The 559,100-nt window shown below is 38.2% G+C and overlaps 3 protein-coding genes across 3 annotated transcripts; all 3 read left to right on the plus strand.

Moving 5' to 3' along the window:
• Nucleotides 1-69,403: 69,403 nt before the first annotated feature.
• On the plus strand, nt 69,404-361,868 carry LOC150085626 (P-selectin-like). Its single transcript, XM_090374622.1, has 24 exons — nt 69,404-69,513; nt 83,570-83,672; nt 85,153-85,288; nt 115,615-115,768; nt 148,942-149,000; nt 159,027-159,236; nt 168,214-168,306; nt 191,026-191,148; nt 197,838-198,113; nt 205,534-205,683; nt 217,937-218,113; nt 232,806-232,985; nt 249,374-249,547; nt 262,957-263,136; nt 276,748-276,921; nt 285,724-285,903; nt 293,083-293,280; nt 298,609-298,788; nt 305,325-305,501; nt 309,093-309,272; nt 332,727-332,765; nt 339,149-339,196; nt 349,740-349,812; nt 361,560-361,868. The coding sequence occupies exons 1-24, from the start codon at nt 69,404-69,406 to the stop codon at nt 361,837-361,839; spliced, it is 3,654 nt and encodes a 1,217-aa protein (XP_090230748.1). The 3' UTR covers nt 361,840-361,868.
• Nucleotides 361,869-404,713: 42,845 nt separating this feature from the next.
• LOC150085627 (regucalcin-like) lies at nt 404,714-459,291 on the plus strand. Its single transcript, XM_090374623.1, has 5 exons — nt 404,714-404,867; nt 427,123-427,308; nt 439,058-439,270; nt 445,781-445,927; nt 459,086-459,291. Exons 1-5 carry the CDS (start codon nt 404,714-404,716, stop codon nt 459,289-459,291), a joined length of 906 nt encoding a protein of 301 aa, XP_090230749.1.
• Nucleotides 459,292-486,358: 27,067 nt separating this feature from the next.
• On the plus strand, nt 486,359-511,043 carry LOC150085628 (regucalcin-like). The gene is given in 6 exon segments (XM_090373399.1): nt 486,359-486,509; nt 486,511-486,571; nt 498,281-498,466; nt 499,970-500,167; nt 502,406-502,552; nt 510,747-511,043. Coding segments are annotated over 6 exon segments (891 nt in total). The 5' UTR covers nt 486,359-486,416; the 3' UTR covers nt 510,953-511,043.
• Nucleotides 511,044-559,100: the final 48,057 nt, after the last annotated feature.

Consider the following 559,100-nt stretch of genomic DNA (forward strand, 5'->3'; position numbering starts at 1 on the left):
TGGTGATTCAGGGCATATCAGGTCAATGCTGGGAGTGAACCTTTTGTGTGCTGTTTCCAGTTTTCCTGCCACTTTTGGTGTAATTTCGTGGCTGTTTTAGTTTCCTTTCTTACTAGGTTGTCAAGGTGGAGTGTAATATCCATTAAGTTGGTATATGTCCTTTCAGGAAAACAGTTTTCATACAGCCATAGACACCTATGCAATCCCAGTGTTAATGGACAGTGACAATGGCAACAAAGAGCCACCTAAAGTCAGCTGTGGAGACACTGGCCACAGCCCAAAGAAGGAAGGGGATAGACAGGCCTCATTGAGCATCAGAAAGCAATAGAGAACCTAAAGGATTACTTCCAGAAAAACAGTGCCACTGAGCCAGGCCATCAGGAAGATAGACAAGTGGCATACCTCACTCAACCTAAGTAAAGAGATCCCTCCACCTAGACAAGAACGATGAGAGAAAGAAGGCACTCCAATGTAGACACTACCACAACCTCCATCAAGACCACAAAATGGCTTTTGATGCATGTCTCGTGAGTGGAATGCTCTTTCCCTAAATTGGAGTCCTGCTCGGCATTCAAGAACAGTCAACACCAGGGACTATAGAAAATACATCGCAAAGGAACCCGGAGTGACAGATGATAACAGTTGACGATGCCACATGCCCTTAGAAAAAATTCAGCACATCACTGCAGAATGCAGGGTGACCCAGACATGCACTCATAGACACAACCAGGATAATTCAGAAGCTACTGAGCAAATGCCAGTTGATCAAAGAAAGTACCGTATTGCAAGTACGAATCCAAGGCTGTACTGGAACCAGATCATAACAATAGATAAGAACCTCACAAAACAGACTGCATGACCCTTGTTGACAAGAAGGAAGCTACCTATCTGGTCATAGCAGGGCCTAGCATTGGTGACCTACAAGGAAACGATCAGGAAGTACACAGACTTAAAACAGGGGGAGGGGGGGAAGGGATGTGCCATGCAGAACAAGTAACAACCATTCCAATCACTGTCAACCATCGGTATGGTGCCAAACACCTTACAGGAAGCTAGCAGCAATAGGCCTCCCAGACCACAAGGAACCCCAGGAAGTCACAGTCCTGAACACCTGTAGGACGGCAAAGAATTGCTGGACATAACCACCTTGTGCTCTTGCTACCAGTACCTATCACAGGGTTGAACCTCTCCATTTGGGAAAAAAAATTATAATAATGTAGGCAACCTGTTAGTAGATTTTAGCCATAATATCGGTGCACCCTGTATGGACCTAGAACAAGAAAGCCAAGGGCACAAAAGAGATGACAGAATCTCAGGAATACAATAACCCACAACTATTGGCACAAATTCGGCTACATACACTGGCACGTAGTGGAAAAGTTCACCCAGATGATAAGGCACCAATCTCAGATTTTCGGACTCAATCATTTATCTGAGGACTTATCAAAGGTACCACAAATCCAGATTATAGACAGACCGCTTGGAAAGCAGAATATCATGGCTGAACAGCAAAAGGGATATAAACAGAGGATGCAAGGAGCAATTGACCATTAATGCTGCTGTTATGCAGCAAGCCTACAAGAAACACTGCAACTTGTACATAGCCTACATGACTACCACAAGGTTCACTACTCCACTATGTGCCTGATATGACAGGGAGAGACCTGCAAATATCTGGATGATGCAAGCTCGCCAGTTAGAATGCAATGAGATCAAAGCTGAATTGCGGATCATATATTGGACCAAAACCGAGCTAGTGATGATAAGCTGTTAACACCGCCCAAAGTTGGTTATCGAGAGACCATGATCCAGAAAGGAAAGAGACTGACTGACCTCATTGAACAAGAGTAGAAGATTATGAACCTGTGGCATTCCGAGGAAAGCACAGCACCAGTCTAAAAGCCATAAGAAAGATAGACAAATGGCACAACACAACCTCTACAAGGAGCTTCCACACAGACCGAAAATGGAGAAAGATGGGTGCTCTGTGGCAGACATTACAAACGACCTCTAAAGACTACGTAGATAAGATGGCTTCCAATGCATGGCTGAAATGGGAATATCTTCCCCGAAACATGGATTCATGCTCACCATCCAAGACCTCACAGAGAACACTTACGTGGAACTCCAGGAAGCCGTGATCTTGAACACCTGTAGGACAGTAAGTGTTTCTCAACCTACAGCCCCGTACTCGTTATCAATACCTGGTAAAAAGTAGAATCCGATAAAAACAAAAAAACATTTTTTAATAATATTTTATAATACTATTATCACTTATTCAACAGAATGAAAAGATAAGTTATACATTTTAACATCATTAGCCATGCATTATGGGCCAGATTCTTAAACATCACTCAAGAAGTTCTAGAGTACCACTTGTACATAGTGTTTGGTCCAAGATGGGTGCCCAAATTCACATAATGCTGAATGAACATAGGCGGTAGGCTTGAGAGCAAGTTATTCCTTAGGCTTTCTCCACACACATACTTTCACAGTTGGTTGAAGGAGTTGATCATGTATGCGAACAGCTGGACGGACTTCAGCCAGGTGCCACCTAGGAAGAATGACATTACTGTGCTATAAAGTGTGGAGTGGATGACCGAGAGAGAATTTCCACCAGAGGGTACCTCTATCCTACAATCTTCAGTAGAATGAGGATATTAGTCCTTATAAGTAGAATCCCCCAAGGGATCGATCCTATTGAAGTACAGAAGGATATTTTTGAAATGGAAAATAATTTTCCTGGGATCCAATTTACCCAATGAGGATCCAATATTCAATCCCTATAGTCATTTGATTTGATTCGTGGAGACAAAAGCCCATGCCACATGACCATTATTGTTGTGTTTTAGGTGCATCAGCAACTTGGTCATAACGTACCACATGTAATATGTCTAAATTGTGTGTGTGATCTGTGGTCAATGTCTTGGACCAGAAACCAGAGTTTCCTGGGGGGGGGGGAACCATGCTACTCTCCTTGGACCAGCTAATTCATTCACTTTGTCAAAAAGACCTATAAAAATTTCTCGCCTTGGTAATGGAATTCGAATTCAGGTCTTTTCCACCTAGTGTAGGAAGAACAGCAATTCCACCAACTATACTACCCATGAGGGTCACATAACCATACAGGGCTACTGGGATTAAACCTCAATGTACTGACTGATGAATGAAGGGCAGAAGTAGCTCCTGTTTGGTTCTATGGAGTAAACATCCAGAAAAGCTCAGTATGCAGGCCAAAGGTCAACTGGTCATCCCAAACCATCTTCTAGTTGAGGTGCTGTTGCACTCTGACAGTTTTGTTCACCTAGAGAGAGAGACTGGTGTATTCTTTGAACTTTTCTTTGTTAATGTGACTTTTCTGCCATTTCTAGGTGTGGGATCATTTTGAGGAATTTGCCCAGGGCCAAATGCATTTGTAGACTCCTTGGAGTAGAAAAACATTTTGAGGCTTTCTGCATAGGAAATGAAATCGCTATTTAGGAACATAAAGTGGTCGACTGCAGCAGCAAAGAGAAAGGAGATAGTATCCCACCCTGCAGGACACCCTTATTTATAATAATGCCCGTGTGGGGGTGCACAGTTGATATAATCCCACACTGGGTGGGAAAGGCTTCAATGAAGTGAAGAATTTTTAAGGACTTTTTTCCCGCAACGTGGCTGAGTTAGACTGTTTCGGGCAAAGACAGCATAGTTTTTTCCCCCGGAAATTTGGGTGTTTCGCTAGAAAACAGGCAAACTGATCACAGCATAAATTTACAAATGGTGGGAACACAATAATTTATTGCACATTAAGTAAGAGAGATACCATTTACTTATTAATACCATGTGAAAGAGAAAACATGAAAGTTTCCCAGTTGTTACTCCGTTTCCAATTTTGTTGTGAACTGCAAGGACCGACAGAAGAACATGGCGACTTCTTTAATTGCGTAGTGTTTGGCGATGAGGCCACATTTCACACCAACGGGAAGGTCAACCGACACAATTGTCGAAGCTGGGGCACCCAGCAACCTGAAATGATAATTGAATATGAGCGTGATTCGCCGAAGGTGAATATTTTCTGCACCTTGTCACGCCGAAAACTGTACGGACCTTTCTTCTTTGGCAAGGGCACTGTAACTGGGCTATACTAATAAATTTTCTGTTTATACTCCGGGGCGACCAAACGGTCAGAGGAGTTCACAGGATAGATAGAATACAAGAAACAGCACCGTATTCAGTAGTCACGGGCTTGAACCCCGGTCACTCAAGGCACGTGTACTTATGCACCCGCGCGCCTAACCACTAGGCTACGGCGGCCCTAATACCTGGATATGCTTCAGCGATGGTTGATGCCTGAAGTTCAGGAATATAGTGATGACTTTATTTACCAGAAAGACAGGCCCCCCTTTCCACTATAGCCTTAGTTGCTAATGTGCCAATAAAATCAAATCCAAACCAAACCTCCCCACTTCCATAATGATGTACAGGCCTACCTTAACACACCGAGCTACACAAGCGCTAGATCAGACGTGCTGGAGAAAGGGACGACTGTTTCTTGAAATGGCCGCCGAGATCACCGGACTTAATTTTTTTTTTTTTTTTTCTGTTTATATTCCGGGACGGCCAAACGGTCAGAGGAGTTCACAAGATAGACAGAATACAAGAAACAGCACCGTATTCAGCAGTCACGGGCTTGAACCCCGGTCACTCAAGGCATGTATACTTATGCACCCGCACGCCTGACCACTAGGCTACGGCGGCACTGTGTGATTTCTTCTTGTGGGGCTACATAAAGCATCATGTTTATGTACCACCTTTGCCACATGATGTCAAGGAACTAAAGCGGAGAATTGAAAAAGCTGCCACTACGGTCACACGGGATATGCTGGACACGGTATATCAAGAGTTCGATTAGCGTGTGGACATTTTCCGTGTCACATGTGATTCTCACATCGAATCGCTGTGATATAAAAAAACCTGACATTTTTTCTTTCACAAGGTGTGTATATGACACTGATATCTGTCCGAGTCATTGTGCAATAAATCACGAAAGTGTTCCCACCATTTATAAACACCCTGTATATGATGTATTATGATTTAAGTCGCTACTACATGATTTGTTTATGATAATACTATAGGAGGTCTTGTCATCTGTAACACTAATTTGATTGTTGGTCAGTGATGTTCTGAGGACACTGGAAAGCGGGGAAGTTATGTGGAAATGATTCTGGGAGGTTTTGAGAAGATCATTAACTGAGAGCCTTATGCAGCTTGGCTATATAAAGTTAGTTTTAAATATAAAATCATATTATAATAGCCTATACTACGTCATTTCTTACAAACTTGCCCACTCGTATATCCTCATTCTTAAATTTTAAAAGCAAGCAACTAACTTGGTGCACAATATGTAGACCATATTATTATTATTATTATTATTATTATTATTAGCCATATGGTACAAGGAAGCCTGAGGCTTATGCTGCACCAGCCAAAAAAAAAAAATTCCCGAGTTACCCCCTGAGAAAGAAAAAAGAGAGAGGAGGAGAGAGGGAGAGAGAAGTACAAAGGAATCACCAAGAAAGAGAAGAATGATGATATCCAGCTCAGGACCCTGGGTTTGCCAAGCCCATACTCACCAGATGTGAGCCCCCGGGGTTTGCAGAAGCTGTTAGATGATATCCATGAAACCTCTGTGGACGTGAACGATTTAGTCGTTTCTCTGTTTATAATAATAAGTTGTTCTGAGTTACATGCAGTTCGGAAAGATTCTTTAAATCTTTATTTATTTGTCCTACCATACTAAAAGTGTTACAATGATGAGTGACAAATTCCCTTCACCGCAGTACAGTAAATATTTTTGTGGTTGCCGAAGATCACGTGGAGGCACTCTGGCATGGGGCCCCAGAATTTAGTTTTGCCACTGTGAAAATGAATCCGCGAACTGTTGGTTTTAATTACATCATGCAGGTTGTCCAGGGTAAAACTATTATTTTTAGGCCACCCGAATAATTAAATTCATCTGCCATGCTGTGTGTCTTATGTCTGTTAATTGCCTGTGTTCTATGATCGATTTGTCTGTTTTTGCTGGACGAAAAACTTCAGTTTCTGGGGAAAAAGCCTTGCTATCTACTCCTGAGATAAACTAACTCAGCCACAGAGTGAAAAAAGCCCGGTTGTCCAGGGTATGAGGTATGAGGTATATTGAGGGTCTAGCGGCTCCTGGGATTTCTCCCATCTCCGCGAATGTTCTATGTATCGGTGACAGTACCCTGTCAATTATGGAAAAAACCCAAATTTATGGAACATCATAGTTGGTGGAAGCATTGGAGGGTATGCTGTGATGGGGCATGTTTGGTTGCAATGGCCGATACTCAGACACTACACAAATAATTGAAAGACATTATTTGGCCATCATGATTAAGATGGAGGTTCACACTGGTTGTGTGTGTGGGATACGTGTAGCCCACAGGTCTTCTTTTTGTGCGATCTATAGAGTATTTAACCCACAAGCTAAACTGCTGTCCATTTTTGAATTTTGACAGAACTTAAAATACAAAAACATAAGAGAAACAAGAAAGAAGGATCTGTTCAATCAAGCGTTGCACCTACACCGATGAGCCAAAACATTATGACCAGCGAGTCGTTATCCAAATCGAAGTTAAGGGGAAGTCTTGTCTGACTAATTTGATTGGATACTATGCTGTAGTCACAAAGGAACTGGATGCAAAGAATAACTTTGATATCATATATTTGGATCTTAGAAAAGCCTTTGATACTGTTGCACATGGAAGACTGCTGCACAAATTGGAGCAGTGTGGCATTGGAGGCAAATTGCTGCTATGGATAAAGGGATGGTTGAGTGGGAGAAGACAGAAGGGACACTGCTCTTTGTGGACTAATGCTATTAGTGGAGTCCCTCAGGATTCAGTGTTGGGTCCATTGTTGTTTTCTGTATTTATAACATATTGATGATGGTATATCAGGCTTAATGTCCAAGTTTTCAGACGATACGAAGGTTGGCAGGGTTGTTATTGACACTAATGACAGTACACTGCTGCAACATGGTCTAGAAAATTTGAGCAGGTGGGCTGAGAGATGGCAAATGAAGTTTAACATTGACAAATGTAAAGTAGTACATATGGGAGGCAGTAATCCCACAGTAACGTATCAACTCTGTGGTACCACACTGACAGTGGTCGAGAATGAAAATACCTGGGGGTAATTGTACAGGCAGATATGAAGTTTTCTGAGCAGTGCAGACGGTCTGCAAGAGTAGCTCATGGTGTCTTGTCAATGAAATGCAGGAATTTTTCTAGCAGAGATAAGGAGGTGATTATTCCCTTGTATAAGGCAATGGTCAGGCCACACCTTGAGTACTGTATACAGGTCTGGACGCCTCATTTTAAGAAGGATGTAGAGCTGTTGGAACGAGTACAGAGAAGGGTAACAAGATTAGTGAATGGAACAAAGGGTTGCTCTTACGAAGAAAGGCTTAAGTTTTGCAAATTACACTGTCTGGAGACTAGGCACCGGCGAGGTGATCTGATTGTGGTGTATAAAGTCTTGAATGGTTTGAGCATGCTCAATGCTGATGGGATTCTTCCTCTTGCACAGAATAATCACCTGAGAGGGCATAAATTCAAATTGAGGAAAGACGGTTGTAGGATATTTGTGCGGAAGTTTGCCTTTAGCCAGTGGGTGGTTGATTGGTGGAACAAACTTCCATCTGTTGTTGTAGAAGTTGATGGCTTAAATAGATTCAAGGCAGAACTTGACAAACATTTGGAGCGAGGGGATGGGTGAAATAAGCGTGTTTTTTTTTTTTTTTTGGCTGACGCTATATAAGCTTGCTTTCTTGCATCATGTGCGCTTGCTAATGCTAACTGCAGGTGAACTACGCCGCGTGCGTAGATCGGGGTCGGTTTATAAAAAACACCTGATACTGAGCTCCGTTAATCAGTGTTACTCTTGTTCTTCAGATGCGAAAGGCAGCGGACTTAAGCGAGTTTGACAAAGGCCAAATTGTAATGGCCAGACGACTGGGTCAGAGCATATCCGAAACGGCATGGCTGGTGGGATGCTCACGGTCAGCCGTGGTTAGCACCTATCAAAAGTGGTCCGAGAAGGGGGAACCTACGAACCGCCGGCGAGGTACCAGACGACCATGGCTCATCAATGCTTGAGGTGAGCGAAGGATCTTCCAGATGGTACGAGGCAACGGAAGGGCGACTGTAGGGTAACTCGCCGGTAATTGGAATGCTGGTGACGGGAGTGATGTGTCACAACACACAATACATCGAACCCTGCTGAATATGGGGCTGCATAGCTGCAGGCCGCTCTGAGTGCCCATGCAAACTATGGTTCACCGGCGACAGTGGCTACAATGGGCACGCGAGCATCAAAACTGGACCTTGAGTGATTGGAGGAAGGTCGTCTGGTCCGAGGAATCACATTTCCTGTTGCACCATATGGACGGCCGGGTACGTGTACGTCTTTTACCTGGGGAAGTGATGGTGTCTGGATGCACCATGGGATGAAAACAAGCCGGTGGTGGCAGCGGTGTCATGCTTTGGGCAATGTTCTGCTAGGATTCCCTGAGTCCAGTCATCCATGTGCCGTGAACTCTGATGTCTACCACCTAGCTAAACATCATTAATGACCAGGTACACCCTTTCATGGCAACGGCCTTCCCTTCTGGTCGTGCCATCATTCAGCAGGATAATGCGCCATGCCACATCGCCCGGATTGTTCGAGACTGGTTCGCGGAACATGAGGAAGTCTTCTAGGTATTGCTCTGACCTCCAAATTCCTCAGATATCAATCCCATTGAGCATCTGTGGTTTGTGTAGGAATATCAACTCCGATCTGCGGTGTCTCACCCACTGACCTTACAGGAGTTAAAGGATCTGCTGGTTACGTGTTGGTACCAGATACCACAAGGCACATTTAGAAATCTTGTAGCGTCCATGCCTCTCCGGGTACGAGTTGTTTGGGCTGCACATGGAGGACCAACATCATATTAGGTAGGTGGTCATAATGTTTTGGCTCATCGGTGTATATCACAAGTGATACTTTTATTTTTTTTTCTTGAATGAATAAGCTGAAAATGAAAATATATTTTATTATGCTTACATGTTTCCTAATAGTAGTATTCTGTAGCAGATAATAGTTTATTTGTTTTCTATTTAGTCTCTTTAATATTATTATTATTATTATTAGCCATATGGTGCAAGGAAGCCTGAGGCCTATGTTGCACCAACCAAAACAAATTTCCAAGTTACCCTGAGAGAGAGAGAGAGAGAGAGAGAGAGAGAGAGAGAGAGGAATCACCAGGAAAGAGAAAAATTATGATATCCAGTGCAGGACCCTGGATGTGCCAAGCCCATACTCACCGGATGTGAGCCCCTGGGTTCTTAGAGATTAAAAGCAAGTTCAATTGCAGGTGCTAATTAGAAAGAGGAATGCTAATCAGAATATCTACAGAAAAATGTGGCAGAAAATATACATCTTGTGACATGGAGAGGAGTGACTTAGTAAAAAAAAAAAAGGAGAATTATTGTTTAATCAAATTTCTCTATTGAATAAGTCCAGATTTTAGGGAAACCACCTCATATGAATTCCAAAGCAGGATGATTCTGAGATCTGTACAAGGTTTGCTATAATTATATGAAGAAAATAACAGGAGCTATAGCAGAAACCTTTTTGAATGCTGAGGGAATATAATGCTAAGATCATTCCAATTTAAGAAATCTTGATCTTTTCTATAGATCTACTCAAGATTTTTTATTTGTGGGTGTGAGGGAGAGAGAAAGAGAGATCTAAAATAGGTTTTATTAGAATTTAAGGTCTCTTCCTTCATTGAGGTAGCTGGAGATCAGCCTTTATGAAACTAAAGGTGAATAAATTAAAAACATTGTCAGAAATATAAAAATATGCTACTCCTTGCTTCTTTGTAAGATTATTACTGACGTATGACTAAAATTTGGTAAATAAACAGAACCACAATGTTATATGTAATATGATCATATCTGTCTTCATTATAAATTTATGATGTACATGCAATATTTTATAAATGTATATAAACACATACACTAAATCTAGTATAGACCAAATAAACCAGAGAAGGACGTGCCGTTTATCACAAGCTACACTTATATCCCGGTGCCGAATTGGCTCAACAGAAAATTTATAAATTTTCTTACCAGCCACCCACCCTCCCTCCGCTCTCTAACACAATAAAAGATAAGTTATATAAATATATAATATGTAACTTCTCGGGCTGGAATTTAATGGTAAGGATCGTCCGCTCAAAAGTGGCCGTACTTTGTCATTCAATACCGGCCTAGGCTCTTACCAGCCATGTCCATCCTGATGTTATTATATTAATTTAATCACACCACTTTTTTTTTCCTATCTTACTTTGAGTGAATCCAGTGTTGACTGTCCGTTTCGATTCATTAAAAAACAAACACTTATATAAATATATATTATCCAAAACATTACTTATTTAAAATTACGTCGTTTGAATAGGTTAAGGTTTACTTTTTTTCTTTTTTCATTCCTCCTCTCCCTCTCTCTTCGCTTTCCTATGTTACTGAGAGGAAACCGTTATCATTCCATTGTTAAGGTTAAAATACAACACAAATCATTATTTCACAAAGCCTCAATGAAACAAATCCAAGAAATTTTACTAGATACCAACATTATCATCGTACTTATATGTTAAGGTAAACAAAATAACTGTACAGCTGACATAAAATCAGGTAAAATGTAACAATGTTACGTATAGTAAATGTAACAGTGCACTTTTTCTTCTATTTATTATTATTTTTTTTAAGTGCACGGTAGGAGTGCTCTTCAGGCGATTGGAGGTACTACACAATACTAGAATGGTGCTCCAGTAAATCTACATATAGGGCGTGATGGAAATCAAGCATAGGACATCCTATTTAAACACAGTGTCTGACCAAGGTATTTTTGCGCCCCGGGTAAAATATTTTTCGGCGCCCGCTTTACTAATGATTTATATATCTTATTCATGATTTGTAAAATTTGGCGCCCCCGGGCAAGGGTTCTTGCTTGCCCGTGCCTTAATCCGGCACTGTTTGAACATTGCAAGTCATTCCAGAAATTTCCAGTTGTAAGGAGAGGGAGAATCGTTTATCAAACTAAGCTGTACATTTCTGCATTCTGTGGTATATTTTAATTCAAGCAAAATTTCTTTGTATGGTGTTGTTTCCTCTGCCGTCTTGAAGAATGGTAGCACTGTATATCAGTTAATAACAGGATTTTTTTCCACACTTAGTGTACACAGAATTTTCTCGCAGTTAGTTTCCCTTATTGGCTCAGATTGTTTCGTATTTGGGGATGCGAGAAGGTCACTTCTCTTTATAGCACCATTAAACTTCTTGCTGCAGTTTACGTTGTGGGAAAGGTATGTGCGGGTGTGTTCGATCCTTCGCGTACGCTGGCATTGTTGCCATTTCATAACAAGGAAACTGTAATAAGGCTGTACAACCAAAAAAAAAAAAAAAACAATTCTTGGTTGTGCAGTCCTTATGTGGAAACACTTAGGAAATCCTTTATGTCATCATTAGATATCTAACGGTGGCGACGGTACATCTGAGGATGGAGGGGGGGGAATATATCATTATTATAATTATTAGCCATATGGTGCAAGGAAGCCTGAGATTTATGCTGCACCAGCCAAAAAAAATAATAATAATAAATTCTGAATTATTCTGTGAGAGAAAAAAAAACAAGAGTCAGAAGTAGAAAGGAATCACTAAGAAAGAGAAGAATGATGATATCCAGCTCAGGACCCTGGGTGTGCCAAGCCCATGCTCACCAAATGTGTATGTTTTGAGCATCGCAGAAATATAAGAAATTTTTTTGCGATTTTCATACAAAGGCCTTAAGCCTTTTTGTGAATCAAATGATAACAAAATGAGGAAAATAAAATCCAGATTTCATTTTTTACCTCCCCAGACATCTTCAGTTTCTTTAGAATCTTGTTTCTGTGAGCCTCTGATGACTGAATGTTTAACGTACTACTTTATTCCTGGAAAAATGAGATCCCATTTTAGTCATGCGCAAGGACAATTTTCTGTACATCATCCAAAACAGGATTTAGGCAATGATCTTGACATTTTCTTCCAAGTACTGCTATGTTTCTCCTTGGAAAATGAATAACTTCATTATAAAGCAGTGGTGAACATATACATCATGTATCAGCGGAGGGATCTGCTAATACATGATGTACAGGCAACACCCGTATAACACGGTACTTCTACAACACGGTTTCGCTCTAACATGGTTAGAGAATTTCGGTAAACCTCGCATAACAGGGTGTTTTTGAGCTTTTGTGCAAGGAAAACCCTGCTATTATACGTTGGATGTAATTTTTCAACGTTTCCACTCTTTTTGAATCCCCGCTTTTGACTCGCTAATCAAAAAAAAAAATTATCGAGAAATCCCTGTATTTTATTTTGTTGGAAAATTCCCATGTTACGTTCTGTGCTATTGAACTTGCAGTTGTTGAACTTGTGGAAAACTCTAGATTTCAAAGTTTTATTACTATTGGATAGCACGCCAGGCCGTCCAAAAGATTTTAGTCATTCAAACGTTTAAGTTATGTTTCTACCGGCACAGTTGTACTAGGTTAATACAACTTTTTTCATTCAGCCGTTAGACCAAGGCATTATATCCACATTTAAAACTCATTCCATCAGAAAATCGTTACAATGGATTTTGGAAAAAATTGATTCCTAATCTATTGAAGTAATGGAGGCATGGAAACATTTCTCAATTGTGGACTGTATCAGAATCATAGCATTATCGCTCAAGTAAAACCGTCAACGTTAAATGCGTGTGGGAAAATGTATGGCCAGAGTCAGTTCATTCAGGAAATATGGTCAAACGGGCAGAAAACGGAATCGGTGCGATAGTAGAACTTGCTACGTCGATGTTTTGATAATATGACTACTGAAGCCGTCGTGGGTAGCACAGTTGATAGAATCGCCCTCCTCCCCACACCGGGTGAAAAAGACCCGAGTTCGAATCCCGTCGATGAAGGGAGGAATTTTTATTGGTCTTTTTCACAACGTGACTGAGTTAGTCGGGCGAGGGTACCATGGTTTTTTCTCCCGGAAACTCGGGTTTTTCGTCTAGCAAAACAGAAAATCGACCTCAGGACACACGCAATTTATAGACAATGTACACAGAGTAACATGGCCTTAGTCGCCGATGCTCCTAAAAAAAATAAAAAAGATGTTTACTGAAGACGTTCAAGAATTACTGATAAAAAAAGAAGCCGGCATAGCGAATTTGGTGCAAATGGCATCGGAGGTAAAATCAAATCAATTCAGATGATGATATCGCAGATGAAAATTCTAAACTTCCAAATTTTACACTAAAAAGCATAGGGGAAGGCATAAAGTTAGCCGAACAATTAGAATATTATTTTTTGAATGAAAATTCTGGAATGCAAGGAGCCCAAACTTCAAAAGGAAGCTTCAAAAATGCTTAGTTCCATACGATGAAATTCACAAAGATTTATCAAGCAAAAGCAAACAAACCCAGATTACTGATTTTTTTAAAGAGAGCACAAGATACACGAAATCTAGAATGGTGTATTTTTGTTAGTTTTGTTAACATTTTATTAACGAAACAGTGTATTTTTGTTAACTTTTGGAATGTAAGCCCCCTTTTTTGTACTTTTTCTTAGTTCCGTATAACATGGTGTCGCACAACACGACATTTTACGGGAATCTAATAACCGTGTTATACGAGGGTTAACTGTATATGTTTTCGAAGAGGGGTCACTTCGCGAAGAGGCAGAGAATTTGAAATAATGCGTATTCTGGAAAGTAAGCACTATTAAATATTCTCTCTCTCTCTTCTTACGTATATGGTGGTGAACTTTGGAAAAGTTATTGCCGTGGTTTATATATATGGTGGTGAACTTTGGAAAAGTTCACCACCATATATATAAACCACGGCACATGATTTTGAAAGTAAGATTAAGCAATTATTTTTGGTACTAATCGTAAATTTCACGATTAAAAATGGATTGCTCATTTACAAGCAATAATTACTCAAATAATCATTACTCAATTACAAGGTTCATTGCTGCTGTTTAAGAAACTGGTGCGCATTGTTTTTGCCATTCACAAATTTTAAATATTTTATCGATTTTTACTTTTAAAACTAACACTTAGAGAAATAACACTTAGTAATAACTAAGGCTTTTAATTCTCTCTCGCTCTGCCCCCTATTCTCTTCCCTGCAACAGATAGCAAATAACATTCGCGTGACCATTATCATCCACCTGTTATGCATCGCAACATTTATATGACCTCTCCTTACGTACGTAATTTGTGAATAGGTTAGCTTTCAACTTGCTTTTCCTGCTGTGCACAATAAAAGTTGCTAGGAATTTAGGTGCGACGTAATCTCTATATTATTCGGCTTCATACTCAGATCGTTCTACGGCTTCGTTGAAAGCGCAATGCGGACGCAGTAACACATTTAATGTACGTACTAGGAATCCCGGTAGCAAAATTCTGGAAGTCAGAACTGATAAAATGCCCTGTCAATTCAAAATATTCGATGTTATTGTGGAAAATATATTTTATTTCAAAACGGATTTGTAAAAATTACTTAATATTTCAAATAGAAAATGCAAATACAAAATATTAATATAGCTAACAACCCATTACTGCTAACGATTGCAAATAAATCATAAGAAGGCGCGATGGTACACCGGAGTTAGAGTCCGTGACTGCTAAATACGTTGCTATTTCTTGTATGCGCTCTGACTGTGTGGTTTTCCCGGAGTATAAACAAAAAATTTATAAGACACAAAACTGGTTAATGCGTGTCAGGGACTGCGCATGGATTTGGTAGTAAATCCTCAAAAACCTGAAGCGTTTGAAGAGGAATATTTTCCAGTTTTAAGTGATATTTATAGTTCCCTTTTTCATTCAACGTACTAAATTTAGTAACGTGAAAAAATTCCACGCGAGTAACGGTGTAGTCAGACACCATGCATTTTAGGAAACTTGGGACGCTGCGCTGGCTAATTTTGATTAACATCTATAAAAGTTAAGGAAATATAAAAGCCCACACTCTTTTATAACATCTAGATCGACAATGACACCCTCTTTCAGAACTAATTAGAGATTACAAATTTCATTGCTCATAATTTAATGTTCTTAATTATTCTTCTTTTCTTTTTTGTATGAGGTTTATTAACTTTAGGATCAATGTGAGTGGTGTTTAATTTAAAATAAATATAAAACAGCGATATAATCGGTGATATATCAGTACAGAATTGACTTTCAAAACGGCGAACGTAAACAAATACAGTAATCACATGACTTACATGCCGTTTTCTTTTTTAGGCACTGCAATCTGCAATCTGCACTGTATGCAAACATCCGATCTCAATGTGCCATTAGCTCGAATGTTCCGTTATTTGGGGTGCCGTTATTACGACAGTCTACTGTATATACACTGACCTACCATTAATATTCTGCCGACCGGGCTAGCCGAGTGGGTAAAGTACCTACCCGGCAACCCAAAGGTCGCGGGTTCGATTCCCGCCTCGGGCTTGGATCAAAGTACTGCAAAAACCTTGGGAGGTGCAATATGGCCACAGAAGCCGATGCGCCAACAACTACCAAATCAAAAAAAAAAAAAAAAAAACCATTAATATTCGGACACCCCTCCGTTGATAGGTCACGTCCTGCCTAAGCGCCATGTGTCAGACACAACGATAGACATGCTTGTACGCCTTCGAGGAGACAGTAGTACTATGGTGAATGCAAGATACAGGGATCGACAGAGTTAACAGACTTCTAGAGAGGAATGGAAATAGGGTGCCACATAAAAAATCAGTCTGTACGTGACATTTCAATGGAACTGAAGATCTTTAGGTTGACAATTTGTGATGTGATCTGCAAATAGAAACGGACTGGTAAAAGTGAAGTTAAAGTATATTTGCTGTCTAACGGCACCAGGGTTCCCCCCATCTCCGCGTTGTATACATTGTTTGTGTGTCACAGTACACTGACAAGGCCAGAGATTTTAAAAAGGTGTAGTGTACCGTTGTTCTGGCCTTTTAGCCATTGGAACCCACCGCTACCACACTTTGCCACGGGAGGCAGGTCAGGTGGAACCATCACAAAACAACCCGGAAAATCTCGGGTCGTTTTGTGAAGCTGACGATCGTGACAAGAGAGCTCTGCAAAAATCGCCCATTTGGAATGCAAGTCGATGTTGTCGCAGCACACACACACACACACCTAATGAGATGTGGGACACATGTCAGCACCGGTACAGTGCGAAGGACGCCGCATGATGTGAATTATCATAATCATGCAGCCATCCACAAACCACTAACCATACTGACTAGTGCCAGATGCTGTCTAGTTTGATGTAAGCCACTTGTTCTTGGACTATAGAGCAATGGGAAGCTGTGCTTTAACGTGACGAGTCACGGTAAACGGTCTAGTAGGTACGGTGTGGAGAATGCCATGAGAAAGCTATATGCCAGACTGTATCCTTCCAGCAGTGAAGTTTGGTGGAGGTAGCATGATGGTCTGAGCTGATTTTCATGGTTTAGCCTGGGCTTTTGATTGTTTTGGACAAAACCATGAATGCAGAGGCCAGAGAATTTAAAAAGGTGTTGTGTACCGTTGTTCTTCTGACCTTTTAGCCATTAGAACCCAACGTTACCACGCTTTGCCACGGGGAGGCAGGTCAGGTTTGTCTATCTAGACATCCTGGGTAGCACAGTTGGTAGAATCGCAGTTCTCCCCGCACCAGGTGGAAAAGACCTGAGTTCGAGTCCCGTCGATGACGAGAGGAATCTTTATGCGCCTTTTTCACAGCGTGGCTGAGTTAGTCGGTCTCGGGTAAGGGTTGCATAGAATGCAAGTTGTTTTTTTCTCCCTGAAATCAGGATTTTTCGTCCAGAACACAAAATTGACCTCGAAACGCACGCAATTTCCAGACGAATACGTGGAGCAATATGGCCTTAGTCGCCGATGCTCATAAAACTATGCTGCTACGTCCTGAACAGTAATTAATTAAATAACAACATTAACTACATTATGGTAGCACATTGGGGAAGACCTATATCAGTAGGACAAACCATGTCATACTGCTCGCATTGTGATGGACTGGTTTGAGAATACGACGTCGAAAAGTTGGACTGGCCAGCCAAGGGTCCTAAGCTCAATCATATAGAGGACTTTTGGTATGAATTGGATCTTAGGGTGTGTGTGTGTGAGGAGAGACTGCTCAAAAAACGGGACTGAACTGGTCGCCAATCTGAAGGCCGAATGGCAGAAGATATCAGTGGATATTTACAAAAAAAATGATGGAGAGTGTTCCATGAAGACCAGAGGATGTGATAAAGGCTAAAGGTTTGACACAGTCTAATTAGCTTCCTGTAAATAAAGGTTATTTGTAGATATGTACACTGAGGGAACAGAAATAATTGAATACCTATCTAGTAACGGGTAAACCCACCTTTCGCCCGGATAAGGGCAGTCACACGGCGAGGCATTGTCCGCTAGTTCACAAAAGCATTTCACAGGTGTTTCCATCCATGCTTGCTGCACGTTGCTATCCATAATTCCGTCGCATTCCTCGGCGGAGTATCCAAAGCTCGAAAGGCCTTTTCTACAGCATACCAAAGATGCTCCACAGGGTTCATGTCCGGTGAACGGGGAGGCCATTCCATTGTAAAATCAGCGGAATGCTTGTCGAACCATATTCTAGTCACCACGGCTCTGTGGGGAGGTGCATTATCCTGCTGGAAGAGTCCATTGCCCTGTGGGTGCACGATGACCATGAAGGGATGCAGATGGTCTGCAAGGATGGACATGTAACCTGGACCGTTCAGAGATGCATCTAGACGTACCAGAGGTCCTAGCGTGTGCCAGTTGAAGACGCCCCAGACCATTACCGACCATCCACTTGCCTGAACAGTTCCTTGTTGACATGACGGGTGCATAGCTCGTGCGGTTTCCGCCAGATACGCACCCTCCCGTCCGCTCAAAAAAAAACTGGAAACGGAACTCATCGGACCAGGAAACCCGTCTCCAATCATCCGAGGTCCAGTGCCAGTATTCTTTTGCCCAGTTGAAGCGTAGAGTCCTGTGTCGTGATGTTAGCAATGGGACTCTGGTGGGTCGGCCCTCACATAACCGATTGCGGTTAATGATTGCCTGGTGGTCTTAGTAGAGACGTTTCTGGCACCTCCCTCGTTGAAGTCGGCAGTGATTTGTGCTACTGTCGCTCTCAGATTGACCGAAACAATACGAGACAGACGTCGATGGTCACGTTCATCCACCACCTTTCTCCGCCCACAGCGCTGTCAACGATGAAATGTTATTCCGGAAATCGCGTATTCCCGATACACTCTTGATACTGTCGAACGGGGACAGTGCAATTTCTGTACCACCTCCACGATAGAGAGACCCATGCGTCGGGCACCCACTATCGTCCCTCTTTCAAAGTCTGTTAACTCACGACATTTATCCATACTGGCATCCATACAATGAATGCGGTGTACAGTACCTATATACCTGCCAAGCGGTGGGTTCGTTCACTAGGGAGACGGGTGACAGCGTCATGTTGCCCAGAAACCAGGTATCCCATGAATTCTGTCCTTTCAGTGTATTTCTGACATTTCTGTATTTCTACGTGATTGCCTGATGGTCTACATGTGGTGAATTGCGAAATTGTAGTGTAGCTTCGTGTAGACTGTACAGAATACTCTTGCAAATCGTGTATGGCTTCCCAGAGGTTTTTATTAATCAAACAGCAAATCAAATTCCGTTTCTACCTACGTATGTGTCCTCTCTGCTGCTCACAACAGGGGGACACATATATAGATGTCAAAGTCCATGCTAATTAGAAGATGCCAACAAGTTGCCCATGCACATTAGAAACGATCCAAAAATCTGACCTACCCACAGGCAGATGAAAATATATTGCCAGAAAAAGAAAGGGTTATATCAAGAGATAAAGAAATTGAATCGCAGGAGTAGCTGTGTTCTCATTCATGAGAGAACATATGACTCTTAGAGTTAAATTTATATATAAATTACCGTATTGCAACTGGAACTGCTCTTGATTCTGAAAATAGCTGCCTAATTAATTTGGCAAATCAGCTAATGCGACCGGATACTTGACAGTGCCGATTAAATACGAGTAGGTTGCTATTTGCAGGAGAGGGAGCAACTCCCACTGTTTATGCGGGGAATAAACTAAAATGAAATGGACTTCACCTCAGAACAAAAATGTCATAAAAGTTTAATGTTTCCATAAACGGTACGTTATTTCTATCAATATAGTTGCTAACAGATTAAAACATATTACACGAAGATATGAACACGAAAATAAAACAATCGTCTGCGCATTACCAGAACCGTTAGAAAACAAACCAAAATCTAAATTACTCAAGATATTCTTTCCTTTTGGTTATGTGTATTGGCTTTATTACTCAGATGTGAGCTCATGGATATTCAATATGTGCACTATTCGTAGCACGGATTTCCACAATGGTATTCACTTTCCATTTACACACTGTCTAATATATACATAGGATAGAGAGGCCACTGCTGATGTGATGTAATGCACTTTTTAAACTGAGCAATGGCCTATAGCTTTGTGGAGTACACTTTACCTTTTGCATATAACCAAAGAAAAACCGAGTGGGGCACGGTCAGGCGATTTTGGCCAAGAAATGGGCCCCTCTCTATGCATCCAGCCGTCTGGCAACCAGGAATCAAGAAGCAGACATCACAAGACTAGCGAGGAGGACCCTATCCTGTTGGAATGAGTAGGTTGGCAGTCCTTTAATTGTAGTACCACAAACAGCTAAATTTCTGTGACGTTGAATCACAGGCATTCAATTGGCAACATCTCTCACAAAATTTGGCTGCAAGAAATTGCCTTCAAACTTCGATAATACAGAACCACTAAGTGTAAATCTGAATAATTCAGATATACACTTACTGAATAAGCTGCATCTGAAATCGCTATCATAGAGTAATTAACAATCGATTTTCCCTAACTAACAAGTAGACCATACTCAGGCTGCTCTTTGAGTTCCTCCATTTTTTTTTTTTTTTTTTTTTTTTTATTCTCTTCTTCACCGACCGTCCAGGCTATATTTTAAAATAGCAAAACTCAGATGCTAATCGCTGTAATCAAAATTAAATTATTTTCCCCATTTACACAACTCAGGATACAGAGTTACTCCAGCAAGCTCGCGCAGTTTGAGTAATAATACAACAATCAAAGGTCTGAATTTAAACCTTTAGAAGTGTTGTTCCTTCTCGTTCACAGTACTCAGGAAAGCACATACTGTAATATTAAAAGCTTTATACTATCAACCTGCTATTCAATATCCAGAATTTCGGAAGTGAGGGTTCAATGGTATCGCATTTTCTGCCAGGTATAAATTTAATTATCACATTCGTAATATTATTGTTCATGCCAAGGAACAGGCGCCTCCGTAGCCAGGTGGGAAGGAGCAACAGTGCGTAGCACACACTTCTTGATTAGACGGGGGTTCGAGCTCGTCACCACCAAATACGGAGAATTCGGAAAGGTCAGGGAATGACCACCGCATATCCCGGAGCAATATAGCCTTAGTTGCTAATGCTCCTAAATAACAAACTAACAATACCAAGGAACAAATTAACTTTGCAAAAAGTCAGACATATTGCTGTAGAGTCCCCAATGTTTTCCATTATTTTCACGTCTACAATTCTGTGTGGTCTGTAATTTGTCTCACCTCGAAACTCGCAATTCAAATCTGAAAAACTAAATCGAGTCTGTGCTGAAGAAATTCACAAATCATCTTATAATTCCTCCACAGTATCTTTTCTAGAACAACGTACTTGCCATTTTCTCTCTCTCTTTCCATCTCTGATAAACATTATTTAGATGTGTCAGTTGACCGAGCAAACACAACTCTTAAGAGGCATTTATGTTTTACTTGACGATTAACTTCACTTCAGGCTTCAAAGCTAAAAAGTCACTATACACGTTTATCATTTTATCATCTAATTTAGAGTTTTTTTATTTTTTTATTTTATTTCCAATAGCTTGTAAAGCTTGTGATCGCCAATAATTGATCCTGATTGCCATTGTGCCATAATGTCCACTTATTTATTTTTTATTATATATTTTTTTTTAAATTAAAGACTTTAATGATGTTAATGATTTTGCTAATAGAAGAAGCCAAAGAAAGAGTTTATCACAGAAATTTGCATTTAAAATATTAGCTTGTAGAATTTTATTGTTGGAATAAAATCTTTGAATTCTATTTGAATTATGTTTTTTTTTTTGAGCCCCTATTTTTTCCAAGCCTTCTTCTGGTCTACACTAAATTGGCCAACGTTTTGTTGTACATCTGCTGTTTATGAATAAACAGCAGATGCACATTTTAAAATTACACGCCTTCAAGGAAGACGTACATCGAAACCCCTGAATTATTATACTTTATTTATTATTTTAGTCATTATTTTACGTATGAACAACCGTAAAAAAACCATAAAGCATGAAGTGCAAACCAGAAGAAGTACACAAAACAAAATTCTGTACAAATGCGTAAAATCAAGCCCGCGAAACGGGAGGCTGATTATCTGACTGTAACCAACTTGTTACAAGCACTGCTGACCATAATAATAGTAACTCGGACTCGGTATACCGTCGAATACCGTGATGCGCGTTAAATGGATCCATTCCAAAGCAAATAGATAGTCTCATGTGTGCTGAAGCAGGACACAAGATTCAGTAAACCGAACATTGGTGTGCATTAGGCCGCCTAAGCGTTTATCGAGCTTCGGCGCCGTTCCGCATCACGAGCTCTCTCTCTCTCTCTCTCTCTCTCTCTCTCTCTCTCTCTCTCTCTCTCTCTCTGTTTGTCGTGCTCCTAACACCTAAAATCAACCGTTAATCTTCTCGTGTGGTATCTATCTTGTTACTTCCGGTCTCTGTGAGAACTAGCGTGACGTCACAGAGTTGAAAGAAAACCTGCTACCTGCCCAGGTGTTCTCAGTCTTCACTTGCAGAAGAGGCCGTGAGCCGACCGGTCAGTCTACATTAACGGTGGTGCGAAAGATGTTAGCAAAACTCACCTGTATGTGTTTTCTGTGTATGTTAGCTGTGTTGGTGTAATTCTTATGCCGTTTTTGTTCGAAAGACAATGAAGCTGCCACATTATCGAACGATACTTTGTACATTTTTGTGGTTATTCAGAATTCCAGCAACAGGTAAGTTCACTTTCTTTTGAACTGTCGCACTTTTCTGTTTCTGTACAGTAACAAAAGCGCGAAAGTACAATTTCGTTTTCTTCTGCGTCGTCATCAAATACTTAACCGACCAGTCTTACTTGCTGTGTGAAAGTGAATATAGTTGTAATTGATCTTTCTTGTATTTTTGCTCGTATTTCGTGAGTTCCTCCAACTGTTCACCAACTCATTTCCAATCGTCGAACCATTACTTTCCGTTTCGTTTCTGGAATTTCCTAAAAGTGTTGCTTCGAAGAAAACGAAATGAATAACATTAGCAATATTGAATCGTATTATTCATAAACTAAACTAAATGTAATGAACAAAAATTACTTCTCTAATATAATTTTGAAAATGCAAGTATGCGTAGAGATATCGCACATTACTCTATACAAATAAATTTTCCGTTTATGCCCCAGGACGGTTACAGAGGATCACAGGAGTTTACAAGACAGGGAACTTCAACACTGTTAAAGTATATTTTATGGTATCAAGTAAATTCGTATTAAATTTTGACTTCTTCATATCGCCGTTGTAGTGGGGGGTGACCTTATTTTTCTGCTTCCTACTCTAATCCTTAAAATAATCAAATAATGCTTAAAAGTATCACCAGTATTACAGTTTTCATTGTACAATTTCATCAGAGTTGTGAACATTGTGCAATGGGTGAATATGAACTATTTCGAAAACTTAATTCAGTGAAAAAAGCGAGTCTGGTTTTGCATTTTTCTTGTATTTCGTGTACTTCATGTATTTCATGGGACCATCACTTTCTTCGTTTCGGTTTCATAAAGTATAGCCATTCTGACTAATATGCATATCACAGGAAGTCGCAATAAATAATACAACGGCTTTTAAATGTGCATTGTTTCAATAGGATATCCGTTTACGTTATAATTCAAAGCCGATCTCATCACCTCTCCGGATGGATCGTGGAGCAACGGACGTTTCAGGCGACTGGCGTTGAATCTGACATTGACAAACGTGCGCACATGCGTTGTAATCTCTATATGATTATGTTTTTCTGTCCCTGAAGAGAAACGGCTTCCTTTAAAGAAACCAGCTTTCACCTTGATAAACGGAGTAGTACAGATAACAGCTTTCAGCTGCTAAGAACTGAGTGCGTAACGTTGTTGAATGCCTGACTTCTAAACACAAAAGAGATGTTAAATGAATTTTAGAAAAATTCGATTTGCAAATGTTTTTCCTAAAATATATTTCCTTAAAATTGCAGGATGGTGCAAGAAACAAAAATATGAAGCTTGTTGAAGAACGGTTGAACGATTGATATCGAATATCATTTGAAACTTTCACTGATTTGCTGATATATGTGATTTTTTAAAATGTGTGTATTGGGTGTCTAAAATGTGGGATCATTCACTGGCTAAATAGGCTACACTTTCCTCCCACTCCCCCATGATAAAAAATGTGGATTTTTGTATTGTTATATATAATGCTTAAAGCTGAATGATTGCCTCGTAACACCGCTTTTGTACCCCCCCTTCCCCTTCAAAAAATCCTGGGCCGCCACTGGTGGCAATAATAATAATAATAATTATTATTATTATTATTGCTCTTATATTATTTCTCCCTGATTGGGGGCTCCACCTCGTGACGGGTATTGCTACCAAGTACACAGGGTGGTTGTTGTTATGTCTAGTGTTACTATTTGTCGAGGAACTCTCTGACTATCCTATAGGTGTTCAGGATTGCGACTTTCTGGAGTTCCTTGTAGGTGTTCATTGGGAGACCTATTGAACACCTACAAGGAACACCTAGGTGTTCATTGGGAGACCTATTGCTGCTACGCTGTTATGTAGGGTCTTTGGCACCATACATATGGTTGACACGATGATCGGGATGGTCGTTACTTGTTGCATAGGTTCGTGTACTTCCTGATATTTTCCCTATGGGTTTTGTGCAGGTTGCCAGTGTTGGGTACCGCTATGTCAATCAGATAGGTAGCCTTTTCCTTCTTATCCACAAGAGTTATGTCCGGTATGTTGTGCGGGATTGTCCTATCCGTTATTCTGGCGCGGTCCCAGTACAGCTTGTGGGTTGGGGTCTGTAATACTGCCTGGGGTTCGTACTTGTAGTACGGTACACTTTCTTCAACCAACTGGTATTTCCTTGCTAGTTTCTGATGTATTATCCTTACTACCTGGTCGTGTCTATGAGTGTACTCAGTCTGGGTGATTACCTTGCATCCCGCGGTGATGTGTTGGATCGTTTCTGAGGCCAGGTGGCATCGTCGACATGTGTCATCGAACACTCCGGGCTCCTTGGCGATGTATTTTCTATAGTTCCTGGTGTTGATTACCTGGTCTTGGATGGCGAGCATGAATCCTTCAGTTTCGGGGAAGAGCGTCCCGCTCGTGAGCCATGCATTGGAAGCAATTTTATCTATGTTATCTTGATGGAGATCGTTGTAGTGTCTGCTTTGCCCATCTTTATAGCTTTGTTTGTACCTCCTGGTTGGGGAGGACTCCTCGCTTAGGTTGAGTCGGGTATACCGCTTGTCTATCTTCCTTATGGCCTACTGGAGAGCTGCTGTATGTTTCTGGAAGTAATCCTTCAGGTTAACCATCGCTGTCTTCTGTTCTTCAATGAGGTCTATCAGGCCCCTTCCTCCTTCTTTCCCGGCAACTGTCAGTCTCTCCACGGCAGATTTCGGGTGGTGTTGGCAGCTCTTGGTCATCATTGTCCTTGCCTTTCTCATGATATCCTCCAGCTCGGTGTTAGTTCAATCTCTGACCCCGAAGGAGTATGTTAACACTGGAACTGCATAGATGTTTATGGCTTTAACTATGTTCCCTCCGTTCAGCTTTGCTTTCAGCAGGCTTCTGAGTCTCTGATGGTATTTTTCGGTCAGGCAGGCCTTGATTTCCTTGTGCTGTAACTGCTGAGCCTGCATCATCCCCAGGTATTTGTAGGCCTCTTCTTCTGCAATGGCTTAGATCTCTTTACCAGTCTGCAGCTGGTAGTTTCGGTTGACTAATTTTCCCTGGTGCAATCCGTGGGTCTTGCATTTGTCTAGACCAAATTCCATCCTAATATCATTGCTGCATTATTAGGTGATCTGGAGTAGTTGCTGGAGGTGCTTCTTGGTCCCCGCGTAGAGCTTGATGTACATCAGGCGGGTGAGGGTTTTGAGGTTATATCCGTACTTTCTACTGTTGAGCATGTTGGATAGCGGGTTAAGTGCTAGACAGAACCACACTGGTTTCAAACTATTATATTTAGGCCACCCGAATAATTAAATTCATCTGCCGTGCTGTGTCTTAGGTCTGTTAATTGCGTGTGTTCTTTGGTCGATTTGTCTGTTTGCTGGACGAAAAATCCCATTTTCTGGGGAAAAACCTTGTTATCTACGCCTGAGTCCGACTAACTCACGATGGAGTGAAAAAAGTCCATTAAAGTTCCTCGCGTCATCGAAGGGATTCGAACACGGGCCTTTTCTACCTGGTGTAGGGAGAACGGTGACGATACCACTGTGCTAACCACTCAGACAACCACAATGGGCTCAGGGCATCTTCCTGAAAAATTCCCCTCGTGATGGGGATTAGCCTGGTTGTGATGTTTTCGACCTTAATGGTGGTACTCCATTTCGCCATCGTTTAGTAGTATTATTATTATTGCTCTTATATTATTTCTCCCTGATTGGAGAGATTTAACATAAAAAATGCGAGAAATATAGCACAGGGTAGTCGTTGTTATACCTGGTTATTATTATTGTTGTTGCTCTTATATTATTTCTCCCTGATTGGGGGTTAGTTACACCTCGTGACGGGTATTGCTACCAAGTACACTGAGTCCTTGTTGTTATGTCTGGTGCTACTTTTGGTCGAGGAACTCTCTCACTATCCTACAGGTGTTCAGGATTGCTACTTTCTGGAGTTACTTGTAGGTATTGCTGCTAGGCTGTTATGTAGGGTCTTTGGCACCATACCTGTGGATGTCACGATGATCGGGATGGTCGTTACTTGTTGCACATGCCACATCTCTTTGATCTCCTGTCTTAGGTTCGTGTACTTCCTGATTTTTTCCCCATGGGTTTTCTGCAGGTTGACCCTATGTCAATCAGATAGGTAGCCTTTTCCTTCTCGTCCACAAGGGTTATGTCCGGTCTGTTGTGCGGGACTGTCCTATCCGTTATTATGGCGCGGTCCCAGTAGAGCTTGTGGGTTGGGGTCTGTAGTACTGCCTGGGGTTCGTACTTGTAGTACGGTACACTTTCTTCGACCAACTGGTATTTCCTCGCTAGCTTCTGATATATTACCCTGGCTAACTGGTCGTGTCTATGAGTGTACTCAGTCTGAGTGATGACCTTGCATCCCGCAGTGATGTGTTGGATCGTTTCTGAGGCCAGGTGGCATCGTCGACATGTGTCATTGGACACTCCGGGTTCCTTATTATTATTATAAGACCAAGATACAAGAAACTCAGCGAAATACAGGCTAATTACCAGTGTCCCAAAGATGTACAAGATCCTGACCAGCTGCATAACCAAGAAGATATCAGGCCACTTGGAGAGCCAGAACATAATGGCTGAACTGCAGAAAGGATGTGTAAGAACCCCATCTTACAACTCCAGAAAAATAATAAATTTCTGTCTTTTGAAATTAATTATTTTTAAACAGAGAGGGTAAGCTAAGTGCTTTTGCATCTAAATCCGCACAGATAGTCATCTGAAGCAGATTGCTAATTAGTTATGCCAATATGAGCAAGTACAGAACAATTGGAAAGTGACAATGGATGGCAAGTTTGATTTCTAAAAATAATGGTTCGGAATGCAGGCAATGGCAGGAAAGATATGTTGGGGAAGCAATAAAATCACCGTCCCAAATTATCGGTTAATCGTGATATTTTCTTGAGTAGGGTAATGGACTGTGAACCTAGTAATGGAAGATAACCTAAGTTTCAGGTACATTCAATGAAACTGACTCTAGAATGCATTTGGGAAACAGAAGGAACAGAAAGTTCCAGAAGGAAGTAGCTCCGCAACCTCGGTGGAAAGGATGCCCAGCCATACACCACGGTTGAAACAAAGATTTGAGATGAAAGACGAATTAGCGTAGAGATGCTGGAAGAGAAGGTGATTGTATAGGTTAAGAAGAAGGCGGGAGAATGGAAACAAAAAACAGGAGCACGAGGAGAAAGGGGTGTCTTAGTAGAAAATTTTTGGTTTTGTGAATGTTTGAAAAATAGTGTTGTAACGTCGTGTCGGAAAGAATGGTCAAGCAGAAGTGCTTGTGTTTGATGTAAAGGTTGGAGAGTGAAGATAGTCGCTAAAATGAGAAGTGTGTCTGATGAATGACCTGCTGAATTCTCATGGAGCCCGAGCCTCATCATAATAAGAAAGTAAATGGATGCAGACCGTCGCCATCGATTCCTCTAAAGGAGAATCTAGGAAAGGAATGCCCGTAGAACCTGTAAGCCAAGCACAAGGAAGATGGCCACAGAGAAAAAACAGAAGTGGAGGATCAATCTACTGGTGGCTGCGAAAGAAAGAAAGGGCAAGGAAAAGTAAGTCCCCAATAATTGTAAAGGTTAATTGTTAGAATCCGCTGAGGACTGATAATTGTTAATTTTGTCGACGGATAGTTTGAGATGGGCCTAGAACACTAATTAATAGCAAGAATCTGGGTTAGGTGTGAAGAGAGAGAGAGAGAGAGAGATAGAGAGAGAGAGAGAGAGAGAGAGAGAGAGAAAATACTATATATCTCTGAAATAATGGCACTGTGTAGAATATATGTATCCCTAAATTGTATATGTTTGTGAAAAAGAAAAAAAAGGGGTATATATTTGATTGATAATTGGCTAGAGGAGCAGTATTTTGTAAGGGTAAAAGGATTGTTTTCAGAGTTGTATAGTCTGAGATTGTTAGAGGAAAGGTGTTGTGTGTACAAAAAGATTTGAAAGAAAATTTTAGATTAATTGGAAAAAATGTATGATGAATATGTATAAAGGAGATAGAAGGAAAGTTTTATTGTTCCTGTAGTTAACTTTAATTAAAAACAGTGTTGTACATTTTGCTGAAGGAAAGGGGTGATTATAACTTTTAACTAAATGGTATAATTAAAGATATATATGAAGAAAATGAAAAAAAAAGAGGTACAAGGAAGTTTTATTGATCCTGAAGTTAATCTTAATTAAGAGTAGATTGTACGATTTCAGAAGGAAAGTGGAGATATTTCTTAACATTAAATGAGATAATACTGTATGAATTTTGATATGGAAATAAACTTTTTTATGTTTAGAAATTTAAATAAGTGCTTCATTATTCTAAGAGAAATATACACAGTCCTCAAAAAAATTTTGCACTAAGTCCAAACCTATACAAGGGAAATAGATATATCCTCAGTTCCCAGAATCTTCTGTGACAGAAAGAATAAATATAGCAGTCAGGTAGCTTGTGAGCTTTGGAAGGGTGAGGAACCAGTTGTGCTTAAATCAAAAATAATGCGCAACTACCTAAATTGGGTTCCAAAGCACGGGGTATAACGACACTTAACCAGATAAATCAATAAAATAAATAGTAAGAAACCGCGGTTCTCACAGATACAATTAATCATAGATGCCGCAGTTATGGAGAAAGCCTATAAGAAGCACGGCAACCTGTACATGGCCTACATTGATTACCGCAGGGCCTTGGACACCCTGCCTCATAGCTAAAGATCTACAAAGTTAATCCGACAGTGACAACTTCCTAGAAGCAACCATGGAAAAATGGAGTACCAGCATCAAGGTCAAGAACATCAAAACCAGACCGATCACCATCAGCAGAGGAATCTTTCAAGGAGATGCCTTGAGTCCACTGTGATTCTGTCTAGCACTCAATCCGCTATCCACCATGGTGAACAACAGTAAGTATGGATATAACCTCAAAGAAGGAAGGAAAACCCTGTACACCCTCTCCCACTTAATGTACATGGATGACATCAAGCTCTACGCGGCAACCAAGAAGCAGCTCCAGCAACTACTCCGGATAACCGAAGAATTCAACAATGTTATCAGGATGGAATTTGGTCTAAAAAAATGCAAGACCCACGGATTGCATCAGGGGAAATTAGTGGGCCGAAACCACCAACTGAGGACTGACAAAGAGATCGAAGCCATGCCAGAGGGAGAGATCTACAAATACTGTACATGGGGATGATGCAGGCTCAGCAGTTAGAGTACAAAGAAATCGGGGCCTGCCTGACCGAAAAATACCATCAGAGAGACTCAAAAGCCTGCTCAAAGCAAAGCTGAACAGAGGGAATACAGTTAAAGCCATAAACACCACGCAGTCCTAGTGCTAACATACTCCTTAAGGATCATAAATTGGACTAACACCGAGCTGGAGGATATCACGAGAAAGACATGGATGACATCAAGGTTAAGCTCACTCTTGCAATTTTTGCCAACTAACAGGTTCCGTAACGCCATGTTACCAAAACATAGCTCAATAAAAATAATCTATTTCTTAATCTACATATTTGAGTCCATTTGCACAAAGGATGTCAGGACAGTGCCGTCCAGAAATACTAGTAAAGTTAGTGTCCGCTTAAATTTTATGGTGTGAATTTGAAAACCAATGAGGAATCGCCCATTTCTTAAAAGAGCTAAAGGCATTTTTTTATTAAAAATATCTGGCCTAAAACAATAAAAACAAATCAATGGCACAAAATTCGAAAATCAGTTTGGTGAAATTATTTACAAGGAATAAATTTATTGTCCCTATGATATAAAAACTCTACAATAAGTCCAAGTATCGAAAAAAATAAAAAATCAGGATGATTTAAAAATTACGAAAATGCTTTATGAAAGCAAGTTTGGGACCACCCAGGAATGATGGGAGCTTGGATTTGGAGCTTTACCTACCTTATAGTTGAACTGGCACTGTGCACCAATTTATTTCATGTAAACAATAACGCTAATGATCACAAGTTCAAAGAGAAATGACGCGCTTTCAATTAGTTTACTTCAGGTGGTTAATTTGTAAGGCGTTCCGCTCCACACAATTGATGTCCCAAAGGTGGTTAATTATGTGGATTACAAGACCGTAACTTCTCTTAACAGTAGCACAAAATGTCATTGTGATTTTTTATTTCCAAAAAAAGATAATGGCAACTGGACCGAAAAAGTGTTACACAGTGATACACTGATTTTGTATGCAACACGATGAGACCATTGTCACTACCGGTATACTCTTTACGAATGGTATCTCCATTCACAGTTGCTTCACGGAAACTGTGAGTAATCATCACAGTTGTTTCACTCTTTTAAAGCAATTCGAATTATTCTGTCACGTTTAAACGTTGTGTCACATAATTGATGTCGCATTAGTTGCAGTCTGCTTAACGGAAATATTAAAGCAAAAAAATCTCATCGGGTTTATTCATCTGGTCTACGCGTAAAAAGGAATAGAACATGTTTTCTGATGAGACAACAACTGGCAGGAACTTTCATATAAGTGCTAGACGATAATGTTTTCGCTCCGAAAACTCATGCATTTCCCCGATAACTTGTCCTCCCAAAACATTCAGGAATGAATTTATACAATAATTAAAATTATTAAAAATACGTTGAAAGCTATGTAAGTGGGGTCTTGACAGTACTATAAATTTACAGTTACCTTAATTGGCCTCCATAAACTAATTTAGGTTGGTAGGCTATTATCTGATAAGAGAACTTTAAGGTAAATTTTTGATATAGTTTATAACCAAATTTCAGTAAAATTTTACCTCATATAATACAGTGAAATTCAGTTGCAAGTGATTTCTCCAAGACGTGTGAACCATTTCGTTGTATCGAAATTTCGTCCTTAAAAATAATGCCCAGAATTATTTAAAATAACCATTTAAAAAAAAAGAGTTTGCTAAATGTGTGCTTGCACACCTAGATAACTGAAATCCAGGAGTTACTTATAATCCACGAGAGAGAGGTGTTTAAAATGTTTCAGGACGAAAATATTTAGGGGTTCTGAAACACTTTACTGTACTCAGGTAGGAATATTACCATGCACTGTAAACAGGTAGCAAGGCTTCCTCTCTATGATTTATAGGACTTATGAAAGTGGGAAGAAGGATGTCATTGCCTCTTTGTATAAGACGTTGAGACTACATTTAGAATATTATGTTCAGGTATGGAGACCGCATCCGAATAAAGATATATGACGTCTAGAATGGGTTCAAAGAAAGCCAACCGGATTGGTGAACGGCACTAGTCGATACTTAGGAAGTGTGGACCGCAAAGTATGGCAACGGGACATTTGTGGGAAGCTGATTAAGGTATAAAAGGCTAAAGGAGAATTAGTAAAACGTACGAAGATAGTAAATTTTCATTAGTAGCAAAGATAAGAACTTGGGGCTGCAGATATAGAATCTTAGGAGTAATAACAAGACGGGATCTCTTGAATTTTACCTTCGGACAGCGTGTTATATAACAGATTGGAATAAATTACCTGCCGGAGAGAGAGCCTTGTTCAATGGTATTTTCACACGCCAAGAGCACAGACATGCGGTATCATCAGAGACAGTTCTGTTGGGTTACAAGAACGTTTGCAACTCAGTAGTTCACTGAATGTTTTGTTACAGTTGTTGCGTTTCTTTTTGTGCCTTCGTAAAGATGAGACAAGTGTAGCATTATGTAATTAGTATTATGTTAGTATTATTATTAGTAGCGTAATTAATGACAATGTTAATTATCATTAGTGTAATTAGCAGTATTACATAATTAGTGTTAGAATTATGTAATATTAGAATAGCATAATGATGCAAGGAAGCGAGATTATCTGCGAAAAAAAGGGGAAAAAAAAAAAAACTTTCATTATTCCCATCGTCGAAAAAGTTAGATTAAGATTTTATAGCTGTGCACTTTGATTTTTGACTCATTCACCAGTGAAAATATTCTGTTGTTACGTCATTGTTTGATGTAGAGATTTCTTAGATGCATCCTCGTCCTGGCGGATAATACAGTGACTTCGATAATTGTTCTTCACACTGTTTGGAAAGAGCTATGATTCGAAGCTGTGAATTGAACTGGAGAAAATTTTACCGACTCTTTAATTAATTTTTTTACACCGTGATCGAATTGGGATCTCGGGCGATTGCACAATTTTTAATCCGGAAGCAGTCACCATAGAATACATTAGCTGCTGTAGCGGAGTGGTGAAACGCGAAGGTACACTATTATACGCGTTTGAAATGAACGTGATTCAAATCGTGACTGCTAAATAATGGTGCTGTTCTTGTATTCATTCTATCTCGCAAAATCAACTGACCCCAGGTGGCCATTCCGATGCATAAAAAATTATTTATTTATATATACCGACCCCTAATTGCTTTATTTTCTTTGCGCTTAATCTAGAAAACAAGGGATGCATTCTGATGCTTTACTTTAATATTTTTCATGTACGCGTACACGTGGTACGAATATTGATGCATATCTGCGTAATGAACCAGGGTTTTCTTTTTCTAAGGAACGTGATTTGATTAATGATACCAAGGTCTGCACTACAGCAGGTATTCTTTTAACCGAGTGAAAACTGCAAAACGGTAGTAAATAATACACCATAACAGCTCCACTTCAACTAAAATTTGTCATCTACCTAAATACAGCATTATGTTCAAAAAATTTTTCTTTCCTTGAAGTATCTACAAAAGGATGGTCGGTAGTGTAGAAGCAGTGGCCTGTGGAATGACAGGAATATTAATGCTAAGTAGGTTGCAAAGGAAAACTCATTTCTTAGAACCGAGTTCTGTCAAGGTCGGTTAGCAGGACTAACCGAATATCGTTCAGTTTCAGTTCTCCTTCCCATTGTCATCTGTCTTCGATATTATCACTGAATCAGTTCATTTATTATTATATATTTTATTTTATTTTTTCAGGTATGTGATTTACTTGAACACATGTTTGGGACATTTTGGGCGCTAATTTGCTATTTGAAGTTGTCAAAGAATATTTCTTGCCAACCTGCATGTCTAATCTGATTAAAGATTGGTTTTAAGTAAAATGGGAATCTTAGAGAAGAGCTTTATTCCTCTAGTGCTCAATAACACTGACGGAAGCAGAAATGGATATTACAGAGAAAGTCCCATTGGGAAGGGATCAGACAAAAGGCTGAATAATCAAATGTTATGAAAACTGCTTGCATGAAATTCAAATGTGAGACTATTTAAAGTTGAATGAATTGTGCTAAACTCTTAAACTTGGATTGCCCGAACTGATCTAATGCGTTCTGTATTGGATCGCGACTCACAAAAGGAAGATTCGAGAATTTCCCCACCGAGTCCCACAACAAGCGAATTACTACATAGCGAACTTGCTTGTTCTGGTGACCACTGAAGGACGTTGCTCACAGAACTCGGTACTGCAGTTATTTGCGTAAAGGAGGTCAGCGGCGAAGGACGATGTCTTTCTGTCGTAATCAGTGGTGTCCGCGATCGGAGAAAATGGAGCAGAGTGATAGGCAGTAGTAGTAGAGTAAAAATAATGACGCTTTCAGTTGTGGAACTCGTTACTGTGCGCCGAATCAAACAACGTGGACTGCTTTTACGAGTCATTGTAAGGCATGAATAGCAGGCAGTGAAAGATTATTAGTGTATCTGTGCTCGAATAAAAAAAAAAACGTGGGAATTAGGTTATCACTGCACATCGCCAGAACCTTCTTTAAGCGTGTTTGGAAGGATAGGTTCGAACTTGGCGATTTTTTGAACTGTTCTTTCTGGGATGACTCATCAATGCACAGTTGGTTGGTCTTATATGAAATTTATAAGTTCACCCATCGATAACTTTGGTTTTATACCTAGCAAAAGAGATAAAACGACCTTTACAGTATGTTGAATTTATGAAAACAATACACAACACATCATGGCATGATGTGTTGTGTACATTGTTTTTCAGTAATCCAAACCTTATCTTTTAGTTTAGCGGGCGAGAACACAGTTTTAAAATTGAATACCGAGGATCAGTTGAATTGACTGAAATAAATAGAAGCAAAAACTTTTCGCTGACTTTCAGAAATGAAAATGGAAAATCGTGATTTAGATGAAAGCATAAAAATATTCTACATAAAAAAGCATTAAAAATATTCTATATTCTTTATTATGTAAAAAATCTGCTTGTTTTTGGAACAGTTCCTAGAGTGAGATAGTTGTTGCTTTGGTTTTACTTTTTTTTTCTGTTGGTCCGATCGTTCAAAATCACTTTGTCATTACGTCTCTAACCAAGACATGACACAATGCTACTGAAAAGGAGATTTCTCTCTCTTTCTCAAAAGCTTCTTAGCAACGATGTAAAATCTGTTCACATACTTCGCCAGTCTTATCCTTATTAACATATCCGTGGTGCTTGTAAACTTTCATCCATTTGCTTTCGCTTTCCTAAAAACTTCTGTTTGAATTTAACGATTCGGGCAAAGGTAAAAGAAAGTAATCAAGAAAGAAAAACATTGATGTCTGAATATCATGTTAACTGGATCTATTTTCAGAATATTTCACAATTACCTACCATATTGGTATTTTATGACTCAAAAGATACGCCAAAGTACATTTTATTTAAAAGAAAATTATTTAATACTGATTCAATTTATAAGGGCGATTTCAAGTTTTCAGGGATTTGAAAGAGCAAAATTTTATATCTGAGTCACATTTCAATGTCAATAAACAGAATATGCATGAACCTTGAAAAATCCTTGCGAAATTGAAGAAATTTCTGTTTATGACCAAAAACACACATTATGGTGTTCTTATCCCCAGAGAAGTAACCCCAGAGAAACATACGAACTGTGTGATACTACACTTAAGGTGGTAGAAAATGAAAAAGACCTGGGAGTAATTGTGCAGTCAGATATGAAGTTTTCTGAGCAATGCAGACAGGCTGCCAGGGCAGGTCATGGGGTTTTGTCAATGATATATAGGAATTTTGATAGCAGGGAAAAGGAGGTGATTGTCCCTCTGCATAAGGCAATGGTCAGGCCACACCTTGGGAACTGCGTACAGGTCTGGAGGCCTCATTTTAGGAAGGATGTAGATTTACTTGAGCGTGTACAGAGAAGGGCAACAAGATTGGTGAGGGGAATGAAGGGATCCTCTTACCAAGAGAGGCTTAAGTTCTGCAAATTGCAGTGGCTGGAGACTAGGCACCTGCGCGGTGATCTGATTGAGGTGTATAAGGCCTTGAATGGGTTGAGCACGCTGAATTCTGATGGGAACCTTCCACTTGTTCAGATTACGAACCTAACGGGACATAAATTAAAATTAAGAAATTACAGATGTAGAATAGATGTGCGGAAAGTTGCCTTTAGACAGCGGGTGGTTAATTGCTGGAACAAACTTCCATCTGTCGTTGTGGAAGTTGATAGGTTGAATAAATTTAAGGAGGAACTGGACAGGCATTTGGAGAGAATGGTGTGATTTTTTTTTTTTTTTTGGCTGATGCTGCATAAGCTCATACACTTGCTTTCTTGCATCACATGCCACTACTACTACTATCCTCACAAAGAGAACAGCATACCGTTTTTATAAGTTCAATATTTCTAAATGTCATGCGAAATGCTCAGAAGAAACTGCAACGCGTATTTGCAGCCTGGAACTGCACTCTTGGCTTCATAAAAAAAAAAAACGTTTCCTAACCTAATGTAGGTGTACATTTAACATTATTACTTTAGAAAATAAAGGGCTTGGTTTCTCCCCCCTTCCCCAATACTCGAGTGAAAGAAACAATGTAAGCTTGCTGTTACGTGTTTGTTATGATAATAGTGCAGTATCTGAAAAAAATTGAAAGATATGTTTAGCTATATTTATATTATAATATTGGAAAGTTTCCCGTTTCTATAAATAATCTGTGATAATATTATTATTCTTTAATTTAAGGTTTCTTTTCCTTAAATTTACGAAATTTGCATTACGACTCCGAAGTATAATATATTCAGAGCTCATGATAATGATATGTAGTATCATTATCATAAGCTCTGAAAAAATAAGGTTGCTTATTTCTTTCCACTCTATATATATTCTTGGGAACGAACAGACCGTATACGTATTTCGTTTCGGCACACTCCAACGGCTTGCATCATGGTAGGAACTACGATTCGACTATGGTTTGACCTTGTTAGATCCGCGAGAGTTAATTCCGAGACCAAATAATGAAATTAACCGTAACTTCTCAGAACTATAAATAAAATTATGATTTGCATTATATAACAAACTTTCCTTTACTTTTCTGCTTTCCTGTACTATTCCGCTGATCTGGAAAATAAAATAGGAGTATCAACATGCGATGCAGGGTGTTAACTTTGTGGATTAAGTTCGCATCGCAGGTTTACTGAATTTATAACGGTATTATTGTTAAGAACGTTAATAAAGTTCGTCACATCACACATAGCATATCAGGGGTGGCCACTGATACTCAGTACTCTAACTAATGCTCGCTTTTCGGGGCTAAGCATTTGCTTTCAATTTTTAATTAGCACCAAGGCAGCTCACTTACTAAAAATGGATTTTTTTTTTTTTTTTTAAATTGGGCTTCTTTTGAAATTTTTATTTAATTAATTGTTTCTCTTTGTTGGAGCTTAGTGTACTTCGATTATCGAGTAGTTTGTCCTCTGCTTGCGTTTCTGGTGGTTTTCTTTCTTGGCCATAGGTGGCATTTTAGTAGTTTTTTTTTCTTGTTTGTTGCCGAGTTGCTTTTTTTTTTTGAATTGTCGTAGTAAGACGTTTGCTGTGAACTGTGTGAAAAGAAATTTGTGCGCAGATCTGTGAATATACTTTTGCATAATAGATTTGGAGTACGATGTAATTGGTTTTCTTCGTTATTTAAGAATCCTTTTCAGCGTATCTATTTGGAAAAAGGTTAGATTAGTTTAAATTTATACAAAGAAATATATTAATGTATAGCATTTGGTGCTGTTTTAATCGATAATCAGCGAGATGATATAAAATTAAACTGTAACATTTATTTAATTAAAAATTAATTAATATTATATAATTAATTTTGATTTGGTTTATTTATTTCATTTTCTTTCCCTTGAAACCGCTGTACTTTCTGTGCTGTTGATTGATTGATTAGGAGTTACGTTCTAATAGAAAGGCCTATAAAACTTCTATATTACAAGAAATTCAGTTACAACCGCACTAACTGCAACCCAGTTAGTGGGTTGCAGTTATCATACCTTGGAAAATATGCGGAGCCAGTCAGAGAGAACCACTGTATGTGGGAAAAAACTCCCATCTACCACAAATGTGATTTTTATAAGCTTTCATTTACTAGTTAATTCAGTTTAAAAACTAATTCCTGGATCTATGTTAATCTGTCGGCCTTGCTTCGTCACATTCTTCTTACTTGCAATATACAGTATTACTGTAATAAAAATTGTGTAAGCAAATCGTATGATGCTCCACCATTCACCCTATAGTGATTGCTGTAATTTATAAATAGCGTCATGATGCTTACAGTATTCAATTTTGATTAAATAAATAAAAAATCCGGCAGGAGTTGGTCGGTCTTAGGCCTCGAGGGTTCCTTTTGGAATAAATCCGAAGGAATTTGACACCTGTGCCGCTCTATGCTTCGGTACTCTGGTCAGGAGCCTCCTCTATTCAACTAAAGAGATTTCTTGGGGTTGAATATTGGCTCCTGAGATGGCTAAACAGGGAGATGGGCTACCCTTTCACCATCTCTAGGAGTGCTCTATGCAAACCTTAGCATGAAACCCTGGGAAACCATCATCAAAGAGAGGAATCTACACACCTTGGCACAACTTCTATGTGGCCAGAGGGATTCGCCTGACATCTTGGATGTTTCTACAAACCCTCGGATCTCAGAACGAACCCGGTGCAGTTAACACCATGTCTATAATCTTCTCTGCAAAACGCGCAATTCCTTAGGTCAGTGTTTCTGGCGAATACGTTAGGAATATATAACTCCGTGGCAATTGATGCCTCATCTTTCTGCAGCTTGAAGCGCTATAGACAGGACATAGTGAAATAACTCTATAAACATGAACAATAATGTGAAAAAGTGCATTATGTGAAAAGAATTCCCTGCCAAGGCTTCCCTGGATTCACCGTTGTGTTTTTGGTTATTTATTTATTTTTATTCTGTTGTGTATTTTCAATCTGTTTTGATTTCTTTGCAATCCAATCGACATAATCAACTGGAATTTGCATAATGTACACCCTTCTAGCCAAACCAGGCTGTTCCAGGGGTGCTCACTGATATGGAAATAAAATGATGTCAATAATAATAAAAAAATATATAGGGCAGTGAAATACCAGGGTATGTTCCAAACTCTCCAAGACTAACAAATAAAGTGCAACCAAACAGAGAGAGAGATCTTGTTATTCGTGACTTGTTGAACCCACAGTTTTGAGGGATTATCGATGGCGGAAATGCGTTGCTTCCAAAGAGAAAATTTGGGTAAAGAGTTCAATAATAAAACCACTTTAATTTAAAAAAAAAAAGAAAAAAAAAACTGTTTTTAAACTGAAGTGTGGAAAGTAGCCTACCATTTTTCTTTCTTTCTGTATTATAAGGAAGGTAAATACGATGCCTTCGGGGAGCTCCCTCTCCCTCGAAATAAAAAAGCGACCGCGTCAACCTGATAATTAGGAATGCGGTAGATGTGTTAAGAAAACTGGAATGGACGTTACAAGGTTGTGGGTTAACCGTTCCGACGAATTATTTACGAATATGGTATTCAGTAGTGCAAGAAAGAATGAGGGGGAACGGAGAGGGGGTCGGTGCTTTAAACCAACTCTTGTTAGAAGCTGAACAGTCAGGCCATCTACATTGTCTCGTGGGACTAATTGCCGTCAAAATGTGTACACCACCCGCATCATGAAAACAATGATACAATTCCGTGTTCAGATACTTATGAAGCAAACTCCCTCCGCATGTCAATTGAGTGTCGCTGATCATTCACCGTGCAACCCGAAAACAGACACACCTTGTAATTCGCGACCTATTGAACCCACAGTTCTGAGGGATTATCGATGGCGGAAATGCGTTGCATGAACAAATAGAAATGTGGAGCAAATCAGAGTCTGCGCGGCAGTATTTTGGGAACAGGAAACGAATTAGATTGTCAGTAGAAATGTATGGCGGGTGTGATTATTGGGTTGCTATTTAGTACTTCTTTATAAAATTGCCCAGCGATCAAAGACAATGACACCCACATCGTATGCGAACTTATTTTTCGAGAATATTGCTGTTGCCTTGCTAGACACACCTGACACTTAATTGTGCTGGATGGCAATTTGTGGTTTATTACACTAATTCTAATAGCACGACTTTTGCATTGCTGAACTACGATAACATCATGGCCAATGGAGTGGGAGGCAATTGTACTGAAGGTCTACACCGACCCTTTGTTTAATCTAAGTATTTCGGAAGATCTGTGGATTTCTATATGGGTGGAAGGCTGCACATGCTTGTTTAATTGATGCAATTGCATACAGACGATCTTAAACTAGTCTAAATTAATTCTTCCGGTTTGCTTTTCCGGCTTAGAACAAATTCAAATGTCTACTACGGCAAAAAATATTGAAATACATTTCTTGCCGATGTCGTATTGTCAAGCGTGTGCCTGCAGAATTCTTGGTTCGGGAGACATTGCTTTACATCTTGTACGGTACTTATGAACTGTAGGCTGCTTTGAAAAAGCTTGTTATCTTAAGAACCTGTTGACCCAGCTATGCTGACTGTTCTTCCTAGATAACACGCCAACTCTTGATGTCGTGTCTCTTTCCAGTAAAATAGTAGCATAAATTAAAAGGAATCTAGAACGACAGCTTTTTCCATTCTTCATTGGTCTCTGTGATGCGTTATTCATTTAATCGATAAAAGGTTTCTTGATAATCTATTTATACAATTGTTCTCAGGTTTCCTAATTAGCTGGTTTTTTTTTTTGTTTTTTTTTTAACACGGTATATTAGTTTACAGCAAGTGTTCTTTGGATCTCTTCCCTGTTAAGGTCATGTGATGCCTGTCTTAGTGTTATTATGCAAAAGCGTTTTAACTTTCCTGCTCTTGTTTATTATTTTAAGAATAATAAGATATAAAAAACAAGTATAATCTATAGCAAGCTATAATCTAATCATTATAAATTTTTGTTAGAGTGAAATTTAGGAAAATTGTCGAATAAGCCATAAAACTGAAAGGTTCTAAAGTGGAACAATATCTGGTCTTGCCTTTCATATTTTGTTTTCAACGGTATATCACTGAAATCATCCTTGTTAACAAGGATTTCATATATCGCTACCTAACCCTTAGCATTCTAAGGATTAGGTGGACAACCGTTGCATCATACATTTAAAAAAAAAAAAAAAACACGTGTTCTAACCTTGCTGCCGTTATACTACTCGAATCCTAGCCGTATGATGTAGTAATTATCAATATTGGTCTCTCAACCCTTTTCCCCCTCCCGTTTTTTCCTAAGCTGCGCACGTGGCATAGACCAGACCCCAGCTTGTCTGGCACGTTTCAAGTTTTCGAAATCTAGTTAGGCAGCATTCTGGCGAGTTTTCTGCATTTATTACTGTAAGGTGCATAGCAGCATGAGAGAAATGATTCCCTTTTACTGTTGATGTAAGATTTCAGACAGCCTCGTTGGTTCCGCGTCTTCTTTTTCATCCGCATGTTAATGATTTTTGTCATGTGCACTGCTCGGCGCAGCAAGCAACAGACAACCAACCCACTTCTCAGCACGCCTTGTTCAAACGGTTCTTACAGCAGGAAGTTAACGGCACGTGCTTCATAAAGCAGGTGACTGGATAATCGCCTCCAGCTAAGTGTTATCACCTACGCCCCTAAAAAAGAGGGAAAAGTTTTTGAGAACAGTTCAGAGATTTCCTTATGCATGCACATTGGTGTCGGATAAGAGAGCACATATGTCCACGAAATTTATACACTCCAATTTACGCTGCTTATCTTTGATTGTTGGACATATTAATCTTTGATTAATACGTCCAACAGAGGGGCACTGGCTTTTATAGAATATTCTTTACCCCATCTCGACCAGACTTCATGGTTTTTTTGAACAATGGCGCAAAGTTGTTGAAAGATGTGAGAAAATAAGCTGTGTTTTGGCGATTTATTTGTACATTCGAAATTACTTGTGTAGTCGCACCATTAGGAACAACTGACTGAATTATCTCCCTAGTTTATGAATAATAATTTATATAACTATATTAATCTCTCATATATCGCTAGCATTTATATGCTAGTGATATATGCTCCAGGACGACCGTATAAGGTCAGAGGAGTTCACAAGATAGAGAATGCAAAACAGTCGCCCTATTTAGCAGTCGCCTGAGCTGTTAAGCTCACGTGACTACTAAATAGGGTGACTTTTTTGTATTGAGATGTTTGTGTTGACAGGGGTTAACCCTGTCAACATAAACTCGTTTATTACTGGACCCTCTCTCTTGACAACAGCTACTACGGACATCTCAGAAACGGAAAAAAAAAAAAATCAAGCAATCAAGCTTGCTGTAAAGCACTTAATACCCTGCCAGTTGTCTGCTTAACATCGACAGTAAAATATTTAGCTGCATTTTAATTTTCTGAATTAGTGAATATTGTATGAGGCCATACGTACGCTGAAAGTACCAATGAGTTATTTTTTTCATACAGTGGCCTTGTTAAATGTGCATGAATCGCCACCGGCCTGTTTTCGTCCAACCGTGCAGTCTGCTGTTCACCTGCTTGCCGTCACATACGCACCTGTTCATCAGCATGGAGTCGGAACCTTTTGATTCATTAGGTTAGGCGACTTTTCCAAACCGCCCCTTGTCCAGGAACGATGCTCCCGTATCCACTACAGGCAGAGGTGTCAACGATGGTTGACACAATCCAGCAGACTCTTGTGGAGCGTCTGCTGGATTGTGTACTGGGAAACGTTTCTCTGTGCACCCTGGCTGTAGTCTGCCATTAATTAAAGGAGCGTGAACTGTCAATGTTGTCTCGGACAGCACGTGCTAATCGCCGTTAACCGTCAATCACCCGCATGTTGGGTGGTTGTGTATCCTTCTTCGAACCATTCCCACTACACCTTCACTACGGCGTCCCTCGAACAGCCGACAATGCCTATTTTTGCCGAGATGTTGTTCCCCGCCTTCCTCACTCCCCGTTCAAACTCCGTCAGGTTCTTCCCTTCATTTCACCTGGCTTCCTACTTATAAACTGAAAAGGCACTACCCCATGCCGAAATTGTATATGCTGTGCCGGTCAATGAAGTCACTCATTGGTGCTGTGGGATGCGTCCACTCGTAAAGACAGGAGTGTCAAAGTTTTGGCTCATGAGTGTAAAATCTTTTGAGAGATTGGAGAATACCAGATGTGTTTTATGAATTAAAAATCATTTTTGTTTAACTAAACGAAAGTCTAAATGTAAAATGCGTAGCTTTTTAACCAAATAAAAATCATTGTGATTCTGCTGTTTTGAACATTATCATGTTTAATCTTTAAAATTTGCGAATTTGCGAATGTCTTTTTTTTTTTTTTTTTTTTATCTTAAGGAAAATTATAGTTCAGTTTAGTACTGTACTGAAATAAGTAATGTGCTTTTGTGAATGCGCCGTCAACGGCATTACTTTGTTTCGACGTTTGTATAGCAAAATCATTAACGTTACAACTTTTTCAGGCCCGATGTTATCAAGCGCGAGAGTGCAATTAAGCATTTATGTCCTCTTCAACATCAGTTAAGGCAACATATGCAAAAATAACTGCTGCCACATCTAATGAGGTCTGCAAACCTGTCTGTAGATCTGCCGCCACAGTGAGCAAACCTGTTTCTGATTGCCAGTCTCAAATATCACACCAAAGATCAAAACAGAACAAACCGTCAGAAAATATTAAAGCATCTATATCTCAAGGTACTTTCTCCAAGCTTCCAGCCATACCTCATCAAACACAGAATGTAACTACTGCAGAAAAATCTCAGTTACTCAAACACAAGTATAATATCACAATTATTCCCACAAAAGACCGAATTTTTCTTTCTAGACTTGGACCCTCCACTAAATCTGAAGATCTTATCAACCTAATTAAAGAAGAATATGGTTTCGGAGTAGATATCCGTTCTCTGAAGACACGATGTCCCGCCTACTCATCTTTTATAATAACATGCCTTCCATCACAAACAGAAAAAGTGCTGAATCTAAGATCCCTTTTATCAGGGGCTCTAGTAAAACGCTTCACGGACAGACCATCAAGGGAGTCCAAAATATCCTCTCCACCGGCATAGCAATCAGATACCCTGCTATCTACACATACTACGTTCTCCTCTCGTCATAGAATCCCCAGATCCCAACTGTTCAGTGTTTACCTTCAGAATTGCAGGAGTATAATTAGCAACCTAAACCACTTCAGAGCAATCCAAGGCTCACATATTTACGACATTTACCTGCTCACTGAAACCTGGCTCTCCATTGATATTGATGATCAAGAGATTATAGATGGACAATATACAATCCATAGAAAGGACAGAGGATCTCGTGGAGGCGGAGTAGCTATTATACATTCTAACCATATACTCTGTGAAACTACATCAAATTTCACAAATATTGAATCAGTATACTGCCTTCTTCATCTTGGCAAGCTAAAGGTTTTAATAGTATTGCTTTATTTTCCACCTCCTATAACTAATATAGACCTCCAGTACTTAGAAAGCTCGCTGGAATCAATCTTCCCACTAATTCAATCTGCCGACATAGCAATGGTTTTGGGTGACTTTAACTGTCAAATGGCCAATTTAGGATCTTCTTCTCCATCACTGCAGACTAGGGCTCTCTTTAATATGCTTCACAGCTATGGTCTGGAACAAATTTGCAACTTTCCAACCAGAGAAAATGCCTACCTCGACCTAATATTTTCCTCTACTCATATAGATGTTCACACCGACAACCCCATATTTCACTCGGATCATTCACCAATTACTTTTGACATCACAGTGACTTCTCATAACTTCAAATGCAGCTCCCGTACTCCTCGATTCAATTTCAGAAAGGCTGACTGGCCTCTGCTCAACCTAGCTCTAAGAAACGTAGACAAGCAGCTCGCTGACGCTATGGATGACATCGATGTGCTCACCAACAACCTGATTAACTGTGTCCATTCAGTTATATCTGACATTGTTCCTCAATCCCATCTTACCGCACGCTCTACCTACCCGCACTGGTATAACAGTGAACTAATACGTAAAATTAAATCCAAAGAATTCTACAGAAACAAGTATAAGCAAACATGTGACAGTCAATACTATGAAATATTCAGCCAACTCCGCAAAGAAGTGAAAACTCTCATATTAAACTCCTACAACATGTATACAGAGTCAGTTCAGGATAGTCTGCTTACTCACAGAGATATCAAACCATTCTGGAATTTCATGAAGCATAAGAACATAACCAGTAGAAAGTTACAACTCCGAAACGCAGATGGAATTCTCTTATCTGACGAATTCAGTATTGCTCAAGAGTTTGCCAAACACTTTTCTAGAATTCAAACAAATGATACATTGAGATCTGCCTCATTTCCTGACTTCACACCTGTTAAAGATGATATCCTCATTAATCTCTTTATCACTGATGAAGATTTAAATTCGGCATTAAAAAGCACGAGAAATGACTATACTAGAGGCCCAGATGACATTCCAGGCTTATTTTGGAAAAGGACTGTCACTACATTGAAACCCCTCATACTGCGGATCTTCAACCTCTCTCTCAGGCTGGGGAAGTATCCTAAGCACTTTAAGCAGGTCAATATAGTTCCTATTTTCAAAAAAGGTGATAAAAATGACGTATGCGATTACAGACCCATAACCTTGCAAAACAGCCTGGCTAAACTCTTCGACACAGCAGTGCACAAACATCTCTTCGAATTCTTCAAGCCTTTTATCGATCAGAATCAACATGGTTTCTGCAGTGGCAAGTCAGTAGTCACAAATTTACTTCCTTTCTGGCAATACACCTCTGAAGCTCTTGATAACCACCTACAAGTTGATGCGGTCTACACAGATATATCCAAGGCATTTGATAAAGTCCCGCACGAACAACTTCTGGAAAAACTTAAGCTATATGGTATCCGTGACCCTTTGCTCTCATGGCTACGCAGCTATATTACGCATCGTTCCTTGAGCGTTATCATCGATCAAGTGAACTCAGACTGTTTTATACCACTAAGCGGAGTACCACAAGGCTCTCCCTTAGGTCCTCTTCTCTTCATTGTTTTCGTAAATGATCTTCCTTCTTTCATGTACACCTCCAATGTTCAAGTTGCTCTCTATGCAGATGATCTTAAGATCTACTCAGCAGTGAAGGAGACTACCGATTCTCAACAACTTCAATGTGCTCTCAATAAATTCTCTCTGTGGCTATCTCTGAATGGCTTGTCTGCTAACCCCTCGAAGTGCAAAGTTATCTCTTTCTCATCTTGCAGATCTCCACAACTAATGAATACGGAGTATAGTATTAACTCTGTGATCATCGAAAGGTGTGACCAAGTTAACGACTTAGGGATTCTCTTTTCCAGCAGTGCTAAATTCGATGCCCATGTCCTTAAAATCACCAGCAAAGCATTCAAAACACTGGGATTCATCAAACGGAACACATACAAGTTCAAAAACTACAGATATGCGGTTATCCTTTATAAAACTATTGTTCTGCCAATCCTTGAATTCAGTTCACCCATCTGGAATCCTCACACAAAGACTTTAACTAACAAAATTGAAGCAGTCCAAAAAAACTTTGTCCGTTACCTCACGTACCGCAATCCTCTATTCTATCACTCAGTGTATTATGAATCGCTGTGTGATTACTTTCATCTGAGGCCTCTGTGCACTAGAAGAGTTACTGCTGACATCGCCCTTCTAGCCAAAGTAATCACTGGAATTTACGAAGCATCTGATATCCTGAGTAAAATAAACTTCAATGCTCCTTGTAGACAAGTCAGGAACCATACACCGTTTCGCCTTGACTCTGCCAACACGGACTTTATGAAGTTCAGTCCACTGAACAGAATCAGCAAATCAGCAAACGACTCTCGCATTGACTTCTTTGACAACTCCCAATCACTGATGAACTCCATCCACAAGTTTGCCTCTTCACTTAAACTGCAAAGTGACTAGCTCACATCTAATTATTGTAGTTTATTATTATTTGTTATATTATTTTTCTGTTCTCTAACGGATTAATTATTACTTGTTTTACCGGTAACTTAACTTAATACAATCCTCTTTTGTACATATGCTTTTAATGTTTGAATCTATATCAATGTTTATCGTCCTATAGGATTTCACATTATTGTTATTATGTTTATTGATCTGATCTCAGATACACTGTTAATGGTTACCTGTTGTGTATCTTGTTATTAATAAAATAAAATAAAAAAATAAAATAAAATAAAATGTTTGAGTGGACCGGGGTTCAATACTGTGTGACTGCTAAATACAATTAACGATTGTATTAATTTTCAAACCCGTAACCTCTTCTGACCTAGTGGTCGTGGCGGAGCATGTTCTGGAATATATATGGATGATTAGGTCATGCCTTTTCAAAGCATTTGAGAAACACTCATGATTTTGACACTTCTGTATTCCGGGGTGACATAGGGCCTTACTTTGGGATATGCGGGCCCTAGGCAAAAGTGTTTTTAGAACCCCTGTAAAAAATTTTTATTATAAAATGATATTTAATGTTTTTGGATTAATAACAATAATAATGATAAGTGGATAGGTTTTGGTGACGTTTTGTGAAGTCATGGTATGGTGCCAAAGCGCATTCAAAAATTCAAAGTAATTCTTGCTTGAAACTGCTTTTTAAATTACTGCTATTATACTATTCTGCTCTAAGACGAGGTGGCTATTTGTTCAGTACTATACACTTGACGCGCGGGTGCATAAGTACACGTGCCTTGAGTGACCGGGGTTCAAGCCCGTGACTGCTGAATACGGTGCTATTTCTTGTATTCTGTCATCTTGCGAACTCCCCTGACCGTTTGGTCGTCCCGGAGTATAAACAGAAAATTTAATTTAATTTTAATTTATCTGATACAGATGAAAGTTTCTGGAAGGCGTTTTGTGCGGCTATAATCGCCGAGGAAGAACAGCTGGCGTCTCCTTATCCGTAGTTTTAAGGTTCTCGCAGCGGCAGAAGGCACTGTGGTAGAATTTTGTGTTTTTTGAATTGTAAATAAAAAAAATTTATTTTATGATTCGAGGGGACAGGGCCCCCATGATTTACGGGCCCTGGGCAATTGTCTTGTTTGCCCAGGGGTAAGTTAGGCCATGTGTGACAACTGCCCTGTTCTTAGGACTATACTGTTTAAAACTGGCACTTGGAACATAAGAGAATGGTAGAGCATTTTAAATTGGCCAGCCAGGTAAACAGATTTAAATCCTTTAGAAAAAGTATGGAACTACATTGGATGGAAAGTGAGAGCACAACAAGGGCATCAACGAAACCTGAATAAATTACGGGCTCAATTGTTTTCAGGATGACCTAATGCTGATATAATTATTTGAGAGGAGGTCTAGCTGAATCCTACCAACGAGAATTCGGTAGCTTTAATGAACAAGGATATTTTTTATTTCGTTATTCAGACTTTAAGGAACTGCAAATAATTGTGGATGCATAAAGAAATTAAGCGTGTATTTTTCCGACTTCGAATATTTAAAGCTTGGTAAACAACGATCTTGTTCTGGTTTAAAGTTTCAGTACTTTCATATAAACAAATTCGTGCATGGAATCACTGGCCTGTATACAAGAACAAAATGCCAGATATAATACCACGTGTAGTTGTGTTGTTATTTAATAGTGCTCCAGTTGTCACGAATAAGGTCCCTGTTAGGACCAATTATGACATGACCTTTTTTTACAAATTATACTCCTACAACAATGACCCACTTTATGGTTACATGGCTGAGCGAATTCAACATGCTTATCACGCAGATGAAAAAAAGTAATAAAAGGCACGAAGGTGCAGAATGCATCACTGACGTCTTAAATAAATACAAATCTGCTTGAGGAAAATTATTGGCAAGCATGAAATTTTCGTGATCCTCTTGGAAAAGAGGAAACGATGGAAGTTAAAAATGAGTAGTCATACATGGGGATGATGACAAGACACTAAAGTAACCATACAACTTATGCAAAGTTTTGCTATAATATAGCAATGTTCTCGGTTTTACAAGCGAATAATACTTGCATTTCCGGCCAAATTAATGACCACAACAGTATTATCAGTAGGACATCATAACAATCTAACGGATCATCCCAGTGTTTTTATTATTTTTATTAAAATCGGGTTATTTACATAACAGTGAGATGCATATTTCATGTTTTTTTTTTTTGAATAACTGTTCATAAATAATGGAACTGTAACAACATTATAAGAAGTGGGTCTGCCCTTTGAATTTTTGAACATGCAAATAACTTGCACAGCGAGTTATCACGATTTCGATTGTTTTCATTGTACTAAGTGCGGATTCAGATTTCATATTTGGAGAAGGATAACAGCACAGGAAATCGTTTTCTTCACTAAGCTTATTCCAAAACCATATTTTTGGAATAAGCTTGGGAAGGGAGATAATTATCCCAATCCACTCGGATCTTCTCTTATTTTGAACATTACTCTTAGAATACAAACTAACTTTGACATCTTGCTAGTCTGAATTTCCAAGAAAGTTTTAATTTAGAGAGGATAATTCTAAATTTCGACACAGTTATTATTAAAAATAACTAATACATGATATAAATGTATTTAAAAATAAGTCTTAGTGTTAGGGGATATTATAAGAAAACGAATTAAACTAGAGGTACACACCGTTATAGATTATGGGGGGGGGATAAAAACATTTGATATCATCAACATGAAAAATTAATTAATTTTATTGAACTAATTGCTGCTAAATTTCTGCTGACACTCAAAATTATATACACAGGAAACAGTTTTATTATTAACCACCACCCCTCCAAAAAAAAAAGATTATCCTTGTTTAGTGGAATAAACTCAGAAAATAAGGGTGCAACCTTTCACCAATTTTATTCAGTCTATTTATAGATAGCATCATCAAAAACACAATCCTAAAAAGTAACCATAGCATTCTACAAGAACACTTATTTGACGATGACCAAGCCATTGGAAAGTGACCGGGGTTCAAGCCCGTGACTGCTGAATACGGTGCTGTTTGTTGTATTCAATCTATCTTGCGAAATCCTCTGACCGTTTGGTCGTCCCGGAGTATAAACAGAAAATTTATTTATTTATTATAAGTACTGTAACTTAGAGGATATATTAAAACGAGAAGTTTTCAAAGTGGACAGTAACAAAGAAATATATTAATAGATAAAATGAAAACTGTGCATATTAAGAAAAAAAGTATCGGTAGAAAAATAGTATAAACAATAAAACTGCTGAATGACTGACAAATTTTAAATAATTAGGATGCTTCAAAGGTTATCTGGCGGAAAATATACGTAATTTGGTTAAAGCGATAGACATTCTGGAACAGTTAAGATCTTGTCACATTTTCTCGGTGCTTATTTTGAGCACTCGAATCGAATCCCGGGTCAGGTGGTTCGGGATAGTTTGTTAATAAATCTGGGTATTATGATGTGAGACAGATTCTGGATTTTTTTGTCTCAGTCGTAATTAATCATATCGGTCTTCCTGGAGGAAGACTGCTATGATTAATTATTATTATTAACTTCTGGAACAAGTCAAAATATTTGTCTTCATTTCAGCATGACCTAAACTTATATATATATATATATTTTTTTTTTTTTTTTTTCTGCTATAAGTTAACTCTTTGCCTTTCAGTTTAATATCCTTACTTGCGAGAAAACCCTCTTTTAAACGGTGTTGATATTAAGCAGGTTTTTCTTCATTTCAATTTATCCGAGTCAGACAGGTTCTTCTCATACAAAGCATAATAATATGGCATCTTTGTTGGATACGTGGAAAGAAAAGTGATAACTTTCCTAAATTGATCTGATCGATATGAAATTTTGTAAAATTGATATACAATAGTTATATTCTGTATGTATATTTGTTTCAAATAATAATAACATATTTTAAAATAAAAATCCTAAACTATAAGAAATGAAACAGTACGCGCAGAGTCCATCAAGCTAGACGGACCTATCAGCTGACCATCACCTGAGATTGAAACACTTAAGTGCTAATAAAAAAAAAATATATATGTAAAGTGAAAATGTATACAATATGTATACATGAAATCCAATCTTGGCAAAACCTCTACAGAAACAATGAATCGTTGGGCTGATACGAAATAAAATTAATTCTCCAATTCTTTATACAGTTCTCTTCCTTCAAATAGCTCCGAAACACTGACCTGGCAAGATACAATTAACTCCATTCTGGATTCTTTTTATCCTGCCGACTAACCAAACTGAATATATTCTGTGGTCAGTTTTTTTATTTTCCGTCTGATATAACGTGTTCCGACTCAGGAGATGGATTTATTTGGCCACACTGCAAATTAAAAGAAAAAAAAAAGTTGTCCCTTGAAAAAATCTGAACGCAAGTCTTTATTTTATTGCCAAGCCAAGCCGAACTGGAATTCGATAAACTGCATCCCTCGCACACCGTCCTCCCCACGTGGGGTGGGAAAAAACCCGTGTCAAATCCCATGATGCGAGGAAGTTTTATGGACTTTTTCATGACTGTATGAGTTTCAGGTGATGGTTGCATGGTTTTTCGACGAGCAAACATGTGACACAATAAATTGGAATCGTAATGTCATTTGCACTTATTGTAACTGTAATGTCGTTTGCACATTCAGCACTTACGCCTGCGCATTTACGTATGCGTGCACAATTAATGGCATGCACATGTCCATTTGCGTATGCGCATACGTAAATGGACATGCGCACGCGCATACGTAAATCACATGACGCACTCCAAATATTGCGAACTAAATGCACACGTAAATGCCGACCGGGCCAGCCTGGCAAACCAAAGGTCGCGGGTTCGAATCCCGCCTCGGGCTTGGATCAAAGTACTGCAAAAAAAAAAAAAAAAAAAACCTTGGGAGGTGCACTATGGCCACAGAAGCCGATGCGCCAACAACTACCAAAATAAAAAAAAAAAAAAAGCAATGGACATGGACATATGCAGGCACATACGAAACTGGATATGTGCACGCGCATACCAAAATGAACACGCGCACGCGCATACGTAAATGGACATGCGCACACGCATACCAAAATGAACATGCGCACGCGCATACGAAAATGGACACGCGCATACCAAAATGGACACGCGCACACCAAAATGGACACGCGCACGCGCATACGAAAATTGACATGCGCACGCGCATACGAAATTTGACATGCGTAAATGGACATGCGCAGGCGCATACGAAATTGGGCATGCGCACGCGCATACCAAAATGAACATGCGCAGCGCATACGCAATTGGACATGCGCATCTGCATGGATATGCACGTGTATAATCCATGGGGATATGCGCGCGCATATCTACTATTCATAAATGAAATTGGACATGCGTAGAACTACTATTCATATCACTATTCAAATGACTATTCATATCACTATTCAAATGACTATTCATATCACTATTCAGCGCATATCTTCTACTATTCATTTATGTGAAGGCAGGGCCGATCATAGAGTTCAGGAGACCCGGATGCAAGAAGTTTGATCCATCCGTCATTGTTGCCGCGGTTCAAGGCAAGGAGGATCAGAATCTAATAAATTCCAACCAAGGGTTGGAATTTGGGGCCTTTTCAATCGGGCACCCGTCGCAATGATAATTGGAAGACTTGCACCTTTTTTGTAATGAAAACAAAACAAGACGAATCGAACTGTTGGGCCTGACAACAGTAGATAACAACTTAGGACCCAAAAACATCAAAGGGTCTTCGCCCGATCCCAGTAGACTGCACCATCCTTAAACTCTTTGAGAAGACCATCCTCACTCAACATATTGACCACTGTTTCCATCAATAACACTTGCCATTTTCATTATCTCTGTTACCACCTACCTGCTTCACACTTCAATCGTGGAAAATGTTTTCAGAATCTGTGATATAATCTCTTCAGTGTGCTCAAAAATATTCTACAGGAATGACGGCTCGTAGTAGGGCACAATGGATTCTCACGATCATTTATAGTTTCAAGAGGGTTCCACAGGGTGTTATTCTGTCTGCAGCGCTTTTTGCAGCGGCTCTGTAACCTCTTGCGAAATTCTAGAACATTATTTTGACGATTTAAAGCTTTGTTTCGAGATGTATCAGTTCGAATCCCATCAGACTGAAGTAAATTTTAAAGTCCTCTTCAATCGGCTATATTTAGCCGATTTCATGCGTAGCGAATAGGTTTTTCCCATTATTCCGTATTTTTCTTCCCGTACAACATACAGATCGGTTCTTGAACACACTTATAGAAACGTAATGTACAGTAGGGTCTGAAATTACGTAAGGGTTAACTTTCTGGTACCCTGCTTAAGTGGTCTTCCCCATAGAAAACTATTATAAGGTACGACACTACGAAAACTCCTATAAACCATGTAAGTTTGCATATAAACTTTTTTTTAAATTGAATGTACTGTACACATCTTAAGTGAAGTACAGTCAGAACGAGTCAGTCCTCATAAGGGGGGAGGGGGCTGCATTTTCAGGACAGGCAACGTTTAGGCTTTGCGACAGACACATTATCGTTCCTATTAATCCATAAGGTGTCATGTAGTTCAATTACGGAATTCTTACGCTTCCGAACGTAAAGCCGATACTGTGAATGTGCTATGTCGATCTTTCTTTCTCATGCCTCGCCGACTGCCAACATAAAACGACAAGCGATAACTACGAGTCACGAACATAAGTATGAATCGAGGATTGAAACCCTACTGTACAAGGCACAATATGGTGTAGGCCGCTGACGAACCTAAAACGCAGCAATCTCTTAGTGTATATTACGAAGAGTACAGTGGCAAAACTACCATACCGTCCCCCTGATTCCTCGAGTTCGCCACCGTGAGAGGCGGGTCGAGGAAGCCGACAGCTGATTTGGTATCGTTGATCACTGGCGATCGTTCGGCAGTCTGGCAGGGTGTGGGGAGGCAGAATTTATAGTTTCGCCACTGATATAGCCATTACAAAGCGCCCGTAAATCAAGTGAAATACAGGAACAGAAAAATATTCCAGACAGCATGACCTGACTTTATTGAAACAGGACATTTACGTATCTCCTGGTATTAGAAAAGAAAATTATTAATTTATATTCTTGCGGTCATTGAATTATAGCGTGTTTTCTGCACGCAAGGTTTCAATAAAGAGACACGTGGCCTGATTGGATAGCACATGGATAGCCTCGCCTGATTACAAAACACGAGTCCTCTGAAATGTTTATTTATTAACTAGAGAACAGACTAATCCACGTGCTAATTTGGTTCTTGTTGGTACAGTATATCACTTACCATGGATGAGACACCGTGTCCCAAAAATGCTAGTCACGCATTAAAAGTTTTTTAATATTTTAGGAGCTTAATCTCACAGGCTTTCAATTTTCATATATTTTGTGGGTTATTACTCTCAAAATATAAAAATTATTAAATTTTAATTTTAACTGAAATTTTAATGTACTATTCGCATAGAATAGCGGACTATTCCGTTCTGTTCAGCAAGTCATTCGCATGTGATGGTTTTATCTGTCATAAGAAACCAATTTTGGTTAATCAAGGAATTGGCAATTTTTGAAATACTGTACTTCCAAACAAACTGCATTCCCTAAAACAAGGAGATGACAATACCACCGAAACTGAACTGACAGCTGTTTCGGTGGCCATCTCATCGGAAAGTGTGAAAACTTTCTATCATAGAAAAACGAGTTATGAGAAAACTAAACTGTTATAATAATAAAAATTATTATTAATAATAATAAATTATCGTCTTTCTCTCAGGCCAGAATAGTAACAAGGATGGAAAATTTACAGTGTTCTCACATGAATTTTTTTTTTTTCTGTTTGTACTCCGGGACGACCAAACGGTCAGAGGAGTTCACAAGATAAACAGAATACAAGAAACAGCACCGTATTCAGCAGTCACGGGCTTGAACCCCGGTCGCTCAAGGCACGTGTACTTATGCACCCGCGCGCCTGACCACTAGGCTACGGCGGCCTTTCTTTTTTTTGTCTTTTATTTGCCTGAAGCTCACTTTAGATTTTCGTAAAGGGAAAAATCTGGATGTAGTTTGAATCTGTAATTTCATTGATACTAATTCCCTACTTTCCTTTTCCTTTATGAAATAAAATTATACAAAGTAAATATCTTATTATATCATATTTTCGAAAGAATATGAACATGAAATTAAGTAAATGCATGGAGCAATCATATCATCATGCAGTTTAGGAATATACAGTGAGCATTACCATTGGTAATAAACGATAATCAAATCAATTTTTAATAACTTATCAATTTTTGAACTGAGTATTTTAAGTGAAAAGACCTTTAATCCCCATTTTGATTAAGTGTCTCTGTTTTTTAGGGTCCACTATGGAACCCAACCGTAGCCTATATATTTTTAGCAAATTGCGAGCAATGGGTCAAGGGCTTTTGTACCTTCTAGTATGTTCAATAAAACTAAAATTTATTACCAATACGTTGGCTGAGTGCATTTACACTTCATTTAAAGTACTGTACTTCAAAAACTTCCACTTAATGTACTTGAGTTATTCTTTAGTACATACATCCGAACCGTTATCGAGGAATAACTGTGAACCGTGGTTTTATCATCGAAGCAGAAGTCTTCTGAAATAAGGATTTTTCACACAGCCAATGGATGTTTTATTGAGTACGCAAAGAGTGTTGTGTATTGTCTTTAGCGTGTTTCATGTCGATTAACTGTGGCATCTTATTTGTGTGCCGCTTCCTTCCTATTGTTACATGGTCAGGTCAGGCAACTCTGTGGGTAGAGGGTGAATAAACCAAATTGTTTCCCTTCCTCCCCTGTACACACAGGGAGGGTCCCTCTTGGGTGGAACACAAACACTTCTCACGAATACGCGCACACACACACACGCACGCTGATACAAAATGTGTCATATTCTCCTGCAGAGTGGCCACAGTGACCTCTCACACTACGAATGACACCGTTCTAAGATAACGATTGTCTGCCGTGTCTGTATCTGAACTGCCGTGATTACTAACATTACTCTATGCGTGTGTGCACTGGGAGGGGGGGGGGGGAACTTAATATGTATTTTCAACGCACCTAACGATTGCAGAAGAAATCAAGGTCAATAATGGCCAGCTAAAAATTAGGACATTATTTTGCTATTGTTAGACTGATTTGGAAGCCCTTTTATTAAAAAAATGAAATTCCTACAATTGTTTTTTGACTACATAAAAACTTGTAATAATTTATACGCTTCACTGCATATGTGTGGATGTAAACAGGACCATCGCTTCCATTAGGCACGTTAGGCACTGAATAGAGGGACCACACAAAAAACAGACTCGAAAAAATATAATTAAAATAGAATTCAGCGATTTTATTCCAACAATAAAAGTCTGCAAACCAATTTTTAAACGAGTATTTCTCAGAAACGTTTTCTGCTAGAAAAATCATTAACGACGTCAACAAAGTTTTTATTACGAGTAAGTTTGTGTTGAAATAAGTGAGGAAATAACTTCGACGTCAAATGTATAGAAACGCCTTTGAATTTCTTTAAAAACAAAAAAAAAAAAAAAAAATAATAATAATAAATAAATAATAATATAAAGAGTACCAGGGCCTGTGAACATCAAAAGACGGCTCTGGATGAAAATGCTAATTTCAGATTAATAGTTCTCAACTGAATAGTATTGATTTTTGTAAACAGGCGCACATTTCGCATCGCCCTGATTTAATAAAGGATAATTTTGTCGATCAATTCTGCCCTGGAGAGATTGTGCAAGGCTCAAGGGGTAGAATTTTTTCAGCCTGGTCTGTGCTTGTTGACAGGAGAGGCTACTCCTACAGGGATGGGGTATACTTAAATAGAAAGGGTGCAAGAATATTTGCTGATGCTATCGAGGCAGTGTTAGGTGGGTCGGAAAACTGCTAGCTTGGGAGGATACACAGACTAAAAGGTTAACAGAGGCCGCAGGCAGAGGCAAAAGTAATTATTGCACCGCTTCTATTAGAATGAGCATCAGCATGGAAAGCAAGGCAATGGATATTTTCAGGAGTGTTGGCAGCCATAGTGGAACAAATAAATACATGGCTGTGTTAGGGTAACTAAGAGTAGAAACAGGTGCATGTATACTTGCATGTACACCAATGCTAGGAGTATAGTTAATAAATTTGATGAGCTTGAAGTGCTAGTCAAGATCAAGGCAGATATTGTTCGGATATCAGAGACGTGGTGTCACACAGATATAAGCAGTGCAGAATTGGAATTTGGGGAGTACAATGTGTACAGGAAGGATAGACAGGACAGGAAGGGAGGAGGGGTTATGTTGTTAGTTAAGAAACAGATAAAATCTAAGGAAGTGCATCCAATTGATGTCGGTGGACAGTGCAATGTTGAGTCTGTTTGGTGTGACATGAGCACTGGGAAAGGAAAAATGAGAGCAGGTGTGTGTTATAGCCCTAATGAATCTGATGAGTATAATGAGCAGAGAAATATAGTGGGCTAGTAAATCAGAATGTCTTATAATGGGGGATTTTAACTTTCCAGATATTGACTGGAACTTGTGGGTTTGTCACTCGCAGACTACCAAGACTTTTTTGGATTTATTGGATGACTGTTTTCTACAGAAGCATGTTCAAGAGGCAGCCAGAGGGAGTAATACTCTTGATATGATTATCAGCAGTGATTATTCATGCATTAAGAATTTGCAGGTAAAGGAACCACTGGGTGACAGTGATCACAATGTACTGATATGGGAATTACGAGACTTAAAGATGTAACTACCATCAAGGCTAAAGCGAACGGCTTTTGCTTTCGTAAAGGTCTCAGACAGTTTTTAAATTCTATACAGTGGAATCAACTGATGATGTTATCAACGTTGAATTCTAGATGGGAAGCCTTCAGGGACTTAATCTTGGAGGCTACTAGGCTTTTCATTCCAACTAAGAAATATTGTTCAAGGTTCAGGCCTAAATGGAAGTCAGATGAATTAGGAGGCTCGTGGCAGAGAAGAAAAATGTATGGGGTGCATATAAATTATCAGGTGACACAGAAGCTTAAGGCAGATATAAGCTTGTCTGTAATCAAGTCTGTCTTAATTTATGTAAACTCTAGAAGGAAAGGGATGAATCAGATTGGACCTTAACATAGATGGGTTGACTATAGATGATCGGGCTCAGGTAGCTGATAAACTGAATGAGTATTTTGCATCTACATTCACACAAATTATTATTATTATTTTAGGGCCACCCGCAATCTGTTACATATACATATATGTATTATGACTGTAAATTGCGTGTGTCTGTGGTCGATTTGCCTGTTTTGCTGGACGAGAAAACCTCAGTTTTAATAACATTTGCCCCCTCAGTTTCTGGGGGGGAAACCTTGCTGTCTACACCTGATACCGACTAACTCAGCCACGGAGTGAAAAAAGCCCATTCAAGTTCCTCGCATCATCGACGGGATTTGAACCCGGGGTTTTTCCACCCGGTGTGGGGAGGACGGTGACGATACCACTGTGCTACCCACGCAGTTTACATTCACACATGAGGAGTTATTCAATGAGGGAAATGTCAGAAGTTTATCAAATAACAGAGAGCTAAATTATTTTGTAATAACCGAGAGCAAAGCGGAGGAGAAATTGTTGAAATTAAACGTAAAAAAGGCATCTGGAGTGGACGGGATCTATCCAATTATATTAAAGGAGGCTACAAAAGAAGTAAGCAAACCCTTAGCCATAATAACGAGAGCTTCCTTGGACTCAGGGGAGCTCCCCATGGATTGGAGGAGGGCAAATGTATTACCAATTCACAAAGGGGTTAAAAAGGTGACACAAGTAACTATAGACCTGTTAGGTATAACTTGTGTTCAGGGAAAAATAATGGAGTCACTAGTTAAAGAAGAATTGCAGGATCATCTAGAGAAGATTGCAGTAATAGTTAAGACACAGCATGGGTTTGTTAAAGGGAGGTCTTGTCTGACCAATTTGATTGGATACTATGATGTGGCCACAAAGGAACTAATGTCAAAGAGAAATTTTGATATCATATACTTGGATTTCAGGAAAGCTTTTGATATTGTTGCACATGGAAGACTGCTGTACAAATTGGAGACGTATGGCATTAAGGGTAAATTGCTACAATGGATAAAGGAATGGTTGAGTGGGAGACGACAGAGAGTGGTAATTAATGGACACTGCTCTTCGTGGACTAATGTTATTATTGGAATTGCCCAGGGTTCCGTGCTGGGCCCATTGTTGTGTTGTGTTGTGTATTCATCAATGATATTGATGAAGGTATATCAAGATTAATGTCCAAGTTGCAGATGATACAAAGGTTGGCAGGGCTGTTAACGACAGTAAAGACAGTATGCTACTCCAACTGGATGTAGATAAGTTAGACAAATGGGCTGAGAAGTGGCAAGTGAAGTTTAACATTGACAAATGCAAAGTAGTGCATATGGGTAGCAATAACCCAAGAGAAACGTACCAACTGTGTGGTACTACACTCAGGGAAGTGGAAAGTGAAAGAAATCTGGGGGTAATTGTGCAGTTAAAAATGAAGTTCGCTGAACAGTGCAGGCGAGCTGCCGGAGCAGGTCATGGAGTCTTGTCAGTGATATATAAGAATTTTGCTAGCATGAACAGGGAGGTAATTATCCCGTTGTACAAGGCAGTGGTCAGGCCACACCTAGAGTACTGTGTACAGGTCTGAGGCCTCATTTTAGGAAGGATGTAGAGTTGCTAGAATGAGTACAAAGAAGGGCAACAAGGTTGGTGAGGGGGGAAACAAAGAGGTGCTCTTACCAAGAAAGGCTTAAGTTCTGCAAATGGCAACGCCTGGAGAGTAGGCACCTGCGAGGTGATCTGATTGAGGTGTATAAGGCGTTGAATGGGTTGAGCAAGCTGAATGCTGATGGAATTCTTCCTCTTGCTCAGATTAGGAATCTGAGGGGCATAGATTGAAATTGAGGAAAGACAGTTGTAGAATAGATGTGCGGAAATTTGCCTTTAGCCAGCGGGTGGTTGATTGGTGAAACAGACTTTCATCTTTTGTTGTGAAAGTTGATAGCTTAAATAAATTTAATGCTGAGCTTGACACATTTGGAACGAATGGAGGGGTGAAATGGGTTTTTTTTGTTTTTTTTTTGCTAATGCTGCATAAGCTTGCTTCCTTGCATCGTATGCCTCTACTAATGTAATGCTAACTTCCTAATCCTTTAATAAATCAGGGCGGAAAAACAAACTTTTTTTTTTCCCTTGGTATAATTATTTCTTGTAAATAGAATACAAATTAATTTCTTCAGCAAGTGGTTCATTCATTTTTGGGTGAGATATATAGGTTTATGTTCTTCAAGGTTCCTTAAATAAAATCTCAGTGTATAAAGATCAGTGTTGATTCTGGGAAGAGAATATTGGGAAAGCCGCCCTATTATTGTTGGTTTCACATCGGAAACTTAGGTTATATTGCTCCAGTCTCTGTCTGTGGGAGGCATGTTCACTGATCGATTTGTATGTTATGCTGACAAAAAAACGGGGAAATATTCAGGGTTAAAACACCGCAACCTCCCCTGACATTGACTACCTACAGCTCTGGTTGGAGAGGCCTCTAGGAATTCCTCAGGCCTCCAGAACTCGAGTAATAAGTGGCGAAAGCACTGTATTCTCAGGACAGATAAAATTCCCTTCCTTGCAGTAATAGTCTCTCTATGATATTAATTTCACATAAAAATCTACATATTACGATGTAATAGTTCCTGACTTGTACCGACAAATTTATTTATTATGTTGAATAAGAGAGGGCGTGTCGAGGTGACATCCTATCAACTACTATTCTACACAATCTACCAATTTATTAATGCAGTTCATTAGTATAAAATCAAATTTATCATATCACTGTGGTAGAAAGTTACATCCTACAGCGAAGCCCACATCTAGTCAATGCCCTCATTGAGTCGAAATCAGTGCTCTCTAAGATGTTTTTGGAACCTGCAGAATAGGCGGAAGTCGAATGGAGCAAGGTCCGGACTGTTCAATAAGTTTTCAAGATCCCCCCCCTCCACAATTCCAGATGATCCATCGTATGAGGCTATTAATTATTGGTTATTTTCTTTCCCGTCCATTTTGAAGGCCTAGAAGGTAGAACAGTTGTCAGAATCGCCATCCTCCCCACACTGGGGGAAAAAGACTCAAGACTGAATCCAGTCAATGACGTGAGGAATTTTTATGGATGTTTTTTAACAACGTGGCCGAGTTAGTCGGTCTCAGACGAGGGTACATGGTTTTCCCCCCGCAAACTTGGGTTTTTCTTCCAGAAAACAGCAAATAGAAACAAATTAGACATTAATATGTTCGGCGCAATATGGTCTAAGTCGCTGATGCCTACAACAAAGCAAACCAAACCAAAATCCAATTTGAAAGAGCTAGTGGCATTTTTGCACATGTTGGACCTCATCACATTCTTCACAACTTTATTTCACATGAAACAAATAACTGCGTACGGGTATATTCCTTAGTGCAGTTGTCATTTTGAAAGATTACTGCGAATGAGACAATGATTGTACAAATGTCATCTTCAAGCTGTTTCTAAAGGTCAGTGATTAATGTTGCGTAAATTCTAATAGACAGCTCTGTCAGCTTTATGCCTCTCTATCTTTCTCTCTCATTGGTAAGGCGCAAAGCGACTAGTACAAGTGAATTGCTGTTATGCCAGAATGAATGGCTGTTAGTTCATATCGAAGGTGGATGAGGAACGTTTCTCTCGTACTCTCAACATTACCTGAGAATTTTTGATTCGTAAACTTTTTCAATGTTCTTATTTTTGTTCATATTCCAGCAAAGGAGAAAAATAAAATACAATAATTGCAATTCCTTCATCTATGACCTGTCACATGCACCTCCCCTTTTCCTCTTGATATTCATTACTGCAGGTTGTACAAGCCTTTGGTATTCTTCGGTATACAATGATTTCTATCCATACATCAAACGCGGTTTTCCCCCTTCTTGCATGCGTGTACACGGGTATTAAGCTTTTCCTATTATTCCTGTGGGTGTCCGTTTACTTATGACAAGGTTAACTGTATATAAGAAATAAATGCCTTCCCGATCCGTAGACGAGATACACATTAGGATTTTCACGCATGCTTATCACGTGCACTCGCTTTCTTCCCTTCCTGGAGAAGTCACTTCTCGAAACAACAAGGCTAACTACTCAAATCGTCCTCAAGTTGTCTGTGTTCTACATACATTCCACATGTAAGTAGTGCGTGCTTCAACCCTGCTCCTTTTTTGCGCGTACGATTACAACAGGTTTTGTAGTGGCAGGCTGAAGATGCACTTAATTCTAAAAGAGTCTTTCGTCACTAAAAAAAAAAAGGTGCTGGAATTAATGAACTTTTGAGTTGCACCGCATTTTCTTGTTTATTGAAAGGCACATTTTCTCTGGTCGAATCGACTAGAGACAGCAATGCAAACAATATTTTGCTTCCAGGCGTCAACTGTACAGTATATGGTATGTCACTTTAGCAAGTTTTTGGCCATGGAATGTAAACTGAAACTTGCATTACCTGATTATTAATGATGAATGTCATTAATAATTAAGAATTTGTGTTAATATTCTCAATTCAAGACATAGATCAGGTGTGGAGTTGAAAGACACGGAATAAAAATAAATATCGCTTATCTCAGTGCATATGTCGTTCCATATGAAATATCTCTTTTCTCTACGTCAAAGCAGTTCTTAAGAAATCACATCGTTGATTGCAAATGCAATGCCCCGTTTTTATCCACAAGGGCATATTAATTTACATAGAATTTGAATTCTGTTTTCATTAAATAGTCTTGAAATGATTTCAGTTTAAAAACATAAAAGAAAATAACTAAAATAAAACTATTTATTTTAACAAATTGGGCCCGAGGTCACATATTGCTTATAATTAGTAGCTGACCTATTTTAAAATATTGTAATTGGCAATCTTGAGGACTATTAAAACATAATAAAGGAAATCAAGAATTTTACGATATTTAAACTGAAACATTCGTTTCAGTTTTGCCAAAGATATTGTGAAATTAAATTTTTGCTACCTATTTGCATCGTAAGTGAAACACGAGTGATCAAGTGTTTTCTGTAGTATAATTCTTACATTTTAGAACGACTTGTCAGTTGGCTATAGCCAAAAAAAAAAAAAAAAAAAAAGTTGCAGGTTTACTAAGAGTTATAGTAAAGACAATAAATACGGAAGTGATATTTTTGCGTTCGTTCAGAGAGTACGATCGATAAACATGTCGAGATGAAGAAAGAAGCAGTTTAACCCGATAACCTATTAAAGTTTGATTTCCTAGTATTAACTCCTCTCAACACATTCCCAAGCCTATATTTGACATAGTTTCTTTCACTGCTGAGGAAGGTAACGGATTTTTTAAAGCTACTTTTGTGGGAACAGGGATTTAAAATAACGCTTTATAAAAACCACATTGTCTAAATTTTAATCTCTTTTTAGCGGATCAAAACGTAATCCTCAGAAAATCAAGATCATGAAGTAATTAAAATAATTTACTCGACTTAAAACAATGGCATATGAGGATAGCAGTAATCTCCGGGCATATTTAATGCCTTACTGATTATGTTTGTGTCCATTTCCTATATAATGTACATATTTAATTCGTGCTTGCAGTGTACTCCATAATGATGATAATATCATTAAGGAAAGACTTCCTTAAATCTGGTTGCGTATTTTAAGATTGTCAGCCTTGTTTTTCGTGAGAACGGCATCTCATGAAATTGGCCGAAAGGTTGGACGGTTATATGTTGTCTTGTTCTAGAAATGATGCAATAAACATTGCTTCTCAAAGATAATTAACAGACAGGAGCTGTGTCCAGTTTTGTGTTTGGTTTGCAGCTTGTTTTGAAATTTTTGCACCAGTACTATGAACCAGTTAGACAATTTTGTTTATTCAAAAATTAGTCTTGTTGCAAGTATACAAATGAAAATGGGTTTTTATAAACTATTTGTATTTTGTATTCATTTCATTCATAAATAATAATAATAATAACAGCGGGACATATACGCTGATAGACTTACGAGAAATAATTTTGAAAGAGAGAGAGAGAGAGAGATAATCTTTAATGCCCTTCACGGCCAAAAAGCCAGGGGTTTACATTTGTACAACTTCCCGAAACTTCCGGGAAAATAGAACAATTAATTTACAAAAACAGGTAATTTTACAAAAGAAAACATATTTTATACAAAGGAGAGAACTCCTTACGAGAGTTAGGTCTGATTGAGCTGACTTAACATCGAGATAAGAGCACCAGCTCAATCAGACAGGAACAGATGCAAGGTACACATGTCAATGCAGATTAGTCCTACTAGACATAATTTTTTTCCTGTAAGTCCGGTCAATAGCGAATTTGTTCAGGTCGGCGTCAAGTGCCTGGGTTTGCTTGAACATCTGCTGAGGGAGGAACCTGTCCGAGAGATGGAGTCGCGCTGAATGCGAGTAGAGCTCGGGATTGGCCCTAAGGGCAGCAGGGGGGATCCTCCAGCCACAGGTATCCCAGAATGAAGGTGTTGCGATTATGCCTGTTATCATCTTGACTGTTGCTAGGAGGCGTTGGTCTTCGACTAAGGTGGGAAGCCGTGGAATCCCGAGAGAGTTGGCAAGCTGCGTGGTGTGAATCAGAGCTGGAAGGTTGTGCTTCCTGTTGGCCCACTTTAGGAAAGGTTGGAAACAAAAGTCTCTAATGGTATTAAGACCATTGTAGCAGCTTGGATACATTATAATACATAATATAGTAGTAGATATCTGTCAGGATAGTATTACAATATAAATTAACGCTTACTCCGTGCCAGTATAGCCTTAGTCACTTGGAAGTGATCACTAACCAGTTTGTTAGACCTTTTTAAACTGGTACCCCTTTCCAAACTCAAGTTACTAAGCCACTACAATAGAACGGAGTAATTACTACTCTGTATAATATACATTATACTACTTTGTATTATAATATATTCAGACCGCCACAATGGTGGTCTGATTACCATTACAAAGAGATTTGATTGAGCAGACCTAGAAAAATATACAAAGCTCAAAGATAAAGGCCTCCGGTAGCCGAGTGGGCAGGAGCGGGAGTGCAGTAGCACACGCTCTTTGAGTAGACCGGGGTTCAAGCCCCTGACTGCTGAATACGGTAGATCTGCCAACCCGCACTGGACCAGCGTGGCAGATTATGGTCCATTTCCCTCAACATGAATTGTTGAGGAGGCTTCCATCCTGCAGTGGGTTAATAATGGCTGCACTTTACTTTAGGCCTGACGTAGCTCAGTGGTCAGGAGCGAGAGTGCATAGCACGCGTTCCTTGAGTGGACCGGGGTTCAAGCCCGTGACCACTAAATACGATAAATATTTGTATTGACGATTTATTGTAAACTCTACTGACTTGGTTGTCGTGCCGGAGTATAAACAGAAAATTTATTTTAATTTATTTATAATCATGTAAAAGACAACTTCCTTAGCAAGATACTCATTTTCAGATACAAAAACCATACTGTAATCCAGAAATGGCACTCCTTTTCAGCTATTTAACCTTTGTCATCTGTAAATGAACTTTTTTGACACTAGTGTATATATTTATAAAGTTGTTATTATTATAGCAGCACATATATTCCCTTAGTCAACCGAAGGAAATCGTAGAGACAATAATTAGGGCAACTGAGCAGTTATTGAGATGAAATAATTGAGATTGTGTCAGAAAAACTAAGTGGGGCTGGGAAGATTGCAGCTGGAAATGGACATCATAAAGATTGGAACTGAGACCGCATATTTGTGAAATGAATGAGGAAGTTTTTTACATATTGATTATTTATAGATGAGTCATACGTTGATTATTAGTGTTTTGTGTGTGTTGATGAATTAGATTTAATTACAGTTTACTCTTTTTAATTATTAGCAAGCCATTCGAATCAGTGTTCCGTTTGGGCAGAGTGGGATTTCGTAATGAGATTTCGTACACATTTTTACCTGTACTGTTTAATGGCACCAACGTAAGGAAAAGTCGAAATTGAAAATAAAAATATTTAAAATCGAAAACATTATTCCTTTTTAGAGTAGGGGATATATACCCCTGTTTTCAGAATAGTGAATGAACCATTAATATGGATCAGTTTCGAAATTATCATTTTATCAACGGTTTTTATGCAAATTCGCCCACCTTGTTTTTATATTCGATCACTAAACTGTATGTTGTACAGTTTAGTGATTGAATATGTTCTACACTTTTCTACTTGTACATCCACTCAATCCACAGCTTGATCTCAGGATTAAAAAAAAAAAAAAAAGCAGCTGTCAGCGAAATGTAAAGTACAGTTTGTTATTATGGTTTCAGGAGCTCTTTGGCTTGCCCCGAAGAGCTCCAGAAAAATTTTCCCCTGCAAAGAGGAGAATGAATTCTAGTATTATCTTCGACGTTTAAACAAAATGAGGCTGAAACAACAGTTCATATTTTTAGCTAAATTGCGGGTTCCGGAAGTGAAGAGATCCAAGAAAAAAAAAAAAAATTTAAATGCCAGCATTCGACCAGTTCAAAATGAAGCAACTTTGTCAAATTGAATATTTCTTTCTGATTCACCCTTAACAGATCTAACTATCTGTATGCGCAATAAGATAATCACGCCTTTATCTCTACCAGCAAAATTTCTGTATATGAAAGATAGAGCACCGTGTTCTGACCTGACGGCCTGTATGCACTATTAAGGTTGTAGTCACATCCAGGGGCGGCTCGTTGGTAGGCACTGCGGAACTGCAGTACCCCCAGCTTTTTAAATCTAAATATACAGTCAACGGAGTTATATGAAATTTTGTGAAGAACAGTGCAACGCAATGAATATAACAGGTCCTGCATACAGTATACTTATCCTCTATTTCCAATAATCATTTCAATAATAAACGAATAAAAACACGAAATTGTTTTCAACGTGAAGTTTAAACGTAGGTGGAACTGTACGCTACATAGTTCCACATTTTGGCCGCGGTGGTTGAGTCAATGCCCAGTTAGCAGGTTGCCAATACGCATATTTTAGAGGTGATAAAACGAGTCCAAGGAACTGCAGAGCGAGTAGTGCCGATTTGAACAGTGCACGAAACTTGAATGAAAATGTTATTAATCTATTTTCAACAAATAAAAACCGAAGAATGGATTTTATTTTTAAATAAAATTTCGAGATTACCCAAATCTGTTAATGGTAAGTGTCCAGTTAATATTTTGTAGTATTTTTAACTTGCTTATTATTATTATTATTACCATCTATATCTACATGTCTTATAACCAAGGCAATTTAATGTAACTTTAAGAAGTAGCACGACCATACATCAGAGTCACGAGTCGCCACTGGTCACATCAGATTGTATTAAGCTGTTGTAAAGTCACGTTAGAGTGTACGTGTATAATTCCTAAATCTCTTCATCTTTAACTTTGTCACTTCTAAGCAATAGGTTAATCTGGGATTCTTCTTATCCAAACAAAGAACCCTGCTTTTACCAGCAGCGTACATTGTTTTTTCGACTGCCGTTTTTATCAAAATATGAACATTTTATCTAGGTGGTTTTGAAAGACTATACCCTGTTTAAAGTTGTCAACCACCCTTCCATTATTTGAACGGTATGTGCTATTCGCAGTTATAGCCATTTGCAATATAAGCACTCTTTATGTCCCAACTTCTTATATCTTAGAGCGATTTCCCACTAAAGGTACATTACTCCAATTTGTACAGAAAAAGACATTCATATGGGACTGTCTCGCAAGCATCACTAACGCTTAAAAATATTATGTAGAAATTATTATTTTCGTCCAGTTCTTTTGCAACAACTTTATATTAATTTATGAAATTAGTTACACATGATTTTCCTTTTGCAAATCCATGCTGCTTGTTTCTCATATAATTTCATTCTTGTGAAGACCCCTCTGAAAAACATCCCTAATCATTGACTCCATTATTTTTATTGCCACTAAATTTATAAGTCCGTAATTGCCCATTTTTACCTTATGACACCTATGAAAATCTGTGACACATTTTCGCATATCTCCAATCTTTAAAGAATACACCAGTGTCCTGTGATGTTCTCATTGTAATAATTAAATATTTCATTTGTTATTCTCTTTATTTTGTCTCTGGATAAATTGCATTAAATTCTCGTGTCTTGTTCACGATGCAGCTTGATAATTTCTCTACCAGTCTATTCGTATTAATCACGAAATGATTTATTTTTCGATTGATGCCAGAACCAATAGTCATACGAACAAGCATACAAAAATTTGGATATTAAATTTAAATGTGTTCAGCTCCTCAGTTACCTGTTTAGTGTCGTCAATGATTCAATAATATGGACAAAAAAAAAAGTTATATTATAATGGATGAACACTTCTCAGTCCTTTCCCTCTACATTTTTTTTTTTTTTACATTTTTATTAAACATAAAGGCGGTACCCAGAACGTTAGTTCAAATCCGCCTAACTCCCAACTGAGTACCTTACAAGCTTCCTAAAAATAAAATAAAATAATAATAAAAAATGAATAAATAAAATAAAACGCACAAAATTTTGAACACTAACAACTAGTCCAGGTCTTATACAATCGTGGGTACCAAAAGCTGTAACAACCCCGGGGGCTCACATCTGGTGAGCCCCCGGGCTTGGCACACCCAGGGTCCCGAGCTGGATATCATCATTCTTCTCTTTCTTGGTGATTCCCTTCTACTTTTGACTCTCTCTCTCTCTCTCTCTCTCTCTCTCTCTCTCTCTCTCTCTCTCTCTCTCTCTCTCTCTCTCTCTCTCTCTCTCAGGGTAACTCGGGAATTTTTTTTCCTTGTGCAGCATAAGCCTCAGGCTTCCTTGCACCATATGGCTAATAATAATAATAATAATCATACTTCTGCAACTAAATATCGTTGAGGTCTTCTTAAACATCACATTTTCGTAATTGACGAAGATGATCGTCATATTGTTCAAGAAACGGCTTCATACGATAAACATCTAAGATTAGACATCATTATAATAAGCATCTTTATAAGGTCAAGGTGCTTTTAAAGGTCATCTTGATCTTATAAAGGTCAACTTGACCTTTATAAGGCCAACCGTAATAAAATTATGTACAAGGAAGGTAACCTCATCGTAGCATGGTTATTAGAACTTTGATGTATGATACCCAATAACGTAAACAGAACGCATCATGCAACAAATTAAAAATAAAATACTAACAGAAACCTGCAGAACAACAAAATACTCACATTAACAAAATAGATAAATTATATTATGTACAGCAAATGAAAACAATCTCGATACATAGAGTCATGCATCCATGAAATAGATAAATAAAATAAAAACCTGTATAAGGTGAAAAACTCACACAGCATAGAAGTAATAACGAAAATTCATAACATCGAAGTCATAAATTAAACATTATATAAAACGTATAATATTATATTAAACTTCCAATCAGCTACAAAAATTTCACGTTTAAATAACTAAAAACATCATATTAATTTAATGAGTAAAACAATACAAAAGACCCAAAAACAGAGCTATCAATAAAACTAAATAGTAATAAACCCACCAACGTATTTGGGTTAGTCACAGACCGTCTGTTACCATTAACTACTAGAAATAGTGAATTGCCTATTCGAAGCTCTTCGCGTAAAAACAGCGTTTGCAAAAACTTGTAATGCATTCAAAGTTTGTTCATCTCGAACAAACATCCATTCCTGCCATACAGTCATACTCCCAACATTGACCATTAATCTTTCGCTAAGGTGCCTCGGTAGCCAGGTGAGTAGGAGCAGCAGTGCGTAGTTCGTGACCATCAAATACGGAGGATGCGGAAATGTCAGGGAGTGACCACCGCATATCCCCGGAGCAATATGGCCTTAGTTGCTAATGCCCCTAAAAACCAAATAACAACAACTTTCTCTAAAATCACTATATAATGTATAATCGTAAAGCATATGTTTCCAATCTTCTAAACAACCACATCGACAGAGGTCTGTGTCAGACAACCGAAATTGGAAAAGTTTCGCGTTTAAAGAACCATGTCCAGTAAGTAAATAGGACAAATACATTCCCATAGAGAATCATCTCTGGTTCTTCTTATTCAAGAAGAAAGTAACGACAGGAAAACATGCTCTGGTAACCAGACCTTTGGCAGTCGTGTCCCATCTAGTTTGCCAAATATTATTCAGTTCATTAAAATATCTAGTTTTTTCTTTATTAATGTCAGTGTTGATATTTATCCCAAAAATTTCAGCTGATCGCCGTTTACCAATGCAGTAACATAAACCTGTAAAAATCACCAAGTCCAAAGGCAATGTTCCAGCAAGAACCTTTAAAGCTGGGGCAGAAACGGTCCTGCAAACCCTCAGCATGACCAGAAGCATAGTTCGCTGAATGGAAATCAATTTTGAACTAAACCAGACAGTGCCAACCCTATGGAATCATACTCCATAAGTGACCATAGAGAGAAATACCGCCTTATAATATATCGACAGTTTTACGAGACAACCCCCCCCTTAGTACGTGATATTCTAACCAATGCACTAGTAAATCCTTTAATTTTCGTGGCAATATTAAATAAATGAGAATGAAAATTTAGTTTATTATCCATGGTAATCCCTAAACATTTTAATTCTTCAACTATTGAAAGTTGTTTGTTACTAATTTTTATTTGAGGTGGACGATTAATGTCGAGTTTAGAACCAAAGACCATCATTTTCGTTTTATTAGGAATAATCTCTAATTTATTATCAACAGACCATGCTAATAGATCAGCAAGAACATAATTTGCGGTATTTTCCAAAGCCCGACGAGAGTTTCCGTTAATCAGTGTGGTAACGTCATCTGCGTATGCAATTATTTTAGTAAACTCAAAATCTCTCGAAATCCAATCCTGCAGAACCATATTCCATATAAATGAGCCTAATATTGATCCCTGAGGACAACCTCTCGATATCTCCCGAGAAACCTACATATGCCTTTTTTTGACCACAACAGATCTATCAGAGGAATAGCTCCTGAAAAGGTAGTATATTTTCTGCGGGCAATGAGCTGCCCGAAGACGTTCCAGGGCGCTTTCCCACCATAGGGAGTCGAAAGCGCCCTCGAAGTCAACAAAAATTGCCAACGTATACTTAAATGATGAATTTTTAATATGAGAAACTAGTTCCCCCAAAGCGTCCTCACACGACTTGCCAACACGAAATCCAAATTGGTTAGAAGCTATTAGATTCTGAGACTAATAGTTCTAAAAGTCGATGAGCCATTAGTCTCTCCAATAGTTTCCCGAGATTTGCCAATAAGGCGATCGGACGGTACGATCTAGGTTCTGTTAATAGGTTGTTAGGTTTACGAATCGATTTCAACACGACTGTTTTCCAGACAACTGGGAAAATATCCTCCAATAAACATTTATTGTATAATAACATAAGAACGTGCATTCGTAATTTAATAAATCTCAATATAAAAATGTTCTTCACCAAGTCCAAGCCCGGACACTTCGTAACATCAAGTTTCCTAGCAACGTTACCTAATTCATCAGGAAGGAATGGTCTCTCCGGAGAATCAGAAATGTATTGCAAATTGTCATTTTGGATTCTAGAACGTTTCTCAGAATCAGCAACAGGATCATCTATGGGAAATAATCTGTCCAAAATGTGGTTCATTGTATCGTTCCAATCGATTGTCTCCTCTGTATTACAAATTACTGTTCCAAAAACATTAGTATTAACAGTTTTATTTCTAGTAATTTTGTATAGAAGTACCCATGGATTCTTATTCCCAGAGGTTTGAATAAAATTAGCCCAAGTTGAACGTTTCCGAGATGCAATAGCTTTAGAATAATTGTTTTTTAAATTAATATAATGCCGGTAGAAAGGTTCAACCTCATAAGATGGGAAATGGCGGTGACGTTGATATTTCCGCCTTGCCTGGTGCACCTTTTTGCTCAAGAAAGACAATTCATTTGACCACCAGGGGCATTTACGCTTGGTTATAATCTTCTTACGAGAAAACTTTTATATGCAGCTTTTGTCAAAGATTTTTGAACCATCTCAGCAATTTGAAGAGCAGAGAAGTTATTAATATCTTGCAAAGAACCTTCAGGATAATCCAGAACTATAGAAGTAGCAAAGGCTGTCCAATCTATATTTTTAATAGAAAATCTTATCAATTGTGGAGTAATTAAAGTTCTGGAATCAGTAGACAATACTTGTACTATATTAAAAAGCAAAACCCGGTGATCACTGACTGTCCAATGAGAAACAACATCCCAATTTTCAATATTAGCACCAAATGCCGTATTAACAATAGTAACGTCAATGTTAGTTTCCCCTGAATAATTAGAATTTGTGGTGAGCACATGAGGTTTGTTAATTACTAACAAATTATGACTAATAATGAAATCTTCCAATAATTGACCACGTGTATTAGCCCCATTACTTAAACCATAAATTAGACTTAGCATTCACATCGGATTTTATTATAATATTCCTTGAACCAGTCATAGTAAGAGCAAAGTCTAAAAAGTTCAAAGTATTATTAATATCCTCAGAAGGAGGGCAGTATATGGACAAAAGGTAAAATGAAAAAGAAAAGTATGTAATAAACACACTCCTAACACAGCTGTTACATAGGCCATTAATAACCGTTACATCCAAAATATCATGCGTAATAACTATACAAGCTTTTGGATTTAAAGATTCAGGTTGTATAACTCTTCAGGTAATAGGAAAACCTACAATTTTAGATAACTGATTTGAAGGAAATTTTAGTTGATATTATTTCTGTATTGTTTGTTTGTTTCGCTGAGATTCTAATCTCACTGGCCACAGTTTTAGATTTATGCCCATTTATCTCCATAATTTTTAACTTTTTGCACATCACACCATTTCCGTTGTGATCTTTACTGCTCAAATTAAAAGAACTAGTCATAATTTACCAAATCCTTCAATAATTTCTTCCTTAGACAGTTCTTTTGGAACGTCATAAATAAGTTGTTTATGAAGAATTTTCCTTCCTGGGAGCTCCAGAAATAACGCCACCAGAAACAAGAGAGCTAGAAGCAGAAATATGCTCCATATCAGTTTTTCAAGCAGTCTCAAGAACAATATCACAATTCCTAGCTAATCTTAAAGATTTCACATTTTTAAATTCGGATTTCAAAGTCTTGGTTACTAGGTTCTTAACATTCACACTCGTATTCAAATTACTGTTATCATTAGCTCGGAAAAATAAGAACATTATCACTTATGTCTGCCGACTTCTCCCTAGTTTGTGCTCCATCTCGAGCAACCTCAGCAAAAGTACGTGCAGAAGCAATTTGCAACTCAGAGTCATTAACTTTATCAGGCATAGTTTTATCATTCGAATCAGGAATCGGAATCCTTTCCTTCTAGTGTTTACATATGTAACTCTGTTATTTTCATTCTCCTTTTCCAAAATATTTTCGGTCCTCGTGAATAGCATTGCTATTCTCATCCACCAAGTGTGTATAGTCTGTATTCCATTTCGGTTGAAGTTGAGAAATATTTTCACTCCCCGGTCAAATTAGTCGGTATCAGGCAAGTATCGTATTGTCCCTCATCCGATACTCTTGTTTTGCATCCAACAACCATAGAATACACACTACATACGGTCTTAATACACTCAGTGATTATTGGAGATTATGATCACCCCATCCGTAATGGCTATGCCCAATATCTCGCAGTATAAAAAGCCGAACAGCTTCGTACGCTAGAGCAGTGGTAGTTCGCATCTCGTCGTACAAGTCAAAGTGCTAAAGTAGTAGTTATGGGACCTATTAAAGATACCATGGAGTTTCAAAGGGCATGATCGTGCGTCCAGTGCTTCCATATGAAACTAATTTATCAAATTATTATGTTAGGGTCACCCGTAACTGATTACATATACCATATATATATTTTGTTTGTAAATTGCGTGTGTGCTCTGGTCGACTTGCCTGTTTTGCTGGACGAAAAAACCCCACTTTCTGGGGGGGGGGGGGAACCTTGCTATCTACGTCCGAGACCGACTAATTCAGCCACGGAGCGAAAAAAGCCCATTAAAATTCCTTGCGTCATCGACGAGATTGGAACCAGGGTCTTTTCCACCCGGTGTGGGGAGGACGGTGACGATACCACTGTGCTACCGCGCAGACGGTGCTTGCATATCAGAAATGGCATGTCTTCTTGCTTGCTACGGCCCGCTCTGGTTAAGGTGTACAAAGAATGGTGTAGAACGAGTCAAACTACCTCCCGCCTACAGAACTGTAAAGGATTACGCAAAGTGGATGTTCATGTTAAGCGAAGGGTGCAGCGCGTTGTACGGCAGACAGTTGACATCACAATACAATATGGGGATTGAAAGAACAATATCTCAAATGACAATGCGCCGCACACTCAGATGTATGGGAATTCCACAGCAGACGACCCAAGAGACACCCTTTCCTCACCGCTGATCATCATCGATGGTGAATGCTGTGATGTCAACAACACACTGGTTGGACACTGGAAGACTGGAAACGTGTGTGCTGGTTGAATGAGCCCAAATCCTGGTGCAACGTGGCGACGGGTGCTTTTGTTTGTAGAGCAAGCAACACGAGTTCATGAATCCATCTGCTTAGTGCCCGCTGTCAAGGCAGGTGGCAGTAATTGCTTAATATGGGACTCCTGGCAGGGGCGTATTCATGGGTGGGCAGAGGGGAAATATTCTCCCTTAACCAAAAATTTTAAATTAAAGAAACAGAACGCAAGAAAGGTTCTTAAAAAAAACTCAAGATCCTGATCACCATGCCCCCCTTACGATGTTACCTGGACCTGGTTGGCATGCCCCCCTTACGATGATAACTGGATACGCCACTGAACTCTTGTGCGTATGAACTAACGTTTCACTGATGAGGTCTACGAGTAGCTCTTAGGAGACCATGTGCACCTTGCCATGTTACATTTTTTTCCCGGACAGAAACGGGATCTTCGAAGATGATAATGTCATCGAGTCCGCACGGCGCACGAGTGGTTCGAGGAACAGAATGGAGATATCATCCATCTCGTTTGGCCTCCAAATTCGCTGACCTCAATCAAATTGAACACCTGTTTCCGGAATGTTTTGGAAAGGGAAGTGAGATTTGTGGACACAAAACCGTTATCTATTCCAATACCGTTTAAAGACCTTGCAGGCAGCATGGCTGCAGATCCCTACGTACGTCTTCAGACATCTAATGGATTCAATGCCTACACGAATAGTTGCTGTTATTCGTGCAAACGGTGGCCACAATTCAATTAACACTGACGGTATATTTCTAGCCGTTGCACAATGGGTTCAGTTGTCGCCTGAATATAAGGATTCATTTTTATCACTCAGTTCCATCTATCATTTCACAGTAACTTCATTACATATCGTTTTCCGCTGCAGAATATACTTCTACGGAGACCCGCTCGTTCGGAGAGGTCTGCATTCATATCTCAAAGGTCTCTTCAATGAGAATTGCAGTTAGCGGATTTCAGGCGGTCTGTTTTCCTCGTGACATCAATTTTCAGCTTATACAATATTCAAATTTACTACCGAGTACAAAACACGTAATTTACGCACGTATAGTAGACTGCGCACGGGCACTTGACCAGGGAACCGAATGCCGATTCCCGATAAGAATTTGTGTGTTAAAGATATTCAGTCAGTATTCAGCAAGCAAAGAATTGCGGATTAATTTGTGCTTGTCATGGTGTTCAATGTTTCCCTATAATTTATAATCATCAGAGAATTTTCTTTTCATCACAAAGTTCGTCAGTTCTTTAGGCATCCATTTTGCATGAGAAGTACGTAAAAGGTATAGAAGGTGGGTGGGTAGCTTCTAGAATTATTCCTTAAACATTCTTGTCTATTATTTGTACTTTTTTTTTTTTTTTTTTTTTTAGATTGTCAATTGTTTCCACTGAATAGAAATGCTTAATGCACTGGTGCATATGCTGATGAGTGGGAATAGCCCTTGGCTCTGCTCTCGAGCAGTTTCTCCCGTTGTCTTATTAAGAAAGCCGAACCCTTTGAAACCAAAAAGCTCTGGACCTTGCAAGTAATATATCGAATTGACGGACTTGGCTTTTGACCTCTGATACCTCTTGATTATCAGAATGAAACCAACAAACAAATAAACGCTAAAGTTAAAACTCGAGCAGGATTTTTAAGCACAGTAGAAAAGCACTTAATAATAAAAGCCAAAACTGTGATCGCGAGCAAATGTATGGTTAAGATTGGAGATCTCCAGGTCGACTATGCTGCATAAGTTATGAATTTTTAGACCTCAATTCTTGATTGCCTCAGAATTATCCTTGCTTGTTAATAATAACATAATAAAACCTAAACACCTCTGGATCCCATAATTTCCATCCATTTCCATTCTCTAGCGTGTTTCTTCCTGATCATTGTCCTTTTATCATTGCAGTATTTCTTCATTTGTTTTTGCTTTTGTGTGTTAAAGAACAAATTTCTTTGTTTTTTTTTATGTAGAGCTTTTCTGTCTGAAATCTCTAAAGAACTCCTTTGTGTACTTGGATAGCTCAGCAAGAATGATTGATTAAGAGCACTCTATCTCGGAAAATATCAGCAAATTTCAGTCAAAGATCTATTCTTTTTATTGTTACTGGAATCTTTATTTTGCGTGGGGTAAAGGAACTCGCTCCGATTGTCCGTATAATGAATACAAAACAGGTTGTGAAAGCGGTATTGGGGTCACCGAAAGTAATCACGTATCTCAGTATTACTCTCACAGTTTTCCAGACTGCCAACAGCGAATACATCGACCACATGATATGACAAGGGAAGATCAACTGTTTTATCTGTATCTATCTGTTTCAGGATAAATATCTCGTGATTAGTGAAGCGTACAGTATAACAAACAGGCGATGTGTGATATGGAGATAGAAATAAAATGGACAAGGAATTAAATGACACTTAATGGAAGCTTAAATTATCACAGTATAGTGACATCGACACACACACACACACACACAAAAAAAAAAAAAAAAACTTTTCAGAGCATAAATGGAATTTTGCAGAGTCGCACCGTCTGAGAGTTCGGAATGAGAGTTCAATTTAGCCATGTGCAAGCATAACCGCTCGGTACATATTAAAAGTAACCGGACATTCCTGTTTGGAGTATCGTTTTATTGTGATGTTGATGATTGTCTTATATTTTAGCTTCATTTATTATGATTATATGTTGTCATCGACGAAATAAATCCTCAAATGCTTGAACAATGCCATATTTTTCCCAAGAACTCTGAATTACCAAGAGCACTGGTCCTGAACCAGTGAGTTGTGAACTCCTCAACTACTACCTGGAATGTCTTGAAGAATATATTGGGGGAAGGGTCGCGACGTACCACAATAAATTAAAAACACAGTCTCAAACGAAGAAGAAACAATCTGATATGACTAATAAGGCAGTCATGTAAGGTCGTCATCAGAAGTCGAAGGCTGAGAAACAATTTGTTAACAAGAATCTTTCGGGTTAATGTATATCTTTTGTTTCTACAAGGGAAAAGTTCATTGTGAGTATTTTGCATGAAGGGGAAATCTTAACTTCTTGGGAATTATATACAGGCTAATGCGATGGTTTTCGGTGCATTTTGCGTCTGAGAAAAAACTCGGAATAACTCATGGTGATAAAAGGAGTTCCTTGGATTTCAGACCAGCTAATCCAAACGCGAGTAAAATGACTTTCAGAATTCCTCCGGTTTATAATAACGGAACTCAAATCCAAATTCCCAATTGGCTTTGGAAAACATCTATATTCATTTAATTTAATTACATCCCTGAACTCCTCATCTACCCTACAATTCAAACGCTTGCCATTTGAATTTGTAGGGCGTTTCAGTTGTTGCTATATGGTGAATAAAAGTGCCGCCTCCCTTGCGTCACGAGACAGCTCTTTTCGATGGTCTTGCGCAAACTGGTGGGAATAAATTTGGATTAAGAGTGTTAACACACACAGTCCATATATGCTGTCTTTCTACTTTGGGCGTTTACAGAACAGACGAAGAATCTTTTCTGTAACCAAATGCCGTTGTAGCTTTTAAAATCTTTCTACGAACGCAAAATGTACAGAGTAACGAGTTAGTTGGAAATTGTAATCATATCTTTGGATTGTTTTGAATAAATGTAACAGTTTCTCAACACATCGGAATATCATTACAGTATTTATTCAGGGAAACCAGCATACATCAGTACAAAGTATGATTTTCTCTTCCCCCCCATTCAACCTGGGAGCAATGCAAGTCGTTATGCATCTTGATATTGACTTTAAAAAGTTGTCCGATACGCTCTTTAGGAATGTTTCTCTATGACTGAGTTAACTTTTCCATTAAAACCGGTATCGTTTCAGTTTGCTGTGGCATGGCGTCCCATCACATCCCAAATATGCTTAATAGAAGAGAAGTCAGGGGACCTAACACTACAGGAAAGCATAGTGGCATTGCAAAGTTTAATGCTGTCAGACAGTGCATATTTGGCATCATGTAACAAAATTTAGCGGTGTAGGACCGAGCTTCCCCTATTGGAACAAATGGAAAAAGGACAGGTCCAACTACAATGAAAATTCGACCACTGCGATTACCCTAGAGAAAAAAAACCGATTCTTCACATCATGATTCCCAGTGTTTTGATTTTCATGTGACTACAGGAACACCCCCTTTCATCGTGTGTCAAATGGGTACTTCTTCCTTGTCTTGTCAGACAGAGCACTGACCAATCAATTAAAAACACTGAAATTTAAAACAAATATCGCGAAATATTAAACTTCGGAGAGAAAAACATGCATTGCTCACATGAAACGAAGCATGCATTGCTCACATGCAAGAAAGCAAGCGTATGAACTTATGTAGCATCAGACAAAAAAAAAAAAAAAAAAAAAAAAGACATAATCATTCCCTCTAAAAGTTTGCCCAGTTCCTTGAATTTATTCAACCTATCAACTTCCACAACGACAGATGGAAGTTTGTTCCAGCAATTAACCACCCGCCAGCTAAACGCAAATTTCGGCACATCTATTCTACAGCTGTCTTTCCTCAATTTGAATATATGCCCCCTCAGGTTCGTAATCTGAGCAAGTGGAAGAATCCCATCAGAATTCAGCGTGCTCAACCCATTCAAAGCCTTATACACCTCAATCGGATCACCTCACATGTGCCTAGTCTCAAGCTGCGGCAATTTGCAGTACTTAAGCCTCTCTTGGTAAGAGGATCCCTTCATTCTCCTCACCAATCTTGTTGCTCTTCTCTGTACACGCAATAATGACAATAATGACTTCCCCTGAGTCCAAGGATGCTCACATAATTATGGCTAAGGGTTTTCTTAGTTCCTTTGCCGCCTCCTTTAATATAACTGGATAGATCCCATCAATCCCAGATGCCTTTCTTATGTTTAACTTCAACAATTTCTCCTCCACTTTGCTCTCAGATATTATAAAATCATTTAACTCCCTGTTAGAGTTTGATAAACATCTGGCTCTCTCCTCCTTGAATAACTCCTCATGTGTGAATGTAGATGCAAAATACTCATTTAGTTCGGCAGCTATCTGAGAATGATCATCTACAGTCAAACCATTGATATCAAGTGGATCAATTTGATCCATCCCCTGCCTTTTAGAGTTTATATAAGTAGAGAAATCCTTGCTGTTTTTCTTATCATCCTTTGCCAAAGATTTCTTGTAATCTGCCTTCGCTTGCCTAATCTCCTTTGTGACTTGATTACAGACTAGCTTATACCTACCATAGGTTTCTGTGCCACCTGATAATTTAAATGCATCCCATGCAATTTTCTTCTCTGCCACCAGTCTCATTAGTTCATCTGACATCCATTTAAGCCTAACCTCGTACAATATCTCTTAATAGGTATGAAAAGTTTAATTGCTTCCACGATTAGTTACTTGAATGCTTCCCACTTAGAATTTGCTGTTGGCGATATCATCAGTTTGTCCCACTGTACAGAATTTAAAAACTGTCTGGGACCACTGTAGTCACCTTTACGGAAGCAAAAACCTTTCCCTTTACTCCTGATAGTAATTATACAGGGTGTCTCAAAAATATTGGTACAAACGTTTATGGGAGGTAGGTAACATCTAAAGAATGTGAATCGCATAGGAACCCATAACCGGAAACGTCATGGGAAAGTAGTAGCAGAGGCACAAGAAGCAGAAATGATACAAGACGCATTAGTGGCAAACATTTATTTGACATAATATTAACAATGGAGTACGAGATGGATGCATTTCATGATGTTACAACAGATGCTCGAAGGTTCCACCATGAGACGCGATGCATGCGTGACACCGACGCAGCATGGATTGGCAGACACGGTCGAACACACCTTGAGTTTCTTTGACAGTAGCAGCAGCGCAGACGAGTCTCGCCACGAGATCCATTTCCGTCTCCACAGGCGATTCATACACGATAGAGTTGAGGGCCCCCACAAAAAGAAATCAAGGCTCGATAAATCAGGTGAGCGTGGGGGCCAGGCAACGGGTCCACCACGATCAATCCATCGACGCCCAAAACGCCTGTTCAAATGGTCACGAACACACCTTCCATAATGGGCAGGTGCCCCGTCATGTTGAAACCAAATGTTGTGTCTCACATTTGCTGGAACATCGTCAAGTAACCCTGGGCCGACCGGGCTAGCCGAGTGGGTAAAGTGCCTGCCTGGCAACCCAAAGGTCGCGGGTTCGAATCCCGCCTCGGCCTTGGATCACAGTACTGCAAAAACCTTGGGAGGTGCATTATGGCCACAGAAGCCGATGCGCCAACAAATAAAAAAAAAAAAATAAAATAAATAAAGTAACCCTGGTTGAACTTGTTCAAGAAAGATCCGATATTTTGCGGAGTTCATGCGGAATGGTAACAGGTATGGGCCGACTAAGCAGTCATTGACCATACCTGCCCACACATTTATTGTGAATCGATGTTGTGGCGCATGGGGGCGCACCCTGTGTGGGTTGTCGTGAGCCCACACATGAGCATTGTGCTGATTGAATAAACCTTCCCGAGTGAAATAAGCTTCATCCGTGAACAAAACATAGGCTGGAAAATTCATGCTTGAACACTTTCTTGGAGAAACCACTGCGCAAAAGCCACACGTGCAGGATGATCTTGGGGGAGCAGTAACTGAACCCTTTGGAGATTAAAGGGGTGTAAGGAATCGTTGTGCCAGACACGCTGTACACTGCAACAAGACACTCCTAAGGCAGAGGCACGTGCCGTTGCCTCTGCCTTATTATTCTGTAGGATTATTCTGGACAGAATTCAACACACTTTCTTGCATGGCGGGAGTTCGCGTCGAACGTGGTCTGCCCGCACTACTCCTGTTACCTCTAAATGACCCATAATCGTACAAATTTTGATGCACACGCGCAAACAAACGGTGGTCCGGTACATGTCTGTCTGGGAAGCGTTCTCCATCAATTCGTTGAGCGGCTCGTCCATTGTCCTCTGGTAATCCATACACTAGGTGCATGTCTGCCAGCTGACAGTTCGTATATCGATGCATGCTCTTCGTGCGGTGACTACTGCTTGAATGAGTAAACCAGAAATTTTCCCTCTGGCGAACTGATGAACAGCGCCGTGTACCGACTTACGGTGACGTTTCCTATGCGATTCACATTAATTTAGATGTTACCTACCTCCCCTAAACGTTTGTACCAATATTTTTGAGACACCCTGTATCTTTTAAGTAAATCCCACATCAATACATTGTGATCACTGCCACTTAGTGGGTCCTTTATCTGCAGATTCTTAATACACGAATAATCACGGCTGACAACCAGATCAAGAGTATTACCCTCTCTGGTTGCCTCTGGTACATGCTGCTTCTGCGGGAAACAATCATCCAACTATAGATAGCAACGCTACAGTTATTATTTCTTTGTCCGTCCGTCTGCATGTAATAACTCTTCACAGCGGATGGATTTTAAGGAAATTCATATTTCGCTCTGTAAAAAAGATTTGTCGACCCTTCCTATGTTTCATTAAAATCACACCAATAGAATTCCAGCAATTATTATTATTTCTCTTTTTGGAATATATTGTAGCCGAGGCACTGGATATTATGTTTGCTGACATGCGCAGAAACGAATAAATTTTCTCTGCTCGCGCTTAAATAGTGCTTTTTATTGTAAATCATTAACATTTGCTCAAATGAAATGCTCTGTACACATTAACTACATTTTTTTTTGTAATGAACTTATATTTTTGAGCAGGTGCAAGCAATTGATTTTTGCTAAACATCATGATTATTCGCATTTTAATGGATGATTTTTAACTGCAGTTGAAGTCCACTGCCTCAGTGCATTCTTTTAAGGAGCAGTACATGTCTGTTAAATAGACTGCCCGCAACCCACCTTACGATGGTGGCGCGGCTGCCCCACTAACCCCCTTCCCTCAAGAGGAAAGTCCGCAGCGAAAACGCTGCGGAGTTTAGTCTACTCGCGTCCCTAGCCCTATCAAATTTTCGTGTACCCCTTGTCGCGAAGGGCGGTTTGTCTGTTGTGAGGGGAAAACCGGAGTCAATCCCGGTGAAAAACCTCACGACCACGGTTTGAGACCGCCAAACTCAATGCTGAATGCCCCTGGGAAAATTCCCATAAGGGTAGCGGCTGGAATCGAACCTCGATCAGCTATTCAGCAAGCTGGCAACGTTACCACAAGGCTACCGTGGCCCCGTATGCTATCGCTTTAATTCCAGTATTTGACATCACATTTCTCACCAGTCACGTGGGTAGTGTGACGTGTTGCTAAACTTCCGTTACATTCCATTGTTAGGTGCCTCAACAGATGTCTTCACATAAAAAATAATGTATATTTCCCCCCATTCCGGCTATGGTCTGGAATAGAAAACTTCTTTTTACGAGCCTCGGAAGATGTGCAGAAGCTTATACAAAAATCTCTCTATTGATTGCCTAGTTTCTTTTCTCACGAGCAACCATTTTTTTGCAAACTATGGGTTGGCCGGGCCTCTCTTATGTACATGTTTATGCAGCTTTTCATCTGATTAAACGATAACGTGCATCTCACTAAAGACACTCAGTTATTGCCTCATGAATGTTATTTAATTACCACTTTAAAGATGAAGGCAGAAATTCCGTACTGTTTATAGTTGCAATAAACGAAGTATTGGTTTTATTCGCCGCTTAATTAGATACACATGATGTGCTACGAAAAAGCAAATTTGTTCATTCGTGACACAGTCTGTGACCGAGGAGTTACAGATGAAGTGCTCATTGTTAGCTTCAGAGGGAGGAACAAAGAATAATAGTTTTCTAAAGTTTTTGTGTGTTATCGCTGAAAGTAATCTGGTAATTACATAATTAACCCGAGGAATCAATTTTGGAATCACTTTCTTGTAAAACAGAAATAAAATTTCATTGTGAATGGTAGTGTAAATGAGATTACTTTCCCTATCAAAATGTTAAATGCTTAAAAGTAGTCATATGCGTATCAGCTGGATTGAATTTTAAATTCGAAAGTACTTATTTACGCAGAAAGCAAGAATTTAAGAGGAGCCATATTTGGTCCTAGTTTACAAAAAATGTATTACTTATTGTATTATATAAAGTATGTTATCAGAGGTAATTATTGGGCTTCTGCATAATGTGAAATTTAATTACTTTCCTGGAAAATTGAAGGACAAAGATTTCGGCGTAGCAAAAATTTTGAGAACAATTGTGATTTTCTGTATATATCCCAATTGGCGAATCTTTGCTTCTTATCATTCTGAAAGAATAAGCCAAGCAGAGAGAGAGAGAGATCTGTTGATAATCAGAGGGAAAAGACTACCTTAAATTGTTTTTGGTTTCTTCATGTGCTTGTCTGTGAAAGTCATTTTAAAGTAGTTAAGTTTTTTTTTTTTATTACTAAAGAAATGTCTAAACATCTTCCTCATTGTTAAAACACTTCTCGAAGAGAATAAGATTTGGTTTGAACACGTTATGCGACTGTGACAGTGTTTGTGAAAATTATATTTATGTGTGGTTTAGGCTCTTGATTATCCGGTTGCGGATTAATTTTTCTCTAGCCATTTACATTTTCATTTACATTTTACAATGTTATTGTTCTTGCAGGAACATTACATTTTGTAATGTTTCTGCAGCGAAGACCCTTGAATTTCTCAGAAATCTCATCCACACCTTTGTGCTTTCTGTCTACTTCAGAGATGCCCAAAGTGTAAAATGCGCTCCCTTGGGAACACAACTGTTTTTTTTTGGGGGGGGGGGGGGAGGACCTTGTTTTAACGAGAAATATAGACAAATCATCCCACTAATCCAGGTACGAAGCGTTTTTTATTTCTTTGTGATTAACTGTAATTGAAGTACTGTATATACTATTTTGTAAAAGTATGTATTCATTGTCAAATTTCAGGTAAGTTTGTTTCTCTGGAACGTACGGGGGTGCGCATGAAATTTAGGAAAAAAATGTAAGGGTTTCAAGGTATATATCACAAACTTTCATACCATGATAAAAGTTTGTGACCTCTAACCTACAAGCTCATTCTAGTCAATTCATAATTCAGTAATCCTTTAGTTTTAGTACGGTACGATTCTTCTTTGTGTTTTTTTTTTTTATTTTTAATTTGCTTCATGTTAAACGAAAAAGGGTTCTGTCTATTGAACAACCACTTTGGCACTTTTCTCGAGAAATGTGCTGAAGGGGTCAATATAATGGGTCCTTTTCTTGACCACATGGAATAATAAGGACACGCAGCCTTGTTGACAAGATTATATTCGAAATTACGTACAGTATTAACATTCCCAGGAAAGCAAACTTCACTGTTTTACATTTTTCAAAAAATAATATGCACAGTACGTATTAAATTGTCAAATTTGATACGTACATTTTATTATAAACGAAGGTGATTATTTTGCATAAAGCGTGAGACTACGTGTAAGATTCACTAGTGAACTGTGCCATTGCACTGTTTCGTTCGTAGTGAACTGCCGAAGTAGATAATTGCCATCGTTTTAATTGTATCTCATATTGTGAATGCCTTCACAACGAGTTGCCATGGTATTGCACTTCTTCGAATAAGTAACACTTCACCAATGGAGAAGACTAATACGCCGAGAATAAGTAACATTAGTCTTCTCCATTGGTGAAGCGTTACTTATTCGAGGTAGTGCAGTACCATGGGAACTCGTTGTGAAGGTATTCACAATATGAGATACAATAGTATTGCACTATCTCGAACACTTTACCACGAACGAAACATGGTGCATTGGCACTAACCCATTCACTAGTACATATTATTATGTACGTATTTCGAATTGGTCAGTCAGCTATTTCCGGACGATTTCCAGAAATTTGAAAGATCTGCAAGAAAACCCGTTGTTTACGTACCATTCAGGAAAATAAGAGAACCCGTATGTTTTAATGAGTCTGAATAATTTTTCAAGAGTTCCAGCAATTCGTTAATTTTTCATTATGGTTCAGAGACTGATTTAACAATTCGGTATAAATGAAATTACGAAATTGCACAAGCGTTAAATGGTACGCTTTCCTGCTTTCAGAGGTAATTACGATATGCTTGTCAAAATGCAGCGATAATTACTAAGCCATTTAGGGTTGGTTCACTCCTACCCTTTACAGCCAGCAAAATTCTCTCTTGCAATAAGAGATCCATAAAAATATATGTATTTGTTTCTAATAGTTTCCTAACAAGAAGCATAAACATAAAATTTATTACAATATTAGCCAGTCACTAACGCTGTGGATGTTCATATGTATACCAGGAAGCAATAGCAGCGCCAGGTGGATGAGGGGTACGGTCGACTGGTTTCTTTGTGGTGAGTTCTTCGTTTAATTGTAGGTAGCCGACCTCGTAATATAAGCCTATTTCGTTACCTTTGCATCTGTCTACGTTTTTTCACAAAAAAAAAAAAAAAAAAAAAAAATGAAATGATTAAGAAACAGTCGGTTAGCTGGATACTTCATAGTCTACATTTTATAATAATTATTTTTCCTTCAAATTTAGAGAGAGATTGTGTGTGTTTATAAAGGAATAATATTCTTATAATTGACTCTTCATTCAATTGATTTTCGCTCGCTGAACTTATTGCCCATTGTGAGTATTTAATAGCTAGTGCCGGTAGAGAAAAAGATGATTAAACTTACAGAACCAATGCATCATTATTATTATTTATTTTTTGTGTGTGCGATTTCAGAATATGCACAAATTTAGCACTGTGCAGGCCACGCAGAATTCAACCAATGCCAGTTTTCTTTTGAAGTGCGCATTAACGATCTGTCCAACACAGATACTCTCGTAGTGTAGGGAAAGTGTCTAAATCCTCTCGAAAAATATTCTGTTCAAAAAATTAAAAAATAGATTAACTGGTAACCTTTCTCTTACGAGAAACATTTATCTGTTCATTCCATTTCCTCTCACACAGTCAAATAGATGATATTCTACCGGACGCCTTTTCTAGTGATTTCCTCAGCCATGTGTCGTTGTAATTCTATTGCTTTTTTCCAAGTACACTCATTACAGTAGTTCTCTACCTGTGGTACGCATACTCTTTAGTGTTAGAAGAGAAACCGGATTACTTTCTGATATGAATTCAAATGGGTGATGTATTTCGTTGTGAAAAGAAATAAATAAAAATAAACATGCTGTGCCATGAATATTCCAAATCCATGTCACAACATGTTTAATGTCTTCCACGCTTATCAATAGTTACAATAGTGTCACAATAGGAGTGTAAAGTTGCGAAGAACATGCTTCAACATTTCCACACAGAAAAAATTTCACCCTGTCGCTTTGTTCAGCGCAGAAATAGTTCGTAGGTTCGTTGAGATAACTCCACAGATAAAAATCGCATGGGTTTAAATCAGGTGACATCGGAGGCCAAGTCCATCCTTTGCTATATGTCTCAGGATAAGCAATTAGAATCCACTCTGTTTTCAAAAAAATTCATCCAGGACAACTCTGGAGAGTATTCAGCCTTGCCAATCAAATCTCCAAATCTTTCTATAGAGTAATGATGTTGTTTGGTATGAAAAATTTGAAGCTTGCGTAACTGAAAAGAAATACATACTGGACAAAAAAGGAAAAAAAAAAATACCGACCTTTATTCAATATCGAATCGGGCCGCCTTTGTTTCGAATAACATCAAGTTTGCGGTGCAGCATGGATTCTACATGGTGGTTCAGGGCGTTTTGGTCTGTTGTAATCATCCTTCCAGCAAAATATCGCGCAGCTGCGACAAAGTTGAAGAAAGAAAATTTCATTTCCAAACAGCTCTCTCCGGCATATTCTACACATTCTCAGTAGGATTGAAATGAGGTGAATGTGGGGACTAAGAAAGATAGTGGAAATCCATGTCATGTTCTCCGAACTATTCTTGCACGATGCGCTGTTGCATTATCATCTAAAGTGGCCATTAACTTCGGGATGAAAGTGTAACATTGCAAGGAGCTATAGATTTCATACAAAATTCAGGTATTCCCTGGATGACATTCAACTTTTCACTGCCATCAACGGAACCAGTCCGTGCTGACAAAACATTCCCCATAGCATGATATCACCCTGGCAATGCATTTGGATGTTTGTTACTCCAACCATTTGGATGTTTGCACAATGAAGCTTCATTTCTTTGGAAACTGTTTTACAGCGGTTTCCGTATCCCACGGTGATTCTATCACCTCCAGAACCTTGGGTTGTCTTAACAAGGCAAGTAGGATCCATCGCTTCGAAGTTCTGTCTCCGCACTCTCCGCTTACCATCAGTGCAAAACAAAGTGTATCGTGATTCGTCTAACCACATGACTTTCTTCCATTGTTTCACTGTCCAATCACAACGTTCTCTGCATCACTTCCAGCGGATTCCCTGTTCGCGATAAGGGGTTTAAATAGGGAATTTCTGGGTTTGGTTGAATTCAGATGTTATTTTCTGCACACTAGATGTCCTATTATTTATTTATTTTTTTTTTTTTTTTTAGTACAGTCCTCCTTAGTGTACGACGGCTTCGCTCTTGAAATATTGTTTTTATGCCACATTTATTTCCATCAAACGGTTCTATCAGCCTTTCAAATGGATGCTTTTGAGAAACCAGTTATGTCTTTCGTTTCTTGAATCGTGGCTCCTGCTAAACGTACGCTCACGATAAGAACTTTTTCAAAGTCTGCTAGATCATCCGTTTTCCCCATTTCTGGCTTCAGATAACTGCAGTCGAACAGCCTGTGCAGTCTTTATACTCAACGAGGCAACACGTCCTTACCCCACGTCCCAATTTTCTTTGCATCTGTTTGCATTTCTTCTGTCTGTGATTGTCTTAATGCAAAGGTTCGTATTTTTTTGGCCAGTGTGCGTAGTATGATGAAAAAAAAAATCACTACATTAACTGAACATAGTACAATATAATATATCTATAGGATGATTAGAAGATCGCTTCCAATTTTAAGAACTCTGTTGTCTTCTTCTTCCAGCCACACAGCTCCCTGAGGAGCTGTTGTGGCCACCAACAAATTCCTCCAACTACATCGATCGTGTGCTACACGAGCAGCATCGCAAAGTGTCATGCCTAGAAGTTCACCGATCCCATCCTTCCACCTAGTTGCAGGTATTCCTCTGCACCTCTTCCCCTCGGTTTTTCGTTCCATTATATTCTTCAACAGAAAGTTTTCCTTTCTTACTATATGACCAGGAAACTTGAGTTTTCTTTTGTTGATGCTATGAAGAAGAATTTAAGGCCTGCCAATTTTATTCAATACCCACTCATTTGTTCTTCGATCCAAGTAAGAAATACGCAGTATTCTACTGTAACACCACATTTCAAACGCCTCAATTTTCTTCCTGTCAACTCTTTTCAGATTACATCCTTCACATCCATAAGTAGCAACTGGAAAAATTAACGAATCAATGATTCTCAGTTTCTCCATAATTTTATCAGATCAGCGACCAACGTTTTAGCAATTGTCTGTCGTCTCTTCATATCATTTGAGCAGTTACTGTTTTTGTTTATTCTTGACCCTAAGTAATCAAATTCATCAACTTCTTCAATATCTTGCCCATTTACCTTCACTCTGTTGTAGGAGCACAAAATCACATAGATTATTCACATACTGTGAATAATCTGTGTTTTCCAGAGAATTCAATACTATTTAATGTTGTGTGCTGCAGTTTCGATACGTTTTAGGAAAATAATGGTTGGACAATTGACTTTCAGCGACACATGAAAAATTGCAACCAAATATAAAGAAGGTGAGGGAGAAATAGTAAAACCATTCAGAGGTAGTTAAACGAGGAAACAGTGAATCCTAAAACTGATGAGATGGGATCTGTAGCCAAGTAGAATTCTGGCCGTTCACTTTGTAGTTCCACCCGATATCAAATATGTCTGATGAAAAGTAGTACAAAATGTTTTTTTACAAAGTTCTAAGAAATCCATTCGAGGGGTGTACGTGAAACTGGGATGACTTAACATTCTGTGCAGAAAATTTTTAAAAATAAAATAAAGAATTTGCGTGGTTTCCATGCTTTCCACTTTTGTTCTGTTACAGAGTTATCTAAAGATTTTGATTGATGAATTCAGTTTTTCTGAAATCGTGCTTATATGGTTACAGGATTGGCGAGACCACTTAGAATACTGTTTGGTCTGGTGAAGCCTTTTCCACGTTGCCGGCTTCGTTAACACACCAAACCCTTTTACTAGTGGGGAACAGCGAAAGTCGTCCTGAAGTATCAGCATGATACTAGGATCACATTTAATATAATTTTCGCTCCATTCATTTTATAAAAAGGATGAATTCAAAACGATACCTCGCTGTGCTTCAATATTTTGTTTTCTTGAAGTCTTGCCCATATGCACAGGAAATTATCTTATGCAAAGATTGGGAATCGCTGTACTTCAGAATTCATGTGCGAAACTGATGGCAGCACGTGCCAACAGAGTGACTTTCAAGGAGCTCTAGTTTGACTTAAATTCTTCAACAATACCTTTTAAAAATAAATAGTTTTTCAAATTACTCTGTAGTAAATACAAAAGCAATATAATGCGTAATAATAACTTGAGATAAAAATATTCTTATAATAATAATTTCTGATAAAAGGTTTGCAATTTTAGCTGAAACTTCTCTAATAAGACACGAAAAGGGGAACAGTGAAAGCATCAGAATGAATGCGATTGACTGACTAAAAAAATGCATTGACTAGTTTCTGTTCAGATACAATGGGATTATAGCAAGAGAATTATATTGTCTGTTGAGAAGGAAAGTAGGTTTACGTTTTTGGTGCTAAGAATCGAAATTACACGAATCGCTTTTAGAATTCGATTTGTCATGAGATTATAAATCCATCGTGTTGTAGCTTATGCAAAGAAAGCTTTGGGACTACATCCACTGAAATGTATAAGGGAGATGCGGATATAGCAAATGAGTTTGTTGGACCATGTTTGAAGTTGACTTTGAATCTAAAGGAATTGTTAAAAACCGACACGTTAGTTCTTTTAAGCCTGAAGCCTACTGTTTATTTTATCATTCTATTTGTTCCCAGCTTTAAATATTCAGGATGTGATCGACTGCAAACAAAGAAATATGAACTGAATATTCTATATCGAGTCTAGCCAAGTCAGAATTAAGATCATTGAACATCGTTAGAATGTTTAGAACTGTTTATATTCTCAAAATGACAGTGCAATGTAATTATCAAATTGGCAATTTACATACAGTACTTATACAAATTAGCAATTTGGATAAGTATGTAAATTTGATTTTTTTTTTTTTTTTCCATTTCATTAAAAACTTTGAATTTACTCCCATCTTTTTGCAGAAATCATATTTTGACCCGTGATCACAAAAGATTGCCGACATATTATAATTATATTTCATTATTTTAAAACAATTATTGAAATGCCCGTGTTTTCTTTATAGTTTCGAAAGTATTCACTGCAGGTTGAGATTCACAACCTTAAAGCACTTACACCCTTTCGTGTTTGGGATAGCCACTGAAAACATTGTGATGTTACTGCTGTCCTCCATGATACTATAGTGGTTTCGTCACTTAACTCGCTTGGAGATGTCTGAGTTCGAGTCTTGTTGGGGACTGGAAGAATCATTAAAGGCCTCTTCAATGGGAGCTGTAGTTAGCCGTCATCAGGTGAAGGGAGTAGGGTAAACTCGCACAGCATACAAATCAGTTCATGAACGCATAATGCACACAGCGTAAGACCTAATTTAACAGCACATTAGCCTTAGATGCTAATACGCTGTTCAATAGTCGCGCTTAATTGTCTGGAACTCGTTTCTTAATGATTGTTGGACTAGCATCGTTGCTATGGTTAAAGGACACTTCATTAGTTGCATTCGCTGGTCAAGGTCACCTGTCCAGTGAGGATATTGGATACTTCCTGTTCTTATTGAAACTAAAATCTTATGGTGACACGTTGTTCTTGTCCCTAATGGCTATTTCTTCAATATCGCTTCTTTTCATTTTTAAATCAGCTTGTTTACTAGATATACAAATGATTAAAATTTCAAAGCCGGTAGATCTAGTCCTGTTGGCTTTCATCTGACATTTCTCTTTTCCAAAATAAAATAAACTACAAGAATTATCGTAAATTTTCATTTATATTATATAGGGTCACCGCTGCCTGAGGTGTTAAGAACTTTATCGTAACTCGAGCATGTTTTATCGCAGCAAATAAACCAGTGCAACAGTAACGACGGTTGTACATTTCTTGTGGAGCATACGGGTTCGTTCAATGAACGTGCTAGAATTCGTGTACGTTACCAGAGCCGGTCCTAAGATCTGTTTATAGATTTTAGCGTGTACTGGATATGGAGAAATCACTGTCTCAAATTAGCAAGTTGTTTTAAATTATCTCAGAAAAATGTTCTGAACTTTGTTTACAAAGAATACATCAGGGTAGTTATTTGGGGGGGGGGGGGGTGCTCACCCTAAAAACGAACATTAGCATTTATAAGAACTACCTATCACATTCATCCTAGTGAATGCCACGTTTTCACTTGAGGGGTAGTCAAATTAGTTGACAAAAGAGATGACGCAAGGCTTTTCAGGAAATTCTTTGTTGGATTGTTTAACAGAATATCTAGTATATAATAGTTTTTAGAGTTTACAGAACCATTTGTCACGGGTGAGTGCAGCTAGGGCCACAACAACCCCTCAACCTGAATGACGCTCAAGGAAAGAAGTGTATGTGCTGAGTAGCACCCGTGCCGAGCTTCATCCCTAAATGACACCCTGACATGTTGATGTCTCTGGAAATCAGTTCTGGCCGATCATTCAGGCGTATAAATGTTCTTTGTATTAAATAACTAAAGGATAATTCTCATGAAAACCAGATGCATCACTTCTCAGGTGAGAACAGGATGGCCTTGCCGCCAAGGCGAAACCATCGTCTCGTCGATTTCCCCTCTCTCCCCCCTCCCAAAATAGATTGAATCCTATTAATATATTTCAGTTTTCTAAACACCATCGTCCCTTTCCATATCCTGTTAATTTTCCATGTTAATTCTCCTCCTAAGGAAAAAAAAAAATCATGGTGACGCCATTGAAAGTCCTATTACTTTGCAAAAATTAATTTGCTATAAATGTAGTTAATTATGTGGTTTTTATCCAGATGTGTTGCATGGGAAACCTCCTGATAAATCATAGCTAGCGTGATTTCCTTGCGAGATTCTTAGAGACAACATCGCATTGGTATTAGTCAGTTTTTGCAACCGATTCCATTAAAAGGAAAGACCACGATCAGAAACACTAAACGCGAGGAGCATAGTGTGCATATATAAATGAATTGATGGATCATTCGCTGACGAAATAACTTCGGAAGCGATCACAGGAACGTGGTCTCTTTCTCCATATTGAGTTATGGATCCCCACGTTCATATCAAAGATCACAACATGAAACCACATTGCCTTCCATCTGTTTAATGAATTTGGCGATGCAGAAATGAGATGAGATGTGAATGTTTCCTGGATGTAGCATCCACCTTGTGACCCGAAATTCCTGTTGTAAAATGTGCAATTTATAACAAAAAAAAAAAAAAAAAAAAAATGCTATTTCTGGATCATGGAGAACTCGTACTTCTTTGAGAAATTGGAACACATGAACCATACATTATAGTATTAGTTGCAATGTCCACACAACTTGCCTCAGTATATTACGAGAGTGGTTTGTTTCCGATATGAAGAGTTGGGACTACTTGGTCAAGTGTGGTTTCGACATGATGGGCACTACTCATTTTGCCATCCGTGTGTGGGAATTTCTCTGCGAAGCGTTCCCAAACAAGTCAAGTTAACACGGCTCATGTAACAAATGGTTATTAGAGTTCATTAAACAAGAAGTGGCCATATGACAATGGGCGTTACCCACAACTAAAGAATTAAGACAAAGTTGTCCGAAATATTGTCATCACATGCATTTGGTTTTTTCACTCTGGAAAGCTGTGTTGGTTCTCACACCTCACATGGAGGCGCATAATTTTGTTTTGCGAAAATGGCAGCCCTCAGAAACACAGACAGCAGACATAAAATGAGTTCATTTTAATTTAATCACTTTTCATTTTTATGGTGAGGGAACGGATTTTCTGGTATACTAGTGTTTGGATTTTCCAAACTCCCTGCAGTATATTAGAAAGTTTTCGAAATACTTTTCCAAGTTATCGTAATGCTACCACCCTATAGATGGTAACAGCAGGAAAATGAATTTCTCATTACTTCTGAGATAAAATCTTTTAAATTATTTTGCTCTTTTTATTTTCGCCGCTATCGAAATAGTTTTATTTGTAAAACTTGTTTTAATACGCATTCCTGACGGCGACAATTAGACAGTGTTAGTAATCCGTTTTAATTAAATTGCAACATTTCACCAGTGCTTTCGGAGACAGGTAGCTTGCTCTCTTTACTTAGGAACGAGGACACCGAGAAAATGGATCTATCTACGATTGGGGAAAAGGTCTGCGTAGCAACAGGCGTTCTTTACTGGAGGCAAATAATATCAGCGTATCAACAATAATTCAGTTTCATTCTGACCTTTCAAGTTATTCTTCGGAACTTTATACAAAATGCAAAATGATTCTCTCAGGCTTTGTCAAGAAAAAAAGCTTTGTCAAGCTTTTTTTTTTTTCTCTTGTAAAAAAGTACGTGGTATGAGTTAATAAATCCGCCTAGCTGATTTATTAGCAAGTACCGAGAGAGAGAGAATTTTTTGGCACAGGCAGTATCCATCAATCTTAGGCCAGAGAGACTACTTATGAATTATTTAGTTCATATTTCTCTCCACGCCGGTTGAAAGAAGAGGGCACCACAGTAGTAGTTGGATTACACTTGAATAGAGGAGAAAGAGAGATTTTTTTATTATTATTTTTTAATATTCTGTTCAGTCAGCTTTAAAGATTCCGGGGAAACAGCTGGGTGAAAAGTTCAGCAACTGCATGAATAGGGGAATAAAGATGTTTCAGATTGCTTGGATAACACTTACAGTGGGGCTTACACTCGAGTCAAATGAAATAAAATTGTCGATGTTGAGAGACAGAATTTGACTAATTTTACCAGAGATTAAGTTAATATTTCTCTCGTTATGAAAAGTTTGGCTTCAGTAATATAAATGCACTACTGTACAGAGCCATACAATTGTACATTCACACATAAGTACTGTGTCTGAATAACTTAGACGAATATACATTCCACATACAATTATAGACAAGTGTCTCTCAGTTGCGTTTTATAGTAGAAAATTTGCATTTTTGATATATCTGGATCCCGGCACAGAAGGGGGACCTCAGAAAAGTTTAATTTAAATGGTTATAATATAGTAACAAAAGAAAGGGGGGACCCAAACCAATCATGCACTCGATCTTCTCCAGATACCGTTGAATGAAGGGGGGGGGACACAACCAACGACAGTGGACCGCCAGTTTGACACTTGGCATAAACTGACGAGCCTGTACAGTTCGACAGCAGACACCCTAATGCAACTAGTTCAACTGGCAACCGCTGGGTAAGGCTGTTGCACTAATATCAGAAAACCTGTCCCATAGCATTTTGCCCACACGTTGTGTACACATTGAGCCAGCGTGCTTTTCAGCTGATAACACGAAGATGAAACGTTGAAATTGTTGCCTCATGAATAAAAACCATAAGCGAAACGAGAGTGATTAGGGTGTGTACGTGTCAGGAGAGAAATAATTTGTAGCCATTTATTTATTTATTTCAATGTATGCACAAAATTAAAAAAAAAAAAAAAAAAAAAAAAAATGGGAAATGGCTAAAATAAATTAAAAAATATATGAAATATATACAGAATTTTTTTTTTTTTCCCGATTTCGGTAACGAGTACAGGTGGTGCAGAGAACTCCATAAAATATACGTACAGCTATCAGCGGTGGTTACCGGCAACCTTGGTCAAGTGTGATCTATGGTCTACGTATTTATACCTTAACATAATAAAATATTACACATGGCGCGTAAGAAAACATAAAAATAAATAAAAAATTATTCATTGATTGAAATAATTTTTTTCGTGTCTGATACATTACGGTGTGCACCGTAATGTATCAGATTTCTTGTAGGGTGCGCCTATGATAAAAGCGTTCTTTTAATATAATTTGACTAACGGGAGTTTACTTTCGGCCTCCATTATTTAATAAAAAGCATTGCACCCAGTCTCCGACACGAGTTTGATCAATACGAATCTGGTGTAATACGGTGTTTAAAAGCAGGGATGGCTTTCGGCTGATACGACTGGTCTTTCGGTTTACCACGATTTCTCCACGACTTCTTCATGATCCTAGAAAGCGCAAGAAGCGTCACGCTTCTTTCGCTGTGCACACGTGTACGAGTTGCTTCCCTCTCACTCCACAAGTCAGTTCGCTTCTAAGTCTATGTTTGTCCTCCGGTATCTTTTTTTTTTTTTTTGTTAGTTGTTGGCGCATCGGCTTCTGTGGCCATAATGCACCTCCAAAAGTTTTTGCATTTTACTCAGATCCAAGCCCGAGGCGGGATTCGAACCCGCGACCTTTGGGTTGCCAGGCAGGCACTTTACTCACCTGGCTAGCCCGTTCGGCTCCTCCGGTATCATGCTGCTCACATGGTCGTCTCGGAATCCCAGTGATCTCTCAAATTAATTTAATTAATTGGCATAACTTTGAGGTGTACTCACTTTCCAAGTAAAATCATGAGTGGTAAGGATCAGAAGTGTGGTAATGGGAATATGAACTCCAGAAAAGTTAACGCTAGAGCAAAAATTGGATGTAATCAGCATTATGAGAAAAATGACTGAACATTGGACATCGTTTTGTGATATAGGTCATCGTGAAGCAACCTGACCAACTACTCGCGCTGACGCCGAAGACTTGCACAGCTTTCAGGACTAGAAATGACTTGCTGTTTGCATCGCTTTTCTAGGTGCAAGCTACTCATAACAGGCGAGGCTCATGAACATGGAAAGAAAGCTTGTGATCTGGATGGAAAAGCTAGTGAGGAGTAGGAATTCATTGGTAACCTCGTGGCTATAAGAACAAAGGCTTTAAAGTTTTATTTTTAAGACTTGGAAAAAAAAAAAAAAATACCACAAGGATACACGGAATTAAAATTTTCACAACATGCGGTTTACAGGAGGACAGATGTCTCGAGCGACAAACAAAAGGAGCCAGAACTGACAGTAGCAAAGGATTGTGTGACATTAATGTTGGAGAGAGAAAATGGTGACAAAAAATTTAGCCATGCTCTGACCTGTTAGGCTAAAAATCCAAGGAAACTAAAGAGATCGCTGAAATCGTAACTGCCTGTATATTGGATTTCCACGAAGGGTCGAATTTCAGGACAAATGCGTAGTAAATGGCTTACTGAACAACCTTACAATAGAATAAATCTGAAGGATTGTTGCAAGGCTGAAAATAAGGATTTCAAAATTATATTAGTGTTGGATAATGCTCCAGGACATCCTCGTTTCTCGCGCAACCGTTATACAAACATATCAAATATATATATTTTTTCTTTTTTTGACCCACAATAGTATTAGTAATAGCCATATGGTGCAAGGGAAGCGCGGGCCCGAAAAAAAAAAAAAAAACCTGAGTAAATAAGAAAATAAAAATTATATGCTTCTCTCCTCACACAGGTAACTATCCAGTTGACCTTTGAATATATTCAAACTGTAAATTGAAGGCAACCTGTTCCAGCAATCAGCGGCTCGTTGACTACAAGAAAACTTCCTACAATCTACTGTAAATTTCTTCTCCTGTAATTTGAATTTATGCCACCGAGTTCTGGAATTCTTTATAACAGTCAAAATTCCGCCTTCGTTCATGTTAATAACCCCTCTGAGAGCCTTATAACCCTCAATCAAGTTACATTTGAGATGCCTGGTTGCCAAGCTCTTTGGCCTACATAACCCGAGTCTTTCCTCATATGATCACCATGCGAGTTGCCCGTATTTGGATCCTTTTAAGAAGCTCAATGTCTTTTTGATGTGAAAACATAATAATAATAAGAAGAAGACTCTTTATTAATGAATCGTATACATTAGTGATTCCTTATACAAAGAATCTTATAATACATTGTCGGCGTCTTGTGACACCGATGTTTGGGGGTGCAGCGTCTTAAAGTTACATTAAATTGCCTTGGTTATAAGACATGTAGACATACACAGTAATAATAATAAGCAAGTTAAAAATACTACAAAACATTATCTAGACATTTACCATTAACAGACTTGAACTTTTATTTAAAAACAAAATCCATTCTTCGGTTTTTATTTGTCGAAAATAGATTAATAACTTTTTCATTCGAGTTTGGTGAACTGTTGACCAAGCTTTTCTCTATTGAAAGCATTGCTTGAGCATTTAGCCTTTCCTGATTCATAGTGCTCCCAAAAATGTTTTTATTCTTTTTAATGTCGAATGGCACTCTGAAGTAGTCATCGGAATGGTCAAAAGAACTTTTATGAATTTTGAAGTTCACCAAGAATTTCAGCTAGATTATTTTCTGAGATAAATTTCAGCAAGTCAGTTAATTTGCAATAATTGTGTAGATCATGTCTGCTATAGAAAACATGTAATTCCGTAAGAAGTTTTTCTCTTTCAATAGAAGAAGACTACTGAGGCATGGAATATGCCTCAGTAGTCTTCCATACCTCTTCCATGAGCATTTTCGTACGAAAAATAACAAAGTTCTCCTTGTTAAACAATTTAGCAGCAATTAATTGCTTTGTAAAAGAATATCTCTCACCTATGTCAACACTTATATAGTCGCATACTTCCTTCGCTTCAATCATGAGTGTTTTTGAAGGATTTTCACAGTACATTGAATTCCTGATTTTTAGAATGGCATTCTTAAATTTTCCTATATATTCATGTGTTTTAACTGCCTCAATTTCTCGAGATTGCATTTGATTATAAATAACTTCCACGTGAGGCGTTATCTGATGGAAAAGTTCTAACCAGAACTCGAATTTTTCATTACTCAAGATGTGCAAAATTCCAGTTGCTTCTGAAATCGTCTTATCTGCGTTTGCTGTCGCTTGTAGTTCCTCCATGCGCTTTTTTAAGGATTCAAAATTTTCATAAACGCTGTTCACGGTGCGTGTATTGAAGTTCCATCTTGTAGGGGAAGGTCGGACAACACGGCTGTCCATATGCTTTCTGAGAACAGAGAGACGCTGTGGTGATCTCGAGAAAAATGTTGGTATCGACATGAGGTTCGAAAAGAATATTCTTGAATCTCGGGTACTACTTGCTGCATTTCTCATCATCAGATTTAGTTGGTGTGCATAGCAATGAATTGGTTAACTCCACTTTTCTTGCCATTAAATGTCTGAGCAACCCGTTTTTAAGTATTTCCTTCGAGGATTATGCCTGACTGATCTAGAATGTACTTCGATATTCCGTCTGCCGTTTGGTTTTCCGGAGTGAAAAAACGCCCACTGTCTCCATTCAGTTCATATCTCAGAACAATTACCATTTGTATAGGTTCTGAAACATCTGTTGTGTCATCATGACAGCTACGAACGAAGCTTCTTTAATTTCTCTTTTTATTTCATCCCGGCATATTTGCAGCAAACAGTCAAGAATATCATTCTGAATAGTTTTTGAAATGCCTTTAAATGCTGCATTACTTTCTAAATGGTTCTTTAAATTGGAATCTAATGTACAGGCGAAATTTATTAATCCTCTGAATACTCCTGGATTTTTAGAATCGTCTTTTTCGTCATGTCCACATAAAGGAATTTCAAACTGTCCACAAAATTTTTAGATAATACCTCACGATTCTTGGCAACTTTTCTGTTATGTTTTTTTAAGATCGAAAGTCTGTAGGCCTCACTAAGCTGTTCTTTAATATTTACGCTTCCTAAAAGCGATACTGAAATTACATTATCAATATGTTTATTCGAACTCTCATGTTTTAGAGTTTTTTCCTTCATTCTGTTTATGTTCGTAAAGCCATTTTTGTCCAGGTTAAGTCACCTCCGAACAGTACACATGGAAAACAAAACAATACATTTTTAACTTCACAACCACAAAGCAAAATTTTCCTTTGGTACCATTCAGTTTTAAAACTGCAAATATATTTCTTATTATTACTTATTCCCTGCTGAGAAATTTGAATCTTTGGTGTGGGGTGGCCTTCTGTTTTTTTAATCGCATTTTTTTTTTCCTTTGAGAGATAATTGTGAAAAACTAAGTTGCTGAAGTTATTGTCACGCGATTTACTTCATGGAGGCCATGATCGAATCAAATTTCACAAAATCGTGTATCGTAGAAATAATGTTTAACTTACACATCACCTCATAATATAACTAAAACTTACCAAGTTCAAGCTCAATTCGCAATTAAGCTGTAATCACATAATTACTGTTGAATGTTGAGTATTGACTTAACACTGATATTATTTAGTTACTTAATGAGAATTCGGACGGATAACAAAAAGACACCGACATTGTGGCTACACACCCATCATGGACAACGATGAAATCTGCACTGCATGCTTTACAATGACTTTGATTCGTTTCACCTATAAAAAAATGTATACTGTATTGGCAAGTTGCCAATGGCAACCAACTACCAGCTATTCACTGGAATGCAAAATATTAGCATTAGTAGAGGCATTTGATGCAAGAAAGCAAGCTTATGCAGCATCAGCCAAAAAAAAAACCCACTTCCACTTCACCCCTCTGTTCGTTCAAAATACCTGTCCAGCTGAGCCTAAAACCTATTTAGGCTATCAACCTCCACGACAAGGGATGGAATTATGTTCCACCAACCAACCACCCGCTGGCTAAAGGCAAATTTCCGCACGTCTATCCTACATCTGTCTTTCCTCAATTTGAATTTATGCCCTCTCAGGTGATTATTGTGAGCTAGAGGAAGAATCCCATCAGCATTGAGCATGCTCAAACCATTCAAGGCTTTATACACCTCTATCAGATCACCTCGCTGGTGCCTAGTCTCCAGACACTGTAATTTGCAAAACTTAAGCCTTTCTTCGTAAGAGCACCCCTTTGTTCCATTCACTAATCTTGTTGCCCTTCTCTGTACTCGTTCCAGCAGCTCTACATCCTTCTTGATATGTGGCCTCCAGACCTGTATACAGTACTCTAGGTGTGGCCTGACCATTGCCTTATACAAGGGAATAATCACCTCCTTATCCCTGCTGGAAAAATTCCTATATATCATTGACAATACTCCATGAGCTACTCTTGCAGCCCGTCTGCACTGTCAGAGAACTTCATATCTGCCTGCACAACCACCCCCAAGTCCCTTTCATTCTCTACCACTGTCAGTGTAGTACCACAGAGTTGATACGTTGCTCTGGGGTTGCTGTTTTCCATGTGTAGTACTTTACATTTGTCAATGTTAAACTTCATTTGCCACCTCTCAGCCCATCTGCTCAACCTTTCCAGATCCTGTTGCAGCAGCATAGTGTCAGTAGTGTCCTTGACAACCCTGCCAACCTTTGTATCGTCTGCAAACTTGGACATTAAGCTTGATATACCATCATCAATATCATTTATAAATACAGAAAACAATAATGGACCCAACACTGAGCCCTGAGGGACTCCACTAATAACATTAATCCACGATGAGCAGTGTCCATTGATTACCACTCTCTGTCTTCTCCCCCTCAACCACCCCTTTATCCATAGCAGCAATTTGCCTCCAATGTCACACTGCTCCAATTTGTGTAGCAGTCTTCCATGTGCAACAGTATCAAAAGCCTTTCTAAGATCCAAGTATATAATATCAAAGTTATTCCCTGCATCCAGTTCTTTTGTGACTGCATCATAGTATCCAATCAAATTGGTCAGGCAAGACTTCCCCTTAACAAAACCATGCTGTGTCCGAGCTATAACTGAAGTCTTGTCAAGATGATCCTGCAGTGCTTCTTTAACCAGTGCCTCCATTAATTTTCCTGGAACAGAAGTTAAGCTCACAGGTCCATAATTACTTGTGTCAGCCTTTGATCCTCCTTTGTGAATTGGGGTCACATTTGCACATTTCCAGTCTATGGGTACCTCCCCTGAGTCCAAGGAAGCTCTCATAATTATGGCTAAGGGTTTGCTTACTTCCTTTGCTGCCTCCTTTAATATAACTGGATATATCCCATCCACTCCGGGTGCCTTTCTTGTGTCTATCTTCAACAACCTCTCCTCCACCTTACTCTCAGTTATTTCAAGATTCTGTAGCTTACTGCTAGAGTTGAATACACCTCTGGCATTCCCCTCGCTGAATAACTCCTCATGTGTGAATGTCGATGCAAAATATTCATTTAGTTTGTTAGCTACCTGAGCAGGATCATCAACAGTTGACCCATCAATATCAAGTGGACCAATCTGATTCATCCCCTTCCTTCTAGAGTTTACATAAGTAAAGAACTCTTTGCTGTTTTTCTTTGCATCCCTTGCCAAGGATTTCTCGTAATCTGCCTTCGCCTGCCTAGCCTCCTTTGTAACTTGGTTGCATATCAACTTGTATCTATCATAGGCTTCTGTGTCATGTGTTAATTTGTAAGTATCCCATGCATTTTTGGCCTAAACCTTGAACAATATTTCTTAGTTGGTATGTAAAGCCTAGTAGCTTCCAACATAAGTTCTTTGAATGCTTCCCATTTTGAATTTGCTGTTGGTAACATCATCAGTTGGTCCCACTGTATAGAATTTAAATACTGTACTGTCTCAGTCCTATTTAAATGTCATATTTAAATACTGTCTCATTTAAATATGTCACTACCTGGCGCAAAGTGAAGCCTGCGGTTAATTAAACTTCAAATTTGGAAACGATTTCTTGTTTTTATTCGTTTATTATTAAAATGATTATTGGAAATAGAGGATGCGCATAATATACGCGGGTTCTGTTAATAAAAATATTCATTGCGTTGCAGTATTCTTCACAAAATTTCATGTAACTCAGTTCACTCTATATCTAGATTTAAATAGCTGCAGTGCAGCAGTGCCTATTTACGAGCTGCCCCTGTCTATACCTATAGCCGCACTTAACAATGGAACGCAACAGAAGTGTTGGAAACATGTCACACTACCCACGTGGCTGGTGAGAAATGCGATGTGAAATACTGGAATTAAAGCGATAGCATACGGGGCCACGGTAGCCTTGTGATAACGTTGCCGGCTTGCTGAATAGCTGATCGAGGTTCGATTCCACCCTTATGGGAATTTTCCCAGGCATTCAGCATTGAGTTTGGCGGTCTCAAACCGTGGTCGTGAGGTTTTTCACTGGGATTGACTCCGATTTTCCCCTCACAACAGACAAACCGCCCTTCGCGACGAGGGGAACACGAAAATTTGATAGGGCTAGGGACGCGAGTAGACTAAACTCCGCAGCGTTTTCGCTGCGGACTTTACTCTTGAGGGAAGGGGGTTAGAAGGCTGCCGCGCTACCATCATAAGGTAGTCTATTTAACAGACATGTTCTGCTCCTTTAAAGAATGCACTGAGGCAGTGGACTTCATCTGCAGCTGAAAACCATCGATTAAAATGCGAATAATCATGCTGCTTAGCAAAAATAAATTGTTTGGGTTTATACCTGCTCAAAAAAAAATGTAGTTAATGTGCACAGAGCATTTCATTTGAGCAAACGTTAATAATTCACGATTTACAGCAAAACAGCAAAAAGCACTATTAAAGCGCGAACAGAGAAACGTTTCTGCGCATGTCAGCAAACATAATATCCAGTGCTTCAGCTACAGTAAGAGAAGATAATAATAATTGCTGGAATTCTATTGGTGTGATTTTAATGAAACATAGGAAGAGTCGAGAAATCTTTCTTACAGAGATAAATATAAAATTTCTTTAAAATTCATCCACTGTGAAGTTTTATTACCTGCAGACGGATGGAAAATAAATAATAATTGTAGCGTTTCAATTATTACGATTTTAATGATATTCGGAATGCTCAGCAAATCTTTCTAAAAGGTCCGAATATGAATTCATGAAAATCCATCTTGAGAGTTGAGTTGTTACATGCTGGTGGGCGACAAGCGTGGTGAAGGCAATAGGCACATTATGTATATATGCAAACGTTCTTAAAAACGGGACCATATTTTACAAATCGGGCAGTTAATTGCATTGTTAAGGTATGCTTACTTTTATTTATTTTTGATATGAAAACATCTACAGCGGCATCTAACAATTGAATGTAACGGAAATTCAAATGTTGTGGTCAAATAATTGTTTGTTGCAATCATACTAAGGAAGCGTGATTTTGACGTCACAATCACACTTCCTTATGATTGTGCAGATGTAGTCTCGATGTACTATTCCACAAATGGATTTCGCTAACCTCTTCCAAGCCAAGAATGTTTTCACATAAAACATCTTTCGTGCGTACAGGGTACAAACTCTTTAATTTTTATTCAGAGGGTTCCATACGTGGACACAGTAGTAGTTAAGTGTTAAAATTGTTATCGGTGTAGATAAGGAATAATGCTTATTAACTTTTTTTAGTTCCTAATTTTATCATTGTTTCCTTTTCTCTAATAATGAATTGCATATAAGAAATAATATAACTTCTGAATCTGGAACAGCTTTGTCACGCTTAAGCTGCTTTTGATACAAGTCCACCACCTCTTCTATCTTCCGTATCTTTCCTAAATACATTGTAGAAACCGCAAATGAATCTCTTCATCTCCCATTTCCGAATGATACCATGTTTCCGTTAAGCCTATTATGTCAGCTTTAGTTTTCCTAACCAGGAGTATGGATTCACGTCTAGTGGCATAACTAGGGTGAGCCAGGTGGGGCACGTGCCCTGGGCGAAAAATTTGGGGTCGCCTTTTTATGGTTAAAAAATGCAAAAATTCCAATAGAACAGTTTTCAAGGGGTGCCAATTTTTTTTATTTGCCCTGGGCGCCATCAACCCTAGTTATGACACTCCTGACATTACTGCAAACAGCTAACTTTTGTTTTTGTTCTTCTGTAGTTCGCTCTACCCTGACACAGGATCGGCGCTTGCGTTTTTTGGGCCTGAGGCAAAACTTTGTAGCCGCGCTTAATTCATATCGTATCTTAACACAATGTTATTAATTAACGGCGTGGCGCCTGTGGCAAATGACTCGCTTGCGCGCCATTAGCGCAGGGCTTGCCGTTACACGTCCTTGAAGCTATTCAAGCATGTTTTCATAGAATTAGCTTCCCGCTCATTTAAAAACGTCAATACCTTCGAAACATCTTGCCGATATCGGTTGCCAACAACTTGCCAACATACACACTTCTTGTTTGTTGCCGCAGCAGCAAACAAGAATTCTTAAGTTGTGTATAAGAATTATTTTGACACGCTTATGCACACATATCATCAGATAAACGTATATCGATATTACTATTCTTCCCTCTATCAAGCAGTTTTCTTTAATCCTTCGGGTATCCCCAATGACACTGGCACAACCTTTGTACAAATGAATCCCGTCCTTACAAAATAGTCCTACCTACAAGTGTGGATACGTTGATAAAAAAAAAATTTCCCTAGAAGCCTTGTAGAAGTCTTCAAACCTTGAGTTAACGCACAAAGCTTTCAGCATATGATTCCTCCAGTCGTGCCTGGGTAGAATTTCAGACACATACACATTCTGACCTAACCGGAGGCATTTTTTTTAGTACGGTCCTATATTTACCCAGCAACTCGTCATTTCGTGTGTGCTTAATATCATTAGTTCACACGTGAGCATCAATGCACTCGTCAACAGTGTTGCCAACTCTTAATAATATTTCCCGCTAGCCACATACTCAAAATCCGCTATTTTTAACACTTAACCCGCCAAATTTTTAAAATTTTCATTTGTTTGTACTTTGTAGTGAATAAAAACAAACAAACAAATAGTATATATAAATAGTTATTTATTTTCTGTTTTTAATATAAAATCAATATCTAAAAATCTAAATTAATTTCGAAATTCAATATCTCCTCATCATATGCTTCTTGTGTACCTATTTTGCGAAGCACTTCTTCAGGTAAAACAATTTTTACAACACTTTTCAACTCTTTTGAGCCCATATCGTACTGATAAGATTGCATTAACCATGCCAACACTCATTCTGTTGCGTGTTTTGTTTTTTACTAGATTTAAGTTGCTGAATATTCTTTCCACATCTGCATTGGATAATGGCAAAATTAAAATACCCAATGCAAATTGGCTAATTTCTTTAAATGGATTTTCACCGCTTGCATCTGGATATTTCTAAACTTCTCACCAAAACTTCATTGTATTGTTGATGTTTTCCCATTTAACAAGAGTAATGTTTATATACTGTTGCTCATTTTTTTTCAATTTGATTCAAAAGATTTGTCTACTCTTTGTACTTCAGATAAGATAGGTTTTAAAAATAAAATATACGCTAAATTACTTTCATCTTTGAACATTGAATAAAGAAGTTGTGCAGTATAACGTTTGTCAGTCAAACGAGTTATTTCAAAATGGGCTTTTATTTCAATATACTGTTCTAAAATTCTTGTTATAGCAACTTCAATGGATAATCACCTTGTTTGACACGAATGAACTATCTTTTTCGGATCTGTACCATCGTTTATGGCACTGTATAAATATTTGAATTGATTTTGTCAGCTAGTGGATTTACTAAACCAATTATAAGTTTCAGCGATCATGAATTCTAGACTTCTAGGGAATGTTTCGCGGGTTGCATGAGATACTGCTAATTGCAAAGAATGACATACGCATTTAATTAATATCAATTTCGGTACATCGGACTTCAAATGTGTATAAACGCTGTTATTAACTCCAATCATAACGCTAGCATTATCTGTCCCAATGCCCACAAATTATTTAAATTCTGGTTTAAATCGTTTCAGCTAATTCTTCATATTATTTTTGGTATATTGTAATTATGGAAGGTAGATTAAATGATACTGAAAATAGACTGGCTCTGATGCCGTAGCCTAGTGGTCAGGCGCGCGGGTGCATAAGTACACGTACCTTGAGTGACCGGGGTTCAAGCCCGTGACTGCTGAATACGGTACTGTTTCTTGTATTCTGTGTATCTTGTAAACTCCTCTGACCGTTTGGTCGTCCCGGAGTATAAACAGAAAATTTATTTAAAGGAAGTTTAAAATTTTCCGCGTTTAAAAATTTAAAAATTTTTAAAAAGTTTAAAAATTCAGCGTTATTTTAATTGAATTTGAAATATTTTCAGCGTTACATTGATCTAATTCTACAAGAGCCAAGAATGTAGAAACTCTTTTATCGAATTGCTCATCATAATACACAATTGCAATACCTAATAGTTTTGTTACACTAATATCGTTTGATTCATCTAGTAACGAACTATAATTTGAAAAGCCATTGAGCACTGACTATAATAAATCTTTCTGAAAGTGGGGGTGTAGGATATATTTTATAACGCCGTTGCATTTTGTTCGATGAATTTTTAAAGTTTTGGCTGTTTGATCTTGGAATGCATTCTTACATAATTCACCAAGGTGGTCTATTGCCAGTATTGACGAGTGAGCACAACAAACAAACTTAACTTTGCTTCAGCTTCCACTGTTTGTAAATTCTTGGTGGGAAAATTTAATTTAGATTGGTTGCCTGATCTATTAGGTGAAAATGGTTCTTCTACTGACTTAATATGTTTGAAAGTTTTTAAATGACTTTTAATGTTATGTCGGTAATTGGGATCGCATTTCTTGGAAGCCAATCAAATACGACGAATAAAAATTATTCAATGCCATTTCTTCGCGGTTTCAAAAAAGGCGTCATTAGAATTTTTCCCACATTTTTAGATTTGATTCAACAATTAAAGCTATGACCCAACGGTCAGGTCGTTTGACCGCGGGCGTAACTACGTAAAATTGTTGGGGTTCTCCTCAGGGAAATTCCAGAATAATATAAAACCGATTCTTCGCTTTATAAAAAAAAACTATGAAATATGATATCCTTACTATGTTTACGATGTATATCGATAAAACATTTCAATTATGAAATATTTTTATTGTTAATTAAATAATTACTTGAACAATTAATTTAATATTTGTTAAATAAATATTTCTTAATTTAAATGTTACATTGCCAAAATATATAAAATGCTAAACATTTATACTCTTCCCGCTAAAAAATCCGCTATCCGCTATTTCATATTTTAATCCGCTAAACCTGAAGCAATTCCGCTAAATCTAGCGGGAAAACCGCTAAAATGGCAACACTGCTCGTCAACCCCCTTAAAATGTTATAACCTGTTGGTGACATCATTAACTGTTGCTCCTGGCAGATCCAACCTGGTTGTAGTCCAATAACGATAGGTGTTCACCTATCCTTATTGGACTAGATCCTCATTGGAAAAAATGTTGTCATTTCCCTGACGATGGAATCCTCAAAATTCACTAAGTTCTTTGGAACCAGAGCAGTTGCACTTGATTATTCTATTTTGCGGCCCGAATTGGGAGTGCATCACTTGTCAGATTAATAAAATTACGAGTCCCTGACGAGTTCCTAGTTACATTTGTACTGAATATTATCAGAATAATATTCAGTACCAACCGCACTTAATTAAGAACGGTGCTTGAATCGGAAAATATTAATAACAATAATTTTAGCAGCCAAAAAAACGTTTTTTGAAATGTAACAACCGGAATGGTGTTAACTTTAATTTAGAATAGTAAACTTTATCACTCGCAACGGCGTTCCTACCCTATTTTTTTAAGAAAAAAAAAAAAAACCTCATCAGGATATTTCGTATCGTTGTCATTATTAAATAAGGAACTAATTTTCTAGGATCCATCTGAACTTATACTCCTTTTTTGTTGTTGTTGCTGCTCAATAGCATGTGTAGAATATTTAAACTTACACTCATTGCGAAATGTAATTTTGGATAATTTTATTCATAGAGGAAAGCACATTTCCCCCTTTCGTTCAGAGCGAATATAAAGGGTTTCATTTCTTTTATCTTTATCAATATTGTGAAAATTATTAACCTTTCGTCATTAACTTTTTTATGTGTTTTATCATGCAGAGGAAGGATCACCTCGTTCTTTTTTATAAGTAGCCCTCGCTCTTTTAAGGACCATTTTAATTAGTAAGAAATAGTTATTAGTGGGGGTGGTTCTGACATTAAACTTCCGGTTTATTGAGCTCGTTCCTGTGATGTCTTAAGACGGATGACAAGTCCTACAGAAAAGATAAAAAGAATGCCAACTACCATAGTATCTGTGGTAGAGCTATTTCTTTATTTCTCTTTGTCAACACCTTTCATTACCAAAACGAAAGCTATTGAAACTCAGCGCCTTTATTCCTTCTGTTTGATACAAAAGTTGACCCTCAAATGTGGTTCCTGTGCGCTACAAGAGATGACCTTTGTTATTGTGTCACGCTGCTAAAGGGAGTAAAGAAGATAAGCGTTACGACATGAATTGGTGACGATTCTTGTGCCCCCTTCTTTTTTCTTTGTTTGAACAACGATTTTATGTTTACTTGTGACCATGACGCCATCACGTAATGCTTAAATAAATGAATGTAGGAGCAAAGCCACATGATTCTATTCAGTTTTTCTTTAATCTTATATAACCTGTATGCGAAATAATGTTACGCTTCAAACATTTTAGACAAGGTCATCATCCAGTTCTAGAAAGTTTTAACTCACAAGAAGTTAGGGTTAGTCGACCTCTGAACATAATGACTAACTGTGGCGAATCAAAAAGCAGCAGAAAAAATAATCTAGTCTTACTAGATTGATTTAGTTATTCATAATTTTGTTCCATTCCAGAAATATTGAGTTAGTCGGCATAGTTTTTCACTCCCAAAAATTTTGCATTTCGCAAAACTGGGAAACCGACGATCACATTCACACCATTTAAAGAGAAACGATGTTACGGACGCAAATTCTAAAACACAAGTAACTCCAGAAATAAACATTTGTGAAAATGAGCTTAAATAAATTGCTAATACGACTTGATTAAGTTTTGGAATACTGACTGATGTGTAAGTGCATTGAGAGAAAGATGTGGCAATTTTTCGGCCAGTAACGTTGCTAAAATGAGTTCCGCACAGCCTTTATTTTTCGGCCTTTATTTATGATGATATCCAGCTCAGGACCCTGGGTGTGCCAAGCCCATACTCACCAGATGTGAGCCCCTGGGGTTGTTGTTTCGGTTGTTCGGAATTCAAAGAACCTCTTGCAGAATGATTTTTCAGATGACCTTTAATGGATACAGATCTCTAAACAGTGGTCGTCTAATTTAACCGCAGGGGCTCACATAATAAATAAATAAATAAATAAATTTTCTGTTTATACTCCGGAACGACCAAACGGTCAGAGGAGTTCTGGTGAGTATGGGCTTGGCATACCCAGGGTCCTGAGCTGGATATCATCATTCTTCTCTTTCTTGGTGATTCCCTTCTACTTTTGTCTCTGCCTCTTAGGGTAACTCGGGAATTATTATTATTTTATTTTTATTTTATTTTTTTGGCTGGTGCAGCATAAACCTCAGGCTTCCTTGTGCCATATAGCTGATAGTAATAATAATCATTGGAAACTGACTAAAAAAAAACTATTTTTGAATTTCCAGCATTGTGTTAGTAGTGTGAGGATTTTGGTGCAACTATCCATTGACGCTCTATCAATATAAACTGACAATAACAGCAAAAAAGGTTACCAAGAATCAGCTTTATGGTTTAATCCAAAGTATTTTAATCAGAAGGGCTGTTAAAAAAGTTTGAATCGTATGTGTAAGCTGAGTAGCCAGGTGTTAATCGACAGTTTGTAAATTATTGCAGCACTTACCATTTATCTAATAAAGGTATAATACTATGATACTTTCTTCTTGACTCATTTATAGCTTGTCACATTGTGACATCTGTGTTCTATGAGTTTAGTTGTGTGACAATAATGTAAACCTAATGCTAGCTCCTTGAGTTACAATGGTGACTGTATCCAAGAAGCTTGAGGAGCTACTTGTGTTTTATTGAACTCTGTGATATGAGTAATATGGATCAGAAACTATCTTTCTAATTAACTGCCCATTACGTGAACGATTTTGTGTACACGTGGCGGGGTTGCCACAGGTTGACAGGGACTTGTTAAAATTAAAATATCCCTAAGTAGATGGCTCTGGAGCGAGTTCTAAGGCTCGTACTGAAGAGAAATTTGGACAACAGGTACAATAAAAAATGCGCTCGCCATTTGTTGGGGAAAAAAAAAAAATAGTTACAAAATTTGTCACTGTATGGCGCGTAACTATCGTGGTTACGATTATGCAAATAACTTACGTTATTTGCAAAATCTTATGCATAATCGTTTTTTTTTTTTTTTTTTTGAAGAACCAGGTGTATCGGGAAGGAAAATCCAGAAAAACCACCACAGCTTCCTGCAACTTATAGACCAATAGCACTACTCTCTGTCCTAGCAAAACTCCAGGAACGGCTCCTACTCTATCGGAATATCGGTTGGCTGGACTTGCCAACCGATATTCCGAGCAGCAACTCTCGTATCCCCACACCAATTTTGTTTCAAGATAGGATGTAGCACTGAAGACGCCATCTACAAACTAATTACTCATGCCACACAAACGGAAGCAAAATATTCCTTGGCTATTATGGTTGACTTCCTGGGGCCTTCGATCGACTGTGGTGGCCCAGTGTCCTTCGAAGACTTCGGCAGGCTGGAATCTCCAGCAACCTCTACAACAGTTTAAAATCACACCTTGAAGACAAAACAGTGCAGATTATCACTAAATTTCAAACAGTCACTAGAAGTGAAGTGTCTCCCGGGGTCGTCCCAGGGCTCTGTCCTGGGACCATTTCTATGGTCCATTGTTTTGGATGAGTTCCTGGGGATGGACCTTGATGGGATTCTTCCCTTAGCCTACGCTGACGATCTTGTTCTCATCATTCAGTCGGACACTAGAGCTGCCTTGGCCTTAACCTCCAATGTGGCTTTGGGACGCCTCCAGAGTTGGGCCAGAACACATCAACTTTCTTTCTCTCTCCAGTGAAAAGATGATGTCGATCTTATTGAATAGGAAACTCCAGATACGCAGACCACCAGTTATGAAGATTAATAATATTCCAATTCGCCTCTGAGGAAGTTAAATACCTAGGCCTCTACATTGACACCAAGCTAATCTTCTATCCTCATTCGAAATACCGAGCAATCAAGATACAGAAATATGCAGCTATGATTAGAAGCATCAGTAGAGCAGATTGGGGCGTTAAACACAAAGCCCTCTCCCTAACTTACAAAGCAGTTTTTGTTCTGATTGTCAGTTACGGTGCTTCAGTCTGGTGCACCAAAGTTGCACTGGAGCGAAACAAACGCAAGCTGGACTCCATACAGCGATTTATATTTCTATCAGTAACCAGGGCGTGCCGCACTGTCAGCACCCCTGCACTACAAGTCATCGCAGGGTATATGCCCCTATACCTTGAAGTTGCCAAAAGGGGCCTTTTCCATCGTCTGAAAAAAGGTATACACAGCTACTTAATCTCCAACTGGACCTGACAAGCGACCACAAACAGGAAAAAAGACGAATCTCAGATCACTTGCAGCGCCTCTGGCAGGAATCCTGGAATTCAACCCACAAAGGAGAAATAACAAGTTTTTCCCCTCAGCCAGCTTCAACTTTTCCAAGCCTCCTCCCTAGTACTCACCTGGATTGCAAGCAACATTTTTATTAATAGTACACGGATCATTCCAGCAAAAACTCAACTCTATGAGTATCGAACCACATCCCTTTTGCCATTGTGGAGATGAGGAGTCCTGGGCCCACTTTATGTATGAGTGCCCCTCCTATGAAAACCACCGATTACACAACTGTTTACTGTAATCCGAGGAATTCCCCTCAATCAGGAGCAAGATCTACTAAATGACGGAGATAAATATATAGCGTTCACTCGATTTGCCCAGGCTGTCTTCACCACAAGGCGTTCAAGCTCACCGCTGCTAAGACATTCCAGAATACTCCCCACTCCCTGCTAACCCTTTCGGGGGTAGGATAAATGCAAATCTGTGCTACAGAAACAATACTGCAAGCCCTTTAAGGATTCATGCTGGCACCCAATTTAGGATATGGGATCACTGCTGGCACTCAACTGGGTGCTAGATCAACACACAGGGGAACCTGCTCCTGCGACTTTTAATCCCCTTCCCTACCCCTATTTCTCCTAAATCCTTGGTGGACTGTCTTCACTCTTAGTCCAACTTTCTTTCACCACACAGTCTCACCTCCTCCTCCTCTCTTATTCCCTGTGAACTCTCTTCAACAAAAAAAAAAATTTTTTTTTTTTTTTTTTTTGGGTCTCTATCAGGAAGCTCAAGCGACTCTGGCAGAGGACAGCCAGAGTATGATGGGCAGCCTGGCTCACCTCCCAGTGGTGGTGGCGGGAAACATGGGGCCCTGCGGCCAAGAAGCCAGAGAAACAACAGAACCCAACACAATAATTTACAGAGTCCTGTATACTTCACAAGAGTACAGATGGTGCAGTTGTGGGAGACCACAGGTGGCGCCTTACACTAAACACTATGCCACTATGTATCGAGAAGGATGTCAAACTCTGGTAGATCTAAAGGACAGCATTAGACGTCATGTGCTGGCTATTCCAGTTGACATGTTACATTCTGTTGTAGAAAATGCTGTTCTTCGAATGGAAACTGTTGTTGACCAAAATGGAGGACACATTGAACAATTCTAGCGCTGTTCAAGTGATTTTGTTTTACCACAGTGCCATATAGTGACAAATTTTGTAACTATATTTTTTTTTACAATAAATGGCGAGCGCATTCTTTATTGTAGCTGTTGTCCAAATTTCTCCTCAGTACAAGCCTTAGAACTCACTCCAGAGCCCTCTACATATGGATACTTCAATTTTAACAACCCTCTACTCTTAAATACTGCTTCAATGAGGACATAGTTAGCCAAGTGGAGGGAACAGAACTAATTCCTGGTATCAGTCGCAAAAAATCTGCTCTGCACACATTTGTATAGACATAATTGCTGATTGCAATCAAGATATTATATAGTGAAATACGTTAAGGGTTTTAGCCTCAGGCTGCGAGAGATTTAGACAACGTACAAGTTAGTGCACACGTATCATATTAGTAGGCAGCTAAACTCTGAATTAGCAAAAATATGCAAAGGCGGCATCGTTTAAGTTATATCTCATATTGTGAATACCTTCACAACGAGTTGTTGGCGCCTCCGTAGCCAGGTGGGAAGGAGCAGCAGTGCGTAGCACATGCTTCTTGATTAGACCGGGGTTCGATCCCGTCACCACCAAATACAAATTTGTACGGAGGATGCGGAAAGGTCAAGGAATGACCACCGCATATCACGGAGCAATATGGCCTTAGTTGCTAATGCTCCTAAAAACCAAATAACAACAACAACGAGTTGCCATGATAGTGCACTACTTCGAATAAATAACGCTTCATAATATTTTCATGGTATGGTATGGGTCCTCTCTTTACTCTGTAAGGCCCTATTACTTGGAGAGTGCATTTGAATATTCATCTCATAACGTTGACGTTGTACCCAAACGGTGATGAACTGTTCTAATGGCGCATTTCATACAGGAATTGTATGCAGACCATTCCAGCGATATTCAGCATATGTCAGGGCTGCAGAGTCAGACACGAATGCCATCGAGAATCTTTGAGGTTGTGTAAAACGGTGCATCTATTATCGGCTTCAGTAACCAACAAATTCGGTGCGGTGCGATAGATTTAAAGATCATTCTCGAACCGGAGTGAAATAATATTACGGGGGACACATGTTCCCTCTTAATCGAATCTATGCCATGCACAGTTTCTTTTCGCCACTAAAAGTGGACCTACTGTACCTTGTTTCCGTTCATTCCACTTAGACAGAACTTGAGTTGTCTCTTAATATCCTTACCTTAAGCTCTGATTGAGCCTGTTTCAGAAATTTATTTTCAGTTCACCATTTATGAAACAAAAAATGCTTTACAAAAGGCACCTCTTCGTAAATATGTGTTGCACTTTCATGCATATCAGCATATAGTATATGAAACAAATTAACTGACTTGGTTTATAAAATGGACCGACGAAATCAAGGGCATGTGCACTGAAATAATTATTGGCACCTTTCGGACTACTTTTTCCTGGATCATATTTCCCATTGCCGTCATACTGAAATGAAAACATACTTCCTCTGTGCCAGCGCAGCTATAAAAGATAGTCTTGTTCTCCATGAGAACCACTGGGGGAAATTAAGTGTATGGATGCTGAAACAGCAGCAAATAAATAAGTAGTTCTCCGAACTCTTTGGCCTGATGTCAATAGAGGGCGGGCACAAATGCCTCGTTAGTTTGCTAGTACAGAGTTTCCTACGCCGCGTGTTGGACCGAATGAAATATCTGTTTATTGAATCAAATGTCTGGTATCGCCCCCAATTCTCTTAATTTTTATTGAGTGAATTCGGATTGTTTGTTCACAGCTTTTTTTGGGTTAAACAAACTTTGAGGGAAATTAGATCCCTCATTCCGCCGCATTTTCTTTTGCTGCCTTGCATTTTTTAAATTTTTTTAAAATTGTTTTTTTCTGAGTACGGGATCTCTGCACCCTTAGGTAAGGCTTGCGCCTTTCGGTGTGGATGAGGACCTTTTGAGGACCGACAGGGATAATAGTTGAGGTCTCCTCCCGCGCGGTTGGGATGGGCATACTGTGGAGGCTTTCTGGTTTTTACCTCTTCTAAATTGCTAATTCAGTATCCCGTACGAATGCTACCGATTTACACGGCCAAGTTGAACAAATGTTCCTAGTGCCTCATAACCTATGACTTACATTACATACATACGTACATTTCGATACAGTTGCTCTGGATACATTAAACAAATCAGCAGTTGCATTCACCCCAGCTAAAACGTGCACCAACAGCATAACCTCTTTGGATTTCAGACAGGTCGGTCATTTTCATCATATAACTTTCTATATCACCTCTGAATAAACACCAGCTTTCATCATCTATTATTTACTGTGCTACCTAAAGAAAAAAAATATCATCACTGCATATTCATAAATACGTCATACAGCCATTACAAAAGCTACTACTTTCGTATCAGGTTTTTTCATTGTACTGTACTTCACTTTTCCTTATGTATATGCATAAGGAAAGGTGAACCAAGTTGTTAGCAAATACATATTAAGGAGATAAAATACAAGAATATAATTTAAAAACTAGAGGGTGTGAATGTATATACAGTTTATATTCGCACCTTCTGCTGCTTTCTCCATTTTTGCTAACCCATTGCATTCTTTGTCGTATTTGTTTACGTTTATCGTGTAGATATATCTCATTACCATTTTACTTTATTTTTTATTGAGCCATTTGCTGTAATTTAACTTTTATAGTGAAACTACGAGAACTGCTGTAATACGTTATGCTTGCCAATTTTGTCTAAATGTTTTATGTAAATACGTTATGCTTGCCAATTTTGTGAAAATGGCAACTGGGTTTTTGTAAAGTTAATTAGATGAGCAAAGTTATAAAACATTATCTTCACTGAATTAAATCTTTCGAAGCTAGCGGAAAAGTATGTCAATAAGAAATGTTTTTACAATTTTTTTTATCAGGACAGTTTCTTAATGGTTTCTTGTTCCGAGTGTTTTTTTTTTCGTATTTACTTTTAAAAACGTAAATAATGCATTTTATTGTTTTCCTAACAGTAATAGTGTGATGGAATAGTTTCAATTTTGTTTTCACTTACGGATTCTCTTACAGCTGTCCCATGTTCGCCTCCTGCCGTGCCATTGTACGCAATTGTAACTCTATCAAATGTAAATCGAACACCTGGAACAAATGCAACGTACAAGTGCGATTGGGGTTATGAACTCTTTGGGTAAGTAGGACGTTACTTCAACTCATGTGAATAACGATTTCTAATTTAAGAAACGATTTCTGCTTCTTCCTCAAGTAATATATAAAAACAGTATTGTAAAATGATAATTTTATTAGTCAATTCCATATGCAAGAACGAATTAATCATTAGGTTATTAATCGCTAGACTTATATTACAGTATGTTCTGTGGGGGGATGGAGTTATTGTTGAAGAGAAGATAAAAGTAAACAGAACTGAACCGCAAACACAGGAAAGCAAAATTCTTTGCAGAAGATAAAAGATATGAATCTAAAACGGCTTGCAATATCATAAAGAAACTGTTAAGCCCTTTCACCCCAACACATTAAACACGAGTCAAGCAGTGCTATGGGGGGACTAGGTCTTCCCATCTCAGTTATTCTGGGTTTCTCAGTCCACACGACATGCAGATCGACTGGAGAACACATATTTCTATACATATATACAACGAAGCAATATGATATGATCTAAGCCGCTGCCCCTTATGCTCCTAAAAATCAACAATACGATTACAAGACAGACAAGAAAGCACAGACATTTACAGATTATTACTCAGAACTGTTCGAAGATGATGACAGCACTGTACAAAAGCCATTTTCCGGAAAACACTAGACGATCTGAGACGAAGTTCTCATGACATCTAAGCAGTTGAAGTAAAGGAGCAACAGTACAGAACTTTGACTCAATGGACAAGACGAAACATAACCCATCGTATTCACCGATTTAAATCAAGTTTTAACGAAAGGGTAATTCTGATCTTACCCGCTGAACGACAGGAATGGTTTTGGAAAAAAAAAAAAAAAAAACGAAGATGGAAGAAATTTACATGCTTTCCAAATATTACAATAAATTTTCATTATCAGATTTAGCCCTTGTGGGTAGCACAGTTGGTAGAATCGCCGTCCTCCCCACATCGCGTGCAAAAGACTTCAGTTCGAGTCCCGTCGATAACGTGAGGAATTTTTATGGGCCTTTTTCATAACGTGGCTGAATTAGTCGGTCACAGGCGAGGGTAACATGGTTTTTTCTCCCGGAAACTCGGGTTTTTCGTCCATCAAACAGAACACCGACCACAGACTACATACAATTTACAGATAGTATATACGGAGTAATATGACTTTAGTCACTGCTCTTAAACTTATCAGATTTATTATTATAGAAGACCTGATGTGGTCGTCCAATTTGATAAAGTTTTATTATTTTCTTTCTTCACCTTATGGATATTTTCCATCATGCGAAGGGTACTGGTACCACGCGCATAGGATGATTATGTCAAGCTGTTATTAGTCGAGGAACTCTCTGATTGCGCTAAAGATGTTCAGGATTGCGGCTTTCTGGAGTTCCTTGGAATCTCTTAGGCACCATATTGGTGGTTGACACGGTGATCGGAATGGTCGTTACTTGCTCCATGTGCCACATCTATTTTACTTCCTATCTAAGGACAGTGTACTTCCTGATATTTTCCTCGTTTTCGCCTTCAGTTTCTCCTAACAGTTGGTAGAAACTTTGTTTTCTGTTTCGTTTTATTCTGTTGTTCGATGAGGTTTGTCAAACCTCTCCCTCCTCCTTTCCGGGCTATGATCAGTCTCTCGATTGCCGTCCTCGGATTGTGTTGGCGGCTACTGTAGTCCTTTTCGTGATACCCCCTTTCCCCCTACCTCGGCTGTTAGTCCACTCTCTGATCTCAAAGAAATACGTTAGTTGGGGCTGCTCAATTGTTTATGGCCTTAATGTCAGATTTAATGTATTCCCTCCGTTTTGTTTTACTTTTAGCAGGCTTCTGGTTCTCTAATGGTATTTATCGGTCAGGTGGCCTTGATCTTGTGTTCTAGCTGTTCAACTTGCACTATCCTCAGGTCTCTCTCCGTCTCTTTACTTTTCTTCAGCTGGTAGTTTTGGTAGACTGTTTTTCCCTGATACAGTCGTAGGTCTTACATTTGTTTAGTCCCAATTCCACCCCGATGTCACTGCTGAACTCGTCTGTGATCCAGAATAGCTGTTGGAGTTGGTCCTCAATTGCTACATACAGCTTGATGTCATCGATGTACGAGGGGTGATCATTTAATTCGCAGATTGGTGCAAGATCTTATCTTAATTGTCATCATCTGGATCTTCTGTGGATTTCTCCTTCTCGAAATACTCTCCCTTGAAGTTTACACACTTTCACCACCGTCGTACCCACGCATTAAATGCTTCTTGCAAGCCATTTTTCGAAAGACTGCGAAGTCAGTGTTGAATCCAGGGGGAGTGACGGGGTGAGTTTCACCCCCGGTGAAAAATAGTAATTTATATTTTATAAAACACGAATTCAATACATTTATGTCAAATAAACAACACTAAAAATCACATCAACTAAGTGTGGCACTTGTTGGGTGGTAGACGGCGGAAATAAATCACTAAAATTCAAGACACGAAATTTTCAAAATAATTAAATGAGCAATATTTCTGGCTGCACAAATTGTAACTAAACGCCACTATTTCAAGTGTCCGCATTTTCGTTTTATGGTTCCCTTTATTTTTACACAAACCATCTCTTGATAAATGGTCTACTTGTAACTAATTCTTTGTTTGTATATCGCAAACAATATTGCAAGCCGTGAATAGGTTCGCCTGAATTGCTTCCTGACAGATGCTGTTGTAACTGTAATTATAAAGTGTTCCACTGCAGGGGAGTCTGCAGCCACTAATTCAATCGTCAGCAGTTTCGCTTTATGGTTTTCACATTCCTTTTTTTTTTTTTTTTTTTTTTTTCACAGAAAGAGTCTACTTGTGGCTAATTCTACCTTTGTATACCGCAAACGAGGCAGTTTGGTTGCAGCCTATAAACAATACATTTTGTAACCTTTTTATTATATATGCATCTGTACTGTAATATTACAAGATTGCCTTTTTTTTTTTTTTTTTTTTTTTTTTTTTTTATGTGAACCCCAAACACGAGAGGTATTAGAACCTATAGTACTTAGTACCGTGCTTGGGTTGGAGGTTGAGAAGACGAAAGAAGATATTTGTTGACAATGGACTTGAACTTCTGTAGATTGTAATTTTCAGGAAATACGGAAGAAGGAAGGTTGTTCCAGAAAACGGCAGTTGAATGAATAAATGAGGAAGATGAAAAGTTGGTTCTGTGGGTTTGAAGTTGGACAGTAAATGGATGTTGGCTGGTGGCTTGCACGTGTTCGGACTGTTTTGAAAGAGAGAGCGGGAATTATAGAAGCCAATTCAGAAGAACAGTGCCCATGGAAGTATCTGTAAAAGAGGCATGCAGCAGAAACAGTACGTCTATGAGACAGCGAGTGGAGAGACTCTGTTAGAGATGAATCATTAATTAACCTAACTGCCCTCTTCTGAATGGAATCAAGAAGCCTGAGAGAGGTTTTGCGGGCACCACTCCAGATGTGAGAACAATATTCCATGGCGGATTTTCGATTTATACAGAGTGAGCAGCTGTTTGGAAGAAAAGTAATGCCAAGAGCGAAAGAGAAAACCAAGTTTTTTAGATGCAGAGGAAGCAATATTAGTAATGTGCTTGTGCCAAGAGAGATTAGAAGTCAGGGTAATCCCCAAAAGAGATATATCGTTTTGCCTAGATATCGGAGTGTCACTAAAGATAAGCACAGGAGCAGAAGAATCCTTTTTGCGAGATATAAGACAAGACTGAGTTTTAGAAGGGTTGAAATCAACTAAGTTGTATTTGCCCCACTGGAGAATTACCTGAAGATCGGCATTTAAGGAAAATCTGCTACCAAAACGCAACTTTTGGTAGCAGATTTTCGAGAAGTTGAAGCTGATTGAGCAGGACAAGGTTTCTCAAAATGGAAAGTGGAATGCAATGTGCTATCATCGGCAAAACTATGGATAGGATTAAAACTATGGATAGGGGATAGTATTAAATACACCAGCTGCCGTTGCAGATGAACTCAACATTTATTTTGCATCGATATTTACAAATGAAAAACCTTTTGTGGCAATGGGATATTGTGGGAGCGAAGTTAAAAAATATGTAATTAATGATGTTGAAATTTCGCAAGATTATTTAATGAAAAAACTTTTGAGCCTACAGACTAGTAAGGCTCCTGGAGTTGATAGAATATACCCAATAATCTTAAGGGAGGCGGCAAGCGAGTGCATTGAACCATTGAGGCTAATTATGCGAGCATCGCTAGACTCTGGGAAATTCCCTTGGATTGGAAAAGTGCAAATGTATCTTCCATACATAAGGGTGGCTCTAAAAGTGAAGTTGGAAATTATCGACCTGTCAGTCTGACTTCAGTAGTAGGGAAAATCATGGAGGCAATGATCAAGGGTGGAATTCAGGATCATTTGGATCGAATTGAAATTCCAAGGATACTCAGCATGGTTTTGTAAAGGGAAAATCATGTTTAACAAATCTGGTTCGCTATTTCGAAAGGGTCACTCACGAGCTGGATTTAGGGAATAATTTCGACATTGTTTTTTTAGATTTCAGCAAAGCTTTTGACACAGTCCCACATGAGCGGTTGCTTTATAGGCTGGAACAGGTTGGAATCACTGGGAAAATCCTTAGATGGATAGAAGGATGGCTTCAGGGCAGGAGGCACAGGGTTGTGATGAATGGTTATTCCTCAGAGTGGGTTGATGTAAGAAGTGGGGTTCCCCAAGGATCAGTATTAGGACCACTGTTGTTTTTAATTTTCATAAACGACATTGATGAAGGGATAGAGGGAGTGATGTCTAAATTTGCAGATGATGTTAAAATTGGTAGAGTAGTTAATGATCACTGTCAAGCTGAGCTTCTTCAGAGAGACCTAGATAGACTTCAGGAATGGTCAGAAAAATGGCAGCTATGCTTTAATCCAACAAAGTGTAAGGTATTACACCTGGGAAACAGTAACCCCAAAATAACTTAATCACTTGGTGGAGTTCAACTAAACCCAGTACTGAAGGAAAGGGACTTGGGTGTTACGATACGGTCAGACATGAAATTCTCTGAGCATTGTAAACAGGTTGCAAGGAAGGCCCATGGTGTCCTATCGATGATCTATCGAACTTTTGCAAGTAGAGATAGGGATGCGATAATCCCATTATATAAGGCATTTGTTAGACCACACTTGGAATACTGTGTTCAAGTATGGAGACCACACCTAAAGAATGACATCGAGCTTCTTGAAAGGGTGCAAAGACGGGTAACTCGCCTGGTGAGATCTGCAAAAGGGCGTCCTTATGAAGAAAGACTTCGAATATGTGGGTTGCAGAGTTTGGAAACTAGACACCTTAGAGGAGATTTGATTTTGAGGTGTTTAAGGCTCTGAGAGGCATCAGTAAAATGAATGAGGACGAAATTTTCAAGATTATAAATGATGCTTGAACTAGGGGGCATAAATTCAAGTTACGGGGGGAAATGTTTAGATTGGACTGCAGGAAGTTTTATTTTAGCCAGCTAGTTATAAATTACTGGAATAAGTTGCTTTCATGGGTGGTAGAGGCCGACAGTTTGGGGAAATTCAAGGGTCATCTGGATGATGCCTTCGGGTAGGGGAGGCGCGTGGGATGATAGGTTTAATTTCCTTTTTTTTATTAATAATTATTTTTTTATCATTGTTTTGTTCGGATATTTTATTTTATTTATTTTTATTTTTTTTCTGGCTGGTGCAGCATAAGCCATAGGCTCTCTTGCACCATGCGGCCATTACTAATACTAATATAGTCTTCTCCTGGAATTTTCCTGTTTTTCATTCTTGCAGCAGCTAGGTTGAGATTTGTTAAAGTAAACGGAGGCTCTTCCACTGGTGTCCAGTATCTGTCGTTGTCTAAACATAGCATTTGTTGTACCGTTGTCTGGTGCGCCTTGTATGGCAGGAGTAAGTGGTGTAGGATGTTTTCAGTCGAGGATTTCCAGGTGTAGGTGCCTTGTGGTGTTTTAGTCACTGATGCCACCTCTCCCCTGTGGAGTTTGTTTGTGGTTACTCTATATACCACACCCCAGGGGTTCTGGACATGTGTATATGTAAATGGTGGCTCCTGGAACGTTTGTTCAACTCCGCCTCGTATCTCTGTGAAGAACGGTATCACTACAAATGGGCCAGATATGTGTGTGACGTAGTTTGTGTGTATTATGTGTGCGTTCTGTTGTTGTCTGGCCGCTTGGCTACCCAGAAGCATCAGTCACCTGGACAGATGATTCTGGGTACTCGTCCACATCACGGGAAGGTGGCCCGTCCATGTAAAGCACGTACCAGTTATGGAGCGACTGGCAAGGCTAACGTCTATGGTGGATTCCCACCGCGTGCTGGAAAACGTGGTGGGCTGATTTGGTCTATTTAAGATAGTTTGTTGCTGGCGGAAATAAAGTCTTCTAGGCGCTGTCCATTTCTGGTACCCTGGCGATTAGCTGTCTCACTGTGCCATGCAGGTGATCTGCAGTTGGCGTCCATGCCAATGATCAACTTAGCATTCGGGAGGTGTAGTTGCAGGTTCTGCATGTATCAGATTGCAGTCATGATGTCTTCTCCCGGAAGTGCATAGATGGAAACTATGTAAAAGGCTCCAAGGGAGAATGCTATGTGGGCACAGACTACCCAGTTGGTGCATAGCTCTTCTCTGCTGCCTTTCACATTTTGGTCACAGTGAGCTCAGGATTTCGGACGATGATTGCGGCCCAGGGAGTATCATCATCAGTCTGGACTATCTTTAACTGGAGGGGATATCCTCTTACCTTTTTGCTGTGGGTGTAGGGCTCTTGAATTATGAGTATGCCCAGGTTTTCTTCTTGTGTTTTCTTTCCCATTTGCTGTCGATAGAGATAAAGAAAAAATTATGATAGTAGGGTACCCTATAAATGATTACATCTGCCCATATATTTATTTTTTCCGTAAATTGCGTGTGTTCTCTGGTCGAATTGCCTGTTTTCTGGACGAAAAAACCCCAGTTTATGGGGGGGGGAACCTTGCTATCTACCCCTGAGACCGACTAATTTAGCCATGGAGTGAAAAAAGCCAATCAAAGTTCCTCGCGTCATCGACGGGGTTCGAACCCGGGCATTTTCCACCCGGTGTAGGGAGGACGGTGACGATACCACTGTGCTACCCGCCAGACGTCGATAGAGATAGGTGGTAGACGTCGTCAGAGTTCCCGGAACATGAATGACTGGACTGAGGATGACACCGCCGCCACCAGCTTGTTTTTGTCCCACGGTGCATCTAGGCACCATCACTTCCTCAGGTAAATGACGTACACGTACCCCGCCGTCCACATGGTGCAACACGAAACGTGATTCATTGGACCAGACGACCTTTCAATCACTCAAGGTCCAGTTTCGATGCTCGCGTGCCGGTTGTAGGTGCTGTCGCCAGTGAACCATGGTTAGCATGGGCACTCAGAGCAGTCTGCGGCTACACAGCCCGATTTTCAGTGGGGTTCGATGTACTGTGACACATTACTCCCATCACCGGCATTTCAATTACCGGCGAGTTGCGCCACAATCGCCCTTCTGTTGCCACGTGCGATCCCTGTGCCTTTGCTCACCTCGAGCATCGATGGGCCATGGTCGTCCAACACCTCGCCGACGGTTCGTGGGGTTTTCCCTCCTCGGACCACTTTCGTTAGATACTAACCACGGCTGACCGTGAGCATCCTACCAGCCGTGCCGTTTTGGATATGCTCTGACCTAATCATTTTGCATTACAATTTGGCCTTTGTCAAACTTGCTTAAGTCTGCTGGCTTTCCCATCTGAAGAACAAGAGTAACACTGATTAACGGATCTCAGTATCATAGTTTTTTTATACCGTGTCCTGACCCACGCACGCGCCGTTGTTTACCTGCAGTTTCTTCGATTTGCATAACGACTCGCTGGTCATAATGTTTTGGCTCATCGGTGTAGTGCAATGCATCTTTAACTAGTGACTACATTTTTTTCCCTGGAATAGAAGTTAAACTGACTGGTCTGTAATTACTCGTGTCACCCTGAGTTCCCCTTCGTGAATTGGAGATACATTTGTACATCTCCAGTCGGCGCCTCCGTAGCCAGGTGGGAAGGAGCAGCAGTGCATAGCACACGCTTCTTGATTAGACCGGGGTTCGAGCCCGTCACCACCAAATACGGAGAATGCGGAAAGGTCAGGGAATGACCACCGCATATCCCGGAGCAATATGGCCTTAGTTGCTAATGCTCCTAAAAACCAAATAACAAACAAACAAACATCTCCAGTCCATCGGGACTTTCCCTGAGTCCAACGATGCTCTCATAATTATGGCTAAGGATTTGCTTACTTCCTTTACCGCCTCCTTCAATATAACTGGATAGATCCCATCCACCCCGTGTTCCTTTCTTATGTTTAACTTCAACAATTTCTCCTCCACTTTGTTCTCAGTTATTACAGAATCCTTTAGTTCCCTGATACAGTTTGATAAACTTCTGGCATTCTCCTCTCTTAATAACTCATGTGTGAATGTAGATGCAAAATACTCATTTAGTTCGACAGCTATCTGAGCAGGATCAACAGTCATACCATCGATATCAGCTGGATCAATCTGATTCATCCCCTTATTTATAGAGTTTGTATAACTAAAGAATTTCTTGCTGTTTTTCTTGTCATCCTTTGCCAAAGATTTCTCATAATCTGCCTTCGCTTGCCTAACCTTCTTTGTGACTTGATTACAGACTAGCTTATATCTACCATAGGCTTCTGTGTTACCTGAGAATATATATGCATCCCATGCATTTTTCTTCTCCGCCACCTGTCCCATTAGTTCATCTGACATCCATTTAGGCCTAAACCTTGAACAGTATAATCAGTATGAAAAGCCTAGTATCTTCCACGATTACTTCCTTGAATGCTTCCCATTTACAATTTTCTGTTGGTAACATCATCAGGTGGTCCCACTGTACAGAATTTAAAAACTGTCTGAGACCACTGTACTCACCTCTCAGTATCTCTTGTGGGACCAGCACATTCTGCCTTGGAGATTTCCGCTGTGTAGTCTGATGCGCAAGAGGGAGCTCTGGCGTTGAGTTGGGCAGCTGAGAGCTTGATGGATCCACTTTAATACCTTCCAGGGTATCTACCCGACTCTTCAAACTCTCATTGGCGCCCATCGGAATGCTGAGTTGGCGCCTAATTATTAAATGTTATGGAATCTTACGTAATATTATAAGCATGCTTTCAGGTACGATGGTGTTTTTCTCAACAGGATGACACACTTTCAAATTTTTATACTGCTGTTCGTGAGTATCTGGACAGTAAATTTCATGAACAGTGGATAGGTTACAGGAGAAATGATTTTGAATATCCTCCAAGGTGTCTGGACCTTAATCCACTGAATTTTTATTGCATGGGGACACCTGAAAAATAAGGTGTACACTGAAAAACCAAAAACATTTGAAGGATCCTGGATGGCAATATATTGCAGGAAACACGCAGAATTTCGACTGAATTGTGCACTGTTATATGTAGGTGTGTTGAATAAAGATGTCGTTTATACATAGTTATAGGAGAGAGAGGACACTTTGAATATCTTAAATGAGTTTTTTTCTTTTAAATAGAAGCCAAACACGTAATTCAGCTGTCAAATAAAAAATAGTTTTTAAATTTATTATCAGATTCAAAAATTATGAATTGTTAAAGTGTGTATACTTTTTTAATACACGCCATTTTAGAAAAAAATATATTGATGCCTCTAGCCCTAGTTCCTTTGGCGCTCAAGACACATGGCTGATTCACCTTCTTCCAATCATCCACTATCCAACCGGAATCTTTGCGACACTAGATGAGAAGTACCTGTTTGTGATGTACAGTCAGCAGGAGTTGTCGAGTTAGCAATCTGATCTGACATTCCATTCGGCTAAGACTACGTGGAACAGTCCTGCAAACTGCTTTGGACTGTCCCAGATTGTACCCTGCGGTCAGTCCCCCTCCCCCACTGTGACCATCCTGCACTCTTCTCGCTCGACTCTTCCACCATTGGGTCTGCATCACAAGTATTTTTTGGTAAGCCTGTTTTTGTTTTGTCTGGCATTATTGGTACGTTCGCACAATGGCAGTTCAGGAACAGTCCAGACATGCTCTCTCGGAGTTGGACCTTAGAAAGTCCTTCACGTATAGTCCACATATTTAGGTATCGCCTATTGACTGAGCTCACCCTGTTAAGCTTTTCTTCCTGTGGTGCGGCCCACTTGTTTCCATTAGGGTAAGTGGTTTTATTTCAATGCCCTTTCAGGGTATAATTGCAATTTAAAGATGTCTGCTTCTTTTCCCAGTATTACATATAGTTCTGAATCAGTAGATGGACAACTTAACCGGAGACTAGCATTCCTTTCCTGTAGTTTGTATGGCTCTTCTTTAGTGCATTAATTAATTTGGCAGTAACTTCTCTATAAGTTAATAAAATTTGTATTGATGATATTTTAAGGAGTCCTTATGTGCTGTGATGTAATGACTAGAACGTGGATATAGCTTAACTTAATTTTTCAGCACTCACCTCATAGTAATCCGCTTAGTTGGTTGAAAGTTTTGCCACGTGCATAGTAGTTAAGAGATTCTAATAACTTACGGGGATTATAAATTTAAAAACTAAGTTATGGGCTTTAAAAATTTTTCTAAGAAAGGAAAGTGCACCTTCCATTGTCTAATTAAAATAAATTAAATGAAGTGAGATAAAAGCTAATAGCCGCGCACGAGCGACTTTCGAAATCGTCTTCAGTTAGCTATAGTGGGGAGGGGAGAGCGCGCGAGTGTGTTATATACAGGTTGGGTTCCCGAAATGCATTTCAGTGCACGCGGAAATTTAATATGTGCTAAATTCCAAATAGGGGAGAAGTTAGCGGGAATCTTTTTGTTTAATATGTTAAGTGATGTGTGGCGCTTAAACCACTCAATGACGAGGGCTTCGTTTTGAAGGATTTTATAACTGGAATTTAGTTTAACTATTGTGATCGCTGAATCGATGAGTGAGTTATGATTATAAGATTGAACTTGTTGTGTTTGTTCTGTACTTGCTAGATTAGATTTGAAGCTATTAAAGTGGTAGTATGCACGCGTGTTAGAAATTTTTGATGTCCCGAATTTTGCTATTGTCCTGCCTATGTAACATGCTTGACAATCTGATTGGCATATAATTAAATATATAATGTTATTATGATCTTGTGTCCCATACTCGTATGAATTGAATTTAGAACTTAATTTGTTATAAGATGTAAATATTAATTTGTGTGTAATTTTAAAAATCTGTTAAAGTCGTCTAGCATATTGTTGATGGTATGGGAGGGCGATAAGGGGTTTGTGTATCTTATTCGCGTGGTTATTAGTATTATTATGGACTGTGGTGATGGTTTCTTTTATTGGTTGTAATGGTATTTCCTGTCGATAAATTTTTTGGTGAGGTATTGCAATTCTACAGATAGGTCTGTTTGTGTGGACTATATTTGATGTATAGAGGATGGCGTGAGTGGTAAAGTAAGAATTTACCTGTATGTGTGTTCTTTCTGTATATTTTTGTGCCTAAAGATACACCTAATTTGTATATAGTGAGGCTTAGAAAATTAATTTTATTATCGGTTTCTATTTCGAACGTAAATTTGGGTCTGTCATGTGTTGTATTAAACGTGTTCAGTAAAGTATCGATAGTGGTTTTGTTGCCTATTAAGAGGACGTCGTCCGCGTAAAATTTGTGGACAAAGATTTTTAATGGCACTTCTATTTCTACACTTGTCTTGGGCATACCTTACATAGTCAAACCCTTGTTTTTCAGCTGTTGCTTTTTAATATTAGTTGCAGCAACTAAAAAAAAGATTTTAAGGCAGATAATTTGATGTAAAAAAGTATATTTCCAATTAATGTTTTGAGATCTTTATCATATACAAATGTGACTTTTCAGCACGGTGAATGGCGGTTCATGGTCATATATCGTTTACTAACAGTAGCCTAAGTTAGACTTTTGTCACTTGGAAAGATTTTGCTTCAACAAAAAAAAAAAAAACAAACAAATTATGATATTAGGGTCACCGTAAATGATTACATCTTTCCATCTATTTATTTTGTCTGTAAATTGCAGGTATTCTCTGGTCGATTTGCCTGCTTTGTTGGACGAAAAAGAAACCTCAGTTAATGGGCAAAAAAACCGTGCTATCTATGCCTGAGACCGGCTAACTCAGCCCGGAGTGAAAAAAGCCCATTAAAGTTCCTCGTGTCATCGACGGGATTTGAACCCGGGTCTTTTCCACCTGCTGTTGGGAGGACGGTGACGATACCACTGTGCTACACGCGCAGACTTTATGCTTCAACAGTGTAATTTCCTGCAGTGAGCATATGGATAACTTTGTCTAATTAACTCCTTAAATAGTTTATGTAGTTCCTACGGGACTGTATCGCCTTTGACTTGGCCTTCATTAAATCGACGCGGATCGTTGAACGTTGACAATAGTTAACAATAGTCGTTTATATCTATTAGCTGTCGGACATGTGACCTTTACTAGTACATGCCATGATAAGCTTCTCTCCGTAGGACTATGACATTTCCATAATACCAATTACTCATACGCTTTTTCTCCAAGTTCAGAGACCAGAGAAAAGCGAGGGAATCAGACGATGGTGATTATCAGAATAGATAATCACATAAGAACCTTGATACTTAAAACTTGGCTATTAAATAACAGTATATGCTTTCGCATATGTTAGTGGATTATTAATCTTTAGGAAAAGGACAGTGGAAATTAGATTATATCATTAGTTTATGCCATTGTGTTAAAAATATATATACAATTCGATATTTTGAAATTCATATTTTTTGTTCGTTATTATGAGAAACTATGAATAGCTTGTATTGCGATACAGGGCAGTTGATCGAATTTCTGAGGCATGTATGCATTCTGTTTCTTCCGCCTCCATTTCGTGTACAAAAAAGTGATGAGACGTATGAACAAAATATGTACTTATTTAAATATTTGTAAAAGAATAAGAGAAGCTTACCTCAATATATAAACCCCAAGGTCTCACATCTGGTGAATATGGGCTTGGCACACCCAGGGTCCTGAGCTGGATATCATCATTCTTCTCTTTCTCAGTGATTCCCTTCTACTTCTCTCTCTCTCAGGGTGACTCGGAAATTTGTTTTTGGCTGGTGCAGCATAAGCCTCAGGCTTCCTTGCACCATATCGCTCATAGTAATAATAATAATAATGATACGTAGAACACTTCCGTATGATACTCTCCACAAAATAAAACGAATATTCGTTTTTAGTTCTAGAGAGTATCATACGGAAGTCTTCTACGTATCATATTGAGGTAAACTTCTCTTATTCTTTTACAAATATTGAGATCCACGGTGATCGGATTGAGCATCACAGCTCTGGTTTATACTATCAAGTACTTATTTAAAGACATTAATAACGGGTTGGCCCGCCTATGACGGCTAATGTGTCGTGGAAGACTTGCGACTTGTTTCTGGTAGAAAGCTTGTGATATTGTGCTCCATTCCTCCTTTTAAAGCATTTTGTGAATTCCACTGACTATGGTCGTCTTGGCCTTGCCCCAGTTCTACGTTCCAGTTCATCCCAAAAACGAGTTCGTTTGAGTTACGGTCGATACAATGTGCTGGTCGCTACTGTGTACGGATGGTATTCACTTGGAAGCAAGGAGCGTTGTGTTGAAAGGTGTTAAGGACCGTTTCCGTAAATTGCCACGATGGAGCGCACTGAATTATCCAGAACATCAGTGTACACAGTAGCGTAGCTACCCTTTTTGCAATTTTCAATAATTAAGTCCTACTTAATTAATGAAAATTGCAAAAAGAGGAGACAGCCAAAGACGCCGGGCCCCTAAAGTACCCGGACCCGGAGGCAATTGCCTTGCTTGCCTACATGGTAGCTACGCCACTGAGTGTACAGTACAGCGCTGTTGGTTCCCTGCAGAACGCGAGGAACTTTTATCGGCTTTTTATTTATTTATTTTATTTTATTATTATTTTCATTCTCTCACTCACTCACTCACTCACTCACACACACACACACACACACACACACACACACACACACACACACACACACACACACACACACACACACAATGTGGCCGAGTTAAATCAGTCTCTAGCGGTTGCATGGTTTTTATTTCTTGGAGGGAAACTTGTCTAGTAAATCGATAAGAGAATACACACAGGAATTTACAAACAATATACTGATGCCTCACAGCTTTAATTGCTTTGGCGCTTAACACACACACACACCTCCATGTATTGCAATCGGAGTAACTCAACTTCCCCAGGAGGCTCTTGTGCCAAAAACCTTCAAATACAAAAATAGTAACTAGTGCATGCCATAATAAGCTTCTTCCCTCAAGACCATAACATCTCCTGTTCATAACTTCACATTTGGGTAAAACACCCAACCAGTAAGCGTTCTCCAATCATCCTCTATACCAGCGTTTCCAAAACTTTTTTTTTTAGTCACGGAACACTTTTCATCTCACAATATATTTACGGAACACAAATTAGCATTAGTTGAGGCATATGATGCAAGAAAGCAAGCCCATGCAGCATCAGCCAAAAAAAACCTTTCCATTTCACCTATCCGGTCACTCCAAATGCTTGTCTAGTTCAGCCTTAAATTTATTTAAGCTATCAACTTCCACAACAACAGATGGAAGTCTGTTCCAGCAATCAACAACCCGCTGGCTAAAGGCAAACTTCTGCATATCTATTCTACAACTGTCTTTCCTCAATTTGAATCTATGCCCCATCAGGTTCTTAATCCCAGCAAGTGGAAGTGTCCCATCAGCATTGAACCATGCTCAAACAATTCAAGGCCTTGTACACCTCAATCAGATCACCTCGCGGGTGTCTAGTCTCCAGATGCTGCAACTTAAAAGAATTTAAACTTCTCCTGGTCAGAGAACCCCATTGTTCCTCTCACAAATGCCCTTCTCTGTACTCGTTCTAGCAACTCTACATCCTTCCTAAAATGAGGCCTTCAGACCTTCAGTACTCAAGGTGTGGCCTGACCATTGCCTTATACAAAGGTATAATCACCCCCTTGTCTCTGCTAGCAAAATTTCTATATATCATTGACAAAACTCCATGACCTGCTCTGGCAGCCCGTCTGCACTGTCCGGGAGAACTTCATAACCGACTGCACAATTATCCCAAGGTCTTTTTCATTCTCCACCGCCCTGAGTGTAGTACCACACCGTTGGTACGTTTCTCTTAGGTTACTGCTACCCATATGCAGTACTTTGCATTTGTCAATGTTAAACTTCAGTTGCCACTTCTCAATCCATCTGCTAACTTTTTATGATCCTGTTTCAGTAGCATACTGTCTTTACTATCATTAACAAACCTACCAACCTTTGTATCAGCTGCAAACTTGGACATTAAGCCTGATATACCTTCATCGATATCATTGATAAATACACAAAACAACAATGGGCCCAGCACCAAACCTTGGGGAAACTCCACCACTAATATTAATCCGCGTAGAACAGTGTCCATTTATTACCAGTCTCTGCCGTCTCTCACTCAACCATCCCTCTATCCATTGCAGCAGCTTGCCCTTAATGCCATACCGCTCTAATTTGTACAGCAGTATTCCATGTGCAACAGTATCAAAAGCTTTCCTGAAATCCAAGTATATGATATCAAAATTATTTTTTGCATCCAGTTCCTTTGTGACCACATCGTCGTATCCAATCAAATTGGTCAGACAAGACTTCCCCTTAACAAACCCATACTTTGTCTAAACTATTACTGCACTTTTATCTAGATGATCCTGCACCACTTCTTAAGCCAGTGACTCCATTATTTTCCCTGGAACAGTAGGTAAAGTAACAGGTCTATAATTATTTGCGTCACCCTTTGAACCCCATCCGGGATCCAAAGAACTGTTTGCTAATATTTCATTACATACGACGCACTGTGCATCAGGAGCATCTTTATTTGCAACACATGTAAAGCCAAAATGCAATAACTGTCATCATACTTTTGCTTGGGTTTTTTATTGATTGGTTACTGTTTTTTTTTTTTTTTTTTTTTTTTCAATTCGGATTTTTGGGAAACAAAAGGCTGCGCTTTTTCATCCTCACTTTGAAGTGTGACAACATTGTGTTCGTTTTCGTCGACCACAGTTGCACTACTAGGAGTGCTTGCCTTTCATTTTAAAGTTCTTTTTTTTCAGTCACAAATCCATGGTCATTTATTTTAATAATACTGTTTCGAAATACTGATAATTATTAAAAAAAAAAAAAAAAATTATACAAGGAAGTGAGTTTAGTGTTGATATGGGTTCGCTTCCCCCTTTCCTTCCCGCCAAAATAAAGTTTCGCGTTCTGCTTGATTATTAGTCTATGCCAGTATATTAATAACCGAAAAAGAAAAAAAAAAAATTTATTTAAATTATAATAATACAAAAGTGGTGTATGCTACAAATATGCCAAATTTATTTATTTTATTTTATTTTTTAAATTATTAATTTCGATTTTTCACGGAACACAGTTTTGGAAATGTTGCCTTACGGTATGGTATGGATTCACAGCAGAGTTTATAATCGGATCATTTTTCTTTGAAGAGTCTAGACCTCATGGACCCGTAAGGTGTGCGGTAACTAGTGCAGGATACTGCACTCTTCTAAGAGATCACTTGATTCCCGCTCTGCAAGAAAGGCAATGCTTCGAGACGGTAATGTTCATGCAAGATGGTGCTCCTCCCCACGTTGGTCGACAAGTGAAGGAACTGCTCCGTGCAACATTCGGAAATGATCGCATCATTTCTAGAGACTTTCCGGAGTTATGGCCAGCCCGATCTCAGATCTCAATCCCTGTGATTTCTGGCTATGGGGATACCTGAAAGACAGAGTTTACCGTGATGGCATACAGATGCTTTCTCAATTTGAAAGCAAGCATTAAACAGCATGTAGCCAACATCCCCAATGAGATGCTACGCGAAACTGCGTCGCACGCAGTCCTCCGTTTTCAGAACGTCATCTTAAGTGAAGGAAAGCACATAGAACAATATCTGTAGCTTTCAAGTTCTGTTATTAAAATCTAATCCTAAGTTAAGTATTCCATCTCATGTTTACAGTGCCAATTTCTCCCCCGGTGGCGGAAATTGAACTATTTTTTCTTCTACAAATCGCTTCTTCATACACTAAATGACATGCTCACCGATTTTCACACGCTGTCTCTAACCGTTTTGGCACTAGGTCTCCTGAATAGGGAAACTTATTTTATAACTACCCGGTATATGATACTATTTTTTTAGCAAGGCATAGTATTTAGGTTCAGGCGCCACCGGTGGTTTCCCACATCTGCACCATATGTATTCTGTGATGAAATGCAGAACTACTGCACAGCCAGAAAAAAAGTGTAATGTCTGGTTAATGTAGTATTGTGTTTGTTCTGTTGTTGTGTCTGGCTGCTTGGCCGCGGAGCCCCTACTGGGACTCCACGTTGCCCGCCACAACCACTGGGAGGTGAGCCAGGCTGCCCATTATACTCTGGCTGCCTCTGCCAGGGTTGCCTAAGCTACCTGACAGAAGCCATAAAAAAAAAATAAATAAAAAATAATAATAAAATAAATAAAAAAATAAAATAAAAAATCATAAATAAAATAAAATAAAAAAAATAAATAAAATAAAAAGATAATAGAGCATATGGGGGGAGTAAGAGAAGAAGAAGAGGTAAAATGTGGGGAACAGTAGTTGGAGTGGACCAAAGAGGGAAGGCAGTCCACTCTAAGGAAGAGGATGGAGAAGGGAGTTGAAAATTACAGGAGCAGGTGCTCCTGTGAGTATCCTGCACCCAGGGTAAATGCATTATCCTACCCCAGTAGGGGATCGCAAGGGTGGCACGTTATTCTGTTCTGCCCTGAGTTCTGCAAGTCTTGCTCTTCTACAATTGAAAACAGCCTGGGCGTAGCGTGTTAAGGCTAGGTATGTGGCCTCTTCTTGAAGTAAAGTTGACTCCTGATAGTGGGGGTTTCCTTGAATCTCTGTGAGAAATTGAAGTCTGGCGTTGTCGTAAGTGAGACACTCGTACATAAGGTGTTCCCAGGACTCCTCTTCACCACAGTGGCAATATGGGTTATTTTCTATTCCCATGGCCTGTAAGCAGGAAGGTGACTTGCAATCCAGGCGAGTACCAAGGAGGAGGCTTTGGGGAAGTCCGACTAATTGAGGGAATAAACCTTTTGGTGATTGCTCCTTTAGGCGTTGTGTCCCATGTTTCTTGCCAGAAGTTTTGTAGGTGGTCTGCAATTTTTTTTTCTTTCCTTCTTAGGGTCATTTGCATGGTTCAACTGCAGGTTTAACAATTGAGTTGGGATTCCCTTCTTCAGGCGCTGGAAGAGACTCCTCTTGACAACTTCCAGATAGAGAGGTAAGTATCCTGCAATGACTTGTAATGCAGGGGTGCTGACAGTACAGCACGCCCTGGTAACCGATAATGACATAAACCTTTGAATGGAATCAAGCTTGCACTTGTTCCTTTCCAGGATTGTCTTTTCACACCAGATGGAGGCTCCATAGCACACAATCGGGACATATACTGCCTTATATATTAATGATAGAGCTTTATTCTTTAGGCCCCAATCCGCTCTGCTAATCCGCCTTATCATTGCAGTGTATTTTCGGATTTTAGCTGACAGGTATTTTAAGTGGGGATGGAAGGATAAGTTGGCGTCTAGATACAAGGCAGTGTATAGCGTTCAGGGGATCTTCAAAAGATTTACAGGGTCTAGTCACATTATTATGACCACCTACCTAGTATCCAGAATATGCCTTTCGCAGCATGAACCGTAGTCAGCCGCCGTGGGAGGGACTCAATAAGTCTGCAGAATGTGGCGCTGATATCTGTGACCATGCAGACTGCAATGTACCCCGGAGTTCCTGTAGGTTCCTTGGGGGAGGATCCATCCGTCTGATTGTCGATCAAGGTGGTCCCATAGATTTTAAATTGGGTTAAGATCCGAGGAATTCGGTGGACAAGGGAGTAGCTTGAAGTCTTCATCGTGCTCCTCAGACCACTCACGGACAATTCTGGCGGCATGGCGCATTGTCTTTCTGATAGATACCTTCGCCACCAGGGAACACGGTCAACATGTACGCGTGTACCTGATCGGCGACGATCGATAGGTAACCATTTGCGTTCAGGGTGCCTTCCAGATATATCAGCGGATCCAAGCCATGCCATGAAAACATTCCCCAGACCATAACGCCGCTCCCACCAGCCTGCCTTCTGCCAACAGTTCGTGTCCGTGTGTCTGTTCTCGGAGGTTTCATGCCTAATAAGCCACCCTCATTATTTTCTGCTCCACTCGGTGGAGCAGAAACCGTGACTCATCGGAGAAGGCCACCTGTTTCCACTCGGCCAGGGTCCATTGTCGGTATTGCTCTGCAAATTGACGGCGTTGTTTGCAATGAACAGCCGTCAGCATGGGTGCTGTCACCAAGCGTCTGCTCCAGAGCTCAATGCGCAACAGGGTTCACTGCACTGTCGTATTGGAGACCTTTCTGGTGGCCCCACGGTTCATTTGGACGGCCAGTTGAGCAACTGTAGCGCGCCGATCGGTCCTGACCAACCGTTTCAGCCGACGTTCACCTCTGGGATCAATGGCGCATGGGCCTCCACAATTGGCATATCGGGTCGTCAAAACTGTCCCAATCCTCCAGTCTTGATACACTTTCACCACTGCAGCACGTGAGCATTTCACAAAGTACGCTGTTTCGGAAATGCTGGCATCCCAAGCCCGATAGGTCGAGTGCTTTGCCCATGACACAGTCTGTTAGTGTGTTCACGGATGCCGAACATCAAGCCTTATATGCTTGCAGTGTGTGAACTTGACACGTGCGTTGTATGATTTGCTAGGCGTGTGTGATGTCTGCATTGGGGGGGGGTAATAATATTGTGCCTGGACCCTCTGTATATGAAAATGATAACGGTAACTTTTTAAAACTTAGTGAAACAATTGCTAAATTTGATTCAGTTATTGCAGAACATATTCGCTGTATTCAGAAATATGAATCGAAAAATATCATTACCTAGGTGATGTCCAGACTCTCCCATAGCTTGAGGCTTCATGCCCTAAATGCTCAGTTTACCTAGGCGATTAAATACAAAATGAAATTATTGAAATGATATTCACAAAATATTACAGATAAAATACTAGAAATGACTAGAGAAGCTATATATTTGGCTATAATCACTGAAGACGAAAATGAAGATATGGATGCAAGGAATTATGCTAAATCAATAACATTAAAAACAAAGAATATTATAATTTTCTTTGTTCAATTATAATTTGGCATGATATTTTAAATAAAATTAATCCGGTAAGTAAAATGCTCCAAAAAAAAAAAAAAAAAAAAGATTGTGTTATATAGGAAGCTCTTGAATGTCTACAACATATCGCGGAATATTTTAGAGAAAATATAACAGAAGAAGCTTTCTTCAAAAAATTTTCGATTCGGCTTATAATATGGCTACTATCATTGCCATTGTAGCTTCGTTTCCAGAAGTAAGCACTCTAAGGAAAAGAGTGAAAAAATGGCATTTCGGTTATGAAAGAAGAGATGGTGCTATTCAGCACTGCGCCAAAATTTCTAAATTAATTTTTTCTTTCAAATTATGGACACAACAATTTTCTCGTTAACTGAAAGGTTTACAGATATGAAAGAATATGTAGAAATATTTAAAATGTTTTATAATATTTCTGAATCATTGCAAACATTTACATATTAAGTTAAGTTACATTGATCCTAATGAGCCCGATATTGATTGTTTACCATTATCTGACGAACTTGGAGTACTTCAAATTTATATTAAAGACAATATGACTCCATTTGAAGTGTTACAATATATTTTTAAAGACGATTTTACAGATACTTTTCCAAATGTAGCAGTTGCATTAAGAATTAACCCCAGGGGCTCACATCTGGTGAGTATGGGCTTGGCACACCCAGGGTCCTGAGCAGGATATCATCATCATTCTTCTCTTTCTTGGTGATGCCCTTCTATTTCTGAATCTTGTTCTCTCTCTCTCACTCAGGGTAACTCGGGGAATTTTTTTTTTTTTTTTTTGGTTTGTGCAGCGTAAGCCTCAGGCTTCCTTGCACCATGTAGTTAATAATAATAATAATTTTTCTACCTCTACGAGTTTCAGTCGCCTCAGGTGAACGGAGTTTTTCAAAATTAAAATTAATCATAATCGACAATGTCTCAACAACGACTGTCCAATTTTTGGCAATAATTTCAATAGAAAATGACCATTTGGAAAAAAATAAACATAAACGAAATAATTAATAAATGCGTATCACTGAAAGCAAGGAAACATAAATTTGTATAATTTTTTTAGCATTATAATTTTCCTTTTATTTTATTATTGTGGTTACGATTACTGTGATTTAGAATTTAAAGTTTAGGCCAAAATTCCAGACTGCCTCAGTCTTAGGGTGTTTATCCCCTCGCTGTTTTAAAATAGGGTGTTTATTCCCCCTCCCTCTGTTTTAAAATACGAGTTCTAGATTTTAAAACAGCGGCAAGTGGGGGGGGGGGAATAAACACCCTAACAATCAGCGTTTCTCAAATTGTTCTGCGGAACATTAGTGTAACATCCGTGAGATGTGAACGAGTGTTCCGCGAAAAATCGTAATTAATAATTAAAAAAATAAAATTAATAAATTTTGCATATTTGTAGCGGACACCACTTTTGTATCATTATAATTTTTAACATTATTTTTTTTCGGTTATTAATATACTGGCATAGACTAATAATCAAATAGATCCCGGGAACACTTTATTTTGGCGGGCTTTTCCATAGAGAAGTATGCATAGAGGTAATGACATCTACTTAAAAGTAGCAATGTAGTGATCTAATATGCCATTCGTATGCGATTTAGCCTGGAGTAAACGGGTTGAAGGATAGAGGGAAGCGAACCGATATCATAACTAAACTCACTTCCTTGTTTAAATTTTTTTGGATAATTATCAGTATTTCGAAATACTATTATTAAAATAAATTACCATGAATTTGTGGTTGAAAAAAGGAACTTTAAAACGAGATCACAGTTGCGATACTTCTAGTATCGCAACTGTGATCTCGTTTTAAAGTTGCGATACTTCTAGTATCGCAACTGTGATCGATGAAATGGAACACAATATTGTCACACTTCAAAGTGAGGATGAACAATCGCAGCCTTTTGTTTCCCAAAAATCCTAAGTGAAAAAAAAAAAAAAAACAGAAGCCAACTAATAAAAGACTAAAACGAACATATGACAGTTGTTTGAATTTCGGCATTACATGTGTTGGAAATAAAGATGCTCCTGATGCACAGTGCGTCGTATGTAATAAAATATTACAAACAGTTCTTTGGCTCCCACTGAACTTGTGTTTCGTAAGTGTTCCGTTACAAAAAAGTTTGGGAAACGCCGCGGGAACACTAACTATAGCGGGTTAAGCAAACTCATCAACAAAGTCTTTTTCCAAGTCTGATGAATAGATGTTAAATAACTCTGGCTGTGGATTGAACTTCATCTTTTGATAGAGATTTGTTTGCTTGAAAGCTGAACATAATATCGGTGGACTAATGGATAAATTGTTTATTTAATTAAAAAAAAAAAAAAAAAAAAAAAGGCAAAGGACGCCCACACGAGAAGCACAGAAATTTCCGAAAAAGTTTACCGGTGAAACTACATTACGAACATTTTTTTATGTCGTCAGAACTTCCAATATGATTCTGTTCGTGATTCAATTAGTGATTCTAAAGAAAAAAGGTCAAGTTACCCCCCTCCCTCCACTTCGTGAGGGTTTCAAGCTCCCGTGGGATTCAACCGATGGGACTCCAGACCGACAACACCCACCGTCTGTTTACCGAGGCGAGCAACAATACAAATGCCGTTACGGCAAAGTACTTTTACCGGTAAATTTCATCGAACTTTTGCGTTCTTCTCGTGCAGGTTTTCTTTACCTTCGCCTATTTTTGTTCTTCACGTTCTGAGATATCTAGCCGCACAGCTTTTACTATAATTTCTTTTCAGTGACCACGCATCGTAACACAATGGCCATCTTGTGTCTGTTACACTTTTGACCAAGATTGTATTTTCTATGATTCTTAGTTTAGACCATCTTTGTGGTGAGGCTGCAAAGAATGTGTAAAGTGATCGTAAAATGCCGAAAAAATTAACGGCAGCCAAGCAGCTTTCTGTGGATGTAGACATGTATAGTATCTTCTGTACGGCGGCTCCAGGAACATTAATCCGGCATGGTACTCTGTGAAGGTACAAAACTCTGTAGAACAGCCAGAAATGTGTATAGTGTTATGTATGTGTTTTTTAGTTGTTTCTGCCCTCTTTGCCACCAGGAAGGCAATCACCTGGAAAGTGTACCTGATGCCCATTTACATCACGAGGGGGTGGGCCACAACTAGATGTGTCCCTGGCCAAGTGGAGATAGGCCATTACTATCCGGAGGTAATGAAATACTAGTGGGTGGCAGCAAAATCTTGTACCCGCAGCTACCCAAACCAAGGGTACCAGCATAGAGAGAGAGAGAATATAAAATAATAGAAACTTATAAATAGAAGTAAAAATAAAATAATAATGGTAAGTATAGAATACAAAAAAAGGAAAAAAGATGAAAATGAAATCATATTACAGTTGCCTAGCAGACAGCAGGAAACTTCGGACAGGTATAAGGGACATTTATAGGGGTTGTATAAGCATTACCAAAATGGTCACATTATTGAATTTGATACAAGTTGCTCGAAAGTATGGTCATATGGCATCAGTACGGCGTGTGATCCACTACAACAGCTAAATAGGCCTGACAGTGGTGAACCATACTCGATATAAGGGTGTCTGTGTGATTTTGTGGCAACACATTCTACCAGAATGACCTTAGCTCACCAAGTCACATGTTCAATCAGATTTAAGTCTGGTGATCGTGCTGGCAGTCGTTGGATATCCTCAGTTTCAAGTTATTCCTTTACCACTTGAGCTCTATGTGCAGTGGCGTCGTGCATAAATAGGAAATATGGGCCAACCACACCTCTAAAAAGTTGCCCATAGGGTTCAAGGATCTGTTCTTGGTACCTCTGCGCAATTACGGTATCCCTATCAAAAACATGAAGTGGGGTGCCGCCATTAATGATTATTTCTTGTGCCAAAACCAAGGCTGATGCCATTGTTTCTGTGATTGCAAAGCGCTCGGTTGAAGATGCACCATAACATTCAAAATAAACAATAGATCGTTCAATGGCATTTCTACTGATGTTAGTAATCGTGGTTCAGTAAAAATTTTCCAAATAATCATTCAATATTTTGATTGGAAGTTGGTAATTTGCAGTCAAAATTTATGAAAATAGAAAACACAACAGATGAGACAGCAGAACCGGTTGCTGACTTTTTAAAAAGAATACTTGAAAAACATAATTTATTAGAAAAATGTATTTTGTTTACTGCTGACAATTGCATGCGTTTGGAAGAATCAGGCACAATGAAAAAGGGAATAATATATTTTAAAAACTGAAGAAAACGTTGATTGGTGTGGATTTCCCTACTCATATTTTAAATAACTGGGTACATAGTGCAACTGAAAAGTTGGAAATTGACATTGAAAATGTTATCTTTAAAATTTATCAACAATTTCACATCAGCACTACACGAACTGAGGATTTGAAAGAATGTTGTGAGTTTGTGAACATTCAGTATAAACAGCTCCTATCTAACAGAGTGACAGGGTGGTTGTCATTATTTTCACATGTTGAAAGGATGATTCAAGTATTTCCAGCATTGAAGGCATTATTTTTATCCTAAGAAATAGCGCCAATAGTAATCAAAAAGTTTTTGAAAATGAGTTCAGTGAATTATATCTTTCGTTAGTACATTCATTGGTGAGTGTATTCTGCATTCACTTTGAAAAAATTGAGAGAGAATGCAACTCAGTTGAAGTATTGAGTAGTTCGAAATCAGTGAGGAACATTCTTGAAGAATGCTTAACTCAAATGTTTATTACTCTAAAAATTAAATCATTACTTGCAGAACAACATGCACAAGATCAAGATAATATGTGCAAAAATTTCTGTTAAGAGATGAAATCACTATAGAGTTTTTGCCTGAAGTATTTGGAGAAGCGAATGAAACCTCTAGAAGAATTTTCATGTTTCACATGGATGAACCTAAATGAAAAGCCAACATGGAGGGTGTGGAAAATAGTGTTCAGTATTTCATTGCTAAAGAGATTCAAATTGATGATGTTAAATGTTTTGATCAATTAACAACCTTGAGAAATTTTGTAGATGTGGAAAGCAAAAACGAACAAGTCAACCATTTGCTAGTCCATGAAAAATGGACCACATTTTTCAAAAATGTAAAAAAGTCCAGAGCATAACTCAGAATATTTAAAACTTGCACAATTTTTTTTTTTGTAATAACTCCTCACAGTGAAAATATAGAAAGGGTTGTTTCATTAATAAATAGTCAGTGGACAAAAGACAAACAAATTATGTATTGATAGCATAAAAAACATTATTTTTACATGTAATTTTACAGTATAATAGTATAACTTATAAGAAATGTCTTGCTTTGAAATACGTACAGTGGAAGTTTCAGTTTTAATAAAAAAGTGTGTTACTTTTAGTGATTATTAATATATCTTTTGACCTTACACTGGTAAATACAATATTTTACAAATTCAGAGCTTGTTTGTTATTTGGTTTTTAGGAGCATTAGCAACTAAGGCCATATTGCTCCAGGATATGCGGTGGTCATTCCCTGACCTTTCCGCATCCTCCATATTTGGTGGTGATGGGTTCGAACCCTGGTCTAATCAAGAAGCGTGTGCTATGCACTGCTGCTCCTTCCCACCTGGCCACGGAGGCGCCACAACAAATTCAGAAGTGTTGCATATACATAAATGTTATGCATTATTATACACTTGTTTGTGTGTGTACAATTAATGTATTATAGTGATTTAAAACTTTGTTTATTAGTGTGTCAATTTTTTTTCCCTCATTTTCTATTGATATACCTTTTTTTGTTCCCCCCCCCCCTTTTAACCTTATTCTTGGAAATGTCTTCTTTTTTAGTGATTTAGATATGGCAACCCCATACAGTAGCATAAAGTATAAACCTATAATATGCAGAATACAGTTTAAAGCAAAGGAAATTAAAATTTAATTACAGCATGCAAATTCATTTTATCTGAATTTCTGAAATGATAATAAATCTTCTCTCTGTCTATATATATATATTGTTTCATAATAAAAGTTACAGGAATCTGCCTTGCTTATTTTTAGGTTTAGACTATTTGTTGTCTAAACCTAAGAAAAAAGTTTAAATTTTTGTAATTATGTTCAGCTGTGGGATGAATTAATTAGATTGTGAAATTCGTTTAATGTATTTATTCTGCAATATGCAGAGGAATCACAGCAACAGATATCAACAACTATTCTCTTAATTAAGGAAACTGTAAATTTACTGTAATGAAATAAATAATTATTAAATATAATATATCATTGTGTGTAAAGGCTTTACAATGCATGGGCTCCAAGGGCCATAATGTGCCACAGTACAATAGCAAAAATAATTTATGCCATTAATAAACACAGAAAATAACAATGGACCCAGAACCTAACCCTGGGGGATTCCACTGATAAAATTAGTCCACAAAGAGCAGTATCCTATGGTAAAAACTCTGTCTTTTCCCACTCAGCCATCCCTTTATCCATAGCAGTCACTTTCCCTTAATGCCATACTTCTCCAAATATACAGCAGTCAGTTATGTGCAACAGTATCAAAGGGTTTCCTAAAATCCAAGTATATGATATCAAAATTACTTTTTGCATCCAGTTCCTTTGTTACTGAAATCACAATATTCACTCAAATTGGTCAGACAAGATTGCCCCTTGAGAAACCCATGCTGTAAATGAAGTATAACTGCACAACTGTCTTCTTGCATTACTTCTTTAACCAGCGACTCCACTATTTTCTCTGGAACAGATGTTAAGCAAACAGGTCTGTAATTACTCATGTCACTCTTTGATCCCCTTTGTGAACTGGGGATATATTTGCACATCTCCAGTCCACGGGACTTCCCCAGAATCCATGGATGCTCTCATAATTATGGTAACGGCTTGGTTACATTCTTTGCTGCTGCCCTTAATGTAACTGGATAGATCCCAGGTGCCTTTCCTACATTTACCTTCAGCAATTTCTCTTCCACTTTCCTCTCAGTTATTATGAAATTATTTAGATCTGTGGTAGAGTTTGATAAACTTCTGATGTCTAGTTCCCTAAAGAAGTCCTCATGTGTGGATGTAGATGCAAAATACTTATTCAGTTTATTAGCAACCTGAGCAGGATCATCAAAATTTTCTTTCTTTTTAAAATATTTTAACTGATGTTAGATACCATCACACTGAGAAGGGGCATGTCACAATGGCTTGTGCAAATGAACATCTTGGTTTGGAGGCTACTGTCTGCTGTTTCTGAATTCCACTAAATAAAAATCTATTAATTCAAGGATTTACTGTAATCAATAATAAAAAGTTTATAATAATTATAAATATAATTTTATTATTTACTTTATTATAATTTTTAAATAATAAAATGGTTATAAAAACTAATAATAAAAAACTTATAATAAATAACTCAAGGTTCAAAAAGTAATTAATGTTTGTTACTATCTTATGTCACCCTGGGAGTAAATTATTCAAATTTTATGTGTAGAAAAAATATAACCTGTTGAGATGATAGAACACCATGCAAGAAGTCTGAAAGCATTTTTATGGTGTACAAACAAATAAGAACTGGAAAGAAGTTCATACAAAAATATACATACAGTATATCTTATGACCTAAACAGTTCCAAATAGCATTCCTCAAATTTTCAAATAAATTCAAAACATACAAATAATTAAACTAAATTCATTTTTAAACAGACTACATAAGATAGCAATATATATCTAGAAATTTGTGACTAGTAGGAATTATGAAATTATAATTCAACATCCAAGTGGTTTAATTAATAGTTAATGATATTAATGAAGGTATATGAGGCTTAATGTCTAAGTTTGTAGATGATATGAAGGTTGCCAGGTTGGTTAATGATAATAATGACAGTATGAGGCTGCCGTAGCCGAGTGGTCAGGCACGTGGGTGCATAAGTGCATGTGCCTTGAGTGACCTGGGTTCAAGCCTGTGACTGCTGAATACGGTGCTGTTTCTTGTATTCTCTCTACCTTGTGAACTCCTCTGACCATTTGGTCCTCCCAGAGTATAAACAGAAAATTTATTTATGCTACTGCAACAAGATCTAGAAAAATTAGGCAGTTGAGCTGAGAAATGCCAAGTGGGGTTTAACATTTTCAAATGCAAAGTACTGTACACAGATAGCAGTAATCCCAGATTAACGGCACTACACTCAGAATAGTGGAAAGTGAAAAAGATAAGGATATTAAGGATAGTTGGGGCCCTAGCCAAATTATATTTGGGGGGGGGGGGCAAAAATAATAATAATAAAAAAAAGAATAAAAAATAAATAAAAGCTAGGTGGCAAATAAATGAAATTTTGTACTTTTGAATTTTTTGCTTAAATTTTCGCTTAAATTAATCAAGATTTTCGCTAAAATTAATCAAGATTTTTATGATGTTTACTGAAAACAATCTATTTTAGAACACTATAGGAAAATGTCTTGGCTTGGGGGCCCCAAAGCCTGGTGCCCCTAGGCACGTGCCTCATTGCCTTAATGGGTAATCCGCCACTGTGTACAGACAGGCTGCCAGTACAGCACATGGGGTTTTGTCAATGATATAAAGGAATTTTTCTAGTAGGGATAAGGAGGTGATTATTTCATTGTACAAGACAATGGTCTGGCCACATCTTGTGTACTGCATACAAGTCTTGAGGCCTCATTTTAGGAAGAGTGTAGAGCTGCTGGACGGCTATAGAGAGGGGCAATGAAATTGGTACAGGGAACAAAAGGGTGTTCTTAACATGAAAGGCTTCGGTTTTGAAAATTGCAGCCTCTGGAGACTAGGCACCTGTGAGGTGATCTGATGGAGTTTTTTAAGGCTCTGAATAGGTTGAGCAAGCTCGCTGCTGATGGCATGCTTCTGCTTGTGCAGACCACAGACATAAAAGGGCATAAATTTAAGTTGAGGAAGGATGGTTGCAGAATAGATGTGTTGAGGTTTTCCTTTAGCCAGTGGTTAGTTGATTGTTGGAACAAACTTCTATCTGTTTTTGTGAAAGTGGGTAGTTTGAATAAATTCAAGGAAGAATTATACAAATAATTGGACAGGTGATGTGGGAGCATTTTTTTTTTTTTTTTTCCTGATGCTTCATAAGCTCGCTTTCTTGCATCTTATGCCAACACTATTACTATGAGTGGTGCCTCACAATTCAACGTACCGCTATTCCACAGTTGGATTTCGCAGGCTGGCGCAAATGCTACATGATATTGCACTATAGAATTCTTTGCTGGACTACATAGCTGTGTTTAACGTTACTAAATAGCGCTAAATAGTGACGGTTGCTTCATACATTTTAACCAATGGTATTAAAGAGCGAGAGTAACATTTAACCAATGATAGATAAAGCGGGAATAGATCCTACAATCGTTCAGCTACGTTAGCCGCCCTCAAAGATAGCTGCAGGTATGCCGTCAGTTCTTCCTCAGTTATAAGACAACATTATCTTGTTAATAATCGTAGTCTGAGTTCACGTTTGCTTGAGTTGTTTGTGCTAATTTATAATTCTGCATTTCTCATAAAGTAAAAAATTTTGTGCTTTGGCAGTTATTTATTTTTTGAATGAAATTTGATAATGGGTCCAAACAGAAGTGAACAGCGGAATAATTCAGGAAAGAAACACACTTGGTTGAGCATAGAAAAGAAGAAAGAAATTATAGATAAAGTGCAGAAAGGTAGAACAATTACAGATGTAGCTGGCGCCTCCGTAGCCAGGTGGGAAGGAGCAGCAGTGCATAGCACATGCTTCTTGATTAGACCGGGGTTCAAGCCCATCACCACCAAATACGGTTGTTGTTGTTATTTGGTTTTTAGGAGCATTAGCAACTAAGGCCATATTGCCCCGTTGATATGCGGTGGTCATTCCCTGACCTTTCGCATCCTCCTTATTTGGTGGTCACAGGCTCAAACCCCGGTCTAATCAAGAAGCGTGTGCTGCTCCTGCCCACCTGGCTACGGAGGTGCCACCAAATACGGAGGATGCGGAAAGGTCAGGGAATGACCACCGCCTATTCTCGGAGCAATATGGCCTTAGTTGCTAATGCTTCTTAAAAAAAAACCAAAATAACTAACTAACTAACAGACGTAGCTCAAGAGTATGGCATCCCTAGGTCAACCATGGCAGCTTTTTGGCAACAAAGAGACAAGATTATAGGTGCTAGGGTGTTCGCTGGAGCAATGAAAATTTCTGACAGAAACAGATCTTTAATCAATGAAGAAATGGAAAAGCTGCTTCTTACCTGGATTAGAGAAAGACAGATGAAAGGAGATCCAGTAACTCGGGCAATGATCTGTGAGAAGGCTAGATTAATTTTTGAAGAATTGCAGAAGAAAATTCCAGGATGTATCTCGGATCAAATTGATGAATTCAAGGCAAGTCGTGGGTGGTTTCACAGATTCAAAGGTAGACCAGGTATCCATAGTGTTCTCAGACATGGGGAAGCAGCTAGTGCAGATAAAAAGGCTGCAGAAGAGTTTGTGAAAAAATTTGAAGATTTAATCACGAAGGAAGGCTACTTGCCACAGCAAATTTTTAACGGGGATGAAACTGGGTTATTTTGGAAGCGCTTACCAAATCGAACATACATCACGCAAGAAGAAGTGCGCTCCCAGGACATAAGCCTATGAAAGATAGGCTTACCTTGTTATTGGCAGCAAATGCAATCAGAGACTTTAAAGTAAAGCCACTTCTTGTTTACCACTCTAAAAATCCTCGCTGCTTTGGGAAGAAAATCATAAAGTCCAAACTGCCAGTGATGTGGAGATCCAATTCAAAAGCCTGGGTAGACCAGAAAGTCTTCAAAGATTGGATTTTTGAGGAGTTTACCCCGAGCGTAAAAAAATTCCTCATTGACAACAATTTACCTTTGAAACCACTGCTGATTCTTGACAATGCTAGTGCCCACTCCCAAGACTTGGCAAACATTGTTGAAATTGACTTTTTGCCTCCAAACACCACATCACTGATCCAACTCATGGATCAAGAAGTAATTGCCTGTTTTAAAAAACTTTACACCAAGGCTTTGTTTTTACAGCTTTTCGACTTGACTCATTCTTCTGATAAGACACTGAAGGAGTTCTGGAAGACTAAGTTCAATATTCTTCACGCCATTTCCTTTGTTAAAACTGCCTGGGAGGGAGTGACACAGAGGACCCTTCGTGCATCATGGAAGAAACTCGTTCCTTCCTTTTTTCGGGATGACAACAGTGCAGTCCAAGCCACTGAAGAATCAGAAGCAACTGCGGCCATGTGTGAAATCATTTCGACGGCAGAGAACCTCAACATAGGAGAAGTTGATGAAGCTAATGTGGAAGAGCTTGTGGAGGAGCACGATGACGAACCAACCGTGGAAGAACTCAAAACACTCAGCGAACAGGAAGCAAAAGAGAGAGAAAAGGAAATTTCACTTGAAGAAGAAGAAGACAGGGATAAAGGGCCGATGCCAACAGCTGCCATTAAAGAAATTTTATTCCATTGGGAGAAGGTGCAGTCTGCTTGTTTAAAATGGCACCCCAACACTGCTGTTGTAACTAGAATGAGACTTGTTTAACAACACTACTATGCATCACATCAAGGCTATCTTGAAAAAGAGGGAGAGACAGTCCACCCTTGATCAATTCCTCATCCCCATTCAAGCCAAGAGGAGAAGAGAAAGGGTAGAACAAGATAAATAAAACATCCTTACAACATCTAAGGCTCGATGAAATGTATGTACTCATTATGTATTTTGTAATTTCGTTTGTTATATGGTAGAATATAGTAAAGTCAATAATACTGTGTATTTCTCTCCAACAACGAATTAATCAATTTGCCATAAACTTATGTGGAAAATATTGACCTGCAATTCGACTCTAATTCGGCGATGGATTATAGTCGAATTGCGAGGCACCACTGTACTACTAATAATAATTTTGGCAGCAGGAATAGAGATAAATATGCTATTGTATAAGTCAATGGTTAAACCATACCTTGAGTATTGCATACAGTCTAAAAGCCTTTTTAGGAAGGATGTGGATCTGTTGGAACAAGTGTATAGAACTGCAACAAGATTGGTAATGGAAGAAAGCAGGTGCTCTTAACAGGAAGGGACTGCAATTTCCATTTTGCAAATTGCAGCACATGGAAACTAAGTAGGGCTAGCAGATCCAATTGAGGTATTTATGACCTTGAATGGATTTGAGTAAGCTCAATGTTAATGGTATTCTTCCTCCTGCTCAGACAACACACGAGGAGGCATAAATTCAACAAATTGAGAAAGGATAATTGCAGGTCAGATGTGTATAAAGTTCCCTTCAGCCAGAGGCTGCTGAAAATGACATCACAATTGGAAGTTGATGGGAGCAGAAGATTCTGAGTATTACAGAGTAAGGGATCACCCAGGGTATTATTACTGGTACTGCTGAAGAAGAAATGGAGGAAGAAAAGGAGATAATCTTCAAGCCAAATTCTTATTCAAGATCCTTGAATAAGGTTATAAACATCATTGGTTTATTTTTGTACTCTGAAATACAGCTTTATTACTATAGTGGTGAGGTGACTCTGACAGTCTGACTAAGTTGAATAGCTTAAGTCAGAGTTGCCACTATGCAACACAGTGAAATTTCTTGCTCTTCTACTGTACACAACTGATAAGCGCAATAAAATGCAGTGTTACAAATTTTTTAATGTTTCTTATTTCATGTATTTCATATTACAGCACTTTTTCATAACATTCTAACAACTTAGTGACCACATGCATTTCTTTCAAGTTTAATGAACAGTTAGCATTATTGGACCAGCTTTACTTGCATATACTCTGCGGAAGCAAGGTTTTATTCCATTGGCATCATTATAAGCAAGTTAAATGTGAGGATGACTGCATGGGTAATGCTAGTGAATTATAATATTAATATGATAATTTAAATAGAGACAACCCTATAAGTTTTCTGATTATAGCTCCTTTCTTTCTTAACAAGCTCACCTAGTCGAGTGTGTCAGCCAGAGGGAAAATGGAACGGGGAACTTCCATACTGTGGTATGTATGTAGTTTTATTTTGTTGTTAATATTATTTGCTTGTTCAGATGCAAGAAAAAATTAGTAGTGTGATTTAAGAAACATATAATGCTCCTGTTGTTCATCTACTGATTTAACAGATAGAGGCTCATTTTCACCACCAGACAAGTTAATAACGAGAATATTAGTCTGGTCCAAAAAACTAATTATCAACCAGAAACAACCTGCAGTTCCTAGATGATCCATGAAGGCCATTGTGTATATACAATGTGTGTGCACACACACACACACACACTGGTGTTCAAAGAAAGTGCATCACCCTTAAAATTGTAATTGTTGTCCGAAAAACGTAAGTATATGGCAATATTTCTTACAGCTTGCATCAGATAAGATTAACACGCGTAGGTGATGACATAATATTGCATCAGCTGTTACTTTCAGCTATATAAGCATGCTCTGCAAGAGTTGCAGTCATTCCTTGCTTGTGTCAGGATGGTGAGTAATGTGCAATTGAAGCCATGAAGAAAGAGTGCTATTGTTGCTTTATGTGAGGATGTTCTTCCCATCATATTGCTTATAGAGTGTCTTGTAATCAGTTGACAGTGAGTAGATTTCTTTCAAAACTCAAGAATACTGGTTCTGCTGATAGGAAAAAAGGAACCAGACACAAAAGAATCTCTATGCCAAAACAGGACCGCGTTTTGAAACACTTATTCCTTAAAAACTGTAAAACTTCTTCATCAGAGCTGAAAAGAGAATGGAAAGAACATACAGGAGTGGTAGCAAGTGCAGTAACAGTCAGAAGACCCCTCTTCAAAAATGGACTTGTTGCTCGTCATCCTAAGAAGAAGCCTCTCCTCACACAAAAAATGAAAAAGCCCCGATTAATTTGGTGTAAGGAGCATGTCAAATTGACCCCTGATTAGTGGATGTCAGTTATTTTCTCAAATGAGAAGAAATTCAACCTGCATGGTTCTGATGGGAGACAAACGATTCACCGTAGATGTGGTGAAGAATACCATCAGACTGTATAATGTCTACAGTGAAATTCCCTACCAGCCAAATGATATGGGCACTAGCGTAGCTACCCTTTTCCGGGCCCGGAGGCAAAGAACATGTTCAGGCCCCTACTTAATTAATGAAAATTGCAAAAACAGGAGACAGCCAAAGACACCGGGCCCTTTAGGGGCCCGGCCTGGAGGAAATTGCCTTGCCTGCCTACATAGTAGCTACACCACCCACTGGATATGGGATAAAGAAGTAGACTTTAATTCTTGTGAGCATGGACCATCCTGAAATAACTTTGTCCCTTATTAAGAAGTTTAGTCTAAAATATTTTAGTAAATTTTACAATTTCCTCTCAATTTCCTCTCCATTATTGCTGGATGGTTTAGTTTGTGGTGGGTTGATGTACATTGCCTTCGCTTTGTTCTTCCTTTTGGCAGTGAGTAGATTATGGAAATTGAATACAGGATTATTTTCAAGAAACCCATATATATTAACAATTTTAAAATATAACATCATGTCATAAACTTAGTTTCATATAATGTATTAATTTGATTAATTTGATGTGAGTGTTAGGCTGAAGAACTTCGTATGAACACACTCTACATGTACTCAGATCAACTGCGCACCTGTCGTACTTACATAAATACACACTTTTTTTTTTTGATGGGGCAGACTGGAAAACAGCACTTAACTCACATATCATATCAAGGCAGGATGCAGGTGCCACCTAAATATGACAGTCACATTTTTTTTTATATACTAAATACAGGGTACAGTTTAGACAGTCTCTTGTACTCATCATTCTCACACACTGATTTCACTCAGTACAGTACCCTGAATTGGAATAGCACTTTTTTTTTTCAACTTGTTATCCCTCTGGTGTAATCCACTTAATGCACACATTCCTCACACAGTAAAACAGACATTCACATATTGGAACGCACAATCTTATATACACTCACACATGTACACAGTGTGCCAATTAAATAATGAGACTGATGCTACTACAAAAAAAAAGAATGGCACTAATGGCAAAGTAAGGTTATATATTTTTGAAGTAATCACCTCCAATGTGTACACACTGTTTACATCTTTTATACAAGTTTTGAAAACACTTCTGGAACTCCTCTTCGGGTACTGCTTTCAGCTGGTCGGTCACTGCAGCCTGGATGTCCTCTATCGTCCCGTATCACATTCCTTTCATGGCTGTTTTCATTTTGGGGAACAAAAAGTAATCTGTGGGAGCCAAATCCAGAGAAAATGAAGGGGGTGTTCAATGACTGGAATCAATTTTTTTGCCAAAAATTGCTTGATGTTGACTGCAGAATGTGCAGGTGCATTGTCAAAATGGCAACAAATTTTCCTCTTTCTCAGATCTTTTAGAATTTCTCATGCAGATTCCTTATTGCTACCAATCATCTCAGCAAGCAACCTCGTTGAAATTGATCTGTCTTCAGTCACAAATTTTCTAACCTTTGTGACAATCTCCGGTGTTTGAATAGAGATCGGTCTGCCAGGTCAGGGATCATCCTCTAATGACTCACGTCCTTTACGAAAACAAGAAAACCATTCAAACACTCTGGGTCGAGAAAAATATTCATCAGCATAAACTTTTTTTAAATCGTCAGAAGTTTCCGTAGCACTTTTTCCAAATTTACAATAAAATTTTATAATTGCTCTTTGCTCCATTTTCAATTTTCTGACGACATGCACAAAACTACTTTTACTCTTTCCATCATAAATCATGAAGTACTGACTGGACAGGTTTTAACTTGCACTCGTTGGGAAGAGCACACTCTAACAGATCTAATCATATACTGTTTTGGCCTCTTACGTTAATACTAAATCCAGAGTGCATGCAGTCTCATTATTTAATTGGCGCACTGTGTATATACTCATTCACACGCTTAGACATACCCATTTACAGTCAACAATCTTATATTCGTCATTTCACACATGCACATAGATATGAGCTCTCAGTTATGTTCAAAATGTGGATGTCAAGAGCCCAACCAAAGCATAGTGTCATGTGCACCTGCCATGAGTGCAATTCCTTTAATGTTTACAGTTCCTGTTGAGAAGCCAATTCAGAAGAACAGTGCCCATGGAAGTATCTATAGAAAAGGCATACAAGCAGAAACAGAACATCTGTGAGATAGAGGGTGAAGAGAAGTTGTTAGAGATGGGTCATTAATTAACCTAACTACCCTGTTTTGAATGGAGTTCAGAAGCCTGAGAAAGGTTATGAGAGTACTGCCCCAGATGTGGAAACAATATTCAGTGGTAGGGTGGATTAGAGATTTGTACAGAGTGAGAAATTGTATAGAAGAAAAGTAATGCCAAGAGCAAAAGGCAAAACCCAGTTTTTTAGATGCAGAGGAAGCAATATTTGTGATGTGCTTATGCCAAGGGAGATTAGAAGTCGGGGTAATCCTAATAGAGATATGTGAACTTGTCTGGAAATCTAAGTGTTGTCAAAGATAAGCATTGGAACAGAAAAATCCTTTTGCAAGATATAAGATAGGATTAAGTTTTAGAAGGATTGAAATCAACTAAGTTGTCTTTGCCCCACTGGAGAATTACGTGGAGATCGGCATTTAAGGAATTGGTAGCGGATATTCAAGAAGTTAAAACTGATTGAGCAGGGCAAGGTTTCTCAAAATGGAAAGTGGAACAATGTGCTATCATCGGCAAAACTATGGATAGGATTTCCAGTCAATGGAAGAAGGTCATTAATATACAACAGGAAAAGAGTGGGAGAAAGAACTGAACCTTGGAGAACACCAGCATTAGTGGAGAAGTTATCATTATTATTATTATTAGCCATAAGGTGCAAGGAAGCCTGAGGCTTATGCTGCACCAGCCAAAAAAAAATTTCTGAATTACCGAGAGAGAGAGAGAGAGAGAGAGAGAGAGAGAGAGAGAAGTAGAAGGGAATCACCAAGAAAGAGAAGAATGATGATATCCAGCTGGGAACCCTGGGTGTGCCAAGCCCATACTCACCAGATGTGAGCCCCTGGGGTCTATAATCACCTACAGTGAGCAGTCAGAAATAAAACAAACCACAAAATGGGAATTTATTTAGAGGACTTTTATTCTAAACACAATCAAAAGCCTTTGAAATGAAATGTCAAGAGCAATTGTGTGAGTTTCACCCAAATTTTCCATTGAATTTTTCCATAGATGGGTAATATAAGCCAGTATGTCACCAGTGGATCAACACTGACATAATCTATATTTAAGATCAGATTCAAGTTTTCTAGATAGTTTAGGAGTTATCAGTTGATGAATTTCTCAATTACTTCAGAAAAGGTAGAAATAAGTGCAATGGGACAATAATTGGATGGGAGAGATGTCACCCTTTTTTTAAGAACTGGTAGGATATAAGCAAATTTCCAAGCAGAATGGAAAACACTGGTGAAAAAAGAAAGTGTAAAAGGCGACAGAGAACAGGAGTAAACTTAGGTGCACAGGTTGTGAGAACAAGTGTAGAAATACCATCAGGACCTGGTGCTTTCTTAGCATCAAGACTGTTCAAAATTGTTCTGACATCCTGTTAATGGAAGATCACAGGAGGCATTGAATGGAGTATAATGGAAATGGTAGGAGATAGTTTAGGATCATCAATACATGAGTTAGAAGAAAAGTAGGATGTTAGCAGGCCAGTTTTATCTCTAGCTGAGGATGCAGTGGAACTATCTGGTTTTGACAGAGGTGGGAATAGAGATGGACAAAAGTTGTGGCCAATAGCTTTGACAAGAGGCCAGAATGTTTGATTACCAATGTTTGAGAGAGACAAGAAACAAGTTTCCTACACTTGGATACTATGATGACGACGGACTATATTGGATACTATGATGCAGTGACAAAGGGCACCTCCATAGCCAGGTGGGCAGCAGTGCGTAGCACACGCTTCTTGATTAGACCGGGGTTCGAGCCTGTGCCCACCAAATACGGAGGATGTGGAAAGGCCAGGGAATGACCACCACATATTTCCGGAGCAATATGGCCTTAGTTGCTAATGCTTCTAAAAACCAAATAACAAACAAACAACAACAGCAGTGACAAAGGATCTGGATGTGAAAAATAAATTTGATGTCATATACTTGGATTTCAGAGAAGCTTTTGATACTGTTGCACATAAAAGACTTCTGTGAAAATTGCAGCAATGTGGCATTAAGGGAAAGTTAATGCCATAGAACCCCAGGGGCTCATATCCGGTGAGTTTGGGCTTGGTACACCCAGGGTCCTGAGCTGGATATCATCATTCTTCTCTTTCTTGGTGATTCCCTTCTACTTTTGACACTCTCTCTCTCTCTCAGGTTAACTCGGGATTTTTTTTTTGGCTGGTGAAGCATAAGCCTCAGGCTTCCTTTATTATTATTATTATTATTATTATAGCTAATAATAGTAATAATAAAGGAATGGTTGAGTGGGAGAAGACTGGTTATCAGTGGACACGGAAACCTCTCTTTGTGGACTATTGTTTTTTTTTTTTTTCTTTTTCTTTTTTTTGGTAGTTGTTGGCACATCAGCTTCTGTGGCCATAATGCACCTCCCAAGGTTTTTGCAGTACTTTGATCCAAGCCCGAGGTGGGATTCGAACCCGCGACCTTTGGGTTGCCAGGCAGGCACTTTACCCACCTGGCTAACCCGGTCGGCATGGACTATTGTTATTAGCGTTGGTATATCAAGTGCAATGTCTAAGTATGCAGATTATACAGAGGTTGGTAGGGTGGTTAATGGCAGTAATTAAAGTATGCTGCTGCTACAACAAGATATAGAAAAATTAGGCAAATGGGCTGAGAAAAGGCAATTGAAGTTTAACATTGACAAATTCAAGGTACTGCATATGGGTAACAGTAATCCCAATATAATATAAGAAAATCTTTTTAAGTGAATGAAGAGACAGTAGAAGACTGATGTGACTGTAATGTATCAACTGTGTGGTACTACACTCAAAAAAATGTTCTTGTTTATACTCCGGCACAACCACCAGGTCAGTGGAGTTTACAATAAATCAATCAATACAAATGTTAATTGTATTTAGCAGTCATCTGGAGACTAAGCGCTTGAACCCCGGTCCACTCAAAGAGCGTGTGCTACTGCACTAGCACTCCTGACAACTCGGTTACATCAGACTCAGGATGGTGGAAAATGAAAAGGACTTCGGGGTAATTGTGCAGTCATATACAAAGTTTTCTGAGTAGTGCAGACAGGATGCCAGGACAGCTTGTGGAGTTTTGTCAATGATATACAGGAATTTTGCTAACAGGAATATTGAGGTGATTATCCCATTGAATAAGGCAATGGGATAATCACCTGTCCACATTTTGAGTATTGCATACAGATCTGGAGGACTCATTTTAGGAAGAATGTAGAGCTGCTGGAAGATACAGAGAAGGACAATGAGACCTGTGAGGGGAACAAAGGTATGCTCTTATGAAGAAAGGCTTCAGTTCTGCAAATTGCAGCATCTGGAGACTAAGCACTTGTGAGGTGATATGACTGCGATGTTTAAAGCTTTGAATGGCTTAAACAAACTTAATGCTGATAGAATTCTTTCTCTTAGCATTAGCATAAGTAGAGGCATTTGATGCAAGAAAGCAAGCTTATGCAGCATCAGCCAAAAAAAAAAAAACCACCTCTACTTCACCCCTCTGTTCGTTCGAAATACCTGTCCAGCTGAGCCTTAGCCTTATTTAGGCTATCCGCACGTTTATCCTATATCTGTCTTTTCTCAATTTAAATTTATGCCCTCTCAGGTGATTATTCTGAGCAAGAGGAAGAATCCCATCAGCATTGAGCATGCTCAAACCATTCAAGGCTTTATACACCTCTATCAGATCACCTAGCTGGTGCCTAGTCTCCAGACACTGTAATTTGCAAAACTTAAGCCTTTCTTCGTAAGAGCACCCTTTTGTTCCATTCACTAATCTTGTTGCCCTTTTTTGTACTCGTTTCAGCAGCTCTACATCCTTCTTGAAATGAGGCCTCCAGACCTGTATACAGTACTCTAGGTGTGGCCTGACCATTGCCTTATACAAGGGAATAATCACCTCCTTATCCCTGTTAGAAAAATTCCTATATATCATTGACAATACACCATGAGCTACTCTTGCAGCCCATCTGCACTGCTCAGAGAACTTCATATCTGCCTGCACAACCACTCCCAGGTCCCTTTCACTCTCTATCACTGTCAGTGTAGTACCACAGAGTTGAGAGTTGATACTTTGCTCTGGGGTTGCTGTTTCCCATATGTAGTACTTTACATTTGTCAATGTTAAACTTCATTTGCCACCTCTCAGCCCATCTGCTCAACCTTTCCAGATCCTGTTGTAGCAGCATGGTGTCAGTAGTGTCGTTGACAACCCTGCCAACCTTCGTATCGTCTGCAAACTTGGACATTAAACTTGATATACCATCATCAGTATCATTTATAAATACAGAAAACAATAATGGACCAACACTGAACCCTGAGAGACTCCACTGATAACATTAGTCCACGATGAGCAGTGTCCATTGATTACCACTCTCTGTCTTCTCCCCCTCAACCACCTCTTTATCCATAGCAGCAATTTGCCTCCAATGCTACACTGCTCCAATTTGTGCAGCAGTCTTCCATGTGCAACAGTATCAAAAGCCTTTCTAAGATCCAAGTATATAATATCAAAGTTATTCCCTGCATCCAGTTCTTTTGTGACTGCATCATAGTATCCAATCAAATTGGTCAGGCAAGACTTCCCCTTAACAAAACCATGCTGTGTCCGAGCTATAACTGAAGTCTTGTCAAGATGATCCTGCAGTGCTTCTATTAATTTTCCTGGAACAGAAGTTAAACTCACAGGTCTATAATTACTTGTGTCAGCCTTTGATCCTCCTTTGTGAATTGGGGTCACATTTGCACATCTCCAGTCTGTGGGTACCTCCCCTGAGTTCAAGGAAGCTCTCATAACTATGGCTAAGGGTTTGCTTACTTCCTTTGCTGCCTCCTTTAATATAACCGGATAGATCCCATCCAACCCAGGTGCCTTTCTTGTCTTTATCTTCAACAATTTCTCCTCCACTTTACTCTCAGTTATTACAAGATTCTCTAGCTTACTGCCAGAGTTGAATACACCTCTGGCATTCTCCTTGCTGAATAACTCCTCATGTGTGAATGTCGATGCAAAATATTCATTTAGTTTGTTAGCTACCTGAGCAGGATCATCAACAGTTGACCCATCGATATCGTGGACCAATCTGGTTCATCCCCTTCCTTCTAGAGTTTACATAAGTAAAGAACTCTTTGCTGTTTTTCTTTGCATCCCTTGCCAAAGATTTCTCGTAATCTGCCTTCGCCTTCCTAACCTCCTTTGTAACTTGGTTACAGATCAACTTGTATCTATCATAGGCTTCTGTGTCACATGTTAATTTGTATGCATCCAATGCATTTTTCTGCTCTGCCATATGTCTCATTAGTTCATCTGACATCCATTTAGGCCTAAACCTTGAACAATATTTCTTAGTTGGTATGTAAAGCCTAGTAGCTTCCAAGATAAGTTCTTTGAAGGCTTCCCATTTTGCATTTGCTGTTGGTAACATCATCAGTCCCACTGTATAGAATTTAAATACTGTCTCAGTCCATCGTAGTCGCCTTTACGAAAGCAATAACCCTTCCCTTTACCCCTAATGGTAGTTACCTCTTTGATTAAATCCCACTTCAGCACACTGTGATCAGTTCCACCTAGTAGTCCATTTATCTGCAGATTCTTAATGCATGAAGATTCACTACTGATAATCAAATCAAGAGTATTACTCCCTCTAGTTGCCTCCCGAACGTGCTGATGTAGAAAACAATCATCCAATAAATCCACAAAAGCCTTGCTAGTGTGTGAGTGACCAGCCCCCAAATTCCAGTCAATATCTGGGAAATTAAAATCCCCCATTATGAGACTCTCTGATTTACTGGCCCACTCTATTTCCCTGTACAGTTTCTTATTATATTCATCAGAGTCATTAGGCCTATAGCACACTCCTACTCTCAATTTTGATCTCCCAATGCTTATGTCACACCAAACTGACTTGACACTGCACTGTTCAGGGATGTCGACTGGCTTCACTTCCTTGGGTTTTATGTTTCTTAACTAATAGCATAACCCCTCCTCCCTTCCCATCCGGTCTATCCTTTCTGTTTCTTTTTCAGACTATGCATACGAGGGGGGGCCATAACTTCACATTGAAGGATTGTTGCTGAATAGACATATGTAAATTTGCCTTCAGTCAATTGGTGGTTGATTGCTATAACTTCCAACCCTTTTTTTGGAAGTGGATAGTTTAAATAAATTCAGCGAAGAACTAGACAAACTATTGGAGGGGATGGATAGATGGAAAATTTTTTTTTTTTTTTTTTTTGCTGATGCTATGTAAGCTTGCTTTCTTGCATCATTTGCGGCTGTTATTATTATTATTATTATTATTATTATTATAAAATAAGCCAAATCAAATAAAATAAAATATACCAAAAAAAAAAATTTCTGAGTTACCCTGAGATAGAGAGAGAGAGAGAGAGAGAGAGAGAGAGTCAAAAGCAGAAGGGAATCACCAAGAAAGAGAATATAATGATTATATCCAGCTCAGGACCCTAGGTGTGCCAAACCCATACCAGATGTGAGTCCCTGGTGATACTATACTAAGACTGACCCTTTTGTAGGTGAATGCAGAGATAGCAACACTGATGTGATAGAGGATTATACATAAAATGCATCTTTTTTTTTTTTTTTTTTTGTGAATTTCTTGAGAATTAAATAAATTTAGTATAATATGTAGGGAAATGCTCACTGCTTTCTGAAACTTAAGATAGTAGATTGTACCTGTACAATGTTGCCATGCAGGATCATATTCCCTTATTCTTTATAGTAAAATAATTTCTTTTCATTCTTTTATATGAGAATGAAATAAACTAATTTTTAATAAGTAAATTAATGAAAATATTATCTGGTTTGATTATTACTTACTTTTTATATAAAAAATAGATAATCCTGCTTCCTCTTTGTTTAGGTGTAAATATTGCATATCGTAAGCCATCAAACCAGTCAAGCACATTAAGAGGGGGAGAAGCCAATTTGGCAAATGATGGTGACCTCACAACTCTACAAAAGAATAAATACTGCAGTGAAACAAAATCAGAGTTTTCTCCCTGGTGGTCAGTGAATTTGCTTCAACCTTATGAGGTTCGAGTTATAAGAGTTCTTACAAGAGGTTGTTGTGGTAAGTCCTGACTGTTTTGTTTTCATCTACTGTGAACTTACATGAACTGTCCAAAAACCACCAGTCTCCTGATTTAGATGGTGGAAGTTCTGGTGTTACATTCTTTCACATGTTCTCTCAATCACTATATCATATCTTTTTTTTTCCCCTCCCTTTCTTCTCTTCGGTAAGACAGTTCTGATTTCTATGCTACATTGAAATTGCCAGTTTATCATTAAATCATATTAAGAGTAGGAGATCTAAGAATTTAATTAAATAAGTACACAGAAATTTTGAGAAAAAGTTGCAAGTTATGATTGAAATTGAAAGTGCTTCAATTTTGCACAGACACAATAGGAGGAAGTATTCAGTGAGAGTTTTATCAATCAGTTTGGCATTGGAGAGACTGTACAAGGGTTATAGGGTAGAATTTTTCTCAGATTGGTTTGCTTTTTAACAGTACAGAGAGATTTTACAGGGATAGGATACTCTTAAATAGAAGGGGTGCAACAAAATTATTTGTTGATGTTGTCAAGGCAATGTTAGGTGGGTTGGAAAACTGCTAGATTGGGGGGCGGATTCACAGTAACCACAGGCAGAGGTGGAAATGATTCTTGCACTGCTTCTATTGGAATGAGCAGCAGCCTGGAAAGCAAGATGCTGGGTATTTGAGGAACTGCTGGGAGTCATGAAACAAGTAAATACATGGGCTGTGTTAGAGTAACTAGGAGTAAGAACAGGTGCATGTATACTTGCATTAGGGCCAATGCTAGGAGTATAGTAAATAAATTTGATGAATTTAAAGTACTGGTCAAGACATCAAAAGTAGATACTGTTGGGAATATCAGAGATGTGGTGTCACACGGATATAAGGAATTTGAATTTTTGGTGTACAATGTGTACAGAAAGGATATAGTGTTCGATGTCTTGTGGCTCTGGGGGTTTTTCCAAGTTTGCAATGTAAATTTGTGATACCATACAAACTCTGTGAAGGCCAGACAGGGTGCAGTTGTATGCTTTCCATCATATTGTATGGGGTTATGTTGGTCTGTTGTTCATCTGGCCTCTTAGCTGTGGGCCTTTGGAACACCAAAGTCCCCCTGTTGCCCATCCTGAACCACATGGAGCTGGGCTAAGTAATAAGTTAAGATCTCTGGCTGGGCAAACCTTGGCATAACTTGAGGTTGCCATGGAGAACTCTTAAAAAAAAAAGTAAAAATTTTTGTTGGAAGCTTGCACAGGGATCATAGCCTAAAGTGAAGAAGGTGGAGGGTAAGAAACTGCCATCAGGAAATAGAAGATAAAGGGACAGAACGGCACTCCTATAGAGGCAAGTTTTTCCTCCACAGTTAGAACTATTTAGAGCAGGGAAAGTGTTTAGGGTGGTAGATCTCACAAGGAGAAATTTAGGGGGTGGAAAGGGAAGAAGGCATGGCCCTGGAAAAAGAAGGGATTAAAGTCTTAGGGCTAGAGTGCACTAAGTGTGGGTACAGGTCAGCATCTTGGCTGCTCAGTCAAAATGAGACATTCCACACCACGCTAGTCAAGCCAGCTGAAATCAGAGTCAGCAAAATAAACCACGCTGCCTAAGAGAAGGAAACAGCATGATGTCAGCCACCAATCTTGGAGAGCTTCCAAGATAGGTGTCCTCCCAACTGTAGTCATAATCTGGAGGGAGGGGTAAGAAAGCACTTGATGTGACATAAACACTGGGAAAACAAATATGAGAATAGGAGTGTGCTATAGGCCTTAAAAACTATGATGATTGTAACAAACAGTTGTACAGAAAAATAGTGTGCCAGTAAATCAGAATGTCTTCCATTGATGAGCCAAAACATTATGACCAGCAAGTTGCGATGCAAATAAAAGCAACTGCAGGTGAACTATGGTGCGTGTGTGGGTCGAGACATGGTATAAAAATCACCTGATACTGAGCTGCATTAATCAGTGTTACTCTTGTTCTTCAGATGGGAAAAGCAGCGGACTTAAGTGAGTTTGACAAAGGCCAAATTATAATGGACAGATGACTGGGTCAACCCATATCTGAAACGGCACGGCTAGTTGAGGCTCTCATGGGCAGCGGGGTTGGTAGCTACCAAAAGTGTCTGAGGAGGGAAAACCCATGAACCACCAGCGAGGTGTTGGACGACCACAGCTCATCGATTCTCGTGGTGACCGGATGGTACGTAGCAACGGAAGGGCGACTATGGCACAACTAGCTGGTAATTGGAATTCTGGTGACGGGAGTAATGTATCACAATACACAGTACATCGAACTCTGCTGAAAATGGGGCTGTGTAGCTGCGGGGGGCTCTGAGTGCCCATGCTAACCACGGTTCACTGTTGATAGCACCTACAACGGGCATGTGAGCATCGAAACTGGACCTTGAGTGATTGGAAGAAGGTCGTCTAGTCCAATGAATCACATTTCCTGTTGCACCATGTGGACGGCCTGGTACATGTGCATCATTTACCTGGGAAAGTGATAGCTCCTGGATGCACCATGGGATGAAAACAAACTGGTGGCTGTGGTGTCATGCTTTGGGTGATGTTCTGCTGGGATCCCTCGGTCCAGTCATCCATGTGCCAGGCACTCTGACATCTGCCACCTACCTAAATATCATTGCCGACCAGGTACACCCTTCCATGGCAGTAGTCTTCCCCTCTGGCGGTGCCATCTTTCAGCAGGATAATGCATCATGCCACACTACCCGGATTGTTTGAGACTGGTTCGCGGAACATGAGGAAGATTTCCAGATATTACCCTGGCCTCCAAATTCCCCAGACATCAATCCCATCGAGCATCTGTGGTTTGTGTTGGAACAGCAACTTCGGTCTGTGGTATCTCAGCCATGCACCTTACAGGAGTTAAAAGCATCTGCTGGTTACGTGTTTGTACCAGATACCACAAGACACATTTCGAAATCTTGTAGCGTCCATGCCTTGCCAGGTATGAGCTGTTTTGGCTGCATGTGGAGGGCCAACATTATATTAAGTAGGTGGGCATAATGTTTTGCCTCATCGGTGTATAATGGGGGATTTTAACTTTCCAGATATTGACTAAACTAAGTGTGGTTACTCACACAGTGACATTTTTTGGATTTACTGGATGTTTTCTACATCAGCAGGTTAGAGAGGCGGCGAGAGAAAGAAATATCCATGATCAGATTATTAACAGCAACCCTTCATGCATAAAGGCCCAACGTAGCCGAGTGGTCAGGAGTGAGAGTGCATAGCACGCATTCCTTGAGTGGACCGGGGTTCAAGCCCATGACTACTAAATATGATAAATATTTGTATTGACGATTTATTATAAATCCTACTGACTTGGTTGTCATGCCGGAGTATAAACAGAAAATTTAATTTAATTAAGAATCTGCAGATAAAAGACCCACTAGTAGTGGTGTAGCCAGGATTTTTTGTCAGCAGGTACATTCACAAAAAAGGCACCAATTGCAATTCACAAAAAAAGGTGCCATTTGCTTTCTAAAAAGTGCCACAATACTAGATTTCAGCATCAGAGGGTACAATGTACCTGCTGACCCAACCCTGGCTGCGTCACTGCTCACTAGGTAGCAGTAATCATAGTGCATTGATGTGGGATTTACTTAAAGATGTAACTACTGTCAAGGCAAAGGGAAGATCTTTTGTAAAGCTGACTACATTGATCTTGGACAGTTTTTATAGTTTATGAAGTAGGACAAACTGAAGTTACCAACAATAAATTCTGAATGGGAAGCATTCATGGCTGTAATCATAGAAGCTACTAGGCTTTTAATACTAATTGAGAGATATCTTCAATGTTTATATTTAAATAGATGTCAGATGTACTGATGAGAGTCCTGACAGAGAAGAAGAATGTGTGAGATGCATATGAATTATCAGATGACATTTTATATGCATTCCACACATTCATTCTGCAAGCTATGGCAGATTATGAATCTTTGGCAAAGAATGAAAAGATGCAGAAAAGGCTTCTTTACATGTGTAAACACTAGATGGAAGGGATGAATCACATTGGTCCACTAGCTATGAATGGTATAACTGTTCTTGATCCAGTTCGTGTTGCTGAACAAAATACTTTGCATCTACATGAGAAATTCTTTAGGGAAGTGGATGGTAGGCGTTTATCACACTCTAACAGGGAAAAAATGATTTTGTGATAACTAAGAGGAAAGTGAAAGAGAAATTGTTGAAGCTAAACGTGAAAAAAACATGTGGGGGTGAACAGGATTTATCCAATTCTATTAAGAGAGGCAGCAAAAAGGTAAGCAAAACTTTAGCTACTATTATGAGAGCATCCTTTGATTCAGTGATGATCCCTATGGACTGAGATGTACAACTGTATCTCCAATCCACAAAGGAGAATCAAAGGGTGATATGAGTAATTATAGATCTGTTAGATTGACTTCTGTTACAAGGAAAATAATGGAGTCACTGGTTAAAGATTTAACACAGGACCATCTAGATAGAAATGCAATTACTTCAGCCATAGCATGGATTTATTGAGGGGCAGTCTGATCTGACCAATCTGATTAAGATGTACCACACAGGATCATCTAGCTGATGTTGTTGTTGTTTGATTTTTAGGAGCATTAGCAACTAAGGCCATATTGCTCCAGGGATATGCGGTGGTCATTCCCTGACCTTTCCACATCCTCCGTATTTGGTGGTCACGGGCTCGAATCCCAGTCTAAACAAGAAGCGTGTGCTACGCACTGCTGCTCCTGCCCACCTGGCTATGGAGGCACCTCATCTAGCTGGGAAGTGGCAACTGAAGTTTAACATTGACAAATGCAAAGTGCTGCATATGGGTAGCAGTAACCCAAGAGAAATATACCAACTGTGTGGTACTAAACTCAGGGAGATGGAGAATGAAAATGATCTGGAGGTAATTGTGCAGTCAGATATGAAGTTCTCTGTGCAATGCAGATGGACTGACAGAGCAGGTCATGGAGTTTTGTCAATGATATATAGGAATTTTGCTAGCTGAGACAAGGAGGTGATTATACCTTTGTTTAAGGCAATGGTCAGGCCACACCTTGAGTACTGCGTACAGGTCTGGAGGCCTAATTTTAGGAAAGATGTAGAATTGTTAGAACGAGTACGGAGAAGAGCAACAAGATTGGCGAGAGGAACAAAGGGGTACTGTTACCAAGAGAGGCTTAAATTCTGCAAGTTGCAGCATCTGGAGACTAGGCACTTGCGAGGTGATCTGATTGAGGTGTACAAGGCTTTGAATGGGTTTGAGCAGGCTCAATGCTAATAGGATACTTCTGCTTGCTGAGATTAAGAACCTGAGGGGGGCATAGATTCAAATTGAGGAAAGACAGTTGTAGAATAGATGTGCAGAAGTTTGCCTTTAGCCAGCGGGTAGTTGATTGCTGGAACAGACCTCCATCTGTTGTTGTGGAAGTTGATAGCTTGAATAAATTTAAGGCTGTACTAGACAAAAATTTGGAGTGACCGGATGGGTGAAATGGGAAGGGCTTTTTTTTTTTTTTTTTATGGCTGATGCTGTATATGCTTGCTTTCTTGCATCATATTCCTCAACTGATGCTAAATTATAATCTTTTTACACTTTCTTATTTCTCTCTTGTTTTTTCATCTTTTTACACTTTCTTATTTCTCTCTTGATTTTTCATCTTTTTTAAAACTTGCTCATATCCAGCCAGATGCTGAAAAGGGTGACAATTTCCTCCCATCCAATTATTGGCCCATTGCACTTTCTTCTACTCTTTCTAAAGTAATGGAGAAATCCATCAACTACTAACTCCTAAATCTATCTACTAAGTTTAAATCTGATAAATGCTCACCAGTATGGATTCTATCAGTGTTGATTCACTGGTGATATACTGGCTTATGTTATCTATCTATTTGATAGTATATAACAGAGCTATGGTACTCAATACATTCTATGTTGATATTAGTTTTGTAGAAGAATCAATTAATTAATTTTTTAAAATTGTTTTTTTAATTTTTGTTAATTTATGAATTGTTTTCAGTTGATTTTTTACTGTAATCATTTTGCATTAATCTTTTATTTGTTTTAATTTCTGAAGAGTATCATTCGGAAGTATTCTACATATCATATTGTGGTAAATTTCTCTTGTTCTTCTACAAAAGTTACCCATCTATATACAAATTCAGTGGAAAAGTCTGGTGAACCTCAACCAGTTGCTCTTGACATTTCAAAGGCCTTTGATCATGCTTAGCATAAAGGTCTTCTAATTAAGCTTCCATCTTATGGATTGCAACTGTTTTTTGTAATTGGATATCCAGTTTTCTCTCTGTTTGTTTACTGCAGTTGAAGGTAGATGGCGGTCTGTCTTCTAACTTCTCCACTAATGCTGGTTTTCCCCAAGGTTCAATTCTTTCTCTCACTCTTTTCCTCATATTAATGTACAAGATGTGTTATATATTAATAACTGTCTTCCATTGACTGAAACTCCTATCCATAGTTTTGCTAATGATAGCACATTGCATTTCCCTTTTTCAGTTTGTGAAACCTTGCCCTGCACAAACAGGTTCAACTTCTAAAATGGCTTCTACCAATTCCTTAAATACTGACCAACAGTGGTGCAAAGATGGTAACTCTCCTGTGGGACAGACATTTTAGTTAATTCCAGTCTTTCTAAAACTCGGTCCTGTCTTATATCTTGCAAAAAGAATTCTTGTACTTCTATGCTTATCTTTGATAAAAAAACACTCAGATTTGTAGACAAGGTCATGTGTCTGTTAGGGATTCTCCTAACTTATAAGATAATCACAATATATGTGGCATAAGCACACCACATATATTGCTTCTTCTGCATTAAAAAACGGTTTTCTCTTTTTCTCTCAGCATTACTTTTCTTCTAAACAGCTACTTACTCTGTAGAAATCTCAAATCCACCCTACCACTGAATAGTGTTCCCACATCTGGGACATTGCTTCTATAATCTCTCTCCATTCAAAAGAGGGCAGTTAAATGAATTAATGCCCCATCTCTAAAAAAGTCTTTCCACTTTCTGTTTCTGCTGCATGCCTTTTCTATAAAAGGCACTGTTCTGAGTGAATTTTCTTCTATAATTCCTGCTCTGTCTTCCAAACCAGTCTGAAGTCATGCTGCAATCAGTCAGCATCCATTTACTGTTCTACTTTAAACTCACAGAAGCAACATTTCTTCTTCCTCATTTGTCCCTTTGACTTCTGTTTCCCTAACAGCTTCCCTTCACATGTATTTTCTGAAAATTACAATCTACAAAAATTTAAGAATAATGTCAACAAGTATCTTCTTCCATCTTCCCAATGTTCAATCTGTGCAAGGTACTTAGTACTATAGGTTCTAATGCCTTTTGTGTTTTGGTCAGGTTTTCATAAAAAAAAAAAGAAAGAACACTCAAACTATAGTTAGTAGTGTTGGGAAATTTATGCAACATGTTCAGTATGCCCTCCATGTTTATTAATAATGTGTCAATGTGTTATAATTGAAGAGTGAGATTACAAAGAACATGCTCCATCACTTCTGCAAACACAGAGAAATTCATTTACTTTCTCCAGCACACGAGTGGTTCATGGATTCTTCTGAAACACTATCTTCGAGATAAAAATCAAGTGGGTGTAAATTGGTTGACATTGGGAGCTATGCCAGTCCTTTCTATACTTCTGGTTAGAAACCCCTCCCTGTTGCCAAAAATTTCATATTTCATCCAGGAACTCCAGAACAGCTGTGGAGTGTATTCAGGTATTCACTGTTGCCTACCACATCTCTAAACCTTTCTCTACAGAGTAATTATGTTGTTGGTCCAAAAAATTTGAAGCTTGCAAAACTGGAAAGAAAATAAAAGTATGATGGGGGGGGCGGAATTAATTTATTTGGTCTGCAGTGAAATTTTCCTCAAAATTTGCATTATGTAGTTAGCAGGGCTGCAGAACTACATCAAATGACCTTGATTTATAGAAGTTTATTTAAATAAATAAGATTTATTTATATTTTTTGCACTAGAATTTTTGTTTCTGTCCTGATTATTTAAATTTTTTTTTTCATTCACTGCATGTTATAGGAAAAAGTATCCCTTGGTTCTAACCAAGGAGGATTTTTTCCTGTAATATCTAGTCAGAAAAATCTTAAGATACCTAATTATATAATTTTCTTAATTGTTATGTTATCTCTGGGATGAATTGTCTCCAACAGTCTTTTTGCTGTCAATTTTTTTTTCCTTATTACAGACCATTACAGTTTGTTGGAGGGAAAGTCATAATAGATAGTGCAACATACTGGTCTATAATATGGTTTGGTAAAAGTATTATTTTCAGTTAGAATTTTTTGTAATATTTTTATTTTTGTGGCCACAGCTGCTTCTTCTTGAATAGGAAATTGTTTGCTTAAGGGAATAAGAAAAAAACACTTCTTTTTTTCAGCTAGTGGTTGTTCTTAGGTGTCATTTTATACAGTGGTTGAAAACTTCTATGCAACTATAATTCATTATGCAACTATATTATCATTAAAAAATAATTTTTTTTGATTATTTGATCAAAGTTATTATTAAAATTATAAAAAAAATCTTTAACCAAACTTAATAAAACCTCCAGTCACATGTGATACTGTTGTATAGCTGGAGAATTTATTTATTTTATTTTTTTATTCTCAGTGACAAAATTCACTGGAAGATAGCTAGTTAAGGCAGAAAAACTTCTGTTTTTCTGCCATAATCTTGGGTGTAATCTTGTAACGTGCATATTGATAGTATTTGGATTATCTACAGGTAATCCATGAGACCACAGCATTCTTCAGATGATGCTAATTTCTATTAATAACATGTCTCCAAATAGTACTAATAATTATAAGCCTGGAAGGCACAATATGGCCTTAGTAGCCCTTGTGCAATTAAACAACATACCAACAACAAAAAATATAAGCCTGGATATGAATAAAAATAAGTATCATTGAACAATTATATTCTGCTAATTAAATTAATTCATTTCACTCTTGAATTTTATTATTGTTTGCTTACAGGTCAAACACCTGTTCAAGATCTTGAAATTCGTGTAGGCAATTCATCATTTGTACAGGGAAATAAGCTGTGTGCTTGGTATCCAGGAACTTTAGGTATATACACATTTATAAGTTTAGATCTCTTCATATTTATGATAAATCAATAGAAGTTTTTGACACATTATTTATAATATGTGACCAGACAAAAGATATAGTCACCCATAAAATTATTTTAAAACTTGAATGAAATTAATATGATTAGTTCCAGTTGATATAGTGTATGCAGATTAACAAGATTACTTATAATTTATGTATTTGCACAAAATGAAGAATAAAATCTTATAACTTGTATTTCTCTACAAGGCACAGCTGTAGCTGAGGTCAACATAAAGTTATACATGTTTTATGTTCAAATTCACACAATGCCATAAAGTATAGTAGTCTTTTGTATATATATATAGTATATATATTTATATAGTAGTAGTTTTCTCATGATCCATGGCCATCCTGGAGTAAAGAGATGATTTATGAACTCCATTAATCTTTTCTTTGAGAGGAATAAGATTAAATGCCACATCTAAAACTGCCAAAACCTTGGTCTAAGCATTAGAACTAGACTAGATAAAATAAAGAAAATTATGAAATATTAAAACTAGATATAATTTTAAAATTGTTTGCATCTCTGCATTCATTCAATTTCCATCTTTAAGGATGCTTTGGTACCTCTGATGATGGTAGCCAAACCATCAGTTCCATGGAAGTTTAATTTCTATATACAACTTGGCTGTTCATTTGAATTTGATCATAGATTGTTCATAGATTGGCAGATTTTCACTAACAGAAGCCACTTATCATCTGCTAAGAGACCAGTAGTCTTGAAAAACTGACATTAGCAACTTATTTGTTATTGGCAGCTGTTTCAAGACTACTGGCCTCTGATAATTATGTACTTTAAACAAATGGCATATTAGCCTTTTTGTGGTCATTTGTTTCAGTTCACATATTTTCACATTGGAATGTCACTGTTGCCATATATGTGCATTGTGTTCAGGATGAAATTATATTGAAAGTTCTTAGCAGATAAAGTATTTTTCAAGAAATTTATTTACTGTTTCTATCTTTTATGCATGAAGAAATAAATACACCAGTGCCTTACTAAAGGAAAATTTACATAGTTTTTTTTTTTTCCTTTTTTTTAATTTTCCCCTTTAATGCTGGGATACAGGTTGTAAATTTCAGCTTAGAATCACAAACTTTCTTGCCATGCTTTGAAACACTTTGAAGTGAATGAATATTTTTAAGAGTTTATGGGATTATCTGATGCTGTTTGAAAACAAGATTAGCAACTCATTTTATTATTATTATTAATAGTAATAGAGGCATGTGATGCAAGAAATCAAGCGTGTGAGCGTATGTAGTATCAGCCAAAAAAAAAAAAAAACCAAAAAAAACCTCACACAATCATTCCCTCTAAAAGTTTGACCAGTTCCTCCTTGAATTTATTTAAGCTATCAACCTCCACAATGACAGATAGAAGTTTGTTCCAGCAATTCTTTTCTTCTTCTTTGGTCCTTAGCCGGCAGCTGGGGGAGGCGGTTGGCCACGCAACCAGTATGCTGCTGTAGGTGCCGCAGGGTTTCAGACTTGCTCTGTGATGTTCTTCCATACCTTACGATCCTTGGCGTCAGTCCTGGCCTGGTTAAGGTCGAGACATCGGCTCTTCAAGTCATTTTCCACTTGCTTGGCCCACGTTTTCCTAGGCGCGGTCCGTTGGATGCTCCATTGGGTGGGTCGTTGTCTCCAAAGGAGTGTGGATGGTATTCTGTTCGTGCCCATTCTACATACGTGGCCAAACCATCTAAGCCTTCGCTTCTGGATTTGGTCAGCAATGGTTGGTTGCTGTTGGCATCTGGTGCGGATGGTATCATTAGTGATGCGGTCGCGAAGAGAGATGTCCAAGATCTGCCGCAGGCATCGCATTTGGAATACCTCAAGTTTGTTCAAATTTAACTTGAGACAAATCCATGTTTCGATCCGTAAAGAAGAATGGGCAGGATCAAAGTCCGGAAGAGTCGGATTTTAGTCTTTGTGGAAATGTTGGTCCTCTTCCACAGACACCATTTGAGCGAGGCGAACGCAGTGGCCGCCTGTCCAATTCTGCTGTGGATTTCCATGGTGGATGCAACTTTCTTCTCCTGGACCAGCGACCCAAGGTATTTAAAGTCCTGCACTTGCTCGATCTGGACACCTTCGAGATAGATGGTGGCTTGCGACCCATCTGTTGTCAGGGCCTTTGTCTTACCAGCATTGATCTTCAAACCGTATGGCCGGGCAATGCGGGCAATGTCGTAGAGGATGTCCGTGCCGGCAAGGATAGCACTATCATCAGCAAACATCAGGTCAGTCACATAGTGATCCTTGTCATATTGTATGCCCTGTCTGTTTCTGAATGCTTGCCTCATAATGGCGTCGACCACGATGTTGAAAAGCAACGGGGAGGCTACATCCCCTTGGCGGACTCCAGTTTGGATGGTAAATTCCTCAGATAAATCGTTCTGGATGCGCACCTGGCTGGTTAAACCGTTGTATGCAGTTTGGATGACTTTTCGAGGGACATGTTCAACCTCTAGTAGTTTCCATAAGGCAGGCCGGTGGACACAGTCGAAAGCAGACTTAAAGTCAATGAAAACAATGACGGTTCGCTGTCCACACCAGATCCTCTCCTCCATCAGCTGACGAATGGCAAAGATTTGATCACAGCATCCTCGCCCGGGTCTAAATCCTGCCTGTTCTTCTCGACTGGTTTGCTCGCAATGTTTTTGCAGTCTTGACTGGATGATCTTCATAAAGACCTTTCCGATGATGGAAAGGAGGCTGATGCCACGGTAGTTCTTGCAGTCCCGGTTATCACCTTTCTTGTGGATCGGTACGATAATGGCTTTCCTCCATGTTAGCGGAATTTGTTCAGTGCACCAGATGGTTTTGAGGAGTGAGTGTAGTCGGCGAAGCAGTACATCTCCCCCGGCTTTGATCACTTCTGTGGTGACTTGGTCCACTCCTGGTGCCCTGCCATTCTTCAGGGATTGTATGGCTGCTTTCACTTCTTCTACTGTAGGCTCAACATCGACCATGGAGACCTCAGGGGGGTCGATCGAGAGTGCTGTTGCTGGCGGTCCCTGAGGTGGGTCGTGATTATACAAAGCTTTGAAGAATTCACTCCACCGTTGCAGGCGTTCGGATGGTGATCGCACGAAGGTCCCATCAGCATTCTTGATGTTGTCACTAGTCAATTTGGTCTTTCCACTCAGACATCTGAGGGTGCGGTAGAGAGTGCAGTACTCGTTCTTGGATGCCGCCACTTCAAGATTGTCTGCCACTTGGTTCCAGTATGCTTCTCTTTCTGCTGTCATTCTTTGTCGGACTTCTCGGTTTAGCTGCCGGTACCGTTCAAAGTCGACCAACTTTGCCTGTTTCCGTTTGTCCACGAGGTCGAGGCACTCGTCTGATATCCATGGTTGCGTTCGACGTCGGGCAGGTGGATATAGGGGCTTGGCACATTCCAGGATGGCATCAGAGATCTGCTTTTCTTCTTCATTTATATCCTCGGGCACGGCCAGCATCATCTCGAAGCGGTTGGATAGGGCGATCTGATATGCCTGTTTGTTGGCAGCATTCATTAGCTGCCTCCAGTCCAGCTTGGCTGACCGAGATGATCTTTTTGCATGCCGTAATTTGAGCTGCACCTTAGCCCAGATGAGGTAGTGATCAGATCCGCAATCAGGTCCCCTCATGGCACGAACGTCCATGAGTGATGAGCGAAATTTGGCATTGATCAAAATGTACTCCAGGATTGCTGAGTCCTTGCCAGATGGATTTCGCCATGTAAGTTGATGTTTTTGAGGGTGCTGGAAATGGCTGTTTCCAATGATCAGGTTGTTAGATGCGGCAAAGGACAACAAACGTAGTCCGTTGTCGTTGATCTTCCCATGGCCAAACTTGCCCATTGTTGTTTCCCACCAGATCTGTCCACGCCAATGTGGGCATTAAAGTCCCCTGTGAGGATGATCACTTCTGTCTGCAGAATTGAATCCAGCGTATGTTGGAGCTGGTTGTAGAAGTCATTCTTGGTCGGGTCCAGGCTAGTCTCAGTTGGCGCATAGGCGGAGATAATATGGGTCTTGATGGTGCCCTTGACAGTAAGGACTGCCAAGCGGTCCGATATTGGTTGGAAAGCGATCACACTACTGGTGGCCTGAGCATCGACCATAAAGCCCACTCCTGCTTCTCGTTTCTCACCACCAGAGTAGAATAGCATAACCGCTTCGTTAGGTGCTGGTGGTTGGATGATCATCGTTCCAGACCCGGTGAGCCTTAATTCGGATAATGCCGCGATTGATATCTTGCACCTAAGTAGTTCTTGGGCAATGATTTCCTTTTGTCCAACGTGGTGCCCCGTTCGAACATTCCATTCGCCAATGTTAATTGTCCTTTTCGGCGTAGTAAGCTTATTGCTGTGGCCAGTGATCCACTTCACACCAGCACCCTGGGTCCCCAGTGCTGGCGCATCGGCTACCCCGGATGCGGTAACATTGTTATAACATTGTTCCAGCAATTAACCACCCGCTGGCTAAAGGCAAATTTCCGCACATCTATTGTGCAACTGTCTTTCCTCAATTTGAATTTATGCCCCCTTAGGTTCGTAATCTAAGCAAGTGGAAGAATCCCATCAGACTTCAGCGTGCTCAACCCATCAAGGCCTTATACACCTCAATCAGATTGCCTCGCAGGTGCCTAGTCTCCAGAAGCTGCAATTTGCAGAACTACAGCCTCTCTTGGTAAGAGAATCCCTTCATTCCCCTCACCAATCTTGTTGCCCTTCTCTGTACATGCTGAAGCAATCTACATCCTTCCTAAAATGAGGCCTCCAGACCTGTATGCAGTACTTAAGGCATGGCCTGACCATTGCCTTATACAAAGGGATAATCACCTTCTTTTCCCTGCTAGCAAAATTCCTGTATATCATTGACAAAACCTTCATGATCTGCTCTTGCAGCCTGTCTGTATTGCTCAAAAAACTTCATATCTGACTGCACAATTACTCCCAAGTCTTTTTCATTTTATTATGATGCAAAGTTTTATATGGTGCAAAGAAGCCTGCAGCTTATGCTGCACCAGCCAAAAAAAAAATTATTTCTGAATTCAGAGAGAGAGAGAGAGAGAGAGAGAGAGAAGAGAGAGAGAGAGAAGAGAGAGAGAGAGAGAGAGAGAGAGAGAGAGAGAGAGAGAGAGAGAGAGAGAGAGAGAGAGAGAAGTAGAAGGAATCATCAAGATTTTGTTGTCATCTTTGATATGACAACAAAGTGAAATGCACTGTGACAAATGGGCCTGGAGTACTGGGGTCCATAGTTTAACAGATATTTATTTAAAGTATACCCAGTAAAATAAAATAAAATAAAATATTTCCAGAAGCTTTCGGAACTCGTGTCCCTTTCTCAACTGACAGAATTTTTGAATACATTACAAGCAAAGTGTGGCACGTTACTCATTCGTCATTGTTGTAGCACGGACGTGTGCTGCCTTGCGCCAGTGATCATCCATCAATAAAACGGTTGTCTCCAGGATTGGATGTATACGCATGCCTTTCTGGCGATTTAATGCCTTAGGGTTGTTCATTATGTTTAGTGACTCTAGCCATAGGCGGTGGCGAAAGTGTCGCGCGTGGTCCACTATCTCAAAGTCGCGCTTGGGGTCAAGATCGTGGTTGGTAGCCCAAAAATGTTCTGCAAGCGCGGACTGGTCAGTTTCGGCAAGCCGGATTGCTCTGTCGTGTTCCGTGAGGCGATCCTGGAGACGTCTCGATGTCTCACCTACGTAGCAACTGTTACAGGCCCTACAGGTGATACGGTACACTACACTGCTGCGTAAGACAGGTGTGACAGGGGTCTTCACACTGGAGACAAGTGAACGTAGGTTCCTACCTGGTAATTGTACACATTTTATGTTGTAACTTCTCAGGATCTTCGAGATACGTCCTGACACTCCTGGATAGTACGGAATGTAGGCGGATGATATGCCGACTTGCTTCGGAGGTCTTGGGTTGGAAGTAAGTTCTTGTGCCTGTAACAAGCATCTGTTTAGTACATGGGATGGATAACCGCATCTGGTTAAGTCCGCCTTCACACGGGAGATCTCGTTATGTCTAATTGTGTCGGTGCTGGAATGGCTCCAGGCCCTGGAGAACAGGGTGCGGGCAGTGCTATTGAGATGGCTTGGAGCGTGGCCGGACCTGTAGTTGGTGAATTGACCGCACCACATGGGTTTGCGGTATACTGAGGTCTCTAGATGTGGGCCTACGCGATGCACTAGCACGTCCAGAAACGGGAGCGAACCGTCCACCTCTGATTCTACGGTAAACTTGATGAAATTGGATAGAGAGTTGAGGTATTCTAGTAGTACCGTTTCAGAACCACGTGGTATTATGGTAAAAATATCGTCGACATATCTACACCACGTTGTAATAGGTGTAGGTGGGTTCTGGTGTATCTGCTTCTCCAGATCTTCCATGGCGATGTTAGCTACTACGGGACTGACAGGGGCACCCATAGCAGTGCCATGTACTTGTTTGTAGAGTGAGTCTTCAAAGGTGAAGATGCTGCTAGAGAGGCATAGGTTGAGGGCGGTACAGATGTCATCAGTGGATAGTGACGTCCTGGATTGGAGGCTTAAGTCGCTCTCAAGGAGCCTTCTGGCGCAGTGCACGGCCTGTTGGACGGGAATCGAGGTGAATAAAGAAACCACGTCAAATGATGCCATGACAGAGTTATCAGGGATTGAAATGTCCTTAATGGTGTTAATGAATTCACTGCTGTTTTTAACGGTGTGAGATGTATTACCTATAAGAGGCGAGAGGAGGCTCGCGATGTGCTTGGACAGTTCATACGTTGGGGCACTGCAGCAAGACACTATAGGTCTGAGAGGAATACCCGGTTTATGGATCTTTGGTAATCCGTAGAATTGTGGTAGTTGGCAGCCAGTAGCACGCAGAAGATGGTGAGTCGCGGTCGGGATCTTCTTATCTTTAAGCCATGTGTGGACAAGTTTATTAACATTTGCTTCCAGACGTTTCAAGACTTTAACGGGAGGATCAGGTAGAGGTTCATATACGTTAGGATCGAGTAATAGGGCCAAGGCTTTCTCTCGGTAGGCTGATCGGTCCAGCACAACAGTCCGGCGCCCTTTATCCGCAGGAAGTACAACGATGGAGTTGTCTTTTCTTATAGATGACAGGGCGGTGGTTGAGGTTTGAGCACGTTTTTCGAGTGTTGCGGAGGACTGCGGCAGTCTTGAATCGGATCTCGTTGGCAGTTTCTTCGGGAAGGTTGGTAATACTGGCTTCTATGCCCATAGCGAGCTGTGTGATGGGAGGTTTCGATGGTATAACGGCGAATTTCATACCGTTTGATAAAACACTCAGCTGCTCGTTGGACAGTTGTTTGTTACTTAGATTCAAGACGAAAGAAGTCGTGTCGTCTGAACGAGTGTTCGTCTTTAAGGAGTTAGTTTCTATGCTCAAGTTTATGAACTTGCGCTGTTGGCGTAAACGGTAGGTATCCGAGGTCTGACTAGCCCGATGGCAGATGGTATGTATAAGGTTTGTAAATACAATAGGCGAGACCTTACCTTGTATATGTTGTAACAGTCTGGACTTGTTGTAGTCAGCGTTCCTGATTTCACGGTGGAGATGGGATATCCATAAATTTAACGTGCGCAGGCTGAAGTTAAAGCAGGCACGATCCATATGAGAGTTGTGGAACGGGGCTTTGTATCGGAACCCTTTAGGTATAATTCGATTGCTTTTGCATCTGTGGGCGAAGCGTAAATGTTGCCTGTAGCGAGCTATTGAGAGGAAGCACTTTTGCAACTGTGCACAATCGTTGTAGGTATTATGGCCATAAAGTGATCGAATAGTGACAAATGGGCCTGGAGTACTGGGGTCCATAGTTTAACAGATATTTATTTAAAGTATACCCAGTAAAATAAAATACTTTTATTTTATTTTGCCACACTTTGCTTGTAATGTATTCAAAAATTCTGTCAGTTGAGAAAGGGACACGAGTTCCGAAAGCTTCTGGAAATATTTTATTTTATTTTATTTTACTGGGTATACTTTAAATAAATATCTGTTAAACTATGGACCCCAGTACTCCAGGCCCATTTGTCACTATTCGATCACTTTATGGCCATAATACCTACAACGATTGTGCACAGTTGCAAAAGTGCTTCCTCTCAATAGCTCGCTACAGGCAACATTTACGCTTCGCCCACAGATGCAAAAGCAATCGAATTATACCTAAAGGGTTCCGATACAAAGCCCCGTTCCACAACTCTCATATGGATCGTGCCTGCTTTAACTTCAGCCTGCGCACGTTAAATTTATGGATATCCCATCTCCACCGTGAAATCAGGAACGCTGACTACAACAAGTCCAGACTGTTACAACATATACAAGGTAAGGTCTCGCCTATTGTATTTACAAACCTTATACATACCATCTGCCATCGGGCTAGTCAGACCTCGGATACCTACCGTTTACGCCAACAGCGCAAGTTCATAAACTTGAGCATAGAAACTAACTCCTTAAAGACGAACACTCGTTCAGACGACACGACTTCTTTCGTCTTGAATCTAAGTAACAAACAACTGTCCAACGAGCAGCTGAGTGTTTTATCAAACGGTATGAAATTCGCCGTTATACCATCGAAACCTCCCATCACACAGCTCGCTATGGGCATAGAAGCCAGTATTACCAACCTTCCCGAAGAAACTGCCAACGAGATCCGATTCAAGACTGCCGCAGTCCTCCGCAACACTCGAAAAACGTGCTCAAACCTCAACCACCGCCCTGTCATCTATAAGAAAAGACAACTCCATCGTTGTACTTCCTGCGGATAAAGGGCGCCGGACTGTTGTGCTGGACCGATCAGCCTACCGAGAGAAAGCCTTGGCCCTATTACTCGATCCTAACGTATATGAACCTCTACCTGATCCTCCCGTTAAAGTCTTGAAACGTCTGGAAGCAAATGTTAATAAACTTGTCCACGCATGGCTTAAAGATAAGAAGATCCCGACCGCGACTCACCATCTTCTGCGTGCTACTGGCTGCCAACTACCACAATTCTACGGATTACCAAAGATCCATAAACCGGGTATTCCTCTCAGACCTATAGTGTCTTGCTGCAGTGCCCCAACGTATGAACTGTCCAAGCACATCGCGAGCCTCCTCTCGCCTCTTATAGGTAATACATCTCACACCGTTAAAAACAGCAGTGAATTCATTAACACCATTAAGGACATTTCAATCCCTGATAACTCTGTCATGGCATCATTTGACGTGGTTTCTTTATTCACCTCGATTCCCGTCCAACAGGCCGTGCACTGCGCCAGAAGGCTCCTTGAGAGCGACTTAAGCCTCCAATCCAGGACGTCACTATCCACTGATGACATCTGTACCGCCCTCAACCTATGCCTCTCTAGCAGCATCTTCACCTTTGAAGACTCACTCTACAAACAAGTACATGGCACTGCTATGGGTGCCCCTGTCAGTCCCGTAGTAGCTAACATCGCCATGGAAGATCTGGAGAAGCAGATACACCAGAACCCACCTACACCTATTACAACGTGGTGTAGATATGTCGACGATATTTTTACCATAATACCACGTGGTTCTGAAACGGTACTACTAGAATACCTCAACTCTCTATCCAATTTCATCAAGTTTACCGTAGAATCAGAGGTGGACGGTTCGCTCCCGTTTCTGGACGTGCTAGTGCATCGCGTAGGCCCACATCTAGAGACCTCAGTATACCGCAAACCCATGTGGTGCGGTCAATTCACCAACTACAGGTCCGGCCACGCTCCAAGCCATCTCAATAGCACTGCCCGCACCCTGTTCTCCAGGGCCTGGAGCCATTCCAGCACCGACACAATTAGACATAACGAGATCTCCCGTGTGAAGGCGGACTTAACCAGATGCGGTTATCCATCCCATGTACTAAACAGATGCTTGTTACAGGCACAAGAACTTACTTCCAACCCAAGACCTCCGAAGCAAGTCGGCATATCATCCGCCTACATTCCGTACTATCCAGGAGTGTCAGGACGTATCTCGAAGATCCCGAGAAGTTACAACATAAAATGTGTACAATTACCAGGTAGGAACCTACGTTCACTTGTCTCCAGTGTGAAGACCCCTGTCACACCTGTCTTACGCAGCAATGTAGTGTACCGTATCACCTGTAGGGCCTGTAACAGTTGCTACGTAGGTGAGACATCGAGACGTCTCCAGGATCGCCTCACGGAACACGACAGAGCAATCCGGCTTGCCGAAACTGACCAGTCCGCGCTTGCAGAACATTTTTGGGCTACCAACCACGATCTTGACCCCAAGCGCGACTTTGAGATAGTGGACCACGCGCGACACTTTCGCCACCGCCTATGGCTAGAGTCACTAAACATAATGAACAACCCTAAGGCATTAAATCGCCAGAAAGGCATGCGTATACATCCAATCCTGGAGACAACCGTTTTATTGATGGATGATCACTGGCGCAAGGCAGCACACGTCCGTGCTACAACAATGACGAATGAGTAACGTGCCACACTTTGCTTGTAATGTATTCAAAAATTCTGTCAGTTGAGAAAGGGACATGAGTTCCGAAAGCTTCTGGAAATATTTTATTTTATTTTATTTTACTGGGTATACTTTAAATAAATATCTGTTGAAATGCACTGTTTGATTTTCATCAGTTTGCTGTTCTGGTAGGTCTACCAGAAGTGTTAGTTTAAGAAAAGAAGATATAGCAGAGTTTACAATGGCAGAGAAAGCACAATGTTCATTTTGATTTGAGGAAATTAAATCGGCCACTCATGTGCAGCAAACCTTTTTGTGCACATTGCAACAGAAATCCTCCTAACAGATCCTCTGTATGAATGACACAAGACTTTTTTGCAGACTGGTTGCTGTGTTAAGAAATGGTATGCCAAGAAAATCAGTATACTTGCTATGAGCAGTGAACCACTAGAACAAGTGAGGAAAGCATATCTCCATAGTATAAAAAAAATTTACGCACTCTGTTAGTTATGAACAGCATTTTACACAACCATTTTCAAAGTTGAGGCAATCATGGTATTAATGGCAAATGATGCAAGAAAACAAGCTTATATAGCATCAGATGGGGGGGGGGACCTACATAGTTCATCCATTCCATACCACCCAAGAATTTGTCTAGTTCTTCTTTGAATTTATTCAACCCATCCACTTCCATAACAACAGATGGAAGCCTGTTCCAACAATCAACCACTCCCTGGCTGAAGGCAAACTTCCGCATGTCTGTCATCCACCCATCCTTCCTCAACTTGAATTTATGCCTCCTCATGTGTGTAGTCTCAGCAAGTTGAAGAATACCATTAACATTCAGCTTACTCAATCAAATCAAGGCTTTAAACACCTCAATCAGATCTCCCCACAGGTACCTAGTCTTGAGGAACTGTAATTTGCAGAACTGAAACCTTTCTAGGTAAGAGCACCCTTTTGTTCCCTTCACCAGTCTGGATTGCCCCTCTTTGCACCTGTTCCAGCAGCCTACACTCTTCCTAAAATGAGGCCTCCAAACATGTATGCAGTACACAAGATGTGGCCAGACCATGGCCTTATACAAAGGGATAATCACCTCTTTATCCCTACTTCCCTACTATCAAAGTTTCTGTATATCATTGACAAACCCCTGTGAGCTTTCCTGGGGTCATGTTTCATGTCTGTCTGCACACTTGCCCACAGGTCTTTTTCAGTCTCTTCTAACCTGAGTGTAGTACTACACAGTTGATAAATTACTCTGGGGTTACTTCTACTCGTGCAGTATCTTGCATTTGTAAATGTTCAACTTCAGCTGCCAATTCACAACCCATCGACCCAATTTTCCTAGATCTTGTTGCAGTAGTTCAGTATGATGACTGTCATTAACCACCCTGCCAAACTTTGTATCATCTGAAAACTTAGACATTAAGCCTGATATGCCTTCATAAATATCATTGTTAGATATTGAAAACAACAATGGACCCAGTGCTGAACCCTGGAGAACTCCACTAATGACGTTAGTCCACAAAGAGCAGTGCCCATTAATAACTATTCTCTGTCTTCTTCCACTTAACCATCTCTTTATCCATAGCAGTAACTTGCCCTTAATACCACATTTCTCTTTATACAATAGTCTTTTAAGTGCAATAGTATCAAAAGCCTTCCTGAAATGCAAGTATATAAAATTAAAATTATTTTTTGCATTCAGTTCCTTGGTCACTGCATCATAGGAACATACCAGATTATAAATCTGATTTTATATACTTGCATTTCAAGAAGGCTTTTGATACTATTGCACTTAAAAGACTATTGTATAAAGATAAATGTGGCATTAAGGGCAAGTTACTGCTATGGATAAAGGGATGGTTAAGTGGAAGAAGACAGAGAATAGTTATTAATGGGCACTGCTCTTTGTGGAATAATGTCATTAGTGGAGTTCCCCACGGTTCAGTGCTGGGCCCATTGTTGTTTATAATATCTATCAATGATATTTATGAAGGTATATCAGGCTTAATGTCTAAGTTTTCAGATGATACAAAGTTTGGCAGGGTGGATGCAAAAAGACAAGACTGCCCCTTGACAAATCCATGCTGTGATTGCAGTATAAATGCATGCTTGTCCAGATGGTCCTACATTTAACCAATGATTCCATTATTTATTTTCCTTGGAACAGATGTTAAGCTAACAGGTCTGTAATTACCAATTAAGAATTCTTAATTACAAGTCTGTATTAAGAATTTGCAGATAAAGGAACCACTAGGTGGCAGTGATCACAGTGTACTGATGTGGATTTATTTAAAGATATAATTACCATCAGGGGTAAAGGAAAGGGTTTTTGCTTCTGTAAAGGTGAGTACAGTGGTCGCAGACAGTTTTTAAATTCTGTACAGTGGGATCAACTGACAATGTTACCAACAGTAAATTCTAAGTGGGAAGCATTCAAGGAATTAATTGTGGAAGCTACTAAAAGTTTCATACCTATTAAGAAATATTGTTCAAGGTTTAGGCCTAAATGGTTATCAAATGAACTAATGAGACTCGTGACAGAGAAGAAAAATGCATGGAATGCATATAAATTATCAAGCGACTCAAAAGCCTATGGCAAATATAAGCTAGTCTGTAATCAGGTCAAAGAGGAGGTTAGGCAGGCTAAGGCAGATTACAAGAAATCTTTGGCAAAGGATGCTAAGAAAAACAGCAAGGATTTCTTTACTTATATAAACTCTAAAAGGAAGGGGAAGAATATGATTGGTCCACTTGATATTGATGGTTCGACTGTTGATGATCCTGCTCAGATAGCAAACAAACTGAATGAGTATTTTGCATCTACATTCACACATGAGGATTTATTAAGGTTTGAAAATGGCAGAAGGTTATCAAGGTCCTTAATGATTTTGTAATAACTGAGAGCAAAGTGGAGGAAAAATTGTTGAAGTTAAACATAAGAAAGGCACCTGGGGTGGATGGGATCTATCCAGTTATATTAAAGGAGGTGGCAAAGCAACTAAGCAAACCCTTAGCCATAATTATGAGAGCATCCTTGGACTCAGGGGCGGTCATCACGGACTGGAGATGTGCAAATGTATCCCGAATTCACAAAGGGGGATCGAAGGGTGACACGAGTAATTACAGACCAGTTAGTTTAACTTCTGTTGTGGGTAAAATTATGGAATCACTGGTTAAAGATGCATTGCAGGATCACCTAGACAAGACTGCAGCAATAATTGAGACACAGCATGGGTTTGTTAAGGGAAAGTCTTGTCTGACAAATTTGATAGGATATTATGATATGGTTACAAAGGAACTGGATGCAAAAAATAATTCATGAAAGCTTTGACACTGTTGTGCATGGAAGGCTATTGTACAAATTGGAGCAGAATGGTATTAAGGGTAAGTTGCTACAATGGATAAAAGGATGGTTGAGTGGGAGAAGACAGAGGGTGGTAATCACTGGGTGCTGCTCTTTGTGGACTAATGTTATTAGTGGAGTCCCACAGGGTTCGGTGTTGGGTCCACTGTTGTTTTGTATATTTATCAATGATATCGATGAAGGTATATCAGGCTTAGTGTCGAAGTTTGCAGATGATACAAAGGTTGGGAGGATTGTTAATGACAGTAATGGCCGTGTGCTACTGCAACAGGATCTAGAAAATTTGGGCAGATGGGCTAAGAAGTGGCAACTGAAGTGTAACCTTGACAAATGCAGGGTACTGCATATGGGAAGAAGTAACCCCAAACGTACCAACTGTGTGGTACTACACTTAAGATGGTAGAAAATGAAAAAGCCCTGGGAGTAATTGTGCAGTCAGATATGAAGTTTTCTGAGCAATGCAGACAGGCTGCCAGGGCAGGTCATGGGGTTTTGTCAATGATATATAGGAATTTTGCTAACAGGGAAAATGAGATGATTGTCCCTCTGTATAACGCAATGGTCAGGCCATGCCTTGAGTACTGCGTACAGGTTTGGAGGCCTCATTTTAGGAAGGATGTAGATTTGCTTGAGCATGTACAGAGAAGGGCAACAAGATTGGTGAGGGGAATGAAGGGATCCTCTTACCAAGAGAGGCTTAAGTTCTGCAAATTGCAGTGGCTGGAGACTAGGCACCTGCACGGTGATCTGATTGAGGTGTATAAGGCCTTGAATGGGTTGAGCACGCTGTATTCTGATGGGATCCTTCCGCTTGTTCAGATTACGAACCTAAGGGGGCATAAATTCAAATTAAGAAAAGACAGATGTAGAATAGATGTGCAGAAATTTGCCTTTAGCCAGCAGGTGGTTATTTGCTGGAACAAACTCCCATCTGCCGTTGTGGAAGTTGATAAGTTAAATAAATTTAAGGAGGAACTGGACAGGCATTTGGAGGGAATGGTGTTTTTTTTTTTTTTTGGCTGATGCTGCATAAGCTCATACACTTGCTTTCTTGCATCACATGCCACTACTACTACTACTGATCCTCCTTTATGAATTGGGAATACATTCACTCATATGCAGTCCATAAAAATCTCTCCTGAATCCAAGGATGCTCTCATAATCCATTTTCAACAATTTCTCCTCCTCTTTCCTTTCAGTTACACAAAGTCTTTAACTCCTCATTAGAGTTTGATGAACTTCTGGCATCCCCTCCTATAAAGAATTCCTCATGTCCGAATGTAACTGCAAAATTCCTATTCAATTTGTCTGCAAATTGAACCTGAGCAAGTTCATCAACAGTTAATTTACAGACATCAAGTGGCCCAATGTGATTTAACCCCTTCCTTCTATTGTTAATCTAAGCATAGAAGTCTTTGCTGCTTTTCTGTGCATTCTTTGCCAGAAGCTTCCCATGATCTGCCTTAGCTTGCCTAACCTCCCTTGTGACTTGATTACAGACTAATTTATATCTACCATAGGCTTCTCTATCACCTGATAATTTATATGCATCCCATCCACTTTTCCTTTCTGCCATGTGTCTCAGTAGTTCCTCTGATATCCATTTAGATCTAAGCTTGAACAGTATTTTTTTTCTTTGTTGGTATGAAAAGCCTAGCAGCTTCTTTGATTACCTCCCTGAATACTTCCCATTTAGAATTTTCTGTTGGTAAAATCATCAGTTGGTCTCAATGTGCAGAATTTGAAAACTGTTTGAGACCACTGTAGTCACCCTTATGAAAGTAAAAGCCTTTTGCTTTACCCTTGACAGTAGTTACATCTTTAATTAAATTCCACATTAGTACACTGTGATCACTGCCACCAGTGGATCTTTTACCTGCAATTCTTAATGCATGTAGAATCACTGCTGGAAACCAGATTAAGAGTATTGTTTCCTCTTGTTACCTCTCCAACATGCTACTCTAGGAAACAGTCATCCAAGAAAAATACATGTCTTGCTGGTGTGTGAGTGACCAACCCACAAATTACAGTTAACATGTGGAAAGTTAAAATCCAACATTATATGACAATCCAATTTCCTGGCCCACTCTGTTTCTCTGTATAGCTGTTTGATATACTCATCACCATTAGACCTACACACTCACTAACACACTTCTTCTCTCAGTTTTGTTTTCCCGTGCTTATATCTCACTAGACTGACTCAACATTGCACTGGTTACCCATGTTGACTGAATGCACTGCCTTAGATTTAATATGCTTCTTAAATAAGAGCATAACCCCTCTACCTGTCCTGTCTGTCCTTCCTGTGTACATTGTACTCCCCATATTCAATTTCAGCATCACTTATGTGTGAGTGACAATTTTTCCCCTATTCATACAATGTCTGCATTTGATGACTTAGTCAGTACTTTCAAATTCATCAAATTTATTTACAATGCTTCCAGCATTAGTGTACAGGCAGGTATACATGCACATGTTCTTACTTTTAATTACCCTAACACATGTATTTATTTGTTTAATGATGACCCACAGCGGGGATGACCTGTAGTGATAATGAAAATTGAAAAAGTGTTGTTTTGACATATTGCCAATTTTAAAATGACCAATACACACTCAAACTATTACATTATGCAATACCATAAGAGTCAAAAATAACTATGAATACAAATATTTGTTTTACCTGGTGTCTACAGACCTCCTTTACAAAACTTAAATATTATTGTGCATGATACAAACTCCAGTCCAATTCTAGATGATAGCAGGTATGTTTAAGTGTTTATTCACCAAGTGGAAAATGTGTGTGCTGGTTTAGATGTCACTATAATTGTAAAACTGTAATCAGGGTGGAATTTTCCAATAAAATTCCATCTTGGTTTTGTCATGAACTGGCAGCTTCTGTATGAGCTATAACTTGTCAGTTTCATCCTCAGACAGTGATATAGCATGTTGCACACTGTTGACTTTGACAGGTTACACTCACAAACGACATGTCATATAGATTTTCCTGGGCTTCATGTAAAATTTCCTTGAACCAGCTCCACTGCATCCTCACTGACTTTTGTTCAACCACCACCTCAGCCAGAATAATTGCACAAACTAAAACATCCTTTATATAACTTTTCCATATCATTGCAAAACTGTAGGTATACCAAGTTGCTTCTATATAACCTGCAGTGGTGGTACCCAAAATGTAGCAAAAAATAGTGATGGGTCACCTGACAGGTGCTCTACTTTGTTTTTAATTTTTGGAAAATGTTTTGGGTTTATTTGAAGCTTAAACAGTGCTAGTATTTCATCTTTTCTAGAAAAAAATTTCTATTTTTTTCTAGAAAGAAAAGGTACAAAAAAATTTCAGGTTTTTAAATTATTGATTAATGCAGAGGTTCTCAAAGTGTGGGACACACTTGGTTTTTTTGGGGGGAGGGGGACATATGTTTTCATGCATTTTTTTTCAATGAAATATGGGCAAACTGTTTCACTAATCCAGTTACGAAGCATTTTTATTTATATATATTATTCTTCTTTTATTTCTTTGATATTAAATGTATTGAAGCATATGTTAATTTATAAAAGTATGTATGTTCATAGCTAAATTTTATGTAAAATATGTTTATTTGCACTTGTTCTGGGACATAAGGGGGAGAGATGTGAAATTTATGAAGAATTTTAAAGGGTCTCAAGATATAAAAATTTGGAAACCTCTGGATTAATGGTTAATGCAGGAACATTGTTTTTTTAGAGTACCCTGGTAAGTTACTCTCTGCTACTGCCAAGTTAAAAAGTTTTTTTCGTTTCAAAATCTTCACATAACTGGTCGCTTGTTGATGGTTAAATATATTTATATTTAACCATCAACAAGCTGCACTGTAATGGTTAAAGTATACCCTGTGCCTTCTTGGGATCGGTATATTCTACCACAATTATAATTTTGTGATTATGCTGCCATCTACTGCAGATTGCACAATTTTTTAATTTGTGAATAAAAGCATAATTTGTGAATAAAAACTCAACGATATCTGTTATCACCTACAAGTGGTTTCAGGTTTATATCATGTACCCTATTCACTCAGTAATGTTTTAGCTTTTTAAAGGAGGTTTGTGGACACCCCTGCATGTAGTTCATATATTTATATTTAACCTGTCAGTGGTGTCACCCAAAATGTACCAGAAGCAGTAGTGAATCACCTGACAAGCAACTTCTTTTTAATTTTTGGAAAATGTTTTGGTTTTTTTGAATTCTCTTTAAACAGTACCAATATTTCATTTTTTTAAATGAGTTGTTGAAATCATTGTGTACTTTTAAGTTTTAATAAAAAATTAAAAATTGTAAAACATGCTATGCTTTTACACATTTTATTTAAAAAAAAAAATTTAAATCTTCTGAAAATTGGAAAAAAAAAAATGTTTTAGACAGAAAATAAAACCATCATTCTTTTAAACTTCCATTTTCCAGTTTAAAAGACTACTCAGTGCACAAATTTTCAAACATGCACACATGCATATACTTCTGCTTATTATGTACAGGGTTGTTAAAATTAAAGTATTCCTATGTAGAAGGCTCTGGAGAGGGTTGTAAGGCTCATACTGAAGATAAATTTGGACAACAGGTACAATAAAGAATGCGGTTGCCATTTATTAAAAAAAAAAAAATTAGTTACAAAATTTGTCACTGTATGGCATGTAACTATCTTAGTTACAATTATGCAAATAACTTATGTTATTTGCATAATCGTAAGTTATTGCCACAGCGCCACTACTCAGCTCTACTGTACTGTATAAAAGCAAAATAGTCTCTTCAAAATCATACAGTAGATGTTTGCCTGCACTAGAGCAGCAATGCCAACAACGTTGTAGGAAAATGCGCTATTAGTGAAGCTGTAATATCAGAACAGCAACAATGCAGCTGCAGCTATCAGAGAATTCCGGTGTCAGAAGCACATAAGGCGTGGACTTATGACTGTTTGTGCTGTCCACAAAATTATTGCAAAATTTGAAGCGACAGGACATCTTGGTGTTCAACCAGTTAGAGGTCGAAAACGAGTGGACTCCCTCATGTTGAACGTGTGGCTATGGCTGTCATGGATTTATCAAGTCGATCTCTATGTGGTAGCGCAAGTGTGCCAGCTGTTTCTCGTGACTGTAAGGCTAGTAATGCATCAGGTGTTGCAATACTATTCTTACAAGATGCACATGCTACAGCAGCTAAAGCATGGTGATGCAAATATTCGTTCCACATGCACACTTCAGTTTCTGGCACGAATGACACTTGGCCATGGAACATCCTTTGGTGTGATGAAGCCCACTTCTGCTGCTTAAATGGACAAGTGAATACACACAACTGTCACATTTGGGCAACAGAAAACCCTCGAGTTATCCAAGAGGTCCCGTTGCATTCTCCAAAAGTGACAGTGTGGTGTGGATTTATGGCCACATTCATGATTGGGCCATATTTTTTTGAACAGGTAACACCGACTGGACCCCACACCTGTTCTGTCACTGGACAGCGATATTATGAAATGTTGGCAAATTTTGCAATACCCGAGCTGCAGCAACGCGTGTACCTTCAGGATATCATATTCATGCAAAATGGTGCGCCACCCCACATCCACCGTTTTGTGTCCAAATATTGCTAAGGCAACACTTTACAGATGAATGAGTCATCATCCGTTGTTTCCAGATATCTTGGCCACCCCGATCACTTGACCTCACCCCATGCGATTTCTGGTTATGGGGTTTTTTGAAGAACCAGGTGTATCGAGAAGGATGTCAAACTCTGGCAGATCTGAAGGACAGCATTAGACGTCGTGTGCTGGCTATTCCAGTTGACATGTTATGTTCTGCTGTAGAAAATGCTGTTCTTCGAATGGAAACTGTTGTTGACCAAAATAGAGGACACATTGAACGATTCTAGCGCTGTTCAAGTGATTTGTTTTGCCACAGTGCCATATAGTGACAAATTTTGTAACTATTTTTTTTTCCCAATAAATGGCAAGCGCATTCTTTATTGTACCTGTTTTCCAAATTTCTCTTCCGTACGAGGCACCTCCATAGCCAGGTGGGCAGGAGCAGCATTGCATGCACATTCTTCTTGATTAGACCGGGGTTCGAGCCCGTGACCACCAAATATGGAGGATGCAAAAAGGTCAGGAGGGAATGACTACTGCATATCCCCGGAGCAATATGTCCTTAGTTGCTAATGCTCCTAAAAAACCAAAAAAAAAAAACCCCTTCCGTATGAGTCTTAGAACTCACTCCAGAGCCCTCTACATAGGGATACTTTAATTTTAACAACCCTGTATATAAATATTATTAAAAAATTAAACTCCATTTGGAAAGAAGTTAAGTTATCAAGTTTCATTTTTCCATCTTGAAAACAGTAATAAATCTTTCAAAAACAAATAGGGTAAGACTCCATTTGGAAAGAAGTTAAGTTATCAAGTTTCATTTTTCTATCTTGAAAACAGTAATAAATCTTTCAAAAACAAATAGGGTAAGACTGCAGATGTTATTGAACTAGCGGAAAAATGAAAACAAGTAACCTGAAACTTTGAAGGAACAGAGTATTGGCACTTGTCCAGTATCACTACACTCTTCAAGAAAAAAGCCAGATAGTTGTAAAAATAGTGGTTGGTCCCTTGACAGATCCTCATGTGAAATTTTTCTCACTAATAAAATCACTTCAGAAACTATTGCAGTAAAAGTTTGACTACAAGGAGGGGTTCAAAAAAATATTTGTATTCACCCAGAAGTAGTTGTGATAGAAAGATAAATTTTTTTTTTTGTTTGATACCTTGAAATGTGGTTGCTACTTCTATAGCAACCACACAAATTTTGGTTTCAATCTGACAATTCATTTTTTTCCTTTTCAGTGCTGAATGAAGTGAAGTGTCACAATGGATAAAGTATAATATAGATCAATAATTTGGTTCCTCTTTCCGCAAGGGAAGATAGCCAAAATGACCCACAAAGGAATGGTTGCTGTTTATGGGGAAGACCGCCCAGATAACAATGTTGTTGCACATTGGTATCAACAATTCAAATGTAGAAGAATCTCAGTGCATGACGAAAAAATTCCAGGAGGCCCAGAAACTGCTGTAACAGAAGAGACTGTTGAAAAAATTGAGGCATTAATCCTGGAAGATTTGCCATATTGGCATCAAAGACTAGCTGCAATGCTCCAAATTTGTGTGGGGGTCTGTGGAGAACATCATCCATCAACACTTGCACTTGACTAAAGTGTCTGCTAAATGGGTTTCCAGACTTCTGACCCATAACTAGAAGGAAAGGGTACAATGTGCACATGAAATGTTTACTACATGCCAGTAAAATCCAAGAGGAAATTTTTTCATGGCTAGTCACTATGATCCCAAAACTCAAAAAATTGTCAAAACAGTGGAAGCATGCAGAATCACCACCCCCCAAAAAGGCAAGCTGAAACCAAGTACTGGCAAGGTGATTTTGTCAGTTTTTTGGAATCAGCATGGTGTAATACTAACAGATTACCTTCAAAAGGACAGTAATGGTGAAGTATTAATTGAACCTCATCATAAAGCTACATGCTGTTATAAAAGAAAATAGATGGGAAAAGCTGTCTAAAGGTGTGCACCTCCTTCACAATGTCTCTACACATTCCTTGCATGCTGCAGTGAGGTGTGCCCACGAATGTGGGCTTTAAATATTGCTGCATCCTACTTATTACCCCAGTTAGAGGACTTCCACAAAATTGGCCTGTGGAAGTGTATTGAGAGGTGAAAAAAAAATGTCATTTTGTTTGTTGACTGTATTGAGAAAAGTCTAATGCATGGTGTTTGTTTCAACCTATCACAACTACTTCTGGGTGAATACAAATATTTTTTGAACTCCCCTTTATATATCTAGTAAGGTAGAAAAATTTCAGATTTTTAATCACTGATTAATGGTTAATGTGTGAAAATCAATTTCAAGGATCACCTGTTAGGTTTGCTATAAATATATAAATAAATATTAGTGTCACTGTTAATATATAAATTATATTTTATTTTGCCAGAATGGATGTTTATTATTATTTTTAATTAAACCTCAGCATGGAAATTAATTCGTTAAAAGTTTCATTATTCAATAAACATAATTTGTTAAAGCTGTAGGTTTTTTTTCTTTCTCTCATTCAAAAAAAAGTGCATAATCTTATTCAACTTTATCTGATATTATTTTCTAGTCATTCAACTGTTGAATACATCTAATTGATATAATCAACAGTTAAATATTTTGTTATCAAAAATGTTCTGTTAAATTTTTACAGCAATCTGTTTTAAAAACTAAAGTTTAAGGTGACATTAGGAGTGAATTGAACGCAGAATTACACATACGGATCTAGGGATTATCACAAGTAATATTTGTATAAGTGCACTTTAAAATTCCTACTTAAATTGTAATAATTTATTTGTGTATTATGTTGTTTCAAATTTGTGTAAACTTGTTAACAACAGGTTTAGACAACTTGCCTCAGTGTAAACAAACTGAATGCACTTTAACATGTATTCACTAGTAATTAAAACTGATATTATGTTAAAATAATAGATGAGAAAACCTGGGGAAGAGAAAACCTGAGGAGAAAACCTGGCAACACTACTTCTAATGCCTATACTGAAAATCTGTAACCTTGATAAATTTCACTTCATTTTTATATCATTTATTTTCATTTCTAGTTGCTAAGCTACTTTGTAATTATTCCATATAATAATATTTCTTTTCACTTTGGGAAAATTAGGAGTGAATTTTTAAGTTCATTTTTATATTAACTTTTTTTTTTTTTTTTTTGCTTTATTGTAAATAACTAAGGTTTGCATTTCAGCCGATGGTGTTGCTCGAGATTTTCCCTGTGCTTACCCAATTACTGGACGATATGTATTTCTTCAAATGGTAGGAGTTCATGGCTCCTTATCTCTTTGTGAAGTTATGGTATTTACAACACAAGGTGAGCATCAATGAATTTGTTTTATAGGATATCATAATAAGCTGTGAATTATAAAAATATATTTTAAAAACAAATAAAGAGCATGACTGATTATAAAATTATTTTTATAATTAAGTGTGCTCATTTTTTGAAAACCATAATATTTACGATAATCAGTTTCAGGGTTTAATCACTGTGTGAGTAATGACTTATAAAATTATACAGTTTGTATACTGGGTTATATATACCTCATTAGTCCAAATTTAATATTCCTCCTCCCATTATTTCTTTTTCTTCTTTGTTTATATTTATTAGGAATTATCAATTTTTATATTGTGGTAAACCTAGTTTACCAATAATTATTTAAATTATTTATGAAATGGGATGTTTGATGCTTTTTTGGAGAATCTAGTTTTTGCTTTGTTAACTATATCAGTACACAGAATACTTTAGCTTTATATAATTTCCCTGTAACTTCCACAGTTTGAAATGTATTTGCTTCAGAGTTATATGCAGTTTGATCATTTACACCTTTTGACTTTTCATATTGTAGAAACTTGGTTGTCAGGTCCTACATTGATGGTGCCCATTTACCTACCAATGAAGGACCAAGAATCTCTAAAATTGCAATCATTAAATCAATTAGCATATGTTTTCCTTTGTGGGAAAATGCTGTTCATTTATAGTGCAAGACAACCATGGTGATTTGTTTCATTTCACAGTGTGAGATTGTGTAATGATTTTGTGGAAAGCCTAGTTTGCTTGTTTAGCTGTAACAGATATGATGCTTTAACAAGTATTGTTAAAGCATCATATCTGTAATTACTACAAACTTTTTATTACAACAAAATCAAGATTTATATTTTATTTCTTTTTTTTAGCCCTTTTTTCTGTTAGGTCAAATTTGCAACATAAGTTTTTTTTTTTTTTTTTTTTTTTTTATTATTATTATTTTTTTATTTAAGAATTTCTAAAGAATTAATAATACTTATGTATATCCATTTTGACCTTAGGTCTAGTAACTTTAGTTAGCTAGTAACTGCCAAAGAGAAGATCTCATCAAGCTTTCAAAAACCACAATGAATGGATTTAAAGTTGTGGTAAATTGTTTTTTCCAGAATTAAACATTATTTTACCATGTGTGAGAACTGCTGCAAATGGCAACAAGTAATCCTGAAGAGGTGATATCTTGTTACCTGCATGCAAACATAAAAATACAAATTCCAACTACTTAACAAAAAAGTAAATAAAAATACTAAAATAAACAAACAAGATCCTGCATTCACCCAGGGAAGCACAGCAGCATGGTATCCTGCCAGGAGTATTGGTTCAACTGCTGCCTTGGAAATATGCAAAGACACATCCATTCACCAACCTGATAGGTGAATGGGTGTGTCCTTCCAGGCAGCAGTTGCACAAAACTATTTTTTTTTTTTATGAAAACCCCAAACATGAGAGGTATTAGAACATATACTACTTAGTACCGTGCTTGGGTTGCAGGTTGAGAAGATGAGAGAAGATATTTGTTGACATTAGATTTGAACTTCTGTAGACTGTAATTTTCAGGAAAGACATAGGAAGGAAGGTGGTTCCAGAAAAACGGCAGTTGAATGAATAAATGAGAAAGATGAAAAGTTGGTTCTGTGAGTTTGAAGTTGGACAGTAAATGGATGTTGGCTGGTTGCGGCATGTGTTCGGACTGTTTTGAAAGAGAGAGCAGGAATTATAGAAGCCAATTCAGAAGAACAGTGCCCATGGAAGTATCTGTAGAAAAGGCATGCAGCAGAAACAGTACATCTATGAGACTGAGAATGGAGAGACACTGTTAGAGATGAGTCATTAATTAACCTAATTGCCTTCTGAATGGAATTTGGAAACCTGAGAGAGGTTTTGGGGGCACCACCCCAGATGTGGGAACAATATTCCGTGGTAGGGCAGATTTGGGATTTGTATAGAGTGAACAGCTGTTTGGAAGAAAAGTAATGCCAAGAGCCAAACAGAAAACCAAGTTTTTTAGATGCAGAGGAAGCAATATTTGTAATGTGCTTGTGTCAAGAGAGATTATAAGTCAGGGTAATCCCCAAAAGAGATATATCAATTTGTCTAGAAATCGGAGTATAACCAAAGATCAGCATAGGGGCAGAAGAATCCTTTTTGCGAGATATAAGACAAGACTGAGTTTTAGAAGGAGTGAAATCAACTAAGTTGTCTTTGCCCCACTGGCAAATTACCTGGAGATTTAAAGAATTTGTAGCTGATATTCGAGAAGTTGATGCTGATTGAGCAGGGCAAGTTTTCTCAAAATGGAAAGTGGAATGCAATGTGCTATCATCGGCAAAACTCTGGATAGGATTTCCAGTTAATGGAAGAAGGTCATTAATATACAAGAGGAAAAGAGTGAGGGGAAAGACTGAACCTTGGGGGACACCAGCATTAGTGGAGAAGTTAGAAGACAGAGAGCCATCTACCATCACCCTCAGTGAGCGATCAGACAGAAAACTGGATAACCAATTACAACAAGCAGTTGGCAAACCACAAGATTGAAGCTTGTTTAGAAGACCTTTATATTAAACATGATCGAAAGCCTTTGAGATGTCAAGAGCAATTGCTTGTGTTTCACTGAACTTTTCCATTGAATTTGTCCATAAATGGATAACATAAGCCAGAATATCACCAGTGGATCGTCACTGATGGAATCCATACTGGCGATTGTTGATCAGATGGGAAGGTTTATAGGTAGTTTAAGAGTTGGCAGTTAATTGATATCTCCATTACTTTAGAAAGAGTAATGGAGAAATCAATTTTAAATAACGATTTTTAAGTTTAATTTATGTGTGAATTAATTTATTTGTGTCATCGTTTTTAGAATTTCACGACAATTGTTTTTCAATTCTCATGATGGCTTGTGGTGTTGGTTGGTTTTTGAAGGTTGGTGGCCACCGTTTTTCCCTGATTCTTTTCGATTCCCTTGACGTGATATGAGAGTTGAAGGCATGCTTATTTTAATTAATAATTATTTTAACTTGATTCATTTATGACAATACATGGGGGAGTAAGTTCATATTATAATCATTCGCGATTGAGTGTTGAGAGATTAACAGTCCTAATCAAAGGTATGAGGTTTTCAAAAATAATTTAAGATTATTATAATAATAATAGGACTTATTGGGCATCATAGTCCCTTTTGATTTGAATTTAGAAAGAGTAGAAGTAATTTTAATGGGACAATAATTGGATGGGAGGGATTTGCCACCCTTTTTAGGAACTGGCTGGATGTGAGCAAATTTCCAACAGAAGAAAAAACACCTTTGGAATAAAAAAATTTAAAAAAGGCAGCAAAGAATAGGAGTAAATTCAGGAGCACAGGTTTTGAGAACAAGTGGAGAAATACCATCAGGACCTGGAGTTCTTAGCATCAAGATTCGTCAAAATCCTTCTGACATCTTTTTAATGGAAGACTACTGTAGGCATTGAATTGAGCCTGTTGGGAATGGTGGGAGGTGTTTTACAAAATCATTAATACATGAGTTGGAAGGAAAATGGGATGCTAGCAGGTGAGCTTTATCTCTGGCCGAAGTGACAACAGAACCATCTGGTTTTGACAGAGGTGGGAGCAGAGATGGGCAAAAGTTGCATCCAGTAGCTTTGGCAAGAGACCAGAATGCTCGGCTACCATTAGGGCAAGAAGCAACTTTACTACGCTTAGCCTGTTCAAAATCTAGTTTGGACTGATTAATAACTGCTTTACAATTGTTGCGAGCTTTGGTGTAGGCAGAAAATGAAACTGAAGAATTGGAAACAAGCCAATTACGATATGCAACATTCTTCTCCTGAACGGCCTTAGCATATTTATTGGAAAACTAAGGTTTAGATAAAGGACGAGATTTTAAAGTGGAGTGTGGGATAAAGGCTTCCATTCCTACAAGAATAATTTCATTGACACAATCTAGGCAAACGTTGACATCAGAAGGTTTGAAACGGTAATCCGACCAAGGAAAAGAAGAAAATAAATCTCACAGGTCATCCCATTTTGCATTCTTGTAATGCTAAATGACATGAGGTTGGGTATAGCCATGAGATAAAGGCTCCATTGGAGAAGAGACAATCACCAAGTTTTGATCTGAGGTGCCTAAAGGGCGATTCACTTCAACCAGATACTTAGAAGGGTTGTTTGTGAGAAAAAGATCAAGCGTGTTGGTTGTATGGTTAGGATTGTCTGGTATTCTTGTAGGTAAATGAACAATCTGTGCAAGGTCATTAGTAATTGCAAAAGCCGGTGTGACTAGAAAACAGAAGCCAGCTGGAGTTGTGAACATTAAAATCACCAAGGAAAATTACCTCACTGTTAGGAAAGTTGGACTGGAGAAAGTCAAGTTGCAAAGAGAGGAAGTCAAAGAGCTCCAAGTGATTAGTGGAGTTGGCAGAACGGTAGAGACAACAGATGAATTTGACAGATTGAGGTAGAGAGATTTTAAGCCAGAGAAGACTGAAAAGAGGAGATTCCAAATTACCAAGTCTCTGACAGGGAATATCGGAATGGACATATGCCAAGTATCACGTTTTAACCGAAAGGAATCATACAGCGAATAATTTGGGCAACTGAGATGAGCAGTAGTTGAATCAACCGATAACTGAGATTCTGTCAGAAAAAGTACATGGGGTTTGGCAGACTGCAAGTGGAAATGGGCATTGTTGAGATTAGAATTGAGATCACGTATATTTGTGAAATGAACTAGGAAGTGTTTGGGAGGTTTAGATCTTTTTGCGAATAAGCTTACTCTATTAGTTTGACAATTCATGGTGTATTCAATAGTAAGAAAAAGTGTGGGGGGGACATGCTATAGGAAGTAATGGAATTTTTGGATATGGCTTACACATGGTAAGAATATACCCAGATCCTTGACATAACGTGGCCTCGACAATGCCTTCTGTATACACACTACTCGGACTCTCTCCAATCACTATCTGGCAGAGTAGAGGTAGCAAAAATATACACTAGCTGATCTGGAAGCCTTCTAAAGAGTTACCAATAGGTTCGGTCCTGTGTACTAACTAGCGGCTGGCCTGCAAATACCGTTTTAGAGCTGTACCCTCGAAACGTAAGTAAGATCAGATCTCGCCATGATGTTCATCATAACCTCAAAAGTCATCAGTCATACTGCATGATGGAGGAGATGGGGAAGGGTTGACCGGAACTTAGCTCTGAAGACTAAACATGGGTTCCACCACTTCAAGCCTCCAATAAGCAAAGTGGTGATATTACACCGGTTGGTGAGAGTCATGTACCACCTTGTATTGCCTCGTAACACAGAGGCATGGCATTCCTCCATGTGGTGTGGGCACCACACCTCGACCCCTGCTTATGTTGGTTCACACCTGGGTGGTCACCCACAGTGTGCTTGTGTATGGGGGTTATACCCAGCATTACTAACAGTCCCACCATCGTGAAGGTGCAATCAGAGGATTTGGCTGTCACAGCCTGTCCAGACTTCACCAAAATTGGATCCACTTGACTTGTGTTTCACCCGAATATCAGTTCCATCAGCGTTTTAGACTCCCAGGTAGCAAGTATAGCTTGTCTGGCATATCTGAGAGAATGTCTGTGACACCCTGAAAGACCATGAAGTCATTCACTGCTTGAAGGATATCATGTTGTCATGCTTCCCTGATTGAGTGCATGCCTTTGTTTGTTTATTTTGGTATTTTTTGTTTAGTTTTTCATTAGGTAGTTGGAATTTTGTTTTTCATGCTTGTCTATAATTTATAAGGCATCCCTTAGTACCTCTTCACCATTACTTGTTGCAGGTTGCAGAATTCTAATATATGGTAAAATTATGTTAACTTTGCAAATCATTAGATAACCACATTTATTTTATATTTTTGGTGAGCTGTGATATGGACAGCATACGATGTGTGTTCAACTTGGATAATTTATAAGCTCAAAATGTGATAATTTTGTCTTGCTTTGTAATTTTAATTGGTTTGATTATTATGTGTTTGCATTTGCATTAGGTGTTTGCATTTGCCCCTGTTGATCGGCTCTGGTTGACATGGAAATTTACATTTCATTCTTTCAGTTTCTTTGAATTGCTTTTCAGTTATTGGGTTAATCATATTTGAGGATTTTTTTTCTTTTCAGTTGTCTTTGTCATTCACACTGGAACATTTTTGGGTTTTTTTTGCTGTCTAGCAGGCCATGATAGAAATGCTGATTGTTTGGGAATTTCCACAGCACTGATGCTTCCTTGATGAAATGGTCATTGTGGTTCCCCCTAAACTTTCTTTTGTGTTATTTTTCTTATTAGTGGGTGCCTGTATTTGCTCATTAGGAGATGCAGTGGGTGAGTTTGCTTCTGTATTTTCAGTTAGCAACTCTGCGAATACTATTTGCAGAATACAGTACTACTGGACATCCTTAGGTGAGTGCAGGCCCTTGCTTGTTTATTTTGGTACTTTTTTATTTAGTTTTTCATTAAGTAGGTGAAATCTGGTTTTGTATGCTTGTGTGCAGGTAGCAGTTAACATCCCAGCAGTATTACTTGTAGTTTGCAGAAGTACTCAGATATATGGTAAAACAGTGTTTAACTTTGAAAATTGCTTTTTTATTACACTAGTTTATTCATACTTGTAGTAAATTATGTTTCACAGTAAGAGAAAAATACAGAAATGTAGATAAGTAAAGCTAGAGTCAAATTTTGTTTATTCCTTAGAGCTTTCGTCAGGATCCTGTGGCAATCACTCAGATTTAACAACATTTGATCGTAAATGCTACCAATTTCAGATATCAGATAGTGGTTCTTTTCAAGATGCTGAAAGCTATTGTAAAAGAAAGGGAGGATTCATGGTTCATGGAGTGGATAATCTTACACATCAGTTTCTTGCTGCAGAGCTAGAACAGCGAAAAGACCAAATGAAATCAAAACTAGTATGGCTAGGTGTTCGGAGGGACCCAGGAATCAGGTCACGTATATGGCGTTGGGTTAATGGTAAGTAGGTTTTGTATTTAATATACATATAGTAAAACCTTATTAATTCAAAAAATTTCAAGGGATCCAGAAAACAATTTTGAATTATTTTGAACAATTTTAAAAATTTATGACATTATGAAATTTCAATGTTACCTAAATTTTTGAAATTTCAAAGAAAATCATACATAAAACACATATTTCCATAATCTGGAAATTAAAAAGACATATTTTTCTGATTGTAAGCAGCCCTTGTATCCTTGCGATATTTACAGTTAGTGAACAAATATTGATAGGGAGAATTCTGGAGCTGTACTTTAAATCCAGTTCAGTCACTTGGGCTCAAAGAAGCTTCAAACAGAAGCCTAAAACAAATATACAAGGTGTCTAAAAAATACACGGCATAACTTCAGGAATGAGTTCCTCATATGTAGACATTAAAAATATTTTATATCAACGTAATTCCAGAAATGCTTGGTTCCTGAGTTATTAACCGGAATGTCTTATCTCCCGCAGGTGATTTCCTTCATCACAAGGTACTGACAGAATCTGGTGGTTTTCCATTCCGACCATGTACTCAAATCAGGAGCAAGCGGATATGCACTTTATGTATGGTTTGGCGAATGACAATGCTCTGGAGGCTCATCATTTGTACCACGAAAGGTTCCCAGAACGAAGATGTCCAGACACGAAAACGTTTGAAGGTATCCATCACCGCCTTTGTGAACATGGGACCTTTACACCTCGTGCTGCCGAAAGAGGATGACCAAGATCTATGACTCCTGAAGTAGAGGAGAAGATTTTGGATGTTGTGCATGCTACTCCTGGAATCAGCACACGCAGAATAGCAATGCAACTGGCTGTTCAATGTTCGACTATTTGGAGAGTGTTGCGAGAACACCAACTGCATCCTTGCCATCTGCAATGGGTACAGGACTTGTCACCAGCAAATTACCCTGTGTGAGTGATGTTCTGCCAGTGGTTCTTGCAGCAGTGTGGTACAACTTCTCACTTTCCTGCCTTAGTGATATTCACAGATGAAGCACAGTTCACACAAGTTGGCATCCAAAACTTTCACAATCAGCACGAATGGGCTGAGGAAATCCCACATGCAATTCTTCCATCACATTACCAACAGCAGTTCACTCAACATCTGGGTGAGTATTTTTGGTGATAAGTTATTTGGGCCCTATGTACTTCCGACCAAACTCACAGGTCAGGCGTACAGAAACTTTCTGGAAAACAACATGCCTGATTTCTTGGATGACATGCCACTGATCATTTGTCAACATGCACGATGGCACTCCTGCACATTTCAGCCACCTAGCCCGCAATTACCTGAATCGAAGGTTTCCTGGTCGGTGGATAGATAGAAGTGGACCAACTGCCTGGCCTCCATGCTCATCTGATTTAAACCCACTAGATTTCTTCTTGTGGGGCCATTTAAAGTCATTGGTATATTCGACTCTGGTAGCTAATGTGGAAACTCTCCACATTCGAATTGTGGCAGGTTGTGAGACAATACAAAACGTGCCAGGAATTTGGCATCGTCTTCGCAAGTCCATGAGACGTCGATGTGAGGCCTGTATTCAGGCAGAAGGTGGACATTTTGAACAATTACTATAAGGTGATGCGAACTGTTAAGTGTCATAGACAGACCTTCAAAACTCGGAAACCAAGCATTTCTGGAACTATGTTGATATAAAATATTTTTATTGTCTACATATGAGGAACTCATTCCTGAAGTTATGTCGTGTATTTTTGAGACACCCTGTATAGTGTCAAGGGATGTTTATTCAGGAAAATAATACTCATAATGCCAAAAGATTTCATAAAACATGGCCTGCAGAAGCTGTGCCTTTTCAAGGACAACCTAAAAGCATTCATACTATCCTTGAGAATATTGCATTTCTGTATGCAACCATTCAGTATAATGCACATTATTCTACAAGAAAATTTACTGAAGGATTGAACATCCCTTTGAATCATGGTTAAGAATGATTTGATATGTTTCCCTATGAAATTAAAGTGGTTCAATAATTTGGTGAAGATGATAAACAAATGGTATAATTTTGCAGCACATTTCTAAATTTTGGAGGATGGTGATAAGTTTATTGAGAACTAATTAGACTGAGAGCTAATATCAACAAGTAAAGCATATGTTTTTTGGCAGAATCTTGAGCAGTCCACTTTTCCGGGTCTCTCTTGGGCTGGAGTCATTGGGCCATATTTTGTTTACCCATTCCAATAGAGCAGCTGTTGCAGTGGCATCACGCAATACCAAGTAAAGAAAAGCAGTTTACTTACACAAGGATACTTAGATTATATAAGATTACTCCAAAATTCAGAAATGTAGAATTTGATTACCAAACCTGATTCCAATAAGATAGGACTACTGCTTATACTGTAAATGCATCACTGTTGCTCTTGAATGATTGTTCCCACTCATTTCATTTCAAGATTTGGATGTAGCCCAGACTTAACAGTGCTTTTTTTTTTTTTTTTTTTTTTTTTTTTTTGTGGTGGAGGATTGTCAAGACCAAGGACAGGACAATTCAATACTTACATAGGCAATAGCCTATATTTCATTGAAACTTCATCCATTCTCATATTATAATTTTATATTTAAATTCTATTTCTATGTTGTATATAAATGTGTCATGTATTTCTTGACAATCCTGTATGTTGCACCTTGTAGTAAATATCAAAATGAGTTTTGTTTTCAAGTGTTCAGAGAGGTGATCATTGTAGAAGATGGGGTAGGGATGAAATGACTTTATAGATAGGCTCTTGACAATTAATACCATTGCCTGTGAGACTTTGGATGGTATGTTATTATGTTGCAGACAAACAACTTGGACAGCAATTCATCAGTTCAAAAATTCATGGTGTTTGCTTCAGAACTGCTGTTTGGAAAATTGCAATATCAATTGCTGTTCACTTTGAACTCTTTCAGTAGGAAATCTGCTACCATGTGATGCTCTTTCTATCTCAAAAAAAGTCAACGTGGGTTTGAGGCTACGAACTGTGCAGACAGAATTTCAAGCTCTTGGAAATCATAAGTTTTTGGAAAATTTTGCCGTTTTATTTAATTATTATATTAAATTGTGTTTAATAGTCCTAATCACATTTGTTAGCTTATTTTTAAATTTAGCTAGTGATTTAGAAGTAGTAGTAGTAATAGTATTTGCCATATAGTGCAAGGAAGCCAGAGGCTTTTGCTGCACTGGCAAAAAAAAAATGAAATAACACCAACAATCAAGTAGATAAGAAACACAAATTATATGCTTCCTTCCTCACACAGGTAAGTATCCAATTGACCTTGAATTTATTCAAACTGTCAGCCTCAAATACCTGTGAGGGCAACTTGTCCCAGCTATCACTGACTCGCTGGCTAAAAGAAAACTTCCTACAATCTAATCTAAACCTCAAGCCCTGCTGTAATTTGAATTTATGACCCCTGGTTCTGGAATTCTTTAGAACATTGAGAATTCCACCTTCATTCATTTTACTAATCTCTCTCAGAGCCTTATAAACCTAAATCAGGTCACCTCTAAGGTGCCTAGTTGCCATGCTCTGTAGCCTACATAATTCGTCTTTCCTAAAATGGTTGTCCTTTTGCTGATCTCACTATTCAAGTTGCCCATCTTTGGACCTTTTCAAGAAGCCCAATATCTTTTTTCGGAGAGTGAAGTTTTTCATGAGGTCTTGGGTAGTGGTGTATTCGGGCCGGAACACACCAGAACAATGTTTTGGTACTTTTTTCTAAATGTCATGATAGAAAATCATTAAATTTATACACCTAATATTATGAAACAATGGCATAATCAAAGGGGAGGGAGAAATATCTGTTTTACACATTGCTACTAAAAATATATATTAATAGTAATCTTTAAAATTAATAGATTTCTTTAAAAATTTATATAAAAACAAAAATATAAATTTTGCAATGAAACTTGAACGTTTCTTACTAAAGTACAACGTGTTAGATAAAGAGATCCAACGAATGAGATATACTGTGATGCATGTGAATGCTGCATTTTGATTTGCCATGAGCTGAATGTTAGAACTGGTTATTCCATGGGTCTGAAGTCTGATTCAGTTACTGTACAGTCGATATAGTGTTATCATATAGTCTTCTGGAGAATGAGCATTCCGGTACTATTTTTTTTTACGAGCATTCCGGTACTATTTTTTTTTTACGAGCATTCCGGTACTATTTTTTTTACGAGCATTCCAGTACTATTTTTTTTTTTTTACGACGAGCGCTCCAGTACCAAGGGTAAAGGGTGGGTCTCTTGCTTTCATAACGGTGACTACAGTGGTTTGAGACAGTTTTTAAATTCTATGGAGTAAAGGGTGGGTCTCTTGCTTTCATAACGGTGACTACAGTGGTTTGAGACAGTTTTTAAATTCTATGGAGTGAAGGGTGGGTCTCTTGCTTTCATAACGGTGACTACAGTGGTTTGAGACAGTTTTTAAATTCTATGAAGTAGGACCAAATAATGATATTACCAACTGCAAATTTTAAATAAGAAGCATTCAAGGAAGTAATCACTAACATCTTGCCTTCCAGGCTGTTTCATATTCCAATAGCAGTGCAAGAATCACTTTCACCTCTGCTGTGGCTCTAGTTAATCTATTACTAGGCTTTTCATATCAACTAAGAAATATTGGTCAAGACTTAGACCTAAATGGAGTCAGATGAACTGATGAGACTTGTGGCAGAGAAGAAAAAAATGCATGGGATGCATATAGATTATCAGGTGATATAGAAGCCTGTGGTAGATAACAGCATTAGCATTAGGTAGAGCCATATGTTGCAAGAAAGTAAGATTATACATCAGCAAAAAAAAAACACGGACTTTCCATTTCACCCATCCATTCTCTCCAAAAGTTTGTCCAGTTGTTCCTTGAATTTATTTAAGTTATCAACTTGCACAACGACAGTTGGAAGTTTGTTCCAGCAATCAACTACCCACTGGCTAAAGGCAAAATTTTGCACATCTATTAACAATTCTGCACGTATATAAACTAGTCTGTAATCAAGTCATAAAGGAGATTAGGCAACTTAAGGTGGATTATGAGAAGAATGCAAAGAAGAGCAGCAAAGACTTGTTTACTTATATTAACAGTAGAAGGAAGGGATTGAATTGCATTAGTTCACTTGATGTTAATGGTTTAACTATTGATGATCCTACTCAGGTTTCTGACAAACTGCATAGGTATTTTGTATCTACATTCACACATGAGGAATTCTTGATGGAAGAGGATGCCATCATTTTATCAAACTCTGATAAGGTGCTAAATGATTTTGTGATAACTGAGAGCAAAAGTGGAAGAGAAACTGTTGTAGCTAAGCATAAGGTGCCTGGGATGAATGGGATCTATCCAATTATATTACCATGTTCATTACTGTTTATATTTGTGAAGACATGCTAGAAAACTTCTAAGTTTTCAAGTGTGCCTTTTAAGATTTCTTTGTACCATTCCATACTTCTGTGGGGTGCTGGAACAAGCAGGCACTGGTTTGATTAAACCTGTGACCATATACATTGCTAAAGATGCAGTGCAGTTCTGAGTTAGATCTAGCTACCTTGAAAAGATATCTTTTGCAGTTATTATTGAGGAGTGATTTCAGTTTTGTCTGTTATCCTCTTCTCAATCCCTGGTTGGAATCCTTATGGAGAATAGAGTAGATAATACTGCCATGGAGGAGATTGTCTGCCTTAGTGATGTAGTTTGTTGGTTCAAAGGATCAGTTTGGTATTCATACTATTTGTCTTAGTTATACAGGGTGTGGCACTGTGAACTGACTGTTTAGTTTTTATTTTGCAGTATTAGTTGAATAAACTGACATAATTTTGTGAAAAGTTTATTTTAACAAAGTATAAAATGAAGTTTTAGTTCTTAGAAACTAGATTGGGTAAATGTGCTACCTCACAGCTTTCTAATCTATGCTGAAAATTTTAACAGGACATGTAACCACATTTCATTAGTTATTCTGATGTTTGTAGAATTTTCTCATTTAATTCAGTAATATCTGAAGGGCAGTTATGAAAAATTCCTTCAGATATCTCCACTATTCTAGTTAGTAGTCTGCTAGAAATCCTAGAGAACTACACAAAAAACCATTGCATAGTGATGGCGCCTCTGTGGGCAGGAGCAGCAGTGCGTAGCACACGCTTCTTGATTAGACCAGGGTTCGAGCCCGTGAGCCACCAAATATGGAGGATGCGGAAAGGTCAGGGAATGACCACCGCATATCCCCGGAGCAATATGGCCTTAGTTGCTAATGCTCCTAAAAACCAAATAACAACAACATTGCATAGTCCAACGTATGCATACTCTCCCAGGGGCTCACATCTAGTGAGTATGGGCTTGGAACACCCAGGGTTCTGAGCTGGATGTCATCATTTTTCTCTCTCTCTCTATCAGGGTAACCCAGGAATTATTTTTTTTTATTGGCTGGTGCAGCATCCTTGCACCATATGGCTAATAATAATAATATTAATAATAGTTGCAACATTCAGAATTATAAGACAATATTATTTTTTCAAGGAGTAGGAGGACTAAATAATAACAATGAATGCAGGACAATAAATTGATCACAGATATTTTTACAAAATGAATTTATGAATTGACAGCATAATGTTTTATTTCCAACAAAACTGAAAAACGGTACATACTTCCCATGCCACTATGTGAGCTTATTGTAACATGTTTCCCAAAAATGACTTTTCTGTGGGATAGCTGTAAGAAAGAGTGTGTTTTTTTTTAATTGTTCTTCAGGTATCACTGACTTAAAAGAGGAGATCCCATGAGATATCATTACATTATGGAAAATTTTCAGTATGGATTAGAAAGTTGCATAACTAATGAGAAAGCATGTTTATCTGGTTTAGTTTTTAAGAACTAAAATTGTATTATTTATACTGTTAAACAAATTTTTTTTCACAAAGTTATGTCAATTCATTCAACTGATATTGCAAAATATAAAAATCACTAGTTCACGGTGCCACACCCTGTGTAGATTGGTCACTTCTTAAGGTTTCAGAGTTTCTGCTTCCTCTCTGGAGAAGCAGAAAAGAGACGAAATAATTAAAAGAAATGGAGCAATTCAAGCAGCTTACCAAAAAAAAAAAAAAAAAAAAAATAAATAAATAAAATGAAAATAGCTTAGGGTAAAGCTCGTACAAATAAGTGCAACAAATAAGTTTACGTCAGTCAGTGCTTGATGGAAATACAGTTCTTTCTTTTAGTTGTAATTCATTGCACTCTCAAAGTTTTTTGTAATAATATGCCCTCTTAATTTATTGTTATAAAATAATTATATATGTAATTACACCAGTATTTATGAAATTGAATCCCAGTGTTTTGTACCACTTTTTTTGCTCGGAAAGAGTCCTTCCCCACTTCTTACATTCATAAATTTTTTCAGGGAATCCTGTGTCCACATTTTTATGGGCAGAAGATCAACCTAATAATTATAATGGTCAGCAGAATTGTGTGGTATTAGATGGGGGACGAAAATGGCTGTGGAATGATGTTACTTGTGATCTTGATTATCTGCCTTGGATATGTCAGTTTGGTATGTTTTATGACATGATTTTTATTAAAATAGTGGTTCCAGCCCTTAGTATTAGAATTTATATTATTAATAAATTTGTGGTGATATTTATGAGCAACTTTAACTCTTTATTTTCCTTTACAAGGAAACACATTAGATACATCTTATGCCATTTCTGTATATTTTGAAAATTTCTAAGTTTTCAAGTAGTAAAGGCATATCACAACTTGAAATATTAAAGCTTGCTTTGAGGTTTGTATCTTCTTTTAAAGCCAGTCTCACTTTAATATAAATGGCTTGAACTCAGTATTAAGATAAGTGACCTATGCAGATTACACATTATTTGAATGTTTGGAGAGGAAAAAAGTCTCGAAGTTGAGTTTTGAGAAATATGAAAATTTTCTTAAAAATGTTCTGTATTTTCTTAACATAAATTTTCTTAACATGTACATAAACAGTATTTAGATATATTTAAAAATTTCCTGGAAACAAAATTTAATGCTTCTCATTAATGACCTGTCTGTGGGCATTCCAATTTCATTGATCCACTGAAGATTGCATTTCACAGACCTCCATGCTCGTATTGGGACAATTTCCTGGAAACAACTGACACTCATTCCACTTTAAGTACTTCTTAAAATACCTGAATTGCATGATGATTTCTTCCATTCTTCCTGTTCACTCATCTGAATGGAGGGGGAGAATGCAGTCTTATATTAAAGTGTTGTCTGGTGATCTCACTTTGGGATATTTTCTTGATTGTCTCACATCCTTAACTGAACCAATTGTTAAGTTTTTTGATTTATTTTTAAATCCAAAGCAGCATGTCTAACTGCTTCTTGCTACCCCATCTTTAAATTGCAATTACAGACTGTTAAACAAGTTTCAAGCTGAACAGAGTATTGAAAATTGGAATGCAATTACTGATCATGCTGTATATTATAAATACTGATATTCCTGGCCAATCACAGAATTTAGAGACTGGTGGATATTTTGCAAATGGCAAATACTTAAAGTAATGAGAAAGAGAAAACTGTTGTATTAACAGTGAGATGCAAAATTCAGAATATGATTTTTTTAAGTGAATAGAAATAGAAAGAATTAATGATGTAAATTATGTGTATAAAAATACTTCAAGTTTAATTTATGAGTATTCTAAATAAGACATCATGCCTACTTATATATGCAAGTTTAATGCTAGAAACTGCAGCAGAATGAGCACTTACCCTAATTTTATCCATTAGCCTTTTAGATATAACGAAGAATTTATTTGTTAACACAGTACTTATACATAGTTGAGAAAATATTACAATAAAATTCAGTTACAATGAATTACTAATGAAAATATTTAAAGTACCTGGACAACTTTCTTAAACATTAGCTTTGTAAGCATCATTTGAATGAAGTGGTTCTGCTGAAAAATTTGTAATAATGAATTATATTCAAAGGCTAGATTTGCATAAAATGTATTGGTTTACAAAGAAAGAAACACTTTGCAAATATCATGAATAGTTATTAAATAAAAAGGTTTTGTTTCATCAGTCATGTCCAGAACTGACTAGATCATCAAGTGCACTCCCATAATGTGGCTAAGGAAGAAATGGAGTTAAGCAAACTGTACTTGAATCTCAATCTGTTGTTGCTGGTTCCCCCATCCAACTCTTCTTCTTCCAGTCACATAGCTCCCTGAGAAGCTGTTGTGGCCACCAACAAATTCCTCCAACTGCATTGGTCGTGTGCTATACGAGCAGCATCGCAAAGTGTCATGCCCAGTTCACTGATCCCATCCTTCCGCCTAGTTGCAGGTCTTTTTCTGCACCTCTTCCCCTCAGTTTTTCCTTCCATTATATTCTTCAATAGAAAGTTTTCCCTTCTTACTATATGACCAAAAAACTTGAGTTTTCTTTTGTTGATGCTATGAAGAAGAATTTTAGGCCTGCCAATTTTATTCAATACCTACTCATCTGTTCTTCAATCCAAGTAAGAAAATGCAGTATTCTCCTGTAACACCACATTTCAAATACCTCAATTTTCTTCCTGTCAACTCTTTTCAGATTCCATACTACACATCCATAAGTGCAACTGGAAAAACTAATGAATCAGTGATTCTCAGTTTTGTCTTTAGGGGCAGATCATCGCTCCATAATTTTATCAGATCAATGACCAATGTTTTAGCAATTGCCTGTCATCTCTTTATATCGTTTGAGCAGTCACTATTTTTATTTATTCTTGACCCTAAGTAATAAAATTCATCAATTTCTTCAATATGTTGCCCATTAACCTTCACTTTACTGGAACCGAGATTATCGCCAATCACATAATTTTAGTTTTACACACATTCAGAAACAATCCTTTTTTCTTACTTGCTTCACATACTCTCCTCAGAGTTTCTTTAAAATGATCCTTAGAATTACAAATTATAGTACAGTATCATCTGCATAACAAAGGTTGTTTATCTTCAGTCCTCCACTTTTGATGCCAGTCTCTAAATCTTCATGCATGATATCTTTGGCATAAAGATTAAAAAGGTGAGGTGACAAAATACAGCCCTGCCTGACACCATTACCTATTGTGAAAAAGTCCGTGTTTCCCATGTTCGTTCTCACAGTTCCTTCCTGTACCTGGTACAGTAGCTTGATCAGCTGAATTATGTGGATTGGAAAACCCATAATAGTCATTTCCCATAGTTTCTCATGTTGAACACAATCAAATGCTTTTGCATAATCTATAAAACACAAAATGACTGGAACATTGAATTCTTTGCATTTTCAATAATCAGTCGTAGATTTAAGATCTGATCTCTGATTCCTCTACCCCCTTCTGAAACCTGCTTGCTCTTCTGGCATTACTTCTTCAAGTTTTCTTGAGATTCTGTTTAATATGATTATAAGAAGAATCTTGCTAGCGTGAGAAATTAGGCTAATAGTCCTATAATTTGAGCAAATTTTCAGATCTCCTTTTTTTGGTAAGGGGATGAAAAATGATTTCTGCCAATCTGATGGCCACCATCCCGTTTCTCAAATTTTTACAATCATTTTATGAAAAAATTATTGTAAACCACTCCTCATGGTATTAATATCCTAATTTTATCCTTCAATCTTTTAGGTATAATGAAGAGTTAATTTGTTAATGCAATACTTATTTCTAGTTGAGAAAGCACTACAGTAAAATTCATTTATATTGAATATTGTATTAATGAACATTTTCAAGTTCCTGGATAGCTTTCTTTAACATTAGTGCTTTATAAATATCATTTGAGCAAAGTTATACTTGTTGAAAAATTCATTATAATGAATTATATTAAAAAAAAAGTCCAAATTTGCATAAAATGTATTAATATTAATAGTGACAAACGATGCAAGAAAGCAAACTTATACCATATCAGCCAAAAAAAAAAAAAAAAAAAAACTCCCAATTTTACCTATCCATTTCCTCCAATAGTTTGTATAATTTTTCCTTGAATTTATTTAAGCTATCCACTTCCAAAACAACAGATGGAAATTTGTTCCAGCAATCAATTACCCTCTGGCCAAAGGTAGACTTCCACACATCTGTTCTGTAACCATTCTTCCTCAATTTAAATTTATGCCTCCTCATGTATGTAGTCTGAGCAAGCGGAAGAATCCCATCAGCACTGAGCTTGGTCAATCCTTTCAAAGCCTTAAACACCTCAATCAGATCACCTCTCAGGTCTCTAGTCTCGAAATGCTGCAATTTGCAGAACTGAAGCCTTTCTTGGTAAGAGCATCCCTTTATTCCCCTCACCAATCTCATTTCCCTTCTCTGTACACGTTCCAGCAGCTCTACATCCTTGCTAAAATGAGGCCTCCAGACCTGTATGTAGTACTCAAAATGTGGCCCGACCATTGACTTATACAATGTCAATGTATAAGTCAATTAATCACCTCCATATCCCTACTAGCAAAGTTCCTGTATATCATTGACAAAACCCATGAGCTGTCCTGGCAACTTGTCTGTACTGCTCAGAGAACTTCATATCTGATTGCACAATTATTCCAGATCTTTGTCATTTTCCATTACCCTGGGTGTAGCACTATACAGGTACTACACTCAGGGTAGTGGAAAAGGACAAATGACATGTAATATCAAAATTATATTTTGCATCACTCTGGGATTACTGCTACCCATATGCAGTGCTTTGCATTTGTCATTGTTAAATTTCAATTGCCATTGCTTATCCCATCTATCAAATTTTTGTAGATCTTGTTGCGGTAGCATACCGTTATTGCTGTTGTTAATCACTTGCCAACCTTTGTATTATCTGCAAATGTAGACATTAAGTTTATATACCTTAATCAGTATCATTAATAAATAGAGAAAACAACAATGGGCCAAGCACAAAACCTTGGGGGAACTCCACTAATAACGTTATTGCACGAAGAGTGGTGTCCTTTTATCTGTCTTCCTTTTACTCTGTCTTCCACTCAACTACACATTGTAGCAACTTTCCCTAAATGCCACACTGCTCCAATTGTACAGTAGTCTTTTGTTGTTGTTATTTGGTTTTTAGGAACATTAGCAACTAAGGCCGTATTGCTCCAGGGATATGCGGTGGTCATTTCCTGATCTTTCTGCATCTCCATATTTGGTGGTCATGGGCTCAAACCCCGGTCTAATCAAAAAGTGTGTGTGCTATGCACTGCCGCTCCTCCCCACCTGGCTACCAGTCTTTTGTGTGCAACGATATTAAAAGCTTTTCTGAGCTCCAAGTATGTGATATCTGGTTCCTTTGTGATTTTCATTAAATGTCTTTCATTACTTCTTTAACCAGTGACTCCATTATATTTTCCCTGGAGCAGATATACCTTAAAAAAAGAAGTTAAGCTAACAGGTCTGTAATTGCTCATTTCCCCCCTGATCCCCCTTTGTGAATTTGGGTTAAATCGAGACATCTTTGGTCCCTGGGGATTTCCCCCTAAATCCGATGCTCTCATAATTATGACTAAGGGTTTTCTTACCTCCTTTGCTGCCTCCTCTTATATAATTGGATAGATCCCATCCACCCCAGGTGCCTTTCTTATGTTTAACTTCAACAATTTCTGTTTCAGGTATATATTGTTAGGTATATATATCTCAGTTATTACAAAGTCATTTAGCTCCTTGTTTTGATGAGCTTCTGGCATCCACTTCCCTAAAGAATTCCTAATGTGTGAATGTAGATTCAAAAAACAGTTTTGCTACGGAGTACTAGCGTGAGGTCTAAGAATTTTGAGCTTGTGGGAATGGATATGTTATTTGGAAAGTTTTACCGTATTTTTGATTAATTAAAATATAAAACTGTGTTTGACAAATAGTTTAATAGTCTTAGGCATTTTCATTAGTTTATTTTAAAATTAGCTAGTGATTTTGTAAATTATGGCTTATTATTCAGACAGCTACTGTATCACTGTTTTGGCACGAATATCATAACATGTATTGTAGTAGTTCAGTGGAATAGTAAGGTCTAAAAATAAATAAATAGCTCGAAGGTTATAATCACTTGTGTTTGGTATATATATATATATTTTTTTAGCTAAGAAATTTTACGTTTTAGTAAGGATATAGCTACTTTAAAACTGTGATCGTAATGGCATAGCAGAACCAGTGGTGAGCTATAGTGGGCTCGCATGGGCTCTCAAGAACCCATTGTTATTTTTTTTTTTGAAAATTTATGAGTCCATTGTTGAAACGATCATTTATTTTACAAATGAAATCCTGAATTCAATTATTGAGCATCCAGAGCCGGTACTACGGCGAAATGAGTGGGGCCCCATCCCCAGCATTTTAATGGTGCAATCAACCAGTTATATGTTTTAAAACTGCTTCATTTTTGATTTAATTACAGTCAGACCTCTGTTTAATGAACTTCTTTATAGTGATTTTTTTTTTAAATTCCTTTTCATAATTACATTTAAAATAGTTTCTATAGAACGAAGAAAATTTGCATATAGCAAACGGATTACGAGAGACTTAACTTTGTACACATTGTTTCTACCTCTGGTCTTTAGGCAGCTAGAAAGTGTGAATTAAGGGATTACTGTTTCATAATGTTAGTGGTGCCCATAAAACCTCTGCAGCCACCTATCCTACCTGCCGAGAAGTCACACTACTCAATATGCTTTCCATAGCCAGTCAGAAGATTAAGGCGTATTCCTGACACAGAAACTAGCCTCTGGTTAACCTGTGTTGTGGTTCCCCTTTACTCCGCAAAGCAGTCGTCTGTTTTTCGGAGAAGTGTAAATCCACGCCTTTCAGTAAACTTCTCCTAAGTTTACATGGTCACAGTAGCTGAATATCTGAGTGATTCCAACAGCATTCAAATAACTAGTGACAATAGTGGCATCGAAGGGGGAGAGGGAATGAGGGCAACTAAGATATTAAATAAACATTTCTGAAGTTGAAATGTTGGCAGATTTTGAAACTGTGTCAAGGCTTTCACTGTGAAGAAAATGTTCCAAAATATAATGGCATACAGGCATTAATAAAAAAAAAAAAAAAAAAAAAAACAATGCATTATATCACCAATCTCCAAAAAACCAACCAACACAGTTTAAGAATGACTGCTAAAGAACTTGAAGTAGAAATTATAAAGGTTGGTCATTTGTTCGGGCCATGATGGGTAGCTTGTAGCTTACAGATGGCAATTGCGGTTTGGAGGAATTATTCCACTTTGTGCAAATATTTAGAATCAGAAATTAATGTATATATTAAGTGCAATAGCATCATTAATACACAGCCATTTCTGAATAAACAGAATATTTATAAGGCGGCATTGTTTTAAGTTATATCTCATATTGTGAATACCTTCACAACGAGTTGCCATGACATTGCACTACTTCAAATAAGTAACGCTTCACCTAAGGAGAAGATTGTTACTTATTCTCAGATAGGTACCACCACCCAGACAGCACCGTTTCAGGGCTATTTGGCCCTTCTTTGGTGGGTGGGTAGGTACCCAAGTTATGCAATGATGGCAAAACAGTTATGAAGTATAACTCCACAATATGAGAGATGCCTTATGGTGTATGATGTATTTAGACTAAGATGCATTTAGGGCTAAAGCCTCAAACTTCAAGGCTATTAATGATGCTATTGCACTTAATATATACATAGTCTAAATTTGCTTGCAGCTTGGTGCCTCCGTAGCCAGGTGGGAAGGAGCAGCAGTGCGTAACACACGCTTCTTGATTAGACCGGGGTTCGAGCCCATCACCACCAAATACGGAGGGTGCGGAAAGGTCAGGGAATGACCGCCGCATATCCCGGAGCAATATGGCCTTAGTTGCTAATGCTCCTTAAAACCAAATAACAAACAAATAAACACAAACAGCTTGCAGCTTGAGGCTTTAGCCCTAAATGCATCGTAGTCTAAATACATCATACACCATCAGGCATCTCTCATATTGTGGAGTTATACGTCATAACTGTTTTGCCATCATTGCATCACTTGGGTACCTACCCACTCACCAAAGAAGGGCCAAATAGCCCTGAAACGGCACCAGGGGGAGCCTGATGATGTCCGGAGTTTCCAAGAATAGGTAACAACAGTCTTCCCCACTGGGCAAGTGTTGCCTATTCGAGGAGTTTTTGAGTGGTGGGAGTTGAAGGAGTTACTGCCCCTTTCATTCTTCTACACCATTTCTTTTCCTCTTCCACTCCTACTATTACTTTCCCTCTACTTTTTTGCTTTTCTAAGTCTAATAGGGACAAGTGGATAGTCGAGTTATTATCCCACACATATACAAAATAGCTCTGAAACTGTGCCGTCTGAGTGGTGGCATCTGTCTGAGCATTAGGTGAAGCGTTACTTATTCGAAGTAGTGCAATATCATGGCAACTCATTGTGAAGGTATTCACAATATGAGATATAACTTAAAATGATGCCATCTTATAAATATTCTGTTTATTCAGAAATGGCTTAAATGTGTATTAATGATGCTATTGCACTTAATATATACATAGTCTAAATTTGCTCGCAGCTTGAGGCTTTAGCCCTAAATGCATCTTAATCAGAAGTTAAATATTCAGGATTATTAAACCACCTTTTAAATCTGAAATTTCTTAACGATTTAGCACTAATGATCGACATACTGCAGGAGCTCTCTTACCTTTCAGAAGCTTTACAAAGTTGCAAAAGCAGTTAAATTAATTATTCGAACTATCAATGCTATTGCTAATTTGAAAAATATTGAAGAAAATTATGAAGTTAAAATTGAGAGCATGTTGAAGAGGAAATTTGAAGGATTTTGAAGGAATCAAAATCGAAAATAAGAACACATTTAAAAAATTATCTTGTGACAAGTTATTAAACTGCATTGTTTTATCCTTAAAGGATTGGTTATTAATTAATGCAACAGAATAATTTTAAATTAAATAAAGTTAATAATGATATCATTGATGATGAGGAATTGAAAGAAATTTTAAATATATATATATATATATGCAGAATCTCTGGACCACACATCCAAATCAATATTTGCGGAGTTCAGCGGGCTGATGATGTTCAGAAAGTTCCGCTTGAAGGTTGAGAGCTTCCGCAGGTTAGAACAGAGCACTGGATGGTTTCTGAGGGCTCTATCAGGGATTTTCCACCCTATGATTTCCCAGATATTAACGAAGTCAATATCTAGGAGCACAGATTATACGTATAGACATGCGCACGCGCACACAGACATGTGCAGGTGGTAGATGACTTTCATCAACCGGTGAAATACCACCACTTTGTTTATTGGAGGCTTGAAGTGGTAAAACCCATGTTTAGTCTCTAGAGCAAAGTTTCCGGTATCCCCCTCTCCCCATACTTCTCCTTCAACCCATGCACAGTATTAAGTACTATAGGTTTTGATACCTTTCGTGTTTGGGGTTTTCATAAAAAAAAAAAAAAAAAAAAAAATGTGCATGCCTAAATGGACATGTGCAGGTGCATACATAAATAGAACATGCGCATGCGCATATGTAAATAGACATGCACGTAACTTAACTTAAATTTCTTATTTTTTTTTTAAGTAAAAATTAATGATTATGTTGAAGACAGTTTATCTTTAAAATTGAGTGAAATTCCCTTTTCAGTTAAAAAAAAAAAAAAAACGAGCTTTCAGCATAATGAATAATATTGTAACAATAAAAAGAACATATTTGACAATTATCTAAATATGACCATATCTAAATATGATCATATATCTAAATGGGAAAACATTGTTTCAATTTGATTCAGATCATTACGTCAAATCTTTCCTATGTAATTTCAAATCTTCAAATCCATTTTCAAATCCTTTCCTTTCAAATCCATCACTCAGCTATTAAGTAAAGGTGGTTAGGGGATTATCATCCTCTGTCGTCCCTATTGTAGCAACTTGTCTTTAATGCTGTACCATTCCAATTTGTACAGCAGTCTTCCATGTGCAACAGTATCAAAAGCTTTCCTGAAATCCAAGTATATGATATCAAATTGTTTTTTGCATCCAGTTCCTTTGTGACCACATCATAGGATCCAATCAAATTGGTCAGACAAGACTTCCCCTTAACAAACCTATGCTGCGTCTGAACTATTACTGCAGTCTTGTCTAGCTGATCTTGCATCACTTCTTTAACCAGTGACTCCATTATTTTTCCTGGAACAGAAGTTAAACTAACAGGTTTATAATTATTTGCATCACCCTTTGAACCCTGTTTGTGAATTGGGAATACATTTGTACATCTCCAGTCCATACTGACCTCCCCTGAATCTAAGGATGCTCTCATAATTATGGCTAAGGGTTTGCTTACTTCCTTCACTGCCTCCTTCAGTATAACTGGATAGATCCCAGGTGCTTTCCTTATGTTTAACTTCGACAATTTTTCCTCCACTTAGCTCTCAGTTATTACAAAATCACTTAGCTCCCTGTTAGAGTTTAGTAAACTTCCGGCATTCCCCTCCTTGAATAATTCCTCATGTGTGAATGTAGATGCAAAATACTCATTCAGTTTATCAGTTACCTGAGCAGGATCATCAATAGTCGAATTATCTATGTTAAGTGAACCAATATGATTCATCCCTTTCCTTCTACAGTTTACATAAGTAAAGAACTCTTTACTGATTTTCTTTTCATCTTTTGCCTAATATTTCGTAATCTGCCTTTGCCGGCCTAACCTCTTTTGTGACTTGATTACAGACTAGATTATATCTGCCATAGGCTTCTGTGCCACATGATAATTTATATGCATCCCGTGCATTTTTATTCTCTGCCACAAGCTCATTAATTCATCTGACATCCATTTAGGCCTAAACCTCGAACAGTATTTCTTAGTTGGTATGAAAAGCCCAGTATCTTCCAAGATTAATTCCTGTTACTGTTGGTAACTACGTTTGTTGGTCCAACAGTATAGAATTTAAAAATTGTCTGAGACCACCATAGTCACCTTTACGAAAGCAAAATCCCTTCCCTTTACCCCTGATGGTAGTTACATCTTTTAAGTAAATCCCATATCAGTACACTGTGATCACTGCCACCTAGTGGTTCCTTTCTTTGTAAATTCTTAATGCATGAAAAATCACTGTGATAATCAGATCAACCGTATTACTTCTTCTGGTTACCTCTCAAAGGGATTAATACTCTTGATCTGATTATACGAAGTGATTATTCATGCATTAAGAATTTGCAGATAATGGAACCACTGGGTGACAGTGATCAAAAAGTACTGATGTGGGATTTACTTAATGATGTAACTGCCATCAAGGGTAAAGGGAAGGGTTTTTGCTTTTGTAAAGAATCCTACAGTGGTCTCAGTCAGTTTTTAAATTCTATACGGTGGGATCAACTGATGATGTTGCCAACCTGTAACAACTTCTCCCCTAATGCTGGTTTTCCCCTTTTCTTCTTGTATATTAATGACATTCTTCATTTGACTGGAAATCCTATCCGTGGTTTTGCTGATGATAACACATTGCATTCCGCCTTTCAGTTTGAGAAACCTTGCCCTGCACAAACACACAGCTTCAATTTCTTGAATATCCACTATTAATTCCTTAAATGCTGATCTCCAGGTAATTCTCCATTTGTTATTATTGTTATTGTTATTTGGTTTTTAGGAGCATTAGCAACTAAGGCCATATTGCTCGGGGAATATGCGCTGGTCATTCCCTGACCTTTCCGCATCCTTCGTATTTGGTGGTGACGGGCTCGAACCCCGGTCTAATCAAGAAGCATGTGCTACGCACTGCTGCTCCTTCCCACCTAGCTATGGAGGCACCTGTAATTCTCCAGTGGGCTAAGATAACGTAGTTGATTTCAGTCCTTCTAAAACCCAGTCCTCTGTTATATCTCACAAAAAAGATACTCTAATTCAGTTCATTGAAGCAAGGGGATAACCCCTGTTTAAGAATCTGCTGGTTAATACTTGTATTTCTGAGCCCAAAGTAGATTCCGTTGTTGAATATTTATAAGCATTGAGAAATTGATTATAGATAATCAATCTTTTGTAGGTGAACGGGTGATAGTTGTTACAATGCAGAAGCATACCGGTGTTTGTAGGTTTATGATAGATGTTAAATTGGATTTTATTCGAGTCCCGAGTAAGTATGAAATTAGAAAATTTAATGACTTAGTATCCGTATTCTCACTTTCCAATGTAAATTTGAGTCTAGAATGAATATCATTAAACGATTGTAAAATGTCTTTGATAGTGCTACTATCAGTAATAACTAGAAGATCATCTAAATACCTCCCATAGTATGTGGTACAGGGTAGAAAAAGCATCAAATGTATATGCTCAATCGTTGAGAGATAGATCTCCGATATTAAGCCACTCAGGCTTAATCCCATTGGCAAACCAAAAATTTGTTTGTATTAATTAAACTCTTAGTTGGCTTCAACTAAGGGTTTAATTAAGTGAAAAATTGCCTTAATAGGAAGCTTTGTATAATTAATCGATAATTAATTATATAATTAATTCGGTAATTTTCATTCTTGTGATCACAACATACAGTCAAAGCGTTGTCAGCTTCAGGAAGGAAAATCGTTTTGCAATTTTTCATTAAATTAATTTTTTTACTTAATTTTTAATTGCACTAAATTGATTTTTGACTGTATTCGATTGATTTTTAATTATTTCTTACTGTAATGTAAGATTTCGGTTTTTTAATTGTTTTCGTTTTAATTTCTGGAGAGTATCATACGGAAGTGGTCTTCGTATCATATTGAGATAAACTTCTCTTATTCTTTTACAAATAGAATATAAAGAAAAATTTTTTGTCTTTATGCTGACTTGAATCATGTGATTTTAAATTCTTTTTCAGCACCATCTACATGTGGAAGTCCAGATATTAATGAGAATTCTACTATTATTAGTGAGAATTACCAGTTAGGTCAGTTTGTCACATATAGCTGCCCTCCTGGACATATTATAATAGGTGAAAAAACAAGGCTTTGTGGCTTAGATGGCTTCTGGACTGGATTAGCTCCTTCTTGTAAATGTAAATATCAGCTTATTACTTTTTTATCTTGACAGTTTGTTTATTTAGATTATTGTTGCATTATGAATTTGAGTATGATTATATTTATGAATATGCATTTAGATTAGAACTAAAACAAAAGCCATTGTTTAGTCCCCTCCCTGTCATGCACCCTTATGTGTGTAATCCATAAACCATGATTCTCTTCAGATTTAAGCAGAAGTCCTACAGATTTTAGATTTGTTTAGATTGCAATCTTTACATACAGTTCTGAGCAACTTTTTTTTTGTCAGACGTAACATAACACAATTTAGAAAATTGGTGGTGAGGAAGAATTATATTTGCATCAAATGCTACCCATTAAAAATTTGAAAATTAGATAACATAAATTGTAACTAGATTAATCTGTAATGGATTTTCCCCATTGTGTTCTACCTTCAGACTGATATTTTTTTTACATCTATTGCTTATAACCTTGATTAATTCTGGAGCAAACTTCTCTATTGTTGAATGAACTAAAAAAAATTTTTAATGTATTTATTAGTGTTTTCTTTGATGTTTGGTGACAGTTCAGCAAGGATTGGAGGGTGACTTGGTGCATTGTCCAAAATAATTAAAATCTTAAATCCAAATTTTTCTTTTTGCAGTAGCTTCGAAACACATCCTCAAACACATGTAGTAGAAGGTCAGTGAAGATCTGCCCTATCATCCACCCTCTTCTGCTGTTCCTAAAGTAAACACCCAGGGTAGTCCTTGCAATCCCTTTTAATGCTCGTGGATTGGCTGCATGATAAACAACAACAGGCTTCAGTTTCAAGTCGCCACTTGCATTTTCTCCTAACATAACGAAGCCTGGAGCTCATGCTTCCTCTCTTGAGATGTATGTTCGTGATGGCATTTTTTTCCAATACAGTCCGGTTTCATCAAAGTTGAAAATTTGGTCCAGTGTATAGCCCTCTTCCTCAATTAGTTTTTTCAGTATTGGCGGAAATGCCTTTGCTGCTGCTTCACCTCATAATTTCACATTATGGAAAGTGTGACGTTTCCAGAAATTATTGAACCAGCCACTACTGGCAGTAAAGGGAGGCACTTCTTGAGGATTTTCAGCTTTATTTCTGAGGTCTTCAAATATTGCCAATGCTTTTGCTTTTATTGTAAGCAAACTTGTTCCTGATCTCTTCTTTGTTTGATCTTCTATCCAAACAGATAAAAGACGTTCCATCTCTTCCAGTTTTTTGTGTCTTGATCTAACTGATTTTGTTACACTTTGTGTTGTTCCTGCTATGAAAGTTGCTTTTATTTTTTCTGCATTCTTTCTAATTGTTCTCAGCTTTCCCTCATTTAGGCCTGTAGCATGCACAATATCGCATGTTCTTTCATTCCGGTCAAAGCGTTTCACAATTTCATATTTTTCTTCTATCATATTGCTTTTCTTTTTCTCTCTGAAGTATTTTCACCAGAACGCTTCCTTTTCACACTTTTTCAAATATTTTACTCATTTTTTTGAGAATAGAGCACAATTATAAAATGAACAAAAATGAGGAGGCAAGCTTGATATACATAAACGCACAGCGAACAAGTAGCAACTGAATAAACGACGCAGCGCCCGTGTAGAAACTAAATAAACAATGCAGTAAAGGCGGAAACACACTATTCTCACATATTATATGCTTACGTTTTACTAAAGTACATTTCTGAAGGTCACTACCATAAAACAATAAAAACATTTTGCAGTTTCCGGTTTATTGGTGGTTCCTGCTAGTGGAGTCTGTTATAAACGGGTAGTAAAAGTCAATCTAATTACATTTGATTGACTTTTACAACTAAGCAAACCCTTAGCCATAATTATGAGAGCATCATTGGACTCAGGGAAGGTTCCCACGGACTGGAGATGTGCAAATGTATCCCCAATTCACAAAGGGGGATCGAAGGGTGACACGAGTAATTACAGACCAGTTAGTTTAACTTCTGTTCTGGGTAAAATAATGGAGTCACTGGTTAAAGATGCATTACAGGATCATCTAGACAAGACTGCAGCAATAATTTAGACACATCATGGGTTTGTGAAGGGGAAGTCTTGTCTTTCCCTTAACAAACCCATTTCAAATTTCAAAATAATTTTGATATATATTTGGATTTCAGGAAAGCTTTTGACACTGTTGCGCATGGAAGACTATTGTACAAATTGGAGCAGAATGATATTAAGGGTAAGTTGCTACAATGGATAAAAGGATGGTTAATTGGGAGAAGACAGAGGGTGGTAATCAATGGCTGCTGCTCTTCGTGGACTAATGTTATTAGTGGAGTCCCACAGGGTTCGGTGTTGGGTCCACTGTTGTTTTGTATATTTATCAATGATATTGATGAAGGTATATCAGTTTAATGTTGAAGTTTGCAGATGATACAAAGGTTGGCAGGGTTGTTAATGACAGTAATGGAAGTGTGCTACTGCAACAGGATCTAGATAATTTGGGCAGATGGGCTAAGAAATGGCAACTGAAGTTTAACCTTGACAAATGCAAAGTACTGCATATGGGGAGAAGTAACCCCAGAGAAACGTACCAACTGTGTGGTACTACACTTAAGGTGGTAGAAAATGAAAAAGACCTGGGAGTAATTGTGCAGTCAGATATGAAGTTTTCTGAGCAATGCAGACAGGCTGCCAGGGTAGGTCATGCGGTTTTGTCAATGATATATAAGAATTTTGCTAGCAGGGAGAAGGAGGTGATTGTCCCTCTGTATAAGGCAATGGTCAGGCCACGCCTTAAGTACTGCGTACAGGTCTGGAGGCCTCTTTTTAGGAAGAATGTAGATTTACTTGAGTGTGTACAGAGAAGGGCAACAAGATTGGTGAGGGGAATGAAGAGATCCTCTTACCAAGAGAGACTTAAGTTCTGAAATTGCAGTGGCTGGAGACTAGACACCTGCGCGGTGATCTGATTGAGGTGTATACTGCCTTGAATGGGTTGAGCATGCAGAATTCTGATGGGATCCTTCCACTTCTTCAGATTACGAACCTAAGGGGGCATAAATTCAAATTAAGAAAGGACAGATGTAGAATAGATGTGCGGAAATTTTCCTTTAGCCAGCGGGTGGTTAATTGCTGGAACAAACTTCCATCTGTCGTTGTGGAAGTTGATAGGTTGAATAAATTTAAGGAGGAACTGGACAGGCATTTGGAGGGAATGGTGTGATTTTTTTTTTTTTTTTTTTGGCTGATGCCGCATAAGCTCATACACTTGCTTTCTTGCATCACATGCCATTACTACTACTACTACTATTTGCGATAATACCAATAGCTAGAATTCTGTGGATTTTTATGTTATTATGTTAAATGTGTTTCCCCTTCCACGAAATCATAAAACAAATATTCAGAATTTTCTGTTCATTCGTACTGTGTTGTGTTCAGTTGGGGTGATTCCGCCGCGTTTGACTACCATTTCTTGTAAACACAAAGGCGAATCGTGCATAAGTGAATTACGTTCGTGTTATATGCAAAATTTTTCTCCCTATTTATAAATAATGTCTGATCGAATTTGTGTAGTGCAAACACATGTTATACGAGGACTAACTGTATATCATTGGCAAAACCCCATGAGCTGTACTAGCAGCCCATCTGCACTGCTCTGTCCAACTTTGTCCAACTCCACAACTAGTTTTGTTTTGTTCTCTACTACCCTGGGTGTGCTACCAAACAGTTGGTATGTTAATCTGGGATTACTGCTACCTGTATACAGTACCTTACATTTGTCAGTGTTAAATTTCAATTGCCACTTTATTAGTAGATGCATATGATGCAAGAAAGCAAACTTATACAGCATAGGCCAAAAAAAAAACCAAAAAAAAACCCCTTCCTATTTCATCCATCCATTCGCTCCAAACGTTTGTCCACTTCTTCCTTAAATTTATTTAAGCTATCAACTTCCACTACGATAGATGGAAGTTTGCTCCAGCAATCAACTACCTGCTGGCAAAAGGCAAATTTCTGCACATCTATTCGACAACTGTCTTTCCTCAATTTCAGTTTATGCCCCCTCAGTTGTGTAATCTGAGCAAGAGGAAGAATCCCATTAGCATTGAGCCTGCTGAATCCATTCAAGGCCTTGTACACCTCAGTCAGATCACCTTGCAGGTGCCTAGTCTCCAGACACTGCAATTTTCGGAACTTAAGCCTTTCTTCGTAAGAGCACCCCTTTGTTCCCCTCACCAGTCTTGTTGCCCTTCTCCGTACAGTCACTCTTCGTATAACATGTGTTTACACTACATGAATTCGATCATACACGATTTATAAATAGGGGAACGATGTCGTAAATAACATGACCGAATTAGCTCATGCATGATTCGCCTTTGTGTTTACAAGAAACTGCAGTCAATCTCGGGAATCACCTCAACTGAACACAACACAACAGGAATGAAGAGAAGATTCTGAAAATTTATGTTTTTTTATATGAGTGAAGATTTCAGTGATGGGGTACACATTTCACCTTAATGACTTAAAAAACTAGAGCATTCCGGCTATAGGTATTATCACAAATGCAATTAGATCGAGTTTACTACCCTTTTCTAACAGATTCCACTAGCAGGAATGTCGAGTAAATGGGAAAGTGCAAATTGTTTTATGGTAGTGACCTTCAGAAATGGGCTTTAGTAAAATGTGAGCCAGTGTGAGGTGATATAGTGTGTTTCTGCCTTTACTGCATTATTTATTCAGTTGTTACACGCACGCTGCTTTGTTTATATGTATCAAACGTGCTTCCTAATTTTTGTTTTCTTTATACTGTAAATGTGCTTTATTCCCTAAAAATGAGTAAAACCTTGAAAAAAAGTGTGAAAAGGAAGCATCCTAGTGAAGATACTACAGATTCAGAACGAAAAAGAAAAGCAGTATCGATGAGGAAAAATATGAAATTGTGAAATGCTTTGACCGAAATTAAAGAACATGTGATATTGTGCGTACTACAGGCTTAAATGAGGCAACACTGAGAAAGATTGCAGAGAAAATAAAAGCAACTTTCATAGCAGGAACAACTCAAAATGTAACAAAATCCATTGGATCACGAAACAAAGAGTTGATAGAGATGGAACCTCTGTCATCTGTTTAGGTAGAAGATCAAACAAAGAACATGTTTGCTTAAGATAGAAACAAAAGCATTAGCAATATTTTATTACATAATGATTGTAAAACAAAATCCATTGGATCACGAAACAAAGAGTTGATAGAGATGGAACCTCTGTCATCTGTTTAGATAGAAGATCAAACAAAGAACATGTTTGCTTAAGATAGAAACAAAAGCATTAGCAATATTTTATTACATAATGATTGTAAAAAAATATATACATATTTTATTATTACAAAAATACAGTACTTAAGTAATTTATTACAATTATTTATTGTGTTTGGTAATGTCTTGGTTACAAATGTGTGTTCGATCTTGGGTGGTCAGCACCTAACCCTGTTTTTCCCATAGGGCCTGTTATTTATTTTTCATTACACAAGGGGTTCTAGGATCACAAATACCGTGTTATATGTGGATTGACTGTACTTGTTCTAGCAGCTCTACATCCTTCCTAAAATGAAGCTTCCAGACCTGTACACAATACTCAAGGTGTGGCCTAACCATTGCTTTATACAAGGGGATAATCACCTCCTTATCATTGTTAACAAAATTCCTATATATCATTGACAAGACCCCATGAGCCACGGTGCCTCCATAGCCAGGTGGGCAGGAGCAGCAGTGCATAGCACATGCTTCTTGATTAGACCAGGGTTCGAACCCATGACCACCAAATACAGAGAATGCAGAAAGGTCAGGGAATGACTACTGTATATCCCCGGAGCAATATGGCCTTAGTTGCTAATGCTCCTAAAAAAACCAAATAACAAACAACCATGAGCTACTCTTGCAGCCTGTCTGCACCACCCAGAAAACTGCATATCTGACTGCACAATTATCCTCAGGTCTCTTTCATTTTTCACTACCCTGAGTGTAACACCACAGAGTTGGCACATTTCTCTGGGGTTACTGCTACCCATATGCAGTACTTTGCATTTGTCAATGTTAAACTTTAGTTGCCACTTCTCAGCCCATCTGCCCAACCTTTCCAGATCCTGTTGCAGTAGCATACTGTCATTAACAAACCTGCCAACCTTTGTATCATCTGCAAACTTTGATATTAAGCCTCATATACATTCATCATTGATAAATACAATATACAAAACAACAATGGGCCCAACACCGAACTCTTGGGGACTTCACTAAGAACATTAGTCCACGAAAAGCAGTGTCCATTGATTACCACTCTCTGACTTCTCCCACTCAACCATCCTTTTATCTATTGTAGCAACATGCCCTTAATGCCATAATGCTCCAATTTGTACAGTAGTCTTTCATTTGCAACAGTATCAAAAGCTTTCCTGAAATCCAAGTATATGATATCAAAATTATATTTTGCATCCAGTTCCTTTGTAACCATATATCATAGTATTCAATCAAATTGGCCAGACAAGGCTTCCCTTTAACAAACCCATGCTGAGTCTGAATTCTTACTGCAATATTGTCTAGATGATCCTGCAATGCTTCTTTAACCAGTGACTCAATTTTTCCCGGAACAGAAGCTAAACTAACAGGTCTGTAATTATTCTTGTCACTCTTTGATCCCCCTCTGTGAATTGGAGATACATTTGCACATCTCCAGTCCACAAGGACTTCCCTTAAGTCCATCAATGCTCTCATAATTATGGCTAAGAATTTGCTTACTTCCTTTGAGGTCTCCTTATAACTGGATAGATCCCATCCACCCCAGGCAGGCTTTCTTATATTTAACTTCAACAATTTCTCCTCTACTTTGCTCTCAGTTATTACAAAATCATTTAGCTCCCTGTTAGAGTTCAATAAGTTTTTGTTCTCCACTTCCCTATAGAATTCCTCTTGTATGAATGTAGATGCAAAATACTCATTCACTTTGCAGTTTTTTGAGCAGGAACATCTACAGTCAAACCATTGATATCAAGCAGACCAATCTGATTCATCCCTTTCCTTCTAGAGCTTACATAAGTAAAGCGGTCTTTGCTGTTTTTATTTGCATCCTTTGCCAAAGATTTCTCATAATCTGCCTTCACTTGCCTAACCTCCTTTGTGACTTGATATGTACTTATATGTACACATCATATACACAGAAGCCTATGGTACTTATATGTACCATAGGCTTCTGTGCCTCCTGATAATTTATATGCATCCCATGCTTCAAATAGGCCTCTGAGGTTGGGTATATTCATACTGTGGATTTTAGTGTTTTGCACCAACCTTGCGTAGATAATTTTTTAGCGATTTCACGTCGAAAGATATCATGATTTCATTCTCTTCTATGCGTTGGCTTCTAATAAAATGCACAAAGTCTTTACTATCTTTAATACTGTATTCGGAAAGTCCCACTAGTGGAGATAATAATTTGGCTAAGAAACCAGAAAGTGCATAGGTTGGACTGCCTATAAATGAGACTATGGGTCTAAGTGGCACATCTGTTTTATGAATTTTGGGCAAGCCATAAAATCTTGGCATTTGGCTACCTGTAGCATGCAGCATCCAATATTGTTCCTTAGAAATTTTGTTAGACTTAAGCCAACCCTGTACCATTCTGTTCACTTGTCGTTCCAAACTAAGAAGTGGACTTTTCTGAATAACTTTATAAGTTATCCGATCTTCCAATAAATTTAACGCTTTATTTCTATATGCTTCCTTATCAAGAACCACACAATCTACGCAAGGTTGGTGCAAAACACTAAAATCCACAGTATGCATCCCATGCATATTTCTTTTCTGCCTCAAGTCTCATAGTTCATCTGACATCCATTTGGGCCTGAACCTTAAACAGTATTTCTTAGTTAGTGACATGAAAAGGCTAGTAACTTCTAAGATTAATTCCTTGAATGCTTCCCATTTAGAATTTGTTGTTGGTAACATCATCAGTTTGGTTCCACTGTATAGAATTTAAAAAAAATCTCTAAGACCACTATGGTCACCTTTACAAAAGCAAAAATCCTTCTCTTTACCATGATGGTAGTTACATCTTTGAGTAAATCCCGCATTAGTACACTGTGATCATTGCCATCTGGTGGTTCCTTTATCTGTAAATTCTTAATGCATGAATAATCATTGATGATAATCAGATAAAGAGTATTACTCCTGGTTGCCTCTCGAACATGCTGCTATAGGAAACAATCATCCACTAAATCCACAAAATCTTGCTAGTGTGCAAATGACCAACCCACAAGTTCCAGTCTATATCTGGGAAGTTAAAATCTCCCATTATAAGATAATCTGATTTACTGGCCCACTCTATTTCTCTGTACAGTTGTTCATTGTACTCATCAGATTCATTAGGCCTATAAAGCACTCCTACTCTCAACTTTGCTTTCTCAGTGCTTATGTCACACCAAACTGACTCTACACTGCACCATGTCAACCATCCATCCATCCATGTCCATCCATGTCAACTGGCTGCACTTCCTTAGATTTTATGTGCTTCATAACTAACAGCATCACCCCTCCTCCCCTTCTATCCTGTCTATCCTTTTTGCACACATTGTACTCCCCCAATTCCAATTCTGAATTCCTTATCTTTGTGTGACACCATGTCTCTGATATCCCAACAATATCTGCCTTTGATGTCTTCACTAGCACCTCAAATTCATCAAATTTATTTACAGGTAACCCCCGTATAACACGATAGTTAGGTTCCTACAAAATCTTTTGTATTGCGAAACCGTGTTATACGGGACTAAGAACCAGTACAAAACGGGGGGGGGGGGGGGTTACATTCCAAAAGCTAACAAAAATACATCATTTTATAACTATGGGAAACTTAATTTTTATTAAAAATAGTAATAACTGAACAAATGTCTTACAAACTGTGATACATAATGTTCGTTCATTTAATTTTCTACCTCGTCACCACTGCTAATCAAACAAGAATGTTTTCTCTGTTGCAGAATATCTTCACCTTCTGAACTTTCTTCTGCAGCATCTAGATTTTGTGTATCTTCTGCTCTCTTTAAAAAATCAGTAATCTGGGTTTGTTTGCTTTTGCTTGATGGATCTTTGAAAATTTGTGGTATGGAGCTAAGCACGTTTGAAGCTCCCTTTTGAATTTTGTGCTCCTTTCAGTCGAAGGATCTGCATTCAAAAAATAAGATTCTAATTGCTCGGTTAAGTTTATGCCTTCCTGTATGCTTTTTGATGTAAAATTTGGAACTTCAGAATTTTAATATGCGCTATCATCCTCACTTGATTTGGTTTACCTCCGATGCCATTTACACCAAATCTGCTTCGCCATCCTCTTTCTACCAGTAATTCTTGAATGTCTTTAGTAGTCATATAATCAAACCTTCCCCCTCCTACTGACTTTGCAATATTTACTATTGCACCGATTCCATTTTCTGCTGGTTCGACAATATTTCCTGAATGAACTGACTCTGGCCATACATTTTTCCAATACGGTTTTAATGTTGTTGGTTTTATTTCGTTGAGCAATAAAATTATGATTCCGATACAGTCCACAATTGAGAAATGTTTCCATGCCTCCATCACTTCAATTGATTTGGAATCAATTTTTTCCAAAATCCATTTTAAATTTTCTGATGCAATGAGCTTTAACAGTAAATATAATGCCTTGATTTAATGGCTGAATTAAACAAGTTGTATTTGTTGGTAGGAACAGTACTTCAACATTTTCGATGACTTAAATCTTTTAGATGGCCTGGAGTGTTATCCAATAGTAATAAAACTTTTACTAGATTTTTCCACAGCTGGCACAAAACAATTTAGAAACCATTCTTTTAATAAATCAGCAGATACCCAAATTATGCCTAAGTTGCTTAGGCATAATTTAGGACTGGAATTTAATTCACAAAGAAATTATTCTAATACTGTTCTTAAGCAGAAAGTTTAGTAACGCTGTGAAGTCACAATTTTTTTTTTCCTTATGGCCTCAAATAAGCAAGAGATCAATAGCACAGAATCTAACACGGGGATTTCCCAATAATTTTTCTTGCATGATAACTAGTGAGTCAACAGTGGGGATTCACAAAAAAAATGGAAATGTTGAAAAATTGCATCCAACATAATAATAGTAGAGTTTTCTCCACACAAGTGCTCAAAAATACCGTGTTATGTGAGGTTTGCCAAAATTCTGTAACTGTATTAGAGCGAAACTGTGTTATGTGAGGATTTCCGCAATTTATCAATCGTGTTAGAGCAAAACCATGTTATACAGGGGTTGCCTGTACTATACTCCTAGCATTGGTGTACATGCAAGTTTACATGCATCTGTTCTTACTCTTAGCCGACCGGGCTAGCCGAGTGGGTAAAGTACCTGCCCGGCAACCCCAAGGTCGCGGGTTCGATTCCCGCCTCGGGCTTGGATCAAAGTACTGCAAAAACCTTGGGAGGTGCAATATGGCCACAGAAGCCGATGCGCCAACAACTACCAAATCAAAAAAAAAAAAAAAAAAAAAGTTCTTACTCTTAGTTACCCTAACGCAGCACATGTATTTACTTGTTCCATGCTGACTCCCAGCAGTTCTTGAAATCCCCAGCAACTTGCTCTCTAGGCTGCTGCTCATTCCAATAGAAGCAGTGCAAGAATCACTGTAACCTCTGCCTGGGGCTACTGTTAATATATTAGTCTTGAATCCCTCCAATCTAGCAGTTTTCTGACCCACCTAACTCTTCCTCGATAGCATCAGCAAATATTCTTGCACCATGTCTATTTAAGTGTATCCCATTCCTGTAGAAACAGTCTCTCCTGTTAACAAGCACAGACCACTCTGAAAAAAATTCTATCCCATGAGCCTTGCACAGTCTCTCCAGGGCTGAACTGATTGACAAGGCTTTCATCATATACTCTCTCCTATCGTGTCTGGTCAGAATTGCAGACACTTTCAAATTTAACCCTAACTCGTGACTTTTTTTCAAAATTGTACTGTTATTTGTTATTTTTGGTTTTTAGGAGCATTAGCAACTAAGGCCATGTTGCTCTGGGGATATGCGGTGATCATTCCTTGACCTTTCCGGATCCTCCGTATTTGGTGGTCATGGGCTCGAACCCCGATCTAATCAAGAAGCGTGTGCTATGCACTGCTGCTCCTGCCCACCTGGCTATGGAGGTGCCACATTGTACTGTACTTGTTAAGTAAGTTCATAGATTTCTTACTCTTAATGTCATTCGTGCAACGTTCACAACATCACCTTTTGTCCCCTTAAAAGATGATATCTGCTCTACAACATCATCAACTTTTGCCCCCTGGTCTTATTCTACCTATCGTTTTTGCACAATATATTTCCATCTCCCTGATAATAGAGTCACCAACAATAACTAGCTCCTGTGGGCCCAGTACATTCTGCCCTGAAGATTGCCACAGTGTTTCCTGATGCAAAAAAGTAAGCTCTGATATTGAGTTAGGAAGCTGAGAGCTTGATAAGTCCTCCATTTTAATTCCTTTGAGGGCATCTACTGTACTCTTCAAACTCTTATAGATACCATCAGAATGCTGAGTTGCTGCCTAATTTCTTCACACTCTCTGCACCTAGCACACACATAAAGACATTCTCCTTGACTAGATCATGTCCTGTTCCAGAATGATCCACAAACAGTTCACAAGTTGCACATTTTTTTAGGCTGTGATGCATTTGAGAATTGCCCCCTTTGGTTCTCCCCCGAGCCACAGTACTCCTGTTTCTTTGTGCACATTGGTTTGCTGCTCTAGTATGGGGCATGATTTCCATTTAAATATGACGTAATTAATTAACAACGAAAATTAATAAGGTTAATAAATTTAATTGATTAATTGACTATACTATACTTGACTATACAATTAAGCTAACACAGTGATACATATTCCACTATATGGTTTTACGTTATAACTTAGCTATCAAGTTTGAGATATACGCTATACTGTAACAATCACAATGTTAAATTAGTTATATCCATAGCTAAATACAAAAGATATATGTCCAAAAAATAATTAAAACCTTCAAAATACTTATTTATTACATTAAAACCCTACTATTCTTCTGCACTACTAGTTACATGATATGATATTCCTGCCAAAACACCAATACAATAGTGGTATGAGTAGTGAGCTGTAACTTACAAAATCACTAGTTAAATTTGTAAAATAAGCTAAAGGATGCTACTAAGCCTATTTAATCTATTTGTAAAACTCACATTAGTTAAATAATCGAAATGCAATAAAATTTTTTAAGAAAATTTATCTGTTTGCAGCAACTCCAGAAGTCTACATCTTCACACTTATAGTCTCGTTCCTGAACTGCACCAGTCCAAATTAAATTATCACCCCTTGTATATAGCTTAGTAGAAAAATGTGGGACTGTCTCTGGTGGAGGGATGGAGCGTACTTAACAAACTGGCCACTCAGTATATATATGATAATTTTTTTAATCTGGAATTTTCAGATTCACCCTTAAGTATTCACTTATTACATATTCTTGTGTGTGAACCCACTGTGTTGGAAACTGAAATTATTTCTGAATTGTCTTATTTCATTGGTTAAAGAACAATTTGATTTCCAGAGTTATAGGATATTCTTCCTATATCCTGTAATGGTGTTTTATTTCCAAGGAATCTCCACGTTCATTCAAATTTGTAGTTAAATGATTTTTTTGCTACTTCTTGTAACTTAAGAGAAGCAACAAAAAAAAAAAAAAAAAAAACAAGTCAAACCTGTAGCTATAATAATGAGTGTTCTTGGATTGAGGGAATCCCTACAGATTAGAGATACAAAATCTCTCTCTCTCTCTCTCTCTCCATTGACAAAAAAGGTTATTAAAAAGATGTGAGGAATTACAGATCTGCAGGTTAGTGGAGATAAATATGCATATAATAATGCAGTCAATAGTGAAAAAGTAATACAAGGTCATCTTGATAGGAGTGGAATTATAATAAATTCATGCTGTGATTGCCTTACAGAGAGATCATGCCTGACTCGTCTTATTAGTGACTATGAAGTTGTCATGAGGAACTGGACTCTGAGAGTAATGTTTACATCATATACTTCAATTTCAATAAAGCCTTTGACTGTTCCACATGAATGATTGTTGTATAAACTGGAGCAGTGTAGCACTGGGGGCAAGTTACTATACTATGGATAAAGTGATAGTAAAGTGGCAGGAGATAAAGTGTTATAAATGGCCACTGCTTTTCCTGGACTAATGATACAGGCGATGTACCACAGTGTTTAGTGTTGGCTTCCCTACTGTTTTTAATTTTAATTAATGTATTGATGTAGGAATTTAAATTTTGCTGATGATAAAGGTGAGTAGGGTTGTTAATGACATTAATCAGGTTATGCTACTTCAACAAGATTGAGATAAACTAGTCAGATGGGTTGAAAAGTGGCAATTGATATTTACTGAATTTATTTATTGCAAATATCTTATATTTGGGGAGCAGCAAGCCCAAGGTAGTTAATTATGAAAAAACCCAGGGGTGTGCAGCAAGGCCGTGAAAGCAGATCTTGGGGTTACCCATTCTCAGATGAGAATTCTTTCAGTGATATATAGGACCTTTGCCAGCAGGAATAGAGGTGATTATCACATCATAAAAAGCAATGGTGAGGTCATACCTTGAATATGCAAAGAGGTTTGAAACTTCATTTTAGAAAGGATATATCAAGATTAGTGGGAGGCACAAAAAGATTATTTTTACCAGAAAGACTGATTTTCTGTAAATTTGAGCATCTAGACATTTGTGCAGTAGCCTAATTTAAGTGTTTAATTCTCTAAAAGAGGGAACAAGTTAGTTCAAAGTATCATTTTAGTTTGTAGTAAATCATCAAAGTAGATGAAATGGCATAATTTTTGTTACATCTCAAATGAATGCCTTCACAACATGCTGCCTGTTAGTGCACTATTTTGAATAAGCAGAACTTTCCTAGTAGAGAAGACTAATGTTACTTATTCTTGGCAATACCACCACCACCCACCATTGGGTGGTGGTATTGCCACGGCCACAACCACCCAATGGTGGGTGGTGGTGGTGGTTTTGCCAAGAATAAGTAACACTAATATATAGGTAACACTGATATATAGGATAGGCAAGAATAAATAACACTGATATATAGGATACCACCATTGGATAGTGATATCCTATATATTACTGGTGGATACCACCATCAACTACTGGGTGGTGGTATCCACCGAGAATAAGTAACATTAGTCTTCTCTACTGTGGAAGCGTTTCTTATTTTAAGTTGCCATTTCACCTACTTCGGTGATTTACTATGAATTAAATTGATGCTTTGCACTAACTTTATCTCATAAATTTCCCGTGGTGAGGCTTTCAGCCTTAAACCCCTTTTAGGCTCTAAAGAGTTGAGTATTTACATACTGATGGTATCTCTAATCTTTCCCAAATGACACACACACAAAGGGAGATATTTGTTATATTTATAATAAATACAACATATTTATCTGATTTATATCTGATCACTTTAGGTAGTCTAAGGATGATGGATTTTTTTTTCTCCTCAAACAATTCATATAAATATTTTATGACATGGGAAAAAGACAATGAGATGCAAATTTGGTAAAAGAAATTAATATATACACTGTATACAATTTACAAATCAATACCTAATCAGTTTTAAGCTTATTTTTATATTATCTATAAATATATAATTTCTGTTTTTCTTCAGATATTGACTGCGGTCCATTACCATCAATAAAAAATGGCCAAGTTATTTTATCAGATAGTGGCACCACTCACAATTCTACTTTAAAATATCAGTGTGATCAAAATTATACTCTAGTAGGTAGTGATACCCGCATATGCATGAAGGAAGGGTACTGGTCAGGAAGGGAGCCTGAGTGTCTCTGTAAGTAGATAGAAGTTATATAAAAGTAATACATTTAAATATTTCTTCAGTGCCTAAAGTAATTCCTCACAATTTGTTTATACAAAGTTGTATTTCTGTAGTACACTGTATAAGTGCACCCTTTTTGGCTGTTATTGTGCCAATGATATAGTTTTTCCATAGGTTGTATTGTTGTAGCAGTTATAAAACGTGGCTGCTGCTGCTGCCGCCATAAATGCCTGTCAGAAACAGCATGCTGTTATTCAAATCTTGTTGTATGAGAAGCACAGACACTGAATGCAATAAGCAATGGGTGTATATGGATGCTGCCATCAATCACAGCTTTCAATGCTGAGCCAAACAGATAATGTCTGCTGAAGACACATGTTAATTTGTATGACTCTCCTCATCACTACGACAGCTATACAGATTTACATGTAGTGCTAATATTGAAAAGCCGACCAACACCATTATGGCAGACAGATGTATAACTGCTAGAGAATTGGCACTCTCTGACTGAAGATCAGTGAAGCAAGCATTTGCAAAATAGCCTATAGAAATGTCTGCATAGGCAAGATGAGACTTTCACCGTGGATTCATATTGGTGATTATTCAAAGATGACTAAAATAAAAAATTTGAGGCATTACTTTTAGAGCATCTTGAACTTAATGTTTATTAATAGGAGTAAGCAAATGTCAGAAAAATTTCAAGAATGAGTTTATTTATTCATGAAAATAGTGTTGCTGTATTTTTATCGAGTAGTGCTATACTCTTTGCTTGCTTCTGGCTAATAGTATGAAGTCATACTCAGAGGGATCTTTTTTTTATCATTATATGTATGTGTTTCAATTAATTAACTTTTAATAAATAACACACCTTCTAGTAAACACATAATTAACTTTTATAATATAAAATAGTTTTGTTTAGAGCATTTCATTTTGGCATTTTAATTATGGATAATTACATCACTCGCATTTCAGTCCATATTCATTGTTTTGCTCACATAGAATATTTTTAATTAATAAGGTACATCTCCTCCCTTTAATGGGTAAAAACTCCTTCCTTTTCAAATTTCTATATATAACCATGTGAGAAACAGCAAGTAATTTCATTTCTTAAATGTAATAATCAATGCCTTAGAAAATTTTGACTAATATTCCGAGGGAAAATCTGCATACACAAACAATGTTCATAAGCAGCTACTTATGTGATCACCATTAGTTATTGTCAAGTGAAAGTAGTACAGGAAAATTGTCATTGTCCTTTGGTAAAAAAACTGGATATTACTAAATCATTACTAATGCAGTTATTAAAGTAATGGCAAGCATCGCATAGCATTTTTATTGATTACAGAAATAGGGAATGTACAAGTGGTGTTCACAAACCTCCTTTACAAAGTAAAACATAATTACTTGAATAGGGTACATGATATAAATATGAAACCGCTTACGAGTGATAGAGGATATCTTCAAGCATTTATTCCCCAATCAGGAAGTGTGCATGCATTGGTAGATAGCAACATAATTGCAAAATGTTGACACTCAATGGCTTCTATATGAGCTGTAACTTGTTTCATCCTTAGATGGTAATATAATATTATGCTCTGTTGAATTCATGACTGGCATGTTCCATGGATTTCCTTCAATTGCATCATTGTATGGATTTCCTTGGACTATGTGTAAAACTTCCTTGAACCAGCTCCACTGTGCTCTCCCAACTTTTGTTCCACCACCACCTCTACCAAGATGATTGCTGAAATATGTGTGCCTTGAATTTTCTATTTACCACTGCATAACTGTGGGTCTACTAATTGGTTTCTTTTTTAAACCGTGTTAAAAACTTATGCATAACAGCAAGTGGATTACAGCCCACTGAACCAAAGTATGCACTGCACTTCTCGGGGTTGGTAAATTCTGCCACATTACAGTTTTGTGATTATGTTTTCATCTAGTGCAGAGTGCACTTTTCTGGTTGGTGAATAAAAATTTGAAGATTTCTTCTATTACCTGGAAGTGGTTTCAGATTTGTATCGTGTTCCCTATTCACATAATAATGTTTTAGTTTTGTAAGTGAGGTTTATAGATATTTTATATTTGTGGATGTGGAAAGTCCTTGTGGGCTAATGGTCAAAGTTATCTGTACAGTTTTTTCTTTTTTTGAAATAAATGTATTATAGCTCTATTACCACACTTTTTTTTTTTTTTTTTAATTCTAAAAATATCAATTCTTAGTTTAGCAATTTTATTGCCTTGCTAAGTGATTCATGATGGTGGGATTGCATTGGATAGCCTAAATAAATTTGTAAACATTCCTTACCAGTGATGGTGAGTGTATTAATGACATACTGTTACCAGTTGATCTGTGAGTAATCCATGGCCAGTCTAATTAGTATGAACTCCACTTGCCTTCATTTCAAATGCCCACTGACCAACAAAAACCTATGTCAGTTACTCTTGAAAGTGTCTCATCTAGGGTAATTGAAAGTACCAAAAGGTTTTACCAAGCCACACTTTACAAAATATTTGTGATATATTATTATATATTATTTATATAAAAGACGAAGGTGGTAATAGAAGTATTGGCTTTAAAATAAAAGTGCTGATATATAGGAATATAAAATTAAAATACGGTATGTTTATGCTTAAGAATAAATTGTCGTTCTTAAAATGCACAGTGATTCTTTTTTGAAAATCCTGTAATAGTGAGAAAACTAAAGTTATCAAATTGTAATTTTTTTTCCAAGCAAGGAGTATCTTTCAAAGTAATTTTCCTCTTTAGATGTATTCACAAATGCATAAAGTTCATATTGTCTTCAGCATGGCCATCTGTCCATCTGCATGTAATTACTCTACTCACAGTGAATGAATTTAATAAAATTTTATATTTTATATTTGGGTCTTTTAAATGATTGGTTGAGCCATTTCAAATTTCACTAAAATCAGAGAATAGAAATTCTTCAGGTCGTGTGTAAAATCTCGGGTTATATCTATCTATATATATATAAATAAATATATATATATATATATATATATATATATATATATATATAAAAATACAAGTATGCTTGGACACTCTCCAATTTCTCTTATATACAGGATCTATAACACCTTGTATAGACATAAAATGTTGCCTTCTCCCTACTAAAATTAGGCAAATGGCAATTGAAGTTTAACATTGACAAATGCAAAGTACTGCATATGGGTAGCAGTAGTCCCAGAGTAACACACCCTGATTTCATTTTCCACTACCCTGAGTGTGGTACCATACTAGTGGAAAATGAAAAAAGATCTGGGGAAAATAATTGTGCAGTCAGATATGAAGTTCTCTGAGCAGTGCAGAATGGCTGCAAGGATGACTCATTGGGTTTTGTTAATAATATACAGGAATATTGCTAGGGGATAAGGAGGTGACTGTCCTATCATATAAGGCAATGGTCAGGCTACATCTTGTGTACTGTAGACAGGTCTGATTATCCTTTTATACAAGGCCACGATTAGGTCAATCTAGAGTATTGTATAAAGGGCTGGAGGTCTCATTTTAGGAAGGATATAGAACTGCTGGAATGGATATAGGGAAAGGCAATGAGATTTGTGAGGGGAACAAAGGGATGCTCTTACCAAGAAAGGCTTCAGTTCTGCAAATTGCAACATCTGGAGACTAGGCACCTGTGAGGTGATCTGATTACGGTGTTCAAGGCTTTGAATAGATTGAGCAAGCTCAGTGCTGATGGAATGCTTCTTCTTGCTCAGACTACACACATGAGGAGACAAATTCAAATTGAGAAAGGATGGTTGCAGAATAGATGTGTGGAAGTTTGTCTTTAGTTTGATTGCTGGAACAAACCTTCATCTGTTGTTGTGGAAATTGATAGCTTAAATAAATTCAAGTAAGAACTAGACAGACTATTGGAGGGGATGGATAGGGAAAATGGGATTTTTTTTTTTTTGGCTGTTGCTACACAAGTATCCTTTCTTCCATCATTTTCCACTACTAATGCTATCAAAGGACTTATAAATCATGGAGACACTGTGCCTTCCTTTCTGCCTGTTTACATGAACAAAAGGTTTTATGTCAGGTTGAATTGTAGCATCTAAGTATGTTTTTTTTTTTTTTTTCATTTTAGCCCCCCCCCACCAGCTTATACATGACTTCAGGATATCTGCTTCCCTAATGCATCACCTTACATTTAGAAGCATTAAACTTTAGCTGCCACTTTTCAGACCATGTATGCAATTGAACAACGTCTTTTTGAAACATTCTGGCCTGGCTAAAATTGTTAATTACACTCTATCCACCTTTGTCATCAGCAAACTTTGACAACTTCCCTTGGATGCCCTCATCAATATCATTTATGAAAATCAGAAGTGGAAAGGACCTAAGCCCTAAGGAACCCCATTTGTTCCCCTGGTTCTCTCTCTGACCATTTATGACAACCCTCTGCTGTCTCTTATCTTTTAGCTAGCCTGCGATCCAGTATAGAATCTTACCAGTGATTCCAGTTTATATAGCAACCTTCCATGATCAATGGTATTTAAAATATGGATGATATCTTTTGGCATTATACATCCAAAATCTGGATAATTTATATACTTTCAAAATTGTTACTTGCATCATTACTCTGAACGTTACTCTGGCTATATCATAGCAATTTACCAGTTTGGTCAGGCATGACTTCACCTTAACAAAACAGTGCTGGGATTCTTGTGAGATGTGATTCTTGTCAAGATGATGAATGACATACTTAAAAACATATACTGTGTGATCTTTCCTACCACAGAAATCAAAATCACTGGTCTCTAATTACCAACTCCTTTTTCGAATCACCTTTGTGACTTGGGGAGATATTAGCACTTCTCCAGCCTTGGTGGTGGAAGAGATCTTTCTGGAGTCTAATGAAGCCCATTAGACTCCATATTTTACAGCATCTGAATCCTTAACATTCCCCTGAGATTTAAGTCTTTCTTTAAATTGTAAATATCATTGAGAAGTAACTGTGCACTCATCTGCCATTTCTTCTGCAGTTTCTGTGGACTTTCCACTGCAACTAATTAAGGGATCTATTTGATTAACTGTCTTCTCTGTATTCATTTATGAGAAGAATTCTTTATCCTCATTCTTAGCTCTCTTTGCTAGTGCTTTCTCATAATCAGCTTTCACCAATCTTACCCCATCATGTCGTTGTTTTATAATTGTAATAGTTTTATTTCTGTAACTGTTGCATCTTGTTTATTTTGCTGAATTAAACTCTTTGCCTCCCTTTTGATCCATTTTGGCATCTTCTGTTTATGGAAACTGACAAGTGGTTCTAATATATTTCTGTCTTCAGGAATACATCCCTTGAGTATTTTCCATAGCTTATTTGTATCTAGTAGCTTTCAGTAGACTTTCCAGTTAATCAAGCCCAAGAAATATGTTATTTCATTATAATCCCCCCTTTCTTAAAATTAAAGCTCTCAGCATTACCTTTGACTACACAGGCTCTCTTTAGATTCAACCCATTTTACAGTATTGTAGTCACTGCCTGCTGTTGCTACTCTTACTGTCAAATTTTTGATACAGTCAGGCTCCTTAGTGAGAACCAGATATTAGCATTAGTAGAGGCATTTGATGCAAGAAAGCAAGCTTATGCAGCATCAGCCAAAAAAAAAAAAAAAAGTAACATATATAAATAAAAAATAACCACTTCCACTTCACCCCTCTGTTCGTTCGAAATACCTGTCCAGCTGAGCCTTAAACTTATTTAGGCTATCAACTTCCATGACAAGGGATGGAAGTCTGTTACACCTACCAACCACCCGCTGGCTAAAGGCAAATTTCCGCACATCTATCCTACATCTGTCTTTCCTCAATTTGAATTTATGCCCTCTCAGGTGATTATTCTGAGCAAGAGGAAGAATCCCATCAGCATTGAGCATGCTCAAACCATTCAAGGCTTTGTACACCTCTATCAGATCACCTCGCTGGTGCCTAGTTTCCAGACACTGTAATTCGCAAAACTTAAACCTTTCTTCGTAAGAACACCCCTTTGTCCCATTCACCAATCTTGTTGCCCTTCTCTGTACTCGTTCCAGCAGCTCTACATCCTTCTTGAAATGAGGCCTCCAGGCCTGTATACAGTACTTTAGGTGTGGCCTGACCATTGCCTTATACAAGGGAATAATCACCTCCTTATCCCTGCTAGAAAAATTCCTATATATCATTGACAATACACCATGAGCTACTCTTGCAGCCCGTCTGCACTGCTCAGAGAACTTCATATCTGCCTGCACAACCACCCCCAGGTCCCTTTCATTCTCTACCACTGTCAGTGTAGTACCACAGAGTTGATACATTGCTCTGGGGTTGCTGTTTCCCATATGTAGTACTTTACATTTGTCAATGTTAAACTTCATTTGCCACCTCTCAGCCCATCTGCTCAACCTTTCCAAATCCTGTTGCAGCAGCATAGTGTCAGTAGTGTCCTTGACAACCCTGCCAACCTTCGTATCGTCTGCAAACTTGGACATTAAGCCTGATATACCATCATCAATATCATTTATAAATACAGAAAACAATAAAGGACCCAATACTGAACCCCGAGGGACTCCACTAATAACATTAGTCCACGATGAGCAGTGTCCATTGATTACCACTCTCTGTCTTCTCCCCCTCAACCACCCTTTTATCCATAGCAGCAATTTGCCTCTAATGCCACACTGCTCCAATTTGTGCAGCAGTCTTCCATGTGCAACAGTATCAAAAGCCTTTCTAAGATCCAAGTATATAATATCCAAGTTATTCCCTGCATCCAGTTCTTTTGTGACTGCATCATAGTATCCAATCAAATTGGTCAGGCAAGACTTTCCCTTAACAAAACCATGCTGTGTCCTAGCTATAACTGAAGTCTTGACTAGATGATCCTGCAGTGCTTCTTTAACCAGTGCCTCCATTAATTTTCCGGGAACAGAAGTTAAACTCACAGGTCTATAATTACTTGTGTCAGCCTTTGATCCTCCTTTGTGAATTGGGGTCACATTTGCACATCTCCAGTCCATGGGTACCTCCCCTGAGTCCAAGGAAGCTCTCATAATTATGGCTAAGGGTTTGCTTACTTCCTTTAATATAAATGGATAGATCCCATCCACCCCAGGTGCCTTTCTTGTGTTTATCTTCAACAATTTCTCCTCCACTTTGCTCTCCACTAATAACATTAGTCCACGATGAGCAGTGTCCATTGATTACCACTCTCTGTCTTCTCCCCCTCAACCACCCTTTTATCCATAGCAGCAATTTGCCTCTAATGCCACACTGCTCCAATTTGTGCAGCAGTCTTCCATGTGCAACAGTATCAAAAGCCTTTCTAAGATCCAAGTATATAATATCCAAGTTATTCCCTGCATCCAGTTCTTTTGTGACTGCATCATAGTATCCAATCAAATTGGTCAGGCAAGACTTTCCCTTAACAAAACCATGCTGTGTCCTAGCTATAACTGAAGTCTTGACTAGATGATCCTGCAGTGCTTCTTTAACCAGTGCCTCCATTAATTTTCCGGGAACAGAAGTTAAACTCACAGGTCTATAATTACTTGTGTCAGCCTTTGATCCTCCTTTGTGAATTGGGGTCACATTTGCACATCTCCAGTCCATGGGTACCTCCCCTGAGTCCAAGGAAGCTCTCATAATTATGGCTAAGGGTTTGCTTACTTCCTTTAATATAAATGGATAGATCCCATCCACCCCAGGTGCCTTTCTTGTGTTTATCTTCAACAATTTCTCCTCCACTTTGCTCTCAGTTATTACAAGATTCTCTAGCTTACTGCTAGAGTTGAATACACCTCTGGCATTCCCCTCGCTGAATAACTCCTCATGTGTGAATGTCGATGCAAAATATTCATTTAGTTTGTTAGCTACCTGAGCAGGGTCATCAACAGTTGACCCATCGATATCAAGTGAACCAATCTGATTCATCCCCTTCCTTCTAGAGTTTACATAAGTAAAGAACTCTTTGCTGTTTTTCTTCGCATCCCTTGCCAAGGAACTCTCGTAATCTGCCTTCGCCTGCCTAACCTCCTTTGTAACTTGGTTACAGATCAACTTGTATCTATCATAGGCGTCTGTGTCACGTGATAATTTGTATGTATCCCATGCATTTTTCTTCTCTGCCATATGCCTCATTAGTTCATCTGACATCCATTTAGGCCTAAACCTTGAACAATATTTCTTAGTTGGTATGTAAAGCCTAGTAGCTTCCAAGATAAGTTCTTTGAATGCTTCCCATTTTGAATTTGCTGTTGGCAATATCATCAGTTGATCCCACTGTATAGAATTTAAGTACTGTCTCAGTCCATTGTAGTCGCCTTTACGAAAGCAATACCCCTTCCCTTTACCCCTAATGGTAGTTACCTCTTTGAGTAACTCCGACTTCAGAACACTGTGATCACTGCCACCTAGTGGTTCATTTATCTGCAGATTCTTAATGCATGAAGAATCACTACTGATAATCAAATCAAGAGTATTACTCCCTCTAGTTGCCTCCCGAACATGCTGATGTAGAAAACAATCATCCAATAAATCCACAAAAGCCTTGCTACTGTGTGAGTGACCAGCCCCCAAATTCCAGTCAATATCTGGGAAATTAAAATCCCCCATTATAAGACTCTCTGATTTACTTGTCCACTCTATTTCTCCGAACAGTTTCTTATTATACTCATCAGAGTCATTAGGCCTATAGCACACTCCTACTCTCAATTTTGATCTCCCAATGCTTATGTCACACCAAACTGACTCGACACTGCACTGTCCAGCGATGTCGACTGGCTTCACTTCCTTGGATTTTATGTGTTTTTTAACTAATAGCATAACCCCTCCTCCCTTCCTATCCTGTCTATCCTTTCTGTAGACATTGTACTCCCCAAATTCCAGTTCTGCATTCCTTATATCTGTGTGACACCACGTCTCTGAAATCCCCACAATATCTGCCTTTGATGTTTTGAGCAATACCTCAAATTCATGAAATTTATTTACTAAACTCCTAGCATTGGTGTACACGCAAGTATACATGCACCTGTTCTTTTTCTTAGCTACCCTAACACAACCCATGTGTTTACTTGTACCCCAATGATTCCCAGCAATCTCTGAAATATCCTGTATCTTATTTTCCAGGCTGCGGCTCATTCCAATAGAAGCAGTGCAAGAATCACTTTCACCTCTGCCAGTGGCTACTGTTAATCTATTGGTCCTTGTATCCCCCCAATCTAGCAGTTTTCCGACCCACCTAACACTGCCTCGATAGCATCAGCAAACATTCTTGCACCCTTTCTATTTAAGTGTATCCCATCCCTGTAGAAGCAGTCTCTCCTGTTAACAAGTACAGACCAGGATGAAAAAAATTCTGCCCCTTGAGCCCTGCACAATCTTTCCAGGGCCGAATTGATTGACAGGGCTCTCATCATATACTCCCTCCTATCGTGTCTGGGCAGAATTGCAGACACTTTCAATTTCAACCCTAATTCACTGCTTTTTTTCATCAGTGACCTGTACTTGTCAAGTAATTCCGCCGGTCTCCTACTCTTAATATCATTAGTGCCAACGTGTACAACTATATCACCTTTTTTGCCCTTAAAAGATGATATCCGCTCTACAACGTCATCAACTTTTGCCCCTGGCAGACATATCCTGGTCCTGTTCCACCTATCCTTTTTACAAAGCATGTTTCCCGTTTCCCTGACAATAGAGTCACCAACAACTACTAGTTCCTTTGGGACCAGCGCATTCTGCCTTGGGGGTTGCCGCTGTGTTGCGCGATGACCAAGTGCAAGCTCTGGCATTGGTGTGGGCAGCTGAGAGCTTGATGGGCCCTTCACTTGTAATCCTTTGAGGGCATCCACCCGTCCTTCAAGGTCTCATATAGGCCCATAACAACGCCGAGTTGTCGCCTAATTTCCTTGCACTCCTTGCATCGCACACATACAAAGACATCCCCCATGGCAGTATCATGTCCCATACTTGACTGCTCCACAAACATCAAGCAAATAGTGCATCTTAAAAGGCTGTGATTCAGAGGACAACTGCCCCCCTCAGTTCTCCCCTGGGCCACAGCATTCCCATTAGCTTGAGCCTTTTGCTTTGCTGCTCTGGTTTGAGTCATGATTTAGATTTACTTTCAATAAAATTTCAATTTCTGTACAAAATTAAATCCTAAACTTGTATCTAAACACAGTTATAACGCTATATTTATGTTTCAGTAACGAGTGTTATCTACGAATATTTACGTCTCAGTAACGAGTGTTATCTACGAAATATTTGTTTCAGTAACGAGTGTTATCTACGAAATCCCTTTATATAACTTCCGTATCAAGTTATGTGTTAATTATTTCTTTTTACTAATTATTTATGTTACGTAACCTAAGTGGTTATATGTATAGTTAAAAGTACAATTTAATTGCCAATGAAGTTCGACAAGATTAATAGATTTTACTGATTAATTTTCCCGTAACAATGGCGGATATTTACGAACGGTAAACACGTGTATTTGATACCCTTTCCGATACTAAGTAATACCTACAAAATCTCTATCTAAGTTACTTTAAACTTAAGTACCGTAATAGGAATATAAAGCTACTCTAGAAAATAAGTTAATATGTCAAATTTAAACTAATAAAGCAGAAAATAAATCAGAAAAAACTTCTCTGTTCCAAGAGCAGCAGAAAGGCACGTCCACACCGGCAACCTCGTCCTCAGTTCTCTGGATATGGCCTATAGGATATTAGTGCCCTCTTTGACATACTAGGAAAGTAGCAATGCAATCATTCAGTTAATTAAAAAAAAACTGTTTCAATATAGTGTATTTCCAGTCCACATTTTCTAGTCTATAAGGGTTAAAGGTTGAAGATGCTTGTAATGAGGTAGTTGCACTTGCTAGTATATTCAGTCTGCCTGAGGAGGTTTTATCATATTCCTCAAAGTCATCTGCCCTGCAACATACCTCCACTATTATCTTCCCTTTACCGAAAGTTGTTTCACAACATGCTGATTCAACAACTGCATTACCTTGATCTGATCTAGGAAACATTCTTGTCACCTTCAGGCATTTTTGATCAGTATCACTGCTCACCCATCCACCCACCACAATGGTCCCTGAAATGAAATTTCAGTGAACATTGTGGTGGATGGAGAATTTAATTTCAGTGAAATTCTCCATCACTTATCTCTGAATGGCACTGTATCTCAGTAACCCAATTACATCAGCATTAGCTGACTTGAACAAAAGGCAAAATTCACTTAATTTGTACTTCACTGCTTTAGACAACACTGATACACCCCTTAATCACTTAAGTATTTTCACACGTGATATTAGATTACCAGTGGACTTTGTTTCTATTACAGTTTCACTTTCAGTATTTAGGGTAATTAATCGCTGCACCAAAGTACCCTTGAACAAGGTGAAAATATCATTTTGTCCCATGCGGTCATTTTGACCTGAAGTGATTATTTACCAGCTTCCCTAGCTCCTCAAACTAGCAGTTTTCCTGAACCCTTAATGGCTCCTCAATGGTATTAGCAAACCCTTGCACTGCATCTATTTTTAAGTGAATAATACTTCCTTTGCAAAATAAATTGTTTACCAATGAAGGCCAGCTTTACAGGATAAAATGTTATTGTAGACATAAGAACATTTTATCCTGTCTTATGAGTTTTTCAACATGACTTGATATTTTATAACCAATTCATCATTTCATTTAAAGTTAAAGTCATTAGTTTCCACTTGTATTACCATGCACCCACTAGCACCATTACAAGAAAATAAATTGTTTATTACATGGTCACTTTTTGTACCCTGTAGACACACTCAAGTTCTATGCCATCTTTCTTTCCTACAGATTATGTTACCTGTCTCCCTTACATTTGAATCCCCAGTTAAGGCTAGCTCTTATGAAATCAAAGCAGTGTATCAGTTGATCCATTTCTAGAGAGAGAGATTCAGAAGTATCTATCATCGTAGCATCAAACATTTGAGTCTCTGATGAGCTCTCAGACTGAATTTGCTCCATTACATCATCTTGCTTCCTCAGAGACTAAATCATGCCAAACAGCATGTTGAGTTTTGAATTCAGCTCACTGTATTCCTGACATCTTGTGCAAAGAAATCACTCTCCCTATCTATAAAAAGCTCATCATATATATAACAATTAGAGCAAGCAAAAAGGCTGTAGAGAAGGAGAATAACCACTGGCAGTTCCACCATCAGTCATATCATTTGTGACTATTGGGGGAACTGCTAGCAAAAAGCAAAAGTAAACTAATCTATGTGAGATTATAATATTATTTAAAGTATTATTATTATTTATATTTAAATACAAATAACACCTTAAATAATATTATAATCTTAAGTATACTGTTTATAATTACATAAAGAAATGTTTATCTATGATACTTGGTTTTTGTGTCAAAAATCACTGCTCACAACAGCTGGACCAAGTTTGAAGCAATTCAAACATATGTCTTTTAGAATACTTGTTTAAAATAAATTTATTTCTGATCAATGTGATCAGAAATAACTTACTCTCAGAAAGGTAAAAACTACAACATTAAATAAAATTTTATCATAAATAAATGAAAAACTCACTAGCTACACTGGAGCTGTAAAGAATTATGACCAATTCCAGTTACTGTAGCATGATTTCTTTATGTGGTCTAGAATGGCCAGTTCGACAATACCACATACACACACAGAGGCTGAGAGATACCACCCAGACCTCTCCAAATTATTTTAGTTAAACCATTTTCCATAAATAAATTCTTGAGAATGCCTCAGCCACACCTAAAACATTCAGTTTCAAGCAGTATACAGTAGACCCTCGCTAATCTGATTATGGTTAATCCGGATCGAAATACAGAAAAATTCTGTTCACAGTTGAGTACTGTACTTTGAAATACAGAGTGGACACTCTCATAGATAATAATGTTAATTCCAGTTACATGTTAAAACACATAGACAGTGGAGCCACCAGTTAGAAACAGGCTGGAACATTGTGAAGAGTTTCTAGAGAATTTTCTAAAGTTTTGTTATTGCGATGGACAATATATCAATTCACTAATTATTTGTATGAGATTAATTGCTATTTCAATGCAAAAAAAAGAAAGGCAGAAGAATAGTGAAATGGTTATATATGGTTATAAATGGTTCATTAAAGATTTAACGGATGCACAGTTTTCAAACTTTTGAATAATTTCAAGTTTTTGTTCAATCGAAAACAACTCTTTTGTGTTTGCCCATCATTTTTGCGATTTATAAACAATAAAAATATTTATTATAAAAAAAAAAATTTCAGCACTCCTGATATAAATAAGGAAACAAAATTTGTCTTTTTGCTGTGCGACGGAACATAACAATCAACATGATGCACTAAAACAAACTAAATATTTTTTCTCTTTCCATTCTTTTTTTGAGTGCCAGGTGTGAAGACAGTGGGGGGTTGCAGGATAATAGGTACGTTCATCTCCCAATCATGACTTATAATGCCGCTTCTTATCGCTTATTTATGACTTCCAAAACATCTGTTTATGCCCATTCTATTTATTACTTGACTTTTACAATTTCCGGTAGATTTTTTTTTTTTTTTTTTTTTTTTTACTTTGGAGTCTTGAAGTGTCCCAGTTAATCCTATCCTGGTAAATCGAGAGTCTGCTGTATAACTTCTGAATCTTCTATCGATGGATAAATGTATTGTCTTTTTTTAGTTTTTAAATAACGGCTCTATAGTGATATATTTTTTATTTATTTATTTTCATCAGCACTATTTTATCATTAAATTTTCTATTTATTTGTGTTCTAATTTTTTTTTTGTCTTCTGCTTCACTAATCTATATGACCTCTGCCCCCAATTAATCTGCATTAGCAAGGGTTTACTGTAAATACTCCTATTATATAGCAGCAGATACACTGCTTGAAATATAAATATAGTAGTATATTTACTACAGTGTTTACTGATATACTGCTCATGGAGCCAAAAATATCCTTTTCTATTTCAAGGAAATGCCTGCATCGGGTAACCTACCCTCCCTTCTAAGGATGATTTTTTGAAGCTATATGTGACATATATGTCAGTCGAGTCTGTTTTTAGACATATTTTACGTCCAAAAGAAGAACTTGAGCTTGAATAATTCTCCTCTCTCTCTCTCTCTCTCTCTCTCTCTCTCTCAAACCTTGGCTGAGTATCGATGGCATTTTAGTTGTCTGGTAGCATGAAATTCACATATTGAAGGTTCTATATTCCTCTAATACTCTCAATACCAGAATCTCACTCAAGTTTTAACTGTGAAAGAATGAACAGTTACCCTTTCTGAATGTTGCTTTCAGAAAGGGATGCTGGTGTGATGCATATCTTGTATAAAGTAATGTTTCTATCAATTTTTGAATGTTTTCATCTCAGGTCTTGTGGTTGATGGCTGATCATTATGAGAATAAATGTCTAAAAACTTCTGGATGTACCAACCTAGCCCTATTTTGGCATTGAACTTCTTGTGAAAGGCTCTCCCAGCAGTTTCAGGACTCTCTGCTAAACAGAAGTATTCCTGAATTATGAATATCTGCTGCTCCATGGTGGATGATGCCATTTTGTGATCATCACATCATTTGCAAGACTAACAAATTCCATGAATAGTTGATTTGCATACTTTTTAAATAAACTTTGTGCTCTCTTAGTAGTTATGGAGAAATAATGATTTAAACTTGGTAAGTACCTTTTGGGCCACCCAGTATATGAAGTATGCTATACAAATGTGTAATTTTAATTTTTTATTGCTGGAAGTGATTATAAACTCCATTTCATAACAGTTCATTCATAAATTTTATTCTTTTGTTTTGAGGAGTATTTAGAACACAGCTAGAAATAGTTCCAACGTTCAGTTCACATGTGGGAAAAGTGAATTTTTAGATGCATTAGCACATACTAATATGCATAATGGGCTGAGAAGTGGCAACTGAAGTTTAACATTTACAAATGCAAAGTACTGCATATGGGTAGCAGTAACCCAAGAGAAACGTACCAACTGTGTGGTACTACACTCGGGGAAGTGAGAATGAAAAAGACCTGGGGATAATTGTGCAGTCAGATATGAAGTTCACTGAGCAGTCCAGATGGGCTGCCAGAGCAGGTCATGGAGCCTTGTCAATAATATATAGGAATTTTGCTAGCAGGGATAAGGAAGTGATTATCCCTTTGTACAAGATAATGGTCAGGCCACACTTTGAGTATTGTGTACAGGTCTGTAGGCCTCATTTTAGGAAGGATATAGAGTTGCTAGAATGAGTACAAAGAAGGGCAACAAGATTGGTGAGGGGAACAAAGGGGTGCTCTTACCAAGAAAGGCTTAATTTCTGCAAATTGCAGTGCCTGGAGACTAGGCACCTGTGAGGTGATCTGATTGAGGTGTATAAGGCCTTGAATGGGTTGAGCAAGCTCAATGTTGATCTGATTCTTCCTCTTGCTGAGATTGCGAACCTGAGGGGGGACTCAGATCCAAATTGAGGAAAGACAGTTGTAGAATAGATGTGTGGAAATTTGCCTTTAGCCAGCGGGTAGTTGATTTCTGGAACAGACTTCCATCTCTTGTTGTGGAAGTTGATAGCCTGAATAAATTTAAGGCTGAGCTAGACAGGCATTGTAGTGAATGGTTGGGTGAAATGGGATGTTTTTTTTTTTTTTTTTTTTTTGGCTGATGCTGGATGGATTTTCATGACATTTTATATTTAGATCTTTCAGACGGATTTATCAAGTATTCCCAAATTTCATTAAAATCAGACCATTTGAAATCCAGCAGTTATTTTATTTTATTTTTTTGCTACATATCATATAGGCCACCAGAATATTGTAGTTGTGGCACTGAATATTATGTTTGTTGCCATGTGTTGATTGGAGGAATAAATGGGCAGTGAGGCAGATGTGCAGAAAATAAATTTTCTCATAAGAGTTTTCATGCATAAGAGTTCTTTTTTGCTCTTTTTTTTAAGTTATAAATCATGAATTTTCTCAATTACATCAAATAAATCATGAATTTTCTCAATTACATTTCAGGCACAATATTAATGTGCCTGAAATGTAACACACTGCATATATTAATGAATTTGCTCCCACTGAATTCGGTGGGTTTTGTTAGTAATTCAGGTAAAGGTGAGATAATGTACTCATATGAAATTCTCATGTTTTGCTTGGCATCAATATTGTTATATTGATTTAATTATGCTAAAGTTATATCAAGTATTCTTGTTTTTAATGAAATAATTTTCACTAAAAATTAAAATGGAAATTTCTCTTTTTAACTGTTTTATATTAAGGATAAAGATGCATTTTAGATTGAATGGTGAAACATTTACATTTTAACATGTAATTTATGCTATTTACATAAACCTTATTTGGCTAATATATAGCAACCCAGTGTCCAATACTGTTAACACCATCCAATGCATCCCTGCAAACATCAGGACAACATGTGAGTAATACAGCTAGGTATACCTGCAATAATGGATTTAAATTAGTTGGTAACAATATAAGGACATGCCTACTAGGAGGAAAATGGTCAGGACAAGAACCTTCCTGTAAATGTGAGTGCATTTAATATCATACTAATTTTGATGCTTTGTTGAGCCACACTTATTCATATTTACTAGTAAAGATTTGATCTTCATGATAAAATATATACAATGTTATACAATAAGAATATACAGAAAATGCCAATTTTTATTTTGCATCAGAATATATCCATATTTTATATTTTAGAGTTATTTTTGCAAATAAGAGTATTTGAAGTAACGTTGTTCTCACTTTGTTTGTGATATCAGTAAACAAAAATTAAAACTTGCATCATGATAAGAGCAACTAGATTTACTCTTTGTGTAATTATAGATGACGTATGATGTCTCTAAATCCATAACGGTTTTCTACAATTTCATATTATTTGTTGATATTGTTATTGATATTATTATCTCATATTATTAGTTTAACATTTACAAGACTTCATAGTTAAAACTAATTTAATTTTTTGATTGAACTAGAGGTTTTCTTCTTGTTTTTCTTTTTAACTGTACAAAGTTCTTTTCATATTTTTTTCTGTATTTGGCACTAAGAGTGCTATAATATTTCTCTACAGGATAAACCATTGATAGGACACCATGGGCTTTCACTGTTGCTGTTTACACTGTTCAGATAATGTTACATCTGCCCATGTCATAACTCTCCAATCCCTATCTTTCTCTACTGTTTTTAATTCAGTTCCTCCAAGTGTATAATTTATTTTGGAGTTACTCTTCCCCAAATGTAAGACCTTGCATTTTACTGAATTAAAACATAGCCGCCACTTTTGTGACCATTCCTGAAGCCTGTTCAAGTCATCCTGAAGGAGCAATTCTTGTAGAGTTGCCAAGTGTCCTGTATTGACTTTATCAGTATGCCCTAAATGTCCTATATTCAGCTTTTTTCAATAAATTACAAAAATTCGGCAGTTAGAGCTATTTTTTTGCCATAGTAATTGGCACTTAAATCACTTGAATGGCTTCAATTTATTGAAGCCATTCAATACCACAATAGTTAGTTTGCAACCCTTTCAATGGTTCAACACCCGTTTACGGTTAGTTATGAATGACAGATGCACTGATGCAGCCGTGAGATTATCAAATTTAATCTTTTCAATTCTTGCAGTGGTTGCTATTATCTATTTTTTATTTGTGTATATTTAAATCCAAAATGCTAAAACACATGTAAATTTCGTGATGAATTTTCTGAACAGTGGACATTTATTAAACGAGGAAAAAGTCCTTTTGAAGCTCTTTGTGCAGTATGCAATTGTTCATTCAATATCAAAAATGGTGGAAAGTCGGATATAAACCAGCATATACTAACAGCTAAGCATAAGAGATGTATGATTTCCTCAATTTGTGATAAAATAACAAATTTTTGATTAAGATAAATTCAGATGAAGAAGATAAAATAATTGCTGCAGAAATTTTAATGGCCTTCCACACTGTATATGAGTCTTTCAGCTCAAATCACTTTTTGAACGTACTGCTACCAGAAGTATTTTCTGATTCCGAAATTGCAAGCAGATTTTCAAGTGCCAGGACAAAATCTACTGCAATAATAAAATATGTAATAGTTCCATTTACTATTACAGAGATTATCAAAGATCTAAATGCCTCACCTTTTTACGGCATAGCCACGGATGCAAGTAATCACAATGCAGAAAAATTTTTCCTTTGCTTGTGCAATATTTTTCTCATGAAAAAGGCTTGCTTATAAGGCTATTGCGAGTAAAATCCCTTCCAGACAAGACTTCAGAAATGATAGCAAATTTTTGCAGATGCTCTCTTATTGAGTTAGAAGTTATGAGAGAAATTGTACTACTTTTGGTGGAGATAATACAAATTTTGGTGGATGTTTGCATAAAGGTACAAACAATGCATTATTATTATTATTATTATTATTATTAGCCATATGGTGCAAGGAAGCCTGAGGCTTATGCTGCACCATCCAAAAAAAAGTAAAAGGAAATCACCAAGAAAGAGAAGAATGATGATACCCAGCTCAGGACCCTGGGTGTGCCAAGCCCATACTCCAGATGTGAGCCCATATTCAAAGTTGAAGCAAAGCATGAATGATTCTATGGAAGGTGTTGGCTGTCCTGCTCATATTCTGCACTGCATAATGCTGTTCAAACAGCATCTGATGTCCTTTCTATTGATTGAAGTAATTGTCATGAAATTGTTCTCTTACTTCAGCATTTTGTTGGCATTCAGCATTCTTCAATTCTCTCGTATTCAAAAACCCACTGGCTCTCTTTAACAAATGCAGTTGAGAGAATTCTCAGTTTATTTGAAGCACTGAAATCATACTTTAATTCTGAAGAAAAGGCCCCAAAAATTCTTATTGACTTTTTTAATAATCCATTGAGTGAAGCCTACTTATTTCTTGTTAATAGTTTTCAGTACCTCTTTAGCAATAGGATTATGCCAATTGAAAGAAAGGGCACCTCCATAGCCAGGTGGGCAGGAGCAGCAGTGCGTAGCACACGCTTCTTGATTAGACTGGGGTTCAAGCCCATGACCACCAAATACGGAGGATGTGGAAAGGTCAGGGAATGATCACCGCATATCCCCGGAGCAATATGGCCTTAGTTGCTAATGCTCCTAAAAACCAAATAACAACAACAATTGAAGGAAAAGCAAACAGTGTTATTGAAGTTGTTTGTTATTTGGTTTTTAGGAGCATTAGCAACTAAGGCCATATTGCTCTGGGGATATGCAGTGGTCATTCCCTGACCTTTCTGCATCCTCCGTATTTGGTGGTCACTGGCTCGAACCCTGGCCGAATCAAGAAGCATGTGCTATGCACTGCTGCTCCTGCCCGCCGGGCTATGGAGGCGCCTCCTGTTATTGAATTACTTCATTGCTTAAAGGAACTTGTTGAATGTGTTAAAGAAAGAATTGATGAAAAATTTATCACTTTAAGTGTCAAGGCTGTTCTTAAAAGGGACAACATTACTTATGAACAGGAAAAGAAATTCCGACTTGTGAAGTGGATAATTATTATGGCCTGCCATGACTATCTTTTGAAATGGATTTTATCCCTTGAAGAATTCGATTCTTTTACATGGATGTTGTTAAATACTCCTCCAGCATGGGAACAAGTGGAATCATCATGTGTAGTGTTAAAGAAGAAGGGGATAAAAATTGACGACAATGCTCTTTTTTTGTCAGTGGACAACATTTTAAAAAGTTGTTGATCAAGAGATGCAGTGTAATCCTGAAAAATGGAAAAGCAAGTTATGTGTTTCAACAAATCAAATTTAAACACAATTCTCAGAGTCAACTTTATTCCAGTACATGTTCAGTATACTGGCTCATAATGCTAATGGTGAGTGTGTTTTCTCATTAATGAATGTTCAATGGGCAAAAGAATGAAATAAGGTTGGATGTGACCACTGTAGAAGCTATGTTACAATGTAAATGGAACATAGACTGTAACTGCAAGGAATTTTATAAGCAAATTCTGCAAAACAAGGAACTGTTAAGGAGAGCCAAATCATCAGGGAAATATAGTTAAAGAAAGAGGTATATAATTTAGATACTTATCATTTATTTCAGATAAACAAAGAATCATTTTTTAGTGTAAGTATGTCCCATACAATATTTTTCTTTTATTTCAATGTACATATGCATAGGCAATTAGAAATAATACAAATTTACCTGGGTGTCCTGTATTTTTATTTGCTAAATCTGACAGCCCTAAGTGCTTGGCACTGATCATCAATAACTCTATCAATCTTTACATTGTCTGCAAATTTTGACATCACAGCTTCTATCCTTTAGTCAATGTCATTTATGAAAATGAGAAACAACAGTGGTCCAAGAACCGATCCTCAAGGGACCCCACTCTAACTTTATACCAATCTGAAAAATATCCATTAATCACAACCCTCTGGCTTTTGCCCTGCAGCCGCCCAGCAATTCAGCTTAGAATCTTACTGATAATCCTGACCTATTCAAGTTTATACAGTAACCTCTCATGAGGGAAGGAGTCAAATGCATTGCTAAAATCCAAATAAGATATGTCAAAATTGTTCCCTACAATGTCATGAATAACTATGTCTAAATAGTCTACTAAGTTAGTTATAATTTTCCCTTAACAAAACTATGTTGTGTGTCCTTCAGAATGCCATATCTATCTAAATATCCCTGCATTGCTTTCTTAATCATTGCCTTGAAGATTTTGTCTATCACCGAAGTCAGACTAACCAATCTGTAGTTACCAACTTCACTCTTAGAACTACCTTTATGTACTGGTGATATGTTGGCACTTCTCCAATCCAAATGAATCTCCCCTGAGTCCAGAAATGCCATCATAATTAACCTCAATAGTTCAATCCCTGGTGGTCTCCCTCAAAACTACTGGGTGTATATAATACAATACAATATAATATATTGTATTATATGATATATAATATATTGTATTATATGATATATAATACAAAAAAATATAAAAAACGATAGGATCTAGAAATTTAAAGTCTGCTCCAATATGGAATATTGTTTCCATATCTGAGAACAATATTCTAAGTTTGTAGATGATAAGAAGGTCGGCATGGTCGTTGATCATAATGATTGGGGTATACTGATGCAGTAAGGTCTGGATGAATTGGACATACGGGCTGAGAAGCGGCAGTTCAGGTTTAAGGTTGACAAATTTTTTTTTTTTTTTTTTTTTTGTTAGTTGTTGGCGCATCGGCTTCTGTGGCCATAATGCACCTCCCAAAGTTTTTGCATTTACTCTGATCCAAGCCCGAGGTGGGATTCAAACCCGTGACCTTTGGGTTGCCAGGCAGGCACTTTACCCACCCACCCAGCTAGCCTGGTCGGCAACATTGACAAATGCAGGATATTTCATATGGAAAGCATTAATCCTAGATTAATACACCAAGCTGTGTGATACCATATTCAGGGCAGTGGAGAATGAAAAAGACCTGGGGATAATTGTGCAGCCAGATATAAAGTTCTCTGAGCAGTGCAGACGGGCTGCCAGAACAGCTCATGGGGTTCTTTCAATGATACACAGGAATTTTACCAGCAAGGATAAGGAGGTGATTATCCCATTGTATAAGGCAACGGTTAGGCCACATCTTGAGTATTTCATACAGGTCTCAAAGCCTAATTTTAGCAAGAACATTGATATGTTGAAATGGGTGCAGAGAAGAGCAACAAGATTGGTGAGAGAGCAAAATGGTGCTCTTACCAGGAAAGGCTTTAGTTGTGAAAATTTCATCAGCTAAAGACTAGGCACCTGTGAGATCTGACTGAGATGTTTAAGGCCTTGAATGGATTGATAACACTCAATGCTGATGGAATCCTTCCTCTTGATCATATTACACATGTGAGGAGGTATAAATTCAAATTGAGGAAGGACAGTTGCAGGTCGAATGAGTGAAATTTGCCTTCAGTCATAGGTTGGAACAAACACATCTGATATTTCAGAGGTGAGTAGTTTGAATAAATTGAAGGAAGAACTAGATAAACTGTTCAAGGGGGATGGGCAGGTGAAATGGGAAGTTTTGCATTTATTTACTTTTATTAGTAGTAGCAAAGAAAGGGACTTTCTTTGCTACTACTAATAAAAATAATTAGCTACTACTAATAAAAACAAATAATATTCCATCAACTCTGGGAACCTTACTTGCCTTTATGCACAAAGATTTTTCTAATAAACCATAATCTGTAATTACAAAATCACTAATTTCATAGAGAAGAGACTGTGAGAGTGAGGCGGAGCCTCACTCTCACAGTCTCTTCTTAGCATGAATGTTCTTTTGTCAGTAAAGACTGAAGTCAAGTACCTATTCAATTCATCTGCAACATCAGCTGGGTTATCTAAGAATTTCCCACACCCAGTGCACAAGGGTCTGATCCGATTATCTTTCTTTGTTGTATTCACATACACAAAAATTCCTTGTTCCCATTCTTTGCTCTCTTATCGAATGCTTTCTCATATGTAGCCTTAGCCTACCTCACCTTATTTGTGGTGCTAGCTCTGCAGTCATAGATTTTGGAATCCTCCTTCTGCAATATTTTCTTAATGGTATGTATGCGTTAATGGCTTCTGTGATTTTTGGTTTAAAAGTATTTCATAATTCAAATGTATTTTCCCTCCCTTGGCAATCCACCAAATTCATAGATGCCATATAGCACCTTAAACTGTCAAAGTCCTCTCTTCTGAAGTTAAAACCCGTGCCTGTTACCTTTAACTACTGCAACATTTTTCTTCACCTTCCAACCAACGATTGCATCATCACATCCTGACAATAGTCCCTGTACTTTAAGCCCTGTGATGCCATCTGATTCATTAGTAATGATGAAATCAAGAATATTCTCACCCTAAGTACTTTCTCTAACATGATGATACAAATAAATAATCATCTATTTTATTTTTTTATTTAAAAAAATTTTTTCCCCATGGTGAGTTCCTCTCCCACTTATTCCAATCAATCTGAGGCAGATTAAAGTCATCCATAATAAGATATTCACACTTGCTTGCCCATTCCATCTGCATGTAGAGACTTTTGTTATACTCTTCACAATTTTCAGGCTTTAGATTGCTTCCACATTCAGGATATACTTTTGCTTGTTGCGTATTTTGCTTACTCTATGAGTGGGATAGTCATGCCAAGGATATGCACTACGAGAAGAGGAGTTTGGCCTCAATGAAAATCATTAATACCTGGAATGAAGAATGTAGCATTTGAACCTCTGGTAGATCCAAATAAAGTTTTGCTTCCACCACTCCACATCAAACTGGAGCTCATGAAAAATTTTGTAAAGGCTTTGGAACGGTCCTGCATTCATATACTTGCAAGAGGAATTACCAAGACTTAGTACAGAGAGAATTAAGGTAGGCATTTTCACTGGTCCACAAATAAGGCAACTTTTCAAAGACGAACAGTTTGAATGTGCCCCTAGTGATAGCGAGAAATCAGCGTGGTAAGTCTTTCGAAATGTTTTGACTGGTTTTCTAGGAAATGTTAAAGCTGGCAACTTGTGAAAAATCTCATTACTTATCATGAAAAACTGGGGTGCAACATGTCAATGAAGATTCATTTCTTGCACTCGCACCAGGATTTCTTCCCGTCAAACTGTGGTGCTGTCATTTTTTTTTTTTTTTTTTTTTTTTTTTCCCATTTATTGAGTAAAGCAGCCCCTAGCCAAAAAAAAAATCTGGCAAATCCGCCATACATATAAAAATAATATAGTACAGTATACAATTATTTACAATACAAATTTCACATTACAAATCAACTGTACTGTGCAATGGTCATCTCCTCAGCTACAGAACAACAACCTGACAAGTAGGCTACAGCAGAAACTGATGAAGAGACACTGTTGACAGATGAGCACAAGCATCACAACCTAGAAGCTGATCATCGCCAGTATTCTTCAAAAGACAAAGAGTTCAACGAACAGCCATCTACCACAGCCAGAGAGCTCAACAGAAGTTACTTATATTAACTAGCAAAACCAAGCTGGAAGAAGTTGTTATTGCAGGATCAAATCCAAGAAAAACAACTAAGACTTCTTGACAACTGCATTGGCAGGAGCAGTCAGTGACAAACATGGTGAGCGCTTCCATCAAGACACTACAGTGATGGAACAAAGATACAAAAGCAAATGGAGTGCCGCCATGTTAGCCAATTATTGTAGGATGGTGAAAAGGAATGTTCCCAAAACTAAATAAAAGTGAAAGGCGAAAATGTCCCACGTTTGATACAGATATGCTTGTAGCTACATCTTACTGCCATATAAATAAAAAATACTGTTTATAAATATAAAAAATGACTTTTTTTCCAAAGCACAAGCCAATGTGCCATTTTAAGCACCATTTCCATGTTTAGCATCCCAAAATCTATAAAGTAAAAACTTACTTTCATGCCTGTAACAAGGTATGACCCAAAATTTGTTCAGTGTAATTAGCAGAGACAAATGCTAATATTGAAAAGGAAAACTTTGCTATGAAAAAGATTAACTGAATATTAATGAAGCTAGTGTGTGCAGCATAGTGAAGCAGTTGGCCTATGCAAATTGGATTCCTCAACAATTGATAGCACTAACTAGAAACAGTGTCCATATTTTCAGTAAGATGGATAGCTTTTGTCGCACAACATTTGCTGATGATGACTTCTTGTTAATGCTGAGAAGTGATGACAGAACATATCAAGAATTTTGCTGTGGTGTCATGCATACAGGAATCTTGTTTAAAGATGGTGCAAGGTGGTTGAGCATGATTGTGATTAGGCTATTGTTCAAGGTTTAGGCCTAAATGGATGTCAGATGAACTAATGAGACATATGGCAGAGAAGAAAAATGCATGAGATACATATAAATTAACACGTGACACAGAAGCCTATGATAGATATAAGTTGATCTGTAACCAAGTTACAAAGGAGGGTAGGCAGGCAAAGGCAGATTACGAGAAATCTTTGGCAAGGGATGCAAAGAAAAACAGCAAAGAGTTCTTTACTTATGTAAACTCTAGAAGGAAGGGGATGAATCAGATTGGTCCACTTGATATCGATGGGTCAACTGTTGATGACCCTGCTCAGGTAGCTAACAAACTAAATGAATATTTTGCATCGACATTCACACATGAGGAGTTATTCAGCGAGGGGAATGCCAGAGGTGTATTCAACTCTAGCAGTAAGCTAGATAATCTTGTAATAACTGAGAGCAAAGTGGAGGAGAAATTATTGAAGATAAACAGAATAAAGGCACCTGGGGTGGATGGGATCTATCCAGTTATATTAAAGGAGGCAGCAAAGGAAGTAAGCAAACCCTTAGCCATAATTATGAGAGCTTCCTTGAACTCAGGGGAGGTACCCCATAGACTGGAGATGTGCAAATGTGACCCCAATTCACAAAGGAGGACCAAAGGCTGACACAAGTAATTATAGACCTGCGAGTTTAACTTCTGATCCAGGAAAATTAATGGAGGCACTGGTTAAAGAAGCACTGCAGGATCATCTAGACAAGACTTAAATTATAGCATGAAGAATCACTCAGTAGTGATTCTTCATGAATTAAGAATCTGCAGATAAATGAACCACTAGGTGGCAGTGATCACAGTGTGTTGAAGTGGGATTTACTCAAGGAGGTAACTACCATCAGAGGTAAAGGGAAGGGTTTTTGTTTTCGTAAAGGCGACTATGATGGTCTGAGACAGTATTTAAATTCTATACAGTGGGACCAACTGATGATGTTACCAACAGCAAACTCAAAATGGGAAGCATTCAAGGAACTAATCTTGGAGGCTACCAGGCTTTACATACCAACTAAGAAATATTGTTCAAGGTTTAGGCCTAAATGGTTGTCAGATGAACTAATGAGACATGTGGCAGAGAAGAAAAATGCATGGGATACATACAAATTAATGGGTGACATGGAAGCCTATGATAGATATAAGTTGGTCTGTAACCAAGTCACAAAGGACATTAGGCAGGCAAAGGCAGACTACGAAAAATCCTTGGCAAAGGATGCAAAGAAAAACAGAAAAGAGTTCTTTACATATTTAAACTCAAGAAGGAAAGGGATGAATCAGATTGGTCCACTGGATATTGATGGTTCAACAGTTGAGGATCCTGCTCAGGTGGCTAACAATCTAAACGAGTATTTTGCAAAAATACTCGTTTATCTACATTCACACATGAGGAGTTATTCAGGAAGGAGAATGATGTAGGTAAAGTAAACATTGGCAGTGAGCTGGATGATTTTGTAATAACTGAGAGGAAAGTGGAGGAGAGATTGTTGAGGATAAACATAAAAAAGGCACCTGGGGTGGATGGGATCTATCCAGTTATATTAAGGGAGGCAGCAAAGGAAGTAAGCAAACCCCTAGCCATAATTATGAGAGCTTCTTTGGACTCAGGGGAGGTACCCATAGACTGGAGATGTGCAAATGTAACCCCAATTCACAAAGGAGGATCAAAGGCTGACACAAGTAATTATAGACCTGTTAGTTTAACTTCTGTTCCAGGTAAATTAATGGAGGCACTGGTTAAAGAAGCACTGCAGGATCATCTAGACAAGAATTCAGTTATAGCTCAGATGCAGCATGGTTTTGTTAAGGGCAGGTCTTGCCTGACCAATTTGATTGGATACTATGATGTAGTCACAAAAGAACTGGATGCAGGGAATAACTTTGATATTATATATTTGGATCTTAGAAAGGCTTTTGATACTGTTGCACATGGAAGACTGCTGCACAAATTGGAGCAGTGCGGCATTGGAGGCAAATTGCTGCTATGGATAAGGGGATGGTTGAGTGGCAGAAGACAGAGAGTGGTAATCAATGGACACTGCTCAACGTGGACTAATGTTATTAGTGGAGTTCCTCAGGGTTCAGTGTTGGGTCCGTTGTTGTTTTCGGTGTTTATGAATGATATTGATGATGGGATATCAAGTTTAATGTCCAAGTTTGCAGACGATACGAAGGTTGGCAGGGTTGTCAAGGACACTACTGATGCTATGCTGCTGCAACAGGATCTGGAAAGGTTGAACAGATGGGCTGAGAGGTGGCAAATGAAGTTTAACATTGACAAATGTAAAGTACTAAATATGGGAAACAGTAACCCCAGAGCAACGTATCAACTCTGCGGTACTACACTGACAGTGGTGGATAATGAAAAGGACCTGGGGGTAATTGTGCAGGCAGATATGAAGTTCTCTGAGCAGTGCAGACGAGCTGCAAGAGTAGCTCATGGTGTCTTGTCAATGATATACAGGAATTTTTCTAGCAGGGATAAGGAGGTGATTATTCCCTTGTATAAGGCAATGGTTAGGCCACATCTTGAGTACTGTATACAGGTCTGGAGGCCTCATTTCAAGAAGGATGTAGAGCTGCTGGAACGGGTACAGAAAAGGGCAACAAGATTGGAACAAAGGGTTGCTCTTACGAAGAAAGGCTTAAGTTTTGCAAATTACAGAGTCTGGAGACTAGGCACCGGCGAGGTGATCTGATAGAGGTGTATAAGGCTTTGAATGGTTTGAGCATGCTCAATGCCAATGGGATTCTTCATCTTGCTCAGAATAATCACCTCAGAGGGCATAAATTCAAATTGAGGAAGGACGGATGTCGGATAGATGTGCGGAAATTTGCCTTTGGCCAGCGGGTGGTTGGTTGGTGGAACCGACTTCCATCACTTGTTGTTGAAGTTGATAGCCTAAACAAATTTAAAGCTCAACTGGACAGGTATTTCGAACGAACGGAGGGGTGAAATGGGAGTGGTGTGTGTTTTTTTTTGTTTTTTTTGGCTGATGCTGAATAAGCTTGCTTTCTTGCATCATATGCCTCTACTAATGCTATAGCTCAAATACAGCATGGGTTTGTTAAGGGAAAGTCTTGCCTGACTAATTTGATTGGATACTATGATGCAGTCACAAAAGAACTGGATCAGGGAATAACTTTGATATTATATATTTGGATCTTAGAAAGGCTTTTGATACATGGAAGACTGCTGCTCAAATTGGAGCAGTGTGGCATTGGAGGCAAATTGCTGCTATGGATAAAGGGGTGATTGAGGGGGAGAAGACAGAGAGTGGTAATCAATGGACACTGCTCATCGTGGACTATTGTTATTAGTGGAGTCCCTCAGAGTTCAGTGTTGGGTCCATTATTGTTTTCTGTATTTATAAATGATATTGATGATGGTATATCAAGTTTAATGTCCAAGTTTGCAGACGATACAAAGGTTGGCAGGGTTGTTAAGAACACTACTGACACTATGCTGCTGCAACAGGATCTGGAAAGGTTGAGCAGATGGGCTGAGAGGTGGCAAATGAAATTTAACATTGACAAATGTAAAGTACTACATATGTGAAACAGCAACCCCAGAGCAATGTATGAACTCTGTGGTACTACACTGACAGTGGTAGAGAATGTAAAGGACCTGGGGGTAATTGTGCAGGCTGATATGAAGTTCTCTGACAGTGTAGACGGGCTGCAAGAGTAGCTCATGATGTCTTGTCAATGATATACAGGAATTTTTCTAGCAGTGATAAGGTGATTATTCCCTTATATAAGGCAATTGTCAGGCCACACCTTGAGTACTGTATACAGGTCTGGAGGCCTCATTTCAAGAAGGATGTAGAGCTGCTGGAACGAGTACAGAGAGGGGCAATCAGATTAGTGAATGGAACAAAGGTTGCTCTTACGAAGAAAGGCTTAAGTTTTGCAAATTACAGTGTCTGGAGACTAGGCACCGGCAAGGTGATCTGATAGAGGTGTATAAAGTCTTGAATGGTTTGAGCATTCTCAATGCTGATGAGATTCTTTCTCTTGCTCAGAATAATCACCTGAGAGGGCATAAATTCAAATTGAGGAAAGACAGATGTGCGGAAGTTTGCCTTTACCCAGCGGGTAGTTGGTTGGTGGAACAGACTTCCATCCATTGTTGTGGAAGTTGATAGCCTAAATAAATTTAAGGCTCAGCTGGACAGGTATTTCGAAAGAATGGAGGGGTGAAATGGAAGTGGTGTTTTTTTTTTTTTTTTTTTTTTTTTGGCTGATGCTGCATAAGCTTGCTTTCTTGCATCAAATGCCTCTACTAATGCTAATGCAGAAAATAGGATATGCTCCTAGAGTAAAAGTAACAATACTTCAGAGTAGATATAGTTTCATTATGCCTTCATAGTTCTTTTAATCTTTCAAAATGTTATATACCATGGATGGACTGTTTTTGATGAATAACACTTAATTATTATACTCTTGAAGGTAATTAAATATAGGATGAAAAACACTTTTACTATGAAATAGAAAAATTCAGATAAGTGAATAACTTGAGGGATTACATAAATACGTTGTTTTTTTGTTGTAGATATTCTCTGCAGAGTGATATATAATTCTTCATTAATCCAGCTATATAGTAAAACAGTAATGTCAGTTAGAACATTTGAAGTTCTAAGAAATAGTATATGTCAATTCCAAAGTTTTAGTAGTTAATCCTTTCATGTTAATTTTGTAGTCTGTACCATTTGAGCTGGTGCTAGAATTTTACAGTAGTTTCAGAAAAATAGCCTGCTTGCTTACTGAATATTAGTGAAATTACTGAGTGTAGAATAGTAAACTAATTGACCTATGCAAAGTTCTGTGCTAATTGGCTTCCTCAAAAATTGACAGAAACTAACTAAGAACAGTTTCATCTCTTACGAAAAAGATAATAGACATTGGGCTACTGTCTTTTAATTAATCTGAATAGCATTTGTGGCACAACATTATAACTCCTGAAGTTATTCTATTTCATTAGGAAAAAAGTGCATTATTTATGCATAAATTAATGCATAAATTTTATGCATTAATTTATGCATAATTTAATTAACATTTTTATGCATTATTTAATTAATTTATTAGAGTTCTGCATGATGCTCTTTTCACCTGTCATTATAACACTTGAAGTTATTTTCTAAAGATCAGTAAATTCTTTTAGATGTACAGTGTGCCCTTCCTCCACCTATTGCCAATGGACAATATATTCTACTAAATGAGACTGCTACATACCAAAGTAAGATTCTGTATAAATGCAATAACAATTATACACTTCTAAGGGGGAATATTAGAGTGTGCCAGGAAAGAGGGGTGTGGAGTGGACAAGATCCATCATGTCAATGTAGGTATTATATTTAAGTAATATAAAAAGATTTAAAAATATTCATATATGAATTATGAGTATCAAATTATATATAACCTTCTAATTACTCAGTTTTCAAGATTATCCATGCACAATTCTTTTAATTTTCATTACCTAACCAGTTTACTATGATATTCCTTAGTGCATTTGTATCATTACTACCATAGTTGAATTTAAGACAAACTGAAGTTTGTACATTAGGTATCATTATTATAACATAATCAGTTTACTGAAGTATTTGTGGTGTTGTTTTACATGTGATTTTCTTTTTAAAATTTTATTACTTGCTGTATTGAAAATTTATGAAACTCAACAATTTTTTTAAGATAATTGGGATTATTCTCTCTCTCTCTATTTATTTTCCCCCACCCAAGGCTTCCTTCATATTCTACAACTTATTATTAGGGAAGTTAGAGACAAGGCAAAATATACATATATTCTTAATTGCAATAATAAAATTATTATTCTGCTATGTGTGGATGTGGACTGTCAACAAAGATATACAGGGTATGCTGCTCATTGTGATCATGCATAATGTTATCATTCATGTACTGTTATCTCTTTTATGAAGTTCTGATCAAATGTATACAAATACAGAGGAAAAAAATTATGTTTATTGTAATCAGCACTTCAGTTTGTTATTCCCTGTTTGCATTCCACACATGTGCTATGGAAGTGATTAAATAATGTCCTGATTTGTTCTTAAACTCTGACACATTGCCTGTTTAGTTACTGTTGTTACTTTATACAGTTCCTATGGTTGTCAGTATTGTTATTCCATGAAAGTATATACTGTATCTGTACTACTCCTACCAATTTGACTGTTTTACAGTAGAGCATTTTTACAGTAGAACATTAATCCTTGATTTTAATATTTTCTTTGTTTTTAACGGTTTGTATGGCTTTCCCATAAGATTATACAATTTCATTTTTATTGGTAACTTCCTTGAAGAAATAGTGGACAGTCAAATTAAAGTGTTTTATATTGATTGATTTCATGTTTTATTTCCATCAACTTCTACCTTTTTGTATATACATTTTCACTCTGTATCAATAAACAACACTGAACAGCTGCATTCTTGCTTCATTGGGTTGTTGTTGCCAATCGATTATTGTTATCAATTAAGCTGTGTCCCAAAGTGATCACTTTGGGACACAGCTTAATTGATAACAATAACCGATTGGCCACTATAATATATTATTTATTTTTTCAGCAGCCTGATGCAGTGACGATTCTAAAAAAAACAATTTATTAACAAACATCTCTTATTCACACAAGCTTTATTTAGTTGACTGCAATCAAATCTCTTACAATAAAAATTGAAGGAGAATATTTATTTGAGAACTTGCATATAAAAACTAACAAGCAACTGTTTTAAATGTGACAGTGGATTACCCCAATTATGTACACAGGTTTGGGTATGTTAAATTCTGTGTTACTTAAAACATATGACTGTAATTAAAGATGTTGCACTCAATAAAAGTTCTGAGAAAATTTTAGTTCCAGAACTAGCACTAAATTTATAGAATTGTAAAAAAAAACAAAAAAAAAAAAAAACACATTTTCAGTTGCAAACTTAATTCCCACATCTAAAAGCTACCAGTGGCCACTGCAAACTATACCTAAATGCTTAACTACAGTAAACATACTGTATATGCAATATTAGCATTATTAAAATTACACAACTAAGTGAAAATGTCTTGTTGAACAACACTGGTTATCGTGGACAAAACTTCATTTTAAAATTCAGCTGCTGCAACACACATGATGCTTATTTGTAGAGAGAAAGAAATTCCTCTTACCTGATTGGAATTATTCATCTTGACTCTTATGTTATCCTAATAATTTTGCCTTTGGTAGAGAAATTTTATTATGCTTAGAATCCTCTAAGTATTTTGCCATAGTTCTGTTTGATTCAGCAGAAAGGTACTAAACATTTGATCTACATCAATCCTTTTAAATTGGCAGTTATGTCAGCAAACACTTTACAACTCATGAAAAATTAAAATAACCATCAAAGAAGGAAATCAGATCCATTTGGCTTTAACTGTTGATGGGATTCTTCCTCTTGCTCAGACCATACATATGAAAGGGACAAATTCAAATTGTGTAAGGACGGTTGCAGAAGTTTGCCTTTAGCCAGCAGGTGGTTAACTGCTGAAACAAACTTCCATCTTTTGTTGTGGCAGTTGATAGTTTAAATAAATTCAAGAAAGAACTAGATAAGTTGGAGGGAATGAATAAGTGAAATGGGAGGTGTTTTTTTTTTTTTTTTTTTGCTGTTGCGGTTTGAGCTTGCCTTCCTGCATCATTTGCCACTGCTAATGCTAGCTCTAAGACACTTTTCTTTTTCTACACAGTATTAAAAAAAACTTTGTAGACAGCTGATTTAATTTTTAAACTCCAATAATATAAAATAATGAAGTTAATACTTCCCTTTTTTTCAGTCTTTTCTTCCAGATCACATTCATTGCTGTGGACAAGCAACACTAGCAAAAAGTAATCATCACATGCCAAAAATGCAACAAGTAATATCATACATAACAGTATAGGGAGTGTGAGCATGAAGCAAAATGGGGGAAAATAATTATGATTCAAGTGTAAATTCAGTGTTATATGTGAATTATTTACACGCAATTAATAAAGATTATTCAGGATTAAAAAGTAAATAACTGTGAATGAAATTAACTATATATATATATATACACTGAGTGATCACTGAATTGTGACCACCTACCTAATACTGTGTTGGGCCACTGTTCACACAGATAACAGCTGCTATTCACTTAGGCATTGATTCCACTAAATGTCTGAATAAATCTGCAGCCATGCTGCCTGCAAGACTTTCCACAGTGTCGGAATAGATGATGGTTGCATGTCCATGCATCTCACTTCCTGTTCAAAAACATCCCACATGTATTCAATTGGATCAAGGTCAGATGAATTTGGAAGCCAATCGAGATGGGTGATATGTTCACTGTGTTCCTTGAACCACTTATGCACAGTGTAGGTCCAATGATAGAGCTCATTATCGTCTTGGAAGGTCCCATTTCTGTCTGGGAAAAAATGCAGTGTTGCAGGATGCATGTGGCTTCCTAAGAGCTGCCAGTTAGGCCTCACTAGTTAAAAGTTGGTCCATATGTACCAGGAGTCCTAGTTCTTACTGAAAAAACATGCCCCGTAATAAGCAACTACCTCCACCTGCCTGGACAGTGGGCACCATGCATGTTGGGTCCATGGATTCTTGTTGCTTGTGCCACACATGAAGGCATCCATTGACCTGTTGCACCAGGTATTTGAACTCATCTGACTGACACACTTGTTTCCAGTTCTGTGTGTTGTCGACACCACATCATTTGCCGTCAACGATGGTCAGCAGCAAGGAGAAGATGTCGCTTGTGTCATCTGCTGTAGACCCCCATATGTCTGAGTTTTCAGTTCATCATCATTTGGGATATTGTTCTTGCATTCTTCATATTGTATTGCAATGTCAGCTGTTTCACAGTGACCTGACATCAAGCTTATACAACATGCTGCACCCTTTGCTCACCACAAATATGTACCTTGAATAATCCTTTACAATTCTGTCAATGGGAGGTGGTTTGACCCATTCAAAACCATTCTCTATATACCTTAACCACAGTGGGCTGAGAAACTAACAAGACCTGCCATCTCTGATATGGAAGCACCCAATGCATGAGCTCCCACAATTATGCCTATATCTTTACTACTTCCCATAACTGCTACTTTATCACTTTGACTTGCATGACTAGATGAAAATTATAACAGTAACAATAGAATGCATTATACAGTAACACCAAGGTCTGTATAATGCATTCTGTTGTTATGATTGGCAATTGTAAGTTATAATCAGATTAAAAAAAGAGAATGCATTTACAGGAAGTTTCAAGCTACTTAATCAGTCTCCTTTCTTTAAAGATGTTCTTGGAAATAAGGTCCGTCCATTTCATAAAATTATCCATGAAAGAGAAGCACAACTTCTACAACACTTATATAATTATACCAGGCTGTAAATTTACACATGGTTTTATTTCCTAAAGGAAGTAGTGCTTTTATATATATAGTGTGTGTGTGTGTCAAGATACTGTGTATCCTTTTTTTATACTTATATCTGTATACTTTTTTATTATGCTGTGTCCTTTGTTTTTTGTTTTTATTTCCTTGATGGTGTTTAGTTTTATGACATCTAATTGAAAGAGGCAACCCCAGGGGCTCACATCTGGTTAGTATGGGCTTGATACACCCAGGGTCCTGAGTTGGATATAATCATTCTTCTCTTTCTTGGTGATTCTTTTCTACTTCTTTCTCTCTCTCTCTCTCTCTCTCTCTCTCTCTCTCTCTCTCTCTCTCTCTCTCTCTCTCTCTCTCTCTCTCTCTCTCAGGGTAACGTGGTTATTTTTTTTTGGCTAGTACAGCATAAACCTCAGGCTTCCTTGCAACCATATGGCTAATAATAATAATATCTCCTTACTAATTTTCCCCCTAATTTAAGATTTGTCCTTAACTCAAAAGCCAGTTTCCCTCTAAACTGCATCCAGGTATTGTTACACTATAACAAAAAAAAAAAAAATAAATAAATAAATATATATATATATATATATATATATATATAAAAAAAAAAGAAATTAATATATATATTGTATACTGAATCCATCAGTGTCATTTGTTTTTCTCTAAAGGACATAGATATTAATATTTTGGAGGCAATTGAAGGTTTTATGATTTGTGACATTTGAGTATTGCATAATTGTGTACCACTACTGCAATATATATATATAAGAGCCTGTAGTATTCATATAATAAGGATTTTTTTTTTTTTTTTTTTGTAGTTTTTTAGGACAAAAAATTTTATCTGCCTCAGCAATAAACAAACAATATAGCTTGCTTTTTTTTTTTTTTTTCATTCAATCTATATATACAAGTATGTAGTACGTTCAAAAAGTTCCTTGAATCGCATGCTGATATTTAAATCATTTGTACTACAGCCGTATTGTTTTGTTTTATGGGGCATTGACATTGACCTTGGTGCACACGCATGTCAAGTGGGAACTGGCCCAAACACTTCACTCATGTCACTGTTGACTCATTGCAGAATTTCACAGTTTAAACAGCATTCTAATGTCAAGTTATTTTTTAAACTTGGAAGAAGTGCTACAGAGTGCTGCAAGCATTACAGAAAGTTTATGGAGATGATGCTTTGAAGAAAACAGCAATTTATTCACAAGCACTTTAATCAGTTTAAAAATGAACAGGAAACACTAGAAGTTGAACCTTATAGTGGATACCCTTTGATGTCATGAAAGTGAAGGAACTTGTGTGAAATGATAGGTCAATGACTGTTGTGAGACTGCTCATGAAGTTGAATTGTCTGTAGGCTCATTACGCACAATCCTGATGGAAGATTTAGGGATGCATTATGTGTGTATGCAAAGTTTGTTCCACACTTGCTGTCAGATGATCAAGTGGACTGCAGGAAAGCCATCGCAGGTAGTTTGTTCAAAAAATCTATGCATGATCCAAGCTTCCTAGGAAAAACTGTCACTGGGGATGAGAGTTGGGCGTTTGCCTATGACCCCGAGACCAAGGTGGACTCATCCAAATGGCACATAAAACAATCCATAGTGATTGTTTTTTGTTTTTTCCCCCCTCGATGATGAGGGTATAGTGCACCATGAATTTGTGACTAAGGGGAGAAGCTTTATTGCTGCCAAGGTTTTGGCACATTTGCATGAAAATATGAGGCAGACAACCTTAAAAATGGAAGGATGACTGCATCCTGCACCATGACAATGTGCCCAGTCACATGGTGATGGCAGTTCAGCAGTTTTTTGGATTGTGGGGGGAGGGGGGGAAGAACCACACTCATGCATCAGTCTCCCTGCTCTCCTGATCTTGTGCTATCTGACTTCTGGCTGTTCCCACAAACTGAAAATGGGGCTTCAACGTCATTGTTTCGTTACAGTGGATGATATCAAGGAAAACAGTGAAGTAGTCCTATGTGCACTAAAAAAACATGATTTTTAAAGAATGTTTCAAAGCTTGGGAAGACTCCTGGAGCAAGTGTGTGTGTGTGTGTGTGTGTGTGTGTTTATGCAGAAGGAAAGTAAAGAAGGAAAGTATAAAAGTTTATTGGGTGTGAAAACTCAAACTTTTATAGTAAAATTCCAGGAACGTTTTAAATGTACATTGTTTATCACCTTGAGTTTAATATGTGTCCTCCATTTTGAAGGTAAAGAAGGAATATCTGACTGACATAAAAAAAAATATATATCTATTCTGGTCTCTGGAAATGCCACTTACAGCTTTCTTGAGATTATCACTTGAAAATGCCCATGCATATGTTTCTTCAGAGTTTTTAGCAGGAAATAATCACTCAAGACAGGTTACTCTTAAATTTTTGAGAGTAGTTGTATAGACATCTTCAGTGATTGTTTTTTTATGTAGCATGTAGTTTATCAAAAGAATTCCTTTCACATCCCAAAAAATAGTCACCACAGTCTACTCATGATCAGAATACTGAATATTTTGGGTAGTGGTAACTTGTGTTGTTTCCATTGAGTGGACTCCCATTTTGTTTTTCTGAATCCAAGTGATAAATCCATGTATCATTAACAGTTACGATTCTTGAAAGAAATCCTTGTGGATCGCAACATGCATATGTAAGTTTTCCTCACAGATTCGAGCCATGTTGCTTCTGAAAAGGTGTGGGCACCCTTGGCATGCAGCAAGATTTAACTTTTGACATGACTAAGTATTCATTGAGGATGATCAGTACCTACCTCTCAGAAATATTATATTCTCTGGCAATAATAGACACATTAATACACCTATTCCTCGAAACCTGGTCAGCAATTCTCAGCACATTTCCAGAGTTGTCACGAGTGGAGAGAGAGGATTCATTTTCTATGGATTCTTTATTCCATTTAATTTGCTTAGACAAAAATTTTATCTGGTATTCAGAAGGAACAGTGTCACCATTTACAGGCTTTGTGCATTGATGAATAACTTTTGGTCCATTCCCTTCTCAAAAATATCCCAATCACCTTTCAGAGAAGAGCTTTCAGAATTTAATGAAGAATCTGGTAAACAGGATAATTTCGATTACAACTCAAAAGCCTATTTAAATAAAGTGCCACATTTCCATAATCAGCAAGAACTGTCTGACTTAGTGATGGGTTTGGGTGTAACCAAATCCAGTGCAGAGCTCCTGACATCTTTTTTAAAAGAGTGGAATGTACTGAATCCTACTTGCAAGACTTGCACATACAGAAAAAGACATGTCGGTTTTTCACTTTTTTAGAAAGCTGCTGCAGAATCTCTGTTCTATATTTTGATCTGATCGGTCTTTATGAGAAACTGGTAGTAGTTTAAATCCAGAAGAGTGCAATCTTTTCATAGATAGTTCAAGTAAAAGTTTGAAAACTGTGTTACTTCACAATGGGAATATAGACCAATTGATTCCAATTGCACACTTCATATTAAAGATTACAGAAATGTGAAGCATGTGTTAGAGAACATCAGTACATATAAATGGGATATGTATTTCTGGGGACTTCAAGATACCGAGGCCTCTTCTGGGTTTGAAAAGGTGGGGGATTCGCTAATTTCCTGTGCTTTCTCTGCTTCTCTGATATCAGGGCAGCAGATTAGCACTAGTAGAGAATGGTCTGCCAGAATTGAGTTACAGCATGAATGCATGCATGCATACACACAGCATAGTAAGCAGTCTAGTGACCTGCCAAGTGATGCACCCTAGTCAGGTTACAGAACAGAATAGCAAAGTACATACTGCTCTATCTCAAGATTTAGTGTTATTGGGAAGACTACTTTCCATGAAATGGGTAACATTTTTTGTACTAAGGATAGCTGAACTAGAACTAGGTTGTGTTTAGAGAAATTGATGATGTTACCAAAAGATTATTATATTTAAGGGTGACAATAAAAGCAGTATTATTCATGTGAGGACTGATGATATTAAACAAATGAGTTCATAATTTGTTAGATTAATATAGGAACATGTTGACAAAATGCTGTGAGTTAGATCAGAATATGTATGTTTCTGCAATTCTGCCCAGATGTAACAGGAGCAAGCCTGGCTTTAGGGTAAGGCCGAGTAGCACTGGCCTAGGGCCACCAAGGTTTAGGGGATGCCAACACCCCATAAACCTTGGTACAAATTTTTAAAATTAATCATTCTAAAAAATAAAAATCTTGGCATTGGCAGAAGGGAGTGCCATCAGTCATTGTGACCTAGGGGGCAGCATATACCCTTGAGCCAGCCCTGGACAGAAGGGTTTATATGCTGAATGTTTTGTGGATAAAAAAAAAGTCCCTCAAGACTTGAGGGATTTTGCAAGGCTTTTAGAGAGAAATTTTTATCATCATGATCCACATTTGGATGTAGAGGGAATCTATTTTTTAGACATGGAATTCATCTGAACAAAAATAGTGCAAGAGTTTTTGCCACTATCACTGAAAATACTTTAAGAAATACTTTATCACTGAAAATACTTAAAGGGTTCAGGAAAATTGGGTGATATAAACACACATTTATCTGATGATATTATGGCTCATTCACATGCCTCAAGAGTTCTTGTTTTCTGCTGAAACAGCTGATATCAGCAAGAGGTCAGGAGGATAGCAATGTTGCAAATGAACAGGAAGCTTATGCTAGGGAAACAAGCATAAATAACTTCAAGGGGTGTGTCAGGGTAGTAAGCTATAGAAGAATACTTAGTCTTAACTGTATCTACAGTAATGTTAGGAGTGTTCTCAATAAAATGAGTGAAAAAGGCTCATGGTATTATCCAGTTGTAGGAGATAATGAGTTTTACTGTGGAACATAGTATATTTAGGAAGGATAGGGAAAAGAGAAGGGGATCATGCTTCTTATAAAAAGTAGACTGAGCATAAAATGAGCTTCTGCATATTCAGAAGTTATGTCTGCCAGCATAGAATCTGTGTAGTATGAGTTCACTGAAAGCAGAGGTATAATTGAGAGTGGCATTATCTAGAGACTAAAAGATCATGAAGATTATGAGAGTTTGTACATGTAGATGAAATGGGTGAGAAAGTGTGACTGTTTCATTATGGATAATTTCAATTTTCTCATAATTGATTGGAGTAAGTGGGAAGGAAACTCACCAGTGGGAACAAAATTATTGAATAAAATAGATGATTATTTGTACTAGAATGTTAGAGAAAATACCAGTAGCAAGAATATTCTAGACCTGGTTATTACTTATGAAGCAGATTATTATTATTATTATTAGCCATATGGTGCAAGGAAGCCTGAAGCTTATGCTGCACCTGCCAAAAAAAAAATCCCGAGTTACCCTGAGAGAGAGTTGTTGTTGTTATTTGGTTTTTAGGAGCATTAGCAACTAAGGCCATATTGCTCCGGGGATAAGCGGTGGTCATTCCCTGAGCTTTCTGCATCCTCTGTATTTGGTGGTCACAGGCTTGAACTCTGGTCTAATCAAGAAGCGTGTGCTTAAGCGTTGATGCATATGCACTGCTGCTCCTGCCCACCTGGCTACGAAGGCACCCTGAGAGAGAGAGAGAGAGAGAGAGAGAGAGAGAGAGAGAGAGAGAGAGAGAGAGAGAGAGAGAGAGAGAGAGAGAAGTAGAAAGGAATCACGATGAAAGAGAAGAATGATGATATCCAGCTCAGGACCCTGGGTTTGCCAAGCCCATACTCACTAGCTGCAAGCCCCTCGGGTTAAAAAAAGCCTCCTCCCCGGCGGGGAATCAAACCCCGGTCTGCCACGTGACAGGTGGGGATACTAACCACTATACTACTGAGGAACGGTATCATAGGGCTAAAGTATAGGGACCATTGGCAGTAAGTGATCATGCACTTGGAAGCTGAAGAAGGATGTTGCAGTTTAACAACTGCAACATCTTTCTTCAACTGCAATATCACTTCCTGCCAAAACAGATTTTAATTTTAGGAAAGGGGATTATAACAGTAGATGCTACATATCATACATCAACTGGGCAGGTTGTAGAGGGAGACTGAATACATTAGAATTATGGAATATCTTTAAAACATTGACTGCATGTTGATGCATATATACATGGGGGGATTTTTTAATCCATTTGATGAAAAACCACCTGACTTTAAGAGCCATTTCCTTCAGATATGGGGGAAGATAAACTGGGTTGTTAGTAGTGGCAAGTAATGCAAGGAAGCAAGCTTACACAGCATGGTGGGGAGGGACAACTCTTGTCTTTTCACTTGTTCATCCCTTCTTCTTTGTCTAGTTCTTCCTTGAATTTATTCAAACTACACCAGATGGGAGTTTGTTTCAACAATCAACCACCCACTGGCTGAAGGCAAATTTCTGCACATCTCTCCTACAACTGTCCTTCCTCAATTTGAATTCATGCTATCTCATGTATGCAGTCTGATCAAGAGGAAGGATTCCATCAGCATTAAGCTTACTCAATCCATTCAAAGCCTTAAACTCCTCAATTGGATCTCCTCTCAGGTGCCTAATCTCCAGGCACTGCAGTTTTATGAACTGAAGCCTTTACTGTTAAGAGTACCCTTTTGTTCCTCTCACTAATCTCATTGCTCTTCTCTGCACTTGTTTCAGCAGATCCAAATCCCTCCTAAAATGCGGCTTCCAGACAGGGCCGTTTTAAGAACTCTTGGGCCTCCCTGTGAATTTCCAAATGTGGCCCCTATTCAGTTTAAATTTTGTTTTAATTTTTTTCTGGGTCCCTCTTAGTTGCATTCCTTACCCTAAGTGAGGCCCCCGGTGTCCGCTGGGTGTGCCCATGCGTTAAAACAGCCCAGCTTTCAGACCTGTAAGTAAAACTAGTAATGGGTACTGGTAACATGGGGTTTTGTCAATGATATATAGGAATTTTGCTAGCAGGGAGAAGGAGGTGATTGTCCCTCTGTATAAGGCAATGGTCAGGCCGCGCCTTGAGTACTGCGTACAGGTCCGGAGGCCTCATTTTCGGAAGGATGAAGATTTGCTTGAGTGTGTACAGAGAAGGGCAAGATTGGTGAGGGTAATGAAGGGATCCTCTTACTAAGAGAGGCTTAAGTTCTGCAAATTGCAGCAACTGGAGACTAGGCACCTGTGAGGTGATCTGATTGAGATGTATAAGGCTTTGAATGGATTGAGCACGCTGAACCTAAGGGGGCATAAATTCAAATTGAGGAAAGACAGATGTAGAATAGATGTGCGGAAATTTGCCTTTAGCCAGTGGGTGGTTAATTGCTGGAACAAACTTCCATCTGTCATTGTGGAAGTTGATAGGTTAAATAAATTTAAGGAGGAACTGGACAGGCATTTGGAGGGAATGATGTGATTTTTTTTTTTTTTTTTTTTTTTTTTTTGGCTGATGCTGCATAAACTCATACACTTGCTTTCTTGCATCACATGCTACTACTACTACTGAAGACGTGACCTGACCATTGCTCTATACAAAGGAATAATCACTTCCTTATCCCTTCTGGCAAAATTCATGTATATCATTGACAAAATCCTATGAGCGACCTGTCTACACTGTTCAGAGAATTTCATATCTTACTGCTCAGTTACCCCTGGGTCTTTTTAATTCTCCACTACCCTGAGTATGGTGCCACACAGTTGGTACGTTGATCTGGGATTACTGCTCCCCATATGAAGTACATTGCATTTATCAATATTAAACTTCAATTGCCACTTCTCAGCCCATCTTCCTAATTTTTCTAGATCTTATTGCAGTAGCATACCTTGATTACTGTCATTAATCACCTCTACCAACCTTTTTATCATCTGCAAACTTAGACCTCAATATCATTAATAAATATAGAAAACAACTGTGGGTCCAGTGCTGAATCCTGCAGAACTCCACTAATAACATTAGTCCCTGAAAAGCAGTGTCCACTGATAACCACTCTGTCTTCTGCTACTCAACCATCACTTTATCCATAACAGCAACTTGCCTTTGATACCACACTGCCCTAGTTTGTATAGCAGTCTTTTATGTGCAACAGCCTAAAAAGCTTTCCTGAAATCCAAGTATATGGTATCAAAATTATTATTTGCATCCATTTCCTCTGTTACTGCATCGTAGTATCTAATCAGATTGGTCAGACAAGAGTGTCCCTTAACAAATCCATTCTGCAACTGCAGTATAACTTAAATCACAATGAGTAATCACAATATGTCTAGTAATGCATGCATATTATTAGGTGTATGATTATGGAATCAAATGTACTTTTTCAGTAGGTCCTAATCATGCTCAGTCGGGTTGGGAACAGTGAGTTGGGTGACCATAGCAGGACAGAGAATTCACTGTCATGTTCCTGAAACTGGTTAGTTGCCTGCTATGTGGCATGGTGTGTTGTCTTGTTTATAGACACCAGAGTCTGAATACACTGTCGTCATGAAAGGGTTTTAGTTGGTTGGTGATAATAGAAACATAGATGTCCCATCAAGCCATTGATTAATATTGATCAGAGGATCTAGGGTATGCCAAGAAAACAGTCCCTAAACCATAACACCACCCATCTCCAGCCTGCCAAACACTCAACAGTGTATCCAGGTGTCATGGCCTAATTTTTTTTTTCCTCCAAATGCAGATGTGCTCATCAGCATGATAGGGTTGGAAATGGGATTCATTAGAACAGTCAACAGATTTCCACATGTCAGTGATCCAGCGTTGGAGCTGAGATGCCCATTCAAGGTGCAGTTTCTCGTGTCTTGCAGTAAGAATGGGTACCTGTGATTGCCCTCAACTGCTGTAGCCTATATGGACTAATGTCCAACACTTGAGAATATTTGTCTTGCTATTCCTACATTGTACTGGATAGTTAGCTGGGCCACTGTTGCTGCACCATTATGAAATGAGACTTATGACGTTCACCACAGATGTTGACCACACAATGCTATCCCAAGTGACCTTTAGCTGGTTGTTCAACCACTGTTGAGCCAGTCATGGCAGATTCATGATACCACAGAACTATACATCTTGCCATCATAATCATCCACGTTTGAAATCAGAAAGACCTTAATGCCAACTCATTCTTCCTTGCAGACACTCAAAAATTGATCATCTCTTGTGCAAACTACAGTCTTATATCAGCAGTTCCTGACTTTGAGCCTTCACCACACCACATTAGCCCATTCCTACATAAGAGGGTGTTGTGCATGGAAAGCAACACACACACACCTTTTGGCTGATGGTCCTGTTATGGGTTATTGTCTTAAGATTGCAGGCAGCCAGCTCTGCAGCTTCTCATACTTAATACCCAAGGTCAAGTATCACTGATTTTTTGTTTTTTTTTTTTTTTTTTTGTTTTTTTTACTTATCCTTTCCTGTAATATAAAAATAGACGTTTAAAGATTTTTGTAATTATTTTTTTGAAAAAAATTGATTATCAAGAATACCATATGCAATAGGAATCAGTTAAATAGGCTATGCCAAATCAAAAATGTTAAAATAGGATCGTGGGTAAAAAAGTTGCACACCACTGATTTAAGCTGTGCACAATACAAAAGGAAAGGAAATATCTGTATTTTGATCTTTCTTTCTATTTTATTTTTATTTTTTACATTTTACAGTAATCAGTTGTGGAGAACCAGAGATACCACCAGGAGCTCATATTATTGGAAATTCAGTTACTGTTCATTCTATAATTACATATTACTGTGAGAAAGGGCATCTCCTGACAGGTTCTGCAGAAAGAGTATGCAGTCAAAATGGAAAGTGGTCAGGAGAAACACCAACCTGTAAATGTAAGCATAAGAAATGTTTTTTTATAGTGTAATGAAATTGTCTATTGATTCTATCAAATATAAATATTTAAATATTATGGTGAGAGAAAAATTTCATTTGTTACAATTCAGTGCACTGGTTAAGATACATTTATTAGACTGAAATACAGATAACTAACAAATAAATTTTAGAGATATATCACACATCCAACTCTTATTTTTGGGTCCAGATGTCTTCTTCAATGGATTAAGTATTAAACAAAAAGAATACTTTAAGAAACATTTAAAAAAAAAAAAACTGCAACAGTTATGGTATTTGGCTTCTGCTGTTTTCTGAGAGTTCCTGTAGTAATTCTAGGGGTCTCTCCATGCCTTTTCTGCCTGGCTAGTTGTCATAGTGATCATTCTCCATTCATCTTGTTCTAGCTGTTGTTGAAATTGACTGGTGGAGGTGGATGAGGAAGAATTCAAGGGCAGGTCAGGCCACCAGAACATTGGGAAATTTTCTGGTGGGATCCATGGGCTCTGTTTCACATTATTCTACTATGGATCTTAAATTTATGAAAAATGCTGATAAAATGACGTAAATTTATTATGATTTTGTTTTGGGGATTTTTGTTCAATAACTAATTTTGGTACACATGGTTTATTTTGTTTATATCCAATTTGAATGTTGTGGGAACTGAAAAACTCAAAGCATTCTATTACTTTTTAAGAACTGTATAAAAAAATTAAAAAGAAAGGGTAATCAGCTTTTTTAGTCACACAACTCGTGAAAGTGATTTCTTCTTCCACTGCATCAAGCTTCATTATGTGTCTCTCTTCTTACTAAGCTTAACCCATATTCAAAGTCTTTCCTCTGGTGGATGAACTTTCACCAATCTCAAGCTACATTGCCAGTTTTTGGACCTTTTTCAAGAAACTGTCATTTCATGCTTATAAAACACATGGTCTCCATACCTGATCACAGTATTCTATGTACAGTATCATAATTGCTCTACACAAGTGTTTCAATTAAAAGACATGGGATTCTCTATCTCTTAATATTAGTTTTAGGCTGTTTGTCACCTGGACCTTTTTTTTGTCATATTTTAATTTTTGAATTTAGTGTTAATGTTGAACTAGTAGTAGTAGTAGTAATGGAGGTGTATGAGCTTATGTATCAGCCAAAAAAAAAAACCCAATTCACACATCCATTCTCTCTAAAAGTTTGTCCAGTTCCTCCTTAAATTTTAACCTATCAACTTCCACAACAATAGATGGAAGTTTGTTCCAGCAATTAACCACCCACTGGCTAAAGGAAAATTTCCGTACATCTATTCTACAGCTGTCTTTCCTCAATTTGAATTTATGCTCCCTCAGGTTCGTAATCTGAGCCGCTGCAATTTGCAGACCTTAAGGCTAATTATTACTGTTTAAATTTTGCCTAACCAACTGTTTTTTTTTTTTTTTTTCTGTGGAAAGTTGTTTGTCATCTTCGGTTTAGTCTAAAAATGCCATTGGCATACTTCTCAAATGAATGTTAAATGATTTAATTTGAATAAAAAATAATAATAATAGAGAAAAGGCAATAATAACATAAGTGTTGTAGCATGAGGCAACACAACACAAACTACCCTCACTCTACACAACTAAATGTGTGTAATGAACAGTGAATATCACATGCATATGTCATGTTTGCTGTGTTTTTCTTAAAATAAAATTGATTTATGTTTGTTTCAGAAATGCAGAGATGACACTTTTAGATTAAAATGAACATGGGGAACAACTTTCCCACTGAGAACAAAAATTGTTTGTTGATTAGGCAAAATTTTAATTTAGAAATTGCAAAATCTGAATGATAATACTTAGCCTTATTTTAACATCAAATTCAAATATTTAAGTCCAAATTTAAAATGTCCAGATGACAAATTAGTCTGAACCTAAAAATAAGCAAGGTTGACCCCATTGTCCTTTAATTGAAACACTCTGTATAGTGGCATTACACTGAATTGCATTAGAATCCCCCCAAATATGACTTCATGTATTCCAATAAGGCAAAGTTGGCATTAAAGCATTTGATAGAATGGTGTTCCATCTAAAGGATTGGAGACATGACTCAACCTGAAGCAAAAATAGTAGTGGGAGGAGTATTTCAAACAAAGCTGCCCTCATGCAGTTTTCCCATACAGCCATGTCTCATGTGCACCAAGAGTTGACCAACTGTGGGAAAAACCACCAGCCACATGTTATTGACCAAAGAGTGCAGCAGACAAACAGACATATCACAGTGGAGCAACTGACCATATACTACAGTACAAGGGTAAACACAGCACATTTCAATGTAGAAAATGGGTTACATACTAGTATGGTTGGGCTTTTACAGCCAGTTGTTGTTGTTATTTGGTTTTTAGGAGCATTAGCAACTAAGGCCATATTGCTCCGGGGATATGCGGTAGTCATTCCCTGACCTTTCCGTATTTGGTGGTCACGGACTCGAACCCCAATCTAATCAAGAAGCATGTGCTATGCACTGCTGCTCCTGCCCGCCTGGCTACGGAGGTGCCCTTTACAGCCAGTGGTCTGTATCAAAAGCAAATGTGCCTACAGTGGGCACTGAATCATTGGATAATGGATGGCTGGCAACAGGTTGCCTGATCTGATGAATAGAATTCCCAACTGGATTATGCAAATGGTTGGGTGAAGTGTATTCAATATGAGACTGAAACCTTGCTGCTTTAAGGGCGTTGTACAGCAAGGACTACATAATGGTCTGGAATGTTTGGACGAGAGATCCTGGGTCACTCCTGGTACTTATTAGCCAGCATTTCACTGAAAACTACAGGACCATCATCAAGACACTTTTCAGTTCTCCATGTCAGAGGGCTGCAGTAGTGTCAAATTAGTTCAGTAGCCATTTTAGTGAGTTTTCTGTTGTCCCACGGTCACCCTCTCCTGATCTCAGCTCCTTTGAACATCAATTAAATTTTGTGTGGGACTTTGTGAAGCTGGCCATATGGTATGCAGTATCATTGAATACATGGATGCATTGCAGTTGGCATGGGTTACCATATCTGTGGACATTCTCCAGCATCTCATGTAGTCCACCTGAAACATATCCAAGCCATATGATAAAGGTGGCACAATCAGGTATTAGCTAGGTGTTCTTGATGCAAAGTTATCTCAATATATAATCTCCCTACTTCTGCAAGTAATTATTCAAAAAATCACCAACAGAATACCACAGACCCCTTCCTTGCTTCTCTGCACTGCTTGAACTAACAGCTGCCTGAATCACAACTTCCAAATTGATTATAGTAATAGCCAATCAATGCAGGGAAGCCAGAGGATTTTTGTTGCACTGGCTGGGAAAAAAAAAAACAAAAAAACACATGCACATGTGTGCTCGCACACACACAAGTAGACAAGAAAATACAGATTATTTGCTTCCTTCCTCACATAGGTAACTATCCAGTTGACCTTTAAATTTATTCAAACTGTCAGCCTCAACTACCCATGAAGGCAACATGTTCCAGTGATCAACGACTCACTGACTAAAAAAAACTTCCTACAGTCTAGTCTAAACCTCTTCCCCAGTAATTTGAATTTATGCTCACAAGTTCTGGAATTCCCTATAAAGTGAAAATTTTCCTTACCCTTCTCAGAGTCTTATAAACCTCAATCAGACACCTCCGACATGCCTGATTGTCAAGCTGTGTAGCCCATGTAGTTGGAGTCTTTCCTCATATGGTCACCCAGTTGCCGATCTCACTGTGCAATTTAGTATTAGCAATGGCCACATGATGCAAGAACGCCTATAGCTTATGCTGCACCAGCCAAAAAAAAGAATAAAATAATAATAAAAAAATTTTAAAGAATAAATAATTAATAAAAGAAAAGGAAATAGACAACCTATGCATTTCCCTCCTCCCATAGGCAATGTCAGCCTCTACCACCCATGTAGGTAACTTATTCCAGTAATTTATAACTCGCTGGCTAAAATAAAACTTCCTGCAATTCGGTTTAAACATCTCCCCCTTAACTTGAATTTATGGCCCCTAGTTTAGAATCATTCATAACTGAAAATTTTATCCTCATTGATTTACTTATGCCTCCTCTCAGAGCCTTAAACACCTCAATCAAGTATCCTCTAAGCTGGCTAGTTTCCAAGCTCTGCAACCCACATATTCGAAGTCTTTCCTCATATGGATGCCCTTTTGCCAATCTCATCAGGTGAGTTACCCGTCTTTGGACCCTTTCAAGAGGCTCAATGTCTTTCTTTCCAGGTGTGGAAAGAGAGTATTCCAGGTGTGGTCTAACAATAGCCTTATATAATGGGATTATGATGCTCTTATTTCTACTAGCAAATGTTCGATAAATCAGCTATAGGACACAATGGGCTTTCCTTGCAACCTGTCTACAATGCTCGGAGAACTTCACTGACCGTATCATAATTCCCAAGACCCTTTCTTCCACTACTGACTTAAGTTCAACTGCACCAAGTGTATAAGTTGGGTTATACAGTAACCCCAAGTGGGGGTTACCGTTCCCTAGGTGTAAGACCTTGCACTTTGCTGGATTAAAGCAAAGCTGCAACTTTTCTGACCATCCCTTAAGTCTATCTAGGTCACTCTGAAGAAGCTCTGCTTGGCAGTGATCATTAACTACTCTACCAATCTTTACATCATCTGCAAATTTAGACATCATGCCTGCTATCCCTTCATCAATGTCATTTAAGAAAATTAAAAACTTTTTGAAACTCTTCACCTTGATCCCTTTTGGCAGGCAATTCAGTTCATTCTAATGAACTATAACATGCTGCCTGAAAATAAACTTTATATGACCCAATCTTCTGTTACTTTACAAATTTTGTATTTGTGTTCCCTGGTTCTTCTCTTCTACCATTAAAAAATATCTCTCTCATTCATTTACTGATTCTATTCAGGATATTATATACCTCTATGAGGTTCTCTCAAAAATAGGTAATTGTCAAGTTTTGCAGTTCTCACCTTCTGAGATGTTCTTCTCATGGATGTTGATTAGCATCCCTTACCGATCTGGTTGCCTTTCTCTGAACTCTTCTTAGAAGCCCTGTTTGTTCTTCAAGTGTGGTCTCCAGACCTGAACACATTATTCTGATTGTAGTCTCACCATTGTCTTATACAAAGGGACAATGGCATCCTTTTCCATATTTTCAAAGATTCTATATATCATAGGCAGGACACCATGTGTTTTCCTAGCTGCTTGTTTATACTGCATGGAAATTTCATGTCTGACTGAATTGTAACCCCTAAATCTTTTCATCCTAAACCACTTTTAATCCCCCCCCACCCAGCTTATAAGCAACTGCTGGATTTCTGTTTCCTAGGTGAAAAAAAAATTGGGGTGGGTTGTGTACGGGGACACAACCGCAAACGTTTAAGGCATGAATCTGTCTTTGTATTATTAGAGGAAGGGTAAGATGTAAATGAATAAAGTCTTGGTGGTTATAAGTGAAGTATAATTTTATTTATCAAAGGCCGATGATAGGAGAAGTAAGATGCATATGGCATAGTATTTACATCGATAACAAAGGTTAAAGCTATACAAGTGTTGCCCAGAGTAGTGGATGATGTAGAAATGTACTTCAAGTTGAACTCACATTGAACTTTTGAATTTTTCTTTCCGATGATATACGTTTCTTACATTTATGTTCATATTTCCTTTGCAATTTTTTCGACATTATGAAAATTTTCTTCAACTAGGCACACTTATCAGCTTATAACTTTACAAATTTTATTTTATTGGTTATTATTGCTAAATAATATTGTAGATCCTGTTATTCTCTACAAATCGACACTAATTTCAACGTCCTATCTCTTCACAATCCAAAGTTACACTGCCCAAACGGCTTGCAGCTTTGCCATTTTTAGTGTTCGCGTGCAAGCACTACCCCTCCCCCCTCACCGCTGAGGGTGGAGGGGTTAGTGCTTGCACATCAACGGACATAAACCCTCTATCCAACAAAATTTAAATCATTAGATTATCATTTATAGTTTATGAGATATAAGCGTGACAAATCTTGCCATTTTTTTGGTCGCTAGGGTTTTCGTAGCGACCCCCTATACTGGACCATATTTAAAGATGTATTCACGTCAAAACATTACATTTAGAAGCATTAAACTTCACCCCATTTTCAGACCATTTGTGCAACTGTTCTAAGTCACTTTGAAGCAGAATAGTGTAGTTTTGGTTGTTAACCACCCTTCCTACCTTCATCAGCAGACTTTGACAACTTACCCTCCATGCCTTTGTAAATTTCATTAATAAAGATGCATTTTAAGCAGGAGGAAAACAGGACATTTTTGAGTCAAAATAGACAAAAAATAGGATGTGTTTTTTTTGATAGAGTGCTTTCTAAAAAGTTGATGATGATGAAAAAACAGATTTCTTGGAATAAACAGGAGGATTTTTTTTTTAAAGTGAACACTGCACTAGAAATTAAATTTCACTGGCAAAATACACATTTTATGTTAAAATAGAATACAGGATTAACAGCCATGGGATTATTCATAAGATGCTTTTACCAGTGGCAGCTTACCTAACGTTTTTCTCTCTGTGGATTTCTATTTTGATATTCTGTTAGACATTAACTAATTTTGACTACTTCAAGAAAGATACTGTTGCAGATTTTGTCCACTTCAGAAATATTGAGTCAAAGTTTTGTTCATAATAATGGCCTTGCTGTTTACACTTTATTGTCAGGAACATTTCCAAAGCTTCACCAGAATGAACTCCATTTTTGTTTTTCTAATCTGTCTGAATATTCTCTCACACTGAGCAGTGCCTAAGATGAATTGTTAAATTGCCAAACATGACTTGGGATAGTTTTTTTTTTTATATTTCAAGCTTCCTTGTGCACTTGTGAGTTTCCTAACCAAAGACCACTGTACATAAATTCTTTCTTTTTTCATAATAGCATTTGGTAGGTTCTCACACTGTGACTGACAACTGCTGCAAAATATCTGTTGCTCCATCTGTTTCTTTTTTATGACAACAAGAAGTACTGGAAACTTCTGCACAAAAAAAAAATTCAAACTTGAAAATGATGCACTACTAATTGATGAAATTTGTGCTATGTTACCTCAGCATTTATAAGAAAATCATTTAAATGGGAACTTGCGTGCCATGTAGTCACGTGCATTCATAATATACTTCCTCACTGAGCTAAAGAACAGAATCTTCTCATGTTTTAGACTCTTTATGATCTTGGCAGTAGAAATACTCACCCTTCTGGTTTACTCTGCTATAGTAACAGTTTTCAAAATGAAAGTGAAAGGTTTGAAAACCATTGGTAACATGCATTTGCACATAAATGCTTAACTATATCTAGGAGTAGTGGCTTAAGTACATCAGTGGACGAGCTATGTTTGGATTTTCAAACATTGGCATAACATTTAAAAGAAACAACTGGTGTCAGACGAAGGTAGCATGGTTTTTCTGGGAATGTTTCAACTTTATAGTAAAAGATATGCTTGAAACATAGAATTAAAGTTAGCATTAGTTGAGACATATGATGCAAGAAAGCAAGCTTATACAGCATCAGCCAAAAAAAAAAAAAAAAAAAAAAAACCTTCCCATTTCACCCATCCGATCACTCCAAATGTTTGTCTAGTTCAGCCTTAAATTTATTTAAGCTATCAACTTCCAAAACAACAGATAGAAGTTGGTTCCAGCAATCAACTACCAGCTGGCTAAAGGCAAACTTCCACACATCTTTTCTACAACTGTCTTTCCTCAATTTGAATCTTTGCCCCCTCAGGTTCTTAATCTGAAGAAACGGAAGTATCCCATCAGCATTGAGCCTGCTAAAACCATTCAAGGCCTTATACACCTCAATCAGATCACCTTGCAGGTGCCTAGTCTCCAGCTGCTGCAATTTGCAGAACTTAAGCCTCTCTTGGTAAGAGCATGCCTATAACACACTACTACTCTCATTTTCCTTTTCCCAGTGTTTATGTCACACCAAACTGACTCAACAGTGCACTGTCCATCCATGTCAACTGGATGCACTTTGTTAGGTTTTGTGTTTCTTAACTAACAGCATAACCCCCTCTCCCTTCCTACCTTGTCTATCCTCACATTGTACTCCCCAAATTCCAATTCTGTACTGCTTATATTTATGTGACATCATGTCTCTGATATCACAACAGTATCTGCCTTTGATGTCTTGATCAGCACTTCAAATTCACCAAATTTATTTACTATACTTCTACTATTGGTGTACATGCAAGTATACATGCACCTGTTCATACTCTTAGTTACCCTAACATAGCAGCTCATGTATTTATTTGTTCCATGATGACTCCCAACAGCTCTTGAAATCCCCAGCAACCTGCTCTCTAGGCTGCTGCTCATTACAATAGAAGCAGTGCAAGAATCACTTTCGCCTCTGCTGTGGCTATTGTTAATCTTTCAGTCTGTGAATCCTCCCAAGCTAGAAATTTTCTGACCCACCTAACATTGCCTCAATAGCATCAGCAAAAAGTTGTTTTGTTTCCTTAAAGAAAGGAGTCTATAAATGAATAACTGTAACTATGTATTCATATTCAAGAAATGTGGCAGAAAACTATTTAACATTTATAGATTTATGTTTTCTCTCTCTTTTTCAATGAAGATTTACTGTATTTTGTCTTATCTCTACGAGTGGAATATAGTATTTTTTAATGTAGTTGTCAACTGTCTACTCACATTTATTATATATCCCCTCATCTTTGAAAGACTATATTATAGGGTGTTAAAATATAATTCATGTCTTTTAAGAAAATGTGTTTTTTTACATTGAATACTCTCAAATTCTTCCAGATATTGACTGTGGACGATTAAGGCGAATAAGGAAAGGAGAAATTATTTATCAGAATGATACTACCTATTTGCATAGTAATGTCTTATATTCTTGCTCTCCTGGTTACAAACTGACTGGCGAAAATCAGCGTTCTTGTATGGACAGCGGTCATTGGAGTGGTGTTGTTCCTAAATGTGAAGGTTACTTTTCAATGAATATTTTCTTTAATCTTTGTTGCTCTATTAGATAAGTGTAATGGGTAATTCCATGTCAGTTCAAGAGTGCACACAACCTGTTGAATTTTCATGAAACTTGATAAATAGTTAGACGTCATGATCTTATGTACATTTACAAAATTATAGCTCTTTGGCTTGAAAGTTATTAAACTAAAGGGAAACAAGTAGTATGAATTTTTGAAGTTTCAGGAAGTTTAAAATTTTCATATCTCAGTCTGTAAGTAAGATCTTGGGTCACAAGAATTTTGTGAGGTCCTTGTGATTATATAATCAAAATAGAAAAAAAAGAGTTTTATTTTTCATGGTTACTAAAGTAGCAAAAACCTTGAAAAATAAAATTTTCATTTGAAATTTTTGAAAAACTGTACTTTTAAAATTTTGAGAACACTTGTCAGCAACCAAATTTCAGCTTGTGACAGCCATGATCTGAGCATTAATTATTTAAAACTGAAATGTAGTGTTCTACCTCAGGTAAAATGTCAAGAATGTGTGGGAAAGTCAGTAATAAGTCTAAAATTAAAGGGGAAAAAAGGGAAGCATGTCAGGAAACTGACCTGAACAAAGCATATATTTTTCATATAGAATTCACTAGACTAATTTTTGCTTTTTCTTAATTTCTTTAATAATTCACTTTCACCTGTATTTGAGAATGTGCATTCAACGCAATGTAATTTTTGGAACATTGAGAAACAATAACATTCTGAAAATTCATAAATAGTGGTTAAAATGTAAAAGTCTTGAATTCATAACCTAAAGTAAACAATTTTGTGCTGAGCTATAAATCAGAACAAACCTCATTTTATCCAAAGTTTATACCATATACAGAAACTAACCTCAGCACAAGCAAAAAATGAATGAGTACCAAACTATAAACAAAACCCAAGAGTTGCTGCTAATAGTCCGGAGTTCAATCAGTATGCTGAAAGAATCAAACAGTGGTTAATTTCACATGCCTTTACTTTTATAGTACAGGGTTGTTAAAATTAAAGTATCCCTATATAGAGGACTCTGGAGCAAGTTCTAAGGCTCGTACTGAAGAGAAATTTGGACAACAGGTACAATAAAGAATGTGCTTGCCATTTATTGGGAAAAAAAATTAGTTACAAAATTTGTCACAATACAAATGTGGCAATACAAATCACTTGAACAGCGCTACAATTGTTCAATGTGTCTTCCATTTTGGTCAACAACAGTTTCCATTCGAAGAACAGCATTTTATACGGCAGAACGTAACATGTCAACTGGAATAGCCAGCACATGACGTCTAATGCTGTCTTTCAGATCTGCCAGAGTTTGACATCCTTCCTGATACACCTGGTTCTTCAAAAAACCCCATAACCAGAATTCGCATGCGGTGACGTCCAGTGATCAGGGTGGCCAAGATGTCTGGAAACAACAGCTGCTGACCCGTTCATCTGTAAATTGTTGCCTTAGCAATCTTTGGACACAATGGTGGATGTGGGGTGGCATACCATCTTGCATGAATATGGTATCCTGAAGGCACCCACGTTGTTGCAGCTCTGGTATTGCGAAATTTGCCAACATTTCATAGTATTGCTGTCCAGTGATGGAACAGGTGTAGGGTCCAGTAGGTGTTACCTGTTAAAAAAAATATGGCCCAATCATGAATGTGGCCATAAATCTACACCACACTGTCACTTTTGGAGAATGCAATGTGACCTTGCCCAAATGCGACAGTAGTGCATATTCACTTGTCCATTTAAGCGGAAGTGGGCTTCATCACTCCAAAGGATGTTCCATGGCGAATTGTCATTTGCGCCAGAAACTGAAATGCGTATGTGAAACGAATATCTGCATTACCATGCTTTAGCTACTGTAGCATGTGCATCTTGTAAGGATAGTACCGCAACACCTGATGCATTGCTAGCCTTACAGTGGAATAATGCATGCCCACTTCACAAGAAACAGCTGGCACACTTGTGCTACCACATAGAGATTGACTTGATAAATCCACGACAGCCATAGCCACACCTTCAACATGACAGGAGTCCACTCGTTTTCGACCTCTACCTGGTTGAACACCAAGATGTCCTGTCGCTTCAAATTTCGCAGTCATTTTGCAGACAGCACAAAGAGTCATAGGTCCACACTTTATGTGCTTCTGATGCCAGAATTCTCTGATAGCTGCAGCTGCATTGTTGCTGTTCTGATAGTACAGCTTCACTAATAGTGCCTTTTCCTGCAACATTGTTGGCATTGCTGCTGTAGTGCAGGCAAATATCTACTGTATGATTTTGAAGAGACTGCTTTGCTTTTATACAGTGCAGTAGACAGTAGAGAGCAGAGTGTACAGTGTGTTTAGTGTCAAACAGCAACAGGGATTCCCCTCCATCTCTGCGTGCTATACATTGTTCAGTACAGTAGAGCTGAGTAGTGGTGCTGTGGCAATAACTTACGATTATGCAAATAACTTACGTTATTTGCATAATCGTAACTAAGATAGTTACGTGCCATACAGTGACAAATTTTGTAACTAATTTTTTATTTCCAATAAATGGCGAGCGCATTCTATATTGTACCTGCTGTCCAAATTTCTCTTCAATACGAGCCTTAGAACTTGCCCCAGAGCCCTCTACATAGAGATACTTTAATTTTAACAACCCTGTACTTGTTTATTGACCGCTTAAGAATGAACACCCATATGCATTATGGCACAGCAATTAAGTGCTTTTTGAATTCTTATATGCATAACAGCACATCATCACTTGTAGTGCCATTTAATGCTTATATGTATCAAAAGCAGTGAACATATTAATATATTGTAAATTTAATTTGTGTTATTTTATAAATTAACAATGGTTGTTACAAGATCCACATTGAATATTTTGTTCAAGGATACCGTGACTTAGATGGAAATGGCCATAGGTGATTCCCACGTGAGTCATGAGTTCATTGCCTGCGTAGCCTGCAGCATATATTCAAAGGTTGATCTAGTTGCTAATCATAGCTCAACTGATGATTCTTTTCTTTTTTCTCAGTGAAAGGAGTGCACCAATCGCAAATTAAAACTGGTGCATTACTACACTGCTTGACAAAATTTGCAGAACAAAATGTTTTTCATTAATATTTTATTGTGAACAGTGTTGCTGATGGTGAATATTTGACTTAATAGGCATCTTGACATGAAAATTCTGAGTATCCAATAGAAATTGATCTAACACCTTACAGAGCCACACATTATGTGAATTATTCATGTCTGTAAAAACACAGGTTGCAACCACGTCTCCAGTACACAGGTTGAAAAGTTATCATTGTTTAGATGATTCTTTGAGCTCCATTGGATGACTTGAAGCTGGGCAGTTGCAGGTGGCATGTTGGATTAATGTGTCGTGCAGTGTCATCTTGGCACTATGGAAGCAGTTTCAGGATATAGGAACCATTACAAGAAGAACTGGCCAATATCATCTGGGGGCAACGTCAATCAGAACAGACTATTATCTGGCTCTAACAGCAAGATGCAACCCTACAATTTGCTGTCATCAACTGTCTCTTGAGGTTACTGCAACTACAGGTGAAAACATTTCCAACCGGACTGTGTTAAGAATTCTCAATTCAAGTGGACTTGAATTGAGAATTCTTAACACAGTCCGTTTGGAAATTGCTCATATATAAGCTGTGAGGTGTGAGTTAGGTGCAAGTAAAGATATATGAGAGTGGGAGTAATCTACAGACCAGAAGATTATGACAAGAGCCACTATATGCAAATGGAATGGGTGAGCAAGTGTGAATGTCTTATTATGGGTGATTTCAATTTGCCCCTAATTGATTGAGGCAAGTGGGAGGGAAACTCAACATGGAAAACAAAATTTCTAAATGAACTAGATGAGTGTTATTTGTATCAGCATGTATGAGAAAGCACTAAGTCTTAACTGGGTATACAATTATGTTAGGAGTGTAATCAATAATGATGACACTCCTGGCAATAAGTGCAAGAGTATTCTAGATCTGATGATCAAGTCTAGAACCAGATAACATCAAAGGTTGACAGTATAGGAACCATTAGCAGGGAATGATAATGCAGTTCTCTGTTGGATGATGATGAGAGAGAGAGAGAGAGAGAGAGAGGTAGCAGTTTTTAAAGGCAAAGAATTGGGTTTAATTTCAGGAAGGATGATTATGACAGCTTAATGTGCTACATGACCACTGTCATTTGGGACATAGTTCACAGAACATGAATACATTAGAATTATATTATGTATACCTATAAAGCTATAGTCACAGAAGCTTTGAATATGTATATACCATTAAGAAAATACAGCATAGGGAGGATTGTAAGTGAACTAGCCAGTTTAATAGAGGAGAATTGGATAACAAACTAGCCAATTTTCTGCCTCCACAGAAAATGAGGACAGTAAGAGATACAGAGTTATAAAAAGTGGTGAAGCTTATAACAGCTATAAAATAATCTGTAATAGTACCACAGAAAAGGTTAGCTGGCGAAGGCAGGTTATGAGAAATTTCTAGCTAAGGAAAAACAAAGAGTGGGGGACAAGGAGTTTGTGGTTTTCTAGTGTAAAATTTCTGAATTACATTTCATGCCAGCATAGGCTTATAAATTTCTTTTTGTAACAGGCAGCTGACCCATCAGAAAAATAAGATACTTTTTTTTTTATATTTTCAATTTAGTTTTAAAGCCAAAAAATCAGTTGGAAGCTTTTGGAATAAGTGCACACAGTTACATATTGTGTTTGAGTGATTCTGATATTACTAGTTGCTCTAATATTACTGATTAAGCATTATTACTAAACATTTTGGCAGTGCAGGTAGGATTTGTAATTTTTCAGATACTGTCTAAGTTTCATTAAATTTTTTTTTTAACTGAGAAATTATTTCTGATTCTGGGTCAGAGGGAGGTGAAATTAATATTGCTTTTATCTTTTATAGCTGAAACAGTTTTGCTGTTCTAGCATTAGGGTACATTGACTCATACAATATCTTCCTCTTGCTGGGGCTTTTGCCAGTTGACTGCAGGGACATTTAAGTGCTCTGATGCAACACCCTGTTCACCAATAGATTCTTTATCACTATTTTTTATGCTATCCTATTTCCAGTTATTTTCATGACTAACCCAAGTTGAAACTTTGCATACATGTGCTGAAGTCTTTAAAGTGACATGTAATTTTTTTCAAAATTTTAAAAGTCAAATGCTCCTTCAATGACCTTGAAATAGAAAAATTCTTCCCCCCCCTATTTTGATATATTATCTTCAGACCATATCAGTAGCTTCAAATCAACAAACTGAAAGTCTCTACTTTATTTAGATACTTAGATGTGTAAACTTTAAACTTCATAAAGTTCCAGAAATTTGCCCCCCCACAAAATTTTGGAGTCTCAATGCCTAAAAAACTTATCAAGTTTGTTAGGCATTGAGACTTGGAAACTTATCAAGTTTCAAGGAGAGTCATGTGCTGATGCTGCTATTACAAATCTAAATGTTTTTTAGTGTTATAATATATTCCATATTATAAACATTTTATAACTGTAAAGTTTTCACTAATGAAATAAATCAACACAGTAAGTGCCAGAATAGTCAGATAGGCTGCCAAGAGCCAGACCAGTGCAAGGAATTTAGGAAACAGTAATATGCTTATGATAATTGTTAACAGATAATTGTAAAGGCTTTGTCAAAGGCATTTATGTAGACTTTTTATAGAGTTAAAAGGAATATAAGTAGGGCATTGTCTGTATACATCAAGGTAATGGGAATAATATATATTGATGGTTTATAATGATACATGTATTTTAAATAAATAGCAATATACCTCTCCATTAGAGCAGTGCATTTTTTATATAAAATGAATAGGGCAATTACCAAGACAATTCATGACAAAGTGCCTCCATAATGTGAAATTATGCACTCAATAGCAAATTTTTTGCTCAATTCTCAGTATAGACTGTGGCTATGCTCTACTTTACAACTGTTTTATAGCTTTCTCATGAGGCCTTTGTCCGAGTATTTAAAACTTCTACACCATTAAGCATATTTCTCATTAAGCATATATCTATATTTCTCATTACTGAGTTATGAATAATCATTTTATTGCTCCACATTCATTTTAAATGTGTTTTTACTATTTTTACCAGACTGCCATTTGATCTGATTTGTTATATCATTCATCCACTGTGTAACTCTAATAATAAACATTCCTATCAATGCAGGTAGTATTCCATTTACCAACAGCCATGTGGACTATTCAGATGAAGAAGACTTTACTGGAAGTTTTTTATGTTGGATGTTGATGATAATATTCATAACAAAAAAAAAAAATTGTTATGAGTTAACAAATAAACAAATTTTGATTTTGACTGTTTCCCTTATATACCCTCATTGGTATCATTTGTGAAAACTAAAAATAGAAAGAGACCAACACTGAGCCCTGAGGGATGCCACTTGCTACCCTGGTCCACCCCAAAGACTAACCACTTATGACCAACATCTATCATTTAGCCAGCCTGTGATCTAGCATAGGATCTTAACAGTAACTCTAACTTCTTCCAGTTTATATAACAGCCTTTCTTGAGGGATGGTATCAAAGATTTTATTAAAGTCTAAATATATAATGTCAAAATTGTGTCCTGCACCCAACTGTTAATGGCTACATCATAGAAATTTACCAGATTGGTTAGGCATGACCTTCTTTTAACTAACTCATGTGGAGATGGTCCTGAATCACATCCTTAACCATAGACTCCAAACTTCCCTGCCACAGAAATATTATTACCTCCCCAGTTCAAGAGGATCTTCCCAGAGACATTCTCATTAATATTCTTGATTGTTTGGTACACTTACAAGCAGCCTTTTTAATTACAACTGAATGTATACCATCCTCCTCTGGAGTTTTGCTCTCCCTTAACCTCAGTGATATTTCTAAGAAACTTTTCTGAAATCATTATATAATGTGTTTTACAGCAATCTGACTCCTTAACATTCCCCAGAGATTCAAGTTTGCTTTTGACTAAATTTACAATATTCTCTCCATCATTTTATAATGGTTATAAGCCAGTTGTTTTTATAATTGTTAATTGTGTTTATGTTGTCAGCTGATATTAGCTAAGAATTTTGATTATTACAAATTCTAATACATCTTATTTTAGTTACTAATAATTCATTATTTAATTCAGAACTTCGGTGTCAGCCACCCGAGATTCCTGCAAATGCTACTGCAGTTTACAGCGGAAATGATCAAACCACACTAGAATCTTTCAAGATTGGCTCGACAGTCCAGTATCGTTGTATTCCTGGGCATTTAGTACAAGGCCAGCCTTTTAGAACTTGTCTGAACACAGGATTTTGGAGTGGTCACCAGCCCTCTTGTCTCTGTAAGTAATGCAATTACTTCTTCAAGAAATTGCACTATTCAACATTTGCTGGGACACAAATACTGCTGAGTATTGTTTAAGTTAACTCATCTTGACACCGTATTTTAAATATGGTTTCTCATTCTTAATTTTCAGTATATAATTGATTATATATACGTTAAGTGATCACTGAATCATGACCACCCCATCCATAATGGACTATACTGTATCTCTCACAATATAAAAAGATGAACAGCTTCACATGCTAGAACAGTGGTAATTTCCATTTGATCATGCAAGTCAAAGTAATAAACTAGCAGTTATAGGACATAATAGTAATAGTATTCCCCATATAGTGCCAGGAAGTCACAGACTTTTAATGCACTGGCACAAAAAAAAAAAAAAAAACCCCAAATAGATAAGAAAATACAAATTATACGCTTCCCTCCTCACACAGGTGACTATACAGTTGACCTCTGAATTTATTCAAACTGTCAGCCTCAACTACCTGCGAGGGAAACTTGTTCCGGCAATCAGTGACCCACTGGCTAAAAGAACACTCCTGAAATCTAATCTAAACCTCAACCCCTGTAATTTGAATTTATGACCTCTATAGTTCTGGAATTCTTTATAACGGTGACAAATTCCACCTTCATTCATTTTACTAATCTCTGAGGTGCCTGGTTGCCTAGCTCTGGAACCCACATAATCAGTCTTTCCTCATATGGTTGCCCTTCTGCCAATCTCACCATTCGAGTTAGAGTTGCTTGTCTTTGGACCCTTTCAAGAAGCACAATGGCTTTTTTCAGATGAGGTCTCCATACTTGAACACAGTATTCCAATACAGTGTGATTATGCCCTCTCTATCTCTACAGGATAACGTTCAATAAATCATCGATTAGACAACATAGGATTTCCTGGCTGCCTGTTTATATTGTTCAGAAAGCTTCATTTCTGCCCATATTGTAATTCCCAGATCCCTTTCCTACTCCACTGTTTTTAATTCAACGCACAATCCAAGTGAATAATTTATTTGTGGGTTGCTATTCCCCAATTGTAAGACCTTGCATTTAGCTGCCACTTCTCTGAAGTCTGTTCAGTTCATCCTGTATGAGCACTGCTTGGCACTGATCATTAACAACTCTGGCAATATTTAAGTCATCTGAAAATTTTCACATCATGCCTTCTATCCCTTCGTCGAAGTCATTTATGAAAATGAGAAACAACAGTGGTCCAAGAACTGATTCTTGAGGGGCCCCCACTCCTGATGTTACAACAATCTGAAGAATATCCATTAATCATAACCCTCGGTCTTCCCTGCAGCCACCCATCCTAGAATCTTACCAGCAGTCCCAACCTGTTCAAGCTTATAGTAAACTCTCATGAGAGACTGAATCAAATGCTTTGCTAAAATCCAAATATGCTATATCGAAATTGTTCCCTAAATTCAGTTCATGAGTAACTGTGTCAGAAAAGTTAGTTAAATATGATTTTCCTTTACCAAAATCATGTCATCTGTCCGTCAGAATGCCGTATCTATCTAATTATCTGTGGATTGCACTCTCAATCATTGCTTCTAAGATTTTTCCTATCACTGAAGTCAGACTAACTGGTCTGTAATTACCAACTTCGCTCTTAGAACCACTTATGTATTGCCGATACGTTGGCACTTCTCCAGTGCAAAGGAATCTCCTCTGAGTCCAAAGATGCTCTCATAATTAGCCTCAATAGTTCACACTCCCTGGCACTCTCCCTCAAAATTACAAGGTATATGCCATCAACTCTAGGAGCCCTACTTGCCTTTCTGCTCAAATGTTTTTCTAATAAACATCATCTGCAATTAAGACATCACTAATTTCATATAAATCAGCCTCAGCTGCACAGCCTCTTCTCAGCATTAAGGGTCTCTCATCAGTAACAACTGATGAAAAGTATCTATTCAATTTCCTGCAACATTAGCTGGGTTATCTAAGACATTAGTTGAGGCATATGATGCAAGAAAGCAAACTTATAGAGCATCAGCCAAAAAAAAAATCCTTCCCATTTCACCCATCTCATCACTCCAAGTGTTTGTCTAGTTCAGCCTTAAATTTATTTAAGCTATCAACTTCCAAAACAACAGATGGAAGTTTGTTCCAGCAATCAACTACCAGCTGGCTAAAGGCAAACTTCTGCACATCTATTCTACAATTTCAATCTATGTCCCCTCAGGTTCTTAATCTCAGCAAGTGGAAGTATCCCATCAGCATTGAGCCTGCTCAAACCATTCAAGGCCTTGTATACTTCAATCAGATCACCTCGCAGGTGCCTAATCTCCAGATGCTGCAACTGACAGAATTTAAGCCTCTCCTGGTAAGAGAACCCCTTTGTTCCTCTCACCAATCTTGTTGCCCTTCTCTGTACTTGTTCTAGCAACTTTACATCCTTCCTAAAATGAGGCCTCCAGACCTATACACAGTACTCAAGGTGTGGCCTGACCATTGCCTTAAAAAAAGGTATAATCACCTCCTTGTCTCTGCTAACAAAATTCCTATATATCATTGACAAAACTCCATGACCTGCTCCGGCAGCCCATCTGCACTGCTCAGAGAACTTCATGTCCGGCTGCACAATTATCCCAGATCTTTTTCATTCTCCACCTCCCGCAGTGTAGTACCACACAGTTGGTACGTTTCCCTTGGGTTACTGCTATCCATATGCAGTACTTTACATTTGTCAATATTAAACTTGAGTTGTCACTTCTCAGCCCATCTACCTAACTTTTCTAGATCCTGTTGAAGTAGCATACTGTCTTTACTATCATTAACAACTCACTAACCTTTGTATCATCTGCAAACTTGGACATTAAGCCTGATATACCATCATCAGTATAATTAATAAATACACAAAACAACAATGGGCCTAGCACCAAATCCTGGGGGACACCACTAATAATATTAGTCCACGTAGAGCAGTGTCCATTTATTACCACTCTCTGCTGTCTCCCACTCAACCATCCCTTTATCCATTGCAGCAACTTGCCCTTAATGCCATACCACTCCAATTTGGTATGTTGAGCATGTTGTGACCACAACATGATATCCAATCAGATTTGTCAGACAAGACTTTGTCAGACAAACAAACCCATTCTGTGTCTGAACTATTACTGCAGTCTTGTTTAGGTGATTCTGCACCACTTCTTTTAACCAGTGACTCCATTGTTTTTTCCAGAACAGAAGTTAAACTAACAGGTGTATAATTATTTGCGACACCCTTTGAACTCCTTTTGTCAATTGAGGATACATTTGCACATCTCCAGTCCATGGGGACCTCCACTAAACCTAAGGATGCTCTCATAATTTGGCTAAGGGTTTGCTTCCCTCAATATAACTAGATAGATTCCATCTGCCCTAGGTGCCTTTTTTCTGTTTAACTTCAATTTTTCCTCCACTTTGCTCTCCATTATTACAAAATCATTTAGCTCCCTGGACTAATGTTATTAGTGCAGTCCTCTAGGGTTCAGCTTTGGGCCCATTGTTGTTTTCTATATTTATCAGTGATATTGATGAAGGTATATCAGCCTCAATGTCCAAGTTTGCAAATGATACAAAGGTTGACAGAATTGTTAATATCAGTAATGACAATACACTACTGCAACAGGATCTAGAAAAGTTGGGCAAATGGGCCAAGAAGTGGGAATTGAAGTTTCACATTGACAAATGCAAAGTGCTGCATATGGATAGCAGTAACTCCAAATTAACGTACCCACTATGCAGTTACTACGCTTAGGGTAGTGGATAATGAAAAAGACCTTGGGGGTAATTGTGCAATCAGATATGAAGTTTTGTGAGCAGTGAAGACAGACTACCAGAGCAGCTCATGGGGTCTTGTTAATGATATACAGGAACTGTTCTAGCAGGGATAAGGAGGTGATTATTCCTTTGTATAAGGCAGTGGTCAGGCCACACCTTGAGTACTGCATACACGTCTGGAAGGCCATTTTAGAAAGGATGGAGAGCTGCTGGAATGAGTACAGAGAAGGGCAGTGAGATTGGTGAGGGGATAAAAGGGGTGCCACTAAGAAAGGCTTAAATTCTGCAAATTGTAGTATCTGGAAACTAGGCACCTGTGAGGTGATCCGATTGACGTGTTATAAGGCTTTGAATGTTTTGAGCAAGCTCAGTGCTGATGGAATTCTTCCTCTTGCTCCAATTATGCACTTTAAGGGTGCATAAATTCAATTTGAGGAAAGATAGTTGCAGAATAGATGTGCAGAAATTTGCCTTTAGCCAGTGAGTGCATTGATTGCTGGAACAAACTTCCATTGGTCATTGTGGAATTCAGCAGCTTAAATAAATTCAAGGAAGAACTGGGCAAACATCTGGAGCAAATGGATAGGTGAAATGTTTTTTTTTTTTTTGTTTTTTTTTGCTGATGCCATTATAAGCTTGTTTTCTTGCATCATATGCCACTACTGATGCTAATGATAAAAAAAAAAGCTCCATTATTTAAAGTACATCTTATACAATCTGATTTGTAGGAAACTTCATTGTGTATATCATTAGAGCTACAAAAGTTAACTATTGACTCACCGAAGAAAAACCACCAGCTTTTGTTATTTTCTTCAATTTGCCTGCTTCTTTAGCATGCAAAAGTCACCCCTGACAACTATGTTGATTATAAGGTGACTTCTTTTTAGGATGACAGCCCACAACACTGTTGGATTAATTGTTCTAAAGGTCACTTACCTTTACTACATTATGTTCCCTGTGCCATTTTGAGGTCCATTGAAGAAACCCTTACAGAGGCACAAGCACTTTAATATTCTACCTTGGGATGTAGTAGATACTTCCTTTCCTCCTGGCAGCAGAACCTGTTAAAATTACAAAATTGTAGATTGATTACAGTGTAATCAATCCACAGTTTTGAATGATGAAAAGTCACATACTTTCCCAATGCCCTTATAGCACAAATTTGATAGCAGGGTGACTTGCTGTTTTTCTAACTGCAGATCAGATAATGCATTATCTGATGATACTGCATATGTTGGGAGTGCTTAACGTAAAAAGTATACATGATTATTATAATGGAGAATATACCAAATAGTGTTAGATGTGAAGCAGTTTTATTGAATACTGTTAGAGTTATTTAATGTTTACAATATGCTTAATGCCAGTTCCTTTCAGCAAAAGGAATGAATTCCTTACTTCTCCTAATGGTTTAATTTATTGATTAGAAATATCATAATTTTTGAAGAATATATTAAAACCTAAACTACTAAAATACAGTAAGCCTGAAGTCATAAAGCAGTGACTAAATTAAATACCAATAATTTCTGACCAAAAGTGAAAAGTATATATTTTTTAATAGTTGTCAACTGTGGCAATCCAGAATCTGTGTTCAGTGGCTACTGGGCTTTGTCACCTAACAATACTTATTATGGCTCTCAAGCTGAATATCACTGTTACAAAAATTATCAATTGATGGGTCCTGCTAGAAGACTGTGTTTGGAAAATGGCAGCTGGAGTGGAGAGGAGCCCTTTTGTCAATGTAAGAGAACATTTAAAATAGTATTTATTTTAATTAATTAAAAAGTGATATTTTTGTTTTTCAACAGAGTAAATTTCCTTCTTAAAATCTTTAATGTAACACAACCTTTATCCTAAAGTTACAGGACTAATCTTATAAAAAAAAAAAAAAAATCATGGAATACATTTAATGATACTTTTCAGTATGTATGAGAGGTCTTGTTATGCAGGAATAGAAATGGCATAAGAAGAACCCCAGACTACATAAATTATCATATGTTGAGTTTCTTAGATTGTTAACCCTATATATGGTCTCCACAGAGACCATATATTTCATATATGGTCTCTGTGGAGACATAGATATATATATATATATATATATATATATATATATATATATGTGTTAAAGTCATTTGAGATGATGTGTCCATTTATGTACAAATTATCTAGAAAACATCAAATAGTTGTTGTCATATCTTATCTGTTTCCAAGTGGGTGTAGATACAGTTAGTATTAGTTGGCAATGAGAAAATCTGAAGAAAAACTCATGCCTATTAGTGTCAGATTTGGGCATACAAAAGTGTATGTCCCACCCTAGCTTGTGATGATATGCTACCAATCACAGTTTTATATTTTATAACAGATAGATCATACTATGTTAAAGACTTACAATTCATCAATTAGTACACTAAATATAGGCTTTCTCACTTTTATTGGCCAGTGGTTAGGCATGAATTTTTATGAAATATATAGTGTATATAAGAATTAAGGGAAGTTTTAGAATTAATACTATCTTGAACACTTAAATATAAATAAGTTGAAATTCCCACAATGGATAGCGTATTCCATTTCCAGTGGTGGTTGCTGATGCTAGATGATCCTTTCCATGCCATCTTGTCTCATACATACTCTGGGACCGAGCTCCATAATTACAGGTCCCAATTAGACCTGTAATTATGGAGCTAGATGAAGGTATATCATAATTACCAGTCCTCTAATTAGGACCTGTAATTATGGAGCCATTGAGAAAGGAAGAAGTGTCCATGATGTTTCTCGAATCATTCTGACAAGATTTAAATATGATAGCATAGTTCATTATCCTAGTGGAAGTTACTATCATCTATGGGAATTAGACAATCAACATGATGGGTTTGACCTGGTCTCTAACAATATTTAAATATACTCTGACAGTCAGGTGGTGATCCACAGGAATTAAAGAACCCATGGAGTTCTAGCAAAATTAATCTCACACTTCTCATGTTGTCCTCATGCACGGTGGGTCCATATCTTCATGTTACTGTCACCATATCCTAATCTTGCCATCAGTGTAATCCTCATCAAACCATGACTCTGTTTTCCTAATATCCACTTCTGATGCTCCTAACCCCACTGTAGTTACTGTAGTTACTTCTTTATGTTGTATGAAGACAGAAAGTTTCATTTACTCTTGCAGTTTATACTGTGAAATGCCTAGAACATTATCCTGCAGTCTCTTCCACTTTCTCTAGATATCAACTAGTGGTTTCCAGACACAATTTATATACCAAGTGGTTGTTCTTGACCTGCTTATCATTCCTTGTCTTTGTTGTTCTTTCTGAAATACTGGATGCTGCCTTCTGGGCACCTATAAGTATTCCATGTTTAAAAATCATGAGCCCCTTTGCCCACAGTGGCATCTACATTTTTTCATGAGTGCTGAGAATGCTCCCTTTTGCTTGAGATGTAGAGTATAAGTTAATTGTGACAATCACATGATGGACCAGCAATTTTCTTGCAACCTTTTGGTATATTTGCCTAATAAAGTAGACTATCAGAGAAATTTGTGTCAATTCGTACGCATGTGGACTGAAACAGGGTGGTTCATATCCAAGGGGATTGAAATGTGACATGAGTAATTACAGTACTGTTAGTTTAATTTCTGTTCCGGGGAAAATAATGGAGTCACTGGTTAAAAAAACACTGCAGTTATAGTTCAGACACCACATGGGTTTGTTAAGGGGTAAGTCTTGTCAGACCAATTATTTTAATTGGGTATCACATTGTGATCACAAAGGAACTGGATGCAAAAAATAATTTTGATATCATATACTTGGATTTTAGAAAAGCTTTTGATACTGTTGCACATGGAAGACTACTGTATAAGTTGGAGCAGTATGGCATTAAGGGCAAGTTGCTACTATGGATAAAGAGATAGTTGAGTGGGAGAAGACAGAGTGGTAATCAGTGGACACTGCTCTTCGTAGACTAATGTTATTAGTGGTGTTCCCCTAGGGGTCCATGTTGGGCCCATTGTTGTTTTCTGTATTTATCAATGATATTGATGAAGGTATATCAGGCTTAATGTCCACGTTTGTAGACAATACAAAGGTTGGTAAGGTTGTTAATGGCAGTAAGGATGGTACACTACTGCAACAGGATCTAGAAAAGTTGAGCAGATAGTCTGAGAGGTGGCAACTGAAGTTTAACATTGACAAATGCAAAATAATGCGCATATGGGTAGCAGTAACCCTAGAGTAACATACCAACTGTATAGTACTAAACTCAGGGTAGTGGAGAATGAAAAAGACCTGGAAGTAATTTTGCAGCCAGATATAAAGTTTTCTGAGCAGTGCAGACAGCCTGCAAGAGTAGCTCATGGGGTTTTGTCACTGATATATAGTAATTTTGCTAGCAAGGATAAGGAGGTGATTATCCCCTTGTATAAGGCAATGATCAGACCACACTTTGAGTACTGCATATAGTGGACAACTAGGCACCTGCGAGGTGATCTGATTGAGGTGTATAAGGCCTTGAATGGTTTGAGAAAGCTCAATGCTGATGGGATTCTTCCACTTGCTCAGATTTCGCACCTGAGGGGATATAAATTCAAATTGAGGAAAGACAGCTGTAGAATAGAATAGATATGTGGAAATTTGCCTTTAGCCAGCGAGTGGTTGATTGCTGGAACAAGCTTCCATCTGTCATGGAAGTTGACAGCTTAAATAAATTCAAGGCTGAACTAGACAAACTTTTTGAGTGAATGTATGGGTGTAATGGGAGTTGTTTTTTTTTTCCCCCTTTGCTTATGCTATATAAGCTTGCATCATATGCCTCTACTAATGCTAATGTGTATGTGACCAATTAAAGTGAATTCACTCGAAGCAGGGACCAAAATTTCATACAAAATATGTAATGAAAATCAGGTCTAATTGGGACCTTAACACAAATGATACTAAAAATAATGGTAAAAAAGTTTATTAAGTATATATTGTTTAACAACATTTAGGTATTTTACCTAAAAATTAGATGGACATCATAGGGTGATTAGCTGGTGGAGGAGGAAGAGGCAGGGTCTACTCTAGAAGGACCTGCTTTAGGTTTGAAAAGTGAATTGAGTGTTGTTTGTTTTATTTGTCATAATTTTTCAGATCAAATAGTACAATAACTTGAAAAGATACTTTTCACTTTATGATAACATGTTCACTGCTTCCTCACATAAATTTGGCTTTGGATTTTTAATCCACTTGGAAAATGAAAACCACCCTACTTTTAGAACCTTTTCTTCCAATATGATAGAAGAAAAACCAGGTATTTTTGTCCAGCAGCCTTCACCAGAGGCTGATTAATTCAGTCATAGTGAGATTAAAGCCTAAAAATGTCTCTGCCCATTTAAATCCAGATTGACTCAATACCATGGTTTTCAGTCAGAGGTTAAAGGCAAATTACTTTATTAGGAAAATATACCTACTTTTCATTGGAAAAGTTAGCAAAAGTTAAACCTTGATAGCACAATCAGAAGGACAGTTTTTAATGAAAAAAATAATTGTGAGGTCTTCTGAATGCCTTTCATAATCTCAGTACTTTATCTTTAGAGACTTCTATCACCACTGTGAATACTCTTTCCTTCAGCAGTTAACTGGTCTAATACTGCCAGAACCTCCTTTGTTAACAGCATAGCATGTAATTCAAGCAATCATTTTTGTGCACTTCAGGGAATCTTGTATTTTTTTGATTTCAGTTTACATTCAATTACCATAAAATTCCTCAAAGGATATATATTTTTCCAACAGCTGTTCACCAACTGAGTAGAAACTTTTTTTAATAGAAAAATATTAAATTTGCTCCAAAATTCTTCCACATTATTTTTATTGCTTGTGTCAGTTTTGGCACTTAATTTTCTTAAAGTGAAACATAAATAATATACCTGCAAAACACTTAACTCCATGTCTATGGGTTACACTGGGGTGGTAAGAATGCTAATTGAAATTAATCATACCTCGTAACTGTGGGGTCTTGAATAATGAATACTTGCATAATGACACTCCCCCTCCACACAATTAAAGTTAGATGTGAAATATTGCCGACTGGGCTAGCCAGGTGCGTAAAGTGCCTGCCTGGCAACCCAAAGGTCGCGGGTTCAAATCCCGCCTAGGGCTTGGATCAGAGTAAAATGCAAAAACCTTGGGAGGTGCATTATGGCCACAGAAGCTGATGCACCAACAACTAACAAAAAAAAAAAAAAAACGCAAAATATTTTGTAAGGCTATGATATTTTATTTTTTATATATATGAATTAATTTTATTTATTTAACTTAATTATGGCATTATAAATTTTCTTTTGTTCACTGATAAATATTCTCATGTTATACAGTTATCCCTTAAGTTACACAAATTTATGATACATGAATAATATTCTTGAAAATAAATCATTGATTGCAGATTTGTGTTAACTTGAAATGTGCGTGTGGTTTGAAAAGTGTTCCTAAAAATTTTATAGGTAAAAAAAATAGGAATTTTTAAAACTAAACATTTATTTTGGAACTGTAAGTTAAAAAAAAAAAATCATCTTCCATGAAGTAGTTCAATGTGATTATTAACATGTTTCAGCTCAGGCATCGTCAAATTTCATCATTGTGGTCTCTGTGTGTTTAAGCACCTGAATGCACACACACACACAGTGTGCATTCAGGTGCTTAAATGAATATACAGTCAGTCCTCGTATAACACGTGTTTACACTAGAAGAATTCGATCATACTCGATTTATAAATAAGGGAACGATATCGTATATAACACGAACCGAATTCGCTTATGCATGATTCGCCTTTGTGTTTACAAGAAATGGCAGTTGAACACAGAATTACCCCAACTGAGCACAACATGATAGGAATGAAGAGAAGATTCCGAAAATGTATTTATGTTTTTTTTTTTATATCAGTGAAGGGGAAACACATTTCACCGTAATAAGGTAAAAACCCACACAATTCCAGCTATCGGTATTATCGCAAATGCAATTAGATCGAGTTTACTACCAGTTTATAACAGATTCCACTAGCAGAAACACAATTGGAAATTGTTTTTATTGTTTTATGGTAGTAACCCCCAGAAATGTGCTTTAGTAAAATGTGAGGTGTTAATAGTGTACCTCTGCCTTTATAGTGTTGTTTATTCAGTTGCTACACGCACGCGCAGCTTTGTTTATGTGTATCAAGCATGCCTCCTTATTTTGCAATTATGCTTTATTCCCTAAAAATGAATAAAATACTTAAAAGGTGTGAAAAGGAAGCATCCTGGTGAAGACACTGCAGATTCAGAGAGAAAAAGAAAAGCAATATCGATAAACAGAGGTGAACTGGGGCAAAAATTCTTACCTGGGAAAATTTGTAGTGGCCTCATACTACGGTTTATGGCCAAAATCACACCACCAGAGTTTCCCCAGTAAGGCTTATGGCCAGTCCACCTCTGTCGATAAGAGAAAAAATATGAAATTGTGAAACACTTTGAGCGAAATGAAAGGCCATGTGATATTGCACATGCTGCAAGCCTAAATGAGGCAATGCTGAGAATTAGAAAGATGCATAAAAACAACTTTCATAGCAGGAACAATTCAAAGTGTAATTAAAATCCATTAGATCAAGACACAAAGAAGTGGAAAAGATGGAATGGCTGTCATCTGTTCTAATAGAAAATCAAACAAGTTTGCTTACGATAGAAGCAAAAGCATTAGCAATATTTTATTACGATTATTTATTGTGTTTGGTAATCTTTTGGTTACAAACGTGTGTTCAATCTTGGGTGGTCGGTACCTAACCCTATTTTTCCCATAGGGCCTGTTGTTTATATTGCACGAGGGTTTCTAGGAACATAACTATCGTGCTATATGAGGATTGACTGTATATATATATATTTTTTTTTTTATTCATTTGCAGTACTGTGGCAGTTAGGACTCATTTCTCTCCCAAAGTGAAATTTTGAACATATATATTAAAAAACTTTAAGCAATACACCCGTTTTTACATAATTTTAAACTGATTTTTTTTTTTTTTTAAATTTACCAAACTTCTTGCTCCAAATATCCTACCTGTAATGCATACTAAATAATTTTCTGTTATAATTAATAATGCTCAAAAGAAGTATTGGGCTCATAAAGAATAACCTAACCTCTACATTATTTACAAGATATATATTTCAGTCTGATACAACAATTTCCAGGAATTCATTAATTATGTGTAACTCAAAGGATACCTGTATTAATGCTAAAGAGTGAGTGGCATTATTAATTTTCTTTTTTAACCCTTTAGTGGTATCTTGCAAAGATCCAGACAGTGTCGATAATCATTTAATAATAAATGGTAGTGTCTTCACAGCAGGAGGGATTGTCTTCTATTCTTGCCAGCTTGGTTACAAATTAATTGGAAATACTACAAGAGTATGTCAAGAAAATGGGAAGTGGAGTGATGCTTCTCCATACTGTCATAGTAAGCATGGATATATCTATAAATTAGTGACTTTTTTGTTTGTATGCAAGTGGTGATTCTTATAATTTGTGACTTCTTTGATGTAAAGAGCTTATGTGCTTAGTCATATACTAAACAGAAAAATAATCAATGACACACTCTTTCCAGTTTTATTATCATAGAAACCAGGCATTGGCAACATTTTGGCCCTGCCAGGACATAAATTTCCATCTTCAAAACATGGAATGCACAAGTAGCAAAAAAAAAAAAAAAAAGTGCATTACTGACAATCCTCAATATTGTGCAAATTCCACAAGTCTGCACCAATTCCAAAATTTTCTCTCAATGTTACAGGAAGGATAATATGGTCCCTAGGCATTGATAACAGAAAAACATAATGCAGTGTGGCATTTTCTCAAACATATCATCTTATATAAGTTATAAAAACATTCAGAAAAGGAGCCATTTTTTAATTTTGATATTAGTAGGGGCAGATGACACAAAGCAACAAGCTTATACAGCATCAGCAAAAAAAACCCTTCACATCATCTATTCACCCTCTAATAATTTGTCTTATTCTTTCTTAAATTTATTCAAACTTCATTTTCACAACAGCAGAAGTAAGTTTGTTTCCAACAACTACCCTCGACTCAAAGCAAATTTCCATGCATCTACCCTACAACCATTCTTTCTCAATTTAAATTTGTGTTCCCTTATGTGTGTTGTCTGAGCAAGAGTAAGAATCTCATTAAGATCTAGCTTATGAAATTCATTCAAAAACCTAGAGACCACAATGAGATCTCCCATGCAGGTACCTAGCTTCAAACATTGTAGCTTGCAGAATTGAAGTTTTGGTAAGAGATCCTTTTGTTCCCGTCACGAATTTCATTGGTCTAACAGACCAATGAAATTCGTGGCTGCATCTGTTCTAACAGATCTATATCCTTCCTAAAGTGAGGCTTCCAGGCCTGTATGCAGTACTTGGTATGTGACCTAACCATTGCCTTATGCAGTGCAATAATTAGCTCATTATCCCTTCTAGCAAAATTCCTATATATTATTGACAAACCCCTGTGAGCTGTCTTAGCAGTACATATGCACTGCTCAATGAACTCCATGTCTGACTACATAGTTCCCCAGGTCTTCTTTTTTCTTCTTTGTTTCCCCTCAGTGTGGGACCATATAGTTGGTATGTTATTCTGGGATTACTGCTGCAAATTAACATTGCCAATTGCAAGATACTGCATATGGCAATGTTAAACTTGAATTGCCACTTCATAGCCCATCTGGCTAATTTTTCTAGATCTTAATGCAGTAATATATCCCTATTACTCTCATTTACCGGCCTTCCAAACTTTGCATTACCTGCAGACTTAGATATTAAGCTTGATATGTCTTCATTAATAAATATTGAAAACAGCAATGAATCCTGGGGAACTCCACTAATAACATTAGTCCACGAAAGCAGTATCAATTGATAACAACTCTGTATTCTCCTTTTATCAATAGCAGTAATCTGCTCTAATGCCACACAGCACTCCAATCTGTACAGCAGTCTTTTATGTAGAACAGTATGAAAGCTTTTCTGAACCTGAAGTATATGATGTCAAAATTATTTTTTTCATCCAGTTCCTTTGTTATGCATCACAGTATCCAGTCGGATTGGTCACACAAGATTTCTCCATTCACAAATCCATTCTGTGACTGTCATATAACTGCATTTCTGTCCTGTATTGCTTCTTTAACCTGCAATTCCATTATTTTTCCTGGAACAGAATATAACAGTCTGTAATTACTCACATCACCGTTTGATACCCTTTTGTGATTGTTATTGTTATTTGGTTTTTAGGAGCATTAGCAACTAAGGCCATATTGCTCAGGGATATGCGGTGGTCATTCACTGAACTTTCCGCATCCTCCGTATTTGGTGGTGACTGGCTCGAACCCCAGTCAGGGGTTCGAGTGACAGCAGTGCGTAGCACACACATCTAATCAAGCACTCGAACAGCAGTGCGTAGCACACACATCTAATCAAGATGTGTGTGCTACGCACTGCTGCTCCTTCCCACCTGGCTATGGAGGTGCCACCCTTTTGTGAATTGGAGATGCATTCAGACATTCGGCTCCTGTGAATCCAAGGATGATCCCATAATTATGGCTAAAGGTTTGCTGACCTCTTTTGTGCCTCTTTTATCATAACTAGATAGATCTCATCCACCAGGTGCTTTATTTTCATTTAGCTTCAACAATTTCTCTTCTTTTTTTCCTCTCAGTTATCACAAAATCATTTGGCTCCCTGTAATTTGATATACTTCTGTCACAACATTATTAATAAAAAAATTCCGCACAAATATCTATTCAGTTTGTCAGCGACCTGATCAGGATCATCAATAGTTATACCATTCATTGCTTTCCTTCTACTATTTACATACGTAAAAATCTTTGGTAATGGGCTGATTACTGCAAAATTACAATAATTTTATTCCTTTCCTACCAATAAACTAATTAAAACAGTATTCATGTGGTGAAATATTAAATAAATAAATTATCTGTTTATACTCCGGGACGACCAAACGGTCAGAGGAGTTCACAAGATAGACAGAATACAAGAAACAGCACCATATTCAGCAGTCACGGGCCTGAACCCCCGGTCACTCAAGGCACGTGTACTTATGCACCCGCGCACCTGACCACTAGGCTACGGCGACCTTATTTCTTAAAACTTGATATCATACTATTAAATTCTTTATCGGGACAACGATTGTCTGAGATGTTTGTTTGTTATTTGGTTTTTAGGAGCATTAGCATCTAAGGCCATATTGCTCCGGGATATACGGTGGTCATTCCCTGACCTTTCTGCATCCTCCATATTTGGTGGTGACGGGCTCGAACTCCGGTCTAATCAAGAAGCGTGTGCTACGCACTGCTGCTCCTTCCCACCTGGCTACGGAGGTGCCGATTGTCTGTGACTAAGATATAGAGCAGGTGTTACGCACAACACAGTTGATACAATAGCCAACATTCAAATGAAAATCCAGATTATAAAAAGGTTGCTTGATGCTATTTCAGAGAATTAGTATAACTTGCAGGTACAATACAGCAAGACGACATGTAATATCCTGACATTTTTGATGTTGGTCATGACTAAGTAATAAAATTTCACAAACAGTAATAGTACATACAGACTGAACTTCACCAGGCAACTTCGAGTCATCAGCCTTCATCAATTTAGTTAAAGAGATAAACAACTCACTGAAAGTTCTGTGCTTTGAGGGTTCTGTTCACTAATAGTAATTTGCAACTTCACCCACCCCGCCCCGCCACACACTTAATGAGTTTTGGTTTCATTATCTTGGAAGATAATGAACTCAAAAATCAGATATACCTGGAAGTGGCAATGTCATAGTTCTATTGCTTATACTGGCTCCTGACAGAACAAAATGAACAATCATGAAGTAGAGAAAATAGTGTTCCTTTTATTTTTCAAAGACTGTATATTACTATAAGGCATTTATTTACAAAAAAGACTTATAATTTCAGTATCACCACTATTTTATTTTTCAATATTACTTCTTAATATATTATTAATATTAACTCTGAATAAATTTTTAGTTATAGATTGTGGTGAACCTAGCATTATAGACAATGGAAAAGGATACCTATTGAATGGTACTACTAGCTATGGTAGTGTGATACAATTTCAATGCCTTCCTGAATTTCGAATGGTAGGACGTCCTGTAAGGATATGTGAGGCTTCAGGGCATTGGAGTGGACATAACCCCAGATGTATAGGTGAAAAACTGTTTCATAATTTGAAAAATAAACATTCTATATTTTGAAAGGATAAAGTGAAGTTAGTTTTGTTTAAATTCATAGTGTACTATACTGCACAGTTTCTCACTCTGCCCATTCATAAAAAGTTTATCCTTTTTGCTTAAATAGACATTTCAATAAAAGGTAAACTGCAGGATGGAAGCCTCCTGAATGATTCATGTTAAGGGAAATGGACCATAATCTGCCACACTGGTCCAGCACAGGTTGCCAGATCATACTGTATTTAGCAGTCAGGGGCTTGAACCCCTGTCTACTCTAAGAGCATGTGCTACTGCACTCCTGCTCCTGACCACTTGGCTATGGAGGCCTCTGTTTCAATTTTTGACATTTCAGTACTTAAGTAATAAACCAGGGGTGGGGCAAGCTTGGCAAGCCTTCATAGTGCTTACATCAGTTTTATTCAATAATATTTATGTAACCAACAAAATTCTACTTTTTGGATCAAGTTTTTTCAAAATGATTATTCCTATTCAATTATGAAATTAACATCATATAGCCCATCACAAAAGACAGAGAAGATAGGATGAATTTTGACACTCATTTTAATATAATTTTTTCTGCCTGTACAGAGTGAAACATTCCATTATTTCAAGGTACTGGGTTTCTATATGAACAGAAGTTGGAGAAAGTCCAAACTTCTTGAAAAATGCTAACTAGTATTTTAAATCATTAAGACATTTAGTGACTACTGATAAGAGGGTTCCCCCCCCTTCTTTTTCTCCATTTCCTACAATCAGAGTAATACATCTTAAATATTCTTTTATCTGTATGGTGCACAGGTATATCAAGACCTGCAAATTGGTGAAATAATGGGACACTTAAACCTGCATAGATTGTGATCTGCCTTTAATTTCGTAAAGAATTAGGGATTATTTTCAGACATTTTGTGGTACTTCTGGTGGCACTTCAGTGAGCTCCTGTAATGCTGTCCTTATATCATCAGCCTTGCATACCAAGAGTGGTATACAATTCATTATATTTATACAACCCCCAGGGGCTCACATCTGGTGAGTATGGGCTTGGCACACCCATGGTCGTGAGCTGGATATCATCATTCTTCTTTTTCTTGGTGATTCCCTTCCCTTCCCTTCCCTTCCCTTCTGACTCTCTCTCTCTCTCTCTCTCTCTCTCTCTCTCTCTCTGAGGGTAATTCAGAAATTTTTTTTGGCTGGTGCAGCATAAGCCTCAGGCTTCCTTGCACCATATGGCTAATAATAATATGATCATACTGTACTCTTAAACTAAGAAAGTTTGGAATTAAAACTAACTTGAGTTAAGGTCCCCGGGGCCAATCTTATTCATGCCTTATGATATCACATAGCTTGAGGCATGAATTTTTACCATCTATTTTGTTTCAGATAGTTTGTTTTTTAGCATCAGCCTTCCATCTATGCGACCATCATTCCTCAGTTTGAATTATTTGCACACTATGTGTGTAGAATGAGCAAGAGGAAATATGCCATCAGCATTGAGCCTGCAACTAAATCCAATAAGTCTTAAACACATCAGTCAAATCACCACCTTGCAGCAGATGCCTAGTCTCCACATGCTTCAATTTGAGAAACTGAAATCTGTTTTGGTAAGACCACCAATCTGGTTGCCCTTCTCTGCACCTGTTCCAGAAGATCAACATCTTTCCTAAAGGGAGGCCTCTAGACCTGTGTACAGTACTTAAGATGCAGCCTAACAATGGCCTTGTACGAAGGAATAATAATCACCTCCTTATCCCTGCTAGCAAAGTTTCTGTATATTATTAACAAAACCCCATGCACTTTCCTAGCAGCATTTCTGCACTCCTCAGATAATTTCATATCTGACTGCACAATTATGCCTAGGTTTTTTTCATTTTTCCACTACCCTAAGTGTAATACTACATGGTCGATAAGTTACTCTGGAATTACTGCTACCCATATGTAGTACCTTGCATTTCAATGTTAAACTTCAACTGCCATTTCTCAGCCCACTGATCTAATTTTTCTAGATCCTGTTGTAGTAGCATACCATCATTACTGTTGTTAACCACCCTGCCAACTTTACTATCATCTGCAAACTGAGATATTAAGCAATAATATGGATAAAGGACTGCTATGGATAAAGGGGTGGTTGAGGGGGAGAAGACAGAGAGTGGTAATCAATGGACACTGCTCATCGTGGACTAATGTTATTAGTGGAGTCCCTCAGGGTTCAGTATTGGGTCGATTATTGTTTTCTGTATTTATAAATGATATTGATGATGGTATATCAAGCTTAATGTCCAAGTTTGCAGACGATACGAAGGTTGGCAGGGTTGTCAAGGACACTACTGACACTATGCTACTGCAACAGGATCTGGAAAGGTTGAGCAGATGGGCTGAGAGGTGGCAAATGAAGTTTAACATTGACAAATGTAAAGTACTACAGGAGAGTTAACAGGAGAGATTGCTTCTACAGGGATGGGATACACTTAAATAGAAAGGGTGCAAGAATATTTGCTGATGCTATCGAGGCAATGTTAGGTGGGTCGGAAAACTGCTAGATTGGGGGGGGGATACAAGGACTAATAGATTAACAGTAACCACTGGCAGAGGTGAAAGTGATTCTTGCACTTTACTTATTTCGTATGATGTGATCAATACACGAAGGAACCAGTTTTTTCTTGCTTCCTTCGTGTATCGTGGCCGGGATATCCAACCAACTGGTTGGTTCAGCACCATCGTGATATTCAGCCCAAGGCAGGAATCGAATATGCGACCTTTGGGTTGCCAGGCAGGCACTTTACCTACCCGGCTAGCCTAGTCAACATTCTTGCACTGCTTCTATTGGAATGAGCAGAAGCCTGGAAAACAAGATGCAGGATATTTCAGAGACTGCTGGGAGTCATTGCTGTACAAGTAAACACATGGGTTGTGTTAGGGTAGCTAAGAATAGGAACAGGCACATGTATACTTGCGTGTACACAAATGCTAGAAGTTTGGTAAATAAATTTGATGAATTTGAGGTATTGCTCAAAACATCAAAGGCAGATATTGTTGGGATATCAGAGACGTGGTGTCACACAGATATAAGGAATGCAGAACTGGAATTTGGGGAGTACAATGTGTACAGAAAGGATAGACAGGATAGGAAGGGAGGAGGGGTTATGCTATTAGTTAAGAAACACATAAAATCCAAGGAAGTGAAGCCAGTCGACATCGCTGGACAGTGCAGTGTCGAGTCAGTTTGGTGTGACATAAGCATTGGGAGATCAGAATTGAAAGGCTTTCCGTAGCCGAGTGGGCAGGAGCGGGAGTGCAGTAGCACACGCTCCTTGAGTAGACCGGGGTTCAAGCCCCTAACTGCTGAATACAGTCGATCTGCCAACCCGCACTGGACCAGCGTGGCAGATTATGGTCCGTTTCCCTCAGCATGAATTGTTGAGGAGGCTTCCATCCCGCAGTGGGTTGATAATGGCTGCACTTTACTTTATAGGCCTAATGACTCTGATGAGTATAATAAGGGAAATAGAGTGGGCCAGTAAATCAGAGAGTCTTATAATGGAGGATTTTAATTTCCCAGATATTGGCTGGAATTTGTGGGTTGGTCACTCACACACTAGCAAAGCTTTTGTGGATTTATTGGATGATTTATTTCTATATCAGCATGTTCGGGAGGCAACTAGAGGGAGTAATACTCTTGATCTGATTATCAGTAGTGATTCTTCATGCATTAAGAATCTGCAGATAAAGGAACCACTAGGTGGCAGTGATCACAGTGTGCTGAAGTGGAATTTACTCAAAGAGGTAACTACCATCAGGGGTAAAGGGAAGGGTTTTTGCTTTCATAAAGGCGACTACGATGGTCTGAGACAGTATTTAAATTCTATACAGTGGGACCAACTGATGATGTTACCGACAGCAAATTCAAAATGGGAAGCATTCAAAGAACTCCGGGGGCTCACATCTGGTGAGTATGGGCTTGGCACACCCAGGGTCCTGAGCTGGATATCATCATTCTTCTTTTTCTTGGTGAATCCCTTCTACTTTTGACTCTCTCTCTCTCTCTCTCAGGGTAGCTCGGGAACTTTTTTTTTTTTTCCTGGTGCAGCATAAGCCTCAGGCTTCCTTGCACCATATGGCTATTAATAATAATAATAATAATAACTTATCTTGGAAGCTACTAGGCTTTACATACCAACGAAGAAATATTGTTCAAGGTTTAGGCCTAAATGGATGTCAGATGAACTAATGAGACATATGGCAGAGAAGAAAAATGCATGGGATACATATAAATTAATGGGTGACATGGAAGCTTATGATAGATATAAGCTGGTCTGTAACCAAGTCACAAAGGAGATTGGCACCTCAATAGCCAAGTGGGAAGGAGCAGCAGTGCGTAGCACACGCTTCTTGATTAGACCGGGGTTCGAGCCCATCATCATCAAATACGGAAGATGCGGAAAGGTCAGGGAATGACCACCGCATATCCCGGAGCAATATGGCCTTAGCTGCTAATGCTCCTAAAAACCAAATAACAAACAAACAAAGCAGATTAGGCAGGCAAAGGCAGATTATGAGAAATCCTTGGAAAAGGATGCAAAGAAAAACAGAAAAGAGTTCTTTACCTATTTAAACTATAGAAGGAAAAGGATGAATCAGATTAGTCCACTGGATAGTGATGGTTCAACAGTTGAGGATCCTCTCAGGTATCTAACAAATCAAACAAGTATTTTGCATCTACATTCACACATGAGGAGTTATTCAGGAAGGGGAATGCCAGAGGTGAAGTAAACTCTGGCAGTGAGCTAGATGATTTTGTAATAACTGAGAGGAAAGTGGAGGAGAAATTGTTGAGGATAAACATAAAAAAGGCACATAGGGTGGATGGGATCTATCCAGTTATATTAAAGGAGGTGGCAAAGCAGCTAAGCAAACCCTTAGCCATAATTATGAGAGCATCCTTGGACTCAGGGGAGGTCTCCATGGACTGTAGATGTGCATATGTATCCCAAATTCACAAAGGGGGATCGAAGGGTAACACGAGTAATTACAGACCAGTTAGTTTAACTTCTGTTCCAGGGAAATTAATGGAGGTACTGGTAAAGAAGCATTGCAGGATCATCTAGACAAGACTTCAATTATAGCTCGAACACAGCATGGGTTTGTTAAGGGGAAGTCTTGCCTGACCAATTTGATTGGATACTATGATGCAGTCACAAAAGAACTGGATGCAGGGAATAACTTTTATATCATATATCATATATTTGGATCTTAGAAAGGCTTTTGATACTGTTGTACATGGAAGACTGCTGCACAAATTGGAGCAGTGTGGCATTGGAGGCAAATTGCTGCTATGGATAAAGGGATGGTTGAGGGGGAGAATACAGAGTGGTAATCAATGGACACTGGTTATCATGGACTAATGTTATTAGTGGAGTCCCTCAGGGTTCAGTATTGGGTGCATTATTGTTTCTGTATTTATAAACGATATTGATAATGGGATATCAAGCTTAATGTCCAAGTTTGCAGATGATACAAAGGTTGGCAGGGTTGTTAAGGACACTACTGATGCTATGCTACTGCAACAGGATCTGGAAAGGTTGAGCAGATGGGCTGAGAGGTGGCAAATGAAGTTTAACATTGACAAATGTAAAGTACTACATATAGGAAATAGCAACCCCAGAGCAATGTATCAACTCTGTGGTACTATGCTGACAGTGGCAGAGAATGAAAAGGACCTGGGGGTAATTGTGCAGGCAAATATGAAGTTCTCTGAGCAGTGCAGACGGGCAGCAAGAGTAGCTCATGGTGTCTTGTCAATGATATACAGGAATTTTTCTAGCAGGGATAAGGAGGTGATTATTCCCTTGTATAAGGCTGGTCAGGCCACTCCTTGAGTACTGTATACAGGTCTGGAGGCCTCATTTCAGGAAGGATGTAGAGCTGCTGAAATGAGTACAGAGAAGGGCAACAAGATTAGTGAATGGAAGAAAGGGTTGCTCTTACGAAGAAAGGCTTAAATTTTGCAAATTACAGTGTCTGGAGACTAGGCACCGGTGAGGTGATCTGATAGAGGTGTATAAAGCTTTGAATGGTTTGAGCATGCTCAATGCTGATGGGATTCTTCCTCTTGCTCAGAATAATCACCCAAGAGGGCATAAATTCAGATTGAGGAAAGACAGATGTAGGATAGATGTGCGGAAATTTGCCTTTAGCCAGTGAGTAGTTAGTTGGTGGAACTGACTTCCATCCCTTGTTGTGGAAGTTGATAGCCTAAATAAATTTAAGGCTCAGCTGGACAAGTATTTCAAACAAACGGAGGGGTGAAATGGAAGTGTTTTTTTTTTTTTTTGGCTAATGCTGCATAAGCTTACTTTCTTGCATCATGTGCGTCTACTAATGCTAAATGCTAAACTTTCAGATGATTACTGTGGCAGGCAGTTATTTCCAATGAGAAATTAAAATAAATTTCTTTATATTTTGGGACGACCACATTAAAGTTAAAGGAGTTCATATGATAAGAGAATGCAAGAACATTGTACCGTATTTAGCAGTCACGCGAGCTTGAGCCTCAGCCACTCAAAGCATGTGCAGTTTTGTACTTTTTAGAATTACCACCCAGCTGTTGCCCGAACGTAAACTTCATGAGATCAGCCTTCTGTTATTCCACAATATTTTATATTTTTGCCCCTTAGTTCTTGCTTCTCTTACCAATGAAAGTATACTTCCCTCCAGGCTTTATATACTTCTATCAGGGCCCCCTAAAATGTATAGTGGTCAAACTTTGCAGTCCGCACCTACCTAGCTATTTTTCATACCAATCTGGTTGTCCTTTGAATTCTTTCTAACCAGTGCTCCTTCAGGACGGTTTTGGTAGGCACATGGATGGTCAGATTAATGAAAACTGTTTTATTGCTACAGGATACAAGATTTTTATTCTTGAGAAATCTTGGAAGCTTTTTACACTTGGAAAAGTTGAGTAAACAGTAGAGGAAGAAAGGGATTCGAGAATTTCCTTTCAGACAGGCATAAAGAAGGAATTGTGGTATCATCCTTGATTTGTCGATTAATTGCTTGTAGAAATAGTTTATAATTCCGTTGTGCTAGTGAGCTCATACTGCAATTAGAATACTACTGTGTCCAGGTATGGAGACCATTCCTTGAAAAGGTTTAATGATGTGTAGTACATCTGATAGGATTGACAAAAGAGTACCCATACAATGAGAGAGAGAGAGAGTCCCCTTATTCTTTAGTGGGACATACCAGGGGACAAATTCAAGCTCGGGTGGAAAAATTTTAGACTGCATTATAAGAATTTTACTTTGGCCACCAGTGAGTTGTTTATCACTAGAATAAGTTGCCCCCATAGGTAGTGAGGCATGGTGAATATCATAGTGATTTGTGAAATTCGAAACCAAACTGATCGGCAACTACTGGAAAAGGGAGAGACACACAAATGGTGCTCTTGCTCTCTCTCTCTCTCTCTCTCTCTCTCTCTCTCTCTCTCTCTCTCTCTCTCTCTCTCTCTCTGCTAGTGTTGTTGTTGTTGTTGTTGTTGTTATTTGGTTTTTAGGAGCATTAGCAACTAAGGCCATATTGCTCCGGGGATGTGCGGTGGTCATTCCCTGACCTTTCCGCGTCCTCCGTATTTGGTGGTGACGGGCTCGAACCCCGGTCTAATCAAGAAGCGTGTGCTACACACTGGTGCTCCTTCCCACCTGGCTACGGAGGCGCCTCTCTGCTAGTGCTGTAAAATGTATATTTTGACTTGGTTGCTATTAATTTTCCCCTCAATCCTTGTAGATAGACCCAAACAATATTAATTTCATAATACCCCACATTATTTATTAATGAACTTGCCAAAATACAATTTAAACAAAACAATCATCATTTTGAAATAATTCCGCCTGAAAAATTAGGATTTTATTGCTTACACGAATTTTATTGAATAAAATTCAATAAAATTTGTGTTTTATTGAATTTTATTGAATAAAATTCATGTAATATTTGAATGCTTGATAAGCTTGTCCACCCATAATTTATTACTTAAGTATTAAGATGTCTATTTAAGCAAAATGGGAATATTGAAAAGTGAAATATTAATTTTTCTTGCTGCTTCAAAAATAGCTAATTTAATCTTATTTGATATGACTCATATCTTAGTGGGTCGGTCCCTACAAATGTTATTATTGTTAATCCACTAGCAAATAATTAAGCTTTTTGTCCTACCCCTTAAATATATGACTTTTTTTTTCCCTTGTGGTTTACTATTTCTGATATAATGCTTATTGAAACAGATAGAAGATAATTACGTATTGCATAATGCTGAGTGATAACCCTTGAGAATATATTCATCTTTGTGCGAAGTACATAAATTGGTTGTGCTCTTTAGTTACTACCTATGTTTTTTTCTGTTTTTTCATCCTCATAAGCCCCTTCATTCTGGGTTGTATAGTTAACCAATCTCAGGTAGAGGAAGTAGGATTCCACCACCCCATGAAGTATTCTAGATTTTTTAGTCACACATGATGCAAAGTAATCTGTGAACACACAAACATAATATACTGATGCAATATGGTCTAAGCAGCTAAGGTGCAGTAAAACCTGAAATGAATTGCTACATCTCTTGACTATTCTTTTGTGCAACTAATGTGATGTTTGTTACAGACACTAATTAATTTCTCCTTAGCTGCAGCTGTTGTCCTTTGGCTTATTTGATACCAATTTGTAGTTCCTGTCTTGCTACAATATGTTAATTTTTCTTACAGAGAAATCTGACTACGTAAAATATATTATAATGGCTTTAAAAGTTTGCTCTACATTGCATTTGTTATTTCTCCCTGTGCAGTTTATATTAAAGTGGATTTTGTTTCAAAATATGAAATTGCTGGTTAAATTTAGAAAAATTCCCACAGAAAGTTACAAATGGTTGAAAAACTTAAAAGGAATCTGCAATGTTAAATGAACAAGTTTTCAAGTAACATGAACAGTTATATAAGGAAAAGAAAACGTTCATGGCAATTTCATTCAGCTGTTCAATGAAAGTGAAGAATGACAGTAAAACAATCAGGGATGGATAAAGAGAATGGTCATCAGCTTTAACTGTTGATCTTGAAGTAAAAGTTGTAATAGTATTCATATAGTACAAAGAAGCCACAGGCTTTTGTGCAGTAAAAAAAAAAAAAAAAAACCTTTAAAAGTTTGCTCTTTTTTGTATGAAGATGATGCCAAAAAGCTTTATTTATGACCAACGACTGAGGTGAAAAAAGTTTCAACATTTTGGACAAAATTCAAGCATGCCGTTAGGAGAATTAACAGATATTTTCAAATGATTCCAGTCCAAAGAAAAACTGTTAAATTTTAACAGCTTTTCATTGGGACAAGGACTATTTAATGGTCCTTGCTTTGTCACAGGCACTCTCCATGACAAGCTAAGGCACCTAGGAGTCTAAAATGATATTCAGGGGATGCTTGTGAATCAAGTGAACCAAATTTTGGTTAAGACCAGTTCTGTGACAACCTCTGCTTGCACCTTCGTGATGATGGGAGACTGTTAGTAATCATGGGTATAACTACCATGCAAGTCCTGAAATGCTGTACCTGGTATACTAGAGGTGACTACCCAGGCGTGAACCAACACAAGTGGGGATTGAGGTGTGGCATCCACACCACACAAAGGCAGGCAGTACTAGGTGGTAGTTAATCTGGTGCAATATCACCACATTGATTATTGGAGGCTTGAAGTGGTGAAAACTACAGTCTCCAGAGCAAAGCTCCATCAACTCCTATCTCTTCCATCATACAGTATGATCGATGTCTTTCTAGATGTAAGCCAATCTTCCTTACATTTTGAGGATACAGCTCTAAAATGGTATTCACAGGCCAGCTGCTAGATAGTCTAGTAGACCAAATCTATTGGTAACTCTTCAAGAGCTCAGCTAATATATAATTTTGCTGCCTCTACTCTGCCAGATAGTGACTGGAGGAAGTCAGAGTACTGTGTGTGCAGGGGCACTGTCGAGCTGAGTATATTCTTGCTGTGTGTATGCCATATCAAAAAATTTCATTACTTCATACTTGATTCCCCCCCCACACTCACTTGTACTTTATTACTGAATACATCATAAATAAGCAAACTATAGAACAATTTAACTGCAAAAAGATTTAAACCTCCCAGAACTTACTCATTCACAAATATACATGGTCTCAGTTCGAATCTTACCGATGTACATTTCCATCTACAGTCTGCCAAGTTTCACTTATTTTTTCTCAGAGAGTCCCATTTATTGGTTGCTCTAACAGCTGCTCATCTCAATTGTCATAATTATTCACTGTACAATTCCTACCACTTCAAAGGTGCCATTTATGCATATGTCTCTCTGATATGCCTTAATCAGAGACAGTAATTTGAATTTTCTTTTTTTTCAATTTTCTCTGGCTTAAAATCTCTATATACAATTCTATCAAATTCTTCTGCTGCCTCTGGAGTTCTCCCAGCTCCACTAATCACTTGGAAGTCTTTGACTTCCATTGTTTGAAACTCAACTTTCTCCAGCCCAACTTTACTAACACTGAGTTAATTTTCCTTGGCAATTTTTATGTCCACAACTCCAACTGCCTTCCATTTTCTAGTCACACAGGCCCAGCTATTCAAGATGCTAAGGATCTTGCAATTACCAATCACCTTGCACAGATTGGTCATTTACCTACCAGAATACCAAACAATCCTAACCACACAAGCTAGTTATTGTCGGTGACTCTATTGTCAGGGAAACAGGAAATATGTTGTGCAAGAAGGATTGGTGGAATGGGACTAGGGTATGTCTCCCAGAGGCAAAAGTAGATGATGTTGTAGAGCAGATATCATATTTTAAAGGCACCAAAGGTGTTATTGTTGTACACATTGGCACTAATGATATCAAGAGTAAGAGATCTGAGGAATTACTTAACAAGTACAGGGCAAGGTTGGCAAAAAATCACATTATGATTGAATTTGAAAGTCTGCAGTTCCACCCAGACACAAAAAGAGGGAGTATTTGTTGAGAGCCTTGTCAATCAGTTCACCCATGGAGAGAATGCGCAAGGCTCATTGGGTAGAATTTTTCTCAGCGTGATCTGTGCTGGTTAACAGGAGAGAGAGTTTTTACATGGATGGGATACACGTGAATAGGAAGGGGTGCAAGAATATTTGCTGATGCTATTGAGGCAGTGATAGGTGAGTCAGAAAACTGCTAGCTTGAGGGGGATACACAGACTAATAGTTTAACTAGAGCTGCAGATTCTTACATCGCTATTATTGGTACATGCAGGTGTCTGGGGTTCGGCCCCTGCTGTAGGTCATCATGGAACAAATGAATACATGGGCTATGTTAGGATAACTAAGAGTAAGAACACATGCATGTATACTAATGCTAGGAGCATTATAAATAAATTTGATGAATTTGAAGTATTGATTGTCAACAAAGTAAACAAAAGCAAACAGTGTAGGAATAGCAGAGATGTGGTGACACTCAGACATAAGTGATGTTGAATTTGAATATGGGGAGTACAAGGTAAACAGGAAGGACAGACAGGAGAGGTGGAGGGGTTATGCATTTAGTTAAGAAGAATATTAAATCTAAGACAGTGTACCCAGTTGACTTGGGTGTACTGTGTTGAGTCAGTTTGGTGTGATATAAGCACTGGGAAAACAAAATTGAGAATAGGAATGTGTTATAAGCCTAATGACTGTGATGAGTATACCAAACAGACAAACAGGGAAATAGACCAGGCCAGAAAATCAGAATGTTTTTGCCTTTAGCCAGCAGGTAATTGGTTGGTGGAACAGACTTCCATCCCTTGTTGTGGAAGTTGATAGCCTAAATAAATTTAAGGCTCAGCTGGACAGGTATTTTGAATGAATGGAGGGGTGAGGTGAAAGGGTTTTTTTTTTTTTTTTTTTGGCTGATGCTGCATAAGCCTGCTTTCTTGCATCATATGCCTCTGCTAATGTCTTATAATGGGGGATTTTAACTTTCCAGATGTTGATTGGAATTTGTGGATTACTCACACACTAGCAAAATTTTGCAGATTTTTGGATTACTGTTTTCTACAGTAACAAGAGGAAGCATTACTATTGATCTGGTTATCAGCAACGATTCTTCATACGTTAAGAATCTGCAGATAAAGGACCCACTAGATGGCAGTGATTGCAGTGTAATGATGTGGGCTTTACTTAAAGATGTAGGCGCCTCTGTAGCCAGGTGGGAAGGAGCAGCAGTGCGTAGCACACGCTTCTTGATTAGACCGGGGTTCGAGCCCATCACCACCAAATACGGAGGATGCGGAAAGGTCAGGGAATGACCACCGCATGTCCCGGAGCAATATGGTCTTAGTTGCTAATGCTCCTAAAAAAAAAATCAAATAACAAATAAAGATGTAATTACTATCAGGGGTAAAGGGAAGGGTTTTTCCTTTCTAAAAGGTGACTGTGGTGGTCTCGGACAGTTTATGAATTATATATAGTGGGACCAACTGATGATATTATCAACAGAAAATTCTGAATGGGAAGCATTCAAGTACAGGTGACCCCCGCTTAACGCTGATAATTCATTCCATAAAAACAGAGTGCTAAGCGAGCACCGCATTCCCATAAGGTAACATATGTATTTGTGAGTTGTGGTCGGTGCCATAGGATATTTCCTAATCAATAAACGGTAGTGAAAAGATGCACAAATGTCAGTCAAAATATTTAATATAAAAATATTTGTACATATAAAATATTCTGCATTACATACTTATATAATTATGTGGTAACTACTTATGCATCAAAATAAACTTACAATTCCAATTAAAATCATGAATTTAATTGATCTAAATTGATTTAATTTAATTGATGAATTTAATCATGAAAAATATGTCGATTTTGGATTGAACTTTGGCCCTCTTCCAAATAAACTAAAAGGGATATTAATTTTAAATCCTCCGCAGCATTACCACCCAACAATAAAGTTAACCGATCCTTCGCCGCTTTGAAACCTGGCATGCTTTTTTCTTCTTTCAATATGAAACTTCTTTTAGGCATTCGTTTCCACAAAAGTCCTGCTTCATCTATGTTAAAAACTTGTTGAGAAGTATAACACATAATATCCCTCTTCAATAATTTTAACAAGTTCTTTTTTGAAAGTTTCGGCTCCTTCTGCACTTGTGGCTTCTCCCTGGATTTTAAATCTATTCAACCAGCCCTTACTAGTTTTAAATGGTTCCACATTTTTTTTTTTAGGTGAGTTTTTTCTTCAGATCATCATATTGGCTAATCTCTTTCTCTTTTTTTTTTTAATAATATTTAACTTAACTGAATTCTACATTGGATATTATCTTCAATAAAATTAGTTAAGTCTTTCCATTTCAATCCTAATAGCCAGCCTAGCCCTAGTTGCTTGCAGTGGAACAGCTATCTTTCCCGCTGCTAAAATTAATTCTTTATTTTTTTTTTTATAATTGTTCTTACAGTTAAACTCGCAAGTCCTAAATTATGGCACACATCCGCTTGTCTTTGACCAGAATCAATTCGCTTCAAAACATCTAATTTAATTTTCACATTCAGTCTTTTTCTTACATTTATAGTCTTCGTACTGCACTCAGACGTTTTTGCTTTTTCATTCTTATCGGCCATTATTAACTCTTCGAAAATGTAACTGCGTTGGTTGCATTAATTATGATACAATGTTCAAGTAAACTGTCCATTTCGCAAGATGTCTAATATGGTACTGAGTGATGACTAGACTTCGGATAAATGCATATAACGCAAATATTACAAGCAATATACTTGATAATTTTTTAAAATGTTGATCTTGGAACTATGTAACAAGTCACTGTACTGCAATTAAATTAGCGTGTGAGAAAATTTCACTGAGCATGGGAAAATTTCTCAAGTCGGCGTGGGAAACGTTTTAATGCTGTTTTGCTATTCATTTTCAAGCTATCGACTCCATCAAAGGAAACGATTTCGCTAAATATGCCAAAAATGCAATCTGTAAAAGAGCGTTATAGTGATCTGTGACAGCGTTATAGTCAGATACAGATTATAATATAAGAACAGCGTTATAACGAATCAGCGTAAAGCAAACCGCATTATAACAGGGGCCTGCTGTAATTAATCTTGGAAGCTACTAGGCTTTTCATACCAAATAAGAAATACTGTTCAAGGTGCAGGGCCAAATGGTTGTCAGATGAACTAATGAGACTCGTGGCAGAGAAGATAAATGCATGGAATGCATATAAATTATCAGGTGACACAGAAGCCTATGGTAGTACAGTAGACTCTCAATTTTCCGGGATAGATGGTAAAAAAATATTCCCGGATAATCGATTTCCTGTTTAATCTAAAAATACAGTAAGTCCCTGACATATGAAAAAAATACATTCCAGGACTTCTTACGTAACTCGAGATTTACATAACTCGAGAATGACTAATAAAATATTGTTACTATATCGTTGATATGCCAAAATTACAAAAACCACATAATATCCTCAGAAGAATGAAGAAAAATAGTTATATATTTTTAATTAGTTCAATTAAAAACTTTATCTAGGGACAGAGGTGAAGTAGTCGGAGTGGCACATAAGAAAAGAAAACATAAAAGGAAGAAAAAATGCATGTTACGGAACTGCAAAAACTGATTTGTATTTCATAGCCTTGGTTATTATTATAGTTGACCTTCATTAGTCCCGACTGCTTCTCGTATTCTGTCTTTCTTCTTTTTTGTTTTCACTGTTGCCACTGACAAATCTGAATTCCGCACGATACTTGTTAATGTTTGGCCATTTTCATACATCCTTATTATTTTAATTTTCTGATCCAACTCTATCGCTTTCCTTTCCTTGATAGATTTACTAGTACCACTGTCACTTATTGTTTTAGTCGGCACCATGATAACAGTCAAAATTAAATTTTCTGAAAAGAACTTCACAGGATTAAGGCGAAAGCACATTATTACCACCCCACGTGAGCTCACATTTTACAGACAAGTTAAATAGGTATTTTGCATCGACATTCACACATGAGGAATTCTTTAGGGTAGGGGATGCCGATGTTTATAAAACTTTTAATAAGCTAAATGACTTTGTGATAACTGAAAGGTTTTTTTTTTTTTTTTTTTTTTTTAGGAGCATTAGCAACTAAGGCCATATTGCTCCGGGGATATGCGGTGGTTATTCCCTGATCTTTCCGTATCCGGTGATGGCATGCTCGAACCCCGGTCTAATCAAGAAGTGTGCTACGCACTGCTGCTCCTTCCCACCTGGCTATGGAGGTGCCTCAACTGAAAGGAAAGTGGAGGGGAAATCGTTGAGGATGGATACAAAAAAAGATACCTAGGGCAGATGGAATCTATCCAGTTATATTAAGGGAGGCAGAAAAGGAAGTAAGAAAACCCTTAGCTATAATTTTGAGAGCATCTTTAGATTCAGGGGAAGTCCCTGTGGACTGGAGAAGTGAAAATATATCCCCAATTGATAAAGTGGAATCAAAAGATGATATGAGTAATTACAGACCTGTTAGCTTAAATTTTGTTCCAAGGAAAATAATGGAATCACTGGTTAAAGAAGTAATGCAGGGCCATTTGGACAGGCATGCAATTATACTGCAATCGCAGCATGGATTTGTCAAGTTGGCAGTCTCGTCTAACCAGTCTGACAGGTTACTATGATGCAGTGACCAAGGAACTGGATGCAAAAATAATTTTAACTCACATACTTAGATTTCAGGATGGCTTTTGATATTGTTGCACATAAAAGACTGCTGTATAAACTGGAGCAATGTGGCATGTTACTGCTATGGACAGTGGCATAACCATGCCAATGCAGTGCATTGGGGCCCATGACCGAAGGGGGACCCACTGCCCTCCTGCCCAAAACAGAAAAAAATTTAATTGAGTAAAAATGCAAGTTTTTTAGTTATGTTTATGATAAAATTTACTATGCCTACGAACAATAATTTTTTTCACACGAAACATGTTTATTGTTAGCTAGCTGCACAGCACAAGCACAAGCAAAACTGCAGTGAATAGAGATGTGAAAGGGTATTAGCATAGCTGCTGCTTCCAGGGCAATTTTTAAGGATTTGTGACTGCTGGGGCCAAAGTCAAATAGGGGTCATTATTATTGAGTACAGCCAATCTCCAACTTATGCGAATTGGGTTAAGGGTTGTGTTCCATGAAACTCTAGACAAGTTGAATTTTACCTAAGTCAGAATTTTGCTAAATGCTTATACAGTACTTGCAACTATTCATACTGACTTTGATTGAAGCAAAAAAAAGAAATGTATGACGAACATGTAAATAGAATTATTTATTCAATTTTTTGACTTCACGTGCAGGAAAAATGATAAAAGTTTGCTTTGAAATGTACAATAAAAAGATTAAGACAAGTGCCAGTACAAAAACTTCAGGGGCACTTGCTTCTGAATCTGATTTTCCATCCTAATTACTAATAGCTTTCCATCTCCGATATAGCACCTGAATGCTGTTTTGTGATCACTGTTGATCCTTTAACATATTCTTTTATATGCACACTGTCCTTTACAATAGTATTTGCTATTAAAGCAGAGAGACCTAATTCCCGTGCAATAGATGACAAACTTTGCGCTGCTTCATAATTGTTCATCATTTTCACCTTCATTTCTAAATCAATTTTGTTTCATTTCCTAGCACTGCCACCACTTGCACTTTCCTTTGGTCACTTTTCCTTCATTATTGTAATAAGTAAATAGGAATGAAGAGAAGATTTTGAAAATTTATTTATGTTTCTTATATGATTGAAGATTTCAGTGAAGGGGAAACATATTTCACCATATGAATTTGATAATATAAACCAGAGTTGTGATGCTCAAGATGTTTTTATTCTTTTACAAATATTGAAATCAATATTTGTAAAAGAATAAGAAAAGTTACCTAATTATGATATGTAGAACACTTCCGTATGATACTCTCCAGAAATTAAAATGAATGTAACATTACAATAAAAAATAAATTGAATTCCGTGTTAAACAACACGTGGCCTCAGTTCGTGCTTCTCGTTCAGCAGTGTCAGAATTAGCTTTTCATGCCATTAACAAAAAAAACATACATTTTTATTCAATGAGGCCAAAATACTTAGTCCAAAGTAATTATACGAAACTATTAATTGCAGAAACTGTCATAATTAAATTACACGAGAATTCTGTTAATGTTCGCTGTCCATATCTAATCTCCAATTCATGGTCTTTTACATGCATGTGCGAAGACAAATAATCCCTATTTAAGATTCATGCTCACATACATCCTGTAATTTTCATTCCTGTGATCACGACATACGGTCAAAAAGCGTTGTCAGCTTCAGGAAGGAAAATCATTTTGAAAAATTTATATTAAATTTTTCAAAATGTTTTCAATTTATTTTTTACTGTAATGTTATATTCGTTTTAATTTCTGGAGAGTATCATATGGAAGTGTTCTATGTATCATAGAAAGGTAAACTTCTTATTCTTTTACAAATATTTCACCATAATACCATAATGTAAAAACCCACACAATTCCAGTTATTGGTATTATCGCAAATGCAATAAGATCGTTTACTACCCATTTATAACAGATTTCACTAACAGAAAAGCCCAATAAACTGGAAAGTGCAAATTGTTTTTATTGATTTATGGTAGTTACTTCGAGAAATGTGCTTTAGAAAAGAAGTCACAAAGGCATTCAAAATTGATTCTTATAACCAAACATATGATAAGGATCAAAGTGTAGTGCATTTTAATTATTTGAATCGGTTTTTTGAAATTTTATTCTATAAATTATCCTACTTATTTTATGTTATGATGGGCTTACGATTGTCTCCGACTAGCCGGACCACGTAGCACTTTCTCTCAGCCAATAGCAGCATTTGTAAATGTTTCAGCTACGTATTTTGTTTTTGTATCCTTTGGTTAAAAGTGATATTTGTGTTGTGCTTATTTGACATCAATTTATATAAAACTAATACAATTTCCACTATAAAAATGACCTTTTAGAGAGATAAATAGTTTAGTTATATAGAGAAAATTTCAACTTCTGAGGTCTTAAAAAAAAAAAAAAAAAAAAAAACTATGTTATTGGGTTCACAATACCTCCATTTATTCCTTCTCCCATAGTAAGGTAGCGGATTCATGATTTTCACTCAACGTGTTATATTTATATAAATTTATATAAATATATCCTGCCGATGTGGTTTTTATTTATATAAACAAAGGTGAAGCCACTAAATTTGAGTTTCCAAAAAGGGAAAAGCAATTAATGATACTGCTGTTTGTTTCAGTTAGATCCAAACCAAAACTAAAGTATCTAAAGGTTGTAGTTTACCTTTGTTCTTTACTTTCCCCTAATTGTCTCATAAATGACTCATGACATTATAACTCACATGTAATGGATCAGTGTTTGTGGTGGTAAAGTGTAGGTTATTGAGATTAGGAGTGATGTATTCTGCTACGTAACGGGTGACAACATGACTGAAGTAAGCTGTGCTGAAAATCTATAAGTGTAATTTTAGATTGGTGCTAATATTCCATCTCACATATTCTATAGTGAACTAATATCCTGGTGCAATATTTTACAACTATATTACAATTACTTTAGTCCTTATCAATATTTGTAATTTTTTTATCTTTTTAAGTAACCCAACACATACGCCATTCCATTGGTAAGTTCAATAAAAGATTATATTTTCTCCATGGTTAATTATTTTTCAAATTAACCATGGAGAAAAAGCATAAAAGTGGTACTTTCAAATGCAAAATAAAATGCGCTGCTGACGAAGCTCTAACAAAAGAAGTTAAAAAAATTCCAAAATTGACTTCATATTTTGCTCATTCAGAAACAGAATTAACATCAACGACAAGTCAATCTACAACTTTTGACACTGACAAAATAGGAAAAGAGCCATTCAAGTAGACCATCTCCCTCCATGGAAGAAAATTAAGTTTTTTTCAACGTTGAAAGAAACTGAAAATATCAATATCGAAAATCTTAAAAAATAAAATTACCCCACTGACATTGCAAACTATCCAGAGAACTTAATAGCAGATATGAAGACATTTATTATAAAATATGGTGCTTGCAAGCCAAAAGGACCATTTCCGAAAAATAACAAAAATAGATCATCTTCGGTAAAATATTACTCAACCACTAGTAAATCTGGATTTAAAATGAACAGGCAATGGTTATGCTATTCCATACATTGCAAGCCATGCTGGATGTTTTCTGGAACTAGATGTAACTGGACGAAAGGCATCAATGATTGGCAAAATTTGTCTACTAAAATTAAGCACCACGAAACTAGCTGTAAGCACATAGAAGCATGGATCACGAAAGAAACATGGAAAAGCAATACAGGACTTGATAGAATTATGGAAGAAAATTTGCACAAACAATGTAATTTTTGGAGAAAAGTATTAGAACGGGTGATTAAAATAATCCTAAAATTGTCCAGAAATTCATTAGCTTTAAGGGGTCATCAAGAAAATTTAAGTGATACATACGTTGGAAATTTTTTGTTGGATGTAAAGTTGTTAGCAGAATATGACCCAATTATGAGACAGGTTATGCATTTACCGACTGGAAGCGTTAATTATTTAAGTCCCAAAATCCAGAATGTTTGGGCAAACATTTAAAAAAACAATTAACTAAGGATATTAAAGAAGATCCATATTTTTCCATTATTGCTGATACAATGCAAAATATCTCAACTAAGCTTGGTGTATCGTTATGTCCATATTGTAAAAGATCAGTATGATGACAGACCTACACGTATAGATGTCAGAGAAACGTTCCTTGGTTTTCTCACCATTACTGATGGATTAGCTGCTGGAATAATGTCAATTATTTGCGACTCCATAAATTCAAATGATCTGAATCTTTCAAAATGTTGTGGGCAAGGGTAAAGCAAAGGCTGTAGCAAACACAATGAGTGGTGCATATCCAGGCACCACTGAATATGCACCACTCAGTATAATTCTGTATGTTGTGCCTAAATTAGAGTATAATTCTTTGCCTAAATGAATTACAACTGAATGCACTCTATGTATGTTGTGCAGGACACACTCTCCAATCTAATTATTAATAATGCAGTAAATGGAGTACCAGAAATATCCAACTATTTCAACATTTTTCAAAGTATATATGTGTTTTTTGGCTACAGTATTAACTGTTGGGACCTTTTTTTTTTTTTTTTATCTCAAATTACAAGTGAATTAAATCCAACTTATTAAAGAAATTAAATCCAACTTGTTGGTCTAGTCAGCTTGCATCTATAATTGCTATAAAATTGAGATTTCCTGATTTGCTAATGGCGTTAAATAAAATTATCGTACAATCGTCAAAAAGCCATGAAAAGTTCGAAGCTGTCCAGATTAAAAATAATATAGAAAACTTTGATTTTGTGTTAACCACTATACTGATAGAAAAAAATCTTGAGTATTAATTAAATGTCAATGATTTTGCAAAGAAAGAATATGGATATTGGTCAAGCTGCATTGGGCATAGAAATATCATATAATCAAGTGAAAAAATTAAGAAATGAATTTGAAAATATCATCAAGGAAGCATCATCTATTGTGCAGAAATGGGGTTCAACTTGTCAATTTGCAAATAAACAGGCAATTTGTTAAGAAACATTTTGATGAACAGGCAGAGGACTATTGATTTTAAAATGCAGAACTGTTCTTTAAAGTTAACATTTTTTTTATCATGTAATTAACTGACTTAGTGACAACGGAACTGCACAAAAGGTTAAGGACTAAATACATTTTTTGACTTGTTTGCATTTCTTACTCCAACTCAATTAATCCAAATAGAATGACAATTCCATTATAAAAACACTGAGAAGGTGTAAAAGAAAGTTTCAAGTGACTTTTCATAATCATTTGTAATGCAATTACTACTTTGCGTAAAGTCACTAAAAATTGAAATTGCAAAAATTAAAACTATTCGTGAATTTGCAGAACTAGTCATAGTAATATACTACAATATGAACGTTAGTTTTTTGGAAGTGTGCTCCTTATTGATATTATTTTTGACAATTCCAGTTACTGTATCAATCGCGAAATGCTCTTAATAATTCTTAATTAATCTTAAGATTAATTAAGAATTATTTGAGAAACACCATAGAACAACATCTATCAGTGCTAGCATTACTTAACATAGAAGTGCAAGAAGCTGAAAAAAAATGGACGTTTCTAAATTAATTAATGGCTTTGAAAATGCCAAATCTAGACAAAAACCATTCTAAAGTGGAAGAAGACAGAGAGTGGTTATTAATGGGCACTGCCCTTCATAGGCTATTGTTATTAGTGGAGTTTCCCAGGGTTCAGTGCTGAGCCCATTGTTGTTTTCAATATTTATGATATTTATCCATGGAAAATGCAAAGGCATCTGTCCAGGCATCTGTCGATGCAAAACAAATGTAGCATGAACAGATGCCTGGCTCAGACTGACTGATGTGGCTATAGAGGAAATAGTGTGACTCAGCACTAATGGCTGCAGTATTGCCACACAAACTGTACCTCAAGGCCAAATTTCCCCAAAAATCAAGCAAAAATGTGCCAAAAGTGACACATATAGTATCATCAAAAATAGAGCTAATAATCCATTTTTACTGTCATATTCATATTTGGCATGTTAATATTAGTCAAAATTGACTAATTTTATTACCAAAACATTTTAGCTATTGACCATTGTTATTGTTTTAAATCTTCCGATGTCAACATTTGCCCAAATCATGTCAGTGAAATTATTTATTCCACACTGAACCTTAAAATATCATCCTTTATTTAAACTTTGGTTTTTCCAATAAGTGTGCTAAAGCTATTCAAAATAGAACATTGCATATCACAATTGGCTTGCATTCAAATGTCCAAGTTCATTTTCTGCCTACATAAAAACTCCCAACAACTGTAAAGCAGTTGTTAATCAGTCCAAATTAGATTTTGAACAAGCTGAGAGTAGAAAATTGTTTCTTGTTCAAATAGTAGTCAAAAATTCTGGGCACAAATTTTGCTCATCTGTACTCTTACCTCTGTAAAAACCTGGTGGCTCTATTGCCTCCTCAGCTAAAGATAAAGCCAACTTATTAGTATCCTACTTTTCTTCTAACCCTTGTATTGACAATCTTGATAAACTGCTTCCTGCCATTCCCAGTATATCATTCAGTGCCTCCTGTGGCCTTCCGTAAAAAGGATGTCAGAAGAATTTTGAATAATCTTGATACCAAGAAAGCTCCCGGTTTCTGCACTTATTTCTCCAGTTGCTCACAAAACCTGTGCTCCTAAGCTTACTCCTGTACTCTGTCACCTTTTTACACTGGTGTTTTTCCTTTTTCTTGGAAATTTGCTCATATCCAGCCAGTTCCTAAAAGGGGTGACAAATCCCTATCCAGTTATCGTCCCATTGCTCCATTAGCATTCAGGTTCAGTGCTGAGCCTATTGCTGTTTTCAATATTTATTAATGATATTGAAATTGTATTTATTCAGTATTTATTAATGATATTGAAATATACAAACAAACTGTAAATCAAGATGACCTCTCTATTTCTACACAGTTTATACTTAGCAAAATTAAACAGCATTTATACACAAAAATATCTTGTGAATCAAGAACCTTATTCTCTCATTGGTCCTCGGTTGCAGACATCATGAAGAGCATAACCCTGTGTGTAGTGGAGGATTATGTACAGTATTTGTAAAAAGTGATATGCAATAATACATACAACTCGTCTTTATTAATATTTATAACATTTTTTTTTAAGTCAAACAATATCACTCAGAATAATTCAACAAAAGCTTGTAATTGTTTAATAAATCCAAGCCCAAATTAACATCTCTGCTGTATCAGTAAGACAAATTCCACTGAAGATGAAAAGTGCCGTTCTTATAGTAAATTCTTTGCAATATATCTTTAATCTCTTTTTCAACAATGGTAAGGACTATAATTGCTTCTAATAGCGTCTTTAAAGAATTTTCACATATGCAGTTGCTTTACTTGCTGCTCAACTGATTAAAAATAAATGCCTTATTATCAAGAAATTTCTATTAGGTTAAATAAATTAATATTCATCTTCACTTACCTTTTTAATGTTTATGTTTTTTTTTTTCAGGCTTTTTGGCATTATCTGTGTATAAAATATGTTTCCAATCAGTTGTTCAAGAACACACATTTCTGATTTATAACATACTTCTATAGAAAATTCATTTTGATTAATGTCTTTTTCATATGTGTGCATTTATAATGAAACATTCTAAATTAGCTGAGCACACAATCCCACATTCTGTGACAATAAACTGTTATTGTTGTTAGTTATGATGAATAAGCATTCTTGAAATCTGTAGTATGGAATGCTTTAAAATTGTATATTTAAATTGTGTATTCCTTTTCCGTCCTCATGTAATTTAAAACAATTAACTCTTTCAGATATTGCATTGGATTCAGAAAATATTATTGATGGACGATGTGAGTATACATTTGTTATAAATGAATTAAATGCTATAAATACAAATGCTATTAATTATAATTTGTTACAATGAATATATTGCATTTTTATTTCTCCTACTGTCTTTATATATTGATATGCACTTTAAATATGACTATCTTTAGTTAAGTGAAATTGCATTTTTGTACAGGTAGGGCATTAACCTTCTCAGTTCTATATGTAACTATGAGTAAACTAAATTTGTGATGAGATACATCAGTATCATATTATGAAAGCAAGTCACCACAAGTTGCTTTAGTATTGCACTGCACCACAGAAGTATGCAGTACTTTTGTTTATTTGAAATGTGTTCCATTACTCATACAGCCCATTTCGGCACTTATTAGCCTTGTATGTAATAAGTGGTGCCATGCAGTCATTGAGGTGCTGCTACTACCTGCTCCATAAATCTAAATTCTGACAAAAATCTTTCATACAATCATTCAAATATGTCTCGCAACACCTTATTTCATCCTTTAACCACAGATGCACAGTGTGAATTTATACATAACTCTCTCCCTGGATTTTTTTTTTTATTGGAAAGTTCATTGCTAGCAGTCAGTTTGATGTTGTTTTCACAGATCTTGCCAAAGCTTTTCACAACTTTTGCACCAGCTACTTGAAAGTCAGGACCTTACTCAATTGCAATTTTCCTTACTCAATTACAATTCCTCAATTACAATGTTCTGCAAGGATATTAAAGTGACAACCTTTGCCAGACACCCAATAAAAATTACTCCCCATGCCACCCTAAACTCCTCAAAGGGAGTAATATCAGAATGGGACTTACTAACTGTATCAGAGGAAGAAATCGTCCAAGAGCTATGTGAATGAAGAGTCATCCAAGCAAGGAGAATTGTGACTCAAAAAGATGGTATCCTTGTTCCAACAAGGAGCATAATCCTCACTTTTAACTCTCCCAATTTACCAACTCCTACCATCTCCACTGTCATGTTTGACCTTACACCCTAAATCTCATCAGGTGCTACAAATGCCAAAAATACAGTCACTCCCAAACTGCATTATGAGGTGAGGCAGTATGTCCTAATTGTAGATCAAAGAAGTGCTCCATTTACCACTTCTTGTTGCCCAAATTGATAGGATAACCACACAGCATTCTCCAAAACATGTGAACTATGGAAGCAAGGGAAAAAAAATCCATAAATATAAAGTGGAGAACAGAATCACATACTCAGAGGCAAGAAGACAAATAATCAAAACAGTGTCAGAGCACTGTTTTAATTATTATGCCACAGCTGCTCAACATTTCCAACATTTTCCAGTAGGTATTCAGAGAGATGTATCAGTTCTTCTAAATATATCTATCACAAAATGGGTACATTCCTTGCACTGTATTTCCAAACAGTCCTTTGCAACAAACAACTGAATAAGCTAGTAATAGCCCAATTACTGTTCCAGCTGATGTTCCTCTAAACAACAAAATCAAAAGTGACAGAAACCATCAAACTGCAACCCTCACTTTTCACTGTAATGGATACAGATGGACAGAAATGATCCAGATGACGGAATTTTAGAACTCCACATGAATAATGAGATGGATGCCCCTTCTTTCTTTAGAAAGATAAAACAAAAATAGATCAATACAAGCAATTTACACTAGCAAGGCTTTTGTGGATTTATTGCATGATTGTTTTCTACAGCAGCATGTTCAGGAGGCAACTTGAGGGAGTAATACTCTTGATCAGGTTATCAGCAGTGATTCTTCATGCATTAAGAATCTGCAGATAAAGGAACCACTAGGTGGCAGTGATCACAGTGCGCCGAAGTGGGATTTACTCAAAGAGGTAACTACCATCAATGGTAAAGGGAAGGGTTTTTTCTTTTGTAAAGGTGACTTCGGTGGTCTGAGACAGTTTTTAAATTCTACAGTGGGACCAACTGATGATGTCACCAACAGCAAATTCTAAATGGGAAGCATTCAAAGAATTAATCTTGGAAGCTATTAGGCTTTTCATACCAAATAAGAAATATTGTTCAAGGTTTAGTCCTAAATGGATATCAAATGAACTAATGAGACATGTGGCAGAGAAGAAAAATGCATGGGATACATATAAATTAACAGGTGACACAGAAGGCTATGGAAGATATGAGCTGGTCTGTAATCAAGTCACAAAGGTGGTTAGGCAGGCAAAAGCAGATTTGAGAAATCTTTGGAAAATGATGCAAAGAAAAATAGAAAAGTTCATTACTTATGTAAATTGTAGAAGGGAAGGGTATGAATCAGATTGGTCCACTTGAAATCAATGGTTCAACTGTTGATGATCCTGCTCAGGTAGCTTACAAACTGAATGAGTATTTTGCATCTACATTTACACATGAGGAGTTATTAGGGAGGGGAATGCCAGAGGTGTATTAAATTCTGGTGGCGAGGCTAAATGATTTTGTAATAACTGAGAACAAAGTAGAGGAGAAATTATTGAAAATAAACATAAGGAAGGCACCTGGAGTGGATGGGAGCTATCCAGTTATATTAAAGGAGGCAGCAAAGTAAGTAAGCAAACCCTTAGCATAATTATTTATTATTATTATTAGCTATATGGTGCAAGGAAGCCTGAGGCTTATGCTGCACCAGCCAAAAAAAAAAAAATTCCCAAATTACCCTGAGAGAGAGAGAGAGAGAGAGAGAGAGAGAGAGAGAGAGAGAGAGAGAGAGAGAGAGAGAGAGAGAGAGAGAGAGACAGACAAAAGTAGAAGGGAATCACCAAGAGAAGAATGATGATATCCAGCTCAGGACCCTGGGTGTGCCAATCCTTGGACAATTCACAAAGGAGGCTCAAAGGGTGACAAGTAATTACAGACCTCTTAGTTTAACTTCTGCTCCAGGAAAATTAATGGAGGCACTGGTTAAAGAAGCACTGCAGGATCATCTAGGCTACACTTCAGTTATAGTTCAGATACAGCATGGATTTGTTAAGGGGAGGTCTTGTCTGACCAATTTGAATGGATACTATGATGTGATCACAAAGTAACTGGATGCAAAGAATAATTTTGATATCATATACTTGGATCTTAGGAAGGCTTTTATACTGTTACACATGGAAGATTGCTCTACGAATTGGAGCAGTGTGGCATCGGGGGCAAATTTCGGCTATGGATAAAGGGATGATTGAGTGGAAGAAGACAAAGATTGGTAATCGATCAATGGACACTGCTCTTCATAGACAAATGTTTGTGGAGTCCTCCATGGTTCGGTGTTGTGTCCATCGTTGTTTTCTGTATTTATTAATGATACTGATGAAGGTATATCAGGCTTAATGTTTATGTTTACAGATGATACAAATGTTTGCAGTGTTGTTAATGTCACTAATGACAGTATGCTACTGCAACAGGTTCTAGAAACATTGAGCAGATAGGCTGACTGATAGCAACTGAAGTTTAACATTGACAAATGTAAAGTACTGCATATGGGTAGCAGTAACACCAGAGAAATGTATCAACTGTGTGGTACTACACTCAGGGTGGTAGAGAATGAAAAGAACTTGGAGATAATTCAGATATGAAGTGCAGTCAGATATGAAGTTTTCTGAGCAGTGCAGGCAGTCTGCAAGAGGAGCACCTCATGGTGTCTTGTCAATGATATACAGGAATTTTTCTGGCAGGGATAAGGAGGTGATTATCCCCTTGTATAAGGCAATGCCCTGGCCACACCTTGAGTACTGTATGCAGGTCTGGAGGCTTCATTTTAGGAAGGATATAGAGCTGATGGAATGTGTACAGAGAAGGATAACAAGATTAGTGAATAGAACAAAGGGTTGGTCTTAAGAAGAAAGGCTTAAGTTCTGCAAATTGCAGTGTCTGGAAACAAGGCACCTGAGAGGTGATGTGATTGAGGTGTATATGGTTTTGAATGGTTTGAGCAAGCTCAATGCTGTTGAGATTCTTCCTCTTGCTGAGATTCTGCACCTGAAGGGGCACAGATTCAAATTGAGGAAAGACGGTTGTAGAATAGATGTGCAGAAATTTCCCTTTAGCCAGCGGGTGGTTGATTGCTGGAACAAGCTTCCATCCATTGTTGTGGAAGTTGGCAGCTTAAATAAATTCAAGGCCGAACTAGACAAACTTCTGGAGTGAATAGATGGGTGAAATGGGAAGTGATTTTTTTTTTTTGGTTTATGCTAAATAATCTTTCTTTCTTGCATCATATGGCTCTACTAATGCCATGTCCTAAAGGTGAGATCAGCAAAAGGACACCATATGAGGAAAACTTTTATTATGTGAGTTACAGAGCTTGGAAATTACAAAAACTTTATAGTGGACCTGATTGAAGTCTATAAGAGAGAGAGAGAGAGAGAGAGAGAGAGAGAGAGAATAGTAAAATGAATGGAGGCAACATTTTCACTTTTTGCAGGAAGTTTTCTTTTGGCCTACAATTTGATTACTACAACAAGTTACTTCCGCATGTAGTTGAGGCTGACAGTGTGGTGAAATTCACAGATCAAATGGATAGTTACCTACATGAGAAAGGATGCACATAATCAGTATTTTCTTATCTACTTTTTTTTATATATTTTCTTTTATTGTTATTTTTGGTTTGTTTATTTTTCCCCCTTTTTGGCTCATGCAGCAATAGCCTATGGTTTTTTGTCCTATATGGCTAATACTAATCACCTTTGGCAAAGCAAAATCCTTTCCCTTTACCCTTGATAGCAGTGGTATCGTTAAATATATCTCACTCAATGCACCATGATTGTTGGCAACCAGTGGTTATTTTACCTGAAATTTCTTAATGCGTGAACAGTCACTACCATAATCAGATTAAGATTATTGCTTTCTCTTGATCTGATTATTTTTGCTTGTCTAAACATGCTGGTATGGAAAACAGTCAATAAATCCAGAAATGTTCTGCTACTGAGTGAGTGACCAACCCACCAGTTCTACTGTAAATATTGGAAAGTTAAAATCCTCCATGATAAAATATTCTTATATAGTGGCCTACCTTTTTATATGTGTAGTTGTTCATATCACAGTCATTTGGCCTATAGCATACTCCTACTCTTGTTTTAGTTTTAATAGCGATTATCGCACTAAACTGACTCAACGTTACACTGACTACCCATGCCAATTGTATGCACTGTCTTACATTCTATGTACTTTTTAATGAAGAACATAACCCCCCCCCTTTCTATACACATTGTACTCAGATTTTAAATTCTGCATTGTCTTTATTTGATATCTTTGCATGTTTCTGATATCCCTATAATGTTTGCATTTGATGAGTTAACCAATTCTTCAAATTTATATGCAATATTTCTAGCATTAGCATACAAGCAAGTATATGTGTGCATATCATTTTGCTATTGCTAACACTAACCCAACCCATATATTCATTTGTTCCATGAGAACTCATAGCAGGCTTTATAATCTCTATACCTTGCTTTTTGGTCTTCTGTTGTCAATAGAAGCAGTGCAAGAATCAATTTAACCTCTGCTTTAGTCTGTGTAACCCCAAACTAGAAGTTTCCTGACCGAACAAATACTGCCTCAGTAGCATCAGGAAACATTCTCACACCCTTTCCATTTAAGTGTATCCCATCACTTACATATATATGTGCAGCATGCCAAGGAAAATTCTACCCAATAAGCCTTGCTCTCTCTCTTTCTCTTCAGGGCTGAATTGATTGACAAGGCTTTCATCATGTACTCTCTCTCTCTCTCTCTCTCTCTCTCTCTCTCTCTCTCTCTTATTGTATCTGGGCAAAATTTTAGACACTTTCAATTCAGTCCTAACACACAACTTTTTCTCAACATTTCTCTATCCATTTTAAGTAAATCCTGAGATTTCCTATTTTACATTGCATTGCCAATGACAGATATATATGTGTCCTATTCCATCTATCCATTCAGCTCAGTACAGTTCCTTCCTGTTTCCCTGAAAATAGTCACCAATAATAGCTACTTCTGTTACCAGTGCTTTCTAACATTGTGAATTCCACTATGCTGTCTGATGCATAAGTGTAGGATCAAATATTAAACTGGATAGCTAAGTGCTTGATGGATCCCTTGTTTTAATTCCTCCGATGCTTTCTTGCATCATATGCCCTACTAATGCTATTAGACCTTATCACATCTAACAGAAGCTAATGTAATTCATGAAAAACTTTAACCTTCTCAAAATGATAAGTGAGTATAATAAAATATAGTCTGTTCATACCTCTCTGAAATTATGACATAAGTTGCCATTACACAAAAATCCCCCAAGTGACAACAAAGTTCAATGGTAATTTAAGAATATATCGATAAATTTCTGGGCACATTTAAATCATGTATGCAAAAACTTTCCATAATGATTTTGTAGCTCTTAGATGTGCATGTATTTTGTGTTAGTTTCCCTTTATTTTTTTAGTGGAAGATACATTGACTGATTCTGAAGCAGATATTTCTAAAGTAACCGGTAAGTATTACAATTAACTGCTAGTTGACAACTATCAAATAAGTGATGTATTTTATAATACATTTAAAAGAAAAGTTTACACATGAGTAATGGAAGCCAGAGCCCATTTCCCTCCTCAGTGCTAAAAAATAACAAACAAAAACAAATGGGAACCCAATTTCACAACTTCAACTACAGTGGTGTTGAAAGAAATAGTTAGTGACCACATTTTTAAGCATTTATAATGCTTTTCACCAACAAAATTTTTCCTTGGAGGTTATTTAAAACAACATGTGGGCCTAAACAACTCTTATGCAATAGAATACCGAGAAATATGTTTCAAAGATAACTCAACTCTCAATTCTTTCCATGTGTTATGTTGTGTCCTCATACGTACCAACTAAGAAGACAATGTTCATGTACAGCATTTTTGTAATTAGGTATGTTGTATTCTTATTTAATAAATATACTAACAATAGACTATTTTAGCTCAAATGGACTGTGTAACTTTTCAGCTGTTCTTTTATTGTGTCTGTTTAGACTATGTATATCTTAGTGCACTTGCATCATTAATAGACAGCCAATTATAGATTAGCAAATATTTGCAATAGTGGCATTGTTTAAGTTACATCTCATATTGTGAATACCTTCACGACAAGTTACCACGACATTGCACTACTTCGAATAAGTAACGCTTCACCCGAAGGAGAAGACTGTTGTTACTTATTCTCAGTGGATACCACCACCCAGAGGTGGTGGTATCCACTAAGCCAATAACACACTCCTACTCTCAACATTGCACTGTCTACTCATGTCAACTGGCTGCACTTTCCTAGATTTTGTGTTTTTTAGCTAACAGCATAACCCCTCCACCTCTCCTCCTATCCTATCCTGTCTATTTTTTCTGTACACATTATACTCCCCAAATTCTAATTCTGCATTCCTTATATCTTTGTGACACCATGGCTCTGATATCTGCCTTTGATGTTTTGACTAGCACCTTAAATTCAAATTTATTTAATAAACTCCTAGAACTGGTGTACATCCAAGTATACATGCACCTGTTCTTATCCTTAGCTACCCTAACACAGCCCACGTATTTATTGTTTCTGCGATGACTCCCAGTGGTCTCTGAAATCCCCAGCAACTTGTTTTCCAGGCTGCTGCTCATTCCAGTAGAAGCATTGCAAGAATCACTTTCACCTCTGCCAGTGGCTACTGTTAACCTATCAGTAACATGTATCCCCCCCCAAGCTAGCAGTTTTCCAACCCACCTAATGCCGCCTCGATAGCATCAGCAAATATTCTTGCACCTTTTCTATTTAAGTGTATCATATTCCTGTAGAAACAGTCTCTCCTGTTAAAAAGTGTCTGGGCAGAATTGCAGACACTTTCAAATTCAACCCTAAGTCGCAGCTTTTTTTATCATTGATCTGTACTTATTATTATTACTATCCATATAGTGCAAGGAAGCCTAAGGCTTATGCTACACCAGCTAAAAAAAATTTCCGAGTTACCCTGAGAGAGAGAGAGAGAGAGAGAGAGAGAGAGAGAGAGAGAGAGAGAGTCAAAAGTAGAAGGGAATAGCCAAGAAAGAGAAGAATGGTGATATCCAGTTCAGAACCCTGGGTGTGCTTAGTGCATACTAACTATATGTGAGACCCTGGGGATAAGCAATTCCAGCATTCTCCTACTCTTAATGTCATTAGTGACAATGTGTATGACAATAACACCTTTTGTGCCCTTAAAAGGTGATATCATGCTCTGCACTGTCATCAACTTTTGCCCCTGGCAGACATACCCTGGTCCTGTTCCACTTATTCTTTTTGCACAATATATTCTCCATTTCCCTGACAATAGAGTCACCGACAACTAGTGCCTGTGGGACCAGCGCATTCTGCCTCAGGGATTGATGCTGTGCTGCCTGATGATCAAGTGTAAGCTCTGGCATTGATGTGGGTAGTTGAGAGCTTCATGGGTTCCCAATTTAAGGCCTTCAAAAGGTATCTACCCTGTTCTTCAAGCTCTCATAAAGGCCTGTAAGAAAGCTGAGTTGGCAACAGTCTTTACATCGAGCATGCACAAAGACAATATCACCCTTGGCAATATCGTGTCCAAATTCTGATATCTCCATAAACATGAAACAAGCAGTACATTTCAAAAGGCTGCGATTCAGAGGACTACCATCCCCTCAGTTCTCCCTCGAGCCACAGCACCCCCACTACCTTGAGCTTTTTGCTTTGCTGCTCTGGTCTCAGGCATGATTTCAATACAATTAAAAATATTACACTGAAATATTAGGCTAAACTAATATGCAGTAATAACACTATATATATATATACAGGGTTATTCAAAATGAAGTCTGGGGTTTCAGAAATGTCTACTCATGTGTGTACAGGAATTGTTTGAAACCCAGCACTTCATTTTGAATAACCCTGTATATATATTTCAGTATTGAGTTTTACCTCCTACCAAGTTAACGTTATATGAATTTTGTATCTCTTATCAAGTTTCAGTTATATGTATTAAGTTATAACATTAAGTTTCTAAAATCTAAGTGCTTATACATATTAAGTTAAAACTTTACATTTGTAAAATCTATGTTATAATAAATTTTGCTATCTATTGCCACCTACATGGTTTGAATTCTTGTGCTAGCTATTTGCGATATTATATCTACAACAAATCACTGATTCTAAAAGCACTATGAATATTACTGTCATACGTTACGGCCTACGTGACAAGTTAAATCATTAAAACACATATGTAATGCTAACATTTATAGTTTGTAATCCTCTGCTGATACTGATTACACTGCTATAAGTTACATAGAAACTTCTAGTATCTACTATATCGATAAGAAAACAATGGTAGCAGAATTCGAAAGCTACTATCGATACAATGCTGGCAGAAGTCAACTGGTTTTTTATGCAATTACAAGGCCAAGTAAAGAATAAATACACCAAATTAATCAGAAAATCACAAAAAAAATACTATACAACTAAAGTTAAATCAAAAGTTACAGAAAAACAATAATTTCAAATCAATAAATAAGAAAATCCACTTAACAGCTTTGAACATGTCTGGCTCCCACTAGCCTCATCAGCAGACATTAGCATTAGTAGAGGCATACGATGCAAGAAAGCAAGCTTATGCAGCATCAGCCAAAAAAAAAAAAAAAAAAAACCTTCCATTTCATCCATCCATTCGTTCCAAATGCCTGTCCAGCTCAGCCTTAAATTTATTTAGGCTATTAGCTTCCACAACAAAAGATAAAGGCAAATTTCTGCACATCTATTCTACAACTATCTTTCCTCAATTTGAAACTGTGCCCCTTCAGGTTCTTAGTCTGAGCAAGATGAAGAATCCCATCAGCATTCAACTTGCTCAACCCATTAAAGGCCTTATACACCTCGATCATATCACCTCATAGGTGCCTACTCTCCAGGTGCTGCAATTTGCAGAACTTAAGCCTTTCTTGGAAAGAGTACCCCTTTGTTCCCCTCACCAATCTTGTTGCTTTTCTTTGTACTCATTCTAGCAACTCTACATCCTTCCTAAAATGAGGCCTCCAGACCTGTACACAGTACTCTAGGTGTAGCCTGACCATTGCCTTGTATAACGGGATTATCACCTCCCTGTCCCTGCTAGAAAAATTCCTATATATCGTTGACAGGACTTCATGACCTGGCAGCTCCTCTGCACTGCTGAGCGAACTTCATATTTGGCTGCACAATTACCCCCAGGTCTTTTTCACTTTCCACTTTCCTGAGTGTAGTACCACCCAGTTGGTACATTTCTCTTCGGTTATTGCTACCCATATTCAGTACTTTGCATTTGTCAATTTTAAACTCCAGTTGCTGCTTCTCAACTCATTTTCCCAACTTATCTAGATCCAGTTGGAGTAGCATACTGTCATTACTGTCGTTAACAATCTTGCCAACCTTTGTATCATCTGCAAATTTGGACATTAAACCTGATATATCTTCATCAATATCATTGAATTATATACAAAACATAAATATACAAAACAACAATGAGCCCAACACCAAACCCTGGGGAACTTCACTAATAACATTTGTCCACAAAGAGCAGGGTCCATTGATTACCACTCTCTATTGTCTCCCACTCAACCATCCCTTTATCCATTGTAGCAGCTTATTGTATCCTCGATGCCATACCTCTCCGATTTGTACAGCAGTCTTCAATGTGCAACAGTATCAAAAGCTTTCCTGAAATCCAAGTATATGATACCAAAATTATTTTTGGCATTCAGTTCCTTTGTGACCACATCATAGTAAGCAATCAAATTGGTCAGACAAGACCTCCCTTTGACAAACCCATGCTGTGTCTTAACTATTACTGCAGTCTTGTCTAGACGATCCTGCAGTGCTTCTTTAACGAGTGATTCCATTATTTTTCCCGGAACGCAAGTTAAACTAACAGGTCTGTAGTTACTTGTGTCACCTTTTGAACCTCCTTTGTGAATTGGTGATACTCCAGTCCATTAGGACCTTCCCTGAGTCCAATGAAGCTCTCATAATTATGGCTAAGGGTTTGCTTACTTCCTTTGCTGCCTCCTTTAATATAACTGGATAGATCCCGTCCACCCCGGGTGCCTTCCTTATGTTTAACTTCAACAATTTCTCCTCCACTTTGCTCTCAGTTATTACAAAATCACTTAGCTCCCTGTTAGCGTTTTATAAACTTCTGGCACTCCCCTCATTGAATAACTCCTCATGTGTGAAGTGAATGTAGATGCAAAATACTCATTCAGTTTATCAGCTACCTGAGCATGATCATCAATAGTCAACCCATCTATGTTAAGTGGTCCAATCTGATTCCTCCCTTACCTTCTAGAGTTTACATAAGTAAAGAACTCCTTGCTGTTTTTCTTTGCATCCTTTGCCAAAGATTTCTCATAATCTGCCTTCACCTGCCTAATCTCCTTTGTAACTTGATTACAGACTAGTTTATACCTGGCATAGCCTTCTGTATCGCCTGATACTTTCTATGCATCCCATACATTCTTCTTCTCTGCCACTAGCCTCATTAATTCATCTGACATCCATTTAGGCCTAAACCTTGAACAGTATTTCTTAGTTGGAATTAAAAGCCTAGTAGCCTCCAAAATTAAGTCCCTGAAGGCTTCCCATTTAGAATTCACTGTTGGTAACATTATCAGTTGATCGCACTGTACAGAATTTAAAAACTGTCTGAGACCTCTGTAGTTACCTTTATGAAAGCAAAACTCTTCCCTTTAGCCTTGATGGTAGTTACACCTTTAATTAATTCCCACTTCAATACATTGTTATCACTGTCACCCAGTGGTTCCTTTATTTGCAGATTCTTAATGCATGAAGAATCACTACTGATAATCAGATCAAGAGTATTACTCCCTCTGGTTGCCTCTCTAACATGTTGCTGTAGAAAACAGTCATCCGATAAATCCACAAAAGTCTTGCTAGTGTGCAAGTGACCAACCCACAAGTTCCAGTCAATATCTGGAAAGTTAAAATCTCCCATTATAAGACATTCTGATTTACTGGCCCACTCTATTTCTCTGCACAATTGCTCATTATACTCATCAGATTCATTAGGCCTATAATACACCTACTCTCATTTTTCCTTTCCCAGTGCTTATTTCACACCAAACAGACTGAACACTGCATTGTCCACCAACATCAGTTGGATGCACTTCCTTAGATTTTATGTGTTTCTTAATTAACAGCATAACCCCTCCTTCCCTTCCTATCCTTCCTATACACATTGTACTCCCCAAATTCCAACTCTGCACTGTCTATATCTGTGTGACACCACATCTCCGATATCCCAACAATATCTGCCTTTGATGTCTTGACTAGCACTCTAAGCCCATCAGATTTATTAACTATACTCCTAGCATTGGTGTACATGCACCTGTTCCTGCTCCTAGCCACCCTAACACAGCCCATGTATTTACTTGTTCCCCTGTTCCCCTAAGACTCCCAGCAGTCCTGGAAATCTCAATTACCTTGCTTTCCAGTCTGCTGCCCATTCTAATAGAAGCAGTGCAAGAATCACTTTTGTCTCTGTTTGTAGCCACTGTTAACCTTTTAGTCTGTGTATCCCCCCATGCTAGCAGTTTTCCGACCCACCTTAACACTGCCTCAATAGCATCAGCAAATATTCTTGCACCCTTTCTATTTAAGTGTATCCCATCCCTGTAGAAGCAGTCTCTCCTGTCAACAAGCACAGACCAGGCTGAAATAAATTCTACCCCTTGAGCCTTGCACAATCTTTCCAGGGCCGAATTGATTGACAAGGTTCTCATCATATAACTTCCTCCTATTGTGTCTGGGCAGAATTGCAGCCACTTTCACATTCAACCCTAACTCACGACTTTTTTTTCAATGTTGACCTGTACTTGTTGAGTAAATCTGCAAATCTCTTACTCTTAATGTCATTAGTTCCAACGTGTACAACAATATCACCTTTTGTGTCCTTAAAAGATGATATCTGCTCTACAGCATCATCAACTTTTGCCCCTGGCAGACATGCCCTGGTACTGTTCCACCTATCCTTCTTACATAGTATATTTCCCATCTCCCTGACAATAGAGTCACCAACAATAACTAGTTCCTTTGGGACCAGCGCATTCTGCCTTGGAGATTGCCTGTGTTGTGATTGGGCCCCTCATATTAATTTCTTTGAGGACCCTACACCTCAAGCTCTCATAGACGCTCATCAGAATGCTGAGTTGGCGCCTAATTTCTTGACACTCCAGACACCTAGCACACACACACACAAAGGCATCCTCCTTGGTTAGATCATGTCCTGTTTTAGAAAGGCCTGCAAGCATTTCACACTTAGAACATTTTTTGAGACTGTGATGCATTGGAGAATCGCTCCCTTCTTTTCTCCATTGAGCCACAGCACTCTTGCTAGTCTGTGATCTTTGCTTTGCAGCTCTAGTCTGGGTTATGATTTCAGTTTAAATACAATTTAATTAACAATGAAATTTAATAATATTTTTGATTAATTGATAATACTATAATAAGCTAACAGATTCCTAATACAGTGCTTCGTATTACGCTATCTAGTTTTACTTTATACCTTACGCTATCTAGTTCAACAATAATGGCGCCAACACCGGGAGTCTTAACTTTCAAAAATCGCTGGTTAAATTCAAAATAAGAAGCTAACGAATGCTACTAAACCTATTTAATATCTCCGTAAAACACAATGTACTATGTTAAATAATGACAGTTGCAAGAATAGCTCATTATGTCTTGTCAATGATGTACAGGAATTTTTCTAGGAAGGATAAGGTAATTATCCTCCTTGTATAAGGCAATGGTCAGGCCACACCTTGAGTGCTATGTACAGGTCTGGAGGCCTCATTTTAGGAAGAATGTAGAGCTGCTTGAATGAGTATAGAGAAGGGCAATGAGATTGGTGAATGGAACAAAGTGTTGCTCTTACAAAGAAAGACTTAAGTTCTCAAAATTGCAGTGTCTGGAGACTAGTCACCTGTGTGGTGATCTAATTGAGGTGTATAATTCCTTGAATGGTTTGAGCAAGCTGAATGCTGATGAGATTCTTCCTCTTGCCTTGCCCAGATTAGTCACCTGAGGGGACATAAATTCAAATTGAGGAAAGTCAGTTGTGCAGAAATTTGCCTTTAGCCAGCTGATGGTTGATTGCTGGAACAAACTTCCATCTGTCGTAGAAGTTGACAGCTTAAATAAATTCAAGGATGGGTGAAATGAGAAGGTTTTTTTTTTTTTTTTTTGGCTGATTCTATATAAGCTTGCTTTCTTGCATCATATGCCCCTACTAATGCAAATGCTAAGAATGAATTTGCAGCAGATTTCAGTTCATTAACATTAGCAAAGCGATGTCCACACACATTTTTCTTGGGGGTGTCGAAACAGGAAATAGTCACTGGGGCTAGATGCAGCCTTGTAAGATGGATGGGTAAGTTCTGTAAAGTCACAGGATCTCAGAGCAGCAGCAGCAAAGCTCCGCAGTGACTATCTGCTTGTGTTACAATTAGTGAATGTACAAAATTCCCCTCAGCATTCCAAAAAATGGTGACCATAATCTTGCCAGCTGAAGGTAGTATCGGAAATTTTTTTGTGGGGAGAATCCTTGTGCTTCCATTGCATTGATTCTTGTTTGGTCTCAGAATTCCAGTGAACTCAGGGGCTCACATCTGGTGAGTATGGGCTTGGCATACCCAGGGTCCTGAGCTGGATATCATCATTCTTCTCTTTCTTGATGATTCCCTTCTACTTCTGACTCTCTCTCTCTCTCTCTGGGTAATTCAGAAATTTTTTTTTTTGGCTAGTGCAGCATAAGCCTCAGGCTTCCTTGCACCATACAACTAATGATAATAATAATAAACTCATGTTTTATCTCCCATAATAATTCTGGGGATGAAAGTTTCAGGATCCCTTCCATAAAGCTCCAAATTCTCCTCACAACACCATACTCTGAATTGCTTCTGCACAGGAGTTAGAAATCTGGAGACCCAACTTGCACTGACCTTAGTCATCCCCAAATGTTAATGGAGGATGGTTATAATTGTTCCCTCATATATGTCGTATTCCCTAGAAATTTGGGACACCTTTAAACATCTATCATTCAGCACAAGGATTTCCATAACTTGGCACATCTCTGGAATGGTCACTGTTACAGCTCATTACAGCCTTCCTTCCTGGATGTGGATTATCTTCGACTCTCTATCCCACTTGAATTGTTTTGACCAAAATTACACCTCTTACTTTGAAGGTGTGCTGTTGTCATACACAGCCACCATCCTTTCATAAATGGCCTTTGACCCATTTCCTTCTTTGGTGAGAAACTTGATTGCTAAATGAACTAATCTTTTGCTCTTCTCTGCACTGCTCAGATAATTTCATATCTGAGTACACAACTACTGTTATGTCTTTTTCATTCTTCACTACCCCAAGTGTCATACCATGCAGTTTGTTAATATGGGATTACTGCTACCTAAATGCAGTATTATTAGTAAATATTACTGGAATGATACAAGGAAACAAAATTATACAGCATCAAAAAAAACACTATTTGTAAATGTTAAACATCAATTGCCACTTCTCAGCTCATCTGCCTAATTTTTCTAGATCTTGTTATAGTAGCATACCCTGATTATTGTCATTAATCACCCTGCCATTCTAAACATTAAGCCTGATGTGCCTTCATCAACATCATTAATAAATATAGAAACCAACAATGGGTCAAGTACTGAAACCCTGGGGGGCTCCACTAATAACAAAGAGCAGTCCATTGATGACCACTCTGTCTTCTTCCACTTAATTGTCCCTTTATCCAGAGCAGTAACTTTCCCTTATTGTCACACTGCTCAAATTTGCACAGCTGTCTTTTACCTACAATAGTACGTAAAAAGTTTTCCTGAAATCCAAGTATATGATATCCAAATTATTTTTTGCATCCAGTTCCTTTGTTACTCTGTCATAGTATGGAATAAAATTGGATGGACAAGATTTCCCCCCCCCTTAATAAATCCATGTTTTTACTGCAGTATAATTGCATTCCTATCTAGATTCTGCTTTACTTCTTTAACCTGCAACCCATTATTTTCTCTGCAACAGAAGTCACACTAAGAGGTCCATAAATATGGAGAGTAATTTGGGGATACATGTGCATATTCTCCAGTCCATAATTATGGCTAAAGGTTCGCTTACCTCTTTTGTTGCCTCCCTTAATATAACTAAAAAGATTCTATCCACTCCACGTGCCTTTTTTGGTTTTGCTTCAACAATCTCTTCCACTCTCCTCCCAGATATTGCAAAATCACTAATTTTTAATTATTATTATTATTTATTAATTATAAATTAATTATTTTCTCATAATTCTGATGAAAGATCTTTGACTGACATTCTGTTTTGCTGTCCATTGGCCTCAAGCTTGACAAGAACACAAACGTAAGCATAGCAATGTATAACTTCTTAGAAGAAGAAAAATTCCACATTTATAATCAAATAATTATAATATAGCAGTATAAACTGCTTTCTTGACTATTTATTCCAGCACGATTTTATAAAAGGTTAAAAAACTTTTATAAATTATTAATTATCCCATCCAAAATAATCATTATTATCAACATATTTACATTTTTTGGAGAACTAATTTATGGTAGTTATGAATAGTTGTGATTTTAACAGAATAGGACTAGAGACAGTTAATGATTAGTTAGTTTGGAGTTAATCTTTAAACAGAAATTGTAGGATAATGCTGTGTTTGGCAGCCCATAGCATAATCTCTTAAGACCACATAATTCTATTATAGTGTAATGGAACTAAAAAAAAACTTGATTCTATACAAATAACAAATGCATTGTTCTCATATGGATTATGGTTCATTAGAATACTAAGAAAGGAAATCATAACTAGTTATGCAATAATCATTGCTACCAATAAATATCAAATGAGAGTGCTGAAAAGGGATTAACAATCCAACCTTACAGTATTGTGCTAAAAAATATCTCATTTTATTTGAATAAATTTTATTAATTTATTGTGTGTATTTTTTTAAGGTATAGCAGTTGCTGTTGGATCTGGAAGTCTCATTATTCTAATTCTAGTAATAGCATTTGTCTGTGTGAAAATGTAAGTAGTTAATTGTTTTATTTATCTATACATAAACAATACCGGTTAAATCTAATAAAGCTTCACACATTTGGTAACATAACGTTTTAGTATGTTTACATAGAAGAAACATTGTACTGGGAAAAAATTAGTATAAACTTAAAAGTAGCAGAGGAAATAACACTTACAAATTTCAGTATGACCTCTAGTAACTTCTTGACAGACATACTACCCATGCTATAGCATTTCTTGACAGATATGCTATAGCATGGGTAGTATATCAACTACTGCAGTGATCCTTCTCTTCAAGTCATTCACATAAGTTAGCATTGGGAGGCTTGTGTGTCTGGTCCTTAACATAATCTCACAAAAAAAAAAAAAAGGTCCAGTGAGTAAGCTGACTACAGAAATGGACCTACACTGTGCTCTTTCTGTACCAGTATATGTTGCCATTCTGTTTATACTACAGCAGCACCACAGACATCTACTTCAGCAATCAATAACAAATGAGCATGAAAACTCCAGCCTTAAACTCTCTCTTTTTATCACTGTCAGCCCATGTTAAATGTAGTGAGAACATTTACAAGCTTTTAAGTTGTGAAGCTACTTTTGACTTTCCATTCAAAAAAAAAAAAAAAAAAAATTGTGAGAATTTATAAAATTGTAATTTCCTGTGAACTATGTTGCTATTTGCATTATGTTTCTTCACTTTTTTTTTAAATACATAAGTTTCATATGAAATAACTTTAAATCCTTTTCTGTGTATATACACAATATTGCCAAAAGTGACAAAAAAATTTTGGTTGTTGTTTAGGTCCTGAAAACTTTCATTAATATATATAGAGTAAGCGCCAGTTATAGTGATCACATTTGCAAATTGAATATTGATTCTAATAAATGGTGAATCTAATAAGCAAAAATTTACAAATATTATCCAGAGGCTATAAAAATAAAGATATAAAGCACAGATTTACGCTTTATTACTAAAGGTTTATCACCAATTAAATGATACGTGAAAATTGGAAGAATATTACACACAGGTTAGCAAAATAAAAATTAATTTATACTTATGTATAGCTTAATTAATATATATATTAATTAAACATAACACTTTGTAATATGATTATAATTTAAAATAGTCACTTATTTTATGTTGCTTTAAATTATCACTGCAAAGTCTATATTCATGATCACTTGCACCAGTTTCTTCCAACGTTCTCCTCAGGACAGCCATAACTTCATGAGTTTGCAGTTTTGTAACTGGAATTCATTTGGGTTCATCTTCATTTTCCTCCTTGGCAAAATTATCAGTAACATAATAGGCAATTTCTTCATCTATTAAAGCTGTAGTAACTTGTAGGTCATCATCTACATCCACCCAACCATTCAATCTTGTTCACCCATGTCTTCAGGATTTTCAACGTGATCAGTATCACGACTTAGTTGACTGTCATGAATAATTAATCCACATTTTTTGAAACAGTTGCTAATGCAGGTTTTGGAAACTTCATTCCAGGTACTCGTCATATGAAGTGCATCTAGAACACTTATGTGCTTTGCGATGTCGGATAATGTTCCCAAACATTCACCTATAGACTGGATGATTCTTCGCCTCATATCTGATCTATAAAAGGTCTTAATGGTTTTTATTATCCCCTGGTCAAGAGGTTGAATCACAGATGTGGTATTCAAAGGTAGAAAAACTAATTCGATGTTTTTGAAAGTCAACTTTGGATAAGCTGGGCAGTTGTTCAAAACCAATGCAATTTTTTTGTTTTTCTTATCCAATTTCAAATCCCATTTATGAAGATACTCTTCAAATAAAAAAGCTGTCATCCAAGCGTTGGTATTATTGGCATATTCAATTTTTGTGAGCTGGCCTGTTTGAACCAAACGAATAGAGCTTCATCTACTGTTTGACATTTCCCTTCAAGCTTCCTTTTTCAGCTGTTTTATTCCTTTAAAATATTTAGGCAATTTACTCTTGCCTATAACTAACGGCTTCATCTTGATTGTTCCCGTCATGTTGCATGTTAAAAGAACTGTAATCCTGTCTTTGATCTTCTTTCCTGCAGAAGAATTTTTAAAAATCATGCGGTGGTCTAGAGTAACCTTGTAGTACAACCCTGTTTCATCTGTATTAAAAATGTCATCAGGATTATAAGTGCTTAACACAGTTTGCCAAGCGGTTTTCAACCAGGTGTCAGCTGTAGAACCATCGGAATCCTGTTTTTTGTAAATAACATCATGTCTCTCCTGCCATCTCAGTCTTAAACTCTTTGTGTAGTTTTTCAGCAAAATCATTAGCTTTTTGAAGAAGAATGCTACGATTGATTGGTGCATTAAATGAGCTGGCCTGTTTGAACCAAATGAACAGAGCTTCATCTACTGTTTGGCATTTCCCTTCAAGCTTCCTTTTTCTGGTTTCACTAATCACATTAGTGTTTAATGTGTGATGTGATTTTAATAATTTTGATAAGGATGACTAAGGCACTCCTAATTTTACTGCCACTTCCCTTTGAGACATAATGCTTAAGTTTAATTTATCATACACTCATATTCACTCTCTTTCTGTTCACTGACATTTTTTTTTTTTGAACAGTAAAATTTAAAACACAGTAAAAAAGATAAGCGCCAATCAATAACAAAGCATACGGCACATGCAAGTGAGATGAAGTTTAGATATAGAAATGAAGAGGAGATTTCAGTGAAGGGGGAACACATTTCACCATAATAATGTGAAAACACAAAATTCCAGCTATCAGTATTATCGCAAATGCAATAAGATCGCGTTTACTACCCATATATTGTACTAACAGAATTGCCCAATAAACCAGAAACTATAAATTATTTTATGGTTGTGATCTCCAGAAATGTGCTTTAACAAAATATCACAGAGGCATTCAAAATTGATTCTTATAAGCAAAAATGTGATTCTAATAAACGATGAAAGTGTAGTGCATTTTATTGATGTGAATCAGTTCTTCGAAATTTGATTCTATAAAGCAGCTGATTCTAATAACTGATGCTTACTGTAGCTTTGATTTTATAAATTAAATTTTGAAAAGCATCTTTTGTAATATTTGAATTTGCTGCTGCTTCTGAAGTTACCTCAGTGTTATAGGCTCAACAATTACTGACATCATTCATCTTATTACTACAAACAGAAGAATGAAACAGGTGTAAAACATGGTAGTGCACTGCTATGTTTCTTTGATATAAATGAGTAATATATAAAGTGATCCAGAGAAAGGAACATTTAAATAAATAAATTATCTTTATTGCTGCTAAGTATGGTACAAGTACTAAGAAAAATAATACTCATCATGGCAACGTGGCCAGGAGTTTTACATTAAGGCAGAAAATGTTACATGGAATTAAAATTTGGGAAAATGAAAAGTTACATAAGAAATTATATACAACAATGACAGAATTCATGGGATACCTGGTTCCTGTGCAATGCAATGCTGTCACCCCTCTCGCTAGTGGACGAACCCACCACTTGGCAAGTATATAGGTGCACTGCATTCACGTAGACAGTAATTCAATGTCAGTATGGATAAACATTGCAAGTTAACCGACTTTGAAAGAGGTATAATAGCGAGTGCCCGATGCATGGGTCATTCTATCGCGGAGGTGGTACAGAAATTGCACTATCCCCATTCAACAGTATCAAGAATGCATTGGGAATACACCATTTCCAGAATAGCATCTTATCGTGGATGGCGCTGTGGGCAGAGAAAGGTGGTGGATGAACATGGCTGTCAATGTCTGTCTCGCATTGTTTCAGCCAACCGGAGAGCTACAGTGGCAGAAATCACCATTGGCTGCAATGAGGCAGGTGCCAGAAACATCTCCACCAAGACCACCAGGTGATCATTAGCCACAATAGGTTATGGGAGCTGCCAACCCACCAGTCCGATTGCTAACACCATGATACAGGACTCTACACCTCAACTGGGCAAAAGAACATCGGCACTGGACCTTGGATGATTGGAGACAGGTCTCCTGGTCTGATAAGTCCCATTTCCAGTTATTTCAAGCAGACGGGAAGGTGCGTATCTGGTGGAAACTGCACAAAGCTATGCACCTGTCATGTCAACAAGGAACTGTTCAGGCAGATGGACGGTCAGTAATGGTCATGTTGGGCTCTATGGTACATCTAGAGGCATCTCTGAATGATCCAGGTTACGTGTTCATCCTTTAAGACCATCTGCATCCCATCATGGTCATTGTGCACCCACAGAGAAATGGACTCTTCCAGCAGGACATTGCCACTCTCCCACAGAGCCGTGGTGACCAGAACATGGTTCAAAGAACATTCTGCAGATTTTACTACCATGGAATGGCCTCCCTGTTCACTGGGCATAAACTCAGTGGAGCATCTTTGGGATGCTGTGGAAAGGTCTGTTCAAGCTTTGGATCCCCCACCCAGGAATGCGATGGAATTATGGACAGCAGTGCAGCATGTAAATACCCGTGGAATGCTTTCGTGAACTGGTGAACTCAATGCCTCGCCATGTCACTACTGTTATCCGGGCAAAAGGTGGGCCTACCCGTTACTAGGTAGGTATCGCATGATTTCTGTCCACTCAGTATAAGTTACACAAAAATTAAAAAGCATATAAAAGAAGAAATTATAATAAACAGGAAAATACAAAAAAAAAAAATTAATGTAGAACAAATCAAGAACAATGGCGGAGAAGTTTTTAATCAAAATCAAACCATGGGTTTTGATCAAACAATTGTTGCAGCTAAAAAAGACAACATACTGTATACAGATTGGAGAAGTGGATGGCTGATTTTAACGTTTAGTAACCAGGCACAGTTTAAGCCACAAGATTTGGAAGGAGTTATACCATTTGAATAGATGCAATCCACTCCAGGAGAATGCAATGGTATTTTTAATCAGTTGCCATTTTCTTCAGGTTAATTCTGAAATGCAGTGGTATCAGTATTTTAGAGAGTGCCTGGGCAGGTAGGAAATAAAGTTTCACACGGTTGTATTTCAGGATTAGTGTGGGGTCAGATGTCAAGGATGGCAGAGGGCTGTGCCACTGACAGAAATACTAGATTTTCAGGCTGTTTATCATTCCTGTGAACATTTTAATGTAGTCATTAAACACATGTAAATTAACTTTGAGAGCCTGTGTATGTTTAGCTGCTCAGCCAGTTACTGGTTTTCAATTACGGAGGTTGACAATGCTTATTTGTGGCCCATTTCAGAGTCTAGTATTCAGATGCCCAAATTTCAGCATCATGTAAAATAACCAGATAAACAATGATTTGTAGATATCTGGTAGTGGTCGCGGGCAGTGGCGAGCTGTGAATATTTTTACAAGGGGCTCATACTTTTGCCGACTTTTCGATGTGAAACATCCTTTGGAGGGGGGGCGCTACCTGCCGAGTAAATCTGATCGGTCACAGGTGACATCATCCGCGGTGTCTGCCAAAGGTGCTTCCCACGCTCATACCATTAGTCTGTGTGGAGCACTCACTAATAGTATGATTAGGGTGCATGATGCATTTTTCGTTACCAGTACAATATCTCGAGTTCTAACTTTTTAGAATTTTTGAATAGTATGACATCACAATCATACTACCTGCAGTTACTACTGCAGTAAGTATGATTGCAAGTATTTGTTATATGACTGCAACAATACAAAGATTTGTCAACAGTTTCTTTTTTGTCTCGCATTTTTGCGTATGCAGCTGTTCGAAGCACCTAACATTCCATTGTCAGGTGCCCTGAACAGCTGCGTATGTTGTTTCAACTACGATCGGGTACCTCAATCGACGCTGCTTTCAGAGACATTTAGATATGCTGCAGTAGCAAGTATACGTCTCTTACTTTAGTTATCATAAATCCATTGTATATTATTGTCTTCCAGAAATTATGGAAATTTGTGAATGATCAATAAAATATTTACAACAAAAGCTCTTTTATTTTGTAATCAATATATACAAATTAAAATATCTAAAAGAAATGCAAAGGATGTTTCACGTAAAACGATCTACCACGTGTGCTCAGCAGACGCGCAACATTTTTTTTTTTTTTTTTTTTTTTAACGACTAGGGAAATATAACGGATACATTTTTTTGATGATAAAATTTTAATATTGCAAATAAAAAATAACATAAAAACTATCACAAAACATTCCACAAAAAACAAACTATTCTAGAAAAGGTACACAAAAATCACAGATTACATGAAAAAAAATTATTACACAAAAATTCAAGAAACATTTATTCTTGAAATTACCATATACAGTTTACTTCTTTATTAATATTTGTCGATCTTCTACTTTGCTCAATAGCTGAGCAATGATTCGATATAATGATCCGGATCAAACTGAAAGCTCACTCAGCTTCAGCACTGCTAATCGCAAAGGTTTCAAAGATATTTCTGGCCTTCTTAATTGAAAAGGGAATTCACTTGATTTTAAAGATAAACTGTCTTCAACAAAATCATTCATTTTTATTTTATATTTTATCAGAAAACAAATTTCATATTCGGTTTTCACCGTCTTACCACCGAGACGAAAGTTCTTTCATATTCCACGATTTCTGGTAGCATATGTTTAAAATTTCTTTCAAATAAATAAATTAAATATTTTCTTTATTTAATTTAAACTCACTCTGTTGCATTAATAACTTATCCTTTAAGGAGAAAACAATGCATTTAATAACTTGTCACGAGGTAATTTTTTAAACGTGTTCTTACTTTCGATTTTAATTCCTTCAAATTCTTTCCACTTCAACATGCTCTCAATTTTAGCTTCATAATTTCCTTCCGAATTTTTCAAATTAGCAATAGCATTGATAGTTTGAATAATTAATCTATCTGCTTTTACCGTAGCGAATCTGTAAAGCTTCTGAAAGGTAAGAGAGCTCCTGCAGGATGTCGATCATTAGTGCTAAATGGTTAAGAAATTCCAGATTTAAAAGTTGATTTAATAATCCAGAATATTTAACTTCTGATTCAGAATGTTTGCACAATGCAGGATAATTCCTTTAACCCGCAATTGCCATCCACAAGCTACAGGCTGCTCATTGTAGCCTGAACACACGACCGATCTCTATAGTTTCCACATCAAGTTCTTTAGCAATCATCCTTAATTCGCGCTGGTTTTTTGGAGATTAGTGATATAATGCGTACATTGTTTTTTTTTTTTTTTTAAATTATTGCCCATATGCCATTATATTTTAGAGCATTTCTACACAGTGAAAGCCTTAATGAAATTTCAAAATCTTCCAACATTTCATCTTTGTAAAGTTTATATAATATCTTAGTTACCTCAATTCTTCCCCCCCTCCAACTTCCTACTCTCACTAGTTCTTTGAATATTGTGCAAAATGTCGGAATCACACGGATATTCAGCTACTGTGACCACGTTCACATAGATGAGAGAAATTTACTGGAAGACGTGGATTACACACTTCTCCGAATAAACATGACTTCTTGTCGGAGTAAAGAGGAACAACAACACAGGTTGACCAGAAGCTATTATCCATGTCGGGAATCTTCTTAATCCTCTGACTGGCTATGGAAAGCATACTGATTAGCGTGACTTCTCGGTATGTGACTGCATAGGTTTTAGGGACACCACTAACGTTGTGAAATGGTAATCCCTTTCACCCTTCATTGACGCTTTCTAATTGCCTAAAGGCCAGAGGTGAGAACAATGCATATAAAGTTGTCTCTCGTAATCCGTCGTTATATGGAAATTTTCTTTGTTCAACGGAAACTATTTTAAATGTAATTTCCAAGAGGAATTTTAAAAAAAATCACTATAAAGAAGTTGGTTAAACAGAGATCCAACTGTAATTAAATCAAAAATGAAGCAATTTTAAAATACATAACTGATCAATTGTGCTATTAAAATGCTGGGGATGGGGACCTTGTTGCCCCACCGTAGTTTCGGCTCTGGATACTCAATAATTACATTCAGGATTTCATTTGTAAAATAATGATCGTCTCAACGATGGGCTTGCAAATTTTCAAAAAAAAATAACAGTGGGCTCTCGCTGCATCAGTGGAATGAAGTAAGTGTTGTTTCACTCTCCAACTTAAGGTGATAAATTGCTTCTGGAAGTAATCTGTTGGGCATCAGATCTTAGCTTCAGATCAAAATAGACAGAGGTTCTTATGACTGGTAACCACTTGCAGGAAAATGCCACAAACTGATGATCGAATAAATCATTATTGCAGATTTAGAAGGTTTGGTTTAACCCAGAAATCTGCAGGTAAGTTGAAAGAGCGGTCAGGCTGTTTGTGATTGAATATGCAATTGCCTTTGGATTTGCTGATGGTGGGATTAAGGTACGCAACTTTATGTCATTGGCATATATTAAAGCATCATAATGGGGATACATAAAAGGAATAAGAATGGTTGAGAAAAGGAGGCCAGAAAGGATACTACCTTGTGGGACTCCTGCAGCATTCCTCTGGGTAGAGTGGGACCTCTTTTGTTAGGTGGACACTTCCTTAATAAAGTGGTAATAAAGCTAGTAGACTGCCATTAATCCTGAAGAAGGATTGTAGAAGACTGAGAAGAGCTGTGATGTCTAGGCTGTCAAAGGCAGCTTCAATATCAGCGTACACAATAGCTAATGCAGATTTAATTTCAAAGGCCTGAAGGATGGATGTCTTTACTGCAATGAGATTTATAATGGTTGATATATTTGTGACTGCAAAGTGGAACTGTTTCAGTTTCTGTGGCATGAGCTGTTGGCTTAATGCTGGAAGGCGGTGTATCTTTTCTAGGAATTTGAGGAGGGTGAAAGAAGTTGAGATTGGTCTGAAATCTTAATCAGACCAATTGGCTTGTTGGCACTTGGACTTCGGGCAGTGGAAAATACTGAGTAGTAGATTGAGAGCAGTGTATCCAGGAAGTAGGAGCTAAGGCACAGAATGATGAAATGAGATATCTTATGCAGGACTGTCATACTAAATGGATGCAGGGAGTTTATAGCATTTATAAGTTGCTGTCTGGTGATAGAAACGATGGAGATGTCATCAGTAGGAGCAAACTCAGAGTGCTGGAGAGGTAGTCCTGCAGAAGCAGAATTGGCTGTGATGGGAGGTTGGAGGCCTGTTCATTGGCCTTGGAATAGAAGATGGAGGAAACCTGCAAGAATGACGGTTCTGATTAGCTGTCGATTGAGATGAGACAGGGCAGGTACTGGTGATTTCAACCCAAGGTAGTTTGTTCATGAGAGGTGAGCGATGGCCACTGGATTTTTCAGAATCAGGTTGTTGTCTGTATTTTTGTCCATGAAGGTAAAGGTGTTGCTTGAAAAAGTACTTTCAGACAGCAGCACAGATGTAAAACTGGGGTCAATTTGGAGATAGGTTGCTAATTTGGTGGGCTGCCAATTGTGGATCACATGCCTGTTCAGCGGCATGACATGGATTCATAACTGGGGCTTCATTGATTGCTAAATTAGAGAAATGAGGTTCATCTGCAAGGTGATTGACTCCCTGAGTATTTGGATGACATTCAAATTCAATGGGATGGTGACAGGTTGAGATATCTAGCTCTGCTGATTGGGCAGTGAACTCAATGTTGGTTCTATTAACTGATTCATTTTGTTTGGGAGACATGAGTTTTGAAACATCTGGCTTTGATTTGAATATAGGTCGTTAAAGAGCAGAAGTCAGTTTATCAGTTAACAACGGTAAAAAATTGCTTTGCAACTCATCTGCAACAGACTTAATTATGATTCATTCTGGATTTGTGTTGTCCTGCATGGACAGTGTGGCCACTGACAATATTTTTGGCAATGAGATCTCAGTTTGGATTACAGCATTGTTAGTGTGCCGGGCCTGGGATACAATCAATTTGTCATTTGCACATGATGGTTCTGACAAGCTTTGAGAATAAAAAATTATCTCACCGCCAGGTGGGCAGGACCAGCAGTGCGCAGCACACGCTTCTTGATTAGAATGGAGTTCGAGCCCGTGACCACCAAATTCGGATGATGTGGAAAGGTCAGGGAATGACCACCACATATCCCTGGAGCAAAATGGCTTTAGTTGATAATGCTCCTAAAAACCAAATAACAACAACCCCCAGAAAGCCTTGGTGGTTTGATACTGATTAACATGGGTGCTTCATCATGACAGTTGCTGAGAGTATCTGTAGGGAGGGTCAATTCACAACTATTATTATTTTAAATTGCATATGATGGAAAATCATCTGGCAACAGAAATTGTTTATTGACCATGTCATTTACATCAATATTTTCATTCATGGTGCTACATTCAGATAGAGGGTGCCTCTGTAGCCAGGTGGGCAGGAGCAGCAGTACTTAGCACACGCTTCTTGATCAGACCGGGGTTCGAGCCCATGACCATCAAATACGGAGGATGCAGAAAGGTCAGGAACTGACCACTGCATATCCCCGAAGCAATATGGCCTTAGTTGCTAATGCTTCTAAAAAAAAAAAAACAAATAACAAATAAATAATGTTCAGATAGACTACTATTAAATGTGTCCATCTCTTGCAGTTTAAAGTATGGTTGTTATTAGAACTCCTCATCAAACTATATATTGTGGTAACTTTTTTGCTGAGTTTTTCATTCCGTTGTTTTTCTTTATCAGCGATCATTGTGTTTTTGTTGATTTGTTAATATATCTTCTAAACTTGCTGTTTTAAAAGGTTCTGGTTAGTAATGACTGTGTCTAGTTTGTTTTGTAACTCATTTATACTGGATTTCGACATTTGTGTTGCTTTGATTTATTAAAGATTTCTACTCTGAAAATATCTTATTAACTAACAGTGTCTGTACAACTGCATCTTGATTTTGGGTGCAAGGATTTCTATCTTTGATTCCTCAAAAGAAACTTCATTATCTGAGAAATCATCAATAATCTTTGAGAGTGCCTCTTTTCATTTTTCTTCTTAATTTTTTCCAGGTATGGGTTTATCTCTGTCACGATACATTCGGTGCAAATCCATTCATTTTCTTAAGAAATGTTCTAAGATGATTTCTGCATAACAATTACACTAAGCCTGATCTCCCAGTTTATTTAACTTTTACATGTTGTTTGTGACAGTCTAATATGTTGAGGCAAGGAAACAATGGTCTGCATACAATAATGTGTATGGTTCTAGTTTTTTGTGAGTGCTTCTTGACGACCTTGAAGTAATTGGAACTTGACTTCTGTTCAAAGGTCTTAGTGATTGCTGCATATATGGTTGAGAGCAAGTATTTACCACTTTAAACTTGGTATAGCTGGCATTACAATTTTAAATTAAAAATAAAAAGTTATCTTTTAATTTCATTTCCGAAAGTTCACAGAATTCCAAATATATACGTACATAATAGTGCCAAACTTTGACAACAATACACAACCACATGCAACTAGCATACACACTATGATCATATTCTACTGAATTTAAACTAATACCATTCACTCTAATAGCTTATTTACCAGCAACTTATAGAGAGAATTAATATTAATGATTAGATACTGTTCAAAATTTTTGATATATAATTGTAAACAGAGTGCCTACAGATGCCTATATATATATATATAAAAGCTTCCCCCCCCTTATTCTCTCAAAAGTTAATATACGTACAATAGATTTGATTTTGATTAAAACATAATTAATATTTGGATTTAGTTTGGCAACCATTATATGCTGGAATGTTATGTGATTTTTAATGATTGAAATCACAGTGATTAAAATATAAAAAAAGTTTGTTTATGAATATTTATAAATTAAAATCATGAATTATGTTCATTTAAATTTTTCAGGAAAAGAGCTAAGAAAGTAAAGAACACAGAAAATGTTGAAGTCAATCCACCAGAAGATAAGGATACTACTGTAATGTCTTATTCACGTCTTAGTCTGGAATCTGATGTTAGTGAGAGCAGTTTCCACAACCATGTTCCAGTCCGCAACCATCCCAATGGTTTAATAACTTTTAATAGTCAGCCTCAGCCTGTTTATACTACTATTACTATAAATGGACTTAGTCTAGTGCCACCCTCAACAAAGGGCACAGATCATCAAGATAATGAAAGTCCATCCTAGCAAGGAGTTTCAGATCTTGACAAAACTTTCTCAGGTAATAGCACCATGATTTAGCAGAGTCTTTATGCTGCTCTTTTGGCTCTTTTCATGTTCACTGATATGGGAGTGTGCAAATAATAGGATTCAAAGATGAAAGCTGTTGTTTTAGATTGAAGCTTTTACTGCAGTTGGTATTAGAACAAAAATACATAACTAAAGAACTGTGACTAGGTCAGAAACAGCTGCTTTGTATATTTTTTGTACAAAAGTTAATATATCACTACTGCTTGTAGTTATCACAAATATATAAGCAATAAGTTAGTTTATTTATATCGCAATGACTGCCGTGATGTGCCTAAAAGAGAAACTGCTTCATCACTCATAGGACAGCAAACAAATTTTCTCTCATCTTTGGTCTCATCCAGTAACTAACCTAGATGGTTTATCAGCTATTCTCTCAATGTGTATATTTATAAATCAGCTGAATATGTACATAAATCTATTTTTTTTTCACTTGCCAAAGTGTTACTATGTGCTCATGAAATAATTAACCATCAGTGTGTTATGTAAGAAAGGTAAACAAGACCTGATAAACTTTCCTTACAACATTTTTTATGAAACAGTATTGTATTCTAATTTTAAAAATACTGCATGGCTGATATTTTATCAAAGCAAGTATCACACTTGTATTAACATGATTTCCACAATTTGAAATTTTGTATAAAACTGTCTCAACTGTTGCTTTTGCAGAAAATAAGTTAGGCTTAAAAATTTGATATTCAAACTGACTTAATAAATGAAAATATGATATTAAACATTACAAAGGTTGTTCAAGAAAGACTTTCACTGGTATGATTTAATCACAATCATATATCCACCAATTTTATTTATTAATAGTTATAAACCAGTTACAGCCTTTGAATAGCAAAAATTGTGCAAGATTTCAGATTTGTTCAATTATTTCATCCCATTGTCTGTATTTTCTAGGTTAATGCTAATACTGAGCTACCTTTAGAGTTATATAAACAAGAAGAGTTAATCTTAGAGATTTCCTTCTCTCTTGGAGAAGGGTATTGGTTTCTGAAAATTAACAATTAGGATGATATCAGGTGAACTCAACTTGAACAGAGAAGTTATTAGCCTAATCAAATGTGAAAGACATATGCCAAGATGGGCAAAAAGAAAGGGGGACTAGACCATGACCAACTGTGAAAGGAATTCATTTTGTGTCAGTAGGTGATTCTGAGAGCTAGGATCAAGGAACTTAAGGGCCATTTAGAAAATGGCTTTCAAGTTTGTTTTTAATTCAAGAAAATCTACACTCCACTTGTTCATAAAGGCTCATGAATTAACTACTGCATGAAAATTTGCTTATTGGGTTGTTACCAGTTCTTAAATGGATAATAAAACCCTCCATTACAATTATTATTGTCTTATTGAATTTACCTCAACTCTTTCTCAAGTAATGAGAAATCCATCAATCACTACTTATACTATTTTGGAAATTTCCATCTGATTTCTGTTGGTGGTATCTTTACTTATGTCACTCATCTGTGGACAAATTCTATTAAAGTTTGAAGAAACCCAAGCAGTTGCTCTTAACATTTATAAGGCTTTTGATCATGCTTGGCATAAGTGCCTTAGAAGCAAGCTCAAATTTATTGTCTGCCTTCAGATTTTCATAGTTGGATAGTCAGTTTCCTCTTTAACCACTCCTTGTGTTTGTGGGTAGATGGCTTTCTAACTTCTCAATTAATACAGAGCACAACAGCTGAAACTCTTCAGTTTTTTGTGTATATAAATACCCATAAGTGCCGATTTCCAAGTAATTATCCACTGGAGTGAAGAAAATTAGTTAAGTTAAATCCTTCTAAACTCAGTTCTGTCTAATATTTTGCCAAAAAAAGCTGCCACTTCTATACTCATCTTCAACAACTCAAGATTTCTAGAAGAATATGCTTCTTTACTATTCAGCTCTAACACTTCCTTAGCAGTAAGTGTATCATAAATATTGCCTCCTTTGCATAGATCATCTCTTAAACTACTAGACCAGCAATGGAAAACTAGTGGCATATGTGCCACATGGCCAATCACAAATAGTTTGAAAATAAAAATTATTTTTATAGTTTTTTTTTTTTTTTATGAAAACCCCAAACATGAGAGGTATTAGAACCTATAGTATTTAGTACTGTGCATGAGTTAGAAGATTAGAAGGTGAAAGAAGATATTTGTTGACATTAGACTTGAACTTCTGCAGACTGTAATTTTCAGAACGTACATATGAAGGAAGGTTGTTCCAGAAAACAGCAGTTGAATAAATAAATGAGAAAGATGAAAAGTTAGTTCTGTGAGTTTGAAGTTGAACAGTAAATGGATGTTGGCTGGTAGCAGCACATGTTTAGAAAGAGAGAGCAGGAATTATAGAAGCCAATTCAGAAGAATAGTGCCTATGAAGTATCTGTAGAAAAGGCATGCAGCAGATACAGAATGTCTATGAGACATAGAATGAAGAGACTGTTAGAGATTAGTCATTAATTAACCTAACTGCCCTCTTCTGAATGGAATCTAAAAGCCTGAGAGAGGTTAGGGGACACCGCCCCAGATGAGGGAACAATATTCCAAGGTAGGGCGGCTTTGCGATTTGTACAGAGTAAACAGCCGTTTGGAAGAAAAGTAACACTGAGAATGAAAGAGAAAAACCAAGTTTTTTAGATGCAGAGGAAGCAATATTTGTAATGTGCTTGTGCCAAGAGAGATTAGAAGTCACGGTGATCCCCAAAAGAGATATATCATCTTGCCTAGAAATCGGAGTGTCACCAAAGATAACTATAGGAACAAAATAATCCTTGGGGCAACCCCCAAGGCAGAATGCGCTGGTCCCAAAGGAACTAGTAGTTGTTGGTGACTCTATTGTCAGGGAAACGGGAAACATGCTTTGTAAAAAGGATAGGTGGAATAGGACCAGGGTATGTCTGCCAGGGGCAAAAGTTGATGACGTTGTAGAGCGGATATCATCTTTTAAGGGCACAAAAGGTGATATAGTGGTACACGTTGGCACTAATGACATTAAGAGTAGGAGACCGGCGGAATTACTTGACAAGTACAGGTCACTGATGAAAAAAAGCCGTGAATTAGGGTTGAAATTGAAAGTGTCTGCAATTCTGCCCAGACACGATAGGAGGGAGTATATGATGAGAGCCCTGTCAATCAATTCGGCCCTGGAAAGATTGTGCAGGGCTCAAGGGGTAGAATTTTTTTCAGCCTGGTCTGTACTTGTTAACAGGAGAGACTGCTTCTACAGGGATGGGATACACTTAAATAGAAAGGGTGCAAGAATGTTTGCTGATGCTATCGAGGCAATGTTAGGTGGGTCGGAAAACTGCTAGATTGGGGGGATACAAGGACTAATAGATTAACAGTAGCCTCTGGCAGAGGTGAAAGTGATTCTTGCACTGCTTCTGTTGGAATGAGCCGCAGCCTGGAAAATAAGATGCAGGATATTTCAGAGACTGCTGGGAATCATTGGGGTACAAGTAAACACATGGGTTGTGTTAGGGTAGCTAAGAAGAAGAACAGGTGCATATATACTTGTGTGTACACCAATGCTAGGAGTTTAGTAAATAAATTTGATGAATTTGAGGTATTGCTCAAAACATCAAAGGCAGATATTGTGGGGATTTCAGAGACGTGGTGTCACACAGATATAAGAAATGCAGAACTGGAATTTGGGGAGTACAATGTCTACAGAAAGGATAGACAGGATAGGAAGGGAGGAGGGGTTATGCTATTAGTTAAAAAACACATAAAATCCAAGGAAGTGAAGCCAGTCGACATCGCTGGACAGTGCAGTGTCGAGTCAGTTTGGTGTGACATAAGCATTGGGAGATCAAAATTGAGAGTAGGAGTGTGCTATAGGCCTAATGACTCTGATGAGTATAATAAGAAACTGTTCGGAGAAATAGAGTGGGCCAGTAAATCAGAGAGTCTTATAATGGGGGATTTTAATTTCCCAGATATTGACTGGAATTTGGGGGCTGGTCACTCACACAGTAGCAAGGCTTTTGTGGATTTATTGGATGATTGTTTTCTACATCAGCATGTTCGGGAGGCAACTAGAGGGAGTAATACTCTTGATTTGATTATCAGTAGTGATTCTTCATGCATTAAGAATCTGCAGATAAATGAACCACTTGGTGGCAGTGATCACAGTGTGCTGAAGTGGGAGTTACTCAAAGAGGTAACTACCATTAGGGGTAAAGGGAAGGGGTATTGCTTTCGTAAAGGCGACTACAATGGACTGAGACAGTATTTAAATTCTATACAGTGGGATCAACTGATGATATTGCCAACAGCAAATTCAAAATGGGAAGCATTCAAAGAACTTATCGTGGAAGCTGCTAGGCTTTACATACCAACTAAGAAATATTGTTCAAGGTTTAGGCCTAAATGGTTGTCAGATGAACTAATGAGGCATATGGCAGAGAAGAAAAATGCATGGGATACATACAAATTAACACGTGACACGGACGCCTATGATAGATACAAGTTGATCTGTAACCAAGTTACAAAGGAGGTTAGGCAGGCGAAGGCAGATTATGAGAGAACCTTGGCAAGGGATGCGAAGAAAAACAGCAAAGAGTTCTTTACTTATGTAAACTCTAGAAGGAAGGGGATGAATCAGATTGGTCCACTTGAGATCGATGGGTCAACTGTTGATGACCCTGCTCGGGTAGCTAACAAACTAAATGAATATTTTGCATCGACATTCACACATGAGGAGTTATTCAGCGAGGGGAATGCCAGAGGTGTATTCAACTCTAGCAGTAAGCTAGAGAATCTTGTAATAACTGAGAGCAAAGTGGAGGAGAAATTGTTGAAGATAAACACAAGAAAGGCACCTGGGGTGGATGGGATCTATCCAGTTATATTAAAGGAGGCAGCAAAGGAGGTAAGCAAACCCTTAGCCATAATTATGAGAGCTTCCTTGGACTCAGGGGAGGTACCCATTGACTGGAGATGTGCAAATGTGACCCCAATTCACAAAGGGGGATCAAAGGCTGACACAAGTAATTATAGACCTGTGAGTTTAACTTCTGTTCCCGGAAAATTAATGGAGGCACTGGTGAAAGAAGCACTGCAGGATCATCTAGACAAGACTTCAGTTATAGCTAGGACACAGCATGGTTTTGTTAAGGGGAAGTCTTGCCTGACCAATTTGATTGGATACTATGATGCAGTCACAAAAGAACTGGATGCAGGGAATAACTTTGATATTATATACTTGGATCTTAGAAAGGCTTTTGATACTGTTGCACATGGAAGACTGCTGCACAAATTGGAGCAGTGTGGCATTGGAGGCAAGTTGCTGCTATGGATAAAGGGGTGGTTGAGGGGGAGAAGACAGAGAGTGGTAATCAATGGACACTGCTCATCGTGGACTAATGTTATTAGTGGAGTCCCTCAGGGTTCAGTATTGGGGCCTTTATTGTTTTCTGTATTTATAAATGATATTGATGATGGTATATCAGGCTTAATGTCCAAGTTTGCAGACGATATGAAGGTTGGCAGGGTTGTCAAGGACACTACTGACACTATGCTGCTGCAACAGGATTTGGAAAGGTTGAGCAGATGGGCTTCGAGGTGGCAAATGAAGTTTAACATTGACAAATGTAAAGTACTACATATGGGAAACAGCAACCCCAGAGCAACGTATCAACTCTGTGGTACTACACTGACAGTGGTAGAGAATGAAAGGGACCTGGGGGTGGTGGTGCAGGCAGATATGAAGTTCTCTGAGCAGTGCAGACGAGCTGCAAGAGTAGCTCATGGTGTATTGTCAATGATATATAGGAATTTTTCTAGCAGGGATAAGGAGGTGATTATTCCCTTGTATAAGGCAATGGTCAGGCCACACCTAGAGTACTGTATACAGGCCTGGAGGCCTCATTTCAGGAAGGATGTAGAGCTGCTGGAACGAGTACAGAGAAGGGCAACTAGATTGGTGAATGGGACAAAGGGGTTCTCTTACGAAGAAAGGCTTAAGTTTTGAAAATTACAGTGTCTGGAAACTAGGCACCAGCGGGGTGATCTGATAGAGGTGTACAAAGCCTTGAATGGTTTGAGCGTGCTCAATGCTGATGGGATTCTTCCTCTAGCTCAGAAAAATCACCTGAGAGGGCATAAATTCAAATTGAGGAAAGACAGATGTAGGATAGATGTGCGGAAATTTGCCTTTAGCCAGCGGGTGGTTGGTGGGTGGAACAGACTTCCATCCCTTGTCGTGGAAGTTGATAGCCTAAATAAGTTTAAGGCTCAGCTGGACAGGTATTTCGAACGAACAGAGGGGTGAAGTGGAAGTGGTTATTTTTATTTATTTATGTTACTTTTTTTTTTTTTTTTGGCTGATGCTGCATAAGCTTGCTTTCTTGCATCAAATGCCTCTACTAATGCTAATGCTTTTTGTGGGATATGAGATTAAGAATAAGTAACAACAATCTTCTCCTTCAGGTGAAGCGTTACTTATTCGAAGTAGTGCAATGTCATGAAGGTATTCACAATATGAGATATGACTTAAACGATGCCGCTTTTGCAAATAATTTGCTAATCTAGAATTGGCTGTGTAATATGATGCAGTTGCACTAACTTGTACATAGTCTAACTCTCTCGCAGCCTGAGGCATAAGCCCTTAATGCATTATAGGTGGAGTGTGGAATAAAGGATTCCATTCCTACAAGAATAATTTCACTGACACGATCTGAGCAAATGTTGACATCAGAAGTTTTGAAACAGTAATCCAACCAAGGAAAAGAAATCTCGCAGGTCATTCCATTTTACATTCTTGTAATGCCAAACAACATGAGGTTGGGAATATCCATGATATAAAGGCACCACTGGAGAAGAGACAATCGCCAAGTTGTGATCCGAGATACCGAACGGACCACTCATTTCAACCGTGTACTTAGATGGGTTGTTTGTGAGAAAAAGATCAAGCGTGTTGGCTGTATGGTTAGGATTGTCCAGTATTCTGGTAGGTAAATGAACAATCTGTGCAAGGTCATTAGTAATTGCAAAAGCCTCAGCATCGCGACCAACTAGGTCGGTGTGACTAGAAAAGGGAAGCCAACTGGAGTTGTGAACATTAAAATCACAAAGAAAAATTACCTCACTGTTAGGAAAGTTGGACTGGAGAAAGTCAAGTTGCAAAGAGAGGAAGTCAAAGAGTTCCAAGTGATTAGTGGAGTTAAGAGAATGGTAGCGACAACAGATGAATCTGACAGAATAAGGTAGAGAGATTTTAAGCCAAAGAAGATTGAAAAGAGAAGATTTCAAATTACTAAGTCTCTGACAGGGAAAATCGGAACAGACATACAAGTACCACCTTTGAGGTGAAAGGAATCATACAGCAAATAATTTGGGCAACTGAGATGAGCAGTCGTTGAATCAACCAATAACTGTCAGAAAAAGTACATGGGGTTTGTCAGACTGTAAGTGGAAATGGACATCACTGAGATTAGAACTAAGACCACATATATTTGTGAAATGAACTAGGAAGTGTTTAGGAGGTTCAGATCTTTTCACAGATAAGTTTGCTCTATTAGTTTGACAATTCATGGTGTATTCAATAGTAAGAAGTAGTGGGAGGGGGACATGCTGTATGAAGTAATGAAATTTTTGGATATGGCATACAGATGGTAAGAATATACCAGATCCTTGACATATAGTTTATGTGCCACATCTAGTGGTGAAAACCACAAGTTTAATTATGCATGAATTATGCAACAGTTTTCATTAGTAACTTAAGTATTGTTAACTATTTACTAATTTTAGCTCAACTGTTATGTTTCTATTTCAGCTTAATTTTGGCACATAAACCAAGAAAGGTTTGCCATCACTGACCTACACTATCAAACCAGAGGCAGTTCAGATTGCTTAATGATTCTTTTTCTCTTATAAACTCACTTCACTGTGACACAAATATTGCATGTTTTTTCTACAGATATTTCTAATGGCTCTTCTGAATTAGCATCTGCATTCATTTACAATTCGTAATTGACAATCTACCTTTTGTTCATTTAACACTTCTACTTCTGTTCTGTTGAAATTTGAGTTCAAAATTAAAAAGTATTTTCTGTCTTATCACCCCATACGTGATACTAGAGGGCTATGCATTACCATAAAAAAAAAAAAAAAAAAAAAGGTATAAACTTATTCACCTGAAGAACAGCCACAAAATTATTTGTAAATTTACAAAAAAAATTTTTTGACAGAGTTCGTGTTACATGAGGTGCTACCTAAAAGTTCCTGAAATGTATTTACAGAATAAATTAGACTCACTCTGGGTCTTATTTGCCACTGCCACCTTCTAAGTAATCCCCTTGACAGCGTAAACACCAATCCCAGTGCTTCTTGCATGTTTTGAATGAGTCCTGAAAGTCCTTCTTCGTCATAGTGTTCAGCACCTCCTGCAATTCGGTTTGGATATCCTCTATACTGTCAAATCTTCGACCCTTCAAGCTTGATTTTCACTCTTGGGAAGAGGAAGAAGTCGCCGGAGGCTAAGTCTGCGAATAAGGGGGTGGGGACGATTATCATGTTGTTGGATGCCAAAAACTGCACCACAATGAGAGATGTGTGGGCCGGCACATTGTCATAATGAAGGACCCAGTTCTTTGTGCACCACTTCTCTGGACATTTCCTCAGGATGTCGCAGTAGAACTTTGCATTGACTGTGGCCAGGAGGGACGAATTCCTTACGGATAATTCCGTCAGTGTCCAAAAAACAGATCAGCATGGACTTCACATTGCTTCTCACTTGTTGGGCTTTCTTCGGTCGGGGAAAGATGGGCTCTTCCGCCGGGATGATTGTTGCTTGGTTTCTTGGTCATACCCATATACCCAACTCTCGTCACCACTGATGACCATAGAAAGGAAGTTTTGATCACTCCTGGCCTGTTCTTGAAGATCTCTGCTAACTTCCGTGCAATGCTGCTTTTGGTCTTCACTCAATAACTGTGGCACTAACTTGGCAGCAGTCCTTCTCATGTTCAACTCATCTGACAAAATCCACTGACATGTGCTGTACGATAGTCCTACAATGCCACAAATGTTGTGGATGGTCTGCCTGCACTCTTCACGGATCAACGCACGAACTTTTGCAATATCTTCCTTGGTGGTGCTTGATGATGGATGCCCAGAGTGATCGTCACATCAACAGACATTCGACTGTTTTTAAAACGGCTAAACCAGTAGTAGGTCTGTGTCTGGCCTAAAGCATTGTCACCAAAAGCTTGTTTCAACTTCTTATGGGTTTCTGCTGCTGTATCATTAAGGGAACAAAACTGGATACAATCACATTGCTCTCTCACATCAGCCATCACAACAATCGCATATGCAAAACACACCACCAAAGAACTGCGCATAAATATTCAGTGACTCTATTCAGTCAGACACCAAGTGGCACACTGATTCACAGAGGATGCATTCAAATTTTGGGTACATTTGGGTAGCACCTCGTATATAGCATTCCTCTTGCACTTCCCTTTTCTTTTCTTTTTTTTATTTTTACTGTATTAATGGAGAATCATGTCATCGGTGATGGATGAATTTTAGAACTTCAATTGTTTTGTTATGTTCATTTTTATTATGTCTTTCTTTTTTTTGGACCATCAATGATGATAGATAATAATATGAAAAAATACACGTCCAAATAAACTGTATTTGCTTTGAACTTCCAACTTTGCCATACTGATATCTGAAAGAAAACAAGCATTTCAAATGGTTCTTAGGGTCAAATTTGTGAGCAAACTGTTGATAAATGTGCATTAACTAGAATTTCCTTGGGACCACTGGCTATTAATGTGGCATATGCAGATAGCCATAATTTTTTTTTTAGCTTGGTGATACAACATGATAGCCGGAGAAAAAGTAAGAAAGTGAAAGTTCATATTTCTCTTAAGAGATATTTGTTGGAGCCAATAAAAACATATGGAAATCCAGTTTCACTGCAAAAGAAATGGGTTATTTCAGATACTGAAGTCTGACAATACTGATAATGAAAGAGTTAAGTATAATTATTTTCTGTCATATTTGAACATTATCAAGAGAAATTAAAGGGGACAGAATGTTCAATAATACTAATTTTATGATCATACGTGATTCCTGTTTTCTATTCATTCATTCATTCATTCAGTCATTCATATAATTGTGTACTAGAAGAATGTGCATTCTGAGGTTATTATGCAAGATAATAATGAGGGGGGGGGATTTGCTTAGACATTTTTTAATATTAATTTTTACTAAGCATTAAAAAAAAAGTCAAGCAACCATTCAAGTTTTGTTTTGTTTTGTTTTGTTTTTTTGGAAAAATTGCTGTAAATAATTTAAAATTGTATACTTTTTTTATGCAATCCCTTATTTTAACTATATAATGGTCCAACAATGAGACCCCTTTCTTGTTTCAAGAAGCTGTAAGTGCACATTAGTGCCCATTCACGTAACACATATAAGAATATATTTTAAGTTAGCTGTGATAAGGAAAGTTACACAAGTGGGAGCATTAGTATGTGCAGCACACCAATAGCAAAGGTTTTTTTAACAGCTAAACTTGTTAAATTTTAACACAAATAATGAAAGAAATTAAATTCATGTAATCATTAAAGAAGTAAATTTTATCAGTGCCCACTTCAATTAACCCTGAGTCATATGGGGTCAGCAAGACCCCAAACAATACTTCAGAAATTTGTGCTCTTTGTCTGCTTTCACCATGCAGCTAAAACTCCTAATAGATGTTTCTGAAAATGTTTTCTTTATGATTTCTCCACCGAAATCTTTTAATTATCACACAACTAAGAAAAATTCAGGAATTAAGTTACATTTAATTATATGCACATGCAGAGTGGCATTTATCATGTATAAGTATTGATAATGAGCTGGCTTTATTGACACACACACTTTCCTCCCATCAGTAATGCTCTCTGGAATCAAATTGTTGATGCGTGTACTTCATGTTTCATGAAAGTCAGGCTGGTGTCCAGTTGTATTAATTTATTGAAGTGTGCAGGTTTTCAATTTGCATTTTGCTCACAACAGGGCTAAAGTGTTTTAATTAAAAATAAGTTTTTAATATAAAAAAATGAGTTTTGCACAGTTGTGTTCAGAAAAAATTGAAAATAAAGTGAAAAATTCTGAATTATTTTTTGTTGATTTTTAAAATGTACATGCATGGAGTCATTTTTACCCTTTACATGTAGAGGGAGAATAACCTTTCATGTGATTCTTGACAGGTTAAAGAAAATGTTGCGCTTCTTCCATCCCATACTTAATCAGATTACATGTACTTGAATTTTTTTTTTAACAGAGTAAATAGGGTTTAATAATAATAAAAAAGAGGTTTAACTGCAGGGAGATTCTGAAATCATTTTTGGCAGAAGGTCCTCAGGCATGTAATTGCTTGAATATTGATCATGATTTAATTTTTCAGTCATGTCAGTTCTGATGTGCAGAATGAATTAATAGTCAGTTTAAAATTGAAGTAAAATTGAATGTGATATATTTCATGAATTTGTTATTCACATTTGTTAAAGAGTATAATCTTTGTACCATACCTTTAGACTATATGAGGAAATGATAGTTTAATGCAGTGGTTTTCAAACTTTTTTTAATAATGGCACCCTTAAGTAATTTTATATATATTTTATTTTGTGGCACCCCTACTCAGTTTTCTGCCCATTAGATCAGATTCTCTCTCTCTGTATACATATATATCTAATATTGAAAAAAATATGTTATATGATATATATACAAAAGTTAACCCTAATGTAATATTGTATGTAACGAAACTGTTATCTTTTATAATGTGAGATTATTTTGTATTTTTTTTATTTTGGAATTGTAAATAGAATGATCAGCTGACATATGTAAATACTATCATTGTGGTTTATGGAACACAATAATAAGGATGTACCTTTTATAATGAAATAAATATATAATATTTTTAAAAAAATATATGTTTAAGTAACTTAAACCCAAATTATGTGGCACCCTGGTTGAAAACCACTGGTTTAATGTAATAAGTTGAAGCTATTTAACCTTTATATATTTTTATTGCAACCTACTGTACTTATTAACCCCGGGGGCTCACATCTGGTGAGTATGGGCTTGGCAAACCCAGGGTCCTGAGCTGGATATCATCATTCTTCTATTTCTTGGTGATGCCTTTCTACTTCTCTCTCTCTCTCTCTCTCTCTCACACACAGGGGGTAACTCGGGAATTTTTTTTTTTTTTTTTTTTTTTGGCTGGTGCAGCATAAGCCTCAGGCTTCCTTGTACCATATGGCTAATAATAATAATAATAATAATATGTTCCCCTTATACCAAAGGTAAAATAGTCTTATTGGGTTATAATTTTTATAAATATAAGATACACATACAATATATTGGGTATACATAATAAAAAAAAATGAAGCAAATGCAGGGCAATTTTGTAAATTCTACCTCTAGATTAAAGTAACCTTATTACATCTTTAAAAAGGCTGGTATAAGCTTTCTTGAACATACCTGACTAACTTAAAATTCTGTTACTTATATCTGCATTGAATATAAAAATTCTGCATCTCTGATCAAACATTAGTCACGTAGTATTCCGTGATATGACAGAAACACCATTATAAACTATGTTAGATTACCTCTAGATTAAAGTAATCTTACTAAGTTTTGCCTTCTTTGGGTTAATGAAAAATCTGTCTTTACAATAAACACACATCTTGCCATGTCAGTACAATCTTTTGGTGTGTGCACTAACCACCTACAACTTCCAATCAATATCTGGAAAGATAAAATTTCCCATCATAAGACATTCTTTTGCTGTCTGTACATTAACTTTTTCTTAACATAGCATGTATATAGCAAAGTAAATCCTCAGATCTCCTTAATATCATTAGCACTAATATAAAAATATCACCTTTTGTACCATTAAAAGAGCATAGCTGCTCTAATTTCATTAGATATTTAATTATATTAATTTAATGATATCTTATTATTATTATTAGCTATATGGTGCAAGGAAGCCTGAGGCTTATGCTGCATCAGCCAAAACAAAATTCCCAAGTTACCATGAGAGAGAGAGAGAGAGAGAGATGTTGTTATTTGGTTTTTAGGAGCATTAGCAACTAATGCCATATTGCTCCAAGGATATGCGGTGGTCATTCCCTGACCTTTCCGCATCCTCCATATTTGGTGGTCATAGAGAGAGAGAGAGAGAGAGCGTGTCAAAAGGGAATCACCAAGAAAGAGAAGAATGATGATATCCAGCTCAGGACCCTGGGTGTGCCAAGCCCATACTCACCAGGTGTGAGCCCCTGGGCTAACCTATCTTCTCTAATATATAAAGATATTAGAGCAGCTATAGACATAACTTGTTCCTGTTCCACCTATCATTTTCATACAATCTATTTCCCTAATAATAGTCACCAGCAATAGCTACTTCCTGTGGGACCAACAGTTTCTACTATTGAAGATGTAGTTATGTTGTCTGATGCCAAAGCCCATGCTTTAGCATCAAACTGGGCAGCTCTGTCCCTCATTTTAATTGTTTTGAGGGCACCAACCTTGTTTTTCAAACCTCACAAATAGGCAACAATAGTGCACATCAGTTCTTCTGTCAGCAGTTCGCCCTCACAAGTTTAAATAATGTACTGTATTATTTTCAAATATTACAAAAGAAAATTTGCTGATGCTATTGTTGTAACTATAAATTCACTGATAAAACAAATATGATCACTTGTCACTATAGTGGACATACAGTTACAAATAAAAGTTCTTGCTTGGATTTCCTTTTACGAGGCCTATTCAATAAAGAGTGATCATAATTTTTGTTTCCACAACATGCCTAACTCAACGCCAGAGCTCACTCCTGTGCATCAGCCAACACAGTGGCAATCTCCAAGGCAGAATGCGCTGGTACTACAGGAACTAGTTATTGTTGGTGATTCTATTGTCAGGGAGACGGAAATACCAGGGTATGTCTGCCAGGAGCAAAAGTTGATGACGTTGTAGAGCAGATATCATCTTTTAGGAGCACAAAAGGTGATATCATTGTACACGTTGGCACTAATGACCTTAAAAGTAGGAGATCTGCAGATTTAATTAACAAGTACAGGTCAATGTTGAAAAAAAATCGCGAGCTAGGGTTGAATTTGAAAGTGTCTGCAATTCTGTCCAGACACGATAGCAGGGAGTATATAATGAGAGCCTTGTCAATCAATTTGGCCTTGGAGAGATTGTTCAAGGCTCATGGGATAGAATTATTTTCACCGTGGTCTGTGCTTGCTAACAGGAGAGACTGCTTCTACAGGGATGGGATACACTTAAATAGAAAGGGTACAAGAATATTTGCTGATGCTATTGAGGCAGTGTTAGGTGGGTCAGAAAACTGCTAGCTTGGGAGATTCACAGAATAAAAGATTAACAGTAGCTGCAGGCAGAGGCGAAAGCAATTCTTGCACTACTTCTATTGTAATGAGCAGCAGCCTAGAGAATAAGTTGCTGGGGATTTCAAGAGCTGCTGGGAGTCAACATGGAACAAGTAAATACATGGGCTGTGTTAGGGTAACTAAGAGTAAGAACAGGTGCATGTATACTTGCATGAACACCAATGCTAGAAGTATAGTAAATAAATTTGATGAATTTGAAGTGCTGATCAAGTCATCAAAGGCAAATATTGTTGGGATATCAAAGACACGGTGTCACACAGATATAAGCAGTGCAGAATTGGAATTTGAGGAGTACAATGTGTATAGAAAGGATAGACAGGGTACGAAAGGTTAGAGTAAAAAACTTGCTTCTTGCCCTAATGGTAGCCAAGCATTCTGGTCTCTTCCCAAAGCTATTGGCCGCAACTTTTGCCCATCTCTGCTCCCACCTCTCTCAAAACCAGATGGTTCTGTTGTCACTTTGGCCAGCGATAAAGCTGACCTGCTAGCATCCCATTTTCCTTCCAACTCATGTATTAGTGATCTTGGTAAAACACCTCCCACCATTCCCAACATGCTCCATTCAATGCCTCCTGTAGTCTTCCATGAAAAAGATGTCAGAAGGATTTTGACGAATCTTGTTGCTAAGAAAGCTCCAGGTCCTGATGGTATTTCTCCACTTTTCTCAAAACCTGTGCTCCTGAACTTACTCCTGTTCTTTGTCACCTTTTTTCACTTTCTTATTCCAAAGGTGTTTTTCCTACTGCTTGGAAATTTGCTCATATCCAGCTGGTTCCTAAAAAGGGTGAAAAATTCCTCCCATCCAATTATCGTCCCATTGCAATTACTTCTACTCTTTCTAAAGTAATGGAGAAATCAATTAACTGCCAACTCTTAAACTACCTAGAAACCTTCTGTCTGATCAATGATCACCATTATGGATTCCATCAGTGTTGATCCACTGGTGATATTCTGACTTATGTTACCCATATATGGACATTCAATGTAAAAGTTTGGAGAAACTCAAGCAATTGTTCTTGACATCTCACAGACTTTCAATCGTATTTGGCATAAAGGTCTTCTAAACAAGCTTCCATCTTATGGTTTGCCAACTGTTTTTAGTAATTGGTTATCCAGTTTTCTATCTGATTGCTCACTGAGGGTGATGGTAGATGGCTCTCTGTCTTCTAACTTCTCCACTAATTCTGGCATCCCCCAAGGCTTCTTTCCCCCACTCTTTTCCTCTTGTATATTAATGACCTTCTTCCATTGACTGGAAATCCTATCCATAGTTTTGCTGATGATAGCAAATTGCATTCCACTTTCCATTTTGAGAAACCTTGCCCTGCTCAATCAGCATCAACTTCTCGAATATCATCTACTAATTCCTTAAATCTCCAGGTAATTCACCAGTGGGACAAAGACAACTTAGTTGATTTCAATCTTTCTAAAACTCAGTTTTGTCTTATATCTCGCAAAAAGGATTCTTCTGCTCCTATGCTTTTCTTTGGTGATACTCCAATTTCTAGGCAAAATGATATATCTCTTTTGGGGATTACCCTGACTTCTAATCTCTCTTGGCACAAGCACATTACAAATATTACTTCCTCTGCATCTAAAACACTTGGTTTTCTCTTTTGCTCTCGACGTTACGTTTCTTTCAAACAGCTGTTCACTGTACAAATCACAAATCCACCCTACCATGGAATATCGTTCCCACATCTGGGGTGATGCCCCCAAACCTCTCTCAGGCTTCCAAATTCCATTCAGAAGGCAATTAGGTTAATTAATGACTCATCTCTAACAGAGTCTCTCCACTCTCTGTCTCATAGACAGTACTGTTTCTGCTGCATGCCTTTTCTACAGATACTTCTATGGGCACTGTTCTTCTGAATTGGCTTTTATAATTCCTGCTCTCTCTTTCAAAACAGTCTGAACACGTGCTGCCACCAGCCAATATCCATTTATTGTCCATCTTCAAACTCACAGAACCAACTTTTCATCTTCTTTATTTATTCATTCAACTGCCGTTTTCTGGAACAACCTTCCTTCATACATATTTCCTGAAAATTACAGTCTACAGAAGTTCAAGTCTAATGTCAACAGATATCTTCTCAACCTCCAACCCATGCACAGTACTAAGTACTATAGGTTCTAATACCTCTCATGTTTGGGGTTTTCATATAAAAAAAAAAAAATTTAATCTAAGGAAGTGCATCCAGTTGACATAGGTGGACAGAGCAATGTTAAGTCAGTTTCGTATGACAAACTCTGGGAAAGGGAAAATGAGAGTAGGAGTGTGTTATAGGCCTAATGACTCTGATGGGTACAATGAACAACTGTTAAGAGAAATAGAGTTGCCAGTAAATCAGAATGTCTTTTAATGGGGAATTTTAAATTTCCAGATATTCACTGGAACTTGTGGATTGGTCACTCAATAGCAAGGCCTTTGTGGATTTATTGGAAGATTGTTTTCTACAGCAACATGTTCGAGGGACAACCAGAGGGAGTAATGCTCTTGATCTGATTTTCAGCAGTGATTATTATGCATAACGGATTTGCAGATAAAGGAACCATTAGGTGACAGTAATCACAGTCTACTGATGTGGGATTTACTTTAAGATGAAACTACTATCAACAGTAAAGGGAAGGGTTTTTGTTTTCATAAAAGTGACTAAAGTGGGATCAACTGATGTTGTTAAAAATGGTGAATTCTTCAGGGAATTAATCTTGGAAGCTACTAGGTTTGTTTGTTATTTGGTTTTTAGGAGCATTAGCAACTAAGGCCATATTGCTCCGGGGATATGTGGGGGTCATTCCCGAACCTTTACGCATCCTCTGTATTTCGTGGTCACGGGCTCGAACCCCGGTCTAATCAAGAAGTGTGTGCTACACACTGCTACTCCTGCCCACCTGGCTACGGAGGCGCCGGAAGCTATTAGGCTTTTCATACGAACTAAGAAACACTGTTCAACATTTAGGCCTAAATGGATGTCAGATGAATTAACGATGTTCGTGGCAGAGAAAAAATATGCGTGGGATGCATATAAATCAACAAGTGACACAAAAGCCTATGCAGATATAAACTAGTCTGTAATTAAGTCACAAGGGAGGTTAGGCAAGCGAAGGCTGATTATGAGAAATCCTTGGCAAAGGATGCAAAGTAAAACAACAAAGACTTCTTTACTTATGTAAACTCTAGAAGGAAGGGGATGAATTAGATTGGTTGGTCAACTTGATGTTGGTGGTTCGACTGCTGATGATACTGCTCAGATAGCTGACAAATTGAATGAGTATTTTGCATCTACATTCACACATGAGGAATTCTGTAAGGAAGGGGAGGACAACAGTTTACTAAACTCTAATGGGGAGCTAAATGATTTTGTAATAACGGAGAGCAAAGTGGAGTAGAAACTGTTGAAGTTAAACATAAAAAAGGCACCTGGGGCAGATGGAATCTATCCAGTTATGTTAAAGGAGGTAATGAGGGAAGTAAGCAAACCCTTAGCCTATGTATAAGTATAGTGCGAAGGCATCAATAATACATAGCCAAATCTGAATGAACAGAATATTAGCAAAGCGGCATCATTTTAAGTTATATCTCATATTGTGAATACCTTCACAACGAGTTGCCATGATATTGCACTACTTCGAATAAGTAACGCTTCACCTGAGGAGAAGACTAATGTTACTTATTCTCAGATGGATACCACCACCCAGACGGCACCGTTTCAGGGCTATTTGGCCCTTCTTCGGTGGGTGGGTAGGTACCCGAGTGATGCAATGATGGCAAAACAGTTATGAAGTATAACTCCACAATATGAGAGATGCCTGATGGTGTATGATGTATTTAGACTATAAAGCATTTAGGGCGTAAGCCTCAAGCTATGGAACAATCTAGACTATGTATAAGTATAGTGCAAAGGCATCAATAATACATAGCCAAATCTGAATGAACAGAATAATACTGCATATGGGTAACAGTAACCCAAGAGAAACGTACCAACTGTGTGGTACTACACTCAGGGAGGTGGAGAATGAAAAATTCCTGGGGGTAATTGTGCAGTCGGATATGAAGTTGTCTGATCAGTGGAGATGGGCTGCCAGAGCAGGTTGTGGAGTTTTTTCAATGGCACAGAGGAATTTTGGTAGCAGAGACAAGGAGGTGATTATACCTTTGTATAAAGCAATGGTCTGGCCACACCATGAGTACTGTGACAGGTCTGGAGGCCTCATTTAGGAAGGTTCGTAGAGTTGCTAGAACAAGTACAAAGAAGGGCAACAAGATCAGTGAGAGGAACAAAGGGATTTTCTTAACAGGAGAGGCTTAAATTCTCTAAGTTGCAACATCTGGAGACTAGGCACCTGCAAGGTGATCTGATTGAGGTGTACAAAACCTTGAATGGTTTGAGCAGGCTCAATGCTGATGGGATACTTCCACTTGCTCAGATTAAGAACCTGAGGGGGTTGTTGTTGTTTGGTTTTTAAAAGCATTAGCAACTAAGGCCATATTGCTCCAGGAATATGCAGTGGTCATTCCCTTGACCTTTCCGCATCCTCCGTATTTGGTGGTGACGGGCTCGAACCCCGGTCTAATCAAGAAGCGTGTGCTACGCACTGCTGCTCCTTCCCACCTGGCTACGGAGGCGCCTACCTGAGGGGGTATAGATTCAAACTGCGGAAATACAGTTGTAGAAGAGGTGTGCGGAAGTTTGCCTTTAGCCAGGGGTAGTTGATTGCTGGAACAGACTTCCATCTGTTGTTGATAGCTTAAATAAATTTAAGGCTGAACTAGATGAACATCTGGAGTGACCGAATTGGTGAAATGGGAAGGGTTTTTTTTTTTTTTTTTTTTTTTTTTTTTGGCTGATGCCTTGCTTTCTTGCATCATATGACTCAACTAATGCTAATCATTCATATTTTGATGGTCCTTTTCAAAGTAATCCCCAATTGATGAAATGCACTTACTCCAACATTTCTGCCATTCTTCAAAAACATGGTGGAAGCTTTTTTTTTTCACATGCATTTGAGAATCGCCTGCAATGTTTTTACAACTTCTTCTGACAATGGAAATGTTTTCCTCGCAGCTCCTTCTTTAACTTTGAAAAAAAAAAAAAAATTCCACAGCTCAGCTAGGATGAATTAGCAAGCAGTACAGTCGTTCATGAAAAATTATGGTCATTCTTTATTGAACAGCTCTCATAAATTATTTCTTTTTTTTTTTTTTTATCAGACATTTGATAAATTTTAGTTGGCCAGCAATATTTTCCTACGAACAGCGACATATATCAAAACAACAAACATTTATTTTTTTGTTTAAAAAATAAATAGTTAGCAAAGTGTAGTTATAGTTAGCAAATAGTTAGCAAAGTGTAGTTTTACTACTTAACTTCCAAGTTACAATCACATCAAGAAAATAAAAAGTAGGAAAGATGACACTCCTTCTGTAGCACAAATGCCAGACTACCCATCCAAGGAACTGCATCCTTATATCTACAAAATGAACAAAATAAAGAGGGAGAACCCACAAAAACCACATTTTCAAGGCCCATTTAGGGGTTTGCAATTAGGAGGTTGAGACTTTTTTGGGCATGTGGCATACTCATGCCCCGTTTCGGTACACAGGTGGACTGATTTTGCCTGCATATGTGCTTGGTGTGGCCGAAATGGCAGCACCTGAAACATTTGGGGACAGCCACATGCTCCCTAAAGCCTACCCAGTTGATGTAAATTGTTTGCTGGGAGAGGATCTTCCAGGCCTTGAGTGATAGCTCAAAGACAGAGTTAATGGCCTGCCCAGCTCTGGCTTTTGTTTGGAATTTAGGGATTATGTGAGAAGTCTGTTCTTCATCTGGGAGTTCCTGTGAAAAATTTCATTTTGCAAGTCCTCTGGAGGGAGATCCTTGTCCATGTCTAGAACGAGTATACAAGGGGCCCTTTTGTCTGGGGGGGCTCGGTCAGGAGTCCCAAAGATGGTATTTTAGGGTTCTTAACAATCAGTTCAGCATCCTCCTTTGTGGCTGTCTCTATAATTACTCCCGTATTTCGCATTTTGCGAATTGACTTGATTTTAGTATTCTTTGTCATCTGTCAAGGAGTCCATGATGGCCTTCTTGACCTTCATTGGTGAGGGGTTTAAGTACCACTAGGTTAGGTCTGGGTAATAGTGTTTTCTTCGGTGTAGTCCATAGGTTGGTGCCTGGGTTGTTTTTCTGGTAGCCCAGCTCTAGAGATCTGGGAGTAAAGTCCAGTGGCGAGTTCCTCAGCACTTGAGCACATGTGGAGTCGCGCTGTCACATTTGTTTTTCTCCACAGTCAGCATAGGTTTCCAATTTTGCAGTTGCCTTTTTGCTTTCCAGTGAGTCTGGATAAGCAGCGATTCCATAGGGTGATGATTTCTTATTCTGTAGGGTGATGATTTCTGCCCTGCTTGCAGTTGGTCCAAATTCTTTTTTAAGTAGAATTAACTGGTCCTCCCAACCTTTAAGTCATCAGTAAAACTTTGTCAGTTTTTCCTGTAAAACTGGATTTACAGTTTTGAAAAACTGGATTAGTAAGTGGATAACCCTGCAGGCCCCTACTTGCTAATCCAGTCCACTCTAAAGAATACTCATTTAAGAACATGCCCTCCATCTCCTGAAGTATCTTTATTGTTATCACAACTACTTTAATTTATACTATAAATATATCAAAATACTTGCAAAATCCAACTGCTTTATAACCTTGTCAGTAATTTACCATATTAGTAAGGAAAGATCTCCCTTTCACTAAACCAGAGGTCGGCAACCTGCAGCTCTTTTAGCCCACATGAAGAAAAGTTTGAAATGGAGTTAGACTTAAAAATCAAGGACAATGTGGAGTGCAAGACTAAAATGCCTTAAAACTTAAATTTAGGATTTGGAGAGGCAGAAGGCGCTGCCCTTGGAATTCTACATAAATGTATGCCGATAGGAGTTGAAAAAGCAAGACCAAATTGTGTTTGATGCGTGGTGTAGCTTACCGGACATGTATATAAATTTGAAAATATTTGCGTTTGGACTTCCCTCAGTTTTTGGTTCGACGAATTTCTGTGGGCAAATATTTTCGAACATGAACTATATTAATACTATAATGCGAGTCTTTCAGCATGTTTAAAGATGAAAATTACGGCATAGTTCCCTGATGTTGAGAGACTCGCTCAAGAAGTTCAGCAGCAAAAGTCACATTAATTTTTTTTTTTTTTTTTTTATGTAAACCCCAAACACGAGAGGTGTTAGAACTTATAGTACTTAGTAACGTGCGACATATATCAAAGTTGGAGGATGAGAAGACAAAAGAAGATATTTGTTGACATTGGACTTGAACTTCTGTAGACTGTAATTTTCAGGAAATACGTATGAAGGAAGGTTGTTTCAGAAAACAGCAGTTGAATGAATAAACGAGGAAGATGAAAGGTTGGTTCTGTGAGTTTGAAGTTGGACAGTAAATGGATGTTGACTGGTGACGGCACGTGTTCGGACTGTTTTGAAAGAGAGAGTGGCAATTATAGAAGCCAATTCAGAAGAACAGTGCCCATGGAAGTATCTGTAGAAGAGGAATGCAGCAGAAACAGTACGTCTATGAGACAGCGAGTGGAAATTAATTAGATATATTTTTAATAAAACACCTTCCCACTATTTCATTTCTTAAAAATTCATCCCATCTCCCCAGCTAATTGCGTTGCTCTTTGGATTCTCTCTTTTTTTTTTTAATTAGATCAAAAATGGCTCTTCATTCAAAAAGGTTGCCGACCCCTGCACTAAACCATGGTCAGACACATTTAGGATATCATTCTTGTCAAGATGATCCTGTATTGCATTTTTAACAATACATTCCATAATCTTAACCACAGAAGTCCATATCAGTTCTTTGGCTCCTTTACAGACTGGGAAGACAGTGATACTTCTCCAATCCAAGAGAATAATCCCTGCATTGGCAAGGATTAGTAATGTTAATAAGATCATCTAATGATCTTATTAACATTACTAATGGTTAAATGCACTCACCTACACCTTTTTTTAGTATAATTAGATGTACAAGGAGTACTTGTTATCCCAGTAGTCATGAGGTTCAAGGCATGATTAATTTCTGTTAAGTAAATTTTTTCCACATGTACATGTTTTTTTTTTTTTTTTTTTTTTTTTTTGTAGCCAAAGTAGAGAAATATTGTGTAGATGAAAATTTGGACTGGATTCCAAGATCCTTCTTATTTTCAACAACTATCAGAGTCAAAAACATGAGTAGTGTCATGTTTTTGACTCTGATAGTTTGTATCCTACTGTAAAGATAGTTTTTACCACCTGACATACATAATGCAACCCATGGACCAGGAGTTTAATTATTTTGAAGGAATATTATTTATTCTTCACTTTCAATTGTTTATAAGATATAAATTTTTGGCTGCTGCAAAAACTTATTTCTTGAAGCTGTTCATGTGTTTGAAGCATTCTCATTGGTTTTGGTTGCATCTGAAGGTAAATGGGATGCAAATTGCAAACATTGCAGAATTAGACCAGTTTACTGCTGAAGATGGAAGAACTGAAGGATGATAATATGATAGAAGTCCCTAAAGAAAAAGAAATAAGAATTTTTTATATATATATACATACACACACATGAATGTATGTGTATGTATATACACATACATTCATACCCCAAACACGAGAGGTATTACAACCTATAGTACTTAGTACCGTGCATGGATTGGAGGTTGAGAAGACTAAAGAAGATATTTGTTGACATTAGACTTGAACTTCTGTAGACTGTAATTTTCAGGAAATACGTATGAAGGAAGGTTGTTCCAGAAAACAGCAGTTGAATGAATAAATAAGGAAGATGAAAAATTGGTTCTGCGAGTTTGAAGATGGACAGAAAATGGATATTGGCTGGTGGCAGCACGTGTTTGGACTGTTTTGAAAGAGAGAGCAGGAATTATAGAAGCCAATTCAGAAGAACAGTGCCCATGGAAGTATCTGTAGAAAAGGCATGCAGCAGAAACAGTACGTCTGAGACAGAGACTCTGTTAGAGATGAGTCATTAATTAACCTAACTGCTCTCTTCTGAGATTACAAGAGGTATTAAAAAAAACTGATGTAGCTCAATTATTATTTTTTTTTCATTAACAACCCTCTATAATCGTGCTGCCAAGGTTATGTGAAGTGAAAAAAATGTCTTTAGGCTGTTCGCCTACATTACTATATATTACGGTGATGTTTCAGGTATCTTACCGATACCCATCATCAGACTGCTGTTGGGGGAACAGAAAATAGAAAGGGTTACACAAATTTGAGTATTTTAGAATATTACAATTACCAATAATACATTTATAATTACCAATAGTACAATTGCTATTACAGTAGAAAACAGTATTTACCTTAGATTTCCTGTTTTCTATTGTAATGGAAATTCAAAACTTGAAACTTTAGAATCATAATCTGCAAATTGTAATTGGAATATTGGTAATTATAAATGTATTATTGGCAATTGTAACTAATATTCTAAAATATTCAAATTTGTAACCCTTTCTATTTTCTGTTCCCCCAACAGCACGGTAAGATACCCGAAACATCACCTTAATGTATAGTAATCTAGGTGAACAGCCTAATAAACTTTATTATTAATTTCATTTGGTATTATTATAATAATAATCTTAATGGAAAACAACCACATAGCATCCTTCCCTAACTATATTGGAAAAATGTCTTCTTGTGCTATTATACAAAAATTATGACAAAGAAAACAAACAATACTTGAATTCTGATGGGATCCTTCCACTTGTTCAGATTACGAACCTAAGGGGCATAAATTCAAATTAAGAAAAGACAGATGTAGATTAGATGTGCAGAAATTTGCCTTTAGCCAGCGGGTGGTTAATTGCTGGAACAAACTTCCATCTGTCGTTGTGGAAGTTGATAGGTTGAATAAACTTAAGGAGGAACTGGACAGGCATTTGGAGGGAATGGTGTTTTTTTTTTTTTTTTTTTGGCTGATGCGGCATAAGCTCATACACTTGCTTTCTTGCATCAAATGCCACTGCTACTACTACTACTTGATCCATTCTTCAGAATCAGACAGATCCTTTCAGGTCACTGTTGAAAAAAAGCCGTGAATTAGGGTTGAATTTGAAAGTGTCTGCAATTCTGCCCAGACACAATAGGAGAGAGTATATGATGAGAGCCCTGTCGATCAATTCGGCCCTGGAAGGATTGTGCAAGGCTCAAGGGGTAGAATTTTTTTCAGCCTGGTCTGTACTTGTTAACAGGAGAGACTGCTTCTACAGAGATGGGATACACTTAAATAGAAAGGGTGCAAGAATGTTTGCTGATGCTATCGAGGCAGTGTTAGGTGGGTCGGAAAACTGCTAGATCGGGGGGATACAAGGACTAACAGGTTAACAGTAGCCACTGGCAGAGGTGAAAGTGATTCTTGCACTGCTTCTATTGGAATGAGCCGGAGCCTGGAAAATAAGATGCAGGATATTTCAGAGACTGCTGGGAATCATTGGGGTACAAATAAACACATAGGTTGTGTTAGGGTAGCTAAGAAAAAGAACAGGTGCATGTATACTTGCATGTACACCAATGCTAGGAGTTTAGTAAATAAATTTGATGAATTTGAGGTATTGCTCAAAACATCAAAGGCAGATATTGTGGGGATTTCAGAGACGTGGTGTCACACAGATATAAGGAATGCAGAACTGGAATTTGGGGAGTACAATGTCTACAGAAAGGGTAGGAAGGGAGGAGGGGTTATGCTATTAGTTAAGAAATACATAAAATCCAAGGAAGTGAAGCCAGACGACATTGCTGGACAGTGCAGTGTCGAGTCAGTTTGGTGTGACATAAGCACTGGGAGATCAAAATTGAGAGTAGGAGTGTGCTATAGGCCTAATGACTCTGATGAGTATAATAAGAAACTGTACGGGGAAATAGAGTGGGCCAGTAAATCAGAGAGTCTTATAATGGGGGATTTTAATTTCCCAGATATTGACTGGAATTTGGGGGCTGGTCACTCACACAGTAGCAAGGCTTTTGTGGATTTACTGGATGATTGTTTTCTACATCAGCATGTTCGGGAGGCAACTAGAGGGAGTAATACTCTTGATTTGATTATCAGTAGTGATTCTTCATGCATTAAGAATCTGCAGGTAAATGAACCACTAGGTGGCAGTGACAACAGTGTGTTGAAGTGGGATTTACTCAAAGAGGTAACAACCATTAGTGGTAAAGGGAAGGGTTATTGCTTTTGTAAAGGCGACTACAATGGACTGAGACAGTATTTAAATTCTATACAGTGGGACCAACTGATGATGTTACCAACAGCAAATTCAAAATGGGAAGCATTCAAAGAACTTATCTTGGAAACTACTAGGCTTTACATACCAACTAAGAAATATTGTTCAAGGTTTAGGCCTAAGTGGATGTCAGATGAACTAATGAGACATATGGCAGAGAAGAAAAATGCATGGGATACATACAAATTAACACATGACACAGAAGCCTATGATAGATACAAGTTGACCTGTAACCAAGTTACAAAGGAGGTTAGGCAGGCAAAGGCAGATTACGAGAAATCCTTGGCAAGGGATGCAAAGAAAAACAGCAAAGAGTTCTTTACTTATGTAAACTCTAGAAGGAAGGGGATGAATCAGATTGGTCCACTTGATATCGATGGGTCAGCTGTTGATGATCCTGCTCAGGTAGCTAACAAACTGAATGAATATTTTGCATCGACATTCACACATGAGGAGTTATTCAGCGAGGGGAATGCCAGAGGTGTATGTAACTCTGACAGTAAGCTAGAGAATCTTGTAATAACTGAGAGTAAAGTGGAGGAGAAATTGTTGAAGATAAATACAAGAAAGGCACCTGGGGTGGATGGGATCTATCCAGTTATATTAAAGGAGGCAACAAAGGAAGTAAGCAAACCCTTAGCCATAATTATGAGAGCTTCCTTGGACTCAGGGGAAGTACCCATGGACTGGAGATGTGCAAATGTGACCCCAATTCACAAAGGAGGATCAAAGGGTGACACAAGTAATTATAGACCTGTTAGTTTAACTTCTGTTCCTGGAAAATTAATGGAGGCACCGGTTAAAGAAGCACTGCAGGATTATCTAGATAAGACTTCAGTTATAGCTCAGACACAGCATGGTTTTGTTAAGGGGAAGTCTTGCCTGACCAATTTGATTGGATACTATGATGTAGTCACAAAAGAACTGGATGCAGGGAATAACTTTGATATTATATACTTGGATCTTAGAAAGGCTTTTGATACTGTTGCAGATGGAAGACTGCTGCACAAATTGGAGCAGTGTGGCATTGGAGGCAAATTGCTGCTATGGATAAAGGGGTGGTTGAGGGGGAGAAGACAGAGAGTGGTAATCAATGAACACTGCTCATCGTGGACTAATGTTATTAGTGGAGTCCCTCAGGGTTCAGTATTGGGTCCATTATTGTTTTTTGTATTTATAAATGATATTGATGATGGTATATCAAGCTTAATGTCCAAGTTTGCAGACGATACAAAGGTTGGCAGGGTTGTCAAGGACACTACTGACAGTATGCTACTGCAACAGGATCTGGAAAGGTTGAACAGATGGGCTGAGAGGTGGCAAATGAAGTTTAACATTGACAAATGTAAAGTACTACATATGGGAAACAGCAACCCCAGAGCAACGTATCAACTCTGTGGTACTACACTGACAGTGGTAGAGAATGAAAGGGACCTGGGGGTGGTTGTGCAGGCAGATATGAAGTTTTCTGAGCAGTGCAGACGGGCGGCAAGAGTAGGTGTATTGTCGATGATATATAGGAATTTTTCTAGCAGGGATAAGGAGGTGATTATTCCCTTGTATAAGGCAATGGTCAGACCACACCTAGAGTACTGTATACAGGTCTGGAGGCCTCATTTCAAGAAGGATGTAGAGATGCTGGAACGAGTACAGAGAAGGGCAACAAGATTAGTGAATGGAACAAAGGGGTGCTCTTACGAAGAAAGGCTTAAGTTTTGAAAATTACAGTGTCTGGAGACTAGGCACCGGCGAGGTGATCTGATAGAGGTGTATAAAGCCTTGAATGGTTTGAGCATGCTCAATGCTGATGGGATTCTTCCTCTTGCTCAGAATAATCACCTGAGAGGGCATAAATTCAAATTGAGAAGAGACAGATGTAGGATAGACGTGAGGAAATTTGCCTTTAACCAGCGGGTGGTTGGTTGGTGGAATAAACTTCCATCCCTTGTCGTGGAAGTTGATAGCCTAAATAAGTTTAAGGCTCAGCTGGACAGGTATTTCAAACGAACAGAGGGGCGAAGTGGAAGTGGTTATTTTTTATTTATTTATTTATTTTATTTTATTTGTTTTGGCTGATGCTGCATAAGCTTGCTTTCTTGCATCAAATGCCTCTACTAATGCTAATGCTAAAAAGTAGAACCCCCAGTAAACCTACCTCTCCCTTCTCCTAATGGTCTTACACCATCCATCTGCAATCATATAGATATATTTTTAGGTAAGGTACCTAAATGTTAATAAAGGTTACTGTTATTTTCAATATCATTTAATGTGTTAAGGTAACAATTAAACCTAAATTTTCATTGCATATTTTGTATGGGATTTTGGTCCCCAGTTTCAGTGACCTTTTCGTGGTCCCAATTATCTTCAAATAACAAGGACCCTCTGTGTGTCATCTGCCCCCGAGGGCATTATGCTCCCTCAACTGGAACAATTGAGGGAGCATGAATTTGTGGTCCCCTAAATAAATCCCTTAAATACTTTCCACAATGCATTAGTATCAAAATAACATAACTCCATTTAATATAAACTTCAAGAAATAACAGAACCCTCTTTCCTGCAATTAAAACAATCTCTTCCCTTGACCAGTAAAATTTCCTTGTATACCACTCATTTTATGAATAATCACCCCTCACTATGATTGGTTCCAGAACTGTCATAATTCTGATTTTGTACGGAGCCCTGGTAAGACGAAGTTAAGGATATTTGACCCCACCCTCTCTCCTTGTGCATCCTCTAACATGTTGAATTAAAATTCTGTTTTAATGATAGTTTTTCCATGGGGAAATTATCAAAGAGCAATGAGATTAATTTACATCTGCAACTGTGGACAGGGCCATGCAAATAGGGGATATGCTAGATAGGGGATATCGCAGCTGGGTCATGGCATGGGCCTCCTAAAATGTTTCTTAACATATTTGCTGCCCAAACACAAACTTGCATACAAATGAACTGCAGTTTTTGTGCCTCAACACAGATATGCATCCATTCAATTGCAGTCAGTAAATGAGTGCTATAAAAGGAAAAGCACATGAAATGAACAACTGAGCAATATCAGCACACTGGTTAAACCAGAGGCTATTGCATTACAGCCTGGATTTTGCTTAGCATAAATTGCATTGTCTGGAGTGCCATAAAAGCTGTATACTTAGTTCACAGTTTCATACGTTGAAGTTATTTTATCTAGTTTAGTATTTTCCACAAGAATAAAAGGTAACATTTTTTTGAAGATTATGCGTGCTTAATTTTAATTTTTAGTGTAAAAAGTGTTTTCCTATAAAATTTTACCCTAAAGGGTTGTTACTGTGGATCCACAGCCTGAAAAGGAACAGGTATGGATAGTATGTTGAAGCCGATAACACTGAATCAGCTCTTTATAATATGTCATCTAATACTGAAATAGAATTCTATTCAAGTGATACAGATTCTGCATCTCATTCAAATGCATATTGATGTTAGAATTCTACAAACAACTGATGCTGGCATTACTTAGAGTAACAGCTACTTCACAGATGAAAAGCATTGCCTACTTGTTCCTGTGCCCCAAGGCACATAGGGAAGACCTTTACAAATATAAAAAGGCAGGGTACTTGTTAAATGGCTGTAGTATACTATAACAAAAGAAAGGGGACGCCCAAAACCAATCATGCCCCTGGTTCTCCTGATACCCTTGCACCATCCTGATTGTGGATCGAGGGATAGTAAATACATCTGACATGAAATTCTCTCACCAATACAATTACTACTAGGACACTACGTGGAGTTCTACTGATGATTAGTAATAAGCCACTGTACAAACAGATAGTGAAGGCTACACTTGAATACTATTTTTTAAGGCTGGAATTTTTTTTTTTTTTGTAGAGATAAAAAAAAAAAATCAATGCAGTCTGCTAATACAATGTTCTTATTTATACTTCAGCAAGACTACTAATTATTTTGATAATGATTGCAGTCATTACCTGTATTTAAGTCACCTCAGGTTTGAACCACAGTCCACTACTGCACTCTCTCATGCTTGGCTACTTCGTGTGAATTTGAAAAAAAATATATTTTTTTTTACTTTAAAATAGACTCCCTAATAAACTTGACTGCAGCATGAAAACTAAACTTGTGTGCAATACAACTACTAACAAACAAAGTTACAGGTTTTGTGTGGGTCTCATTAATGTGTATTTATGGCACACACTTGCTGACTGAATGGACCTGGAAAAAGGTTTTCTCTCAGCACCAAGTCAGTCAATCTTAGGCAGAGGGTCAATCACTGAAAACACACACACCCTCCAAAACAACACGTTGACTTCACTGTAAATAAAGATTCAAAGGAGCAGCTTTGGAACCTTGCCAAAAGGAGATTAGGCAAACTAAGGCAGATTATGAGAAGTCTTGGCCACTTAATATCAATAGGTTAACTGTTGATGATCCTTCTCAGGTTGCTAACAAATTGAATAGGTATTTTGCATCTTCATTCACACATGAGGAATTCTTTAGGGGAGATGCCAAAAGTTTATTGAACTTCAATGGGGAACTGAATGACTTGGTGATAACTGAAAGGAAAGAGGAATTGTTGAAGCTGAACATAAAAAAGGCACCTGAGGTGGATGGGATTTATCCAATTATGTTAGAAGAGGCAGCAAAGGAGTTAACCAAGACTTTTGCCATAATTATGAGAGCATCTTTGGATTCAGGGGGGGGAGGTCCCTATGGACTGCAGATGTATCTCCAATTCATAAAAGGGGGGGATCAAAAGGTGACATGAATAATTACAGATTTGTTAGCTTAACATCTGTTCCAGGAAAAATAATGGAGTCACTGGTTAAAGAAGTAAAGCAAGACCATGGACAAGAATACAATTATACTGCAGTCACAGCATGGATTTTTTAAGGGACATTCTTGTCTAACCAATCTGATAGGTTATTGTGATGCAGTGACCAAGTAACTAGATGCAAAAAATAATTTTTGTATTATATACTTGGATTTCAGAATGACTTTTGATACTGTTGCATATAAAAGACAGCTGTATAAACTGGAGCAATGTGGCATTAAAGGCAAGTTATTACTATGGATAAAGAGGTGGTTAAGTGGAAGAAGACAGAATGATTATCAATGGGCATTATTACTCTTCGTGGGCTAACATTATCAGTGGATTCTCCCTGGGTTCAGGGGATTCCCCTGATAACATTAATAAATAAATATTGTTTTCAATATTTATTAATGATACTGATGAAAGTACATCAAGCTTAATGTCAAAGTTTGCAGATTATACCAAGGTTCACAGAGTGGTTAATGACAGTAATCAGGGTGAGCTACTGGAACAAAATCTGAGAAAATTGGGTCAATGGACTCAAAAATGACAGTTGAAACATTGACAAATGCAAGGTACTGCTTATGGTAGCAATAATCCCAGAGTAACTTATAAACTTGTTGTATTACATTCAGTGTAGTGGAAAATGAAAAACACCTGGGGTAATCGTGAAGTCAGATATGAAATTCTCTGAACAGTGTTTTGAGGTTTTTTTTTTTTCTATATACTAAACTTAGTTAATATATAGTTTGAATTCCTATAGTCATAAGTTAGTTTATTTTTGTATTTAGGTAAGTATCTGGAAAGCTACAGCTTCAGATAGCCTTTGCTATCGTTATTTTGGTGGGAACTCAGGGGTGGACTGCCATAAGGTTTACTGGGGAAACCCTGGTGGGCAGAGACCAATGGAGTTCACTACAAGTTTTCCCCAGTCAGAATCTTTGACCCAGTCTGGCTGTGTGAGAACTTTACAATTTTTGTTGGGTAGTTTAAATTTAATTTGGCTATCTTTAGATTAGGGTGCCCCTGGGCATGGCCAATGAACAATCAAAGTGAAGGACTTGATTCATCCTGTCAAAGTAAGGGGCGTCATTTCTCCTCCCCTCCTTGTGTCACAAAACGAGTTACAGGGAAAGGCTACATGATGAACAGAAGGTCGCATGAAGGATGTGAACTGATAAAAATACAGTGGATTCCAGTTATTTGCCTCAAATAAACGGCTGCGCCATCGGCGCAGCCGTTTATTTGAGGCAAATCTTAAAAAACAGAACCCAATTGAGAAAATATCCAGGGTTTACTTCACTTAATTGGGACAACATGCCGTTTAATCGGGGCAGGAGACCGTAGCACTGTCTCCGACCGTACCACGTGATTCGGTCGGATTTCTGGAGGTCACAACCATAAAACAATAATTATTATTAATTAGCAAAAAATAATATTATTATTTATTGCTATTGTTTAATTACTGCTAATTAAACAATAATATTAATTAGCAGTCACCTGTTTATTGAGCTTTTCTGTTAGTGCAATCTATCATAAGCGGATAGTAAACTCGATCTTATTGAATTTGCCATAACACAGACAGCTGAAATTCTGCGGGTTATTATGGTGAAATGTGTTTACACTTCCATGGAATCTTCAATCATATAAAAAAATTAATTTTCAGAATCTTCTCTTCATTCCTATTTTTAAAGCTTCATAATTTGTTACTCCATTCTCGCTTGCACTTATCGTGTTACTTTCAATTTGGGTGTGCCGTGTTCTTTGTTATTGATTGCTTATCTTTTTACTGTTTTAAATTTTAACCCCTACCCACAAATGCCAGTGAACAGAAATGTCAACTAGTTAGTATGTACATATTACAGTACATATTAATTATTCCAATTATCACATATCATTTAATTTTTTAATTAGTAAGGTAATAAAGGGTAAATTTGTGCTTAATATATCTTTACTTTTATAGCCTGCGGATAATATTCCTCCCATTTTTGCTAATTAGAATCGCTGTTTAATAGAATTAAAATTCAATTCACAAATGTGATCACAATGACCAGCGCTTACTACATATCGTATAGTTAATAGTACCTTACTATGGTGACTCCATTGTAACGTGATTTGACTGTACAGTGAACCAATTGTAAAGCGGGGGTCCACTGTATTTTTAACTTTTTGTACATGAAACTTTGGATAATTGGGGCAGCCGCTTAATCGGGCCAAAATGCACTAGTCCCGATGTGTCCCAAATAACTGAAATTGACTGTAGTTGCAATTAGAAGGGAAAGGTCATGTTTTTAATAGACTTTCATTTTTGTTTAGTGATAAAAGGTTAGGTTTGTTTATGACACTAATTCGGGATGGATTCAAGCGAAAGGAGTGTGGGATTTTTTTAATACAAGCCAGCAGGCAAGGATAGTGATTGAGGGCATAGCACAGGTCAGGTGAGTGTTTTTGGTGTTGATGTGGTTTCTTCACGATTTGAATTGTTTAGCAGCCGTAGTGTATGACTTGTTAGTTTGGAATGTTAGCAGAAAGCTCCAGAAAAAAATTCGTATTTTTTTATTAACTTATTGTGTTTTTATTTTGCTCCTTCATTGTTTTTTGCTTCTAATTGCAACCATTTTTCTCAGTTCAGGTCCATCACATGGCCTTTCATTGTGACTTGTCACATGACAGGAGGAGTAATTACGTCATTCACTTAGACCGTTTATTGGCCAAACCGAGGTTCACCCTAATCTAAAGTTTTACCTTTAATTTCACTAGTGGTTAAAAGTATTGTATTGTAAATTTAAATTTGTAAAGTATTTGGAAAGCTACTACTTAATATTCAGATAGCCATTGTTATCAATATTTTGGCAGGAATTTTATAATTTTCGTTCGGTATTTTAAATTTAACTTCTTTAGTGATTTAAGTTTTGTCAGCAATTTAATTACTGTGATATTTTGTTAAATTAAATTCTGTAATATATTGTAAATGTTAATTTCGTAATCTTTGTAAATTTCAAATTATGGTTGCTATAAGATCCACTTACAATACAAAGTCCATGGATTTCGAAACTCGAAAATGGGTATTTCCAGTGTAAGTCACAACTTTGTCATTTGTATAGCCTGTGGCATGTATTCTAAGGCTGGTCTAGTAGATATAGACTTGGCCCATCTGGCAATTCTTTTCTTTGCAACCGATGTAAGGAGTGTATCGATCTCAAATTATAACTTGGTGCATTACGAGAAGAATTTGAGTCATTAAAGAAACAAGTGCTTGCCCTAGAAACAAATGTAAATGGGAGCTTATCGGGGACTCAAGCATCACCTGACCTGCCAAGAGATGTACCTCCAATTCAGATTCCAGAAAAGAATAGCCAAGCCAGACTGCTCTAGTTGAAGGTGCTCAGCTTTAATGGGTGACTATTGGTAGGGAAACGGGTAACATTTTTTAATAAAGATAGGTGGTCTAGAGCCAGAGCGTGTTTGCCACGAGTAACAACTGATGATGTTACCAACAGATTGTCAAATTTTAAGGGAGTTAAAGAGCGAATTATTATTCTGCCAAAACACAATAGGAGGGACTATATGCTGAAAGCTTTGTGGATTAACTCGAGACTTGAGGGAATCTGCAAGGCTTAAGGGATAAATTTTTATCGGTGTGGCCTGTATTGTTAGGTAGTAGAAACCTATTTTGCAGAGATGGTATTTATTTGAACAAAGGTGGTACAAAGATTTTTTCAAGTATCATGGAGGATACCCTAAGGGTTCAGGGTAACTGCTAGTTGGGGGATAAGGGTAATTCAGCTCCGTGTTTATCTGACGATATGGGTCAAAGTAATGTCTGCATTCACCTCATGAATTTTTGTTTGATGCCACAACAGCCAATGTTGATAAGACGTTCTGAGGGTAGTACTGTTTCAAATGAGAGGAAAGATATAGCTTGCAATACAAACCTAAATAACTGCAAGGGGTGTGTCAGGGTAGTAAACTATAGAAGATTATTTAGTCTCAGCTGTATCTACAGGATTGTTAGGACTGTTGTCAATAAAATGGCTGAATTTGAACTCCTGGTTAGGACAACTAATGATGATATAATAGAGCTAACCGAAACATGGTGCCATCTGGAAATTGGTGATGACGAGTTTGGCTATGGCATGTATAATGCATTTAGGAAAGATAGGGAATATAGAAGGGCTGGAGAGGTCATGCTTCTTATGAAAAGCAGTCTGAGTGCAAAAAGAGCTTTTACTGAGTCTGAAGTTATGTCTGCCAGCATAGAATCCGTGTGGTGTGAGTTAGTCAGAAGCAAAGGAACAATGAGAGTTTGAGTAATGTACAGATCAAAAGATTGTGAAGAATAAAATGAGTCTTTGCATGCAGATAGAATGGGAGAAAGCAAGTGTGAACGTCTTATTATGGGTGACTTTAATCTGCCCCAGATTGATTGGAATAAGTGGGAGGGAAACTCCCAATGGCAAAAAACTTAAAAATTAAGTAGATTATTGTTTGTATTAGGATGTTATAGAAAGTACTATGGGTGAGAATATTCTTGACCTCATCACTATTAATGAATCAGATAATATCGCAGGGCTTAAAGTACTGGAACCATTGTCAGGAAGTGATCATGCAATCATCAGAAGATGAAGAAAGATGTTGCAGTAGTTAAACATAAAGGCACAGGTTTTAACTTATGAGGGGACTTGGACAGTTTAAGGCGCTATATGGCATCTATAAACTGGGCAACTTGCTAAGAAATTGCAAATACTTTGAATTATGGAATACTTTTAAACCAAATATCACAGAAGCCATGAATGCATACATACATACCTTTAAGAATATATCACGGGAGGAGGATGACTGTGAGCTGCCTGGTCAAATAGAGAAGAAAAAGATAGCATGGGACATTTACAGAACGACAATAAGTACTGATGCCTACAACAAGTACCAGTTTATCTGTAATAGCGAAACAATTAATGTCAGAGAGGCCAATACTGCATATGAGAAAGCATTGGCTAAGAGGGCAAAGAATACAGATAAGGAATTTTTGATGTATTTTACAAGGAAGAAAAAAGCGAATCAGATCGGATGCTTGTGCATTGGGTGTAGGAAAGCCTTAGATAACCCAGCTGATGTTACGGTGAATTATACAGGTACTTTGCATCTGTCTTTCCTGACAAAAGACCCTTCGTGCTGAGAAGAGGCTATGTGAGTGACGCTGAACCATATGAAATTAGTGATGTTGTAATTACAGATGATTATTAAAAAAAAGTTTTGAGCATAAAGCAAGTAAGTCTCCTGGAGTTGATGGCATATACCCTGTAGTTTTGAGGGAAAGTAAGAGGGAATGTATTAAACCATTGAGGTTAATTATGGGGGCATCTTTGGATTCCAGGGAGATTCCTTTCGGTTTAAAAAGTGCCAATGTTTGCCAATACATAAAAGCTGTTCTAAGAGTGATGCTACAGACCGGTTAGTCTGACTTAAGTGGTTGGAAAAATCTTAGAGGTAGTGATTAAGAGTGCATACATGGACATTTAGATACGTATGGCATTCTGAAGGACACAACATGGCTTAGTTAAGGGCAAATTATGCTTGACATAGTTACCCATTACCCCAGGAGCTCACATCTGGTGAGTATGGGCTTGGCACACCCAGGGTCTTCAGCTGGATATCATCATTCTTCTCTTTCTTGGTGATTCCTTTCTACTTCTGACTCTCTTTTTTTGCGCGCGCGCTCTCTCTCTCTCTCTCTCTCTCTCTCTCTCTCTCTCTCTCTCTCTCTCTCTCTCTCTCTCTCTCTCTCTCAGGGTAACTCGGAAATTTTGTTTTGGCTGGTGCAGCATAAGCCTTGGGCTTCCTTGCACCATATGACTAATAATAAGAAAATAATATGAGCTGCATTTAGGGAATAATTTCGACAGTTTATTTGGATTTTAGAAAAGCATTTGACTCTGTGCCCTCATGAGAGGTTACTGTATAAGCTTGAACAGGTTGGGATTACTGGTAAGATTCAAAGATGAATTGCTGGGCGGCTGCAGGGCAGAAGCCAGAGGGTTGTGATTAATGAATATTTTTCAGATTGGGGTAAAGTCAGGAGAGGGAACCTCAAGGATTGGTTCTTGGACCACTGTTGTTTCTCATTTTCATAAATGACATCGACGAAGGGATAGACAGCGTGATGTCGAAATTTGCAGATGACGTAAATATTGGTAGAGTCGTTAATGATCAGTGCTCCTTCAGGATGACTTGAACAGACTAAAGATGGTCAGAGAAGCGGCAGCTATGTTTTTATGCTGCTAAATGCAAGGTCTTAACACTGGGGAATAGCAAATCCAAGATAAATTATACACTTGGTGGGGTTGAATTAAAAAGAGTGGAGGGAATGGATCTGGGATTTACACAATATGTTCTGATATTGTTTTCTGAACAGTGTAAACAGGCAGCCAGGAAAGCCCATGATATCCTCGTGATTTATTGAACATTATCCCACTGTATAAAGCAATTGTAAGACCACAATTGGAATACTGTGTTCAAGTATGGAGACTTCATCTGAAAGACAATGAGACATTGTCTCAATGTCTTTCAGATAAAGAGTATGGAGACATTGAGCTTCTTGAAAGGTTCCAAAGATAGGCACTGGAATTATGAGATTGGCAGGTCAACTGTATAAGGAAAGACTCAAGATTATGTGGGCTACAGACCAGAGCTTGGCAACTAGGTGACCTGATTGAGGTTTATAAGGCTCTGAGAGGAGTTAGTAAAATGAATGAAGATGGAATTTTCATGGTTATGAAGAATTTCATATGTTGTTGTTATTTGGTTTTTAGGAGCATTAGCAACTAAGGCCATATTGCTCTGGGATATGCGGTGGTCATTCCCTGAATGACCTTTCCGCATCCTCCGTATTTGGTGGTGACGGGCTCGAACCCCGGTCTAATCAAGAAGCGTGTGCTACACACTGCTGCTCCTTCCCACCTGGCTACGGAGGCACCTAAGAATTTCATAACTAGGGGTAATGAATTCAAGTTACAGGGGTTGCAGTTTGGATTAAATCGTAGGAAGTTTTCTTTCAGCCAGCGAGTAGCTGATACCTGGAACAAGTTGCCTTTGCACGTAGTTGAGGTTGAGAGTTTGAATAAATTCAAAGGTCAACTTACCTGTGTGAGGAGGGAAGGGTATAATTTGTGTTTTCTTATCTACTTGGCTGTTCTTTGTTTTGTTTTCGTCAGCAAAAGCCTGTGTGGCTTCCTTGCACTATATGGCAAATACTTTTACTATTACTCCATTGTACAAGGCTGCATCTTGAGCATTATATACCGGTCTGGAGGCCTCACCTTAGGAAGGATGTAGATCTGCTGGAATGGGTGCAAAGAAGGGCAATCAGATTGGAGGAAACAAAAGGGTGCTCTTGCCTAGAAAGTCTTCAGTTCTGCAAATTGCAGCTTTTGCAGAAAAGGCACTTGTGGGGTAATATGGTTGAGGTGTTCAAGGCCTTAAATGGATTGAGTAAACCGAATGAGAAAACCATTTTTCCCTCTTGCTGAGACTGCACAAATTTAAGTTGAGGAAGGATGGTTGCAGGATTGACGTGTGGAAGTTTGCCTTCAGCCAGTGGGTGGTTGATCATTGGAACAGGCTTCCATTTTTTTGTGAAGTGAATAGTTTGAATAAATTCTTTTTTTTTTTCTTAGCTGATGCTATAAGCTTGCCTTCTTGCATTATTTGCCACTACTACTACTTGTTAAGTAAGTCTGCATATCTCCTACTCAGAGCTGGAACTAGGGTGGGGCGAGTGGGGCTCGAGCCCCATGCGCAACATTTAAGGGTGCACTTGGCCAGTTATGTATTTTAATATTGCAGTCAGACCTCTGTTTAACAAACTTCTTTATAGTGAATATTTTTGAATTCCTTTTAAGATGTTTTCCGTAGAACAAAGAAAATTTCCATATAACAAGCGGATTATGAGACATAACTTTGTAAGCATTGTATCCACCTCTGGCCTTTAGGCAATTAGAAAGAGCGAATTAAGAGTTAAAGAGATTACTGTTCCACAGTGTAAGTGATGCCTGTAAAATGTGTGCCGCTACCTATCCCACATATCGTAGAAGTCGCGCTAATCGACTGCTTTCTACAGCCAGGCATATTCCCAACACGGATAACAGCCTCTGGTCAACTTGTGTTCTTTGTTTATAATAAAAATAAAAAAAATTATTAAAAGAAAATACTGCATTATCATTGTATGTGCTACTTCTGATTCAAGAAGATTTTGTGAGAATGAAAAAACTATAAATTCAGGATTTATAATCACTTACAGAAAAAAATATCAGGGAGGAACAGTGTTTTATAAATTTCAAAAATAACAAAGAAACTCTAATTACAAATTTCTATAAAGTATGGCCCATTTTGTGGAATCGCACTTCTGAGCTTTTTGGTTTGTCCTTCAGTGCTATCTAAACCTCCAGTGTTAACCAGTTGGCAAATACAGTATTTCGCTTGAATCACACAAGTGCCAAAGTGTGATTGTAGGTTAATATAAACTAAAGTTTTAATTCAAATTTTGTTCAGTTGTTGCATCTCCACGTTAAAAAAGTAAGTTTAAATAAATCTTATATAAACAAACTGAAATCATATATTTTATTTTTATAGGTTATAAAATTATATGTAATTATAGTATTAGTTATTTAAAATATATGTTTTAGAATTTGATTTTTTTTTTCTCATTTCTAAAATGAGTTTTAGACACAGTAATCGAATTGGGAGGGCGCAGTTCTCCTTGTTAAATTTTTTTGAGTAAACGGTTCTTGTTAATTTTTGGAGCAGAACATTTTTCTTGTTAAAGTACTTTTTTTATATTACAGAAATGCAGATCGTGAGCAAACTATTTAAAATAATGTATTATTGAGTTTGTCTTTTGCTAATCATACATGGTAGTCACATAGCTCCAGAATGAACAATCAATTACAATGAAGCGGGGGGTTTTCGAATGGTGCATGTACGTTTTTTCTCAGACAAAAAAAAAAAAAAAAAAAAGTGATCATTAACATTTTTTTTTTATTTGTACCTGTAAATTGTAATTATTTTCTAAAATATTATGATACTGTGTGTGTGATAAAAGATGTAATATACTAACTTACCAAAAAAATTTTAGCATTCCCCTTGTTAAATTTTTAACAAAAATACTGAAATGTGCCTTCACTAATCAATTCAAAGAAAGGCTTTGGAAACACTTATATCAATGTATTCCAAATCACAAATTTGTTAGAACCCTAAAATGGAAAAGACTAAAAAATTCTGGACTTATTAATGATGCTCTACAAAAAGCAATTTTAACAGAAGGAAAAATGAAGACCAAGTTTAAAAATTATTATGGATGCAATATTATTTTGTGCAAAAATTAATCTTGCATTAAGAGGTTCATATGAGATAATTGGGAATCCGAAAGCTGAAATATTCCTCAATATTACTGATCTTATAATAAAGAACTAGCAGAACAAATTTCAAATCATCACAAAGGAACTGTGAATTATTTATCACATAAAATTCAAGACGAACTAATATGTTTAATTGGAAATGAAATTCGGATCAGTATTATTTCAAAAATTAAAAAAGTTAAATACTACTTCTTGTTAATTGATTTCACACCCGATTTATCACATCATGAATAAAAAAACTGTTCCAGATAATTAGATATGTGAAAATTATATAGACAGAAAAAAATCAATAGAAGAAAGTTTCATTGATTTTATAGAAAGTAAAGAAAAGACTGCCATTGGATTGGCGACAGAAATTCTTACCAAATTAGAAAAGAATGTACTTGACATTAAAAATCTAAGGGAGCAGGGATACGATAACGGGGCCAATATGACAGAAAATATAATGGCGTACAGTCAACAATTAAAAAAAAACATTAATTTGCAATGTTTGTACCATTTTTGGAACATAGTCTTAATTTAGCTGGTGTACATGCAGCATCAATAACATCTGGGATGATAAATTTTTTGGCATTGTTCAAAGATATTTACTTTTTTTTTCTGGTTCCACTAGTCACTGGGAAATTTGAATTAATACTTTGAAGATTTCACTTAAAAGATATACAGACACAAGATGATCATCCCAAGAGCAAGCTCTAAAATCTTTCTTACAAATAACAAAAGTTCATAAAGTCTTAATTAATATTGAAGATACATCTGCAAATGCAGAAACTATCAGTATTTCACAGTCTGCTTTTACAAATAGACTATCCATTTTTATGCAGATTGGCTATATGGAATAAAATTCTTCATAATATTGACTGTGTGAATAACACATTGCAAGCTAAAAAGGTTTGCATTCACAACTCTTCCCAATTAATAAGCGGACTGATAAAAAAAAAATCTCCAAGAAATACGGGAAAGTGAATTAAGATATTTTCAGATCTGCTGCTGCCAGAAAAATGGATATACTGTACCAGCTACATTTCGAGACGAAAGAAAAAAAACAGAATGACACTTTACGAATCTTCAGATGATTTCAATTTATCTGCTGAACAATAATTTTGTATTGTAATTAAATATGTTTTGGATGTTCTTATGAATTACTTAGGAAGCACTAGATTTGAAACTGAATACTATTTCTTCAGATTTTGATTTTCTATTTGGAACTTCACTCAGATTAATTAATAAATCTGACTTGCAGAAGGCTGCTTCCAACCTTGCATTAAAATACAACAAATATTTAAATGCATCAGTTGTTTCAAAAATCATGTTTTATCAATTCTGCATAATATAAAATCTGTAACCTCTTTACAACTTCTCCAATTCATTAATGAGTATTATCATTAAATAATAGAATGTTATCCAAATATAGAAATAGTGTTACGAATTTTTCTTACTCTGCCTGTAACAGTTACAGTAACTTCTTGTGAAAGGTCCTTCAGTAAACCTAAATTGATTAAAAATAACCTTAGATCAACAACTAGACAAGAGTGACTAACCAACATATCAATTATATACATTGAAAATCAGGTTGCACAAAACATAAATTATGATAAAATTATTGATGATTTTGCTTCGGCAAAAGCAAAAAAAAAATGATTAAAATAATACATCTTCATTGCATATTTTTATTTTATGTTATAATGTTAAAAGTACTATATTTTGCTTCTATGATTTTATACTAGATTATATATACATAAGCTATCTGTGATTTTTTAAAATTTATTTGTAAGTTTCTTTTTTCTTTGATATTTTGTTTTATTATATTCATTGTGTTATTTAACTTATTTTATTAATATATGCAAATCATAGATCATTGCAATTGTAATTTTTATGAATTCATAAAGATTGACTACCTCCATATAATGGGGAGGGACATACTTATATTACTTTTTCCCCAGGCGTAGGGTTGCCTAGTTCCAGCTCTGCTCCTACTCTTAATGTCATTAGTGCCAAGTGTGCAATAGCACATTTTGCACCCTAGATGATATTTGCTCTGCAACAGCGTTTCCCAAACTGGGGCCCACATAATTCTGGGGGGCCCAGTTCCACGAAACAGACCCCCCCCTGGAAATGGTAATATTATTCGTTCTATGTATAGCAGCAAATTGATGATATATATATAATAATTTATTATTATATATAAGTAAAAAAAATAATAATAAATGAATAAAGTTTTGTTTTTTTTCATTTTTCAACATAAGACTGAATTTTCTTTTCAGAAAGCCGTGTTCAAACACACACACAAAAATAAAAAAGGTTTGCGGACCCGTGTGTGTGTGTGTGTGTGTGTGTGTGTGTGTATATACACACGGGTTCGCAAACCTTTTTTTTGATTTTGAAGGGATCCGTAGATCTGAGTAGTCTGGGAACCACTGCTGAACAACATCAACTTTTGTCCCTGGCAGATATTTCAGATACAATTTAAATAACAAGTGTAACATCGATGTTATAAACGGGAAGTAATTTTCAGTTTATAAATATTAACATATTTTATTTATTTAAATTACTTATTACGAACAATATATTTTTAGAATGTTCTTTAGATTTTTCCATATACAAAGGAATGATAACATTCATTTTAGAGGGAAAGCGGGCAGAAAGTCATAAAAATAAAATTTTAAATCTCTTCCTCGCGCCCATAAATTTATGCAGTATTTATCGGAAATTGACTTCCCCAACTGCGGAATTTACAGCTTCAAGGATCAGTAACTAATGGAACATACCACTACTGTACTTAAAAAAAAGATTTTAACGACAGCGAACATTATCAAGATCAAGATGTCTGCGTTCACTGCCATCTGCCGACAATTACGTATTTTAAGGAAAGATCCATAGTGCACATGACTCACTATTTTTTAAGATGGCAGTTACTGTTGCTTCTAAACGACTCTCAGTTATTGGAGAAGGGGTTCATTGGCAAGAAGAATCACAAAGTCTCCTTTATGTAGACATTGTTAAAGGTGATATCTGTAAATTCCATACGGGAACGGCGGAGACAGAAGTCTTCCACTTGGGTAATTCTTATTTCCTTTATTATGGATTATTTTTTAGTGTACCATTTACTTTATAGTACTAATGTACTTTCTGCATAACAGGAAGGAATGGCAAACAAACGTTTGCACAAGTAAGGACATACAAATCCTTCTACTTTTTTTTTTTTTTTTTTGTCTATATGGCACTGACTCTCGTAGTGTAAGACTATAGCAACGAATTGCGTATATCTTTCACTACAAATAAATGGCACTTCCCGGAACTGTACTGTGTGTCGCCACACACATGCCGAACAATTCAGGATAAACCATTAGCTCCAGGAGTCAGCACTAGTCTGACTGACATATCTGGAAAGATGCTTTCTTTAGTAGTACCAATATCAAGTAACGCCCATAAATTATCACTAACTTGCACCCAGAGGCGGACTGGCCATAAGCCTTACCGGGGAATCCCCGGAGGCCGGCGTGACTTTGGCATAAACAATATGCACATAAACACTAGTATGAGGCCGCTACAAGTTTCCCCGGTAGAAGCTTTTTACCCAGTCCACCTCTGCTTGCACCCTGAAATCTCGATTCTCCCGGTGATCGCTAATTTCTACTGACCTGTCTGTCTCAAGCCTCGGATCCCTCATGAGAACTACACCTCTTTCTATGGTTATGCCACATGCCTTCTGAGAAGCAAGAGGGTCGGTTGTTTAGAATATCTGCTACGTTCAAGTGTGTGTGTGTGGTATTTGGATACAATCGTTGTTATCTAAGGGGAAGGAATGCGCCCATATATGCATCTTGACAAAAAAAAAAAAAAAAATAGCTCACGAACGTGAAGGATACCAAAATGCATATGAAACTTCAATTCGCATATTTTGGGACGCTGAAATTAAAAAAAAAAAAAAACACATAAATAGTGTTTCTTACTTCGTGTAATAGCAAACTCACATATTATGTAAGGCAATTTTTTTTTTACTTCCCTTCCGTAACAATAGCATTTACCACTTTTGATATTAGGTAGCTAAAGCTTTAACTCCCCCTCCCCTTTGAAACTTACATTGTCGTATCTTAATTTCATATAATATGACAAATAAAACTTATGACTGCATAACTCAAAAGAGTAAGAACATAATAATGAACACTTCTTAAACAATTCACCTGAATACACAGGCCTCCGTAGCCGAATGGTCAGGAGCGGCAGTGCGGTAGCACACGCTCTTTGAGTAGACTGGGGTTCAAGCCCCTGATTGCTAAATATGGTCGATCTGCCAACCCGCACTGGATCAGCGTGGTAGATTATGGTCCATTTCCCTCAGCATGAATTGTTGAGGAGGCTTCCATCCTGCAGTTAATAATGGCTGCACTTTACTTTTTTACTTTACTCATACAGTACCGAAGTTCTGAAAGACTGGTGGAGGAGATGTCACGTTGAATGAGATGACAATAAGGGACCTTGTCAATCTTTTGAGCTGTTTTATTACAATAAAAATGCTATTCTTTGATGTATTTGGAATAGAAATTACTAGTCTTTTTATGTCTTTATATATAAAAAGGAACATAGGCCTCTATTTTGGTTTGCCGATCTGCCATTAACTGTGCACCCCGTGGCATAATAAATTGTAATTAAGTATGGCAATCACAGTCCAGCACTACCGAACTATCAGTGTGGTCATTAACTCTTTAAGAATCCTAATGTAGTTGATATTCACATTTAAGGTACTCCGATACCAAAACCGTGCTCTGGAAAAAGAAATTGAGCAGCTGATCTTGGCATAATCTTAGACAAAAACGTCTCATTGAAATGACTGCGCGCAAAATTTCTTGTCCATAGAATACTGGGGCCTTCCGTGGTAATGCGAAAAATTTTTTTTTCTTCGCATTGTCTAGCCAAACGTACCAAAATCTCAGGGCTTCATATCTCCTTAAGAAGCAGACGAATATATCGCTTTATATAAACCATATAAGCCAATCGTTCTCAGACTTCCACTGAATTTCTTTTACAGAATAGATTGTCAATTAACCAAACTGAATAACCATGTGGTTAATTACATGAAAATTGTCTTTCAACTCAGGAAGCTTTCTCAAAACGGAAATTCAATTATGCAGTTCTCTCTACTGATTGTTAAAACAATTTTATGCATCTATTAAACCTATAAGAAATAATTTTCACAGTGTACAAACCACTGATCTCAACTTCTGCAGAAGTGATTGTCTTCCAACATCACAGTCACTGCTAGGTGTTCGGTTTTGACTCGGACAGAAATTGAGTCGGTTTTGACGAGGTAAAGAAATTGAGTATGTACCGAACATACTCAGTTTCTTTACGAATGTCCGATAATATGATAAAACACACAAAAACTGATAAAAGCTGCACAATCAAATTATAAGTTGCAGATTATTCAAAAATAAGTTTCAGTTTAGTTCCATTTACTTTTTACATCAGTATTTCTTGTGGATCTCTCTCTCTGTGTAGAAGTAGTATTATACACCAGTAAGTCATGGATCAGAAATTAGACTTTCAATGTGGAATGGTGGTTGAATGTGGCACCGGTAACCTTTCTGCGACTAATCTCAACCTTCCGGAATCTACTGTGGAGGATGTTATTCAAAAGGTATGTAATACCTCAACACATATCTTTGGATGATCATCCAGATCTGTTGCGCTACAACAGGTCTGGGCAGCTTTGCCAACTCATGGAACATGGGTGAACCATAGAGAGTGCAGTTCGTGCCTCAGAAGTGGTCTGCAGAAAACACTGCAGTACAGATCAAAAATACAAAGGAACATACATCCTTAGGTCAACATTCTTGGGTTCAATGTTAGGCCAGCTGTGCATAAGCGTAATATCACGGTCATCACGCAATTTTCGTCGCCACCAAAAGATTTACTAATGATGCCGTTAAATTGTTTGAGCACATGAATTGCAAGATTTTCGGTGGAAAACAAACTGTCTTCGAAATGTACTTTTCACAAATATTTCTAAATCCACAAAATTGATAAACATCCTCGTCGACTCCCATTTACATAGCATAATTAAAATTAAGGACTGAAAGGACAGAATTCATAGGATACCTAGTTCCCGGGCAACGCAACGATGTCACCCCTCTTGCTAGTGGACGAACACACCGCTTGGTAGGTATATATAGGTACACCGCATTCACGTAGACGATAATTCCTTAAACGTCGTGAGTTAACAGACTTTGCAAGAGGAATGATAGTGGGTGCCCGACGCATGGGTCACTCTATCGTGGAGATGGTATAGAAATTGCACTATTCCCGTTCGACAGTATCAAGTGTATCGGGAATACGCCTTTACCGAAATAACATCTCATTGTGGACAGCGCTGTGGGCGTAGAAAGGTAGTGGATGAAAGTGGCCGTCAACGTCTGTCTCGTATCGTTTCAGCCAACCGGACAGCGACAGTGGGACAAATCACCACAGACTTCAACGAATGTAAGACTAGTAATTTGTATTTGGAATACAAATTACTAGTCTTTTTATGTGTTTATAGGAAACATAAGCCTTTATTTTGGTTTGCCGATCTGCCATTAACTGCGCACCCGTGGCATAATAAAATGTTATTAAGTATGGAAACGTCTATTAGGTGCTGGAAACATCTCCACCAAGACCATCAGGCGATCATTAGCTGCAATGGATTATGGGAACCGCCGACCCACCAGAGTCCCATTGCTAACACCACGCCACAGGACTCTACACCCCAACTGGGTGAAAGAACATTGACACTGGATGATTGGAGACAGGTCTCCTGGTCCGATGAATCCTGTTTCCAGTTATTTCGAGCAGACGGGGGATGCGTATCTGGTGGAAACCGCACAAAGCTCTTCATCCGTCTTGTCAAGAAGGAATTGTTCAGGTAGGTGGACGGTCGGTAATGGTCTGGGGCAGGTTCAACTGGAACATGTTGGAATCTGTGGTACGTCTAGACGCGTCACTGAACGGTCCAGGTTACGTGTCCATCTTTGCAGACAATCGACATCTCTTCATGGTCATCGTGCACCCACAGGGCAATGAACAATTCTAGCAGGACAATGCGTCTCCCCCATCTGTGAAGGAGACAATGACGTGGTGACAAGAACGTGGTTGAAGAGCATTCCTCAGATTTTACCACCATGTAATACCCTCCTCAAATTGGACATGAACCCTGCGAAGTATTTTTGGTATGCTATGGGAAGGTGCGTTCGAACTTTGGATCCTCCACCCAGGAATGCGACGGAATTATGGCCTGCGGCGCAGCAAGCATGGATGGAAATACCTGTGGAACGCTTTCGTGAACTAACGGACGCAATGCCTCGTCATGTGACTGCCCTTATCCGGGCGAAAGGTGGGCCTACCCGTTACTAAGTAGGGATCCCATGATTTCTGTCCATTCAGTGTAGAAATTGGAATTAATCGTTGTGCTTTATGACTATCTGAAACCCGTCCTTCAGAACCGATTGTGTTGTCTAAAATTTCCTTCTTTATCATTTCAACTTCATCTTCCTGTTCATTAACTCTTCTGACCATGTGGTCATCCCGGAGTATAAACAGAAAATTTATTAAATTTATTTTATCAAACAGTCGTTTTTGGGGCGAATTCTTGTTACTGAAATTCAATTAAATCAACTGCTTTTTTGCATTATATAGAAGGTATTTAAATCTGTCATTCGTTCTGCCGCTTTTAAGATATTCAGTTGATCTGAAAACAGGGAGACAGCTTGTGATATTCAAATTTACCTCTTAGGGGGCTTTGTTTCTTTATTTGGCTCAAAATGTCGTACAATCAGATAGCAAATAAATTTTCTTTAAAAGCGTTTTCAACGATCAAAAACTCTAATATTCTATATATAATTCCCTTTTTATGAAAAAGAACTTGTTTTTTGTTAATTGATAGTGATATTTTTCCCATTTCCCTTTCATTTTTAGCGCCTCTTATCCAATGCTTAAGGCACTGGGTAAGGTAGATTATGGCCCCAAAATTGATAGGAAATATACATTTCGGATGGATTCAAGAGACATTCAGTATAATACGAAATGCCTTACTATATGTGGAATTTGGCAGTTAGCACAATAATAGATTGCCCTAATAGATTGCATATAGCTCAGCAATCAGTATACTAGAGATTCTTGGAATAGTTTTCCAAATTTCAGAGTTTGAAACATCGCTGCACCCAACTAAACGTTCCGTCTCAGATGCATGTGTGTATCAGTTATCTATTATTATTTTCAGCACTATAAGTGGCGTGTATCTTCTGCAAGGCGAATATTGAAAAATTGTTGTTTACACTATTGAGAGAGAGATCTATGCTAATGTTAAATGGCATCCAAGGTTTAATTGATACCCAGTTCTCATACAGAAAGGAAATTCGAAGCCCGATCTCATTCAGTTAATGATTGTATCTAATACACTATTGCAGTTACAGACATTTTCCAATTTGGGTGGGAGGGTAGGCCTCAATTTTTGCCGCATGAAATATTCTTCTAATTTGTAATGACGGTTCCCCTCTAAGTTGTAAGTTCCTCTGATACTCATGTGGTCGTCAGGGAGCATAAATAGAAAAAGTAACCCCAGGGGCTCACATCTAGTGAGTATGGGCTTGGCCACCCAGGGTCCTGAGCTGGATATCATCATTCTTCTCTTTCTCGGTGGCGCCTCCGTAGCCAGGTGGGAAGGAGCAGCAGCAGTGCGTAGCACAGGCTTCTTGATTAGACCGGGGTTCGAGCCCGTCACCACCAAATACGGAGGATGCGGAAAGGTCAGGGAATGACCACCGCACATCCCGGAGCAATATGGCCTTAGTTGCTAATGCTCCTAAAAACCAAATAACAAACAAACAAACAAACATCTTTCTTGGTGATTCCCTTCTACTTCTCTTTCTCAGGGTAATTCAGATTTTTTTTTTTTTTTTTTTTTTTTTTGTGCCTGGTGCAACATAAGCTTCACGCTTCCTTGCACTATAAGGCTAATAATAATAATAATTTTAATGATAACTAAATATGTCATAAGTAGTTATAGATTTGCTGCTAAAAGTTATATGACTAAAATACGAATAACTTCACTCGTCTGCTCATAAATTATCCATTTCTGATTACTTGACGAGCTGAGTACAGACACAAGATTACAACGGTACCTGTATTTAAAGAATAGGTTTCTTTTATCGGCAAGGGACAAAGGTGAAAAAGAGATATGACCATATTAATTTCATTGGTTTTATGAAACAGTCACTAGGTTAATTTTACTATTAAAAAAACATCTTATTTCACTTCTTATACCAAAGTAGAGATTTTTTTGGTATAGTTAAATTACTAAGAAATTTAAACTTATATTATATACGTTTAAGGTTTTATACTAGAATTTCAAAAATGAGTCTGCTAAGGCATAAATCCAAACCGTGAAATTTTTAATATGAGAGAGACTTACGATGTGTGTCTCTTTTCTTATAATTACAATATTTCAATACGGATTAAGGAAAATGCAAGATTTAGAAGAATTCTCTGGAGCAGTGATATTCAAAGAACCTTAAGGGTTCTGCAAATGTTCCGTTAATTTCTTATCATCGGTTTCTAGGCGCGTTAGCATATATGCATAATACGTCTGTTGACTTCACCGTGTCGGTTCGTTCTCAAGTAATAACTCGACTCCTAACAGATGGACATGTTACAGAATTTCCTTATACTCTAACTGTAGTATGCCAGTAATAGCGACTTGATTTTCCGACATGATGGAGCTCTATCACATTGCCACAAAGAGGTTTAGTGCATACCCGAACCCAAGGAAGGGAACTAGAAGAGGAAGTGGAGCCACTAACTGATTTTGAAATTAATTCCTGGGAAGCAGACTGGCAATTTTTGGTCTCCACGAAATTGGTCCATCTATGATTTTATTGTCTCCCTTGATCTGACCACTTTATATTTTACTCTTTGGAGATTCGTAGTTTCAGGTTTGTATCGTTTACCCTATTTACACAATAATGTTTCAATTTTGTAAAGGAAGTTCGTGGATACCTTGTATTTAATCAATCTGATCTAGCATAAATGTTGGGGGCGCCTCCGTAGCCAGATGGGCAGGGGCAGCAGTGTGTAGCACATGCTTCTTGATTAGACCGAGGTTCGAGCCCGTGAGCCACCAAATACGGAGGATGCGGAAAGGTCAGGGAATGACCACCGCATATCCCCGGAGGAATATGGCCTTAGTTGCTAATGCTCCTAAAAACCAAATAACAACAACAACATAAATGTTGGGAAAACAAAAATGAGATTGGATGTTTTTGACATATTTCGTAGTACAGTTTGGGAGTGGGTTGATTGCGATCTCCTCACTACAAAGCTGTTATATGACTGCCTATACCGAGGTTACAATTACTATTAAACACGCAAGACATGGGTTTATTATTCAAGAAAAAATAATACTCAATACCATCCAAAGGCGTTCATTGAAGTATACCACACTTGCAGCTAGTGTGGTATTCTTCCCAGTCGCAGCACCCCCCATAGCAGCTGTGACTTCATCTTTCAATTTTCAGTTATATGTGGATTACTCATGCTGCGACTGTCCTTCAGCAATCCCCCATAGGATATAATCACTGTGATTCAAATATGGCGAGTACGTTGGCCAAGGCCACCCAATCCTCTACAGAATTATAGAAATGGCCCTATCATTAAAACGTTCCTTCAGATAATGAAGAACCATATTCGCTGTGAGTGGTTCTACTCCACCATGTTGGAAAAATATTTCTTCCATGTTTACTTTCAAGCCATGAATACTTCGACAAAATCTACTTTGAACTCTTCCTGCACTGCGACAAAACTGCCACTTTGATAAAACCATTCCACTTACACTGCTCAGTAGCGTACTGTATTCCATCGTGCTTTCCAAGATTTTCTCATAAGAGTGCATTACTAATCAGTAGTAGGGTTTTAGGAGCATCGGCGACTAAGGCCATATGCCTGTAAACTGCGTGTGCTGTGGTCCATTTTTTCATGGATGAAAAACCCGAGTTTCCGGGAGAAAAAACCATGCTACCCTCGCCTGAGACTGACTGACTCAGCCACGTTGTGAAAAAGGCACAAAAATTCCTCACATCATCGATCATTCAGGTCTACCAACTGCTACTCACTCACTAATCAATGAAAACACTCCACCTTACCTGTCCAATCACACAGAGGCGGATTTAACGGCGGGCGCACCGGGCGCGCGCCCTGGGCCTCGACTTCTGAAGGGCTCACGCAAAACCCCAACAAATTAGTTGAACATATTAGTTCAAAACTTTGTGATTATTATTATGCTATTATTAATTATATTATTCATATATTATATTCAAATTTTATTGAAAATAAAACATTAATAGTACATATTTTTTATTTATTTAAAAAAATGGTTAACATGTAGTTTTATTTTCCCTGTTTCTCTCTTTTTTTAAGGGGCCCAATATTTTCTTCAGCGCCCGGGGCCTCAACCGACCTTAATCCGCTACTGCAATCACACCAAACTCACCAATGCCAGTCGAATAAATCAAAAAATATAAGCATTCAAAATTGTTGAATTTTTTTTTAACTTGATTTTAATAATGAAAATATATAGGTGAATACACATTGTCCTACTATTAATATCCATACACTCTTTCATTGATAGTTGGCAGTAGGGTAGCCAGGATTTTTGTCAGCAGGTACATTCATAAAAAAGGCACAATTGCCTAATGATAAAAAGCGCCATAATACCAGATTTCGGCGTCAGGGGGTAACAATGTACCTGCTGACCCTACCTGGCTACGCCACTGATAGTTGCTTACCTCCTACCAAACACTGTGTTCGACATAATTATAAATATACTTGTTGGCCTTGGAGGAAACGGTAGTACGATTATGAATGCAAGATGACGCAATCGACGGAGGCAACAGACTTCCAATGCAGAATAATAATTAGGTTCCGCACAAGAAATCTGTTTATACGAGACATTTCAACTTCAGAGGAGATCCCTAAATCGACGAATGGTGATGTGATCTGCAAATGGAAGCGGACTGGTGCTGAAACCGCCATGAAACGTCGATCTGCGTTCCACTCGGAACGTAGATCACCGTTGCCGCCACACCACACAGGCTCTCAATCAAGGCAGTGCCGAGCCATTTTAGTACCTGAGGCAAGAATGAAAAATTGCACACTACTATTAATCATGGCAACATTGGCAATTATTTAATTTTTCTTTTGGCGCCCCTTTCAGCTTTTAATCTGAGCAAGAGCCTCGTCGACCTCGGCACAGCTCTGCTCTCAATAACGATTGGGATACACCAATACAGCGCGCAGGTCACTGCTTGATATGAGTTACTACAGTCATGTACAGTCATGCAGCAGCACACAAGCCACTAATCACCCCGGCTAATATCAGTCTGACGCTCGTGCCTGGGTGTGGAACATGCCAAAAGATAAAATACATGCAGGACTGTGTCGTCCCGAAAATTGAGTTTGGCGGGGGCAACGTGATGCTCTGGGCTGTTCTTCATAGTTTGGCCTGGATCACTAGTTGTTTTGGGTAAAACCACGAGTGCTGAAATCTGTCTACACGTAGATGATCACATTTCTGGCCTATTTACAGTTGATTCTGCTCTTCACAGAGACAAGAAGCAGAGTCTACACGTAGATGGAACACTTCATCAGTTGGCTGTGTTACGAGCAAATTCTTCCCCGAGGCCTACATACACATCGATGAACAAGGAGATGAATGTCTGGTTCAGTATGGATATGTTTACTTCAATTTTCTGACTGATCACAGTTCAATGAAAATGAAATTATATTAATTTAGGTTGTCAACAACAGATCTATGTCAGTGTGGAGAGGTTGAAGACTGGCAACATGTACTGTATTCATGCCCAAACTATACGGATTCTAGGGCCAGGCTTAGGGAAGCAGTGCCTAATCTTTCCACTGGTCAAGAGTCAGTGTTGGTTCAGAATGCTGATAAAAGTGATAATTACCAAGCGCTGTAGTCTTTTGCAAAAGAAGCATTTATGAGAAGACTTGTACAGGTTCACATGACAGCAGTTATTCACGCCTCTAGCCCGAACCCAACTTGACCTGTAATTTGGTGTTTGCGATGAACTGCCTGGCTGTCCTCACCAGTATAGAACAATCGAGTTTGCTGTAGATGAGCAAATCGCAACTTTTTTTTTTTTTTTTAATACGCCACGGGAACTTTTTTTCTCTCTCTCGCTTTTTTTTTTTTTTTTTTTTCCTTCCTCTGGAGTGGGCCCACCTTTTGGCAACATCAGGTGGGTCAGGGTCTCGAATTAAGACAGCACGAGCACTATTGGGACTAGCCTACCTTCCCGTGGTGCGGACGAGTACACAGAATCATCTGTTCAGGTGACTGATGCTTCTGGGTAGCCAAGTGGCCATACACAACATAATACACACACAACAACAGAATACACACAAACCTACACTACCCACAATTCTGGCCCTCTTATAGTGGTACTGTTCTTCACAGAGATACGAGGCTCAGATGAACTGACGTTCAAGGAGCCGCCCTTTACAAAAACACATGTCGGAAAGGAATACTTATTATCTGCCTAAATATTACTATCGATCCAACTGCTGACCCAAAGAAAGAAAAAGAGAAATGCTGGGATCTTCTCGCCAACTGTTGGCAATCCATACTAAAGGTATTGTAAACAATTTATACCTGACATTTCATTTACCCGTTCCAACATTGTGCAGAAATGGTTCTTCCCCAATCTCTGCCCATCATACTTAATAACAAGGCGCGGATCATTGAATGCGAAGCTCTTACAGTTTAATCTCACCTCTACAGATTCTTGCTTATGGGGTGGCATCGAGGACTGGCAATATGTGATTTATTCTTGCCCAATTTAGCAATACCTTCGGCAACAAATCTCAACTCATCACTTTGCTCCCGGAAATGAACACGATTTAATTGCAAATAAAGAAACTTTTGAAATCTTCCAAGAATTTGCAAAAGAAATCTTTAACAGACAGCGCTAGCTAACCGGCTTCCCTGCTATCAGGATATCTACCTTATAACTGAATTGTAATTTCTTATGATATACTTTCTTGCCTCCGAACAGAACTTATTGGTTATCGTTCGTGTTTTTACCTTGCTTCGTAAAGAACTTACCATTGTTGACTATACACACATGATTTCCCCTTTTTTATGTGATTCTGGAATCGATCCGACTGAATATCTATTTTGATATGTGTCGCCCTGGATAAGTCTACTTGAAACTTTAATATGGAACAAGGCTGCCAGACTTTACCTTCTGATTTCTCTAACGACTCGACTATTGCTGATTACAACCCCCTCACTAAGCTACATGACTGCTGAATTCATTATTCCTGGTGTTTCTTTTCTTTTCTTTTTTTTTTTTTTTTGACAATTTGATTTTTTTAGCTTACATTCATTGATTTTTAATTTTATTTTTATTAGTTTTTATTATATATATATAGCCAGTTCCTAAAAAGGGGTGAAATCCCTTTTTAGGAACTGGCTCCCATCCCTCCCATCCAATTATCTTCCCATTGCAATTACTTCTACTCTTTCTAAAGTAATGGAGAAATCAGTTAACCGCCAACTCTTAAACTACATAGAAACCTTCCGTCTGATCAACGATCGGCAGTATGGATTCCGTCAGTGTCGATCCACTGGTGATATTCGGGCTTATGTTATCTATTTATGGAGTAATTCAATGGAAAGGTTCGGTGAAACACAAGTAGTTGCTCTTGACATCTCAAAGGCTTTTGATCGTGTTTGGCATAAAGGTTTTCTAAACAAGCTTCCATCTTATGGTTTGCCAACTGTTTTTAGTTAATTGGTTATCCAGTTTTCTCTCTGATCGCTCACTGAGGGTGATGGTAGATGGCTCTCTGTCTTCTAACTTCTCCACTAATTTCGGTGTCCCCCAAGGTTCAGTTCTTTCCCCCACTCTTTTCGTCTTGTATATTAATGACCTTCTTCCATTGACTGGAAATCCTATCCATAGTTTTGCCGATGATAGCATATTGCATTCCACTTTCCATTTTGAGAAACCTTGTCCTTCTCAGTTAGCTTCAACTTCTCAAAAATCTGCTACCAATTCCTTAAATACCGATCTCCAGGTAATTCTTCAGTGGGGCATAGACAACTTAGTTGATTTCAACCCTTCTAAAACTCAGTCTTGTCTTATATCTCGCAAAAAGGATTGTTCTGCTCCTATGCTTATCTTTAGTGACACTCCGATTTCTAGGCAAAATGATATATCTCTTTTGGGGATTACCCTGACTTCTAATCTCTCTTGGCACAAGCACATCACAAATATTGCTTCTGTTGCATCTAAAAAACTTGGTTTTCTCTTTCGCTCTCGGCGTTACTTTTCTTCCAAACAGCTGCTCATTCTGTATAAATCATAAATCCGCCCTGTCATGGAATATTGTTCCCACATCTGGGGTGGTGCAATCAAAACATCTCTCAGGCTTCTTGATTCTATTCAGAAGAGGGCAGTTAGGTTAATTAATGATTCATCTCTAACAGAGTCTCTCCACTCGCTTTCTCATAGACGTACTGTTTCTGTTGCATGCCTCTTCTACAGATACTTCCATGGGCACTATTCTTCTGAATTGGATTCTATAATTCCCGCTCTCTCTTTCAAAACAGTCCGAACACGTGCCGCCACCAGCAAACATCCATTTACTGTCTAACTTCAAACTCACAGAACCACTTTTCATCTTCCTCGTTTATTCATTTAACTGCCGTTTTCTGGAACAACCTTCCTTCATATGTATTTCCTGAAAATTACAGTCTACAGAAGTTCAAGTCCAATGTCAACAAATATCTTCTTTCGACTTCTCAACCTCCAACCCAAGCACGGTACTAAGTACTATTGGTTCTAATATCTCTCGTATTTGGGGTGTACACAAAAAAATTAGTATTAGTAAAAAATATCAGTATTAGTAATGACCGCATGGTGCAAGAAAGCCTATGGCTTATGCTGCACTGGCCAAAAAAAACAACAAAAAAAAAAAATAATAATAATTAATAAAAGAAAAGGAAATTAAACCTATCATCCTATGCGCTTCCCTGACTCGAAGGTACTATCTAGATGACCTTTGAATTTCCCCAAACTGTCAGCCTCTACCACCCATGTAGGCAACTTATTCCAGTAATTTATAACTCGCTGGCTAAAATAAAACTTCCTGCAATCCAGTCTAAACATTTCCTCCCATAACTTAAATTTATGTCCCCTAGTTCTAGCATCATTTATAATCTTGAAAATTTCGTCCTCATTCATTTTACTGATGCCTCTCAGAGCTTTAAACACCTCAATCAAATCTCCTCTAAGGTGTCTAGTTTCCAAACTCTGCAACCCACATATTCGAAGTCTTTCTTCATAAGGACGCCCTTTTGCCGAACTCACCAAGCGAGTTACCCGTCTTTGCACCCTTTCAAGAAGCTCGATGTCTTTCTTTAGGTGTGGTCTCCATACTTGAACACGGTATTCCAAGTGTGGTCTAACAAAAGCCTTATATAATGGGATTATCATGTCCCTGTCTCTACTTGCAAAAGTTCGATAGATCATCGATAGGACACCATGGGCCTTCCTTGCAACCTGTTTACAATGCTCAGAGAATTTCATGTCTGACCGTATCGTAACACCCAAGTCCCTTTCCTCCAGTACTGGGTTTAGTTGAACTCCACCAAGTGAATAAGTTATTTTGGGATTACTGTTTCCCAGGTGTAATACCTTACACTTTGTTGGATTAAAGCATAGCTGCCATTTTTCTGACCATTCCTGAAGTCTATCTAGGTCTCTCTGAAGACGCTCAGCTTGACAGTGATCATTAACTACTCTACCACTTTTAACATCATCTGCAAATTTAGACATCACGCCCTCTATCGCTTCATCGATGTCGTTTATGAAAATTAAAAACAACAGTGGTCTTAATACTGATCTTTGGGGAACCCCACTTCTTAGATCAACCCAATCTGAGGAATAGCCATTTATCACAACCCTCTGCCTCCTGACCTGACGCCATCTTGCTATCCATCTAAGAATCTTCCCAGTGATTCCAACCTGTTTCAGCTTATAAAGCAACCGATCATGTGGGACTGAGTCAAAAGCTTTGCTGAAATCTAAATAAACAATGTCGAAATTATTCCCTAAACCCAGCTGGTGAGTGACCCTTTCAAAATAGTGAACCAGATTTGTTAAATGTGATTTTCCCTTTACAAAACCATGCTGAGTATCCTTGAGACTTTCAATTCGATCCAAATGATCCTGAATTCCACCCTTGATAATTGCCTCCATGATTTCCCTACCACTGAAGGCAGACTGACAGGTCGATAATTTCCCACTTCACTCTTAGAGCCACCCTTATGTATGGGAGATACATTGGCACTTTTTCCAATCCAAGGGAATCTTCCCAGAGTCCAGTGATGCTCGCATAATTAGCCTCAATGATTCAATGCACTCACTTGCCTCCTCCCTTAAGATTATAGGGTATATTCCATCAACTCCAGGAGCCTTACTGGCCTATAAGCTCGAAAGTTTTTTCATTAAATAATCTTGCGAAATTTCAATATCATTAATTACATATTTTTCAACTTCGCTCCCACAATTTCCCATTGCCACAAAAGGTTCTTCATTTGTAAATATCGATGCAAAATAACTTTTGAGTTCTTCTGCAACGGCAGCTTGTGTATTTTATACTATCCCCTTTCCCTTATGTAAAGGTTTGTCCTGCTCTTCTTGGCATTTATATATGTGAAGTATTCCTTATCCCCACTCTTTGCTCTGTTTGCTAGTGATTTCTCATAAACTGCCTTTGCCTATCGAACCTTTTCTGTGGCTCTATTACAGATCACCTTGTAGCTGTTATAGGCTTCAGTACTTTTTATTGCTCTGTAACCTTTCCATGTCACCTTTTTCTGCTCAAGTAATATGGCAACTTCACTATTTTATCTTCACTACCACAATAATAAATAATAATATTTATTATTGTGATTCTTACCTTGTCACTTTCGTTTGATAATATGCGTATTGTTGTGGCCCGCCTCCTGGTTGCGTGGGCGGGTACAAGGGAGCAGCCATCCAGGTGATCGCTGCTCCCTAGTAGCTAAGTTGTAGATACAACAGAACAAGGCACGCACTTCGCAGACAGTGTATAGTGTGTTCGTGTCTAACGGCACTAGGGGTTTCCTCTAGGACAATATAGGATCTTTGTTATTAGGACTTTGCGGAGGTCGTCATAAAGCTGGAAATCATACATTAGATGTTGCCAGCTCTCCAGACCGCCGCAAACACAGGTAGGGTCCTCGTCAATTCCCAAAAGGAAAAGTTTGGCATTGATGGCGCCATGTCCGGTGAAAAGGTATGCAGCATGGAGTCCAGGTGAGAACCACGTTGGGAACTTAGGGAAGACCCTGCCGACGTCAGGTATAAACTTTCTGGTTATCTCCCCTGTATGGGAGTTTATCCATCTCTCTCTCTCTCTCTCTCTCTTGAAACAGCTGCAGCAGGTGAGCGTAGAGCCTCTTCTTTTCAGTGGGTCGCAGACATAAAGTGTAAGGTACATTGTTGTCATGCGGCAACAGAGGTTTCCCCCCTCCCCCATCTCCGCGTTGCTTTCTTTGTGGGTGTCCCAGTTTCCTGGGAACGCCAGAGGTTTAAAGGTGTGTGGGTATTGTATCTGTATAATGTTGTATAGCGTTGTTCATCTGGTCATTTAGCCGCTTTGACCCTGGTGGAGAGCCCAGCGTTGCCCTACCTTCGCCCCGTGGCGGCAGACTAGGAACCCAGTACACTTAAGTTACTCTGGCAGGTCCTGCCGCGTAATTTCCTGAGATTTCAGCCGCTAGGATCTTAAAAAAAACCCTTATGTACACATATAAGAACATACGTAACACCATACTCGTATCTGGCCATTTCACAGAGATCTGTGTTCATCACAGTGTACCAAGGCGGAGTTGAACTAACGTTTAGGTGCCGCCGAACATAAGACACAACACATGTCTACACGTCTTGGATAATAATACGTTACCTATGTTGTTGTAGCAGCAGCATTTCGGGAAGGCCCATACCTGTATCAGTAGAACGACGTTCCATGCCATACTGTTCACGTGGTGATGACCAGTGTGAGGACATGAGCTTCGAAAACTTGAACTGGTCAGCCCTAACCTCAATTCTAACTTCTTGAATGATATGGATCGTCGGGTGTCCGTGAAGACAAATTGCCCAAAAATGAAGAGCTGAACTGGTCAAGCTTTGAAAGCTAATGGCGAAAAATATCGGTGGGCCTTTTCAAAAACTGGTGAAGAGCGTTCCACGAAAACTAGAGGCTGTCATAAAGGCTAAGGGTTTCAATAAACGTTATTAGTTTTTCTGTAATAAAGGTTATTTGGAGATATCCGGATATTAATGGTAGAGCAGTGTAATATATGGCAGGATATGTCTGATTTGTAGATGAGCCACAAGAAATTTCTTGGAGTTAGAAGGGCTTTATTATTAAAAAGTTGAGAAACGTCACTATAGAAAAATTACTGTGGTAGTTATGTCTGATAGTTAACAAAGTGAAATAGCTTGTAATATAACTGACGCAAGAGAATAACAACACAGAATAGTTCTGAAATTTCCTCCAACTTAAAAAAAAAAAAAACCTAAACCATTTAAACTATAGTTCCCAACCAAGGAAAGATGTTTAAACACACTGATCCTTTGTTATCAGAACGCTCTAAAGTTCAAGACAAAAAAAAAAAAAAAAAGCTAAGTGATTAGGACGTTGCTAGAAGTACAAGTGCCTCGTACTAATCATAGCCATCATTGTCTGCGTTAGCAAATGTTATCGAAAGATAAAGCACTCTTAATCAAACTTTATTACAAAAATAATGATAATATAATTTTTAATAAAGCTGTTAAGCTTTTAAGCTATTTTGTGCCACCTCAGTTCTCTGAGGATTTTAAGGGGGCCTTTGACACACTGTGGTAGCAAAGTGCCCTCGAGAGTTCCCAGGAGGCCCAGGTTTCCATGCCTATCTATAATATCCTGAAGGGTTATTTCTCAACCGCCACGTCAGAGTCTCATCTGACTTCGAAGAGATTACTCGCAGTATTTCTAGGGTGCTCACAAGGGTCCATTCTTGGGCCCCTGTGCTGGAACTTTGTTTTTGACAAATGGCTCTCTAAATCCTTTGATAATGTCAAACGTGGCTGCCTATGATAACGATCTGACTATCATTATTAATGGAAAATCCAAAAAAAGCCTGGAAGACACAGCCAATTATGTCATAAAAAACTTTATAAATGGACATGCATTCATAAATTGCAAATATCGACTGCTAAAACTAGCCAAATGTTACTCAAGGGCAAACTGGATCCTGAACGTTCGCCATCCATTAAATATAATGGACTCCCTATTCACTATAACTCCTCTGTTAAGTATCTTGGTATTTGACGATTGAGGAAGCTTCCTGAAACGTGTCAAATATATATAAGAAAAAGGTAAGATATTGATTATCAGACTAAGACAAGTTAAAAAACAGGATTGGGGTACTAAAGCTCACACACTCAGACTGTATTACAATTGCATCTTTCTAGCAATCGTTTTGTATAACGCTGGTGCTTGGGGTTACCCCGAAAATAAAGTTATCTATAATAAAACAACTTCTGCAAGCACAACGAGTTGCCCTTCTGCTCATGTCTCGCGCCTGTAAAACCACTTCCACTCTCCAGGTGTTGCTGGGCCGACTTCCTATTCACTTCGAGGTATCGATATCTCTTGTATCATCTAAGAAGACGATATCCTGCGACTATCAGTGGTATTACCCTGAATCTTGACGAAAATTTCTCTGTTGAAAAGAAGAGGATCAAGATTGCACTTTAACAACCTGTGGCGACAGGAATGGTCTAATTCCCACATTGCTGCTACTAGAAGCTACTTTCCTGTTACCAGAGAATTCCAGAAGAAGGAATTGTTCTGGTTGTCTCCAAACCTTTTTGCCACATTTCTTCTCACTGAACATGGGAGTCTGAATTTTAAACTCTACGTTTGGTCTATCTGATACTCCTTATTGTCATTGTGGAGCCGCTGAGACTGCGGATCATGTGCTTTTTGGGTGTCCTTCGTACTGTGACTTAAGACGTGAGCTACATATTGCTATTCCCAACTTTTCTCCAGATCATAAGGAACCCATTGTTCAATCTAAAGAAGTTTTTATCTTATTTAATACCTTCACAAATAAGGCCTTCAAAAGAAGAGATGTTATACGTTCTACGCAACCTTCAAACTAACAGTGAGATATTTCTTGTTTAATTCAAATTAAGTCTCATATTACTGTAAAAGAACTTTCACTATTGGAAGCACCTAACTTCTTACTGGGAACTTTAATTTCTTTAAAGCCTCAATTAAGACTTTCCTTGCTGCTGTGCTTTGGTTTAAGTACTTCAGTTTTCTCCTGTTTAGTTAAAATGTAATTTATGTACATAATTGACATGTTATCTTTTGCCTTCTTCTTGGCTTGTATCTATATGTATACATGCACACATATCTATAACTGTTTATACATTTGTTTAGTATATATTCTAGCTTTTAATTATGTTAGGTATGGTATATCTGGTATGTACATTGATGTTTCATGGTTTCCTTTATTAAATCCTGCTCATTAATACACATTATCTTATTAAGATCTTGTATACTATTTAATTCTGTATAGAATCAAACTATGTATTTTATGCCTTGTTCTCTGTACAAGTTAGAGAAGAGGTATCAGTTGTATAAATCACTGAAGTTACAAAAGCTGTGCATGTTTCTGAAGATGTATTAGTTTCTCGCACAAGTTAGCATGTTTATGTTCCTTATTTTCTGTATGGTTTAAATCACCTTGCTTCATAATAATATGCTGTTTTCCGTAAGGTTATGTTCACATGTTCTGTGGCATTACATGCTGATATTTCCCTGTTTATGTTGATATACATGTTGTTGTTCTTAGTTATATATCGTTGCTGTTTAGTTGATCTGATTGAGGTGTATAATGCCTTGAATGGGTTGAGCACGCTGAATTCTGATGGGATTCTTCCATTTGCTCAGATTACGAACCTAAGGAGGCATAAATTCAAGTTGAGGAAAGACAGTTGTAGAATAGACGTGCGGGTGGTTAATTGCTGGAATAAACTTCCATCTGTCATTGTGGAAGTTGACAGCTTAAATAAATTCAAGGAGGAACTGGACAAACTTTTAGAGGGAATGGTTGTGTGACTAATTTTTTTTTAAATTTTTTATTTATTTATTTTTATTTGGCTGATGATATAGATATAAGCTTATACGCTTGCATCACATGCCTCTATTACTATTTATATTATTGAAAAACACTCTAGAATCGTCTACAATCCTCTATAATAATAAAACAATACTCCCACTTTCTAGAATCATCTACCACATTCTACCATTTCAGGAGTCTTCTACACCTTTCTGTACTATCTGCGAATATTGTAGAAATTTCTTAAATATTATTTAAGTTTTTTTTTTTATTTTTATCATAATGCAAAATATTTTAACAAAAATTGGTAAACAAGTTGGTCCTATTTTAATAAAAACTTTGAAAATGAAGAAATAAATGATTCCAAATTGTTCGGCGGAACGTATTTCATTTTTTTTTTTTTTTATTCATTTGTTGATTGGTGGACCCCAGGGTTTCCTCCATTAGCCGCAGTTTAACATCATGAGGAGATTGCAGAGTGACTATTTAACTAACAAAACTATCTGCAGAACAATCAACAATATCTGTAGTTCTATATAAAATTTCAAACAGGTTAACACTCATAAAATACAAGGATCACCTTAAGTAAACAACTAAACTAGCTAGATGGCCAGTAGAATGGCTAAAATACAAAGGGTACTAGGAAAGTTTTGCAATATGACGCAACAATGAATCACAGGAAGCTGCTTGTTGCTGCATGTTGAGACATGTCCATACGTGCATAATAGTCGCCGTGCCAAGTCGATGAGCTCAGTTATTCATTAGTAGTGAGAGTGTAAAGTGCTTGCGATGGCATCGTGGTCACGAAATGAGATAAGGACAGTTTTGCGGTATAATTCCGTGCGTGGTTTAACCATAGACCAGTGCTTAAGAAGAAATGACTCTTGCACTAGATGATGATTGTGCACATCGTACAACGATATTCAGGTGGTATAGAGAATTCCAAAGGGTAAATTTCACTCTGGAGGATTCTGAGAGGCCGGGAAGGCCACGAACATCAGTTACGGAGGAAAACGTTACTGCTGTGAGGGTAATGCTTGACGAAAACAGGCGAGTGACCTACCAACAGATAGAGGATACTTTGGGCCTAAATGCCCCAGCAATTCGTTCGATTCTGCAAGATCATTTGCACGTGAAGAAACTTTGTTCTCTCTGGGTGCCGCATCAACTGACTGAAGAGCAGATGACACGACGTGTGACTTGGTGCCGGGAGATGTTAAAAAAGTTTGATAAGGGACAATCTCGGTATGTGAACAACATCGTGACAGGTGACGAGACTTGGCTGTACTATTACGATCTGCCGACCAAGGCTCAAAACAAAGTTTGGGTCTTTGATGATGACGACACACCCGTAATTGTCAGAAAATCCCGATCTGTAAAGAAGAAAATGATAGCTGTATTTTTCAAATCGAGTGGAATTGTGGAATGTGTCGTTTTGGACACGCAGAAGACAGTCACAGCTAAGTGGTATACTGAACAATGCCTGCCTAAAGTCATTGGATCTATGAAGAACCTGCGGCCAAAGTCAAGAATGGACACCTGGTACCTCCATCACGAAAATGCTCCAGCTCACCGCGCCAAAGCCTGCACCGAATATTTGACCACGACAGGACTGAAACTTCTCGAGCACCCTCCCTACAGGCCAGACCTTGCTCCCTGCGACTTTGCACTGTTCCCGCATGTGAAAATGAAGCTAAAAGGGAGGCGGTTTTCCAGTGATGAGGACCTTCTACGGGCTTGGGACAACGAGTGTGCTTTACTCCCTAGTGAAACTTGGCAGAACTGGTTTAAAGATTGGTTTCGGAGGATGGAGAGGTGTATTGAATGTAGAGGAAATTACTTTGAAAAAATTAAATAAACAAAGCTGTATTGCAAAACTTTCCTAGTACCCTTTGTATATTTAAATACATCTTCAGGTCGAACACAAGGTAGAGCAAGAAGTTAGAGATAGAGTATGTTACTCAAATCTCAATAACAACTTTATCACAACAATCTCAGTGTGATTAGACATCAGAACATCAAAGCTAATTAAACATAACCGTCAAATACATTATCAATGCATATACAGCACAATTAATTTGTTTCACTCAAACTTTACACAAAAGGCATAAGGCTACAGTAATAATAACAGTGACATTACCAGCAGAATAAGTTACTGTACCAAAAGAATGATTGATCTTAGGATTAAGACATTAAGTAACAGCAGAGGAACTACGTCATCCTCCAACTAATACCCAGGAATTTAAAACTGAACCTTCGACTTGCAACTTCCAGAAGTGAAAGTTTCCAAATAAAAGACTCACTTATGTTTTCCAAAATGAAAGTTCATAAGAAAGCAGGCATTAATGATTACACATATTTGACACTTAATCCAGTTAGGGCATAAGCTAGACCAACCAAACAATATACACTGTACACTATACAAATATACATTAAGTCCAGCTCTCAGGGACTAATAACAATTACAAATACACCATATTCCTCCGGCTTCCAACAAGGTGAAAGTTCACAAGCACGGGTTTCCCAAGCAGTAAGTTAAAACCAAAACGATCAACAACAATACAATATTTACACTATAAAAAATTACATAATTTATAACAGATATGGTAGAATATTTGCAATATTCTAACAATTACCAGTTATAAAACAGACTTTCTTGTGACTTCCAGACTAGGTGAAAGTTCACAAGCACATCAATTCCATAATAACAATCTATTCCACTGAGAGCAAAAGTGCATAGCGGATCATAGGCGGAACGTATATAAGTAATGTCAGTGCGTGCAGTGGTAAACTGCTATACCGCCACGTACGCGACTTTGAAGATTTGAAGAAGGGGAGTGTCAAAAATTGAAAAGGGCCGACTCTGTTGGCTTAGAATGGGAGGAACAGAATTTGTAGTATCGCTTCTGCATTAGTGTTAGACTGCAAAAACTGAAGGCGAAAACTTAAATTTTCTAACTTATTAAACGAAGGTGAAAAAAAAAAAAAAGACAGTAATATCTTTTTTTTTTTTTTTTTTTTTTCCTCTCATTTGTGATTTTTTTTTTTTCCCCCAGATGGAAGAGTTGGATTCGCAATACCATATAAAAGTAATCCTTCCCGTGTTATAGTCAGCCGTGATAAACAATTTCTGGATGTAGATCTGAAGAAAAAGGAAGTGAAAGTATTAGCCGAAGTAGATAAAGATTTCAACACAAGGATCAATGACGGAAAATGCGATGCAACAGGACGAGCATGGGCAGGTATGCTGAATGTTTATTTTCTACACAACATGCTATAAAATAGTTCGGGTTATCTACAAGGGTTGAGGGGAAAATTAGTGGCAACCAAGTCAAAACACATTTTACTGCATTAGCAGAGAGAGAGAGAGAGCACCATCTGTGTGTCTCTCCCTCTTCCGGTAGTTGCCGATCCGTTTGGTTTCGAATTTCACAAATCACTATGATATTCACCATGCCTATGGGGGCAACTCATTCTAGTGATCAACAACTCGCTGGCGGCTAAAGTAAAATTCGTATAATGCAGTCTAAAATTTTTCCACCTGAGCTTGAATTTGTCCCCTGGTTATGTCCCACTGAAACCGTGAAATTTTCACTTTAATTTCACCCTCTCAAGATTTATTCGTATCTCTTCGAATAAGGAGACTCTCTCTCTCTCTCTCTCATTGTATGGGAGAGGGTACACTTGTCAATCCTATCAGATATACTACCCGTCATTAAACCTTTTCAAGGAGCTTGTCTTTTTTTATTTTCTTATTTTTTTTTAAGGTATGGTCTCCATACCTGGACACAGTAGTATTCTAATTGCAGTATAAGAGCTGACTAGCACAATGGAATTATAAACTATTTCTACAAGAAATTAATCGACAAATCAAGGATGATACCACAATCCCTTCTTTATGGCTGTCTGAAAACGCAGAAATTCATGTCTGTCTGAAAGGAAATTCTCGAATCCCTTTCTTCCTCTACTATTTAATCAACTTTTCCAAGTGTAAAAATCTTTCAAGATTTCTCAAGAATAAAAATCTTGTATCCCTCGCAATAAAACAGTTTTCATTTACCTGACCATCCATGTGACTACCAAAACCATCCTGAAGGAGCGCTGGTTAGAAAGAATTCAAAGGACAACCAGATTTGTATGAAAAACGGCTAAGAAGGTGCGGACTGCAAAGTTTGACAACTAAGCATCTTAGGGGGGCCCTGCTAGAGGTATATAAAGCCCGGAGGGAAGTATACTTTCACTGGTAAGAGAAGCAAGAACTAATGTGCAAAAATATAAAATTTTGTGGAATAACAGAAGGCTGATCTCATGAAGTTTACGTTCTTACAAAAAGAGTACAAAACGTGCACGCGCTTTGAGTGACTGAGGCTCAAGATCGCATGACTGCTAAATACGGTACAATGTTCTTGCATTCTCTTATCATATGAACTCCTTTAACTTTATGTGGTCGTCCCGAAATATAAACGAATTTATTTTAATTTCTCATTGTAAATAATTGCCTGCTACAGTGATCGGCTGAGAGTTTGATAGAGTTTAAAGCGAAACTGAACTACACTTTTTGGCAGAGGAGGGCATGAGTGATTGAGAAAATGTTCCATTTTCTCTATTTGGCAGGATGCAGGAAGAATCCACTTCCTTGCATCATTTAGCAATTCTATTGCCCCGACAGAAAACCATTTCTGTCTATATGATTCTATATTGCTCCCACGAATTTTCTACCAATGCAGCCATGTTGCCACTGACTGATCTCCAATTACCCACTTTTGCTCGTAGAATCTCCTTTTCCAGATTGGCATATCTCCCCAAGTCTAATGAAGCTGTTATGATTAATTAATGGTTTAACATATTCCTTACTATTTCCCTCAGAATGTCCTCGCAGGTAGCAAAGTGATTATAATCACCAACCTTCTTACACCGTGTAGAAAAGAACGGTGTTTGTTCGAATCTTGTCAATGATACGGGAACTTTTATGGGTCTGCTCCACACCATGGATGAATCTGTCGGTCTCAATCGAAGATAGCAAGGTGGTGTGTGCTTTTTTTTTTTCCTCCTCCAGAATCTTTTTTTTTTTTTGTCCAGCAAAACCGACCAGAAAACATGCACAATTTACGGACATAATACATATGAGTACACTGAGTGGGCAGAAATCATGGGATACCTACCTAGTAATGGGCAGGCCCACCTTTCCGCCCGGATAAAGGCAGTCACACAGCGAACCATTAAGTACACTAGTTCAAGAAATCGTTCAACAGGTATTTACATCCATGTTTGCTGCACGGCTGTCCACAATTCTGTCGCATTCCTGGTGGAGGATCCGAAGCTCGAACGGACCTTTCCACAGCATCCCAAATATGCTCCACAGGGTTCACGTCCGATGAACGGGCAGGTTATTCCATGGTGGTAAAATCTGCGGAATGTTCTTCGAACCATGTTCTAGTCACCACGGCTCTATGGGGAGGCACATTTTCTGCTGGAAGAGTCCATTGCCCTGTGGGTGCACGATGACCATTAAGGGATACAGATGGTCTGCAAGGATGGACACGTAACGTGGACCGTTCAGAGATGTGCCTTGATACCAGAGGGCCCAACGTGTGCCAGTTAAACACACCCCAGACCATTTGCGACCGTCCACCTGCCTGAATAGTTACTTGTTGATATGACGGGTGCATAGCTTCGTGCGGTTTCTGCCAGATACGCACCCTCCTGTCTGCTCGAAATAACTGGAAACGGGACTTATCGGACCAGGAGACCCGTCTCCAATATCCGAGGTCCAGTGCCGATGTTCTTTTGCCCAGTTGAGGCGTCGAGTCCTGTGTCGTTGTGTTAGCAATGGGACTCTGGTGGGTCGGCGGCTCCCATAACCTATTGCAGCTAATGATCGCCTGTTGGTGGAGACATTTCTCGCACCTCCTTCGTTGAAGTAGGCGATGTTTTTGTGCCACTGTCGAAACGTTTTGTGCTGAAAAAATGCGAGACGGACGTCGATGGCCACGTGCATCCACCACCTTTCTCCGTCCATAGCGCTATCCAAGATGAGATGTTATTTCAGAAGTGGCATGTTTCCAATACACTCTTGATACTGTCGAACGAGGACAGTGCAATTTTGCACCACCTTCGTGATAGCGAGACCCATTCGTCGGGCTCCTACTATCATTCCTCTTGAAAAAGTCGATTAACTCACGATGTTTATCCATACTGACATCGAATTACCGTCTACGTGAATGCAGTCATGCAGTGTGCCTATATAACAAGCGATGGGTTCGTCCACTAGTGAGAGAGGTGACAACGTCGTGTTGCACAGGAACCAGGTATCACATGAATTCTTTCCTTTCAGTGTATAAACATACTTTTTTTCTACTATTTTCTTACATAGTGCAATTAAATGGAAGAACTCTCAAGTATATTGATATAACGTGAATAAATTCAAATATTCGTATTAAATTTAATTACAACGGTAAAGTACCTTGAAAGGACAATTCATGGGATACCTGGTTCCTGCTCAATGCGACGCTGTGACCCCCTCTTGCTAGTGGACAAACCCACCGCTTGGCAGGTATATAGGTACACTGCATTCACGTAGACAGTAATTCGATGTCAGTATGGATAAACGTCGTGAGTTAACCCACGTTGAAAGAGGGATGATAGTAGGTACCCAACGCATGGGTCACTCTATCCCGGAGATGGTACAGAAATTGCACTCTCCCCGTTCAACAGTATCAATAGTGTATTGTTTCAGCCGATCGGAGAGGGACAGTGACACAAATCACCGCCGACTTCAACGAGGGAGGTGTGTGCCTGAAGCGTCTGCACCAATGCCATCAGGCGATCATTAGCTACATTGGATTATTGGAGCCGCCGACCCCCCCCCCCTCCCAAGTCCCATTGCTAAACCATGACACAGGACTCTACACTTCAACTGGGCGAAAGAACATTGGCACTGGACCTCGGATGATTGGAGACAGGTCTCCTGGTCCAATGAGTCCCGTTTCCAGTTATTTCGAGCGAACGGGAGGGTGCATATCTGGCGGAACCGCACGAAGCTATGCAACCGTCATGTCGACAAGATGTTGTTGTTGTTGTTATTTGGTTTTTATGAGCATTAGCAACTAAGGCCATATTGCTCCTTGTCGACAAGAACTGTTCAGGCAGGTAGACGGTCGGCAATGGTCTAGGGCTTGTTAAACTGGCGCATGTTGGGCCCTCTGGCACATCTAGACGCATCTCTGAACAATCCAGGTTGTGTGTTCATCCTTTCAGACCATGTGCATCCCTTCATGGTCATCGTAAACCCACAGGGCAATGGACTCTTCCAGCAGGACAATGCCCCTCTCCCACAGAGTCATGGTGACTAGAACATGGTTCCGTTGCATTCCACCTAGGAATGCAACGGAATTATGGACAGTGGTGCAGCAAGCATTGATGGATGGAAATACCTGTGGAACGCTCTCGTGAACTAGTGGACTCAATGCCTCGGCGTGTGACTGCCCTTATCCGGGCGAAAGGTAGCCTACCCGTTACTAGGTAGGTATCCCATGATTTCTGTCCACTCAGTGTATTTCACTATTTCTTTTATGAATTTGGGTGCTGAACCAAACAATATCATTGGCAAATTGAAGGTTATGTTTTGCGATACATAATATGTAACTGCGTACCAATACTGTGCTATAAGAATCTGCAATATTCGTATCAGTTGGGTGTCCCCCCAACTGATACGAATGACGTCGAAAACGAGTCAAGTTTGACTCGTTTTCGACTCATTCTGCTATGTTTGTGTAAGTTTTGCAGAGCATATGAAACTATTTTGGAATGCCTATGGGTGATCAAGACAAGCTGTAAGCGTCTCATTTCTGCTGTGGTAATTGCATTTCAGCATCACAGGGATGGCTCGGTCATAGTAGTAAGTTTATGCATTTTGCTAAACCTCGAATGAAGAGAATCCAGAAAATTCCAGTTTTCTATGGTGGATATATCAGTCTGAAAAGTCTGCGGTTCGAAAAATTTTAGTGCATCCATAGCATCTTCTGTTGCTCTGGTGCCACACAATGAAAACTTATCAAAACACAATCCGCCTTCCAGAGAATGTATCTGTGAACAGGATAACTGAGATTACACCTCAAAGGTCCATTCAAGTAATGGGGAAACATTTTTTCTCTTAATCAGCAAGAATTGGATGACTTAGTGAGGAACTTGGGTTCAATGCAGAACTCCTGACATCTTGTTTAAAAGAATGGAATCTAACATCCCAGCAAGATTTCCACATAAAGATAACGACATACCACTTACGTATACTTTACACCGTTGCAGATTCCCTGTACTGATCTTTTGACGGGTCTTTATGAAGAAATTTGCATATCATAATCCTGAAAAATGGCGTGTTTTCATAAATGGTTGAAGTAAATGTTTTAAAGTTGTGTTTCTTCACAGTGGGAATATACCCACTGTGATTCCCGTCGAGCACTCTATTCATATTAAAGAGGACTATGGAGAGGTGAAGCATGTGTTAGAAAAGATCAAGTACGACCATTATAGATGGGATGCGCGTGGTGATTTCAAAGCGCTGTGGTTCTTTCTGGGTTTGCAAGGTAGGTTCATTAAGTTCCCTTGCTTTCTGTGACAGCAGGCCAGATTAGTCAGGAACCGAGTTGCCATCCTGGGTGCAAACAACGTAGTAAACAATCCCCTGGTCCCAAGGAACCATCTTATTTCCACCACTCCATATCAAGCTGGAACTAACAATATGTTAAATCATTGAATCCTAAATGCGATACCTTCAAGCATATACAATTTGTTTCCAAAACTGCCTGATTCAAAAGTAAACGGTGGCATATTACTGGTGTACAAGTTAAGCAGATGTTGGCTTTACAATAACTGGGAGACAAAACGAATGATGCTGAGTGAAATTCCCGGTAGTCGCATTATTTTGTAGTAAATGTCTTTGTTGATAACATTAACAGTAAAAATTACAAAACACTGGTTGTCACGTTAATTGAAAATTACGGCAAATGGGATGCAGAATGTCAGTCAAGTTCCATTACATGCATTAGCCTGAATTTTTATAGACCAAATCTGAGATAGTGGAGCATGGGGAGAGAGAGTTCACCAGTATATTCAGTTAATGTAGAAGAGATATTAAGGAAGGAGATGAAGCTATGATGGAATAATGTATGTGGTTCTTGGTTCGGATGACATAGGTTACAAAAATAAGGATCTTCAAACGTACATTATATTAAGGAATTTTTTTGTTGTTTTTGATAAATTCGAGGAAGGTTTAACTTTTCAATTTCCAATTTTTTAGCTAAAAGTTAAACATTTTTAATAAACCTGATTAGTATTATTGCATGTTTACTTTTCTTTCATTTCTGATGATTGATGCTATTGCAAAAACTAAGGTTATGACTGGAATCAGCATAACCAAATTCATAGTGCTCTCTGCATTTTCATATGGGGGGCTAGCGTTTAGTAACCTTAGAAATTAGCATTAGCATTAGTAGAGGCATTTGATGCAAGAAAGCAAGCTTATGCAGCATCAGCCAAAAAAATAAAAAAATAAAAAAACCACTTCCACTTCACCCCTCTGTTCGTTCAAAATACCTGTCCAGCTGAGCCTTAAAAACTTATTTAGGCTATCAACCTCCACCACAAGGGATGGAAGTCTGTTCCACCAACCAACCACCCGCTGGCTAAAGGCAAATTTCCGCACGTCTATCCTGCATCTGTCTTTCCTCAATTTGAATTTATGCCCTCTCAGGTGATTTTTCTGAGCTAGAGGAAGAATCCCATCAGCATTGAGCATGCTTAAACCATTCAAGGCTTTATACACCTCTATCAGATCACCTCGCTGGTGCCTAGTCTCCAGACACTGTAATTTGCAAAACTTAAGCCTTTCTTCGTAAGAGCACCCCTTTGTTCCATTCACTAATCTTGTTGCCCTTCTCTGTACTCGTTCCAGCAGCTCTACATCCTTCTTGAAATGAGGTCTCCAGACCTGTATACAGTACTCTAGGTGTGGCCTGACCATCGCCTTATACAATGGAATAATCACCTCCTTATCCCTGCTGGAAAAATTCCTGTATATCATTGACAATACTCCATGAGCTACTCTTGAAGCCCGTCTGCACTGCTCAGAGAACTTCATATCTGCCTGCACAACCACCCCCAAGTCCCTTTCATTCTCTACCACTGTCAGTGTAGTACCACAGAGTTGATACGTTGCTCTGGGGTTGCTGTTTCCCATGTGTAGTACTTTACATTTATCAATGTTAAACTTCATTTGCCACCTCTCAGCCCATCTGCTCAACCTTTCCAGATTCTGTTGCAGCAGCATAGTAGTGTCAGTAGTGTCCTTGACAACCCTGCCAACCTTTGTATCGTCTGCAAACTTGGACATTAAGCCCGATATACCATCATCAATATCATTTATAAATACAGAAAACAATAATGGACCCAACACTGAGCCCTGAGGGACTCCACTAATAACATCAGTCCACGATGAGCAGTGTCCATTGATTACCACTCTCTGTCTTCTCCCCCTCAACCACCCCTTTATCCATAGCAGCAATTTGCCTCCAATGTCACACTGCTCCAATTTGTGTAGCAGTCTTCCATGTGCAACAGTATCAAAAGCCTTTCTAAGATCCAAGTATATAATATCAAAGTTATTCCCTGCATCCAGTTCTTTTGTGACTGCATCATAGTATCCAATCAGGTTGGTCAGGCAAGACTTCCCCTTAACAAAACCATGCTGTGTCTGAGCTATAACTGAAGTCTTGTCTAAATGATCCTGCAGTGCTTCTTTAACCAGAGCCTCCATAATTTTCCTGGAACAGAAGTTAAGCTCACAGGTCTATAATTACTTGTGTCAGCCTTTGATCCTCCTTTGTGAAGTGGGGTCATATTTGCACATTTCCAGTCTATGGGTACCTCCCCTGAATCCAAGGAAGCTCTCATAATTATGGCTAAGGGTTTGCTTACTTCCTTTGCTGCCTCCTTTAATATAACTGGATAGATCCCATCCACCCCGGGTGCCTTTCTTGTGTTTATCTTCAACAGTTTCTCCTCCACTTTACTCCCAGTTATTTCAAGATTCTGTAGCTTACTGCTAGAGTTGAATACACCTCTGGCATTCCCCTCGCTGAATAACTCCTCATGTGTGAATGTCGATGCAAAATATTCATTTAGTTTGTTAGCTACCTGAGCAGGATCATCAACACTTGACCCATCAATATCAAGTGGACCAATCTGATTCATCCCCTTCCTTCTAGAGTTTACATAAGTAAAGAACTCTTTGCTGTTTTTCTTTGCATCCCTTGCCAAGGACTTCTCGTAATCTGCCTTCGCCCGCCTAACCTCCTTTGTAACTTGGTTGAATATCAACTTGTATCTATCATAGGCTTCTGTGTCATGTGTTAATTTGTATGTATCCCATGCATTTTTCTTCTCTGCCATATGCCTCATTAGTTCATCTGACATCCATTTTGGCCTAAACCTTGAACAATATTTCTTAGTTGGTATGTAAAGCCTAGTAGCTTCCAAGATAAGTTCTTTGAATGCTTCCCATTTTGAATTTGCTGTTGGTAACATCATCAGTTGGTCCCACTGTATAGAATTTAAATAATGTCTCAGTCCATCGTAGTCGCCTTTACGGAAGCAATAACCCTTCCCTTTACCCCTAATGGTAGTTACCTCTTTCAGTAAATCCCACTTCAGCACACTGTGATCACTGCCACCTAGTGGTTCATTTATCTGCAGATTCTTAATGCATGAAGAATCACTGCTGATAATCAAATCAAGAGTATTACTCCCTCTAGTTGCCTCCCGAACATGCTGATGTAGAAAACAATCATCCAATAAATCCACAAAAGTCCTGCTAGTGTGTGAGTAACCAGCCCCCAAATTCCAGTCAATATCTGGGAAATTAAAATCTCCCATTATAAGACACTCTGATTTACTGGCCCACTCTATTTCCTGTACAGTTCCTTATTATACTCATCAGAGTCATTAGGCCTATAGCACACTCCTACTTTCAATTTTGATCTCCCAATGTTTATGTCACACCAAACTGACTCGACACTGCACTGTCCAGCGATGTCGACTGGCTTCACTTCCTTGGTTTTTATGTGTTTCTTAACTAATAACATAACCCCTCCTCCCTTCCTATCCTGTCTATCCTTTCTGTAGACGTTGTACTCCCCAAATTGCAGTTCTGCATCCCTTATATCTGTGTGACACCACGTCTCTGATATCCCAACAATATCTGCCTTCGATGTTTTGAGCAATACCTCAAATTCATCAAATTTATTTACTAAACTCCTAGCATTGGTGTACACGCACGTATACCTGCACCTGTTTCTATTCTTAGCTACCCTAACACAACCCATGTGTTTACTTGTACAGCAATGGCTCCCAGCAGTCTCTGAAATACCATGCATCTTGTTTTTCCGGCTTCTGCTCATTCTAATAGGAGTGCAATAATCTCTTTCACCTCTGCCAGTGGCTACTGTCAATCTATTGATCTTTGTCTCCCCCCAAGCTAGCAGTTTTCCGACCCACCTAACACTGCCTCGATAGCATCAGCAAATATTCTTGCACCCTTTCTATTTAAGTGTATCCCATCCCTGTAGAAGCAATCTCTCCTGTTAACAAGTACAGTCCAGGCTGAAAAAAATTCTACCCCTTGAACCTTGCACAATCTTTCCAGGGCCGAATTGATCGACAAGGCTCTCATCATATACTCCCTCCTATCGTGTCTGGGCAGAATTGCACACACTTTCAAATTCAACCCTAATTCTCGGCTTTTGTTCAACAGTGACCTGTACTTGTTAAGTAATTCTGCCGGTCTCCTACTCTTAATATTATTAGTGCCAAAATATCGACACTAGACCAGTTAAGTAGTGATAGACTAGTTCTTATGGTGATATATTAAAACAGTTGGACTACGCATAAACATGAAAGCCATGGCTGAAGAGACAAAGCTAAAAGATTCTTTGTTTAGAGTGATCTTTCTTGACAGGGAGAGAGAAACTGTGAGAACTCCATTCTACAGTAAAACGAATTTCACTCAACCATTTATTTCAACATTTCTAAAATTCTCCAGAGAAATAATTGCCATGCAAGGAACATCCCAAGAGCAACAGTGAATGCGACTCATGTATTGAATAGAAAAAACACTCAATAAAAAAAGCAAAGCTAACAAGAATGTGACCATACTCTCCTTGTGATGTAAACAAACATCACATATTTGTATCTCCCGTTCAATGCTAAAATGGAAAGTATTCACAGCGCCAGTAACCCACACTAGTAGCCAAAGGTAATGGGCCTATGGAGCTGTACTTTTAAAGTCTGGGTGAAACAGATGCATCCGCTTTTAGTGGTGTTGAATGGCATGTTTACTGGAATAGAGGTAACGCGCACCATTATGTCTAATGAATTCCGCTTCACGCCGTTTAATATTATCGGAGGCATACAGGGTTTTAAGGAGGCAATGAATACATAGTAAATGTATTGTGCTCTCTATCCACTGTGGAGAGCTGGACTCACCTAATGTACGAGGACCTTCGCTGCATTCTGATTACTAGAATTAACTTCAATCGAAAATTCCAGGAGCATTACTTGTTGGACAGCGACAGAGAATACAAGGCCTTCTCGCAATATTGCCAGGAGCTCTTCACAAGAAGAAGATCCCTACAGCTGGAATGAATATACACCTGATCAACTCGTCTTGCCCAAATTCAAGCTGGACTGTCAACGACTACCATCGCTAATGGGATGTGACCTCTGTCCCATGGATGACAACACTGCTTTGGATCTTCTTGATTTAGACTTCACAAACTATGATATTATGCAGTGACCAAATGGACAGAAGCCCTGAAGCTGCTGCCATTAAGCTTTCCTTGCCACGCTCCCTTGCGTGGTTCTTTTCCTCCACCACCCAGGCAGGGGGGAGGTTACCCCTGGTCGCCTTCCCCCTTGCCATCCCTCTTTTCCCTCTGGTGGGGCATGGGCCTGCTCCGCTGATTTGGGGGTCATCTTCTCTATGGACCCCTTATCTCTGTCTTTCCCCCCCAGCCTTCACTCTCCCTCCCCCTTCTCTAACTTTTAACCAGCGTCTGAACCATCTCTAAATTGCCTGAGCCCTACACCCAAAAACTTAATACCAACATCAGTTGCATAATCAGTAATTTTTTTGGCTGACTCCTATCTGTAGCGTTTTTTTTTTTTTTTTTTTTAAGGTCCTAGCCACTGAAATCTCAGGAAATTAGGTGGCAGGACCTGCCAGAGTACCAGAGTAAATAACTACAATACTAGTGTACCTGGTCTGCCTCCACGTGGCAGAGTGTGGACAACGTTGGAACCCTTTAGGGGCCCAGCGGCTAAATGACCAGAGGAACAACGGTACACGACACTACACATATACAAAATCCATACACTTTAAACCTCTGGCTTTGACAGTGTTCTGTTTCACACCCACAATGTATACTACGCGGAGAAGGGGAAAATCCCTGGTGCCGTTTGACACTAAACACACTCTACACTCTACCCCTGGTGATGGTTATGACGTTCCAGTGTGGCCAGCAATATCATGCCATGGCAATGATCCTCTGAAATCAAAGGAGGTAATGGTCTATGTTTATGGTGCCATTGAGAACAGGTCAAGGATGTGTAGGGATCACTAATTATATTTATTGAGTTAGTATTCTTATCTTTCTTGTAGCTATTTCTAGCAATCTACTTCACTGACCGCAGCTAAATTTTATGGCATGGTGATTCCTTTCCAAGCCCATCCACAGAAAAATCTGTTTAGGAACTATGACTGCAATTGTGAATATAAAAGGACTACACCATAATGAAAACACTAAAAATTAATAAACATAGTTCAGAATTACTTATTCATTTGTGTTTGCATTATTGTTTGTATATTTTCCTTTTTTTTTTTTTGTTTTTATTCAGATTTGTATATTGATTTCAGATGTTACAATTATTATATTGATTCAGGTACAATGGCCAGAGATGCCGTCATTGGAGCTGGAGTGGCTGCCGGTTCTCTGTACAGTTTAGACGCTAAAAATATTGTGGAAAAGCATGTGGAAAATGTCCATATATCGAACGGCATAACATGGACGTGCGACAATAGAGTAATGTTATACGTCGATTCTGGTCCAAAGAAAATATATGCTTTTACCTTTGACATGGAGGAAGGAAAATTGAGTAAGCCCCTACTGATTGTTAATTTTATTAATTTTGATTCAAAAATTAAAATAAACTGTATTGTAGGGGAGGAAGAATAAATGGGATCACCTAATAGACGGACTGAGCCCTCCTGCAGCACATTAAAAAATAATAATAATAAATAACTCCAGAGAGCGAACGAAGAAAGTTTATGCTTTCCCCCCCTTCTTCTTCTGCGGTGGGGAGTAGTTTTAATATCAAAAAAATATTTTAATTTATCATAATAAATTCTGTTCTGTGTCATGTCGTGCTATTAACACTAACAGAAGCGAACATGAATCGGATATAAAGGCGCTCATGACACGGTTTTTAAACACCGAAGTGAAAGGCCTCAGAGAGTCGGATGAGCTTTGAAATTTGAATAGGATCATGCAGTAGGAACGAAGTCAGAATACGCCTAGAGTAACCGTAGCGAGTATCATCACAGTGGGCTGCGTCGCTGTTCTATCACAGTGATTGCAAAAGGCCTAGGTTCGATTCTAATCACCAGCTGAAGTTGAAAAATATTTCCCATTGGCAAATATTTTTGATATTTGCCAATAGTCCCTAGAAGCTGATTAACTATGGTCGAGTTAATCAGCTTCTGGGACGATTTCACTTTTTTTCATTTTTTTTTTTTTCATGGAAACTGGATTTTCATCCCTCGAAGTTTGCAAACCTCATAGAAAAGACATGAAAGGAGATATTTTCGTAAACGTTGGCACTATGATATTAAGAGTAGATGTGAGGATTTACTTAAACAAGGCAATGCTGAGAAAAAATGATCAGTTAAGATTAAATTTGAAAGTGTCTGCAATCTGCCCAGACACGAGAGGCGGTAATACATATTGAGAGCTTTGCCAATTAATTCGGCCCTAGAGAGACTGTGCAAGGCTCAAAGGTAGAATTTTCACAGCGCGGTCTATGCTTATTATGAGTTGACTGTTTTTACGGCAGCGGGATACACTTAAATAGGAGTGGTGTAAGAGTATTTGCTGATGCTATCGAGGCAGTGTTAGATGGGCCGGGATACACAGACTAATAGGTTAACTAGAGCTGCAGGCACAGGTGAAATTGATTCTTGCACCGTTTCTATTGGAACATGTGGCAGTCTGGAAAGCAAGATATCAGGGATTTCAAGAGCTGCTGTGTCTGTGTGTCATCCTGGAACAAGTAAATATATGGGCTAAGAATATGAACAGGTGCATGTACTTGCCTGCACACTAATGTTAAGAGCGTTGTAAGCAAATTTAAAGTACCGATTGAGTCATCAAAAGCACATATTGTAGGGACACAGGAGAAATAGTATCACTCAGACATAGGGGATGTAGAATTTCTGTACACATTGAACACGAAGAATACATTGTGTACTGAAAGAATAAACAGCACAGAAGTGGGAGTGCTGTTTATCCTTTCTGTTAAAAAAAAAACTAAGAGCGGTGATGCTCTTAGTTTTTTTTTTTTTTTTATATGAAAACCCTAAAACGAAAGGTATCAAAACCCAAAGTACTTAATACTGTTCATGGGTTGAAGGAGATGAGGTGGAAGGGAATGCCTTTGGTGGCTAAACATGGATTTCAACACTTCAAGTCTCCAATAAGTGGTGGAAACGCACCGGTTGATGAGAATCATCTGCCACCAAGTGTTAGTATTATATTACAGTATTGAATTATTAGTGTTATTTTATAATAGTAGTAGTCACTGCATATACAGGGTGATTCAGGAGGAATAGTAAATATTTTGGGAGGTTATAGTATTGATTATTCTGAGTAAAAAATATAATATAATCATGTGTCTAATTCCCAATGGAACACGAAGATACAGCTGTTTGAAACTGGCGCGCACAGCTCTCTGAATCAGATATGACCAAGAAGATGTTATAACCTGACGCTGTTTGGTGTTAGAAGTGTTGTTAAGAATGCAGCACATCTTCACACTTGTTCAATATGCTAACATGGTGTTTGTCTACGGATTTTGTGGTGTAAGTGCTACTGTTGCTTGTACAGAATACCCTCGACGGTTTCATAACTGCAGAATATTGGATTCAAGAGCGTTTACACCAAACTGCGCGAGATTGATACAGTTCCCAGCGCTCATATTTCTTCTGAACACGTTAATGAACAAAACGTGGATGAAATAGAACACATTCTTCAGTCGGTAGAACGTAGTCCTACTATTAGCACGAAGAATTGCTACTCGTATTGGTGTTCCATTGACTTGAAGTCCGGTGTGCAATCTTGCAGAAATCTGTGATAATTCAATTTAATATAAAAGTACTAAGGACATTCATGAACAACTTATATTTGCCTCATTTTGATAATCATACGCAATTCGTGCAAAACCACAGAGTATGGCGAACATTACGTGAGCACGGCTTGTATCCATTTCACACACAGCGGGTGCAACACCTTCAACCAGGACACGACGCCCAGCGATTGGAATTTTGTCAGTTGGTAAATACTAATCGCCGATTAATTCCATTAATACTGTTCAGCCTGCGCGGGTAACATAGTGGTATCGTCACTGTCCTCCCCACATCGGGTGGAAAAGGCCGGGTTCGAATTCCGTCAATGACGCGAGGAACTTAATGGGCTTTCTTCACTCCGTGGCTGAGTTAGTCGGTCTCGGGCGTAGATAGCAAGGTTTTTTTGTCCAGCAAAACAGGTAAATCGACCAGAGAACACACGCAATTTACTGAGTTTGGCGGTGGGATTTTCGAACATTTATTGTGAACTGTAAAAAAAAGTAAATTTTTTGTGTTTTGTATCATTCAAAAAATCAAATACAAACAATTGACTTTTTATCGATTTTGAGGGCGCTTTCGATACAATCTGGTGGGAGAGCGCCCTCGGTCACGTCGGGAGGCAGAATGTGATAATTTACTATATCAGGTTATTATATCTTATTTTTCAAATAGGCAGATAAAAGTCATCTCATAACATTTGGTATTTTCAAATTCATTTCCAGAGGATGCCCACAAGGCTCGGCCAGAATTCCAGAGGAGAGGCCCAATAGAAACCACAAGGTTTCTATTGGGCCTCTCCTCTGGAATTCTGTTTTAGACCAATGGTTACTAAAAGAAAGTCAAATTTGCAATAAAATAGCATATGCCGACGATTTAGTGCTATGCATACCAGGCAGGTTAAGACTTTTGCTAGAAACACATGGGAAAGAAGTCCTGGATGATTTGTTGGAATAGTCTAGAATAAACAAATTTTTGAGACAAAACTAAAATGATGATCTTCAATAATAAACTGGATTATAACAGACCTCCTAAACTTCATATCAGCATGTCCAAATTCCTCATGTTTCTCAAAATAGATATCTTGGTCTCTTAATTGATGATAAATTTTCTTTTATCCCCCACGTAAAGAACTTAGCTGAAAAGATTAACAAGTTTACTGCCAATGTGATTAGGCTCTCAAGAGCTGAATGGGGTATAAAGCACAAAACTTTGGCATTATATTATAAGGCTATATTTTAGCCAATTGTAGTATATGCGGCTGCCATATAGTTTCCTGGGGTTACTCACGTCACAGTGAAGGCCAAACTTTTATCGTTCCAGAGAAAGATGATATTGGCAACACACAGATGCTGCAGAACAACATCAACCAATGCATTACAAGTGATTTAAGGTTGTATTCTGATTGACCTTTATGTGGCATACTAAGGCATGATTTCTAACTTAAAGAAAGGTTTGGCAACTCAAATCCTCGACATTACAAGTAATCAGACCACGGACATTCGGCAGGAGAAAATTAACTTTTGACAAAATTCACTGAGAAGTGGAAATACAGATGGCAATCCAGTGAAACAGGACTCACTACCAGGGAGTTCATTGAAGATGCAACGTTTGCTGTAAATAAGAAAGTTATGGGATGGTTTTATCCTTCAATGACAACGTCGTATTTAATTACTGGACATCGTTCACTGCGGGATAAATTGTGTAAATTGTTTTTGTGGGGCAGTAGAAGATTGGAGGCATGTTCTGCTTTACTGCCCGGCATATGACGACTCCAGACAAGAACTATTTAACAGCACTCAACCTATTAGGACTGATAACCTCGATATTTTGATTCAAGATGCCAAGAACTTTGCAGCATTCCAAACTTTTTCTGACAAGGTATTTAAAAGAAGACGCACCTTGTTTACTAATTATAGAAGTGGACAGTAGACTGATGCATTCGTGAACTTATATTTCTACCTTTTTAGCATTAGCATTAGCAGAGGCATTTGATGCAAGAAAGCAAGCTTATGCAGCATCAGCCAAAAAAAAAAAAAAAAAAAAAAAACCCACTTCCACTTCACCCCTCTGTTCGTTCAAAATACCTGTCCAGCTGAGCCTTAAACTTATTTAGGCTATCAACCTCCACCACAAGGGATGGAAGTCTGTTCCACCAACCAACCACCCGCTGGCTAAAGGCAAATTTCCGCACGTCTATCCTACATCTGTCTTTCCTCAATTTGAATTTATGCCCTCTCAGGTGATTTTTCTGAGCTAGAGGAAGAATCCCATCAGCATTGAGCATGCTTAAACCATTCAAGGCTTTATACACCTCTATCAGATCACCTCGCTGGTGCCTAGTCTCCAGACACTGTAATTTGCAAAACTTAAGCCTTTCTTCGTAAGAGCACCCCTTTGTTCCATTCATTAATCTTGTTGCCCTTCTCTGTACTCGTTCCAGCAGCTCTACATCCTTCTTGAAATGAGGCCTCCAGACCTGTATACAGTACTCTAGGTGTGGCCTGACCATTGCCTTATACAATGGAATAATCACCTCCTTATCCCTGCTGGAAAAATTCCTGTATATCATTGACAATACTCCATGAGCTACTCTTGCAGCCCGTCTGCACTGCTCAGAGAACTTCATATCTGCCTGCACAACCACCCCCAAGTCCCTTTCATTCTCTACCACTGTCAGTGTAGTACCACAGAGTTGATACGTTGCTCTGGGGTTGCTGTTTCCCATGAGTAGTACTTTACATTTGTCAATGTTAAACTTCATTTGCCACCTCTCAGCCCATCTGCTCAACCTTTCCAGATCCTGTTGCAGCAGCATAGTGTCAGTAGTGTCCTTGACAACCCTGCCAACCTTTGTATCGTCTGCAAACTTGGACATTAAGCCCGATATACCATCATCAATATCATTTATAAATACAGGAAACAATAATGGACCCACCTTACTAGGTCAAACAGCCGTTAACTTAGAAACTAAATGTTGTGTTCTTAAATTAGTAATAATATAGAATGTATATAATGGTATTAACTATACATAGAATTTTTTTATTTATTTTTATTATTACTTTTTTTTCTATTTATTTTCTTTAATTTATTTATTTTCCCTCGGGTTGGGCAGTCTGAAGGCCCCTGTCCTTTGGTATTGCACTCCTTCCACTGGACGACAAATTGGTGCAGCAGCACTAGATAATAGAACCAGGCACAACTCCTCATGCTTAGAAATGGGCAGTGATTGACCGAGTGTTGATCGCTGTAGAGTGTAGACACAGTTACTCTCTCTCAACACAGATTTTCCAAGGTGGAGTTCGACTAAACATCTAGGTGCCACCCAAAACAAGTACATAGGCATAATAAGACATTTATCTTCTTTATTATCTCTCATAATGGCTTTGTGCGCGCCAGTTTCAAATAGATGTATCTCCATATCCATTGAGAATTGGATACATGTTCATATGACTTTTTTTTTTTTACTCAGAATGAGCGATACAATAACCTTACAAAATATTTACTATTCCTCCTGAAATCGCCCTATATATATATATATATAAAATTTTCTAAATATGTGGTTCTCGGAGTTGATCATAAAGCATTAACAGTTCTTTGCAGGAAATCTAATAAAACTTACTGAAGTTTTCTCTCGTAATTATAAATATTTCATTTAATATTATTTAAATCTTTCACTGTTTAAGTTTACAGGGTTTCACAGTTAATTTTCATACAGCAATGTTATCTTGCTAGGCTGTTCTGAAATGTAGTTAATAGCTTTCTTTAATAATAATAATAATAATTGAATATCATCCAACTGTGCAGTCTGGTTGCACAGTTGAAACGTCTGATCTCACTCTGCAGAGAGCTTTTGAGAAGAAGCAGAATTCTTGCTCTCCTTCAACTTTCCCTATCTATCCTGAATACTCTATACTCACCATAATGAAGATATGGTGAGTATAAAGTATTCTTCCTAATTCTTCATCCTTATCTCCTTGTCAGGAGATAAGGATGAAGAATTAAGATAGAAAATAAGGATGAAGATCAGGTTGCGACATCAGTTTGAGCATATCGTTCTTGTATCAAAAAGAAAGCTGAAAGCATAAAGGAATCAGCATTTTAGTAAAGCGGAACGTTAGGTAAACAATAAACGGATGTTAAGCATCTTAGTGAAGAACAAATCATTGATCGATTTTAAGAGAACATGCAAGATCTTTTTAGGCCTTATTAACCAAGTTCAATGGAACGTAAATGAAAAATGCTTGTTTATACATTTTTTGTTGCAGGTAAATCACGCACCCTTGTGGACTTCCACTCCAACCCTAATTATTCCAACTGTGGTGTACCTGATGGAATGACTTCTGATATTGAAGACAAAGTGTGGGTTGCTTGTTATAACGGAGGTTGTGTCATTCGCATTGATCCAAACACTGGTAAGTGAAACAGACGTTAATTATTTAGTAAGCTTATAACTTCGTGTTTCACTGTTAGAACTAAGTATTCTTACTATATAAATAAAGACAGAATGATGAACATGTGCTGTCGCTCACTTGAGGGCGAATCTTAACGTTAGTACAATTCCGCCGTGTGCTCTCTGCTGATACATAACTGTAAAACGGCCAGAAATGAGTATAGTGCTATGTTCATGTAGTGTGTGTTTAAGTTTTTTCTGGGGTGTATATATATACAGGGTGTCTCAAAAATACAGGGCAAAACTTCAGGAATGAGTTCCTCATATGTAGACAATAAAAATATTTTATATCAACATAGTCCGGAAGTGCTTGTTCTCGAGTTTTTAACCGGAATGTCTTATCTCCAGCAAGTGATTTCCTTCATCACAAGGTACTCACAGAATCTGGTGGTTTTCCATTCCGACCATGTACTAAAACCAGGAGCAAGCGGATATGCACTTTATGTACCGTTTGGAGGACGGCAATGCTCTGAAGGCTCTCGTTTGTACTACGAAAGGTTCCCAGAACGAAGATGTCCAGACAGGAAAACGTTTGAAGGTATCCATCGCCACCTTTTTGAACATGAGACCTTTACACCTCGTGCAGCCGGCAGAGTACGACCATGATCTACGACTCTTGAAGTAGAGGGTGAACCAACTGCCTGGCCTCCACGCTCACTGATTTAAACCCACTAGTTTTCTACTTGTGGGGCCATTTAAAGTCATTGGTGTATTCGACTCCGGTAGCTGATGTGGAAACTCTCCGCAATCGAATTGTGGCAGGTTGTGAGACAATACGAAACATGCCAGGAATTTGGCATCGTCTTCGCGAGTCCAAGAGACGTCGATGTGAGGCCTGCATTCAGGCAGGCAGAAGGTAGACATTTTGAAAAATTACTATAAGGTGATGTGAACAGTTAAGTGTCATAGACAGACCTTCAAAACTCGGAAACCAAGCATTTCCGGAACTACATTGATATAACATATTTTTATTGTCTACATATGAGGAACTCATTCCTGAAGTTATGCCGTGTATGTTTGAGACATCCTCTTTATATATACAGGGTGTTTCAGTTAAACGTTTCAGAACTTCTAAGAGGGGTAGGGTACATCCTGACAACTCGAAATCATATAGCAATGTGGGGTCGGAAATGCTTTCCTGAAGCGGTGTTGTACACAGAAGCACCATAAAGAAAAGAGACCGTAAGTGAGAAATCGTTTTAATAATACATGAAAAGAAGCAAAAGGTACATGGATTAAAGTAAGTGTTCGAAGTTTCTTCCACGGGCTACAATGCACGCCTCACATCTCCGACGCATGGACATCCGAACATTCTGGAATACTCCAGGCGAATTTCGAATTTCTTCGGCAGCTACTGCGATTCTTGCAACCAGCTCCTCAGCATTGTGAACAGGGGTGTCATAAACTAGCGATTTCATATGACCCCAGAAATAAAAATCAAGACATGATAGGTCGGGTGACCGAGCAGGCCAACGCACGGGACCACCACGTCCGATCCACTGTTGACCAAATGTGACATCCAGGTAGTTACGAACATCTCCGCTATAATGGGCAGGGGCTCCATCGTGTTGGAACCACATTGTCTGTTGCGTCGATGCAGAAATCTGTTCATCTCTCAAAAGTTGTGGCAATACTTGCTGCAGAAAGATCAAGTAGATAGGTCCGGTTAGACGACACGGTAACAGGTAAGGTCCGATGAGGTGATCTCCCATAATACCGGCCCATACATTGACCGAAAATCGAATCTGTGCTGCACGACGTCGCACAACGACTTCTGTGTACAATACCGCTTCAGGAAAGCATTTCCGACCCCACATTGCTATATGATTTCGAGTTGTCAGGATGTACCCTACCCCTCTTAGAAGTTCTGAAACGTTTAACTGAAACACCCTGTATATATATATATATATATATATATATATATATTTTTTTTTTTTTTTGCTACAAGGAAGCAAAGAAAGCTAAACTTGGTTCTGAAGTGCAGGTATTTCGTAGTACAGAATCATGGGAATTCGAATGCGCGGGCTAAGTACTATCAAGCTGTCTTTTCTACTACTACTGAGTAAAATTCACCAAAGCTGTGAATTGTTTGCAGGAAGAAAAGTGAAATTCGTGGGGGCAAAAAAAAAAAAAAAAAAAAAGTCAAAATTCTAGTATCTTTTAGGTTCCCAAACGATACAATTCCCGCGGGTCGCGCTCACATCAACACAGAAGTAGTATTTTCTTTATGTAGTTTTAATTCATAACTTGCATACTAAACAACAAATATGAATTTTTATGCAGCACGTTAGAACTCGAACATGAATAAATGAGCTAATTTCATATTTCACTGATCATCTAGTAGTACATCACTGTACGAGTGGGCGCCTCCGTAGCCAGGTGGGAAGAAGCAACAGTGCGTAGCACACGCTTCTTGATTAGACCGGGGTTCGAGCCTGTCACCACCAAATACGGAGGATGTGGAAAGGTCAGGGAATGACCACCGCATATCCCGGAGCAATATGGCCTTAGTTGCTAATGCTCCTAAAAACCAAACAACAAAACAACAAACTGTACGAGTATAACGAAAAGAATCGCTCCGTACCAGCACTTCGTTAGAACTGATAACTTGTAACAGGCTGAAGTGTCCTAGAAGAGAACTCAGTTGTCGGTGGTATTTAATTCCTACACTGTTTCTGCATAGTGCCGATATTAGGTTTTAAGTTGTCAACATCTTAGAGCGTGGAGTCTTATATTTAGAGAATAGCAACCCCAAAATAACTATACCCTTGGTGGAGCTGAACTAAAAACAGTAGAGGAAGAAAAGGATTTATTTGGGAGTTACGATACGGTCAGACAAAGTTCTCCGAACAGTGTAGAGAAGACAGATGGCAAGGAAGGCCCATGGTGTCCTGTCGATGATTTATCTTACACTGGCTTGTAGAGATATGGGGTCATTATTCCACTGTATAAGACAATCATAAAAACAAACTTGGAATACTATGTTCAAGTATCAAATTGATACTTGAAGTCCGCCATTCTTATCAAAATCATAATTTCTGTTGTAATAGTTCAGTTGCCACATTATCTTCTGTATTGGAACTATGTACAACATTTCGGAGCTGTAATTTGCTTCCTAGACTGAGTTCCTAAGAATTATTGTTAATTTTCAGTCATCCATTTGTCTTCGTTTGTGCCTGTTACATCCGTAGCCTTTATGTTCATTTAAGAAATTTGTAAACCTCTTCATTATTTCAGTTTTTGCTATTTTCAAACTATAATGTCATTTATTGTTTTATTATTATTTTTAAAAATCTCGATTTGTTAAACTTCCGGTCCTATAGCCGTGCTCCACTATTGGTACATTTTGCACTCTTCATATTAATTGTGACGGCACATTGGCTTCTCTCGGTCGATTTGTTTAAACACAGCCGGAAAATTTAAAACAAAAATTACTACAGGATCGCAGGAATATTTCAACTTAGTAATTTAAATCAAGGCAAAAATAAACAAGTACTTTAGAAAAACAGAGAATTCGCAGAACCTCTAATAAAAAGGTTGTCATTTGAAGAATGGTTAACACTAGCCCTCATTTGAAAATGAATGCTTACATTAAACCGCATAATTAACACTACTTCCACACTGAAATCTACTTCAATGTTTCACAACTGGTTGTTACTCCCAGCTGTATTCCAGATAAAAAATCTTAACTTACAGCACAACGTAATAAGCATGGCATCTAGCGTTGTGCAACCAACAGGATACGGTAAATTTGGATAATTAAAGGCTGATGCAGTGCTGGGTGTAACGTAGTGTGCAGATACGCATATTGTAATATCAAGACTTTACCAGTGGCATATCCAGACTATTTTACTAGGAAGAAAGCGATATAAGGTGGAGGGGAGGTATAACGATGATGATATATGCGACCCTACAGTAACTGAAAACCGAGCTCGAATTTAGCTTGATTCTGGAATTTTTTTAAAGAGCCTTTATATAATACATATACAACATGAATTTATTACACAACTACCTATAAAGCAGTATTTTTTCTAATTTACTGAGGTTCTGGGGTGATGGGGAAAAGTGCGTCCTCCGGGATATGCAACTGTCCCGTATTTGCAACAAAAAAAGCACTGCTAAATTATTAATTGCTACATTGGCAATATCAGCTGCAATAAAACACTTACGATGAGGTTATGAACTCCTCTGGTCCACGCAGATCGTATTCGAGTATAACCAGAAATTTATTATTATTATTATTATTAGTGCTAGATGGATAGGGCCGAATAACAAAAGGGTGTAGCCGAACACGAAACTCAATATTGAGTTTCTTATGAAATTCAATATTGAGTTTCATAAGAAAATTGAGTTTCTTATGAAACTCAATATACTGATTGCCGATGTAATTTATACATCGGAATGCAAAAGTATATTATTACGTATAATATTTAATTACGTATTTATATATTATTACGTATAATATTTAATTCTTTCCCCAATTCAGAAGCTTTGCCAAAATCGCTTTCAGTGTTCCCTATTAACTTTGCAACGTTCAATCCCCAAATATGAAAGAGGTATATTTTATTAATAAATATAGTGTTGACAAGTAAAACCTCAATAATCTGGATTAATAGGAGGAAATCGGATTTAAGGAACATAATTAAATGTAATATTTTTGAGTCGTAGTTCATAAAGCCAAGGAATTTTATTTGCAATCCAGCAACGTTAACTTAGGTGGTATTAGCCACCTTCATCATATTAGCGCAAATATGATGAAGAAAAAAAATTAAAGAAAAAAATGTCTATTCAAAACTAAACTGAATTTTAAAAAAAAATTCAAATTGAATAGAACACAGTTTGACTTCTTTTTTTCAATTTGTCATGAACATAAACTTTAACGATTACAAATTTAACAACACACGTAGACGGTTCCTTCCAATTGTCTTTTTTTTTTCTTTTTTTTTTTTATTAACTCTCTGATCTTTCTGAGAGCGCAAAAATATTTTTCAAATCTGATATGATAAGAGTATCGAGAGAAATTCTGTCTTCGTTTAATTTGAACTTTTTCATAATTTTCCGCTTCACCTACACATTTTTTCCTCGAACTGCTAACTGTTATTTTTTCTTCAGTTGCCTTTTGATATCCAGCCACATTCTTAAATTACCAAAAATTAATATCATTTTGACACTGATTCCGCATAAATCAAATAGATTTCATCTTTTAATATCTTTATCATTTACCTTTATAATGTGCCCAGTTGTAAACAGCACTTTTTATTATTTGTACTATTGTCCAATATCTTTTCTTTTGTTCTCGCAAAGACAAAGCAAAATCTCTTGTGGTTGCCTCCTTCCGTACGACCAAATTCACAGCTGAGTGATCGTAGGTCGTGACATCAAGATAAGAAAAAATGCACTTACCGGTATATTACCATCGTCGCTTGATAAATTTCAGCACCAAGATTTGCGGGTTCATTATCCAACAATAAGAATGAATTAGGGGAAAAAAAAAAAAAAAAAAAACTCCCTTTTTCTGCATAAATAAAACACAAAATGACGGCTCGAATTATAGTAGGTTCGTTTAGTTTTTTTTTTTTGTTGTTGTTGTTGTTAATTGTTGGAATTAAATATGGTTTCTGTGGCCATATTGCACCTCCCAAGGTTTTTGCATTTTTTACTCTGATCCAAGCCCGAGGGCGGGATTCGAACCCGCAACCTTTGGGCTGGCAAGAAGGCACTTTACCCACCCGGCGGTTCGTTTAGTAATGTCCTAATCAGTGAGGGGTTATTGTATTAAGATTCATAAAAATAATGGAGGATAATTCGATATGAATTTATCAAAATAAAATTATATTCAAATATCTTAATCTAAAAACAATCAGATTTCTTTTATTTTCAATGAACTACCGTCTACTATGGAGAGTTGGTAAACTGACATTATAGATCAGCAAAGAACCAGCATTATAGATCAGCAAACAAAGAAATGCAACGCCATACTACCTCTGAAACTGACACAAATAGGGATCTGCAGGACATTTTTTAATGTTTTCCCCCTTTTGCACTGAACGGCGTATACATGTGATCAAGAGGTTCTTACAGGACCCAAAACATTATGCGGTAGATTAATCGAATCAGTGGTGCAAGTGTAACCTTTCATCTCGTGGTGCACTATGTTTCTTTAAGAGACCGAAGAATATATGTGAAATAAATATTCAATTGGGGGGGGGGGGTTGAGAAGATTGTCGGATTTTAAGGACATCGGCGTACTTAAACCATATTGCACCATCATGTATTATATATGTACAAGTATTTGTTCAAAGGCTGAATTCCATGTTGTGCAGGCTAAAAAATCTAAACTAACTCACAGAGAAAACCAAATCCTCTATGCCTACGATCGACTAACTACAGCCTCGATTGAAGAAGCATTTAAATAGAAATTTCTCCAGTCGTCGATGGGACTCGAAACCAAACTTAGCAAACGTAAAACAAGTGACGAGACAATTATATTATCACTGTGGACTGCGCGTGCGAGCGATCTGTCAATTTACTGGATACAGTTTTATGTTTCTTTCAAGTTCTGTTTAATGGCTGATTGAGATTGCACCCAGTAAAGATTATCTTCAAATAATCTGTTTCGGGAATTGGAATAACTGCTTGTGTCCAACGTACTGACTGGTGCTGAGAATGCCTCAATCAAATTATTTGTTTTCATTGTCAAAAAATATTGCATATTAATTAGTTACGAAAATAGTAGAATGGCACACCTTATTTTATTAATAGTCGTTTATATCTAGTTACTGTATAAGCAGTGGTGTCTGGTAGAGATCGTTTGCTCAATATCCTGTTTCAAGGAGACTCATTTTAATTTTCTTGTTCGTGAATCATGCGGAATTTCAAGCAAGCGAATATTAGATACCATCAAAATACACCATGGAGTTCGTAGAACTAAGGAAGCAGTGGCCATGGATAAATGTCAATGACCTCTTCCTGGAGGCGCAAGCTTGAATAATAATACATCACTAATTTCACAAGGCAGGAGTAAACATTTCATTATTTATGGATTATTCATTTGCGGCTGAGTTGGGTCGTACAGGATAAGCACAGAGGCAACTAAGGGCATAAGGTGTAATATGTTGCATATTGTGAATTTTATGTATTCTGGAAGAAATTGAGAAAAAAAATGCTGTGTTGCTGGGAAGGAGGAAGAGAATTAATTTTGATTAAAAAAATTTAAATAAAAATAGAATACGCTTGTTACTGTAACGCACTGCGTACATTACCCAAACTTATAATGGAAGTAGTTATCGGATGCTTAGACCTTAATAAGAAAAAGTTTGATGTCACATTTCAGAGTAATAGGAAAGTTATTAAGATCAATCTTAGCCTCCCCTGAACCCTCGATCATGGAAATCTATTCATATAAATTAAAGTGTATTTGGCGTATTACTTTAGAAAGAAAAGTTGGATCAAGGCCAAATTTCAACCCGTGTTCTGTTGATCCTAAGAAAAATTTCAGGTCCGATTACGATTTCACAGCCCTCGTTCTACCCTTGCTACAAAAATCAGCATAAATTAAAGTACAGTACGTTTTTGCATTAATCGAAAATAAAAATGCGGTTTGCTACCAAAATTTCAACATATATTCTACTGGCCACCGGGATGGTTCTAATTTCAACTCCAGTTTCCTATACAGAAATATTACTACAAATTTGGAACAGCAGCTGTGATCCAATTCAAAACTTCCGAGCTTAGAATATTTTAGGAATCTTAGTAACAAAATTGGTTGGGTTGAGCACGCTGAATTCTGATGGGATTCTTCCACTTGTTCAGATTACGAACCTAAGGGGGCATAAATTCAAATTAAGAAAAGACAGATGTGGAATAGATGTGCGGAAATTTGCCTTTAGCCAGCGGGTGGTTAATTGCTGGAACAAACTTCCATCTGTCGTTGTGGAAGTTGATAGGTCAAATAAATTTAAGGAGGAACTGGAGAGGCATTTGGAGGGAATGGTGTGATTTTTTTTTTTTTTTTTTTTGGCTGATGCTGCATAAGCTCTAACACTTGCTTTCTTGCATCACATGCCACTACTACTACTACTATTTCATGTCGATATTTAGTAAACTAATACATTTACTAACTTGTTATTCATATTTATTGTTAGCAACTAGACCAACACGGGGGGGAGGGAGATTTATTAAAAAAAATTATCAATGTGTATAGAGACAGTGAATAAAAAATTAAAAAAAAAAACAGCAGAACGTGGCTATTGTCTCGAAAACCTTGATAGTATGAAAGATGGCTATTTATTTCTGTATTTTAGGTCAGTAGTGAGCAATTCATAACCAGCTTATTTTTGGTGTCCTTGATTTAGTGGGTCTTGATCTCTAAGCTTGTCCGACTCATATTCAGATACGGAGCATGATTCATTGTATAAAGTAATGGTTAGGTTATATTTAAGTATTGCCTACAGATTTGGAAGCCGCATTATAGGAAAGATGTGAATCTTCTGGATACGGGACAGAACAACGAGATTAGTTTTCAACGCAAATGTTTATAACTAAAGTGACCAGACCTCCTGGACTTAAATCGTTTGTCCCGGATTGGACATGTAGCCTCATACTTATATCATGAATCACGATTTTGCGTTTTTTTTTTTTTATTCTGCATCCTTGAGACATCTTTTGTCTAATAGATGGCGCAAGTTAAGTGCAATTTTGCTAATTCTTGTGAAGAATTTTACGAAGAAATAGCAAATAATGAAGAATTATTAATAAAAATTCTTCCCCGCGGAAAAATGTATTTAATTTGTATTTTTTTATCGTTAAAAGAATTATGTATTTTTATAAGTTCACAGAAATAGGTATTTCTGTGAAATAAAACAAAACAAATATAGGCAATATATAGTTTTTTTTTGTTTTATTTCTGTGAAATAAAACAAAACAAAACAAATGCGAATATAAGCCATATTTGTTTTTTGGTATGAAAACAGTTGCAGTGCCTAACAATGGAATGTAACGGAAGTTTAGCAACACGTCACACTACCCACGTGACTGGTGAGAAATGTGAAGTGAAATACTGGAATTAAAGCGATAGCATACGGGGCCACGGTAGTCTTGTGGCAACGTTGCCGGCTTGCTGAATAGCTGATCGAGGTTCGATTCCAGCCGCTACCCTTATGGGAATTTTCCCAGGGGCATTCAGCATTGAGTTTGGCGGTCTCAAACCGTGGTCGTGAGGTTTTTCACCGGGATTGACTCCGGTTTTCCCCTCACAACAGACAAACCGCCCTTCGCGACGAGGGGTACACGAAAATTTGATAGGGCTAGGGACGCGAGTAGACTAAACTCCGCAGCGTTTTCGCTGCGGACTTGACTCTTGAGGGAAGGGGGTTAGTGGGGCAGCCGCGCCACCATCGTAAGGTGGGTTGCGGGCAGTCTATTTGACAGACATGTTCTGCTCCCTAAAAGAATGCATTGCATGCAATAAGGCAATGCATTTCAGCTGCAGCTAAAATACATCGATTAAAATTCGAATAATTATCCGTTCAGAAAAAATCAATTTCTAAAAACACCTGCTGCGAAAGAGGTTCCAAATATAAATTTCACGAAAATCCGTCCCGAGAGTTGAGTGCTTAGCTGGCGGCCGACGTGGTGAAGGCAATATGCGCATCTCACATACGTTCTTAAAAACGGGACCATATTTTACAAAATGGGAGGTTAATTGCATTGTTAAGATATATGTGTTGTTGTTTTTTTTTTTTTTTTTTTTTTGTTTTGAAACTCTACAAGTGTCCTACAACTCGATTAGTCGATAAAAATTCCTGTGCTCCTTTGCTCGGATGGCTGTTAACTGACTGTGACTTTGCTACTAATGACTGCAGGACTTACTGAATTTAACCCCAACTGTTTATAAGGTTTATGCCTACTTCTGGGCTAAAATGTTTGTGTAAAGTTTTGTCGGTTGAATGGTACTGTTATCCTTGTATTTTTTTATTTATGTTAATATGCAAAAGATTATTTGCATTGTTTACTTTGAAACCTCAAAGTATCATCTGTGTTTACCTCAATCTGTTGAGGTTATCTTGTGTACAGTATTTAATTTTTGTATAGTTGTATAAGTTCCTTTTTTTTTTTTTTACTATTTTTGGCTCGTACTTTGTTGGGCTCTTGGCGTCCTTCTCTTCTGTAGCCGCCGGTTGGTTGCCCCTGGTCTACCTTCCTGTGGTGGTGGTGGCGCGTTTCCGACCTGCTGACCCCGGGTAGCCAAACAGCCAGTTCACTTCTGGCCATTTCTGCAGAATCCTCTAATTTAAAAGTGAAACGAGGCGGAGATGAACTAACGTTCCAGGTGCCGCCAAAGACAAATACATATATTGTTAAGATATGTATGCTTGCTTTTTATTTTTGATGTGAAATCATCCATATCAGCACCGAACAATGGAAGGTAACGGAAATGCAAATGTTGTGGTCAAATATCTACATTGTTGCAATCATACTTCCAGCAGTAGTAACTGCAGGAAGTATGATTGCAGTTACTACTGCTGGAAGTATTAAGTCACAATACTTCACAATATTAAGTGCAGTTACTACTGCTGGAAGTATTAAGTCACAATCATACTTCCTGCAATAGTAACTGCAGGAAGTATGATTGTGACGTCACAGCTAGTTCAAAGAAGTATATGTATTTAATTTATATTTTGTATGTGAATTTTTTTTATAAATAAAAAAATAAAAATATGTGCATATTGTTTTTAGGGCTGGGAGGAGGGTTGTAAAATCGATGTCCCTCATCGGAATACTAAGGATCTAGTCACTTTATTTATTACTAATCTGGAATAAATTTTATTTTTACATGCCAGAATGGCTACATAGGGTCGGAGGAATTTCAGAAAGATTGCAAGAATAGTACCGCATTTCGTGGATATGAACAAAGTGTGTATAAGGTAGGTTCAAAAGAAACCCATGTGAAGTGTAAGGTTATAAAATAATGAGCCATTTCACCCTATATATCCGACAACATGACAGACCATGGTGTCAGTTAGTTATCTAACGTGTCTGAGAGATCGTAATTCATTGAATATCGGATTCCGCTCAAATCTAAATGGGGCAGCATGCTGCTTTCTGTCAGAGGAGATTATGACGTATCAGATTCCACAACCGTTTAAACTAATGTAACGGTGTTATACTGTTTTGGTGCGGAAGGCTGTTAGCCAGCTTAAGTTTCATCGCAAACGCAAGATTCGAGCAATGTGTGGCAATTCATGTGTTTCAAAAAGAAAAAAATGAACCAGAAATGTAACACTACGTACATTAACTAACTTGTTTGTATTGGTAGTCAGACAGAGAACAAAATGATATCAATCTTTAATTAAAAATCAACTTAAGGAAGGAGTAAGAAGAAATAATATCAAGTGGCAAGTTTGTTGGGAAGAGCTATGCTGTTATTGTGTATTGACCCTACGTGACTATCCTGGATTATAGAGAAAAATATTATTTTAGAGGAATCAGGAGGGAAAGGTTCCAAACTCTTTTTTTCCAAATGGAAGGAGCCACTGGATAACCATCATCACAAGAGAACAATTGAGATTCTGAGAAGTAAAATGCGGTTATCATTTTATGAAATGGGAGGAATCACAACAGACCATTTTAGAGCCACAAATCAAAACATAAAGAAAATAAATAATTATACTGTACGTATATCGAAGTAGCATTAACTCACATAAAGCGAATCCAATTGAATTATGATATATGTTTAAAACATTAATCATAGAAGCCTCGAACACATATATATCATTAAAAAATACTATACTCCAAGAGGAGAATTCCAAGTTGGATGCATAATGAAGTTGCAGCTTACTTTAGCAGAAAAAGACAGCATGGAAAAGTAAGAGCAATAAAAAGTACTGACGCCTATAACAGCTACAAAATGATCTGTAATAGTGCCACAGTAAAGCTAGACTGGCAACGGCAGATTAAGAGAAATCACTGGCAAAGAGAGCAAAGAGTGGGGATAAGGAATTCTTCACATATATAAATGCAAAGAAGAGAAGGGCAATCAGACCCTTATGTAATGAAACTGGGATAGCAGTAGATGCATTAGTTGAAGTTGCATATAAACTCAACAGTTACTTGTTGTGTCTGAAATAAAATTGCAGCGTTGTGTAGATGATCCTGCATTAATCCTTTTACAGTATTGCCATTATTTTCCCTGGAATAGAAGTTAAACTATCAGGTCTGTAATTACTCGTGTCACCCTTTGATCCCCGTTTGTGAATTGGGGATACAGTCCGCGGAGACCTTCTCTGAATCCCAGGATGCTCTCATAATTATGGCTAGGGGTTTGCTTACTTCCTTTGCTATCTCCTTTTATATAATTGGATAGAACACATCCACCCCAGGTGCTTTTCTTATGTTAACTTCAACATTTTCTCTTCTGCTTTCCTCTCAGTTATTTATCTCTCGAACAGAGAGATAAATCAAAATGATTTATCTCTCTGTTCTAGTTTGATAAACTTCTGGCATCTGCTTCCCTAAAGAATTCCTCATGCACCAAGGCAGATGCAAATTTATTCATTCAGTTTGTCAGCAACCTGAGCAGGATTATGAACCGTCAAACCATCGATATCGAGTAAGACCAATTTGATACATCCATAGGATCACAGCTAATTTCCCCTTAACGAATTCCTATTGTGCTTTATACAAAATTTGGAAATCAGATATATATTTGGGGTTCTGATCGTAGTTTTTGAGACACTGTACAGCTATAAAAAAAAAAAAAAAAAGACACCGGAATGCATATTTTTTACATATTTTCTCTTTCTTAGGCTGAAGTGACAAGGAAACATTCGAGAATATTTCAAATCAATAAAGGGTAACTACTGATGTGATATATGAATTAACTTTTAACTAAGGAGTAATAACTACTCCCGTAATCTCATAAAACTGGAAAGGTTATATGAATATGAAAGGCGACCGAATAATAATACTTACATGGAAATAGATAAAATAAATAAGCCAAGATTATATCGATTAAATTTAATAATATTTTTATTATTTATTAAGGGTAATGAAAAAAAATTCTGCTTCCATGCATCATTTTGCTAATATTAATAGTGTTTTCTTGTTTGATGTCATTCAGGTGCAATTCTCCAGAAAGTCCATTTTCCTGTTGAGAATATAACTTCGTGCTGCTTCGGAGGAAGAAACTACGATGAATTATATGTGTCATCAGCATCCCACGGTCTAGATGAGAAACAGAAACAAAACCAACCTTTGGCAGGGGCTGTGTTTAAAGTTACTAATTTAGCCGTTAAAGGGCTTCCTGCGCATTGTTTTAATGGATAAACCGAACTCATACAGAGTTTTTTTACTGATAGGTGAATAATTTTCATTCTAATCTCATCACTCGATGAAGTCTGATCAAATATTATGGTTTTCGCAGTTAGCTTATTCTTGATGCAAAAAACCAAATCATAATATACAATGAAATAGTATGGGAATCACACTGGAATTAGAAATAATTGACATTAGAACTTTCACAATCCAATTTAAAAAGGATTTAAATAATAACATAAAGAAATTAATCGACCAGGTTTACTTTTATATTTCATAAATAAATTGAAAAAAAAAAAAAAAAAAAAAGTTGATGTCTAGTATTTTTCTGCATTTCACAAACACTTAAGATTAATAGAGCAAGTTTGTCCAATTTTAATGCATATTATAAAAATTCTTTCTATAGCACTTATTTATTTCTTACATTCAATATATCTAAGCTTCTTGTGAAGCAATTTCCAAATAGTAGTCGTTTAGTTGAAGTCAGTCAGTGAACGCATTGTATGTCATTTTGGGCTTTACTTAAATTTTCAATTTTGACAACAGCAATAGGTGGCCGATTTTATAAAATTATTTGTTCACTCATGAAAGGCGAACTAAAATTTTATAAAAGCAGTCACACAAATATGAATATAAAAAGTTTCCATAACTCATTATTCTTCAAAGCAACACAACCACAGCAATTGCATCCCACAGTATAGATGAACTCGACCCAGATAAACATCAAAGTGCAATTACAACCCAAGGCTCTGAAGCCTCAGCAAACTCTATCAAAAGGAAAAAACCGACTCCGGTCGCCGTCCCCTGGTGGTACCCCGGGCTCCAGCAGTTGCGACGTGAGGTTAACGCCAAAAGAAAACGCTTCCAGCGAGTAAGAAGAACTTGGCCAGACGCAGAAGTAGACTACCTAAGACAACCATACCGAACTGCAAGAAATCAATACACCGCCATGATCAAACAGAGAAAGCAGCCCTCCTGGGAACACCTGGTCTCCACGGTCGGGAATTTCGACCCATGGGGGGTTTGTCTACAGGGTGATCACCAATACTTCCCAAAGGAGAGGTTATCCAGGCCATCGGAACCCCGCAGTGTATCTATACAAGGACAGAGTCCATTAACAACATACTGGCCGCCATGTTCCACCAATACCCACAACCACGGAGCAAATATGGCTATGCCAAGAAAATGAATCATACACCATATCCCAAATGGAAACCCCCTTCACCAAGGATGAACTGGTTGTGGCCACGACCAGGATTAAAAACAAGAAATCCCTTGGTTTGGTTTGGTTTTGATTTTATTGGCGCATTAGCTACTAAGGCAAGAAATCCCCGGGAGAGGACATGTTGGAGCCCGAAATTGTCGAGACTGTCCCAGATGAAATCCTAAGTCTATTTAATCACTGCCTGGAAGCAGGATACTTTCCGATGAAATGGAGATATACAAGATTAATCTTGTATATCTCCATCCTAATGAATCCGACAAAACCCCTGGACCTTCCAGAGTCGTACCGCCGATCGCACTTTTGTCTGTCTTGAGTAAGCTCCTGGAGCACCTCCTCAGAAACAGGATCCAACTTCATTACTCCAGTACTGGACTTCCCTCCATAAACCAATTTGGCTTCAAGAGCGGCTGCTCCACAGTGGACGCCCTAGAGAATATAAAAAATGTAGCCTCCGCTACAGACAAAAAAATATCTCCTTGTCATCTCTGTCGACTTTGTTTGACTCCCTTTGGAGGCCAAGCGTTCTTCGCAGGCTCTGGATGGCCAAAATTCCATCAAATCTGTACAATGTATTCAATATACCTCTCCAACAGATCTATAATCGTCAAAGCCCCTACTGCTGCTATGCGGCCAGTGTTCAGAGACTGTCTGCAGAGCTCAGTGCTTGGCCCACTTCTGTGGAACCTGGTCCTCAACAGCTTTCTCTGCCTGGATTTTGGCGAAGTCAGAACACAGGCCTATGCGGACGACCTAATCCTGGAAGCAAACTCAGGGGCCCAACTAGAGACAATAGTAAACCGAGCCATAGATACTCTGCAGAAATGGGCCAAACAAAATCAACTCAAGATATCTGCTTCGAAAACCTGCTCAATTTTACTTAAAGATACCTTGAATATCAGAAGGCCTCCACAAATTAAAATTCAGGGTACAACAATCAAGCTTGCCAACGAAATTAAGTATCTTCGTATGCTACTGGACGAAAGCCTGCCATTCACACCCCACCTCGCATGTCTCAAGAACAAGATTAAGAAGTACTCAGCCCTAATAGCGAGAATTACCGGCCGGGATTGGGGTTTGAAGAAGAAGACCCTCGCCCTCTTTTATAAATCTGCCTTCTTACCAGTGATAACATATGCATCAGGCACCTGTTTGTACAAAGCGCAGACTGCTGTCAACAAAAGGAAACTGAAAACCATCCAGCGGTCAATCCTCCTCCTGACGGTCTCCAGAACATGCTGTACTGTTAGTACCAACGCGCTTCAGGTCCCCGCTGGAGCCCTTCCCCTGGACCTGGAAATTATCCACTGTGAGCTACTTTACCAACTCTCCAAGGCAGGACTTCTACCTGACTAAACTTCACCACTAATCCAACGAACAACCACAATCTAGAGAAGAAACGACCCCTCATCTATCTTCAACGGACCTGGCAGACCCGACCAAAGGAGCAGTCACCAGGCTTTTCATCCCGGATGTCCACAGGGTTTCCCCCAAAAGTCCGAACTGGTTCTCTCCCGGCCTCCTAACTTCATACCTGCTAACGGGGCACGGAGCAATTAGAGTAAAACTCTTTGCCCTCGGATGAGCAACACTCCTTTATGCCACAGTGGACAACCAGAATTGTGGGAACACCTCATGCACCACTGCCAACTTTACGAAGATCTTCGATGTCTTCTAAGAACTAGATTGCGCTTCATGCCACAAAACCAAGAATACCATCTACTAGAGAATGAGAACAGCTACAAAGTCCTGACCCAATATGCACAGGATCTCTTCACCCGAAGAAGGATACAATCCGCAACCACCGTAAGAGTACTCACAAATAGACATCCGCAACTAGGACGAGGACCTTAACAGCCAGTACTTGGAAATCCGAAGGAGTACAACACTCTTCTAAAGATCGGACGTGTTCTTGTTCTCTCGAGTGACTAGACCAACCTAAAGTGACAGCCGACTCGGACAACCAGAAAGAGACCTGATGGGACAAACGTAAATGACTGCACGGACCCGGCTGGAAATCTGAAGGAGTAACAACATCTTACCAAAAGAGACTCTGATCTCACGAGTGACTAAACTGACAACCCAATCCGGACAATCAGAGAAGAGGCCTGACAGGACAATTGCCCCAAGTACAAACTGTATGAATGTGACTTCCCACGATAGTATCATCTACCGGACAGGACAATCTAAATTGAAAACCCGACTCAGATAACCAGAAAAGAGACCTGACAGGACAAATGTCCCACATATGACATCACGGACCTGACTGCTCACGACAGCGTTATCTACCGAACGGGACCCCCAGTATGGACGTTCCAGCAGGAACTTCACGACTTTGACGTGCATAGTTAGGCGGTGGCCATTGGCTCCAAACTACATTCCCTTGTGTGGTCCTATCCTTCCCCCTCACCTTGGCGGGGGAAGGGGAAACCTGCATTTTCCCCTGCCTCCCCCTCTTTTTTCGCCTGTGGGACATGGGCATGCCCCACTGATCATCTGGGGTTGCCTTCTCTATCGACCCCATATTTGTCTTCTCCTCAGTCTTTAGTCCCGCCCCCCTTAGTCTACCTCTACACCAGCGTACGCCCCACACGTCTAAATTTAACTACGTAAAATTGAATTGCATTCATTAACATTTTAGCTTTTCCAATTCCAGCGTCTCTACAAGATTTTTTTTAGGTCCTAGCTACTGGAATCTCAGGAAATTAGGTGGCAGGACCTGCCAGAGTACTACATAAAAATACTGGTGTACCTGACTTTCCTCCAACGGTGGGTCCCATTAGGGCCCAACAGCTGAAAGGTCAGAAGAATAACAGTATATGACATTACATTTACAATATCCATACATTATGGCCTTTACAGTGTACTGTAACACAAGACAATGTATAATACGCGGAGAGGGGGAATCCCCTGGTGCCGTTAGACCCTAAACACACTTTGCATTGCATTCACATCATTTTCCCAAATCACTTAACAGTATTAATTGGTCCTTAAGTATTTTTTATTTATCGGCAAAGTCCAATTAAAAAGGCTTTTTAGTTAAACTATAGAGGTATTACTCATATAGATACTGAGTAATGGCCTCTATAAATTCAATATTTTATGCGAATGAGAGTATAAAACATCTGTCAATTTGTTAACACTGAAATTTAACGTTTTTCACGGAATCCAATTACAAAACGTTTGATATTCACTAGAACAATTTGATCTTCCAAGTTTGATTTTTGGCTGGAACAATACGAGCCGTGGCAATAAAGTTCCCTTTATTGCCAACAATAATAACACGAAGTGAAGGAAGTCCAAAATGGTTTTATTTTTATTTTAAGTAATCACCACCTGATTGTATGCACTTTTTTACACCATTCTTAAGTTTCTGAAAAGAATGAGCGAAGGGGTCCAAAGGGATGCCTTTCAGTTCGGCAGTTGTTTTTCTTTATATTTTCATCATCCTGAAATCTTTCCTTTCAGGCAATTTTCACTTTGGAAAGAGGAAGAAATCCACTGGTGCTAGAAAGGCCCCTCCATCCTGATCTTCAATGTGGATCACAAGCTTACACCAACACAACAGAGGTACTGGTTCAAAGAAATCTGCAAGAAACACTGAACAAACCGAACGGAGACCAAGATATAAAAACAAAATATAAGACAAAAGCTAATTCAAGACGCTATTGCAACTCGGTCGTTGATCTCACCCCACAGGCCTGGCAGTAACTGAGAAACCAAGACAGGATTTTCATTTGATAGAACATCGTTAGCCGACCGGGCTAGTCGGGTGGGTAAAGTGCCTACCTGGCAACCCAAAGGTCGCGGGTTCGATTCTCGCCTCGGGCTTGGATCAAAGTACTGCAAAAACCTTGGGAGGTGCATTGTGGCCACAAAAGCCTATGCGCCAACAACTACCAAAAAAAAAAAAAAAAGAAAAGAACATCGTTTACGAGAGCACGTCGCAATCCCTAAATGCTTCTGCTGCTACAAGTTGGGACCTACCACCCAAACTTGCACCAGACCAAGTCAACTTGTGGCCACTGCGCCCAGCGGGGATATGATTACAATACCTGCAGAAATAAATCCCAAAACTCCATCTGCAAGCAGACAAAATGGATCCTAACCACTCCATTAGGAATAACAAATGCCCAGTATATTTGAAAGCAAGACGGAACCAGCAGATAAAAACCGATTATGGCAGCACGGCCTAAACAGTACAATACTAGAGTACTAAAGTTTATTCAAATTCACAAAAAAACAAACTATTATATTAGGCCACTGGAATATTTAAATTCATATGCCGTGCTGTGCGTCTTATGTCTTTTAATTGCATGAGTTCATGGTCGATTTGTCTGTTTTGCTGGACGAAAAACCCAAGTTTCTGGGGAAAACCTTGACATCTACGCCTGAGACCGACTAACTCAGCCCATTAAAGTTCCTCGCGTCATCGACAGGATTCGAACCCGGGAGTTTTCCACCCAGTGTTGAGAGGAAAGTGAAGATATCACCGTACTACACGCGCAGACCAAATAAATGCACAGAGGGCTAAAGTCGTGGCTGACCAAATTCGGCTAAAAGTAGATGAAGATAGCACTAATACAATACTACTACAGGAACCATACATGCATCTGGGTATTACCCAGATGCATGTAATGGATATTACCCTTGCAACTCGATCACTCGAAACTAGCAGTTTCGAGTGATCGAGTCAATGAAGGCTGGGCCATGTCGGATCACAGAGTGATAACCTTTAACCTCACAAGATCCATCGATGAAACTCCACTAATCCCACGACTTGAGAATCGATACGCTATTGACAAGGCCGACTGGAATCGCTTCGTTGATGCTCTTCAAACACAACTTCAAGCCCCTCACCTCTGGCCAATGCAGACACAGATCAACATCAAAGAATCCTCAGAGATATTATCACTAGAGCTGCTAACCAAGCCATTAAGAGGGAAAAAACCTTGCCCAGGAGCGGTCCCATGGTGGTCTCCAGAGCTGGCCCAGTTGTGTAAAGAAGTGCACTCTGCAAAGAAAACATTTCAGAGGGCCAGGGCTTCCTGGCCAGCAGCCGAAGTTGCAGCCCTTCGAAATGTCTTAAGGAGCCGATATACAGCCTTTATCCGGTTTAGGAAAAGAATATCATGGGAGAATATGGTCACCATAGCAGGAAATACTTAATCTTGGGAAGTGGTATATATCGGATCACTACAAATAAATTCTCCAGAGGAGAAGTCATTAACTCTACCATAACCTCACAAGGAACTATGACAACCACCTGGAACAAATCTATAACCAATATATAGGACAACGCCTTTCCTGAAGTGAACCAACCGCTGACCTCATCCCAAATTACAATTATCTAAAAGATAATTGTAATTTGGGATGAGGAACGCTGACGAACTTTCCCGCTGACGAACTGCAGCAGGCCCTTGCCAGAATGAAGGACGGAAAATGTCCTGGTCTGAATTTCCTGGAAACTGAAATTGTCAAAAAAGCTGTACAAACAAATTCCCCCATTTTGCTGTAATTATTTAATAAATGCCTTAGAATAGGATCCTTTCTCACAGGATGGAAGCTGGAAAATGTGAAACTTATTATCAAGAACCCTACAAAACCTCCGGAACAACCCAGCTCATATCGCCCCATCGTACTACTTACAATCTTAAGTAAACTCTTGGAACGACTCCTGTTAGTGCGAATCAAACAACAGTATGAAAATGCCAACCTTCACTCCGATAACCAATTTGGATTCCGCCTTGAACGATGCACCAAAATCGTCCCACAGTGTCACCGTCCTCCCCACACTTGGTGGAAAAGGCCCGAGTTAGAATCCCGGCGATGATGCGAGGAACTTTAATGGGCTTTTTTCGCTCCGTGGCTGATTTAGTCGGTATCAGACGTAGATATCAAGGTTTCCTTCCCAGAAACTGAGGTTTTTCGCCCGACAAAACAGACAAATTGACCATAGAACACACGCAAATAACAGACATAAGACACAGCACGGAAAATGAATTTAATTATTCTAGTGGCCTAAAAATAATATATACATAGTCACCACAGCAGCCACATCTACTAATGACAAATACTACCAGGCAATCTCGGTCGAATTTGCCGGGGCCTTTGATATGCTCTGGTGGCCGAGAATCCTCCGACGCCTCTGCCAAGCTCAAATACCGGGTAACATATACAACCTTACTAACAAGTAAACCTGCATAACCACCACCTACAGTAGCAACACTTGTCCTATTCACAGAGGATGTCAATAGGGCTCTGTCTCGGGCCCCTTCCTGTGGAAGGTCGTCCTGGATGAACTTCTCACGATGTCACTGCTTATGCTTTTGTGTACGAGCTTATCCTCATGCTATCTGCACACTCCTGAGCATCCCTCGAAGCCAAGGCAAACTATGCCCTAATGATACTCAAGGATTGGGCCACTCTCCACAGTTGCAGCTCTCCCTTGAAAAAACCAAATCGTTCTACTCAAGGGAACCCTACAGATCGCTCGACCTTCACAGATCAAGCTAGCAGGACGAACAATCCCTTTGCTCAAGGAACTCAAATACTTAGGAACTATGTTAGACAATAAACTGTCCTTTTATCCACACCTAGAATATCTGCATACAAAAATCTGCAACTACACAGATCAGACGTGTAAGTAGAAGCGACTGGGGACTAAAGAGACACACCTTTCCCCCCCCCTCTCTTCTCAATATGTCTGTGTTCCTGCCCATAATCAGTTATGGTGCCGTAACATGATTTACCAGAGTCACCACTGTTAGAAATATACGGAAACTTCTTACACATTCAGCGCTGAATGTTACTCACGATGACAAGAGCCTGCCGCACAGTCAGCACTTCTGCACTACAGGTTTTGGCTGGGGTCTTGCTGTTTGTTTGTTATTTGGTTTTTAGGAGCATTAGCAACTAAGGCTGGGGTCTTGCCTTTACACCTCGAGGTAATCCGCCGTGGAATACATTATCGCCTATCAAGAGGAATTCCGGCCACCATCCTCAACCATACGATCAATCTCACAAACGAGATTCGTACGGCGGTAAAGCTAATCCTCTTATCTATACTGAAGGTTGCCCAGGACTTGTTTGCCTAAGAAGATCACACCTTGCACATGCAACTGCCTCAACTGATAACTAGCCTTCTTGACCTTTGAGCCTTAATCTTAAACTTCATCTCTAAACGACACTCTCTTCCCTCTAAGTTGACAAAAACAGAACTGGTTCGGTACCCTCTAACTGAAAACAACCTTCGTGGATGTGGCACCCCCGGTCTTGACAACCCAACCAGGCATGACTTCCTGCTAATCCTCCAGGAGGGTAGGATTTGCTAACCCAACATACGCTGGGTAGGATTCGTTACCACCTAAAGAAAAACCTCTTCACTTGGACATTTGCCAGGTGAAACTGCTAACCAAACAAGCTGGGTAGCACTCCAAGGCTGCATAACCTGAGTGGACCAATAACAACCAACCCCCAGCAATCTTTCTGGGTAACTTCCTCTCCCACATTCTGGGGCTTCTCCCACACCTAATCCTTCGCCTTGTGGAACAACTCCACTGAACTTATAGCTGGCACCTTCACTACAGCAGCTATTCTTTTCTACTTCATCGCTCCCTTCTTGACTGTCTCCCCTTGCTCATTTCAAATACTTTTTTATATTTTAAAAATTTATTTTATTTTATTTACTTTTTATTTTTTTTTACTTGGTCTGTCCAGTAAGCTCAGGCTATCCTGACGGAAACCAGCCAGAAAATTATGGGCAGCGTGGCTACCTCCTAGCGGTGTGTGCGGGCAACGTAGGTCCCATCAGGAGCCCTACGACCAAAAGCCAGGCCACACAACATAATCCAACACAATACGTCATAAACAACAGACTTTCTGGCTTTCACAGTGATACTGTTCATATGGCGCAGATGTCGGAAACCAGCAGAGTTTCCCACATCTGCGCCTAACACCATGCAGACTATGGTGCTAGAAGGGGGGAAGAGTAGGATGGATGGTTGGTCTGTGCAATGCCATGTTTCGTCACAAATCTTCACAAGTGCGGAATGGGCAGGGGCAATGCCGTGCAACAAGAACCAACTGCCTTTCTCTGGAAATTGCGGACCTCAACCAGAAATGTGCTTCAATAGTCTTTGAACCACCCGAAAGCAGCACTGAATCAGGTATAGATTCCTTATGAATCATATTTTGTCGAAAAACATAATCAGCCGTCTTGATCTTGGACCTCTGTAAACGAAACTTTTTGGGGTGTGGTGATGATTTTGAAGTTCACTCCACGCTCTCCCGCTTCTTCTCTGGATCGTACTGAAACACCCAACACTCATCTCCAGTGACAAAGCAGTCGAGGAAATTATTGTCTTAAAGACTGGATGAAGTCTTTGAATGATGACACTCTTCGTTGCTTCTGCTCATCTGTGAGGCAGTGCGGCACAAATTTTGCATAGATCTTCCTTTTTACTTAAATCTTAATGAAACATTTGACAAATCCTCTCCTTATTTTCAACCCATAATGCTGTATAAGCTTGCTTTCTTGCATTGTATGCCTCTACTAATGTAATCCACCAGCAATCATTCTGAGAGTCAAGCGACGATATCTTGCCACAATTTCCCGAACATTTGCAACTCTGTCCTCATTCCGAGAGAGAGATTGGCGGACGTCCACTTCTTGGGTCATCGCAAACATCCTTACGTCAGTCTTTGAACCGCTTATATCATTAAAACACAGGTACCACTTAATGTTTCATCATTATAAACAGTTTTTAACATTTCATACGTTTCTGTTGGAGATTTCCCAGTTTAAAACTAAATTTGATATTCGTTCGTTGCGCCATCGCAAAATCGTAACACGGAACGTTAACGCTACTAACGAAACTGGTTGGTACTTGCATATCTGTCAGTCTACTGGACAATCTCTGTACCACCATATGTCGGAGGAAGTGTGAACTGCAACATAACCCTTTTATTTTCAAACTCATCAAACATGACCGTAACAGACCAGTCCAGCAACTTTATTGCCACATCTCGTAAATTCAAATACTGCATTTTCTCGAATACCCTGCGCACTTTTTTTCCCCTAAAAATGCAACCAGAAATACAAAGGGTACTATGAAAGTTTTGCAATATGACGCAACAATGAATCACAGGAAGCTGCTTGTTGCTGCATGTTGAGACATGTTCATACGTGCATAGTAGCCGCCGCGCCAAGTCGATGGGCTCAGTTATTCATTAGTAGTGAGCGTGTAAAGTGCTTGCGATGGCATCGTGGTCACGAAATGAGATAAGGACAGTTTTGCGGTATAATTTCGTGCGTGGTTTAACCATAGACCAGTGCTTAGAAGAAATGACTCTTGCACTAGATGATGATGATTGTCCACATCGTACAACGATATTCAGGTGGTATAGAGAATTCCAAAGGGGAAATTTCACTCTGGAGGATTCTGAGAAGCCGGGAAGGCCACGAACGTCAGTTACGGAGGAAAACGTTACTGCTGTGAGGAAAATGCTTGACGAAAACAGGCGAGTGACCTACCAACAGATAGAGGATACTTTGGGCCTAAATGCACCAGCAATTCGTTCGATTCTGCAAGATCATTTGCACGTGAAGAAACTTTGTTCTCTCTGGGTGCCGCATCAACTGACTGAAGAGCAGATGACACGACGTGTGACTTGGTGCCGGGAGATGTTAAAAAAGTTTGATAAGGGACAATCTCGGTATGTGAACAACATCGTGACAGGTGACGAGACTTGGCTGTACTATTACGATCTGCCGACCAAGGCTCAAAACAAAGTTTGGGTCTTTGATGATGACGACACACCCGTAATTGTCAGAAAATCCCGATCTGTAAAGAAGAAAATGATAGCTGTATTTTTCAAATCGAGTGGAATTGTGGAACGTGTCGTTTTGGACACGCAGAAGACAGTCACAGCTAAGTGGTATACTGAACAATGCCTGCCTAAAGAAATTGGATCTATGAAGAACCTGCGGCCAAAGTCAAGAATGGACACCTGGTATCTCCATCACGATAATGCTGCAGCTCACCGCGCCAAAGCCTGCACCGAATATTTGACCACGACAGGACTGAAACTTCTCGAGCACCCTCCCTACAGTCTAGACCTTGCTCCCTGCGACTTTGCACTGTTCCCGCATGTGAAAATGAAGCTAAAAGGGAGGCGGTTTTCCAGTGATGAGGACCTTCTACGGGCTTGGGACAACGAGTGTGCTTTACTCCCTAGTGAAACTTGGCAGAACTGGTTTAAAGATTGGTTTCGGAGGATGGAGAGGTGTATTGAATGTAGAGGAAATTACTTTGAAAAAATTAAATAAACAAAGCTGTACTGCAAAACTTTCCTAGTACCCTTTGTATTATTTCCCAAATTGATAATGCTGATAAAGCACTCGTGTATTTTGAAATGCCCCCAACACAATAATGAATACCACAGATGAGCGAAGTGCTATTGTAAAAACTGGTGGTAACTAGAAACAACGGTACATTGTAATGTGCATCACGACAGAAAACTGTCACCGTACATTGTCCAAATGAGAAAGCCACTACCAAAAGTCGATATAAAAGGTGCGATCGTCCAAGCACAAGAATCCAGGTGGATGGACAAACCATTTCAAAAGCGTGTGGCAGAATCGTACAGGAGCTATTAAATGAACGTGAATAGCTTACGGGGCATAAAACAGAAGAAGAAAAGAGAGAAAAGCATAAATAACAATGCAATCATCATCCCTGAAGAGCTGATTGACCGTATAACTGCCAGATATTTGTTTAAAAATTGGTCATTTAACGCCGCACTAAAAGAACGATATAAAGCAATGGATGACTATCGAGTGCATAATTCATAGCAACAGGCAAAATCAAGAGGCCGAAGACTGAGCAGCTTTGCTCGTGGATAAATAATGCCTTCGCATGTCATTTTGCTCACGTTCGTTGAAAAGAGCTCTGTGAAGTTTGGAATATCTAAACTCAATAGCACCGAGTTTAGGCCAGTAATCCTATCTTAACCACATGAGTTCAGCTGCCGTTGAAAACGTAAGCAGTAGAAAAGTTCTATTCGATTTCAGAACACGGTAGGTGTCTTACCAGTATATATATATATACCTATTAAGTTTTCAATTCCCATAAGTTAGTTTTTTTTTTCTTTCTTTTTCCTTTCTGAAAAAATGGAGTGCGCGATTAATTCGATAAAATATAGAAATTCAAATGAATGGATTAAATAAATTTAATATAATAATCATTTGTAACTCTAAGAATACGAACTGAAAAACATTTTCACAGCTCATACTAAACTAAAGATAAGCATCACAAAAGATGTGCGTCATTATTTTGAATTCACTGCAAATTCTATTCCAGAAAGAACAAACTATTCGTTGATAGCACGCAGGGTTTTCCGGAAAGGAAAGTACAAACGGCGTAACAAGAAACGAATTTCATGGTACGGTAGAAGAATAACATTCGGCAGACTCCGTGTATTCACGCGACGTCAAAATGAACATTTCCTACGATCCCAATGCAGATGCAAAAAATGAAAATGCGAAATTTTGGCTAAGCTATATAACATATGGCAAATTAGATGAAATTCCTGGACTAAAGGGGGTAGTGACCAAGTGTTTCATACCTGATATTATACTCACCACCTCAAAAAAATAATCAGCTTTGTTTTTACCCAAGCCTTCTTTATATCAATGGCTGTTTAAAGAATCATATGCTATACTCGTCTTCTGAAGACTGGAGCCATGTCTTATTCGTTTGCTGTACTTACCAAGATTTAAGACAAACATTATCTCATGTAGTACATCGTTTTATTATTTTTTTTTTCCTGGGAATAAAAAAATACTTTCTCAGCTATACAGAAATTTGCAACACAGGTTTTTATAATAGACGACGGGGATTACTTGACACTGCCTCTTCTGGAAAATTACAATTCTTCTAATGCACATCCTTTTACTGATGTTAAATTTTCTGGAACTATCAAGATTGATTCTGTAACTTGGACAGAAATCAACTGTGACGTATAATCTGCTTTAATGATCCGTCCTACTGATCTACTACACTTACTACTGGGCTGCCCTGCTGGATTGCCGATTGAATTGACTTTTGGTCTAACTACTTTTACCACCCTGGCTTGAAAACCTTCCTGACCTGAAGTTCAGTTTTATTTACTTCCTTAGACACACGGCAGCGATGTCAAAAAAGTGAAAAAATATTGAAGTATGACATATCATCCGGTTTTTAAATGCCAACGTAGTAACCAACCACAATAAACGTGCAGCTGGCGACTGTTAGCTTTTATGGTGAACTATGTATTACCAGTATGTATACGACTTTGTGCTCACATCAAGAAATGCAGTTCATTCATACAGAGCAGGATCACTAAGAAAAATGTGGGATCTTCCTCTTTAACAATGCCACTCCACATAGCCATGCAGATTAAGTAATGGGTCCAGAAGTACATTTTCCGCATAGTGCATACCTTAACTACCTAAGTCTCCCCTCCCTTCCTGACCACTTATTTAGGCCACTCAAACGACATCCGTCAGGGAAGAAATTTACAACTAGCGGTGATGGCCTGGCTGCAGTCTCTTGATCGCGATTTCTTTGAAACAGTATGACGGCCAAAATGCACAGAATGTACCTCAGATTGTGGGGAAAATTCATTTTATGGCTCTACTTTTACGCGTACAGTTATAATGTTGAGTCAATAAATGACCACCAAAAATACAGACATGATTAAAAGAAAGCAATGAACGTTAGGAAACAGAAAAGCATAACTGCAGATCACTTATTATGAGTAGTTTTTTTTTTATTTTATCAATAAGAATATATTTAGGATGGAGGAATTTCAGTATAATTTTATATTATCAACAGAAGAAATTATCAGGTCAGTATGCAACAAGGATCGCTCTTGCAACAGCAATTTCTAGAAGGAGGAATGAAAACATGTAACGTGAGATTCTGCGAGCATATCACACAAGATTTATGGGATACAAAGTCTATTATTATAACCAGAGCGGGCAGACGATTTGGTGCTCTTATAGGTATTCTTAAATCATGCCACCTATGGTTGAAAGATTATCTCTACGTAAGCATTATCATTCATAAAACTACTCCAAAAATACTGCAGGATCTTTTTTTGAGAACAAGCAGATTTCTAACCTTCCACAAAAAATCCTGTTCACACTACGAATGGTCTTTAATTAAAAGTAAGCGTTCTTTTTTGTGCTGGGGGCGAGAATCAAGAGAAAAGAAACCGCTGGTAATGGTAAATATCTATCGTAGGAAGGTTTGTTTCCACAAAATAATACAGGATAAATGGTTTTAAATTGGGTAACTACTAAACATACATTTAGATATTCTTCTGGTGTTATGGAATCTCTGCAAAAGCCTTCAAAATGCCATTTTTGTTCTCTTGAAGCAATGGCCACTCGTTTCTGCAAGATTCATTGTAGGGGGGGGGACCACAGAGCCTAAATAGTTCTAGTGTAGCGTTTATAGAAAATAAAGAAATGCAAACAGCACTTCAAAGTTGCTGAGGTGGGAACTTCAACGGCACGTGAATGTAACTGAACTGCCACTAGTAACTTTATCATTACTAAAATTACTGCAATATATCATAATAAGCGCCTCCGTAGCCAGGTGGGAAGGAGCAGCAGTGCGTAGCGCACGCTTCTTGATTAGACTGGGGTTTGAGCCTGTCACCACCAAATACGGAAGATGCGGAAAGGTCAGGGAATAACCACCGCATATCCCGGAGCAATATGGCTTTGGTTGCTAATGCTCCTAAAAACCAAATAACAAATATCATAATAAATAAACGTATACTGTCTGGTCAGCGAAATGGTCAGATTGGGCAACTTTTTATTCAAGTTATTGAAGCTGTTCGATTGTACTGGAAAAAAGTTGGCTCGGAATGCCGTTCCGATTTGTCATACACATTGGAAGAATTTGAGTGCTTGAAGAAGAGGGTTATTGCCCTGGAAGGAATTAAATCAGAGGCCTCATCAAGTTGTTCACCTTAACACCACAGCCTACCCTCATGCATCTGACTGCACGGAGGGATCACCATCAGCAGAATGTACAAGTCCCACAGGAAGTAGCTATTCTTGATAACTTTAGTGTCAGGGAAAGTGGAGAATATTTTATATAATAAGAATAGGTGGAATAGAATCAGGGTATGTCTTACAGGAGTAAGAGTTGGTGATATTGTAGAATAATTATTTTTCAGAGCACAATATGAGAAACAGAGCAAATGATGCCTACTACAACAACTACTTCGTAGTTTCATAAGAGTTGTCTATGGTGTATCTACACCGATATTTTATACAGAATTATGCACCCAGTTTTCGTCCTGCGGTGCAGAATTATGGGGTTCATTCTAAAAAGATTGGATGCAGGTGAACATTAGCTGCTCAGGTAGATATCCTATAAAAAATGTACCACTTTTAAAATACACTTCACTACAACCATCAAGTTTCTTACAGATGATATTAATAGACTGATTGATTTTTGGAGCACCTATCAATGAAGAATTTGCCTTTAATTCTTGAAAGAATCAACCAATCATAAAATAAAGTCAAATTGAGAATGTCTGGCAGATTTCTTCCAGAAGGCAAAAACAGACAGTCAAGAACTTCTGTTAGGTTCAATTCACCACTGCCGATTTATTTAAATTAAAACCGAAAACTATGCTACATTAAATTTTTCAAGAAAATTTAATGTAACGTTTGTTTAGATCAGATCCTGGGGTTGTAACCATAATGGACGCAACAGACTAATAGGTTGACTGTCAATTAAAACTAGTGTTAAAGCAAATAAAAAGAATCCTTAGAAAGAATACATAAAATTTAAACAGAGGGAAATAAGCAAATTTAAATTATTTCACAGACTGAAATATGATCGATCCTGGTTTATAACACTTGTTACGGTAAGAACAAATTACGCAGTATACACCTCCTGCTTAAGATTCGTTTTATTAAAATGAAATAACAGCAAGTTGGGGTACAAAAAAGGTTTAAACTTATCTCCATAACGAATATGTGCAGACCTATTAAAGCTTCAAAGCTATGGAAAGCATAACACTACGTATAAGCCGTGAAAATGTATTATTCTGTACGTAGCTATAACGGTAAACTAAAGTATCACACACACACTATAGTATTGAGAAAAAAATCACAACGAGTTACCTCACTCGACCCTCGAATCGCCAGTACTTCCCCTCTATGAACAGAATTGGTAAAACGGTGGCAAGAACGTTGGAGCAATTGTGTGAAAGGGGTGGAAAAGAAACAAATTTTTTCGATTGTAAATGCTAATGGTAAAAAGTGGGCAACTTCGTTTAATCCTAATCTCTATACAACTTTGCTTTTGACTCGACATGGTTCGTTTTTTGCAAAGTTAAGGGTATTTGGAATCACTGAGCGTACTCTATCTATTTGTGCACTCCCGAAAGAATGGAACCATCTTTTCTATGAATAAATATGTTAAGTACTGTGACTTGAGGGAACAATTAATCAAAGAAGTGCCTAATCTCCAATCATTTACTCCTGGATGTGAACAACTGTTAGTTAGGACAAAAGAAGATTTTTACGCACTTCAAAATTTTGCGGTCCAACTGTTCAGAAGAACAAAGACCTTGTTGCAGTTAGAGGAGCATGAACCAGATACTAAACGACAGTTAAAAAGAGCATGACGTGCTACATTAGAACAGAATATTATCATGGTAGACGCAGAAATGAGTGGCACAGTTCTGATTACAGGTGGGAATCTACACTGTGAACACTACGGCTTCTAAAGAAGCTCACGATACATCCTCCAGATACCTCTTTCACTAACAGGTGATTCAAATAGAGCAGTTGTTGAGGAGACCGCTGACGCTTTTTTGGGAAGGCTTCTATCGAAGAAATTGCGGCTCTAGTGAACAGTTAGACCACCACGACGGGCCTGTTGGATGGCATTGTAGTTGCTTCCTCGATGGATGACGTGTGATGTGATACGTGGAAAAAACTGATTGAGGTATTCCCCTTTACTGTTAACTGCTCTACCATTGAGACTGTTCAGGTTGAGGAAAGTTGACTTCTTCATTGTGACCACAATTCCTGTTTTAGACTTCTACTCATTTTGAATTTTCATGTGTGGACCTCATCAGTGGTACAGCATTGTAAATAGGTTGAGGAGATGCCAGGAAAGCTAGCTAGGGCCGCATAGTACAACAAATAAAAAAAATAAAATACTTTCCCATAAGAAGAAGCAATTATTTATTCTTAGAGAGTGCCAAGAAGGTGTTTTTGTGATTTTTATTTCATCCATAAGTATCCACAAATCTCTTCCATTACGAAAACTTATTACAACTGGGTTGGCAGCTCTTATACTAAGGGTTGCCTATTTACCCACCGGTGAAGAGACAATATTTACTGAAACAGTCCATCTCTGGATAATGGCGCTCACTGGGAATAAATAAAATTAATCACATCATACTCCTCTTTATGGGGAAGTGTCATTTATTCAAATATTAAGGGTGAGGCAACCCGTGATTTGCCTCTATGAGAAGTATGATGCTTTTAAGCGCAAACTTCTGTTTCTGTTAAAGCTACGTACAGTGGTATGATACTCCATAGTTTAAAATATTTATCACTGACCTCGAGATGATTACTCATGTGAAAAATGAATACTGGCATAAATCGTTTCCCACAGTTCAAACAGAATCTGTTATTTTGTCGATATCTTATCAATGACGGTATGAAAGAGAAACGCAAGCTTTTAAATGTTTTTGTTTTATTTTTTTAGCTATCTGGGCCAACGTTTCCTATATGAAATCAGTATTTTAATTTAGGTTTTTCTCTCTCTTTTTTGTTTATCTTAGGTGTGACTTTTGGCTGTAGCCTATTCTAAATTGATACTTCTCAAATACTCGTAGCAGGTTAAAAATTTATGAATGAATAAATTGAAATTATTGGAGAAACTAATCGCTATTTTAAACTGGCGTTGAGCACCACCATGGATCGAAGACAGTGGTAACAAAAATAGTGACCTGATGCATGTTATGTTTATTGTGTGAGCATGACCTGTATTGCTGCCCTAAGACCATTCACGAAAAATTTAGAAATGTGCTAAAATAATAAATTTAACAAGCCAGAGTGTTCAATCGCCTACGCCTCGCGTCGGCTGTGTTTGCCAAGATAAAAAAAAAGTTGAGTAACAGTGCTGTAAATGTTTTCTTTTCTACGATTATTCAATTCAGAAATTTCCAACAAATAAATATACTCGAACTTCTCTTCGGAAGCTGAATTCGGCGAAGAGGAAATTAAGGTAACTGGCTTCAAAACCTGCGAATGCTACAATTTTTAGCAATCTCATCATTTGAAGGCAGTTATCACGATTGTCTGGGTTCCGCACTACCCTCTAAAGGAGAGCACACTGATATCTATTTGTATACCATTGTCCGAACGGCTGTTTCAGAGATCACCCACTGGGCGAAGAAACATCGTATTTCAGTAATGCAAGACCGAGACAAGTTAGCATTAGCATTAGTAGAAGCATTTGATACAAGAAAGCAAGCTTATGCAGCATCAGCCAAAAAAAAAAAAAAAAACCCACTTCCACTTCACCCTTCTGTTCGTTCAAAATACCTGTCCAGCTGAGCCTTAAACTTATTTAGGCTGTTCCACCAACCAACCACCCGCTGGCTAAAGGCAAATTTCCGCACGTCTATCCTACATCTGTCTTTTCTCAATTTGAATTTATGCCCTCTCAGGTGATTTTTCTGAGCTAGAGGAAGAATCCCATCAGCACTGAACATGCTTAAACCATTCAAGGCTTTATACACCTCTATCAGATCACCTCGCTGATGCCTAGTCTCCAGACACTGTAATTTGCAAAACTTAAGCCTTTCTTCGTAAGAGCACCCCTTTGTTCCATTCACTAATCTTGTTGCCCTTCTCTGTACTCGTTCCAGCAGCTCTACATCCTTCTTGAAATGAGGCCTCCAGACCTGTATACAGTACTCTAGGTGTGGCCTGACCATTGCCTTATACAATGGAATAATCACCTCCTTATCCCTGCTGGAAAAATTCCTGTATATCATTGACAATACTCCATGAGCTACTCTTGCAGCCCATCTGCACTGCTCAGAGAACTTCATATCTGCCTGCACAACCACCCCCAAGTCCCTTTCATTCTCTACCACTGTCAGTGTAGTACCACAGAGTTGATACGTTGCTCTGGGGTTGCTTTTTCCCATGTGTAGTACTTTACATTTGTCAATGTTAAACTTCATTTGCCACCTCTCAGCCCATTTGCTCAACCTTTCCAGATCCTGTTGCAGCAGCATAGTGTCAGTAGTGTCCTTGACAACCCTGCCAACCTTTGTATCGTCTGCAAACTTGGACATTAAGCCCGATATACCATCATCAATATCATTTATAAATACAGAAAACAATAATGGACCCAACACTGAGCCCTGAGGGACTCCACTAATAACATCAGTCCACGATGAGCAGTGTCCATTGATTACCACTCTCTGTCTTCTCCCCCTCAACCACCCCTTTATCCATAGCAGCAATTTGCCTCCAATGTCACACTGCTCCAATTTGTGTAGCAGTCTTCCATGTGCAACAGTATCAAAAGCCTTTCTAAGATCCAAATATATAATATCAAAGTTATTCCCTGCATCCAGTTCTTTTGTGACTGCATCATAGTATCCAATCAAGTTGGTCAGGCAAGACTTCCCCTTAACAAAACCATGCTGTGTCTGAGCTATAACTGAAGTCTTGTCTAAATGATCCTGCAGTGCTTCTTTAACCAGTGCCTCCATTAATTTTCCTGGAACAGAAGTTAAGCTCACAGGTCTATAATTACTTGTGTTGGCCTTTGATCCTCCTTTGTGAATTGGGGTCACATTTGCACATTTCCAGTCTATGGGTACCTCCCCTGAGTCCAAGGAAGCTCTCATAATTATGGCTAAGGGTTTGCTTACTTCCTTTGCTGCCTCCTTTAATATAACTGGATAGATCCCATCCACCCCGGGTGCCTTTCTTGTGCTTATCCTCAACAGTTTCTCCTCCACTTTACTTCCAGTTATTTCAAGATTCTGTAGCTTACTGCTAGAGTTGAATACACCTCTGGCATTCCCCTCGCTGAATAACTCCTCACGTGTGAATGTCGATGCAAAATATTCATTTAGTTTGTTAGCTACCTGAGCAGGATCATCAACAGTTGACCCATCAATATCAAGTTGCAACCACTGTAGTTGCAGGTCGGTCAAAATAAAACGAGTTCGATGCATTTTGTAGCAAGCTTCTTTCGCTCTTCGTTCACAAACTTATAAATATTTAGCTTAATGTACGTGTATGCAAAAACTATATACAAGAGTAATAAAAATACGGTATAAATTAAATCTGATAAATCCTGTACTTTACGTAACAACAGCATTATTACGAGTAACCATTTAAAGAAATAAAATATAATTCTTTAAAAAATAAATTAAAATGTCAAAGAAGTCAAGAAAAATTCCATTTAGTTCCGCAATTTAACTGAAAAGGTATTTATGATGAACACTACAGTTAAGTGAGAGTCCATTAAAGCGGTCGATAAGGTGATTAACTCTTTTTCTGCTCTTGTGCAATAGCAAATCTTACTCAGCACGGAATACGGAAAAAATACCACGAAAGTGAGGAAATAACCAATAAAGGATGGAGTCTTTCAAAAAATTTCTGGTGAGTTAAGAACGAAATCCTTGCTGTTAGAAACTAGCGACCACCTAAATATTCTTGTACTATCAACTTACATATGAAATATAACTTGAGGAAAAACAAAACGCCAGAGAAAGAAGCAGTCAAAACAATGGAAACGCAGCTCTTCTCTCCCTCCAAAGAAAGCCGATTCTTTCTGTTGGCAAGGCGATGGCATCGGGTTTTTTGGGATGCTGATGAAGTGTTACTAGTGGATTACCTTCAGAAAGGCCAGAGAGTCACAGGGGCATATCAAGCTTGTGAGGCGTTTGCGTGAAACATCAAAGACAAACGCCGAGGAACACTCAGTAAAGGAGTGTTGTTACACCAGGACAACGCGCCCACGAACAAGCCAGTTATTGCTATGGCTGATCGCAAACGGTTAAAGAAGCTACTGGAAATTGGTTTATGCAAAAATCTGGATGGATTGTTGTCGATTTTATTGGAGTATTAAATTCACCAATTCCAATGGCTTGGAACGATTAGCTAGGTACACGTGTGCGTGTTCCCTCGTTTGTTTGTTATTTGGTTTTTAGGAGCATTAGCAACTAAGGCCATATTGCTCCGGGATATGCGGTGGTCATTCCCTGACCTTTCCGCATCCTCCGTATTTGGTGGTCACGGGCTCGAACCCCGGTCTAATCAAGAAGCCTGTGCTATGCACTGCTGCTCCTGCCCACCCGGCTACGGAGGCGGCGCGTGTTCCATCTCCTCAACTGAATTTTGTGTGCATGAAGCTTTAAATATTTAACTGAAAACCTATAATACTGCTGTCATTTTTCAAAAACACCTCATTTCAGAGGGGGGGGGGTGATCATTTAGAGAACTTCAGTCTGAATATTAAATCGTAATGTGGGCACTTTAACTTGATTAACCCACATTAATATGGCACGCCAATTTAACTTGAGCGAACTAATGACGAAGCTATTTCTCATGGTAAGGCAGTTTATGGAGTTCATGTAGAAAATCGTTCCACTCATTTTATTGTATTATATCTATAAATATTTTATGCCCGATAACGAACGCAGGATTCATTTGATAAACTTTAATCTGAAATATAAATTGAATGTTTTCTTCCGCAACAGAATCTTAAAAAATTATTTCATGTTACTCTTCCGCTTCTTGAACATGACAATTTTATAAAACGGCATGAATCTGTCGGCTAAAAAGCACGCTCCCAATCTGAACATAAGAAAATATTCATATAGCGACATAAGCATCTTTAACAACCCATATTAAAGATCCTTTCAAAATGTACTCATTCATTTCTGTGTGTCACGGGTGGCAACAGGAACAATATTTACCATGCGTATGGCACACCAGAACGGGTTCTGGTTAACCCTCGGCCCATTCAGAGTTCTGATGAAAATCAGCCTATGAAAACACTCGCAATCTATATACACCGCTCCTGCGCTTCGCCAGTAGGCTAAATCATAAACTAAATAGCGGTTCAATATTACGGTCGATTATCACATTCATACATTGGCGAATCTCTAAGTGATCGTCCCTCCCTAAATCCTTTCTCCGTCATCCTCCCCGAGCCTGAGTAAATTGGAACAAATACTGTTTTATGATATTAAGTTGTACATTACTTTCAGTTATATATTTCATTACCATTATCTCGCTCCGCCACAATAAATAACAGCACTTTCTCTGTAGGAGACACGTTGACCACTCATTGTTATTACGGATGTTTGTTTTTGTGCCAAAGCAACCAAGGTCATGAGGCATCAATGTATTGTGTATGCAAACTGCGGTTATTTTGTGTTCGACCGGTCTGGTTTTTTTTCTGGATGAAAAATCTACATGTCACGTGGGAAAATTCCGGCCACCATGTGCAAAAAAAAAAAAAAAAAAAATAATAATAATAAAAATTCCCCCGTTTCGACAGGATTCAAATCAAGTAATTTTTCCATAGCGTAGGAGATGAAATCCCAACCACTGTGCTATCTACGAGTGCATTTAGATTGCAACAGCAAGTTTACGAATAACACTACGACACTAGTAGAGTGAGGCAGAGTCGTCTAGAGTAGGGTTTCTTAAACTGTGGGTCGCGAAAAAGAATCTGGGGTCACTAATAATTTCGTCTTATGAAAAGGGGTCGCGAATAAAAAAGTTTAAGAACCTGTAGTCTAGAGGAAGCTCCTTGGCACCAATACACAATGCCACCCCCCTTGGGGGTAAAATATAGCTATTCTTATTAATGGCGATTTATACGGACCCCCCCAGCCAAGAGGGCTTAGGAAAATGATTTGCGTATCGATAAAGCCAGACCTACTACACAGATGATATTGAGTACGGAGGCAAACTTGGCACGTTTCTGCATTTTTATTCTCTTTTACGATTTTGAGATTTTAAAATTAAAGCGTCTTTTGTAGACAATTGCATATACAACCAAGACCAGGAACGGCCGTAACAAAGTGTGCCATAACTGAATTATTCACGTCGTGTTCAAAATCACGTATGCTAACGAAGTGCGCAGTTTAATTCTCTATCATATAAACTCATCTGACATAGCTCACTGCTTGTACCTGCGGAATAACCAGCACAACAAAAACAGGAGTCTCGAATCTCTATTTCCCCATTGTGACTGAATCCAAACATCCCGACTTTCACTCCGGGACAGGCCATAGGGCCCACGGAGAAACCACGACTACCAAAGTTCAACCTATAGCGTGTAAATGACTCTACACACCCAGGTTGGAACCAAAGCACAGAAATGAACATGTAAAGACCGCCACTATGACGAGAACACGTCCCACAAACAGTGATCGTAAAGATCTGACTCTTAACCCACAGCTGGGGACCAAGCAGCTGTCGCGCTACACAGACACCAAATGGACATGACTGAACCTTCAACCCTGATGAAAATCTTTCTCAACTGACACACGGACGGGACTCAGTCCCATGAGCGACTCTCACCAAAAGATGAAGAAGAACCTGCACAGTCGTTGCAGAGACCTGACAAGAAAGCCTGAACGAATTCCATTAGCCCTGGATAGTAAGCCACTGATGATAGACGACCAGTTCGCAGCCACAAGCGTTCACGCCCTATTGGCGATCTGGGTTAGCTCCCTTGTCTGGCCCACTATTACTCCCCTCCCCGGTGGGGGAGGGAGACGGCTTGCCGTCTCCTGCAACCCCCACCACCCTTCTCTTCTTTCTGGTGGGGCATGGGCATGCCCCACCGCAAGCTAGAGCTACCTTCCCTATCGGTTTCTTATTTCTGACTATATCCCCCCACTCTTCAGTCTCCCTCCCTCCACTCTCACTATACGCAAGCGAAAGTCTCACACAATCCAAATTTAACCATCAAAATAAATTTCGCCCAAAACTCTCGGCTTCTCACTCTAGCGCTTTCACCACGCGACTAACCTATACCAATTGATGTGTATGTATGTATATGTGCACTTTTTTTTTTTTTTTTTTTTAGGTCCTAGCCACTGAAATCTCAGGAAATTAGGTGGTAGGACCTGCCAGAGTAAATAATTATAATACTGGTGTACCTGGTCTGCCTCCACGGGGCGAAAGTGGGGCACCATTGGGATTGTCTGGTATCAGGATTGTCTGGTATCTTGGAGGTAAATGAACAAGTTGTGTTAAGTTCATTAGTAAAAAAAAGGCCTCAATATCTCTGCCAGCTGGGTTCACTTATGATTAAAGCCAACTTGATTCGTAAATTACTTCTCTCTTAAGAGAGTTTATTAGCGAAAGTAAAGCAAAGGAAAAAAGTCAAAAAGTTCTGGGTGTTTTGAAGAGTGGCAAAGATTTTGAGCCAGAGGAGATCAAAAAGAGGACAGGCTAGATTAGAAAGTCTCTCTAAGGAGGCACATCATTGCCGGCATATGCACAAAATAGCACATTTTAAGTCAAAGAAATTATATAGTAAATTAGGACAAATGAGATGAGTGGTGCCTGAAGAAACCGGTAATTTAATAAGTAATTTTTGTCTGTTTAATTCATACTCTATTCAAATACAAAAATATTAAAAAAATATTACATTCTATCAGAAAAGTAAGTGGAATACGGCAAATTGTAAGTGGAAATGTACATTACTGAGATTATAACTAAGACCAGTTATATGTGCAAATTGAATTAGGAAGTTTTATTTTTGGAGGTATAAACACATCGTTTCGCAGATGAATTTGTTCTCTTTTTTTGTTTTTTGTCTGCTTACAGTGCATTAACATAGATTACGTAAAAGATATTAGAGTGAACATATATGAATTGACAAAACTTTTAGATATAGGATACACATGGCAAGAATACCCAGATGATTGACAAATTGGTCATGGCAGTGTTTCCTCTCTCCCACGTCTCCCCACATACGCACTACTGACTTCTTTCAGTCATAGATAGCGCAGTAGAGACAAAGATGGGTTGGAAGGTATTGAAACTTTATTCTGGTGGTCAAACATGGTTTTCATCATTTTAAACAGTGTATTAGTATAGCGCCCGGTCATCTACAGTCTGTTAGCGACGACTTAACTGGTAATATTATTTGCTATATTCGTTGAGGGAAAAAAAAAGTAGAAATGCGACCAGCCTCATTTCAGCTTGAAAGAAGCGTTGTGGAGATTTGACTTCTTCAGCTCCTATGACCACTAGTACGTGCATGTTTAAATGTTTGCTGAGGTAGTGAGGTAAATGAATAGTAGCAGTGGTAAATGATGCAAGAAAACAAGCTTATATAGCATTAGCAAAAAAAAAAAAAAAAAAAAAAAACACCTCACACATTATACCCTCCAAGAATCTGTCTAGTTCTTTCTTGAGTTTATTCAAACCATCCACTACACAACAACAGATGGAACCCTGTTCAAACAATCAACCACCCGCTCGCTGAAGGTAAACTTATCCTTCCTCAACTTCAATTTATGCTCCCTCATGTGTGTAATCTCAGCAAGAAGAAGAATGCCATTCACATTATTTTAGCTTATTCAAGCCATTCAAGGCCTTAAAACAACTCAATCAGATCTCCCCGTATCTGCCTAATATCACGACGCTGCCATTTGTAGAACTGACATCTTTCTAGGTAAGAGCACCCTTTTGTTCTCTTCACAAATCTGGTTGCTTTTCTCTGCGCCCGTTGCAGCAGATCAACATCCTTCCTCAAGTGCGGCCTCCACATCTGCATATAATACTCAAGATGTGGCCTACTATGGCCTTGTACAAGGGATAATCACCTCCTTATCCGTGCTATCAAAGTTCCCGTATATCATTGACAAAACCCCATGAGCTGTCCTGGCAGCATGTCTGCACTGCTCAGAGAATTTAATATCGGACTGCACAATTCGCCAAGGGCGTTTTTTCATTTTTCACTACCCTATATGCACTACCACACAGTTGCTCTGGGATTACTGCTATCTCCATATGCATTTGTCAATGTTAAACTTCAACTGCCATTTCTTAGCCCATCAATCCAACTTTCCTAGATCTTGTTGCAGTAGCGCACCCTGATTACTGTCGTTAAACATCTTGCTTAACAAAAAAAAAAAAAAAAAAAAATTCCAGAGTTACCCTGTGGGGGGGGGGAGAGCAATAGTCAGAAGTAGAAAGGAATTACCTAGAAAGAGAAGAAGATGATATCCAGTTCAGGACCCTGGGTTTGTCAAGCCCGTACTCACCGGCACCAGATGTGAGCCATTAATAAACTTCAATATTATTAATACATGTATGGAGTAATAAATATAAATAGGTAAAGTAATTCTCTGTTCTTTCTTATATTAATTTCTAGGAATGCATTGTTTTGTTTCCTTTATCACATTTTATTTACAACTGTGGCGTACGAGTTTTTGGCGATTCATGAATAACTCGAGGCCTAGAGTTTGCGCATCAGTGATCTGTACTGCATATTGTGGAATGGCTGGAGATGAAGAGACTGTCACCTTTAATGACTGTCACACTCATGGATTTAAAAAAAAAAAAAAAAAAAAAGGCTTCGACACTGATCAAGGCTACAAGATATGATGTTCATGACCTTTATTAAACGATGATTTCATATACAATGAGTCAGAGATCGAAAGAGGTTATGACCGAAAGAGGGAGCCAGAAGGCAAGCTATCGGCTTACTCAATCAGGTGGTGCGATAAGTAATATATATGGGCGAACGTGAAGGTGTACAACTATGTTGCGGTTTCAGTGGCCTAAAACGCCTTCTTTATTTAATTAAAGTAACTAAATATGTCTGTGTCTCCAGTGTCTACTCGACTGTCCCACCTCGGTGAAGGTCCTCACTGGGATGTCCAATCTCAGACTTTATTGTATGTCGATGCCTTTTAAGGGAGACATCTGTCGTCTGGATCCCAAAACAGGAGAAACGGAGGCCATCCATTTTGGTAATATATATATATATAAAGTACAGTATATTTATCTTATTATCTAAAGTTGTGCTTTCGCAATTATTTACTCAAGTTTCTATGCTATTATTAATAGTATTATAAAGATTATTTACAGCACAGTAGTGTTTTTTTTTCAAGTCGTTACAAACAGTGATCGAATTGGAAAATATTAACAGCCGGAACAGTGGCAACAAAAATAATATTAAGTAATTTTTTTTCTTATATTTTATCCAATGCACGCACGACGATTAATTACGAATATGCTAGGGCTTATAATCGACACTGAGCATCTAGACGTTTTACAAAACTTTTTTTTTTTGAAAAGTTTAATGAAATGTCAAGTTTAAAAGTAAATTTATCAACAGAACGGAGTTTTGGTACAATTCGAACATAAGAGTTATTACAATAAAATCTAAAATGGGGCAAACTCGCCATTTTTAGTAATCCTACACGCAGACGGTGAATGCTGATTGTGCTGCACCCGTAATTTATTGGTTTCTCACTCCCTAGTTGAAAGTACAATGAGATTGAGAAGAAACAAAGAACTTATTTAACAATGAATTTAAATTTTTGTATATTGCAACTTTCCGGTAATCCAAATGAAGAAAGAAAATTAAAAAAAAAAAAAATCCCAAGAACAGCATTATTAAAGAGTAATACAGGCACGTGCTTTCGAAAAACGAATACAGTACTGTACAATTTGCAAGAAAACAATGAACCGTTTCCAAATGGCACGAACTTGTGTTTACACAGTTTCTCTAGTCCTGAGAAGTTGGCCAAACGTACATAAGAGGCTGACACGCAATATGTGGTTCTCTTTTGATGTATACTGTATCTTTAGAACATGGGCAAAATACACATTTTTTTCCTCTTATTCAGAGTAACTTCTCTACCTTAACTTACTTACAACTTAACTTAACTTAACTTAACTTAACTTACAACACTTACTTCATTCCAACGATGCCGCAACCACTACCAGATATCTTCAAGCCACTGTTTATCCGGCTATTTTATATGCTGCTGAAATTTGGGCATCTGCGTCGCCTTCACTTCAAAAACCGGTGTTCTCGTGTGAATACTGGACCCTGAAATGGGCCACAAATAAGCATCGCCGACCCCCTCAATTGAGAACAACTGACATGGCTGAGCAGCTAAATGTACCCAGGATCCCGAGGTTAATTGACAGCAGGCGTTTAATGACTTCAGTAAAAATGTACACAGGAGTAATAAACGCCCCAAACATCTGGGATTTTTGTCAGTGGCACAATCCTACGCCATCCTTGAGGTTAGAGCCCACACTAATCCTCAAATACAACCGGTTGAAACTGTGTAGTCGGTTCCTACCTGCCCAGGCACTCCCCAAAATTCAGGCACTACTCCGTCTTGGAGTCGACCTTCAGAAATTAGCTACCGACTACAAATACCGTCACATGCTCCTCGAGTGGATTCCATCTGTGGAACTGGGATAATTTCCTCCATATGACGTTTAGTCCTCATTTTTCATTATTACAATTTACATGTTTGTAACTCATAATTTACATGTTTGTAACTCTTAATTTCCATGTAACGGTAATTTTTTTTTTTTTTTTTTTTCCCAATTAATTTCATTTATAATGTAAAACTCCTGGCCATGTCGCCGTGTTGAGTATTATTGTCTCTAGTACATGTCCTGTACTTATTAGCAATAAAGAATTTATTTATTTATTTATTTAATTTCCTCTTAGTGCGTGCTGAGATTGTGGCTTACGGAAAGGCAAAACTCTCTGGGAAGCTTGAAAACTATTGATTAATAAAATGGCTTAATAGGTTGCAAAGATTAAGAATGGCAGCTGAGAGACTGTTGGATAATCTCGCTGCACTGAAAATAACTGTATTGATGAATAACTTGAATAACTATTATGAAGTACATAACCATCTTTGTATGTAGCAACTTGAGTGTGATTTACACACACTTCTGCTCCATTGAATCAATGGCACCTTCGCTAACGTAAGGACTGTCCACTTCTTGTTTCTCAGTGTTAGCGAATTTTAAATTTCGGCGTTATACTTCTGATCAAGTGTAACGTTCGCCATCTAAATCCTGATCGATTTCACCTCTCAGTGTTCCGTTATCTTTTAAAGTCATATTTCACTTTATTAAACCTCCAGAAATTCCAAACTCTTACAGACCAATTGCTTTGCTTCCTGTCCTCTCCAAACTGCTTCAAAGTCTTCTACACACTCGGACGGAAAGACACTACACAGAATCAAACCTGGCATCCTCCCGCCAATTCGGATTCAAACAAGGAACTGGTACGGAGGATTCTTTTCAGTGCCTCATCGCTTCGACGAAAAATAGTCCTGTGAAATACTCCCTTGCCATCACAGTGGATTTTGCTGGTGCTTTTGATCGCCTGTGGTGGCCAAACATCCTCTGGAAGCTTAGACATGCAAAACTCCTATCAACCTTTACAGTTGCATTTCCTCATACTTCAACCAGCGGAAGATCATGCTCACCTCCAAGTACCAGCAAGTCTCCAGGCTGGTCATCCGGAGTCGTCGTCAGGGCTCGGTCCTTGGACCATTCTTCTGGTCCATTGTCTTGGACGAGTTCCTGGAGATGGACCTTGAGTGTACTGTGTCTTTGGCCTTTGTGGACGATCTAGTCTTGGTTATCTATGCTTGTTCTCGAGCCCAGTTGTAAGTCAATGCCAATCTGGCACTCCGAAAGCTCCAGAGCTGGGCCTCCACACACCGGCTCACTATTTCTGGTGAGAAAACGAAGTCTATTTTGCTCAAGGAATCGTTTCAACTAACCAGACCACCAACCATAAAAATTAACGGTGCACCCATAAAATTGTTCCCTGAAATAAAGTACTTACGCATCATCCTCGATATGAAGTTGACATTTTACTCGCATCTCGTTCATGTCGCAACCAAAATTAGGAAATACACGGCACTGATTGCCAGAATTAGTAGGGCAAACTGGGGCCTTAAACGAAGGGCACTTGAACTATTTATAAAACCATCTTCTTGCCAATTGTCTGCTACGGTGCAGCAGTGTGGTATACCAGAGCCAACATCCAGCGAAATAAAGTTAAGTTGGATTCAATTCAGAGAGTTATGCTCCTCACAGTTAGTAGAGCCTGTCGCACTGTCAGTACGCCGGTCCTTCAAGTCCTCGCAGGATATCTACCCCTGTATCTTGAGATGATCAAGAGAGGCCTATTCCAAAGACTAAAGAGAGGTATTCCCTCTGAGATCATTGACATTCACCTTGATCTGGCCAACGATTCCAAAACAGAGAAAAAACGTATTGCAAACAAAGTCGTCCAAATTTGGCAAGACGCATGGGATAACACAAGCAAAAGAGCTATTACCAAGCTTTTCCTACCTTCTGTCGCCAAACAAACGCAAAGTATCCTCCCTGGTTTTCATCGGGGCTCCAAGTATATCTTTCTTACTTACTGAACACGGACCCTATAGAAAAAAATTAACAGATCTGGGCATCGAACAAAACCCACTTTGCACATGCGGACAACCTGAAAGCATGTAATGTACTACTGTCCTTATTATGATAATTACAGGACAAGACTGATCACAAAAACACACGGAAACCTGCACCATCAGGAACATCTATTTCTGCAAGATAAGCTCTAAAATAAAAAAAAATAATAAATTTTTCTGTTTATACTCCGGGACGACCAAACGGTCAGAGGAGTTTACAATATACACATAATACAAGAAACAGCACCGTATTCAGCAGTCACGGGCTTGAACCCCGGTCACTCAAGGCACGTGTACTTCTGCACCCGCGCGCCTGACCACTAGGCAACGGCGGCTGTCATGCCCTTACCGAGTTTGCTCAATCAACCTTCCAACTCAGACGTACTAATCAGACAACAATCTCCTCGGCAACAGTTCGACAGTAGTACAAAGGAAATCCACCTAAACGCACTGCAAATCCCTACAGGGTAGGATAAACTATTGCCGCTGCCGGGGTACGATACGCTGCAACCCTGCCGACACCTTCGGGTGACTTTGCACCTGTATATTGGAAGGTGGGTCAGGTGCTACAAACGCCTTCGGGCGTTAAATGCCATATGGCACCTCTTTGCAGGGTAACCGTTACCCTGCAATCTTTTTTCTTTCCTTGGCCCTGGGTGAATGGCCTTCCCAGACCAGGGGCTCCAACCTTCATTCTCTCCCTACTTCTAACATCTAAAGGACGCCTTCTTTCCACTTTAACTTCCCCCTCTTTATCTCCCTTGTTTTCTTCTTTTTTTTTTTAACTTGGTCTCTGTCAGGCAGCTCAGGCGACCTGGCAAAAGCCAGCCAGAGTATTATGGGCAGCCTGGCTCATCTCCCACTGGTGGTGGCTGGCAACGCGGGGTCCCATTAGAGGCCCTGCGGCCAAGAAACTAGTGACATAACAACAGAACATAGCACTACTCTGACACAAACCAGACATTACACTTTTTCTGGCTTTTACAGAAATTCTGTACTTCTTCACAAACTACCATGGCGCAGATGTGGGAAACCACCGGTGGCGCCTTCCACAAAACGCTGTCACTATTTCACTTTATTGAGAAACTGCTATTATAAAAATTTAAACTCACTAAATGCAACAAAACAGATTTAAAAGCAAAAAACATAATAGAAAAATATAAAAACAACCTCAGTGGGAATTTCTGCCACTGTAATTATAAACTGAATACAGAGTTGCTATTTATTGACGAAGGCAACTTAATGATAGCGTGATTTGGGGAAAGAGAGAAGATACGCAAAATTGATGGGCAGAAGAAAGCTGGGTCACGGATAACCCGCCAGAAAAATATAAAACACTAGTTGAGTTTAAAATAACTTTTTTAATAGTAATAAAAATAATTTCTCAAATTATCAATTGTTCTATTACTTTTTAGCAATAATTTCCGTTTCGATTATTTACTGTGTACATACATATACATAAATTAGATAGTATGGACCAGAGCTGTAATGCTCAATACGTTCTACGTTGATATCAATATTTGTAAAATAATAAGAGAAGTTTACCTCAATATAGTACATAGAACACTTCCGTATGATACTCTACAGCAATTAAAACGAAAAAATCGAAAAACTTGCATTAGAGTAACAAATAATTTAAAAATTTAACACAATTAAAAATCAATTTAACGCAATTAACGAAAAAATTGCAAAAACGATGTCATGATCACAGGAATGAAAATTACCGAATAGGGGTGAGTATGAAACTTAAATAGGGATTATTTGTCTTCGCCCATGCGCGTAAAAGCCCACGAATCAGAGATGAGATATGGCCGACGAACATTAACAGAATTTTCGTGTAATTTAATTTCTACGGTTTCTGCAATTAGTAGGCGCGTATAATTACGTTGGACACAAAGTATTTGGGCCTCGTTAAATAAAAAAGTATGTTTTTCGTTAACAGCGTGAAAGGCTAATTCTGACGCTGCTGAACAAGAAGCCCGAACTGAGACCGCCTGTTGATTAATACGAATATTCAAAGGAAATCGCGTCGAACCCTGATAAGACGAGTCGCAATCACCGCAAGAAATGTATACTAGGTCATTAATTTGTGCTGCGAACGAGGAAAGGACTGAGCGATTGTTCAGTATAGTGTGTAATTTATATTTCTTCACTGTTTCTATTAGATAGCGTAGTATTTCATTAATATTTAACATTTAATTAATTTAATTTATTGATTTTATTAATTTAAAGTATCATGCCCCAAACTAGGGCAGCAAAGCAACGGGCACAAAGTGGCAAGCGTGCTGTGACTCGGGGGAGAACTGAGGGGGACGATTCTCCAACGCATCAGAGCCTAAAAAAAATGTGCGACTTGTGAAATGTTTGCCGAACTCTCTGGAACGGAACATGATATTGCCATGAGGGATGTCTTTGTGTGTGCGCGATGTAAGGAGTGTAAGGAAATCAGGGCGACAACTCAGCGTTATTATGGGCCTATATAAGAGTTTGAAGGACAGGGTGGATGCCCTCGAAAGATCTAAATTGAGGGGCCCATCAGGCTCTCAGCTGCCCACATCAACGCCAGAGTTTGCACTTGGTCATCATGCAACACAGCGGCAACCCCCAAGGCAGAATGCGCTGGTCCCTCAGGAACTAGTAGTTGTTGGAGTCTCTATTGTCAGGGAAACGGGCATGCTTTGTAAAAAGGATAGGTGGAAAAGGACCAGGGTATGTCTGCCAGGGGCAAAGGTTGATGACGTTGTAGAGCAGATATCATCTTTTAAGGGCACAAAAGGTGATATAGTTGTACACGTAGGCACTAATGATATTAGGAGTAGAAGACCGGCAGAATTACTTAACAAGTACAGGTCATTGTTGAACAAAAGCCGGGAATTAGGGTTGAATTTGAAAGTGTCTGCAATTCTGCCCAAACACGATAGAAGGGAGTATATGATGAGAGCCTTGTCGATCAATTCGGCCCTGGAAAGAATGTGAATTTTTTTCAGCCTGGACTGTACTTGTTAACAGGAGAGACTGCTTCTATAGGGATGGGATATACTTAAATAGAAAGGGTGCAAGAATATTTGCTGATGCTATCGAGGCAGTGTTAGATGGGTCGGAAAACTGATAGCTTGGGGGGATACAAGGACTAATAGTTTAACAGTAGCCGTAGGCAGAGGTGAAGGTGATTCTTGCACAACTTCTATTAAAATAAGTAGCAACCTGGAGCGTGGGGTGTTGGGGGTTTCAGGGACGGATGGCAGTCAGCCTGAAATAGGTGGGTATATGGAATGTGTTAGGGTAACTAGGAATAGGAGTAGGAGCATGTATACCAATGCTAGACGTATAGTAAATAAATTTGATGAATTTGAAGTGTTGGTCAAGACATCAAAGGCGGATATTGTTGGGATATCAGAGACGTGGTGTCACACAGATATAAGGAATGCTGAACTGGAATTTGGGGAGTACAAGGTGTACAGAAAGGATAGAAGGGGAGGAGGTGTTATGCTGTTAATTAAGAAAAACATAAAATCAAAAGAAGTGCATCCAGTTGATATAGATGAACAGTGCACTGCTGAGTCAGTTTGGTGTGACATGAGCACTGCGAAAGCAAAAATAAGAGTAGGAGTGTGTTAGAGGCCTAATAACTCGAATGAGTACAATGAACAATTGTACAGAGAAATAGAGTGGGCTCTTAAATCAAAATGTCTTATAATGGGGAATTTTAACTTCCCAGATATTGACTGGAACTTGTGAGTTGGTCACTCACACACTAGTCAGACTTTTGTGGATTTATTGGATGATTGTTTTCTGCAGCAGCATGTTCGAGAGGCAACCAGAGAAAGTAATACTCTTGATCTGGTTATCAGCAGTGATCATTCGTGTATTAAGAATTTGCAGATAAAGAAACCACTAGGTGGCAGTGATCACAGTGTACTGATGTGGGATTTACTTAAAGATTTAATTACCATCAGGGGTAAAGGAAAGGGTTTTTGCTTCCGTAAAGGTGAGTACAGTGGTCTCCGACAGTTTTTAAATTCTGTACAGTGGGATAAAACTGACGATGTTACCAACAGTAAATTCTAATTGGGATGCATTCAAGGAATTAATCGTGGATGCTACTAAAAGTTTCATACCTATTAAGAAATATTGTTCAAAGTTTAGGCCTAAATGGTTATCAAATGAACTAATGAGACTCGTGACAGAGAAGAAAAATGCATGGGATGCATATACGGTAAATTATCAAGCGACTCAGAAGCCTATGGCAGATATAAGTTAATCTGTAATCAGGTCACAAAGGAGGTTAGGCAGGCGAAGGCAGATTACGAGAAATCCTTGGCAAAAGATGCTACGAAAAACAGCAAAGATTTCTTTATTTATATAAACTCTAAAAGGAAGGGGATGAATCTGATTGGTCCACTTGACATCGATGATCCTGCTCGGATAGCAAACAAACTGAATGAGTATTTTGCATCTACATTCGCACATGAGGAATTATTAAGATTTGAAAATGGCAGAAGGTTATCAAATTGTAGCAGGATACTTAATGATTTTGTAATAACTGAAAGCAAAGTGGAGGAGAAATTGTTGAAGTTAAACATAAGAAAAGCACCTGGGGTGGGTGGGATCTATCCAGTTATATTAAAGGAGGCGGCAAAGCAACTAAGCAAACCTTTAGCCATAATTATGAGAGCATCCTTGGACTCAGGGGAGGTTCCCACGGACTGGAGATGTGCAAATGTATCCCCAATTCACAAAGGGGGATCGAAGGGTGACACGAGTAATTACAGACCAGTTAGTTTAACTTCTGTTCCGGGTAAAATAATGGAGTCACTGGTTAAAGATGCATTGCAGGATCATCTAGACAAGACTACAGCAATAATTCAGACACAGCATGGGTTTGTTAAGGGAAAGTCTTCTCTTACAAATTTGATTGGTTAGTATGATGTGGTTACAAAGGAACTGGATGCAAAAAATAATTTTGATATCATATATTTGGATTTCAGGAAAGCTTTTGACACTGTTGCGCATGGAAGACTATTGTACAAATTGGAGCAGAATGGTACTAAGGGTAAGTTGCTACAATGGATAAAAGGATGGTTAAGTGGGAGAAGACAGAGGGTGGTAATCAATGGGTGCTGCTCTTCGTGGAAAAATGTTATTAGTGGTGTCCCACAGGGTTCGGTGTTAGGTCCACTGTTGTTTTGTATATTTATCAATGATATTGATGAAAGTATATCAGGCTTAATGTCGAAGTTTGCAGATGATACAAAGGTTGGCAGGGTTGTTAATGACACTAATGGCAGTGTGCTACTGCAACAGGAAATAGATAATTTGGGCAGATGGGCTAAGAAGTGGCAACTGAAGTTTAACCTTGACAAATGCAAAGTACTGCATATGGGTAGAGGTAACCCCAGAGAAACGTACCAACTGTGTAGTACAACACTTAAGGTGGTAGAAAATGAAAAAGACCTGGGAGTAATTGTGCAGTCAGATATGAAGTTTTCTGAGCAATGCAGACAGGCTGCCAGGGCAGGTCATAGGGTTTTGTCAATGATATATAAGAATTTTGCTAGCAGGGAGAAGGAGGTGATTGTCCCTCTGTATAAGGCAATGGTCAGGCCACGCCTTGAGTACTGCGTACAGGTCTGGAGGCCTCATTTTAGGAAGGATGTTGATTTACTTGAGCGTGTACAGAGAAGGGCAACAAGATTGGTGAGGGGAATGAAGGGATCCTCTTACCAAGAGAGGCTTAAGTTCTGCAAATTGCAGTGGCTGGAGACTAGGCACCTGCGCGGTGATCTGATTGAGGTGTATAAGGCCTTGAATAGGTTGAGCACGCTGAATTCTGATGGGATCCTTCCACTTGTTCAGATTACGAACCTAAGGGGGCATAAATTCAAATTAAGAAAAGACATGTAGAATAGATGTGCGGAAATTTGCCTTTAGCCAGCGGGTGGTTAACTGCTGGAACAAACTTTCATCTGTCGTTGTGGAAGTTGATAGGTTGAATAAATTTAAGGAGGAACTGGACAGGCATTTGGAGGGAATGGTGTGATTTTTTTTTTTTTTTTTTTTTTTGGCTGATGCTGCATAAGCTCATACACTTGCTTTCTTGCATCACATGCCAGTACTACTATTTCAGGATTGGCCTGGGCACAATTTTAAATTCGGTATCTTTAAAGAATCTGTTAAGCTGTTTGTGCCACTGTTCAACATATGGGACAGAAATAAAGTATTTTTTGATATTACTATTGTTGGTTGGTGTAGTATTTTGTATCCTATCCTTAGTTTGTACCCTAATTCGGTTTATTATAGCAAGTGGATAACCCCAGTTTAAGAATTTTCTGGTTAATATTTGTATTTCTAAGCCCAAACCAGATTCCGTCGTTGAATATTTGTAGGCATTTAGAAATTGATTAAAGATAATCAATCTTTTGTAGATGAACGGGTGATAGCTGTTATAATGCAGAAGCATACCGGTGTTTGTAGGTTTTCGATAGATGCTAAATTGGATTTTATTCGAGTCCCGAGTAAGTGTGAAATTTAGAAAGTTTAAATGACTTTGTATCCGTATTCTCCCTTTCCAATGTAAATTTGAGTCTAGAATGAACGTAAGTCTTAAACGAACGTAAAATGTCTTGGATAGTACTGCTATCAGTAATAACTAGAACATCGTCTAAATACCTCCCATAATATGTGATACTGGGTCGAAAAGGTGTCAAATGTATATGCTCAATCGTTGAGAGATAGATCTCCGATATTAAGACGCTCAGGTTCAGTCCCATTGGCAAACCAAAAATTTGTTTGTACACTTTGTCTCGAAAGGTGATATATATTTGGCCTCAACTAACAGTTTAATTAAGTGAAAAATTTCCTTAATAGGAAGCTTCGTATGATTAATCGGTATCGAGTTATTATTTAACATATCCCAAATAATATCTAATGTGTATTTACGTTTGCATTCGTATATAACAAGGTAACATCTAGTGAGAATAAATTGTCATTGTCGCCAAGTATACAGTCCTTAAGTTTATTAAATAGTGTATCGTAGTTCTTAATCCCAAATTGTATCGCCTGTCTATCGCTAGTTTATAATGCTATATACATGTGTGACCAATAATGAAAATGCCCAGTTTCTGTAGGAAACAATAGGCCAAATAGGAAATCCAGTCTTGTGTAATTTTACCTGACCGAAAAGTGCAGGAATACTGTATATTCTGGCCTTCAATTCCTTGAACCATAGTAATGTAGTCGTTTTTTCGATACGTGGTTAACGTTTTATTGTATTGATTGACTAAATTATAAATAGTGCAGGGTCTACTTTTAGATAAGTGGAGGTATCTGAAAAAACTGATTCTAACTTATTAATGTAATCAGGTTTATCGTGTATTTCCACTGTATCTCCTTTATCTGCCCTCTATATAATAATGTCTTTATTTTCCCGAAGTTCACGTAAAGCTGAACTGTCATGTGTATTTAAATTTAGGAAGTCGCGTTTCTTTTATGTTATTCACCACTTGGTTAACTTTTTGAATAAATAAATCTTTTTGTGGAACATTACGAAGTCCAAATTCAATATCAATTATGCACTGTTTTTTAGGTAGTTTTCGAGGTTGTAAATTATAATTTAATCCTTTGGATAAAAGTGAAATCTGGTCCTGTGATAGCGTATACGAGGAAAGATTTGTAACCTGTTGATATGTCGGTTCGTTGAATGCTTGGCGAGGGGGTGTTCGCGAACCAGCTGACGTATTCTATGGTAGCACGTTGTGTGTATGCGGGGGGGGGGAGATCGTCCCCAACTTGTATGCTATTGGTCGCAAGCCCGCGACAATGTGTTAGAATTCGTATGAACGCATCTTGACCCTCCTGATAATGTTTGTAATTTGTTAACGAAGGAAGGAAAATCGTTTTTGCAATTTTTTCGTTAATTGTGTTAAATCGAGTTTTATTGTGTTAAATTTTTAAAAAAATTTAAAATTATTTGATACTCTAATGTAAGTTTTTCGATTTTTCGTTTTAATTGCTGGAGAGCATCATACGGAAGTGTTCTACGTACTATATTGAGGTAAACTCTTATTATTTTACAAATAAATATACATAAACATTAAGTAGAGTTTACCTTTACCATAATAAATTGAACAGATTAGTCCCAAGCGCTAATCACAATACTGGTTATCCACAGTAGGCCAATTTAGATCTGAATACTTTCTTAATTGTTCTTTTGCTTTGCAGATGGGACAGTTACTTTTGTCATTCCATACCAATCAAATTCACGTGATCTGCTTATCACGCTGGGGAAACAAGTACGAAAACTGAATTGGGACACGAAACAATCTGAAATCATGGCTGTTGTTGATCCGGAAAATCAGACCCGATTTAATGATGGGAAATGTGATCTAAAAGGAAGACTGTGGACAGGTTAGTATTATTATTACTGTATTCTAGTATTATTAGTGCAAAATGATGCGAGAAAGCAATCTTATATATTATCGGCAAAAACAAAAAATACTTTCCATAGCACCTGTCCGTCCCCTCTAATAATTTGTATAGTTCAAACTACCCACTTCTACAACTCCAAATGGAAGGTTGTTCCAGATCAACTACCCTCTGGCTGAAGGCAAATTCCCGCACATCTATCGTGCAACCATCCTCCCTCAATTTCAATTTATGCCCTCTCATGTGAGTAATCTGAGCAGGAGAAGAATGCCATCAACATTTATCTTATTCAATCCATTCACAGCGTTTAAACATTTAAATCAGATCACTTCGCAAGTGCCTTATCTCCATGCCAGAGGCGTTCCTAAGGTATGTGACGCCAGGGTGCCAATTTAAATTATTCTTTATATACGTATGTAAGTTTCAGGTACCCCTTGAACATTGGCGTCCGGGTTCAGTCCCCCTCGGGACGGCCCGCCCCTGCTCCAGGCACTGTATTTGTAGAACTGAAGTTTTTTTGGTAAGATCACCCTTTAGTTCCCCTCGCTAATCTCGTTACTCTTCTCTGCATCCGTTTCAACAGTTCCGTTCAAGATGCGGTACTCAAGATGCGGCATAACCATCTCCTTACACAACGAGATGATCACCTCTTTATCCCTGCTGGAAAAATTCTGGTATATCATTGCCAAAACTCTATTAGTGTCCTGGCAGCCTGTCTGCGCTAGTCGGAAAACTTCGTTATCTGACTGCATAATTATCCACCCCAACCCACCAAGGTCTTTTTCTCCACTACAAGAATTGTTCATATTAATGGCCGAACTTAAAGATCTTGGGAACAGAGTGTGCTACTTATTCTCGATCATCTGTTAGGTAATTCTAACTTAAAGGTAGATAGTGACACTGGACCTGAGGACTACCTGGTAATGGAGTTAAACAACTGCTACTGATGAAGGGGAGTGAGATGAGAGTGACTTTAGACTTGATGAGTTGCAGTTTGGTTTAAACAGCGTTTTGCCATCTTTCAGTCTCGATGCTTTAGTGCATATTCTTAGTAATAACCTCAAAATCGCAGGATTTCATAGATATCCATCTATTTTAGCACATCAATAGTACTTCTACTGAAGGCCGGCCCTTGTGTTCGGGAACGGAAGCAAGAATTAATATTGGGCTATTCGGTCATCCTTGCCTGGACTGAGGGTGGGCCCCATTTCTTTGCGGATGCAACCCAACTGGGTCATTTCAATTGGAGGTACAGGTGTGCGTTGCATCCACTGAACCCTATCCCTCAACTTCCAAGAACCGGTATATTGAAGTGCTAGTATAATTAACTCTACGAAGGAAGTACCAGTTGATTTGTAAATAAGTGGTTTCAAAGAATAACAATAAATAAGAGGTTTCTACACAATTTTAAATTATTTTTAATTTCCTTCGAAGTTCTGTTAAAAGTATTCTTTGAAAACAGCTTAAAATTTATTCACATTTTAGGAACACTAATGGAAGGAGTGGCAGAACAAGGACATCTTTACAGCATGGATTCCACCTACACTTTCCGTAGCTTCGCTGACAAAATCACTGTGTCCAATGGGATAACATTTAGCTTGGATTACCGAAAATTGTTCTACATTGATTCGGAGGCAAGAAGAATCTACGTTTTCGATTTGGATCTGGAAGCCGGCACAGCAAGTAAATATATTTTATTTTTTTTAAGTTGTGCGTTTGTTATAATAAGTAACAGACAGAGCTACAGGGCTCAATAAGTTCTATGTTGTATGTCAATTAGTAATAACATGAGAGAAATTTATTTCTATGTTGTCTACACTCTTCCAAGCACCACTCTCCAAATTTAAAACGAATAAAACACTAATTTATATGAATTCTTGCACCCAAAGAAACATTAATGATCAGACCAGTAGCAAAGAACATGTTCGGGCCCCTACTTAATTAATGAAAATTGCAAAAAGAGGAGACAGCCAAAGACGCCGAGCCCCTAAAGGGCTCGGAGGCAACTGCCTTGCCTGCCTACATGGTAGCTACGCCACTGGATCAGACGAATCTGGAATCGAGGTAATGGAGCTCCAACCCGACCCCAAACCACCAACAAATAACTATGAGCGAAAGGAGACATTTTGTCAATTTATAAAACAAGTGAAACGATTTCGAAAATGATATAAAGAATTTAAAATTATCTTTACTTCTTCCAATTTAAAATTTACTTTCTATTTACTTTACTTAAGCTGACAGGGCTTTTCGACACTAGTCTTGATCACAGGATAGAAATGCAAAATGTGTGCGTATCGGAATTCATAGCAAAGAGATTAGTTTTTCTCTTGGCGCATGCGTATAAAGGACCACGAATCTACGGACATTAATCGAGTTTTGGTGTAGTTTAATTTCAAGGATCTCTGCAATTAGTAACTTCGTATAATTGTGTTGAATGTTAAGTACTTCCGCTTCTAAAAATATTTCTTGCCTAAATGTCTAAGAGTATGAAAAGGTTGTTTATGCATGGGTAATACACTTCCATCATTTCTAGTAACATTAGTCTTCTCCACTGATGAAGCGTTCAAAGCAGTGCAATACCTCGGAAGCTCGTTGTGAAGGTATTCAAAATATGAGATATAAATAAACGTTGCATGCATACTACCTGGGTAGTAGGAAATGATGGAGGTGCATTACCCATGCATAAACAACCTTTTCATACTTTAGCTTCGTTGAATAAAACGGTGCGACTCATTAACAGCATGAAAAGCTAATTCCGAAGCAGAAGAATGGGAAGCACGGATATGCCGAGTGTTATTTAACTCTCAAATCGTGCGCACACGCGTGGAGCCTTGATAAGATGAATCGCAATCTTTGCAAGTAGGGAGATATTCACGTGCTTAGATGGGAGCGTGGGGGAGGAAGAAGCGTCTAGTATAGCCCTAAAGGCTATACTAGATGGGTGCTTAAAGCACATCGAAACGCCTTCGAACACCAGGTTTTACATGAAGCAGAGGGAAAATGCGTGCAAACTAGATGGGCGCTTCCAACGCCTGCTGATGCCGTCGTATGAGTTGAAAACACCAGCGACTTGGCCGACCGCCGCTATACCCACTTTCGGAAATGGTAGTGACGAACTGACAAGCTGGCTTAGATTGATTTGATTTTTTGTGGCGCAATGCTGCTTAGCAATGACTAATATGTGACTTTCGGTGTATGGAGAAGATTAAATTAAAAATAAATAAATAAACGAGAAATCCATTACCTCCGTTACTTGAAAGGAATCATGAATTTTAAAAAGAGACTGCTGGACACAACTGGAAGGGTGTCAGAAAAAAAGAATGAGAGTATAGTTCAGTTTATGGGCAATTTGCTGTTTCATAAATCCTCAATAAATCGGTTGACAAACCAAAAAAAAAGAAAAATTATGCACTCAAACTGGATAATCCGCACAAGGATAATTAATATAACATATTTTTTTAAGATCATAAGTTATTGTTACCCGGCTCCATTGGAAAACAGTAGTCCAATAGAGCCGGGTCATCGTCCCATTAGAGCTCTGTCCCTTCTGGCATTTGTCAAAATTACCAGTTAGCCAGTCCCCATCGAGTGTGAATTCGTGCTTTCAATAAGAAAATCTTTTTATTTTATTTAGAAACAATTTTTGTTTATATTTATCCTTAACCTACAAAAAATTAGCATGTATTTCCCAAAAGGAAAAATAACATTTTACACAAAATGACAAAAAAAAAAAAAAAAAAAAAAAGTTTGAAAATGAAGGAAACATTCAATTGCAAAAAAACTTAATAATATCAAATTGTTATATTAACGGGAGTAATGAACTTTGTTACCTTGGAATAGGGAGAAGCTTGCCTATTAAAATTGCTTCAAAATCTGGAAACACACACATGGAAACTAAAACATGCCGCATTTACATTTCAGCCAACCAAAAGGTACTCGTGGATTATAATACTACGCCCGGATACCAAGATCTTGTAGTTCCTGATGGTATGACTATTGACATCGAAGGAAAGCTGTGGGTAGCATGTTATGGCGCCGGTCGTGTAATTAGAATTGATCCCGACAATGGTAAGTTGCATATTTAATTATTTTTATAACTATTCAAGAAAAACCAATAAAATTTAATATTAGTTTAAACCGTTAGTTATTTATAGCATAGGATGACCAGATACTTCATTTTCCCGAAAAAGTTGAAACGAAACGCCAAGTTTTTTTTTTTTTTTTTTTTATCAAAAATGGGTATTTATTAAAAATTTTAACTCTCGTGCAGTAACTTCAATGCACAAAAGCGGATACTGTTGGGACCAAAAAGCTATCTCATATTCATAATACTCGGTTTTATAAACAAACTGTATTATATGGATAATGTTTTAGGTTAAAAGCACAGTAGAAGACATTTTAACTAACCTCCGCTTAACCGAAGCTCCCTCTCTTAATTCTGCAGTATCGGCGCTCAACCCTGAGAGGTTCCCCTTGAAAATAACGAGCCCACATTAATTGTTTGCTTGAAGATAAAAAAAAAACTGTATTTTTTGTGCCAATAAAGATAAATTTTGATTGTGCGAATAAAGAAATTTTGACTTGGTGTGGTTTTTCTCAGAGTTAGGCGAGAACGGCTCTGGCGCTTTGTAGAAATCAGTGCAACACCAATGCAACTCGTGATTTAATTTCCCCCTGTTTTGAGAATAAAGACCATTGCATTAGCGCTACGAAGCTTGGATTTATACTTTCTTCTAATTCAAGTTTTCCTTGCTTATACATTGTAGTTATTTGTTTAATAATTGAGAGATTACACCTTCTGGAAATTTAATTTATTTGGAAGTAGTGCAACTCGTTGCAAGGCAAAGTTTGTTCTGCTATGAGCATTGCTTTTTTTTTTTTTTTTTTTTTTGGTAGTTGTTGGCGCATCGGCATCTGTGGCCATAATGCACCTCCCAAGGTTTTTGCACGAGGCGGGATTCGAACCCGCGACCTTTGGGTTGCTAGGCAGGTACTTTACCCACCCGGCTAGCTATGAGCATTGCATTAACCTACGAAGCCTGAATTGTGTTTGTTTATAATTCAAGTTTTACTCGATTTTAGGCTGTCGCTATTTAATATAAAAACTTACCTGAAAAATGCTATTCTCCTTCAGGATGACGCTCCTTCACGTCCCAATTGTGAGAAACTTAAAGAAGGGGCCGAAAATGCAACGTTTTCACCAACGAATGTAACATCCTTGATCTCACCTACAAAACATCGCATTTCATCATATACACAGATGAAAATTAGTGACTTTATGTAAATACATGTATATATACACGTTTTAAATGAAAATATAATTCAAAACAAAATAATAAAAAAAAAAAAAAATTTTATGATTCCCACTTTAACGGACTAAACGTCCAATCCCGAAGGTTAAGAGAGCTTCTACTCTAATTAAAAACGATCGTGTTAACTAATTCACCATTTGTTCCCAATAATACACATGAGTTTGTAGTGAACAACGTAAATCAAAGCATAGAGTGCTTTGATTTACTCAAGTACTGACACTTTGCTGAATACCAGCATTCGTGGGTTTCGCAAATTCTGTGCCACTCGAGTTGTTTGATTTATCCTTGCAATAGCCTCTGACATGTTCGATTTCAATTGTTCTATGGTGTGAGGGTTACTGTCGTAAACAAGTCCTTCGAATACGCCCATAGAAAGAATCTGGGGGACCTAGGGAGGCATAGGCCCAATGAAATCAACCGTTCTCCAAAAAATTCTTGCAATAATTCCATGGTTATTTCGGGCAGTATGGCAAGTGGCGCCTTCTTTCTGAAACCAAGAATACCTCTCATCAACGTCATGCAATGCGATGAACTTCATTAAATTGTTTTGATAATGTTCTGACGTCACAGCGTCCTCGAAGAATATTGGACCGATAATCCTGCACCATGAGAATGCAGTGGACTTATATGATATACATAGAGATTAATCGAACTCCATAATCATTCTGACTATTAACACAGACTATTAAAACTTGCTTCAGTGGGAAAAAAAAAATTGTCTAACATTGAAAGTTTTTATCAACGAAGGCCCTAAACCAATTACAGTAACGGAGCCTAGCAGCTGACCCGCAATTCGTGCATGTGATACGCTGTCAAATGCAGCAAACGTGTACTACCTAAAGACAAGTTCTTCTGTTGGGACAGTTTTCGTAATGATTTAACCCATCACTGGTCCGAATAATAATTCTAGGGGGCGGCGCCCCCTCTAGAATTATTATTCTTTCTTAAATAAAAAAAGCTGAAAACTGTTATTTTGTAATTCGTTATTTTAAAACTGCAACGTATATAACTAGACATACTATGCATTTTTCAAATTAAAACATTTTTTAAATGTTTAGAAAGGTATTCGCTGGAGCTGTAAGCAGCATGCCAACCCCTAATTACGAATCTTTTAGTTGCATGTTGCCATGTTCTTAATCTTTATACAAAACTTAACAGTTTCAATTAATTTAAATAATTTTCAAAGATTATGGTATGATATATTTCCTCAAACATGAGAGCCGACGCTACACTTTTGTACGTAGGTGTTAAAGACTGAGAAAACAAAAAATAATTGACACTGGACATGGGTTTTAGATTGTAATTTTCACGAAATGCATATAAAGGAAAGTTGTTCCAAAGAACAGACGTAGAAAGGATAAATGAGAAAGCGAAAAAATTAGCCCTGAGAGTTGAACTTTGAATGGATTTCGACTTTTTGATTCAAGTCCGGACTGGTTTTGGAGGAAAGTTAGAATTACGAGTAAAAATGTTAATTCAGAAAAGCAGTGCCCATGAAATATATAGAAAAAGCATGCAACAGAAATCGAACATATTTATGATAAGGTTAAGGAATGGAGTGAGCTTTTAAGGGGTGCGATCATTAATTAACCTGACTCTTCTTTTGGTTAAAGTCGAAGAAAAGTTTTATTATATATAAATAATTTACAAACAGTGTATATAAATAATTTACAAATTATTTATATACACTGTTGGAATCTGTCATATAGACTTGCATGATTTACTTCTCTGAAAGATGACTCCACGATTAGCTACTGGACATGTGTGTGGACATGTGTTTATGTAAGGGGCGGCTCCTAGAACGTCAGTTCAACTCCGCCTCGTATCTCTGTGAAGAACAGTATCACTACAAATGGGCCAGATGTGTGTGACGTCGGTTTGTGTGTATTATGTGTGTGTTCTGTTGTTATGTTCTGACGCTTGGCTACCAAGAAGCATCAGTCACCTGGACAGATGATTCTGGGTACTCGTCCACACCACGGGAAGGTGGACCAGTTCCAGTAGATGGGACACCTATGGTCTCAGAGTATGAGACAAAAGAAAAAAAAAAATTTTCCTTCTCTGGGGGAAAAAAAAAAAAAACCCGAAAGGAAGAGAAAGAAAAGAATAAAAATAATTAACTAAGATAACAAAAAATAAATAAAATAATAATAATATAAATATATATACAGTATTATAAGTATATATATATATATATATATATATATATATATATATATATATATATGAATATTATATGTAACCCTTTAAAAGTAATGTTTTAAAAGTTATTGGATAAAAAGGTATTCAGTTGACGAAATGGTTTCAGTAAAGGATGCAAGAGTATATATAAGTTTGTATTAATATATTGAATAAAGTGCGCATAAATGGATGTGAAAGTTACGCAAAGTGCGAGAAACTAGAAGGGTGAGGATAGTTGAAAAAGAAGTGTAGTAGATATCTGAAAGGTGAAAGAATGTTAATATACTAAAAGTTATGATGAATTAAGAAAATTATGGGCTAAATTACTAAGCCAATAGAAGGTTGGAGAACTGTAAAGAAAAATTAGTACAGCAGAAGAACCAATAAAACAAAAATAAAGATTAAAAATAAAAATAGAAAGTGGTAGAGCTATCGTCAGATATGGGGAGGGAACACATTTAGGTAATGGTCGAATATAGGTAAGGCAAAAGTGCCTGATCTGATGTCAGCTGCAACAAACATTGATACATGATCAGATATACCTGATCATATATCAAATATTGATAGTCCTGGAACGGGACTCATCGTCAGGTATACCTGACGATGAGTCCCGTTTCCAGTTATTTCGAGCGGGCGTCGGGTGCGTATCTGGGGTGCATAATCAAGACGGGTGACAACATCATGACAGGTATACCTGATCATGTATCAATTTTTGTTGCAGCTGACATCAGATCAGGCACTTTTGCCTTACCTATATTCGACCATTACCTAAATATGTTTCCCCCATATCTGATGACAGCTGCTGTACCACTTTCTATTTTTATTTTTTTTTTTAATTCATCATAACTTTTAGGATATTAACATTCTTTCACATATTAGAATGAGCTTCTATTAGAGTGAGCAGAAGCCTGAAAAACAAGATGGATGGTATTTCAGAGACGCTGGGAGCCATTGCGGTACAAGTAAACACATGGGTTGTGTTAGGATAGCTAAGAATAGAAACAGGTGCAGGTATACTTGCGTGTACACCAATGCTAGGAGTTTAGTAAATAAATTTGATGAATTTGAGGTATTGCTCAAAACATCAAAGGCAGATATTGTTGGGATATCAGAGACGTGGTGTCACACAGATATAAGGGATGCAGAACTGCAATTTGGGGAGTACAACGTCTACAGAAAGGATAGACAGGATAGGAAGGGGGGAGGGGTTATGCTATTAGTTAAGAAACACATAAAAACCAAGGAAGTGAAGCCAGTCGACATCGCTGGACAGTGCAGTGTTGAGTCAGTTTGGTGTGACATAAGCATTGGGAGATCAAAATTGAGAGTAGGAGTGTGCTATAGGCCTAATGACTCTGATGAGTATAATAAGGAACTGTACAGGGAAATAGAGTGGGCCAGTAAATCAGAGAGTCTTATAATGGGAGATTTTAATTTCCCAGATATTGACTGGAATTTGGGGGCTGGTTACTCACACACTAGCAGGGCTTTTGTGGATTTATTGGATGATTGTTTTCTACATCAGCATGTTCGGGAGGCAACTAGAGGGAGTAATACTCTTGATTTGATTATCAGCAGTGATTCTTCATGCATTAAGAATCTGCAGATAAATGAACCACTAGGTGGCAGTGATCACAGTGTGCTGAAGTGGGATTTACTGAAAGAGGTAACTACCATTAGGGGTAAAGGGAAGGGTTATTGCTTCCGTAAAGGCGACTACGATGGACTGAGACAGTATTTAAATTCTATACAGTGGGACCAACTGATGATGTTACCAACAGCAAATTCAAAATGGGAAGCATTCAAAGAACTTATCTTGGAAGCTACTAGGCTTTACATACCAACTAAGAAATATTGTTCAAGGTTTAGGCCAAAATGGATGTCAGATGAACTAATGAGGCATATGGCAGAGAAGAAAAATGCATGGGATACTTACAAATTAACACATGACACAGAAGCCTATGATAGATACAAGTTGATATGCAACCAAGTTACAAAGGAGGTTAGGCAGGCGAAGGCAGATTACGAGAAATCCTTGGCAAGGGATGCAAAGAAAAACAGCAAAGAGTTCTATACTTATGTAAACTCTAGAAGGAAGGGGATGAATCAGATTGGTCCACTTGATATTGATGGGTCAACTGTTGATGATCCTGCTCAGGTAGCTAACAAACTAAATGAATATTTTGCATCGACATTCACACATGAGGAGTTATTCAGCAAGGGGAATGCCAGAGGTGTATTCAACTCTAGCAGTAAGCTACAGAATCTTGAAATAACTGGGAGTAAAGTGGAGGAGAAACTGTTGAAGATAAACACAAGAAAGGCACCCGGGGTGGATGGGATCTATCCAGTTATATTAAAGGAGGCAGCAAAGGAAGTAAGCAAACCCTTAGCCATAATTATGAGAGCTTCCTTGGACTCAGGGGAGGTACCCATAGACTGGAAATGTGCAAATGTGACCCCAATTCACAAAGGAGGATCAAAGGCTGACACAAGTAATTATAGACCTGTGAGCTTAACTTCTGTTCCAGGAAAATTAATGGAGGCACTGGTTAAAGAAGCACTGCAGGATCATTTAGACAAGACTTCAGTTATAGCTCAGACACAGCATGGATTTGTTAAGGGGAAGTCTTGCCTGACCAACTTGATTGGATACTATGATGCAGTCACAAAAGAACTGGATGCAGGGAATAACTTTGATATTATATACTTGGATCTTAGAAAGGCTTTTGATACTGTTGCACATGAAAGACTGCTACACAAATTGGAGCAGTGTGACATTGGAGGCAAATTGCTGCTATGGATAAAGGGGTGGTTGAGGGGGAGAAGACAGAGAGTGGTAATCAATGGACACTGCTCATCGTGGACTAATGTTATTAGTGGAGTCCCTCAGGGATCAGTGTTGGGTCCATTATTGTTTTCTGTATTTATAAATGATATTGATGATGGTATATCAAGCTTAATGTCCAAGTTTGCAGATGATACAAAGGTTGGCAGGGTTGTCAAGGACACTACTGACACTATGCTGCTGCAACAGGATCTGGAAAGGTTGAGCAGATGGGCTGAGAGGTGGCAAATGAAGTTTAACATTGACAAATGTAAAGTACTACACATGGGAAAAAGCAACCCCAGAGCAACGTATCAACTCTGTGGTACTACACTGACAGTGGTAGAGAATGAAAGGGACTTGGGGGTGATTGTGCAGGCAGATATGAAGTTCTCTGAGCAGTGCAGACGGGCTGCAAGAGTAGCTCATGGAGTATTGTCAATGATATACAGGAATTTTTCCAGCAGGGATAAGGAGGTGATTATTCCATTGTATAAGGCAATGGTCAGGCCACACCTAGAGTACTGTATACAGGTCTGGAGGCCTCATTTCAAGAAGGATGTAGAGCTGCTGGAACGAGTACAGAGAAGGGCAACAAGATTAGTGAATGGAACAAAGGGGTGCTCTTACGAAGAAAGGCTTAAGTTTTGCAAATTACAGTGTCTGGAGACTAGGCACCAGCGAGGTGATCTGATAGAGGTGTATAAAGCCTTGAATGGTTTAAGCATGCTCAATGCTGATGGGATTCTTCCTCTAGCTCAGAAAAATCACCTGAGAGGGCATAAATTCAAATTGAGGAAAGACAGATGTAGGATAGACGTGCGGAAATTTGCCTTTAGCCAGCGGGTGGTTGGTTGGTGGAACAGACTGCCATCCCTTGTGGTGGAGGTTGATAGCCTAAATAAGTTTAAGGCTCAGCTGGACAGGTATTTTGAACGAACAGAGGGGTGAAGTGGAAGGGGTTTTTTTTTTTTGGCTGATGCTGCATAAGCTTGCTTTCTTGCATCAAATGCCTCTACTAATGCTAATATCTACTACACTTCTTTTTCAACTATCCTCACCCTTCTAGTTTCTGGCACTTTGTGTAACTTTCACATCCATTTATGCACACTTTATTCAATACAGTATATTAATACAAACTTATATATACTCTTGCATCCTTTAATACTGCTTTGCGCTTTTAGGTGTATCTGTCATACCCGATTTATTAACCTTTCATTTACTGAAACCTTTAAAGTAAACATTACCTTTAAAGGGTTACATATAATATTCATTTATATATATATATATATATATATATATATATAATGTGATGTAAAAATATGAATATGAAGCTATCATTAGAGGCAGCAAATGCACATCCTCCACATGAAGCTTGGTTGGTGATATTTCTTTTTGATGATATTTCACGTCTTTTGGAACTGGTACCTTCAAGGGGGGTACCGCTAAATTATATATAATTGGCATTATTTTAAATTTACATCGTTTTTATTAATTGGGTTTAATGACTAAATTATACAGGGGATTATCGACTACCTTTTTGTCTTATTATCTCTACTTTCCCTTCCCTGTTTGTTTATTTTATATTATTTTGCGTTTCGTTTCGCTCTGCATTTTTGCCGTACTACTGGCTGATGTTTTTTATTTTAAATATCACATTTATTTTAATTATCAGATATTTTAATTATCAGTGTTTTTTCTTTTTAATCTAATTTACTTAACATAACCCACTGCATCTATTGTGAATAAGAAAACCTCTGTTAGCGACGGCAAAACTATAAAGAAGAAAACCTCATTCTGGGTATTCATAATTTCTTTTTCTCTGAATAAGTACTGCATATTTTAAAAGAATTCTTCTCCCAAACCTTTGTATGTTTTTGACAAATAAATGTTTGTTTCAATTATTACTTTCTTGTAATGTATATTTTTAACTGCTCAATAGGTAAAATACTTCAAACTGTATTGATACCAGCTAAAAAGACAACTTCCTGCTGTTTTGGAGGTCCTCACTTTAATGTTCTCTACGTGACTACAGCTAATGCAGATCTTACTGAAGAGGAACTTAAGGAGCAGCCATTCGCTGGAGCTGTTTTTGCTGTGACAGGGCTAGGGGTTAGGGGTCAGCCAGCTCACAACTTCGTTGGATAAAATTTTCGGTTAATTTTCACTTTGCAGTTTAAAAAAAAAATTATGAATCATAATAACGAAATCACTTAATGCTACAGAATGATGTTCCCCACAAATTATAAAAGGGCTTTATTTAGTTTCAAAATTTAAAGAAATAAAGCTAAAACTGTTTCGGAGCTTTCATTTAGGGCAGTGGTTTCCTAATTACTAAAATAACAGGACATATTATACCCAAGAACCACTGATTTAAGCGATTTATGCCAGCCTTTTGAGATTTTTTTTTTTTTTAATTGTGATATATTATTAAATGTATATTTGAGATAAAAATAGTATACAGTATCACATATTCAGTATATCTTGCTAATACAGAAATACCCACGTGCGTTACCTGAGATGAAATCATAACCACATACACAATATTTAACATTGCCTATTAACTTAAACAATACTCTATGAATATCTTTATCATGTGAACGCCCGAAGAGGAAGGGGAATTACATTGGCATGCCCCTAATTTTTGTGTTTGTATGTGTTTTATTCTCTGAGAAATGTGTAATAGGTGAACAACTCTTTAATAACAAAATTTTTATAATTTCTGTTTATTTTTGGATTAATTTTAATATTTTCTGTATTTAATGAACTGAATAAAATAATTTACTTTCATTTGTATAGTTTCCTAATTACTAGTTTGTCTTTTAGTTGGCTACGCTTATTTTTCGACAGTTTTCGTAAAAACTATTTATTTTATTATTATTATTTTTTTGTTAGGCTTCTGTGGCCATAATGCACCTCCCAGAGTTTTTGCACTACTCTGATCCAAACTCGAGGCGGGATTCGAACCGGCGACCTTTGGGTTGCCAGGCAAGTACTTTATCCCCACCCGGCTAGCCCGGTCGGCCGTATAAACTAAACTCCAAGTAGAGAATTAGTTTCAATATTAATAGTGGCAATGGACAAGAAAGCATATACAGCATCAGCCAATAAAAAAAAAAAAATCCATTTCACTTATCTTTCTCCTCCAATAGTTTGTCTAGTTCTTCCTTGAATTTATTCAAGCTATCCACAACAACGATTGGTTGTTTGTTCCACCAATCAACCACCGGTTAGCTGAAGACAAACTTACAAATTCTGCAACTATCCTTCCTCAATTTGAATTTATGCGGCCTCATGAGCATTGTCTGAAGAAGAACAACCCATCAGCACTGAGTTTGCTCAAGCCATTCAATGCCTTAAACGCATCAATCAAATCACCTAGCAGATGTTGTTGTTATTTGGTTTGTTGGAGTATTAGCAACTAAGGCCATATTGCTCCGGGGATATGCGGTGGTCATTTCCTGACCTTTCCGCATCCTCCGTATTTGGTGGTCACGGGCTCGAACCCCGGTCTAATCAAGAAGCGTATGGTATCTTCGGAAACTAGGTGGCAGAACCTGCCACCTAGTTTCCGAAGGTGTGAAAAAAACTAGGTGGCAGGGCCTGCCAGAGTACAAAAAATCTACTGGGTACCTGCCTTCCTCCTCGGGGCCAAGTGCGGTAACGGTGAGTCCCAACGGCAAAATGGTCAGTAGAATAACGGTCCACAAAACTACACATCCACTCCCCCCACACTTTTTAAATCTCTGGCCTTCACAGAGTTCTGTGCTACATAAACTGAGTACACAACGCGGAAATGGGAGAAACCCCTGGTGACGTCAGACAACTAACACTTTGCATTTGGCTGATGATACTTGTGTTTCAGGAAAGCTTTTAATACTGTTGTATAAATTAGAGCAGTGTAAAAGATTGATGTATAAATTGGAGCAGTGTGGCTGGGCAAGTTGCTGCTATGAATAAAGGGATGGTTGTGCGGGAGAAGAGTGGTAATCAATGGACATTGCTCTTCGTGGACTAATGTTATTAGTATACAAAGTGTTGGGCCCATTGTTGCTTTCTATATTTATCAATGATATTGATGAAACTTAATTTCACGCATATCAAGCTTATTGCCCAAGTGTGCACATGACACAAAGGTTTTTGCAGGGTAGTTAATGACAGTAATATATGCTACTGCTACAGGATCAAGAAAATTTAATCAGATATATTGAGAAATGGCAACTGAAGTTTAACCTTGATTAAACAAATTATAGCAAGCAAATTAAGAAAATTAGGTTTTTTGGAAGAGTGCAAATCTATATCTGTGACAGGTTTGGCAGATTGGCATAGTGTTTTGCGGAAGGCGCCACCAGTGGTTCCCCACATCTGCGCCATGGTACTTAGTGAAGAATTACAGAATCTCTGTAAAAGCCAATACAGTGTCTGGTTTGTGTCAGAATGGTGTTATGTTCTGTTGTTGTGTCTCCTTCCTTGTGTCTGTCTCCTTCCAAAAAAAGGTTGAAAGGAGTGAAAAAGGAAATAGTGAAGAAGGTGGGGTACAAAAGTACTTAAAAAAGAGCAGGTCATGGAGAATGCAGCCTGCTAGAGATGGAAGCAAGGAAGAGTGGGACTGGCCCCAGGGGGAGAAAGTAATGCTCTCATGGGAATACCATATGAAGGCCACATCGCAAGTATCAATCCTAACCCAAGAAGGAGTTAGCATGACATCATAAAAATCACACAACGGAGAGCTGATCTTCGGCATATCCTACTCGGGAGAGACGGCCCGAGTTTGCATTTTGGCAAGGTTTGCACTAAAATGGATGAGAAGGAAGTATCCAGGTCAGCAAGGAGAAGAGAAACACATCAAGTGATAAATCAGAAAAGCAAGCTGGACCATTATACGTGACTGCTTTTTGGATGGTTTGTGGAGGAGTTGATGCCAGGATAAGGCGTCTTCGCTTGACGAGAGAAGTAGCAAATGTGGAAGAAGCTGAGAAAGCAGGTTTGGAATTTATTAGTGCACTAACAGGTTGCATGGTAGTCAGGTTAAGATCTGTGAGTAGTCGTTGCGGAGGTCAAGATTGATGGTGCAAGAAGAGATTAAGCGTTCCCAGTCTTCAATTTCTCCACAGAAACACTGGTCATCTTCAGATGAAGCTTTTTCTTGATGGAGCCATGTCCGGTTAAGAGATGTCTCTAGGTTTTGTGAAAACCATTGAAGGCACTTCTTATCAATCGAAGAGACTAAGTGCGCAAGTTCTTAGCAGATCGGCAGCTTAAATTGTGAAATCCTCGTAGGTTTAACAATCGTACATGATGGTCCCAGTTTTCAGAGGCGCCACAATGATCGTAAACAATTTTCCTTTATGCTGTTGTATGTATGTATGTATGTATGCGCGTGCCCATGTACATTTATGTCAAGTATATCAAGCTGATTGTCCCGGTGTGCACATGATACAACGGCGCATGTGCATTTGTGATTTTGATCTGGATCGTCAACAATTTTTCTTTGTGCATATTTATTCATACGCGAATGCATTTATGCGCATAAATATGCTCTCTATTTCCAATTCCAAACTCGAAAGTTGGTCGTAGTTTGGAATTGTCCTTAGGAAGGCCAAATTGTTTTGGATACAGCTGTTAATGTATTCTTCGGATTGAAGTTGCTCGCGGATCAGTTTAGCATTTTTACTATGTATTTGAAAGCCACCATCAAAGAGTCGCGTTCTCAATCTCATTATCTTCATTGCTACGTTTGCTACATAAAGGAGATGGAGTATCACCGCGTCGCTCGCTCGTTGTCATCATGAACCGAGTCTCACGTAAATTCTCTCTGAACGTTCTGAATTAGCCAAGAGCTGGGAAAGGAGAGTTCCTTTGCATGCTCGTCGAACAGTAAGCTCTGCGGTACTGCACAGCATTTACAAAAATTTGAGCAGTTCACAGACCTGAAAACGCAACTTTCTTGCTGTTGATCACTGGGTGCACAAAAGTAAGCTCCCTTTGAGCCGAGGGCAGAAAGATATTGCCCTAGGAGGGGACATGACTTCGCTAAGAGACTGGGGGGCAAAGAGATAAAACAATATTCCTGAGGTCTTCAGCCCCCACTTATTCCAGCATAACAATATTTAAACCTTGTATTCGTACTATGTGTATATTTTAATATTCTCTGTAATCATTTCATTAAGCCCTCCTAGCCAGATGGCTGTTTTAAGAGCGCAACTTGCAGGTAATAAACTAATTTAATAATGATAAATATCAACAGATAATGAGCCAAAATAATATATAAAAAAGGACGATCTCAGGTGAGAGGCTGTATGATTTAAAATTTTACTGCTAAAAATGGTAGTTAAAGCTCAGTGATTTTCCAGAACATTGCTTTACTCGCCACTTCCGAAAATCATAGGACTGTCACAAAGATTGCGCGCACAAACGATTGCAGACTGGAATCGCATACCATGGACATCTTGCGCGTAACAAGTACAGTCACGCTTCATTATTGGTTTAGTAGTAGTAGTGGCATGTGATGCAAGAAAGCAAATGTATGAGCTTATGCAGCATCAGCCAAAAAAAAAAAAAAATCACACCATTCATTCCAAATGCCTGTCCAGTTCCTCCTTAAATTTATTCAAGCTATCAACTTCCACAACGACAGATGGAAGTTTGTTCCAGCAATTAACCACCCGCTGGCTAAAGGAAAATTTCCGCATATCTATTCTACATCTGTCTTTTCTTAATTTGAATTTATGGCCCCTTAGGTTCGTAATCTGAACAAGTGGAAGGATCCCATCAGAATTCAGCGTGCCCAACCCATTCAAGGCCTTATATACCTCAATCAGATCACCGCGCAGGTGCCTAGTCTCCAGCCACTGCAATTTGCAGAACCTAAGCCTCTCTTGGTAAGAGGATCCCTTCATTCCCCGCACCAATCTTGTTGCCCTTCTCTGTACACGCTCAAGTAAATCTACATCCTTCCTAAAATGAGGCCTCCAGACCTGTACGCAGTACTCAAGGCGTGGCCTGACCATTGCCTTACACAGAGGGATAATCACCTCCTTTTCCCTGCTAGCAAAATTCCAATATATCATTGACAAAACCCCATGACCTGCCCTGGCAGCCTGTCTACATTGCTCAGAGAACTTCATATCTGACTGCACAATTACTCCCAGGTCTTTTTCATTTTCTACCACCTTAAGTGTAGTACCACACAGTTGGTACGTTTCTCTGGGGTTACTTCTACCCATATGCAGTACTTTGCATTTGTCAAGGTTAAACTTCAGTTGCCACTTCTTAGCCCATCTGCCCAAATTATCTAGATCCTGTTGCAGTAGCACACTGCCATTACTGTCATTAACAACCCTGCCAACCTTTGTATCATCTGCAAACTTCGACATTAAGCCTGATATACCTTCATCAATATCATTGATAAATATACAAAACAATGTACCTAACACCGAACCCTGTGGGACTCCACTAATAACATTAGTCCAAGAAGAGCAGCACCCATTGATTACCACCCTCTGTCTTCTCCCACTTAACCATCCTTTTATCCATTGTAGCAACTTACCCTTAATACCATTCTGCTCCAATTTGTACAATAGTCTTCCATATGCAACAGTGTCAAAAGCTTTCCTGAAATCCAAATATATCATATCAAAATTATTTTTTTGCATCCAGTTCCTTTGTAACCACATCATAATATCCTATAAAATTTGTGAGACAAGACTTTCCCTTAACAAACCCATGCTGTGTCTGAATTATTGCTGCAGTCTTGTCTAGATGATCCTGCAATGCATCTTTAACCAGCGACTCCATTATTTTACCCAGAACAGAAGTTAAACTAACTGGTCAGTAATTACTCGTGTCACCCTTCGATCCCCCTTTGTGAATTGGGGATACATTTGCACATCTCCAGTCCGTGGGAACCTCCCCTGAGTCCAAGGATGCTCTCATAATTATGGCTAAGGGTTTGCTTAGTTTCTTTGCCGCCTCCTTTAATATAACTGGATAGATCCCATCCACCCCAGGTGCTTTTCTTACGTTTAACTTCAACAATTTATCTTCCACTTTGCTCTCAGTTATTACAAGATCATTAAGCACCCTGCTGCAATTTGATAACCTTCTGCCATTTTCAAACCCTAATAACTCCTCATGTGTGAATGTAGATGCAAAATACTCATTCAGTTTGTTTGCTATCTGAGCAGGATCATCAACAGTCAAACCATCGATGTCAAGTGGACCAATCAGATTCATCCCCTTCCTTTTAGAGTTTATATAAGTAAAGAAATCTTTGCTGTTTTTCGTAGCATCTTTTGCCAAGGATTTCTCGTAATCTGCCTTCGCCTGCCGAACCTCCTTTGTGACCTGATTACAGATTAACTTATATCTGCCATAGGCTTCTGAGTCGCTTGATAATTTATATGCATCCCATGCATTTTTCTTCTCTGTTACGAGTCTCATTAGTTCATTTTACAACCATTTAGGCCTAAATCTTGAACAATATTTCTTAATAGGTATGAAACTTTTAGTAGCTTCCACGATTAATTCCTTGAATGCTTCCCACTTAGAATTTACTGTTGGTAACATCGTCAGTTGATCCCACTGTACAGAATTTAAAAACTGTCGGAGACCACTGTAGTCGCCTTTACGGAAGCAAAAACCCTTTCCTTTACCCCTGATGGTAATTAAATCTTTAAGTAAATCCCACGTCAGTACACTGTGATCACTACCACCTAGTGGTTCTTTTATCTGCAAATTCCTAATACATGAATGATCACTGCTGATAACCAGATCAAGAGTATTACTTTCTCTGGTTGCCTCTCGAACATGCTGCTACAGAAAACAATCATCCAATAAATCGACAAAAGTCTGACTAGTGTGTGAGTGCCCAACCCACAAGTTCCAGTCAATATCTGGGAAGTTAAAATCCCCCATTATAAGACATTCCGATTTACTAGCCCACTCTATTTCTCTGTACAATTGTTCATTGTACTCATTCGAGTCATTAGGCCTATAACACACTCCTACTCTAATTTTTGCTTTCGCAGTGCTTATGTCACTCCAAACTGACTCAACAGTGCACTGTTCATCTATATCAACTGGATGCACTTCTTTTGATTTTATGTTTTTCTTTATTAACAGCATAACACCTCCTCCCTTCCTATCCTTTCTGTGCACATTGTACTCCCCAAATTCCACTTCGGCATTCCTTATATCTGTGTGACACCACGTCTCTGATATCCCAACAATATCCGCCTTTGATGTCTTGACCAACACTTCAAATTCATCAAATTTATTTACGATACTTCTAGCATTGGTATACATGCAAGTATACATGCACCTATTCCTATTCCCAGCCACTCTAACACATCCCATATACCCACCTGTTTCACGATGACTGACATCCGTCCCTGAAACCCTCAACAGCCCTCGCTCCAGGGGTGTGATGGGGGTAATCGAACTGTAAACCATCAAAGGTATGTAGGGAGATCCAAATATTGTTAAAGAATATAAATAAATGTGCTGTGTGACGACCACAAAATTTATTTGTATCTTCAGTGTTGCTAGTCAAGAGGGAAATATTTAGCTGTATATTTCTTTTAGTCACTATGGTAATGTTCTGTATGCACACTAATGGGTACACGAATACTTCTTAGGTGAAAAATCCCTTAATTAGAATAAGTAAATGTAGATCAATAAGCACAGATACAGAACATGTAGGTATCACTGCATATTATTGTATATCCATATAATAACTAAAAATATATACGTTTTAAACCAATTGTACGATTGAAGAGTTTTACCAAAGGCCTCCAATATTAATTTTATCAAAATCTATTCAGCCAGAACCGTGCACAGAATTTGCGTAGAAGGAGATATTGCGAAGCTACAAAGAATTTTGGAATATGCCGGAACCTACTATGCTAGGCCATGCAGATCAGTTTGCTTAATTATGAGGGGTGAGCCTCATAGCTATTTCTATGAGGTACCCTCCCTTACAATTAAGGAATGCAAAATTTCATTCATTCTAGTCGAATTCTAACTACTTGCATTCAATTTGTCAACACCATAAAATAAATAAAATTTTCTTCTCGCAATAGGGCAAAAAAGCAGAAAAGATTCCCGTTCGTTGGCGAAAATGAGATTTCCGGGCAGAAAAAAAAAAGTAAAAAAAAAAATAAATCAAATAAAATACTATTCAGTAACCTTTACATATGCTTGGCGTAGTTACGATAAAAACGGTTTATCCACACATAACGACATGAAGTAATTTTAGTTTCAATAATTAGGTCTCATAATTACCGTTGCATTCATCGAAGAAAATAAATTACTATCGTTCAGCATAATAATGTTTAAACTTAAAGGCATAACAATAAAAGACCTGTTGATATTACATGGCGTTGTACAAAACTGATATAATTTCTGAACGTTATCAGTTTAGTTACTTACCGGTTTAGTTTGCAAAACAAGCCACAAAAGTCAACCCCTAAAATTACTGAGTGCAATTAAACATTTCCTAAATCACGCGTATGCAGCAGAACTGCACGCTAACACAAATGATATTTTGCGCCTTCTGTCGGTTCTTATATTATTTAACTAAGACATAAAAATAAAGTTCATATCCTCAACACTGATAGATAAATTAGGTCAGGTTATATGTGTGTTCAAGCGGCAAAGCAACCAAGACTGGTGTCATTACATTGTCTGTAACTGCATATATTCTTCTGTCGGTTGCTGTTTGCTGAATGAAACACCGGGTTTCTGGGAGAAAACGATGCAAACCTCACCTGAGACAGGCGCAGAAAGTTGAAACACTGTAGTGATGGATCCATGGCAGTGATGGACAGGTCCTTGGGAGCAGGTTCTAATGTCCTGTCACGTGGTCCTGAGAAGGAAGTCGATGGAGTAAGTTCTGCCTGTATTTTTTATCCAATGCGAACTTGTAGAGGTCGCCATCCAAGGACTATATGTAGTGCAGCATTTGCATGGGTAAGAACCGATCGGATAACTTTAACTGGTTTGGGGTGGCCTGAAGGACTGGATTGGCCCGAAGGCTTGGGACTGGGATCCTCCAACCGCAGTTAGCCCAGAAGTCTGGGTCCGAAATAATGCCAACCATCATTTTTACAGAAAAGACGAGTCTTCTCTCATGGATAATGGCAGGAAGACGTCTGATGTTTAGAGATGCTGCCATCTGGGTGGTCCTTCGTGCAGGGGTAAGCCGGAATTTCCATATGGCCCACTTCAATAGCCAAAATTCGCCTGCAAAAATCCGTCTTAGATGCGCTGCGGCAGTTGAGATCCAGACTTCTGCTCCATAAAGAATGACCGAATAGACACATGCCTTAATATATCTGTACCCAACGGCCTGGTCATGGACATGCATAAGTTGTTGCTTAAGCATCCACCGGAGTCGACAGAATTTTTTTTGCAGGTGGTCTATGTGCGGTAGAAAGGAGAGCTTCTGGTCAAAAATAACGCCCAGATCGGTGTGTTGTTGAACAGCAGAAATCGCGGATCTTCTTATATTGTGTTGCACCATTGTTGGGCTAAGAACCTTATTTTGGTCAGAAGATGTGATGTAAAGTTTCAGGTCATCGCCGTATGATTGGAAGTCAGTTTGCGATGCCATGAAGGGCTCAACGGTGAGGCAAATGGGGCTGATGATAGGACTTTGTTTTGAGTATAAGTATTTTTATGTTTGACTTATGTTTGTGCAGTATAAGTATTGTTATAAATAAATAAATCTTTATTTGTCCTACCAAATATAAAATATAGGTGTACATTGGTAAGTAACAAATTCCCTTCACGGCATAAAATGCCAGGGGACTACCATAAAATGAAAAATAAAAGAATGGCTAAAATATACAAGAAAAGCTAAAATATAAACCGCATTACTCATCACTACATTTTTGTCCAGAGTCCTGGCAGTTGTAGTACTGAAGTTCATCTTAACATCACATCCACTGAAACAATTTGTTCGAGATATACACTATTCAGTTGCGTACACACAGTTCTTGTCAGAAATGCACACAACTACTACGCAACAGTAGCTTCAGCGAACCACACTGCGGTTTGTTTCCTATATTTAGAATCTTCTATGAGTCTTAGTAGGTCAGTTCCGATATGTGTTAGGCACTGAATTGATTCTAACGCACAGGACGGTATAAACCTATCGGCCATTTTCAGTCTGTTGGTCTTCATTCTCAAGGATTTGGTGCGTCTTAAGGCAGATGGCGGGATGTGCCACTCACAAAACTGCCAGAAGCATGGGGATGATATTATGGCAGTCACCATTTTGATTGTGATTATTAATAGTTTTCAGACAATGATGTCTGGTAAACGCTGTAGTTTAAGCTGTTCAGAAAGCTGCGTGGTCCTTAACTGTTGAGGGAGATGGTGCTTATGGTTTGCCCACTTCAGCAGCCAGAATTCACTGGCATATATTCTCCCAATGTGGGTAGGAGTGGCTGACGCCCAAAATTCGGCGCCATACAATATGTCCGAATACACTGTGGTTCTCAAATATCGTGCGGTTGTTGTAGTCTGTTCTACGTGCAAGAGTTGCTGTTTTGTTGCCCAACGTAAGCAGTTATTATCTTTACAATCAGATCAATATGCGACTTGAACGTAAGTTTAGTATCAAATGTTACTGGCAGATCTCTATTCTTCTCAACAACTGGGATAGGTTTGCCATTTAGTTTCGGGTGTAACAGCGTAGGCGATTTTTTGAGCGAGTAAACTTGGTTCTAAATCCGCAGAAGACTGTAACAGTCTTCTGCGGATTTAAAACCAAGCAAAATTTATCCAAGTACACGAATAAGTTCAGAAGCTTATGATTAATCTGATCATACAACGCACTATTGGTCATGGACGATTGGATGGACGTTAGGATCTTAATATAGTCTGCGTAAGTGCATACATCATCTATACCTTTGCAGAACGGGATCATCATGGCGGTAAAGAGGAGTCCAGATAAGACTCACCCTGTGGAACTCCTGCATGGAGTTGGCGTTGGAAGATTTGATTGTCTGTATTGTAATAAATGGATCGACAAGTAAATAGGACTTGTAAGAACTTCAGCAAATTTCCTTTTATTCGGAAGGCGTGTTGGAGCAGATGAAGTAGGGCAAGTACATCCAGACTATCGAAGACTGCTTTTATATCAGCATATATTATTACAATTTCCTTTCCAGCTTGGAAAGCATTTAGTATTGATATCGATGGGTCAACTGTTCATGATCCTGCTCAGGTAGATAACAAACTAAATGAATATTTTGCATCGACATTCACACATGAGGAGTTATTTAACGAGGGGAAAGCCAGAGGTGTATTCAACTCTAGCAGTAAGCTAGAGAATCTTGTAATAACTGAGAGTAAAGTGGAGGAGAAATTGTTGAAGATAAACACAAGAAAGGTACATGGGGTGGATGGGATTTATCCAGTTATATTAAAGGAGGCAGCAGAGGAAGTAAGCAAACCCTTAGCCATAATTATGAGAGCTTCCTTGGACTCAGGGGAGGTACCCACAGACTGGAGATGTGCAAATATGACCCCAATTCACAAAGGAGGATCAAAGGCTGACACAAGTAATTATAGACCTGTGAGTTTAACTTCTGTTCCAGGAAAATTAACGGAGGCACTAGTTAAAGAAGCACTGCAGGATCATTTAGAAAAGACTTCAGTTATAGCTCGGACACAGCATGGTTTTGTTAAGGGGAAGTCTTGCCTGACCAATTTGATTGGATACTATGATGCAGTCACAAAGGAACTGGATGCAGGGAATAACTTTGATATTATATACTTGGATCTTAGAAAGGCTTTTGATACTTTGCACATGGAAGACTGCTGCACAAATTGGAGCAGTGTGACATTGGAGGCAAATTGCTGCTGTGGATGCTGCTGTATTCTCCCCCTCAGGTGGCTGAGGGGGAGAATACAGAGAGTGGTAGTCAATGGACACTGCTCATCGTGGACTAATGTTATTAGTGGAGTCCCTCAGGGCTCAGTGTTGGGTCCATTATTGTTTTCTGTATTCATAAATGATATTGATGATGGTATATCAAGCTTAATGTCCAAGTTTGCAGACGATACAAAGGTAGGCAGAGTTGTCAAGGACACTACTGACACTATGCTGCTGCAGCAGGATCTGGAAAGGTTGAGCAGATGGGCTGAGAGGTGGCAAATGAAGTTTAACATTGACAAATGCAAAGTACTACACATGGGAAACAGCAACCCCAGAGCAACGTATCAACTCTGTGGTACTACACTGACAGTGGTAGAGAATGAAAGGGACCTGGGGGTGGTTGTGCAGGCAGATATGAACTTCTCTGAGCAGTGCAGACGGGCTGCAAGAGTAGCTCATGGTGTATTGTCAATGATATATAGGAATTTTTCTAGCAGGGATAAGGAGGTGATTATTCCCTTGTATAAGGCAATGGTCAGGCCACACCTAGAGTACTGTATACAGGTCTGGAGGCCTCATTTCAAGAAGGATGTAGAGCTGCTGGAACGAGTACAGAGAAGGGCAACAAGATTAGTGAATGGACCAAAGGGGTGCTCTTACGAAGAAAGGCTTAAGTTTTGCAAATTACAGTGTCTGGAAACTAGGCACCAGCGAGGTGATCTGATAGAGGTGTATAAAGCCTTGAATGGTTTGAGCATGCTCAATGCTGATGGGATTCTTCCTCTCGCTCAGAATAATCACCTGAGAGGGCATAAATTCAAATTGAGGAAAGACAGATGTAGGACAGACGTGCAGAAATTTGCCTTTAGCCAGCGGGTGGTTGGTTGGTGGAACAGACTTCCATCCCTTGTCGTGGAAGTTGATAGCCTAAATAAGTTTAAGGCTCAGCTGGACAGGTATTTTGAACGAACAGAGGGGTGAAGTGGAAGTGGTTTTTTTTTTTTTTTTTGGCTGATGCTGCATAAGCTTGCTTTCTTGCATCAAATGCCTCTACTAATGCTAATGCTAATGCTAATGCTAATGTATCACCGCGTGAACTGTGAGAAGGTTAGTAATTGTTGATCTTGTAGTTATTGAATAATGAATTTGTGGAGGCTGACCGGCCAGTATCTGATTCGACAACTTTGGCAGTAGAGCTTTCTCCAATACTTTTAACAGGGTAGAGAGCAGTAGATATAGGCCTATAGTGCCCACGAGGTTAGGCTTTGTAATTTTCGGCATTGGAATTACAACGTACTTATTCCAGTTCTCAGGGAAAACTCGGCAAGCAAGGATAGAGCTATAAATTGCTTGGAGTGGTTCAATTAGGTAAGGGCTGAGACACTTTACCATGAAGTGGGGGACTCGATCAACTGCTGAGGGAGTTAATATTCTGTATTAGTGCTTCTTTAGTGATAAGAACAGACTCCAACTCATTGTTATGTTCTTTAGTTGTATCCAGAAACAACTAAAGAACATAACAATGTTCTTGAGTACTTTTCCACTAGTTCATACTAAGTTGTGACCCACCGCCACGAGGAGGTAAGCCCCAGCTAAGTATGAACTCGATTGTCATCTACTGAATATCCAAAGCGAGTTTGGAGCCGTTCAACAGAATCCCGTACCAGCAAGCCAGCACCAGCAAACACACGCGCAGACTCTCGCACGCAATCATCCACTTTCATTCATTTGACATAGCACAAAAACAAGAAAGGAGAAGAAAACAGCAGAGGTGGGGAGAATAGGGTAAAAATCTCGCATTGGGAAGCCAGTACGGTCCCCCATTGGCAGATATCATTGCTAGAATGAATAATCCGAGACAGGAACCAGACGACCACAGAGTCAGTCTCAAACGGGCAGCTGCAGGATTGAAACCATTAAAACCAAACCAGAGGCAGGAACTGTAAACTCAGGAAACTAGAAGCTGCCAACAGAGGAAGAGGAGGCCATGAGATTATGAACTCCTCTGGAAAAGCCTTGTAATGCTGAAAGATATCTTGGTTGGCAATGAGTTGATGTTCAAAGCCAGGAGAAAAATCATGAAATTTAATAGATAAATTCTGTCTTATGTCCTTACAATGCCAACAGGCGAACAGAAAGGCTCAGGGTGTACTACCAGTGATCAGTAAAACCTTTGCCAGCAGAAAGAAGGATGTTTTATTCCTTTTTATAAAACGATTGTAAGAATTACTTTAAAATGATGTATTCAGTTTTGATGGCCTTACCTATAAAGGACGTAGTGGTTCTGGAAAGAGTCCAAAGAAGAGCAACTAGATTGGTTGGCAGTAATAAATTTTCTAAAAATTTTCTATTTCGAACCTTCTAGCATAAAAAGAAGAGAAAAGTGTTGGGAAAACATTCGTTAACAGGCATAATTGTGAGTAAAAATGTATGGTGACGAAGCGAGGCACTAGATGTCTGTGCTGATTATCAAGGGTAATCGTTTCAAAACAAAAAGAATGCACTACAGGATAACAGACCATCACAAAAACCACTGATCTTGTGCAATTATTGGAAAATATCGCTGCATTGGCGCCAAAAATTCAAAGGATGGATGCAGGAGAGCTGGAGACAAGTCAAGTAACCCAATGGAGAAAACCATACGAGGCACTGGAACCGTCTTGTTGTGAAAGAGGTCGAGAGCTAAAGTGGGCCGGGTGCAAAGTGTATGACGAGCCCTCTTATCTTTGTATATACGTGTGCGTTGATGTACACATGTAGGTTAAAATCTAACATATAATAAATCAATAAGAAAAACTAATAAATTAAAAACATTTTTATTATTCTAAGTTTGTAGAATTTTTGTCAATTGTTAAAAATGAATTTAATTACTTAAAAATGTAATACTAAGGTCTTAGCTGGGCCCCTGAACAATTGAGAACGCAGGGACTGTGACTTTTCCCCATTATAATCTATGTGTTTATTTATAGGGTACAACAAAGAAGTTCAATTCCCGCATTTGGGGCCTGTCAACGATATATGCTGCTGTAAGAGGTGTAAAATATTGTAAAATGGATATGTTAGATATTTTCCCGCAATACCCTTGATGCAGTGGTGGGATTCAGCCGGTTCGCACCGGTTCGGCAGAACCGATACCTAATTTTTTGTTGAGTTCGGCGAACCGGTTGTTAAAATGGCGCTTGTGATCAGGGTTCTCTCTAAGGTGGGCGCCTGGTATTCTATGCCATTTATTAATTCAGCAAGAAATTTTCGTTTAGTATCGATAAAATGAAGAAAATGTATGTTCTGACTGATGTTTATCAATGGTATAAGCATAGTTCTTTGCTTATAAAAGTTTATGATATGACCGCACGTGGACAGAACCAGTAAAAATATTCAAATATATTGGCACATATCCATTCCTGCTCTATAATATAGAGCAGGAATGGATATGTGCCATTCCTGCTCTATATTATAGAGCAGGAATGGCACATATCCATTCCAGGACTGTTTCTAATATATCAAACACAATGACTATTAGTCTAATTGGCCTACCTCTAAAGGAATGGAATCCTAAAAGGATGAAAAGGCAACAGAGTTTCACAGATTTTTTTCAATAAGAAACCAAAATCAAAATTTGTTGTATTAGAATTGGCCTTGGATTCAGTTACATCACCAACAATTTTCGTTGAACTAGTTGAATTGAAAAAACAAGATGCAGAGACAATATGTTCTTCAGTTATGGAAAGTTTTTAAATAATGTTGGGCTAGGTAGTTAAATAATGTTAACTACCTAGAAAAAAATTTAATAGGATTTTGCTCTGATGGTGCCAGCGTTATGCTTGGGAGAAAATCTGGAGTGAGCACTAGGATTGCAAAAGAGTTTCCAAACCTAATAATATGGCACTGTTTAAATCATCGCCTCCATCTTGTTTTAGATGATTCGATAAAGGAAATAAAGCAAGTAAATCATTTAAAAATATTTATTGATAAGATATGTACTATTTTTCATCAATCCAATAAGAACCAAATTGAACTTTCCAAAATATTCGAACAACTTGGAATTGAAATTTATAAAGATTGGTAGAGTTTTGGGACCAAGATGGGCTGCCTGTATTTTAAGGTCAACCGTAGCTGTGTGGGGCGCTTATCCAGCGCTACATCACTATTTTTATTCAAATAAAAAGTACTTAGGTATGGCTGCCCGTCTTGAAAATATATATTTTATAACTGATTTGGCATTGATGATTGATATTTTAAACGAAATTTCTCTTCTTTCAAATGCACTGCAAGCAAGAAATATAGACATAATAAAGGCCGAAAAACTCGTGATAAGATCTATTAAAGCATTTCAAATGCTTGGAAAGGAAAAGGGTCCATACGAAAAAAAAGTTGATGAATTAATTACTTCAGAAACCTTCAAAAATATAAAATTTGTAGAAAATCATCGATTTGTCGGGCCTCCTCGGGAAAGACTTTTAGAAAACATCGTAAAGAATTAAAAAAAAAAAAAAACAGACTACTGGATTGTGAACATTTAAAAGCAAGTTGTAGCCAATTTCAATATAGGAATAAATTACAATTTCTCAATTTTTTGGAGCCAGATTACTAGAATATTGAAGAAGTACTAGTTCCATGGAAAGCAGCTGAAGAACAATTGCTCGTATTTAATGACATTTTTAATTACCAAATTGATATTAATGATTATCGAGATTTCTTGGAAAACGTTTTAAAAAATTCCCAGAATTATGCAATTCCTGAAAGTGTTCAAAGAGCTAAAAATATTGTCAGAACAATTGCTGTAAGTTCAGCAGAAGCGGAAAGGGGTTTTTCAAAGATGAACATAATATGTTCAGAGAAGAGAAGTCGCCTAACTGTTTCTAATATATCAAACACAATGACTATTAGTCTAATTGGCCTACCTCTAAAGGAATGGGATCCTACTCCTACAGTGGTTAAGGATAAATCACTCAGCCGATGATGCTCGGATAAAAGCAAAGAAAGCAAGCGAGGACGCCAATCAAGAAGCAATATGGAAATATCTTAAATAACAGTTTTATTGTTTTTGTCAGGTATTATTTAATATTTTTTCATTAATATTTTAAAACTCTTTCTTATAACATAATCTAGTTTTGTGGAGCTCTTTTATTGTTCTTATCTAAGTATTAACTGCATCAAATAATAAACTACTTTTCGGTATATAGTTTTTTATACTTAGAACGGTCATTAGGGCAGCGAACCGGTTGTTAAATTATTTGAATCTCACCACTGCCGTGATGCCCTGATTATACTGGATGGTATCCTGAATCCTGTTGAATCAGTGTGTATCTGAAAATTGTTACAGTTCAGGTAGATCCGAAAATGTCAATGATTACTCCTATGAAGATGGGTACTTTAAATACGAAATATAACTAACCCCCAAATGTGTGAAACAGTGATTGGCTGAACACGAGGAAGACCAACATTTGCTCTAGCTAGACCAATCCCCAGATCTCAACTCCATTGAACATTAGAATGAACTGGAAAGGCGTTTTCGTGCAGACATAATACCATATCCTTTCTGGCTGTTTTACAGAATTCTGTATTCATTACAGTGCACCATGCTGAAGTTGAACTAACATTTAGGTTCCGCACTACATAAGATATTCCACATGTCCAGTCGGCAAGGAAGATTCAGGGTGGCACTATATTATTCTGCTGGAAGTAATAGAATTCTTGAAATTATGAACAAAACATGTATTGCATATCCACTATGGGGACCATCAACTAATAGCTTGTTTGACTATCGTTGGTCACAAGTCTGCCTGGTAGTACAGTGGTATCGTCACCGTCCTCCAAACACCGCGTGGAAAAGACCCGGATTTCGAATCCTCGATGACGCGAGGAACTTTAATGGACTTTTTTCACTCCCTGGCTGATTTTGTCGGTCTCAGGCGTAGATAGCAAGGTTTTTTTTTTTTTTTTTAACCAGAAACGGGTTGTTTCGTCCAGCAAAATAGACAAATCGACCAGAGAACAAACGCAATTTACAGACAAAAAATAAATATATGGGTAGATGTAATCATTTACGGGTGACCCTAATATCACAATTTGCCATCGGTCAGAATCACTGCTTGGACTCGAAGTGAAATGGATTCAACAAGTGTTGAAGAACGACAAAGTGTACTGGATCATTTATATAATAAAAGTATTCTCAATTCCAGAAGTAATATGAAGAAAGGATTGTCCTGACGAAAACGCCTTTCCAGTTCATTTCAATGTTCAGTGGGATTGAGATCTAGGGATTGGTTTGGCTAAAGCAGAAGTTGGTCTTCCTCCTGTGAGTATGGTATTATACCTGCACAATACAAAGCTTGACTCTATCCAAAGGGTTATGCTACTTACAGTCACTAGAGCCTATTGTACTGTTAGTACCCCGCCTCTCCAGGTCTTGGCGGGCTTCATGCCTGTATATCTTGAGGTTGTAAAACGAGACCTCTTTCAACGACTAAGGAAAGCCAATCCTACTGAGATTCTTGTAATTCAATTAGACATGGTAAATGATCTAAAGAGGGAAAGAGTACGCATAGTGGAGACTTTGCAAGCCATTTGGCAGGAATCTTGGTGAAAAAAGTGCTATTACTTTTTGAAAACAACTACAAAAAGTGTCATCATCAAAAAATATTTTCCTATTGTGGCATTTCCTGGCCCAAAGCCTCCTCCCTGGTTTTTACCTGGGCTACAAATAACATATCTGTTAAAGGGGCATGGTTCGTTTAATCACAGGCCGACAACCCTTGGAATTTAGCAATGAATATGAAGAATATCGCAAAAGGCACATAACTAAGATAAAAAAAAACTCCACGAAACCAAGAGTATCTCCTCCTGCAAGAACACTTCTATTTTGCACTTCTGAGTTTGCACAATCAGTATTCCAACATAGGTGCTCTATTCAGAGGCGACCTCCGTAATTTGACATCCATAGAAATGGACAAACTAAACATGTGCTGAGCTAAACTTTCCCAAAGTCGTATTACACGCTAACTCCTCTATCTACTGGATTAAACTGTAGCAGAAATTACTCAAGTGGATTTCGGACCACTAGACTAACCTCCTACATGAAATTGCGAACCATTAACCTCAGGATAGGATACAATTCGCTGGTCACCAGTAGATTGCCAAAAGTGCACTTATATACTTCCTGGTGGGTCAGATGCTGCCAACACTAGTCTCTCAGGTGTGGGATGTCATTCTAGCGCTCCACATCGCAGGGCATCCTTGCCATGCAAGCTCTTTACTTTTCCTGTGTCTGAGTGGGCCTCTCAGTCAAGCGAAATCCAACCCTTTAGTTCCTCCCTACCTCCCTCACTTTTTTTTTTTTTTTTTTTACTTGGTCTCCGTCAAGAAGCTCAGGCAACCCTGGCGAGACTAGCCAGAGATCGATGGACTGCCTATCTCACTTCCCAGTGGTGGTGGTGGGCAACGTAGGGTCCCAATAGAGGGCCCTGCGGCCAAGAAGCCATTGAAAGACACAACAAAACACAACACAATACTATACAAATACAACATGCCACACACACACTTCTGGCATTTACAGACTCCTGTATACTTCACAAGAGTAGAGATGACGCAGTTGTGGGGGACCACCGGTGGCGCCTTACCCTAAACACTATGCCGCTATGCCTGCACAATAAATAGTTATGTGTGCACATCTTCAATTGTGACAGTTCCTTGGACGTGACTAAACCACAGAAAAGGGCCTTGTCACTCGACCATGACAAATACCTGGACATGATTAAGCCACTGAGGCAGTGGCGTAGCCAGAATTTTTTGTCAGCAGGTACATTCACAAAATAGACGCCAATTGCCTAATGCTAAAAAGCGCCACAATACCAGTATTCGGCCTTGGGGAGGTACGATGTACCTGCTGGCCATACCCTGGCTACGCCACTGCACTGAGGAGACTTGGTCTCCCAACCGTGACCTGCACATCTTCAGTTGTGACATTCACTTGGACATGACTAAACCACAGAAAACTTGATCTCCCAACCTGACCCGCATATTTTCAATTGTGATAGTTTCTTGGACGTGACTAAACCACAGGAAAGGACCTTGTCTCTCGACCATGACTTGTGCAACAAGTGGCGATCAAAGTTACCATACCAGATTGTCTTGTATGGTATGGTAACTTTTGACTCCCATTCCCTTCTCCCACTCGTCTAGTAAAGTTTACTCCGCCTAATAATTTTGAGGACATCTACATCTGAGCCTCAGTATTTCTTACCATTTTCTCCCACTTGACTGATTTTTATATTCCCCAATCTCAATCCTCTTATATATATATATATATATATTATTTATTAATTTTTTATACTTAATACCAACAAGTTCAAATTAGGTTACCTCTAAATACTTGGCCCTTTGGCCTCATGGGTATAGTTTTCATCCCTAATACTTATATTCTAAATTCTTATTCAATTTCTCCAGTTGTATGCAATTTCTCCAATTTATCCAGCTGGTATTAAGTACAGTATCTATATTATTTTATTATTTTTTTTTATTATTAAAACGTCAACAGTAGATACATTTTCAACGGCTATTTACATTCTATGTACAAAGCAAAAAAGGAAAGATAAAGAAAACTTTTAAGAATGAAATACAAACGTTTCAACATTTCAATTTCAGGAATTAAGAAAACAGTTTGTTGACGTTGAATCATTCTCATATTAAGTGTCACACGTTGAAGGTGATGGACTGTTCAGTGATGGTGAAGAGGTGATCGCCACTGTTCCATTCGCTGTTAAGATGATCCACAGTTTCTGGTTTTTTTTGCTGTGGAATTCGAGTAGAAGTCTGCTCTGCAACTTCCTCCGTAGGCTCCACTTCAGATGTTGCGCCGATGTGTCGACAGGAGGCACGTCGTCACCGCTTCTTGTGTGCTTCAAGTAGAAGTTGTAAATGACGGCCTTGGCCGCAATGAATAGGAAGCTGCAGGTGGTGTGTGTGCTGTCTGCTCAGAGTGAAGTAGGTACCATAGTCCTCCGGAGTGTGGGCGTGGTTGCAGGCAAGCTTTGCTGCATCCAAAGCGTATTTGACGAGTTCCTTGTTCACAGGGCATGCCAGGTATAGATATATACAGTATATATATATGATATAGATATAGATATATACTGTATATCTATATATATAATCAGGAGCGGATTAAGGTCGGTTGAGGCCCCGGGCGCAGAAGAAAATATTGGGCGCCTTAAAAAAAAGAGAGAGACGGAAAATAAAAATATATGTTAACCATTTTTTAAATAAATAAAAAATATTATGTACTATTAATGTTTTATTTCCAATAAAATTTGAATATAATATATGTATAATATAATTAATAATAGCATAATAATAATCACAAAGTTTTGAACTAATAGTTGAACATATTAGTTCAACTAATATGTTCTGTTGGGGTTTTGCGTGGGTCCTTCAGAAGTCGGGGCCCAGGGCGCGCGCCCGGTGTGCCCGCCGTTAAATCCGCCTCTGTATATAATAGAGATATATATATATATATCTAATATTAAAAAAATATATGTTATATTATAGTTATTACAATAATATAATTATAAAAATTACATTTCATAATGCAAATTATATATATACAGTATATAATAATTTTATTCTTTACATAGAGGTACTAAGTAAACATCAATTATAGATCCTCACAAAATTAAAAAGATACTGTACACCTTTTTATAATGAAATAAACATATAAATAAAAAAATAAAATAAAAAAGTTTAAGTAACTTAAACTCAAATTACGTAGTACCGCTGGAATGTTGGTGTAGCACACCGGTTAAAAACCACTGGTCTAACTACACGATTCCAGCAAAAGCGACATAATTTACATTTTAACGCGTTTACAAAGAAGTTATTTTTATTGAGCCAGGGTGAGAGTGATCAAGACAGGACTGGAGTTCATCGCTATCAGTTGAAGAACAAATAACTTTGTAAAGTTTAATATCATTTGCATAGAGTTTCCACTCAACATTAACGGACTGAAATAAGGTTGACAGATCATTAGTATTAACAATAAAGAGCGGACCCAATGGTGAGCCTTGAGGAACACCTTGCGAAACAGTAAACGGAGTTGAAGTACCATCAATTATTACAGATAAGTTACGATTTCTAAGCAGTGAATCAAGCAAATCTAGTAAAGGGGATCGTAGACCATAAGATGACAGCTTGAACAGCAAAAGATCGATGTGAACAGAGCATGTGAAATATCAAGGAAAAGTGAATCAGTTTGATTTCCTTTGTCCAAATTAGTTTGTAGGAAATGTGAAAACAGGGCAAGATTTGAAACAGTTGATTTCCTGGGAAGAAAAGCATACTGATGATTATTGATAAAAGGGTGAAGATAGGATCCAAGACATTTATAAAGTAGGTGTTCAAAAATTTTCGCAATTGTGCTGTATTCAGTATAGTAACAGGTCGATAGTTATTAGGCTTAGCTTCATCACCCTGTTTTTTATAAATCGGGATGATATAAGCCTCTTTGAACGATGAAGGGTAACAGCCACGAAGAAGACAGTAATTGAAGAGATTTGTAAGAACTGGAGCTAAAGACGAACTCCTTTTCTTGAAGAAAAGAGCAGGGAGGCTATCGGGACAGGGAGAAGTGAAATCTTTAAGCCGAGAAATGGCATGTAGTGAGAACTAATCTATCAAAACTGTCATTACTATTATATTCAAACGGATAACAGGGAATAGAACGTCGCTGTTCCGAACAACAAAGTTTCGAAAAGAGCTTAGCAGAAATATTAGCAATACCAAGAGAACAGTTGATAGAGATATTTGAATCATTATTTATCACAGGAACTCTAGAAGATCTCGATAGCCGTTTGAGAGAGGACCACGATGGTCTCGAATTGAAATTCCGAGTAAGTTCGATTTCAACTGAGTGAAGATAATGAGGATATTGAGATTTAGTAATTCTCTTAACATGGCATCTAAGGGAAGAAAAGGAAAAATAACTAAAATTAGTTTTCAGTTTTAAATACCTTTTGTGGAGGTAATTTTTGCAACGAGTTAAATACACAAGCTTGTTAGACATCCAGTGAGGGAAGTTACTACGATTAGCGGAAGAGAATTTGATGGGAACAAACTCAGAAATTACAGAATGGAGGATTAAGTACAGATAACCAACGTAATGATCGATCGATTCAAAATTATGGATTGGAATCCAGTCAAGATTGCCCAGAAATTGATTTAACGAAGTTCAGTCTGTGTGCCTAAAGCTAAAAAAAGTATCCGTCAAAGGAAGGTTCAGAAATAAAAGAAAGGAAATTTACGACAATAGGGAAGTGATCTGATCGGATGAAATTATCAACCTTAGAAATTGAGAAGAGAATTGATTCATAAGTAAAAACTAAATCAAGGTAAGAGGAGTTCCGGTTGGGAAAGTTACAGATTTGAGTTAGGACATTACTAAGCCAAATTCTGCAAAATTGCTTAGCCAGTGAATTTGGTGAACGATTGGGGTCAAAAGCAGTCGAGACATTAAAATCACCCAGAATAAGTGGTATTACTTTCGGAGGTTTCAAAAAGATCGCTGCAACTATAATATCCTCTAATTGTTGAATGGAGCATATTATAAATGGGGAATAAATATGATATAAATAAATAAGAATAAATATGAGGAATAAATAAGAGCGTAGAGATACATAGAGTAGCGTTAGAAAAGAGAAAGTATATTTATAACGTAGAAATGTGGTCGGAATAAAAAGTCACAAGATATATAGGATGTCTCAAAAATACACAGCATAACTTCAGGAATGAGTTACTCATATGTAGACAATAAAATATTTTATATCAACGTAATTCCGGAAATGCTTGGTTTCCGAGTTTTGAAGGTCTGTCTATGACACTTAACTGTTCACATCACCTTATAGTAATTGTTCAAAATGTCCACCTTTTGCCTGAATACAGGCCTCATCGACGTCTCATGGTCTAGCGAAGACGATGCCAAATTCCTGGCATGTTTCGTATTGTCTCACAACCTGCCACAATTCGATTGCGGAGAGTTTCCACATCAGCTACCGGAGTCGAATACACCAATGATGGCACTCATTGCATCACTCTGGTACCTACCCACCCAACGAAGATGGGCCAAATAGCCCCGAACCGGTGTCGTCTGGGTGGTGGTATCCATCTGAGAATAAGTAACATTAGTTTTCTCCTTATGTGAAGCGTTAGTTATTCGAAGTAGTGCAATATCATGGCAACTCGTTGTGAAGGTATTCACAATATGAGATATAACTTAAAACGATGCCGTTTTACTAATATTCTGATTTATTCAGATATAGCTATGTATTTCTGATGGCTTGCACTATATTTATACATAGTCTAGACTCTCCCATAGCTTGAGGCTTATGCCCTAAACGCTTTAGAGTAATAAGGATTACTTATCAATACAATACAATACAATTTATTTTCATCAAGAGAATTTGTTTACAATAAATGAACTTGTTAAGAAAAGTAAATTTCTTGACAACAAGTTGTAATTCTTCATTTACAACAGTTTTTGCATACAAAATTTGTATCTACCAGAAAAGATAATGAAATCACAACACAGTAAATTCCACACTGCAAACGGAGATAGCAATTTACTTGCATAGCAATTCTAATCTACTGTATCATTGAGTATCAAAAATTTTCTTGTTAAGAATTTTAATTTGGAGCTAGAATAACTTCTCCTAAGCCTGAAATCTACACTAGCCATCAAGTTGTTTATTATATTCATTGTATGCCTATCCCCAAATCTATTTAGTACCCTAGGCTGAGGAAAACAATTGCTTTTGGATTCCTTAAATTATGTGAGACATTCCTTTGCAGATTCGACTCTTCAAAAATAGTGTTAAGATTTTTCAAGATTAAATTTAACTTCAGTTTTTGAACTGGATAAAGTATTTTATATTTCAACAAAAATTTCCTTCCCTTATTCAGGTCATTCCAAGAGTTTGTCCCCATTAAAAGTTTCAAAATCCTGTTAATTAAGTTGTTTATTACCCTTATTTCAGTTATATTTGCTCGTGCCCATACATTTACTAAATAATTGAGTTGGGAATCCACTAATGCATAATATAAGGTAACTTTTGTTCTAAGATTTAATTTATTCTTAATGTAGTAAAAAAAGTACACATAAAATCTCATTTTCTTGTACAAATTTGTTATATGCATTGCCCAACAGACTGTAATCAATCCATAACCCAAGATAACAATGATTTGAAACTTCCTCCACAGTTAGACATTTGCAATTCTGGAAAATCTGATCATATAGGCATTCATGTTTATGTAATTTAATAGAGGGGTGAATGTCCAAGGTTTGATGAGGAGGTCTAATTACCAAAAATTTAGTTTTCCAAAGCTGAGTGCTAATTTATTATCATGTAACCAAGTTTGTAAATGTACAAATTGTATTACATCCTGCTGTAAATCTTTAGCCATTTTTGTCAGGTTCTTTCCAATTGTATATAAGATTATATCATCTGTATAAATTTTTATAAAGGAGTTCTTTATTACTTCGAATATGTCATTTATATAGAGGTTGAACATGATTGGCCCTGCATGAGTGCCCTGAGGTACTCCTCTCTTTACATTATATGATTTTCCCTTTGTATTTTCTACTTCAACTGTTATTTTTCTTTTGGTTAAATAACATGCTAAGGGTTGATTGATTCTTCCCCTTATACCATATTTTAGTAATTTTTGTTGCAATATTGGGATATCAATTAAGTTATATGCTTTGGTCAAATCTATAAATAAAATCATTATGCAGTTATTGTAGTTTAAATGTAAGTTAAAAGAGTCTACTAAATTCTCTAATAATGTCTATGTGCTCTTGCCCTTCTGATATGAGAATAGAGAATTGTTTAACAGTCCATATTGATGTAAATATTTGCTTATATGGAAAAATATATAATTTTATATTATCTTATTTATAACTGACTGTATTGTTATTGGTCTATAATTGCAAAAGTCATCTGGTGATTCCTTTTTATATACAGAAATTACCTTAAATAAAAGTTAATTTGTAGGATAGCTTCCCGACTCTAACATCCATGCTCTGAGCTCCACCAAGAGAACAGAGAACTGTTCTTTATTTCTCTTTATTTCGGTTACTGTAATACAGTCCGTAAGATTTCTTGTTCGTTAACTGTTCTATAACCTTAAGAATCTCAGTATATTGTGGAGTTAAGACTACACAAGAGTTCCCTATCTGAGCCTATCGTTGTTGATTAAAGGAATTTTGGCAATAATGAATATAATATCTTTTGAGATCTAATACAACTTTTTTGGCAAACTTATTTGCAGCCTCATATTGTTTGTTTGTACCAGAAATCTGTTCTAATAGTGTTTTAATTTGATTTCCCCTTGACAATTTCTTCCTTGTCAAGGAAGAAATTTATCCTTTTGAGTTATCTGCTTATCCATAAAAAGTTGATTGTAATAGGTGTTTTTTTTTTGTTTTCTTATCATACCTGTCAATTTATTTCTGAGTGTTTTATAATTGTGATAATGTTCTATCTTTGATGGAAAATAATAATAATAATAATAATAATAATAATATTGTTATTATCGTTATTATTATCATCTATATGGTGCAGGGAAGCCTGAGGATTATGCTGCACCAGCCAAAAAAAAATTTCTCCAGTTACCCTAAGAGAGAGAGAAAAGTAAAAGGGAATCACCAAGAAAGAGAAGAATGATGATATCCAGCTCAAGACCCTGGGTGTGCCAAATCCATAAATCTAATTATACCAATTAGGGGGTATAGCTTACACATAATTTTTTTTTTATATCATCAGTGTGTGTAATTCCATATGTAAGCATAAATATCAGGGAATGTGTAAAAACAACATAAAATCCTGAGATGGAGAGGCCAGATTAAGACTTAAGAGTCTTAATTATAATATTACAACTATACAAATACAAGAACTGACCAGTTCATAGTAGATTATAACTGAATTTAGCCTTGATTAAATGGGAAACTATATTGAAACAGTATTTATAAAATAAATAGGAATGTTATTATTAATTAGCTTATTGTAATTAGCCTGTAGTCCAAAATGGAGTGAAACAAAACTGAAGTAATATCAGTAATCATTTCTGTAAAAATAAGTACAATAGAACCCGGATAAGAAGTTTTCGGAGGGACTCGAGATTTAGAACTTCTTACGCGGGAAACTTCTTAGAAGGGAAAATGACCTAAGGGTATGAAATATCAACTACACAAATAAAAATGAAAGGATATACATAAGTTAAAGGTCATTTTTAAGTTCCATTTCAGAATTTATAAATACACTGACGTGCAAGACTTAAGGACCAACACTATTTCTAAACGTTACAACCAAAAAATCAAACGAAACAGACTGTGGCGATTTGCATAACTGTGGCGATTTGCATAACTGTGGCCATTCAGTAGAAAGCTGGTGCACATTGCAAAAATTTGAATCATGATGAGAGAGCTCACATAAACAGATAAAAGCAGCAGTTCAGCAGTATATATGCAAATTACCGAAAGGTGAGCACGATTGTTACAGACATTCGATTGGTTTCATACCAGTCTACAGACAACGAAATGGCCAGTAAACATCTGGATGACTTTACTCAGGGTCGAATAATTGGGAAGCTCGAGAAAGGTCGAAGTGTTGCTGCAGAGTTTGGTATCGCCCATAGCCTCGTCTCACGTGCGTGGTCGGCCTTCAGAACGACATGTACAGCTGTTTGAAGGACCAGTGGTGGTCATCCACGAAAAACAACGCCCAATGATGACCGCTATATACTCCTACAGGTCAAGAGGGACTGACACCAGACAGCGGGATCCATTGCAAACCAGCTGCACAGGAACATAAGGATGCAGGATATCGCAGTTTACTGTGGCCAGGCGACTCCACAAAGGTGGACTGTTTGCCCGACAGCCAGTACATTGTGTCCCTTTAACACCTGCCCACCGGAGACACCGTTTACAGTGGTGCATCGAACACAAGGACTGGACAGCAGCGCAATGGGGTAAAATACTCTTTACTGATGAGAGTATATTCAGTCTCAGCAGCGATTCTGGACGTAATTCTGATCTGGCGAGAGGTTGGCACATGATATCACCCCGCAAACATCACTGAAAGGGATCGATATGGCAGTCGAGGTGTTCTCGTCTCGGGAGGCGTTATCTCGGATGGACATACACAACTCCAGATACTGAAAGGCGGTACTCTAACCAGTGCACGCTACTGTACTGAGGTAATCCTTCCCCGTGTGCATCTTTTCCGAGGTGCCATTGTCCCCGAGTTCGTATTTATGGATGACAACGCCACACCCCATCGCACTGCAGTTGTTGATATGCTTTTGGAAAGTGAGGACATTGTTCGTATGGATTGGCCTGCCCGTTCCACCAATCTAAATCCCATCAAACACACATGAGACGCTCTGCGTAGACGCCTAGCGGCACCTCCACACCCACCAGAAAATGTTCACCAGCTGAAGATGGTGTTGACAGAGGAATGGTCGATGTTACTGCAAGAACTTATCAACAACATTGTTCTTAGTATGGACAGGTGGTGCAAAGCCTGCATCGACATTAGGGGTGGCCATATCTCCTACTGTGGATCACCTCTTCTCTTTGTTCCATCTTTGGCAGTGATGCATCTATATCATGGAAGCCAGTGCTATGTTGATATTTTTGAATAAAGTTCCTCTGTACTGTTTTGTTTCCGTTGTTGTGTCGGTATTGTTTCCTTCATCATTTCTTTACCTCACGAGGTTCCTTTGGTATGATTTTTCCATATTCAAAAGGCCTGGAAAAATATCCTTTGGTTTTTCTTTTCCAGACCACTCCTATAAGAAGCTACTGGTGACACCAGTGTATTTCGCTATGCCTATAGGAAACAATTTTAAACTGAGGATTTCTAATTGCTTAACATTCTGTTCATTAAACTCATTACCAAATACTCACACCTCAGAATGTAACTCACACCCTTCTAGCCAATGGCTGTCTCAGGGTGTCTCCTCAACAGAGAAACAAATTGATAATAATACTAATTTTTACGAAGTTGGAAGTGAGCTCCTTTGGAGTTTCCAAATACCTTAAAAAATTACAGTTGCAATAAGACAGAGCAACAATTAATTAAGTAATTCAGAACAGTTCAGAAAAATGAGAACTTAAACGGAAAATACTTTACTGTGCTTCACGTGGTCGATGCTGTCCAATTATGGATATCGATGAAAACAATTGCAATAATTCACTTCAGTTATATCAAAATGTTTATACCAAGAAGGTTTTAGCGCTGAAAGCCTCAGACTACGAATAATTCACTAATCGAGCAAGGCATCGTTTTTGTGATATCGTGAATCATGTGCGCCGGCAGTATATTTTGGAGGTGGTGCATGTAGGAATAAATTTTTTGTTCACCAAATTTTCGAGTACTTGCAATATTTTAATTAAGTTTGGCTGATTTACGTGTACAGCCGAGCCAACTTTTCGTGATCGGTGGGAGAAAGTACTTGTATTTTGAAAGAAAGAATTTGTACTGTTTTAATGCAATAATTGAATGAAAATATTAAAAATTGTTTATTACTTCGAAATCCAAATGTAGTGCACTTTCACCACATTGTACCATGCTGCCGACGCCCATGTTGTGAATGCCTTCACAACGAGTTGCCCTGATATTCAACTACCTAGAATAAGCAAAGCTTCGCCACTGGATTCTCGAATAGGCAACACTTCGCCGGTGGATTCTCGGCGAATACTTCGAATACAAATATACAGAGGTGAAATTGGGACTTAAGAAACCAAACCTAGTACAGGGGAAAACTTCTTATGCGGCGGGAATTTCTTATCGGTTCTAATGTAAATGTATTGTTGATAGAGTAGCATAAATCTAAATATAGTTTCAGATGTGCATCCAAAGGTGAAAGGGTGTAACAAGAATCAACAGAAGGTGTTTGATGAGGAGATCTAGTTTAAAACCAGTGATGAAAGAGTAGGAAATAAATCCGAGGATGCATGTAACTAGATGACTGTAGTCCCAGTGGTGGAGTAATTAGGCATCAGATCCTAAGGAGACTGTCGAAAATAAAACTTTTGTAATATAAATAAAGAGCCACAAAGATCCATGGAGTTGAAGAATCCAAAAATGAACAAGTACTGCATTAAATGTCAGTAGTAATGAATAAGCGCAATAGTGAATAGAAATAGTATACATCTAGAGCAATTAAGTGAAAAGGTGGATATTCAAGTTAGTCGGTCTCAGGCGTAGATAGCAAGGGTTTTTTTCGTTCAGCAAAACAGAAAAATCGACCAGAGAACACACGCAATTTACAGACAAAATACATATATGGGTATATATTAGAAATGATGAGTGGCTTTAATATAATAGTTTGAGTTTGAGTACAAGTGGTGGGGTCAAAGTAGGCAAAAGGAGGAGGATGTGGAAAGATGGCATCCTCCTGCAGAAAGAAGAGGTGGGAAGGGAGAAGTATGAATCACCCCTGGTCTTGGCGCCCACCGAAGGCCAGAGAAAGGAAGACAGCTTGCAGAACAAGCCCACCTTTGGGGTGGTTGAGGGGGAGAAGACAGAGAGTGGTAATCAATGGACACTGCTCATCGTGGACTAATGTTATTAGTGGAGTCCCTCAGGATTCAGTATTGGGTCCATTATTGTTTTCTGTATTTATAAATGATATTGATGATGGTATATCAAGCTTAATGTCCAAGTTTGCAGACGATACAAAGGTTGGCAGGGTTGTCAAGGACACTACTGACACTATGCTACTGCAACAGGATCTGGAAAGGTTGAGCAGATGGGCTGAGAGGTGCCAAATGAAGTTTAACATTGACAAATGTAAAGTACTACATATGGGAAACAGCAACCCCAGAGCAACGTATCAACTCTGTGGTACTACACTGACAGTGGTAGAGAATGAAAGGGACCTGGGGGGTGGTTGTGCAGGCAGATATGAAGTTTTCTGAGCAGTGCAGACGGGCTGCAAGAGTAGCTCATGGTGTATTGTCGATGATATATAGGAATTTTTCTAGCAGGGATAAGGAGGTGATTATTCCCTTGTATAAGGCAATGGTCAGGCCACACCTGGAGTACTGTATACAGGTCTGGAGGCCTCATTTCAAGAAGGATGTAGAGATTCTGGAACGAGTACAGAGAAGGGCAACAAGATTAGTGAATGGAACAAAGGGGTGCTCTTACGAAGAAAGGCTTAAGTTTTGCAAATTACAGTGTCTGGGGACTAGGCACCAGTGAGGTGATGTGATAGAGGTGTATAAAGCCTTGAATGGTTTGAGAGTGCTCAATGCTGATGGGATTCTTCCTCTTGCTCAGAATAATCACCTGAGTGTGCATAAATTCAAAGTGAGAAAAGACAGATGTAGGATAGATGTGCGGAAATTTGCCTTTAGCCAGCGGGTGGTTGGTAGGTGGAACAGACTTCCATCCCGTGTCGTGGAAGTTGATAGCCTAAATAAGTTTAAGGCTCAACTGGACAGGTATTTCGAACGAACAGAGGGGTGAAGTGGAAGTGGTTATTTTTTATTTATTTATTTATTATTTTATTTATTTATTTTTATTTATTTATTTTTTTGGCTGATGCTGCATAAGCTTGCTTTCTTGCATCAAATGTCTCTACTAATGCTAATGTTAATGCTAAAAACAAGAGAGGTGTGCAAAGGTGGGTAGGTACAATGGGAAGTGTGTGAGTTTGATTGCTTTCATATTAGTGCCATTATTTCTAACAGGAGGATATCCAGTTGGGTGTTCATTCATTCTGATTGTGGCCGGTGATGATGGAAGAGCAGGTACGAGGACAGGCAGAGCAGTTTGAGGAACGTATCGTCTGGATGTCTATGTTATGTGATCAGACTTGGAAAGATTATAGCAGCGCCTCTTGAAGATTGCTGAGGCATACCTGCTAAAAGCTAAAAACGCTTCTTTTGATTTTAACAAGCTGCTCCTTGATTGAGTGTGGTTAAATTTAGATCCAATAACAGTTGATTACGTAGTTCCAGGTAGATGTTACACGAGAGCATTACGTGGTGCACGTAATGTCCTCCTTTCCTCCAGTTCTCCACATACGCAATGGACATCTTTTACAAGCCCAAGGTCTTGAAGTCGCTATTTGAATGACGCACGTCCTGTCAGAAGAAAGGTAGTATGTAAATTAGGGGAGAACCAGTGAAGTATTTGTTTGTTGAAATAGGAGACACTACTTCATTTCATCACAAATTCATTTCGTCAACCGGTGTAATACCACCATTTTGCTTTTTGGAGGCTTGAAGTGGTAGAAACCATATTTATTCTCTAGAGTTAAGTTCCGGTCAACCCTTCCCTATCTCTTCCATCATGCAGTATGCTTGATGACTTTTGAGGTTATGATGAACATCGTGGCGAGATCCAATATTTCTTACATTTCAAGGGTACAGCTCTAAAACGGTGTTCGGGGCCGGCCGCTAGTTAGTACACTGGACCGAACCTATTAGTAACTCTCTAGGAGGCTTCCGGATCCGCTAGTGTATAATCTTGCTACCTCTACTCTGCCAGATAGTGACTGGAGGGAGTCCGATTAATATGTATGCGGGGAGCATTGTCGAGGCCAGGTTATGTCAAGGATCTGGGTATATTCTTACCATGTGTATGCATATCCAAATATTTCATTACTTCATACAGCATGTCCCACCCACTTTTTCTTCCTATTGAATACACCATGAATTGTCGAACTAATAGAGCAAGCTTATCTGCGAAAAGATCTAAACCTCCCAAGCTCTTCCTAATTCATTTCACAAATATACGTGGTCTCAATTCTAATCTAATGATGTCCATTTCCACATGCAGTCTGCCAAACCCCATGCACTTTTTCTGACAGTATCTCAGTTATCGGTTGATTCAACTACTGCTAATCTCAGATGCCCAAATTATTCGCTGTATGATTCCTTTCGCCTCAAAGGTGGTACTTCTGCATATGTCCGTTCTGATATTCCCTGTCAGAGACATGGCAATTTGGAATCTCCTCTTTTTGATCTTTTCTGGCTTAAAATCTCTTTACCTAATTGCGTCAAATTCATCTGTTGTCTCTACCGTTCTCCCAACTCCACTAATCACTTGGACCTCTTTGACTTCCTCTCTTTGCAACTTGACTTTCTGCAGTCCAACTTTCCTAACAGTGAGGTAATTTTCCTTGGTGATTTTAATGTTCACAACTCCAGCTGGATTCCGTTTTCAAATCACACCGACCCAGCTGGTCGAGACGCTGAGGCTTTTCCAATTACTAATAACCTTGCACAGATTGTTCATTTACCTACAAGAATACCGGACAATCCTAATCATACAGCCAACACGCTTGATCTTTTTCTCACAAACAACCCTTCTAAGTACACGGTCGAAGTGAGAGGTCCTTTAGGCACTTCAGATCACAACTTGGTGATTGTCTCTTCTCCAATGGAACCTTTATCTCATAGCTATTCCCAACCTCGTGTTGTTGGGCATTACAAGAATGCAAAATAGGATGACCTGCGAGACTTCTTTTCTTCTTTTCCTTGGTCGGATTACTGTTTCAAAACTTCTGATGTCAACGTTTGCTCAGATCGTGTCAGTGAAATTATTCTTCCAGGAATGGAATCCTTTATCCCACACTCCACTTTAAAATCTCGTCCTTTATTTAAACCTTGGTTTTCCAATAAATGTGCCAAGGCTGTTCAAGAGAAGAATGTTGCATATTTTATTTGGCTTGTTTCAATTCTTCAGTTTCATTTTCTGCCTACATCAAAGCTCGCAACAATTGTAAAGCAGTTATTAATCAGTCCAAACTAGAGTTTGAACAGGCTAAGAGTAGAAAACTTGTTTCTTGCCCTAATGGTAGCCGAGCATTCTGGTCTCTTGCCAAAGCTATTGGCCGCAACTTTTTCCCATCTCTGCTCCCACCTCTGTCCAAACCAGATGGGTCTGTTGTCACTTCAGCCAAGGATAAAGCTGACTTGTTAGCATCCCATTTTTATTCCAACTCATGTATTAATGATCTTGGTAAAACACCTACCACCATTCGCAACACGCTGCTTTCAATGCCTCCTGTGGTCTTCCCTCAAAAGGATGTCAGAAGGACTTGACGAATCTTGATGTTAAGAAAGCTCCAGGTCCGGATGGTATTTCTTCACTTGTTCTCAAAACCTGTGCTCCTGAACTTACTCCTATTCTTTGCCGCCTTTTTTTCGCTTTCTTATTCCAAAGGTGTTTTTCCTTCTGCTTGGAAATTTGCTCATATCCTGCCAGTTCCTAAAAAGGGTGACAAATCTCTCCCATTCCAATTATCGTCCCATTGGAATTACTTCTACTCTTTCTAAAGTAATGGAGAAATCAATTAACCGCCAACTCTTAAAACCTAGAAACCTTCCGTCTGATCAACGATCGCCAGTATGGATTCCGTCATTATCGATCCACTGGTGATATTCTGGCTTATGTTACCCATTTATGGACTAATTCAATGGAAAGTTTCGATGAAACACAAGTAGTTGCTCTTGACATCTCAAAGGCTTTTGATCGTGTTTGGCATAAAGGTCTTCTAAACAAGCTTCCACATTATGGTTTGCCAACTGTTTTTAGTGATTGGTTATCCAGTTTTCTCTCTGATCGCTCACTGAGGGTGATGGTAGATGGCTCTCTGGCTTCTAACTTCTCCACTAATGCCGGTGTCCCCCAAGGTTCAGTTCTTTCCCCCCACTCTTTTCCTCTTGTATATTAATGACCTTCTTCCATTGACTGGAAATCCTATTCATAGTTTTGCCGATGATAGCACATTACATTCCACTTTCCATATTGAGAAACCTTGCCCTGTTCAATCAGCTTCAACTTCTCGAAAATCTGCTACCTTAAATGTCGATCTTCAGGTAATTCTCCAGTGCGGCAAAGACAACTTAGTTGATTTCAACCCTTCTAAAACTCAGTCTTGTCTTATATCTTGCAAAAAGGATTCTTCTGCTCCTATGCTTATCTTTAGTGACACTCCGATTTCTAGGCAAAATGATATATCTCTTTTGGGGATTATCCTGACTTCTAATCTGTCTTGGCACAAGCACATTACTAATATTGCTTCTTCTGCATCTAAAAAACTTTGTTTTCTCTTTCGCTCACGGCGTTACTTTTCTTCCAAACAACTGCTCACTCTGTATAAATCGCAAATCCGCCCTGCCATGGAATATTGTCCCACATCTGGGTTGGGCCCCCAAAACCTCTCTCAGGCCGCTTGATTCCATTCAAAAGAGGGCAGTTAGGTTAATTAATGATTCATCTCTAACAGAGTCTCTTCACTCGCTGTCTCATAGACGTACTGTTTCTTCTACAGATACTTCCATGGACACTGTTCTTCTGAATTGGCTTTTATAATTCCCGCTCTCTCTTTCAAAACAGTCGAACACGTGCCGCAACAGCCAATATCCATTTACTGTCCAACTTCAAACTCACAGAACGAACTTTTCATCTTCCTCGTTTATTCATTCAACTGCAGTTTTCAGGAACAACCTTCCTTCATACGTATTTCCAGAAAATTACAGTCTACAGAAGTTCAAGTCCAATGTCAACAAATATCTTCTTGCGTCTTCTCAATCTCCAACCCAAGCACGGTACTAAGTACTATAGGTTCTAACACCTCTCGTGTTTGGGGTTTATAAAAAAAAAAAAAAAAAAAAACTAGTTAGATATAGCTTGGTAGTACTGCCTTGGGTGGAATCATCCGAAAGGATTTGCCAGAGGGAGACAAGTTCCTGCCGGATTCGCTGGAGTTCTTGTTTTGGATTTGCATCGACAATAGTTTTTATCCCCAGGAATTCAAAGTAGAAGGAACATGGGAAAGGACTTAACATGGAAAAGCCCTGTGAAGGCTACTTGGAAATCAAGGGGAATATAAGATGGAACCATCCTGCAGTGCCATATGGTTCCATCGTTGCGAATGGTACAGAAACAGCTGAATAAAGAAGGTGGAGTGCAGGTCCCTTAAGACCCCAGTCTTGAACCGAGCAAGTATAATGATATAATTTTGACCTTCTCTTTCATTGACATTAGATGTGGCATGAAAATTCTTCGATCATCTAGGGTAAAACCTAAATATTTAAATGAACTTTGATTCTTGAGTGCATGTCCTTTATAACGAATGGCCGGCAGTCTGTTGATATCAAGACGTCCTTTGACAAATAGGGTTCTACTTTTATCTGTGGAGATTTCCAGCTTATTCTTTTCAGCCCATATCCACAGGGTATTAGCATTAGCATTAGTAGAGGCATTTGATGCAAGAAAGCAAGCTTATGCAGCATCAGCCAAAAAAAAAAATAAAATAAAATAAATAACCACTTCCACTTCACTCCTCTGTTCGTTCGAAATACCTGTCCAGCTGAGCCTTAAAACTTATTTAGGCTATCAACCTCCACTACAAGGGATGGAAGTCTGTTCCACCAACCAACCACCCACTGGCTAAAGGCAAATTTCCGCACGGCTATCCTACATCTGTTTTTCCTCAATTTGAATTATGCCCTCTCAGGTGATTATTCTGAGCTAGAGGAAGAATCCCATCAGCATTGGAGCATGCTGAAACCATTCAAGGCTTTATACACCTCTATCAAATCACCTCGCTGGTGCCTAGTCTCCAGACACTGTAATTTGCAAAACTTAAGCCTTTCTTCGTAAGAGCACCCCTTTGTTCCATTCACTAATCTTGTTGCCCTTCTCTGTACTCGTTCCAGCAGCTCTACATCCTTCTTGAAATGAGGCCTCCAGACCTGTATACAGTACTCTAGGTGTGTAGCCTGACCATTGCCTTATACAAGGGAATAATCACCTCCTTATCCCTGCTGGAAAAATTCCTGTATATCATTGACAATACTCCATGAGCTACTCTTGCAGCCCGTCTGCACTGCTCAGAGAAGTTCATATCTGCCTGCACAACCACCCCCAAGTCCCTTTCATTCTCTACCACTGTCAGTGTAGTACCACAGAGTTGATACGTTGCTCTGGGGTTGCTGTTTCCCATGTGTAGTACTTTACATTTGTCAATGTTAAACTTCATTTGCCACCTCTCAGCATATCTGCTCAGATCCTGTTGCAGCAGCATAGTGTCAGTAGTGTCCTTGACAACCCTGCCAACCTTTGTATCGTCTGCAAACTTGGACATTAAGCTTGATATACCATCATCAATATCATTTATAAATACAGAAAACAATAATGGACCCAACACTGAGCCCTGAGGGACTCCACTAATAACATTAGTCCACGATGAGCAGTGTCCATTGATTACCACTCTCTGTCTTCTCCCCCTCAACCACCCCTTTATCCATAGCAGCAATTTGCCTCCAGTGTCACACTGCTCCAATTTGTGTAGCAGTCTTCCATTTGCAACAGTATAAAAAGCCTTTCTAAGATCCAAGTATATAATATCAAAGCTATTCCCTGCTTCCCGTTCTTTTGTGACTGCATCATAGTATCCAATCAAATTGGTCAGGCAAGACTTTCCCTTAACAAAACCATGCTGTGTCCGAGCTATAACTGAAGTCTTGTCTAAATGATCCTGCAGTGCTTCTTTAACCAGAGCCTCCATTAATTTTCCTGGAACAGAAGTTAAGCTCACAGGTCTATAATTACTTGTGTCACCTCTGATCCTCCTTTGTGAATTGGGGTCACATTTGCACATTTCCAGTCTATGGGTACCTGCCCTGAGTCCAAGGAAGCTCTCATAATTATGGCTAAGGGTTTGCTTACTTCCTTTGCTGCCTCCTTTAATATAACTGGATATATTCCATCCACCCCGGATGCCTTTCTTGTGTTTATCTTCAACAGTTTCTCCTCCACTTTACTCCCAGTTATTTCAAGATTCTGTAGCTTACTGCTAGAGTTGAATACACCCCTGGCATTCCCCTCGCTGAATAACTCCTCATGTGTGAATGTCGATGCAAAATATTCATTTAGTTTGTTAGCTACCTGAGCAGGATCATCAACAGTTGACCCATCAATATCAAGTGGACCAATCTGATTCATCCCCTTTCTTCTAGAGTTTACATAAGTAAAGAACTCTTTGCTGTTTTTCTTTGCATCCCTTGCCAAGGATTTCTCGTAATCTGCCTTCGCCTGCCTAACCTCCTTTTTAACTTGGTTGCATATCAACTTGTATCTATCATAGGCTTCTGTGTCATGTGTTAATTTGTAAGTATCCCATGCATTTTTCTTCTCTGCCATATGCCTCATTAGTTCATCTGACATCCATTTTGGCCTAAACCTTGAACAGTATTTCTTAGTTAGTATGTAAAGCCTAGTAGCTTCCAAGATAAGTTCTTTGAATGCTTCCCATTTTGAATTTGCTGTTGGTAACATCATTGGTTGGTCCCACTGTATAGAATTTAAATACTGTCTCAGTCCATCGTAGTCGCCTTTACGGAAGCAATAACCCTTCCCTTTACCCCTAATGGCAGTTACCTCTTTGAGTAAATCCCACTTCAGCACGTGATCACTGCCACCTAGTGGTTCATTTATCTGCAGATTCTTAATGCATGAAGAATCACGGCTGATAATCAAATCAAGAGTATTACTCCCTCTAGTTACTTCCCGAACATTCTGATGTAGAAAACAATCATCCAATAAATCCACAAAAGCCTTGCTAGTGTGTGAGTGACCAGCCCCCAAATTCCAGTCAATATCTGGGAAATTAAAATCTCTCATTATAAGACTCTCTGATTTACTGGCCCACTCTATTTCCCTGTACAGTTTCTTATTATACTCATCAGAGTCATTAGGCCTATAGCACACTCCTACTCTCAATTTTGATCTCCCAGTGCTTATGTCACACCAAACTGACTCAACACTGCACTGTCCAGCGATGTCGACTGGCTTCACTTCCTTTTATGTGTTTCTTAACTAATAGCATAACCCCTCCCCCTTCCTATCCTGTCTATCCTTTCTGTAGACGTTGTACTCCCCAAATTCGAGTTCTGCATCCCTTATATCTGTGTGACACCACGTCTCTGATATCCCAACAATATCTGCCTTTGATGTTTTGAGCAATACCTCAAATTCATCAAATTTATTTACTAAACTCCTAGCATTGGTGTACACGCAAGTATACCTGCACCTGTTTCTATTCTTATCTACCCTAACACAACTCATGTGTTTACTTGTACCGCAATGGCTCCAGCAGTCTCTGAAATATCATGCATCTTGTTTTTCAAGCTTCTGCTCATTCTAATAGAAGCAGTGCAAGAATCTCTTTCACCTCTGACAGTGGCTACTGTTAATCTATTCGTCTTTGTCTCCCCCCAAGCTAGCAGTTTTCCGACCCACCTAACACTGCCTCGATAGCATCAGCGAATATTCTTGCACCCTTTCTATTTAAGTGTATCCCATCCCTGTAGAAGCAATCTCTCCTGTTAACAAGTACAGTCCAGGCTGAAAAAAATTCTATCCCTTGAGCCTTGCACAATCTTTCCAGGGCCGAATTGATCGACAAGGCTCTCATCATATACTCCCTCCTATCGTGTCTGGGCAGAATTGCAGACACTTTCAAATTAACCCTAATTCTCGGCTTTTGTTCAACAGTGACCTGTACTTGTTAAGTAATTCTGCCGGTCTCCTACTCTTAATATCATGAGTGAAGACGGTGTTAGCTCTGGTCTCAATAGCTGCACGAGTAGGGCCCCTCCACAACGATAACCAGGTTATCTGCATATGAGAGCTGTGTGGAATGGAGAAAGACCTGCAAGAGCCACTCATCCAGTTTCATATTTCAAACAGCTGGCCCCAGAACACAGCCATGCGGGGAGCCTCAGTTGCCGGATGATACTATGAAATAGAGTGCATAGTATGCTTAGTGTTAGTGGAAAGGCGCCTCTGGTGGTTTCCCACATCTGCACTCTATGGAGATAAACAGTATCACCGTGAAAGCCAGAAAGTGTTATGTGGACACCCAACAGAACTAGAAAGTGTTACCTAACACTTTCTGAGTTCTGTTGGGTGTCCTGGCTTTTGGCTGCAGGGCCTCTGGAAGGACACCACGCTGTCCGCATACACCGCTAGGAGGTAGCCGGGCTGCCCATAATTCTCTGGCTAGTCTCCTCCAGGTCGCCTGAGCTTCCTGTAAAGAGACCAAGTAAAAAAAAAAATAATATATATATATATATATATATAGTAGAGTACAGGGAGTTCAGGATGTACCGGAGAGATTAAGGAAAGGAGATACAGATAGAGCAAGCAACGGATGATGTAAGGAAAGGCATCCTCCGCAGGATGCGTGGGTTTTCTCCCACCTAAGCGGAAAGCGGAAGAAGAGGGCCTCGTGAAGGTGGAAAGACAGTCACGTATCATGAGTGACACGAATGAAACAATTCAAGCCACCTGAGTGTCAAGTCCTGTAGGTAGAAGTCGTCACAATCTAGGTGAAGATGTTGATAGTCGAGTCTGAAGTGAAGATGTTCAGTATATGAGAAAAGGGTGTCGATCAATATACATTGGTTCCGGGACGCTGTATCGGTGATCTTCTTCTGGTGAAGAGATCATGGACGAAGGCAGAGAAAGTGTGTACTGCTGTTCCTCATTGATCAGAAGATATTCATTTTCTCAAGTCGAGGCATGTGTTTTTGTTATGAGCAACGTTCGCAGGTCCTCGTAGAGCGGGCAAACAGAATAGGAGATCCCAGTCTTCGTTTTTCACCACACAGACAGCGAGGGTCATCCACGATGTTCATAGAAGCAAATTTGTAATTTATGGATTCATGGCCTGTAATCAGGACAGTGGTGTATAAACCTAGGCTGTGCTATCCTGGAGCTTTAGGATAGATCTGAGCTATTTGAGGCAACTTTTTTTTAGTGATGAAGCCTTTGGGGGCGGTATTCCATCTGTTTTGCCAGGCATTAAAAAGGTGGACTGCAAGGCGCTTTTATCCCTCTTCTTTGATGGTTTTTGCTGGGTTTGTAGTGAAATCCAGGTTGTCGGTAAGAAGTCCCTTTGTGAGTCGGTAGTGCATGCGTTTGCAAATTACCTGCAGGTCTAGAGGGAGAACTCCCACCAGGACTTGGAGCGCTGGATTTCTTACCGTGCAGCAGGCACAGGTGATAGTGAGAAGGATGTTATGCTGAATGGAGGTGAGATTCCTTTGGTTACGAACAATGAGTGCACGATGATACCAGACACCTGCACAGTAGGTTATAGATGAACGCAGGGAATAAATTCAGCTTTGTGTGGCATTTGCAGCGATTGAGCGGCCATTGAGGCCCCAGTCAGACTTGATGATCCTCGCTACCATTGTAGTGCAGTTCCTGATTTTGCGATGAAGGTAAAACGTGAACTTGAGGTCGAGAATTACCCCAAGTACTTCATCTCTGTTTCCAGTTTGATGGTTCAATCTGTGGCGGCCTGTTTATTTGAAGGGTTCCTCTGAGTAGAATTTAAGTAGTTTTCTCAGGGGATATATGGAGTTTATGGAGGATGGCCCATTCTTGTAGCTTTGTTAGGGCTCCATTGGCTATTGTTTTCAGGAAAGTTCTGGGATTTCCAGTGACTGTCGAAATCAAGTCGTCTGTGATGGCTTGGATGGAAGCCAAGGACAGAGCCCAGGAAGCAGCTTCTGTAGACATTTCTGGAGACTTGTCAATAGACATTTCTGACTGTCACACTTCTGTTGTGCACATAGTCCTGTATTCAGCTGTGAAGATTTGCTGGAATTCTAGCTTCTCTGAGTCTTCGGAGTATACAAATTTGTACTTGGCCACCATAGCAAGTCAGAGGCCCCGGCAAAATCCACTGATATTACAAAGAAATATTTGGTGGCTGAATTTTTGACAGAGTCCATGAGCTGTCAAAAGGCATCTTCTGCCGAACGGCCTGCCCGAAAGCCGAACTAGTTTGGGGACTGAAGATTTGCACTGTCATATTTTTTTTTGAAATCAGGATAAGAGAAGACGTTCAAATATTTTGCTTAAAATGGGAAAGCGTGCTATGGGTCTATATGACCTTGGCTGTTCTGGTGGTTTACTTGGGTTCTTCAAAATGAGATGTAGATTGGCCTCTTTCTAGTCATCCGAGAAAAGTTCAGCTTCCGGACAATGGTTGTGCAGGCTGAGGAGGAAATTTGATTGTGTTTCTGCGAGCTTCTTAATTACTTCTGCTTCAATGAAGTCTAATCCTGGGCTTTTTTATTTTTTGTTTTGCGAATGGCAAATTATAATTCAACTAAGTTGAAAGGCTGTTCTATAGAAGTGGTGCTATAGGATGCGTTTTCAGCACAGATTTCTTGTTGCTGGCTGGATTGAGGTTCTGTGTTTAGTGGGAACAGGATGTTCAAGATGTTGTTTACTGTCTCTGCCCATGTGAGAGTTGTGGTGCACTGCGGGGTGAGTGTAGAGGAGATGACTTCATCTCTGGGGAGCTTGTTCGTAAAAATGCGATACACAACTCCCCAGAGGTTGCTGTTTCTAGTCGTGGAGACCAGATGCTCCCATGACGGTTTCTTCTTGGCTCTAATTAAACTAGTGTAGTAATTTCTTAGCCTACGGTAGTTGCATCAACTTCATGAGGGGGCCAAGTACGGCGAATACGTTGGAATACTTTCTGTGCTGCATGAACCTGATGGTGGAGATGTTCCAGTTGGTTGCAGCACCATGGGACAGCACTCGGGAAAGGTTGTTTTTTCTTGATTGTTTTGTCACAGACATTGGTTATCATTGATGTCATTTTCCTCTGATGCTGGTTGTGGTTGAGGTTGGTGAGATTGGTATTTATAGGAATTCGAAGGAAGCTTGAACCGTTGAATTAAAGGAATGTTGAAGGTGAGAGAGAGAGAGAGAGAGAGAGAGAGAGAGAGAGAGAGAGAGAGAGAGAGAGAGAGAGAGAGAGAGAGAGAGAGAGAGAGAGAGAGAGAGAGAGAGAGAAAAGTAGAAGGGAATCACCAAGAAAGAGAAGAATGATGGATTATTGACACAGCAGGCCCCTAGGATAATCGAGCAGTGATAACACATTGAACAGTTAGCAAAGCAAGCTTCTGACACTGATTGCATGTGATCTTTTCAGCGTTCATGCTTTTCTTCTGCATCGGACTTGACATATTTAGAAAATAAACAACTTTTACAAATTAGTAGAAGTAGAACAGTTTTTTTTTTTTTTTTTTTACTGATTTGGAGCGAGGGATTTAAAACAATTCGTTATTACAACGAATAGCAGATATGTTCCAGCTTGTAGGTCGTTATCAGCTGTTCACTAGGGAATTGATTCCTTAAGTGAATAAGGGATTTAAACAACCCTCTTAAGTGCTAACATTGACCTTGAAAGGTTTCCTAGCGGATAGCTTTAGCGTTTCTGGGGTGGTAGAAGGTTAAGTATCTTCCCGGAACATAAGTTCATCTTCGCCATGTTACTCTGTGATGATAAAAACTGTAGAGCAGCCAGAAACGTTTAGCGTTATGTTTGCGTAGAGGACGAATTTCGAAAGTCGCTCGTGCGCGGCTATTAGCTTCTTTTTCCCTTCATTTAATTTAATTTAATTAGGCAACCACAGAATGGAAGGTGCACTTTCCTTTCTTAGGAAAATTTTTATAGCCCATAACTTAGTTTTAAACCCATAATCCCTGTAAGTTATTAGAATCCTATAATCACTATGTACAAATGTGGTAAAACTCTCCACAGCTAAGCGGATTACTATGAGGTGAGTGCTGAAAATTAAGCTAAGCTATACATACGATCTAGTTATTACATTACAGCACATAAGGACTCCTTAAAAATCAAGAGTCAATTAAGTTAAGCTATACATACGATCTAGTTTGCGTATATTATGTGTTGTTTAGTTGTTTCTAGCCTCTTTGCCCCCAGGCAGGCGATCTCCTGGAAAGCATGCCCGTTGCCCGTCCACACCACGAGGAGGTGGGCCACAACTAGATATGTCCTTACCCAAGTGGAGATAGACCATTACAATCTTTGTCTGCCCTGAAGAGGGCGAAGTCCCGCACCCACCGAAGATAGTGCGGGATAGCAAATCCCAAACCCATAGCTACCCAAACTTAGGGTACCAGCATAGAGAAAAAAAAAAAAAAATAATAAATAAAATCATAATTTAAAAAAATAAGTTAATTAAAAAAATAGTAAAATAAAATAAACTAAGATAAAAATTTATAGATAAGAGTAGAAAAAAATAATAAAAATAAAATAAAACAGCATTAAAAAAAAGAAGTAAAATAAAATAAAATAATATATATATATATACAAAGTAAAAAAAAGAAATTACTAATAAAATAAATAAATAAATAAAATGAAGGTGAAGTAAAATTTAGTTTAGTCTTTAGCCTGTACTCTCTGTATCATAGAAGTTCTTTTTCTGCTGCATGCTTTTTTTTCTATATGTATTTCCATGGGCACTGTTCTTCTGAGTTGGCTACTATAATTCCTGCCCTCTCTCTCAAACCTGTTCAAATGCTGCAACCAGTCAGCATCCTTTTACTGTCCAACTTCAAATTCACAGAACCAACTTTTCTTCTTCCTCATTTATTCCTTCAACTTCTGTTTTTTGGAAAAATCTTCATTCATAGGTTTTACCTAAAAATTACAATCTACAGAAATTCAAATCTAATGTCAACGAGTATCTTCTTTCATCTTCTCAATCTTCACCCCATGCACGGTGCTAAGCACTATAGGTTCTAATACCTCTCATACTTGGGGTTCTAACAAAAAAAATTACCCTCATCAGGACAGATAGAAGAGTTTAGGAAGCCGCAGTAAGAGAATTAAAGGTTGGTCCATCCTGTCTTCCTTGACGGGATTGAGGAAATTCTCTTTTCTTAGGATCTGGGCTTGCTGTTTTCATTTTTAGGACCGGATTCATTGCACCTGCTGTACACTCTTTTCTCCGCAAAGGGCCAGTCTGGTCCTCGCGGGTGTTATAGGGTTTAAAATCGCAGTCTTTCCATACTGGGTGAAAAGAACTGAGTTCGTACCCGTCAATATTAGCATTACCATTAGAAGAGGCATTTGATGCAAGAAAGCAAGCTTATGCAGCATCAGCCAAAAAAAAAAAAAAAAAAATTAAAAATAAAATAAAAAAAATAACCACTTCCACTTCACTCCTCTGTTCGTTCGAAATACCTGTCCAGCTGAGCCTTAAACTTATTTAGGCTATCAACCTCCACAACAAGGGATGGAAGTATGTTCCACCAACCAACCACCCGCTGGCTAAAGGCAAATTTCCGCACGTCTATCCTACATCTGTCTTTCCTCAATTTGAATTTATGCCCTCTCAGGTGATTATTCTGAGCAAGAGGAAGAATCCCATCAGCATTGAGCATGCTCAAACCATTCAAGGATTTATACACCTCTATCAGATCACCTCGCTGGTGCCTAGTTTCCAGACACTGTAATTTGCAAAACTTAAGCCTTTCTTCGTAAGAGCACCCCTTTGGTCCATTCACTAATCTTGTTGCCCTTCTCTGTACTCGTTCCAGCAGCTCTACATCCTTCTTGAAATGAGGCCTCCAGACCTGTATACAGTACTCTAGGTGTGGCCTGACCATTGCCTTATACAAGGGAATAATCACCTCCTTATCCCTGCTACACCATGAGATACTCTTGCAGCCCGTCTGCACTGCTCAGAGAACTTCATATCTGCCTGCACAACCACCCCCAAGTCCCTTTCATTCTCTACCACTGTCAGTATAGTACCACAGAGTTGATACGTTGCTCTAGGGTTGCTGTTTCCCATATGTAGTACTTTACATTTTCCGATGTTAAACTTCATTTACCACCTCTCAGCCCATCTGCTCAACCTTTCTAGATCCTGTTGCAGCAGCATAATGTCAGTAGTGTCCTTGACAACCCTGCCAACCTTTGTATCGTCTGCAAACTTGGACATTAAGCTTGATATACAATCATCAAAATTATTTTTAAATACAGAAAACAATAATGGACCCAATACTGAACCCTGAGGGACTCCACTAATAACATTAGTCCACGATGAGCAGTGTCCATTGATTACCACTCTCTGTCTTCTCCCCCTCAACCACCCCTTTATCCATAGCAGCAATTTGCCTCCAATGCCACACTGCTCCAATTTGTGCAGCAGTCTTCCATGTGCAACAGTATCAAAAGCCTTTCTAAGATCCAAGTATATAATATCAAAGTTATTCCCTGCATCTAGTTCTTTTGTGACTGCATCATAGTATCCAATCAAATTGGTCAGGCAAGACTTTCCCTTAACAAAACCATGCTGTGTCCGAGCTATAACTGAAGTCTTGTCTAGATGATCCTGCAGTGCTTCTTTAACCAGAGCCTCCATTAATTTTCCGGGAACAGAAGTTAAACTCACAGGTCTATAATTGCTTGTGTCAGCCTTTGATCCTCCTTTGTGAATTGGAGTCACATTTGCACATCTCCAGTCCATGGGTACCTCCCCTGAGTCCAAGGAAGCTCTCATAATTATGGCTAAGGGTTTGCTTACCTCCTTTAATATAACTGGATAGATCCCATCCACCCCAGGTGCCTTTCTTGTGTTTATCTTCAACAATTTCTCCTCCACTTTACTCTCAGTTATTACAAGATTCTCTAGCTTACTGCCAGAGTTGAATACACCTCTGGAATTCCCCTCGCTGAATATTATTATTATTATTATTATTATTGTTATTATTAGCTACATGGTGTAAGGAAGCCTAAGGCTTATGCTGCACCAGCTAAAAAAAAAAATGACCGAGTTACTCTGAGAGAGAGAGAGAGAGAGAGAGAGAGAGAGAGAGAGAGAGAGAGAGAGAGAGAAGTAGAAAGGAATAACCAAGAAAGAGAAGAATGATGGTATCCAGCTATGGACCTTGGGTGTGCCAAGCCCATACTCACCAGATATGAGCCCCTGGGGTAAGGTGAGGAACTTTTATGAGTTTTTTTCGCAACGTAGTTGATTTAGACTCTAAGTCAACCTAACTCCCTGAAATTCCGGTTTTTCGTCCAGCAAACAGAAAATCGAATGTTCTACTACAATATACTGACGGCTCGTAGCCTTAGCCACAGAGTAGTAACGTATCTTAATTCTCTGTGTCTGTGGCCTTAGCCGCTCACACCTGTTTCACGTTTCACATGCACCTATATAGACGCGTAATTAGTTTACAGAGTGTTTTTTGATAGCTTTTTTTTTTTTTCAATTGTATTTTTTTACCCCGCTCCTTTGTGTCTTTATTATTTTTTACATCCGGGATTCTAAATCACATTGTCTATAACAGACTACTGTACTCTAGTAAGGTACACAGATGTGTTACTACTCTGTGAGAGTAGTAGCGTATTCTGTGCTTTGTGAAATATTAACAGTTTGCCTGCATAGTAAGTTCGAATTTAATATGTACTTCTGCACTGGACAAACATTTTTGTCGTTATTTTAAACTTTGGAAGCTAGAACATCCGGTTTACTAGACGGAGGAGGCGTACGTCACTCCAATGATTGACAACTTTCGCTCCTCCCACTGCCTACGTTCAGTTTCTGTCACATGACACTAAAGCCGTTACTAATACGTGAATACGGTCATTTGATATTGATTTGGTTTGATTGGCTATTAGTACCTGCTCTTTGTGTTGAAAAGTAATGATTCGTGCTAAGCAACTGCAAAGTGTCCATTTCTTCTGAGAAGCCCGTTCGTCATGAACCCTCTAGAGAGACTAACTTCCATTTTTTTTATTCGTTTACAGTATGATAGTACTTTTATGAATGTGGTTGAATGGTGTATGAGTGTTGGTTTGATATCCTCCCTATATAAATGTCCTAAGTGTGGGAATATGATGCGATTGACCGAGAGAAAGGATATTATGGATGGATATGAGTGGAGGTGTAGAGTGGGTGGATGGTTAAATGGGCATTACGTGAAAAGATCGGTGCGAAAGGGGTCCTGGTTCTCGGAGAGTAAGTTGAGAATGTCTGAGGTGCTGCTTCTGACCTATTATTGGGTTCAGAAGTTGCCCTGTGAACATGCAATACATGATTTGGGTGTTAGTTCCAGTACCGTTTCTGATTGGCGTAGCTTTTGTCGTGAGGTGTGTGTTGATGCCTGTGTGAGAGAAAGTTGTGTAATAGGTGGCGAAAATGTTGTGGTCGAAATCGGCGAGAGCAAATTTGGGAAAAGGAAATACAACAGAGGAAGGCGTGTAAACAGCAAATGGGTATTTGGAGGTGTTGAGAGAGGCACTAAACGGTGTTTTTTCAGGGTCGTTGAGAGCAGGAGTAAAGATGTCCTGCTAGACATCATTAAGTCTTTCATTTTGCCAGGTACTACAATAGTATCTGATTGTTGGAAGGCTTACGATTGCCTAGGGGATGAAGGATTTACGCATATAGCGATAAATCAATCGCTTCATTTCAGCGATCCTGAATCAGGCGAAAACACAAACAGTATAGAGGGATCGTGGAGTGCGATCAAGAGACAGATGCCG

Source organism: Mastigoproctus giganteus, chromosome 5 (genome assembly GCF_048544385.1).
Source record: "Mastigoproctus giganteus isolate SK-2022 chromosome 5, ASM4854438v1, whole genome shotgun sequence".
NCBI classification, from domain to species: Eukaryota; Metazoa; Arthropoda; class Arachnida; order Uropygi; family Thelyphonidae; genus Mastigoproctus; species Mastigoproctus giganteus.

Excerpts from the sequence above, each read along its gene's own strand:
- LOC150085626 (XM_090374622.1), top strand. The coding sequence starts at position 69,404 with ATGTATAATCGTAAAGCATATGTTTCCAATCTTCTAAACAACCACATC. Across the intron at positions 83,673-85,152 it reads ACTTCAGAGATGCCCAAAGT|TTTCCTAACAAGAAGCATAA; the intron begins GTAAAATGCGCT and ends TGTTTCTAATAG. Across the intron at positions 276,922-285,723 it reads AGAAACACCAACCTGTAAAT|ATATTGACTGTGGACGATTA; the intron begins GTAAGCATAAGA and ends AAATTCTTCCAG.
- LOC150085627 (XM_090374623.1), top strand. The coding sequence starts at position 404,714 with ATGGCAGTTACTGTTGCTTCTAAACGACTCTCAGTTATTGGAGAAGGG. Across the intron at positions 404,868-427,122 it reads GACAGAAGTCTTCCACTTGG|ATGGAAGAGTTGGATTCGCA; the intron begins GTAATTCTTATT and ends TTTTTCCCCCAG. Across the intron at positions 439,271-445,780 it reads CATGGAGGAAGGAAAATTGA|GTAAATCACGCACCCTTGTG; the intron begins GTAAGCCCCTAC and ends TTTTTGTTGCAG.